This window comes from Narcine bancroftii, chromosome 7, assembly GCF_036971445.1.
Source record: "Narcine bancroftii isolate sNarBan1 chromosome 7, sNarBan1.hap1, whole genome shotgun sequence".
In the NCBI taxonomy this organism is placed as follows: Eukaryota; Metazoa; Chordata; class Chondrichthyes; order Torpediniformes; family Narcinidae; genus Narcine; species Narcine bancroftii.
Window position 1 is genome coordinate 203,540,538 of NC_091475.1, and position 547,500 is coordinate 204,088,037.

Here is a 547,500-nt window from a genome sequence, read left to right on the forward strand (position 1 = left end):
AGACACAACATCTGCTTGATGAAGATATCATTGAACCTAGCGCCAGCCCATGGAGAGTGCAAGTGGTAATGGTAAAAGGAGAAAACGAGTCTAGGCTAATAATTGACTATAGCCAAACTATTAATTGGTGCGCACTCCTGGACGCTTAACCCCAACCCCTGTGAATTTCAGACTTGGTGAATGATATTGTGCAGTATCGGGTCTATTCGACTATCGACCTGAAAGCTGCCTATCACCAGCTGCCAATCCACTCCAAGTACTGTCCATAATTATTTGAGGCTAACGGTTGTCTCCATCAATTTCAGAGGGTCTCTTTCGGTATAACTCTCAGGATTTCTATCCTTCAGAGGCAGATGGACAGAATGGTGGATGAGTATGGGTTAAAGGCTACCTTCCCCTACCTTGATAATGTCATCATCTGTGGCCACACCTTAGAAGACCATGATGTCAACCTCCAGAGTTTTCTCCACATGGTGAAAGCCCTGAACATCACTTATAACTCTGACAAGTGCATGTTCAGGACTAAATGTCTGACTATCCTTGGCTATGTGGTGGAGAATGGCATCATTGGATAGGATGCACACCCTGTTAGAGCTCTTCATTCCCAGGCCTGGGGTCTTTCGCATATTACGCCTAGTGGATCCCTCAATACGCTGATAAGGTTCGCCCTCTCTAAAAGCCAAAAATGACAAGATTGCTTGGTGGAGGATCGAACTCTCCACCTACAATTATGACATCGCCTATTGGCCAGGAGCCCTTAATGACCCTCCAGATGCCTTATCCAGAGGAAGCTGTGCCTCGGCACACATCAGCCAACTGCGGTCTCTGCATAATGAGCTCTGCCATCCAGGGGTTACCCGCATGGTTCATTTTGTCGTGGCGCGCAATCTGCCCTACTCCATGGAAGACGTCAGGGAAATGATCAGGTCTTGCCAGGTCTGCACAGAGTGCAAGCCGCACTTCCACCGCCCCACAAAGGTGCACCTGATCAAGTCATCCAGGCCCTTCTACGATTCAGTGTCAATTTTATGGGATTTCTACCCTCCACGAACAGGAAAACTTTCTTCCTCTATATCATTGATGAGCACTCCTGATTCCCATTCACTATTCCATGTCCAAACACGCCAACTTCATCTGTCATAAAAGTCTTAGATTCCATTTTCACCCTGTTCAGGTATCCAAACTATATTCATAGCAACCAGGGCTCATCCTTTATGAGTGACGAGCTAAGTCAGTTCCTGCTGGAGAGGGGCATCAACCCCTACAACCCCTGGGGGAACAGGCAGGTTGAAAAGGAGAAGTCAAAAGGCCTTTCAGACTCACGTTGGCAGGAAGTCCTCCCTATGGCGCTCAATTTCATCTGGTCTCTACTATGTTCTGTGAGTAATGCTACTCCTCACAAGCTCCTATTCAATTTCAAAAGAAGGTTGACATCTGGAACCACACTCCCAATCTGGTTCACCACTCCTGGTCCAGCCCTTCTCAGGAAGCACTTGAGGAGATGCAAGACTGACCCCCTGGTAGGAAAGGGTGAAACTGCTCCATGCCAATCCCATGTACGCCTATGGCAGGGAGGACACTGTCTCCATCAGGGACCAGGCACCTGCTGGAACAGAGGGCCCATTGCCTCAAGTGTCCTGCGAGCCATGGAGCTCATTCTTGCCGCCCCCAGTCAGGGCCTTCGGAGTTCGGGTTCAGGAAGAAAGTGCATCCTCCTCCACCATTGAGCAGGAACCCAGCCCACCTCCCTTCCTTCACAAGGGGACCAGGAGACCCAAGGAGCCCAAGGGCTCCAGGTGCTAAGGCGCTCCACCAGGATCTCCTGACCCCTGGTCTGCTTAAATCTGTAAATTTGTAAATAACTGTACATATTTCAACTTTTTTCTGAACCCATGTTCTCTGTCTTCATTCACAGAACCTAAATTCTACAGAATGCAGTGAACTGGGATTTACTGGTAGGATGTTGTGCTGATGTCTGGCCCTTCCTCCCGCCTCCGCCCCATCTGCTCACATGTCACCCTGGTTTCTCACCTCAATCCAGATCCCTTCTGAAGACTGCTGTGAAACTTTACCCATATTTATAAGCTAATAAAAGCATTTGTTCTCCCTCCAGTTGTGAGAGTTTTTATTCGCGCTACAGTGTGTGCGCATGTGCCCTGTATGTACATATCTATGTATCTATCTGTCTATCTTATCTATCTATCTATCTATCTATCTATCTATCTATCTATCTATCTATCTATCTATCTATCTATCTATCTATCCATCCATCCATCTATCTATCCATCCATCTATCTATCTATCTATCTATCTATCTATCTATCTATCTATCTATCTATCTATCTATCTATCTATCTATCTATCCATCTATCTACCTATCTATCAATCTATTTATAAATCCAAGTTGCATACCTCATACCCCATCGAGTTAGTGGTGTCACAGTAAAAAATTGTAAACAATCATTTGTAAATCAAAAATATACCCACATTTCAAACCTGTGATCTGCATTTTTTTGGCAGCAAGGAGAAAGTCAAGAAGGGTAACTGTGTAAAACACAAAAGACTACAGTCAGCATAAATGAAGTTAAAAACACCATGGTGGAGAAACTCAGCCACGACGATCAGCATATTTGTTTTTTATAGAGCATAGAACAAAGGTACATAACCAATGTGATGGTTGGGGGGGGGTGGGTGGTGGGTGGGGTGAGTGGGGGGTAGGGAGTAACTATGTGATGTTCGCCAGGAATTGAGTCACGTGGCTGTAAATTTATAATTTGATCAACACTGGGATTGAACTGGAGTTTTAGTTCTCTCCTGGATCCATTTTTCTTTCAGCCAACATTTTTTAACATTTAATCTCTCCTGTCGACTACAGACTTTTCTTCACGTTCTCTCTGCCTTTAACCTCTGTACCTGGTGAAAGATTTTTTTTCCTCTATCCAACGTTTTCCAGTCCTAATGGAAGGTCATCGACTAGTAACATTAACTACTTTTCTCCCTCTACTGTTACTGCCTGACCTGCTGAGGTATTACAACACTTTCTGTTCCACTTTAACTTAAACTGCTTCTCCATCGAGATACAGATCGATTAACCAATCTTTTTAAAGATGTTCCTTTTCAGACACAGCAGCTGTCATGAAGATACAAAAAGATCTGGTGTGATGGATAGATAGATAGATGGATGAATGGATAGTTAGAAAGATCAGATAGATGGATAGATGGATGGATGGAAAGATGGATGGATAGAAAGATCAGATAGATAGATAGATGGATGGATGGATGGAGGATGGATAGAAAAATTAAATAGATAGATAGATGGATAGATGACTGGATGGATGGATTTGGTGTGCCAATGCACAGAAGAGGTAAAACATACAGAGAGTTGTGAACTCAGCCAGTGCCATCATGTGCATTTGTCTTCATTCCATTGAGGACATTTGCCAGAGGTGGCGTCTTAAGAATGCAATGCAATTCCAGTGCCAGCAAAACAGGTTTGAACCTGACACCGCCTTTCATGAGTTTGTAGGTTCTCCCGTGTCTGCATGGAATTCTTCCAGGTGCTCCGGCTTCCTCCCACTATTCAAAATGTACGAGGGTTGTAGGTTAACTGGAGAATTTAGTCAGCACGGGTTCATGCGATGGAAGGTCCAGTTACCACGGTGCTTGTCTAAAAAAAATGCATTTTTCATCCTCAAGGACCTCCACCACCCAGGCCATACCTCTTCACACTGCTACCATCGGGAAAGAGGTATGGGAGCCTGAAGACGAACCCCCAGCACCACAAGGACAGCTTCTTCTTTTCTGCCATATATTGTTTCTTAACTTTCGTAGAATAACTAATAATCTGCCTTCTCAAATAAGTTTTCAAGGCATCCCATAATACAAAATGACTCTCCACGGAATTAACATTCTCAGTCAAAAATAAAGAAATCTGTTCTTTAACAAACGTAACAAACTCTGTTATTTTCAATAACATTGCATTAAACCTCCATCTATAAGACAAACGTACTACTTCTGAACTTTCACAAGAAAAAAATAATAACGAATGGTCTAATATAACCCTACTTTTATATTCAGCCTGCAATAATCTACCCTGTAAATGTGCTGATACCAAGAAAAAATCTATTCTAGAAAACGAATCATGTCGTGTGGAATAAAAAGAAAAATCTTTCTCCATAGGATTGACCTTTCTCCAAATGTCCACCAAGTTTAAATCTTTCATCAATGCGCCAATTTGCGTCACCATCTTTGATTTCCTTATACTTTTCGGATATCTATCCAATAAAAGGTCCAAAGCACAATTAAAATCTCCCCCAACTAAAATATTTTTGTTAGCTCGAGTTAACAATAAAAAAGCTTCTGAAATAAATCATTCATCATCTACATTAGGTGCATAAAGATTAAATAAAGTCCAAGATTCAGCAAAAATTATACAATTCACTCGTAAAACACTCCCAACATTTCCTTCTAACGATTCCATTCAAATGGCAAATTCTTATGAATCAGAATCGTTATCCCTCTCATCTTAGAATTAAAAGAAGAAGAAAACACATGACCAACCCTCTCTTCAATTTCAAATGTTCTTTTTCAGTCAAATGTGTTTCTTGCAAAAAGGCAATATCAATTTTCATTTTTAAAAAATATAAGCTAATACCCGCTTTTGCTTAATTGGATTATTTAATCTCTGAACATTAAAAGTTGCAAAATTCAAAGTAGACATTCTTACTTCTTGGCTTGGCTTCGCAGACGAAGATTTATGGAGGGGTAATGCCCACGTCAGCTTCAGGCTCGTTTGTGGCTGACAAGTCCGATGCAGGACAGGCAGACACGTTTGCAGCGGTTGCAAGGGAAAATTGGTTGGTTGGGGTTGGGTGTTGGGTTAATATATTTACACACTATAAAATAAAACCCACCTTATAAATCTTCAAAATCACAAACCTTCCCCCCCTCAATAAACACAAATGAAAAAAAGGGAGAGAAAAAATATCCCCCAAAAAAGAAAACCACCCAAAGGTAGTAACACGACCAACAATGCAAAGCATACAAATCCTCTCCCAGGGGATAGTATATGGCCTCGCAGAAACACAGCAGATGGACCCAGAGAGACCAGCATACAGGACCACGGTGTTGGGACTCTGCCTGGAAGACATCCTAGTAGGTCCAGGTAAAACAGTGCTCCTCTGCTATGTATCCATCCAGCCACACCTGCACCATAGTACCAATGGCCTGGAGGCGACAAGTTTTCGATGCAGTAGACAACTTGGCACATCCAGCCATCAGGACAACCATTTGCACGAGAGCCAGCACCTTTGGGTGGTATGGCCGCTGGAAGCAGGTCCGCCAATGGGCTAAAACTTGCATACTGTGCCAGATGTCAAAAGTCCAGCAGCACACAAGGGCATCCCCTGCCCAGTCATTTAAGCCGGCATGAAACAGGTGCAGCTACATACACATAGAGATTGTGGGACCACTGCCAGTGTCCCGGAGGGTACGACACCTATTGACAATGGTCAATCACTTCACAAGATGGCTGGAAGCTGTCCCACTGACAGTTTCGGAGTTGCAGAACTCATGACTTTGGACAGAGGCAAAAAGTTCACCTCAAGCCTGCAGTGCTAGCAAACCTACTGGGAACGCAGCTCCACCATACCACAGCATACAAGCAAACTGTTGGTGGAACGGTTCCACAGACAACTAAAAGCTGCACTAACGGCTTGGCTCAAGGGACCCAACTGGACAGATGAGCTTCTGTAGGTCCTGCCTGGTATCTGTACAGCCCCCAAAGGAGACCTAAACACCTCAATAGCAGAGCGAATGTACAGCGCACATTCCTGGGGAATTCGTACCCACCGCCAAAGACCTGGACATGCCACCATGCTCGGGGAAAAACTGGGTACCCAGGCCCCCAGTGCCACCCACACAGCATGGGCAAACAAAAACTTTCAAGCATCTCTTCTTCTGCAGGGGACCACACAACAGCCACAAGAAGTACTGTACATGGTAATAAGGCACAATGGGTCAACATGCATGCTGGACATAGGTGGGTAAAAAGAGATATTTACTGTTGACTGCCTGAAACCAGAACACCTGGACACAAACCAATCGGTTAACAGCATCCGTATCGCTGGTTCTGGGTGGCGGGGGGGTGGGGGGGGGATCACATAGCTTCCTGCTACCTGGCAAGTGAACCAGTACTCAGTGAGCGTGGAATGCCCATGCACACTAATGACCTTCACTGGCCTGGAGCCTGTACAGCGGGAACCACGGCCAATCAAAGGCCAGCTCGCTGGTGACGTCACATCTGCTGGCCCCATTGGCAGGAAGCTGGGTCTATAAAAGCAGGGCTGGGAGATCAATAAATCAGTCTCGACTTCACTTACACCTGTGTGGGTGTGAGAGTGTGTGATTGTGTGTGTGTGTGTGTGTGTGTGTGTGTGTGTGTGTGTGTGTGTGTGTGTGTGTGTGTGTGTGTGTGTGTGTGTGTGTGTGTGTGTAAGATTCTTCTCTCGCTCTGCACTAGTGCTTTGCTACAGCACAACTCAACGGAGAGGTGGTGAAGTTCTCCGTTTTCCACGAAGGTTGAGCCTGCAGTTAGGAGCTACTGTTTTTTAAAAAAAAAATTCTGAAGATTTTGGACATACCTGTAAGGAAGGTATCAGGCCCTTTCAGCCCATGAAACTGTTCCGCCCCTAATTACACCCAATTGATCTCCAACCACTGGTACATTTTGAAGGGTGGGAGGAAGCCAGAGCGCCCACACAGACACATAGAGGACATACAAGCTCCTTACAGATAGCGGGAGTTTTGAACGCCGCTGGTGGTATAATAGTGTTGCACTAACCTCTACGATAACCGTGCCTCCCATCGGATACAGTGCCGCAGATCATTTCGGATACAGTACACACTGAATAAAGTCTATCCTGGATGTTTCACCCAATGTTTGTTTTACTCAATCCCTCACAGCTATAAAGGCTTCAATCTGATGTAATAATAATGAAACCAAGGATGATCCGTTAAATTAACCGCAAAATTGCTCTTTCTTCCACCATCACTTTGACTGAAAGTTGGAACTGTCACAAAAAAAGAAAAGCTGAATCAAAACAGGAAAAATACATTGATTTGTGTGCAACGCATAAGAGAGGAAATAATCATAGGATTTGTGAACTTCTTTTTTTAAAGACTCCTTGTCCATGGTGATGCACTCTCCGTAACTTCAAAGCCAAGAACTTGCCAGAATGATGGGCTTTTAATTGCTTAAAACTGTATGTACGCTCATGTTGCTTGGCCCAGGTCCAGAGCTCGTACTGGGGGAGAGATCTGGGCATAACAGTCTTTATCAGGGGGTTCCCAGGGGACGAGTCACTGGTGTAATCAGCATGGAGGCGGACCAGCCATACACACAAAGACGGTAACCATTCGTAATACAGTGGGATCGCCATGCCCAGTCAGTGGTGAACGGATTCACTAGAAGTGTGCTGTACTGATGACCGGTCCCGCCACCTGGCTCCTCCCCCGGGGGGCCCGTATATAACCCTGGTTTCCCACCTAAATTCTGCACACCTCTGATGCCTGTTCATGAACCCTACCTATTTTTAAGCTAATAAAAGCATTAGTTCTCCCTCCAGTCGAGTGTGGGCTTTTATCTACGCTACATGATCACAGCGAATGGCACAGAAGCTTTAAGTTCAGTCAATTAGTGCCCAAATTTACTTAACATTGCTTTCAGTCTGATCTGAGACTGGTGTTAACAAGAACCTGGAAAACATTGCAAATCTTCTAACATAGAGCAGCCTTCTGGAAGGACAAACCAGAGGGTTGAGTACAGGGTCAATGATCAATTACTTAAGAGTGTGGATGAACAGAGGGACCCTGGGGTTCAAATCCACATATCTCTCAAGGTCGCTGCACAGGTTGATGAGGTAGTTAAGAAGGCCTCTGGGATGCTGGGCTTCATTAATAGGGGGATTGAATTCAGGATTAGAGAGGTCATGTTACATCTCTACAAATCTCTGGTAAGACCACACAGAGTATTTCTAGTCACCTCATTATAGGAAGGATGTGGAAGCTATGGAGAGGGTGCAGAGAAGATTTACCATGATGTTACCTGGAATGGAAAACAAGCCTTATGAGGCAAGGTGGAAGAGCTGGGACTTTTCACTTTGGACCATGAGAGGAGACTTGATAGGGATCTCCAAGGTTATGAGAGGCATAGGTAGGGTGGATGGCCAGCCCCTGTTTCCGAGGGCAGGATCAGCAAACACTAGAGGACATGAGTACAAAGTGAAGTTTAAGGGAGGCATCAAGGGTAAGAGTTGAGGGTGCCCTGAATGCCTTGCTGGTGGAGGCTGAAACATTAGAGGCATTTAAGAGACTCTTAGACAGGCACATGGATGAAATAAAAATAGAGGGTTACGGGGTAGGGTAGGTTTAGTATTTTTTTAAGGAACGTACAGGTTAGCACAACATTGAGGGCCAAAACGTTGGTACTGTGATGTAGTATTCGATGTTCTAACAGTATAGCACAGTACAGGCCCTTTAGCCCACAATATGTTGCTGATCTATGTAAATCTACTCCGCAACAATCAAATTTTTCCCTACCTCACATCCATCTATTTTTCTTGCATAATATGTCTAACATCTTCATGATAGCAAAAAGGGTTCCATCATCAACCATTCAGGACGGGCAAGCATAAGAAAGTCGTGCATTTATATAACACTTATCCAGATCCCAAGGTATCCCAGTTAAAATTGGGCTGCACAGTTAATGGTAACAGCATAGTGATCAGGACCGAGGTTCAAATCCAGCCCTGCCGATAAGGAGTTGGTGCATTGTCCCCGTACCTGTGTGGGTTTTCCCGGGGGGGGGGTGTTCTAATTTCCTCCCACCGTTCGAAAGACAGCGGTGGTGTGGATCAATTGGGTGTAATTGGGTGGCACGGGCTCGTGGGCCGAAATGGCCTGTTGCCGAGCTGTATGTCTCAATTAAAAAGTTTTCTTGAGCTAATCATTCCATTTCAAGTCTATTGATGCCACCTTCTATTAACTGTTAAGTGTGGAATTAGTTGTAGACTTGTGCCCTGGGTGATGGCTGCCAGTGTACCTTGCTAAGAGATAAAAACTTATGTATGCCACTCAAAAGCTTGAGTCTGGTCTGCCACTTAATGAGATCATAGTTGGTAGAAATGTAGGGATTATGAGCAGGTCAAGTCTGTTCTGCTGTTTAATAAGGTTGTTGATATGAACTAAAAAAATCTTATTAGTACTAACAATGGAAAATTCACCAGACAATGGTAAATTAATAACATAACATTACTTACTTATCTCTAAAGTTAAACCATCTCAAACCCCATTATGCACAGATGTGTGGGGGTGTGTGTCCATCCACAACTCCTCCAAGCTTCGTATCATCTGCAAACTTACTGACCCATCCTTCTACGACTTCAACTGGGTCATTTATAAAAATCACCAAGAGCAGCGAGTCCAAGAACAGATCCTTGTGGAACTCTGCTAGTCACCGACCCTCAGGCAAAATACTTTCATTCCACCACTACTCTCTGCTTCCCACGTGCAAGCCAATTTTTTATTCACACAGCCAAGGTTCTATGAATCCCAGGCCTCATGAATTTGAGGATGAGTCTATGGGGGACCTTGTCAAATGCCTTAGTAAAATCCATATAGACCTGATCTACCACCCTACCCTCATCAATTTCTTTTGTTACCTCCTCAAACAATTCAATTAAGCTTATGAGCCATGACCTTCCCTTCACAAAGCCATGCTGACTATCCTTGAGTAGACTAGACTTCTCCAAATGCTCATAGATCTCATCCTTAAGAATCCTCTCTAATAGTTTGCACACCACTGACGTACGACTCACTGGTCTATAATTCCCAGGATTCTCCCTATTACCTTTTTTCAACCAAGGGGACTGCATTGACCATTCTCCATTCCTCTGCACCTCCCCTGTGGCCAAAGAGAACTCAACAATCATAGCCCCAGCTATGTATAAGAGGGGATTAGAAGGTTATGGGCAGAGAATAGGTGGGGGGTGCTAGCGGAGTTGTTTGAGTAAACTGGTGTTCAGAGATGCCATATGGAGTTAAGGTCTTGTATTCAATTGGAGAAGATAACGTATAATTTGCTTACTAATTATAAAAAAATACATAAATGATATTTTAAAGCTAACGCCCTAAAACACCCCACCACTTCCCTAACCAACCCACCCCAACCCACTCCCCTCTAACCTACCCCCAAAAAAAGAAAGAAAGGAAAACTACAAGATTCATCAATTAATTATCATGGCTTGGAGTAACATTATTACTGTGCGGTGAGCGATTTAAAAATTCAACTGCATATAATCCAAGTATGGGGTCCAAATTTTACAATGAAAAATATAATTAGTAAGCAAATTATACGTTATCTTCTCCAGTTGAATACAAGACCTCAACTCCATATGCCATCTTTGAATACTCAAATCAGTCTAATTTTTCCAAGTAATTGCCAGACATTTTCTAGCCACAGCTGATGCCAATCTCAAAAATGCAAATTTGAAATCTATTTAAATTTAAATCTAAACTGATCCCCTTAATGTTACCCAACGAAAATAGAAAAGAATCTAATGAAAATTTCACTTTCAGAATAACTTCTAAAAATTTCTTAAGTCTATTTCAAAAAGGTTTCACTGTTTCACATGACCATGTTGAACATAAAAAAAAACACATCCTTATAGCATCTGAAACATAAATCTGAAGAAATAAAATTATATTTCCTTAATTTTTCCGGAGTTAAAATATAATTGATGAATAAAATTATAATGAACTAATCGATACCTTACATTTATAATTTTAGTCATACTATCCCTGCATTAATTCCTCCAATCATCCTGAGAAATAAGTATTCCTAAATCTTTCTCCCATTTCAATCTTGACTTATGTATATCCGGCTTAAGCATTTTACTCTGTAATAAAGCATGCCTCTCAGATATAAATCCCTTCTTACCACCCTCAGTAAGTAAAATTTAAAACTTAGACCATCTAAGTAACTGTAAAGTATGTCCAAAATTATCCAACAATAAAGCTTAAATTTGATAATAACAAAAAAGATTATTTGAAGATATATCATATTTCTATTTCATTCTTTGAAAAGAAATAAAATATCTTGCTTCATAACAATCCTGCATCAATTTAATACCCTTTTGATCCCATAACTTCAAAAGTTGATTATTAAGTGTAATGGGGAAAAGCTTATTTTCATTCAATGGAGTTTTACCTGAAATCTTATCTTGAGTACCTATAACTTCATTTTTTTATACCCTATATCTATTAAATGTTTCAAAACAGATACATTATAATTACTTAATAACTTAGTGTTCCATCTATAAATAAACTCATCCATCCTCTTCTCACCAATTTGAGATAATTCAATATTAGCCCATATCAAAGGTTTATCTATCTCAAACATCCTATTAATAAATTTCAATTGTGCTTCATCATAATAATTTTGAAAATTAGGGAGTTGCATACCTTCTAATTCATATTTCCAAGTTAATATTTGTAATGATACTCATACCATTTTATTCTTCCTTAAAAATTTCCTCACCAAGGCATTTACATCCTTAATAAAATTTAAGGAATCTTACAATATTGAAACAAATACTGAATTTGAGGAAACATTTTCATTTTAATACAATTGACTCTTCCCATTAATTTAATCAGTAAGTCTTTCCATTGATTCAAATCATGTTTAATTTTAAACAAAAATGGTAAATAATTTAATTCATATAAAAGACTATAATTACAATCTACCTTAACATCAAAATACTTAATCTGATCCGACCATTTAAATTTTACAATATGCCTGCAAGAAGAATAATCTATTCCAACTAATGAAATAATCTCACTCTTCTCCCAATTAATTTTATAACCTAATATCTCACCATACTGTTCCAACCTGTCATGTAAACACCTCAAAGAATTCTGAGGTTTTGTTCAATATATCAAAACATAATCTGCAAACAAATTAATTTTAAATTCATCAGATTTCACCTTAATACCTTTAACATTACTAGCTTGCCTAATCAGCTGAACCATAGGTTGAATAACTAATGCAAATAGAGTTGGTGACAAAGGAAAGCATTGTTTGTTGATCTAGTCAACATAAAAGGTAAAGATAACTTTCCATTTGTCAGAATTCTAGCAGTAGGACTTCTATAATCCAACCAATTAAAAAGGGCCAAATTTAAATTTCTCTAGAACTTTAAATAAAAATTCTCCACTCTACTCTATCAAAGGCCTTTTTTGCACCCAACAAAATAACTATTGGTAGGTTGGATCCCTCCTGAGAAATGTTAATTAAAGAAATCAACTTCACAATATTATCTGCTAAATAAGAATTTTTAATAAAACCCACTGGTCTAAATGAATTAAATCTGGTAAATATTTAGCCAACCTTTTAGCTAGAACCTTCACTACAATTTTGTAATCAACTTTTAATAATGAAATTGGTCTATAAGATCCATCTTTCAATGGGTTCCCATCTTCCTTAAGAATTATTGTAATAATTGCTTGAGAAAAAGAATCTGGAAAAGAATGAACCTCTGTCACCTGTTTCAATACTTCCATCAATAATAGAATTAATAAGTCCTGAACTTTTAAAATAAAATTCAGAAGTCAAGCCATCATCCCCTGGAGACTTCCCATTTGGCATGGATTGAAGTGAATCTATTACTTCTTTAGCAATAAAAGAAGCATCCAAATCATTAATATCCTTACCACTCAAAAAAAGTTAATCTAGATCAGATAAAAAATTATCAGCTTTAACCTTATCCTCCGCTAATTCTTTCTTTCTTTCTCTCTTTTGCTTTTTATAAACTCTTTCTTTTTTCAATCTTTTTATTGGTTTTTATAATAAATGAGTGAAAGGGAATGAAACTGTAAATACAATATCACATGTATATTTATTGATATAAAACTTCAAACAGTATAAACTTGGATCCCCCCTCCACTACAATGGTTGAAAATGAAAAAAAACCAAAAGTATTGTATAAAAAACCCACTTAACCTACTCTAATAAAAAAAAATTCAACTAACAAATAAATAGCTAATCATCTTATCCTCAGGGTTACATGTATTTTGTAGTTTTTGGTTCCTATAGTAAATCAAATAAACAAAAGAAAAACTCTATCTCAACTCCAACTCTTCTGTCCAAGATGCTGCATGACCTGCTGACATTCTTTTGGGCATTGCACTAGAATCACAGTGTCTGCACTTTGCTGTTTAAGATCCTAAAAATAGCAATGTGATATTGGTCAAGTCAAATCAAGTCAAGTTTATTATCATCTCATTGTACAAGTACAACCCGATGAAACCGAGTTCTCCAGTCCTCAGGGCAAAACATGCAGACACACAACCAGACATAACACATATACAGACAAATATGTTGAAGCCAATGTTCTGCATTGAAACTGATGTGTTGTTTGTGAGAAACACGGCAGTCAATCTGTGCTTATTCCTCCAAAAAATGTATTACTCCAGCAGGACAAGTATTCATGTATACAAAAAAAAATAGTTTTGTAAATATGAGAGTCTCGCATGGTTAGTGCGAGCAGTTCCCTTTGTCATTCCGCATTCTCACCGCCCGTGGGAAGAAGCTTTTTTTTCAGCCTGGTGGTGGTGGCTAAGATGCACCAGTATCCCTTCCCCAATAGGAGTAGCTGAAACATGATGTGTGTGGGGGTATAATGAGTCCTTTCTTCTTTAGACAACAAAACTGGTAGATCATGTTGGGAGACTCCAGTGATCCTCTCTGCCACTCTTATAGTCCTGTAGATAGATTTCCAATCCATTTTGCTGCAGCAACCATATCACACCCTGATGCAGCCAAGCCAGGACACTCTCAATGAGATCCTAAATATAGCAATGTAATAACGGTCAAGTCATCTGCTTCACCAACGTTGGTGGTGGCGCCAAGACTATTTCTCCTGCTCTCCAAAATATTTCCAAGGGATCATTGGTTGAAAGCACAGAGGGGCCTTTGGTTTAAGGTCTCGCCATCATCGCAGTTCACCCTCATCTCTGTATAAACGTAACCAAGCCCAACAGAGGCTCTGACTTCTATGGGAGTTGCTGCCTCAAGAAGGTAGGCAACATGAAGAATGTCTGACAGCTATTGGACTATACTCTTTAGTGTCCAGAAAAATGAAGAGAGACCCTATAGAAGCATTTTGAATGTTGAAAGGCCCAGATAGAGTAGATGTTGGGAAGTTCTTTTTCATGGAAGGTGAGCCTAGGGCAAGAGGACTGGAGAACGCAGTTTCATCGGGTTGTACTTGTACAATGAGATGATAATAAATTTGACTTGACCAATATCACATTGCTATTTTTAGGATCTTAAACAGCAAAGTGCAGACACTGTGATTCTAGTGCAATGCCCAAAAGAATGTCAGCAGGTCATACAGCATCTTGGAGTGCACCCAACTAAAACATAGACACATTGGAACTTCTCTAGTCAGAGAGCAAAGAACCTCTTGAATTTTCTATCTCAGGTGGTTATGTAGGCTTAGTCATTTGGTGTATTTAAGGCAGAGATCGATAGGTATCTGAATCATTAGGTTATCAAGAGTTAATTGGGAGGCATGGGACTGAGTAGAAGAATGGTGGAATGGACTCCATGAACTGAATGGCCTTCTTCTGCTCCAATATAATATGCAGTTGTGGCTTTAACATGATAAAGAACCACTGTCACTTTGGCTACAGCCTTTTCTCACTGTTAACTTCAGGCAGATGATACAGAAGTCTCCAGGACCAACATGAGTTTGTTTCCAACTGCTATCAGTTGGAAACCTCCTCATACTCCATTAACTACTCAGAAACCACGAAAGTTCTGTCTGCACATTGGTAATGTTCACTATTTACTTCCAAAATAACTGTGAATATTTATTATCTGTCTTCCTTTTTGGATTTATGACCACTTTTCCATTACATTTTATATTATTTAGATTTCAGATTTCAAATGTATCCTCAGATTACAATCATAACATCACATACAGCCCGGAGATTCATTTTCCTACGGCCCAGCCAAAATGACCTCTGATTGGTAGTGGAAAAAAAACTGCACAAAATGTGCACATGCAAACAAATAAAGAAATATAAACAAACTGACTGTGCAAAACAAAGTTTTTTATATTTTATTTAAGAATTTTAAAACCACATTGACAATTATTAATTGAATAGATTGAATAAAATAATACAAACATGCTGTATAGGTATAAAGTAACTTAATCCCCCGAACCACCAAACCTGACACAAAAAAGAAAAAAAAAATTCTCATTACACATAATATTGGATATCAGTGCGACGAGCTTTCTGAGAGTCCTTCAAATTTTAAAACCAACACATTGTAAGTATGGGCTCCAAATTTAAAATAAAATGATATTTATGATGTAAATTATGTTATTTTCTCAAGTGGAACACAATTCATCATACCATCTCTCCATGACTAAATCTGTTTCCATGTAATAGCTATGATACTTTCTAGAAACTGCTAAAGTTAATCATAAAAAATCAATATGATACATAGTTAATTTTAATCTAAGAATAATCCTTTTAATATCACCTGACTAAAATAACATTGGATTTAGTGGGAGTTTTACCTTTTACCCCCATTACTTTTACCTCTATCCAAAAATGTTTTAATCTAGGACACTCCCAAGTTGAATGAAAAAATGAACCAACTTCTTGATCACACCTAAAACATAAATCTGATATTACTCAATTCAACTTTAAACATTTTTTGGGGGGTAGTTAAATATAATTGATGTAAAAATTTCTATTGAACTAATCTGTATCTTACATTAATAATTTTCATCATATATCCTAACAAAGTTTCTTCAAATCATTTTCATCTATTTGTCTACCTAAATCAACCTCACATTTGCATCTTGATTTATGAATTCCTATTCCAGGAGCTGTTTTCTGAAGTAATTTGTACATCTCTGAAATAAATTTCATACAACCCTTTGTTATTAATAATTCTAATTCATTTTGTCTTATTAATTCAAATTATGACCTTGCTTATCACATTTTCTAGCTTTAATTTGATAATAACAAAAATGTATTATTCAAGACATTAATATTTTCCTTCATTCATTGAAAAGTAATAAATTCACCTGCTTCAAAGCAATCTTCAATTCTTTTTACTCTAATTTGACTCTGTCCTCAAACATGAACTATTCATAGAAAAGAGGAAGTCTATTTTGATTTAAAAGACTTCAATGAGAAATTAAACCCTTTCCTAATATACTTCATAATATATTTTATTCCATAATTCTATCAAATGCCTTAAAATTGGTGTATCTTTAATTCTTATTAATAATCTAGAATTTCATTTATAAATGAAATCCTGCATATGATCTTCATCTATTTTACTCAATTCTATTTTAGCCCAAGTTTTCTCTAAATCAAACATTCCATTCATAAATTTTAATTGGGCTGCTTTATAATAATTCTTAAAATACAGAAGTTGTAAACCTCCCAACTCAAAGTTCCAAGTTAACTTCTCTAAACAAACTCTAGGTATCTTTCCTTTCCATTAAAAAATATCCTAATACTTGCATTTAAATCCTTAAAACATTTTGAGGTATAGCAGAAGGAATTGACTGAAAAAGATATTGAACCCTTGGAAAATAGTCATTTTAATACAATTTACTCGATCAACGATAAATCATTCCATTTGTTTAAGTCATCCTTAACTTTATTAAATAAGTGCTACCGAAGCAACTGAAACAGAGCTTGAGGACCTGACTTCAGTGATGGTGGCAGGACATATGTGGACCAAACAGAAAGCCCGTTCGTAATTTCAACCTCTGACCACGTCAACAGAAGAGGAAGAAGAACTTGAAGGAGAAGAGTTAAGCTTTGTACAACAATCTCAAGGAGAAGACACAGAAGAAGATGTAGACCAAGATGTTCAAGGTAAAGAGGATGCATACTATGTTACTCCAACTCCTCTTGACCCACAGGTCTTTGAAATTGTTTTGAAAAAATTGACTTAATTAGCCAAAAAATGGATGGTAAATTTGCTGAAGTTAAAGCTGAATTTACAAATCACCGAGGAGTGATTAAAGAGGAAATAACTGCATTGAAAACAGATGTGACAAGATGCAATAAATCTGTTGATAAAAATTAAAATTAAAGTTTGGAAATTTGAAGAAGACTTTCATGACTGTCATATGGAAGTGGAACAACGTAAGGATATAGTTAACAAGATTGAAGGTTCTTTTACAGCATGGGAAGTTGAGAAGAAAGCTTTATTACAAAAAAAAAGATATGTTGGAGAATCAGAGCAAAAGAGATAATGTGAAAATTATTGGTCTGCCTGAAGATTTTGAAGGCAATAACCCAGTGAAAAGTTTTCAAAAGTTGCTGCCTGAAATATTTGGACCAGAGATTTTTCCAAGTGGTTTGGAGCTTGTAGAACTCATAAACCCCAAAGGAAAAAAAAATGTATCCAGGACAACTGCCATACTGTCTTAATTAAATGCCTACGTTATCAAGATAGGGAAATGATTTTAAGAATGGCACTTCAAAGAGCAAGAGAACAACGACATCTTTTGGTAATCTAGAACAACAGAGTATTCTTATACACTGATTTTTGTAATGAAATTGCTAAGAGAAGAAAATAAATTAATCCAGCTAAGTCTATTCTGTGGAACAAGGGATATAAATTTGCTTTTCATTATCCAGCAGGTTTTTTATGAACAGTATCAATCTCAATTTTTTGCCAATGAATTTGAAGCTTTGGAGTGGCCAGTTTGTTGCCTAACATTAAGCAGAATGGAGGCTTTACATCTCTATCTCAACAAGAGGGGTGCCAAGAAGAAACGAGAGGAGAAGTTTTATCTGGGGGGACGGATTCTCTTTTTTTCCGCTTTCCTGTTTTGAGGCCTCATGCCATAAGTAGCGAGGACCACCTCTTGTTATTAGGGGTGTTAGCGTGGACCTAATTGGCGCTTTTGGTTTTTTAATTTTTTTTAAATATTTGGGGTTTCTCGCTTTCTTTTGGAGATGTTATGTTTAAAAGTTTGGCTGTGAAACTGGGGTATCCCAGAGTGGAGAGGAGAGTTCGATATTTTTTAAATAAATTATAATATGTCAAAACAAAGTTTGAATTATGTTACGCTTAATGTGAACTGACACAATAGCCCAATTATAAGGAAGAGAGCTTTGGCCCATATTAAAAAAATTAAATGTAGATATTGCTTTTTTACAGGAAACCCACTTGATGGAAAAAGAGCATCAAAAGTTGAAAAGGGAATGGGTAGGACAGGTTATAGCCTCATCTTTCAATTCTAAAGCACGAGGTGTGGCTATTTTAAATAATAAAACCTACCATTTAAATTAGAGTCAGTAGTTATTGATCCTTTTGGTTGATTTGTGTTAGTGAATTGCCAGATTTATTCTGAATTTTGGTTATTTATGAATATTTATGCCCCAAATGATGATAATAAATTTATTTCAGATGTTTTTCTTAATTTGGTACAAATAGAAGGAAATGTATTAATTGGTGGAGATTTTAATTGTTGCTTGGATCTACAAAATCTTTGGTTAAGGCTAAGATGGCTAAAAAATTATTGATATTGATGAAAGAATTAAATTTGGTGGATATTTGGAGAAGATTGAAGCTTAGAGAGAGGGATTGTCCATTTTATTCTTACCAGTTTGATTCGTATCCTAGAATTGATTTCTGTTTACTTTCGGCTCATTTGCAAGGAAGAATTTGCAACTGTATAAAGTACTGGTGAGACCGCACCTAGAGTACTGTGTCCAGGTCTGGTCTCCATATTTGAGGAAGGATATACTGGCTTTGGAGACAGTCCAGAGGAGGTTTACTAGGTTGATCCCTGGGATGAAGGGGTTGACTTATGATGAAAGATTAAATCGTCTAGGATTGTATTCGCTCGAGTTCAGAAGAGTGAGAGGAGATCTTATAGAAACATATAGGATTATGAAGGAAACATAGAAACTTAGAAGATAGGAGCGGGAGTAGGTCATTCGACCCTTCGAGCCTGCTCCGCCATTCAACGAGATCATGGCTGATCTTAAAGTTCAGTACCCCTTCCCCGTCTTCTCTCCGTAACCTTTAATACCCTTATACTGAAGAAATATAATAGAAATATAATAGGATATGGATAGGATAGATGTAGGAAGGTTTTTTGAGCTGGCCGGGGAAACTAAAACGAGAGGACACAGTCTCAAGATTCGGGGGAGTAGATTTAGGACAGAGATGAGGAAAAATAGTTTTTCCCAGAGAGTAGTGAATGTTTGGAATTCTCTAACCAGGGAAGTGGTTGAGGCTGCCTCATTAAACATATTTAAAATTCGGTTAGATAAATTTTTACATGATAGAGGAATTAGGGGATATGGGGAGAAGGCAGGTAGGTGGAGTTAGGTCATAAATTAGATCAGCCATAATCGTATTGAATGGTGGAGCAGGCTCGACGGGCCATTTTTGGCCGACTCCTGTTCCTACTTCCTATGGTCCTATGTTCCTAATTGATAATGTACAATATAAACCTAGAATTGTATTGCATCATTCACCATTGGTGATTTCATGTTTAAATTCATATAGAATTGAAACAGTTTACAGATGGAGATTCAATTCGTCCTTGTTAAGAAATGTAGAATTTGGTGACTTTATATGGAATCAAATACAGATATATTTAGATGCCAATTTTAATTCAGTTGATAATACATTTGTCATATGGGATGCACAAAAGGCTTATTTGAGAGGTCAGATAATGTTTTTTGACTAAAGTTAAGAAGAAATATCTTCAGGAAATAGATAATTAGGGAAGGAAATTGCAATTTTGTAAAAATATTTACAAAGAAATCCATCAGAGAAAAAGATGTTAGAACTGGAGAATAAGAAAATGTATTTTAATTCAATTCAGACTTATAGGACAGAAAGATTGATTGATAGAACTAAACAAAAATACTATATGTGAGTTTTGGAGAACAGACACATAAGGTGTTGGTCTGGCAATTGAAGGTAGAGCAAGCATCGAGGATTATTACTGTTGCCAAAAAAATTTCAGGAATTGCCTATAAATCACAAGATATAAATAATTCTTTTCAAGATTACTTTACTAAATTATATTCATCTGAATCATTGAATAATGAAGATAAAGTTGATGATTTCTTGCATAAGCTTCAATTACCATCTTTGAAATGCCAAATAGTTAGATTCCCCATTTACGTTGAGAGAAGTTATTAAAGCTTTGAATTCTAAGCAAAATGGGAAATCTCCTGAAGAAGATGGATTTACATCTGAATTTTATTAAAAAGTATAAAGTTTCATTGATGAGTTTATTAATAGAAATATTGAAACAAGTTGCAGTAACTTGTTCTTTACCTGAATCTTTTTCAAATGCTGTGATAACAGGGTTACCTAAAATAGATAAAGATTTATTAAATCCAGAATTTTATACATACATATCATTACTAAATGTTGATTATAAAATTGCAGCTAAAGTTCTGGAAATAGAACGAATGAATATTTACCTGAGTTAGTTCATTTAGATCAGTCTGGATTTATTAAGAACAGATATTCTGCTGACAATATAGCAAAATTGATTAGTTTAATACATAGTGCTCAAAAACAAATGGAACCAGCATTAGTTTTGTCTTTAGATGCAGAAAAGGCTTTTGACAGATTGGAATGGAATTAATTTTTAAAGTTTTACAAAAATTTCAATTTGGGTCAAAATTTATTAATTGGATTAATTTATATAGAAGTCCTATTGCTAATGGACAACTTTCTTCATCTTTTCCATTAACACAGTTGGCAAGACAAGGCTGTCCTCTATCTCCTGCTTTGTTTGTTTTAGCAATTGAACCATTAGCGCAAATGATAAGATAAGATGATGATATTAAGGGGATAAAAGTAAATAAAGAGGAATATAAAATTATTCTTTTTGCAGATGATGTATTAATTTATCTAACAGATCCAGATAATTCTTTAGCTTCATTATATAAAAAAATTGCAGGATTACGGTATAATATTGGGTTATAAAATTAATTGGAACAAAAGTGAAGTTATGTCATTAGTAGAGGAAATTATGAACATTGTAAAGATGTAGCTCAATTTAGATAGACGAATAATCTGATTAAATAGCTGGGTATTAGAATTGATAGAAATTTGGAATTGTGCGGTTAAATTATGTTTCATTATTTGATAAAATTAAAGAAGATTTAAATAGATGGAATGATTTACCCATTATTTTAATAGGGAGAGTGAATTTATTTTCCATAACTTTTTTTTTGCCAGTTGCTTGGGGCTTGAATTCTGGATAACAGGGATTTTACTATCTGTATGGAGGTTTGTCTGCATGTATTTTACGTGTTTGCATGTTTTGCATGTTTTGCACTGCGGACCGTGCAGACTATTGTGTTGGGTAATAAACCTGAACTTGAACTAGCTTAAATTCAACTTCTAGACGATAGTGTAGTCCATCTATTGCGCGCTACACAGAATCTCCCCTCCCAACCCCTCCCCACTATCACCTGCTAGTTTTCTGGGAGGCCGACCCCCGTGTTGAACTTCTGGCAGTTGAAGATGGGCAGTTTTGTCAACATGGGCAGGTTTGAGCCGGTCAATTGTGAATGACAGAGGCTGCCCGGTAATGTCCAAGATGCAGGTTGACCTTATTTACCTTATTTGTCTTATCATCCTGTATGGTCCCTCATATGGTGCCTGCAAGGGCTTGTCCATGTGTTCCTCTACATATTCACAGTCCTTCAGTTCGTGTGATACAAAAGAAACAAGTTTGCCATGTGATGATGGTGGTACAGGGGATTATTTACCTATGGTATCCCCTAGTCGGCTCAGCAGATGCGTGCACTTTCCTAAGACGCAGCTTATTTTCTATTATCGCCTCCAAGTGTAACGACCACAGTTCAGACCATGCCGTTGGTCAGCGAGAAGGTTTTGGTCCTTTGTAATGTGCAGTTTGTCAGCAATGCAGATGTTTACTGGCCAGATGTTTCTTTTGTAAAAGAAAATGTAATTTCGACCTTGTGGAGAGAAGATAGGAAAACATTATGTCCAGTATATTAGGGCCTTGACACAAAGTAAATGAGCAGTCACCAGTCATCAGGGCAGAGGATGCGCATCATTTCTTCTGATGGAAAGAGACATCTCGGGTCTTCTTGTGAACCTATTATGACAAAAATAATATCACAGACATCAGAAGGATGATTTAGGTCTCTTATGGTATTAAAAACTATTTTCCACCATTAGACTCTAAAGCTTTGGAGAAAAATCAAACTTCGGCAGAGGGTAGAGATGGGTGGATATTGTGTTGGGAAAAAGATGCTTTGAAAGGTTAAAAAAAATATCGGGATATACAGTTTGCCTTTACAATCTGTTTATTTTTCCATGTAATGGTGCAGAAATCACTGACCAGATTGGCATTTACCTATCTCTAATTGCCCTCAAGATGGGTGATTGCTGGGAAACTTGAGAGTACTTGAAAATAAAAAGCTTAGAAGTTGTCTTTTACCTTCTTCTGACTTACCAGAACAATTGACGCTGGGTCAAATGTTGTTGATGTGGGATTTGCAGGTAAACACCTTGGAAACAAATCAAACGCATGGCATATCGAATCAAAGCTTGAAAGGAGTCACTTTCAGTCCTCCAAGCTCTTTGTCAGTGAAAAGCAGTCAGTCCCATTCCCCTTTCGCTTGACCCTGCAATGTTTGTCTTCCTGAGTTAGACATTAATATCCCTAGTATCTGAAATTCAAGCTATTGGCAGCCTCAAGCAACCAGCAAAAAAAAAACTGAGAAAAATAAACTAAAAAAAATGAATAAGGATAAAATAATAGGTAAATACGTGTATGTTTAAAATATAAAAGTAAATATTCTCTGAAATAACACATAAAACTTGGTTGAAGATGGGAGCAAATATTCAGCCAGCGGAGGGCCTTAGTCATAGCAGCTGTTTGAATAAAGCTGTGCAAAAAAGCAATGGCCTTGCCCAGGATGAAGAGATGGTTGATGCCGCTCGCTATTGGGGTGACTCCCTTAAAGTGCTCCCTTATTGCTGCTTAGTAAGAATTGCCCTGGTCAGAGGCTTCAACTGTAAACGTGGGGTGGGTGTGGTTAATTATGAGGTTATTATTCATCTTTTAGATGGCTCTGTGGAGAGGGAGGAACCTGCAGATGCAGCGCCAGTTAAATGTTTTCAAAGGAAGTGACTGAAAATAAAGTAAAAAGATTTAAAGTTTTTATATTCATGTAAGTGAAGTTTGTTCAGTGTAATTACATTATATTATTTCAGTTATTCCATCTGTTTATTCTTAATGCAGGTGATTTATTTAGGCAATGTCAGTGTAAGTCTCAAGCAACCGGAAAATACACCTATCTGGCATTTACCAATCCCCATAGGAGCTTTGGTTCATTTTTTTCTTTAAAAATTTTGAAAAGTATACATAATAGAATCTTCAGTAGCACAATATATTAAACTTTTCTTACAACCAACAAAAAACAAAAACAAAACATTCCCTCCCTCCCTACTTTTCTATACATGCTATTCCACACAATGTCAGAGCTTACATATTTTTTTAAATATATGGAATACTGTTGGAGAAACACTTTTGTGTATGTATGATATCAGCATTTATATTCCTTTTTATTACTGTATCTGGGCCCCTATGTGGTCCAGGTATGGCTGCCAGATCTTTAAAAAAGTGTCATATTTATTCTTTAAGTTACATGAGATTTTTTTCCATAGGTATAAAGCTGTTGATCTCCACAGTCCATTGTGCTATAAGTAGAGGGGAGTCAGACTTTCAAGTGATTGTAATATTTAATTAATTTGTTACTTATATCAGTAAAATTGCCAGTAGATACACCTCCGTGTCTCTTGTGAAGACCACTCCTGTTATCCTGGTTCATTTTTCTATGATATCTTTCCAGAACGGCCTCACCTTTACACATAACTAGTAACATGTAGAAAAGTTCCTATTTCAGTCCCAAATCTCTGGAATTTCTACTTTTGATCTATGTAACTTAATTGATGCTGAAAATTATACTGAACTAGTCCCTATCTTGCATTTGTAATTGATGTCGTACTGTTCATATTTTTCCCTTGACCTCTGCACACCTGGTTTTACACTTTCACTTTGGAAAGCATAATAGATATTTTCATATATTTGGATCTATTTCCCCATCCAGACTGTTCATTCCATTTCATTCGTTCATATGTTCATAGGGAATAGTACATTTTTCACACAGTGGGGCCATTATTGATATCCCTACTTTTTTCCTACACCTTCATTAATTTCCTGCCACATTCTGATCATATGTATTAGCATGTCTTTAATCTGTCTTTTTTTTAGTGATTTGAAATTCCATTTACAGATAAAATCCTTTGCTTCCCCCTCCGCTATTGAGTCCATTCTCATTCGAATCCAAGTAGTTGGGAGGTGGGGGGAGGCTATCTTTTACAAAGAAGGCTGAAAGAAATCTAGCCTGTGCAGCTAAGTAGTATTTATTTTTAAATCTGGAAGTCTAAGTACTACCAGCCAGTAGTCCTACATCAGGAAATTCTTGCTACCTTGTTATTCCATAGGAACTATCTAATATGTTTAAAGACATTTTTAGGTCATGGAATAGGCAGTAATTGAAAAAAAGATATTTTTGTAGTCTTGGCATTACTTTCATTTTAACACAATTAACCCTTCCCACAAAAGTAATCGGTAAATCTCTCCATTTCTGCAGGTCTTTTTCTATCTTCCCAAAGATGAATGTAATTTAGTTTATACAGATTATATAGATTATTTTCAGTTGCTATTTTGAGATATTTTATTCCATCTGTCTTCCATTTAAATTTACTTCCTTTTTGATACCTTTTGCATTCTAAATGTGTCAATGGCATTATCTCACTTTTGTCCATATTTATTTTAAAACCAGATACTCTTCCATATTTTTATAATGATCCTTGTCATTTTTCTAAAGATTTATCCTTGTCTGATAGGTACAATGGCATGTCATGAGCAAATAGACTAATTTTGAGTTCATCTTGTCCAACTTTGTGAAGCCCTTTATATCTGTATCCCTTCTTATAGTCTCTGCTAGTGGTTCAATCATTAATATTAAAATCACTCGGGACAGGGGGGGAGTCCCTGTCTACTCGATCCACTCAAGGCAAACACCACTGACATTTGACTATTGGATATAATATTAGCTTGGGGTTTATGACATAAAGTTTTATCCAGTTTATTAATGTTCTGTGTATGCCAAAATTTCCAATGTTTTAAATAGAAAGCTCTTTCCATGTCCAGAGAGACTGTAATACTTGAATTCCATTCAAATTTTGCCATATGTATTTTATTAAATAAACTTCCTAGACTATTTGAGGAGTGTCTTCCCTTAACAAATCCTACCTGGTCTTTATCTGTATCAGTTTTGGTAGATATTGTCCTAATCTATTAGCTAACACTTTTTCTTGTTTTGTATAATTATCATTTAACAGCAAAATTGGTCTATATGAAGGTTTTTTATGGAGCCTTTTTTTTGGTAGTTCTGTAATAATGTAGCATTTGAGAATGATTCTGGGAGGGCATGTGTTTCTATTGCTTGGTCAAGAACATCCATTAATAGGAGCTTTAGTAATTCTTAGAATTGTCTGTAAAACTCAGGAGGGAATCTATCCTCCCCCAGTGATTTATTGGCCTGTAGGATACCCAGAGCTTTTTTTCCAATCTCTTCTCTTGTAAAGGGAGTGACTAGTTCTATCTTTTCTCTCTCTCTTCTAATTTTGGAAGTTCAACATTCGACAGAAATTCTTCCATTTCATTCTCATCTCTTAGTAATTCTGATTTGTATAATTTTGTGTAATATTGTCTAAAAATATCATTAATTTCCTTTTGTTTATATGTGAGTATTTGTCTCTATTTTTTATAGAGTTTATCATTTTTGAATACTCCTCTTTTAAACTTGACAAGATAAGACTTTATGCACCTGTTTGCCTAACTCATAATATGTTTGTTTAATTTTTAATATAGATTTTTCTGTTACATATGTAATGTATTGGATCTTATCTTTTTCTTCTACAGTAGTCAGTATTCTTCTTATAGTCCTGTTCTTTGATTTTTTTCCTAATTCTGTAATATCTTTCTCCAAACTGTTTATTTCTGCCATATGTTATGTCTTAAGCTTCTTTGAATAGAATATTATTTGTCCCCTCAAGTATGCTTTGAGTATGACCCATATCAAAAAGCTATTATTAGTAGATGACTGATTTGTTTCACAAAAGATTTCTATCCATCTCTTAACAAACTCGCAAAAGTCTGTTCTTTTAAGTAAATTGACATTGAGATGCTTGCTATCTGTATACATTTTTTTTTCTTTTCCACTATTGTAATAGTTAATGTTAGTGGTGATTGGTTTTATTAAAGGATTGCTAAGTATTCTGTTTTTAATTACTCTTCTTTTTCAGCTGGGGAGACATTAAAAATAAACCAATCCTTGTACCCTTGAGTAAAATGAATAGTCTCTCTCTCTCTCTGGGATTTACTTGGCTCTATATAGTGATACGATTTAGATTCTTCTAAAATTGTGTTTTTTGGTGCTTTTGCCTTTGTTACTGTTCTTGCAGATTTATCTAATATTGGATCCAAGCAAAAATTAAAAGCTCCTCCGACCAATATAGTTTGTTTTCCCCCTGCTTTTTCTAAGGAAATATCCTTAATAAAGGCTTCATTGTCATAATTTGGTGGCACCTCTCCATAAATTTTAAAATTTGCCATTAAATATCTTCTGGCCTGGTCAACCGATGTGCCTTCTATTAATAATGGTGTATTTTTATTACTTAGAATTGCTACACCTATTGCCTTTGAACCAAAAGAAGACAATATTATTTGTCCCGCCCATCCTATTTTCGATTTAACATGTTCCAATTTAGTAAGATGTGCTTCCTGTGGAAAGATTATATTTGCTTCTAATTTCTTTAAGTATGCCAAGACCCTTTTCCTTTTCACACTCTTTTAATTTTAAGACTAATAAACTTTAATGTTATCCATATCATTTAAAAAAAATATATAACTACAATCTTTCCAACTTTTTATATAATATTGCAGCATTTACTTTTTAAGAAACATTTCTGTTTTAAGAAACATGTCTCCATTTAAGAAATATATCATTTCCCCTTTAAAACAACACACACTCACACACACACACACACACACACACACACACACACACACACACACACACACACACACACACACACACACACACACACACACACACACACACACACACACACACACACATTCCTAGCTCTGATGATGACATAAGCATTAAAACCCAAAGACCCGCGAAAAAGACCTGTGGAATTTTCTGAAGACGAAGAACCCCCCTCCCCATTTTTTAGCACCATTTTTTAAAACCACTCCTCTCCTGGCATCATTTTCCTCCTTAGATTGGAGTCCCCACCCTGCTACTTTCCTCTCTATTTTCCTTTCTCTCCAGAACTCGCCATGTCTATTACAGTATTTTTTTTTCTTTTAGCAGTTCAAATAAGTCAGTTCAGAACTGCAAAAGTGAAATAATGTACATTTTTCAGTTAGTCCTGTCTTGAAACAAATCTTTTCAATCTTCTTATCTGGCAGATTTAATCTTTTCACATCTTTCATAAAAATTCTTCCACTTCTTTATTCTTGAAAATTCTTGGATTGCTTTCTGAGACATCGACCCCGTCAACGTTGCTGGGTAAATCATTGAGTATTTCAAGTTTTTGGATAGCATTTATCTCTTTACTTCATCAAATCCATTTTTCTATTTGATCAAGACAGGGCTAAAGTCCTGGAAAAATTACTTTTCTGTTGCCATTGTTATTTTTTGAATATTTGCATGCTGCTCCCAAGATCGCATCTCGCGCAAGTCTTACCAGGACTGGTCGTGGTCATTGATCACCGATTCTTCGAGGTCCGAGGGTCCAGTGTGCCCTTTCAATTTGCAGCCTTGCATTGGGCTTGTTTTGCCCCAGCAGTTGTGGGATCCATCTTTCAAAAAGGCTCAGTGGGTCTTTCCCCTCGATTCCTTCTCTCAGTCCAATCATTCTTAGATTTGTTACATCTGCTGAAATTTTCCATACGGTTGATCTGTCCTTTTCTGTCTGTGTCCCATGTTTTTGCTTTTTCTTCCAGTCATTAGCCTGTCATTTGTTTCAGCCTCCACTTGCACCATTCGCTCTGTTAAATCTTCCACGATTTCTTTAATTTCTGATATCATTACTGATATGTCTCATTGCTGATTCGACACTCGTAACGTGAGTGCACAAAGTTTCCCTTTTGTTCAAGATGTTGACTATATCTTGGGCTGACCACCCCCCCCCACCCCTCAGCTCTGCCGGATTCAGCCGGTCCCAAGGCCCCTCTTGAGCTGCTCCTTTTATCAGGCTTCCACACGAGATGTTGTTTCTTGGTCACCTTGGTTGTTTAGTACGACAGTAGTTTTATCCATTTTTGACAATGAAATTTGATTTTTGAGCTTTCAATCCACCTTTTTAATCCCTTTTTCCTGGAAAGCTCCTTCAGAACCTGTCAGCTCTGCATGACCACGCCCCGGTTCAGTGCTTTTCTTAATCTGGTTATCCACTTACAATATACAATAAGTATCTGGAGGGGCTCTGTGAGCCAGGCAACATCCATGGAGAGAAGTGGCCAGTCAATATTTTAGGTCTGGATCCCTTGCCGACCCGGAATGTCGACTGATCATTTCTCTCCATGGATGTTGCCTGACCTGTGGAGTCCCTCCAGATATTTATTGTTCACTTAAGACTCCAGCACCTGCAGTTCTTGTATTTATTGTCCCCTTCAACAACTTGCAGAGAGCCATGTGCTGTGGGTTTGAAGTCACCTAAAGACTAGACTACATAAAAATTGAGAATTCCATTTTTCAAAGGACATTAATGAAACTGATGCATTTTAGCAACAATCCAGTAATATTATTGATTCTTGATATCTGCCCCAACTTCCTGTCAATTAAATAAATTCTATAGTTACTGTACCAGAGTTTAAGCTCATGACCAGCTCATTAGTCTCTAGATTGCTAGACCAGGAATAATATCCATTTATTCTTGTCCATACAATTGAGGTGTGATAGAGAGTGGATATCATGCTCTCTATTTGGGCAGGTTGGAGGAGAGGGGGAAGGGTAATTAAACAGTTGATCAACTTTGATGAAGTTGCTTGCTTAATGTTTCTTCCAGATTTAATACTGGCCTGCTGTTTGGTATAACACTGAAAACTTCGGAAAATTTCGACAGACGTGTGGTGGAAAGGGTGCTGACTGGCTGCACTATGGCCTGGTAAGGGGGTGCTGTTATCTCTGAGAAGAAAGCCCTGCGATAGGTAATGGACACAGCCTAGTACATCACAGGCAAAACCTTCCCCACCATCAAGAACATCTAAAGGGAACGCCGCCGTCGGAGAGCAGCAACAATTATCAAGGACCCATACCACCCAGGACACACTCTGTTCTTGATGCTGCCATCAGGAAAGAGGTCTAGGTGCCACAAGACTCGTACCATCAGGTTCATGAACAGCTGCTAATTCTCCACCATCAGACTCCTTAATCAGATACTCAAAGAATCTAAGTTTGCACTGCTTTTATTGCTGAATATTTATTTTCTATATTGCATAATTTATTTGCACTTCCATCTTGTTTACATTGTTCTCGTTTGTATTCATTATTCTTTCTCGAGTACAGTTTTTTTTTACACCACAGATAAGTAGAAATTCAGCCTGGCCCACAGAAAATAGAATCTCAGGGTTGTATGGGAAGTTGACAGTAAATCGGAAACTCAGGGGAAATCGCGCCTTCGCAATAGTGGCCCCCAAACTGTGGAACAACATTTCTCCCTCCAACAACCTTCCTTTAACACTTAGAAATCCAGGCTGAAGTTGTATTTTTACACGCAAGTGTTTGGAAGTGATTGCTACCATGTTGAATGTTGAATTCTAAACCTCGGTGACCCGTTTTAAAAGGCGCTTTAAATAGTTGCTTAAATTAAGATGTAATTTATGATCTGTACACCACATTGGTCAGCATGAGTTGTTTTAAATGTGCTCTATAAATAAACTAAACTAAATCTGAACTTTGAACTTTGTTCGACAAATCCTCGGGAAACCCAGCCGTGGAATGGAGGTGAGGATAGGCGGATGGAACATGGTAATTATCTTTCCAAGCAGCTTCCAGGGTCACTCAGATCATGCGGCCCACCACATCTACACTGACATGAGGTCTCCTGTACAGATTAATTCCATCGCCCAACTTTCAGCCTCATAGTCTGCTCTGCCTCAACCAATCAAATGCTCACCCAGGCACTGTTTCCACCGCTCTCTCAGGCAGTGCATTCAAGATGTCCAACGCTCCCTGAATAAAAGAAGGCCTTCAGATTCCCTCTGTCCCTTACCCCACATCTCTGATTCATTTCTGGGAACCCTATGTGCACCCTTCATAATGATCTAAGCAGCAATCCTGCGGAAATTGGGAAGGGAGAGTGCATGAAGTGTTTGGAGACCAGCGATCGTTGTTCTATTAAGTTTAAAATAGTTTTGGAGAGAGAAAAGGCAGGCCCATGAGTTAAAATTGAGAATTGGGGGAAAAGATGACGTGTTAGCCTGAGGACTACAAGCCATTGGGCTTTTGCCCTTCTCTTTTTTTGCTGCCTGCTGGATCAACCTCTCCAGAAATCTCCCATCACTGCGGAGTCTTGGCTCCTGGGCTCCATTTAAATTGCTAGCAAACTCAAACCAAACTTCATGAAAGCAAATCTAACCCTTCCCAATTCTTGTTTGCAACTCAAACTACAAGTTGAAAGGTTGATCTTACGTATGTTTTTTTTAATCTGAATTTTTGTGCAGATTCCATTCTTGGTTCTTGCCAACGATGTATGATGATGCTTCTAACTTCCTGAAAGAGGCGCTGTTGCACCACCTGAAGCATTTTGCTGACTATCCCAAGCATTAACGTTCAGTCTCCTCTCAATGTTCAAACAACACAATCTGTAGCCCTGCTTATGTTGCTGGATGGAGGCCAGCCATGATGCACATTTTAGTCTTTGAACATTGCTGGGTGAAACCATGCTCATGAACACAAAGAAGATACACAGGTTCCATCCCAACTTTGGGCATTATCTGTGTGGAGTCATTCCTGTGACTGGCTCATCTTCTCACAGCCCAAAGACTTGCTGTTTCGATGTTGAAGTGGCCGGTGCAAATGAACTCTTGGTGTGTCCTTGAGTAGTAGAATGTAGGAAGAGAACATTTAGCACAAGGTTATTGAAGCGCAAGCGAAGAGGGTTCGAATCCACTGCTATCTGTAAGCAATTGGTACATTCTCTGAGTGACTTGTGCAGCATTCTTTAGGGTGCTACGGTTTCCTCACACCCTTCAGAAATGGATGGGCTTTATAGTTTAATTGGTGTGTATGGGTGGTTGGGGCTCATGGGCCAGAAAGGTTTGTTATCATGTTGTAACTTCTAAATAAATGGAGTTAATCTAAACCCTGCATGTCTCATCCATCTAATCCCTGCGCATCCCAACCATCTAATCCCTGCATGTCTCATCCATCTAAACCCTGCGAGTCACATCCATCTAATCCCTGCGTGTTTCATCCATCTAAACCCTACGTGTCTCATCCATCTAATTCCTGCGAGTCACATCCATCTACACCCTGCGTGTCTCATCAATCTACACCCTGCGTATATCATCCATCTAATCCCCACGTGTCTCATCTATCTAATCCCTGCGTGTCTCATCCATCTAAACCCTGCGTGTCTCATCCATCTAAACCCTGCGTGTCGCATCCATCTAATCCCTGCATGTCGCATCCATCAAAACCCTCCTGCGTGTCGCATCCTTCTAAACCCTCCTGCATGTCCCATCCATCTAAACCCTCCTGCGGGTCCCATCCATCTAAACCCCATGGGTCCCATCCATCTAAACCCCGTGTGTCTCATCTATCTAAACCCCGCGTGTCTCATCCATCGAAACCCTGCGGGTCGCATCCATTGAAACCCTCCATGTCCCATCCATCTAAACCCTGCGTGTCGCATCCATCTCAGCCTGTCTGTCTAATCTATCTAAACCTTGTGTGTCACATCTATCTAAACCCTGCGTGTCACATCCATCTAAAGCCTGTGTGTCGCATCCATCTAAAGCCTGTGTGTCACTTCAATTTGAATTCTATGTGTCAACATTTGATTTTCTGAGACTGAACTTTGATTTGCCTTTCAAGAATTCGGCCTGTGCTGTAGTGGCAAAGGAATTCCACGCACACAAGTATATTCGTGCATAGTTGGGGATTAAGTTTAGATAAGTGTAGATAAAATTAGATAAAGGTGTTATATTATTGTTAATTAATAATTAAAAATATTGTTTTAAATATTTCTGTCTGACATAATTTCTATTGCTGCTGTCTGGTATATAACAGATCTCAACAATAAACAATCAGAATCTCATTGAAAGATTTTTAATTTTTAATTTGTAGCATTTTTCCTCTTTGTATTGCAGTCTATTTGCATCTCTTTAATTTTTTATGTGTATGTTTGTGTACAGCTTTATTTTGTACACCGTGGTTCTAGTAAATACACAAAATGCTAGAGAAACTCAGCAGGTCAAACAGTGTCCTTTAAGTAGCAAAGGTAAAAATACAGAATTTCGGCAGGCACGTCTGTACAAGAGATTGGAGGAGGGGTGGTCGCAAGGCAGGAGATGATAGGTGGAGAAGAGGGGAGGGGACAGCAGAAATCAAAGGGTGGCTAGGTAATAGGAGCTGGAAAGGAGGGAGGAGAAGTGGAAAGGGGGAAGGGAAGGGGAGGGAAAAGAAGAGAGCAGGTTAGCAGAAACTAGATGTTAATGTCATCTGGCTGGACAGTGCCCAGATGGGAAAAGCAGGGGTTGTTCTTCTATTTTGCTGGTGATCTTGGTGGGACAGTACATATGACCATGGACAGACATGAGTGTGGGAGCATAACACAGAACTGAAATGGTTGGCTACTGGGAGGTCTCTGTTACTGGTGCGGATGGAGTGAAGATGCTCAGTGAAGCGATCACTCAATTTGTGCCCAGTCTATCCACTGCAGAGAATCCACATGTCATGGATCTTCTCTGACAAGAAATCTGAAATCTGAATTGTTGGAATCTAGGGGTTAAAACAGTATGAAATAAATGATTAATCAATAAGTTTATTTGTACTGCATGAGTCAGGGAAAGAGGAATGTGGCTAAGTGGCTGTCACAGCATGGAGCAAAGTTGGCTGAACAAAATTGGCTGCTCCCAAGATACAGGGAGAGGATATGCATAAAACGATTTAGGAGGAATGCTCAACTGAAGGAGGTGGGAAGTAGCACAGGAGACACAGGCCAGATCAGAACAAAGAATGGCCCGCAAGAATCAAAGGGAATGGAAAACCAGTCGAGGAGGAAGATTAAGGCACGAGGAGGTGTTAAAGAGAACAGCAGAAATTGGCCAGACAGGGACCGAATGGTGATTAGAAATATCTGGGGATGAATTAATTTCAGATCTAAACAACAGGATAGTCTGGCCTGGAGGATTAACATGGGAATGCTACACCCCAGAAATCTGCAAAACAGGAGATGACTTGTGATAACCCTTATGCAAAAAGATCTAGCAGGGAAAACAACTTTTGTTCTGTGTGATAAGATTGACCTATATAAACTGTGCCAACTGGACAATAGGGGTCAGTCTCGGGGAGTAGCTCACTGGCAGGTGACCTATGAACTAACAGACTGACCCAGAGCTCTGTTAAGTTTTATTCTTGTGCTGTGCTGTGCTGTGTGGTGTAATAAACTGACTGTTGAACCGAATACCTTCTCCTATCACTTCATTCAACGAACGCGCTGGACTCAGTTCACACATAGACTAAATTAAGAGTAAATAAATTAAAGCCAGAGTCCAACAATTTGGTGACCCCGACGTGATGAAGATGGAGAAGTGACGGAAGAAAAGATACGAAACACCGGTCGATTGTGGTGTGATGATAACAACAAGTGACCATTCAACAGAGTGAGGTAAGCAGACGCCTGTTCAAACGAAGTTCTGCTATTGGCAAAGATAAAATTGTGTGTTGTCACTACTCTGCAAAAGACCTAGTTAAAGACAAGAATAAAACAAAAGGAGGTTGGAATCCCTCTACGGAGGTTGAGGTCCCTCTAGGTAAAGGAGGTTGGAATCCCTCTACGGAGGTTGAGGTCCCTCTAGGTAAAGGAGGTTGGAATCCCTCTACGGAGGTTGAGGTCCCTCTAGGTAAGGAGGTTGGAATCCCTCTACGGAGGTTGAGGTCCCTCTAGGAAAAGGAGGTTGGAATCCCTCTACGGAGGTTGAGGTCCCTCTAGGAAAAGGTTGGAATCCCTCTAAGGAGGTTGAGGTCCGGTTGGAATCCCTCTAAGGAGGTTGAGGTCCCTCTAGTAGAACGGGGTTGGAGCCCCTTGTAGCAATCTCGAGAGGTAGATTTAGACACTTGGCCAAGTAGTATAAGGTGTATGGGGTGATAGCTATTTGTTTCTATAGTGTGTAATAAGTATTTGTTTAAGAATCGTGTACCATAGTAGTGTATAATAAGTATCCGTATAAGGTGTATTGTGTTATAGTTATTTGTTTCTATAGTGTGTAATAAGTATTTGTTTAAGAACCGTGTACCATAGTAGTGTATAATAAGTATCCGTATAAGGTGTATTGTGTTATAGTTATTTGTTTCTATAGTGTGTAATAAGTATTTGTTTAAGAACCGTGTACCATAATAGTAATAAGTATCTGTATAAGGTGTTCGGCATTTAACTGTTTTTTCATGCACGCTGGTATTGTTGCTGTGTATATCACTGTATTACTCTCGATGTTTTAAGTACTTCTGAAAAAGGGGCAGCAGAGGTTACAGATTGTACTGTTTTACAGGGTAGAGAGGGCATAGAGGCAAGGTATTTAGAATACGGATCAGGGAAACACAGTGGGGATAGGCAGTCACACAGTGAGGCATCAGTGTACACAGACTAACCGCAAAACAAACAATAGACACTTCACACAACCACGAGACACATAATCCCCCAGCTGGCTCTCTCTCTGATCATCCCTGAAGGGGAACACCTGTTTTCAGGGAGCTGCTGGTCATCTGGTGGTTATATAACGTGGAAAGGGGCGAAGTAGAGTGCAGGGTCCTACCAGGAGAGAGAGCCAGGGAGTACGAGGTCTAAAGGGATAAAAAATCGGAACAGAGATGGAAGGAGTAATAAGGGATGTAGGGCAAGAGTTCGGGGAAGACAGAGAAGTTCCCCCATCTGTAGACAGACAGTGGGAAAATACAAGGAATCAATTACTGGGAGGATTACCGAAGGGAGAGGAGGTACAGGCTATGGAACGGTACGAACAGATTTGGAAAGAGCTGCAGAGTCAGGGGAAGGTACCACGAGGGTTTGAAAAAATCCGGCTGTTACTGTACTTAGGAGAAGCAGAGAGGGAAGCAGCCAAGGAGGTACAGGAACATGAGGCAAAGACACAAGGGTCTTTATGGAATAAAAGAAGGCTCAAACAACAGAAAGGAGTGAAGGAACAGAGAAGGGCAGATTTACACAATATGACATTGGCTTGCATGGCTGTGGAACTGATACATGATATTAAAAAAGGATCCCATATCACTAAGGAGAATACGGGGGAGGTTAAGCCGTCAGCCCCGCTATATCCAAAGTTACCAGAGATATGGCCACCACCTTATCCTATTTCCCAAATGCCCGTGATGCAGATAAATGAGGGAATAGTGGAGGTCACTGAATTAGCAGGTCACGAACTCCAGGAGGCGAAGGAGAGACTTAAAAGAGTTATGCAGGAAAGGGTGGAGGACATGAAGGAGTTAACAAAGGAAATACAGAATGATGTATGTAAAGTAAGGGAGACTAGTATGCGATGGGAAAAAACAAATGAGAGAGAGCAAGTACACGAAGGACAGAATGAGATAGCTGCAGTAAGGGAACATAGTAGGTGCTTAGGAAACACAGCGGGGAGAGAGCTGGGACAAGAAGAGGAGAATAGGAAGGGATATGACCCAGCGAGTGTCAGATGGGAGCGGGAGAGAGAGCACAGTGAGGAGGCTGATATTGCTAGTGTGAGTGCTGGGAGTGAAGAGGAGGAACAGCCAGTCACGATCAAGGGAAGCATGATCACACACAGAAGACAGGGTCAGGAGAACCCTCGCTCCCCTTTGGGATATGCGTTGCGGGAAAGGGGGGAAGTACGGCTTCCAGAAAGATATAGACAGATGCCGCTAATTTATGAGGGTCCGCAAATTGGGGAAAGGTATCAACCCTTCTCATTCACTGACATGAATTGTATTTTGGACAAAATGCCACCTCCGACTGAGGGAGGTGGAGCGTGGATGGGAAAGTTCTGCCAATTTACGATGGGACATAAGATAGCCATAGGGGATTGGAGAGCATTATTGGGGAAACAGCTTGGGCTGTGGGAGATTCAGCAGGTAGAAATGATCGCAGGAATCACTAGGTGCCTCGATGCTGAGCCATTTGCCAACCATGCTACGGCAATAGGAGGGGCAATGCGGGATAAGTTTCCCGTTCCCCCCGGTGTCATGCAGTCCCTGACCTTTTCCATAAAGGAGGATGAGGAGATCTCTACTTTTTTGAGTCAGTGTAAGGAGTATTGGACCAATAAAGCAGGAGTACACCCGGCCGCAGATCCCTTGCAGACTACTCTCTTTAGGGCTGCAGTAACAAGCGGACTGCCAGCTGTTGTGAGGGAGACGTTAGATAATAATGATACTAATTGGCACCCGGCCCCATATTGGGCACCGGGTCCCACCGATGGGGGCAGAATGGGAGGTCCAATGGGGGGATTCCGAGTAAGAGGGAGAGTTCGGAGTGCTCCACGAAGGCAGCCAGCCGTATGTTTTGGATGCGGTCAGCCAGGACACTTGAAGAGAGACTGTCCCCTAGTTTGGGAGCCTCGGGACCCGGGGGCAAGGGGCTATGGACCACCACAACAGCAGCCTTGGGTCCAGCCCCAGAGATCGTCAGTGCCACCCCCGGTACATCAGGCACCCTATGCGGCTCTAGCTCCGAGGAGACAATTCCCTTTGCGGACAGAGGAGGAGCAATATTGCCCACAGTGACGGAGCCCGAGTACCCACGAGCAGGCTAGGTTGGCAGACCCTTTCCTGCAGATGAAAGTCATGGACATGAAAGTATCCTTTTTAGTGGATACAGGAGCCAGGTTTTCAACACTCACTGGCGCTGAGTTTCAAGATAAAACATCATCCTCTAGCGTCCAGCTGATAGGGTTCTCGGGTACACCAGAAAACCTGCCGTTTTCTACACCACTAGTCACTTCTGTGGCAGGACAGACTTTTACACATCAGTACATTTTGTCAGCCAGGTGCCCTACCAATCTCTTGGGCAGAGACTTGTTGTTCAAGTGCGGAGCATCCATCCTTTGTGGACCCGACGGAATAGAGGTCACCTTTCCAAATGGATTTTCTATGAACTGTTCAGTAACTACACTTCATTCCGGTTCTCAAATGTTGTTGGCAGCAGCTGGAGGATCCGTGTCTGAGGGACAATGGGCTGACATTTACTGGGGGCTGCTGGAAACAGAGGACCCACAGAAGGTAGGGCTGCTAAAGTTGTATAATCAATGGAAGCCGTGGATTCAGACGTTACACCCGTATACCCCTCCCTCGGACCCTCCCCATATGACCCTCTTTTACGATAGGGATGGGGATGAAATGTATCAGCATGCCTTTTATGAAGAGGTAGAGGGCAGGCAATGGGAAATTAATTCGGACTACATAGTGATAGGAAAGGAGGGAGTGGCCGCTGCGGTGGCACTGACATCTGAACAGCTGGAATGGTATGAGATGGCAGGTGAGGCCATTCCTCATGTCACCCTTGCAATTGGCACTACTCATCAGGCAAAAGATTTGGGACCGATGTGTCGGAACTTGAAGTCCCTAAGGGACTGGTCTGACACCCAAATACCGACAGTGCAGTTCTCCTCATCTGGTCAGGCATACAGAATTTTGTCTCCGACACATGATCAAGTCCTCCTTGAGCATAGACAGATTGAACGCTTTCATGGTAGAGAGAAGATGGATCACCCCGACTCGGCCCCTATGCTAGATTCTCTCCCTGAGAACCTGTGGTCAGTGGGACCAGCAGATGTGGGTTTTTGTCAGCAGGTTGATCCCATAACCTTCGAACTGTCAGATTTCACCCCTATTTGGCAGATGCAGTATCCCCACAAACCTGACGCTGAGGAAGGTTTGGCAAGTACCATTGATGGCCTTATACATGCAGGGGTGTTGGAACATTCGGGTTCCAGTTGGAATACACCCATCTTACCTGTTCCTAAACAAGACACGGGCAAATATCGGATGGCCCATGACTTAAGGCGCATCAATGGTATTGTGCGAACACCCACAGTTTCAGTACCTAACCCATATACTGCCATGACTGCTTTAACCCCTAACCACAAGTGGTTCTCTTGCATTGATTTAGCGAATGCTTTCTTTTGCTTGCCGCTGGCAGAACCATTAAGAGATGTGTTTTCATTCACGTATAGAGGAAGAAAGTTGCGGTATACTAGGCTTCCGCAGGGCTTTATCTTATCTCCAGGAATTTTTAATCAGGTGTTGAAAGAACAGCTGGGGGGGCTAGCACTGCCAGGTGGGGTTGTTCTGATCCAGTATGTAGATGACATCCTATTAGCTGCATCTGATCCCACTTCCTCTTTGGAGGCCACCTGCCTCCTGCTGGCGCAGCTGTTCAAGGCAGGCTTTAAAGTCTCTCGCTCAAAGCTGCAATGCTGCAGACAGGTGGTCACTTTTTTAGGCAGAATGGTCTCAGCGAAAGGCACAGGGATTTCCCTGGCACATCAAACACTTATACTACATCATCCACGACCAAAGACAGTTAAGGAAATGCTTTCCTTTTTAGGTTTGTCAGGGTATAGTAGGCAGTTTATCCCATCGTATGGTGAGTTAACACATCCACTGCGAACCTTGGTGAATGAGCAGGGGATGAGAAATCTGGGAGCTACTCTTGAGTGGACTGCACAGGCTGAGAGGAATTTTATTCTATTAAAGCAAGCTCTTACAACAGCTATAGATTTGACTATTCCAAATTATAAACTACCTTTCTTTTTGGATGTTTCTGAAAAAGCACACACAATTGATGGTGTTCTTTTTCAGAAAAAAGGGGGTGGAAGATGTGTTAGACCCAACGGAAGACAGACACCCACCATGTACAAGACATGCAGCAGGAGTAGCAAAGATTCTACAAAAGGTGGCACACATAGTAATGGGACATGGCCTGACAGTATTAACAACACATAGTATTGTAGCATTTGTGAGCTCCACAGCATTTACAATGACTTCGTTAAGGCAGACGAGACTAGAAAAGATCCTGAATGCTCCAAATGTTACGTTTACCCATGAAGGCATTAACATGGCAGAAAATAGTGGAGAGGATGAACCAAACAATAAAAGGTAAGATCGGGAAAGTACAGGCACGGACCAAACTAAATTGGGTGGATGCGTTGCCTCTGGCATTAATGTCAATAAGGAGTTCGGTAAGTTCTGTGACAGGATTCACTCCATATGAACTACGAACGGGGCACCAGTTCCCGGGACCGGGAGCCGGAAGTCAGACTACGAAGAATGAGGTAAGTTCAATGGGATGCAAGCTGTATTATGATAAACTAACGGCTCTGGTGTCAGATTTTTCACAACAGGTCACAAGTCCCAACAGAGAAGGGGAAACACCGATACCTTCAGTCACGGAGTGGATTCTGCTAAAGGTCATCAAGAGAAAGTGGTCGGAGCCCAGGTGGACAGGACCCTACCGAGGGGTGGAGAGGACGTCCCACGCGGTTCGACTACAGGAAAAAGGCGAGACGTGGTATCATTGGAGTCAGTGTGCAGCCACGGACCCACCAGCACGGACACTGGAACAGATTCGTACGGCGGCGACTGAGAACCTGTGAGCAACTACGGACTAAGAACTTTCTGAACGGGTCCCTTTAAAGAACATATTGGACTCCGGGGACTGTTGATGGTAGAATCTATTGTTGTTTAAAAATCGATGACAATGGGCAAGCAGTAAAGGAGATTTCTTCAGGTATTCGCAAATTAGCTCACGTCCCGGTTCAGACCTGGCGACCCTTGGGCAGCGCATGGCTGGGAAATTTGTTCTCTGGAGACTGGGGATGGATACATACTATAGTGCTAGTTGCTGGATCTGTGGTTTTGGCGTTGATTCTGATCCCATGCATCCTTCCCTGCCTCCAGTGCCTCATTCAACGAGCGCTGTCACAGAGAGACATCCCCAGACCCCAAGGCATGTATTTGTCCCTACTGCCCTCTCAAGAGTGTAATGATTACAAGGGATCAGAAATGCCAACCCTGGCATGTAATCCGGATTTCTCTATCTAATAAGTTAACTGGTGGTTGGTCTCATTTTCATGAGACCAAAAGGGGGACTGTTGGAATCTAGGGGTTAAAACAGTATGAAATAAATGATTAATCAATAAGTTTATTTGTACTGCATGAGTCAGGGAAAGAGGAATGTGGCTAAGTGGCTGTCACAGCATGGAGCAAAGTTGGCTGAACAAAATTGGCTGCTCCCAAGATACAGGGAGAGGATATGCATAAAACGATTTAGGAGGAATGCTCAACTGAAGGAGGTGGGAAGTAGCACAGGAGACACAGGCCAGATCAGAACAAAGAATGGCCCGCAAGAATCAAAGGGAATGGAAAACCAGTCGAGGAGGAAGATTAAGGCACGAGGAGGTGTTAAAGAGAACAGCAGAAATTGGCCAGACAGGGACCGAATGGTGATTAGAAATATCTGGGGATGAATTAATTTCAGATCTAAACAACAGGATAGTCTGGCCTGGAGGATTAACATGGGAATGCTACACCCCAGAAATCTGCAAAACAGGAGATGACTTGTGATAACCCTTATGCAAAAAGATCTAGCAGGGAAAACAACTTTTGTTTTGTGTGATAAGATTGACCTATATAAACTGTGCCAACTGGACAATAGGGGTCAGTCTCGGGGAGTAGCTCACTGGCAGGTGACCTATGAACTAACAGACTGACCCAGAGCTCTGTTAAGTTTTATTCTTGTGCTGTGCTGTGCTGTGTGGTGTAATAAACTGACTGTTGAACCGAATACCTTCTCCTATCACTTCATTCAACGAACGCGCTGGACTCAGTTCACACATAGACTAAATTAAGAGTAAATAAATTAAAGCCAGAGTCCAACAGAATCTAGCGAGAGGAGGAGGGAATGGAACACACAGGATTGCTCTTTTGTGGACCACAATGGAATAAATGGGTCTAAACCAGATATTCTGCAAATGCTGGTGTCCAATGCAATGTACAAATGTACCAGAGAAACTCAGCAGGTCATTGAACACCCAAAGGAAGTAAAAAGCAGTCGATATTCTGGGTCTGAGCTGAAAAAAATAAATTCCAGATGAAAGGCCCAGGTGCAAAACACCAACGTCCTCTGGGTGCTCTGTGACCTGATGAGTTGCTCTATCACTTTTGTACATTGGAGTAAATGGTCCGACAAGTCACCCTCTGTGTCACAGTAATCAAGTAAGTCAGGGTGGTGAGATCAAAACTGTTCAAGGCCTTCAAAGTACATTGGAATTGCACATGCAAAAGCATAATCTGTAGAATTCTTGGGGAAGAGGAGGGGAATGGAATGATAGGACTGTCTAAAAATCAAAAGAGCGTAAGATAGATGAGCAGAAATAGGCCATTCAGCCCATTGAATTCCCCACCATTTAATCATGAGCTGATCCTTTTTTCCTCCATAGCCACAATGGACGGTTTTCTCTCCATGACCTTTTGTTACCCTAGCTAATCAGGAAACTATCAATCTTTTGGTTAAATACCCCCAATGACCTGCCCTCCGCAACAGCTGGTAGCAACAAATTCCACAGATTTACTACCCTCTGACTGAATAAATTCCTCCTCATCTCTGTTCTAAGTGGACGCCCTTCAATCCTAAAGTTGTGCCCTCTTGTCATGGGAAACCACCTTTCTACATCTACCCTGTCCATGGTTTGTAACCCTCGAAATGTTTCAAATGTCTTGTCAGGAGGTGGGCCGACTGTCCTCATTCTGAGCTGTGACACTTTTGTGAATGCACTGAGCCATGAAGAGGAAGCAGTCTTCACTGAAGTAGCCTGGAGGAAGGCTAAGGTTCATTGTGCTGTTGAAGAGTGGGGGAAGAGTCATAAGTAATGACTTGAAGAGTAAGAATTGTAACTAATGACGGCTTTACACCAAGCATAAGCTGTAAAAGAATGGAAAATGAATGCAGTGGATCACCTCCATTGCCCTCAGCTTTACACTACGCTCATTGATAGCTATTAATTCATTTCTTAGCTCAAGGACTAGTGGAACGGGTGAATGAGCCAACACAAAGCGAACAATAACAACTTTTCAAACAAAGAAACAAATATGATTACTGACGTTGCTATTAGCAGTGCACTGTGAGCTATTTTGGTTGGATAATCCATCATAATGATCCATTATAATCTGAAGTATTTTCATTAAATTGTCCAGCATGAAAAAAATTGCCTGCGGCTTTTATTCAAACCTCATTCATTATTTAAAATACGGCTTTCATGAGCTAGCATTTTGCAAAGTAACTTCAAGGTGTTAAGACATTAACATATAGGATTATAGAAACATATAGGATTATAGAAACATATAGGATTATGAAGGGTATGGATAGGATAGATGTAGGAAGGTTTTTTGAAGTGGCCGGGGAAACTAAAACGAGAGGACACAATCTCAAAATTCGGGGGAATAGATTTAGGAGAGAGATGAGGAAAAATAGTTTTTCCCAAAGAGTAGTGAATGTTTGGAATTCTCTAACCAGGGAAGTGGTTGAGGCTGCCTCATTAAACATATTTAAAATTCAGTGAGATACATTTTTACATGATAGAGGAATTAGGGGATACAGGGAGAAGGCAGGTAGGTGGAGTTAGGTCATAAATTAGATCAGCCATGATCGTATTGAATGGCGGAGCAGGCTCGATGGCCATTTTTGGCCTAGTCCTTATTGCTTATTCCAATGATCACTTTAATCTACCCTGACTACATTAATCTGTTACACTGATGTTTTAATGATATTGTTCCGTAGTAGTTGCTCTGTCGAGGAGGGAGCTTCAAGACTCCACCTGAATAATTGATTATCTGTGATGTCTGTTAAATATCATTCAAGTGCATTATGGTGAACAAGGAAATTTTTTCCTCCTTCTTACCTGATGGTGAAGTGATCACGGAATCTGGGGGAGGTAACATATCCAGTCCTACCCTGGAATTTGCTTTAAGTGATAAGCACACATCAAAAATAAAGATTGGTAACAGATAAACTTCAGCTTTGTGCTTGTGGCCAAAGAAAAGGAATACTATGATTCCATAGAACCATAGAACTTAACAGAAACAGGCCTTTTGGTCCGTCTTTTCTGTTATTCAAACCCTATCTACATGGGAATCCACCTTCAAGGAATGTTGATCCATAATTCCAGGATCCCTCTGTTCCTCTGCATTCCTCAATGCCCTCCCCTTCACAGCATACGTGCTATTTTGGTTATTCTTCCCTGTAGGTTCTGTCTCACCAAGCCACAATGGAAAAAGTCTGCTTGCATTCCCTGATGTTTGCTTTACAAATTTCACAGTTACGCCAGTAACTCTTTCAAGAAGTGAAAACTCATCAGGTCAAAAAATGTACTTTATATTGTAAAGACAAAGGTAGCTAACCAGCATTTTGTGCTTCCTGAAATAAAATTGGGATCATGATAGACAACTTCAAACTGAACGCAATGATAATTTCAAATTTGCTGTCCATGTAATAAGTTGGAGAAACATTAAATAACTTTTATTGAATTTTACAGATTTAATGTTTTGCCGCTGATTTTTGTTTGTCCTCAGCATCTGATGCCTCTCACATCTGTGTCCAACAATAGTCGGCCACTATTGATGGATTCTAGTTGCTCTGATATCGCTTGTCCATGGTCACAATGTCCTGGTAACCATTTACCTTTCAAGCACCAAAGCCCGGTGAACTTCATAAATATGAAATTCTGTGCACAGTAGAAGAATGCACTGCAACCATTAAACTTGGAGGAATGAGAAGTGAGATTGGACTGTGGACCAAAGAATTTTTCTGAACTTACACACACACATTACATACACATGCACTTAAAATTAGAAAGGGGTTAAGTTAGGTAAAGTAAGTCAATTGCTGATGGGTTTGGGGTCCTCTGGGCTCGTAACAGTACATTCTAGCCAAATAAGTTTTTGATACTTAATAGATATGACAAGTCAAGTCAAATACATTCTAGCCATATATATATATATTGGAGATTTTATTTATAAACAAAAATAAATCATACATTCAAAATACAGTCCAATACATAATATTTTATCCCATAAAACCTTCACCCCCCCAACCCTATACCTCCCCACCCCTCCCAATCACCCTCTAAACTACCCCAAAAGACAAAGAAAGAGAAAGAATAAAAGAGGAAATCTACTAAAACAATACATTCAATGATATGCCATGGATTGGGACCGAACCACCAATGTATGGGAAAGAAAAATATTAATAATTTAGTCAGATCTGTTCCATGTACGGGCTCCAAGTTTTTATAAAAAAGGGATAATTATTTCATAAATTATATGTTATTTTCTCCAAAAGAATACATGATCTCATCTCCACATGCCATGTTCAATTTAGTCTAATTTTTCCATGTAACTGCGAGACATTTCCTCGCCACTGTTAACGCTAACCTTAAAAAAGCAATTTGAAGTTTATCTAATTTTATTTTGAAACTCATTGTTTTAATATAACCCAATGAAAATATTTTAGGGTTAAGTGAAATTTTAAATTTAAACATAACCTCCAAAAATTCCTTAATTTTATTCTAAAAAGGTTTAACCGTCTCACATAACCAAACCGAATGTAAAAACGTTCCCACTTTCTTATGACAGCTAAAACATAAATTGGGAGAAACATATTTAAATTTCTTTAATTTATCCGGAGTCAAGTATAATTGATGAATAAAATTATAATGGAACAATCTATACCTTACATTTACAATTTTAATCATACTATCCTCACATGCCAACCTCCAATCATCTTGAGAAATAGATATTTCCAAATCTTTTTCCCATTTCACCCTAGTTTTCTCAACATCTGGTTTAAGCATTTCACTTTACAATAAAGCAAGGTAAATCCTCAAATATATTTTTGATACTTAATAGACATAACAAGTCAAGTCGAGTTTATCTGAGAGCCCAAGTACAATCCAACAAGACATCGTTTTCTGGTCCTCGGTGCAAAACATCTAGACACACGGACAGACATAACATACATATAGACAAACAATACATATGCAGGACAAGTATTCATATGTATAAATAAATAAATATTGTTGTTGATTACCCAACCTGGAATGTTGTCTAGAGCCACCGCCATGTGTGGGTTCACGTTGGATAGGGTTCTTTCCACATTAGCCGCGGCTATGCAGGGGATCTGTTCATCAAGGGGACATGGAGCTCTGTTCTTCTCATCAAACCGTGCATAGAAGATGTTCCGACTGTCCAGGAAGAAGATGTTGTTTTCTTTAACTTGCAAGGCTGGCTTTCATCTGCTATAGTGTTTGCTAGGACATTCTAATCAGAGCAACCCACAGTCACCAGGAGTGGGGGGGTTACCACTGGAGCCATCAATCAAATGAATGGCTCATGAGACTGTCTTGTGACTTGAAGTCAAGCTTGTGTAAATTTCTATAATTAGTTCATTCCATTGTTTCGGAAGTAGAAGTAAAGAGAGTTCAGGTGTGGTTTGGTGAAACCCTGTGTCTATTGTTAATTCTCTGAGTAAACTTAAAGAAGGAGTTAGATTCCTCAGCTATGCGTGCAGCCAAACAGTTACAACATGCGCCTCGTGTCGCCAGTGTCTCACAGCTGTTTGTGGATCTTCTGTGTGTACCCATGCTTTGCCTTCTGGATTGCATGGGAGGGTTTAGCCCTGGCTGATAAATTGCCACCCTGTCCCCTAACCCGAAGGCAGCATCACAAGCTCTGGGAAGTACCCAGAACTCTGCATCTAACCATGGTTTCCTGTTATTCCTGGTTATGAAGCATTTGAGCTCGTTGACATCCTCAATGTGTCATGCAACACTATAAAACTTGCAATGTATTGGATCGGCTCATGCCTGAAATCTTGGTTATTTATTTTTGCTTCCTTTGAACCCTTCTCGACCTCCAGCATTATTGCATGTTAAATTATAATCACGGTGCCTGTAGACTTTCTTGTTTAACAGTGTACATTTCAGAGGGTCTTTCCTGGACCCAACACACGAATGTCATTGTGAAGAAACCACGTCTGCACCGCTACTTCTTCAGGAGTTTGAGGAGATTTGACATGAAATCGAAAACCTTGGCAAACCTTTATAGATGTGTAGTGGAAAGTGCGCTGGCCGGCTGCATCGTGGTTTCAGATGGGGCACCAATACCTCAAAGCTGCAAAAGGTAGTGGATACAGCCTAGTATATTTCAGACAAAACACTTCTCACCATCGAGCAAATCTACATGGAACGTCAGCGTCAAAGAGCAGCTGCCATCATCAAGGTTCTTGCAGCTGTCATCAGGAAAGACTTGTGCCATCAGGTTTAGGAACAGTTAGACTCCTAAAAAGACTCAGTCAGAGGCTAATTTAAGGACTCCTTATGGTGCACATGGAATTATGACATTGTGGCCATTAGTGATTTGGTTGCAGGAGGGACAGGGCTGGCAGTTCAAATGTTCCGGGCTTCTGTTGCTTTAGATGCGATAGAAATGGGGGGTTGAAAGGGGGTGGAGGGGCTTTGATCATCAGGGAAATTATCACAGCTGTGCTCAGGCAGGACAGACCAGAGGGCTCGTTTACGGAGCCTCTATGGGTGGAGCTGAGGAATGGGAAAGGTACAACCAGCTTATTGGGTGGTATTATAGACCACCCAATAGTCAGTGAGAATTGGAGGAGCAAATCTATAGAGAGATAGCGGACAGTGGCAGAAAACATCAGGATTTGATAGTAGGAGATTTTAACTTTCCATATATTGACCGGAACTCCCATACTGTAAAAGCACTGGATGGCTTGGAGTTTGTCAAATGTGTTCAGGAAAGTTTTCTAATTCAATATATAGATGTACCAACTAGAGATTAGAGATAGTGTAATGCTGCATCTCCTATTAGGTAACAAGACAGGACAGATAACATAAGTATGAGTGGGAGAACATTTTGGGTCCAGTGACTATAATGCTATTAGTTTCAAGTTAATTATGGAGAAGGATAGGTCTGGGCCTTAAATTGAGATTCTAAATTGGAGAAAGGCCAATTTTGAGGAAAGGAGAAAGGATCTAGAATGTGTGGATTGGGATAAATTGTTTACGGGAAAGGATGTGCAAGGTAAGTGGAAGACCTTTCAAGGTGAAATTTTGAGAGTACAGAGTTTGTATGTTCCTATCAGGATCAAAGGCAAGGTTAGAAGGCACCTTAGTTTTTGAGGGATATTGGGGATCTGGTTTAGAAGAAGAGAGAGGTGTATAACAGGTATAGGCAACATGGAACCAATGAGGAACTTTGAGGAGTATACAAAATGAAAGAGAACCTCAAGAAATAAATCAGGAAGGGTAAAAGAAGACATGAGGTTGCTTTGGCAGATAATGTGAAGGGTTTCTACAGGTATATGAAGAGCAGAAGTACAGGAAGGGACAAAATTTGTCCCCTTGAAGATCAGAATGGTCGGCTTTGTACGGAGTCAAAAGAGATGAGGAGGCCTTAATTTTTTTTCATCTGTATTCGCTTAGATAAAGGGCACAGAATTGCGAGAGATAAGGAAAATAAGCAGTGAGGTCATGAGAAATATACAGATTGAAGAGGAGGAAGTACTTGCTGATTTTAAGCAAATAAGGATGGATAAATCCTCAGGGCCAGACAAGATATTGCCTCAAGCCTTGTGGGAGGCTCGTGTAGAAATTGCAGGAACTCTGGAATAAATATTTAAAATGTCCTCACCCATGGGTGTGATGCCAGAGGATTAGAAAGTAGTTCATGTTGTTCCATTGTTTAAAAAAAGACTCCAAAATTAATACTGGAAAAATATAGGCCAGTGAACCTGACCTCAATAGTAGGTAAATTATTGGACGGTGTTCTAAGAGATTGGATATACAATTATTTGGATAGTCAGAAACTGATTAGGGACAGTCAACATGGCTTTGTGCATGGTAGGTCATGTTTAACCAATGTTATAGTCTTTCAAGAGGTTTACCATGAATGTTGATGATGGAAAGGCTGTGCGTGGACTTTAGTGAGGCCTTTGACAAGGTCCCACATGGGAGGTTAGTCAGGAAGGTTCAGACACTAGGTGTACATGGTAAAGTAGTGAAGTGGATTCAACAAGGGCTGGATGTGAGAATCCAGAAAGTAGTGGTGGATGACTGAGGCCTGTGGCTCGTGGTGGGCCTCAGGGATCGGTGCTGGGACCATTGCTGTTTGTCATCTATATCAATGATCTGGATGATAATGAGGTAAATTGGATCAGCAAGTTTGCAGATGACACTAAGATTGGAGGTGTTGTGGACAGCAAGGAAGGTTTTCAAAGCTTGCAGAGGGATCTGGAACAGCTGGAAAAATTGGCTGAAAAATGGCCGGTGGAATTTAATGCAGACAAGTGTGAGGTGTCGTACTTTGGAAGGACCGATGAAGAATGGACGTACAAGGTCAATGATCGGGCACTGAGGAGTGAGGAAGAACAGAGGGATCTGGGAACACAGATACATAATTCCCTGAAAGTGGCGTCACAGATGGACAGGGTTGTAAAGAGAGAGAGAGCTTTCGGCGTATTGGTATAAATCAAAGTATTGAGTACAGGAGTTGGAATATTATATTAAAGTTGTACAAGAAATTGGTGAGGCCAAATTTTGTGCAGTTTTGGTCACCTAACTACAGGAAAGATATTCAATAAGATAGAAAGGGTGCGGAGAAGATTTACTAGGATGTTGCCCGGACTTCAGGAACTGAGTTTCAGGGAAAGGTTAAACAGGTTAGAACTTTATTCCCTGGAGCATAGAAGAATGAGTGAAGATTTGATAGAGGTATTTAAAATTATGAGGGGGATAGACAGAGTAAATGTAGGTAGGCTCATTCCACTGAAATACAAACCAGAGGACATGGGTTAAAAGTGAAAGGGGATAAGGTTAGGGGGATCATGAGGGGAAGTTTCTACATACAGAGAGTGGTGGGTGAGAGGAATAAGCTTGCAGCTTAAGTGGTGAGTGCAGGCTCAATTTTAACATTTAAGAATAATTTCAACAGCTATATGGATGGAGAATAAGGCTATGGGCTGGGTGCAGGTCAGTGGTTCTAGGCAAAGAAATACGGTTTGGCGCAGACTAAAAGGCCAAAGAGGCCTGTTTCTGTGCTGTAATATTCTGTGTTTCTATGGAGGCAGTGAAAAATGTGTAAATGCACAAAAATGCTCGAGAAGATTAGCAGGTCTTGCAGTGTCCATAGGAATTAAAGATATATACGTTTTGGACTTGAGTCCCTCTTCAAGGAATGAATAAAATGTAAGCAGGTATCTATATCGCCCAGCGATCTCCTTTACTGGAAGCCACACCACGCTGACCAGCCAGCAACCAATAAGGTGCGTACCCATCCACAAGCCTGAGTGCACACTGCCATTGACTGGCCCTGGTCATTGGCCCCTGCTCTGCAGAGCGGGGAATGTTTAAGTCTGTTTCTTGCTCTCTTCCTCCGCTCCGCATGGCGATGCTCCTGCTCCCTGCCCGGATCATCATCTGTGACCATCACAGGTAATGAGTCACTCTGTCCCACAAAGCTATGGAGATACCAGATTAGAGCTACAGCCCTCCAAATTCTCCAGACTATGAAATTCCCACAGGAAGCATATTCCCTCAGGATCTAGCACAGAGGGAGTCCTCCCCACTTACCTCCCACTGCACTGAGCCCTTTCCATCCCCGGCAGATCCCACGGTCTGGGTGTGATTTAGCGCGAGTGTGCGAGTGCTTGTATGCATGTGTGTAGCGGGAGAGCCATTGCTGGTCTGTAGGTTGATTTAATAAAGATCATTGTATCCCGATCAGAGTCTTGGAGCTTGCTTTCTGCTGCATCCCACAAACCCTTCAAGACAATATAGTGTCTGAATGAAAAGGCTGGGAGAAGAGGGAAAGGGGAGGAGCACAGACTAACAGAGAAAAGGCCATAATTAGACACAGATGAGAGGAGAGGAAGTGTTGATGAGGGGAGGGGTGGCTCTATGAATGCAGAGCTGAAGGAAAGGAGACAGAGGGATAGGTGAAGGGGAGGCTGGCTAATGGAACTGGAGAAGTCAATGCAAATGGCATCTAGTCGGAGGATGTCCAGATGGAAAATGCGGTGTTGTTCCTCCAATTGGTATCTGTTTGGCAGAGCATGAGACCATAGACAGACATGTCAGAATGGGAATGAAGCAGGGAATTGAAATGGGTTACCACTGGGAGATCCGCGCTAAATGTATTATAGCACCAGCCTTCCATAGGACTTAGTCTTGGTGATAAAAAGGTTGATGACACCCGCATTACATTTTTCAACTCCCCAAACACCACACAGCCAAACTCCTCTGTCCTTCTCATTGGCTCACCGGCACACACGTAATCCTGACACTCTCACTCTCCTCCCAACGAAGGTAAGTACATGACCTTGACAATACTGTGTCCTGGACAGAAAGGGTCCTCAATAATTATTGAGCCCTGTTGAAGCAAACCTCCCGGTGAATGTCATCAGAAAGGAAAAGGAGATCCCGCTGTTCTTCATGCCTGTTTGATGATCCTGGTTTGCACCATCTGTCCCCCACAATGTTGCAACTCGACAGGACATCCTCAATTGCACTCCTGCATAATGTTGTCAAGATGGGAGTCAGTAGCCTACCGTCCTCAAACTCCTCAGGTACTGTAGGCGCTGCTGCGCCTTCCAAACCACTGAGCAGGTGTTGTGGTTCCAGGAAATTAGATCAGGGTAGACTCAGTGCAAATGGGGGGTTGATAGACAGCACAGACTTGATGGGCCGATGGACCTATTTCTGTGACACCCGACCCTCTAAGGCATCTGACTCTGACCTGCACTCGGAGCATCCAACTCGATTCAAGATAATGAGAGACGGCGAACGCGTCCCAGGCCATATCAGTGATGTCCAATATCCTGTGAATCAATATGCAAAAAGATGTCAGCCATTCATTCAAAGTGAATTTTGGTTCTTTAATTTGCTGAACACAGAAATTATGTATCATGCTTTCAGGAGTAGGCTGCTTTTATGTCTCACACTGGAGAATTCCTCTTAGTTTCTGGATGAGAGCCTCCTGTCAACGCCAGTAATTCAACTCCCCAGTGGACCCAATATCCCAGCAACAATGTGGCATTAACCTGTAATATGTCAGCTACTCTGCACAGATGGAGAAATTTAAATGTCTGCCTAATTCTTCTAAGTCATACACAGTGGGTTTAACACCTGCTAAATCATAAAACCATGGAAGTTTATTACCCAGGCAGAGGTTATTCATCCATCATGACCATGCTGTCTGCTATGAAGGGAAATACCATTTTCCTGTTTGATCCATAAGAGTAGATTACAACTCTTTACACATTTATGCATTTTAAGACCAAGAGACCATAAGGCATAGGAGCAGAGATAGGCTGTTCAGCCAATTGAGTTGCTCTGCCATACAATCACAAGCTGATCCATTTTCCCACCCAGTTCCATGGCCCAGCCTTCTGCCCATAACCTTTGATGCCCTGGCTAATCAAGAACCTACCAATCTCTGTCTTAAATGCACCCAATGATCTGGCCTCCACAACCACCTTTGGCAACAATTTCCACAGAGTTACCACCCTCTGGCTAAAAAAAAAATCCTCTGCATCTCTGTTCTAAGCTGAAGCCCTTCAAACCTGAGGTTGTGCCTTCTTGTCCTAGACTCTCCCACCGTGGGGAACAGCCTTTCTACAGCTACTCTCTCTATGCCTTATATCATTCGAAATATTTCATTGAGATTCCTCCCTCATACTCCTAAATTCCCATGGGTACAGACCAAGAGCTGTCAAACATTCATCATATGAGAACCCTTTCATTTCTGGAATCATCCTTGTGAACCTTCTCTGAACCCTGACTAATGTCAGCGTAATGGTATGGATTGTATGTACTCATTGGCCGGTAAAGGCTCAGGCTGGCCCGCCCCCTGATGATACTCTCCCCTGTGACCCAGGCCATAAAGGTCGAGCCACTTCTCCCTTCCCTGCACTTCCCTAGCTTGGATCTGGGCCAGCTCAAGTCTTCTGTACAATAAAGCCTATCGTACCCCTCAGTCTTTGCCCTTGTGATTATTGGGGCAACTGGTAGAGCCCAACAGTCAGCACATCCTATCTCAAATGACGAGCCCAAAATTGCTCACAATACCCCAAGTGAGATCTCACCAGTGCCTTACAAAGCCTCGACATCACAACATCCCTGCTCTTGTATTCTATTCCTCATTTGCCTTCTTCACCACTGACTCAAGGCTCTACTCCACAATGATTCCCAGGTTCCTTTGCATCGGGATATTTTCAATTTTCTTCCCATTTGGAAAATATTTGACTCGTTCATATTTTTCTACCAAAGTGGATGACCGTACACTTTCCAGAATGATATTTCACTTGCCACTTCTCTGCTCATTCTCCTAAGCTGTCTAAATTCTTCCACAGTCTCCCTGCTTCCTCAACACTACCTGCTCCTCCACCTATCTTGGCATATTTGTAAATATCCCATCAACCATTCTGTAAGCGAGTTTCAGTCTCCCTGTCCTCGGGAACTGGTGCCCCCCCCACCCCCACCCAGGCCGACTCGTAGCCACGGTTCCTGCCCTGAGCACACTCGGGCAGCGAGCCGACTTCTTCGATGTGGATGGCACCACAACCGATGTCGAGGATGGAGTCGCCATCACCAACTCTGGCTGCAGCCGACGTTGAAGACTTGGACCCAGCCCTTTTCTTTGCATCTTACCGGCTAGAAGCAAAGGATTTTTAAAAATGTTTTTTTGTTACTTTCTTGTTTAATTTACAGATGTATTACTTGGCGATTGGGATATTGTAACAAAACTTGCGATATTGCCAGGAGGCCCGGACACCAGTCTCTGGCAGAAAATTGGAGGATCATCTTATATGCCCAATCTATGATAAATCCATGAAAATGAGGACCCATCTTACCTGAAGGTCGACATATGCCAAAATATATGATATGTGTGGCCTTCCCTCCATTGGAGAGACTGGGCACAAACTGGGAGATTGCTTCACTGAGCACCTTTGCCCTGTCAGCATTAGTGACAGATACCTCTCAGTGACCAACAGCTTCAATTCCATGCCCAACTCCCATGTTCACATGTTTGTCTATGGCCTCATGTACTATCCCATCAGGACCACTCATAAATTCGAGGAATAACATCTGATTTTCCGTCTGGATACTCTCCAACCAGATGGCATTAACATTGACTTCTCTAGTTTCTGCTATCCTACTCTCTGTTCATCCTTTCTTCCCTTCCCCATGTCTTCTCTTTACCACTTCATGGTAGCAGTCCATTGATCCAGCAAGGTTCAAGTCAGCCACTATCATCCCAGTACCCAAGAGGGCAACAAGAATAGGCCTCAATGGCACTGACCTCCAATGTTATGAAATGCTTCAAGCTCCTCTTGATGGAACGCATAAGAGCACACCTCCCAGTGATGCTGGATCTATAGAAGAAACCATTCCACAGATGATGCTATATACTTGTCGTTTCATTCCATCATGGCCCACCTGGAGAATGATGCCTCATTAGCTTCAGCTCTGCATTTAATAGGATCATTCGCCAGAGGCTGGTGGAGAAGGTGTCCTCAGAGGGACTCAACACCCTTGTCTGTAATTGGATTCTGGACTTCCCAAAGGAAAGACCACAGTCTGTCCTAGTCTGCACCATCACAAGGGCACCTCAGGACTGTGTACTCATCCTGCTTCTGTTCACACTACTGACCCATGACTGTATTACCACATGCAGCTCTGACAGTGCCATCGTTTGCAGATGCAACAACGATAAGTTGCACAACAGGGAAGAAGTGGAAAATCTCATGAAATGGTGCAAGAGTAAGAACCTAACTTGAACCTCACTGTGGACAAGGTGAAGGATGATCGTGGACTTCAAGACCACCCTCCACTACACATCCACAGCTCTGTAGTTGCAGGGGGCAACATCTGTACCTGCAGGCATGTAAGGGGACAGGACAACATCTGGCTGGCTGTCAATCAGTCAGCTTGAAGGGATCAAGCCCCACCCGGTCGGTTGTCAATCACCCTCTGGGATATAAGTCTGCGCCGGCCTCCCGAAGCTCACTCAGAGTTACTGCAGCTACAACCAGCATGGCTCTTTGGAAGTCTTTGTGGGTTAAAGCCTGTTGTATAGTCTTCACCCTATGTGTGTCTGATTCTGGCTAACAGCGCACCACAATTTAATCCAAAAATTTTTCCTATGGCTGCCATGGAAAACACTTGAGCACAGGGAGCCTCGAAGTCAACCCCCACTACCCAGAAGCCCAGACACGTTTCAAGATCTGGCAGCACGTGGTCGAGGCAATCATCGAGGCACACAAAGGCGGCATCCTGGACTCAAATTGGAAGAGGCTGGTCCTACTCCGGTCAAAGCTGGGTCCCCACGCCTTCCAGGCAACCAAGGGCTGCTCCACATACAAGAGCGCAATGGACACTCTCAAGAACTTGTGCAAGCCCCGCATGAATGCGGTTTGTGAAAGGTACCTCTTCAACACCCGAGCCCATCAACCCGGGGAGACGGCTGAGTCTTTCCTGGGACACCTGCGAGAGTTGGCCTGACTGAGTCTGGCTGAATCCCGGGAGGGCGCAGAGGAGGTCGAGAGGCTGATCTGGGATGCCTTCGACCGAGGGCTACACTTGAGGGCCATCCGGCAGAAGCTGCTGGAAGACAATACCTACAGCCTAACCAATACAGTGGAGGTGGTCCAAACCCTGGAAGCGGCAGACCTGCACATCAAAGCCTTCAATTCCAGGTTCCTCCAGGCTCGCTCATGGCCCTCTCATACTGCAGCTACAAATCCAGACTGAGCTGGGAAGGAAAACATCGGTGCAGCAGGTGCCTAGCACCCCTGTAAATACTGTGGATCCTGGTGTGGGTTAGACTGACAATCACTCCAAAACTGCCTGTCTAGGAACCAGTACTGTTCCCGATGTGGCAAGAAAGGCCACTTCGCTAAAGTGTGCATCTCAGAACCAGCCAGCAGCTCACCAGCCCTCTATGACCTCCCCACCTTCCCTGTGTACCACTCCACATACACGTGCTGGGCGGCGCCATTGTCCCCACTACAATTTCCACCTTCCCCGACTTTGATGGTGCTGCCATGGTCACAGCGTATGCTCCAAGCAGCTGGACCATCCCCCGCCCTTGCCAGGTCCTCTCTCCAAGAATTACAGCAACATCACATCTGGCTGACGTAATGACGTCATTGCCGCTGGCCGCGACGACATCACTCCCCCAGTGCAACGAACATGGCTGGGGAAGGAGGCCAGCCACGCAGTGGACATCCATGTGCTGTCAACACGGGCGATGACCAGGCTACCCTACTGATGCTCCCCATGCCTCCGGACACCATAAATTGCTGCGCACAACCGGAGAGCGATGGCTCCAACTCCGAGACGGTCATGGTCGCCACCACGCTGACCATGGACATCTCTCACAACCTTGGGCGCTCTATGATGGACGTGCAATTCGACGGGCAGGAAGTTGGCGACTGGAATGTCCCTCCCAGCATGGCTCACATCCCTGGGACTGGTGCTCCTGCGTACACACAAGGCCGAAGCCCTGGTCATTCTTGAGCAGGTCTTCCTCCTACATGCAAGCCCCAACTACGCCTACGTTAAGTTTGGCAGTGTCAGGGAGGACACTGTCTCAACCAGGGACTTGGCACCAGCAGAAGCACCCACCGCACCACGCCACCCTCCAACCCAGGACGACGCTGACCGGGAATACATCCCCGTCCCCAGGCAGCTATGGGGCACACAGAACCTCCTTGACCACCAAGGGACCGCATCAGCCCCGGGAGACGAACCTGCCCCCCTACCCATCCAATACGACCCTTATACGTTGACCCTGCCCCGCCCAGCCACCCCTCCGTGCGGCACCACACCAGTCACACAGATCCCTGCCGCCAGGTCCCACACTTCCCCTCCGACTAGTGACCAGGAGCCAGTCCTACAACGGTCATAGTGACCCCGGCGGCCACCGGATCGTCTCAACCTGTAAATATTGTATATTGTATAGTGGGTGCGATTCCTTGTTACTGCCCCCCCACCCCCCCCAACCCGGGACAATTTTAAAGAAAGGGTGAATGTGGTGGTACACCACCGGCCTACTGCAGGGGGCAACCTCTGTACCTGCAGGAGTGTAAGGGGAAAGGATAACACCTGGCCGGCTGTTAATCATCCTCTGGGATATAAGCCTGCACCGGCCTCCTGAAGCTCACTCTGCAGCTGCAGCCAGCCTGGCTCTGTGGAAGTCTTTGTGGATTAAAGCCTGTTGAACAGTCTTTACCTTGTGTATGTCTGATTCTGGCTAACAGTCCACCACAATAATAGAGAGAGTGGAGAGCACCAAGTCCCTTGGTGTTCACTTAACTAATGACGTAGGTCAAACACAGGATTCTGTTGACTCTGTGATCAAGTGTAATGCTGGAAGAACTCAGCAGGTCAAACAGTGCCTTTATGTAGCAAAGGTAAAGATACGTCACCAACGTTTCGGACTTGAGTCCTCCATCAAGGTGTGGGGGGGAACATGAGAGATGTCTGAACAAAAGGGGGTAGGTGGAGTAATGAGGGGAGGGGAGGACTGCAGGAAGGGGGAAGGAGTCTAGGCTAGGTTGATAAAGAAATGAAGTAGGAACTAGAATAACTAGTTAAAGGGGGGAGGGGGAAAGGCAAGCTGATTAGTGGAATGCAGTGAACTCAATGTTCATGTCCTGGGATTGGAGGGTGCCCAGATGAAAAATGAGGTGTTGTTACTCCAATCTGCATGTGGTCAGGATGGCATAGTGTGAAAGACCATGGACAGACATTTGAGCTTCAGAGTCCGACTCAGAATTGAAATGGTTGGCTACAGGGAGGTTGCTTTAGTTTCAGAGGTGCTGGTCGAAGTGATCTCCTAATCTAATGACATATTTTGGACACTCAACATCTCCTCACTTGTCAGAAAGGTGCAAGAGCGTCTGCACTTCCTGATAAAAACTGAAGCAGGCAAGGCTTATAGGCATTATGTCAAAATTGTACAGCAACTCTATCGCAAGTGTCCAGGCCGGCTGCATCACAGCGTTGTATAGTTGCTGCAGAGAAATGGATCAGAGGTCAATCCATAAGACCATAAGAATGGTAGAGAGCATCACTGGAATCACCCCCCTCTCCCCATTGACGTGATCTACCAGGATCGTTGTCTGAAGAGGGTGCGCAAAATCATTGAGAACCTCTTCCACCCTGCTCACAGCATCTTTCAGTTGCCCCCTTCGGGAAAGAGATACAGGAGGATCAGCGATAGCTGAGGAACAGATTCTTCCCACGGGCAGTGAAAATGCTGAACGACCAAAGGAACTGCTCTCACTAACCATCCGAGACTCTCATTTGCACAAAAAAATAATGTATTTATTTATCAGATAAAATACTTGTCTTATTTGTCTAAAATTATGTGTTATGTCTGGTTGTGTGTTGGCATGTTTTGCACCAAGGACTGGAGAATGCTGTTTTGTTGGGTTGCACTTGTGCAATCAGGTGACGGTAAACCTGTCTTTACTTTTTCCCTCAACTCTCCACCCCCTTCCCTCTCATTTCACCGAGCCATCCCTCCTCCCCCTGCTTGCTGCTGTGTCCTCCCTGCCTTCTCCATCTATTACCTGTTACCTTTGGGACCACACTCCTCCCCTCCTCCCTCACGCCCTTCACCTTTCTGTTCGGATGCCTGCTGACCTTTTTCCATTTCTCGATGAAGGGCTTAAGCCCAAAATATCGGTTATGCACCTTTGCCTTTTCTATTTAAAGCACACAGTCTGACCTGCTGAGTTTCTCCAGCAGTGTGTTTTTACTTCAATCACGGTGTCGGCTGACTTTCGTGCATCTGATTTGTTATACCTAGTCATTTTCCTTACCAATTGGTTAATGTTTTAAAGAATAAATTGAATGGATATGTGGATGGGAGAAGTCTGGATGGTTATGGAATGGGTGCAGGTCTGTGGGACTAGCAGATTGATGTTTTAGCAGATGTAGGTCGCTGCCCGGCTTCTGCTCAATGGATGATCGCTTCTACCACTCTGATGGCGAGGAGAGCAATTCTTCTCAAATGGAAGGACCCCAATCCCCCTTCTATAGTTCAATTGTCTTCTCAAACCGTGGCCTGCTTGAACTTAGAGAAAATTAGAAGCGCTACATTTGATTCCTCTGTTAAATTTGAAGAAACTTGGCACCCATCCATACAATATTTTCGTATGATATAATTTCTAAGGTTTTCTTTGACTTATTGTTCCTTCCTGATCCTATTAAGTTTCTCTTTTGGATGAGGACCAGGATTCTTGTTTGTTGACACTGATCCATGGCTTTCCAGTTTTTGCTTGTGTTTTAGGTTAGAAAAGAGGTTTTTGATATAAAGTGATTTTTTTTTCTTTGATTGAGCATGGGAAGATGAAGACATCATTAGTATTTGCTGATTGTTGTATATTGTAATCTTCTCTATCACTCCGAGCATCGCCTATTTTATGTTTTATATTGATATCAATTAAAAAATGAAAAAGAAAGGAATAATGTTTCAGCACAGACTCGAAGGACTGAATGGCCTGATTTCTGTACTCAATGTTCTATGGCTCTATAGTCTTTAACGTCTTTGCCTAATATGGAGTGTTGTTGTCCTTCACCATCAGCTTTAGCCGTGCTGAATTATTAACACATAAAATGGAATGTTTTCTGTTGTTCTCTACCTCCGTTACTACTTTAAAATTCACATTCTGAAGTCTAGGACCAGAGGGCGGAGCCTGCGAATAAAAGGACGTCCATTCAGAACAGAGATGAGGAGAATCATGTTTGGCCAGTGTGCAGCTGTCACGTGTGCACCGACCATCCGGTGGTTGTATGTGACTGCCTGCGCCTGTCTGCATTCCTACCTGTCTACTGCCATTAGCTAGAAGAGCCATTTTATTTAAACGGAAAGATTCCTAAGTTATTCCAATGACATTCTCATGTCTTTCTTAAATCTAGAAAAATGTACTTGGAGATACCACTACTATATTTGTAGAAACATGGGATATAACTGGTGTTATAATTTTTTTCTGTTTTTGTTACTGTAGTTGTGGACTGGAGTTATGTTTTAAACTATTCGACAGATCCTCTGGATAGGACGCTCAGTTAATTTTTAAAAAAAATTAGTAGATTAGTTGGGGTATTTTATATATATTATAAATATTTCTTTATCTCTGTTTTCATTGTTAGGAGAATTATTTCTAATATGTCACATTTTCACTCTTTGAAATATATATGATATTTATACCATGTAGACAGACATAAAATAACTTTGACATAGTCTTAAAATAACATTTTAATTGTGTCATTTCTATTCTCCTTATGCTATGTAGATTATCAAATGTTAATAAAAAAGATACCCACACTCCTGTTCGGCTCCGAATCATGGGTCCTCTACCGGCACCACCTACGGCTCCTAGAACGCTTCCACCAGCGTTGTCTCCACTCCATCCTCAACATCCATTGGAGCGCTTTCATCCCTAGCGTCGAGGTGCTCGAGATGGCAGAGGTCGACAGTATCGAGTCCACGCTGCTGAAGATCCAGCTGCGCTGGATGAGTCACGTCTCCAGAATGGAGGACCATCGCCTTCCCAAGATCGTGTTATATGGCGAGCTCTCCACTGGCCACCGTGACAGAGGTGCACCAAAGAAAAGATACAAGGACTGCCTAAAGAAATCTCTTGGTGCCTGCCACATTGACCACCGCCAGTGGGCTGATAACGCCTCAAACCGTGCATCTTGGCGCCTCACAGTTTGGCGGGCAGCAACCTCCTTTGAAGAAGACCGCAGAGCCCACCTCACTGACAAAAGGCAAAGGAGGAAAAACCCAACACCCAACCCCAACCAACCAATTTTTCCCTGCAACCGCTGCAACCGTGTCTGCCTGTCCCGCATCGGACTTGTCAGCCACAAACGAGCATGCAGCTGACGTGGACTTTTTACCCCCTCCATAAATCTTCGTCCGCGAAGCCAAGCCAAAGATATAATAAAAAGATTTAAAAAGAAAAGAAAATTCATTTTCTGCATTCACACTTGGACTTTCCTGCCGATCTTGGTACAGTCAGTGATGAACATGATGAAAGGTGACCACGAAAAAAGCGGAATCAAGGCAACTGGAATCCATCAATGGTGCCAACTATTGTTGGACACTGACATGAAAGGCATCAGATGCTGAGTACAAACCAAAAATCAGCGGCAAAACATTTTTGCGTCAGTTGAACTAATGCAAAGTGTCAGTATCATTATGTGATTAAACATACTAAATTCATTGAAAGTTAATTTAATGTTTCGCCAACTTATTACATGATACAGAAAATCTGAAATTATCCTCGTGTTCAGCTTGATGTCACTGTTATTTCCTGTTATTATCATAATCCCCAATTATTTTTTTCAGAAAGCAAACCTTTTGAAAAGTAACAGTAACAGTGGGGCGGAGAGGCTTTGGTAATGGTGAGGCATTGATAGCAGTGAGGCAGAGAGGCCTTAGTGAACAGAGATTGAGGATATAGTGCAGAGGTTGGTAAGAAAAATGGCCCTGTATTGAGAACAAAAGTGGATTCAGTGAGAAGGCAGACGTAAAGGCAGTTATAATTTTAATTTTTCTTTACAGAGTGGTGGAAACAGATTCCACCCATTTAAACCTTTGCACCCAATTACACCCAAATCTACTCATAACCTCATATGTTTTTGAGGATGGGAGGAAACAAGAGCATTTGGGGGAAACCCATGCAGGTCATGGAGAGAACATAGAAACTCCTGACAGGTAGCGCCAGATTTGAACCGGGCGCTGGTGCTGTAATAGATTATCACAAACTGTGTTGTCCATAGAGAGAGTAGTGGGAATGGCAGCTAGGGCAGGGGTATCATCCTCTTAAAGAACATGGGTAATCACAGAAAGCACCCGTGTCCCAAATGACTTAATCTGTGGGAAGTCCATCCAGAATTAGAATCAGTATTTATTCTCATGAACAAATTATGAAATTCAGGGTTTTGAGGCAGCCTCGTAGAGCAAACATTCAGATTATCACTATCTTACAATCCTTGGCATCCATTGGCAAGACTGTGTCTCCAACCTGGAGGTCTTGGGTTGCGCAAAGTTAACCAGCATTGAGCTCCTGATCATCGGAGCACAGATACGGTGGGTGGGACACCTCCTCAGAATGGACGACCACCGTATGCCTCACCAGCTGCTCTACCATAAACTGAAGACGAGAAAGAGACCTCAAGGTCATCCACACAAGCACTATAAAGTCTCTGTGAGGGAAACCCTTCGCTACTGTGGCACCCAGCCAAGAGAAATATAAGCTGCAGCTGCTGGCAGATACTGTTGGCGAGCCCTGTGAGATGAAGCCTACAACAGTTTTGAAGATGGGCGCTATTAAAAGCTGATGGAAAACTGTGAACAGCTTCACAAAGTAGTAGCCAGGGTTATTGCAAAAATGGACTTTCAGTGCCCCCCATTGTGCTAAACGCTACGCTTCCAGACTGGGACTGCAGAGTCACCTTGGTAGTTGGGGTTAATTGTATATAATGTCATTGTTCATCTTTCGAGAGGCTCTGTGCTGGGAGAGGTACCTGCAGATGCAGCGACGGTTAAAAGTTTTTTAAAAATGTGACTGAAAATAAATAAAATGCTTTAAGGTTCATATATCAGTTGAAGTGAAGTTTTTTTCAGTGTAAGTACAGTCTAGTGTTTTTTAAAAAATCTTTTGTTTATTCTTAATGCAGATGTAAGAATGAGGCTCAAGCAACCAGAAAACTCACTTATCTGGCACCCCATAGGTGCCGGATACCAGGGTTTTACTATACCTCAGCTGCAGTCCTGACAAAGTTCAAGTTCAAGTGCATTTATCATCTGATTGTACCAGTAGAATCTCTGTTCTCGGTCCACAATGTAAAATGCACATACAGATGGACAAGTACAGCACGTATTATGTTTATATTTACAATAAATACATTGTGAATTAATAGTGGAGTCTTGGAGTCTTATCAGTTAATCAGTCATTTAGAAGTCTCACGGCCCTGTGGTTCTGGCTCTAATACTTCAGAATCAGAATCAAGAATCAAGAATCAGAATCAAGATTATTGTCACGAACAAGTCATGAAATTCAATGTTTTGAGGCAGCTTCATAGAGCAAACATACATATTATAACCATCGTACATATATAAAAAATTCTAACAATAACAGTGAACGAAAAGTAAGGCAATGTCTTTGGTTCATCAATCATTCAGGAATCTGATGGCACTGAGTGCCTGTCTTTAGGTTCTTGTACCTTTACCCTGATTGGAGCAGAGTGAAGAGGGCATGGCCTAGTCTCTGGGGGTCTTTGAGGATAGAGGTTGCTTTTTTAAGACACCACCTCTTGTAGATATCCTCAAAGGGAGTAGATCAGTGGTTCACAAAACTTTTTCAGGCTGCCACCCCCTTGGCCTCCAGGCCACATTCTGAGCACCTCCCCGCCATACAATGAGGCTGGTGGGGGGGAGCACTAGTGGCGGCAGATGGAGGCTTGTGGTGGCACTGAGCGGAGGGAGGATTAATGGCAACACTGAGCGAGGGAGAGTTGAGGCGCTGAGCAGGGTGGAGGGGTTTAGTGTCAGCATTGAGGAGGGAGAGTTAGTGTTGGCACTGAGCGGGGAGGGGTTAGTATGGGCTCTGAATGGTGGGAAAGGTGGTAGCTGTGCAAGGGGGTAGTGACGCCAGTACAACCTGGCAGCCACCAAGATCAGGTCTACACCTTTTTGCTGCTCACTACTGCCACCTCGGGTCTGACCAGAAAATTGCTGCACTGGCATCTTCATTAAACTTGGCAGCAGACTGAATAATAACAAGACTGAAGGTTCGTAACACCCCCTTTCCCTCACTCCCCCGCGACTGTCCCCTTTTCCTAACCACCCCCTTGGATCTTTCCACCGACCCATGTTGGGGGGGGGGGATGGGAGGGGTGGCAGCGCCCACTTTGGGAATCACTGGAGTAGATGTAGTGGATGGTAAGGTTTCTAACCAATGCAAACTCTTCCTACATTTTATATCCAGTTCCTCTTGCAGTAAACAATAGCATTCTGTCAAACATTTTGATTATTTGTTGTTTTGGTTTACAAACTTTCTGTAAATCTTGCAGACACCCATGCAGCGCAGACCTTTGAAGTTCTACCCACAATCTTGTTCCCTTTGAATGCTTTCTGCCAAAGTGAACACACTTACATTTTCCCACATCATCCTCCATTTTGCAGAACGTTTCTACCTGTTTGTAAGCTCCTTATTTGGGCTTTTTTTTGCAATTTTCTCTCTTGCCTAAATTTGTATCGTTAACAGTCATATCTTATGTACATTCATCCAATTGGGTCTATCTGATTATATATTAAAAAAAAGAGGCCTTGGCGCCATCTCTGCGGGAGATTACAAAGTCATGCCAATCACAAATTGACTACTTTGTGCCTACCCATTTTTTTTTCCCACACCCATATGTTGTCTCCTACACGATGGACAGTTATTTCCAGCAGTAAAATTGTCATAATATTCTGCTAATTTTAATTTCCCTGAGTTACTCTTCATCAAATTGGGGCGGCGCAGTTGGAAAGGTGGTGAGAGCAACGACTTTACAGCTCCAGCGATCGGGACCCCGCACTGTCTAGAAGGAATTTGTGTGTCTTTCCCCCTGTCTACATGGTTTCCTGTTGCCTCAAATTGTGGGGGGGTAGGGGTTGTAGGTTAATTGGGTGGTACGGACTCATGGGCCGAAATGGCCTGTTACAGTCCTGCAAGTCTAAATTTAAAATTGAAATCCCTTCTGGAAATCAAACTGCAGTATCCACTTATTTAACTTGGTCCACAGTGTATGCTATTTCTTCAAAGAATTGTAATAAATTAATTAAGCATTGTTTTCCTTCCACAAAACCATGTTGACATTACTTAATTAAATTTTCTGAAGTGTCTTGCAATCACAACTTAACTCCTAGTGTGTTCATTTTGACAGATATTAAGCTAAAGGGCCTGTAATTGCCTGGTCTGTCTGCCTTTCTTTTTCTGGCCTTTGCTATTTTCCAGTTGTATCAATCAAGTTCACATTTATCATCCGAGTGTGCATATACAACCCGTGTCTCTCTGGACCATGACGGTGCTCGCACAAAAACACACAATACCCAGTACGCAATCATTTAAACAATCAAAGCAAACAAACTGCTGGCTGGAGTGCAGAATCCAGCGTGGATTCTTGGAGCCGCATTGCCATAATTACCAGAGTGCAGCATACACCCACCACCACTCCCCCTCCATCCATTTCCCTCGGGGTTCAGATGCAGCTGGAGGTAATCCAGTTTATTTTTCCAGAGATCGTACGTTTGCAAGCAAAATTGTCGGGTTTGCAGTCCTGCAGACGTATTTGCTTTGAGACTTACACAAATGATGGTACGGAATGGGAATCCGCATTGTTTTTCTTTTGGGTGTTTTTATATTGTTAAAGAATTGCTGGGATGTTATTTTCAGTTTTTGGAATATACAAGCTAATGACACCATTATATTTGGGGCATGTTTGATTCTAAGGGGGGGGGGAGAAGTATTGTAATGTGAACTCTTTGTAAAGTGAGGCTGGGAGGGGTTTACTTCCTGTGTGCATGCTGTGTGTAGAGGAGAATCAACGGCGGAAGAAGACAAGCCTCTGTAAGTGTATATATAGTTTTGCTGGTCCAGATAAAGTTTTGCTTTTGAGCTTGAAGTTGTCGAGTGGTTCTTTTGCAACGTAAAAGTTACCACAGTATTCATGAGGTAATCTGGTGAGATTGAGTGTAAACGGAGCAACCACTGCTAGAACACCTGTGCTCTGTCCGCAATAGCGCACCTTGACCTTCCGGTTGCATGTCATTTCAACACCCTTCCCTCACCCACACTGGTTGTCTATCCTTGCTCTCCTCCACAACCATAGTGAGGCCAAATGCATATGAAAAGAACAGCACCTCATGTTCTGCTTGGGTAACCAATGGAGAGAAAGTTGAATTTTCTAGTTTTGGGTAACCCCCCCCCCTCACCCTGTCGTGTTTGTTTCCCTCTCCTATCAGTCCATCCATTCTCTCTCTCCCTTTGCTATCCTTGCCCCATCCTTCAATAAATAGACCCATAACCTTGCCCCACTTAGTTCCATCTGCCATTGCTCACATCCATATGGGCACTCTCCAACCTGATGGTATTAGCATCAACCTCTCCAGTTTTGTTAGGCCCCTCTCCTTTCCTCCAGCTCCCCATCCCTTTCCCTCTCCATTGAGAGAGCCCCCCTTCCTGCCATCGCTTAGCTTTTATTTCTCTTTAACCCTCCCACCCATACCCACCTATCTCCATGTATCTATCTTTTCCCCATATTCCTTTATTTCCCTACTATATAAAAATCTCTCCAACCTTGTCTTAAATATATTTATTTATATGTTAAAGTAGTGAAATAGATTCCTTGTTTGGGAGATTCCAGAGAGTAGTGATGGAAAATTGTTTGTTAAATTGGAGGCCGGTGACTAGTGGGGTGCTTCAGGGATCGATACTGGGTCCATTATTGTTTATCATATATATTCATGATCTTGATTGGTGCTTCTCAACCTTTTTCTTTCCACTCACATCCCGCTTTAAGTCATCCCTCTGCCATCGGTGCTCTGTGATTAGTAAGGGATTGCTTAAGGTGGGATGTGAGTGGGAAGGGAAGGTTGAGAATCACTGCTCTAGACCCAATTGCTACTGAAATATTTTGCTTGAGAAAAATTGCCATTGGCCCATTTCCTTTGGAGTTATGAAACCATGCACATAACAAGTCAATAAGGTATGATTAAAACAGTAGTTTTCAAACTTTTTCTTTCTACCCACATATCACCTTAAGCAATCCCTTATGAATCACAGAGCATTTATGGCATAGGGATTACTTAAAGTGGTATGTGAGTGGAAAGAAAAAGGTTGAGAACCATTGATCTAGATGATAGGGTGGTAAACATGATAAATAAGTATTCAGATGTTGCAAAGATTGGTGGCATTGTGGACAGGGAAGAAGGTTATCAAAGCTTGTAGTGGGATATAGGACAGTTAGAAGTGTGGGCTGAGATATGGCAGATGGAGGTTAATACTGATAAATGTGAGGTGCTACATTTTGGTAGGACTAATCAAAATAGGACATACACGTTAAATGGTAGACAACTGAGGAGTGCAGTTGAACAAAGGGATTTTGGAATTCTGGTACATAATTCCCTGAAAGTTGAGTCAAATGGAGATAGGGTGGTGAAGGATGCATTTGGTATGTTGGCCTTCATCAATCAGAGTATTGAATACAGGAGTTGGGATGTCATGTTCAAATTGTATAAGGCATTTGTGAGGCCAAATTAGGAATATTGTGTGTAATTTTGGTTGCCAGATTATAGGAAGGATGTAAACAGAATAGAGAGGGTGCTGGGGTTTCAGGGTTTGAGTTACAGGGAAAGGTTGAGCAGGCTGGAACTTTATTCCCTGGAGCATTGAGGGGTGATTTTAGAGAGGTATTTAAAATTATGAGAGGATTAGATGGAGTCAATGTGGACAGGCTTTTTCCATTGAGGTGGGGGAAATTCAAACAAGAGGACATGGATTGAAATTGAAGTGGGGGGGGAAGAATGGGGGAAGCATGAGGGCAATTTCTTCACTCAGAGGGTGGTGGGAGTGTGGAATGAGCTTTCAGCTGAAGTGGTAAATGAGGTTCAATTTTAATATTTAAAAGAAAAGTTGGATAGATATATGGATGAGAGAGGTCTGGAGGGTTACGAGCTGATCAATGGTACTAGGTGTTCATCATAGACTAGAAGGGCCGAACTGGCCTGTTTCTGTGCTGTAATTGTTGTATGGTTATATCCTCCATTACTTCAATGAGAAGCAAATTCCATAGATTCACCACCCTCTGTAAAATCCTCATCTCCATCCTAAATCTATTACCCTGTATCTTGAGACTGCGTCCCTTGGTTCTAGTCAGCCTCCACCAATTGAAACATCTTACACACCTCATATTACATACCTCTATCTCATCCGATGCTTTTCATAATTTTATATATTCCCATAAGATTCCCCTCTCCTTCTAAATTCCAGCGAGTACAATCCCAGATGACTCAGTCTTTCCGCTCGGCCTCCCATCTCCAGAATCAACGGGTGACCCTCCTCTGCACTGCCTCCCAAACCAGAACATCCATTCCATGCGTTCTTCTCAATTCAAAAATGGCAACAAAGAACAATTTACCACTGAACCACAGTATTTCTGTTCAATTTGACATTCAATTCATTTTTCTTCTAAACTATTTTTGCGTCCCATCCCTCTCTGGGTGCTATCTACGCACTCTATCCCATTTTGCATGCTGTTACTAATCACCCTGTGATAAATTCTGGAAATTAATAATCCTAAAGGTCATGGGGATTAGAGATTGTTGCTTCTCAGTGCCATTCGTTTAGAAGGTCAACATATTGGATGTTTTATAATTATTGGATCCTTTCCAATCAATCTGCTGAGAGTCACATGAAGTCCAGCACAGTCAGAGCTCTGCGCCAGTGTTGTTCGGATTCCAACAGCTCGTGATGTTTTTATGTACATTCCTCTTTCATTTTTATCAACATGTCTTCTCCTTACTGGGATACTTCTCATAGATACCAGAGTCCCATTCACCTCACACTCCACAGCCTGATAAGATTCAGATGCTATTTATTCTTGTGCAATAAAATAAAAATACAATATTGTACAAAATCACCTTCCGTCTGCCCTAAGGCAGGCAAAGATTTTTTTTTTACCATTTTCATTGCCTGGGAACAGTCAGGGACAAAGAATCAAAAGGGAGTTCCCTCATCCTCACTGAGAGTCTGTGGATTTACCTCCAGCTCTGCAGAAGCGGAAGACTCCAGATCAGTTCAAACCGTCAGCAACCCGAGCCGAGATCCAAACCTCCAACATGACCAGGAATCCTTCAGGGCCCTTCATCTTGCCCTCATCTCCCTAGTAACGGGCCCAGAGGACCCCAAATTCCAGCAGCAATAGAAATTCACCAAGACAAATGGTTACTTAAACAAAAGCTGATTTTAATTATCTTTAAACATAATAACAGGATCAAACTTTGACTTAGTACTATTAACTTAACTAACTTTATTAACACCTACTTGTGAAGTCTCTATAGGCATCATTCAAAGTTTTTTGTAAAGGCACTCGGAGCCTGGACTGTCTGGCTTGAGCAAAGCTCTGGTATTATTTTATGAAATATAATATAATCGGTCACAGCCCTCCCAAACCCCATTTCTGATACCTGGCTCTCATGCACCAACCTCCAGCAGCCCACAGCATGGTCTGAGTCCTTTGACCTTATCATATCTTGGCTGAATTGCACCTGTAGTAGAGTGTGCTCTTCTGTTCTTTCTATCTGAGAAAGGATGGGGTATCATCGGTGGAGCTAAACAGTTCTATTTTTTCCATGATGGGATATCCAAATTATCAATAGTTTGGTTGGCTGGATGAAGGGAAGTTCAAGTTCAAATTTATTGTCATGTTTACTGAGGTACAGTGAGAAAGTTCGTGATGTGAGCAGTCCAGCTAGTTAACCCACACAAAGCACAACAATAAAAGCACAGAACAGAGTGAAGAGTTACATGGAGAAATTATTATTTTTTTCTTGTTGACGTACAGCACGGTAACAAACTCTTCCAGTTCATGAGCCCATGCTTTCCAATTACACCCATGTTACCACTCAACCTACTAACCCCAAACATATTTGGAATGTAGGAGGAAACCGGAGCATCCGGAGGAAACCGATGCAGACACGGGGAGAATGTACAAGCTCCTTACAGACTGGAACCCTTGTTGCTGGCGCTGTAAGAGAACTGCATTAGCTCCCACAGGAGAGAGCAAAGGCAACATAATTTTACTGGTACGACGACGGGAAAGAAATTGTTCTTGAATCTGCCAGCACATTTTCCCACACTTGCCAATGTCATGAGGGAGAATAGAGCATGGCTGGGCTAGGATGAGCCTTTCAACATATTAACTGTGTTGAATTTTCTAGTTTTGGGTAACCCCCCCCCCCCACCCCGTCGTGTTTGTTTCCCTCTCCTATCAGTCCATCCATTCTCTCTCTCCCTTTGCTATCCTTGCCCCATCCTTCAATAAATAGACCCATAACCTTGCCCCACTTAGTTCCATCTGCCCATTGCTCACATCCATATGGGCACTCTCCAACCCGATGGTATTAGCATCAACCTCTCCAGTTTTGGTCCAGCAAGGACTGTAGCTGAAGTTGATGGAGGGAAGTTTGTGCGATGATCTGAGTGCTCTGAGTAGGATTGGCCATTCTCACTGGAATTTAGATGAAAGAAATGGAGTCTCCTTGAAATAGAAGATTCTGGATGGAAATATCAGGATAGATGCTGAGAGGTTATTTTCTCTGGATTGGGAATCAATAATTTTAGGATGAGGGGATAGACATCTTGGACTGAAATGATGAGAAATTTCGCAGCACGAAGAATAGAGTATTACACTCTTCAGCCCAACTCTCCACCCTGACCAAATTGGAATTCTGGGCTATTCCCTTTTGCCTGAATTTAGTCCATATCCATTCAAACCCTTTTCATCCATGTATATCTGTCCAATCTTGATGGTGGGGAGTCAGGGTGGGGGGGGGGGAAAGTGGCACAGATAGCATAGCGGTTAGCACAAGGTTATTACTGCTCCAGCAACTCAGGTTCGAATCTGGCATTGTCTGCAAGGACTTTTTACATTTTTTCCGTGTCTGCAGGGGTTTTCCCTGGTGCACCGGTTTCCTCCCAGCCTTCAGAACATACGGGGGTTTGTAGGTTGATTGGTGTATTTTGGCGGCACGTGCTCTTAAGCCAGAAGGGCCAGTTACCATGCTTTATATCTAATTTTTTAAAGATGGTGCCCTCTGAGTGGAAATGTTGTTCCTCAGGTCTCTCTTAAATCTCACCCCTCTCATCTTAAACCCTTGACCTCTAGTTCTAGAATCATTGACCTTGGGAAAAGACCGTGAGCCTTAAAGTTATCCATGTTCATGCTGTTGTTATAAACCCCTGTATCATCACCCCACTACCTCCAACAAGAGCCAGCCTACCTAGCCATTCCCTTTAACTCAATTAAATACAACTAAATGCTTGTAATTCTCTGTTCCTGAAAGGTGGATCAATAATCAGGAGAAAGATACCAATTAGGAGAATGGACAAGAGGAATAAGATCAGCCATAATCTTATTGATGAACAAACTAGTTCAGAATGGTTGGCAAAAAACAACAAAATTCTCAGCGACCAGGGAATATGTATCTTTAATGATATTAACCAAGAGCCAAGTGTTGGACAGAATATTAAAAGGAGTTTCCAGGAAGTTCAAAGGCTCAATGTACGTGATTTGTTTTATGCCAAGCAGGATTGAATTTCAAAATTGAATTAAGTGCTAAGTGTGATTTGGACTTCACATTCCACGTCTGAAACTGTACGTTTGTAGCAATAATGTTCCAGGTCTGGAACTCAGTTAATTTCACTGGAATATGTGTAGGTTATTTTTACAAAAATATACTTTATTCGCAATAAACTATTTACAAATACAAGAAAACTGTTCAATTTAATGGGGTTTAAAATGGGCAGCAAGGACTCGTGGACTGAAATGGCATGTTACTGTGCTGTATGTCTAAATTACATTAAATTCATAGTGTCCATTATATCGATACATTCTCATTAATGTACATTTTACATTCTTCTCTCCATACTCCATTCCCAACACTGTGGTACCTTGTCGTTTCTCCCCCCTCTGCTGGTTGTGGGGCTTGTCCTCAGTGTCAGCCCCTTAGTGCCCGGTATGGGAGGACTCTAGTCCCCACCACTCCCTCTCTTTGGATGCACCAGGCCTCAGTGTGTCCCTCCACACTTACTCCGGCAGCGTTCTTACACCAACATTTTGATATGATGAAAGACCAATAGATTTCGGTCAGACCAAAGAGAATCTTTCATCGAGTTGATGGTCTTCAAACAGTTCTGTGCCTCTGGGAACAGTCTGTAGATCAGAGTCCTCTGTCACACTGCCGCTGGAGATGAACTATGACAAAGCACCCTGCATCCTTCTCCACCCACTCTTTGCAAATCTGCCTTCAGAACAAAAGGTGGGCAACAGTCTCCACTCCACTGCAGCTGTCCGAGGACACAAGGATCTCACTGGGAGGGCTCCCCTCACTGCCAGCCAGGACAAGTCATGGTATTTGTTTGACAATGACACAGTCTGTCAGAAGACCTGAACGGTCTACTCAGGGAAACAACCCATCTCTCAGTTTCAGTGCTGAATACTGCCTGTGGTCGAAGGTGTTGTTCTGGAATGAGCAGAATAAGGAACGAGCTGGAAAGTCTGATGCAGGTCCCCTTCTATATGAACAAGGGACACCCAGCCCTGAGTTAGTAGGTGCTTTCAAACTGTCTTATAAAATAGGGTTAACCGGGTAATTTGCACAGTTAGTGCCTCATTCACAAAGCAGCTTGAAAGAATCCAAACCGGTCAGCATTGTCCTAAGTCAACCGGGTCCCTACCCTACCTCGGACGTAGCCAGGGAACACAGTTAAAATTATCCAGGAAGTGTCTACCAGTGGTCTGAACAGCAAAATAGCTGGTGTCATAGGGAAACCCCTGCTAAAGTGTCTGAGGTAATCGGGGGGGGGGGGGAGTCGGGGAAGAGAGGGGTCGCTGCCAGGGCCCAGGGTGGAGAAATGAGGGAAGAGGTCGATATCACAGGGGGCAGAGGATTGGGGTCGTTGCCACAGGGGCAGAGAGCAGAGGGGCCAGCTGCTGTGAGGGAGAGAGGGGAGGGGTCGCTGCCACAGTGGAGAGAGGCGAGGGGTCAGCTGCCGCAGAGGAGAGATGAGAAGGGTTGCTGCCATGAGAGAGAAAGGAGGGGGAGTCGCTGCCACGGGGGAAAAAGGAGAAGGGTCAGCTGCCATGGGGGCAGAAGAGTTGGCTGCTACAGGTTGGGGGAGGGAGTGCGATTGACGGTGGTGGGGGATGACAGCTGCTGGGGGGGACGGGGGAGACGAGTTCGCGTGACCCGTCACTTACCACGTCATTGTGAGGGCAGGATCCCCCTTAAATCACCGATTTACTAGGGTATCCCCTCTCAGGTTAAAAGTTGCTGGAGTCACCTTTGCCCCACTAATGGCACCTGGGTCCCAGGAGGGCTACTCGGGTGCTGCAGTTTAAAAGCACCTAGTGATTCAGCTCCCTTCATTACGATGTGTATAATACACTAAAGTTTGTTTGGACTAAAGGCAGACATTGTGGCTCCACTAGCCTAGAACCCCCACCCCCCATAAAAGCATGAGAAGCAAAGAGAGTCCCTTCAGAGACACCGAACATCTATTCATTCAACTCCATCCTTTCTGCAGCCTCTGCAGCTTCACGGCCTCCTGTCCATTCCAGTGGTGAACCATCGCTTCTGGTTCTAAATCTCCAACACAATCGGGAATCTGTCACGTTGGGATCCTTGCTCACTTTCAAGGGTTGCAATTCCAGTACCTGGAATTCATGGGCCCATCTCTCGTAACCTGGGGTGCGTCCATTGACCTGGTCTGTTGCCGAGGTCATCTTCTCTGCGGGGTCCTCTCTCTGGCTTCTCTTTCTTAGCCGGGTGGTATTCACCCTCTCTGGTGCCCTGCACCCATCTCCCTATCTTCCAGAGCTCGCAAGGCTTGGGTTCTACTACCAAGCACGGGCGTTGTTATCTTGGGTATGAGACCTCCATGGCTCTGCCGATGATTTAAAAAAAAATGTTTCACAGGCCGTTTAAAGCCTGCATGTCAGCATAATGACTGGGCAGTAGGGTCCTATGGAAAAGCACTCCCTGGGCCTGCACCAGCCAAAGCACTGGCTGCCATTACAGAAGGCGAATAAACCAAGCAAGATGCCCATACAATTTGACGAAGTGAAGCAGAATTTGAGTCATCGTCATACAGAATGGAAACAGGCTATCTTCTCCTGCATGCCCATACTCACTTGAGGGCAACTATCTGTAAGAAGTCCATTTTCTGGTACACAGTTTCTAACCTTCTATCCGTAGGTAACACATGATCATCTGGACTCTTCTTGAGCAGTGCATTTACTCACTGAGTGAAAAAGATGCCAAATCGAGAGCACCAATCCTCTGCCCCTTTTTTTTCTTCACTCCCCACTTTCTTTTCCTCACCTCTGAGCCCTTTCCTTCCCTTCTCTTTTCCCTATTTGCCACCCTTTGGCTCCCCATCCCTTCCCCTGTCAGACAGCATTGATTTCCTCTCCCTCTTACCCCATCACCTCTCAGCTCCTTCCTCTTCGTTGCCCCTGTATCCACCTATCGCCAGAAAGTCTGTGCTCCTCTCCCCCCTCCCTCACCTGATTTGGGCAAATATTTGAATTTTGGACTTCATAGTGAAGGTGTGAGGTCTGGAATGTCGACCGCCTGTGCTGTCCATGGATGCTGCCTGACCACTTGAGTCTCTCCAGTATTTTAATGCACTGTTCTCATTGTCCAGTGGTCCATGGACTCTTTTTTTACCTGCAATTTCTGCGGTGGTAGGAGGTGCATGCAAATATTTGCCTCACATGGAAGTCCCATTTAGGTCCCTGGATGGGGAAGGTGGTGAAGGGACAGGCCTTTCACCTCTGGTTGCAGGGGTGATGAGTGAAGAGTCTCTCCCTGTTCTGTCTGGGTGGAGGAGGGGTGAGAGCATAAAGGAGAGAAGTGGAAGGAATGCTCCTATTTCAACTAACCTGTAGAGGTTAGTTCATGCAACTTCTAAAAACACATGATACAGGTGGACCTCTTTTATCTGGCGACATTGGGAGTCTGGCCATGGCCAGATCACAGAAAATTCCGGAAAACCAAAATTAATCCCTATGTAAATATATCAAAGATAGAACAAAGCTTAAAACTGGAAATAATATGGTGGGGTGGCACGGTTAATGGAACGGTTAACGACATGCCCTTACTGCACCAACGATTGGAACTGAGTCTTGAGTTTGTAGTTACAGCGGCAGATTCAAACATGCTGGACCATGGGAGGCACTGGATAAGAGAGGAACAACCTGTACTAATGGTGTAAAAGATTGTACACTGTGCCACACCTAAGATGTACCATTTGGGAATCATCCCCCATAGTACTGGATCAAACCACCATTGTTCCCCATCAACAGCCCCAATTTAGTGGCTGCTTACATGCAAGACTAAATTTCAAAATACTGCCATGGGCTATTTTACATTCACCTTTATTATCACCAACTCCGCACTGCAATGGACTGTTAGCACAGATTTTGTGTTCCGATCTATGGGGTGGAAGTCAAACCCATATCTTCTGGATCAAAGTGAGGCTGCTGCCATGTAGTCAAAGATGATAATTAAATGTATCAGTGTGATTTCACTTAAATTAGATTGAGAGATACAGCATGGTAACAGGCCCTTCTGGTCCATGAGTCTGCTCAGCCCAAATACACAAATTAACCTACAAACCCTGGTAGGTTTTTGGAAGGGTGGGAGAAAACTGGAGCACCTGGAAGAAACCCACGCAGATCATGGGGGGAACGTACAAACTCATTACAGACAGCGCCAGATTCGAGCCTGAGTCACTGGTGCTGTAGTAGTATTGAGCTAACCGCTATGCTGACCAGGCCAGACATTTCCACACAGACCCTTTGGCCCATCTAGTCTGTGCCAAGCTATTAATACCACCTGATCCCATTTACCTGCACCCAGACCATAGCCCTCCATACCTCCCTCATCTAGTTACCTGTCGCAGTCGCATGCTTACCTTCATGAAGAGCGAGGCCGGCTGCCGCTGCTGATGCAAGCGAAGCGACAAGCGGGAGTAATAGCGCGCATGTGCGGGTATGTTAAGCATCATGGGTAATGGATCTCAGATAGTGAGCCAATGAATAGGTCAGAGGCATTTTAGTTGGGTGGTGTTTGGGAAGTTGAAGAATGCTATGTTGTGTCTAGTGTATAATAAAGAAAGTTGACTGCATGACGTGCTGAAAGAAATGAGTGAGAGTATTCTTTATTTGTTTATAAGCTGTGGTAGATCAGTGCCATTACATATTCGATCCAAATTTTACTTCAATGTCAAATTCCTCACTTCAGCTTCCAGCTCCTTCGACATGTTCAACCCTTCTCTGCACTTTTGATTCTTTCATTTCTGCTGGACGATGGAGACGCATACTTAAATTTTTAATTAAGACATACAGCATTGTAACAGGCCATGTCGTCCCACGAGTCCATGCCACCCAATTTACACCCCATGAACCTACAACCCCATGTATATTTTAAATGGTGGGAGGAAACTGGAGTTCCTGGGGAAAACCCACACAGAAACGGGGAGAATGTGCAAACACCTTCCAGAAAGCATGGGATTTTTAACCCCAGTCCTGATCTCTGGTGCTAAACGCTACTCCAACTGTGCCACCCACTTGCCTTGGTAGCATTCAAAGAAGTCTTCCACTGTACCTCGGCACACATTAAAATAAGCAGTTCACTGGAATTTGTTGTCGTGGAAACTATTTCTTCCATCAGATTAAATCACACAATAAAAGAAAATTGGAAAAAAAATATGCAGAAATGGACATCAGGAACAAAACACAATGCAGAGGTTAGTGCAACACTGCTACAGCTCCAGTGTCCGGGATTCGAACTAGGTGTTTGTATGTTCTCCCCGTGTCTCTGTGGGTATCGTCTGTGTTCTCTGGTTTCCTCCCTCCCTTCAAGCGTACAGGGGTTGAGGTTGATTGGATGTAATTGGGCGGCACAGACTCGTGGGCCGAGAGGACCTGTTACCGTGCTGGGTGTCTAAAAATTAAATGCATGAGATCAACATCTGTGGAAAGAGAAACTTTTTTTTTCTTCTTTCTGTTTTTTCTTAATTATCTGGCCTGCTTGTCAAACGGTGTCGCCATTCACAGAACATCACTCAGACAAGAGGCTTGATGCGCAGGTAACTTCCCCCCTTTAACTCAAGCCTCCCCCACCTTCTCTCCTATTGAAAATGAACTTGTTTTGACAAAGGGTTCTTGTGCCTGATAGATCAGAATCAGAACTTATTGTCATGAACATGTGTCACGAAATTTATTGTTTTGCAACAGCAGTATTTCGCATCACAGGTGCAAAGATCAATGCAAATTACATTTCGGTAAATGGACTATTAAAAAAATTAATAAATTAGTTCGTGAGGATAAAAAATGAGATCATCTCTTTCCATAGATGTTTCCTGACCTGCTGAGTCTTTCCAGCATTTTCTATTATTGTCTGTAATTGCATATAAACTCTGATACAGATATTCAACCTTCCTATTTGCTTTTTAAGTACAGGAATTAGGTGATTTCCAAATTCTGAGACAGTAATATGCATTGCACAGGGATGCTCAGCTCATTTCCTAAGAGCAGTAAAACCCCAGTTTTCTGGAATTCAAGCAGCTGGCAAAAAACAAATGCGGAAAATAAATACGTAGGTAAAAAGATCGGAAGTCTAAAATTGGCGTGCCAATCCATTCAACGCGCACTCTCAAGCAACCGGAAAATAGACGTGTTCGGCATCTACCCCAATCCTCATAGGTGCCGGATTCCAAAGGTTTCACGGTAATCAGTTGGAACTAAAGCTTTCAATGTGTAGGAATAAAATCATTCAAATCGTTAAATGTCCCTGATGTTTCTCAGTTTGCCTCTACAGCTGGATTCGTTGGTATTAACATGCTTTAAAAGCATTATTAATCCTAACATCAGCTCATTGTGTTTAAAATGATTGATGTGATAAGTGGTTTACGTAAATGGGAATATTTTCTTCAGTCGTCGAACTATTGTATGATGTTTTTCATGTTGTATATTCAATTATCTTCCCTTTCCAATTCAAATAAATCACATGGAATAGCTTTATGCAAAATCTTGTGGAAGAGGATGACGATTTTATGGTATTATTTTTGGAATTGCTGTAATTATCTTGCTATTTTAGCTGACTGTTTGTGATGAATGGGAATGTGAGACGAGTATAGCAGGAGATTATCTTGGGAAAGATCAAGGGAGATTTGAAGGGCAAGGCTCCCAAATGCCTCAAAGTTTTATTACGAAGTAACAAGTTGCGACTTGGATTTGTTTGATGTGATATCCTTTAGGCACCAATGGTTATTCATTTATCATGGCGTGTGCATAGTTTACCTGTCTGTAACCTCCAACGAAGGGCTTGACGGAGAAAAATCAAACGCGTACATGAGGTGACTGCTGGCCTTCTGGCACTGGGGCACTGTTCCAAGATGTGATTTATTCTGGCAAGAAGATTTATGCTGCCCTAGAAGAGCTTCGTGCCCAGTTCTTCTTTTCCTCTGTCTAATAATTGCCCTTGGATTAATTACCCATATCATCCAGCAATCTCGGTGCAAGTGTCGTCAGTTCAACAGAGCCATCTGTTTCCTTTTTTAAATTTTTAAAACATTTTTCACACTATGAACCATACTGACCAAAATACACACAAACATTTCCCTCTTTAATATACTTTTCTCCCCTTTTCCCCCCCCCTCCCTTCCCTCCCTCCTTTCCTTTGAGACCTTTCTTTCATTGAGCCCATCTTTCTTACACTAGGAGCAGGACAGTGGGCCCTCATGAATCTAGTCCATCAATAAGATTGATCAGCTCCCTCAGGGTTACTTTCACGCACTGCCCCACTTCCCTCGATTTGCTCAAACCCAGAAGTCTATCAAAGTTCAGAATTGTATGTGACGTCACCCTGAGATTCTGTTTTTCTGCAGATGTAGCAGAATTGGTATCTGTTGATATTAGGGGAAAAAAAGTACTCGACTACACATATGAACAAATAAAGGAATGTAAACAAACTGATTGTGAAATACAGAGAGAAAATAAAATCAATAAAGTGCACAAGTCAGAGTCCTTATAATGAGTCACATGTTGAGTTTGTCATTGATGAGTGTAACGGTGGAGGGGTTCCTGAACCTGGTGGTGTGCGTCTTTTGGCACTCTGTTATATAATGTAAACTATTTTGTAACCGTGGAAGAATACACCTTTCTCACTAGAGTAACTGTAGTGCACCACTGTGGGCCTTATGCAAGTGCATGTGAACAGTTTCCTGAGATGGTGTAAGGCATCAGTAAGTAAATTTTCTTTTGTTATTTGAATCTTGCATCTCTTAAGTGATTTAAGAAGTCTCCCAAGTAACTCAGAGACGTGGTACAGAAGGAACGGAAAGGATTGTATTCAACTTTGCTCATTAAGATGAACTGATTGATGTGGCTTCTGTTTGTTGGAAGGCGTGCAGGAGTCATGAGGTAATATTTATAATCTCGGGCGAGACCACACTTAGAATTATGTTCAGTTTTGGTTACCTCATGACAGGAAAGATGTGGAAGTTATGGAGAGGGTGCAGAGGAGATGTGGCCTGGATTGGGAAGCAAGTCTTAAGAGGCAAGGTTAGCAGAGCTGCGACTTTATTGGAGCGAAGAAGGAGAGAGGAGATTTCAGATTCAGATTTTAGATAAGATAAACTGATTGATGTGGCTTCTGTTTGTTGGAAGGCGTGCAGGAGTCATGAGGTAATATTTATAATCTCGGGCGAGACCACACTTAGAATTATGTTCAGTTTTGGTTACCTCATGACAGGAAAGATGTGGAAGTTATGGAGAGGGTGCAGAGGAGATGTGGCCTGGATTGGGAAGCAAGTCTTATGAGGCAAGGTTAGCAGAGCTGGGACTTTATTGGAGCGAAGAAGGAGAGAGGAGATTTCAGATTCAGATTTTAGATAAGATGAACTGATTGATGTGGCTTCTGTTTGTTGGAAGGCGTGCAGGAGTCATGAGGTAATATTTATAATCTCGGGCGAAACCACACTTAGAATTATGTTCAGTTTTGGTTACCTCATTACAGGAAAGATGTGGAAGTTATGGAGAGGGTGCAGAGGAGATGTGGCCTGGATTGGGAAGCAAGTCTTAAGAGGCAAGGTTAGCAGAGCTGCGACTTTATTGGAGCGAAGAAGGAGAGAGGAGATTTCAGATTCAGATTTTAGATAAGATGAACTGATTGATGTGGCTTCTGTTTGTTGGAAGGCGTGCAGGAGTCATGAGGTAATATTTATAATCTCGGGCGAGACCACACTTAGAATTATGTTCAGTTTTGGTTACCTCATGACAGGAAAGATGTGGAAGTTATGGAGAGGGTGCAGAGGAGATGTGGCCTGGATTGGGAAGCAAGTCTTAAGAGGCAAGGTTAGCAGAGCTGGGACTTTATTGGAGCGAAGAAGGAGAGAGGAGATTTCAGATTCAGATTTTAGATAAGATGAACTGATTGATGTGGCTTCTGTTTGTTGGAAGGCGTGCAGGAGTCATGAGGTAATATTTATAATCTCGGGCGAGACCACACTTAGAATTATGTTCAGTTTTGGTTACCTCATTACAGGAAAGATGTGGAAGTTATGGAGAGGGTGCAGAAGAGATGTGGCCTGGATTGGGAAGCAAGTCTTATGAGGCAAGGTTAGCAGAGCTGGGACTTTATTGGAGCGAAGAAGGAGAGAGGAGATTTCAGATTCAGATTTTAGATAAGATGAACTGATTGATGTGGCTTCTGTTTGTTGGAAGGCGTGCAGGAGTCATGAGGTAATATTTATAATCTCGGGCGAAACCACACTTAGAATTATGTTCAGTTTTGGTTACCTCATTACAGGAAAGATGTGGAAGTTATGGAGAGGGTGCAGAGGAGATGTGGCCTGGATTGGGAAGCAAGTCTTAAGAGGCAAGGTTAGCAGAGCTGGGACTTTATTGGAGCGAAGAAGGAGAGAGGAGATTTCAGATTCAGATTTTAGATAAGATGAACTGATTGATGTGGCTTCTGTTTGTTGGAAGGCGTGCAGGAGTCATGAGGTAATATTTATAATCTCGGGCGAGACCACACTTAGAATTATGTTCAGTTTTGGTTACCTCATGACAGGAAAGATGTGGAAGTTATGGAGAGGGTGCAGAGGAGATGTGGCCTGGATTGGGAAGCAAGTCTTATCGGGCAAGGTTAGCAGAGCTGGGACTTTATTGGAGCGAAGAAGGAGAGAGAAGATTTCAGATTCAGATTTTAGATAAGATGAACTGATTGATGTGGCTTCTGTTTGTTGGAAGGCGTGCAGGAGTCATGAGGTAATATTTATAATCTCGGGCGAGACCACACTTAGAATTATGTTCAGTTTTGGTTACCTCATGACAGGAAAGATGTGGAAGTTATGGAGAGGGTGCAGAGGAGATGTGGCCTGGATTGGGAAGCAAGTCTTATGAGGCAAGGTTAGCAGAGCTGGGACTTTATTGGAGCGAAAAAGGAGAGAGGAGATTTCAGATTAAGATTTTAGATAAGATAAACTGATTGATGTGGCTTCTGTTTGTTGGAAGGCGTGCAGGAGTCATGAGGTAATATTTATAATCTCGGGCGAGACCACACTTAGAATTATGTTCAGTTTTGGTTACCTCATGACAGGAAAGATGTGGAAGTTATGGAGAGGGTGCAGAGTAGATGTGGCCTGGATTGGGAAGCAAGTCTTAAGAGGCAAGGTTAGCAGAGCTGGGACTTTATTGGAGCGAAGAAGGAGAGAGGAGATTTCAGATTCAGATTTTAGATAAGATGAACTGATTGATGTGGCTTCTGTTTGTTGGAAGGCGTGCAGGAGTCATGAGGTAATATTTATAATCTCGGGCGAGACCACACTTAGAATTATGTTCAGTTTTGGTTACCTCATGACAGGAAAGATGTGGAAGTTATGGAGAGGGTGCAGAGGAGATGTGGCCTGGATTGGGAAGCAAGTCTTATCGGGCAAGGTTAGCAGAGCTGGGACTTTATTGGAGCGAAGAAGGAGAGAGAAGATTTCAGATTCAGATTTTAGATAAGATGAACTGATTGATGTGGCTTCTGTTTGTTGGAAGGCGTGCAGGAGTCATGAGGTAATATTTATAATCTCGGGCGAGACCACACTTAGAATTATGTTCAGTTTTGGTTACCTCATGACAGGAAAGATGTGGAAGTTATGGAGAGGGTGCAGAGGAGATGTGGCCTGGATTGGGAAGCAAGTCTTATGAGGCAAGGTTAGCAGAGCTGGGACTTTATTGGAGCGAAAAAGGAGAGAGGAGATTTCAGATTCAGATTTTAGATAAGATGAACTGATTGATGTGGCTTCTGTTTGTTGGAAGGCGTGCAGGAGTCATGAGGTAATATTTATAATCTCGGGCGAGACCACACTTAGAATTATGTTCAGTTTTGGTTACCTCATGACAGGAAAGATGTGGAAGTTATGGAGATGGTGCAGAGGAGATGTGGCCTGGATTGGGAAGCAAGTCTTAAGAGGCAAGGTTAGCAGAGCTGGGACTTTATTGGAGCGAAGAAGGAGAGAGGAGATTTCAGATTCAGATTTTAGATAAGATGAACTGATTGATGTGGCTTCTGTTTGTTGGAAGGCGTGCAGGAGTCATGAGGTAATATTTATAATCTCGGGCGAGACCACACTTAGAATTATGTTCAGTTTTGGTTACCTCATTACAGGAAAGATGTGGAAGTTATGGAGAGGGTGCAGAAGAGATGTGGCCTGGATTGGGAAGCAAGTCTTATGAGGCAAGGTTAGCAGAGCTGGGACTTTATTGGAGCGAAGAAGGAGAGAGGAGATTTCAGATTCAGATTTTAGATAAGATGAACTGATTGATGTGGCTTCTGTTTGTTGGAAGGCGTGCAGGAGTCATGAGGTAATATTTATAATCTCGGGCGAAACCACACTTAGAATTATGTTCAGTTTTGGTTACCTCATTACAGGAAAGATGTGGAAGTTATGGAGAGGGTGCAGAGGAGATGTGGCCTGGATTGGGAAGCAAGTCTTAAGAGGCAAGGTTAGCAGAGCTGGGACTTTATTGGAGCGAAGAAGGAGAGAGGAGATTTCAGATTCAGATTTTAGATAAGATGAACTGATTGATGTGGCTTCCATTTGTTGGAAGGCGTGCAGGAGTCATGAGGTAATATTTATAATCTCGGGCGAGACCACACTTAGAATTATGTTCAGTTTTGGTTACCTCATTACAGGAAAGATGTGGAAGTTATGGAGAGGGTGCAGAGGAGATGTGGCCTGGATTGGGAAGCAAGTCTTATCAGGCAAGGTTAGCAGAGCTGGGACTTTATTGGAGCGAAGAAGGAGAGAGGAGATTTCAGATTCTGATTTTAGATTTATTGTCAGAGTATATAATCCTGAGATTCTTTTTAAAAAACCTGTATAGAATGTACATATTAAAAAATCCAAATGTAAACAACTGACTGTGCAATAAAGGAAGAAAAAAAAACAAAGATTAAAGTGCTAAAGATACTTATTTTCTGCAGGAGAGGCAGAATTACCATTTATTGGTCGTGCAAAAAAATCTGTAGACAGTGTATACATGTAAACAAATAAAGAACTGTAAACAGATAATGAATGTAAGCAAATTGACTGAGCAATACAGAGAGTATTTTAAAAAAATCAATGAAGTGCACGAGTCCTTAAATGAGTCCCAGATTGAGTTTGTCGTTGAGGAGTCTGATGGTGGAGGGGTACCTAGATCTCATTCTTGATGGTAGCCGCGAGACCAGAGCGTGAGTTGGGTGGTGTGAATTCTAAATGAATGCTGCTACTCTCCAGCGGAAGAGTTCCCGATAGACGTTCACATTGATGGGTAGGATTTACCTATGATGACCTGTGATGCATCCACTACCTTTTGGAGGGTTTTATGGTCAGGGCTATTGGTGTCCCTATACTAATTGATCTTATTTCGCCCATTGTAACTCTAGACTTTGCAATTGCTCTTCCACTTTATTCGGCCCCAATGCAGGTTAGAGTTAACCGGTTATTCTGCTTTACAGAATTCTTCTCACTGCGTCAGGTACAAATAAAATTGAACATTCTTCCAGCATTGATCTTTACTCTGCATTTCTGGGTTATGCACTGGTTTAAGGTGTAAAACAGTGGTTCTCAACCTTTTTCTTTCCACTCACATCCCACTTTAAGTAATCCCTATGCCATAGGTGCTCTTTGAGTGGAAAGAAAAAGGCTGAGAACCACTGCTTTAAATGTTTTGTGTTATGTCTCTGTGTTACTTGGGAGGTATTATCATTTTTTTTTACACAGAGAGCTGTGGGTGGCTGGAATGTATTGCTAGGGGTGGTAGTGGAGGCTGGAACAATAGGGACACTTAAGAGACTCTTAGGCGGGCACGTGGATGAAAGAAAAATATAGGGTTATGAGGTAGGGAAGGTTTTGTTTTATTTTTGGTAGGTATATATGGGGCGGCACAAAACTGTGGGCTAAAGGGCCTGCACTGTGCTGCAATGTTTTATGTTCTAAGCCATACCTTCATGAATGACGATAATGGGATAATTATGGTGAGTGTCTTATTGTGAAGCCGGCTCATAAACGAACTCTCCCAAGCATCTCTCTCTACTTCTGCCTTTCAAATTCGACCCACTTTTCCTATGCACTTGAAGTCACAGATCAAACACAGCCATGAAGCTTTTTCTGCTTTTGACAGTTTTCTTTCCATAGACTCCATAAAATCTAACTAACGCCGAGGGATCCTGAGATCTGGATGGCTGGGATTAATCAATGGTGCATTTTAAAACAGTCGATGGAAGAATTGTCAAACCCGTTGGATCAATGAGATCTACACATTCAGCTTTTTTTTAAGCCTCTCGTGTTCATGTGGAAGAAAGTGCTGAAGGTCCAGAAAAATTAGAGGGTGCTGAATTTAGCACATATATCCCTGAATCATTAATGGAGGCACTTCGTTGCACTGGTTACTCTCATTGAGGCAGTCGGTTGGCAACAGTGCTACTTGCTTGATGGCTCTGGAAGGTGACTTTCTCTCCTCTGATGTCTTTGTATATAATGTATACTCTCAGTATATTCCCTTAGCTTTAGGAATCCTTCAATAATTAGTTAGCAAGTGCTCAAGAATGATGGGAAGATCCTTCTTCAAACAGACAGCATTGACTGGTCTGTGTCCATGGATTAATTTCCAATCTCTCCTACTCTAGGGTTATCCGATTTGCTTGTCTCAGGCATTCCCCTACGACGTGTCAAGAGTTCTGCCATAATGAATAAGTGCAAACACAGATTTAATTCCCAACAGCTTGCACGCTGGCTCAGCTTGTAACGCGGAGGGCAAATAGGGTGCAAGATTTACTGAACAGTTCCATAGCAGCAGAGCTGCCACCTCGATGCTCACCTCAAGTATTGTTTGGGCACATTTTGCTTGTCCTCCGCAGTCATCGTGTGGGCTTCTTCTGTGTGCTCTGCTTTCCTCCAGCTTCAGAGAGACATGGATTATTTGACCACTCTCCATTGCCTCCAGAGTGCAGGTGAGAATCTGGGAGTACTTGTTGGGAATGTGGGTTAAATAAAAGTGAATAGGGTTCCTGTCAATTGGTTGGGTGCAAAGTAGTTGGGCCGAAGGATCTGTAGCAGAGTTGGTTGAGTCAGGATTAAGGGGTATCTGCTTAGAACAGAGGAATTTCTTCAGCCAAATCTGTGGAATTCGATGCCACAGGCAGTCGTGGAGGTTTAGTCATTGGGTGTACTTAAGGCAGAGATTGATAGGTTCTTGATTAGCCAGGGCATTAAAGGTTATGAGGAGAAGGCCAGGCAGTGGGGCTGAGTGAGAAAATGGATCAGCTCATGATTAAATGGAGGGGCAGATTTGACGGGCCAAATAGCCTATTTCTGCTGCTCTGACTTCCGTGATCCTAGTCACAGAGTATATCAGTCAGGGATTCTTAGAAGGTGTTAGGCTTTTTCTTTCTAGAAGAATGACTTTACGTGGGTTTAACACTTCACTGACTTTATTTTTCTTGAGCTGATTCAACTGACGTACAGCAACTTCCGACCGACAACCCACATTGCATGCTGGGGAATGTAGTTCACATTTACACACGTCCTTCCCCTTTTAAAAACAAAACAGAAAAATACACAATACTATGTTTACATTATAAAAATAGCTACATTCCATGGTCACTGTCTCCCCCCCCCCCCCCCCACCGCACCCCCAAATTGCATCTGATGACTTCAGGCTTCAGGAAGACATCCAAGTTCATTCAGGGAATCCGCAAGATTCAGCTGAAGTTCAGAAATCCGTGAAGAGGTTCCAGTTTATCAGCAAGTTCACAAACAGTCAGAAGCAGTTGTTGATTTTGCCGTTTGCATTTCCTTAACATTATGATAGGTGTAAGGTAAAACATCATGAGATGGGAATGTGTAAGGAGTTACCCTGTACAGGGCTGTAACAAGATGTGAATGCATCCTTGTACTTACAAGATAAGAGAGACATTGATGGATTGAGAGGCAGGAAGCTAGCAGGGAAAGGATAGCAACAGTTTTAGTCATTGGACAAGTAATGATATGATGATGTTCTAAGCATGTATCCAAGGGTATAAAAAATCACCATTTTGCTGATAACGGCAGAATGCATTCTCCGACTAACATGGTTAGTCGCAAGTGTTACAATCCGGTAATAAAGAACAAAGAACCCTGATTTCGACTCAGCCTGGTGTTTGTCTCACTCATTCATGAACAAAGCAGACCTAACATAGGTCACCAGATTGCAAAGAAATCACTTCAGAAGAACTGCTTATGTCAGCAGAACTAACTTCATCTTCAATAAAATATGATTTCCTCGTACATCTTCTAGTTCTTAACAAAAGCCCCCAATTCTGCTGGGAAAGATCTGACACTTGGAATTTGTTTCTTTGATTCTCCCTGTTGAGTAATGAAGCGCGCTTATTCAGCTCATCAGTGCATTTTTTGTAAATGGTAAGTGTCCTTCATGGCATCTTCTAATTTGGCTGAGAGATTCGCCAATGATTTTGGTGCATGTTCACCTTCTTCACACTGGCGCTTCAGAAGTGGAGCTTTCATCTCTACTTCTTTCACAATTTCAACCAACTATTTGTTCACTCTCTCATTTTCCTGTTTTGCCAAAAGCAATTGATCTTGGGCTTCAACTTATCCATTATACAACTCTGTGAGCTTCATTCCAGGCTTCACAATCTTGGCCACAGCTGCTGCACTGGGCAGCATAGCTGCCAGTTCCTTTTCTGGTAGTGTGGCAGTTCCTTTAAACTTTGTAGTTGAAAGAAAATGGTTGGCATTTTCCAATTAATTATATAATCATATAACAATTACAGTACGCAAACAGGCCCCCCTACTCCGTACCGATTTAAGTGAACTCCTCTTGTCCCACCTACCTACTCCCTGCCCATAACCCTCGAATCCCCTCACATCCATGCACCTATCTAACCTTCTCTTAAATGACAGAATTGACCCTGCTTGCAGCCACCTTTTCTGGAAGGCCATTCCACTCAGCCACCACTCTCTGAGTGAAGAAGCTTCCTCTCATGTCACTTCTAAACTTTTGCTTCCTAACCCTTAACTTATGAACCCTCATTCTAATCTCCCCTACCCTCAAGGGAAAGAGCCTATTCACATCAACTCTCTCTATCCCCCTCAAAATTTTAAATACCTCTATGAAAGCCCCCTCAACCTTCTACACTCCAATGAATAAAGACCCTGTCTATTCAATCTTTCTTTGTATTCCAGATATTGCAATCCAGCGAACATTCTAGTAAATCTTCTCTCCACCTTCTCTATCATGAAGAGTCTCTTCGTTGTTTTCTTAAGAGTTCAGATTCTTGTATCGATATATTCCTAGCCACCGCTGCAACCGTGTCTGCCTGTCCCGCATCGGACTTGTCAGCCACAAACGAGCCTGCAGCTGACGTGGACATTTACCCCCTCCATAAATCTTCGTCCGCGAAGCCAAGCCAAGATATTCCTAGCCTCCAATGCAGCCGTACTTTCTTTTAGATGCAGCTGAAGTCGCTCATTAAAGTCAAGCGGAGTCTCTAAATGTCTCAAACTTTCTTCTGCACTGCCAGGCCATTCTTCAGCCTTTGTCAGAGATGTAATTTGCTGAGTAAGTTCAGCTTCTACTTCTGGCAATGTTTCTGCTTGCTTCATTCCTGCAGTTTTTGTCCAGCAAGTTCCAGTAACTGTTTATCTTTGTCTTCTCGCTGGTGTAAGAAGGTATCTTATTTGCCAACTCATTTTCCAGTTTGGCATTCTTGTCACATAATGAGGTTGATTTGCTCTGTACATTAAAGTATCACTTCACCAATATAGTTATCCTTTTGCCCATGAGTGTTGTGAGGTTATCTTTGGTCTGTGAAGCCATTATGTAAACTCTTTTCACAGGTCGAGCTCTTCTCATGCACTCAGACCGAATATCGGCTGTACTCTCCTTTCTACAATCTGTAGCTGTGACTTTAGATGCTGCCCTTTGTGTTTGAAGGTCACCATACAACCCACTTTTACTGGAACGTTCTCTCCAGTGTAGCTTGCCACTTTTAATTTCACTGGATAAATCTTGCTCTTTACAGTGAGGCTCTAGTGTCAATCTTAAATGGAATTACTGACACATTCACAATCACTGAAACAATCCATTCCATTTTGCCACCAGCTGTCTGTCATCAATCCATAAAGATTTCCTCCATTTCTTCATCCACTGTGTATGCTTCTCTCTTGTTAGCCCCTGCTTTGCAGCACTTTGCAAAATGATTCTTCTTCCCATATTTATGGTAGGGCTTTTCATAGACAGGACACATCTTTGGAATTTGTCTACCTCCACACCTGCAGCATTTGCCGTTTGAGCTTACCACTTTGCTTAGTTGTTGCTTTTGGAAACTCCTGGTGCTCTGCTTATCTGTTTTTCATCTCATGCACTGTTGTGTCCATTCTGTGCAGCTCCTTAACTGTTGTTTCTATCTTGTGCAGCTCCTTAGCTTGTGTTTCTGTGGTGTCTGCTGCCCTACACATATTCACAGCCTTTCTGAGAGTCAAATCTTTTTCACGCAACTGAGTCCATTATCTTGGATTCCGCCAACTATTCTGTTTTTAATGAGTGAAGTTTTAAAATCTCCATATTCACAGGACTTACTCAGTGTGTGATGATCGGCTAAGTATTTGTCAAAGCTCATTCCTTGTTTCTGGTCACAGGAGAAAAACTCGAATCTCTCAAACATGATGCCTTTTACTTGGAACAAAATACTCCTCAAATTTTGTCAGCAGATTGTCCAATGTGAAAGCTGTCACATCAATTTGAAAACTGCTATAGGTGTCTAAGGCATCTTCACCCATCACGTGCAGAAACATAAACACTTAATGTTTTCCATCAGTCTCTCACATTCCCACAGCTTCTAAAGAAACGTTGAATCGCTGCTTGAAGCATTTTTAATTATGGGCTAGATTGGCGGTAAACTGCATCAGTGTGGGAGGAGTTAACTGCATCAGTGTGGGAGGGTAGCTAATGTTACCCCACTATTTAAAAAGTGGGGTAGAGAAAAAGCGGGGAATTATAGGCCGGTGAGCCTTACATCAGTAGTGGGCAAAATGATGGAATCCATTATTAAGGATGTAATAGCGGAGCATATGACTAGCAGAGAAGGGATCGGACAGAGTCAACATGGATTTACAAAAGGTCAATCGTGCTTGACAAATCTATTGGAATTCTTTGAGTTGGTGACAGGTAAAATAGATGGGGGAGAGCCAGTGGATGTGGTGTACCTGGACTTCCAAAAGGCCTTCGATAAGGTCCCGCATAAACGACTGGCTTCCAAAATCAAGGCTCATGGGATTGGGGGAAAAGTATTGATGTGGATTGAGAACTGGTTGGCAGGTAGAAGACAGAGAGTTGGGATAAATGGCTCATTTTCTGAGTGGCAGGCGGTGACCAGTGGGGTGCCACAGGGATCTGTACTGGGACCCCAGCTGTTCACAATTTACATTAATGATCTGGATGAGGGGATTGGATGTAATATCTCCAAATTTGCAGATGACACTAAGCTAGGAGAGGTTGTGTGCACGGAAGAGGGGGTCAGGAAGCTCCAGTATGATTTGGATAAATTGAGGGACTGGGCAGATACATGGCAAATGCACTACAATGTGGATAAATGTGAGGTTATCCACTTTGGTAATACAAACCGGAGGGCAGATTACTATTTAAATGGCAATAGATTAAGAGATGGGGAAGTGCAGAGAGACCTAGGGGTACTTGTACACCAGTCTCTGAAGGCGAGCATGCAGGTACAGCAGGCGGTTAAAAAGGCAAATGGTATGTTGGTCTTCATATCAAGAGGGTTTGAGTATAGGAACAGTGAATCCTTACTGCAGCTGTACAGGGCCTTGGTGAGACCCCACCTGGAGTATTGTGTGCAGTTTTGGTCACCTTATCTAAGGAAGGATGTTCTTGCAATGGAGGGAGTGCAGAGGCGATTCACCAGGCTGATACCTGGAATGGCAGGAATGACTTATGAGGAAAGTTTGCGCAAATTGGGATTGTACTCGCTGGAGTTTAGAAGATTGAGAGGGGATCTCATAGAGACCTATAAAATTCTGGCAGGACTGGACAGAATGGATGCAGATGGGATGTTTCCAATAATGGGAAAATCCAGAACCCGGGGCCATGGTTTGAGGATAATAGGCAAACCATTTAGAACCGAGATGAGGAGGAATTTCTTGACCCAGAGGGTGGTGAATCTGTGGAATTCATTGCCACAGAGGGCAGTAGAGGCAGGTTCATTAAATCTATTTAAGAGGGAATTAGATATATTTCTTCAGTATGAGGGTATTAAAGGTTACGGAGAGAAGGCGGGGACGGGGTACTGAACTTTAAGATCAGCCATGATTTCGTTGAATGGCGGAGCAGGCTCGAAGGGTCGAATGACCTACTCCTGCTCCTATCTTCTATGTTTCTATGTTTATCCATGCTTACCAACTATTTTCTTCTCGTATTCACTCAGACACTTCTGACACTATGTTATGTCTGTTCTTTCAAGAAGACCTTGGGTGGATTTAACACTTAACTGACTTTATTTTCCTGATTTACGTCAACTTCCAAATGACAACATGCCTCATGTCACTTCCAGTTTCCACCCAATTGTGCTGGGAAATGTAGTTCTCTTCACATGTATAATGACCCAGAAGGCATTTATGAGATTGACTCTTTTGATCTCTTTATTTATTTACCTTGGGGACAGATTAAAAAAAAAATCACTGAGTTGATTTTAATGAATGAACGAAAGAGGATTTAATAGAATAGCAACAGTGAGAATATTCCTCCATGTGGGAAATGCTGAAATTAACCGCAATGGTTTTAAACTAAAGGGACCTGCCGAAGCTGAAGAGAAAATTCTGCTGCCAAAATGTTGTCCGTCCTGATGTCCATCCAAGCTTGGCCAGATGTTTGGGGTTCATGTAGCTGCAATTTAGTGCTAAAAACGCAGAAAATTCTGGAAACACTCGGCAGGTCAGGCAGCATCTGTGGAAGGAGAACAAATTAATATTTATTCATCTGAGACCCTTTATCGGACCCCAAGCAGCAATTGTTTCACTTTTCACATGTGTGGCCTGATCTGTTGAGTTTTTCCTGCAACTTTTAACTTATTTCAGATTTCCAGCATCTGTATTTTTAATGTGGTAATCCTGAGAGCTAAACTGACAATGCAGATATCTAAGTATAAAGCCCACTGTGAAACCTGTGAAATTTCAATACAGTCAATGAATCTGGGGTAAAAAAAAAGGCCGCTCATGTGAAAATGTGAAGTACAAATTTGCTGCATTAGTTTAAAACCCCATCTGCTTTACTGATATTTCTCAGGAGTCTCACAACTCGTATGTATTCACTCTTAAATGACCTGACAAGTCATTTGGTTCAAGGATAATTGATAATGGGCAATAAACACTGTCGTTTCCAAATCACTGAACATATGAATGAGGAGCAGAGGTAGGCCACTATGCCTTTAAAGCCAGCCATGTCATTTATTGAACTCAGTTCCATCTAATATTTCACTCTTTTGGTTAAGTTCAAGTTTATTGTCACGTGTACTGAAGAACTGAGAGAAAGTTCATTTGTCAAGCAATCCAGACAGCACACACATGTATCTTCTTTGGCTTGGCTTCGTGGACGAAGATTTATGGAGGGGTAAATGTCCACGTCAGCTGCAGGCTTGTTTGTGGCTGACAAGTCCGATGCGGGACAGGCAGACACGGTTGCAGCGGTTGCAAGGGAAAATTGGTTGGTTGGGGTTGAGTGCTCGGCCTTTCCTCCTTTGTCTTTTGTCAGTGAGGTGGTCTTCTTCAAAGGAGGTTGCTGCCCGCTGAACTGTGAGGCGCCAAGATGCAAGGCTGCGGACCTCTGGAGACTGGCTCATGGGGACCAGGTATCAGAACTGGCATTTGAGAGGGTGCGGAGGACAAGAAAGGGCTCCTGAAGGGCCTTGGGCTCTGAAGGCTTCCTGATTGCTCTGGAGGTTTGGACCCGGTTGATAATGGTTCGAATAGAAATCTATGCGGCTGTGGAGGCTGTAGAATCTCTGAAGGCAAATCCATGGACCCTCAGTGACTCTCTGGGGACTCCTTTTTTGCTTCCCCTTCTATTGTTAGGGGGACTGGGAAATGCTTATACCAACACTTTTTGCCTTCAAGCAGAGGTAAGATGAAGTATTTCATTGCTACAAACACAACAGCAATTAGCCCAAACCGGTTAAATTTAAAATTATATTTTAAATTATTCATAAACAATTATATAACACCTAGTCCAATTTAACTAACTTAACTAAATTTATATACAATTTAATATATTGGTGTGTGTGTGTGTGTGTGTGTGTGTGTGTGTGTGTGTGTGTGTGTGTGGGTGTGTGGGTGTGTGTGGGTGTGTGTGGATGTATGTGCATGTGCGTATGGGTGTGTGTGTGTGGGTGTGTGTGTGTGTGGGTGTGTGTGTGTGGGTATGTGTGTGTGTGTGGGTGTGTGTGTGTGTGGGTATGTGTGTGTGTGTGTGGGTGTGTGTGTGTGTGTGTGGGTATGTGGGAGTGTGTGGGTGTGTGTGTGTGGGTGTGTGTGTGTGTGGGTGTGTGTGTGTGTGGGTGTGTGTGTGTGTGTGTGGGTATGTGTGTGTGTGTGTGTGTGTGTGTGTGTGTGTGTGTGTGTGTGTGTGTGTGTGGATATGTGGAATACCCCAAGGAACCACAGCTCAAGGCTCAATTCTTGAAAGACAGTTCCAAGTTCAGGGCCAGAAGCGTGGTGAGGACATGTGGGCTTGAGATTGATGCACACGCAGGCTTTAGATGGTTGAAGCACGCAGGCCTTAGATGAATGGTGAGACACGTAGGCTTTAAGCTGAAAAAAAATCACACGAATGCTGGAGTAACTCAGCAGGTCAAACAGTGCCTTTATGTAGCAAAGGTAAAGATACATCACCAATGTTTTGGGCTGGAGCCCTTCAACAAGGTGTGGGGGAACATGAGAGATGTCCAAACAAAAGGTGGGGGGTGGGTTTGGTGAGGGTGGGAGGTGATAGGTGGAAGAGGGGGGGAGGACCGCAGGAAAGGGGGGAGGGGGAGGGGTCTAGGCTGAGAGAGAAAGAAAGTAAGAATTGGAATAACTAATTAAGAGGGTGGGGGGGGGGAAGAGATAAGCTGATTAGTGGAATGCAGTTTCAATATTCATGAAATGAGGTGTTGTTCCTCCAATCTGCAGGTGGTCAGGGTGGGGTAGTGCGAAAGGCCATGGACAGACATATCAGTTTGAGTGTGTGACTCAGAATTGAAATGTTTGGCTACGGGGAGGTCGCTTTTGTTGCACACTCTCAAGTTTTCCATCCCCAGGAGGTCAGCAACTGGAATCACTCTGCCTCCCTGGCTCTCATCTCCGGGACCCATCCTGCTGAGGAAGCACACGAGGGGCCATGAGACTGACCTGTTGGTGGAAGGGGTGCAACTCCTGAATGCTAACCTGCAATATGCTTATGTGCAGTACCCCGATGGCCATGAGGGCACCCATGCCGGAGACACCCACTCACCCCCGTCCCCGACCACCCCACACACACACACACACACACACACACACACACACACACACACACACACACACACACACATACACACACACACACACACACGTTCTCTACGGGGACTTGGTGCAGATTAGCGACACCCCCTGGGCACCCCACCACATGCACAGGACCCTTGCCCAGCAGAGCTGACCACCACAACTGCCCCCACAGACATCCAAACCCCACACCCTATGGTGACAGCCTTTCCCTCCCCCCACCTCAAGACACTCGACCAGCAATGGAGCTGACCAGTACACCCCCGGCGGAGCTGCGCAGGTCACAGAAGCAGAGGAAGCCACCTGACCAGCTGAACCTCTAGGACTGGGTTTTGTTTCATAAAGAGGGGGTAATGTGTTGATATGTATATACTGTTCTGTGCTGCTCTATGTAGAAGTGGCTGGCCCACCCACCGATGAGTTGACCCCTGTAACTCCTCCTCCTGTGACCTGGCCTTCTTGCCCCCTTCCATTCATTCAAGCACATGGAGTTGGGCCAGCCGAAATCAAATGTGTAGAAAAGCCTATCATTCCTCACTCAGTCTTTGGAGTTATTGATAGTATCACCCTTACCAGCCAGAGAAAGAAAAGCAAAAGAAAGTCCTTCCAGAGTCACTGAAAATCCACTAGGGCTCCTTTAGCCTCCGCAGTGAAACAGCCTTCAGTCCTAACCATCAGCAACTTGAGATGTAGACGCACACCTACGACATGGTCAGGAAACCTCCAGCACTCTCTTCCATTCCGGTTTCGGTACCTGGTACCCCTTCAGCCAGTCTCCAGTAGCCTGGTGTGATGCCCTTGACTACAGTCACCCACAGCCTTCATGGGTTCCTTGCCTCAAGTCACCAACAGTCCTGCGCCTGGGTGTCCACCGCCCAGATCACGATCCTGTGGGTCATCTCCTCTGCTTCTCCTTCTCAAATGGGGGAGGGGGTAGGTCTCCCTATTTTCAAGTGCCCCGCACCAGTCCTTTCTTTCCCCCGGAGTCCGCAACCCCTTGTGGCCGCTGAAGACAATAGGCGCCGCCGTCTTTGTCCCAGACCCTGCAGTCGCATGCTTTTAAAATAAAACTCCGTCGACTCCTATAACAGGGCATTGAAATCCCGTACAGAGCCACAGGTGGTCAGACTGGATAGATGGAATCTGTGGTGGAGTGCTGAGACTTTGTTCCCTGCTCTCTGTGGGTCCACACCTGTGGCAACACTGCAGTTGGAGCAGTTTTGACAGCTCTGCCATTTTTATATTTTAAAAAAAACCCAATTTATTCAAATTGTACATTCATTGTTACTGAGAGAAACTTGGATTGTTCTCTTGGTAGCAGGGAAGGTTATCGTAAAGATTAGTACATGTATTAAGGATGCTGGGGGTACAGTAAGTTGCAAACCATTTCTACTACGAGGATATTTGCTGGCCAATCGAGAGATTGTAATTATAATTCGCAATTGTGAAAACGGAGATGGTCATGGAGTTCTACAACATGGAAAAAGCCCTTTGGCCTTTCATGTCCATAGCAACCAAGCAATTCTTAGCCGAGATTCCTCTAAACATTTTGTATCCATTTACCTGCCTGAATAACGACTGTCCCAGCTTCAAGTGCTTTCTTTGGCGGCTCGTACCATGTACCCACCACCCTTCTATGTGGAGATGCACCTTGGTGTCTTTTTTAAATCTTTCTCCTCTCACCTTAAATCTATTCCCTCTAATTGTAGACTACCCTGCGCTGGGAAATGACAATGACTACAGGTGCTCCCTACTGACAATGGTCCGATGTTTTGAAGTTATGACGGTTGGAATCTGAACATTCAATTTCGAACTCTATGCTTGTGATATGCAGTTCGCTATGTTCGCGCGATACTGGGTGATGAGAGCATCGCGCTAGGGTATCGTACACATACTCTTTCATGATTCACTTCAATGCTTCAAACCTTCTTCGTGCCCAGTGAGCTTTCAACTGAGTACGTTAATGTTTTTTTTTTCCAGTGTGTAATAAAGGTATTCAAAATTCAATTATAGGTGTGGTATTCTGTTTCAGCTCACCATTTTTTTTTCAACTTTTGATGTGTTTGCCAGAACCCAACTTCATTGTAAGTTGATGAGCACCTTTACTTACCTTATGGTTAGTGTAGCAGTTAGCTTAATGCTGAGACAGGGCCAGCGATTGGGACTGAGTTTCGAATCCTTTAAAGAGTTGGTATGATCTCCCCATGCCTGCTTGGGTTTTCTCCAGAAGCCCAGGTTTCCTCCCACCTTTGGCAATGCAGCAGGGTTTGCAGGTTAATTGGATGTAATTGGGCGGCATGGGCTCATGGGCTGAAATGGCCTTTTACCTTGCTGTATGTCTACATTTAAAACAAATTTTAAAAATATCTCCCTCATGATATTATGCATATCTATTATGTTCAGCTACCTCAGCCTCCCATGTTCCAGGGGAAAACATTCCAGCGTATCCACCCTCTGGTATGGTTTTAATCTGCAGATAACCTCAAGGCAAGGGAAGCAAATAACCAATAATTTGGAAATCAGATAAATATTTTGAAAATTGTCTACCGTTCACTACTGAGAAGCAAGCCATTGTTTAAGCTAGTTGTGCTGTTGTTATATTCCACACAAGTTTTTCTACCCCTTTACACCTTCATCTTATCCTTCCATGGAAAGGAAATGTTTCTGAAACTCAGGGGAAAGATCGCGGCCTGGGAATTGCACCTCTTTCCAAAGAGTCAGCAGGGGAATGATGGGCTTGTGGCAGCCCTTCATAGCTCCCCCACGGGGCCTCACAACAGGCAACCCTCTTCAATGGATATTCCGTTTTGCCTTGTGTAAAACAACCTCAGTTTGGAGGTGATGCTCTTGGCGTCTGCTCACCCATTCCAAGTGAGGTACATAACTTTTGAGAATGTATCCTCCTTTCTTACTTCTTGGAAGATGTCCGTGGCTTCTGCCATCCAATTGATATTCCCTTCCATCTGTCCTGTCGTAGGCAGAGGTAAGCGTGATAATGCGTCTGCATGGCCGTTCTTGTCTGCAAAGCGATGTGTTATATCATAATCATATGCCACAAGCTCCATTGCCCATCTTGCCACCGCTAATTTTCTTTGGCTTGGCTTCGCGGACGAAGATTTATGGAGGGGGTAAAAGTCCACGTCAGCTGCAGGCTCGTTTGTGGCTGACAAGTCCGATGTGGGACAGGCAGACACGGCTGCAGCGGCTGCAGGGGAAAATTGGTTGGTTGGGGTTGGGTGTTGGGTTTTTCCTCCTTTGCCTTTTGTCAGTGAGGTGGGCTCTGCGGTCTTCTTCAAAGGAGGTTGCTGCCCGCCAAACTGTGAGGCGCCAAGATGCACGGTTTGAGGCGATATCAGCCCACTGCCGGTAGTCAATGTGGCAGGCACCAAGAGATTTCTTTAGGCAGTCCTTGTACCTTTACTTTGGTGCACCTCTGTCACAGTGGCCAGTGGAGAGCTCGCCATATAACACAATCTTGGGAAGGCGATGGTCCTCCATTCTGGAGACGTGACCCACCCAGCGCAGCTGGATCTTCAGCAGCGTGGACTCGATGCTGTCGACCTCTGCCATCTCGAGTACTTCGACGTTAGGGATGAAAGCGCTCCAATGGATGTTGAGGATGGAGCGGAGACAACGCTAATACTGGAATTCTTTTCTTCGATCCTAAAATTAAACAGTTATTTGTTATCCATTACAAATTGAACTTTCCACCATATTAATACTGGTGAAATCATTTAAGACCAAATATAATGGCCTGCCCTTCCTTTTCTATCTGTGCATAATTTCTTTCTCAGGGTCTTAAGGAACGGGATGCTGGCTGTTCTCCTTTTACTGTGGTTTGCAATAACACTGTCCCCAGGCCAACTGGTGATGCATCGACAGCTAAGGTCGCTTCTTTAGCTGGCCTGTAGTGCATAAAAACATTATCTCTTGAGGTCAACAGTTCCTACAGTCGATTAAAACTCTGATCCATTTAATCATTCCAGCACCATTTATGATCTTTCTTTAATAATTGGTTTAGCAGGCTGCAAAGGGATGGACATATGAGGATGTGAGGCTGCAAAGGGGTGTGACATGTGAGGATTCCGATAATGATTAACCATCCCGAAGAACGGTTGCAACTCCACTTGGTTTAATGGGCAGGGAGCTCTGCGAATGGCTTTGGTTCCTGCTGTATCCAATCTGACCCCTTCATGGTCAATTGTGAACCCCAACTGTGTTTGCAAGAGCAGCATGAAGACACACTTGTCCTGATGCAGCCGAACTTTAGCCTATTCTAGCCTGGATAGTGCCTTTTCCAATTTGTTGGTACGCTTGCGATAAGTCTAATTTAGTGAACTTTCCCCCTCCCCCATTCTGAGTTTGAAATAATTTCTCCACTCTCAGAATTGGATGTCCGGGCCCTTGCAAGGCTTGTGATCTTGTCATCACCGCAAATTCTTATTTCGCCCCTGGGTATTCTAACCAGTGCGATAGGAGCAGTCCAGTCACTATATTGAAGGTTCTCGATTATTCCTTCGGCTTCCAGTCTATTCAGTTCAGTCTCAATTCGCATGTTTAATCGCAAAAGGCCTTGGTTTAAAAAATGTTGGTTTTGCTTCATGTTTTACTTTTGATTTGTCTTAGGCGTCCTGAATTTTTCCCAGGCTCTTTCCAAACATTAATTGGTACTTCTGAAGCACTTGTTGTAACTTTGATTTCTCTTCATCCTTCTTCTCAGCCCAAATTTCCTTCCAATCTAGTGGAATGTGTGCCAAACAATCCCTTCCCAACAATGCAGGTCCTTTCATCCCTACAATATAGAGAGATCGTCCTTTCTTAGTCCTTCTGTTAGGTTCGACGTTTACATTTTCTGAGCACTTCGACATTAATTGATTTTAAAACAATGTTGGAATGTTTTACGTCGAGCATTGGCAGTAGCTTTTCTTTCAGATATTTTGACATTAATGCACAGCAACCCTTGTGTCGACTTCCATGTGGATTCATTATTGATTTTCATTCTGACAAGAATTTCCAACTTGTGATTACTTAAGCTGTGGATGTAATGTACTAACACTGATCCTTCTTCTTCGAGTCACTTTGGTTCTCTGGCTCACCTTCTTCATCTCCTCAAAGGTTTTTAATTTTGGAAGATTGTTTTTTAAACATCAATGGTGGGGATTTCATCCTCCTGTGGTCCTATTTCCCTTTCTTTTGTTTTCACCCTGGACACCTTGCCATCTTATCACATAAGAAGCATTTATCATTTTTGAAAAAAACAGTTATCAGGGCTGTGGTTGTCCTTCCCACATTGGAAACATTTGTGTCAGTCCATTTTCTTGACCACATATACAATTTTGGTATTATGTTGGGCCATTTCAAAACCCAGTGCTAAGTCAAAGGCGTACTTGGCACTTAACAATCTTCGTTGGGCCTGGCCTTTCACTAGCCCGATCACCAATATGTCTTGCAATGTTTCGTCCAAAAAAGGTACCAAAATTAAGTTTCAGACAGATTACACAGTTCAGCCAGATATTGGCAAACTGCTTCCCCTAGTATTTTATTTTCTGGTGTAAAATTTAAATCATTTGGCTATTACTGACGGTTTTGATGACAGATCTTTTCCAACCAGGTCACACAATTCCTTATAAGACTTGGAATTTGGTTGTTCATGTGCCACTAAAGTTTTGATCAGACTATATGTTCTGCTTCCCACTTCACTTAAAAGCAGTGCCAGTTTTTTTTTCTTATGGAACTCAAGTATCACTCATGCAGTACATATCAAATCGATCCACATAATCAAGCCAGTCTTCGGTCTCTGGGGTGATACACCACTAGCCTACTGCAGGAGGCGATCTCTGTACTTGTAGGAAGATCACCGGAGGACAGACCACACCTGGCCAGCTGTCAATCAGCTGACCTAAATAGACCTAACTCCACCTGGCTGTTTGTCAATCAACCAGAGATAATCCTGATCTGGTCCCTCCAGAGCCAGTCACTCCAGAGCCACCAGTACAGCTACCACCGTAGCAGAGATTTTTAACTGAATAAAGCCTGTTGCACAGTCTTTTCTCAAGTTTTGTGTTTGCCTACTCCTGCAGCAGGGCATCACAGTCTCCTTATATTCTCCAAAACATCCTTCTGCCATTTTCTCTTGCTGCTAAATACTTGCTTTCCTCTTGTGGTCCTTTGTTGTTAATTTCGATGAAATTCCCTTAACCCCTGATTTCTTTTTAGCTGAAACCCTGTAGATTCCATTATCCGGAGCTTGGATTTGTTTATCCTCATCACCATTCTGTCACGTCCACATTCATTTAGTCACTTCTTTATTGGACATTTAGTATACTTTATTCTCAAACAAGATGGTGCACATACAAACTGAACCGCATCACTCACGCAATCCTGTCACCCGCGTAACTTGCGTAATGACGCAATGTGTTACAATGGAAAGGGAAGATCAATTAGCACCGAGCAAGCGAAGAATGTTACGGGTTTCATTGTAGGGAACTACCAGTTACCACAAAGACAAGCTGAGGAAACTATAGGCTTTAATACACAGAAGAAACTTGCTGGCCTGGATCCCAGGATAGAAATGGCAGCAAGAGAGAGGTGGCTTGACCTTTATGGCCCTGGACCATGGGGGATGAGTCATAGGGTATGAATCATCCGTGGGCGGGCCAGCTCCACATATACAACATATACAACTATATACAATGGAGGAAACATATCACCACAGGCGCCTAATAGCTGAGGACAGGAAGCTTTCTTTATGACTCTTGATGCCTACTTTCCCACTCATAAATCTTCTCCCTGAGGGGAGAAGAGGTGTGATGAGCCCTTCATTGTACCAGCTGCTTCTCCTAGGAAGTTGGAGATGTAGATGGAGTGCCTGGATGGGAGGGACATTCTGAGCTGCATCCACTCCCTTCTGTAGCTTCTTCTGATATTGAGCAGAGCAGCCCCTGTACCATGCCGTGGTGCTTTGGATGGTGGAGCTGAAGAAGTTGTAGATAAGACAGGCTGAACTTCCTTCGTCTTCAAAGTAGAGATGATGAAGAAGTCATGTATTGCCCCAAATCTTTTAAAACCTTTTGTCTCTCCAAATAACAACTGTTAAAACATCCTTCATGGTAATTACAATAAGAATGAGAATGATGGGCATTTAATGAAGATTATTTTCATTTTAACAATGACACTTGGAGTCGATACCCAAATTGCCTTCAGGGAGTTAATATCCGGCCATGTCAGTGAACATTTATATTAAAGTACTTGAAAATGACCTTGTCAGTTGATTTAATTTCTCCATGGCCAGCGTATTTCTAAAGAGGATAAATATATATTAGACCATTACATTAGATTTTTTTTCTGAAAAAGAAAATTACATTTTGATTAAAGAACTTACAGTAAATGCAAAATTTTTCGACTCACCGATAGAATAATTGAACGTCGGAATACGTCAGAAATGGAAACAATGGTCGACCATCGAGAACTCTCTGCCATTCAAGCTCATGGGCGATCTTCTAGCCCGTGTTGTCCGTTCCGTGAAGCAGAGATCAAGCAGATTTTGGATCATTAAGGAGTACTCTTGGAAGTTCACAACTGAACTTCCAAGAGTTGCACAAAAATTCCAAAGCTTTGGCCCCACAAAGTGAAGAAGAAATATTTCCTCTTCATAGGTTTAAGCCTGTTTTTCCTTCTTCTGAAACTATGCCTTTGAATTTAAATTTTGACATATGGCACACTTTTTTTGGCCTACACCCCTGTATGTTTTGAATGGTGGAGGGAAACAGGAGAACCTGAAGGAAATCCACACAGGCACGGGGAAAAGGTACAAACTCCTTTCCGACTGGCTGGGATTCGAACCCCGATCGCTGGAGCTGTAACAGTAGTGAACTAACCGCCATGTTAACTGTGCTGCACTAGAACTGTAGACTACTTAACCCTGGAGAAGCATCTTCCCTGCATCTCGTCCGCAAATCTCTTAAGAATTATATGCAGTGGGCTCGGATTATAAATGAGCTGATTTACAGAAATCTGGCTTTCTGTAACTTCTCTTGCGCATTTTAAACCAGTTAATAATAGAACATAAAACGTACAACATTACAACACAAGAAAAAGGCCTTCGGCCCATAATCAACTAAATCTCTGCTAATTGCACAGAATTCATATACCTGTATTCTCGGCATATTCATGGGCCTGTCCTGAAGCCTTATAAATGCAAGTATTGTATTGGTCTTCACTACTGCTCCTGGCAGCCCATTCCAGGCACCCATTTCCTCTCTGTGTAAAACATTTCCTCCCCTCGCCTTAAACACATGTTCTCTCATACATGAGCTTTTACCCTGCAGGAAAGTTTCTGTCCACTCCTTCAATGCCTCTCTTAATAAACCTCAATCAGATCATCCCTCAGTCTCCTATGCCTCAGAGAAAGCAACCCAGGTTTGTCCAATGTATCCCCGTAACTCATACCCTCTAAACCAGGCAGCATCCTGGTCAACTTCCTCTCCAAAGCCTCTACCTCCTTCCTTTAATGAGGCAACCAGAATTGTACTTGGTTTTCCAAGTGTTGACGAACCATATTATTATATACACGAGTTCCTTACTTTTATATTCTGAGCCCTCACAATGAACACAACTGTAGCAAATGCCCACTTTACTCTCCTCTATATCTGGGATGGTAATTTTCTTTCTTTTTAAAATATTTTTATTGATTTGGTAGAGAGAAATATTATATTATAATACTGTCCACGCAGAAACAACTCTGATTATATGAAATCCTCATTTATCCAAAATTTTTTCGGAACCCAAATGACCAGGGACGTTGGCCTCCCAACACTGGCAGTAGCAGACCTCGGGCTCACGGGAGCAGAGGTCCATAATGGCAGCAACAGGGACCTCAAGCTCCCTGGCAGTAGCGGGCCTCGGGCACCCAGCAGGAGCAGGGCCTCAATGCCAAAGTGTCGGTGATCAGCAGTGGCCCGCATTTATTTTGGTGAGAATTAAACATTATTTTAAGGCTTAAAAAGCCTTCCCTTGTTGTTTGTTGTTGTTTAAATCACTGTTGTAAGTGATTTTCTGTGGCTATTGGGCTGTTTGTAAAAAGTGACCAGTTCTCCGAAAAAATGTTTATCCAAAATAGGCCCAGTCCTGACCATTTCAAATAATCGGAGTTGTACTGCAGTTACATAAGTTTTACATAATGCAATACAGAATATGCTCCAATAAATATTTCACTTCATATTTTAATATTACGGCATATTCATTGTTAAGTTATCTAATTGGTCTAATCTCTTCTATTTGCAATGAAAAAAAAATTCTAAACCGACCCCTTCCGCCAAACATATTCTCCAGCAAAAAATATGTAAAGAATCGAGTTTCGGCTCCTGGACATCGGATAGGAAACCCCAGAGCACCTATATAGTCAAATAGTGACAACAGTCCATAAATGGGTCCCATATCTTGCCAAATTCAATCTTGATTTCTTTAATGTTATATCTAATTTTCTCCAAACTCAAGCAAGACATTGTGTCCTGTGACCATTGCATATGAGTTAGTGCTAATGGCTCGTCTGGCTACCAATGAAGTAAAAGCTATTATTCTTCTTTGAATTAAGTTCAGGGAAATATTTTCCTCTTGACAACAGCCAAACAAATGAATAAAAGGGCATGGGTCCACTTTAATCCTAAGAATTTCTGATAGGGGGGGCTCAAAATATTTTACATTGATCATATAGTGGATCAACGTCGGAATAAAAATAAGATCATTTAACTTTAGGCATATGTGATCTATGTACCACATTAAATTGCATTAAACAAAATTAAGTACAGTACAGTACAACTCCAATTTTACAAAATCCTCATTTATTCAAATTTTAAAAAAAATTCAGATAAATGAGGATATCCGAAACAAATCAGAAATCCTCATTTATCCAAAATTTGTCGGAGCCGAACTGACCTCACAGGTTGAAAAAAAATTCACTCAATGTGAAATTAGAATGACAATTGTCCTCATTTCAGGTAACGTTAAACAAGATCATTTCAAGTTTATGTGTTAAAATAAAGATATTTATTTAAACTTAAATTTAAGTACATCTGAACTTGTATTAAGTTAATTGAAAACAAATCACTGACAAGTGTATCACTTAGCCTTCAAGCGATACACTTGATGGTGACATGGATCAAAGTCACTATATTTAGTCAACTAAAGATCATTGTTTGGAACAGAAAATTGAAGGTCAGAAGATAGAAAAGCAAATCTGTGCTTTGGATTGATATTGAAATTTATATGCTGGGCATCTTAGAAATGCATCGAGTTGGGGGCAGTTGGTGATCCACATCCATCTCCTATGATTATCGCCCGAGAGGGATTTAAAGTTTCTAATCTAATAGCAAAGTGTCTTATAATCACATTGGTGAATCCATTTCTTGAAAATCAGCAATATTATTGAAGGATCCTGCAATGGGTACTCGTTTGTTAATGGCAACACGTTACAGCCATTAGAAGCGGTAGGCTTATGTTTGTGGGCTCCTTCTCTGTATTTGTGGCAGATTTGAACACAGTTGAACACATGCTCATGTGTATGATGGTATGGAATCATTTTTTAAGAAAGAGCCACAGGAAACAAAACCAATTATTAAGACCGATATCTTAGCACCACGGGTGCAAGGCATGCATATACAAGAGCACATCCTTGATGTAGCCCAGCCACGTGTACCAGTGGTAACATCTGCTGACAGAGCTGTGGCTTGGGTTCAGTCACATGCTGCAGCTTCCTTGGCATTCGAGCCAAGCCTCAGAAATACAGGTGAATCTACACATGTGAGGTTTTCATGCAACAAGAAGTGGAGAACAGAGCAATGGATTATCATCCATGAGAAGAAACAATGAAATTGCTGCAACATTGAGCCAGCTACAGTCTCTATTTATTTTTACCCAAGCAGGAGATTTATTTTTGATGGAGGCCCACTTCAGTGCCTAGCGTTCATGAGATCTTTTAAACGCAATATTGAAAACAAGTGTCAAGACTCTGAAGATGGTCTTTTATTATTTGGAAATGTTTTCTGAAGAACTTGTAAAGAGTTGTCAACATATGTCCTTGGATAGAGGATTCGACAAAGGCAAGTATTTACTAGAGACGAATTTTGGCAACGAGCATTCAATTGCTTTAGCCTATATGTTTAAAGACCTTACATGGTCATCAATAAAACCAAATAATGTAAAGGATCTACAGTCCCTTTTTAAGAGGATGTTGTGATGCCATGGAAGATATTGACAACATTAATGAATTTGACATGCCTGGTCATATGCAAATCATCTTAGATAAATTACCCTACCAAATGTAGAATAGATGGAGACATTTGGCTTGTGATTTCCAGAAAAAAAAAATTGATCAAAGAGCTTCTTTAAAAGATTTGGTGGATTTTCTTGGAGAGCAGGTGAATATTGAAATACATCCAATATATGGAAATACCAGAGACACTTCAATGGGGAATAAAGATGTAAGAAGTTCGAATTCACTCTAGTCCAAAATTGAAAAGGAATAACTTTGCTATGGCAGTGTCAGTTATAAATAAAGAAAAAGATAAAATAACCAATAAAAAAGAGAATTTTCCTACTGAGAATAGTTGTTTGTTCTGTAAAGGTGAACATGCTTTGGAAATTTGTTTATGGTTAGGAAGGAAGGAACACAAAGAGAAAAATGCTATTTTAAAGGAAAATGGAATACATTTCAGCTGTCTATGTAAAGGAGACATTAGTGAAAACTGGAAGAAGCAACTTAGTTAGGGGTCGGAGGAGGCAGTGAGTCAGCGTCTGGTGTCGTGTGAGAGGAGTTAATTGAGGTTAATTGGTAAGGGCTAATAAAAGGAGTAGAAAGGGAGGGAGTGGCCAGTGAGGAGTGGCACAGTGAGTGAGTGGCCCAGTGAAGGAGTGGGGACTTGGGACTTTGGCTCGAGGGACTTCGGTGAGCAGGGGCTAAGAAGGAGCTCCTTGTGTGAAAAGGTATCTTTGAAATAACATATTTATAGTAAGAAAGGAGGAAATGGAGTCAGTTGGGGTAGTTAAGTGCTCCATTTGTGGGATGTGGGAAGTCGGAGACAGCACAGCTGTTTCTGAAGACTACACCTGTAAAAGGTGCATCCAATTGCTTATAATGAGTGACCGTGTTAGGGAGCTTGAGCTGCAGTTAGATGAACTGCGGATCATAAGGGAAGCAGAGGAGTGATAGAGAGGAGTTACAGGCAGACAGTAACCCCTAGAAGGCAGGAGACAGGGAATTGGGTGACTGTAAGGAAAGGAGGGAGAGTGCCTGTGCAGAGTACCCCTGTGGAAGTGCCACTCAGCAACATGTATTCGGCATTGGATACTGCTGGGAAGAACAGCCTACCAGGGACGAGTCGTGGGGGTCAGGTCTCTGGCACAGGGGCTGCCCTGAGGCTCAGAAGGAAAGGAGAGATAAGAACAGGATACTTGTAGTTGGGGACTCATTAGTCAGAGGGACAGATAGAAGGTTTGTGGGACGAGATCGGGGATCCAGGTTGGTCTGTTGCCTCCCTGGTGCCAGGGTCAGGGATATCTCTGATCGAGTTCATAGCATTCTGCAAGGGGAAGGAGAATGGCCAGAAGTCGTGGTCCATGTGGGGACCAATGACTTAGTTAGAAGTGGGATGAGGTCCTGAAACAGGATTATGTGGAATTAGGTAGGAAGTTAAAAAACAGGACCTCCAAGGTAGTAATCTCTGGATTGCTGCCCGTGCCACGAGCTAGTGAGGGTAGAAATAGGAGGATGTGGAGGATGAATGTGTGGCTAAAGAGATGGTGCAGGGGACAAGGGATAAGATTTCTGGATCATTGGGATCTCTTCTGGGGAAGGTCGGACCTGTACAAAAGGGACGGACTCCACTTGAACTGGAGGGGGACCAATGTGCTGGCAAGCAGATTTGCTAGAGCTGTGGGGGAAGGTTTAAACTAGTTTGGCAGGGGGGTGGGGAACAGAGTGTGAGTACAGTGACAAGGGAGCATGGCCACCTAGATAAGAATAAAAACGATAACAAAGGTAGGATGAAGATTAGGGTAGAAGGTAGAAAAGAGAATGTATGTGAAGGTCATTCTCTGAATTGCATTTATTTTAATGCAAGAAGCATAGTGAACAAGGTAGATGAGCTTAGAGCATGGACAGATACTTGGGGTCATGATATTGTGGCAATTAGTGAGACCTAGCTACAGGAGGGGCAGGACTGGCATTTGTTTTAGATGTGATAGAGCAGGGGGTAAAAAAAAGGGGGAGGAGTTGCTCAGCTTGTTAAGGAGGGCATTACTGCCGTGAAGTGGCCGGATGGTCTGGAGGGATCGTCCAGTGAGGCTGTTTGGGTGGAATTGAGGGGTGAAGGAGGCATGAGGGTGCTAATAGGGGTGTATTACAGACCACCAAATGGGCCAAGAAAATTAGAGGAACAAATTTGTAGGAAGATATCGTATATGTATGAGAATCATAAGGTAGTGATCATGGGAGATTTTAACATCCCTGACATTGATTGGGATACCCATACAGTTAGAGAGCTGGATGGGCTAGAATTCGTTAAATGTGTTCAAGATTGTTTTCTAAATCAATTAGTAGAAGAACTGACTCGGGACGGTGTAATACTAGATCTCCTGTTAGGGAATGAGCTACGTCAGGTATCGGACATTAATGTTGGAGAACAAATTGGGTCTAGTGATCATAACTCTGTTAGTTTTCGGGTAGTTTTAGGGAAGAGCAAGGAGGGGCCTAAAGTTGAGGTTCTGGATTGGAGAAGAGCAAATTTCGAAGGAATAAGAAGGGATTTGGGGAGTATTGAGTGGGACAGGATATTTTCAGGTAAGGATGTAAATGAAAAATGGAGGATATTCAAAAAAGAAATTTTGCGGGTACAGAGATCCCAGGGAGGATCAAAGGAAAGGCTGGAAGTCATAGGGAGGGTTGGTTTTCGAGGAATATTGGAAATTTGGTTAGGAGAAAGAGGGAGGTGTACAAGAGGTATAAAGAGCAGGGAGCTGAGAGTTTGAAGGAGGACTACAAGGAGTGTAGAAGGAATCTTAAGAAAGAAATTAGAAAGGCCAAGAAAAGGCACAAAGAGGCTTTGGCAGACAGAGTAAAAATAAATCCAAAGGGTTTCTATAGGTACATTAAAAGTAAAAGATTAGTGAGGGATAAAATTGGACCCCTTGTAGATAGTGAGGGTAGGCTGAGTGAGAAGTCTGAGGAAATGGGGGAAATTTTAAATGATTTCTTTGCCTCAGTATTCACTAGGGAAAAAAATATTGAACCAGTTGAAGTAAAGAAAAATAGTGGGGAGGTCATGAAGCATATAAAAATAACCGAGGAGATAGTGATGGCTGTGTTGAAAAAGATAAAGGTGGATAAATCTCCAGGACCGGACAAAATATTCCCAAGGACACTCAGGGAGGCTTGTGGAGAGATAGTGGAGCCATTAACGGAGATATTTAGGATGTCACTGGTCACGGGGGTGGTGCCAAAGGATTGGAGGGTGGCGCATGTGGTTCCACTGTTTAAGAAAGGGTCCAAATTTAAACCTGGGAATTATAGGCCCGTGAGTCTGACGTCTGTGGTGGCTAAGTTGATGGAAAGTGTTCTGAGGGATGGTATTTACAATTATTTGGAGGTACAGGGATTGCCAGGGAGTAATCAGCATGGTTTTGACAGGGGTAGATCACGCTTGACAAACCTGATTGAGTTTTTCAAGGGGGTTACAAAAAAGTTTGATGAAGGGAAAGCTGTGGATGTTGTCTATTTAGACTTTAGTAAAGTTTTTGACAAAGTTCCCCACAGGAGGTTAGGAAAAAAGGTGGAGGCATTAGGTATAAATAAGGAGGTAGTGAAATGGATTCAGCAATGGTTGGATGGGAGGTGTCAGAGAATAGTGGTAGAAAATTGTTTGTCCAATTGGAGGCCGGTGACTAGTGGAGTTCCTCAGGGTTCGGTCCTGGGTCCACTATTGTTTGTTATCTATATTAACGATCTGGAAGTAGGGGTGGAGAATTGGATAAGCAAGTTTGCGGATGATACAGAGATTGGTGGTGTTGTGGACAGTGAGGAAGATTACCGTAGATTAAAAGGTGATTTAGGAAGGCTGGAGGTGTGGGCTGAGAAATGGCTGATGGAATTTAATACAAATAAGTGTGAGGTGTTACATTTTGGAAAGGCAAATCTAAATAGGTCATATGCATTAAATGGTAGGCTATTGAGATGTGCAGACCAACAAAGAGATTTAGGAGTTGTGGTAAATAGTACCCTCAAGGCTGATACTCAGGTAGATGGTGTGGTGAAGAAGGCATTTGGAATGTTGGCCTTCATAAATCGGAGTATTGAATTCAAGAGTAGGGAGGTTATGATGAAATTGTACAAGGCATTGGTGAGGCCAAATTTGGAGTACTGTGTACAGTTTTGGTCACCAAATTATAGGAAAGATATAAACAAAATAGAGAGGGTGCAGAGAAGGTTCAGGAGAATGTTGACAGGATTTCAAGGTTTGAGTTACAGGGAAAGGTTGTGCAGACTGGGGCTTTTTTCTCCGGAGCGTAGAAGATTGAGGGGGGACTTGATAGAGGTGTTTAAGATTTTAAAAGGGACAGACAGAGTAAATGTGGATAGGCTTTTTCAATTAAGAGTGGGGGAGATTCAAACTTGAGGACATGATTTAAGATTGAAGAGGGAAAATTATAAGGGGAACATGAGGGGAAATTTCTTTACGCAAAGGGTGGTAGGGATGTGGAATGAGCTTCCGGCAGACGTGGTCGAGGCGGGATCATTGGTTACATTTAAGGAAAGACTGGATAGTTACATGGAGAGGAGGGGACTAGAGGGGTATGGACCGGGTGCTGGTCAGTGGAACTAGGAGGGTGGGGATTTGTTACGGCATGGACTAGTAGGGCCGAACTGGCCTGTTCTGTGCTGTAAGTGGTTATATGGTTATATGGTTATATGCAATTTTAAGCATCCTAGAACACTGAATATCTATCAAAGGAACAAGGAATTGGAAAAGAGCAAACAGAGAGTAAGGAAACGTCAGCAAAGGGTGGTATAGCCTCAATTCAGACAAGAGATCTTACAGGGACTGGTTTGGATAACTGCAAGTTAAGAGCAAGAATGGGAATGTAATAAATGTGCACTTATGGATTTATTGATTCAGGCAGCGCTACATCTTTTCACACAGTGGGACTGATGAACAAACATTATCATCAAGGAAGAAAGTTAAAAATCACGTTGAAAACAATGGGTGAAGAAACCATTATTGTTTCAGGCTTAGAGGTGGCTGGGTTGCATGACAAGGAATTTTGTGATCTTCCAATTTTATACACACAGTAGATTATGCCTGTGGATGAAGGGCATATTCCACATCAAAACAATATCCATCAGCTGCCTTATGTGTGGAAGGTTTATCTACTACCCGAAGTTGATTCTGAGGTAGAGATGCTGATTGGTTCAGATGGAACCACTAGCTATAATATGAAGTAGGGGAGATGGACCTTATGCTGTTAAGAGTAAGCTTGGATGGACAGTTAATGGACCTTTAGTGGGAAATAATTCTACTGCTCAGGAACAGTTAAAGACAAGTGTCAACAGGATTTCGGTTGTGAAATTTGATGAGTTGTGGAAACAGTAAAAGACTGTAAATTCTGAAGAAAAGAAAACAGATCAATGTGAAAATCAATCAATGGCATCGAAAACAATATCGAAGGAATTATTTTCATCAGGAATGGATGAAAATGAAGTATTAGAAGATGTTGGAAATACTGTTGGCGATTATTCCTGTGTAATTGAATCAGAGACAGGACTTAAATAAAAGACTGAGGGCAAATTTGAAAGTAGCTTTTGTAGCCCAAAGATTACGCCAGGCAAAGTTAATGAAGAAATCTCGCAACAAGCCGCAAAACTGGCGAATGCAGAGAATTGCACTGATGGAGTAAAGGAGCACGTGACTGACAATTTGGTGCAATTGCGTTCAGAGAACAAAATGTTGAAAAAGGGGTTGGAAGTATTAGATAATCATGAAAACAGTGAACAGAATGATTTTAACATTGTTCTTGTAAACAAAACTGGATTTCAAGTGGATGAGAATAAAGCTAAGGATTATTTCGTTTCAAAAAAAGACTGAGGGAAAGATCCAGCAAGAAGTTGATAAGAATAAAAAATTAATTGTGAATAAAATTCGCAAGATCAGAAAGCGAAAGAAAAGTATAACTGCTGAAGAGATTAAAACAGTTATTGAGGAAAGAAATTCGGCATTATCAAGATGTGAAAGGTTGGAGAAAGAGATTTATCTTTTGAAAGAAAGTTACTGGTAATAACAAGACAGTTGACTGCAGAAAACAAACAGGAATTTAACTTGAAGGATCAGTAGACAACAATGCAGAAAGAAAGTGAAATTGCCTTTCAACAATATGATAAACAAGATGAAGAAATAATGTTGTTTGAATCTTATCTTATTTATAACCAACTGAGGAAAAGAAAGAAAAGGGTGAACAAATCTCTTGCAGGGAAGGTTAAAGAGACTCACTTATTAAAATCGAAAGGATCAAATACATTTTCAAAATTAGATGTTAAGAGTTCAAATTCTTCCTGTGAGAAGAGGAATGGCGAAGAAAGCCAAACAACATGCTGAAGAAGTTACTCATGTTAAACTTAAGTGTATCTATTTTGGCTGAGAAAGATTTGAGGTTTTCTGATCAATGTTTTAACTTAAAGATTCTGGAGACAGAGGAACTTCTATAAGTTCAAACGGACTTTATTTTGTTGTTTATATACCTAACAGATTACAGACTCTATTGATCCAGAGTGGTGGTAAAGATCACTCTTTTTCAAGGCAATATGCCAGTAAGCTCTGGCTTTTGAGAAAAAAAGATCTGTATAAAGTTTAAAATTTATATGTTATATGTATTATTATATAATGTATTATTATATAAGATATTACATTTAATTATAATAATTAGGAGCTGGTATGATAGGAGCCAAAAAATGGTGTAATTTGTTTACTTACCTTGTTAGGTCGGTGTGCCATTGGTCCCTGCGGACGTCAGAGGTGTCCCTAGTTCATTTGGCTTTCCACAGCCATCTCTGTGGTTGTGTGCATGTGTGGTTCCAGGTGCTTGCACAGTGCAGCAGTACGTGCACAGCAGTATATGACGCGAATCAGGTGTTTATATAGTATACATTAAACATGGCAACGACATAGAAGAAGGGTGAGTGAGATTGCCATAACTTTACTTGACTGCTTTCACAGAGTTTAATTCAGATGTTTCTTGAAGCTTGTACAGATATTATTTATGGATATTTCATTTCATCGTTAAAGAGACCATTTCAAGTTTGTAAAATAAGTCAGTGGTTCTCAACCTTTTTCTTTCCACTCACATACCACTTTAAGTAATCCCTATGCCATAGGTGCTGTGTGATTATCAAGGGATTGCTTAAGGTGGTATGTGGGTGAAAAAAGTTTGAAAACCACTGTTTTAATCGTCCCTCATGGACTCGTTATGTGCAGGGTTTCCTAACTCCAAAGGAAATGGGCCAATGACAATTTTTCTCAAGCAAAATATTTCAGTAACAATTGGGTCTAGAGTGGTGATTCTCAACCTTCCCTCCCCACTCACAACCCACCTTAATCAACCCCTTCCTAGTCATAGAGCACTGATGGCATACTTAAAGTGGCATGAGTGGAAAGAAAAAGGTTGAGAACCACTGAAATAAAGGATTTTAAATACATCTGGACTTGTGTTGAAACTAATTGAAAACATGTCACTAACAAGTGCCTCACTTAGTCTTCAAGCAACTATTTATTGGATCGGAGTTACTATACTGCCCTTAACAAAGCCAATAAATTGATCCTAATAAAATTTCATGGCATTTATTAATGAATGAATACAGTGTATACATCATTAGTTTAATGATAAGAAGTAGTAAGGCTATAATTCAATTAAACAGAACAGTAATAGTGGGTGGATGTGCAGCGATTTGCTATGGATAATTATGCAAGATAGGTATTTCTGGATTAGAGAGAAATTGACTTGTAGACAGGTGTCAGGAATCGAAAAAGCCAATGCACCAGTGCACTGGAGTAACTCAGCAGGCCATGCTGCGTCCATTGGAGGAACAGGGGAGGCAACATTTCGAGCCTGAGCGCTTTGTCAAGGTGTGAGCAAGGAAAGAGGCGAGCACCTAAATGAAAAGGTGATGAGTGTGGAGGAGAGGAGGAGAGGAGGGGGCACATTAGGGTACGATAATCAAAGGTCACTGCAGCTGGGAGAGTGGAGGAGAAAAATGCTGAGAGGTGATGGGGAGGGGGTTGCCCTTTTGATAAGAGAGGGAAGGGGGTTGTGAGCTGGAGAAAAGGAGACGTCGGTCACCCTTTACTTCCTTTGGATGTTGCGTGCCCTTCTGAGTTTCTCCAGCTTGCTTCTTTACTGCACTCTGGCATCTCCCTAAACACTCCTCTACTCACCGCCAGCTGATGTCCTCTGGTACTTGCTGTTGCCTTTTCTGTATGGTGCAGAGGAACATCACAGTTACAGTACAAATCCACACCCTGCTGGGTATGTCTTGACTTTTAGTTTTAACTGATGCAGAGGAAACATACTGTGAATGCGATAGAGACCCGCAAATGCTGTAGATGGAATCTTGAGCAAAAAAAAAGGACACAACGAGTCAGACAGAAATAGTCAGTCAACAGAGGTGGCACGATTAGCATTTGTTAGCGTAATGCTATTAAACTTCCGGCAACCCAGGTTGGAATCTGGCACTGTTTGTAAGGAGAATATACATTTCCCTGTGTCTGCATGGGCTTCCTCCAGATGCTCCGGTTTCCCACCTTTCAAAATGTACCAGGGCTGCAGGTTAATTCGGATGTTTGGACAGCACAGGGCTCATGGGCCAGAAAGGCCTGTTACCATGCCATATGTCTAATAAATGGACATTGTTAGCAGTTCCAACTTACTTCCAGAAGCACTAATTAAAATCATGTTGCAAGGCGAAAGGTGGAGTGCTTTAATAAGAGTATTTTATTGCATTCAGTACAGTGATGGTCTAAAACAATCAAATGCACAGGTTATGAGAAGCAGGCAGATGAATCCATGCCAGCAGTGGGTGAACTCATGAGAAGAAGCCTCCGTTTACATGGAGAAATTCAACTTTGCAAAATATGCCCTCAGCGATGGAGGGCAAAGGGTGATGTCCTTTCGAAAGCAGCACCCCTCACTGCAGCTTGTGCCTGCTGCGCTCCTCAGCCCAGACACTGTTGTGGCTCAATCAGATCCAGCAGCTAACGAGAGGCCAATCAGAAACCATGAAGAGCCTCATTAATCAAGTCACGCTGAGGTGTTTTCTCATTGTTCCCCTGATTCTTCCTCCCATCTCATCCATAGTTCTGACTGCCGGCTCACTTCACTGCCACTCGGCTGTCATTTTCAATGAATGGAATTCCAAATAATGGAGGCTCCGGTGCTGGCCAACTACATTATTTGATTCAGAGCCTCTTTGCAGTAGCTGTCAGCTGAGCACAAAGGTTGCTTTTGGTTAAGCCTAAAGGTTAACCTCCAGGTTGAGTCAGTAGGGAAGAAGGCGAATGCAGTGTTGGCATTCATATCTGAAAAAGAATCAAAAGGGTACATTGTTGGAAAGTGGGCGGTCATGCATTTTTGTAGAAGGAATAAACGGGCAAACTATTTGGATGGGAGATCATTCAAAATTGCAAAGGGATTTGGGAGTCCCAAAGGTTGACCTCCAGGTTGAGTCGGTGGTGAGGAAGGCGACTGCCGTGTTGGCATTTGTATCTAGAGGAATAGGATATATGAGCAGAGATGTGATGTTGAGGCTTTATAAGGCACTGGTGAGGCCTCACTTGGAGTTCGGGCATTGGAGAGTGTTCTGAAAAAATACACAAGAATGATTCATGGAATGACAGCTCTAGGACTGTACTCCTTGGGGTTTAGAAGAAGGAGGTGGGATCTCATAGAAACATTTTCCATGTTGAAAGGCCTGGTTAGAGTAGATGTGGCAAAGTTGTTTCCCATGGTTTAGGACAAGAGAACACAACTTCAAGGTTGAACAGCACCCACTTAAAGCAAAAGGTGCAGAGGAATTTCTTTCGCTACCATAGACAGGTCATTGGGTGGGTTTAATAGTCATGTTAGCAAAGGTTACGGGGAGAAGACAGGGGGGTGGGGGCTGAATGGGATAATGGATCAGCTCATTATGGAATGGTGGAGTGCACTCGATGGACCAATGGCCTACTTCTGCTGCTATTTCTTATAATTTTGTGGTCATAAAAGAAAATGGGATCACATTACACTTCCGTGACGTGAGCACACAATGTAAGTTGATACCACATTGCAGTATTGACAACATCGAGCATGCATAGAATTGCTATCTTCCAAATAAGATACAAATCTGCTCATTTGGAAAGATGTTAACTATCTTGTGGTCATTGTTTGGGGCGGCTCGTTTGGTGTAGCGGTTAGCGCAATGCCTTTACAGCGCCAGTGTTCAAGACCGGGGTTCAGATCCCACGCTGTCTGGAAGGAGTGTGTACATTCTTCCTGTGTCTGTGTGGGGGATGCGGTTTCCTCCCATTCTTCAAAACGTACAGGGGGTGTAAGTTAATGGGGTCTAAATTTGGCAGCACAGACTCATGAGCTGATATGGCCTGTTACCATGCTGTATGTCTAAATTTTGAAAAAGTAAAATTAATTTAAAAATTAAAATCAAAAATCATATCGTCTTATTGAATTGCACCTTTTTGGTATAAGTTGTTGATTGAAATCAATAAAAATATTTTTAAAAGGAAATAATTAAATTAAATTTTTTTAAATAATTTTAAAAAATAATAATTAAAGTAACATCCCATCTTCACCAAACCAACCAGACTTCAATGTGGACTGATTGTCAAATTAGTTGTTCTTTGAGCTCTCATTAAAAACCATCCATTTGTTGTTGGAATTAGTCAATTGCCAGGCGAAGCGACTGGGACAAATCACAGATTGGAACCGAAATTGCTCTGCAGAGAATATACATGACATTACATACAACCCTAAGATTCTCTTTTACGTACAGGTGATGCAGATCCACCACCTATTTGTAATGCAAAGAATTGTACTCAAGAAGACACATGTAAACAAATAAAGAAATGTAAACAGACTGCAACACAGAGAGAAAAAAAATCAATAAAGTGCAAAAGTAAATCTCCTTACGTGAGTCCCTGATTGAGTTTATTGTTGAGGAGTCTGACGGTGGAAGGGTGGTGCGAGTCTTGCGGCACCTCTACCTCTTTTCTGATGGAAGCAGTGAGGAGAGAAGGTGTGCTAGGTGATCGCTGCTGCTGTCTGATGGCAGCGTTGCCTGTAGATGTCCTCAACGGGAGGGGGTGGAGGGAGGGTTTTGCTTGTGATGTCCTGAGCCGTGTCCACTATCTTTCCCAGGGCTTCACATTCACCGGTATTGGTGTCCTCATAGCAGGGCATTATGCAGCAAGTCACCACACATCTGCAGAAATTTTCCCGGGTTTCCGATGTCACACCAAACTTCCGCGAACTTCTGAGGAAATAGAGATGCTGCCGTGCTTTCTTTACGATGCCATTTGTGTGCTGGGTCCAGGAAAGACCCTCTGAGATAGTGACTCCCAGGAACTTAAGTTAGCTCACCCTCTCCACCTCTGATCCCCCAATGATCACTGGATCATACACCTCTGGCTTTCCCTTCCTGAATCAACAATCAGCTCCTTAGCTTTGGTGAAAATGAGTGGGAGGTCACTATTGGTGCACCATTCAGCCAAGTTTTCAATCTCTCTCCTGTATGCCTCCCCTTTTTATTCAGCCCAGACTGCGCTACCATCCGCAAATTTGTAGATGGTATTGTTGTTGTACTGAGCTACACAGCCAATGAGTAGATCAAGGGGCTAAAAACACAGCCTTGTGCTCTGGTATTGATGGAAATTGTGGAGGATTATGTTCTTATGATGGTCGTCATGGACAAGCTCAGCCAAAGAGCCTGTATCTGTGCTGTGTTCCCACAGTTTGCATCATCTCCAAACTGTACAGAGAAGAGCTGCATGCTAACGTTGATATACAAATCCTATTAAATGCCAGACTGAAGTCGATGAACAGCAGGTTGGCTATGAGGCATCTTTCTCTAGGTGGGTCAGGACGCAGTGGAGGGACAAACTTATATAATCATGAGTGGAACAGTTCCTCCTGTAGGCAAATTGAAATAGGTCCTGTCTTTGGGAGATGCACTTTGATGCATTCCATCACCAGATGCTCAAAGCACCCAACCGTCTTGTAGTCCCGCTGTGCCCCTGCATCACCCACCCCACCAACCCCCCCCCCAACAGCCCGCTGCCAGCCATGTCCTGATCTCACTGTGAACCGGCTTTATTCATTTTGTCAGTGGTCTGTATGCCAGAGTTCTATTTCTCTCTCTCTCTCTCTCTCTCTCTCTCTCTCTCTCTCTCTCTCTCACTCTTTCTTTTTCAGCAATTTTGAGATGATACAAACTGTGGGAATAATCTGTAATTGCTGATTAAGAAACTTCAAAATTTACATTTTCACATTGTTTTTGGAATATTTTTATTTAAGAAATTTCTCCATATATATATATCTAATAGACCATGATACAATAAATGTTTAAATTGAAAAGAATTTCATTCATTACATGATGGTTATAACCGTTCCCTCCCCTGCAGAAAATTATATATACAAAAGATGAATTTGGCAAAATAAAACAGGAACGAAACAATGAATCACATCATGGATTGCCTGGAGTATTTCTCCAGGGGACCCCCACCCCCCACCCCAACACACTGGAATTAAATGAGGTTTATTATGATCAGTTTAAGGAAGAAGGTTGACACAGGTCTTAAGAGGCTGGAAGATCATTTCTATGTATTTATACCTAAAATTTGCATGTACAGACTCCAAATTTGCAAAAGAAATATAGAGTATTGTTTCTCAGATTTTATGGAATTTTTGGTAAAGGAATACAGCTTTGAATTTGTGCATTCCACCTTCCCATACATAAATGTGAATCCGATTTCCAAGTCATTGCAATACATTTCCTTGCTACTGCTAATGCTATTTTAACAAATTTTGTTTGAGATATTGACAAAGGGTCTTGTTCCTTCTATATTCCCCAATAAGAATATATCTGGGTTACAATGCCTGCAAGTTGTTCTAAAAAAATTCCCTAAGGCAGGGGTTCTCATCCTTTTTCTTTCCACTCACATACCACTTTCAGTAATCCCTATGTCATAAGTGCTCTGTGATTAGGAAGGGGTTGCTTAAGGTGGTATGTTGGCCGAAAGAAAATGGTTGAAAACTACTGTTTTAATGGACTCATTAGGTGCACGGTTTCAGAACTCCAAAGGAAATGGGCCAATAACAAGTTTTCTCAAGCAAAATATTTCAGTAACAATTGGGTCTAGAGCAGTGATTCTCAACCTTCCCTTCCCACTCACATCCAACCTTCAGCAATCCCTTCCTAATCACAGAGCACAGATGGCATAGGGAATACTTAAAGTGGGATGTGAATGAAAAGAAAAAGGTTGAGAATCACCACCCTAAGGCCACCCAAAAAGTTCTTAACTTGAAGCATGACCAAGTTGAATGCAGGAAAGTACCTATCTCTTCACCATACCTGAAACATTGGTCAGACGGATCTGGCTTCATTCTATTCAATTTTTGTGACATCAAATATAATTGATGTAAAAAAGACTATATTGAACTAATCTATCTTTTACATTAATAGTATTTGTCATATAATCTTGACAAAGATCTGACCATCTCTGTTCATCAATTAAGGTATTCAAATCTAATTCCCATTTTTGTCTATTCAGTATTTTTTTTCAAACCTTACTCATATAATTACCGCAAAAGGTTAGTTTCAAGAATTAAATGGTAAGGAAATTTCTTTGGAAAGGAATAAAATGTCAAGAATTTCTATAGAAAGTTTAACATGGAAGTATGATTTGGGATGCTTACAACTTCCTAATTTTAAGAATTATTACCAAGCAGCTCAAATGAGATTTCTTACTTCTCTTTATGGAGGAGATGACAAACTGCCGTGGTGAGAATAGAATTGGATAAAATAGGAGAGAGATCAGTAGAAGAATTTATATTTAAATGGGACTTGAAATTGATGGATGGTGTTAAAGAAATACCACTGTAACCACATAACAATTACAACACAGAAACAGGCCCATTCAGGCCTTCAAGTCCATGCCGAATGCCTTCTCCGACTTAGTTCTAATGACCCGCACCCACTGAGATGAACTGTTGTTTACTCATTTATCTTGTTCCGCCCCTTGCTGTGACTATACCATTGGCTCAGCTCACTTGACCCCGTATAACGGCTTCAACACCGTAACTCCTCCCCTAGAGCCTGGTGCACAGCATGGGATACACTCCAAGTTTATTGTAAATAAAAGCCTGTCATTCTCTAACTCAAGACTTTTGAGTTATTGATAGTGTATCACCCATCCCATAACCTTCCATGCCCCTCTCGTCCATATACCTATCCAACCTTTCCTTAAATATTAAAATCGACCTCACCTACCACTTTGACCGGAAGCTCATTCCTCACTCTCGCCACCCTCTGTGTGAAGAATTACCCCCTCATGTTTCCCCTATACTTTTCCCCCTTCAATCTCAATCCACGTCCTTTTGTTTAAATCTCCCCCACTCTCAATTTAAAAAGCCTGTCCACATTGACTCTATCTGTCCCCCTCCTAATTTTAAATACTTCTATCAAATCAGCTCTCAATCTTCTACGCTCCAGGGAGTAAAGTCCTAGCCTGTTTAACCTTTCCCTGTAACTCAAACCCTGAAACCCAGACAACATTCTTGTAAATCTCCTCTGAACTCTCTCTATACTGTTTATATTCTTCCTATAATTTGGCAACCAAAACTGCACATATAATTCAAATTTGGCCTCACCATTACTTGAGGAAAGACATCCTTGCCTTAGGAAGCACAAAAAAGGTTCACTAGATTGATACCTGGGATGGTAGGACTTGCATATGAAGAAAGGTTGGATTGATTTGGGTTATACTCGCTGGAATTTAGAAGATTGAGGGGAGATCCTATAGAAACGTTTAAAATTCTTAAGGGATTGGACAGGCTAGATGCAGGAAGGTTGTTCCCGATGTTGGGGAAAACCAGAACCAGTGGTTACAGTTTAAGTCTTTTAGGATTGAGATGAGGATTTTTTTTCTCAGAGACTGGTGAATCTGTGGAATTCTTTTCCACAGGAAATAGTTCTTTATCTCTATTTAAGAGGGTGTTAGATTTGGCCCTTGTGGCTAAGAATATCGGGGGTATGGGGAGAAGGGAGCTACTGGGTACTGAGTAGACGAACAGCCATGATCAAAATGAATGGTGGTGTTGGCTTGAAGGGCCAAATGGCCTACTCCTGCATCTATTTTCTATGTTTCTATGTTTCTAACATGTCATCTCAACTCCTGTATTCAATACTCTGATTTATGAAGGCCAACATCCCAAAAGCTTTCTTCACCACCTTATCTTCCTGTGACCAGAATTCCTAAATCCTTTTGTTCTTCTGCACTCCTCAAGTGTCTACTATTGTTGAAAAACATTTGATTAATATTTGGAATAACATAAATGATGAAATTGGAACAAAGGGAAGTATATTGCTCAAGATGCCTTTAACTCAAAGTCAGCTTGTATCTTTTTCAAAGGATAATCGATTTTTAACTATCTGGTTTAGTAAGGACATTAAAAATATTGAAGACTGTTTTGAACAAGGCCAGCTGATGTAATTTGAACAATTGAGGAATAAATATGGAATATCTAGACGAGCCTGCAGCTGACATGGACTTTACCCCTCCACAAATCTTTGTCCGCGAAGCCAAGCCAAAGAGAAAGAAGAAAAGAGGTCTAGAGATGCAGTAAAATGGAAACCCTGAGTAGGAGAGGAAATATTAGGAAATTTACTTTTGCATTGTATATTTTTATTGCAAACAGGAAATATTAAACAAGGAATACATAAATCTTTTCTCATTGTTGATACGTCATTAATCTGTGAACAATCTTTTTTTTTTTTTTTTTTTTTTTTTTTTTAAATTTTTTATTTTTCACACCATAAATCACAATAGCCATGATATACACTTTTTCTTTTCCACACATTTACAGTGACTTTTTCTCCCTCCCCCCTCCCTCCTCCCAAGCCACCCCCCCATCCCCCCCCCCTCTCATCCATTTTAGTTATACAATCTAGGTTGCATTAATTCAGTTAGACAATGTTGTCATTCAACAAAAATACATCAGAAATTCTACTGAGTCCATTCTTTTCTTCTCTTCTCCTTCCATCAACTTAGGTAATGTTTGTTCCCGGTAGGTTTTCGCTATTGTATTTAATGTAAGGCTCCCATACTTGTTCGAATATTTCAATATTATTTCTTAAACTATATGTTATTTTTTCTAATGGAATACATTTATTCATTTCTATATACCATTGTTGTATTTTCAAATTATCTTCCAATTTCCAGGTTGACATAATACATTTTTTTGCTACAGCTAGGGCTATCTTAACAAATCTTTTTTGTGCATCCTCCAAGTCAATTCCAAATTCTTTATTTTTTATGTTACTTAGGAGAAAGATCTCTGGATTCTTTGGTATATTGTTTTCTGTTATTTTATTTAATATCTGATTGAGATCATCCCAAAATTTTTCTACTCTCTCACATGTCCAGATTGCATGAATTGTTGTTCCCCTTTCTTTTTTACATCGAAAACATCTATCAGATACTGTTGGGTCCCATTTATTTAACTTTTGCGGTGTAATGTATAGTCTGTGTAACCAATTATATTGTATCATACGCAGCCTCGTATTTATTGTATTTCTCATCGTTCCAGAGCATAACTTCTCCCATGTTTCCTTTTTTATCTTTATATTTAAATCTTGTTCCCATTTTTGTTTAGTTTTACCATTTGTTTCCTCATTTTCCTTTTCTTGCAGTTTAATATACATATTTTTTATAAATCTTTTGATTAACATTGTATCTGTAATCACATATTCAAGGTTACTTCCCTCTGGTAAACTCAAGTTGCTTCCTAATTTATCTTTCAAGTAGGATCTCAGTTGGTAATATGCCAGCGCTGTATCTCCCGTTATATTGTACTTATCTCTCATTTGTTCAAAGGATAAGAATCTACTTCCTGAAAAACAATTTTCTATTCTTTTAATCCCTTTTTTTTCCCATTTTCTAAAGGCAAGGTTGTCTATTGTAAAAGGGAGTAGCTTATTTTGCGTCAATATTAGTTTTGGTATTTGGTAATTTATTTTATTTCTTTCTACATGAATCTTCTTCCATATATTGAGGAGATGGTGTAATACTGGAGAAGTTCTATGTTGTACCAATTTTTCGTCCCATTTATATAATATGTGTTCAGGTATCTTTTCCCCTATTTTATCTAATTCTAGTCTCGTCCAGTCTGGTTTTTCCCTTGTTTGATAAAAATCTGATAGGTACCTTAATTGTGCGGCTCTATAATAATTTTTGAAGTTTGGCAATTGTAAGCCTCCTTGTTTATACCATTCTGTTAATTTGTCTAGTGCTATCCTCGGTTTCCCCCCTCTCCATAAAAATCTCCTTATTATTTTCTTTAACTCTTTGAAGAATTTTTCTGTCAGTTGTATTGGCAATGCCTGAAATAAGTATAGTATCCTTGGAAAAATGTTCATTTTAATACAGTTTATCCTTCCTATCAGTGTTAGTGGTAGCTCTTTCCAATGCTCTAAATCGTCCTGTAATTTTTTCATTAGTGGATTGTAATTGAGTTTATATAATTGGCCTAGATTTTTGTTTATTTGCACACCTAGGTATCTTACTGCCTGCGTTTGCCATCTGAATGGGGATTCCTCCTTAAATTTTGAGAAATCCGCGTTATTCATAGGCATTGCTTCACTTTTATTTACGTTTATCTTGTATCCCGACACTTCTCCATATTCCTTCAATTTCCTATATAGTTCTTTTATTGATAGTTCTGGTTCTGTTAAGTACACTATCACATCATCCGCAAACAGACTGATTTTATATTCCCTGTCTTTTATTTTTATTCCTTTTATATTATTATCTCTTCTTATCGATTCTGCTAGTGGTTCTATAGCTAGCGCAAACAATAATGGTGATAGTGGGCATCCCTGCCGCGTTGACCTGCTTAAGTTAAATTGCTTTGATACATGTCCATTTACTGTCACTTTCGCTAACGGTCCCTTATATAATGCTTTAATCCAATTAATATACTTCTCCGGTAAACTGAATTTTTGCAATACTTTGAACAAGTAATTCCATTCTACTCTGTCGAAGGCCTTCTCTGCGTCTAAAGCAACTGCTACTGCCGGTGCTTTATTTCCTTCTACTGCATGAATTAAGTTAATAAATTTACAAATATTGTCTGTTGTGCGTCTTTTTTTGATAAATCCAGTTTGGTCTAAATTTACCATTTTCGGTACCTGTTCTGCTAATCTGTTCGCTAATAGTTTAGCTATTATCTTATAATCTGTGTTTAGCAAAGATATTGGTCTATATGACGCTGGTGAGAGTGGATCTTTCCCTTGTTTTAGTATCACTGTAATTATTGCTGTTTTACATGAATCTGGTAAGTTTTGTGTCTCATCAATTTGGTTGATTACATCCAGGAGGGGCGGTATTATTAGGTCTTTAAATGTTTTGTAGAATTCTATTGGGAGTCCATCCTCTCCTGGTGTCTTATTATTTGGTAAATTTTTTATTATCTCTTGTATTTCTACTGTTCCAAATGGTTCTGTTAATTTATTTTGTTCCTCTATTTGTAGTTTTGGTAGTTCAATTTTAGTCAAAAATTCATCTATTTTCCCTTCTTTCCCTTCGTTTTCGGTTCGGTATAATTGTTCATAGAATTCTCTGAAGTTTTCCTTAATTTCTTTTGGATTATATGTAATTTGTTTGTCTTTTTTCCTTGTTGCCAATACCATTTTCTTAGTTTGCTCTGTCTTAAGCTGCCATGCTAGGATTTTGTGTGTTTTTTCCCCTAGTTCATAATATTTCTGTTTTGTCTTCATTATATTCTTCTCCACCTTATATGTTTGTAATGTTTCATATTTTATTTTTTTATCAGCCAATTCTCTTCTTTTGGTTGTATCTTCCTTTATTGCTAATTTTTTTTCTATGTTTATTATTTCCCTTTCCAACTGCTCTGTTTCCTGGTTATAGTCCTTCTTCATCTTGGTTGCATAACTTATTATTTGCCCTCTAATGAATGCTTTCATTGCGTCCCATAGTATAAACTTATCTTCCACTGATTCCGTATTTACTTCAAAGTACATTTTTAATTGTTTTTCAATAAATTCTCTAAAATCCTGTCTTTTAAGTAGCATGGGGTTTAATCTCCATCTATACATTCTTGGAGGGATGTCTTCTAGCTCTATTGCCAATAACAGGGGTGAGTGGTCCGATAATAGTCTAGCTTTATATTCCGTTTTCCTAACTCTCCCTTGTATGTGGGCTGATAACAGGAATAGGTCTATCCTTGAGTATGTTTTATGTCTAGTCGAGTAGTATGAGTATTCCTTTTCTTTTGGGTTTTGTTTCCTCCATATGTCCACAAGTTTCATTTCTTGCATTGATTTAATTATAAATTTGGTTACTTTGTTCTTCCTGTTAATTTTTTTCCCCGTTTTATCCATATTTGGATCCAAATTCAGATTGAAATCCCCTCCTATTAGTATGTTCCCTTGCGTATTAGCTACCTTCAAAAAGATATCTTGCATAAACTTTTGATCTTCTTCGTTAGGTGAGTATATATTAAGTAGATTCCAAAGCTCTGAATATATCTGACATTTTATCATAACATATCTCCCTGCTGGATCTATTATTTCCTCTTCTATTTTAAATGGCACATTTTTGCTAATTAATATAGCCACTCCTCTTGCTTTTGAATTATACGATGCTGCTGTTACATGTCCTACCCAATCTCTCTTTAATTTCTTGTGCTCCAATTCAGTTAAATGTGTTTCTTGGACAAATGCTATATCTATTTTTTCCTTTTTCAGTAAATTTAGTAGTTTCTTCCTTTTAATTTGGTTATGTATTCCATTAATATTTAGAGTCATATAGTTCAGCGTAGCCATTTTATATTTTGTTTATCTTCTCTTTCCGTTTTTCCATCATTACCTTTCCTCCTTTTCCATTTCTGTTTTCTTATTTTCAACTCTTTACCAGACAACATTCCTACAACATCCAACATTTTCCTTATTCTCCTATTTCTATCTTCTTTATCCCCAATCTCCCCTTCCCCTCCTGAGTTGCCCTTTATCCCTTGTCGGACAACCACATCTCCCCTCTCCATTTGGATTTGCGAATCCACTCGCAAGCGTCAACTGATTTTGCAGTGACCGCTCTTTTCCCCCCACCCAGCCCCCCCCAGAAAAGATTTCGTTTTTTATATGTCACAAAGGTCACTCTTTTAGTTCCCTCCTTATTCTCTCTATTCCATTACCTTCCCTTATTAATTCTTGTCTATACTTTCTATGTTTTCCTCTAATTACAGATACTTTCACATATGCCCATTGTCTCTATTCACTCTTATACCTCTTTACCCGCATACATATCAATCGTGGTCATTTTTACCCTCCTTACCCGTCTTCATCCCTCAGTCTATTTTTGTCTTTACCCACATACATATCAATCGTGATCATTTTAACTCTCATTACCCGTCTTCCTCCCTCAGTCTATTTTTGTAATTGTTCTGCAAATTTTCGTGCTTCTTCTGGATCCGAGAATAGTCTGTTTTGTTGTCCTGGAATAAATATTTTCAATACCGCAGGATGCTTCAGTGTAAATTTATATCCTTTCTTCCATAAAATCGCTTTTGCTGCATTGAACTCTTTTCTCTTCTTTAGGAGTTCAAAGCTTATATCTGGATAAATGAAGATTTTTTGCCCTTTATACTCCAGTGGTTTGTTGCCCTCTCTTACTTTTTCCATTGTCTTCTCCAGTACCTTTTCTCTTGTAGTATATCTTAGGAATTTTACTACAATAGATCTTGGTTTTTGTTGTGGTTGTGGTTTAGGGGCCAATGCTCTATGTGCCCTTTCTATTTCCATTTCTTGCTGTAGTTCTGGACATCCTAGGGCCTTAGGGATCCATTCTTTTATAAACTCCCTCATATTCTTGCCTTCTACATCTTCCTTAAGGCCCACTATCTTTATGTTATTTCTTCTGTTATAATTTTCCATTATATCTATTTTTTGGGCTAGTAATTCTTGTGTCTCTTTAGTTTTTTTATTAGATTCCTCCAATTTCTTTTTTAAGTCTTCTACCTCCATTTCTGCTGCTATTGCCCGTTCTTCCATCTTGTCCATTTTTTTCCCCATTTCTGTTAAGGTCATATCCATTTTATTTATTTTCTTTTCTGTGTTGTTTATTCTTCTTCTTAAATCATTGAATTCCTGTGTTTGCCATTCTTTAAATGACTCCATGTATCCTCTAACAAGAGCAAGTACCTCCTTTACCTTGCCTCTCTTTTCTTCTTCTATTTCACCATACTCTTCCTCTTCTTCTTCCTCTGGGTTGACCATCTGTTGTTTCTTTGCTGCCCTTTCCTCCTCTTCTATCTTGTTTCTCTTGTCTTCTGTGGTCTCTTCTTGCTGCAGGTGTTCTGCAGCTGTCGTTGCCGGCTGTGGAGATCGACTCCCCAGCTGGTCCCCCCTCCCGTCGGTGTGTTTTTTTGTATGCGCATCGCGCATGCGCGAGGAGTCGCGCATGCGCGGTTGCGCACTTTTACTCGGCTCTGTGAGCCATTGTTGTAGTTCTTTTTCTACCGACCTGAGGTAGTGGGGTCTTCTCTCCACAGCGGGCCTCTTCGGACAGGTAAGGCCTTCACCTTTTTCCTCCGTTGTCTTCTCTTCCTCTCTTCTTTCCGTTGATTTTGATTTTTCTCCTTTTGTCTCCATCTTCTTTCCACCTTTATACTCACTTTTCTTTAACTTGTATTTCTGTGCCTTTGTATTTTCTCTTGTTTTTCCCGACTTTTCTGGAGAGGGCTGGAGTTCACCGTCCGGCCACTACTCCATCACGTGACTCCTCCATCTGTGAACAATCTTTAGTCAACAGATTATTTCATATGTTGCTTATTCCAATACATCATTAACTGTATGATATTTAGAAAGCAACTTTCCACTGTAGATTAAACAGGGAAATAACTGGCAGGAATTACAAGACAATTAAGTATGCAAGATAAAAAGAAAGTTTAACTTGGTTTTTCTCTCTCTCCTCTCCCACTGATGATCATTTCCAGCATTGTTGGTCGTGAGATAGAATTAGTCAGCTAACGATTTATTTAAAATCTTCCGAATGAGATAGTTGTGGCAGGGTCCCTTCTGTCATTTAAGAGGAGGTTGGATGTGTACATGGAGGTGAGGAGGTTGGAGGGTTATGGGCGGAGAGTCGGAGGTTTGAGCTAGTGGAGTTGACCTAGTGATCCGGTGCGGACTCGAAGGGCCGACGTGGCCTGTTTCCGCTCCGTAAATGGTTATATGGTTATATGGTAATCAATTGTCTATTTATTTATAGGAACAAGGTTTCATTCTCTTTCAGATTAGTGCAGGATCAGAAAGCAAGCTCTGAATGGACTGGTACTGACGCTCCTGAGTTCAGAAGAATAAAGTGTGATGTAATTGATTCAAGCAAAATTCCGAATGCGTCTCCAGAAAGTTGAGGTAGGAATGTTTCCCCTGGCTCCCGTGTCAAGACCTACAGTTCCCAAGATCAGGACTCAGCCAATCAGGGGCTAGGTGGAACCATCGAAAACATCAGCCCTTTGGTCCATCTAGTCTGTGGCAAAGTATTATTCCGTCTCGTCCCATCGACCTGCACCTGGACCATAGTGCTCTATAACCCTTGCATCCACGCACCTATTTAAGATCCTCTTAAATATCTTAAATATCTAAACCTTCCTCTGAGTGAAGTTTCCCCCCAATGTTCTCCTTAAGCATTTCACTTTTCAACCTCAACCCATCTCTTCTAGTTCTTGTCTCACTCCAACCTCAGTGGAAAAAATCCTGCTTGCATTTGCTCTAATTATAACACTCATAATTTTGTATACCTCTGTCAAAAGGTTAAACAGGTTAGGACTTTATTCCCTGGAGCGTAGAAGAATGAGGGGAGATTTGATCGAGGTATACAAAATTATGGTGGATGTAGGTAGAGAAAATGCAAGCAGGCTTTTTCCACTGAGATTAGCTGAGCCAAAAACTAGAGGATGTGGGTTAAGGAGGAGGGTAGGGGAAAAGGTTAAAGGGAACATAAGGGAGAACTTCTTCACTCAGAGAGGGGTGGTACTGTGGAACGAGCTGCCAGCTGAAATGGGTTCAACTTTGACATTTAAGAAACATTTGGACAAGTACAGGGACAGATCGGGTTTGAAAACGGTGTGGCTTGGGAGCAGGTCAGTGGGACTAGAAGGAAAATTAGTCCAGCACAGGCTAGAAGGGATGAATGGCATATTTCTGTGCTGTAGTCTCCTTCCAAAGTCCTTTCCTCTGTCCTTAACTCCACCGATCTTTGCTTCATGACAGTTTGTTTCCCACTATTAAAAAGTTCTTGAACTTCTCCTTTATTAGAAAAGTTGATTCTTGTTAGAACATAAAATAGGGCAGATCCTTTGGCCCACATGTCTGTACTGAACCTGATCTCACAAACCCTCCCTCAATGAGGAATTTCCACTGAAACAACTATTTACTGCTCCACTGTACTCAGCATTATTTTATTATTCCTGTTGCACTCACATACAGGTTGCCAGACCTGAATAGCACACAAGACAAAGTTTCCCCTGCATCTCAATACACAAGACAAGTAACAACTCAATTCAATCTTCACCAGAAGGATTGTAGCAGTTCAAGAAGACTGTTCCACAACCACATTCCTAAGAGCAATAAATGATGGCCTTACCATATCATGGAAAATACTAACTACTGAAATAACTAACTCAAAAGAATATAAGAAATAGGAGCAGGAGTAGGCCATCCGGCCCATCAAGCCTGTTCCATCATACAATGAGATCATGGCTAATCTGATGATAGGCTCATCTCCATCCACCCGGCTTTTCCCCAGATAATTCATCTAACAATTGATGATCACAATAGCTGCCAACATATTGGTCTCATTTTCAACATCGCTCCCTCCACTGTCCCTACAAGCTCATGGAGGGGTCAACATCTCTGAAGATCAGTCCTGGGGCTTCCATGTTGTTGCAATCACAAAAAATGTCTCAGCGTGGATGCTCTGTCCCCAGCACTGTACCTCCTATTTTTGGTGGCGACAGGTTTACAGTCGGGAGTGAAGTTGGTGAATAGTGACAGGGGTGTGGGGGGCAATTTTGAGTGTAGAGATCCCGTAGGTCGTGTGTGGTGAGTGGTGATATTGCTGGTTTAAAAAGGTGTTGGTTACATACAGTGAAGGGTGGATGGGGCCCATCGAACTCCATCTTCATACTTCTAAGGTGTCGCTGAAAATCCGGTCCACCATTAGAGTTACTACACAGTAACTGCATATGACCTGGATGGGAAGGAGACCTGGTTCACTGGCAGCACAGTGAGAGAAAAATGCTGCTCTGTGTCCAAGTGGATGAAGCTCTCTGTGCTTCCACTATTGAATAAGCAACTCGTCACGTGGCCATTTACCTGAATATCTATCATTGACCTGACAAATTGATGTGGGCTGTCCTGGTCGAGCATGATGGAGGCCATTGCCGAGTCGGCGGCAGTGCCCAAAATGGTAGCCCCCAGGTGTCGCACGAGGTGCTGCTGAGTCCCGAAGATAGCGCCCAAGATGGCGGCCTCCTTGGCCCACATGTGGCTTTGCTGGGTCCTCAAGATGGTGGCCCTCATGGATTGACATGGTGTTGCTGGCTTTGGGTGATAATGGATTCTTGGATGGCACCCCCCCCCACCCCATGATCCATATGCAGAGCTGCCAGGAAGGGGTTTGGACTTACACACTTTGGCGTAGTGGCCCTTCTTCCCACAGCTGAAACAAGTTGAATCCTTCGCTGGGCAGCGTTTCCTCTGATGCTTGCCCATGCTGCAGAAGCAGCCCTTTCGGTGCTCCCTTAGCACCTCATCTGTGGTCGGGTCACCACTGGAGCCGGACAAATATGGCAGAGGTGGTCATGGAGCACTGATGCTGTGGTTGAGTTGTTAGCGGAGTGAGGGGGTGGCAGCACATCCAAAGATGGCAGTGCCTGGGTTAACCACAAGGTGGCTGAATTGTCAGACATATAGACCTCCATGTTTTGCCGAGCCAACTCCAGTGAACCTGCCAGATCAACTGCTCTCTGCACACTGAGCTCCTCTTGCTCAGGAGTCTCTATTGGACCTGAACCCTGAGACATAGGTATCCCAGATCATGTCTTCTGTGTACTCCACAATGGACACATCTTTGCATTCACAGGCCCTGCCGAGTGCTCACAGGGCCCAAAGATATTTGGCATTGGACTAACCAGGTCATTGTTTTCTAGTGTTATGAGTCCAGAGGACCCCAAAACCCAGCAGCAAAATATATTCACCAAGACAAATGATTACTTAAACAAAAGTTGGTTTTAATGATTTTTTAACATGAAAACAGAATCACGGGGGGCGTGGCAAGATGGCGTAGAGTCTGGACGTATAATCTTGACGTCTCTGGCCAGACTTTTAAGTACCTGTTTTTTAACTCATTGTTTTCAAGTTTAATTTTTTAAAATTTTAGTTTAAAATATTAAGGAATTATTATGGCCACTAATGGTAAAAAGATTAAACCTCAAGTGCAGAAGAAGTTACATTTTCGAAGTGCTGAAGATTTGGGGCCTAGACGACTTGATACAGCCTCAGGCTCCATCTCTTCATTGTCTAAACCTCAAAGATCGCCTGTGGGGGCTGAAAAAAAAATGTCTACTACTCACCAAGTGAAGGATGGCGCTGGAATTACCCGTTGTGATAGTACAGATTTATCACCATTTCATCAGATGCAAGGATCGACAATGAGATAGACAACAGACTCGCCAAGGCAAATAGCGCCTTTGGAAGACTACACAAAAGAGTCTGGAAAAACAACCAACTGAAAAACCTCACAAAGATAAACGTATACAGAGCCGTTGTCATACCCACACTCCTGTTCGGCTCCGAATCATGTGTCCTCTACCGGCACCACCTACGGCTCCTAGAACGCTTCCACCAGCGTTGTCTCCGCTCCATCCTCAACATCCATTGGAGCGCTTACACCCCTAAAGTCGAAGTACTCGAGATGGTAGAGGTCGACAGCATCGAGTCCACGCTGCTGAAGATCCAGCTGCGCTGGATGGGTCACGTCTCCAGAATGGAGGACCATCGCCTTCCCAAGATCGTGTTATATGGCAAGCTCTCCACTGGCCACCGTGACAGAGGTGCACCAAAGAAAAGGTACAAGGACTGCCTAAAGAAATCTCTTGGTGCCTGCCACATTGACCACCGCCAGTGGGCTGATAACGCCTCAAACCGTGCATCTTGGCGCCTCACAGTTTGGCGGGCAGCAACCTCCTTTGAAGAAGACCGCAGAGCCCACCTCACTGACAAAAGGCAAAGGAGGAAAAACCCAACACCCAACCCCAACCAACCAATTTTCCCTTGCAACCGCTGCAATCGTGTCTGCCTGTCCCACATCGGACTTGTCAGCCACAAACGAGCCTGCAGCTGACGTGGACTTTTTACCCCCTCCATAAATCTTCGTCCGCGAAGCCAAGCCAAAGATATAGTGTATATAGTTACAGTATCTAGACTGTACTTACAGCGATTGGCTGAGAGCTAAGCCATGCCTACTGTCCAGGCCTTAAAGGGTTGTGTCCCTAGCCAGGTCGGATCATTCCGGACTGGTCGGCCACCTGTGAAGAGCTCCTGTCTTTTGCTAATAAAAGCCTTGGTTTGGATCAACAAGTCTTTGATTCTTTCGACGAGCTCTACACTCGTTCTCTGGAAGAAGGAGCGTGTTCCCAAGAAGTGGACCCTAATTTGGAAAGCCTTTCGATTTTAACGGAGGGAGCACGCAGGAAGATGATTCCATTGTTGGAAATGCATCAGGTAGCACTTCAATCTGAAGAAATTGCTTATCTTCATGATTTGATGAAAAAAACAACCAAATGCGGGGGGAGACCAGCGGCGACCCCCTGAGGAAGTCGGGGTGCCGTTGCTGGGAGTCCAGATCCACATTAAAACTTTTAAAATGCCTTCTGTTGAGTTGCAGTAGGAGCTGCAGTTACCTTGTTCTGCCACTATGTCAGAGAGAGCAGAGCTGAGATTTACAGATTCACAATATATGCAATTAAATGCAGTTATTCAACCTATGTTGATGTCGCTAATGAATGAGATGGTTCAAATGAATGCTGGTATAAGTTCAGAATTAAATACGGTTAAAGCACATGTGGATGCATCTTATGAAGAATTTTTTAAAAATTCAGACTGCTTTTTTGGACTATAAACAATAAGTGACTTCTAACACAGAATAAGTGTTGAAGGTTGAAAAATCAGTCATAGAACTAAGAGAGCGCGAGAAGGAGCTAGAAAGAAAAATAGACTACTTGGAGAATCAAAGCAGAAGGAATAATGTGAAAATTGTTGGTTTCCCAGAAGGTATAGAAGGACAAGATCCTCTTCATTTCTTTAAAGACTGGATTCCGCAAATATTAGGGCAAGAATTTTTCTCTGGGGGATTGGTACTGGAAAGAGCCCATAGAGCTTTAAGAAGAACACCCTCAGCTGGTCAACTATCAGCCACTGGTGGGTGACCCACACCCAATTTTTGTTTAGGGGATTACTACCTTTTGGTAGTTTTTTTTGGGGGGGGGGGATTTTCTTGTTTTTTTTCTTTTTTTTTAATTTTCATTTTAGTTAGTTTTTAATTTTTAATTTTTTTTCTATTGGAGGGCCTATATACGTTGATTTGAGTTTTTATATAAAGATATTATTGGTATTCAGTAATAATATTAGGTATGTCAAAGTTGAGGTTTGCTACTTTAAATGTTCGAGGATTAAATAGTATAACTAAGCGTAAGCGAGTCTTGGCATATATTAAGAAAATGAAAATTGATATTGCCTTTTTACAAGACAGGTGTAGCAATTTTGATACATAAAAATTTATCTTTTGAATTAAAAAATCAATTACAGAAAAGGCAGGATATATTCTTAAATTGAATTGTAAGATTTTTAGTGAATTTTGGACTTTACTTAATATTTATGCCCCAAATGCAGATGATGAAATATTTATTTCAGATGCATTTTTATGTTTGGGTCAGGCTAATGATAATATTTTAGTTGGTGGTGATTTTAATTGTGTTTTGGAACCTTTATTAGATAAATTTCCAAAGAAAGTTAAGAAATCCAAGATGGCAATTCAGGTCAAAGCGTTGATGAAAGATCTTAATTTAGTAGATATTTGGAGATGTCTTAATCCGACAGAGAAAATGTTTTCCTTTTATTCATCTAGACATGAATCGTTTTCAAGGATTGACTTCTTTTTAGTATCGGCACATTTACAAGGGAAAATGCAACAAGCAGAATATAAAAGTCGGGTGATTTCAGATCACTCCTTGTTATATTTTACATATGAAACTTCTGAGAAAATTCAAATAGCTCATCATTGCAGATTTAATACAATGTTGTTAAAAATATGGAATTTATTGATTTTTTGAAAAAACAAATTAAATTTTTTTGAAAGAAAATTCTAAATCTGTTCAAAGTAAGTTTGTATTATGGGATGCTATGAAAGTTTATTTTAGAAGACAAATAATTAGTTATACTTCTAATATAAAAAAAGAATCGATTAAATCAGAGTCTTGAATTAGAGAAACAGATTGATGAGTTAGAAAATGAATTTCAGAAAGATGCTACAGAAGATCAGAAAATAGAATTATCTAGGTTGAAACTGGAATATAATACTTTGCAATCTTATCAATTTGAATGTGTGATTAATAGGACTAAACAATGGTATTACGAATGGGGAGAGAAAGCACACAAGGTATTGGCGTGGCAATTAAAGAAAGAACAGATTTCGAGGACTATTAATGCTGTTAGACAGAATTCTCTTATCATTTATAAACCTCATGAGATTAATGATGAATTTTATAAAAAGTTATATACATTTGAAGGAAAACAAGAAAATGGATCATTGATCTTTTTTTATCACAGTTGAATTTACCAATATTAGAGGATGCAGATATACAGGAGTTAGAAGAACCATTTACTGTTTCAGAAATTAAAATGGCTATGCTGGAAATGCCAAATGGTAAATCGCCTGGATTTTTGGTTGAATTTTATAAAAATTTTTTATGATGATTTATTTACAGTGTTTGGGGATGTATTACATCAAGTTGGAGAACATTATGAATTACCTGAGTCTTGTTCTAGTGCTTTAATTACAGTAATTCCTAAGAAAGGTAGAGATTGTTTGAAAGTATCTTCATATAGACCAATTTCGTTGTTAAATGTAGATTATAAAATAATAGCTAAAATATTAGCGAATAGATTGGTTAAATTTTTACCTAAGTTGATTCATATTGATCAAACAGGTTTAATAAAGAACAAATATGCTTCAGATAACATTTTGTGTGTTATTAATTTGATTAATAGATTTCGACAATCTTCAGATCACCCGATGGTGATATCCTTAGATGCAGAAAAAGCATTTGATAGAGCTGAATGGAATTTTTTGCTTAAAGTTTTGGAGAAATTTAAGTTTGGACCTTTTTTTATTGGTTGAATTAGGGCTCTATATAGTAAACCAGTAGCTAGAGAATTGACAAATGGTTTGATTTCAGAATTCTTTAAGTTAAGTCGATCAACTCGTCAAGGTTGTCCTTTATCGCCAGCTTTGTTTGCATTAGTGATTGAACCTTTAGCACAGCTGATAAGACAAAATACACAGATACAAGGTATGAAAGTTTTAGACGGGGAGTATAAAATTAATTTATTTGCTGATGATGTTTTGGTGCATTTAATAAACCCAGCTCAGTCACTTTTGCACTTGAAGGAGTGTTTAATACAATATGGATGTCTTTCTGGATATAAAGTTAATTGGGAAAAAAGTGAAATATTACTGGTAAGTGAAGGAGATTATTCAGTTTATAAGAATATTATTAATTTGAAATGGACTGATCGAATTAAATATCTGGGTATAATTTTGAATGTTGATTATCAATCTTTATATAAATTAAATTATGCTCCATTAATGAAAAAAATTAAAACTGATTTGATTAAATTGAAATATTTACCTATTACTTTAATGGGTAAGATAAATACAATTAAGATGAATATTTTTCCGTGTATACAATATTTGTTTCAATCTATTCCGTATTTACTTGATACAATTTTTTTTTTGAGATTTGAATAAAATGGTTAGGGAGTTTTTATGGAGGGGTAAATTTTTGAGAGTAGCTTTGAATAAATTAACTTGGAACTATGTTTACCTCATTTTCAAAATTATTATGAAGCAGCCCAACCTAAATTTATTAATTCATTGATGGATTTGGTACGGCCTCCTAGTTGGGCGAAAATTGAGATGGCAAGTATTTCTGAATTTGAAATACATCAATTTTTGTTTAGATGGAATATAAATTTGTTACAACAATATAATGTACATATACTAAAACATTTAATGAAATTATGGATAAAGGAAAATAAGATGACAGGCTCTAGGGGTAAATTATCGGCTTTGACTCCGTTGTATAATAATCAACTTATTTCTTTTTCAATAGATAATGAAAGTTTATTGCATTGGAGATTTAAAGGTGTGAAAAATTTGGGAGATTGTTTTAAAGAGGGTAAGTTTTCATCTTTAAATCAGATGAGGGACAGTTTTGGTATTAATAAGAACTCTTTATTTCTTTATTATCAAATTCGATCTTTGGTAAAATGTATGTTTGGTAGAGAGATGATTTTATCTAAAATGATTAAATTTGAGACTTTTCTCATGAAGGTACCAGAGAAGGGTTATATTTCATTTATGTATCAAATAGTACAGGATGGTATGGATAAAAAGGGTTGGGATAGGTTTAAAATTAAATGGGAAGTGGATATTGGTTTTATTTTTTCTGAAGATGATTGGTTAGATATTTGTTATGATAGTGTAACTGGATTGATAAATGCACATTATGCAGTGATTAATTACAATTTTTTACATCAATTATATTTGACACCTTAAAAATTAAAAAAAAATATGGTTTTCATGAATCAGATTTGTGGTTTAGATGTGGTGATACGGATGGAACTCTTTCATGCTGTTTGGTTATGTATACAATCTTTTTGGAAGAAAATTCAATCTTTTTTAGAATACCTGTATAAGATTAAAATAGTTTTAGATCCAACAGTATTTTTATTGGGTAGTTTGCAACCTCTGAAAGGTTTGGGATTAGATAAGTTCCAGCTTGCTTTTGTATATTTAGCTTTATCCATAGTGAAAAAATGTATTGCTAATTGGCTAATCCATTGAGCTTTGCACGTGTGGGTTCGGATCCCATCCTCGTCGCCAATGTCACATTTGTGGCCCGAAATGTGAAGTTAATAAAACATTAAACGCAAGTTTTATCAGGTAAACTTCTCAGTGGCTTTATTTTCCAGTTTCCTTTGTTCTCCTGCTTGTGCTCTTATCTCCCTCTCATACTACGTGACTTCTGGTACATCTCATACATATTCATTATCATGACATCTAGTATGTGGAAAGATACAAATATGACTGATATTAATAGATGGCATAATGAGATGAAATATTGTTTAATAATGGAAGAAATTACATATGTTTTGTGTGATAATTATATTTTTATTAATAAGTGGCTGTTATACTCAGAATATTTACATTTCAATTTATATTGATTAGATTTTAATATGTATATTTAACTTTTTCTTAATATTTTTTTTCTTTCTTTATGGCTCTCCTTAGAAGAGTTGGCTGAGGGGGGGGATTCTTTTCTTTTCTTTTTTTTCTATATATATAAAAAAAGTTCATGTTTATGTTTAATTGCTGCATATGTCATATATTATTTGTTTTTTGAATGAATTAATAAAGTTTTAAAAAATCACACTTTAACTTATCTCTATTGACTTAACTAACCTAACTTAACCCCCTTCTAATTCTAAGCACACGTGTATGTAAGAAAGTTCTTTGATACACAGTCCAATCTCACTTCTCACTCCTCCAAGTTCACTGGTTGCAGCCAATTCTTATACTGCGCACAGAATTTAACATTTATAAAGTTCACCAGGCTTTGGTGCTTGAAAGGTAAATGGTTACTGTTCAGGAAAGTTCTTGTCAGTTTTCAGAGAGAGATTTGTTGTTCCATAACATCCACAACCGATTTACTTCCATCAGCCTCTTCAGTGTCTTGATTATGAAACTTGCCTCCTCAGGGTTCTCCAGATGATAACCTCTTTCTTTCAAGTCACCACAGAGTTCCTTTTAGTTTCCCTTATTTCAAGTGAAACATTAGGCAGCCAGTCTCTCCTCTTGCATGAACCATAAGGGCTTTGACCAGGTTGAACTAAGCACTCACAACCTGTCTTCAAAATGGGGGTTTTCCACAAGCTAGCCAGCTTGTCCTGTTCCAGTCCCAGCTGACTGTAGCACTGCAGAACTGATCTCTCTCTTACTCTCTCTCTCTTTCTCAGAGAAAAGCCTGTTTGTCTCCCACTCTGCTTGCAAAAACCACATGACCCTCTTAGAACATCAAACAGCAGCTACTCCTCCAAGTTCTTTCATCTGTTACTTTTCAAAACAACAATCCATTAGTGAAGTCCCTTGGGCACTCTTCAAAGTTTTTGCAAATGTTCTTGGAGTCGGCCTGTCTGGCTTGAACAGAGCTCAAGTATTTTAAATGAGATTTGTTTTGAAGTGTTTGTATGTGACCTACACTAAAAACCTTCCCCAATTTATCTCCCAAAAACATTACTATAATCTATCACTAGGAAGCATCTGGCATAGACATCAATAATTTTACACAGGTACTGCCTTTTAAGAATGTCCATGGCTTCCTGGTATGTTTCAGTCCCAGCTGCTGACTGTAAAACTGTAGAAATCATCTCTCTCTCTCTCACTCTCTCTCTCTCTCTCTCTCTCTCTCTCTCTCTCTCACTCTCTCTCTCTCTCTCTCTCTCTCACACACACACACACACACACACACACACACACACACACACACACACACACACACACACACACACACATCAACAGAAAGCCTGTTTAACTTTCTCTGCTTGAAAAACCATATGACCCTCTTAGAACAGCAAGTTCTTCTCCAGACAATCTACGGCTCTGACAAGTTCTTTCATCTCTTGCCTTTTTGTAAACAACAATCCATTAGTGAAGTCCCTTGGGCACTCTTCAAAGTTTTTGCAAATGTTCTTGGAGTCGGCCTGTCTGGCTTGAACAGAGCTCAAGTATTTTAAATGAGATTTGTTTTAAAGTGTTTGTATGTGACCTACACTAAAAACCTTCCCCAATTTATCTCCCAAAAACATTACTATAATCTATCACTAGGAAGCATCTGGCATAGACATCAATAATTTTACACAGGTACTGCCTTTTAAGAATGTCCATGGCTTCCTGGTATGTTGGTGGCAGCATCCCTGATCATGGAGTACACCAGGGTGCCAACATGAGAGGGCAGCACTTGCAGTTTGACAGTCTCTAATCACCCAGTGGTGGAGGTGGCCTGCAGGAATGCTTCAAAACAGCACAGCCAGAGCTGTTGGTAGATGCCTCAGGCGACAGAGAGTGGATCTCCAACATTTCTGGCTTGAGTATTTGCTCCATTGTAAAAAAAACTTTAAGTGAATAAAATTTATGCACCATCGATTACTTGAAAAATTTTTGTAGAGAAACCAATAGGCTTTCTTTCACTTACGAACACAAGCACATCCACACTGTTTGGTTGTCCTGCACTGAGCTGCAGGGAGCTATGGAATAGTCACCTTTATACAGGGGCCTGTGGGGAGGGGCCGCAGGTACAACCCACCAATAGGTGTGTGTGACCGGACAATTATACATAACAATGGTACACCACAAGCAGATTATAAATTTCCATATATTGTCTGGGACACCCATACTGTGAAAGGGATTAGATGGCTTGGAGCTTGTGCAATGTCTTCAGGAAAAATTTCTAAATCAATATACAGAGGTATCAATAAGAGAGTTCAATGGTGGATCTCCTATTAGGGGACAAGAGAGGACAGGTGACAGAGAATGTGTAGGAGTACATTTTGGGCCCAGTGATCATGATGCCATTAGCTTCAAATTAATTGTGGAGAATGATAGGCCTGGGCCTAAATTGGAGAAAGGCCAATTTTAAGGAAACAAGAAAGGATCTAGAATGTGTGATTTGGGATAAATTGTTTTCGGGCAAGGATATGCGAGATAAGTGGTAGACCTTCAAAGGTGAAACTTTGAGAGTACAGAGTTTGCATGTTCCTGTGAGGATTAAAGGCAACATTCGCAGGATTTTCGAGGAATATTGGGAATCTGGTTCAGAATCTGTTTTGCAGGTACAGGCAAATGAGGTACTTCAGGAGTATAAAAAATCCAAGAAAAACCTCAAGAAAGATATCGAGAAGGCTAAAAGAAGACAGGAGGTTGCTTTGGCAGACCATGTGATGGAAAATCTAAAGGTATTTTTGGAGCAAAAGGATAGTAAAGGATAAAATTGATCCACTTGAAGATCACAGTTGTCAGCTATTTATGGAGCCAAAAAAGATGGGGGAGATCTTAAATGCATTGTTTTCATCAGTATTCTATTAGGAAACTGGTGTCGAGTCGAGAGAAGTAAAGAAAAATAAGCAGTGAGGTAATGAAGCCTAAACAGATTAAAGAATAGGAGGTACTTGCTGTCTTTCTTTCTTTTTCAATCTTTTTATTATTATTATAATTTATAAACACATACAGTTCAAAGAGATATAAAAAAATACATAGTAAGTAATGAATTAATACAGAGATATTAAACAATAATATTACAGAATAAAAATATATCATAAAAAAAAATTTTGATCAGTTTAGGGTGTGAACTATCTCTAAAAAAAAAGATATAATTAATAACAATATATGAAAAAAGAGAAAAAAAAACCCCAAAAAAGAAGAAAAAACAAATCTGAATTAAAAAAAACTTAAAAAAAAACTTAAAAAAAAACCTACAGATATAGCTAAACCACACCGATCACTCCGATCTCATCTTTCAGCCCAATTATCATACATAATCATAGAAAGAAAACAGAGCCAGATCAACTCACCACAAATGAAAATATTGAATAAATGGTCGCCAGGTTAACTCAAACTTGCTGTCTTAAAGCAAGACTCTGTCAGAAATATTTAAAATGTTACTTTCACTTTCCAACAAAATACGATACAAATCTGATATATAACCCTTTTTTGGAAATGAGAGCACATATTTCTCAAAATCAGTAAAATAGATTGGGATAAAAATAAAATGAAATGGGAAAAAGATTTAAGTTTAACAATAACTGAAGAAGATTAGTCTGAAATCTGCCGTAATAGTGTTCGAAAATTGATTAATGCTAGATTGGCTATGATTAATTATAGTTTTATACATCAATTATATTTAACACCCGAAAAATTTAAAAAATTTGGTTTTAGTAAGTCAGATCTTTGTTTTCGTTGTGATCAGGTTTCTGGTACTTTTATACATGCTGTTTGGTTTTGTGATCGGTTACAACAATTTTGGAAAGGCATTCAATCTGTATTTAATAATCTATATAATCTTCATATTGTATTAGACCCTGATATATTTTTATTAAGGAATATGCAACCATTGATTGATTTAGAATTAGATAATTACCAGATCTCTTTTATTTACTTAGCGCTGGTAGTGGCCAAGAAATGTATAGCGATTACTTGGAAGAATAGAAATGTATTGTCTTTAGATAGGTGGTGGGAGCTGGTAGTCATGGTCATGGTGGGGAGCTGGCTGATGGAGGACCTCAGTTTTCTTCAGGCTGACTTCCAGGCCAAACATTTTGGCAGTTTCCGCAAAGCAGGACGTCAAGCGCTGAAGAGCTGGCTCTGAATGGGCAACTAAAGCGGCATCATCTGCAAAGAGTAGTTCACGGACAAGTTTCTCTTGTGTCTTGGTGTGAGCTTGCAGGCGCCTCAGATTGAAGAGACTGCCATCCGTGCGGTACCGGATGTAAACAGCGTCTTCATTGTTGGGGTCTTTCATGGCTTGGTTCAGCATCATGCTGAAGAAGATTGAAAAGAGGGTTGGTGCGAGAACACAGCCTTGCTTCACGCCATTGTTAATGGAGAAGGGTTCAGAGAGCTCATTGCTGTATCTGACCCGACCTTGTTGGTTTTCGTGCAGTTGGATAATCATGTTGAGGAACTTTGGGGGACATCCGATGCGCTCTAGTATTTGCCAAAGCCCTTTCCTGCTCACGGTGTCGAAGGCTTTGGTGAGGTCAACAAAGGTGATGTAGAGTCCTTTGTTTTGTTCTCTACACTTTTCTTGGAGCTGTCTGAGGGCAAAGACCATGTCAGTGGTTCCTCTGTTAGCGCGAAAGCCGCACTGTGATTCTGGGAGAATATTCTCAGCGACACTAGGTATTATTCTATTTAGTAGAATCCTAGCGAAGATTTTGCCTGCAATGGAGAGCAACGTGATTCCCCACCATGACTACCAGCCCCCCCACATCTCCATCGGGCACACAAAACTCAAAACGGTCAACCAGTTTACCTATCTCGGCTGCACCATTTCATCAGATGCAAGGATCGACAATGAGATAGACAACAGACTCGCCAAGGCAAATAGCGCCTTTGGAAGACTACACAAAAGAGTCTGGAAAAACAACCAACTGAAAAACCTCACAAAGATAAGCGTATACAGAGCCGTTGTCATACCCACACTCCTGTTCGGCTCCGAATCATGGGTCCTCTACCGGCACCACCTACGGCTCCTAGAACGCTTCCACCAGCGTTGTCTCCGCTCCATCCTCAACATCCATTGGAGCGCTCACACCCCTAACGTCGAGGTACTCGAGATGGCAGAGGTCGACAGCATCGAGTCCACGCTGCTGAAGATCCAGCTGCGCTGGATGGGTCACGTCTCCAGAATGGAGGACCATCGCCTTCCCAAGATCGTATTATATGGCGAGCTCTCCACTGGCCACCGTGACAGAGGTGCACCAAAGAAAAGGTACAAGGACTGCCTAAAGAAATCTCTTGGTGCCTGCCACATTGACCACCGCCAGTGGGCTGATAACGCCTCAAACCGTGCATCTTGGCGCCTCACAGTTTGGCGGGCAGCAGCCTCCTTTGAAGAAGACCGCAGAGCCCACCTCACTGACAAAAGGCAAAGGAGGAAAAACCCAACACCCAACCCCAACCAACCAATTTTCCCTTGCAACCGCTGCAATCGTGTCTGCCTGTCCCGCATCGGACTGGTCAGCCACAAACGTGCCTGCAGCTGACGTGGACTTTTTACCCCCTCCATAAATCTTCGTCCGCGAAGCCAAGCCAAAGAAAGAAAAAAAAGATAGGTGGTATTCAGAGGTGAAGTTTTATTTGGTTATGGAAAGAATATCTTTTTCTATACAAGATAAGATGTGTTTTTATGAGTTAAAATGGACCCCATTTATTGATTATATACAATTTAAATAAGTTTGAATTTATCATTTTTTTCTTTTAAAAAAACTTTTTTTATTATATATTTTTTCTATAAATATATTTTCTTTTTTTTCTTTCTTTTTTTCTTTTTTTTAAGTTTTTCTTTATTATTAGTTGTTTTTTTCATTTATGTTCTTTTTGTTTTTGTTTTTTTATATATTCTTATATAATAAATTTTTTTTGGATTAATAATTAATACTTAATTAATATTTTTTTTGTTTTTTTAAATATATATCAATCTTTTTTTTAAGATATATATTTTTTATTTTATTTTAGTATACTAGTAGTATTAATTCTTCACTCTTTATCGTGGGGGTGGGGAGGGGGGTTTAGGGGTTAAAAATAGTTTTTTTTTTAGTCTTAGTTTTTAGTTGTTAGGGGGAGATGCCGAGATTGGTATTGTATTAACTATGTTACTTTGTACTTGTATTACTTTATTTTGTATTTTTTCTGTACGTGAATTACTTACTTTCTTCATATGTTAAAATTAATAAATAAAGTTTTGAAAAAAAAAGAAATATTTAAAATGTCCTTACCCATGGGTGTGGTGCCTAAGGATTGGAGGGTAGCTCACATTGTTCCATTGTCCAAAAGTAACCCTGGAAATTATAGGCCAGTGAGCCTGATGTCAATAGTAGGTAATTATTGGAAGGTGTTCTAAGAGATCGGATATACAATTATTTGTATAGCCAGGGAATGATTAGGGACAGTCAACATGGCTTTGTGTGTGGTAGGTCGTGCTTAACTAATCCGATAAGAGTTTTTCAAGGAGGTTACCAGGAAAGTTGATAAAGGAAAGACAGTGGATATTATCTACTTTGATTTTAGTATGGCCTTTGACAAGGCCTTAAAGGAAGGTTCAGTCACTCGATAATACATGGTAACATAGTAAACTGGATTTGACCATTGCTGGACAGGAGAAGCCAGGGAGCAGTGATGGATGATTGCTCTCAGACTGGAGGCCTGCTACCAGTGATGTGCCTCAGAATCAGTGCTGGGGATCATTGTTGTTTGTCATCTATATCAATGATCTGGATAATAATGAGGTAAATTGAATCAGCAAGTTTGCAGATGACACTAAGATCGGAGGTGTTGTGGAAAGTGAAAAAGGTTTCCAAAGCTTACAGGGGATCTGGACTAACTGGAAAAATGGGCTGAAAATTGGCAGATGAAATTTAATGCAGACAAGTGTGAGGCGTTGCATTTTGGAAGGACAAACCAAGAAGTGACATACTTGGTAAAAGTTAGGACACTGAGGAGTACAAAAGAATAGAGGGATCTGGGAATACAGATACATCATTCCCTGAAAGTGATGTTACAGATTGGGTTGTAAAGAGAACTTATGGCACATTGGCCTTCATAAATCAAAGCAGGTCAGTGCGACTAGGCAGAAAATTAGTTCAACATAGTCAAGAAGGGCTGAAGGGGCCTGTTTCTGTGCTGTAATGTTCTGTGGTTCTATTTGGCACCATCAGATTTCTGGATGGACAATGACCCACAGACACTACCTCACTTTTTCTTCTTTTGTACTAATTTATTTATGTTTAAGACATTGGTGAGGCCAAGTTTGGAATATTGTGTGCAGTTCTAGTCTCCAAATTATAGAATGGATATCAATAAGGTAGAGAGGGTGCAGAGAAGATTTACTAAAATGTTGTCTGGATTGCAGAATCTAGAATACGGAGAAAGATTGAATAGACTGAGTTTTTATTCATTGGATCGTAAAAGGTTGAGGGGGGATTTGATAGAGGTATATAAAATTATGAGGTAAATAGATAGAGTAGATGTGAATAAGCTCTTCCCCTTGAGGATAGAAGAGATTGGAATGAGGGGTCATAAGTTAAGGGTTAGGGGGCAAAACTTTAGGAGTAATATAAGAGGATGCTTCTTCACTCAGAGAGTGGTGGCTGAGTGGAATGATCTTCCGGAAGGGGTGGTTGCAGCAGGGTCATTTTTGTCATTTAAGGGGAGGTTGGATGAGTACATGGATGTGAGGGTTATGGGCAGGGAGCAGGTAGGTGGTACTAGTGGAGTTCACTTAAATCAGTGTGGCTTAAAAGGGCTGATATGGCCTGTTTCCATACTGCGATTGTTATATGATTATATGGTTAAATCTAATTTATATCAATATTTACCATCTATAAACCATCTATAATGAATTTTGTGACATGTTCATGACAATAAATTCTGATTCACATTCAAAGTTACAAAAAACAGGGAGAGATTTCAGCCATGGTCCTTGGAGGTCCTATTGAATGACTGATCAGCTCCTTCTTCTTTGATCAATCTTTTGATGACACCTCTCCCTACCCAAAATCCCCTGATGGCATTTCCAATTGTAATTAGTATTTCTGCTTTGAAAATCATTCTGACATTATAAGCTCCATATTACAAATGGTGGGTTAAGAAGGAGGAGGTGACACCTTTATAAGGAGTTGTGGTGCAACCACTGTATTGATTGCCCTGTAGGTAGTGTATGAGCTGGCCTGGCCCCTGAACCTGTGACTCGCCACTCCCCAAAATCCCTACAAAGGCTGTTACACCCAAACTCCTCTCTCAGTACCCGCCTTGGAACCTGGCCAGCAACATGTGATATGTGTTGATGTCTTGAGATGATTAAAGTGTATTTATCACAACTCTCTGTGGTTGATCAATAGCTCTACAGCCGTTCAGTAAATTCACGGCTTATACCCATCCTTAACTCTTCCTTTCAACCCTTTCCCTACATGTTTATCCCCTATGATTCTTGATTGCAGTCAGAGACAGAGCATCTACAACTGTCTGGTGTAGGGGATGCCAACCATCACAGCCCTCTGAGAGTTCCTTAATTTCAATCCTAAAGTCTAGGAATAGTGATGGGAGCAGATATATTTACAGCAGCTGAGACCCGGTTCAAATCCATCACCTCTATGCAGTTTGCATGTTCTCCCTGTGACCTCCATGAGTTTTCCTCTGGTGTTGCACTTGTTCTACAGACGTACAGGTTTGATAGATTGACTGGGTGTAATTGGCCGGAATGGGTCCCAGAATTGGCTTCTGCCATGTCACAAATTAAATCAATTCAATTTAAGGGGCTTCTTAATGGACACATTAATAAGAAGGGAATGGAGTGTTAACTTTCAGGTGCAAGCAGGTATCACATTTAGCATAGATATGCGGGTCAAAGGGCCTGTTCCCGTGCTGTACTGTTCTTTGATCTACAATATGTTCGTGACACCTTATCTGAGACTACAACCCTTTAGGTTAGATTCTCCAATTTTAATGAAAACATTTGTTACTTTCGTGAACCTCGGAGATTCCCTGTAAAATAAAATATTGCAGTTCAAAAAGCACTTCAGAAATAATTACAAATGTCCTTGTTAAATCACTTTCAAATGGTTAACCACTGCTTCACAAAATTGTACACAATAATTAATTTCAATTTGCGCCATCGTTTGTGAGAGATAATGGATTTTTACAAGCCAAATCATCGTGTTTTAATGAGGCTTACTTCCAACTAAAACTCCCTGTGAAGTCCTCCAAATTCTCCGAGGTTTCCTGCTCATTCATCTGGGGAAGCTTTAGTTGCTTAGCACGAAACACAGCGGGTCACTTCCTGCTTTGTTCTTCAATGAGGGAGACTCACACCGCCAGATTTTGCCCTTGGCTCTCCTATGCGCAGTCTGATGCATTAATAAGCTGCTTTCCACTTGAAGGAATACCCTGTTCATACTCTTCCAATTAGTCCGGCTTCTGACCTGTAATGATGGAATTTGTTAAATACTCTGAAACCCCTGGCATCCAGAATTCAAGCAACCAGCAGCTTGAAGCAACCGGAAAAAAAAGAGAGAGGAAAATAAATAAATAGATAGATAGATAAATAAATAAACAGACAAATAAATTGGAATAAATATGTATGTTTTAAATTGTAAAAATAAATGTTTTCTGAAGTAATACGTCAACCTTTGGTGAAGAGAGGAGCAAATATTCAGCCAGTGGAGTTCCTTGGTTGTGCTTTGAGGTTTAAATAAAGTTTGAATGAACTTGTGTTTGAATAAAATGGCGTCACTCGGGATGAAGAGCTGGCTGATGGCGCTCGCCTTTGGGGTGACTCCCTTTAAGGGTCTCCTTATCCCTGCTTAGTAAAAGTTTTAATCTTTATTAGTATATTAATAAGTTTTTTAGAAAGGCTTTATCTGTAAACTTTGTGGGAGAGGGGTGGGTGGGGGGTTATCGCGACACTGTTACAGTGCCAGCGACTGGGATTTCAATTTAAATTTACATTTTGTAAGTTACTGGCATGACCTTATTAAAGTGAACTTTACATAATTAAGGACTACAGTACCGATCTTTATTAAGAGTGGGTCTCAAGCAACCAGAAAACTCACTTATCCGGCATCCACCAATCCCTGCAGGTGCCGGATACCAGGGGGTTAACTATAATTATTGTTAAAGCAACACAAGATAACATTTTTGACTTCTTCAAAACAGATCTAAGCAGATCATAGTGAATGGGTATGACCTATGATCACTTCTGCCAAGTTACTTCAGTGATTGAGCTAAATCAATAGGAAATGTATGAAAAGACAATAGAGTCCAAGAGTCTTACAGCACAGACACAGCCCCTTCTGTCCAACTGGTCCATGCTGAGCCAGATGAGCTAGCCCTAATTGCTTGCGATTGGCCCTGCATCACTCCATTTTTCCCCGCAATGCACTTTAAAGCTTCACGGTTAGTGTCGCGGTTAGTGTAACCCAACACCCAACCCCAACCAACCAATTTTCCCTTGCAACCGCTGCAATCGTGTCTGCCTGTCCCGCATCGGACTGGTCAGCCACAAACGAGCCTGCAGCTGATGTGGACTTTTTACCCCCTCCATAAATCTTCGTCCGCGAAGCCAAGCCAAAGAATTACAACACCAGCGACTTGAGTTCGAATCCGCTGCTGACAGTAAGGAGTTTTTTATGTTCTCCACGTGTCTGCGTGGGTTTCCTCCAGGTACTCTAGTTTTCTCCCACCCTCCAAAAATGCACAGAGGTTTGTAAGTTAATCGGTGTATTTGGGAGGCATGGGCTCATGGGGCAGAAGGGCCTGTACTTGTTCTGTATGTCTAAATAAAAAAAAAATCTATCTATCCTATCCACAACCCTAATAATTTATGAACTTCCATAAGTTCACCCCTTGTAGATGACAACAAGCATGACATTTCCAATCTTTCCTTTTAACCAAGTCTGGGACAAGCGCCACGCTTGATTTTGATTAGATGTTTCCATTATCACGGTAAAGAAATGATATTAAGATTGGCAATCCAAAATGCTTGAAAACATCAGGGTCCATTAGTGGTGGTAAATAATAAAGTTTTTTTTAATGCGGATGTGAGCATTGTGACAGATTATGTTGGGTTTATTTTGTATAGATCTGTTTTTGGGAGATACATTGGGGCAAGTATTTTTTTTAGTGTAGGTCACATACAAACACTTTAAAACAGGTTTTAATTAAAATACTGGATCTCTGCTCATGCTGGACACGTCGGCCCCAGAGCCTTTGCAAAAGCTTTGTAGGGTGCTCAAGAGACTTCACTAATGGATTGTGTTTACAAAAATGCAACAAGTGAAATAGCTTGTCAGAGCCACAGATTGTCTGGTGAGGAACTTGCTGGTCTTGGAGGGTCATGTGGTTTTGCAAGCAGATAGAGTCAAATAGGAGTTGAACCCTGTAAGATCTGACTCTTGGAAGAAAGAGATATAAATTCTCTTTTCTATACCCAGCCAAGTGTTTTCTGGGGAAAATCAATGACGTTTCTTCACTGAAGAATTGAAATTTGAAATTCTATTCCAAATATTAAACAAGATGAAAGGTCAGAGTCTAACTATTCAGCAATGTTTGGCAGATTGACCTGAAAAGGAGAAAACTGAACAACATACGACAGAACAGTAAGAGTTGGTTGTGATTGATGACGATCAAGTGAATAAAGATCTCTTAGAAGATTTTTATACTTATAAATGAACTGTTGAATCCAATAATCTATATTCTGTCTGGGTGAAGCAGACTTTTTGTCTTCTCCTTCTGTAGCCACGTGCCACTTTGTGGTGAAGGCCACTTCCCTTACAGTAGAGGGAAGTAGTAATTATCTTTATCAGTTCTTATTTGGGTTTTGTTTCAGTGTTTTCTTATATATACTCTTTTTTCTTTCTTCTTTTTCACTTTTATCTTTGCTCTGAGTTGTCGAATTTAATTGAAAGTTTGTATGGAGTGGGGGTCCAGCTGGATGCATGGCAAGAGTTCTTTAACTTTCGGACTTAAGAAATGACAGACAATGATGTATTAAAATTTGTATGTTTTAATATAAATGGCTTAATAGTGAAATTAAGAGGAAAAAAGATTTGGCATAGATTTTAAAAATTGAAAGTTGACATTGTTTTTTCTGGAAGAAGCTCGCTTCTTCTGGGAAAGAACATCAAAATTTCAAAAGAAATTGGGTAGGTCAAGTGATAGCTTCTTCGTTAAATTCTAAAGCAAGAGGAGTTGCTATTATGTTTAATAAGAAAGCTCCTGTTCAGATTCAGTCAGTGGTTACGGATCCTGCTGGGAGATTTGTTCTGGTGCATTATCAATTTTTTTCAGTGATGTGGACACTTACTGTTTATATACGCACCCAACGTCGATGATGAGAGATTTATTCATGATTCTTTTATGCACCTTGCTGAGGCATATGAAAAAGTTCTAACTGGAGGAGATTTTCATTGTTGTCTTGATCCAAATAACTTATAATTGACGGAATAAATATAATTTTTTCTTGAAAATACGGAGCCCATATTTGCAGTAGGGTTGGCTTGAAGGTATAAGGGACTCTTGAAGGCCTGTCCCACTGATAACCCTTCACTCCATTATTGTTTGTATTGAGAATAATAATTATTTTTGGCATTTTCTGTCTCGTTTATTTTGTCTTTTCTTTCTATATTTAGCTTAGGGATGGTAGGTGGGACTGGGGAGGGTGGGAGAGTGGGAGGGCTGAGGGTTTAGATATGTATAAACTTCATTTTTTGCTATACCTTTATTGAATATGTATGTACGGATGTGGTTTTTAAAAATTCTTAAATAAAATGTTACAAAATATATATATAAGATTAGTTGTGTAGGTTTGTTAGTTTGAATAACACTCTTGTTGGAACTAAGATTAGGGAAACCTGTCTGACAAGTGATGTTGAGGGCTTTGTCAGGAAAAAGAAGGCATATGCCAGATAAAGACCAAAGGGATCAAACAAACCCCGAGAGGAGATCAAGGGATATATGAATAGCATAAAGAGGACAAAAGATATCCTTGGCAGATAAAGGATAATCCAAAGACCTTGGATAACTGTATAAAGACTGAAAGGAAAATTCAGGAGAGATTAAGGTCCCTGAACATTTGCACACTCAATGATTGAAGTGAAACCAGTCAGCAGGTCAGACAGTGCATTTTACGGAGCACCGATAAAGATACAGTACAATCCCTGGTATCTGGCACCAATGGGGATTATAGACGTTGGGTGTGTATTTTCCGCTTGCTTGAGATTTATAATGCCTAAATAATACACAAATGTTAAGAAGAAACTGTTTAAAAGACAGAAATACTAGACTGTAACTTACACTGAACAAACTTCACTTGTATGAACATATAAACCTTGAAGTACTTTACTTAATTTTCAGTCAAATTCTTTGAAAACATTTAACCGTCACTGCATCTGCAGGTTTCTCCTCCTCCATGGAGCCGCCCGAAAAAACAAACAATAACTTTTTAGATAATTAACCACCACTTCCTACCCTCCCCACCCTACCACAAGATTGCAGATAAAGCCTCTGATCGGGCCGACTCTTACTAAGCAGTGATAAGGAGACACTTTAAGGGAGTCATCCCAATGGGCGAGCGGCATCAACCAGCTCTTCAACCTGGGTGATGCCATTGCTGTTTCACACAACTTTATTCAAACAGCTGCTTTGAGCAAAGCATGACGACAGCACTCCACTCGATGAATATTTGCTCCATCTTCATCCAAAGGTTTATGTGTTACTTTTTACTCTTTCAATATTTACTCTTTTACTCTTTCAATTTTAAGCACTGTCGCTGCCAACGAATGCGGCAACCATGCAGATCCCAAGGGGGCCAACAATCTTTGTTTCAGGTGGCCATCTGCATGGTGGGAAACAATGAACAACGAACAATGGCGGGAACGCTGCCAAATCGGGGATTGACACCACCGTGACATCATTCCTGTCGTCAGCAGTGGGGAGAGAATATAAGCAGGGCAATAAACCAGTCTTTGACTTCAACTCCTCATGTGTGTGTTTTTCTTTCCACACTTCGCGGTAGTGCACATGCTACATTGGTGACCCCAGCAGGTTCGACGACCAGTTGCACCCGAAGATGATGGAACAAGTGGTTTCATTGAAACTTCTACAATTTTTGGCATTGCAGCCACAAATGTGGTTCAAACAGTCTGATGTCCAGTTCCACCTTCAACAGATCACCGCTGACGACACAGGTTACTACTACGTGGTGAGTGAGCTCGACCAGGAGAAGGCACCAAGGGTCATCAACTTCTTACACAGCCTCCAAAGTAAGGCAAATATGATGCCCTCAAGAAGCTATTAACCCGCATTTTTTTAGCTCTCACAGCGCACCACCCAATTGTTGCATATAGACGGATTAGGAGTCAGAACCCCATCTACCCTCATGAGTAAGATGCTTGCCCTTGCTGAGGGACACAGACCTTGCCTGCTCTTCGAGCAGATTTTCCTGGACTTGGCTTGGAACACAGAAACCGCGTAAACCCTGCGGGGGACAATGACCTTCGTCCCAGGTGACGACCTGAACGGTGGGAAACGACGAGTAATGGCGGGAATGCTGCCCAATTAGGGATTGGCACTGTCGTGACATCACTCCTGTCATTAGCGGTGGGGGAGAGAATATTAAGTAGAACTGCCAGGGCAATAAATCAGTTATCGACTTTGACTCCGTGTGTATGTGTGTGTGTGATTGTTTCCACACTTTGCGGTATGCGCACACTACAACACATATTTTAACCTTTTTTAAATTTATTTTCCTCTTTTCCCCAGTTACTTGATGATACTTGTTAAGCAGCCGTTGTGTCTCAGACTTTATCAAACCTTGGTCTGCTGTATTGTACCTCCTTGCTCTCGGTAGCAATAGGTTTGCAGACCGAGGACAAATTCGGGAAGAGAGGTGGGTGGGGGGTTCGATATTCAGTGTGGAGAGGCTGCACGCGGGTTCTGATTTTAGGTGCCCTTCATTCCAAATCATTACGGGGGGAGGGGACTAGAATATTCCAAGGTCACGGTTTTAAGGTGACACTGGAAATCCAGACCCAACAGCACTGGAGCGCACAATTCATCAACTACATACCGGTGAATCTTACAGAATTCTCCCCCTTCAAATGACTGATTCAATGTTGTTGAATGTGCATAGAATGTGACTGAGATGCAAGGAATATGAAATAATTGGAAAGATACATCTTTAGGTTGAACTCTTGTACACTCCGTGAGTCTATGAAGCTTTTAATAGAGCCTGTGTCAATGAGACATTTAGTGGAATGTCCGTTTACTTTAACAGACATTATGGAGTTGCTGAGCTGGTCAGTTCCATCCTGATCTAGACTCCATGCTCCTCACTCGAGTGGCCCCACCGTCCTGGGTTGCCTTGCATGCGTAAGTTGGAGTTGACCTTGTTGCATGGCAAGATGGCTGCCCTTCTTCCTCCTCCAACAATGAGGGCGCTGTTTGAATTTGAGTCATGGCAAGATGGCCACTGAGCTTTTTCATGCTGTTTCTTCACCGCCACCCTCCGTCGGTGTGTAGCGCAGCAAGTGGAATTCGGGGCAGACGGCTTGGGGCTGGAGTCGGATCCAGGAGTGGTGCAGGCCATGGACTTCCCCGGGCTTCCTCTTCTGCAGCAAAACCTCACCCAATGGCCTCTCTTGCCATGGCTGGAACACACTGAGTCTTTAGCCAGGCAACAAGATCGGGGATGCTGGTTCTTGTCACAGGAAAAGCACTCTGTAGCACAGGAGCACTCCCTAGCACGGGAAGTGGCAGCCATTACGGCAGGGGTCGTTGGAGCAGCCAGTCCTTGGAAGTGGTCACCTGGGTGAGTGAGCTTACTGTCTTCGAGGTCGTCATTCTTGAGCTTGGTCTGTTCCAACGATTTGGCCAGTTCAACGTGGCTAGCCAGGACCTTCTTTCCTGACTCAAGCAGTTGCTTCATCATGTACCTCGAGTCGATCCCCGCGACTTGGTTGTCCCGGATCTGTTCTTCTTCATGAGTGCAGTCCATAGCCACTTTGTGCCTGCACTTCTTGGCAAGCGTCCACAGATCCAGCAGGTGGTCATCGATGGTCTTTCCTGGCTGTTGGTGACGTAGAGCGAGTTGGGGCCTTGCTAGGACCTCATTTTGTGACTTCAGGCACCGAGCCTTCAAAGCCTTGATGGTAGTGCAGTCCCTGATGACTGCGTACCCTTTTGTTCTTACCCTCGAAACGAGTGCGGACCTCCTGAGTTCATCAGTGTGGAAGACATCTCTGGTTGCATTTAGGTAGGCTTGGAACCAGTCCAGCCAGTACTTGAACTCCTCAGCCGCGTCGGGGGACAGAGGGTCTCTGTCAGCAACGTACCTGGCTTGAGCAGCGCTTCCATCTTCTAGGGAATAAGCTAATAAAATTGTAGCACGAATAAAAGCTCTCACAAATGAAAGGAGAACAAACGCTTTTATTAGCATAACTGATGATAGGGTCTCACAGTGGTCTTCCGAAGGGTTCTGGGTTTAGGCAGGAAACCAGGGTTATATGTGACCAGATGGAGACGGAGCCAGGAGGCGGGTCCAGCCATCAGGTCAACACTCTTACAGTGAATCCCAGTTCACTGCACCCTGTAAATGGTTTCCCAGGCTTCACCTTCTTTTTGGGGGTGATGAGGGGGGAGGGGTATTTTCTTGTTCTGGTGTCCTCTCCTCCAGAACCTTTAAGTCTGAGCTTGCGATCATGGGTGCCATCATCTCCAAAGTCAACAATTTAAAAAACAAATGCCACCTTCCCCTTGCAACATTTTAAATCTGCACAAATGGCTTGGGCAGCAGAACCCAGTGGAGGAGAACCGAAAGTCACGTCTTCATTTCCCCCTCTTCTACCAGGTCCGCAAGAGAAGCTGTCCTGCCATTGCATTAGATATAACTGTGCCACCATGTTCACTCATTCATACATGTAGAATGAAGTACCTCTTCATCTCAGTTCTTAATAACCAACCCCTTGGCGTCAGTGTAGGTTAGTAGCTCTTATATAAAGTGTCATGTGGATGGCAAAGCACACACAAGGAGCTGAATATCTTACATCTGAGTTTATCCCAGAAGATCTGACAGTCCTATCCCATCCTATTTGATTGGTTTTAGACTCACTTGCCTAAAGAAATAGCTTCTGATTACTTACCGTAGTCAATCCTTAACATTGCATTGAAATATTTTTTATGCTGGTTATAACTGAACAAAAAGAACATCACGAATAAATTCACATGCCATATTACGGAAAATCTCAAGCAAGCACAGCAGAATAAATAGATTAGGGCCTCAATTAATATTCTGCAGAGGGATATTACATTGTGATAAGTGGGGAGTCATTTTCTTTGGATATGATGTGTAACATCTCAAACCGGCAACAACGAAAGAAGCAATTCAAAAGGGTTAAATTTTAACTATATCTATTAATAACTATTAACAATATAATTTATTTTTGAAATGTTTATTATTTGCATCAATACAAATTATAGGAAAGGTATCAATAAGGTAGAGAGGGTGCAGAGATTTACTAAAATATTGACTGGATTGCAGTATCTGGAATATGGAGAAAGATTGATTAGACTGGGTCTTTATTCATTGGATCGTAGAAGGTTGAGGGTGGATTTGATAGAGGTATATAAAAGTATGAGGTGAATAGATAGAGTAGATGTGAATAAGCTCTTCCCCTTGAGGGTAGAAGAGATTGGAACGAGGGGTCATAAGTTAAGGGATAGGGGGAAAACTTTAGAAGTTACATAAGAGGGAGCTTCTTCACTCAGAAGTGGAATGATCTTCCGGAAGGGGTGGTTGCAGCAGGGTCAATTTTGTCATTTAAGAGAAGGTTGGATGAGTGCATGGATCTGAGGGAATTAGAGGGTTATGGACAGGGAGCGGGTAGATGAAACTCGTGGAGTTCACTTAAATCAGTGCGGACTAGAAGGGCCGATATGCCTGTTTCCATACTGTTATTGTTATATGGTTATAAAACAAAAATTCAATAATACAGTAATTATTGTAAGTCATACAAAATTATACAATTTTTAAAAAAAATTCTCCCCAACCTCCCTCCCCCCCTAGAAGAGCTATTCCTCTGCCGGTAAAAATTGGAAGCCATTTGTCAGTTCGCCAGGCCCAACACAGTCAAAGGCCTCCAGGAATATGTTGGGATGGTTAACTTTACTGCCGGTTCATTCCATCAGCCGCCCGGATCATACACACCCTTTTCGGCTTGATGTCCAGCAAAGCCAAAGAAGTTGCCTGGACGGCAGCTTCCAACCAGGCCAAGGATGCTCTAGCTGACGCCACGCTGCTGGTCTACCCCCAGGTAGAGGTCCATACAGCTCTCACTGTAGATACCTCCGAAGCGGCAGTTGGCAGCACACTCGATCAGCTCATCGAAGGCCAGTGAAAATCATTTCGTTCCTTCGCCAGCACCTGCGACGACCGCCTGCCCCCAGAGATCAAGTAGAGCACGTTCAACTGAGAATTGCTGGCTCTGTACCTGGCCATCCGAAACTTCAGGTATTTTTTGGAAGGGAGGGAGTTCACAATCTTCACAGATCACAAGCCCCTCACCTTCGCGTCTGACCTGTCGTCAGCCCGCCAGCAGTGCCACCTAACGTAGATATCCAAATTGACCACCGTGATCAAGCTCCACAATCCTTATCTTTGCTTATATGTAGTACACTGTTCGATCTGCTGAATTTCTCCATCACTGTGATTTTACCTCAGTCATGATGTCAGCAGACTTTCGTGTTATACTCTTGTTTGGATATGATGAATTAAGATAAAATAGAGAGTGATGGTCGTTCATTTTAGCACCCCCCCCCCCACCCCCGCTTGTTTTCTTTAATTTAAATTCATTCTCATCGGTTCCATGTTTTCACTCAGCCTCAAAGTGTTGAGCAACGTTTTGTTGGACATCGGTTCAGTCGCGTTTGAGATACCTTGGATAGAGTGATAAACCAGAGTGCATCATTTTCAGGTGAGAGGTCGGAGAATTAAATGAGTGATGTTTACACAAGGAGTGGTGGATATCGGGAACTTGGTGCCAGAGGAGGTGATAGAATCACGTATAATCACCAGATTTAGGAGGCATTTATAGAAACAGTTAAGTAGGCATAGAAGAATATGGTCTCAATGCAGGCAAATTGAAGGGGACAGAATTGCAGATGGGCCAGCATGGATGTGTTGGGCCGAAGGGCCCATTATCTTGCTCTGCAACTCTTTGATTCTATGGTTATGGGGACATGGGATAAGAGGCATAAAATGTGACTGACTAGATTAATATTGTTTGCAATTCTTCCACCCTAACATGACAATTGTCCCTTCTTCCATGACTGAGGGAAGAACCATAGAAACATGGAACATCACAGCCAAAAAACAGACCCTTTGGTCCTTTTAGTTCGTGCCTATTATTCAGCCTACTCCACAGATTTGCTCCTGAACTATATCCCTCCGTTCCTCTTCCATCCATGTTCAAATTTTACTAAAAGTAAAATTGACTCCGCATTCACCAGTTCAGCTGGCAGCTCCTCCCACACTTTGTGAGAAAAGTCCCCCTCTCGTTCCCCTTAGATCAACTTTTGTCTGCCGTAAGACAAATAACAAGTCACCATGAGCATTTGTCCTCACAATAGGAGAAAGAGAAGCAAAAGGGAGTCCCTTCAGAGTTAGAGTGTCTGTGAATTCACCTCGAGGGCTTCTGCGGCCTCTTCAGCCTCAGAGACTTCAGGTCACCATCAGCAACGTGAACTCCAGATCCAAAACTCTGACATGATCAAGTCGCCTTCAGTGCCCCAGTTCTTTTGTGATCCAGTCTTGCCCTCAGCATCCTGTCAAATTCTGGTTCTGATACCTGATTCCTATGAGCCAGTCTCCGGCCACCTACAGCCTGTATGGGTCCTTCGACTGCAAGTCACCAGCAGACCCCTTCCTTTGTTCGTCCTTCGACCATCAGTCGTTAAAAACCCGCAGGCTGAGTGGACCCTTCAGCTGCTGAGCCGCTTGCTAGCCCGCTGCGGTGGTCATCATCCTTTAGGGTTGTTTGCTAAGCTTCTCCCTTTCAACGGGTGATGTTCTCCCCATTTCTGGCATCCTGTGCCGGTCCACTGCTCCCTTAGAGTCTGCTACACCTCATGATCATCAAACACCTCATCTTTGCCAAAGACCTCCATGGTTGTAGGACTTTTTTAAAAAAAAAAACACTGTCGGCTCCTTTAGCAGGTCACTTAAAGCCCGCTTGGAGCTGTCAGCATCAGTTCCGGGATTTGGACCTTGTGGGGACATGGACTAGATCAGTGTTATACTAAATCAGGGCTTTTATTAACAGACTCTATACTGGCCAGTAGGGTGGAGCATCTATAGAGCCATAGCCAATAGCAAGCAACTCCATACATGAGAAGCAGTCAGTACAATACCCACCCCCCCACCCCCCATTTACATCATCATATTCACCTCCCACAAAAATTGACCAATTTTAATAAAATATTATACTGACCAAATCAAAAGCTAGAAAAGCAAGCAGGTTAAAAATTTCAGAGGTAAAAGGTTACAGCAGGAAGATTGGATTGATCTTGCCGACTTGGCTGTCTGAGCCTGGAGAAGTCTTATTAAGGAAACATGGATACTTCCCTGAAACTTGGAAGACTCGAGATAGATCAAGATGCCACTCAAACTGGAGAAATTTTTCACCACTGGCTCCAGTGTTCTGAAGAGTACATGCGAGTGAACAGTGTTGTGCAACACGCTGTGAAGATGCACCATCTTGTGGCTCTCCTCGGAGAAGTACCTTACTCCGTGGTTCAGGAGACAGGTGCGTACCACAGTGGACTGAATCTCCTCAGAATCTATTATGACATGCCACAAATTACTTTGTTTGCAAGACATCAACTTCACACTTGAAGACAACAAGCCGGAGAGAGTGAAGATGCTTTTGCGCTCGCACTCTAAGGGCCATCCAGAGCATGTGCCTGAGTTGCTGTCACGGCCGAAGCCCACTGAGAATCCTTAATGTTGGATGCATTCATAAGCAGATTGTAGACGGGGTACATGAGACAACGCTTACTGGAGACCCCAAGCCTAACCTTTAATGCCACTCTACAACGATCAAATACCCTTAGGGCTGTGTTACAAAGTGCTAAAGCCCTTGAGAAAGAAAGAGGTGATGAAGCGGTACTCCCGAATCCCGTCCGCAGTGATAATCCATTGCTGAGCGCCGTGAAACTGCAGCGTAGAGGCCGCTACAGAAGTTTCTACTTCTAAGGATTGGTGCTGCATGTACACTCACAGTGCCCCATGCGATGAGTCGATTGTGCCAACTGCGGAAAGCGAGGGAACTGGGCCAGAGTCTGCCGGGTGCAAGAGTCCTCATTTAGCTCACACTGTGAGTTGAAGAGAGGGAAGAGGAAGTGCACAAGCGCTGCTAATAAGCAGGGGTGCCACCATGAGACTGCTGTGTGGACTTGGAAAGCGAATGATTCATCTGACACCTCTTCTTCCAAAACCGCGAGTGGAACTGCCAGTGATGAGGCGAGCTCTGACCACCGCGGAGAGACCCTGTTCTGACGTCGATGATGATAAACCAAGATGAACCCCACAGGCTAAAGCATTCCACAATGAAGGTACTGACAGCTATATCCACCCTACAACCGCAAGCTCCCTGAATCTTAACCTGTATCCATCTAGGCGCAAAATTTCTATGGCTTGTTCTGGACTAAAACGAAATATTACAAAATGTTGCAGAATAACCCTGAAAGTACAGGGAAACTAATACAAAGATTTCAAATTATACTTGCTACCCGGTCTGTGCAGTCCGATGATATTAGGGCTAGATTTGTAGTGCCAAATGAAAAGTTTTCTACTGGCATTTAACGGCCCATCAATCATGGTACCGCAAGAGGCTGTTTGTGGGTTGTCAACCCTTAAGATTAAACCTCCGAGTCTTTTTACCAATCTAACCCCGGATTGTAGGCCGAGGGATTTGGTTTGTCTGGAAAACTGATCTGAATGACGGCAGATGGAATTTAATGTAGAGAAGTGTGAGGTGCTTCATTTCGGAAAAAAAAATAAACAGAATAGCACATATGTAGTAAAGGGGAGGACATTGGGGAAAGCAAAGAGATCTTGGAGTTACGGTGCAGCGTTCCTTGAAGATGGATTCCCATGTTGACAAGGTGGTTAAGAAGGCATTTGGTATGTTAGCCTTCATAATTCATAGCATAGAGTATAGGAGCTGGGAAGTGATGCTGCGACTGTTTAAGGTGTCGTTGAGGCCAGGTTTGGAGTACTGTGTTCAGTTCTGGTCTCCATATTATAGGAAGGATATAGATAAGGTGGAGAGGGTGCAGAGAAGATTTACCAGGATGTTGCCTGGCTTAAAATACCTAGAGTACAGAGAAAGATTGAAGAGGTTAGGACTTTATTCACTGGAATGTAGACGGTTGAGAGGGGATTTGATAGAGACGTTTAAAGTTATGAAGGGAATAGATAGACTAGATGCAAGTAGACTCTTCCCCCTGAGAGCAGGGGAGGTTGAAACAAGAGGACACAAGTTGAGGGTGAGGGGGCAAAATTTTAGGAGAAACATGAGAGGATGGTTCTTCACTCAGAGAGTGGTGGCTGAATGGAATAATCTTCCGGAGGCAGAGTCAATTCTTTCATTTAAGAGGAGGCTGGATATATACATGGATAAGAGGGGGTTGGAGGGTTATGGGCAGAGAATAGGCGAGGGGATCTAGCGGAGTTGTTTGAATGAACTGGCGTGGACTTGAAGGGCAGAGATGGCCTGTTTCCAAGCCATAAACTGTTATATGGTCATCTTTCTTCTTTCTTCTCTCTCTTTGGCTTGGCTTCGCGGATGAAGATTTATGGAGGGGTAAATGTCCACGTCTGTTTCAGGCTCGTTGGTGACTGATAAGGCCGATGTGGGACAGGCAGGCACGGTTGCAGCGGTTGCAAGGGAAAATTGGTTGGTTGGGGTTGGGTGTTGGGTTTTTCCTCCTTTGTCTTTTGTCAGTGAGCTGGGCTCTGCGGTCTTCTTCAAAGGAGGTTGCTGCCCGCCGAACTGTGAGGCACCAAGATGCACGGTTGGAGGCGATATCAGCCCACTGGCGGTGGTCAATGCGGCAGGCACCAAGAGATTTCTTTAAGCAGTCCTTGTACCTCTTCTTTGGTGCACCTCTGTCTCGGTGGCCAGTGGAGAGCTCACCATATAACACAATCTTGGGAAGGTGATTGTCCTCCATTCTGGAGACGTGACCCACCCAGCGCAGTTGGGTCTTCAGCAGCATGGATTCAATGCTTGCGGACTCTGCCAGCTCGAGTACTTCGATGTTGGTGATGAAGTCACTCCAACGAATGTTGTGGATGGAGCAGAGACAGTGCTGATGGAAGCGTTCTAGGAGCCGTAGGTGATGCCGGTAGAGGACCCATGATTCAGAGCTGAACAGGAGCGTGGGTATGACAATGGCTCTGTACATGCTGATCTTTGTGTGTTTCTTCAGATGGTTGTTTTTCCAGACTCTTTTGTGTAGTCTTCCAAAGGCGCTATTTGCCTTGGCGAGTCTGTTGTCTATCTCGTTGTCGATCCTTGGATCTGATGAAATGGTGCAGCCGTGGTAGGTGACCGTTTTGAGTTCTGTGTGCCCGATGGAGATGTGGGGGTGTCTGGTAGTCATGGTGGGGAGCTGGTTGATGGAGGACCTCAGTTTTCTTCAGGCTGACTTCCAGGCCAAACATTTTGGCAGTTTCCGCAAAACAGGATGTCATGCGTTGGAGAGCTGGCTCTGAATGGGCAACTAAAGTGGCATCGTCTGCAAAGAGTAGTTCACGGACAAGTTGCTGTTGTGTCTTGGTGTGAGGCTTGCAGGCGCCTCAGATTGAAGAGACCATATGGTTATATGGTAGGAACAAAGAGTAGGTGCTATAGCAAAGATGACAGACTCTTTATTAAGGACAAGGTTAGACGTTTCTTGAGCGAAAAAAAGTCATCGAAATCAGTACAAGTCCTTGGCGGGGGGGGGGGGGGGGTCCATGCCCACAGTTCCCTGAAAGTTGTCTCACAGGTAGACAGGTAATTAAGCTGAGGGATTGAATTTAAGAGCTGCAAAGTAATGATGCAGCTCTACAGAACTCTGGTTAGATCACATTTGGAGGATTGTGTCCAATTCTGGTCGCCTTATATCTGTAGGACGTGGAAGCATTGGAAAGGGGACGGAGAAGATTTACCAGGATGCTTCCTGGCTTGCAGAGAATGTATTATGAGCAGAGATTAAGAGAACTGGGGCTTTACTCTTTGGAGAAGAGGAGGATGAGAGGAGACATGATAAAGGTATACAAGATATCAAGAGGAATAGATGGAGTGGACAGCCAGCGCCTCCTTCCCAGGGCACCACTGCTCAACACCAGAGGGCATGGCTTTAAGTTAATGGGTGGAAAGTTCAAGGGAGATATTAGAGAAAGGTTCTTTTTTCCCCAGAGAGTGGTGGGTGTATGGAATGCACAACCTGGGTCAGTGGTGGAAGCAGGTACTTTGGTGAAATTCAAGAGATGACTAGACAAGCATTTGGGGGAGTTTAAAGTGAAAGGTTATGTAGGAGGCAGATTCTAAAGGTCAGCACAGCATGGTGGGCTGTCCTATTTTCCTGTTTTTTAAAAAAGTTATTTAAATTTTGAATATTAATATGATACAAAATTGCCCAGGGCACACAGATGTGTGTCATTCCCTGCTTTAGTAACATCTTAATTTAAAAATAAACATTAGTGTTATATCCCCAGAGATGGACAGGCACAGAAACAGGCCCTTCGGCGCATCAAGGTCGTGCCAAACATCAAGCACCTCTTGATTCTAGTCCTACGCTAATCAGATTTTATTCTCCTCACATTCCCATCACTTCCCATTTGGATTGCTCACTCACACATCACTGGCAAGTCATAGCAACCAATGCACCAACCAATCCACCAGCTCGGCATGGACTAGATGGGCTGAAACCAGAGCACTTAGAGGAAACCCATTCGGGCTCAGGGAGAATATACAAACTTCTTACAGGCAACACCAGATATGAATCAGGATTGCATTGCTCTAACCTCAACACTAACAGTGCCACCAATATTTAATTGAGGAATTAGTCTTCAATTAATGAGAGCCAAAGCTTTGGAATTCCCCACCTGAACAATTCTCCTGCCACCCTTCTGCACCTCTGTGGCTGAGGAATTAGTGGATGCGGTGGTCTGCTGGTGACTCGAGGGAAGGAACCCACGGAAGCAGTGATCTGCTGTTGGGAGACTCACGCCAGACTGCGGGCTGCTGGAGACTGGCTCTAACTGGCTGGAGGTGGGGGGGCAGGTATCAGAACTGGGATGCGAGGAGGTGCCGAGGGTGCTGGAGGGCCCCTAACCGTGCCGGAGGTTCAGATCTGAATCTCAGGTCACCAGTGGTTTGGACTGGACTCTGTGCAGCTACAGGGGCTGTGGAAGCACTTGGGGGGTGGGGGGGGGGAATCTTCGGACACTCGGTGACTCTGGGGGAGTCTCTTTTGCTTCTTTCTCTCTCTGACTGCAAGAGGCTCTTAGGCAATCCCTGTCAGTGGTGAATCTATCTACCTTGCACCAGGTAAAAAGAAATTTCATGTTATATGACACTGTTTTATTGCCATGATAATAAATTTAATCTTGAAACTTGAATCTTTGTTCTTAAAGGTACACCCTAAAATATAACTCTTTGACCAGTCTTTGCACATCTGCTCTAATATTTCTTTATGTGGTTTGGTTCCAAATCCCTTTTTCTGTTTGCATTAGAGCAACCAGTTCTGCTACACTATACTGCACAGTGTTTATCCTCTCCCAATCAACTGATTGTATTCTTTTGGCACCGGTTATCTTCAGTTGCTCCAAAGGCATCAGGAATCTGCAGATGATGAATCTGGAACAACAAACTGGGCAGGCTTGATAGAGCGATGGAGTCATCCAGCATGGAAACAGGCCTTCGGCCTATCCTGCCCACACCAACCAAAATGTCTCACCCACATTCTTATCACTTTGGAGATAAGAGCTGGAAAGAGGATTATTATTTAAATGGTATCTGTTTAGGAAAACGGGAGATGCAGCGAGACTTGGGTGTTGCTGTGCATCAGTCGTTGAAAGTGGGTGTGCAGGTGCAGCAGGTAGAGAGGAGGGCAAATGGTATGTTGGCGTTCATAGGGAGAGGATTTGAGTCCAGGAGTAGAGAGATCCTGCTGCAGCTGTACAGGGCCTTGGTGAGACCACACCTGGAGTACTGCGTGCAGTTTTGGACGCCTTATCTGAGGAAGGACATCCTTGACTTGGAGGGGGTGCAGAGAAGGTTCACTAGGCTGATACCGGGGATGGAGGGACGCGCATATGAAGAAAGGTTGGATAGACTAGGCTTGTATTCTCTGGATTTAGAAGATTGAGGGGGGGGGGATCTTATAGAAACATAAAAGTCTTAAGGGTTTAGACAGACTAGAAACAGGAAGGTTGTTTCCAATGTTGGGAAAAACCAGAACCAGGGGCCATAGTTTAAGGGTAAGGGGGAAGTTTTTTAGGACTGAGATGAGGAAAAATGTCTTCTGTCAGAGAGTGGTAAATGTATGGAATTCTTTGACACAGCAAGTAGTTGAGGCCAGTTCCCTGTCAATATTCGAGTAGGTTAGATTTGGCCCTTGTGGCCAAGGGGATCAGGGGGTATGGGGAGAAAGCAGGAATCGGGTACTGATCAGCCATGATCATAATGAATGGTGGCGTAGGCTTGAAGGGCGAAATGGCCTACTCCTGCACCTATTTTCTATGTTTCTACCTGCCTGCGTTTGGCCCATATCTTTTGAATCTGTAATGTTTCTGTGGTGATTGTAGGGCACTACCAGTAACCACAGAGACAAGGTGAGGGAATGATAGGCTTTAATACACAGAAGACCCTTGTTGGCTTGGATCCCAGGATAGGAATGGCAGCGAGGGAAAGGTGGCTCGATCTTTATGGCCCAGGGCCACGGGGGAGGAGTCGTAGGATATGAGTCGTCTGTGGGTGGGCCAACTCCATATATACAACCGACAATGATAACATTTGATGACATACCACCACAGTGATACCATTATTTGATACTATCTCTGTGTGTATGGCTGGTTCTCTTCCGAGCTGACTGTACCAGAGACTCCTCCCCTTGGAACCCCCTAACAAAGGCCATTACGCCCAGACCCCTCATTCAGTATGAGCTCTGGACTCGAGCCAAGCAACACGAGTATACATACACTTTTAAGCATTTAAAAGCCTATCTTTCTGGCAACTTCTAATCTTTGAAGTTAATTGATAGGGCATAAGTTTCTTTTATTGTGTTAAAGTAACTTGAGTTCTTTTTAAAAAAAAACTTTATTTGCAATAGAACTCTTGACCGTGTGGAGGCATCCATCTTGAATCAAACCGAGTTGCAACAAACTAGCCTCTGACTCTCCCTAGTGGTCAGGAGTATCACTAGCACTCTATCACTACAAACCCCATCCTATCACTTATCCAGTCAAATTTTTCTTAAACATTGCCTCAACCAACCCCGCAATAACCTATATTTACTTTATCAGATATTTTCAAAATTACTTAGATTTATTCACGCTCGATGCAATGCCTTTTGAGGTTTTGGCATTGTTGCAAAAGGGGATGGTATGGGAATACACTTGGTTTAAACCATCTGAATCATTAAAGTGTTAACATTTCTGTGAAGCGATCTTGCAATGTAAGAGGAGTTTTGGGCAAAGAGGAGAAAGGTGGAAAAATGTACACGTTGCTAACCTAGCCAATTAAAACACCTTCCAATTGCTCTGTCACAGGGATAAAAATAACAACTGCATCTATCAAATGGGCACACACACCTAACACACTGATGGTCTCTGCTGCTTTTCCTTGACAGAACTACTTCAGACTGAAGACTGACAGAATCCAATCTCCATCCAAGCTTTAGTGCGCTAATTGCTTATCTTTTTAGTTTATTGGTTTTCAATGTCTGAGTGACATCTCTGTTCTGATGGAAAGTTGTGTCCAAAAAAGCTTTCGTGGAAGCTCATTGGAGGGATGATAAGTCAGCTGGGGTCAGCAATACAGTGATGTTCAATGACTTAGGAATCAATCACAATACTGTGGCTTCAAATCCCACTCTAGAACCTCACCTTCCGTGATCCAAGCCATGGAGGAGATTGGCTATGATCTTATTGAATAGCAGAGCCGGCTCATGTGACCACATAGCCTAATCTTGTCCCTATTTTGATATATTGGAACACAGAACATTGTACGCTTGTCACTGTTGGTGTAGCGTTTCATGCAACCAGGGTTCAAACCCAGCATTCTCTGTAAGCAGTTTGTATGTTCTTTCCGTGTCAGCTTGAGTTTCCTCCAGGTGTTCCGGTTTTCTCCCACCCTTCGAAACGTATGGGCATTGTAGGTAAATTAGGTGTAATTAGGGGGTACGGGTTCATGGGCTGAAAGGGCCAGTTACTGTGCTGTATGTCTAAATTTAAATTTAAATTACAGCACAGTATAGACCCGACTACCCACAATATTAACCTACTCCACAACAATTTAATTTTTCCCTACCTCACCTATAACTGTGTTAAACCACTGTGGCATATAATTGTCTGGTCAGGCACACCTATTGGCCAATTGCACCCATGGTCCCTTCCCCACAGGCTCCTGTATAAAGGTGACTGTTCCACAGCCCCTTCCTCAGTGCAGGACAGTATGGATGTACCATTGTCCTTAAGTGAATAAAAGCCTATTGGGTTCTCAGCAACAGTTTTTTGAGTCATTGATGGTGCATCAATAACCTTCTACTTTTCTTCACCACCGCACCCAACAAAGTATTCCAAGCCCCAGCTGCTCTCTGTGTAAAGGTAAACCTACCTCTAATGTCTCCCCTAAACTTTCCTCCAACATCTAAAATTGACATCCTGTGGTATTTGGTATTATTGCCCCAGAAAAATGGTGCGGGCTGTCCACCCTATCTAAGCCCCTCATCACCTTATAATGTGCAATGAGAGACATTTTAAATTTAGGCATTCAGACATACATACAGAATTTCGGCCCTCGGCCCAATTTACACCCAATTAACCTACACTCCTGGTACGTTTTGAACAGTGGGAATAAGCCAAAGCCCCTGGGAAAACCCTTGAGAACAATGGGAGAATGTACAAACTCCTTACAGACAACATGCCATTCGAATCCCGATCCAGACCACTGGCGCTGTAAAGGCATGGCGCTAACCATTATGCAACTGTGTCTTTCACTTGGCTTGCAGCCCATGACAGTAGATTCATGCCAGTTTAAAATCTTCAGACTCTAATGTAGAGCTGAGCTCAGGTCATTCTTGGGACAGGGCAGCAGGTATGACTTCACTTCTCCTTGGACCATTTTGAAGGGACTCTTATTTTTGTAACTCCTTCGTCTACTCTTCCATTTCCATGTCGCACAGTATTTTTCCACCGATGACTGTTTTACAGAGCAACCCTGAAGCCTAAGCCTGCCAAAGCAACCCTGATCTTCCAATTACCTGCCATCTTAATTCTCCATCTCATTCCCACTCAGATCTTGCTGTCTGTGACATTCCACACTCTTCCAACAAGGCCCAATGCAAGCTTGAACAGCACCACCTTATCTTTTGCCAGAACTCATGTGACAAATTATAGTCTTCGAAGTTAACTGATAGGGCACCAGTTACTTTTATTGTAATGAAGTAATGGGTGGTTTTAAAACAACTATACTTTATTAGCTATAGAACTCAGGACCATGTGGAGGCATCCAGCTTGAATCCAACCAAGCTGCAACAAACTAGCCTCTGACTCCTTCTAGCGGTCAGGAGTATCACTAGAACTCTACCAAATGATCTGCTAGGTTTCCTTCAATATCAGCCATTGTGCCAATCATCTATCTGTGACGTCTGTCAGTTTCAAGTTCAATTTCAAGTTTGTTTATTATCATCTATATGCTTATTGCAACAAAACAGTGTCTCTCCTGTCCATGGTGCACACACAAAAACGCACAATACACAGTGCAGAAGGGTCACATATATAATCAAAATAAATGTTTACATCACTCTCACAGACTGTGGGAAGAAACTATGCCTCAGCCTGGCACCCCTGATCTTGATGCTCCTGTACCTCAACCTTTATGGTGGTGGGTTGAAGATATTGTGCACTGGATGGAAAGTGTCTTCTATAATTACTTCAAAGTTCAAAATTCCGAATTCTTGTCCGAGTGCTTGCATGACATCATGTGCAATCCCGAGATACTTGATCCCTATTTAGACAGCGCTCCCAGTCACTGTCGGAAATGAAGACATCTGTGATCCTCTCTGCTCTGATTCTCTCTCCATTAGTACCAACTGACTCATTATCATGGTCCAAGAACCTGCAGCACTTTATAGTGACGCCTTTCATGCTGCAAAGCCACGGTGTTCCAGTAGACATGACCCGTCCTAGGAAGCCGGCTTGCCTGTTCACAGTGAAGCGAGATCCACGAGTCAAATGCATTCCACTGCTGAGACTACCCCCTTGGAGGTCTGGCTAAGCCTAGATTATCCACCTTCAATTTTTTTTACACAGAGCTCGAAAGGCAGATAAAACCTGGTTTTACAGCTCTGTGTAAAAGGGGCTAGAGACTAAGAAGCAAAATCTCCTTTTAACAGCCACATTAACCTATTTGTTCATGTGAGCACTGCTGTGCGAAGAATTCAGACACAAAGTTTGCAGGCTGTACAACTGGCTTTAATCAATTTAAACTTGCACACACATACACAAGGTCTATGCACCTTCCTGGCTCCAAGTGCCCGACTGACTCCCAAAGGGGGCTGGCTCGAGCCTTTATACGAGCCAGTGACTGACAGCAGGCAGCCTCCCATTGCCTACCTGCAGGTACAGTGGTTGCCCCCTGCAGTAGGCTGGTAGGAGTGCGGCCAGTTTAGTGTTTGTATCACCACATTTCTCACCCTATCTGAGACAGGTTCTCTTCCCTCACCCTCTAACATAAAAAAAAAGCTTGTCTATTCTAATTTTCAGGTCAATTGAAGAATATTTGATCTGAATAATTAGTTCTGTGTCTCCTGGCACAGACGTAGCCTGACCGGCTGATAGTTTCGAATGAGTTCTGATTTAATATTGTTTTATTTTAACAATTCAGCCAGATAGAAAGCCATGCTGGCCCATGAAGTGAAATATAGAAATTTACAGCCTCTGTGATTGTAGTTAAAACACAGAAATGCTGGAGGAGCTCAGCAGGTCTCAAAGTGTCTATAGGAGGTTAAGCTACATTACCAGTGTTTTGGGCCTGATCTCTCCTTAAAGGTATGGGAAGAAGCAGGTCAGAGATTGGATAAAAGAAATGGCAGGGGGAGGCCTACAGACCAACAGGCAAAAGGTGATAAATGGATTAGACAAAAGGCCAGCAGAGAGGAAAGGTGAGAATTGATGGGGGGAGGGTGGAGGTGGGGTTGGCTCTGTGAATGCAGTGCTGGTGTGAAAGAGGGAAAAGGGAAGAGAATGTGTGTGTGTGTGAGAGAGAGAGAGAGAGAGAGAGAGAGAGAGAGATAGAGGAAAGGAGTGAAAAAGGCAGGGAACTGAAATGGGTGGGCATTAGGAGATCCCTGCTACTGCAGTTGACAGAACCGAGATGCTCAACGAGGCGATCTCCCAGTCTGCATCTAGTCTCTCCAATGTAGAAGAGACCACAGTGGGAGCACCGGATGCAGTGGATGACCCCTGCAGATTCACAAGTAACGTGTTACTTCACTTGGAAGGACTGTTTGGGGCCCCGCGTGGTGGGGAGGAAGGAGGTGTGGGCGCAAGTGAAGCATCTCCTGCCTGTCCATATGTTTACAATGTAAGAAAGATTTGGGTAGGTCCATGGATGGGAGGGGTATGGAGGGATATTGCTCGGGTGCTGGTCAGTGGTCCTAGGCAGAATAATAGTTCAGTACAGACTGGAAGGGCTGAAGGGCCTGTTTCTGTGCTGTAATGCTCTGTGGTTCCCCATGGTTCTATGATCAGAGTGGACATGATGTTATTGAAACTGGGAGCCAGTTCATGGCTCTTTTGAGTCCAATGAACATGCCATTTAAATAAACCTAAAAAATATATGCTCAATACACCTTTTTACATTCCCACAACAGAGCTGAGGATTTTTTTTCACTGTTGTCCAACAAACAAGGAAAGAAAATAAAATTGTATTTTGTTGCTTGGAAAATCAGGTTCAGATTCAAATATTATTTATTGCCATGTGATCGTCTAGCAATGTGATGTCACAGAAAATTACCTTCAGTCTGCCATAAAGCAGACAAAGATTCGCCATTCGCATTGCCCGAGCCCTTTAAATTCAGAAAAGAGAAGCAAAAGAGAGTCCTCCCAGAGTCACTGTGTCCATGGCTTCACCTCCGGCACTCCTTCAAGACTCCAGTTCCGTTCAAACCACCGGCAACACAAGCCATGATCCACACCTCTGACACGATGAGGAAGCCTTCAGCGCGCAGGGGCCTTCAGGAGCCCTCAGGAATCTGCTCAATTCACGGTTCCCATACCTGGTTTCCAGATGTCTGCAGCCTAGTGTGAGTCCTTACACGCCATTACCAACAGCCCACAGACTAGTGTGAGTCCTTACACGCCATTACCAACAGCCCACAGACTAGTGTGAGTCCTTACACGCCATTACCAACAGCCTAAAGCTATAGTTTAAACCTTGCTTTTGGTTATTGTAACAATCTTCAGGTTGGACGATATTTGCTAACCAGCAAACTGATTGCTATTGCTGAGTACCAAGGACTCCCAATTAGAAAGAAATGCAATCACAATATATATTCCTATATGTTATTGAATATTAATAAAGTCTGTTTAATAAAATTTGAGGCAGCAAAAATGAAGAAATGAATTGGAAATGAAAATTCTCAGATCCATACAGTGACTTATTATAACTGGGAAATGTCTCAAGGGCTTTATGCATAAATAGCTTCTTCTATTTCATCGACAGAATTCACTTAAAAAAAAAGTCCTGGAAATTTTTAGCATTAAACGTCTCTGTGTTGTTCAGGCACAACATTCAGGATGGACCAGACCCGCAGTTTAAAATAGCTTTTCAATAAAAATGATAAACTGTCAGCACTTAACGTGCTTTCTTAAGCGACATTCTCCTGCCTTGTTGATTTTAATAAGGAGCAGAATTTATTGTCATGAACATGGCACGAAATTCACTGCTTCGTGGAAGTATCACAGGAACAAATACTGCTAGGGAAGTTATATTTAAAAATAAATAAATGTAGTGAAAAGGAAGAGGAAGTGAGGTAGTGTCTTTCATTCAGTGACCATTCGGGAACCTGATGGCAGCTCCTTCCTGAAGATAGCAGTGTGAAGTGGGCATGGCCTGTGTGAGTGTACTTAAGGGTAGAGGCTGCTTTCTTAAGACAGCTTCTCTTGTAGATGTCTTTAATGGAATAGAAACTGATGCCGAAGATGCTGCTGGCCGAGTTCACAGACCTCTGTAGTTTTTTTCCTGTCCCATCCATTGGCACCTTCATACCAGACAGTGATGCAACCAGTCAGAATGCTCTCCACAGTACATACGTCGAAAATTGCAAGAGTCTTTGGTGACATACCAGATCATTTTGGTAAGAAGAATCAGAATAGGACATACGTGGTAAATGGGAGAGCATTGAGGAATACAGAAGAGCAGAAAGATTTAGGAGTGACGGTACATCGTTCCCTGAAGGTAGAAACGCACGTGAATAGGGTGGTGAAGAAGGCTTTTAGTATGCTGGCCTTTATCAATCATTGCATGGAATATAGGAGTTGGGAGGTGATGTTGAGATTGTATAAGACGTTGGTGCGGCCTAATTTGGAGTTCTGTGTGCAGTTCTGGTCGCCTAATTATAGGAAGGATATAAACAGAGTGGAGAGAGTGCAGAGAAGGTTTACCAGAATGTTACCTGGGTTTAAGCATCTAGAGTATAGGGAGAGATTGGACAGATTAGGTCTTTATTCTTTGGAGCGTAGAAGGTTGAGAGGGGATTTGATAGAAGTATTTAAGATTATGAAAGGGATAGACAGAGTGGATGTGGATAGACTATTTCCGTTAAGAGGAGGAAAGATTAAAACAAGAGGACATGAGTTAAGAATTAAGGGGCAGAGGTTTAGAGGTAACATGAGGGGGAACTTCTTTACTCAGAGAGTGGTAGCCGTGTGGAATGATCTTCCAGGAGAAATAGTGGCGGCGGAGTCAATTGTATTATTTAAGAAAAGGTTGGACAGGTCTATGGATGAGAAGAAGATGGAGGGTTATGGGCATTGTGCAGGGAGGTGGGACTAGAAAGGGGTGTTTGGTTCGGTGCGGACTAGAAGGGCCTAATGGCCTGTTTCTGTGCTGTAATTGTTATGTTATCTCCTCAAACTCTTCAGGAAATGTAGCAGTTGGCGAGCCTTCTTCATGATTGCAGCGATTCACTCATAGACTCTGCTTGTCCTTTGGATGTTAAATGAAAGCAAAAAGCAACAGATGCTGAAATCCTGAAGTAAAAGCAGAGAATGCTGGGAACGTTCAGCAGGTCAGTCAGACAGTATCTGTGGATAGAGACACAGGTGACATTTCAGATCTGGGACCTTTCATCGGAACTGGGTTATCCAAGGTAGCAGAGGGAAGGAAGTGGGTGCAAAATTCAAAATAATGGTGGAAGTCAGGACAAAATTGATCAGAATCAGAATTTATTGTCAAGTTTATTGTCATCTGTTTGTACAAGTATAACCCAAGCAAACAGTGTTCTACGGTCCTCAGCAGACATACAGCCAGACATATCATGCATACACACAGATAATACAGATGCAGGACAAGTATTTCATCTATGAACATAAATAAATAAATATTGCTTTTTTACAACTGTGAGTCTCGGACGGTCAGTGTGAGCGGTTCCTTTGGTCGTTCAGCCTTCTCACCGTCCGTCAGAAGAAGCTGTTCCTCAGCCTGGTGGTGCTGGCGCTGATGCCCTTGCATCTCTTCCCCCGGACGGGGAAAGCTGAAATGCGCTATGTGCAGAGCGGAAAGTGTCTTCAATCAATGTGCGCACCCTCTTCAGACAAGGTGAGATTGTTTGAGCATGTTATTGTCACGAGATTCATTGCTTTGTGGCAGCATAAAACATGCAAAATTGCTACAAATCGTATTTAAATAAATAAACAGACTAATAGATAAATAAATGAGGGAATTAATAAATTGTTAAATAGATAAATAAATGAATTAATAAGTAAATAGTGAAGCAAACAAATAAGTAAATAAATAGATGAGGGCAGCACGCTTGTCCCAGAGGGCACGGTTACCGCAATGCTATTTCAGTGCCAGCGATCCAGGTTTGAATCCGGCATTGTGTGTAAAGAGTTCATATGTTCTCCCCACGTCTACATGGGGTTCTTCTGGGTGCTCCCACCCTTCAAAACATATGGGCATTGTAGGATAATTGGGTGTACTTTGGCAGCACAGGCTCATGGGCCGGAGGGGCTTGTTACCGTGTTACTGTAATTAAAAAAAAATGCAATTTAAATTTAATCTCTGCTTCAAAACCCTCTTTAATTCCAGCATGGCAAAGTGTTTAATATATTAAGTCCTGAGAAGTGTGAATCTCCACAGATTGAAGGACTGGGGAAAGGTCACGTAGATCAACTCTCACCGCTGATATCTACTCCCACACATTCATGAGTGGAGTCACCTTGAGCATCCCTTAATATGTCATCTTACACTATTTGCTCTCTGTGTGAGTGATGAAGATTAAGGAGGATTGAGTTGCTTGTGATGGATATTCAGTTTTGCAGCAACTGGCCGGTGATTTATTTAGACACAGCACAAGGGCCAGGGGCTGGTCCCTGACCATGGACATCAGGAACTAGGCCAGCAACAGTCCCTAGTTTCTGTGGGCAACAAGCTCCCTGTTTATCCAACTAATGCCATGGTCATGTTGAATGGCCGGGCAGGATTGAGGTGGTAGCAGTTCACTTCCTGCTTCTAGATTCTTGTGCAATAGTCTGGTGTTAGCGGTGGATTAGTGCTCTGTTATCCAGCGGAATATCCAACAGGTCAAACAGGAAACTGCTCCAAGCAAAGGAATTTCCAGGTGCTGGCTCCTGAAGAGTCATCTGACCAGGCAGGTTGAAAGTCATTTCCCTTGCTAATTAAGGTTAGTCCTTCCACAGTTGAGGGCACATCTTATGATTGGTGCTGTGCTTGTTCTTTCAAGAAGAATGATTTTACGTGGATTTAACACTTAACTAAATTGATTTTCCTTTAGCTGTTTCAATCGTCTTCCAACATATTTCACTTCCAGTTTCTGCCCAATCACAGGCATCGCATGGTGGGAAATGTAGTTCTTATTTACATACAATTATAACACATCTTCCCCCTTTAAAAAAACACAAACACAATATTATATCTACATTCCGTGGCCAGTCTCTTTCCACTCAGCCGCTTTCAGTCAGTCTCTGAGGGGTTTTAACAGTCCTTTTTGGTCTGCTATGTGCTTCCATCGGTGTACTGCTTGCATTTGCTGCGTTAGACAGTGTCTTTCTGTGGACTCTAAAGCACATGTTCCTCTGCTGGTCCCTTTTGTGTACTGACAGGTGGCGGGTTATGACTATGGATTGGAGCTTGCGGTTGTGGATCCACACGATTCCTTCTCAGAGGTGCCCCTCCCTTTTTCTGGATCTGGTAGGAACCAGAATCAGAATCTATTGTCATGTAAAAGACATGCAATTCAGTGTTTATGCGGCAACCTCATAGTTCAAACGTTCATATTTAACCATCTTACAGCATTACTACGTAAAAAATAAAAATAATGGTGCACATGGTGTATATGGTTCATTGATTATTCAGGAATCTGATGGCAATGGGGAAGAAGCTGTCCTTGTGCCACTGAGTGCTCGTCTTTAAGCTCCTGGACCATTGCCCCGATGGTAGTAGAGTGAAGAGTGCATGGCCTGGGTGGTGGTGGGTTTTGGACGACAGAGGCTGCTTTTGTAAGACCCCGCCTCTTGTAGACGTCCATGATGGAGTGAAGTCTGGAGCCTGTGATGTCGCAGGCTGAGTTAACAACCCTTTGGAGTTTCTTCTTGTGCTGAGAGTTGGCGCCTCCGTACCAGGCAGTGATGCAACCAGCCAGAATGCTCTCCATGGTACACCTGTAGATGTTTACAAGAGTCTACACTGACATACCAAATCTCTTCAGACACCTCACAAAGTATAGCCGCTGGTGAGCCTTCGAGCCAATGTGGAGGCTCCAGGACAGATCCTCAGAAATGTTGATACACAGGAATTTGAAGTTCTTGACCCTCTCCACTACTGAGCCCTCGATGAGGACTGGGTTGTGTTCTCCTGACTTCCTTCTGAAGTCTACAATCATCTCCTTGGTTTGCTGATGTTAAGCACAAGGTTATTCTCGTTACACCATTCAATGAGCTGATCTATCTCCTTCCTGTACATTTGTGATTCTCCCGACATCTGTGGTGTCAATGGCAAACTTGTAGATGCCATTGGAATTGTGTTTGGCCACACACTCATGGGTGTACAATGAGTAGAGGAGTGGTCTAAGCACCCATCCTTGGGGTGCACCTGTGTAGATAATCAGTGAGGAGGAGGCATTGTTTCCAATTTGTACTGACTGTGGTTTTCCATTGAGAAAGTCAGGGATCTAGTTGCAGGGTTTGGAGGGGGGGAGTGGTTGGGGGAGGTGGAGAGGCCTAGAGGGGCTGTAGCTTCTTGACCAGAACTAAGGGAATAATGATATTGAAGACTGAGCTGTAGTCGATGAAGAGCAGCTGCATGTATGATTTTCTGTTTTCGAGGTGATCCAGAGCTGAGTGGAGAGCCAGCGATATTGCATCTGCTGTGGAGCGATTGTGACGATGGGCGAATTGCAGTGGGTACAGATTTTTACTTCGGTACGTGCTAATTCTGGCCACGACCAGCCTCTCAAAACATTTCATCACAGTAGAAGTTAGTGCTACTGTGCAGTAGTTGTTGAGGCCGCCCACTCTACTCTTCTTGTGGATCTATTTCCTCTTGCATGTATCCTGGCAAGGCCCATATGCCAGAATTGTGATCTTGGATTTGCACTGAAACTCCAGGCTTCAGGGCTGGTCGACTTTTTACAGTCTTGTCATGATACTTTTTTATTTTCTCTTTCATTTTAGCTTGGTTGACCTTATGTGCTCCTTTGGGCATCAACAGATTTTCGGTCATTGGAAGATTAATCCCTTATGCATTGACCCATCAGCATTTGGGGTGGAGAAAGGCCATTCTGTAGTGGCACATATCTGAAAATCATTTGACATTGGTGGAAATCCTCTCATCCATCATGCACTTTCTTCATGAGGCTCTTCACCACCTTCACAAAACCCTCTGCCAGACCATTAGACTTTAGGTGATGTGGGCTTGAATGTACGTGCCGAAACCCCCAAGTATTGGCAAAGGGACTCAAATTCACTGCTTGAAAATTGTGGACCATTGTCTGATATCACTTCACAAGGAACTCCATGCCTCACAAACACACTTTTCCTGAGAGCAATAACTGATTTACTAGATCTTGACCGCAGTGTAAATACCTCTGGATAATTGTAAAAATAACTATATGACTCTTCCCATTACAGTCAAACAAATCTACTCCAACTTTGAAGTATGGCCTGTCTGGTACAGGGTGTGGAGTAAGAGGTTTTGCTTGCTGCTTTAATTGAAGGTAAGGCATATTTCGCATGAAGCTACACTAAAATTTCTCACACGACTGGAGGGAGAACAATCGCTTTTATTAGCTTTCAAAGGGTCACTAGTAGACTTCAGAGGTGTTCTGGGTTTAGGCAGGAAACCTGAGTTACATATGGTTAAACGGGGGCAGGGAGGCGGGGGGGTGGGGGGGTGGAGCCAGGAGGCAGGGCCAGTCATCAGCACTCTCCCAGTGAATCCCAGTTCACTGCAAGCAATGGTCTGGCTTATGTCTTGGTTTATTCTTGGTCAGTACATCACCTCTCTGTGATGTTTCTTCTATGACAATAAAGAAACTTGGGTTCTGTTTAAAACAACTAGATTTATTAACTAAGCAACCAGCACTAAAAACAGAACATACACACATGCAGACCTCATGGGAAGGCATCCATCTGAATCTACTAAAGATACATTTCTAGGATGTTACGCACTCTGTTTCAGACTCCTCCCGGTGGTCGAACTCTATCGCTACACTCTCGAGATCGACGTTTGCATTTTCCGTCACCAAGATGTCCTTTGTGTAACTTCTGGAGCATTTCCTTGTGTGGCAACACTGGAATCATAAACCTGTTCCCTTTGAAAACTATATCTTTCACAACTGACAGTTCATCTCTGCATGCCCAGTAATCCTGAATACCCATTGGACAGTTATTCTTAGCTGCCGGCCATCCATTCTGTATTGTATCTTTGAGCTATTTCATTGTTTCATCTGTCTCTGTTCTATCCTGGGATACTGGAAGTGAGGTGGTAATCAAGTCAATATTGCCCTGTATCTCAGTTTTAACCACTTGGTCGCTCTTTTCCTTCTTGTCAACTGCTCGAGACAATGCATCAACTGCAAACATGTATTTTTCTGGCACGCAGATCATTTTCACATTGTAATTTTGCAGCCTTATCAACAAGCGCTGTACTCTCAAGTGACAGTCATTCAGTGGCTTGGACATAATTGAGACCAATGGTTTATGGTCTGCCTCCACTTCAAAAGCTTGTCCAAACTATATTGATGGAACCTTTCATATGCATAAGTGCTGGCAATAAGCTCTTTCTCTATCTGTACATAGTTGGCTTCTGCACTTGTTAAAGCGCTTGATGCATGGGCAACAGGTTGCCTTGTGTCCTCATGTTGCTGTAGTACAACTGCTCCAAGGCCATGTCGGGATCCATCAGCCGAGATCCTGCTGCATCGATCCGGATCATGACATTTTAGTACAGGCTCTTCTGTAAGGACTCTTTTGAGAATCTGGAAGCACTCTTCTTGCTCATGTGACCAAATCCACTCATTTTTCTACTCAAGGAATGATCTTGGAGGTGCTGACACAGTCGACAGACCAGGGATGAACTTAACCAGGTAAGTCACCATCCCCAAGAAATGTCTCACCTCCTCTTTGTTTTGGGGCCTCGTAAAATTCTCAAGGCTGATGTCTTTCTTGGATCAGGCTTCACTCCCTGATCAGACATGACATCTCCTATGAAGGTCTGTCTTTACACCAAACACATATTTCTCTTTATTTAATTTCAAATTGGCATTCCATGTCATGCCAAGCATTTGCCTTAGTCAGATATTATGTTCATCCTTAATAAATCCCCATTCAATGATGTCATCCATCATGGTCTGAATTCCAGGTATACTTTCAATGGTAATGTGGATGGTTTGATGGTAGACTTCTGGTACGGACAAGATCCCATATGGTAGTCAAATAAAATGGTAACTTGCTTGTGGATTATTGAAAGCGCACAGTCTTGAACTTGCCTCATCGAGCTTCATCTGCCAAAACCCTGATGACTCATTGAGTTTACTAAACCACTTGGCACCTGTAAACCGGGACATGATTTCCTCTTATGTTGGCAATGTAAAATGCTCTCTCTTGATGGCTTTATTGAGATCTCTTGAGTCCAGACGTATATGCAATGCTCAATTTTTCTTTTGTACAATGACCAGTGAGCTGACTCAATCTGTAGGTTCTTCAATTTTTTGTTAGACTTTCATGCCTTCCAATACATTCTAGTTCTTGGTTAAATTTGCCTCTAAGTATAAACGGAATGTTCTTGCATGCATGGACAACAGGAGTGTGGTGAATATCTGCCAAGCTGCCTGTCTCCCCTCTGGTGAGCCTTTCTGTACTAACATTGGCTGTGCATTATCTCTACAGTTAAAAACACTCCCCTTGGATATAACTGTATATGCACCTATTGTCTTTTATTATTGTACCTTGAGTTTCTGCTAATAAAAGCCATGATTATTGTTTGACCACATCGTCTTTGACTACTTCATCAACTGGTACTTCAAGGAGCCCTTGGGGCCTTGTGTACACCAGCTAAACATCCAAGCCCCTCAAAGACATCTGCGTACTCTTCCATGAGTGTTGTGTGCTTATCTTTAGTCTATGAAGCCCCTATGAAAACTCTTTTCACAAGGTCGAGCTCCTCATATGCACTCAGACCTTATATTGGCTGTACTCTCCTTTCTACAATCAGTAGCTCTGACTTTAGATGCTGCCCTTTCTGTTTGAAGGTCACCATCCAGCCCCCTTTCCACTGGAACATTCTCTTCAGTGTAGTCTGTCACTTTTAATTTCACTGGATTCGTTTTGCTCTTTACAGTGAGGGTCTTGTAATCGTCCATAGATAACAGATTCACCTGAGCTCTTGTGTTGAGCTTAAATAGAACTGGAACGATCCATTCCATTTTGCCAGGAGCAGCACTCTGTAGTGAATCCACGAAGAATTCCTCCATTTCTTTGTCCTTTCTCTTGTTAGAGCCTGCTTTGCAGCACCTTGCAAAATGATTCTTCTTTCTGCGGACTTTCTATAGACAGGACACGTTTTTGGAATATGTTTACCTGCGCGTTTGTTGCATTTGCTGTTTGAGCTTACCACTTTGCTTTGTTGTAGCTGTGGGAATATCCTGATATTCTGCTTATATGTTTTCATCACATGCACTGTGTGTCCATTCTGTGCAGCTCCTTAGCTTGTGCTCATGGGGGTCTCTGCTACCCCACACATATTCACAGCCTTTTCCAGAATCAAATATTTTTTTCACGCGACAGTCTTTCTCTAAGTCCATTATCTGAGATTTCACAAACGATTCTGTTTTTAATGAGTGAATTTTTCAAATCTCCAAATTCACAGAATTTACTCAGTGTGTGACGTTGGGCTAAGTATTGGTCAAAGCTCATTCCTTGTTTCTGGTCGCAGGAGAAAAACTTGAATCTCCCAAACATGACGCCTTTTACTTGGAACAAAATACTCCTCAAATTTTGTCATCAAATTGTCCAATGTGAAAGCTGTCTCATCAATTTGAAAACTGCTATAGGTGTCTGAGGCATCTTCACCCATCACGTGCAGAAACATAGACACTTTCCGTTTTCCATCGGTCTCTCCCATTCCAACAGCTTCTAAATAAATGTTGAATTGCTGCTTGGTGTTTCTAGTTATCCCGTGCATCAGAGTGGGAGGACTTAATGCATCCATGCTTACAGACTTTTGTCTTCTCTTACTCACTCCGATACTTCTGACACCCTTTTATGCCTGTTCTTTCAAGAACGACTTTACGAGGGTTTAACTCTCTTGCCTCATTTGGGCAGACTTGAGCCGCCCTTTCCTTCCAGCTGCAGTTAAAGCCCCTCAGATGGGGCAGCTCTTTCTCTTATTTTTCCCATGAGAACTCAAACTCCACTCCAGGTTGCGAACTGTAGGCGACGCTGGAGAGTCAATTGTAAGGTGTGTGCTGGTACAGGTGGGGAGGGGGAGGGTATTATGGTGCATACCTAGAAAAGACTATTGTGCTTTCATACATTGTTATCAATGCAAATACATTCTATACCTTATCAGGCAACCCGGCTGCTAGTTAGTGAGGGGTCTGTTTCAACCTCGTGTTTAGCCATGGGAACTGCATTAGAATTGATCTGTGCATTTAACTGTGGGAACCGTGATTAGTTGTGATCTGTTGAGAGTAGCGAGCGTTGGTTGTTGAACTGCAACCGATGTGTACAATTTGTGTGTAGTTGCATTGTCTGTGTTTGTGAGTGTGTTGACCTGTCACATAATCCCCAATGTGTATAAATAAAGACCACTGTTTGATAATATACCGGGTCCAGGATTCATCTGAATCCTCCAAACTTGGAGGGGTGGTACGGTTAGCGTAGTGGTTAGTGCAATGTTGTTACAAAGCCAGCGAGCGAGACCATGGTTCCAATCACACGTTGTCGGTAATGAGTTTACACGATCTCACCATGTCTGCGTGGGTATCCTCCAGGGTCTCAAATTTCTTCCCACCATTCAAAACATACTGGGATGGGGGAGGGGTCCTAGGTTAGTTGGGTGTAATTGGGGCAGCACAGGGTCATGGACCAAAATGGCCTGTTACCAAGTTGTATGTCTAAATTTAAGAAGCGGTGTCTCAAGAAATCAGCCTTCTTTATCAAAGACCCACACCACCCAGGCCATGCCCTCTTCACATTGTTACCATTAGGAAGGAGATACAAGAGCATGAAGATGATACAGTTCTGTTATGAGCCCAGAGGACCTAAAAACCCAGCAGCAATAGATATTCACCAAGACAAATGGTTACTTAAACAAAAGTTGCTTTTAATTATCTTTAAACATGAAAACAGAATCACACTTTAACTTGTCTCGATTGACGTACTTAACCCCCTTCTTATTCTAAGCGCACATGTACGTAATGTGTGCGTAAGTTCAGAACAGTTCTTTGATTCACAGACCAATCTCACTTCTCATACCTCCAAGATCACTTGTTGCAGGCAATTCTTAGACTGTACACAGAATTTAACATTTAGAAAGTTCACCAGGCTTTGGTGCTTGAAAGGTAGATGGTTACCGGTCAGGAAGGTTCTTATCGGTTCTCAGAGAGAGATTTGTTGTTCCAGAACACCCACAACTGATTCCTTTTTAATCAGCCACTTCAGTGTCTTGCTGACGAAACTTGCCCCCTGAGAGGGTTCTCCAGATGTTATAACCATATAACCATATAACCACTTACAGCACAGAACAGGCCAGTTCGGTCCTACTAGTTCATGCGGTAACAAATCCCCACCCTCCTAGTCCCACTGACCAGCACCCAGTCCATACCCCTCTAGTCCTCTCCTATCCATGTAACGATCCAGTCTTTCCTTAAATGTAACCAATGATCCCGCCTTGACCACGTCTGCCGGAAGCTCATTCCACATCCCCACCACCCTCTGCGTAAAGAAATTTCCCCTCATGTTCCCCTTATAATTTTCCCCCTTCAATCTTAAACCATGCCCTCTAGTTTGAATCTCCCCCACTCTTAATTGAAAAAGCCTATCCACGTTTACTCTGTCTGTCCCTTTTAAAATCTTAAATACCTCTATCAAGTCCCCTCTCAATCTTCTACGCTCCAGATAAAAAAGCCCCAGTCTGCACAACCTTTCCCTGTAACTCAAACCTTGAAATCCTGTCAACATTCTCGTGAACCTTCTCTGTACTCTCTCTATTTTGTTTATATCTTTCCTATAATTTGGTGACCAAAACTGTACACAGTACTCCAAATTTGGCCTCACCAATGCCTTGTACAATTTCATCATAACCTCCCTACTCTTGAATTCAATACTCCGATTTATGAAGGCCAACATTCCAAATGCCTTCTTCACCACACCATCTACCTGAGTATCAGCCTTGAGGGTACTATTTACCACAACTCCTAAATCTCTTTGTTGGTCTGCACATCTCAATAGCCTACCATTTAATGGATATGACCTATTTAGATTTGCCTTTCCAAAATGTAGCACCTCACATTTATCTGTATTAAATTCCATCAGCCATTTCTCAGCCCACACCTCCAGCCTTCCTAAATCACCTTTTAATCTACGGTAATCTTCCTCACTGTCCACAACACCACCAATCTTTGTATCATCCGCAAACTTGCTGACGCAATTCTCCACCCCTACTTCCAGATCGTTAATATATATAACAAACAATAGTGGACCCAGGACCGATCCCTGAGGAACTCCACTAGTCACCGGCCTCCAATTGGACAAACAATTTTCTACCACTATTCTCTGACACCTCCCATCCAACCATTGCTGAATCCATTTCACTACCTCCTCATTTATACCTAATGCCTCCACCTTTTTTCCTAACCTCCTATAGGGAACTTTGTCAGAAGCTTTACTAAAGTTTAAATAGACAACATCCACAGCTTTCCCTTTATCAACCTTTTATGTAACCCCCTCGAAAAACTCAATCATGTATGTCAAGCATGATCTACCCCTGACAAAACCATGCTGATTACTCCCTATCAATCCCTGTAACCTCCAAATATTTGTAAATACCATCCCTCAGAACACTTTCCATCAACTTTCCCACCACAGACGTCAGACTCATGGGCCTATAATTCCCAGATTTACATTTAGACCCTTTCTTAAACAGCGGAACCACATGCACCACCCTCCAATCCTTTGGCACTACCCCCGTGGCTTTATGTTTAGATCTTGTCCCCACTTTTGTTTGGGTTTATAGTTTATTTCATCATTTTATTTCTCTTGCAGTTTGATGTACATGTTTGTTATAAATCTTTTAATTATCATTGTGTCTGTAATCACATATTCAAAGTTGGTTCCTTCTGGTAACCTCAGTTTGCTTCCCAATTTGTCCTTTAAGTAGGTTTTCAGTTGGTGGTATGCAAACATTGTACCGTGAGTTATTCCATATTTGTTCTTCATTTGTTCAAATGATAATAAATTATTTCACAAAATCAATTTTCTATTCTTTTAATTTCTTTCCTCTCCCATTCTCTAAAGGAAAAGGTTATCTATTGTGAAAGGGATTCGTTGATTTTGCTTCAATAATAATTTTGATAGTTGGTCATTTGTTTTTTTAATTTCTACGTGATCTTCTTCCAAATGTTGAGTAAATGGTACAGTACTGGTGAACTTCTATATTGCACCAGTTTCTCATCCCACTTATAAAGGATATTTTCTGGTACCTTCTCCCCTATTTTATCTAGCTCTATCTTGGTCCAATTTGGTTTTTCCCTTGTTTGATAAAAATCTGATAGATATCTTAATTGTGTTGCTCTATAATAATTTTTAAAGTTTGGTAGCTATAAGCCCCCTTGTTTGTACCATTCTGTTAATTTATCTAGTGGTATCCTCAGTTTCCCCCTTTTCCATAAGAATTTCCTTATTATTCTCTATTGGTAATGATTGAAATAGGTATTGTATCCTTGGGAAGATATTCATTTTAATGCAATTTACTCTTCCTGTCAGTGTTAGTGGTAAATCTTTCCAATGTTCTAAGCCATCTTGTAATTTCTTCATTAATGGCTGATAATTTAATTTGTATAGATGGCGTAAATTCTTTGGCTTGCCTTCGCGGACGAAGATTTATGGAGGGGGTAAATGTCCACGTCAGCTGCAGGCTCGTTTGTGGCTGACAAGTCCGATGCGGGACAGGCAGACACGGTTGCAGTGGTTGCAGGGGAAAATTGGTTGGTTGGGGTTGGGTGTTGGGTTTTTCCTCCTTTGCCTTTTGTCAGTGAGGTGGGCTCTGCGGTCTTCTTCAAAGGAGGTTGGTGCCCGCCGAACTGTAAGGCGCCAAGATGCACGGTTTGAGGCGATATCAGCTCACTGGCGGTGGTCAATGTGGCAGGCACCAAGAGATTTCTTTAGGCAGTCCTTGTACCTTTTCTTTGGTGCACCTCTGCCACGGTGGCCAGTGGAGTGAACTACTGACATGGTCTTTGCCCTCAGACAGCTCCAAGAAAAGTGCAGAGAACAAAACAAAGGACTCTACATCACCTTTGTTGACCTCACCAAAGCCTTCGACACCGTGAGCAGGAAAGGGCTTTGGCAAATACTAGAGCGCATCGGATGCCCCCCAAAGTTCCTCAACATGGTTATCCAACTGCACGAAAACCAACAAGGTCGGGTCAGATACAGCAATGAGCTCTCTGAACCCTTCTCCATTAACAATGGCGTGAAGCAAAGCTGTGTTCTCGCACCAACTCTCTTTTCAATCTTCTTCAGCATGATGCTGAACCAAGCCATGAAAGACCTCAACAATGAAGACGCTGTTTACATCCGGTACCGCACGGATGGCAGTCTCTTCAATCTGAGGCGCCTGCAAGCTCACACCAAGACACAAGAGCAACTTGTCCGTGAACTACTCTTTGCAGACGATGCCGCTTTAGTTGCCCATTCAGAGCCAGCTCTTCAGCGCTTGACGTCCTGTTTTGCAGAAACTGCCAAAATGTTTGGCCTGGAAGTCAGCCTGAAGAAAACTGAGGTCCTCCATCAGCCAGCTCCCCACCATGACTACCAGCCCCCCCACATCTCCATCGGGCACACAAAACTCAAAACGGTCAACCAGTTTACCTATCTCGGCTGCACCATTTCATCAGATGCAAGGATCGACAACGAGATAGACAACAGACTCGCCAAGGCAAATAGCGCCTTTGGAAGACTACACAAAAGAGTCTGGAAAAACAACCAACTGAAAAACCTCACAAAGATAAGCGTATACAGAGCTGTTGTCATACCCACATTCCTGTTCAGCTTCGAATCATGGGTCCTCTACCGGCATCACCTACGGTTCCTAGAACGCTTCCACCAGCGTTGTCTCCGCTCCATCCTCAACATTCATTGGAGCGCTTTCATCCCTAACGTCGAAGTACTCGAGATGGCAGAGGTCGACACCATCGAGTCCACGCTGCTGAAGATCAGGCTGCGCTGGGTGGGTCACGTCTCCAAAATGGAATGGCCTAAATTATTATCTAGTCAAATACCTAGGTATCGGATTTCTTGTGTTTGCCATTTAAATGGTGATTCTTTTTAAAATTCTGTATAATCTGCATTATTCATTGGCATCACTTTATTTTTATTTGCGTTGATCTTGTACCCCGATATTTCTCCATATTCCTTCAATTTCTTATGTAGATCTTTTATTGATAATTCTGGTTCTGTTAAAGTATACTATAATGTCATCTGCAAATAGACTGATTTTATATTCCTTCTCTTTTATTTTTATCCCTTTTATTTTATTTTCTGTTCTTATCAGTTCTGCCAATGGTTCTATTGCTGAAGTAAACAGTGAGGGAGATAGTGGACATCCCTGTGTAGCTGACCTGCTTAATTTAAATTTGTTCAATATATATCCATTTACTGTCACCTTCACCATTGGACCCTTATATAATGCTTTAGTCCAATTAATATATATCCCTGATAGGTTGAACCTTTGTAATACTTTAAATAAATAATTCCATTCTACCCTGTCAAAGGCTTTCTCTGCATCTAAAGCAACAGCCACTGTTGGTGTCTTATTTCCTTGTACTGCATGGATTAAGTTAATGAACATACAAACAGTGTCCTTTGTTCATCTTTTCTTAATAAATCCAGTATGATTTAGTTTTACTATTTTTGGTACACAGTCGTCAAATCTGTTTGCTAATGGTTTTGCTATTATCTTATAATATGAGTTAAATAGAGATATTGGTCTATATGATGCTGGTGTTAGTGGATCTTTCCTCGTCTTTGGTATTACTGTAATTATTGCTGTTTTACATGAATCTGGCAAATTTTGTGTTTCTTCTATCTGGTTCATTACTTCCAGGAGAGGAGGAATTGATAAGTCTTTAAATGTTTTATAGAATTCTATTGGGAGTCTGTCCTCCCCATTTTATTGTTCGGTAGCTTCTTTAATATATTTTGTATTTCCTCTATTTCAAATAGTTTTATCAATTTGTTTTGCTCATCTTACAATTTCAGTAGTTCAATTTTAGCTAGAAACTCATCTATTTTGTCTTCTTTCCCTTCATTCTCAGTTCGGTATAATTGCTCGTAGAATTCCATGAAGTTTTCATTGATCTCTGTTGGGTTATATGTAATTTGCTTGTTCTTTTTCCTTAATGCCAATACCGTTCTTTTAGCTTGTTCTGTTTTAAGCTGCCAAACTAGTATTTTGTGCATTTTTTTCTCCTAGCTCATAATACTTCTGCTTTATTTTCATTATGTTCTTCTCCACCTTATACATTTATAGTGTTTCGTATTTTATTTTTTTGTCCGCCAATTCTTTTCTTTTTGTTGTATCTTCCCTTGTTGCTAGTTATTTTTCTGTACTTACTATTTCCCTTTCCAGCTGTTCTATTTCCTGATTGTAGTCCTTTTTCATCTTAGTTACATAATTATTATCTGCCCCCTGATGAATGCTTTCATTGCATCCCATCATATAAATTTGTCTTTCACTGATTCCATATTTATTTCAAAGTACATTTTAATATGGCATTCAATAAACTCTCTAAATTCCTGCCTTTTATGTAGCATGGAGTTTAACCTCCATCTATATGTTCTTGGTGGGATGTCCTCCAGTTCTATTGCTAATAACAGGGGTGAGTGATCAGATAACAATCTAGCTTTATATTCTGTGTTCCTAACTCTCCCTTGGATATGGGCTGACAACACGAACTCCGGGAAATCACAACTCCCTTCTCCATTTGGATTGCGAACCCTTTCACAAGGGTCAACTGATTTCACAGTGACTGTTATTCTCTCCCACCCAACCCCCTCTAGAAAACGCTTTTATCTTCACTTTACAACAAAGCTCCCCCTCTTTTCTTCTCTTTTGCTTTTTATTATTTTATTTTTTAACTCCTCTTTTTTTCCCTTCTCCCTTATTTCCCTTTACTTCCCTCCTTTGTTCTTACTTATACATTATTTTTACATCTTTATATGTCGTTTGTCATTGTTCTTTGTTCTTGTTACATCTCTTCATCTCTCTTTCTGTCTTGCAGGCATTCTGCAAATTCTCGTGCTTTCTCCAGAAGTGGAAATGTTCTGTTTTGCTGCCCCGGGATAACTATTTTAAGCACCGCTGGATATATTATCATAAATTTATAGCCTTTCTTCCATAAGATCGATTTTGCTGCATTAAACTCCTTCCTCTTCTTCAGGAGCTCAAAACTTATGTCTGGGTAGAAAAAAAAAATTTGACCTTTGTATTCCAGTGGTTTTTTTGTCTTCTCTCATTTTATTAATTGCCTTCTCCAATATATTTTCTCTTGTCATGTATCTCAGGAATTTTACTAAAATGGATCTTGTTTTTTGTTGTGACTGTGGTTTCAGGGCTAATGTTCTGTGTGCCCTTCCTGCATTTCTGGCATTCCCAGGACTTTTGGGATCCATTCTTTTATAAGTTCTTTCATATCTTCGCCTTCTTCATCTTCCTTAAGGCCCACTATCTTTATATTGTTTCGCCTACTATAGTTTTCCATTATATACATCTTCTGAGCTAACAACTCCTGTGTTTCTTTAACTTTTTTGTTACTTCCAATTTTCTTTTTAAGTCGTTCACTTCATTTTCTACCGCCATTACACTTTCTTCCACATTTTCTAATCCTTTCCTGATACCTGTTATGACCAGGTCTATTCTATATACTTTTTCTTCTGTACTTTTCATTTTTTCTTTTCATTTCACTATATTCTAGTGTCAACCATTCTTTTAATGTTTTTATTTTTTCTTGAAAATTTTTTGTCTATGTACTGTCCATTCATTTTACCTTCTATTCCTCTGTGCAGAGCTTCTTCTTCTTCTTCTTCTTTTTCTTCTTCTTCTTCTGTGTCTGCTCTTGGGTTTGTGTCTTCTCTTTTTTGTATCTGTGTCTCTTTTGACTCTCTTGTTGAGCTGCTTGTCTCAGTTTGTTGGATTTTTTTTCCATGCTTTCTTGATGTTGGTCCTTTTCTTCTGGGCTGGTTATGTGTTGTGTTTCTTGCTTCCTTTATCTTTCTCACCCCTCCCTTTCCCATTGCTTTCTTTATCTTCCAGCTGGGAGCCATGCTGTAGGGCCTCTCTCAGCTGTTCATGCTGTGGAGTTTCACTCCACAGCTGGTCCCCCCTCCTGTCAGTGTTCTCCTTGTCATGCGCAGTTGTGCACCTCTGTCCGTGAGCCATTTTTGCAGTCCCGCAGTCAGTAGGTTGCAACCCTGCAGGGTCTCCACTAACCTCGGGGAGCAAGCTCCTCTTTCCACAGCGGGTCCCTGCTTTTTCATGCAGGTAAGGCCTTCACCTTTCACTTCCGGTGTCTTTCTTCTTTTTTTCCCATTGTTTTTGGCTTTTCTTTCTTAGGTGCCATTTTCTACACACCTTTATTTTTTATTTGTTGTGATTTGTGTGTCTGGGGCTCTGTTTTTTCTTCACTTTTTTTCTTCTTTTCTGGAGAGGGCTGGTGTTCTCCTACCGGCCATTACTCCATCACATGACTCCTCCCAATCCACCTGGTTCAAAGGCAGTATATCCTTCCTCAAGTAAGGCGACCAGAATGACACGCAATGCTCCAGGTGCAGCCTTATCAGTACCCTGTACAGTTGCATCAGAACCTCTATGCTTTAATTCAGTCCCTTGAGCAATGAAGACCAACCTTGCACCTGCCCTCTTGATTAACTGCTGCACCTATAAACGAACCATTTGAAATTCATCCACAAGCATTCCCAAGTCTCACTGCACAACAGCATGCTTCAATCTTTCACCATTCAAATAAGTTTCTGATTGAGTATTCATGAGAACACAGAACATGGAACATTGCAGCACAGCCCGCAATGTTGTGCCAGCCCATACATATGTACCAACAAAAGGTAAGCCCTCCCTACATCATAACCCTCTATTTTTCTTATATCCACGTTCCTAAGAGTCTCTATGGTTCCACCCTCCAGCACCACACGTGCCAACGCATTCCAAGTATCCGAATTCTCTATACACTTAGCCCTGTTGCATCTCCCTCCACTTTGTCATCTGGTGATTGCTACTCCCACCCTGGGAAAAAGGTTGAGGCACAGTAAATAACTTGAGAGGCTGAGACTGATCTACAGGCTTTCTATTAACGATGGATGAGGTCCTCATCCCGTGCCATGACCCGGGCTTTCTGGGGAAGGGTCAGGGTGTTAGAGGCTTTGTACAAGGTCAACAGAGGGAGGGGCCACAGGATGCGCCAAAGCTAGGTAATCAGGAATACAACAGTTCAGCAGTTCCCCACAAAAGCGCTGACTGTCGACCTTATCTATGCCTCTCACAATTTTGTAGACTTCTAAGTCACCTCTCATCGATCTTCAATCCAAAACCTTGCATTATATTTTCCTATCCAGGCAATACCCTGGCAAGTCTCCTCTGCACCCTCTCTAGAGCCTCCACATCCTTCCAATAATGAGGTGTCCAGAACTGAACACAACGCTCAAGGTGTGGTCTCACCAGAGATTTACAGAATGCCAACATTACATCACAACTCCTGAACTTAATCCCCCGATTAATGAAGCTCAACATAGGCCTGCTTAAGTGTCCTATCAACCTGTATGGCAACCTGACGAGATCTGAGGATTTGGACCCCAGGGCCCTTCTGTTTTTCCACACTGTTAAATATTTGTTTATTAGCTCTGTACTCAGCCTTCAGGTTTGACTTTTCAAAATGCATCACCTCACACTTCTCCGGATTGAACGCCATCTGCTACTCTTTTTGCCCAACTCTTCATCCTGTCTATATCCTTTTGTAAACTATGACAACCTTCAAAACTATTCACAACACCTCCAACCTTCTTACTTCCAAAACGAATGATGTTATGTTTACCAACATTGTTCTCCATCTACCAGGACCCTTGCCCAGACATTTAACCTATCTCTATCTCTCTACAGACTTTCCGTGTCCTCTGCACAGTTTGATGCCCACTCAATTTAATGTCACCAGCAAATTTAGTTACACCACACTAGGTGACCTCTGCCATATCATAAATGCATGTCCAGCAACATAAAGATATGCATGGTTTTCTTTCATCTGCCTTTGCCCTAAGTATCCAAGTAAGCTTTTATCAGGTTGAGTTTTTATCCTGATCCCTGTGTGAGGACAGAGGGTAGCTTCAATTTCTTGGGAGTGGACCTCTTCACTCTGCTAACATCATGAAAAAGGTACAGGAGTCTAAAGATGAGCTCTCAGTGGCACAAGGACAGCTTCTTCCCTGCAGCACTGCACTCCTGGGATTAAGATTCATTTTTTGGCTAGGGACTCGGATATTGGGTGAGCGAGATGAGAACAGTGCCCCCCCCCCCCCGCTGCATTTGGCACCCAGCGTATGTGCCCTAGCTGCCATATCCTAGATACGCCTATGGTGGTGCTGTCATCCTGTCTTCCATGAATCTCTTCCATGTGGTGTGTAAGGTAAAACATCATGAGATGGGAATGTGTAAGGAGTTACCCTGGGCAGGGCTGTAACAAGATGTGAATGCATCCTTGTACTTACAAGATAAGAGAGACATTGATGGATTGAGAGGCAGGAAGCTAGCAGGGAAAGGATAGCAACAGTTTTAGTCATTGGACAAGTAATGATATGATGATGTTCTAAGCATGTATCCAAGGGTATAAAAAAATCACCATTTTGCTGATAACGGCAGAATGCATTCTCCGACTAACCTGGTTAGTCGCAAGTGTTACAATCCGGTAATAAAGAACAAAGAACCCTGATTTCGACTCAGTCTGGTGTTTGTCTCACTCATTCATGAACAAAGCAGACCTAACAGGTGGCACCATTGCCTTCCCCCTCCCTCTGATGTAGCAGACAATTTCAACTGCCAAAATCCTGACTGTGCATCTAACTTGCTGAAAAACTTGGAATTTTCAAATTGTGACATGTTTTCTTCACGCATCAGAAGCTTAAAGTGATCTCTCCTTATTTATCCAGGCAAATTCTAAGATGTCCATTCTTTTTGTCTACAACAACGAGTGAACTCACCCAACTCTGTTGGCTCATCTATCTTCTGAATCACATTCAGGCTTTCCATCCTGTCCAACTCTGCCTTTAGTCGCTTTTGAAGTGCAAATGGAATTTTTCTGCATGGATGGCACATGTTTATCCACTCTGATCGTGCGTTCTCCTGGAAGGCAATCTAGACCCTGAAATAGGTCATTGTACTCATTGATGAGTTCATCACAGTCTGTCTCCCCTTCACTTTCCATAAGGACTCTTTTTACCAGGTTCAGTTTCTCACAGGCTATTAAACCTAGTATGGCCTGCACATCCTTTGGTCCCACGATGAATGCTAGGATGTGCTCTTTGTCCTTGTGTTTCACTTTGACCATGCATTCTCCTTGCACTGGTATATCAGTACCTGAATATCCTGTCACCTTCACTTTTGTTTCATATATCTTTGGTCTCAGTTTAATCTCCTTAAAATCAGTCTCTGGATATGACGTTAATTTGTGCTCCAGTATCCAATTTAACTGAAATGTATACGCCATTCACTTTTAATCTCGACATCCAGTCTCTGTTTTCTTTCTTATTTTCAGTCATGACATCTACATAGAATTCCTCGATCTCCCTTTCATCTACTGCATGGACCTTGCTTTGTTGCACTTGGTTCCTACAGCATATATTGCATGTTTTCCCATAGGCTAGACACTTTTTTTGTAGGTGCTGTGTACTGCATTGATGACATGGCTTTCGATCTGGAGTGTTAACAACATAGTTAACATTATTCAGTTTTGATTTAACTGTGTACGGTCCAGAAAATCTAAAGAATTGTCATGTGTTGGAAACAAAATCAAAACTTTACTTCCTGTCTTAAAATTCCTCACTTGAGCTTTCCTGTCAAGTAAGTGCTTCATTTTACCCTGAGCTATTTCTAAATTCTCTTGAGCCAAAGTCCACACTTTTTGTAACCTATCTTTAAATTTAGAAACATTATCCAGCAAGTTCAACTGCACATCCTCATTAACCCACTGTTCTTTTATCAACATTAACAGCCCTCTAACCTGATGTCCAAACACAATTTCAAAAGGGCTGAAACCTAATGACTCCTGCACAGCCTCATTTGCAGCAAATAACAATAAATGAAAACCTTCATCCCAATCTTTTCCATTCTCCAGACAATAAATTCTCATCATCTTTTAAGAGTGGAATGAAATCTTTCCAAAACTCCCTGAGTTTCAGGATGGTAGTGATAAGTTTTATTCCCAACTTACAAATAACTGTTGAAATAACCCAGACATAAAGTTAGATCCTTGATCACGTTGGATATCCTAAGGTAATCCAAAAACTGTGAAAATTCTTTCCAGACCCTTTACCACCATTTTGATTTTAATATTCATTAATGGTATTGCCTCTGAACAGCTCTGTACACATAATTCTTAATAAATACTGATTCCCGGACTTAGTTTTAGGAAGGGGACGGACACAATCCACAATAACCCTCGTGAAAGGTTCCCCAACAACAGGAATAAGTTGCAGTGGAGCTACTGGAGGACCCTGGTTAGGTTTACTAGTCTGTTCCACATTAACTTTCTAAATAGCCTTATTAATATGTTCTACATTAACTCTCTGAAAATGCTTATTAATCTGAAATGTATTTTTGTGAATTAGGGCAAATTCGTCCACTCATCTAGGCTTTTGCCACCACGTCCCCACGTCTCTCTAATTTATAATTTAATCTCACTTGGAACACACCTTTTAATTTCCTCAATTAGTATCAATTCTCTCAATCTGTCAAAATCATTATTTATTCCGTTTGAGGCGCACCAACGGTCAAACCAGATAGATTTCTTCAGAGCAAAATCCATGTAAGACTGATTCCATGTTTTCACCAAACACCTAAATTTTTGTCTATTTGCTTCTGGAACCAAAGCAAATGCTTGTTTAACAGTGTCATAATTTTCCACTTGCTCTGCAGTCAAGCTAGAGGATGCAATTTGTGCTTTTCCTTTCAATACACTTTGGAGCATAAGAGGCCATTTTTCTTTGGGCCATCTTGAGCTCTCAGTAACATTTTCAAAAAGCTGAAAATATGTATCTATATCTCCCTCATCAAAAGGAGGAACTGGATTTACCTCTCTACTAGCCAAAAACCTCTCCCCAGGAGTTAGAGCCTCAATCCTCTTACTTCCCTCCATCTCAATTTTTTAACTTCTCCAATTGAAACCGTCTGACCCTTTCAGTCTTTTCCAAGTCATATTTTCTTTGTTTTTGATTTCCCTCTGGCTATATATCTTCCGTATTTCAGCCTCTTCTCTTTGTTTTTCAGACTAATATTGTTGTCTCTACCATTCAAAATTTTGTTTCTCTCTTTCTTCTTCCACCCTCAATTTCTCCAACTCCAATTGGAATTTAAAAGATCTATCCTCCGGAAAATTATCTAAGACTTCCTCAACAAATTTTCCCTCACCTATATAATATTTCACTATAATCCTTTATGCTTGTATTTTTCTCATCCAAGGCTTGACTTCAGTCAGCTTTAATGCCTTAGAAATAACCATCAGTTCCTCTTTTCTCTTGACCTGCAGCTCTGCAGGGGATGGTTGTGACAAAAATGTATCAACATCCGTTGATGCTGTTTCTTCCACACACAAGCTTTATATTAGCTTTGAAAAACCCAATTAACTAATAAATCACAAAAACTCCAATTTTAAAACCGCAAGTACGAGCTCCCATAAAATGTTACAAGCCCAGAGGACCCCAAAACCCAGCAGCAATAGAAATTCACAAAGACCAATGGTTACTTAAACAAAATTTGCTTTTAATTATCTTTTAACATGAAAACAGAATCACACTTTAATATATCACTATTGACTTAACTAGCCTAACTTAACCCTCTTCGAATTCTAAGCACACATGTGTCTGTAATGTGTGTATAAATTCAGAAAATTTCTTTGGTATCACAGTCCAATCTCACTTCTCACTCCTCCAAGTTCACTGGTTGCAGCCAATTCTTATACTGTGCACAGAATTTAACATTTATAAAGTTCATCAGGCTTTGGTGCTTGAAAGGTAAATGGTTACTGTTCAGGAAAGTTCTTGTCAGTTTTCAGAGAGAGATTTGTTGTTCCATAACATCCACAACCGATTTACTTCCATCAGCCTCTTCAGTGTCTTGATTATGAAACTTGCCTCCTCAGGGTTCTCCAGATGATAACCTCTTTCTTTCAGGTCACCACAGAATTCCTTTCTGTTTCCCTTATTCCAAGTGAAACATTAGGCAGCCAGTCCTCTCCTCTTGCATGAACCATAAGGGCTTTGACCAGGCTGAACTAAGCACTCAAAACCTGTCTTCCAAAATTGGGTTTTCCACAAGCTTTCCAGCTTGTCCTGTTCCAGTCCCAGCTGACTGTATCACAACAGAACTGGTCTCTCTCTTACTCTCTCTCTCTTTCTCAGAGAAAAGCCTGTTTGTCTCCCTCTCTGCTTGCAAAAACCACATGACCCTCTTAGAAGATCAAGCAGCAGCTACTCCTCCAAGTTCTTTCATCTGTTACTTTTCAAAACAACAATCCATTAGTGAAGTCCCTTGGGCACTCTTCAAAGTTTTTGCAAATGTTCTTGGAGTCGGCCTGTCTGGCTTGAACAGAGCTCAAGTATTTTAAATGAGACTTGTTTTGAAGTGTTTGTATGTGACCTACACTAAAAACCTTCCCCAATTTATCTCCCAAAAACATTACTATAATCTATCACTAGGAAGCATCTGGCATAGACATCAATAATTTTACACAGGTACTGCCTTTTAAGAATGTCCATGGCTTCCTGGTATGTTTCAGTCCCAGCTGCTGACTGTAAAACTGTAGAAATCATCTCTCTCTCTCTCTCTCTCTCTCTCTCTCTCTCTCTCTCTCTCTCTCTCTCTCTCTCTCTCTCACACACACACACACACACACACACACACACACACACACACACACATACACACACACACACACACACACACACACACACACACACATCGACAGAAAGCCTGTTTAACTTTCTCTGCTTGAAAAACCATATGACCCTCTTAGAACAGCAAGTTCTTCTCCAGACAGTCTACGGCTCTGACAAGTTCTTTCATCTCTTGCCTTTTTGTAAACAACAATCCATTCGTGAAGTCTCTTGGGCACTCTCCAAAGCTTTTGCAAATACTGTTGGCCCCAACATGCCTAGCATGAGCAGAGCTCCAGTATTTTAAATAAAATCTGTTTTAAAGTGTTTGTATGTGACCTACATGAAAAAACCTTCCCCCAATTTATTTCCCAAAACCCTAGCTATATTCTGTCACAACACAGAGAGTTGTTGAGGCCTTTAGGAGCCTTTAAAAGAATATTAGATAGCCACATGGATGAAAGGAAAGTAGAGGATTATAGGGCAGGGAGGGTTTAAAACTTTTATATGGTTCACACAACATGGAGGACCGTACGGTCTGTACAGTGCTGTAAGGTTTTAATGTTTAATAAAACTTCAAACAGTATAAACTCAGTCTCACCTCCACTGGAACTGGTGAGAAAAAAAAACATCAAAAGCATTATATAAAAAAAACCTAACCTACTCCAATAGAAGTAAAACTAACAAAAACCAGCTGAGCAGATTATCCTGAGGTTACATATATTTTGTTGTTTTTGGTTCGGTTGCACTGTTGAAACAGTATTTTTTTTGCATTGTAATGGTGAATATTTTATCTTTTTACAATAATTATCTTCCCCTCTCTTGTGTTTAATGTATTCTTTATGTTTCTTAGTGTACTTTACATGTTTTTTTAATATACTTTATTTAAAATTTAAAACCACATCTGCAATATTTCAAATTCAATCCCAATACATCTGGAGTGTGTGCATAAAAAGAAAGAAAATAAAGTAAAAAATAGAAGGACCCCCACTATTAACACCCCCCACCCTCCTCCCTCCAATCCCCTACAAACACAAGAAAGAGGAAAAGAAAAACACCAGTACAAGAGAACCATATCGGGAATATTTCACTTTTTGATATCTTATGTAGAAAGGAAATGTTTGAGATTCATTTAAATATCAATACTCACATTTTGTAAATATACGCACCATATTTTCCAAAATATACGGTATTTTTCTCTTAAACTGTAAGTAATTTTCTCAACTCCGAACTTCTATCTGGTCCCAAATCGATATCCAATTTCCAGGTTATAGCAATACATTTTCTAGCTAATGCTAAAGCAATTTGAACAAATTTCACTTGATACATATTCATTTTTAATTTAGGTTTAAGCCTTCTAATATCCCAGTATAAACAGCATTGGATCCTGTGGGAATTTTACCCCTGTTATTTGTTCTGCTGTTTCAAACCAAAACAATTTAACTGTGGAACACTGGAACATTGAATGAAGGAATGTACCAACTTCTTGTCCACATCTAAAACATAAATCCGAATAAGTATGGTTCATTTTTTGTAACTTTTGTGGTGTTAAATATAACTGATGAATAAAATATAATGAACTTGCCTATATCTCACCTTTATGGTACTTTCTCTACGTATCTCAGTCCATTTATATTCATCTATTTGCTTATTTAAATCTACTTCCCATTTATGACTTGATTTATAAACCCCTTCCTTCTGAGCTTTCTTTTGTAATAATTTATACATACTTGAAATAAATTTATTTATATTTCCAATACATAACAATAACTCTAGTATTTTACCTACTTTTGTCGCTGCAGCAAGCAAATTGCATTTTGTAATTGTGTCCACGACAAGAAGCTTTATTCATTGTCCCCTCTAATCCTCTCATCCATCGAACAAAGGCCTCTAGTTTTAGTCTCTATTTTGGGGAAATGTTTCTCAGCATCCACTTTATCTGTAACCTTCCTTCTATCAGAAACCCTCCTGCGACTCCTCCACCCCTACCCTCAGTTTTTCCCGCTCCCTTTTATGTTCAAGTTTCAAGATAAAAATGTAACATACATGATATAATTCAATTTTTTTGTCTTGCTTAAGGCAAAGTGTCTCTATGAGCATTGTCTGATACCCTTAACAAGAGAACAAAGAGAAGCAAAAGGAAGTCCTGTCAGAGTCACTGAGTGTCCGTGGATTTACCTCGAGCCTTCTCACAGCATCTTCAGCTGCACAGACTCTTGTTCAGCCCATCGACAACCTGAGCTCCAGATCCAAACCCGATATGATCAGGAGACTTTGGTGCCTGAGGTCCTTCAGGAACCTTTCTTTCCCTCAGCAACCTCTTGAGTCCCAGTTCCTGAAGCGTGGTTCCCTTCAGCCAGTGTCCAGCAGCAGCTGCTGAGCCGCTTGCTGGTCCGTTGCGTGGTCACCATCCTGAGGCATCCTCTCCTTTGGTCTTCCTTCTCCATCTGAATGAGGGTGGGGGGAGAACCTGTTCTTACAGTTTCTGGAGCCATGCACTGCTCCACTGCTCCCCTGGAATCTGCAACCCTTCCTGGTACGCTACCCTTGGTTGGAGAATTTAAAATTAAAACACCATCTGCTCCTTTAACAAACTGTTTAAAGCCTGTATGGAGCCATTAGCATTAATACCGGGTGATAGGACCTCCATCCGATTCTTGCTGTTCAAGATTAAGAGTTTTCAGCCCGAAATATCCATGGACGCTGCCTGAGCGATGGGGTTCCTCCTGCACTCTGTGAGATGCTCCCTTCAGCTGTCTCCACCCCTCAGTATCTAGTCCGCTAAATTGAAATTATTTCCTTCTGCCATCCTGTCTGCCATCCAGTGCAATCATGTCCATTCCATTTACAGCCAGTCAAATAAGTTTAAGGGGTAAAACACAAAATTCTGTCTACATCAGGACTGAAGTAAAAACACAATGCTGGAGAAACACAACAGGTCAAACAGTGTATTTGTGGTGATATGTTTCCTCCATTGTATATAGTTATCATTGTGTATATGGAGCTGGCCCCGCCCACAGATGACTCATACCCTATGGCTCCTCCCCCCAAGGTCCTAGGCCATAAAAGTCGAGCCACCTCTTCCCTTGCCGCCATTCCTATCCTGGGATCTGGGCCAGCAAGGTTCTTCTGTGTATTAAAGCCAATCATTCCCTCGCTTGTCCCTGGTCTCTGGTAGTGCCCTACAGTACTTTATACAGCAAAGATAATGTTACCTAACAAAGATTTCAGGCCTGAGGCTTTCATCGAGGTATGGACAAAATGTAAATTAAAATATAAGTTTAAGGTTATTTGTCACAACATACATGGTATGGTGAGAAGGGTTTTTCTGCGAGAAGACTCATGGGTTATCTCTAACACACAGCTGAGTAAACAAGCTCAACTCTGCAGCTGGTCATCCATAGAAAGAGAAGTGAAATGCCTAATAGAGAAGCTCACATCAATGACTTAATCTCACTCGAAGCACCGCTATTGTTCAATTGATGTACACATTGTTAAATGGTCCTTCACAACAAAAGCACTAGTATTGGAAATCAAATATCCCTTTGTCTTGTGTTAAAACACAAAAAAAACCCAACATTTTTGTGTTTTTATTACAATCACAGCGTCTGCAGACTTCCGTGTTTCCGTTTTGTCTCACGTCTGAATCAGAGTCAAATCAGAATTTATTGTCATGAACAAGTCACAAAATTCGGTGTTTTGTGGCAGCGTCACAGAGCAAATATCCACATAAACCACTTTGACAACAATAAATTTAAAAAAAAGCAAAATAGTGGTGCACAAAAAGTAAGGGAGTGTCTGTAGGCCATCGATCATTCAGGAATCTGATGTCAGCAGGGTAGAAGCTCTCCTTGTGCCGCTGAGTGCTGGTCCTTAGGTGTTTGTACCTTTTTCCTGATGGTAGCAGAGTGAAGAGGGTGCGATCAAGGTGGTGGTGGGGGTCTTTGAGGATAGAAGCTGCATTTTTATGACACTACCTCAGGTAGATGTCCTTGATGGAGTGAAGTCTGATGCCTGTGATGTTGCAGGCCAAGTTAACAACCCTTCTGGAGTTTTTTTCTTGTCCTGCGAGTTTGCGCCTTCATAACTGGCAATGATGCAACCAGCCAAAATGCTCTCCATGGTACACCGTGTCGAAGTTTTTGAGAGTCTTTCGTGACATACCAAATCTCCTCAGACACCTCACAAGATATAGCCACTGGCAAGCCTTCTTTATGATTGCATTAGCATGGAAGCTCCAGGACAGATCCTCGGAGATGTTAATTCTGAGCCCTCGATAAGGACTCAGTTGTATTGCCCTGACTTTCTCCTGAAGTCCACAATCATCTCCTTAGTTTTGTTAAAATTGAGCACAAGGTTGTGGGTGTATGTTAGAGTCAGGATAATGTGAACTATTTTGTAACTGTATAAGAATACACCCTTCTCACTGTGGTACCTGTAATCTACCACCGTGGGGCGTATGTGTGTGTGTGTGTGTGTGTGTGAACAGTTTCCTGAGATGGTGGAAGGCATCAGTAAGTAAGATCTCTTTTGTTATTTATATCTCCAAGTTACTTAAGAAGCATCCCAATTAACATAGAGACATAACATGGTAGCAATGGTATAAGAGAACAAAAATAAATGGATTGTAAGTCACTGAAGTACAAAGGGGAAGTGGAGAAAAACCATTACTGAAAATAAAATGGCTGGAGCAACAGTTCACCCAGTGATTGACAGGGAGGCTGAAGACATTGTTGAATTGTTTATAAAGTTTCAGTAGGAGTTCAATTTAGCATTCAAGAGCTATTTGAAAAATACAACAGCAGAGGAGAAGGTCAGTTATACACTTCTCTGGACAAGGGAGTGAGGTCTTGACTTATTTAATAGCTGGGAGCTTAAAGAGGTGGAGAAAAATTATCCAGAGCAAGTTCACCTTGAACCCAGGTTTAATCATAGAATTAAACTTTATGAATTTCAAGGCTTAATGCAAGAGACTGATGAAACTGTTGATAATTTCCTCACTAGACTAAAAATTGTTGCTGCAAAATGCAGATTTAAGGATTATAGAGGAAAGATTAGTTGATCAACTCATATGGGGAAGTGTCCATCCTGAAGTCCTAAAGTCTCTTATAGGGAAGGATAGCTTGAAGCTATAGACACAGCCAGAGCCTTCGAAGCCACAAGGATGCAACTGAAATCCCTATCTATGCAGACCCACCCACAGCAAAGAGAAGGAAGGGTTGATGCTATGAAGAACACAATCAGAAAAGTGACAACCCCCAAGACCTGCAGGAAGTGCGGTAGACAGCACCCCTTCCATGACCAAAACAAATTTAACACATACCACTCTGAATGTAGAGCCTGTGATAAAGCAAAACACTGGGCGAAGATGCGTATTTCTGGAATGAAGCAAACAGTGATACCAGTGAAGAAAAGAAAACAAGAAGAAGATCCACTACGTAAAAGGAAACAACAATGAGGACTCCAACACACAGATACTGAACCTGGAATCTATATACCTTCACGAGATGAAAGAAGGAAGCGAGTTGCACACAAGGATCCAAATACAGAGGACAATCCAGAACAAGCCTACGATATTTAAACTAAAGGTGAAGCTGGATACTGGATCACAAAGCAACGTCCTTCGACTCAGACCCCACCGCCAGATCTTCCCAAAGGTCATAATAAAAGGGTATCCAAAAGACGGTGTATTGGAAACAGCAAATGTCACATTTGACCTATGGTGGACTCATGATCAAGCAGCTAGGGAGAGCTAAGATCAATGGTTGCCATAAGGGAAAGAATATCCTCTCTACGTTCTATGTGGTAGACGCAGATGGACCAGCAATTCTAGGTCTGGATTGCTGCCGGGAGTTGCAATTGATCTCTGTCAATTATGAGATCCAGATGAAGAAGATATCCAAAAGGATCAACAAAGACACTCCATTGGAGAACCGACCTCTAGTCACAAACAAGGCTGAGATCATAAGCATGTACCCAGAATGCTTTGATGATTCAGTTGGATACTTTGGAGAGTTTGAATATCACATCCCCATGGATCCAAGCTGCAAACCATTCATCCATACTCCAAGGGAAGTCCCACTGGGGCTTATGAAGAAGCTGGAGTAAAAACTAAAGGAGATGGAAAGGATGCAGTGACTGAGCTGACTGACTGGGTAAATTCCATAGTGGTCAAAGAAAAACCAAATGGCCACTTGAGAATATGTCTGGACCCTAAAGACTTAAATCAACCAATAAAAAGTAGTTATTATCCAATACCAAAACGAGAAGACGTCACAGTGCAACTTAACAGAATCCAAAATCTTTAGCAAGTCAGACCTAAGAATGGATACTGGAATGTGAAACTAGATGAGGAATCAACACTACTAACAATGTTCAACACTCCATTTGGTCGTTACAAGTTCCTGCGACAACCTATCAGCCTAAAGGTGAGCCAGGACACGCTCTAACAGAAGATAGACGAGACCTACAGAGGGTGTAAAGGTGCTGTTGGTATCGCGGATGACATCCAGGTTTTTGTAAAAGATTAAAAAGCTCATGATCTTCATCTACATGAGGCCATGGTGAACAAGAGGAGCTGGAATTAAAGTTAATACTGAAGAATGCATTATAAAAGAGAAGGAATGCCAATTCTTCAGAATGGTGTCCACTCATGATGAGGTAAAGCCAAGCCCAGAGAAGGTTAAAGCCATTACCGAGATGGAGCACCCAAAGGACAAAAAGGAACTCAGAAGTTTTCTTGGGATGGTCCAATACATGAGTTTCTTCATACTCCATATGTCAGACTACACAGCAAACATCAGAGTTGCTGAAGGAAGATGTGGAATTTCTGTGGTCTCCATCACATCAGAGAAGTTTTGACCAGCTCAAAAAAATAGTATGCAGTGAAGTGGAGTTGAGATACTACGATAGAGAAAAAAAACCCTCACTCTGCAAGTAGATGCATCTAACAGATCCCTTGGAGCAACTTTAGTACAAGAAGGAAAACCAATAGCTTTTGCCTCAAAAGTACTAACAACAGTGGAGATCAGATATGCTGCTATTGAGAGAGAGCTGTTGGCTGTCGAATACGAATGCAAAAAGTTTCACCAGTTTCTGTATGGAAGAAAGTTTATAGTGAAAAGTGATCATCGCCCACTGGAACACATCCAGAGAAAGAAACAAATCAAGGGACCATCTAGTCTGCAGAGATTACTTCTACATCTACAATGCTACAAATTCAACAAAATACAAAGAGATGGTTCTTGCTGATACCTTCTCATGTCTTCCCCAAATGAAAACTATGAAATGGAAGATATAGGGATCAAGATACATCATCTATTCAGTGTGACCAGTAATAAATTAAGCCAGATCAGAGAAGAAACCTGTAAGGATGATGTGTTGCAAATGCTTTCTCAACAAATACTACAAGGATGTCCAGAGAGGATAAAGCAGATACAGCCTTCAATACATCACTTTTGGTCTATCAGGGATGACATATCATTGGAGAATGGTGTTCTGCTAGATCAGGACTGATTATACCTGAAACAATGTAAGAAAAGGTTCTCCAGAAAATACATGGGAATGGAGAAATGCAAACTCAGAGTGAAGTCAGCCGTGTCCTGGGCTGGTATATACAAAGACATTGAAAATATGGTGGCTACATGTCAAATATGCCAAAAGTACAGAAACACACAACAAAAAGAGGAAATGATTTCCACAGAAGTACCTGCCGGGCCATGGCGCAGAGTTGGAGCAGACTTGTTCACTGAGAATCAAGAGTGGTATTTAATAGTAGCCTGTTACTACTTGAAGTTTCCTTTCATCAAAAGGGTGAAAGACCTGAGAGCGTGAGGTCTCAGAAATGAGAGCGCTCCTTGCTGAATAAGGAATACCCGAGCAAGTAAATATGTGACAATGGAACACAGTTCACGTCACAAGAATTCAGAAAGCTGGCTGAAGAGTATGGGTTTTTTATCACTACATCATCCCCATACTACCCCAAAGGTCATGGGTTCATTGAAAGACAAGTGCAAACTGTGAAACGTACACTAGTTAAGTGTCGCAAAATGTAAGAAAACCCACACCTCACAATTCTATGATTCAGAGAGCAGCATGCGCATATTGAAGAGCCGATGTTGAAAACATGGACCCCAGAAAAGGTCATTAGGGAAGCTGAGATACCAATATCATACATTGTCGAGACAGACTCTGGCGATCAGCTGAGGAAGAACAGAATTCACATTTGGCCGACACAAGACATGATGAAGCAGAAAGCTTTAATACCAGCAATGCCTGCAGCACCAATATCAAGGGAGGTATCAAGTGAAGAGACTACAACCACTAATACTGAAACATCAACACAGCAATTGTCAGGTGAAGCACCACAAACTACATCATCTCCACGTGGACCAGCAACACAGAGGTGAATGGTCACAGCCAAATCCACAAGATGGCAAGGCAACATATCAATAAGGTCTATTTAAAAATAGTTGTGTAAATAAACTAGTGTACAAGTTCAGTTACTTAAGTTGCACTGGAAAGAAAGTGATAAAGAACAGTAATTTTTTTCTTTATTTTGAGATGGAGGGATGTTATTTAGTCAGGATAATGTGAACTATTTTGTAAATGTGTAAGAATATACCCTTCTCACTGTAGTAACTGTAGTGCACCACTGTGGGGCGTATGTATATGTATATGGGTGTGTGTGAACAGGTTCCTGAGATGGTGGAAGGCAGCAGTAAGTAAAATCTCTTCTGTTATTTGAATCTTTCATCTCTAAGTTATTTAAGAAGCTTCCCAAGTAACACAGAGACATAACAGTGTAACACCACTCACCGAGTTGATTTTTATTCTTATTGCTGTCACAATCTAGGTAGAGTTTGTAGTCAGATCAACCTGTGTCACTCACCTTCTCTCGAAGTAGTGCTTTACCACTGGTTTGGAGAATAGCAAACTTGAATCGTTTATGTATCAGCTGAGGCTCATGTTTGACTGACTAATTGTGCATTGATTGCAAGAGAATTGAAAGGATTTCCAGCAAATATGATGCAGAGGGAAATATAATAGGAGGATGTAGTTCACTTGGAGAAAAGCAGCTGTCGACCTTCTTGAAAGACAATATCTGTAAATATTTATTAACAAAATGGATTAGGTCAATTCTTACAGTTGCATGTGGAAATTTGATCAGGGTGGACTAAGACTTATCAAATTTTAAGAATTATTTTAAAGCAGCTCAATTGAGGTTTTTGTCCTCCTGTTATCAACAGGATGAAAAACGAGCTTGGATTCAAATAGAAGTGAATAAAATTGGTGAAACTATTCCAGAGTTAATTTTGTATAAATGTAATAGTGAGTTGTTTAAAGGAACTAAAGATTTTTCCATATTGAAACATATTTTAAACTTATGGAATAGAATTCATATTGAGAGAGAAATTAAAAATTATCAATGACTAAAAATGTTGTTAAAGCAAAATCAACATTTTTAAACTTAGAATAATACATTATTTGATAAATGGTTTAGTAAAGAGAATAAAAGATTTTTTCTTAGGATCTTTTTTCTTAACTTTTGATCAATTAAAAGATAAATACAATATACATAACAATTCAATTTTTGCAGATTATCAATTAAAAATGTATTTGAAAAAGAGACAGGGAGCAGATTTGAGATTCGCTAAATAAAGTCAATTTGAAGATATAATAACAGATACATTTGTTGTTAAGAAATTTATTACTAATATGTACATAAAATTACAGGAGACTGTAAAGAAAAAAAAGATTTATATAAATCAAAACTTTGATGGGATAAAGATTTAAATATACAAATTCAGGAGGAGATTTGGTCAAAATTATGTTATGAAAGTGTTATGAATACAGTAAGTGTTAGATATCACATGGTTCAATATAGTTTTCTTCATCAATTGTATTTTACTCCACATAAGTTAAATGGACTTAATCCTAATTATTCATATAAGTGTTTTCGAAGTGTGAAATAAATAAGGACTTTTTTGCATTCAGTGTGGACTTGTGAAAAAGTGGAAAGATTTTGGAATGAAGTGAGTTTATTATTAGGGCAAATTATGAAGATAAAAATACCAAAGGTTCCAAGATTAATTTTACTTGGAGATATTTATGAAAAGGATATGAAATTGAAATTGTACAAATACCAAGAAAATTTTTTAAGTATTGCAATAGCAACTGCAAAGAAATATTTCACGATATCATGGAAAGAGGAGAGAGAAGTGTTATTAAGTAGAAGGTATAATGAGATGCAAAATTGTAAACCTTTTGGAAAAAATTACATATAGTTAAGGAATCGAGTTGAAAAATTTTAATAGTATTTGAAAACCATCTATGGATTTTATGGATAATTTTCTGTGCACCTCTTCTATCTTAATTACAATTAATGATTATCTATGCTAATATTATTGTACATTAAATGGCAGGTGTTTCTTTTCTTTCATTTTCTGATTTTGTGTGGGTGGGGATGGAGAGAAAAATATAAAAGTATTTTTTGTATGATTGGCTATGGATATTTGATTAATGTTTTATTCATTTTTTTCTTGTAATGATGCAAACAATTAAATAAAATTACAGTTGCAATCGATACTTTCATTGACCGGGTTAGGTCGGAGGTTGTTTACTGTAAAATATAATGTCATAATTTGACTTTATCAAAATGTTTATCCTGTGCCAAAACTGAGGAGAAGGACATTTGATCGGACATAGAAACAGTGTTCCCTCTAAGCTGTGGGCACGCAAGTGCACTCAAAACTTCTGTGTGCACACGCACACTTGCACAAAACAGACACCTGTGCACTCATTGATTTCCTTTGTGCACATGCCACACAGAGAAAGAATAGAAAATGATTGGAATATTGAACTCATTCCCAAATTAAAAGCAGGTAAACCCCACGATATGTTACTTCAATCAATGCAAAATTCACTGTGACTGTTTCCTGTTTTATGCGTGTAATTATTCAATTACTGCGAGATCGTTCTGGAAAACTCTAATTACAAGTAGATTGTGTGAATGGCCCTAAATAAAATATGTGCAAATACTAGTCAGACTCAGTGTGTGCTCCCTGTTAAATATGGATAAAAGAAAATGTGGGACAGAATCTGACAGGAAAAGAAAAGCAATTACTTTAGAAGTAAAACTTGAAGTTATTAAATGACATGAAGACAGTGGCAGCAATGTGAAAATCAGATACGGTCAGGGCTACAATGAGTCAAGTGCAATTTTAAGTCAGACATACGTATATAAAGAACAAGGTGAAGTTGCATTAGTTTCTCTAAGTGCAAATGACTCGCAATAGATGTCCATTAAAAGGCTTCGAGGAGCAAGCCAGGCAATGATAGGCCTACAAGTTTGACATCTGTGGTAGGAAAGTTAATGGAAAGAATTCTTAGAGATAATATATATATATATATATATATATATATAAGTATCTGGAGAGACAGGGTCTGATCAGGAACACTCAACACAGGTTTATGCATGGAGGTCATGTTTAACCAATCTTGTTGAATTTTTTGAAGAGGTGATTAGGAATGTTGATTAGGGTAGAGCAATGGATGTTATCTATATGGACTTCAATAAGGCCTTCATTAAAGTTCTGCATGGAAGGTTAGTTTGGAAGGTTCAAGTGCTAGGTATTAACTTTGAGATAGTCAACTGGATTCAACAGTGACTGGAAGGGAGATACTAGAGAGTCATAGTGGATAACTGTTTGTCAGGCTGGAGGCCAGTAACAAGCGGTGTGGCTCAGGGATCTGTATTGGGTCCTTTGCAATTTGTCATTTACATTAACGCTATGGATGATGGGGTGGTAATTTGGATTAGTAAATATGTGGATGATACTAAAATAGGTGGAATTGTGGACAATGAAGAAGGTTGTCAAAGATTGCAGAGGTATTTGGACTGCTTAGAAGAGTGGGCTGAGAGATGGCAGATGGAGTTTAATGCTGAGAAGTGTGAAATGCTTCATTTTGGAAGAAATAATCAAAACAGTACACACGCAGTAAATGGGAGGGCATTGAGGAATGTAGTGGAGCAGAAAGATCTAGGAATAACAGTCCCTGAAGGTAGAATCTCATGTGGATAGGGTGGTGAAGAAGGCTTTCAGTATGCTAGACTTTATAAATCAAAGCATAGAATACAGGAGTTGAGAGGTAATATTGAGACTGTTCAAGGCAACGCAAGTCAGGCAGCGTGACTGGAAGGGGGTGGGGGTGGATATGGGCACAATTTGGGTAGGCTTCAATCTGGCTTTCTGAAATCCAGAAAAATTCAAAATTCAGAACACAGTGTCCCCCAAGGATTCTGGATAAAGGATTGTGTACCTGTACAAGAAACTGAGCAAGAAAAAGATCGAGATAAGGATGAAAGGCCAAACTTGAGGAAGGATCTAGGAGCTGTTCGTCAGGTACTGCCCAGCGGAGATAAGACAGGAGGTGGGGAGACCTTGGAATCTACAGTACAGGACCTCTCTAACCAATGGCCACCCGACTCGGGTGAAGATGTGACTCTGCACATGTGTGAGGAGTCGAGCACAAAAATAACCAGAAGCTACTTTAAAAAAGACCAGGCAGATGTCGAGATCCAGTGGGCAAGAAGAGGAACAGGAAGAATAGGAGCTTTTGTTTACTCAAAGTCCCAAGGCCACACAGCTGGAGAAAATTAAAGAATCATTTATCACTGCAGCAGAAATGAAAAAAAAAAGTATCTTCCCAAAAAGATTGGAAGTTTATAATAGCAGAAATGAAAAGATATGGAGAGATTGTAGCTGAAAACAAGTTGAGGAAATGATGCAGCAGGTGGATAAAAGATTTGAAGTTATGGATAAGAAAATTAAAGGTAATGAATTTGAAATTCAAGGCATTAAGGAACAAATGAAAGTGGTACAAGCAGAAGCAGCTACAACAAAAGATCAGTTAATGCAGAAAATAGACATTTTAGAGAACTTCAGCAGAAGAAATAACATTGTGATTATTGGACTGGAAGGACAAGAAATTAAAAAGTTTTTACAGCATTGGATTCCACAATCTTTGGGAATGACTGAATTTCAAGGGGACATTGAAATTGTGAGAGCGCATAGAGCTGGACCAGAAGCCGTATCCGATACTAGTCAGATTTCTTTGATATGAAGTATGAGGGAAGATCTTAGAGCTGGCAGCGAAGCAAATGAACGATAGATGCCCATGATTTCTAATGGGAATAAGATTTTTTTCTATCCTGGTATAAGTTTGAGTTGTTGAAAAAGAGGAAAGAATTCAATGCAGTTAAATATGTGTTATGGAAGAAAGGTTATGCCTTTGTCTTAAGGTATCCAGCAGTTTTGAAGGTCTTTGTTCCAGAAGGGAGAAATAGGTTTTTCACGGAACCTAATGAGGCAAAGGTGGACATCGATGCATTGCCTGAGGCAGGTGGATGCGGATATTTGAATGTATTATCAGATGGAAAATATTTTGTTGCAACTGGGGATAAAAAGTAATATTTTGAGAGAATTTATAGGGATGAGGGTTTAACCTTTAAGTGATCTATATATATTTTAAAAGATCTATGATAGAATGAGAATCTGTGATTAAAAAAATAGAATAAGGGATTGTTTGGTATATCAAGTGAGTTAGTGGAGACCATGAGCCTAACCACTGTGAAGTCATGTGCGTGAATGTGGTCTGGATCACATCCCGAATAGATCAGGGGAATAGAGATGTTACAACATCATGTGCCTCTGGAAGTGGGTTCTTCTGGATTGACTAAGATTCTTGTAACATATGCTGTTATTTTAGTGAGAGTGAGAGGAGTGGGAAAGGTATGATCGATGGACAGAATATTTAATATTGCTACTTAATTGCAGTAAAATTGAATTTTATTATTATTAATATTAATGGAATTCAGAATTCAATAAAATGAAAAAAAGTTTAAATTATATGAAAAGAATTGAAGTAAATATAGATTTTTTGCAGGAAACTCATTTGACTGAAATAGAACATGGGAAGTTAAAAAGAGATTGGGTTGGATCTGTATTGGCTTCTTCATTTAATTCCAAGGCCAGAGGAGCAGCTATATTAATAAATAAAATTTTACCAATTAAAATATTGGATACAACTATAGATAAAGCAGGGAGATATGAAATGATTAATTGTCAAATTTATTCAGAATATTGGATATTAATGAATGCACCAAATGTGGAGGATGAGAAATTTATACAAGATATTTTTATGCAATTATCAAGTGCCCAGGGGAAAATAATAATGAGTGGAGATTTTAATTTTACTATTGATTCAAAACTAGGTAGATCAGGTGTAAATATTGTTAAAAATAAAGTAGTTAAAATCGTGGCAGATCTAATGAATGAGATGAGACTTGTTGATAGTAGGAGGGAATATTCTTATTATTATTTTAGACATAAGACATACTCACATATTGATATGTTTTTAGTCTCAACACAATTACAAGCTAGAGTTCAGAAGATTGAATATCAAACAAGAATATTATCAGATCATTCACCTTTAGTGATGTCAATTGCATTGGAAGAAGAACAAAATGTAGGTTATAGATGGAGATTTAATACAGAACTTTTAAAGAGGAAGGACTTTTGTGAATTTATGAGACAACAGATAAAGTTTTTGTCTAGAAATTAATGAACATTCTGTCGCAAATTAATTTATTATATGGGATTCTATGAAAGCCTATTTAAGAGGACAAATAATAAGTTACACATCTAAAATAGAGAAGGAATATATGAAAGAAGTAGATCAATTACAAAATATATTATATTTAGAAAAGGAATTACATGCTGTTTTAATGGGACAATATAGTTAAATTTATAAGTTTATTAAATGTAGCCCAGAAAGAAAAACTAACAGCAGTAGTGGAGGCTTCAGACATGGAAAAATCATTTGATCGACTAGATGGAGACTTTTTATTTCAGTTTTGAATGTTTTTGGAATTCCAAATGATTTTATAAACTGGATAAGAGCTTTGTATAATCATCCAAAAGCTAAGGTAGACATAAATAGGCAAATATCTAAACCGTTTCCATTAGAAAGGACATCTAGAGAAGGATGCCCATTATCACCATTTTTATTTGCATTGTTTATAGAACCATTGGCAAAAGCGATAAGAAGAGATAATGAGATTAAGGGTTTTACAATAGAAAATAAAGAACATAATGTGATAGAAAATAGATGTTTTGGGAAGATAAATTGGGGAAAGTACATTAATATAGGTTGCACACAAACAATTTAAAACAGATCTTATTTAAAATACTAGAGCTCTGCTCATGCTGGACATGTTGGGGCCAACAGCCTTTGCAGAAGCTTTGGAGAGTGCCCATGAGACTTCACTGATGGATTGTTGTTTACAAAAAGGCAACAGATGAAATAACTTGTCAGAGCTGCAGATTATCTGGAGTAGAACTTGCTGTTCTAAGAGGGTCCTGTGGTTTGCAAGCAGAGAGAGTCAAACAGGTTTTCTCTGTCAAAGAAACAAAAGAGGAGAGGACTGGCTGTCTAATGTGTCACTTGAAATAAGAGAAACCAAAAGGAACTCTGTGGTGACCTGAAAGAAAGAGGTTATCATCTGGAGAACCCTGAGGGGACAAGTTCCATCAGGAAGACACTGAAGTGGCTGATTAAAAAAAGGAATCAGTTGGAGGTGTACAGCATACAACAAATCTCTCTCTGAAAACCGATAAGAACCTTCCTGAGCAGTAACCATTTACCTTTCAAGCACCAAAGCCTGGTGAACTTTATAAATGTTAAATTCTGTGCACAGTCTAAGAATTTCCTGCAACCATTGAACTTGGAGGAATGAGAAGTGAGACTGGACTGCGAAGCAAAGAACTTTTCTGAACTTACACACACACACTACATACACAGGCGCTTAGAATTAGAAGGGGGTTAAGTTAGGTTAGTTAAGTCAATAGTGATAAGTTAAAGAGTGATTCCGTTTTCACATTTAAAGATAATTAAAAACAACATTTGTTTAAGTAACCATCTGTCTTGGAGAATACCTATTGCTGCTGGGTTTTGGGCTCCTTTGGGCTCGTAACATTAAAATGAGCTTGTTTGCAGATGATGTTACATTATATCTTACAGACCCAGAAATATAATTGAAGTAAATAAATGTACAATTGGCGGAATATGGTTTGAGATCAGGTTATAAAGTCAATGTAGGAAAGAGTGAAGTGATGCCTATGAATGATGGGGACTATACATGGAGTAAGCAGGTGATGAAGTTTAAGTGGCAATTAAATATTTAGGAATTAGCATCAATAGAAATTTAAATAATATATTTAAATTATCTACCATTACAAAAAAATTAATGAAGATTTAAGAGATGGAAAGATTTCCCAATAACTTTAATAGGAAGGGTAAATTGTATAAAGATGAGTATTTTTCCAAGGTTGCAATATTTATTTCAATCGTTTCCCATTCCTATACCATCAATGTTTTTTCAAGAATTAAATAAAAGTGTAAGAAAGTTTATTTGGCATAGTAAAATGCCAAGGATAGCTTTGTGAAAATTAAATTTGAAATTTTGTCAGGGAGGATTATGGTTGCCGAAATTTAAAAATTAATATAAAGCAGCTCAATTAAGATTTCTGTCCTTCTGTTATCAAATTGGGGAGAAGACAGCGTGGGTACAGATTGAAATGAATAACAAAAGGAGAAATTAATCCAGAACATTTTTTTGTATAAATGGAACAAGAAACTTTTGAAAATAGTACCAATTAAAAAATAAATTCAAGATATAACCATGTAACCTTTTACAGAGTGGAAACAGGCCATGTCGGCCCTTTGATTCCACCCTGGTTCACTTGAACAACTCCACTAGCTTCCGCCCTCCTGCTCTCCGCCCATAACCATCCAACCCCTTCACATCCATTTAAACATCCAACCTTCTCTTAAATGACAGAAGGGACCCTGCTGCAACTATCTCTTTTGGAAGATCATTCCATTCTGCCACCACTCGCTGAGTGAAAAAGCATCCTCTAATATTTCTCCTATGGAATGGAATTCATATAGAAAGAGGAATTAAGACCTACCAAATAGCTAAGATAATGTTAAAGCAGAATCTACTTATTCCTTTTACTTTAAATGATCCTTTCTTTGATATCTGGCACAATATGGGAGTAAGAGGATAAAAGATTGTTTCTTAGGTTCTTTTTTCTTGACTTTTGAACAAATGAAATACAATATACCAAATAAAACTTTTTTTTATACTATCATCTTAAATCATATTTAAAAAAGAAATTAGGCACAAATTTTAGACCTCGAGAACAGAGCCCATTTGAGTATTTAATAATTTATACATTTATTGAGAAATGTATTACTAATATGTATATACAATGCAGAAAAAGGAAATATTTAAGTTAAAAAAAATGGTTAAAAGATTCAAATATACAAATTCATGATGAGGCCTGGTCAAGATTGTGCCAGGAGAGTGTAGCCAATACAATTAATGTTAGATATCAAATGCTACAATATAATTTTTTTACACCAATTACATTGCACTCTGTATAAATTACTTAGACTTAATTCATCTTGTTCTGACAAATGTTTCAGATGTAACAAAGAAACAGGAACCTTATTACATGCAGTTTTGTCTTGTGAAAAAGTGGGAATTTTGGGAAGATGTGAATATATTATCGGGACAAATTATGAAGCTACAGACACCAAAAAATCCCAGAATATTTTTGCTTGGTGATTTATATGAAACTAATACTAAATTGAAGCTAAATAAATATCAATGAAAAATTTTGAGGGTAGCTAGCGGTGGCACAGAAATGTACGGCAGTAACACGGAAGTTAAATAATTATATAAGGTTGGATAGATGGCATTTGGAAATTCAAACCTGTAGACCATTGGAAAAGATTACTTATAATTTAAGGAATCAACCTAAGATTTTTAAATGATTTTGAAACCATATATGGATTTCATCAGTAAGAGTCCATCCACATCGTCCATTACACCCACTCCTCCCAATTGATATGTACAGGATAGAATAATAAGTTAGGAATATATGAATAGTGAATAATAAATAAATTCAGGTGTTTTCTCTTTTTTCTCTCTTTTCTTTTTCTTTGGGGGAAAGGAGAGGGAGGGGGATAAGAAGAAAACATTATAAATCATTTTGTATCATTTTTATGATATTGTACTGAAGAACTATATATATATATATATATATGTATTGATGCAAATGAAAAATTAAAAAAAAATATTATGAGGGGGATAGATAGAGTTGATGTGGAGAGGTTTTTTCCCTTGAGGGTAGGAGAGATTGAAACAAGAAGTCATGAGTAAAGAGTTAAGGGGAAGAAATTTAGAAGTAACATGAGGGGAAACTTCTTCACTCTGAGAGTGGTGGCTGTGTGGAATGTTCTTCCAGGAGAAGTAGTGGAGGGAAGGTCCATTTTGTCATTTAAGGAAAAATTGGATAGGTATATGGATGAGAGGGGAATGGAGGGTTATGGGCAGGGTGCAGGGAGGTGGGACTAGAGGAGAGGACTTGGTTCAGTGTGGACTAGAAGGGCCGAGATTGTTGGTTTCCATGCTGTAATTGTTACATGGTTATATTATATATGGTTATATGAAAACTTTTGCAGCAAATTCCGGTTGGTTTGACCACCGTAAACGTTGAACAGGATCACACCACGTAAGAATTCCAGGGGATGCAGTCAGCACTGATAAAAATGCTGCTTCAAAATTTCCAGAATTTTTTCATAAAGGATTTGAACTTATTGGAGCCGCCAAGGATTTTTAAAATCTAAACTACGATCCTAACATTAAAAGAAGTCCGCAGAATTTAGAAAAAACGATCACTAGCTGTAAGATATTGTATAATGAAAAAAAAATCAAAATCTGTTAACTTTGGACAAATATTTTTCTAATAAATCATTTAATTATGATGTAATTATAAAATAAATGAAAAATATCATTATTTTTATTAATCTTACCAGTTTTGTCATTTTATGAAGCTAAAAGTTGTTTTTAAAATAGATTTTTATGTCTTGATGGATGATTTGAAAGGACAGGGATTCATTGTAATTGTTCCCATTGATTCTATTAATTACTTAACACGAATTCTTCTTTTATTAGTAAAAAACTTGGACAAATTAATTGTGTAAAGTGGGGTTTGCCTGTACATTAAAACCCATGTTAACCCTACAGGGATTGGTAGATGACAGATAAGCAAATTTTACAGTGGTTTGAGACTGCAAGGTGCATGACTGGCGAACTAACAGCGAGGTGTGCCAATTTTAAACTTTGGTAAACTTGTTTACCTATTTATTTATCATGGGCTTGAGGCTGCCAGTTTCCTGAAATATGGATAATGTGGATTTTACTTTAATTTTAAGTATTTTAAGACTTCAGAGCAAAGTCAATTTTAACAGGAAAAATAAGCATTTCTCTTATAATTTGATTCAACTCAAATTTGTTGAATCTGTTGTTCGATGGAAGTATTATTGTTCATACCCCCAATGTGGCAGAACTTACGGTCGCACAATAAATTTAAAGTTGTAGAGAGGGTTCAGGGGACATTGTTTATGGAAGATCCAAGAGGAAAGAGCAGGAGTTGTCCATCTGGCCCTGGTGAGCTTGCACCACCATTCAATCAGATCATGGCTGATCTAGTGATGGTCTCACCTGTTGCCAATAATTCCTGCCTTCTACATAGATTAAAAACATTCAATGAGTCACCCTTTACTGCTCCCTTGGGCAGAGAATTCCACATTTTCTCAAGTTTCTGGGAGAAAACAGTTCCTCATCATCTCTGTCTTAAACCTATACCCCTGAATCTTGACGCTATTCTGTCACTTCCAAGATCAGCCTGGTGAACCTCCTCTTGATACTTACCACTGGAGACTGGAGGATAAAACCCACAAGCCTCTAACTCCAACATATTATCTTCCTTAATTTCCGCCACATAGAACATGTTCCCACCATCAGACACATCTTCCCCTTTTCTCCCCACTCTGCTTTCTGCAGGGACCACTCATCCCTTCCCACTAACCCCTTTCTTGATACTTACCCTAAGACTGCAGTAAATCCACCCCTTCTCACTCACCACCATTCGTGGCCCGAAAAATCCTTCCAAGTGAAGTAACACTTCACTCGTGAATCTGCAGGGCTCATCTACTGCACCCAGTGTTCCCAGTATGGTCTGCTCTACATTGGAGAGACTGGACGCCGACTTGGAGATCGCTTCATTGAGCACCTTTGGTCTGACCGCTGAAGTAACAGGGACCTTCCAGTGGCCAACCATTCCTATGCTGACCTGTCTCTCCTTGATCTCATGCACTGCCATCCCAAGGCCACCCACTAATTATTCCATTTGAGCAATCTCCAACCAGATGGCATTAACATTAATTTCTTTGCTCTCTGTTAAGCCCCTCCTCTCTCTCTCCCTCTCCCTCTCCCTCTCCCTCTCCCTCCCTCTCTCTCTCTCTCTCTCTCTCTCTCTCTTTCTCTCTCTTACCTGCTTTTCAATTTAAACCCATGCAAGGGAAAACTTGTATAATGTTCACCAGAACACAGAACAGGAGAAAGGATCTTTCATCCGTAGCATTATCTTTTAAATTTTAAATTTAGACATACGGCACAGTAACAGGCACTTCTGGCCCAGTAGCCCATGCTTGTGAATTACAAATAATTAACCTAAAATCCCCATTTGTGTTGAACGGTGGGAGGAAACTGTAGCACCTGGAGGAAACCCATACAGATACTGGGAGAACGTATATTCTCCTTCCAGAGCTGAATGTGAACCCGGGGTGGCTGGCATGTAAATTTTTGCTTCTCTTTCTGTGTGGTATGGTTGGCGTAGTGGTGAAGGCAATGACTTTTCAGCACCGGCGACCACGGCTGGGGTTCAAATCCTATGCTGCCTGTAAGAAGTTTGTTCCTTCTCCTTGTGTCTGCGTGGGTTTTCCGCAGGGCCTTCTGTTTCCTACCATCGTTTGAAACATACCAGGGGTGTAGATTAATTAGGTGTAAATTGGGCAGCACGAACCTGTGGGCTGAAATGGCCTGTAACTGTTCTGTATGTCTAAATTTAAAAAAATATTCTTTCCACAGACAGTTTCTTGTCTGAACTATCCTTTATTGAAGATAACAACTTAACTAACAGTAGTAGCTGATACAATAATGTATCAGAAATTATGCCAAATGACATACAGAACATAGTTCTTAACTTTATTCCTATTTTATTTGATTGACTTTGAGACATGAATTAAATTAATTGTGAGATTTGACTCAAACCTGTTTGGAGATGATAACAAAACAAATCCAAATAGAAAACTGTATAAGCGCAAAAGGGAAATAAAGGACTTATGAATTGAATTGAATGTTTTATTGTCACATGTACCAAGATGCAAAGCTTTGTTTGAGCGCTATCCAGATAACTCAACCAATACTTAAATACAGCAGATCGTGCAATAACAAGATGAATTGAATTGAATTTTTTGTTGTCACATGCACCAAGATGCAAATATTTGATTGAGCGCTATGCAGGTAACCCAACCAATACTTAAATACAGCAGATCGTGCAATAACAAAAGAAAACTGCAGGGTGTGATGTCATTCTAAGGCAAAAAATATGGGATATAATGATGAAGTGGAGGGGAGAGAGAAGAGGGCAGTGAGACAGTGCTGGGGCACCAGGTTTTGAGAGCTCCATTTAAGAGCTTGAGAACTGTGGGGACAAAACTATCCATCAATCTGGGGATTCATGGTCTCTGCCTGATAGAAGATGCATGAGCATGAAATTACGAACCTCCAGGTTCAGCAGTTCTATGTATGGGTTGACTAGTTGAAGTGTCCAAAGCAAACTTTCTCAATGTACCTTGGTACCGGTGTCAATAATCTCGAATTTGGGATTGAGGTGATTTGCTTACAAGAGGTTAGAAGGGTGAAATGTGAAGGTCTGCAGATGCTATGATTGTAGTGAAAACACACCAAAATCCTAAAGGAACTCAGTTGGTCTTTTCAGCATCCATATGAGACAAAGTGCAATATATTATGGACATTTCAGGCCTGAGCCCTTCTTCACAAAATAAACAGAATAAGCCAGAAATCTCAGAAAGATTCAGAATTCGAACAATGGGGGAAGAATCAAGATCAACAAAGGTGTAAATTGGATATGATAAGGGACATGGTTAGAATTTATCATGTCTGTGTGAAAGGAGAAGGAAAGAAGAGTAGTTAGGGAAGGGTGTCAGGGGGAAGAAGATGGGGTGGTGGGGGGGGGAGAGGTTGAATGAAAGCCAGAGAAGTTGATATTAATGCCCAGGGTGCACAGTCGAATTATGTTGTTCCTCCAATTTCCAGGTGGTCTTAGTCTGGCAGTACATGGCCAGAAGTGCCTGCAATGGAATGGGATGGGGAAATTAAATGGGTGGTCACTGGGAAATCCCCGCTATTACAGTGGACAGAACTGAAATGATCAACAGAGTGATCTCCCAGTCTGTGTCCAGTCTCTCCGATGTAGAGGAGACCGGATGCAGTAGACAACTCCTGCAGATTCACAAGTGAAATGTTGTTTCACTTGGAAGGACTGTTTGGGGCCCTGGAGGTGAGGGATTCCTTGAGTTTGTTATCCCAGGCAAAGATAGCTGGGAGGACCTATTACCTTTGATGTGACCTGATACGGCTTATAAACAAACAATTAGTACATGATTCCAGATCAGAAATTTTTGATAAGCGTCATTGGGTTTATGATTTTTGTTTTAATTGCAGCAAAACTTTTATTGGGGTGGCAAAGTTAGCAAAGCGGTTAGTGCAATGCTGTTACAGCACCAGTGACCCAGGTTTGAATCCAGCACTGCCTGAAAGGAGTCTGGACATTCCCCCTGTGTCTGCGTAGGTTTCCCCCGAGCACTCCGGTTTCCTCCCACCATTCGAAACATACCGGGGTTGTAGATCAATCAGGGGTAATAGGGTGGCATGGGCTCCTAAACCAGAAGAGCTTGTTATTGTCCTGTACGTCTCAATTTAAAAAATAATAAATGAGAATATATGAATTTGCTTTGAGTGACCTTAAGACCATAAGATATGGAGCACAAGTAGGCCATTCATCCCATCGAGTCTGATCCATTCGCCCACTTCTTTGAGTGATCAGGATTGCCGAAGGCTGCTCAACTCCTCTGCCTTCTCGCGGTAACCTTTGAAACCCCGACTATTCTGATACCTGGGTCTGTAAAACAAATCTCTTAGATTGGGTCTGTAGAACAAGGCTGCTAGATTGGGCCTATTGAGAAAGGCTGCTTGACTGAGCCTGTAGAACAAGGCTGCTAGATTCGGCCTATTGAGAAAGGCTGCTTGACTGGGCCTGTAGAACAAGGCTGCTAGATTGGGCCTATGGAGAAAGGCTGCTCGCCATCCAGCATATGGTCCATCTTCCGTTGGAACACCAACACTCAGCTTGTGAGGCTGAATGGGACCCACAGGAAGTGGTAGAGGTGGCCGATGGCTTCAACTGTCCACCGGGTGGGTCATCATCTGGTGGTACATCAACTTAAAATCTATGATGGAGAAGTCCCGGAACTGGGGGACCTCATTCACCATGTCGGCGATGCGGGGGAGAGGATAGGCGTCCAATGAGGTTGATGGTCTGGCTATAATCGATGACCATCCAGTGCTTCTTCCCACTCTTAACCACCACAACTTGCACCCTCTAGTGGCTGTTACTGGGCTCTATAATGCCGTCCACCAGCAGTCGCCCCACTTCAGCTTTTATAAACTCTTTGTCCGCGGGGCTGTATCACCTTCTTTTAGTGGTGACTGGTTTGCATTCTAGGGTGAGGTTCTGGAATGAGGGGGGTGGGGGTGTCGCGGAGGGACCTGTCTGGTGGCAGACACCAGATTGGTTTCCCTGGATGGCATTCCTGCATCTGATTGGTCGCATTCGGAAGGAAGGGAGTGCCTTCCAGGAATTGGTTATTTCTGACTGTGAGTGGAGGTTGGGGTCCATCAAACTGCATCAGCCCACTCTTAAGCTGGCACTGGAAATCCAGCCCCAGTATGACTGTCAAGCAGAGGTGGGGCATCACAAGCAGCTTGAAGTTTTTAATACTTCGCGCCCCTAACGGTTATGGTCACGGTGCAGCACCCGCAGATTTCCGTGGAGTGAGATTGGGACACTAGAGCTACTTTATATGCAGGAAACACTGCAAGGAAATAGCGTTGGACCATGTGTGAGTGCATAAAACTCTCTGTGCTCCCCGTGTCGCCCAGTTGACGTACCACCAGACCACGACCCACCTAGAGGACCATCCATACACAGCAGTTGAGGCCAACGGCCACCTCTACCACTTCCTGCGGGTCCCATTCAGCCTCACAAATGGAGTGTCGGTGTTCCAACGGAAGATGGACCACATGCTGGATGACACGAAATTAAAATCCAGTTGATGTGGCCTGGTCTGGTCTAGCACAATGGAGGCCAGAGGCAACTCGTTGACGGAGTTGCTGCTGCCGTAGCATTGGGATGGCTGCCGCCAAGATGGTCAACCTCGAGATCCCGAAGATGGCCGCCCCCATTGATCGCACGCAATTGAATCTGGAAGAGAATCCAGATGTAAAATCATCCCCATTTCATTACCCCCCCCGATCTCCCCTTTCAGTTCTCGGCTACTGGAAGTGACGCCAGAAGTGGGTCGATCCAAGATGGCAACGGGGGTTGTGGTTCGCATGCGTCGCTGCTGGAGGGGGGTTTTGAGTGGTATACCTTTGCATAGTGCCCCTTCCTCCGGCAGTTTGAGCAGGTTGTGCTACATGCCGGGCAGTACTAGTGTTACATCTGGCCACAGTTATTGCACCTCACATGCTTGGCGGTGGCAACGGCAGTTAGGATCATCATGTCCCAAGATGGCGGCACCCATGCATCCCACCTAGCAGCTGCTTAGCTTGCCGAGTAGACCTCTGGAATTCTTCTGAGCTGTCTCCAGCAATTCCAGCCAGCTGAATGACTTCCTGAAGGGTCCGATTGCCTTTCTCCAGGAGTCTCTTCTGGATGTGGTTGGAACGGAAGCCAGCCACTAACCCATCACGATTGAACTCCTCTTTGTAGGCCACCACAGTCACATTTCGGCACTCACAGGCTTGCCCCAGCTCCCTCATGGCCCTTACAAAATTATTGATGGACTCACCAAGGCCTTGGCATCAGGTAACCAGCAGGTAGTGGGCAAACATGGCATTCATTGGAGCACCATACTGCTGCCATAGTAAGACCACTGCTTCATCATAATTCTCGCAGTCCCCTATTACTTGGTCAGCTCAGTGACCCACCGATGGAAAGAACAGATCGTATTTCTCGCCATCTGCGGTGATCTCGTGGCATCTCATGTAGGCCTTTAAGCAGTATGCCCCTGGGGTCGGTCTCCAGCTTCTCCACTCAGATGGCCTTGTCCATGACAAGTAATCTGGATATTAAACTGTAGCTCAATCAATAACTACAAGCAGACACAAAGCAAGTGGTTAAAGGCTTTAACATCCAGAAACTTCAGACATGTCACTACATGCTGCTGGCCCAAATCCAAGGATGATGTGTGATAGGCTCACACCACAGGGTCATAGGCTGTAATGGGCTTTAATGCACACAAGACTTTGGCTGGCCTGAATCCAGGAACAGGACTGCTGGAAAGGGGGAGTTCATGCGACCTGTACGACCAGGGCTAAAGGGGGAGGAGATTTAAGGGGTGAATCATTAGTGGGCGGGCCAGCCTCATGTGTACAGTAACTGGTAGGGGCTACACAATAGAGGAAAACATATCAATAAAGTGTGGAGGTAGGGGACTACAGCTATCAGCCTTTAATGGGGATCTTACGGGGAGAAGTTACAGGGATAGAAGGCGGGCCAGCCTGTACAGTCCAGTGAGGTCACACCTGCACTACTGGGTTCCATCACACTGATAAACTAGACCTGTAGAATAAGGCTGTTACACTGGGTCTGTGGAAGGAGGCTGTTAGACTGGACCTGTACAACAAAGCTGCTAAATTGGGCCTGCAGAACAAGGCTGCTAGACTGTCTTGCAGGATGAGCCAACTACGACAGTGAACTGAGAAAGAAATTGACTTGGCTTTTTTTCTCCTTTATCCCGCTCCCTCCAGCAGACTGGCCAACCCTATTCTCACTACAGCATACTTTTTAATCTCGAAAGTCTTGCAGTATCTGGGTTACTTTGTTGCCGATGTTGCTCAACCAGACAGAAACTCCAAGGAACAACGTTGTTTGTTCCGATGTTTCCTCACTAACTCAGTAAGCTCCCATGAATAACATTGCCAGCCTAGAGAGCTGTTAAACAGCAGAAACTCTACATAAAGATAACAACCTCAAAATGCTTAACAACTAGAACTTTTTATAAATATATATATATATATATATATATATACTACAGTTTCATACTACGCTTTTCCAAGCTGCTGGTGTGGGATTAATTGCTCTCTAGGTGCCGAGAAGAGAAACCTTTATTCGATAAAGGCAGTACATTTGTGATTCTCCATACCTTCAGGATCACTTTTTTGTTTATTTCAAGATAATCCTCCCTGTAGTTCGACGTGAAAATAGGCCAGGCAAGTCTCCCTGTGGATCCTAGGCCTGTTCTCTATTAATTATGGATGTGCTGTATATCTAAATTAGACCTCCTGGAAATTATCCCAGATGTAGACATATATGAGGGCACCAGACACTGATGCATGGGAATTAGCGTCATTGACACATTATTCTGGATGGAAATAGTTGGTCATTCCTTCTTTGTTGGGATTACGTCCTTGGGTCATATCCACACAAACTCTGGGTGCTGGGGTCGCATACACAAGCTGGAGAAACTCTGCAGATCCCGCAGCATGCATCAGAAGCAAAGGGTAACCAACGTTTCAGACCTGGTATAAGCAAAACCAAGCAGGTGCCCAAATAAAAAGGTGGGGGAATGGGGGAAGGAGGAGAGAAGGGAAGAAAGGGCATGGGGAGGAGTGTGCATGCTAACAGGTGGGAGGGTAGGTGCAAAAAGCTGAGGGGACTCAATAAAGCACTATTTGGTGTAGTGTATGATGCACCATCAATAACTCCAAAAGACTAGAAGTTCTGTAAACCTGAGAGGCTTTTATTCATGATAGAATGGAGGCATGTCCATGCTGGTCGTCTGCCCTGAACCGGGGAGTGGCTGTGGACTACTCACCTTTTGTAGTGGTACACCACGAGCCTACTGCAGGGGGAAACCTCTGTACCTGCAGGAGTGTAAGGGGACAGGACAACACCTGGCCGGCTGTCGTCCTGAATGGATCAAGCCCCACCCAGTCAGGTGTCAATCACCCTCTGGGATATAAGCCTGTGCCGGCCTCCCGAGGCCTCACACTGAGTTGCTGCAGTCACAGCCAGGGTGACTCTGTGGAAGTTTTTGTGGATTAAACCCTGTTGCTCAGTCTTTACCTTGTGTGTGTCTGATTCTGTCTAATAGTGCACCACACCTTTATTCAGGAATCTGTGGGTTGAGCCACAGGTACAGTCAGCCAATGGCCATGCCCAGACAGATACAACACTGGTTTACCACAGTGTGTACATTTTTGGGTGCCTTATTTGAGAAAAGACATGTTGCGGTTGGAGAAGGTTCAGAGAAGATTAATTAGAATCATACCAAGGATGAAAGGGTTAGCACACGAGGAACTTTTGTTGGCTCTTGGACTGCACTCGTTGGAGTATAGAAGGATTGGGGGTGGGGTGGGGGGGGGTGGGAGGGCACCATAGAGGCATTTCAAATGTTGAAAGGCCTGGAGAGAGTAGATGGGGCAAGGATCAAATTTGTTGTCATCTGATTGTACAAGTACAACCCAACGAAACAGTGTCCTCACTGAGAACACGCAGACACACACCAGGCATAACACATAAGCAGACATGTATTTTATCTATATAAAATAAATAAATAGGGTGAGCAGTTCCTTTGGTTGTTCAGAATCCTCACTGCCCATGGGAAGAAGCTGCTCCTCAGCCTGGTGGTGCTGGCTCTGATACTCCTGTTCTGTATCTGCTTCCTGATGAGAGCAGCTGAAAGATGCTGTGTGCAAGCTGAAAGGGGTCCTCAGTGATTTTGCGCACCCTCTTCAGACAATGATACCGGTAGATCACATCGATGGCAGGGAGGGAGACTCCAGTGATCCTCTTTGCCATTCTTATGGTCCTGTGGATTGACCTCCAATCTATTTCTCTGCCGCAACCGTACCACACTGTGATGCAGTCGGTCAGAACGCTCTTGCTAAAGCTCCTGTAGAAGATTGACATAATGGTGGCCTTGTCCACTTCAGTCTTCTCAGGAAGTGCAGTCGCTGTTGCACTTTCCTGACAGTGAATGGGAAGATGTTGAATGTCCACGATAGGTCACTAGAACTGGATGGTCTCCACTCTCTCTCTCTACTACAGAGTCATTGATGTGTAGTGGAGAGTGGTCATTCCTGGCCCTCCTGGAGTCGACGACCATCTCCTTCACCTAGTCAGGTGCTTACTCTAGCACCATTACATGAGATTTTTCCACCTCTTCTCTGTAGTTCAACTAATCGTAGCTGCAGATGGAGGCCGACGACTGTTGTGTCACCTGCAAACTTGACGTCACTGTTGGAGCTGGATCTGGCGATGCAATCATGGATCAGTAGCGTGAAAAGGAGCGGGCTGAGCACATGGCCCTGAGGTGCACTAGGACTCAGTGCAACTGTGCTCAACATTCTACTACTGACCCAGACAGACTGTGGTCTTTCCGTTAGGAAATCCAGTATTCAATTATACCAGGGGTGTTGCCTCTCAGCGAGGACAGCTTCTCCACCAGCCTCTGGGGAATGAGATGCTCCAATAACACAGTGATTAGAGCACTGGTCTTGTGAAGCAGGTGCTGCAAGTTCATTCCTTGCTGGGGCCTCATTTCTGTGAGGGGTGTTGGACAAAGTGGCAACTCTGTCTTCCTTATGGTAGACAAAGTTAAAGAATTTCACGTGTTACTTTCTAAATGTAGTATTGTGTGACAATAATGGAACTTTTGCCTTTTATCTTATTAAATGCTGAGCTGGTCAATGAACAAACAGCCTGGCCTATGTAAGGTAAAACATCATGAGATGGGAATGTGTAAGGAGTTACCCTGTACAGGGCTGTAACAAGATGTGAATGCATCCTTGTACTTACAAGATAAGAGAGACATTGATGGATTGAGAGGCAGGAAGCTAGCAGGGAAAGGATAGCAACAGTTTTAGTCATTGGACAAGTAATGATATGATGATGTTCTAAGCACGTATCCAAGGGTATAAAAAATCACCATTTTGCTGATAACGGCAGAATGCATTCTCCGACTAACATGGTTAGTTGCAAGTGTTACAATCCGGTAATAAAGAACAAAGAACCCTGATTTCGACTCAGCCTGGTGTTTGTCTCACTCATTCATGAACAAAGCAGACCTAACACCTATGAGGATGTACCCGTGGTAGGGGAATCTGGAACCAAGGAGTCATAACTTCAGGATAAAAGGTCGTCATTTTAAAACAGAGATGCCAAATGGTCATGAATCTATGGAAATGGTTGTCACAGGCGTATTTAAGGTAGAGACTGATGAGTAACACGGACAGGGGAGAAATGCTGAGGTGGTGGCAATGATGACACTGTAAGAGCGTCGCATTAACTGTTCTGCTAGCCATGCCATCCATTGTAATATACACACGTTAGTTGTTATTAGACTGCTACAGTATTTATTAGTGGGCCGTGCTTGCTGGTGAGAGAGGGGTGGCAGGAATCGTTTGTTTTACACTTGGGAGGGTGATTATCAGTAATTTGTTTATGGGGTGATTATTGCTAAATTTTCTCATCCAATACTTATGATTTGAGTGTTATTGCTGTGTGAAAGCATTTCCTGTTGCAAATTACCCCATGTGTAAATAAAGATCACTGTTTTCTACTAACACGAGTCCAGGACTCATTTCTCTTTGAACCCCTCGAACCTTTCCCTCTCACACGATCTCAACGATTCATGTTCTTGTTCCATATCCTTTAATCCCTCGAGCCAAGAAGGCCACATTTAATTCCCTTTTAAATGTATCTAATGCACTGACCTCAACAACTTTCTGTGGTAGCAAGTTCTACTACTTCGCAGATATATGGATGGTAAGGCCTCAGATGCACGTGGAACACGTGCAGGCAACTGGGAGTACCTATCCAAGAATGCTGAATTAGCCAGCATGGACAATTTCGGTCGAAATTTCGCGCTCTCTGACTCTACCTATATTCCCACTTTCAGAGAACAATGAACTTGTACTCCGAGGAGTCTCTCCTCCATTACATTCCCCAGGGCCCCGCCATTCACTGTGTATGCCCTACCCTGGGTTAGCTTCCCTAAATGCATCACTTCACACTTGTCTGTGTTAAATTCCATCTACTATTCCTTTGCCCTCTTTCCCAGTTGATTTGCAGCATTTTGTAACCTGAGGCTTCTTTCTTCACTGTCCACTGTACAAATCTTTTTCTGTGTCACCTGCAAACTTACTGATCGGGCCGCCTACTCTTTTTTTGAACAAATTTAGACATACAGCATGGAAACAGGCCCTTCCAACCCACAAACCTATGCCTCCCAAATACAGTAAAACTCCCGTTATCTGGAATTCAAGCAAATGACAACCTCAACAAAAAGAAAAGGTGGAAAATAAATGGGTACAAAATACAGAGGTTTAGAATTGACGCACCTCATCCTCAGTTCTCCACTCACGCCACACGCAGTATCTACCAATCCCTGTAGGGGCTGGATACCAGGGGCTTTACTGTACCCCAATTAACCAACACTATTCATCTGTTTTGAAGGGTGGGAGTAAACCAGAGAACCTGGAGGAAACCCATGCAAACACCTTACAGACAGTGTCGGATTCAAAGCTGGGTTCATGGCGCTATGATATCTCTCTGTGTCCCTTTCCCCATGTCTCTTTTTCTTCACCTCCTCACCCCTTGTCTCTTTCCCTATCCCTTTGTTTCCTTTCTTCCGGCACTGTCTTCATAGAGCTACACCCTCTCCTGCCCTCTTATCCATGACCTGTTCTCCCTCTGCCCTTTCTTCCTTTCTCTCCCCATCCCCTTTTTATTTTGGCATCTGCCTGCTTTTTTGCTCAGACCTTGCCGATGGGCTCACGCCCGAAACATTGGGTATATATCATTGCCTCCTATGGACATTGCAGGGCCCATTGGGTTTCTCCAGCATGTTGGTGTATTAATGACGTACAATCACAACACGTCCAGACTTTCATCTTTCAGTGGAGCTCCGTGCCCTAGAGGGGAATCTCCATCTGAGAGAGTACAATATTTTAACAAGGCGGCTCATCACCACAGCCTCGGGGACATTTGAGGATGGCAAGACATGCCAGCATTCACAAATCGAAGCAAAGTGCTGCGAATGATCTGGAACCTGTGACATATTGTGTAAGGCCCAGCATCAGGGAGCCACTGGCTCATTGACTGATTGCCAGGTGTGCATTCATGACAACAATGTGTAAAAAGAAACCTATGCTTTTCTGCACTCTGGGCACTACCTGCCACTCTGCATATCAGTAGGAGCTGGTAACATTCAAGAGAATTCTTTCTCGTCTTCGGTCCCATGATAAGGTGTCCCACCCATAGGTTCTATGACACACCGACAGTAACAAAGTTAAAGGCTAAACAGCTTAGAACTTTATTCCCTGGAGTGGACAAATAATCAAGGGAGATATTCAGTAGAGGTGTATCAGTAGAGAAGGCTTTTATAACTGAGGTTAGGTGAGACAAGAATGAGAGAATAGGGTTTAGGGTGAAAGGTGGGATATTTGCGGAGGGCATTGAAGGGACATTCTTCACGCAGAGTGCGGAACGAGCTGCAAGCTGAAAGGCTGAATGCGGACTCAATTTTTGACATTTTAGAAACATTTGGACAGGATGGAAGGGGGACGAGGAAGAATAGACATGAAAGGTTGAAGGGCTTCTATGGTCTATAATTGCCCAGGCATGGTTTAGATGGTTTAGAACCACTAATGTGGATTGCATTCAACCCTGAACTTAGTTCCATTGGCATCTTTTATTGCCTAGTTCTGAGACTGGAGGAGAAATTATGGGAAGCAGGATAAGGAATTTTTCCTCACTGAAGTGTAGGAGGTTGAGGGAAGTCTTCATAGAGGTTTCTAAAAGCATGAAGGAAATAGATAAGTTATGGTTTTTTTCCTGGTGTAAGGAACACAAAAAGGGTTAAGCTGAGAGGGGAAAGGTTTAAGAGGTTCCTGAGGGATTTATCATGGTGGAGACATAGAACGAGCTGTCAAAGGTGGCTGCAGAAATGGGTACAGGTACTCCTCAACTTACATCCATGTTCCGTTCTGACCGACCGGTTATATCTCTAAATAGACACGTTGGAAATGCACTGTATCCGTGTTATCATTCATCAAATATAACATGGCGGCCACCAAGGCCAGCCTCTTTCCATAGATCAGCCCAGACTTTCACCGTAAAAATGTAATTTTTATATATTTAAAAAAAAATTTGGTCAGGTGTACAGATGGCCGTAAGTCGCACAAGCGGGAAGTTGGGAAATACCTGTACGTTACTACCTTTAAAGGATATTTGGACAGGTGAAGGAAAAGGAATATGGGCCAAACACTGGACAAATTGAACTAACTCAGGTAGACAACTGGGTCAGCATGGAGAAGCTGGGTTGAAGGGCCTGTTTCTGCACAGTAAAGCACAGATTTGGAGGAATTTAAAGGCACCCTTTCCTTTCCCCATGTATCCCCTTTTTTCTCTCTTCCTCACTCCCTCCTTTCTTATTTTCTTCATTTGTTTTTTGCTTTTCTAGTTTTTATTAAAAAGCAATCTTTTGGGGCTTGGACTGAAGAGTCCCAAAACCATGAAAGGATTGGGATAGGTTATATGAGATGCCATTGATGTTATATAATCCATTTTTAAAAAAGGCTCAGGAATTCTACATGCAGGAAATGATTGAACATCAATGTAAATACGTCGGAAGGGGAAAAATTCAACCTCTCCTCTCTTTGTCGCTTCAATTCGCTTTAAGTTACATACTTAAATGTGAATGTGGTGTAAAACACGAAGGTCCGCAGACACTACGATTGAGATAAAAATGCGCAATGCCGGTGAAACAAGGTAAGTCAAACAGTGGGAGAGCTGGAGGAAGGGCAGAGGGATAGGGAAGGGCAGAGGGATAGGGAAGGGAGACTTGTCCAGTTTCTGCTCGCCCACTCCCCATTCTTCCTCACTTCCCCATCCCTCTGTCTCCTTTCTTCCACCTGCTCTCCACCCCTTCCCTCTCCATTCACAGAGCCATCCCCCCCACCCCCCATTTTCTGTTGCACCCTCCCTCCCTAATCCGCCTATTACCTCCTGCCTGCGAGACCATGCTCTTCTACCGCCCCTTGTTCCCCACCATTTTGTTCGGGCGCCTGTCTACATTTTTCTCAAACCTTGATAGAGGGTTCAAGCCCAAAACTTTGGTTATGTACCTTTACCTTTGCTCTATAATCCTAGAACGCTTCCACCAGCGTTGTCTCCGCTCCATCCTCAACATCCATTGGAGCGCTTTCATCCCTAACGTCGAAGTACTCGAGATGGCAGAGGTCGACAGCATCGAGTCCACGCTGCTGAAGATCCAGCTGCGCTGGATGGGTCACGTCTCCAGAATGGAGGACCATCGCCTTCCCAAGATCGTGTTATATGGCGAGCTCTCCACTGGCCACCGTGACAGAGGTGCACCAAAGAAAAGGTACAAGGACTGCCTAAAGAAATCTCTTGGTGCCTGCCACATTGACCACCGCCAGTGGGCTGATAACGCCTCAAACCGTGCATCTTGGCGCCTCACAGTTTGGCGGGCAGCAACCTCCTTTGAAGAAGACCGCAGAGCCCACCTCACTGACAAAAGGCAAAGGAGGAAAAACCCAACACCCAACCCCAACCCACCAATTTTCCCCTGCAGCCGCTGCAACCGTGTCTGCCTGTCCCGCATCGGACTTGTCAGCCACAAACGAGCCTGCAGCTGACGTGGACATTACCCCTCCATAAATCTTCGTCCGCGAAGCCAAGCCAAAGAATAATGTACTCTCTTTGACCTACTGTGTTTCTTCAGCACTGTGTTAATTGAATGTGGAATATTGTGTCCTACAGAACCAATCTTAATTTGTGAGTTGTTACAGCCAAGCTGCAATTGTACCTGATGAAGTTAAGTATATAATATTATCATAATTCACCATATTTTACATTGCTTTACATAGCTTTGCCATGTTCAGCTTTGGGGACGTAATAGCAAATCTAAGGAGCATTTCAGAGAAAAGAAATGTCATGCTTTTAGCTGTGAAATTATTGATTTACTTGAATGAACATGCACTGAAATCGTGTTTATAATGCTTTTCAACTTTAAAAGTTCTCTTTGCAACATAGAAACTGGAAAGAGGTGGGACACAATCCCTGGAGCCTGTTCCACAATTCAATTAGGTCATAACTGATTTGCAAATTAATCTCATTTACATGCCTTTATTCAGCATCCTTTGATATTTTTGAACCAGTGAAGGTTGCCAATGTTAGATTTTGACACCTTTAGATGATGCCCATCTCCAAGGATTTTATTCTTGTTCAACAATACCCCTGTGATGGGTTTAGAAGCACGCACCATCTGCCAGCTTCTAAATCCATCACCAGGGTATTGACAAACAACAAGCCACACAGGAGATACTCAAATAATTTGGGACATTTGTGTCATGATCCAAAGGCATCATACAGTGGTCATAACAGAGGGCAAGTAACTGCAAAGGAAGTTGCATATCACTCTCCACAGTTCCACACAAGATCAATTTTCCTTTGACGTCTCCTCCAGGAAGGGACATAGAACGAGCTGTCAAGATTTAAGGAAGTCATGTTGCAGCAATATAAAATTTTGCTTCAGCCATACTTAGAAGATTCAATGCAATTCCAATTCCCCCATTGCAGGAAAGGAAGTAGAGGCTTTGGAAAGTGTACAGAAGAGGCTATAAAAAAACACAGAAACTCAGCATCAAACAGTGTACATTATGGAGCAAAGTTTCAGGCTTGAGCCTTTCATCAAGGTATGGGCAAAATGTAGGCAGGAGGATGTGCCTGACAAATGTTTCATGCAGAGGGTGGCGGGTGCCTGGAATGGGCTGCCAGGGATAATGGTGGAAGCAGACACACTTTCTAAGGCTACCGGCCATCGTCACATTTTACAGGAGCACCATTGTGTGGTTATAGACGCTGCAAAGCATCGGGATGGAAGTCAATAAAGAATATCATCTAAAGGGGGTCTCCCTTTCCTTTGTTGACCACATTCGCTGGGACCATTTCTTCAATAGGGCTCAAAAAATTATTGAGGACATTTTCCATCCAGCACACAGGATATTTCACCTGTTACCCTGAGGCAGAAGCATCAAAAACAGAAGTACCAGGCTGGTAAATAGTTTTTTTTTCCTCTCCTGCAGGCTGTGAGATAAGTAATTTCAAAATAATTACATATATATTTAAATCAAATTATATCTTTATGTCTATTTGTGATTACTACGCGCAGTGTATGTTTATGCATGTTATTTCGTCTGCTTGTACATTGAGCTGATAATGAACTTGAACTTTAGAAACTGTTGCAGGGGTTAAGAGACTTGGAACTGGAACATTGTGCAGTATATCATTGAGATCCTTCATCTGGATCAAAGAAACATTTTGACTGCAGGAGCCTACATCTAACTCAATGAGGAATCCCCAAGTTACAGTTCTGTCTCAGCCTCATTTCCCTTCTGGATGATTTGCATTTAACTGACTCTGTCCCAAGAAGCTTGCGTCAAAGACCCTTGCATCTGTCACGTTGCGACTTAATACTCCATTCTGTCTTGCAGAGTTATAGATGCTGAAGGAGTGCAGTCAAATATGGAAAGAAGATTTTCCCCAAAGTCTTCTTAATGTATGATGGAACAGCTTCATTAATGCTTTCGTGCAGTAGCTAATTGGAAAAATGTCACTGCCATCAAATCTTAATTGTGCATCTCCTCAGCTGTGCCTTCACCACACAATTTGTTGCTGCAACCCCAAGCAAAGTTCTCAACAGAAATGTTAATTCTTCAGAACCATGGACTATTGATCGTACTCTTTCCACATATCTCCATGGTCCCACTGTTCCCTGCCTCTACATTTCCCCAGCCCTCCAAACCCCCTCTTCGTTTTCCTCCATTGATCACCTGCTAGGCAACATAATTTCAGCTGTTCCATCTTACCTTTGGATAACTGGGTTCCAACTTCTGCAAAAGGTGAAACACGAAAGTTTGCAGTCACTTAGTAAAAGCACACCGAAATACCGGAGGAACTCAGCCGGCCCTTTCAGCATCCAATGGAGACAAGGTCGATGTTTCGGACCTGAGGCCTTCTTCAAGAAATAAGCAGAATAAGCCAGAAGCAGAAAGTCTCAGAATTCAAACTAAGAGGGAGGTCGACCCCACCCCCCCACACCATAGCATCCAAAATGGTATACTTGTTATCTGCCTGTTCCCTTTCCTTCTGACTGTCACTCATCTACGCTCCTCCTGTCTCCTAGATGTGATAGTGTCACTATACACCTGCCTAGCACCCCGTTCTGTCTCTAGAATGGTGGACTGCCTTTAGGGAGTTGGGAAAGAAGTTTTGCCCCCTGCCATTGGTCAAAACAAGATTTGTTTTTGTTTTTTGGCTCCCTCAGGATCTACACTACCAGTACATTAGGGCAGAGAGGCGTAGAAAATGCATTAAAAAAACATAGTATCAGATAGAGATTCCATAGTTAGGGGGACAGATAAGAGGTTATGTGGAGGAGATTGATTATCCCAAATGATATGTTGCCTCCCTGCTACCAGGGTTTAAGTTAACTCAGATCAAGTTCATGGCATTCTCAGGAGGGAAGGGGAGCAGCCAGATGACCTGGTCTATTGACCAATGACATGGGTAGGAAGCGTGAGAAGGTCTTGAAAGGAGAATTCATAGAATTAGGCCAAAGATTGAAGGAGAAGACCTCCAGGGTAGTGATCATAAGGTTGCCACCTACTATTAGTTTAGAAATAGGAGGATAAAGTAGCTCAACACGTGGCTAGAGACACGGTGTAGCCGGGAGGGCTTCAGGTTTCTTGATCATTGGGGTCTCTTCCAGGAAAGGTGGGACCTGTTCCAATGAGAAGCTTTGCATCTGAACTGGAGGAGGACAAATATCCTTGCAGGCAGGTTTGCTAATGCTGCCTGGGTGGGTTTAAACTAGATTTGTAGGGGAAGGGGAACCAGAGTATTAGAGCAGAAAGTGAGGTGGAAAAGGATAAAGGTCTTGCGATAACTGCATGTATAAACAGCAATCAAATGTTTGTAAGTGATAGGAATGTTCTCTGGTGTATTTATTTCACTATAAAGAGTATTATCTGAAACCAGATGAGTTTAGGGCATGGACTGGCTTGTGGGATTATGACATTATTGCTATTAGTGAGACTTGGTTGCAGGAGAGGCCAGGACTAGCAGCTCAATGGTCTGGGGTTCCATTCTTTCAGATGTGATAGAGGGGAAGAGATGAAAGGGGGAGGAGTGGCATTTCTAGTCAGGGAAAATAGCACAGCTTTACTTAGACAGGACAGACCAGAAGGCTTGACTACAGAGGCCATAAGGATGGAGTTGAAGAATGGGAAAAGTGTGACCACACTGATAGGGGTTTATTATAGACTGCCCAATAGTCAGAAAGAATTGGAGGGGACAATCTGTAAAGAGATACCAGAACAATGTAAGAAACAAAGTTGTGAATTTAATTTTCCACATATTAACTGGGACTCCCATACTGTAAAAGGGCTGGATGGCTTGGAATTTGTCAAATGTGTTCAGGAAAGTTTTCTAAATCAATATATAGAGGTACCAATGAAAGAGGATGCAATACTTGATCTCCTGTTAGGGAGCCAGACAAGCCAGGGGACTGAAGTATGTGTCGGCAAACATCTTGGGTCCAGTGACTCTAATGTCATTAATTTCAAGTTAATTATGGATACGGATAGGACTGGTCCTTGAGTTGAGGTTGTAAATTGGAGAAAGGCCAATTTTGTGGACATGAGAAAAGATCTAGGAGGAGTGGATTGAGATCAGTTGTTTTCTAGCAAGGATGAGTTCAGTAAGTGGATGGCCTTCAAAGGCAAAATTTTGAGAGTGCAGACTTTGCATGTTCCTTTTAGGATTGAAGGCAAAGTTAACAGCCATGGGGAGCCTTGGTTTAGAAGGGATATTGGTGATCTGGTTAAGAAGAAAGAGGTGTACATTAGGTATAGGCAACAAGGATCAAATGAGGCAAATACAGAAAATGTAAGAAAATAGTCAAGGAAATTAGGAAGGCAAAAAGACTTGAAGTTGATTTGGCAGATAACATGAAGGTAACCTGAAGGGTTTCTACAAGTATATTAATAGTAAAAAGATGGGAAGGAACAAAATCGGTACCCTTAGAAAATCAGAGTGGTCATCTATGTGTGGAGCCTCACAAAATGGGGGAGATCTTAAACAGTATTTTTGCATCATTATTTACTCAGAAAACTGCCATAATGCATAAGCAAGGAAGGGAAACAAGCAGTAGTGGCATGGAACATATGGAGATTAAAGAAGAGGAGGTGTTTTCTGCCTTACAGCGAATGGAGGTAGACAACTCTTCGAGCTTGATAAGATATTCCCTTGGACCTTGAGGGAGACGAATGTAGAAACTGTAGGGGCCCTGGCAGAAATATTTAAAATGTCCTTAGCCACAGGTGAGGTGCCAGAAGATTGGAGTGTAGCCCATGTTGTCCCATTGGTTAAAAAAAACTTCCAAAAGTAAACCAGGAAATTACAGGCCAGTGAGCCTGATGTCAGTAGTAAGTAAATTACTGGAGATTATTCTGAGATATTAGATATATTTGGACAGCCAAAGGCTGATTAAGGATAATCAGCATGGCTTTGTGTGTGGTAGGTCACGTTTAATTAATTTTATAGAGTGTGTGATTGAGTTCATCAAGAAAGTAGATGAAGAAAAGATTGTGGATGTTGTCTACAGGGACTTCAGTAAAAACCTTCGAAGAGGTTCTACATGGGAGGTTATTTTAGAAGATTCAGACACTCGTTACCCATGGAGAGATTATAAACTGGGTCACAATTATTTGAATGGGAGAAGAGAGAGTGGTAGTGAATGGCTGTTTCTCAGACTGGAGGCCTGTAATTAGTGGTGTACCTCAAGGATCAATGTTGGGACCATTGTTGTTTGTTGTCTGTATTAATGATCTGGATGATAATGAGGTGGACAGCAAGGAACGTTGTCATAACTTACGGAGGGATTTGGACAGGAGGCAGATAGAACTTAATGCAAAGAAGTGTGAAGTGTTGCATTTTGGAAGGACAAACCAAAGTAAGACGTTCACAGTAAACAATAGGGCACTGAGAAGTGCAGAGGAACAAAGGGATCTCGGAATTCAGATACAAAATTCCCTGAAAGTGACATCACAGGTAGACAGGGTTGTGAAGAAAGTTTTTGGCATCTTGGCCTTCATAAATCAATTGATTACAGGAGTTGGGATGTAATGGTGAGGTTGTACAAGACATTGGTGAGGTCAGATTTGGAGTATTATGTGCATTTCTGGTTGCCAAACTACAGGAAGGGTATCAGTAAGATTGAAAGAGTGCAGAGAAGATTTACTAGGATGTTTCCAGGTCTTCAAGAATTGAATTACAGGGAAAGATTAAACAGGTTGGGACTCTATTCCTTGGAGTATAGAAAAATGAGGGGAGATTTGATAGAGGTTTACAAAATAATGAGGTGTAGACAAAGTAAACGTGAATAGGCGATTTCCACTTAGATTAGGAGAGATAAATACAAGAGGACATGACTTAAGAGTGAAAGGTTTAGGGGAATAATAGGGGGACGTTTTTCCACAGAGAGCAGTAGGAGTGTGGAATGAGTTGGTAAATGCGCATGGATAGGAGGGGTCTGGACACTTGCCATGTGTTTTACACAAAGATTCTGGAGAAACCCATGCAATATTCCTCATATAGCAAAGATAACCAATGTTTCAGGCCTGAGCCGTTCCTCAAGGTATGTGGAAAATGCAGGCAGGTACCTGAATAAAGTGGTTGGGGGGGGGGGGGGAGGAAGAGGAGCAAAGGGTTCCAGTCAAGAGGTCATTGGTGGATAAGGGTGGGAGTGCACCATAGGAAAAAGCTGAGAAGTGATGGGTGAAGGTATACCATGCTGAATGGACAGGGAAAGGGGTGGAGAGATGGAGGTAGGGAGACAGGGGGAATGGGTGTAAAGGTTAAAACCTTGTGCTTTTACTTAGTTAATTTTATGACTATCCCTTTAAGAAAAATTGTTGTTTGTAGTGTTACCATATTATTATGATGTCATATGTTGTAATATCTGGGCGTACGGGGAGCTTGCTTTCATTCCTCGAACTATGGAGGAGGCGTAAGCATCAAAATACTTTTCTTTGAATTCATTTTTTTCGTCTTAATCATTTCTTATCATTTTGTATCGTTATGTCTTTAAATGTGGCTGAATGCTTTGTTTATCCACCATTATGAAAATCTTGATACTAAGTCATGCATAATGCTTATACATTTATATCGATTAATTAAAGCTATTTACAACTGCATCTACAGAGTTTGATTTATTGGATTAATAAGATAGTAATTCAGAATATCGTTTCAGTGAAGATGACATGTTTTGAAATTGGGAAGTGATTGGAAGTGTCATCTACAGTGTCCTAACAGAAACTGGAGAAGTCGATTTTAATGCCTTCGGGTTGGAGAGTGCCGAAAAAGAATATTAGGTGTTGCTCCTCTAACTTACAGGTGACCTTAGTTTGTCAATGCATTATTCTCTTGTGCCCTTCCATTCTCTTGTCTGTGCTCCTCCCCCTGCCTCTTCTCCCTCCCCCCCCACCCTTTTATTCAGATACCTGTCTGCTTATAGCATATACTTTGATGAAGACCTCAGGCCCAAAACATTGGGGTTATGTGTCTTTATCTTTACGACATAAAGACCGCTGCATGACCCACTGGGTTTCTTCAGTATTCTTGTGTAAACTACAATCACCGAATCTGCAGATTTTCTTGTTTAACTTCTGCACAGGGAAGTTGCATTCTGTGTGAACAGCTCTTTAGATGTCGGGGCAAATTACTCAGGGAGGATTCTGGCTACCCATGCCCTCCACCTCATCATTGCAGCAATTCAACTCGTTTGGGGCTCACAGACTGCTGTGTTACATTATGATGTGACCTTTGAAGAGCTGTTATCCAAATTCAGGGGAGGTGGGAAATGCAGAGATTATTTCTGGCCCCAGCTGTTCTGCCAGGCACATGAATGCAATGAAAATAGTGGGTGCGAGGTACAGAAGGGACATCTTGTTGTGGAGTGAGTTTATATAGGTCAGCGCAAGCACGTGGGCTGATGGGCCTGTACTTTGCTCTCAACTTCTATGTTCTATAAAACCTAAAGGGGGAGCCAGCTGAAGTCACTTGGAACTGTGGTGACTGGGGATGTTCTTTGCCAGACAGATGGCCAGCATTCAAAAAGTGATGCCCCTTCCCCTTTAAATAGCTCTCAGTTTAAGCATTATTTATTGCTCGATGTGCATGAACGTGACCAATCGAAATCTCAAGGTTCTCAATCTTGGGAAGAGGGTACAGCATTATTGTTGATTTCATTGTGATGAGCAAAATATTGCTCGGGCACACAAGATACTGTTAAAAAAAAACACCTGAACGTTTGTTCCCAAAAGTTGTTAACTCCTCCAGAAATATTTACAAAATTGGTTATGTGTGATTGATGCCTTGGCTTTGGTGATGAAATTTTAGCCCAAAAGGGAAATTCTTGATAGAATCTCACTTGGTCTAAGGTGGTACTCTGTAGAGCACCAGCACTAGTCGGTTAGCATTGAAAATAAATGACTGAACTCTTGATAAGAGAGAAAAGCAGTTCTGATTCCGTTGAGAGGAAATGAAGACGGCAAAGTGTGCAACACCATACTTCACAATTCAATCTGAACACAAGCAAGGGATTAACAATAATGCCTGAATATCACTGAATATTAAGTAAGAAAGGCTGGAGAATTTTTTTTCTGATTTGTATTCCAGTGTAATCTTCTCACAACCCGTCTGACTCCCTCCAAATCAATTCAAGGAGTTATGAAATGCCTGATAAAATCATAAAAAAAGCCTTGACAACAAATCTCTGAAAATGCGAGATTAAAGATCACCAAGGTTTTTGTGGCATTAATCGTGACTTGCGATCAAGATTTTTTTTTTCTCTTTCTTTTGTAGATCAGGTTATTTTTCAGAATTTTTCTGTGGACTTTGTCTGTGTTCATTTGCAAAGATAATGTCAGTGGGAGCTTGGTGGCAAAGAAAGCCCACGACGTGCAACATTTATTTAAGCCACACTTGGAATATTGTGTGGAATACTGGTCACCACACAGGGGAATGGATGTGATAAGGCTGGAAGGAGTCACCTGGAATGGAAGGTTTCGGCTACAAGGAGAGATTGGATTAGCTGGCATTGTGCCCACGGAGCACAGGGAGCCGAGGGGTGACATACTGTAGGTTTATAAAATTATGAGGGGTATCGATACAGTAAGTAGTCACAGTCTTAGACAGGCAAAAATAGAGGGCTATGAGTGTGATGGAAGGAAAAATGAGACCATTGTGGAATAAGTGTACACACATAGGTTTAGGAGTAACATGAGGGGGGACTTCTTTACTCAGAGCAGTTACTGGGTGGAATGGGCTTCCGGGAAAGGTGGTGGAGGCAGGGTCAATTTTGTCATTTAAGAAAGAATTGGATAAGTATATGGATAGGAGGGGGATGGAGGGATATGGGCAAAGTGCTGGTAAGAGGGATTAGAGGAGGGTACTTGGATCAGTGCAGACTAGAAGGGCCAAATTGGCCTGTTTCCATACTGTAATTGTTGTATGGGTATATGGTGTTACATAGGTCAACAAACATCATGGGTTGAAAGTCCTGTATAACCATAAGACATTACAGCACAGAAAATAAACCCATTCTAGTCTGTAAGAAACTATGATTCCTGCTTAGTCCCACTGACCTGCATCCAGTCCATATCCCATCCATACACCTGTCCATTTTGTCCTTAAATATTACCGTACTGTACAATATTGTTTCCTGATCTTTTTCCAAGGTCAGGGGAGACTAAAACATTTTTTTAGATATGCACCAAGAGCCTATGTTTCCTCAGATATACCCTTTAACCAACAAACCACATACTTTTATATGGAATGGTGGGAGTAAACTGGAGCACCCGGAGGCAACCCAAGCAGATACACGGTCAACTGGTTGACCGGTCAGCTGGTTTTTCTGTAATACTAACCATGCTGCCCAAGAAGATGAGAGTTAAGGTGCGAGGGTAAATATTTAAAGGAGACCCGAGAGGCAAGTGTTTCACTTACAGGTGAGATAGCAGTGTTGGACAGGTATATGGATAGGAAAGGAACACATGTTCATGGGCTTCAAATGAAGGAAATGGACCTGATTTCCTACTGTGTGACTCTATGATCTCTCAAAGATTCTAACTGGTCCTTTGTACTCTGAATATAGTATACCCCTATTTACTGCTAATGTTGTTAACCTTTGCAACAGGGAGGAGATGTTCTTGCCAATCCTAACTGATCGTCGTCTTTCAGTGAGGAAATCCAGGATCGAATTACAAAGTGGGTGTTGAGTCCCGGGTCTTGGAGATGTCTGATCAGTTTTGAGGGGAACTGGAGTCAATAAATAGCATCCTGATTTATGACTTGTTGTTGTCCAGGTATTCCAGGGTTTTGTGTAGAGCCAGTGAGATGGTAACCACACTGTTGCAAATGATAGGTGAATTGGACTGTGTGAGTCCATGCTGCCCAATTACACCTATCTAACTTACAACCCCCGGTGCGTTTTGAACAGTGGGAAGAAACCAGAGTCCCTGGGAAAACCCATGCAGACACTAGGAGAATGTACAAATTCCTTACAGACACTGGTGAATTCGAACCCTGGTGCTAATCTCTGGCACTGTAACAGTGTTGCACTAACAGCTTCGCTAACCATCCATCTCATTCGCCTTCTACTTCAGCGAATGGTTTAATGATAATATGATTTCTGTCCCCATCAATCTCAGGCAATTAGTCCATGGCAAGAGTTTGGGAAATGTCTTGAGGAGAAGAGCTTTGGGTATCATTCCTCCTTAGCAGTGGTACACACACCAACCAATCACAAATGTTCCCGATAATATTTCAGGAAATAATTTACACTCGAATAACTTAACGGCAACTGCTCACTCTGTTTCAGACAGATCAGTCGACTGGCGGAAGTCCGGAGATACCAGGGTTGTAGTAGAAACACAATGCTGGAGAAACTCAGCCGGTCAAACAGAGCACTTTATATAGCAAAGATAAAGGTCCGTAAGCAGCAGGTTGGGCTTGACACCTTCATCGAGATATGAAGTGATGGTTGGATGGTAATTCCAAGAAGGAATGTCAGGCAACTGCAGTGTCCGTGACAGCACGTTCTGGCTTTGATGAATTCTGGTGGGGGAGTTGGGAGGAGCATCTGAGCTCTCCTGCCATTGGATCCTTTAACTTTAAGTGGCAACCCCATTTGCTTCTCATGTAACACTCTTAAAACCATGCCTTCCTCTCTCTGATCTCATTTGCCCTCTGTCTATGGGTATTATCTCAAATTAGACATTTGAATATGCAGGGAATAATGGGATTATATATTCTATATTTCTCATTACATTACAGCATAGTACAGGCCCTTCAGCCCATGATGTTGGCTGGCCTATGTAAATGTAATCCTTCCTTGTTTCAGATGCATAACTTTTTTTTCTTGCACCTAAGAATCTTGTAATTGTTCTATTGTACCAGCCTCCACCACCACCCCTGTCAATGCATTCTAGGCACACATAAAAACCTTACCTGTGACATCTTCCCTAAATCTTCCTATGAAGGGTGTTAAATTATGCCCTTCAAAATCTTATATAATCCTATTAAATTACTCATTTCCTTCATCGCTCTAAAGAGACAACCTCCCGCCTTTCGGACTATGCTTCTACCCCTCCACGATTTTGCTTGGGCACCGGCCTACATTTTTACAAAACTCGATGAAGGTGTCAAGCCCAACCCGCTGCTTACGGACCTTTATCTTTACTATATAAAGTGCTCTGTTTGACCGGCTGAGTTTCTCCAGCGTTGTATTTCTACTTTCTTTGGCTTGGCTTCGCGGACGAAGATTTATGGAGGGGGTAAAAAGTCCACGTCAGCTGCAGGCTCGTTTGTGGCTGACAAGTCCGATGCGGGACAGGCAGACACGATTGCAGCGGTTGCAGGGGAAAATTGGTTGGTTGGGGTTGGGTGTTGGGTTTTTCCTCTTTTGCCTTTTGTCAGTGAGGTGGGCTCTGCGGTCTTCTTCAAAGGAGGTTGCTGCCCACCAAACTGTGAGGCGCCAAGATGCACGGTTTGAGGCGTTATCAGCCCACTGGCGGTGGTCAATGTGGCAGGCACCAAGAGATTTCTTTAGGCAGTCCTTGTACCTTTTCTTTGGTGCACCTCTGTCACGGTGGCCAGTGGAGAGCTCGTCATATAACACGATCTTGGGAAGGCGATGGTCCTCCATTCTGGAGACGTGACCCATCCAGCGCAGCTGGATCTTCAGCAACGTGGACTCGATGCTGTCGACCTCTGCCATCTCGAGTACTTCGACGTTAGGGATGTAAGCGCTCCAATGGATGTTGAGGATGGAGCGGAGACAACCCTGGTGTCTGCGGACTTTCGTGCTTTGCTTCATTGCGTGCTAAAGAGTGTGTTCCTTTGTTGTACTATTCAATATTACCAGGAGATGGTTGCTCTCGGTCTACCCCAAGTATGATCACGTTGATTTGGGGATTTGATGATGGATGGACCTCCCTTAAATTTCCATTTATCCTCTTAAAATCCAAGTCAATTGATCAAGGGAATGTCAAAGACTTTCTGCTTCATTTGCTGGATCACAAATCAAGACCAAGTTCAAGTTTATTATAACTTGATTGTACATCTACAACCAGACAAAACAGCATTTCTCATGTGTGTGTATATAATATATATACAAGGAGTCAGTAGTGAAGAAGATCCAAAAAGTGTGTGTGTGTGTGTGTGTGTGTGTGTGTGTGTGTGTATATAATATATATACAAGGAGTCAGTAGTGAAGAAGATCCAAAAAGTGTGTGTGTGTGTGTGTGTGTGTGTGTGTGTGTGTGTGTGTGTGTGTGTGTGTGTGTATATAATATATATACAAGGAGTCAGTAGTGAAGAAGGTCCAAAAAGTGTGTGTGTGTGTGTGTGTGTGTGTGTGTGTATATATATATATATATATATATATAATATAAAATAAAATATAATAGAATAATTTACTCATTTTCATTTATATAAGACCCAAGGTTGCAAAACACCATTCACCAATCTTGTAGCCTCTGTGCAAAGGCAAATATTCACAAAAATATATAAAGACATAATTTCAGATAAATATATACATATATAAATATTTTGGGATGATTTACTCTGTTAGAGGATTCTATTTATCAATCTGGCAATCCTGATTTTGATACTCATGTACCCTCCTCCCTGATGGTTGTGGGTCAAAAAAATTTTCTGTGAGTGAGGGTAGGTGTCTTCAATAATTCTTTGAGCCTTATTTCCCAAAGGAAAGGGAGACACCAGTCATCTTTTCAGCCATTTAATGATCCTCTGTACTGACTTCAGGTCCGACGCTTTGCAGACACAATGAGCAGACAGGTAGGACAACAGTCAACTGTGCTCCTGTAAAATGTTGTCAAGATGGGGGCCGGTAGACTCCCCCCCCCCCATCAACCTCCATAGGAAGTGGCGTTGCTGTACCTTTCTGACTGATGGGTAGGTGTGCGGCAATGATAGGATCAGGCAGGCACTGCAGAACCCACCATGATTCCCATTCCATTTTTATCTGAACATTGTTATCATTTAAATCCAATGCCTAACTAATACCTTCTGAATATTTGTTAATTAGGATCTTGGAAACGGAAAGCATGAAAACCTGTCTAGCTTGTTTAGCCCACTATGGTCCTTTCAGCTTGGTTCTGTTTAGTATTTCTTCATTTAAAATTATCCTTTTTATTCATGGCACTGTGTCATTAATTATGCTTCAATCCTCCCAGGAATTCTTGGAAAGTGACATGCTTGTACTCATTTTATCTTCCAATAACTGAATGATGTTTTTAAATCATTGCAGTCAAGTGGAATTTAAGCTGCTGGTACTAGTTTGATGACAATCTATAATCATTCATTGCATAACTCTCCAGTATGTGCAACATGATTAGAATGACTAAAAGTTAAATAAATAGGTTTCTCGCTCTCTCTCTCTCTCTCTCTCTCTCTTTCTCTCTCTCTCTCTTTCTCTCTCTCTCTCACTCTCCCTCTCTCTTTATCGCTATCTCTCTCTCTATACATTTTTTCGCAGAAGAAAGGGAAGGGGCAGAGAGCTGTGGGAAGTCAGAGGGACAAGGGAAAGGGACATCCCATCCCCTCTATCGCAGAGCTCTCTTTCTCAGCCCTCAACTCTTTCCTCCCCCTGCCACCTCTATCCACCTCACACCTGCCAGCCTGCATTCTCCCCTTCCCATCCTCCTCCCTTCCACCTTTAGATTCAGGCATCTGCCCGATTTTTGGCACGCCTGAAGAATTGACTCGGCGGGGAGGGGGCCCAAAAATGTTGACCGCCTTTTGCTTCCTATAGATGCTGCGTGACCTGCTGAGATTCTCTTGCATTTTTTGTGTCTGGCACGAGACCCCAGCGACTGAAGATTTTTGTTTGCTATCAGGGTTAAAGCCAGTTTCTTCTTTGCAACCATCAGGCTCCTGAATGAATCCCACAACAGTACTTTTTCCCTCGCTTGATATTATTTGATCTTCCCTTTCATTGAAATTCCAAACTCCTTCAATTGTGCACTTTACACGGCTCTAGATAGTGTTGGAGATAACTTATAAACTTTCACAGAACCAGGTTTAATACAACAAATAAATGACTGTTGATGAAATACTAGAGAGGATATTTAAAAGAACAATTTATATTACTGATTCTTCTACTGCATTACTCACTGAGCTACTTGCTGTATTTCTTGACAGAAGATTAATGATCAGTCACGTTTCCCAGCTCGAACCTGAGCGGCTGCATATTACCAATGTTTTCTATTCATGTTGCTTCGTAATTATTTCTTTTTGAAGAGGTGCATGTGGTCTGTTATTGAGGTCAGGAACCAATACTTCATTGTGGCATGAAATTGTTTGAAGGATTGACAGGCCAGATGCAGGCAGGGTGTGTGCTTTTCCAGATGGTCTGCATCTGCAGTCCTCCTTGTTTCCCCAGACTTGATGGGTCTCGAACGAGGGGATGGAGGTGAGCACTGAGAGGATTGTGCCCATTGAAAATTCCCCCATGGGGGAATTCATTGATGGAGTTTTCAAATGTTCAATGCATTTCCAGATCCTCGAGGAATCAATGGATGTGGGAAGGATAGCAGAAAATGGCAGTGAGGTTGGCGATCAGCCATAGCCTTGATGAATGGAGATTGGGTTTATTCCCCTTGGAGCAGAGGTACTGAGGGGTGACCTAATTGGAATATGAAAAATAGAAGAGACATTGAGAAATGTTTCCCCTTAACAAATTTTAAAAACCTTTTGTTTAGAATAAAAGGGGATGGCAACCTTTTAATTTTTAATTTTTAATTTAGACACGCACCATGGTAACAGTCCATTACAACCCAAGAGTCCGTGCCGCCCAATTAACCTACACCCCCGGTATATACTCATGGGCCTAAATAGCCTGTAACCATGTTATATGTCTAAATTAAAAATTAAAAATTAAAATTAAAATGGAGCCAACCACTGCTTTAGACCAAACGATATGGCCCACCATTCCATCATGAGCTGACCCATTCTCCTATTCAGCCCCACTGCCCAGCCTTATCCCCATAACCTTAGAAAAATACAAAACAGTACAGGCCATTCTGCCCTTGATGTTGTGCTGACCTATATATTCCTTCCTTAAATAATATATTAAACCCTCCTTACCCAATAGCCCTCTATATTTTTTCATCCTCTTGTCTAAGAGTCTCTTAAATGCCTCCAATGTTTCAGCCTCCACCACCATCAATGGGAAGGCAGAACAGATCCCTGTGACATTCCACTAGTCACCAACCTCCAGGCAGAATACTTTCCTTTCACTACTACTCTCTGCTTTCTTCTTACAAGCCAATTGTTTAATCTACATGCCCAATTTTCCACTGATCCTGTGCCTCATGACTTTCTGGATGTGTCTCACGTCGGGGACCATGTTAAATGCCTTACTAAAATCCATGTAGACCATATCTACCACCTTACCCTCATCAATTTATTTTGTTATCTCCTCAAAAACTCAATTAGATTTGTGAAGCATGACCTTCCCTTTACTAAGCCAAGCTGATTATTCTTGAGTAGACTGTACTTCTCCAAATGCTCATCAATCCTATCCATAAGAATTCTCTCCATTAATTTGCACACCACTGACGTAAGACACATTGTCTATAATTAGCTTTTTTAAACAAGGGGACTATATTTGCCATTCTCCAATCCTCTGGTACCTCCCCCATGCTCACAGAGGATTGAAAGATCATAGCTACTGCCCCAGCTATCTCTTCTCTCACTTCCCACAGCAGCCTGAGGTACAACATGTCTGGTCCCAAGGACTTATCAATCTTCATGTTTTTAAGAATATCCAACACTTCTTCTTCCTTAATCTCCACATTGTCCAGTGCACAGGCCTGTTCTATCTGACCTCACCGAGATCAAGGTCCTTTTCTCCGTGAATACTGAAGCAAATAATTAATTTAGGACCTCCCTAACTTCCTATGCCTCCAGGCACATGCTGCCTCCCTTATCCTCTGTTCTTTATATATGCATAGAACACCTTGGGGCTATCCTTAATTCTACATGCCAAGGGCCTCTCATGCCCCCTTTCGAGCTCTCCCAAGTCACTTCTTAAGCTTCCTCCTGGCTACCATATACTTCTCATAAGCCCTTCCAGTTTCCTGCTTCCTATATCTAATATATGCTTCCTTCTTCCTCTTGACTAGTTGTCTGACCTGTTTCGTCAGCCACCGTTTCCTTTTCCTACCATCTTTTCCTTGTCCCAGTTCAACAGCCTGAACTCAGAACTCACAACCCATCTTCAAAATGGGGTTTTAAAAATCCTGCCAGCTTGTCATGTTGCAGCCTCCAAAAATTACTGCAGAACTGTCTTCTCTCTCTCTCTCTCTCTCTCTCTCTCTCTCTCTCTCTCTCTCTCTCTCTCTCTCTCTCTCTCTCTGTCTGTCTCTCTCTCTGTTTGTCTGCCTCTCTCTGTCTGTTTGCAAATCCACATGACCCCTCCTAGAACAGCAAGCTGCAACATATAGATTGGCACTGGAATCAGTTTCGGCCTGGGCATCTGTTGCTTTAAAGACAATGGTCCATTTACTCCACAACATCAGTCCAATTAACACCTACTGTCAACTTTCCATAGACACTCTTCAAAGTTTCTGTAAAGTTACTGTGAAAATGAAGTCTCGCTTTCAGCAAAGCTCTTGTATTTTAAAATAGATATCTTTTGTAAAATGATAATGTCTGTTTATGAAGTGACCTACAATAAATCCCCACAATCTATCTCCTTTAAAGACATATAAATATATAATATAAAATATAATATAACCCGTAACAGTAACAAAAACTGGATGACATAGTTTTAAGATGAGAGGAAAAAGTTATTGGGGGGGGGGTGTCTAAGGGAAAAGAAATTCCACAGAGATGGTTGATATTTGCAAAGCACTGATTGGAGGAGGTGTTTTAAGACACTTGAAAAGGCAAGACATCGAAGAGTAGTGACACCACATGGGCAAGTGAAATTAACATAGATAGTTCAAAAATGTCAGCATGGATGTCGTAGTCCAAAGGGACAATTTTTTATGGCTCCCTGACACTATATAATCATGAAATGTCATGGAATAGAAAGATATGCATCAAATGATGGTAAATGGGATGAGCGGAACGGCAAGGATAGCTTAGCGGTTAACACAACGCTGTTAGAGCGGCAGCGACTCAAGTTTGAATCCGATTCTGTCTTTAAGGAGTTTAGATGATCTTCCCGTGTGTGCGTGGGTTTACTCCGGGTGTTCCGCTTTCCTCCCACAACTCAAAATGTACCGGGGGTTATAGGTCCAAATAGCGTCCCAGTTCTCATCATTCTTTTATGTCTTAAAAGAGCCAATAAAATTATGGAAGATTATGAGCCGGGTGCAGGTCAATGGGACTAGGTGGGAAAAGGTGTTCGGCATGGACTAGAAGGGTTGAACTGGCCTGTTTCTGTGCTGTAATTGTTATATAGTTGTAGGTTGAAAGACAGGAGAAAACAGGCTGCAGAGAGACTTGGATAGATTGGGAAAATGGGCAAAGAAGGGGCAAATGAAATTCACCTTTGGAAAGTGTTCGATTGTGCACTTTGGCAGATGAAATAAAAGGACAGCACATTATTCAGATAGGAAGAAGATTCAAAATACGGAGATGCAATGGGACTTGAGAGACCTTGTGCAGGATACCCTCAAGGCAGCCTCTAGGATGAGTCAGTAGTGCAGAAGGTGAATGCAATGATGGCATTCCTATCGAGAAGAAAAGGAGATGAGCACAGGGATGTGATGTTGAGGCTTTATAAACCGCTGGAGAGGCTTCATTTGCAGGGCGGAGTACAGTTTTTGGCTCCTTATTTAAGAAAGGATGTCCTGATATTGGCACTACAGGCTCATGGGCTGAAATGGCCTATAACCATGCTGTATGTCTTAAAAAAATAGTTGTCTGGAACCCATCAAAAGCATTTCATCTTTTCAAAAATATATTTAACTTTTACCTCATTGATAGCTAGATGAGCAATTTTAATGAAATGGAAAGATGATTCTTCGTTCCTCTTGTCAACAGGTTACAGGATGTTATGTCCTGTTTAAGCATGGAGAAAATTAGATGGAACATTAAAGATAGAAAGTTTTAATTTGACAAGATGTGGGTCCGATTCATAGATTACTATCATGATTGGAAGATTTAAGAAGTTTGGATGCCCCAAAGACTCTGTCTAGTGTCTGAAGGTTGATCCATATTTTCACAATTTTTATGTTAACCTTAATTAGAGGGAGGGTTTAGATTCATTTTAGTTATTTTTTCTTCTCTTTTTTTTAAGATAAATTGATTAAACATGGACTTAAACATGGTTGTCGTGGGATCATATCATTAATTAAGACAGAACTTACCTTTTGTTTAGATAAAGGGATAATTTAATTTAGTCATTGATTTTCTACCCGGAACTTTATTGGATTATATTATGAAAAAGAGATAAATGGTTAATTACCATATTGATAGAAATTAATGTTTTAAATCAGTGGTTCACAACTATTTTCTTTCCACTCACATCCCACTTTAAGTAATCCCAATGCCATCGGTGCTCTGTGATTAGTAAGGGGTTGCTTAAGTTGGTATGTGGGTGGGAAGAAAATGTTTGAAAACCACTGTTTTCATCGTACCTCATTAACGCGTCATGTGCATGGTTTCAGAACTCCGAAGGAAATGGGCCAATGACAATTTTTCTCAAGTCACATATTTCAGTAACAATTGGGTCTAGAGCAGTGGTTCTCAACCTTCTCTTCCCACTCACATCCCACCTTAAGCAATCCCTTACCACAGGGCACCAATGGTACAGGGATTACTTACAGTGGAATGTGAGTGGAAAGAAAAAGGTTGAGAACCACTGCTTTAAACAAATATTGTTTTTTAAAAATATTTTATTTGCAAATTTTAAACCACACTAATAATTAAATTCCATTTAATTCAAAAGTTATTCAAAAATTTGTACATGTGGTATATAAGAACCACCCCCCTCCACCATCTCCCTCCCTCACACAAAACTCCTATGAAGAAAAAAAAAGAGATTGAAGAAGGACTGGAGAATGCCAAGGGAATAAAGCATTTATATTATAAAGTCTAATATTGGAGGTGAGGTCTTCAGAGAGTTTATCGAAAGTACAAACCCACAAACAAATGTTGTTAAATAAACAATTGTGGATAGGTTTCCGATCTACATTTATATTTAATTTGTGATATGACCTGTTAGGATTGATATGTTAAACTAATTACAAATATTTTAAAAAGAAAGGAAACTATGTGGCCACAAGCTGAGAAGATCATTGAGATCTCCTTTAATGCTTTACCAGGAGCATTGATTAAATTGAGCTGAAAGAACTATTGAGGACCGTTTCCATCAAACACACAATATCACTGGCCCACTTCCATCAAGAAGGAGATGCAGGAGAAACAAAAAGCCTGCTTCTCACAGGCTGTGAGATTGATGAACGGCATCCTGTATCCGAGTAAATCATGACTAAATATTTGCAGATTATTTATGCATACAGTATCTGGCACTTATAGGAATTGGTTGATGCCAGATAAGCAAATTTGCTGGTTACTTGAGATTGCATGTTGAAATGCTAGAGGGTGGCAATTTTAAACTTTTGAATTTTTTGCCTATTTCTTGAAGCTGCCAGTTGCTTTAATTCCGGATAACAGGGGTTTTACTACATGTTATTTTGAATTATATCTTTACGGGCATAAAGTACGTGATTATTATGTGCTGCGAATTGTGTGTGTGTATGTATGTGCACCGTGGTCCAGAGAAACACGGTTTCATCTTGTAGTATATGTTCAATCTGATGATAATAAACTGGAACTTTCCTCATCTTTCACATTCAAGTTTGTTGTCACATATACCAAGCTGTAGTGATAGCTAATGTTTAGAACGCCATTGTCAACATGACTTTGGTTAATAGAGGTAGTGTACAACTTTAGAGTCTCACACAGGACTCATTTATGTCAGTGCAGGTCTTCTTCTCCAATGCAGCAGTAGGAAGTGTATGAACAGATGGAATCCTTCTGCTTGTTACCGCTGTTCAAAAGGAGACCCATTAAAATCACACGAGGATGTCAGGCATTGGCACTTCGGCTTGATAATGAATGTTACCAGGGTCACTGTGTACGTGCTCACACCTGCCACATTGTCCCAGTCTGAGAGACCTAGCTGCCTGTTCCTGGCTCGGAGGGGAGAATGCAAACCTGAATTCGAAACACCAGCATCTGGGGTACGCCAAAATACCTCTCCCATCAGTGGATGGTGTTGGATGTGGATTTGTTTGGCTACCTTTAAAAATTCAAGTTTATTGTCATATGAATGTTCCCGTAAAGCCCGATGAAATAGCATTTTCTGGTCCACAGTGCAGAATTGTACAAAACACCCAAACAGTCAAATGATACATACACATAGTACATTGTACATACATGAAAATAAATATTCTTACTAAATAGTAGAGTCACAGAGAGTTGTTCTAGCATTTCATTCTGCTGTCTCACTGCCTGTGGGAAGAAGCTGTTCCTCATCCTGCTGGTTCTGTGCTCTGATAATCCTGCATCTCTTTGCCTATGGGAGTAGCAGGAGGGTGCTGCATCTGGGGTGGTAGGAGTCCTCCCTAATTTTGTAAGCCAACTTCAAACAATGAACTTGTTCACACTGCCAATGGAGATGGTTCAGGCAATTCCGTGCGACATTCAAGAAAAACATGGACAGATGCATGGATAGAATAGTTTTAGAGGGACATACAGTCAGGTGAGTTTAATGTGGATGGGACATTTTGCGACCCCTTGGTAGAGTCTGTGTGGAGTTTTTACATTCTCCCTGTGACCTCAGGCTGCTCCAGTTTCCCTACTGGATCGCGACAGCATATAGGATTACTGAACACTGTAAATTGCCCCAAGTGGGATTCTTAACAGAGTGGAGGAACAGAAAGATCTTGGGGCTCCTTGTCAATAGATCTCTTAAGTTTACTGTGAAACCAGATATCAGGTGAATCCCATTGATGGGGTGGGGAGTGACCCAGTGATCCGCTCTGCTGTTTTTATTGGTCCTGTGCACTGGCCTCTGCTTCGATGCTGTACAGCAACTGTACCACACTGCAATGCAGCCAGCCGGGATGCTCTCCACAGAGCTCCTTTTGGAAGTTGACACAGTCGTAGCTGGCAGCCTTGGCACCTCAGCCTCCTAAGGCAGTGCAGTCGCTGTTGTGCCTTCCTGACAAGTGCGGAGATTGTTTGCAACCGGAATAGATCATTTTTTAAATGGACTCCACTAGCAAGGTATTAATGTGTAGTGGAGGGTGGTCAAAGTTCTCCTGGTCTTCCTGGAGTTCACAATCATCTCCTTTGACTTATCCACATTGAGACTCAGGTTGTTATTGTCACATTATATCATGAGATTTTCCATCTCCTTCTGTAGTGCAATGTCCAATGCCCGAATGTAAACATGCACACAGATGCAAAAATATATACACATGCATACAGTATGTATACATCCACACAGACAACACCCCCACCCCTCTGCCCCCCCCCCCACCACAAGTGTGCAAACAACACACATCTTCGGAGAGAAGGCTTTTAATAAAGTTAATAAACAAGAAAAACACAATTTCTGCTGGAAATTTCAGATTTATGGACCTGGTGCGTAAATAACATCACATACAACCCTGAGATTCTTTTTTTGAGCGGGTGAGGCAGAATTACCACTTATTGGTAGTGCAAATAAAGCTGTAAATGTGTAAACAAATAAAGAACTGTAAACAAGTAACCAATATAAGCAAACTGACCGTGCAATTACAGAGAGAGAATTTTAAGAAATCAATTACATATAAGTCCGTAAATGTGTCGCTGATTGAGTTTATTGTTGAGGGATCTGATGGTGGAGGGGTAGCAGCTGTTCCTGAACCTGTTGGGGTGAGTCTTGTAGCACCGGCACCTCTTTCCTGATGGCAGCAGCGAGAACATAGCGTGTGCTGGGTGGTGTGGATCCTTGATGATTGCTGCTGTTCTCTGAAGGCAGCGCTCCCTTTAGATCCTCTTGATCGTGGGAAGGGTTTTGCCTGTGATGTCCTGGGCTGTGTATATTACCTTTTGGAGGGCTTTACACTCAGGGGCATTGGTGTCCCCATACCAGACTGTAATGCAGCCAGTCGGCATACTTTTCACCACACATCTGTAGAAATTTGCCAGGATTTCTGGTGTTATGCCAAATTTCCACAAACTCCTGAGGTAGAGACATTGACATGCTTTGTTCATGATGCAATTAGGGTGTTGAGTCAGGAAAGATCCTCCAAGATAGCAACTCCCAGGAACCTAAATGTGCTCACCCTCTCCACCTCTGATTTCCCCCATTGATCATTCGATTGTATACCTCTGGCTTTCCCTTCCTGAAGTCAAACATCAGCTCCTTAGTTCTGGTGACATTGAGTGCAAGTTTGTTATTGGGGTACCATTTAGCCAAGTGTTCATTTTCAAAGATTAAAGATATGGTATTGAAGTGGGAGCCAGTCTTTTGAACAGAGTCAACTGTAGAGATTTTTGTATAAAATTTTTCAAGAAGCAAAAATGAAGCCATTAAGTCCCGCAAATCTATGCCAGACCAAAGAACAATGCTATCTCCCCCCATTATTTTTTTCCTAAAACCTACATCTCCACATTTCCATCAACTCCCACCAGATTCAACCATTCACTGACATACTTGAGACAACTTTGCAGCAGCCAATTGATCTACCAATCCCAATATCTTCAGGATACTGAGCACCTGGGGGAAAATAAGTGCCACATAGATATAGCACTGGAAGCCAGGATTGAATCTGGCTCACAGGAGCTGTAAGGCAGGGGCTCCTCTAATTCCGTCGTCATGCTCCCAAAAGGCTTTGGAGAATGCAGACTGGGTTCAATCATTTTGTCTTTAGAGGGCATCAGTCAAAGAGTCATAGCGTGGAAACAGTCGCTTCAGCCCACCCTGACCAAGCCAATCCATTTTCTCTTTTTTCTGACTTTATTTTTGACTGGCAGGATACCCGGCATTTCCCAGTAAATAAAACACTCAGTTGTTGCCAACTTGTTCAGAATGTACATTGATGCACAACACTGTCCCCAATTGAGGTGTCCCTGGTATAAGTTCAAATATTCTTTTTGAGGTCAAATTCAATGTGGTCATGACATTCAGCATCAAATGTTGCCACAATTATAGTCAACAGTAATGCAAGTCCATGCTACTAAATACTTGTATAATAAACAGTAATGTGAGTCAGTACAAGCTGGTCAAAAAAGACTTTAGAACTTCATATGACCTTAAAGGTTAAATTCAATGTGGTCATGACATTCAGCATCAAATGTTGCCACAATTATAGTCAACAGTAATGCAAGTCCATGCTACTAAATACTTGTATAATAAACAGTAATGTGAGTCAGTACAAGCTGGTCAAAAAAGACTTTAGAACTTCATATGACCTTAAAGGTTAAATTCAATGTGGTCATGACATTCAGCATCAAATGTTGCCACAATTATAGTCAACAGTAATGCAAGTCCATGCTACTAAATACTTGTATAATAAACAGTAATGTGAGTCAGTACAAGCTGGTCAAAAAAGACTTTAGAACTTCATATGACCTTAAAGGTTAAATTCAATGTGGTCATGACATTCAGCATCAAATGTTACCCTTACTGAATCTTCTCAGACATATCTAGAATGCTCCATGTTGATTTACATGGAGAACAGACAAACAGACATACATGTACAAATATATATTAGATTTCCAGGAGCCATTAAATTTTCTTCTTTGATTAAAGCCTTTTCTCCTTGATGTGTGATGTTTGCATGTGTTTCCACCCACACTAGTCCCACCTTACTATGTTTGGCCTGTATATCCTCTAAATCCATCCAATCTAATGTATACATCTATTTTTTTTTCCTAAACGTTGCAGGTCTCAACCCTCTTCTCTGGCAGCTGGCTTCTTACACCCACCAACCTCTGCATTAACATGTTACACCTCAGGTCTCTGCTAAATTGTTCCCCCCCTCACCTTAAGTCTATGTCCTCTGGTTACTGATTCCCCTGCTGTGGGCAAAATGTCTACTTGAGCTATTGGTCTCATGATTTTGTACACCTCGATGAGATCATTCCTCATCCTCTTGCACTCCAAGGAATAAAGCCCTAACGTGCTCATCCTCTCCCCATTGCTCAGGTCCCCGAGTCCTGGATACATCCTCATCAATCTCTTCTGCACTTTCTCCAGCGTGACCACATCAGTGTTCTTTTATTGGCAGACTATTAAAGCAGACAATTTTAATCGTTAGGTAATTTCAGTAATACAGCACGGTAATAGTCCCTTCTGGCCAACAAAACCACACACCCAAATACACCCATGTGACCAAATAATATCTTTGGAATGTGGGAGAAAACCGGAAAAACTGGAGAAAATCCATGGAGAACATATAAACTCCTTACAGAGAGCAGAGGATTCGAACCCGGGCAGCTGGTGCTGTATTAGTGTTGTATGAATCACTACATCAACCTTGATGACCCTGGGACTGTGGTCACTGTAAATGGGGATGAACAAGGATTGATCAATCAATTGGTGAGATGTTAAAAGGAAAAAACACAGCAAAGAACATAAATTATTGAAGAAAAAACACAATGCTGGAGAAACACAGTGAAGGTGCCGAAGTCGGGGGGGGGGGGTGGCGACTGGTGGGGAGGGAGGAATGCACGATGGAGAGGGATGAGTGCATGAGGGTGTTGGAGAGCGCGTCGAAAGAACCAAAGACTTGTTGATCCAAACCAAGGCTTTTATTAACTAAAAGACTGGAGCATATCACAAGTAGGTTGACCAGTCCAGAATGACCTGGTCTGGCGAGGAGCAATCCTTTAAGACCTGCCAGTAGGTGTGGCTACACTCTCAGCCAATCCCAGTCATCCTACACTACAATCTGTACATATACACATTGGTGATAGAATCTGTACTATCACAGGGGTATCCTCAGCACTTTCCCCTGTGGCCACAGGAAGTGCTGCACTTGTGTTCACCTCACCACAGTCTGGGGCCCCAAACAGACCTTTCAAGTGAAGTCAAACTTCACTTGTGTATCTGCATGACTGATTTACTCCATCCGGTGCTCCCTTTGTGATCTTCTCTACAATGGTGAGACTGGGAGCAGGCTGGGAGATTGCTTTGATTAGTACCTTTGCTCCGTCCGTACCAATGTCTGAGACCTCCCAGTAGCCAACCATTTCAGTTCTGTGTCACCCTCCCTCACTCACATGTCTGCCGCATGTACTATCCCACCAAGACCACCTGTAAATTGGAGGAACAGTATCTGATTTTCCATGGCCCTCTCCAGGTAGATGGCATTAACATCGACATTTCCAGTTTCTGCTAACCTGCTCTCCTCTCCACCCCCTTCCCCCTTCCCTTCCCTTTCCTCGTCCAGTTCTCCTCCCACCTTCTCTCTCCCTTCACCCAGCCATCCCTCCTCCCTATCACCTATCACCTCCTGCCTTTGCGATGACACTTTTCTGCCCCACCCCCACCACCCAACTCTTTCGTTTGGAAGCCTGCTAACATTTTTCCATACCTCGATGATGGGATCAAGGCTGAAACGTTGGTTATGTATTTTTATTTTTGCTATATAAAGGACTCTACTTGACCTGCCGAGTTATCCATCTTTGTGTATTTACTTCAAACATGGTGTCTGAAGATTTTCATGTTTAAATTCTTGAAGCATCCAATGGTTACACACACACACACACACACACACACACACACACACACAAGTTTATATAACATTTATTATTTTTTTATGTAAGTGGAAATTGGGCTGGCTCGCAGGAAAAAAAATCTCAGGGCTGGATATGATTTCATGTATGTACTCTGCCAATAAAGTTGAACTTTGAACTTCTAAAATATTCTGCCATAGAATGTAGAATATGATGGCACAGTACAGGACCTTCAGCCCATGATGTTCAGCTGACCAATATAAACCTACTCAATAATCTGAAACCTCCCCACCTCATGCTCTTAGCCCTCAATTTTTAGTGCATCCATGTGGCTTTCTAAGAGTTTTTGTTACCAGCCTCCACCACACCCCTGCACCTACTACTCCCTGTGTAAAAAACCTACCCTTCCCTAAACTTTCCCCCCTCATGTTGATGAAGGGCTCAGGCTTGTAACATTGCTTATATAGCTTTACCTCCTATGGATGCTGTGAGACCTGCTGAGATCCTACAGCACTTTTTATTCCCCTCACGTTATACAGATGTCCTCTGATATTTTCTACTGTCACTCCAGAAAAAAAGTTGCTGGCTGACCACTGTATCTATGCATTTTATATTCTTGTAGACCTCTATTAATTCACCTCTCATCCTCCTTCGGTCCAAAGAGAAAAGTCCCACCTCTACTAACCTTACCTCACATTTTTTTCAATCCAGGCATGATCCTGGTAAATCTCCTCTGCACCCTCTCCAAATCTTCCATATCCTTTCACTAATATGGTGACCAGAACTGAACACAAGAGATTATAGGCTTGATCTATTTCACCTCTTCTCATAGAGCAAACCTGCAATCCCAGGAACAAGTGTGTTTATCTTTAGTACACTGTTCTATCATCAGAAGAACACACAGAATCTTTTGCTCAGAGTACTGTAGGGGAAATGGTAACCAGAGGACATCAGTTTAAAGCAGGGATGGGCAATTTTTTTTAAATTCACAATCCACCTTAAGCAATTCCTATGCCTTAAGTGCTCTGTGATTGGTAAGGGATGGCCTAAGCTGGTATGTGAATGGGAGGGGAAGGATGAGAATCACTGCTATAGACCCAATCAATATTTAAATATTTTGTTTGAGAAAGATTGACATTGGCCCATTTCCTTTGGAGTTCTGAAACCGTGCACATAACGAGTCAATTAGGTACGATTAAACCAATGGTTTTCAAACATTTTTTTCCCACCCACATACCACCTTAAGCAATACTTTGCTAATCACAGAGCACCTATAGTGTAGGGATTACTTAAGATGGAATATGAGTTTTAAAAAAGGTTGCCCACCCCTGGGTTAAGGTGGAAGGTGGTGGGGGGGGGGGGAGGGTGAGGCAGTGGAGAAATTTAGCAGGAACCTGAGGGATTACACTTTTACCCAGAGTGTGGTGGGTATATGGAATGGCTGCCAGTGGAAGTGGTTCAGGCAATTCCGTGCGACATTCGAGAAAAACGTGGATAGATGCATGAATACGATAGTTTTAGAGGGACATACAGTCAGGTGAGTTTAATGTGGATGGGACATTTTGCGACCCCTTGGTAAAGTCTGTGTGGAGTTTTCACATTCTCCCTGTGACCTCGGGCTGTTCCAGTTTCCCTCCTGGGTTGCAACGGCATATAGGTTTACTGGACACTGTAAATTGCCCCAGTGGGATTCTGAACAGAGTGAAGGAACAGAGGGATCTTGGGGCTCCTTGTCAATAGATCCTTTAAGTTTACTGTGAAACCAGATGTCAGATGAACATGAACCAGTCCTCAACGAGCGCTCGGCAGTGGAGGGGGTCAAGAAGTTCATATTCCTGTGTGTCAACATCTCAGAGAACCTGTCGTGGAGACTCCATATCGATGCACTCGCGAAGAAGGCTCACCAACGACTATGCTTTGTGAGAGTTTGAGGCCATTCGGTGTATCATCAAAGACTCTCGAAAGCCTCTACAGGTGCATCGTGGACAACATTCTGGTTGCTTGCATCACTGTCTGGTACGGAGTTGCCCATGTCCAAGACAAGAAAGAAACTTCCAGCGGGTTGTTAACTCGGCCTGCGACATCACGGGCCCCAGCTTTCACTCCATTGAGGACATCTGCAAGAGGCGGTGCCTTAAAAAAAAGCAACCTCTATCCTCAAAGACCCCCCCACCACCCAACCCGTGTATGCTACTACCATTGGGAAAAAGGTATAGGAGCCTAAAGAGGAGGGCTCAACTGCACAAGGACGGCTTCTTCCCCGTTGCCATCAGATTCGTGAACGAACAATGAAGCACTTTTTCTCACACTATTTTTAGTTATTCTGTAAGGAGGTTTATAACAATGTTTGTACTGTGATGTCACAAAACAACAAATTTTGTGACTTCCTCATGACAATACATTCTGATTCTGAAAGCTGATAGAGTGGTTAAAAGGAGTATGGTGTGCTGGCCTTCTTTAGTTGAGTGATTGAGTTTAAAAGCCAAGAGGTAATGATGTGGCCCATAAAACTCTGCTTAGACCACACTTGGAACATTGTGTTCAGTTCCAGTCACCTCATTATAGGAAGGAAGTAGATGCATTTGAAAAGTTGCCGACGAGATTTACCACTCAATCTCTTACGCCCCACAGAAAATACCCAGCCTATCAACTCTCTCCTTATAACTCAAGCCCTAACCCATTCTCATTTCCATGGGTTGCAATTGGAATTGAACCTTGGAAGCATTGTTCAATGTCGGAAAGTTTTTCGTTTTACGCTTCCCTTTTGGCAGTCGCTCGGAGATGAGCTACTTGCTCTCAGTAGATGTCTCTAGGCTCTCAACAGCCACTGAGGAATTCACAGGCTCGGCCAAGGTTGGAACAGGTCGAGTTTCGTGGGTTGAGCATGACTTGGTCGAACCCTTCTTCCACTGTTCAACCTCCGCGGTCTTCACTTGGAAGGACCCAAAATGCTCGGTGACATCCCAGATATTCCTGTGTGATTTTGAGGAGTATTGGGCAAGGGATTGAGTTCAAGGAACCATGTTGCAGCCCACAAGGTGACAAGTGAGCTTTGAAGCATTTACCCTGACCTCTGGGGGATTGTGTTGGAATAAGTGAATCTGGCTTCGAGGCGTAGGACTCTCCCTTCGGGAGTATTTGAGATGCCCAGTGCTGGGGATGTTGGCCCCGTACACTGATATGAGGATGTCAACCTTAGATTTTTCCAAAGGATGGTGCTGTCCTATCATCTGGGCTTCTAGAACACTTGAGGTATGTTCATCAGGGTTTGACTCCATCTGCTGGTAATCCTTGTAATAAGCTTGGAAATTCATTAGAGCTCCCCTGCTCTGTAACTTCAGAAGTTGGTCAAAGATTTTAGTTTTCAATCAGTGGCTCTCTCTCTCTCGACTGAGTCAGAAGGATATGCGTGCAAGGGCAGAGGAAGCAGACACGAATAGGAAAATCAAACAACTGTAGTGTGGTGATACAACCACTAGCCTACTGCAGGGGACAACCTCTGTACCTGCAAGAAGACCACCTAAGTGGGTGACTCCACCTGGCCGGCTGTCAATCAGCCGACCTGAATTTCGACCTGAGCTGGCCACTCCTGGGCCAGTTACACGGGGAGCCACCAAGGCATGACCTAGTGTTCAGACTTTTACTGGAATAAAGCCTGTTGTACAATCATTTCTGAGTTTGTGCTTGCTTCCTGCTATCTCAGCGCACCACATGTAGAAGCTGGAAATCCAAAGTAAAAACATAACACGTTGGCAAAGCACAGCTGGTCAAGAGGCATTGGTGGTGAGAGAAAAGCAAACAGGTTGAAAACCCTTCAGCAGAGCGTGCCTGTTGCACCTGCATTTACGGGTTGGATATACATCCCTTCAGGTTGATCTCCCATGACCTCATTGCTTTTTATTTGTATGTCTTAACAATTCTAGTTAATAGAAATCCATTTATCAAATTATTCACTTGACAAATTAACTCGGATTGGATGTTCCAAAAGAAATAGGCTCTATGTAAGTTTTAGTTTGAGACTATAGGTTCACAGAAACTATCATGGTTACCTTAAAAGCTTGAGCTCAATTGTCCCACAATTAAATCCTTTCTGCATCCTCAGGTAAATATGAACGGTCCCTTGGTACTATTGCTGGTGGTGTATAGTAGGTCAACTTAGCAGTACAGCTGTCATCACAGAGGTCCATCGACCCAGGTTCAATCCTGACCTTCGAGCATGCACATTCTCCCTGTGACTTGCGTAGGTTTTTCCAGGTTGTGAAGATGTGCGAGTTGAGACTGCTTGATCCCGGGGATTTTACTCGATGTGATTCTTACTTGCTGTGCACTGAGGTCCAGAGTAACACGTTTTTTTAAAAATCTGGATGCAGATGGCGTTTGTCATGTAAATTTCATCTAGTGTGCAGGAGGGTTGAAAAATCTCAGGTTCACATTTATTATCATCTGAGTGTTATCCCCATTATCCAGAGTTTAAACAACTGTAAAAAAATAATTGGGGAGAACAGGTTGGTATAAAAAAGTTTAAAATAGGTCTCCTCAAGTGGTTAATTCGGTAATCCATGCAAGTCGCAATCTCAAGCAACCGGCAAATTTGCTTACCTGGCATCTATCAAACCCCATAGGTGCAGGATACCAGGGATTTTACTGTGTATATATATATATATATATATATATAATATATATATATATATATATCTATAATTCTAATATTATATATACATATACTGTATATACATTCACACACACACAAACATACACACACACACATACCCCACACCCACACACACCCACACACACCCACACACACCCACATACACACACACACACCCACCCCACACACACACACGCACACACACCCCACGCACACACACCCCACACACAGACACACACACCCCCCCACCCCCCCACACACACACACACTCACCCCACACACACACACACCCACCCCACACACAGACACACACCCCCCCCCACACACACACACACACTCACCCCACACACACACACACACACTCACCCCACACACACACACACACCCCACACACAGACACACACACCCCCCCACACACACACAAACACTCACCCCACACACACAAACACACACACACACCCCACACACAGACACACACACCCACACACACACAAACACACACCCCACACACAGACACACACACCCACACACACACACTCACCCCACACACACACACACACACACACACACACACACACACAATATATACGCTTCATCAATCTCACAGCAGAGTTGATGAGAATGAGAGGGAAATTAAGTGACCTGAATGTAAATGAATGCAGGTCTGAAGGGTCTGGGTTCTGTGCTGTTTGTGGCTAGTCCCTAACTGGAGGATCAACTCCCAGTGTCCTGGACTAAAACACATTACCTGTTCATGGCTTTGCTGAGATTTGCTCTCCATAAATTATCTGCCTTGCTACCTTACACCATAAAGCTGAATGGACTTCAAACAAATTCCACTGGTTGTAAAGCAGTGCCCTAAAGTCATGAAAGCCTTTCTTTTTTTTTGCTTTGCTGTGCCATCAATGTCATTGCCTTATTTAGTATTCTGCTCGATGCACTCACCAGCATTCAGGGAAAATTTAATTCCAGTCCAATGTTTTGCCTTTGCATTTCCATCACAATATCAGAAGGGACTCACAACAGAGTCCGTCGAGGAGTATAAGAAATGCAGGAAATTAGGATGAATGCATTAGTAAATGAGGAACGAGGGCTTGCCGAATTGAGAGAGAGCATCAGTAGGTGAGGAATTAGCGGAGTGCATGTTAAATTGCACTGGGCACCGAAGATTTTGCTTCCTGAAACCTTTTATGTGTATTTTATGGTATTTGGACTGCTGAACATGAAAATCACCTTAGCATTTTCCGACCATGTATCATTTTTTTTTAGATATAGCCCTAATTTTATGATTTCCTATCGTACTTTGTCCATTTCAACCATACAAGACCATGAAGTGGAACATTTATTTTCTACCTTCGCTCTTGGACTTCTTTCCCTCTGAGTTTGGTGCAGGCTGTGACAAACAGGGTGAATGGTTTTACCGGGACATGATGAGCATGGAAAGGCAGTATCTGGGCAACTGGAATCCATCAATAGGAGTTTCAGGGTTTGAATTACAGAGAAAGGTTGAGCAGGCTGGTACTTTACTCTTTGTAGCATTGAAGGTCGAGGGGTGATTTGATGAAGGTATTCATAATTATAAGTGGGACAGAGAGAGTCAATGTGGACAGGCTTTTTCCACTGTGAGTGTGAGAGTAAAAGGGCAAAAGTTTAAGGGAAACATAAGGGGGATTATCTTCAAGCAGAGGGTGGAGGGAGGCATGGAATGAACTTCCAGCAGTGGTGATAAATGCGAGATCGATGTTAATATTCAAGGATAGGTTGGATAGGTATAGGGACGTGAGAGGTGTGGAGGGTTATGGGCCAAATGCGAGTCAGTGGGACATGATGTCTTATATAATTCTTGAAAAAACTGAAAAATCCTTGAGAATTTCACCTCATATTCTAAATCTGAGATATACATGGTGATTATCGAAATAGACCAATCTCTTCTAGTGGTAGAAAAAAGCCATACTAATCCATCCCCTCCCACTGAACATGGTCACCAGTTGATAAATTGCAATGAATCAAGTATTGGCTCTGGGTCTTCAGATAGCCCCTGGATAAATAAACAAATTATGATCATAGTCCATGATTGGACCCCATATCTTGTCAAATTCAACCTTGATCTCTTTTTTCCCCCAACTTTTAATTAATTTGTAAGTTACTTCAAATTAAGGCCCCTTTTATTGGGGTACATAAATCAAGATTCAATAAAAAATAATTTAATGTTTCTCCAACTTCTTACATTTCATGTGAAACAATCTCCAATTCAGGCAACATCCTTGTAAATCTCCTCTGCACCTTTTCTAAAACACCTACTTCCTTCCTGGTCTGAGGCAACCAGAACTGAACACAATACTCCATGTGTGGTCTAAACAGAATCTTATGAGCTGCCTCCTTTCCTCATGGTTCTTGAATTCAAATCTGACTTTATCTCTGTGTTTAGTTTGAAGTTGGCTATTGTAATCCCCTATTTTTTTTTCAGGAAGCAAACTGCCTGAAAAAGAGATGGTTGTCCCTTGTAACCAGCCAGCAATGACCTTCCCTAAATCTCCATTTACTAGTGAAACCCCTGAATTCTCAATTTTCTGGGACCCTCCCACAATTCTCCACTTTCTCAGAGATAATGATGCTGTCTCTCAATTCTGGTAACCTGGTTTGAATTGGACTGCTTTCCATTGAATGCATTCCCCGTCGCAACGTGGATTTCTCTTCTTTTCTCTCACACCTGAAAAATGTGCAAGAATGTTAATTAGTTATGGTAAACAGGCCCAGAATAGGAAGGTGGTCGGAGAATCACGGTGGGGGTTGATGGAGAGGGAATAGGTTGTGTGAAAGCGTCGTTGATTTGATTTAGAGAGAGTCCACAAGTCCGCTCTGTCCAAATATTCCCGCGTGACCAATTAACCTATAATCCCCGTACATCTTTGAAACGTGGGAAGGAAACTGGAGCACCCAAAAGAAACCCACACAAACACGGGGAAAGTATACAGACACTGCGAGTTTCGAACCCACGTTGCTGGCGCTGCAATACCGTTGTGCCAACTGTATGCCGGAAGTGGGAGTGGGCAGTGAAGGTTGAGCTTGCCAGAATGAATTGGTGAGGATCTGTTTCATCAAATGTCACAGCAACTACTAGACACCAGGTCAGGGCTTCGTATCAACCAGCAGCTGAGAAACAAACTTCCCCTTGTCTATTGAGCTGCAATTCAGCAAAAGAGCTGAACGTCAATGCTACGTGACAGATCGCTAATTCACCTTTGACTTTCATTGTGCGACAAGACATCTCCATTGATTTGTCAGATCAGGAAATATCGAGTTCCTGGAAACAGGGTTTGTGTCCAATATAAAATGATCATCTTTCATCCTAATTGCCTTCATAAGGCAGCCCAACGATTTATATGTTCCACATATTGAATGGGCATCACATGAATATTGATGCCTCTTTATTTTGATACTCACCATTCCTAAGCACATATAATTTTCATATTTTCATATGACACAGAAGAAGGCCATTCAGCCCTTTGTCAGCTTTCAGGACAATTTATTCGATCCCATTGATCCATTTGTTTCCCTGTGGTCTTCTCGCTCTCTCTCTCTCTCTCTCTCTCTCTCTCTCTCTCTCTCAATCTCTCTCTCACTCTCACTCTCTCTCTCTGCCTCTTTCACATTCTCTTTCTCTCTCTCTCTCTCTCAATCTCTCTCTCACTCTCACTCTCTCTCTGCCTCTTTCACATTCTCTTTCTCTCTCTCTCTCTCTCTCTCACACACACACACGCGCGCACACACACACACACACACACACGTGCACACACACACACACACACACACACACACACACACACACACACACACACACACACACACACACACACACACACACACACACACACACACACACACACACACACACACACCTGCCTGCGGTTTTCTGCCTTGTATTTGTACAATTGGGGACATTTACAGTGGCCAGCTAACCTAGTTGGGGGATTGTGCGCAGCAGTGGTCAACCAGCAGTGAGAAAGATATTATTGAATTGGAAAGAGCATGGGAAGGATTTCTGAGAATGTTGCCAAGTGCGTATTTTAGGGAGATGCTCTTACCATTCTCCCTGCAGTGCAGGAGACTCTGGGGTTACCAGATAGATGTTTATTAAGTCATAAAGGGAATTACAAAGGTAAATGGCCATCATCTTCTTCCCAGGATAGTAATTTCTAAAAGGAGAGGGTTACAGATTTAAATTATAACACGAAAATATGCAATGATTGAAGTAACAGTTCAATGCTGGAGTAACTCAGTCACACAGCGTACTTTATATAGCAAAGATAAAGATACATGATAAACGTTTCCGACCTGAGCCCTTCATTAAAGTATTAATCAATATGAAGGCAGGCACCTGCATAAAACAACAGGGGAGAGGCAGGAGAAGGAGTACAGGTCCACAGGCATGAAAACATCGGAGGATATGGGTGGGAGGGCATGAGGGAGGGTGTTATGAGGACTGGAGGGCAAGGAAGTGGTGGGCTGGGAAATCTAGAAGAGGGAAGCATTGAAGGTTGTGCGGACCAGGGAGTAGAGGTGGCAGGCAGGGGAGGTCAGAAGCAAATAGGGGAGGGGGGTAAATGAAAGGGTTGAAAACCGGGGAAGGGGGGGTTATAGATAAGGTGGGAAAATGTTTAAAAGGGGGACCTTTTTAAAGCACAGAGGGTGGTGGAAACATGGAACAGGCAGCTAGTGGAAATGGTCAAGGTGGCTTCAATCGCAGCTTTTCAAAGGCATTCAGAGAGGCACAAGGATAGGAAAGGTTCAGAGGGGATATGGACCAAATGCCAGCAAGTGGGAATAGCTCAGTTAGACAACTTAATCTTAGGCATGGATGACTAGGTTTATCAATGAGAGGTCCATTTAAGAGCCTGATAACAACAGGAAATAAACTATCCTTGAACCTGGTGCTCTGTGTTTTCAAGCACATTTTTCTTCAGACAAGCAGAAAGAGCGGGGGGGGGGGGGTGGGGGGAAGGTGAATGGGGTTGAATGGGCTACTTTATGTTGACAGAGGGAGGTATGCTGAATAGATTTATGAATCTATGATCACAAGACTATCCAGGGATAAAGGTTCAGATCCATTGGGGAATGTCAACTTAAAATAACGTTGCCTCAAAAATAGAAATCGTGAGACAAGAGAATAGCTTTACAAGCTCATTTAGTTCACCAATCTGCTTCAGGGAGGATATCTGCCAACCTAACCCCATCCGGCCTATACGTGACTGGACCCATCCTTACGATTGATTCCCAACAGCTCAGGCCTTCTGGCAAACCAACTTCACCTTCATTGATGTAGTTTATACCTCCCTCTGTCAACATAAAGTAGCCCATTCAACCCCATTCACCTCCCCCCCACCGCTCTTTCTGCTTGTCTGAAGAAAAATGTGCTTGAAAACACAGAGCACCAGGTTCAAGGATAGTTTATTTCCTGTTGTTATCAGGCTCTTAAATGGACCTCTCATTGATAAAAGATGATTTAACTGAACATTTGTCTATACTCAGTACATTGTCATTAATCTTTTCATGTAACACTACCCCCTGCACTTCTGTTTCACAAAATGCACTCACTACCTGTTGCACTTAATCATGGGTTGATGGCACGAAAGGCAAGATCTTTCTCTATATCTCATCACATATAACAATAAATGAATAAATAACTTATCTCATTCACTATGTGAATGCCCTATACTCAGTTAGAAGTAATGCAAGTAAATTGTTGCCTTGTCAGAAAGACGGTACAATGCCCTGGATGTTGGGAAGGAAAGAGGTCAAGAGATTGGCAGTGTAAATTCTGCATGCGCATTAGAAGTATCCAATCACCTCGCACACAACCCCCCCCACCCAAAAGCATTCCCCTCCCACCTTTCGACACTTGATATCTCCCCTTCATTAGCCATCCAGCTGTAAAGCCAACTGAGGGAAGTCAATTAAGTGCTGGCCTTAAGTTTAACCAAGATAACTAAAGAATTATTTACAAAATTATCTTTGCACTTCAAACACTATAGAAACACACAAAGATCAGCGTGTACAGAGCCGTTGTCATACCCACGCTCCTGTTCGGCTCCGAATCATGGGTCCTCTACCGGCATCACCTACGGCTCCTAGAACGCTTCCATCCGCTCCATCCTCAACATTCATTGGAGCGACTTCATCTCCAACATCGAAGTACTCGAGCTGGCAGAGTCTGCAAGCATCGAATCCATGTTGCTGAAGACCCAACTGTGCTGGGTGGGTCACGTCTCCAGAATGGAGGACCATCGCCTTCCCAAGATCATGTTCTATGGCGAGTTCTCCACTGGCCACTGAGACAGAGGTGCACCAAAGAAGAGGTACAAGGACTGCTTAAAGAAAGAGTCGGAGCCAGAATCTGAGAGGGGGGACGAGGGCAAGTAGGGTTCCTGAAGGGCCTTGGGTGAAGAAGGCTTCCTGATTGTGTTGAAGGTTTGGATCTGGAGCTCAATTTGCCAATGAATTGAACAGCATTTGTGCTGTTGCAGAGGCTGGGGAAGCGTTGGAAGTGAGTCCACAGACACAGTAACTCTGAAGGGACTTTCTATTGCATCTCTTTCTCTTGTACTGAAAGGGGCACCGGGCAGCACAAATGGCCTCTCTTTGTCCGCCTTACGGCAGACAGAAGGCAATTCTGCATAAGGATCTGAACTCAATGGCTGTGACAAGTCCGTCAGCTCCAATCAACATGGTTTCCATGTCATTGAAACTAGTTGGTTGATTGGAAAAGTATCGTGTGCTTCTTGGAGTGCTACATCAAGTACACGTTAAACAAATACACGCACAGGCATCTTCACTCAGTGGATCAATGGAACAAAGTCCATCATCGTCGACCTCAGGGATGGGAATGACTATTATATGACAATAATAGATTAATGTAAATAGCTTGAAGAATAATTGTTGAATGTTCTTGGGGGAAAGAAAGGAACAGATGACAACAATTCAAAATGCAAGGGTAAACATATTTTAAAGCTACAGCTTTTACCATTTCAATCGATAGGTGAACCCATGGGGACAAAACTAATTTGCAGGCACATACAGCAAAGGAAATGAAGAAAGAAAGAAGGCGCAACCATATTAGGATTAAGGCAGGATCAGGGTTGAGATGAAAACATCAATAAAATTCAAGGAATCTATTTTTAATGTTGGTTGGTTAATAAATCTTTCCTGATTCTCAATGTATAGGCTCGCAAAACATTCATGTTACTTTCCCACTGATCTTTGAACATTCTGAATCTAAAGCTTGCTCTGATAATTGTTCCCAGGGTTTGTCGCTGGTGATATATAAATAAACTTCATGCCAGGTTTCATTATTTAGATTCAAGCACAATTGGATGCTAACTTTTATGTTATTCTGGGAAATCGTCCTCTTCATGGTTCTCCAGATGATAACCTCTTTCTTTCAGCTCACCACAGAGTTCTTTTTCATTTCTCTTACTTCAAGTGAAACATTAGTCAGACAGTCCTCTCCTCGTATGAGGGCTTTGACCAGGCCATCTTCCAAAATGGGCTTTCCACAAGCTTGCCAGCTTGTCCTGTTCCAGTCCTAGCTGCTTCTGAAGGCTGTAACACTGTACAAGTGATTTCTGTATCTCCCCCTCTCTCTCTCTCTCACACACACACACACACACACACACACACACACACACACACACACACACACACACACACACACACACAAACACACACACACACACACACACACACACACACACACACACACACACAGAAAGCCTGTTTGACTCTCTCTGCTTGCAAAACCACATGACCCTCTTAGAACAGCAAGTTCCCCTTCAGACAATCTGCAGCTCCAACAAGTTATTTCATCCATTGCCTTTTTGTAAACAACAATCCATTAGTGAAGTCTCTTGGGCACTCTCCAAAGCTTCTGCAAACGTTCTGGGGCTGATATATCTAGCATTAGGAGAGTTCCAGTATTCTAAATTTTTAAAAATATCAATTTTAAAGTGTTTTTATGTGATCTACACTAAAATCCCTGCCCCAATTTATCTCCCCAAATCATATCTATATTATTTATAGATATGATATTCATCATAATTTTGCATGCCTCGATCAAATCACCCCTCATTCTTCTATGATCCAGGGAATAAAATCCTAACCTATTCAACCTTTTCCTATAACTCAGCTCACTGAGTTTCTCCAGAATTGTTTTTACTTTATTCGTCAACACCCAGCCACATCCTTGTAAATTTTCTCTCCATTCTTTCAATCTGTAGTTTGCTGTCTTTCCTGCTGTAGTTACGTGACCAAAACTGTACACAATACTCACCAATGTCTTATATAAATTCAACATAACAACTCCTGAACTCAGTTTTTTAAATTATGAAGGCCAATGAGCTAAAAGCTTTCTTTACACCCCAAAGTACCTTATGACAATAGACAATAGACAATAGACAATAGGAGCTGGAGTAGGCCATTTGGCCCGTCGGGCCAGCACCGCCATTTTAGATCATGGCTGATCATTACCATCAGTACCCCTTTCCAGCCTTATCCCCATAACCCTTAACTCCGTTACCCACAAGAGTCTTATTTAACTCTCTTTTGAACATAGTCAGCGAATCCGCCTCTACCACCCTCTGTGGCAGAGCATTCCACAGATTCACACTTCTCTGGGTAAAAAAATGCTTGCTCATCTCCATCCTAAAGGGCCTATCCTGTATTCTTAAACTATGCCCTCTAGCCCTCGTCTCCCCCATCATTGGGAACAAGTAATCAGACTTCACCTTGTCTATCCCCCTGATGATTTTGTATACCTCAATCATGTCCCCCCTCATCCTTCTCAACTCCAATGGATACAAGTCCAGTTTTTCTAGCCTTGCTGCATATGACAACCCTGCCATCCCTGGAACTAACCTTGTAAATCTGCGCTGCACACCCTCTATAGCTAGTATGTCCTTTCTCAAGTTTGGAGACCAGAACTGGACGCAATACTCCAGGTGGGTTCTCACCAGGGCCCTGTATAACTGTAGAAGGGTGTCTCTGTTCCTATACTCCAATCCCCTCTTTATGAAAGCCAACATTCCATTTGCCTTCTTCACAGCTTTCTGTCTCACCAAGGCCCTGTATAACTGTAGAAGGGTGTCTCTGTTCCTATACTCCAATCCCCTCTTTATGAAAGCCAACATTCCATTTGCCTTCTTCACAGCTTTCTGTCTCACCAAGGCCCTGTATAACTGTAGAAGGGTGTCTCTGTTCCTATACTCCAATCCCCTCTTTATGAAAGCCAACATTCCATTTGCCTTCTTCACAGCTTTCTGTCTCACCAAGGCCCTGTATAACTGTAGAAGGGTGTCTCTGTTCCTATACTCCAATCCCCTCTTTATGAAAGCCTACATTCCATTTGCCTTCTTCACAGCTTTCTGAACCTGCACGCTAGCCTTCAGTGACCAGTGAACAAGTACACCCGGATCCATTTGCACTTCCCCACTCCCTAGCTTGTCTCCATTTAAATAATACTCAGCTTTCCTATTACTTCCCCCAAAATGAATAACCTCACATTTGTTCACATTGAAATTCATCTTCCATTTAGTCGCCCACTCCTCCAGCCTGTCCAAGTCCCTCTGCATTTTCCTTACATCCTCCTCACACCCCACACCGCCACCCAGTTTAGTGTCATCTGCAAATTTGCTCATGTTATTTATAATCCCCTCATCCAAATCATTAACATAAATTACAAACAACTGAGGACCCAACACCGATCCCTGAGGCACTCCACTCGTCACATCCTGCCATTCTGAAAAAGACCCATTTACTCCAACCCTTTGTTTCCTATCTCTTAACCAATTTCCTATCCATGTCAGCACCTTACCTCCAATACCATGCTCCCTGATCTTGCCCACTAGACTCCCGTGCGGTACCTTATCAAAGGCCTTCTGGAAGTCCAAATACACCACATCCACTGGCTCTCCCGAGTCCACCCTCTTTGTCACATCCTCAAAAAATTCCAGAAGGTTAGTCAAGCATGACTTACCCTTAAGGAATCCATGCTGACTAGCCCTTATACTATTATTACTGACTAAGTATTCTGCTATTTCTCCTTTTATGATGGACTCCAATATCTTCCCCACCACTGATGTCAGGCTAACCGGTCTATAATTTCCCGTTTTCTCCCTCCCTCCTTTCTTAAAAAGCGGCACCACATCAGCCACTCTCCAATCCTCAGGGACCTCCCCGGAATCTATGGATTAAATTTATTACATTTATTTAAAAATTAAATTCAATTTTATATCTTTATTCCCAGATCCTTCTGTTCCAGCACAGTTCAGCACCCCACCATTTATCATGTAGGTTCTACCTTGGTATGACCTTCTAAAGTTCAAACCTCACTCTTGTCTGCATTAAATTCCATCTGCCATTTTGTAACCCATTTTTCCAGTAGTCCCACTTCAAGCTTTGAAAGCCTTCCTCACTGTCCACTCTACCTCCAATCTTTGTGTCAAATCCAATTTACCATGCTATTGTCCAGATCGTTGATATAGATGACAACCAACGATGGTCCCAGCACCGATCCCTGAGCCACACCACTACTCACAGGCCTTCAATCAGAGAGGCAAACCTCTGCTACAAGTTTTGGCTTCTCCTCAATGGGTTTACCCTAATATTGACCCCATCCAATTTTCTAGTTCATCCTCAAAATTGAACAACTGAATTTTCTTGACCACCCTCCCATGTGGAAACTTGTCAAAGGTCTTACTGAAGTCCATGTAGGCAACATCCACTGCCTTTCCTCTATCAATCAATGAAGCTATATTTTATTTACCCATGTTCCCATCATGTCACCTCCTCCCAACACACAAACATGCCATCACCCACCTCCACACTTGGGGCCCTTTTCGGTGGTCAATGAACTTAGTAACCTGCACATTTTGGACATGAGGCATGAGCTACAGGGGGAAACTCTCATGGACACAGAGAGATGCCAAATATCAGGATTGAAACCATACATTTTATGCTGGGAGCCAGTAGCTCTATGAGAATTCCCACTGTAACTCATTAAGAATTATAGAGTTGACAGACATTCGATTACTTCCCATGTTGCAGGAGTTAAATCTTTATTCAATTTTGTTCCCCTGAAGGTCTTTGGAAGTGTTATGAATGTTGCATACATTGAACCATTGATTTATAATCCTTGGACCCAATTTGTTAGTATTCATTGGAAACACAGTTCGTTCCTCAACCTTTCAATTTCAATTTGAATGGTTCATTTCAACTCCTTCTAGGACATGGATTGTGTCCTAAAATTGTGTTCTTGAACAGGAATGTTGTACTTTGGTCAGAGTGGAGTCAGTGAAAGGCTTCTGAGATTTCAGATTGAGAGCCAACACAGAAGAGGAGTTGAGGCTGTATATGACACTTTCCTTATTCTAATACATCCTAACTTTAAAGTATCATCTTCCAAAAGCATGCGCTACGATACCTCAAATTTCGATCTCTTCAATCCAATAAACCAAACTTTGTAGCTGTTACCTTATGTAGTTTAAATTAATTGATAAAACGGATAAACATTTTTTCATAGTTTTGCATTAAGACTTCCATAACGATTTACCAAAGCATTTACTGTATGATGGTAGAGATTCACAAACTTTAAAGAAATAAACAAATTGTAAGAGACAAAAACTTCAAAGAAAAATTTCTCGTGCTCACGCCTTTGTCACATCCTGAAGATTAACAAGCAAGCCATTAGTCTGGGCAGATACTACAACATATGACATCACAGTCACTATGGTAACACTACAAACAATAGTCTTTTAAAGAGACAGGCTCAAAATTAAATAACAAAAACACAAGGTTTTAACCTTTACGGAGGCCACTTATTGAACAATTGATCATACTGAATGAAACAAAAAGCTTGAGGGGCCACATGGCCTACCCCTGCTCCTGTTGCCTTGTGTCAGAGAGAACAGTAGAGGGAAAAGTCCCTTCGGCTCACATGCCAGTACTGAACATGTGACCATATCAAACTAACCTTCTGCTTGATCTTGATAGATTCCCTCCAACCCCTTTGTTCATATGTTTATCTGGATGCCTTTTAAATTCTACTTCCATCTGCTTCCACTGCTACTGGCAGGCCTATTTCAGGCACCCAGCACTCTCTGTGTAAAATAATTGCCCTGCTCATCTGCCCTCGGCCTCCGCTCCCTCACTTTGAGTGCACGTGATGCTTTTAGCCTGGGGAAGAGATTCTGACTGCTCACTCTGTCAATGCCCTTCATGATTTTTCAAAGCTCTGCCATCTCCTGTCAGCCTCCTACGCTCCAGTGGGCACCCAAGTTTGTCCAATCTTGCCCCACCCATGGGCTGACACGGTTAGTGTAGTTGGGGCAGCATGGTTTGCATAGCAGTTAGCACAACGCTGCTGCAGCGCCAGCGATTGTGGTTCATCTCCAGCACTGCCTGTAAGGAGTTTGCATGTTCTCGCCATGTCTGCATGGGTTTCCTCCAGGTGATCTGGTTTCCTCCTATCCCTCAAAACCTACGGGGGTTGCAAGTCAATTGGTTGTAATTGGACGGCATGTGCTGTGGGCTAGAAAGGCCTGTAACTGTACTGGATGTCTAAATTTATAACTTAATTTAAAATATCCCTCTAACTCGGCAAAATCCCGGTAAACCACTTCTGCACCTTTTCCAAAGCATCCCCATTGTTCCCGAATGGGGCAACCAGAACTGCAAATATTCAGTTAGCAAAGAACCTTTGTATAGATTCGATGCACCTTGATTGACCTACTCAACCTTCTGTGTGTTTCAATCCATATATTCTGTCCCCAATGTTAGACTTTTAACAGACACCTCTGAACCATTTTCACATTAGTCAGGCCACTATTCATTAGTCCTATCGAGCAAGTCCTGTAAATTTCAAGGTAAAATATTAATAAAAAATTACATACAGAAAAAAAACACAATCAATACACATCTTTCCTTTCATTGTGCCAAGAACTCAAAAGCCTGTGGTGATAGGCTTGTGGTGAAGAGTGTTTTTCTGCAAAACGGTTTCTACGAGGACAGGAAGTGAAGGCATATTGTGAATATTGTGCGACAACGGGGCCAAGCTCATCCTCTGAAACCATGGAGACAGGTCGGACCTCAGCACGTAGTTTGTGCGCTTCAGTGTTCTGTACACAGCTTGATGCAACCGCATATTAGGGAGGCCAACAGCGAATGTCTCCTTGGACAAATTCAAACCATATGTCGTACCTGTTGGACTTCATGTGGGAAACACAATGCCTTAAGATGCCTGAAGCAACATACCAAAACCACAGAACATAAAAAAAAAATTGTTCGGCGCTCCCTTTCTACATTCTCTACCATCAAAGCAAATCCTCTTAATTTCAGCCACAGCTCATTAAGATTAAGAATGTACAAGAGCAGATATCCCACAAGGCTGGACTTAGATAATGAATTCTTGCTTGCTACGGTGTGCAGATGTTGGTTTAGTATACTCGGCAATCTGTCAGCGATCCCCAGCCAGAGACTAAAGCCTCGCACAAGCCACCCAAGGTAGGCACCAGAGGACGACCAATACCGAAGGAACCACAGATCAGCAAGGACTCTTTGGATGAGACACCAAGGGTGAAGACTCAACAGGATGAGAAAGTGAAAAGTTTGAATTGATTGTGGAAGTGCAGTCATTAGTCAGTCGAAGAATCTAATGGCATCTCATCTAATTTGCCTTGTACTGTTGTCTTAAAGCCTGAATCATGATGGGGTTCTGTTACTCAGCGGAGTAGATTTTGGTGCAGCTGTCACTTCTGATGAAGGAGATGCACAGATTCACCTTCAGAGGTGAGCAAGATGAATAGATGGTAATCGTTAGGATAAATGAGCTACCAATGTAGCTGGACAAACACTTATCCTGAGAGGCAGAGCAAAGCTATTAACATTCAGCCCACACTTTCTACTTTAGCATCAACAATTCCAGTGCTGGAAGCTCATGTAACAGGGTCTTGATATTGCACACACAGGTGCATCTGCAAGCATGTTGTATAATGGATGACTCTGGAAATGACTCAGGCATGAACTTGAATGATTCCACTGATGGAATAATGGAATAATGGAATATAAATCTGCAATTTGAGATTGCTTGGTATATATATAGGTGTTTTGCTTAAAATGAAGAAAGAGAAGAAGTCATACTTAAATTTTTGCATGTTTAAGTTTTTAAATGTAAACATACAGCACGGCAACTGGCTCTTCCAACCCATAAGCTCGTGCCACCCAAATACCGCAATTAATCTATAAGTTTTGAAGGGTGGTAGGAAACTGGACAACCCGGAAGAAACCTACGCAGACACGGAGAGAATGTACAGACAGCGCTGGATTTGAACCCGGGTCGCTGGCGCTGCAATAGCATTGCTCTAACCGCGCCACCTTGTGCAACCCCAGAATTCCCCAAATCACCTTACTACAAAAGTTTGCATTGTTTAGTGCCTTTATCGTCCACATGGAGTCCTCAGGTATATTACTAGATTGAGAGATTGAAACTGATGAGAATAAACTTCATCGAAGCAAAGGAGCAGGTGAAACGTTTGAGAAATTTAGGGAGGGAATTCCAAAATTAAAGTCTTATCGACTACCAGTGCTGGAACTATCAGCAGATTATAAGTGAAGGTTCATGCGGGTCCCACAGGTTAAGAACCAGACCGAGATCGAGGCACAAAGCACAAGTTTATTCTCAAGATATGCAGAGGAAAGAACAGAATCTAAATGTTAAATTAATTTAAACACGCAGTTCGCAAGATGATAGATACACACTGCGGGTATCGAGGGAAAACTGACAAAACTTCTCAAACACACGTGCAATAAACAATCAAATCAAGGTAATGCTAGGTGCCCCCACCCCTTGGCCTGTATGGACATGGCTCTGACTAACTGGCCTTGGGACTCACCCCAACCCAATACTCATGGACCACGAGGAGTCAAGAGAAAGAGCAAAGGAAAGCATGGTCGTTATAATGCCAGAGGGTCCAGCCCAGATCTTTAGCAGTGCCATTGGCTCAGTGCCAGGAGGGTTAATCCAATTACAAGAGTCAATAAATAACCCAAGGCCAAGTACAGACAGACTGGAGAGTGCAGTCCAGGGGCAACAGCAAGGTGTGAACTAATGCGTGGGGCAGAACCAAACCTTGATTGGTAGCTGGCATGTCCTCTGACTAGGTAGGGAGAGGTGCTGTCACGTGACAGTACAACCCTTCCCAATACACAGAGATCATCATCACAGCTGGATTTTCTTGATGCTGGTGGTGGTTCAAGTGGTGAGCAAAGACATGAGGGATTTCAAGGCAAAGATCAGAAGCCAGTTCAATCATGCCCATGTGACCAATTAACCTGCAAACCCCATCTCCCCCCCCCCCCACCCCGTGTATCTTTTTGAAACGTGGGAGGAAACTGGAGCATCTGGAGGAAATCCACATGGATACAGGGTGAATGTGCAAACGCCTTACAGTGAACACTGGAGATAAAATCCAGGGTCACCGGTACTTTAATTTACCTTTATGTTGCCATGTGAATCAAAGAGCTCAAAGCTCATGATCAGTTAACAAACGTGCAACCACAATGTTGTGGACTTACTGAAACTTGGCTGGAGGAAGCGCAAGATTGGCTGATTCAAGTGCCCGGGTTTAGGTGTTTTTAAAAATAATAGAATAGGAGAAAGAAAGGGGGTGAGGGGGGATGTAGCATTACTGGTCAGGGATAGCGTCATGGCTATAGAAAGGGAGGACGCTGAAGAGGGAGGGTCCACTGAATTGGTGTGGGTGGAAGTCAGAAATAGGAAGGGAGGTATCCTGTACTGGGAAGCCCCTAAACAGCCCTTGGGACACTGAGGAGCAGATAAGCAGGCAGATTTTGGAATAGTGTGGGAAATACAGGGCTGAGGTTAGGTGTGGTTTTAATTTCCCTAATGTTGACTGGCACCTCCTGACTGCAAGAGGGAAAGATGGGGTTGAAATTGACAGGTGTGTACAAGAAGGATTCCTGACACTGTATGTGGACCAGCTGACTTGAGGAGAGGCCATACTGGATCTGGTTCTTGGGAATGAATCTGGTCAGGTGGTGGACCTCTCAGTGGGGGGTGCATTTTGGTGAGAGTGACCACAGCTCCCTTAGTTTCATCATAGCTATGGAAAAGGATATAAATAGTCAAAATGGGAAAGTGCTTATCTGGAGAAGGGCTAATTATGAAGGGATGAGGTAGAAACTAGCAAGTATAATTGAAACATATGTTTAAGGGTGAAACCACAGAGGTAACATGGAGGACATTTGGGACCACTTGAGCAGGGTTCAAGATAGGTTTGTCCAATGGGATAAGGAAAAGATGATAGGAAAAGAGAACCATGCCTGACAAAACAGGTCAGGCAACAAGTCAAAAGGAAGAAGGAAGCATATGTTAGATATAGGAAGCAGGAAACAGGAAGGGCTCATGAAAAGTATATGGTAGCCAGGAAGGAGCTTAAGAAAGGAGAGCTTGAGGGGGGCATGAGAAGGCCTTGGCATGTAGAATTGAGGAGAACCCCAAGGTGTTCAATCCATATGTGAAGAACAGAATGAAGGTGGGGCCGCTAAAGGATAAAGGAAGCAACATGTGCCTGGAGACGAAGAAGGTTGGGGAGGTCCTAAATGAATACTTTGCATCAATAGTGACAAGAGAAAAGGACCTTGAACACAGTGAAGTCGAAATTGAACAAGCCTGTGTGCTGGAAAATGTGGAGATTAAGGAAGGGGAGGTGTTGGATCTTCTTCAAGATTGGTAAGTCCCCAGGGACAGATGTGATAATACCCAGGCTGCTGTAGAAAGAGAGAGAAACAATAGATGGGGCAATAGCTATGATCTTTGAATCCTCTTTGTCCATAGGGTAAGTGCCGGAGGATTGGAGAATGGCCAATGTAGTCCCCTTATTTAAAAAAGGTAATAGGGAGAATCCTGGGAGTTATAGACCAGTGAGTCTTACATCAGTGGTGAGCAAACTAATGGAGAGAATTCTTAAGGAGAGGATTTATGAGCATTTGGAGAAGGACAGTCTCCTCAAGGATAGTCAGCTTGGATTTGTGAGGAGAAGGTCATGCTTCATGAATCTAATTGAGTTTTTTTAGGAGGTAAAAAAGACATTGATGAGGGTAGGGTGGTAAATGTCGTCTACATGGATTTTATCAAGATATTTAACAAGGTGCTCCAGTAGAGACTCATTCAGAAAGTCATGAATCACAGGATCAGTGGAAAATTGAGCATGTGGATAAAAACTTGGCTTGTAGGAAGAAATCAGAGAGTAGTCGTAGAAGGAAAGTATTCTGCCTGGAGGTTGGTGATTAGTGGAGTGCTGCAGGGACCTGTTTTGGGACCCCCTGTTCTTTGTGACTTTTATAAATGACCTCTAGGTGAAGAGGTGAAAGGTTGGGTCAGTAAGTTTTCGGATGATACAAAGGTTGGAGGAGTGGTGGATGGAGCTGAAGGTTTGTTGAAGGTTGCAAGAGGATATATATACAGGATGCAGAGATGGGCAGAAAAGTGGCAGATACATTTCAATCTGGATAAATATGAGGTGATGCATTTTGGAAGGACCAACCAGAAGGCTGAGTAGAAGGTCAATGATCGGTTATTTAAAAGTGTGGATGAACAGAGGGACCTTGGGGTTCAAATCCCTCAAGATCACAGCACAGGTTAATAGGATAGTTAAGAAGGCCTATGGGATGCTTGAATTCATTAATTGGGGGTTTGAGTTCAGGTAGAGAGGTCATGTTACAACTCTACAAATCTTTGGTAAGACCACATTTAGAGCATTGTGTTCAGTTCGAGTCACCTCATTATAGGAAGGATGTGGAAGCTATGGAAAGGATGCATAGGAGGTTTATCAGGATGTTGCTTGGATTGGGAAACAAGTCTTATGAGGCAAGGTTAGTAGAGCTGGGACTTTTCTCTTTGGACCATAGAAGGATGAGAGGAGACGATAGAGGTCTACAAGATTATGAGAGGCATAGATAGGGTGGATAGCCAGCACCTGTTTCCCAGAACACCAGAGCACATATGTACAAAGTGAAGTTTAGGGGAGACATCAAGGCTAAGTTTTTTACACAGAGAGTTGTGGGTGCCTGGAATGCCTTGCCGGGTGGGGATGTTTGTGGAGGTTGAAACATTTAAGAGACTCTTAGAAAGCCACATGGATGAAAGAAAATGAGAGGCAGTACTTTTTTTTGGAAGGGATATATGGGTCAGCACAACCTGTACTGTGCTGTATTGTTCTACGTTAAATTCAAGTTTCTTGGGAATTAAAAAGGAGAGAGGTGGAGAGACAAGGGAGTTGAGCAAATGACAAGAAGCTGGAGGAACGCAATGGGTCAGGCAGCATCCATAGAGAGAAATGGACAGTCAACCTGCTTGGGATCTTTTTTTGATACCAAAGAGGGACATGGGGGTGGAAGGAAGGTGAGATATCAAGCATAAAAGGGAAAGGTGGGAAGGGTACGGAGGGACAAAGAGATCAGTGGACATGAGACATAAAGAGAGACTGGACCAAAAATGGAAGGCCATGGATTGAATTCCAAAGGAGTGAAACATGGAAGACTGCAGACACTGTGATTGTAGTAAAAACGCAAAGGTAATGGAGGATCTCAGCCCTTCTTCAAGGTAAGAGCAAAAAGCAGACAGGCACTTGAATTAAAAGGCTAGGGAGAAGTAAAGAAAGGACAGGGGGTGGGGAGTACAGGCCAACAGATAAAAGAGGCTAATTAGAGATGAATAGGAGCCCAGGAGACAGAAACTGAGGTGGAAGGGGAAAGAGAGAGAGGAAGACTTAGGGAAAGATAGGGATTATTGCAGTGGTTTTCAAACTTTTTCATTCCACTCACGTACCACTTTAAGTAATCCATATCCCACTGGTAATCTGTGATTAGTAAGGGATTGCTTAAGGTGGGTTGTGGGTGGGAAGATAAAGTTTGAAAACCACTGTTTTAATTGTACCTCATTGACTCGTTATATGCATGGTTTCATAACTCCAAAAGGAAATGGGTCAATGATCATTTTTCTCACGCAAAATATTTCAGTAGCTATTGGGTCTAGATCTGTGGTTCTGTTGACTGCTGGGTCGAGGATGAAGAACGCGTCAGTAGTCACAGACCCCAGGGAGGTGAGCTTCCAATCATTATTGGACCCCAGCTAAGTTTAGAACCAGTGAGGATGATGTGTAGGATAGTTCCATGGCAAGTGTTGGCGAGTGAGGTATAGAGCTGTGATAGCAAGAGAGTGAGGGTCTGCTGTTATCTATGCATGAAGGTAAAGGTGATCCATCAGATATGGCAAGGAAAGCGACAGTGAATGCAATATAGGCTCCTGAGATCCTGGAGGGGACCAAGCTGGGAGGCCTGGTACCAGAGCTGGAATCCACATGGCACTAGATGGCATCATAGGTGTGGCCAGGAAGGGCAAGTGGATGTAGAAGCGAGTCTGGGTGGGGTCACGGTCGCAGAGCTTGAGAGCAGCAGGGAGTGAACTTGGGGAGCAGTGAGAGAGACTCTCACTGAACTTCTTCTTCTTCTTCATGGTAGCAATCCATCAAAAAAATTTCACAGTGGAGCAACTGAATGGAAGGAAAGACAGACAGTGTGCCGATGCTGTGATTGCAGTCAAAACACAGAGATCCTGGAGGAACTCTGAAGGTCTTGCAGCATCTATAGGAGGTAAACATATATAAATGACATTTTGGGCCTTAGCCCTTCCTCAAGCGAAAAGCAAGTGGGCAGATTCCAAAGGCCCCACCCCATTTCCTAGTCATCAGAGGACATCTGTTTCAGTTGAGTGGAGGGTTTAGAGGAAATGTTCGAGTTAAGTTCTTTTACACAGAGAATAGTGGGTTCCTTGAATGCATTGCATGGAGAGTTGATGGAGGCTGGTACAGTAGAGACATTCATAAGACTCTTAAACAGGCAAAGGATGTAATAAAAATAGAGGGTTATGAGAGTGTGATATGTTTCCTCCATTGTATATAGTTATTGTTGGTTACTGTGTATATGGAGCTGGCCCGCCCACTGATGACTCATACCCTGTGACTCTTCCCCCGTGGTCTAGGGCCATAAAGGTCGAGTCACCTCTCCCTTCCCTCCATTCCTATACCTGGATATGGGCTGGCAAGGTTCTTCTGTTTATTAAAGCATATCATTCCCTCAGCCTAGTCTTGAAGGTTACTGGTAGTGCACTACATGGGTATGAGGTCGGGGAGGGTTAAATTGATCATGAATCTGAAGTGCTGTTCCATGTTGTCTGTTCTGTTCCTCCAATTTGATGGTGTCCACAGTTGCATTTACCTTTCTTGGCCACGTACATAGAAAGGTCCCATTTCTCTGTTACGGTGAAACCCGAGGCTCTGCTCACCGACACTGTTTGGACAGGTCACATTGCTAAAGGTCTTCTCACTCTTTCAAAACTTCCTTAATTAACAGAGACTTTTACGACCCGCAGAAAAAAAAGTTCAATTATCTTAAATTAAGAAATAATACATTCATGTGAAAACACGTTCAGCATTTGTGATTTAGTTAAAATATTAATATTAACCAAATTTAATTTTTAAAAATAATTTACATTTTTAATGCTGGTTAATAAAGCTTTCAAATGAATTGGGTTACATTTGGTGTACCTGCTTAAAATGAGAAGTCATGTACCAAATCTATCCATCCCCTTGCTTGGTCGAAGTACAAAAATGGCTCTGGACTTGCTGTTCAGTCCAAGTGCAGAGGCTGATGTGACAAAACCTGATCTGCCGTACGCTCGGTAAACCCAGATCAGTTCTTCTGGCTGTCCATCCCGTAGGATGATGATGGTTCCTTTCAGTCAGTGTGCGGGGTCCTGGAGTGGCTGGACAGGCCGGACCTTGACAGGCCCTGCTTGCCACGTACTTGGCAGATGTGGCCTGGAGGGGCAGCAAGGGCAGAAACTGTGGCGGTGCTTCCTGTACCTTCCCTCTGTTGCCTCTTTGAGTTTGTTCTCAGCACCATCCACACCTTTCCTGATGGCGTCCCTCCGTTGTGAGCGATCTTGACCAAGATCCTCCTGTGTTGATGGGACAATGTCGGCTTCCTTGAGGCTCCTGTGAAGAATATCTTTGTACTGTAGTTGCCGGCTTCTTTGTTTTCAGGTACCACTGGACAATTGACTGCACTGGATGCCCTTGGGCAGTCTTCCATCAGGCTTTCTGACAACATGTCCTGCCCAGAGCAGTTGGGCTGACTTCACCAAGGTTGTAACTGCTGGCATTCCTGCTGGAGAAACCACCTAGGTATTGGAGACCCTGTCTCGCCAGGTGATCTTTATCAGAGAATGTAATGTAATCCTGCTGTGGTTGGTCAAGCTGACATAAGTGACTCCGATAAGGGGACCACCTCTCACATCCGTATAGCAAGGCCGATATGACAACGGCCCTCAATACCTTGCACTTGGTGGCCATCCTAATGTTCTATGTCCAAACCCGATATTTTAGCTGACCAAAGGCAAAGCAGGCCTTTCTGATTCATGACTCAATCTCTACATCTAGAGTAGCTGAAGATCTTATGGTGCTGCCCGATAGCAAAACTTGTGGATAGCATTGAGACAACATCATCAATAAGCACAATTGGTTCTTTGTAGCTTGAGCCAGGGGCTAGTTGGTACAAAACTTTGGCTTTTTCAGGTTGATTGTCATTCCATAGCTCTAAGCAGCACTGGGAAAGTGACGTGATTTCCCATACGTCTTCGAGAGAGCGGGCAACCAGTGCACACTGTAGCTCATAAGCCACAATGCCCCTGACTTTTGTATTTGGTCTCAGTCTTGCAAAGTTGAGGATCCCGCCGTCAGCCCTCGTTTGTAGGAGGACTCCTAACTTCAGGTCTGATGTGGCATCTTAAAGAACAGCAGTGAAGAGTAGTCCAATCAGAGTAGGGGCCAAAACACAACCCTGTTTTACACCATTACTCATGGGAAATGGGTCTGACAACACACCACACGCCTTCCATACCTTTGTGGAACTGACAGATGAGGTTGGTTGGATGTGGGAGCCACCAAATTTTGGTAAGAACTTCCATCTCTATCAACAGTATCAAATGCTTTGGTAAGATCAACAAATATGACATAGATTTCTCTGCAGCTCAGCACATTTCTCTGGAAGCTGCCTCAGTGAGAAGATCATATCCACTGTACTATGGCCTTTTCAAAAACTACATTGACTTTATGGAAGGATGCTATCATCGATGTTGGACACCAAACATCTCAGGATGATCTTTGCGAGGCATTTTCCCGCAACTGACAGAAGAAAGATGGGGCTCCGACCTCCCATCTATTCAAGACAATGATATCAGAAGCCAAGCCAACATCATAAAAAAACCGCCCTCACTCTGATCACAACCTCCTCTCATTCCTCTCAGGAGAAGGAACAGAAGGCTGAAATCCACCAGCTCTAGGCTCAAGATTTTTATTTCCTCAACAGCCATTGGGTTCTTGAACCTCCACTTACTACCCTAACCAGCAGCACAAAAAGATCTCTCTCCACCATGGAAACAACAATTTTTTTTCTGCTAACAGTAGCTGAGAATATTTATTATCTACCGGTATATTTGATATTTATTATATCTTTCAGCACTTGGATAATTTAATGTATGCAATTGGAGTTATTTTCCAAGTGAAGTTTACTGTCATCTGATTGTACAACTACCACCTGACGTAACAGCGTTCTCCAATCCTCGGTGCAAAAGCACACAGACACACAACCAGACATAACCCACACGCAGACAAACAATACATATGCAGGTCAAGAATTTAATGTATACCAATAAATCAATAAATATTGTTTTGGAAATATAAGAGTCACAGATGGTTAGTGCGAGCAGTTCCTTTGGTCGTTCAGCATTCTCACTGCCCACGCAGGGGAAGAAGCTGTTCCTCAGCCTGGTGGTGCTGAATCTGATACTCCTGTTCTATTGTTTTTAAGCCTAAAGTTACCTGTTTGGCTGCAGCAAGAATTTCAGTACATATACTATATAGATCAATGGTTCCCAACCTTTACCTTTCCACTCACATGCCACTTTAAGTAATCCCCATGCTCTGTGATTAATAAGGGATTGCTTAAGGTGGGATGTGAGTGGGAAGGGAAGGTTGAGAATCACTGCTCTAGACCCAATTATTACTGAAATATTTTGCTTGAGAAAAATTGCCATTGGCCGATTTCCTTTGGAGTTCTGAAACCATGCACATAATAAGTCAATGAGGGACGGTTAAAACAGTGGTTTTCAAACTTTTTCTTTCTACCCACATCCCACCTTAAGCAATCCCTTACTAATCACAGAGTACCGATGGCATAGGGATTACTTAAAGTGGGATGTGAATGGAAAGAAAAAAGGTTGAGAACCAGTGGTATACATTACACATAGTGCATGTCATTAAATTCAGAATTATTATTAAAAGAATAAAAAAATGAAAATAAGTCCATAAGGAAGAATAGACCACTTGCGTATGAGTCAAGAATGAAGCTGATCTTCTATTTCTCTGTAGGGTCCCCATATTCCTCAATTCACTATTATCCAGATGTCTATCCATTTTTGTTCTGAATTAACTCACTAACTCCAAGGTAGAGAATTTTTAAAAAATTCTTCACCCTTGGCATGAAGAAATTCTCCATCATATCAGCAAACGAAGGTATCCCTTTGTCCTTTAACTCAGATATTCTGATTTTTGATTCCAGACTCCTCGGCTAGTGAATGATCTTCCCTAATTCCTGCACGTCAAGTCCCATAAAAATTCTGTAAACTTCAGTGTGATTTTTCCCCTCATTTTTTTCTAATCTCCAGAGAACACGACCAGTTTAATTTCAAGTTCATTTTTATCATCACCGGATTGAACAGAGACATCCTCCTGAAACCCTGTTCCTCTGACAGCACACACAATACACAGTCCATAACAATGACTTATAATTTAGAATAAATATGTTGTATATAAATATTATGGAATTTGTTTATTCGGTTCATCAATCTCACAGCCTGTGGGCAGTCCTGAATTTGATCCTACTTCCAGATGTTAGTGTTTCAGAAATACTGTCTGCTGGATGGAAAGGATCCTCTATAATCTTTTGAGCCCTACGTAAGCAACAATCCTGGGGACTGTCGTCCACAGGGGAAAGATATTCTTGGCTATTTTGATGATCCTCTATATTGATTTCTCCTCCTATCCTTTGCAGCGACTGAACTGCACAATTATGCAGCCAGACAGGACACTGCCAATTGGTCTATAAGATGTTGTCCAAGATGGGGGGGTGGGGTTTGTGGCTTTTCCCTCCTCAACCTTCTTAGAGAGTGTAGCCACAGCTGTGCCTTTCTGTAGCCAGGAACAGCGAGTAATGATATAGAAGCCTTCTAAGTTCACACCATTCCATTCTCCCCACATTCCCCCCAAGTTCTTACCCACCCCAACCATCTGCACACAAAATGCCAATTGACAGTGGCTAATTAAACCCCCGGCCTACAGAGAAATGTGGGGAGGAAACTAGAGCACCCAGTGGAAACCCAAGGACACAGAGAGAGTACGTGTAAACTCCTCACAAATGGCAGTCTCCTGGATGGAACCTAGACAGCAGTTCGACCAGTTGCATGCGTTCAACTCAAAACCTCGATGTGAACCCACACCCCTTGCATCCGAAGTGAGAATGAATCCCTTGACCAGTGGTTTGCAAACTTTTCCTTTCCACTCATATCTTCTTCTTCTTTGGCTTGGCTTCGCGGACGAACATTTATGGAGGGGGTAAATGTCCACGTCAGCTGCAGGCTCGTTTGTGGCTGACAAGTCCGATGCGGGACAGGCAGACACGGTTGCAGCGGTTGCAGGGGAAAATTGGTTGGTTGGGGTTGGGTGTTGGGTTTTTCCTCCTTTGCCTTTTGTCAGTGAGGTGGGCTCTGCGGTCTTCTTCAAAGGAGGTTGCTGCCCGCCGAACTGTGAGGCGCCAAGATGCACGGTTTGAGGCGAGATCAGCCCACTGGCGGTGGTCAATGTGGCAGGCACCAAGAGATTTCTTTAGGCAGTCCTTGTACCTTTTCTTTGGTGCACCTCTGTCACGGTGGACAGTGGAGAGCTCGCCATATAACACGATCTTGGGAAGGCGATGGTCCTCCATTCTGGAGACGTGACCCACCCAGCGCAGCTGGATCTTCAGCAGCGTGGACTCGATGCTGTCGACCTCTGCCATCTCGAGTACTTCGACGTTAGGGATGAAAGCGCTCCAATGAATGTTGAGGATGGAGCGGTGACAACGCTGGTGGAAGTGTTCTAGGAGCCGTAGGTGATGCCGGTATAGGACCCATGATTCGGAGCCGAACAGGAGTGTGGGTATGACAACGGCTCTGTATACGCTTATCTTTGTGAGGTTTTTCAGTTGGTTGTTTTTCCAGACTCTTTTGTGTAGCCTTCCAAAGGCGCTATTTGCCTTGGCGAGTCTGTTGTCTATCTCGTTGTCGATCCTTGCATCTGATGAAATGGTGCAGCCGAGATAGGTAAACTGGTTGACCGTTTTGAGTTTTGTGTGCCCAATGGAGATGTGGGGGGGCTGGTAGTCATGGTGGGGAGCTGGCTGATGGAGGACCTCAGTTTTCTTCAGGCTGACTTCCAGGCCAAACATTTTGGTAGTTTCCGCAAAACAGGACGTCAAGCGCTGAAGAGCTGGCTCTGAATGGGCAACTAAAGCGGCATCGTCTGCAAAGAGTAGTTCACGGACAAGTTTCTCTTGTGTCTTGGTGTGAGCTTGCAGGCGCCTCAGATTGAAGAGACTCCCATCCGTGCGGTACCCCAGAGGTCTGGAAGGCTGGCGGCAAAACTCTGCATGTCAAACTGCATGAGTTTTTCAAGCTTTGTTGGGACCAAGGAAAACTGCCTCAGGACCTTCGTGATGCCACCATCATCACCCTGAACAAAAACAAAGGTGAGAAATCAGACTGCTCAAACTACAGGGGATTCACGCTGCTCTCCATTGCTGGCAAAATCTTCTCTAGGATTCTCCTAAATAGAATAATACCTAGTGTCGTTGAGAATATTCTCCCAGAATCACAGTGCGGCTTTTGCGCAAACAGAGGAACTACTGACATGGTCTTTGCCCTCAGACAGCTCCAAGAAAAGTGCAGAGAACAAAACAAAGGACTCTACATCACCTTTGTTGACCTCACCAAAGCCTTCGACACCGTGAGCAGGAAAGGGCTTTGGCAAATACTAGAGCGCATCGGATGCCCCCCAAAGTTCCTCAACATGGTTATCCAACTGCACGAAAACCAACAAGGTCAGGTCAGATACAGCAATGAGCTCTCTGAACCCTTCTCCATTAACAATGGCGTGAAGCAAGGCTGTGTTCTCGCACCAACCCTCTTTTCAATCCACTCATATACCACCTTAAGTAATCCCTATGCCACAGATGCTCTTTGATTACTTAAGGTGGTATGTGAGTTTGACAATGACTGCCCTAGACCAACAAGCCTGAGATTTCATCCCTATGTGGAGGGAAAATACATCATATCTAAATGACTGAGGGGGGTTTAACAGCATTAAACTTGATTTGATTTGTTTCCATGCTGGCTGAACAAATTCAGAAAATTATCCTGATAATCTAATGTACTCTTCTTGAATATTTCTGACATAATTTGAAATGTGAACAAATGTTGACATTTTTATCAAATTTTAAATTCATTCAAGGCCAATATTCCAAAGAAATTTCATACCTGCAGAATGATGGTGTGAGGCACTCGAGGGAGCGCATCTTCTCCAGAAATGAACTTTAGGACTATAATTTTTTTTGGAAAATTTAATTTTAAAATAACTTTAGACAAACAACACAGGTATAGGCTCTTTCGGCCCATGGCATTTTGCTGTCCAATTACTCCCAAATAACCAACGCCCCCATACGGTGTGAACGGTGAGACGAAACTGGAGCATCACACAAACCCCTGACAGACAACGCCGGATTGCTGGTTCTGTAACAGCGTTGTTCTAACCCTGACACTTCAGGATACTCCTCAGGATTTTATCTGTAACTGCACTCCATATTGTTATTACTACCATACTATGTATGAATTTATCAGCTGGACTCCTCTCAAAAGATAAAAGACTGGCAGCTAAATATTCCTGGATTTAGTTGCTTTAGGTGTGATAGAACTGGAGGGGGGGGGGAGGGGGTGGGGTTGCACTACTTGTTAGAGAAAATATTACGGCGGTGCCTAGGTGCGAGAGAATAGAAGGCTCGTCCAGGGAGGCTCTTTGGGTGGAATTGAGGAATGGGAAAGGGGAAGTTACAATTATAGGGGTGTATTATAGACCACTGAATGGGGAATGTGAATTAGAGGAACAAATTAGTAGGGAGATAGCAGATATTTGTAATAAGCACAGGGTAGTGATTGTGGGGGATTTTAATTTTCCGAATATTGATTGGGAAACCCTTTCCATGAAAGGGCTGGATGGGTTGTGTCAGAAACACAAATTCTCACAAATGAGTCTCTTTAAGATCGGTGACACGACAAGCTTTATTCTCAAGTCTGCAGAGTTGGACTCAACCGGCTTCTTGCCAAGTCGAGCCCTGATACATACAGTGCATTGTTTTTTATACAATTTGCTTATCCTTCGGCATCTCCACTACACTGCTTTAATTGGTTAGTTTTTGCAGAATCATCCTGATTACTGTTAGTCACGCACACCACGATCATTCATGACCTCTGCTCACACCAAATTCTGTTTTTCACTCCTTATCAATCTTTGGCTCCTGCAGGTCTCTCTGTAGTTAAATCTGTTGCAAGTCTTTTGTAACATTTTCCAGCTAAACTCCAGTGGTGAGCCCCCTTTTATGACTAATCATCACATTTTAACTTAAACTCTTTTTAACCCAAATTCTCTATCTATAACAGGTTGGAGTTCGTAAAATGTGTGCTGGATAGCTTTTTACATCAATAAGTGGAGGTACCAACTAGAGAGGGAGCTGTGTTGGATTTACTGTTGGGGAATGAGATGTGTCAGGTGACAGAGGTATGTGCGGGGGAGCACTTCAGGTCCAGTGATCATGGTGCCATTAGATTCAAGGTAATTATGGAAAAGGATAGGTCTGGGCCCAAAGTTGAGGTTTTTGAGTGGGAAAAAGCTAGGTTTGAGGAGATGCGAAAGGATTTACAAGGGGTGGATTGGGACAATTTGTTTTCTGGGAAGGATGTAATAGAGAAATTGAGATCTTTTAAAGGAGAGATTTGAAGAGTACCAAATCTTTATATACCTGTTAGGTTGAAAGGTCAGGTCAAAAGTTTGAGAGAGCCATGGTTTTCAAGGGATATTGGAAACTTGGTTGGAAAAAAGAGGGAGTACTATAATAAAAAAGCTATCTACATTTACTCTGTCTCTGACCCCCCCCATGATTTTAAATATTTCTATCAAATCTCCCATCATTCTTCTACGCGCCAGAGAATTATGTCATCTGTAGACTTTCCTGTTTAACTTCATTCATTTTAATCCATTTCAAGTGTTGGCAATTGGATGGATAACAAAGTTACAATGGAGGAGTTGAAGGGCAGATTTCACACCAAGTGTCTTGAACATATGAATCCCTGAAATTTCTAAAACCTGCTATGGGAGGAAAAAAAACAAGGAAATGCTGGAGGGACTCAGCTGGTCTCACTGCATCCATGGGATATATGGTAAAGATATATTATCGACGCTTCGGGCCTGAGCCCTTCCCCAAGGTATGAGTTAAAAAAACAGCCATCTGAACTAAAAGCTGGGGAAAATAAGGGAGAACAGTGGGAGGGGGGAGGAGTCCAGTCTAACAAAAGGTGTTAACTGGACATGATAAGAGGAAAGGTGAGAATTGATTTTGGCTCTGGGAAAGGGGAAGAGAGAGAGACAGAGCTAGAGGAAAGGATGTGGGGAAAGAAGATGGGAGGGGGGTGGACTCTATTGGAAAATGGAGAAGCTGATAGAGCTGACTGATCACCTCTGATTAAGAGTGATTGACTTAATTGAAGAAAAGGCATCGAGTTAAAATAGAAATGAATTCCAGAACTCATCTCCAACATCTCTTCAGAATGGAATGGTTGCAATGCCCTAACATCACACTAAAAGCCATCATCAGGTCAATTGACAGATTGGTGTAAGGGTGGTTAATGTCACTGTCTGGGCTAGCACCTTGTCACAGCAGGTAATACACCCAGTGGCCTTGGGTGCTGTTAGTTAAATGAACTTTTGTTTAAATGTTGACATATAGCACGATAACGGGCCCTTCCAGCCCATGGAGCTGTGCTGCCCAAATGTCCCAATTAACCTGTAACCCCACCGAAAATTTTGAACAGTGGGAGGAAACCGGAGCACCCAGAGGAAACCCATGCAGACATGGGGAGGACGTACAAACTCCTTACAGACAGCGCCGGATTTGAAGCTTGGCGGCGGGCGCTGCAATAGCGTTGCGCTAACCGCTATGTTAACTGTGCTGCCCCTATCAGTGTGGAGTTTCACACCTTCTTGCTGCAATCATGGGGGTTTCTTGAACATGCAACACTTTCCTCTTGCATCCCAAAGACGTACCAACATGCAGGTTGATTGGCTGCTGTAACCTTGGCCCAGGGGACTAAGGGCAGAATCGGACAGTGGGAGATAAAGATCAGGCGACGCTTTTAGCAGGGACTCTTCCCTCAGTGATGAGCAAGGGTTTGGGCTCAAAACCTCATGCTCCTTTTCCGCTTCTCCCCGCAGGTGTTGCTCGACCCACAGAGTGAGTTTGGCTTCAGATTTCCTCCTCACCAGTCTCTCGTGCATCTCTGTGGGGAGAATCTGGTGGAGTTAATGGTATTGTGTGATATGAGAGTGGAAACAGGATTGATAGGTTTGCTGAGAAACCCAGAAGAACCTTGATGGTGTTAATGACCTATTTTGATTGGAATAATCAGAAATAGATGTAAGACAAGATACCCTGGTAAGTAATTAATAGCTAATAATTACTCCTCAGTATAAACACTCACCTCAGATACATACACTTGAGTTCAAGTTCAAGTTTATCTGTCATCTGATTATATAAGTTCAATCCGATGAAATAGCATTCACCCGTTATCATTGCAACACATTACTAGCACACATACAAACACATGATGCATATGTACAGTATGTACATGGAAACAATAGAATAAATAGAGCCACGGAGGGTTTGAATGAGCCGTTTATCAGTCGTTCAGCAGCCTCCCCTCCAAAACCAACTTCTTTGCCATTATCTCCATCTTCTTGCTGTCTCGGGGTGGTGGAACCACTGTTTGTTTGTGGATGGCTGGCCCACCCCTTGCTAATTGGCTCCTCCCCCTTGATTCCCCTAATAAAGGCAACAGCGCCATAGCCCCCTCCCCCAGAACAAGCACGGGTCTTGGGTCAGCAACATGAGACGTGCTGTATGCTTAAGGTAATAAAAGCCTATCGGTCAGGTAACTTCTAGTGTCTGGAGTTGCTGATAGCAAATCACTCGGGAAAGCAATCAATTTAAAATTTAAAATATATTGAAGCGTCCATCCCATCCACCTCAAACTCTTTCTCTCTCTCTTCCCTCTCCCCAATCTAGAAACGCACCTGAAGACTCACAGAGGGTTCCTTTCCAGCTATTTTCAGACTCACTTTGAAAAGATGACACGTTCACTTTTTTTCTTTATCCTCATACCCTGCACCTTTGCCTCATGACCCTACACCCTGCATTTTTGTTTATATTTTTAATTAAAAAAAAAATTAGACATACAGAACAGTAACAGGCCATTCTGGCCCAAGTCCGTGCCACCCAACTTACACCCAATTAACCTATCACTTTGAACAGATCCCCAGGGGAAAACACATCCAGACACGGGGAGAATGTATAAACTCCTTACAGTCAGGGTGGGATTTGAATCCCGGTCCTGATTACTGGAGCTGTTAAGGCGTTGCGCTAGCTGTGCCAACCATGCCGGCCTCGCCAACTGTGCTGCCTCCACCAACCGTGCTGCCCTAGGTGTAGGTTAATTGCTTTTTTTCTCTGTATGTCATTGCAGGCGACTATAAACATTTTGCTTCAATTCCATTGGGGGCCAAATAATGAAAAGGAAGTTGATAGGCTTCAGTGAGAAAGAGAAAGCTGGTGGACTAAAGGAGAGGGTAAATGGGACCGATGGGGTTGTTCTGCATAGAGTTGATGCGCTGAATGGATTCTTTCTGTGTTAATAAGTAAGACAATGACTGTGGTTTCAGTGAGTCAATGGTCTTGCTTTGTGGCTCCCTATCAGTGCTGGGCATTTAGTTTCCCCTGCTAAACTAATTGCCTGCTGAGCAGGCATGCTGATGGAACGTGACCCCTTCCAGTCAATGAACCATCATTAGCCAAACTGACAAAGGGTGCCTTCCAGCAGACTGGTTGTGTGAACTATCTGGCAAGTGCAATACATTTTCACTGCGCACTTTGTCATTCCAAATGCTTGATAATAGAACAAACCTGATAACCTTGGATACGGCACGTCTGCAGAAATCTCCAAAAGTACCAGAGTACTTCAGGACTGCGTTCTTAGCCCCCTGCTCTACATGACTGTGCGGCTCATTACGACAACACCATCTACAAATTCGCTAATGACGCCACGGTAGAGGTTTGTATAAAAAGAGGTGACGAGGCAGCATGCAGGAGGGAAATTGAAAACTTGGCTGAATGGTGCACCAGCAATAACCTCACACTTAACTTCACCAAAACAAAGGGGCTGATTGTTGACTTCAGGAAGGGAAAACCACAAGTGTATGATCCAGCGATTATTGGGTAATTCAAGGTGGAGAGGGTGAACAAACTTAAGTTATTGGGAGTCATTATCTTGGAGGAACTTTCCTGGAGCCAATACACTAATGGCATCGTAAGCACATCAGCGTCTCTACTTCCGCAGGAGTTTTGAGGAGGTTTATTAAATTTCTACAGATAGGTGATGGAAAGTATGCTGACCGGCTGCATCACAGTCTGGTATGGGGGCATCAATACCACCGAGGGCAAAGCCCTACAAAGGATAATGGACACAGCCCGGGACCCCTTCCCACCATCGAGAACATCTACGGCGAGAGGCGCCGCTGGAGAGAAGCAGCAATCGTCAAGGATTCACGCCACCCAGCACACACTCTGTTCTCACTGCCGCCATCAGGAAAGAGGTGTAGGTGTCACAAGACTCGCACCACCAAGTTCAGGAACAGCTTCTACCCCTCCACCATCAGACTCCTCAATAACAAGCTCAATCGTGGGATTATTTAACGATTCTTACTTGTGTATTTTTTTGTTTGTTTTAATTTCTCCTCTCTGTATTGCAAAGTCAGTTGTTTGCATTTGTTTATTTGTTTACATGTGTACATTTTGTACAGTTTTTTTGCACTACCAATTCTGCCTGGCCAACGGGAAAAAGAATTTCAGGCTGTAAATGATATCCTCTATGTATTTGACTATAAATCTGAAATCTGAATCTAAGGATTATTTCAGAAATATTGTATTTAACCATATAACCATCTAACCATTTACGGAGCGGAAACAGGCCATGTCGGCCTTTCGAGTCCGCACCGGTCCACTGATTTTGTGCGCCCTCTTCAGGCATTGGTCGCGGTAGATCGTCATTCAATAACTTATTCTTGTCCTATTGCCCAACTTGCTGTAAATGATTATTTGTCTAAACATAATCACTGTATCGAATTTGACAATGCATCCAGTTAAATATTTATCTCAAAGGTTGGCATCTGCTAGATTTGCGGCTTGCCTAGCGATCCTCGTGTTTTGGTGCTTGTTTGACAGACCTAAAGAAAAAGCATCTTCAATATATCCTGGTTTCACTTCTGAAACTTGCTTTTCAAGGTTATTCAGATTTTACTGCAGACAAAAGTAACACAGATATGTAGACGGCGTGAAGAGAAATCTTAGGAGAATTAGCGAATATGTGGCGTGGGGTGGGGTGGATTAAGGATTCGTTATTATCATAGAGCCTATCCCATTTGCCTGTTTTATATTTATATCCCTTCATGCCTTGCCCCTTTAAGTGTCTGTCCAAATGCCTCTTACGTTCAATCTCGAATTCAGGTTTATTTACATCTGATTCTACAAGTCCAACCCGACTAAACTGTGTTCTCCGGTTCTCAGTCCAAAAAAAACTGCAAACACGCATACCACACATACAGACAAATGATACATATGCCCAATGTGGACATACGAATATTAAAAAAAATAAATAGTGCAGAGTCTCGAAGGGTTGGTATGAGCAGTAAACCTAGTCATTGTATACGCTACCTCTTCTGGGAGTACTTCCTTCTGATTCCCTTTAAAACTACAGTCTCATGTATTTGATAGCTCAACCATGAGAAGACTTTGACCATCTACCTATCTACACTCTTCATAACCTTCAGCTTCCATCACTCCAGGGTAAACAAACCGAGTCTGTCCAATCTCTCCCCATAACTGAAGTTATCCATTCAACATCCTGGAGACTCTCGTTTGCAATGTCTCCCCAACACAATCATAACTTTTTAACAGAGAGGCAGCCAGAACTGCTCACAAGTCACTACCTGTGGTATAACCAGGTGCAATGTAAGGTCCTGACCCTCATATTCTATGCCCTAATCTATAAAGGCAAGAATGGCACATGCCTTGTTCCCAAACCTATTGACCTGTGAATGGATGTGAAAGGGTGATTCATGGCCAGCAGAGACATGGTGGGCCAAAAGGCCTTTTTCAGTGCTATATGATTCAATGTATTTTAGAGATAAGTGATCAGATATTCAGCCTTATAACCATCTAACCATTTACGGTGCGGAAACAGGCCATGTTGGCCTTTCGAGTCCGCACCGGTTCACTGATTTTGAGCACCCTCTTCAGGCAATGGTCCCGGTAGATCACCCTTGCTGGTATAGGTTGTCTGTTCCACCTCTGGTCAACCAAGCTGATTAATCGAGCTATCAGAGGCCAAGCCTTTCATGATCACTTAGACAAGCTGACAACACTGGTGACACTGGGGTGTGACAGAGGAAGGCTGCAGTTAATGCTGAAGCATCACAACTTCAGGGATGCAATTTTATCCTCATCTCGGATGCCAAATTTGCATGCTCTGTCCATTTACCTACTCCACCAGTTGTTTGTGTTTCCTCCTATATCCCAAATATATACTGGTGAGTTAATCAGTAATTGTAAATAACCCCTTAAGACCATAAGACATAGGAGAAATATGCTGTTCAGCCCACGGTATCTGCCCCACCATTCAATCACGAGCTGATCCACTTTCCCACTCCGCTCCACTGCCCAGCCTTTTCCCCATAACCATGAATGCCCTGGCTAATCAAGAACTGAGTAATCTTGATTGCTCCACAATGACTTAGGCTCCACAAATGACTGCAGCAACAAATTCCACAGAATCACCACGCTCTGGCTGAACTAATTTTTCCACATTGCTGATCTTCGTGGATGCCCTTCAATACTGAAGTTGTGCCCTCTTGTCCTGGTCTCACCCACCATGGGAAACAACCATTCTAAATTGACTCTGGAAATATGACTTTTCACCTACTTATACACATGATGTAATGTCCTGTTTAAGCTTGGAGAATATTAGATACAACATTAAAGATAGAAAATTTCAATTTGACAAGATGAGGGGCTCCTTCATTACTATCACGATTGGAAGATTTAAGAAGTTTGGATGCTCTGGTGATTCCTGAAGGTCACTATTTGATTCATATATTTACATCCTTTTCTTCAGGTGTATTGGGAAGGGTTGTGGCTGTCATGTCTCAGCACTGCCCCCTACCTCTTTCTTCTTCTTTCTTTGGCTTGGCTTCGCGGATGAAGATTTATGGAAGGGTAAATGTCCACGTCAGCTGCAGGCTCGTTTGTGGCTGACAAGTCCGATGCGGGACAGGCAGACACGGTTGCAGCAGTTGCAGGGGAAAATTGGTTGGTTGGGGTTGGGAGTAGGGTTTTTTCCTCCACCTCACCCATTTGTGCACACCTTGCCAATGGAACCATGTAAATTACCTGGACTGGACTCTCGAGACCATCTGTACTTGGCCTTGGGCCATTGGCTGTTGTAATTAGATTAATCCTCCTGGCACTGAGCCATTGAATCCTGCTAACAACCTGGGCTGGACTCTCCAGCATTATAAAGATGTCATGTGTTTTTTTTGTTCCCTCCCTTTGCCAGCTTGGATCTACCCTGCTTCAATCCAGTCTAGAAATGTAGAAGGGCACTGCAGAATTTGTTGGTAAGATGTGCACTGTTGGGAACATTTAATTGGCGTCCATTGTAGCATCGAGGCATGCCTGCACTGAATCAAGTGGTGGTGGGGCACCGTAGTGACTTTTATGTGTGTGTGTGTGTGTGTGTGTGTGTGTGTGTGTGTGTGTGTGATAGAGAGTGTGTGTGTGTGTGTGTGTGTGTGTGTGTGTGTGTGTGTGTGTGTGTGTGTGTGTGATAGAGAGTGTGTGTGTGATAGAGAGTGTGTATATGTGAGAGTGGAAGAGAGGGACAGCATATGTGTGTGTGTGTGTGTGTGTGTGTGTGTGTGTGTGTGTGTGTGTGTGTGTGTGTGTGTGTGTGTGTGTGTGTGTGCGTTGCATCTATTACCATTTCCCACACCTGCTGTCTGTAAATAAAATCCTTCTCTTCAAAAACTGTGTCCAAGTTCCTTGCCTTTGAGACCTACCAAAACTGTTTCCTCACTCACAACAACAAGGTAATCTCAATTAGAGGGAGGGGGTAGATTAGATTTAGTTTTGGGCTTTTTTGGTGTTTTTTTTGTTTAACTTGTTAAATCTGGGTTTAATATGATTGTCATATCACATTAAATTAAACAGAACTTACCTTTTGTTTAGATAAAGGGATTGTCTAATGTAGTTTTATGTACTGTCTATTCATGTGCGTATGATATGTACTGTTATTTGTTTTATTAAAAACTATATATGTAGGAATTAAATCTTAAACTCAGTAAAAATATTTAGAAAAGACTGTCCATGCTTGCCAACATTTGAAAAGTTTCAATGAAATCCGCCCTTTCTCATAAAGACCAATGACTATAGATCAAGAGCAGTTAAACATTCCTTGTATTCCCAGGACCATCCTCGTCACCTTTCTCTGAAGCCCCTCTAACATCAGTGCATCCTTTCTAAGTGGGAACTAAGCCTCAAAAGAATCAAGGGGGAGTTGATCAAGTAGGAGAGAATAAATATTGAAGGGGGGGGAGGATGGAAATGTTGTATGGAAATAAGGAAATGGGGAATGGGAATGATGAGTTTGTTCTGAGGTATCATGAATCTATTGAGCTTGAAGCCTTCCATTTACGTCATTGCAAGATTTAATTAGTTTAAACCATTCTTTAACAAAGATCTAATATATGCAGCTGATTAAATTTCATTTTCTCATTGAAATTATACTCCAGCAAGATAAGAAAAAAAAGGTCGGGATGTGAAGGGCAGGAGGGGACCCCATGATTAACCAAAATTACCCTATGGTTAATTAACCCATGGGGGTAGAGGTGAGTACAACACTGTTACAGCACCAGTGATCGGGACCGGGATTCGAATGCGGCACTGTCTGTAAGGAGATTGCAAGAGAATTCTCGGAAAAGTACTACTTGTTCTCCATAAACTCCAGAGGGTTGTTAACTCAACCTGCGACATCACAGGCACCAGATTTCACTCCATCGAGGACATCGACAAGAAGCAATGTCTGAAAAAAGCAGCCTCAATCCTCAAAGACCCCCACCACCTAGGCCACTCTGCTACCATTGGAGAAAAGGTACAGGAGCCTAAAGACGAGCACTCGGTGGCACAAAGACAGCTTCTTCCCCGTTGCCATCAGATTCCTAAATATTCAATGAACCACAGACACAGCCTATTTTTTATTATTATCATTATTTTATTTTTTTGTAGTAATATCATAAAATGTTTATAATATGAATGTCTCCAGTGTGATGCTGTCACAAAAACACTAAATATCATGACGTGTCATTACAATAAATCCTGACTTTGATTCTGTTCTTGATGAGCTTTCGAAGAATGTGAAAATGTCAACATCTTTCTGGTAAAGTTCCACAGCTACGCAACTGAAAATCATTCTCCCGTTCAGAAGCTCTGTCTATATTTGTCACCCCGATCAGACTGCGATCACCAGCTTTGCCAAAGGGGAAGAAAAAGCTCGGCAATTAATGATATCAGCTCGAAGATGAGATTCCCCTTCCTGCATTTCCAGAGAATGAAATTGTTCTTATAACATTTTATTTCTTTCAGTTTCCCCTTTGGATTTAACCTGCAGTGATGTTGCTCACTCCATAGAATTGAAATGTTCATGTTGCCATTCTGAACCTGTTTTCTTCATCAATAAAGCTGTCTACCTGCATTCTGATTTTACTCACTTCTTCCGTGGACTGCACGACCATCTCTCAAAGTAACACTGTCCCTGAGCAGTGACGAGGCCGCAGGAGGAGGGCAAACTTCCCTCTAATTTTTAGTTGTCAGTGAGTGCAAAAATCTTATGCTGTGCAAATTGTGACAAATCTAGGTGGATAATGAATGCTTGTGGAAACTTGAAATTGTTTTAAGATATTATGTTTTGTTTAAACTTGTAAGAAAATTAGTATACTATCACTGATCCAAATATCAAGTTCCAACAAATACAAAGAAAGATTGAGTAGACTGGAGCATAGAAGGTTGAGGATAGAGGTATTTAAAATTATTGGGAATAGAAACATAGAAACATAGAAACATAGAAAATAGGTTTAGGAATAGGCCATTTGGCCCTTCAAGCCTACACCGCCATTCATTTTGATAAATTAGATGTGAATAGGCTCTTCCCCTTGAGGATAGGAGATATTGGGATGAGGGGTCATGAGTTAAGGGTTAGGGGACAAAAGTTTAGAAGTAACATGAGAGGAAGCTTCTTCACTCAGAGAGTGGTGGCTGAGTGGAAGAGATGGTTGCCGTAGGGTCAATTTTGTCATTTAAGAGAAAGTTGGATGAGTGCATGGATATGAGGGGTTTCTGGACAGGGAGCAAGTAGGTGGCACTAGAGGAGATCACTTAAATCACTGCGGACAAGAGGGGCTGAGATGGCCTGTTTCTGTACTGTAATTGTTATATGGTTACAATCATAACCTTGAGTGTTAGCATTGATTCGGTCCTGTGATACCAAGAGGGATGCCGTCTGGATGGTCACCCGTGGCGGTAAGTTCGAGGGTTGAGGTCCCCAATGAAGAATAATCCAACCAAGTCCTCAGCAGCTGGACGAAGTTACTCTGAACTCAACAGCTGGGAAGGTGGACGAAGGCTGCAACAAACCCATCACCTCCATTTGTCGTGGTTTCCGTGCCATTGGAACTGATTTGTGAAGTATCGTGTGTTTCTTGTAGTGGCACATCAAGTACACATTAAACAAATACACGCCCAGGCGCCTTCGCTTGGTGACTCAACAGAACAAAGGCCATCATCCTCGACATCGAGGGATGCCCACGATCAACGAGTGTTGATTTGGAATCTTGGCACAGTGCTATCTCTCTCCAAGATGAGGCCACTTGAATGTTTCAAATGTCAACGTTCAACCTTTTATTTTTAGTTCTACTGTATCATTATGTTTGTTCTATGGTAATTCTGAATTTCTACATAAGATCATTAATGTAGTTTTGTTATTAGATCTGTAGCACATATTGTTCATTTCTTTCCCATTGAACAAATATCAATAAAAAATTAAAAATATGAAAGAAATTGTTTCAAGATCATGTTGGCACAGCCTGTCTCTCATGGGTAATAAAAGTGTATTGGCATGTTTTAATATAATTCAAGTATGATTACATTCTATGAAGTAGTTATGCTTTGAACTTCTTTGTTCAGTTCGTTAGCTAAGGTAATTTTGTGCACACATTCATTTCCTTTGTGCACTGGTTGCACCACGCTCTCAGTTGTGGTGGGTCCTGGGACAAGTTATTGATATTAAATGACTTTAAAGTATTCGAAATTAGCTGTCACAGGAAGCTAGAGAAGCGGACGCAGTTAACGATGGACCAAAGACATTTGGACAGGTACGTGGACAGGAAAAATAAGGGCCAAATGTAGGCAAAAGGGACGAGGCCAGAATCCCAACCTGGTCAGCAATGTCGAGTTTGCCTGTTCCATACTGTATCACATTTGTACTCCATGAATTTATTTCTATGTCTCTAGTAATATGAAGAATATTTAAATAATCAGACATATTTGGAGCGACATGCTTGGTCTAGCGGTTAGTGCCACGCCGATACAGCGTCAGCAATCAGAGTTCCAATCCGGTGCTGCCTGTAAGGAAATTTTACGTTCTCCCCCCACCACCACCACCCCCCCCCCCACGTTTCTGCATGGGTTTCCTCCCACTGTTTAAAAAATGTACTGGGGGTTGTAGGTTAATTGGGCGTGAATGGTTGGCACGGGCACGTGGGGCGAAAGGGCCCAGTGCCATGCTGCATATCTAATTTAAAAGATTTAAAATCAAAAATGTGAACAGAGATATCAAGGGCAAAAGTATGATGTACAACCCCTTGACCCTGCTCCCCACACGGACAAAGAGATTGTAACCTCAACTCTTCATTTAAGAGCATGAGACCATTATAGGAGCCAAGGTAGGCCATTTGGCTCATCGTGTCTGTGCCGCCATTCCATCATGAGCTGACCCATTCCTGTACTCACCCCAACACCCTTGTCTACTCCCCATAACCTTTGATATCCGGCCTATTCTGACACTTATCAATCTCTGCCTTAAAAACAACCAATAAATTGGTCTGCCTGCGGTGGCAAATTCCAGAGATTCACCCCCCCCCCACCCCTGTCTAAATAAATTCCTCCTCATCTCTGTTTTAAATGGATACCCTTAATGATGAAGTTATGCCCTCTTGTCCTTGACTCCCCTACCAAATAGCAATACCAAATATTGCTATATCTACTCTGTCCATGCCATTCAACATTTGAAATGTTTCAATGAGATCCACCCTCATTCGTCTGAACTCCAAGGAGTACAGTCCAAGAGACATCACCTGTTCCTCAAAAAGCTAATCTTTTCACTCCAGGAATTATTCTTGTGAATCTTCTCTGAAACCTCTCTAATTCCAGGACATTCTTTCTTAAATAAACATAAGACTATACCCCATACTCCAATTGAAGCCTTGACAGTGCCTTATAAAGTCTCATATCCTATTCCTCTAGATATGAATGCCAACATTGCATTTTTGTTCTTTACCGCTGACCCCAGAGGCTGGTGGAGAACCTGTCCTTGCTGGGACTCACACCCCTCTCTGTTACTGGATCCTGGACTTCCTAATGGAAAGGCCACAGCCTGTCCAGGTAGGTAGCAGAAAGTCGAGCACCGTCATGCTGAGTGTTAGTTGTGTGCTCAGCCCACTCCTGTTCATGCTACTAGCCCACAACCGTATCATCAGATCCAGCGCAGCCAGTGTCAAGTTTGCAGATGGCACAACAGTCGCCGGCCTCATCAGAAACGTCGACGAGTCGCACTATAGAGAAGAGGTGGAAAATCTCGTGAAATGGTGCAAAAGTAACATCCCGAGTCTCATTGTAGACGAGACAACGGAGATAGTCGTGGACTTCAAGAGGACCAGGAATGACCACCCTTCACTGCAGGTCAACAATTCTGTAGTTAAGAGAGTGGAGAGCACAAAGTTCCTTGGAGTTCACTTAACTAGTGACCTATTGTGGACACTCATTTGTCAGGAAGGCACAACAGTGACCTCACTTCCTGAGAAGACTGAAGTGGGCAAGGCTAGCATGCAGCATTATGTCAACCTTCTACAGGAGCTCTATCGAGTGTGTCCTAGCTGGCTACATCACCGTGTGATACAGTTGCTGCAGACAAATAGATCAAAGATCGATCCACAGGTCCTTAAGGGTGACAGAGAGGATCATGGATGTGATCTACCAGGATTGTTCTCTGAAGAGGGCACAAAAAAATAATTGAAGACCCCTTCCACCCAGCACACAGCATCTTTTAGTTGCTCCCATTGGGGGTATCAGTGCCAGCACCATTAGGCTGAGGAACAGCTTCTACCTCCAGGCAGTGAGAACGCTGAACAACCAATGGAACTGCTCACAATATTTATTTATTTATTTGTATTGATGAAATACTTGTCCTGCATAAGTATTGTTTGTCTGTATGTGTGCTACGTCTTGTTGCATGTCTATATATTTTGCGCCGAGGACAGGAGAATGTTGTTTCGTCGGGTTGTACTTGTACAATCAGATGACAATAAGTTTGGAGACTCAACCTGGAGGTTAACGTGTACCATGTCCTGCACGAGGGCCCCGCAAGTTCCTTTGCACCACGGAATATTGAATTTTCTCCTTGTCCAAGTTATAGTCTGCCCTTTTATTCCTTTTACCAAACTGCATAACCATACACCTCACAAGTTTGCATTTCATTTGGGCCACTTCTCTGAATCTAAGTCTGTCTGCAACTTCTCCTTGCAAACTGCCCCTCGACCTGTCTTTGTATTTATCTGCAAACTTAGCCACCGAGCCATTTATTCTGCAATCCAAATCATTAATGTGCAAAATCAAAGGAAATGGCCTCAACACCGACCCCTGTGCAACACCACTGGTATCCGAAAGCCAATCAGAATAGGACACTTTTATTCCCATTCTTTGTTTCGGCAGTGATACACCACTGGTTACTGGCTCTGTGTATATGTATGGCTGTCCCACCTTCCCTCAGTGACTCCATCCCCTGGAATCCCCTAATAAAGGCAGTTACGCCGAGTCCCTCCCTCAGTACAAGTCCTGGGATTGGGCCACAACAGGAGCATGGTCTAAGTCTCATGGTATTAGAAGCCTGTTGTCCTGCAAATCCAGCCTCTTGGTATCAATTTTTCTGCTGATCAGCCAAAGCGCTACCCATGTTAGTACCTCTTGTACAGTGTATCTCATTTGTGGTCTTCTTTCAGCCAGGACTTAGTGATGGCCACAATATCATACTTGCCAACTTCCAGCTGAACTACAAAATCATCCTCAGTTCTTATATTGGAGGCATTTAAATACGGACCTTCAGAAATGTATTCATCACCCTTTTCAATTTTTGTTTCCAAACTACCCCGAGTGAAATCCTTAAACTTATGCTTGTAAATTTGCCCTTTTCATTGCCTGTCTTTCCTCAAAATCTTGCTGCATAGTGTATCTACTTGTGTATCATCTGCCCTCTCATTCTGGTTCCCATCCCCTTGCTGAACTTAACTTGTCTAATTTTAACCTAACCTTTCACCCCTCAAAAATCCGGTTCACGTGGCTTAAAATGACCTCCCTGTGATGTTCTACCTGGGACTGCATGGGATTTTCCTGGGTGCTACGGGTTCCTCCCACCTCCCAAGGACGAAGGATAAATGGCCACTAGAAATTGTGAGTGGTGGTATCTGGGGGTTCTGATCAGAATGTGGAAAGAATAAAAAGATGAGATTAATGTTGGGATAGTATAAAAAGTTGGTTAGCACAGGTTGAAGGGACTGTTTCTATGTATTTCTCTCCATGACTTGATCAAACTTGTTCATGTGAACTTGAGTGGGGTTAAGCAATAAATGTTAATTTTAGATTTTCAGCCCGGTAACAAGCCATTTTGGCCCACTAGTCCATGTCGCCCGATTTACACTCCATCAACCTACACCCCAAGTACATTTTGAATGGTAGGAGGAAACCGAATACCCCAGAGAAACTCCAAGCAGACATGGGGAAAACTTACAAACTCTTTACTGACAGCGCAGGATTCGAACCCTAGTCCGGTCCCGATCGCTGGCACTGTAAAGGCGTTGTGTTAACCACTAGGCTAACCGTCCCACCTTTTTAAAATTAATCTAATCATTGAATGTCACATCAGTAGGGTGGTTTCTGTTTCTGCCTCCTAAGTACTTGAGCAGTTATGATTTGATTACCTTCTTGGGTAGATGGCATACAATTGTGTCATGCTACATAGGTAACAATATCAATAAGTATGGCACGGGATTTGGAGAAGGGGTCAGCTCATAAGAGCTCTCATTTAATAGGATTATGGCTAATCTTTCACCTCAGTAAAACTTTCCCTTGGTTTCTTTAATGCCCAGAAATCTATTGATCTCTGTCTCAAATATACTCGATTTATCCTCCATGGTTTGAATCATATATATAAGAACACAAGAAACAGGAGCAGGATGTCTCGCCAGCTGGGACCACTATTTTGGGCACACAGGTATCCAAACCAGGGCACGATGCAACTAGTCAGTATTCTTTTCATAGTGCACCTGGAGAAGTTTGATAGACTATTCAACAACATCATCTGCCTCCTGAGAAAGTTGAGGCATTGGTGTGCCTTCTGCATGGTAGCCTCATTGAGCTGCCTCTGTAACAGAGTATATAGAAATGATTCTGGGAGATTGGGAAAGGCTTGTTAGGGTAGGTCACATGCAAACACTTCTAAACAGATCGTATTTGAATTGCTGCAGCTCTGATAATACTTGAGACATAGTGTCTTCTCACAACTTTTTGCAAGAGCTTTGAAGAGTGCTCAAAAGACATCACTAAATGGGTTCTTGTTTACCCAAAACCAACAGATGAAAAATAATGCTGGCTCCTATTGTCTGCAGGAGAGTTTTGCTGTTGTAAGAGGCTCATGTGGTTTTGCAAGCAGAGAGAGTCAAACAGGCTTTCTCTCAGTCTCATTGTGTGTGTGTGTGTGTGTGTGTGTGTGTGTGTGTGTGTGTGTGTGTGTGTGTGTGTGTGTGTGTGTGTGTGTGTGTGTGTGTGTGTGTGTGAGTGAGAGAGAGAGAGAGCGAGAGAGAGAGAGAGCAGAGACGCTGAAAGTGTCAGCCAGCCGAAGTTGCTGGGACTGAAACAGGACAAGCTGGCAAGCTTTTGGAAAACCCCATTTGGAAGACGGGTTGTGAATTCTTAGTACAGCCTGGTCAAAGCCCTTGTGATTCATGCAAGAGGAGAGGACTGGCTGTCTAATGTTTCACTTGGAGTAAGAGAAACAGAAAGGAACTCTGTGGTGACCTGAAAGAAAAAAGGTTATCATCTGGAGAACCCTGATGGGACAAGTTTTGTCAGCAAGACACTGAGGTGACTGATAGAAGTACATCACTCGTGGATGTCCTGGAACAACACATCTCTCTCTGAAAACCAACAATAACCTTCCTGAGCAGTAACCATTCACCTTTCGAGCACCAAAGCCTGGTGAACTTTATACCTGTTAAATTCTGTGCACAGTATAAGAATTGCTTGCAACCAGTGAACTTGGAAGAATGAGAAGTGAGATTGGACTGTGAACCAAATAACTTTTCTGAACTTACACCCACATTACACACATGTGCACTTAGAATTAGAAAGGGGTTAAGTTAGGTAAAATAAGTTAATAGTCATCAGTTAAAGAGTAAGTCTGTTTTCATGTTTAAAGATAATTAAAATCATACTTTTGTTTAAGTAACAATTTGTCTTGGTGAATATCTATTGCTGGTGGCCTTTGGGGTCCTCGTAACACCTCCAGGGGAAGTCCTCTAATATGTAGACTCTTGGGAACTTGAAGATATTAACTATTAAATTGCAGGGCAGGTGTCAAGTTTATTATCACCTTACTGCACATATACAAAATGACGAAAGAGCATCTCTCAAGACTATGGTCCACACACAAAAACAAAGGAACTAAAAATCACAACCTCTTTAGGAAGTGTGGACGCTGCTGTACCTTCCTGGACAATGAGGAAAAAATACACAAATGCTGGAGAAACTCAGCAGATAAAACAGCGCCTTTATTTAGCAAAGGTAAAGATACATCACCAACGTTTCGGGTTTGAGCCCTGGACAACGAGGATTTTGCTTCCAGAGTACTTTTGGGTGCAGTTTATGGCTTTTGGGCAGCTGATCACAAAAAAATCATCTTAAAATGTTCTTATCAGATACTGTTCTTTTGCCAATATAGCCGATTTTCATGATTTATTGTCATATTTTAACCTGCTTCAAGCATATGGTTACATGAGGTGCAACATGTCACTGAAAATTCTGCATTCACACTTGGACTTCTTCCCTGCTGAACTTGGTGCAGTTGGTGATGAACACGGTGAAAGGTTTGACCAGGACAATGCAACCACGGAAAAGCGGTATCAGGGCAACTGGAATCCATCAATGACGGCCGACTACTGTTGGATGGTGACACAAGAGGCATCAGATGCTGATTACCAACGGAAATCAGCTGCAAAACATTTTTAGGTCAGTTGGACTAACCCAATGTGTCAGTGTAAATATGCAATGAAACATGCTATATTCAATAAAAGTCCATTTAATGTTTCTCCAAGTGCCTACGTGATACAGCAAATATGAAATTATCTTTGTATTCAACATGAAATTGTTTATCATAATCTCCAAAAAAATTTTCAGGAAGCAAATCCTTTGAAAAAATTGTGGCCAGTGTAATCAAAATCAATACATGGGATGACTTTCAAGGTTAAAGGGTTTCGCTGGCTGTTCATCAGTCTTACAGCCTGTGGGAAGAAACTATTCCCCAGCCTAGCAATCCTGGTTTAGATGCTCCTGTAACTTTTTCTTGGTGGTAGTGGGTTGAAGATGGAAAAATTGTCAGTAATTCCTTGAGCCCTATTTTGATAACGCTTCCAGTGCTCCCGGTAATTGTCGACTATAGAGGAAAGGGTGTCTCCAGTAAACTTCTTTATGGCTTTAATGATCCTCTGTATAGATTTCCGGTCCGATGGTTGGCAGCATTTGAACCACACAATGATGCAGCCAGAGAGCACTCTCAAATGTGCTCCTATAAAATGTGGTCAAGGTAGGGGCCAGTAGCCTTGACCTCCCCAACCTCTTTAGGAAGTGTGGACGCTGCTGTACTTTCCTGACCAATGAGGAAGTGTTACGAGGTTGGAGAGGTCAAATGGCTTACTCCTGCTTCTGTTTACTTGTGTTCTTGTACTTGTACAGCTGGTCACCATTTTGAGTTGATGACATCAGTATTGAGGAAATTTGGAGAATAAACTATCAGGCAAAACCTATGGAGGGGAAATTGAATCTGACATAAAGGTTGAGACCTTTCACCAAGAATGAATGTGGAGAGTGAAGATAGCGGATACAAAGTTGGGCAGAGGGGTTGTTGTTGAGACAGGGATCAGATGGACAGAATTGTGGACGAGTATGGGTTGAAGGCTTCCTTCCCCGACCTTGATAATGTCACCATCTGTGGCTATACTTTGGAAGACCATGACACCAACCTCCAGAGCTTTCTCCATGCCGTGAAGGCCCTGGACCTAACTTAGAACTCTAGCAAGTGTGTGTTAAGGACTAAATGTCTGGCTATCCTCAGCCTCACGGTGGAGAATGGCATAATTAACCCTGATCCCAATAGGATGTACCCCCAGTAAGAGCTCCCCATTCCCAGGACCACGAAGGCTTTGAAGAGATACCTGGGTTTTTTCTCATATTATTCCCAGTGGATCCCTCAATTCATTGATAAGGTTCGCCCTCTCTTAAAAGCCACTACTTCCCCTCTCGGCTGAAGCTCAAATGGCTTTTAACTACTTCCAGAATCACATTGCAAAAGCTGCCATGCACGCAGTGGATGAAAATGTACCTTTCCAAGTGGAAAGCAATGCTTCAAACATACCCTGGCCTCTACCCTCAACCAGGCCGGCAGGCGGGTGGCATTCTTTACTCAGACATTGCAAGGCCACGAGCTTTGGAATCCATCTGTGGAAAAGGAGACCCAAGCCATTGCAGAAGCCCTAAGGCACTGGAGACACTACCTGGCTGGTAGGAAATTTATACTCCTCACTGACCAGTTCATTCATTCATTCATTCATTCATTCATTCATTCATTCATTCATTCATTCATTCATGTTCAATAATATCAAGGGGGGAAAAATCAAAAATCACAAGATTGCTAGGTGGAGGATCGAGCTCTCCACCGACAATTATGACATTGTGTATCGGCCAGGAGCCCTTAATGACCCTCCAGATGCCTTATCCAGAGGAAGCTGTGCCTCTGCACACCCTGGCCAACTGTGGTCTCTGCATAATGAGCTCTGCCATGCAGGGTCACCCACATGGCTCATTTTGTCAAGGCGCACAATCTGCCCTACTCCATGGAAGACATCAGGGAAATGACCAGATCTTGCCAGTTCTGCGTGGAGTGCAACCTACACTTCTTCTGACCAGTGAAGGCACACCTGATCAAGTCATCCAGGCCTTTTGATCGGATCAATGTTGATTTTAAGGGACCTTTCTTGCTCTCTATTATTGATGAGTACTCCCACTTTCCGTTCACCATTCCATGTCCAGACACGTCGACTTCATCATTCATTAATGCCCTAAATTCCATTTTCACCCTGTTCGGGAATCCCAACTATATTTATAGTGACTAGGACTCATCCTTTATGAGTGTCGAGCTATGCCAGTACCTGCTGGTGAGGGGCATCATATCCAGCAGGACAATGAGCTTCAACCCCCGGGGGAATGGGCAAGTTGAACAGGAAAATTCCAAGGTCTGGAAGGCTGTCAAACTGGTCCTGAAGTCAAGAGGCCTTCCAGACCACGGTGGCAGGAAGTCCTCCCTATGGTTCTCCATTCCATCTGGTCGCTACTATGTACTGCGACCAATGCTACTCCTCACAAACTCCTATTCAATTTCGAAAGAAAGTCGACATCAGGAACTGCACACCCAACCTACTCCTGGTGCAGTCCTTCTCAGGAATCACATGAGGAGAAGCAAGACTGACCTCCCTGGTGGAAAGGGTGAAACTGCTCCAAGCCAATCCAAAATACACCTACGTGGAGTACCTAGATGGCAGGGAGGGCATCGTCTCCATCAGGGACCTGGCACTCGCCGGAACAGAGGGTCCATTGCCTCAAGTGCCCTGTGTAAACCAGGGAGCTCATTCTCCCCACCCCCCAGTCAGGGCCTCAGGGAATCCGGTTCAGGAGATAAGTGCATCCCCCTCAACTGTTGAGCCAGAGGCACTGCCCACCACTCCTCCCCCACAAGGGAACCAGAGACTCAAGAAGCCTGAGGCCCTCTCATGCTTAAGCGCTCCACCAGTCTGCTTAAATTTGTAAATAATTGTATATTTTTCAAATGTTTTTCTGATTCAATGTTCTCTGTCTTCATCCACAGACTCTAAATTCTGCAGAAAGGGGTAAATGCAGTGAACTGAGATTCACTGGTGGTGTGTTATACTGGTGGCTGGCTACGCTTCCCAGCTCCACCACCATCTACCGATATAAAACCCTGGTTTCCCGCCTAAACCTTAAGCCCCTCTGTAAGATTCTACCCTCAGTTATAAGCTCATAAGAGTGCATGTTCTCCTTCCAGTCACGAGAGCTTTTATTCATGCTACAAGATGCCCCTGCCCAACATATAAGGAACACACACCTTTTCTTCCATGCTCGGTACACTCGTCCTCCTCCCTCATCCTAGCATTCGCTCTCAATTATACCATACTAATTACCACATGGCAGTCACCAAAGCCAGGGATCGTGAGACCTCCTTGTTGATGTTTATTTTGATGCATTGGCCACCTCTGCCAAAGGTGCTCCACCCCTGGCAATAAATTCCAGACACCCACAACTCTCTGCATACAAAAGCCTGCCCTTGAACTTTCCTCCCTTCACTTTGTACAGATGTCCTCTGGTGTCTGCCGCTCCTGCCCTAGAAAAACAAAAGGTTCTGGCTGTCTACCATAATTACGCCATTTTCATGCCTTTATTAAGTCTTTCCCAACATTCCTTCTATACAGATAAAACCAACACTAATCTTCATACATTACTTCCTTTGTGCTCATGTTGGTGCTAAAAAAAAGTCCTTATTTGTAATTGTTTCATTTTATCCTTTTATCTCTAATTCTATCCATAACAAGAACACAGCAAAATTATGACCATAGTGATTTAGCACACATAAAAGACCAAAGATTGAGGGTCAATGTTTTAACTTCAGTAAACTGTTCGCTGATGACATGGAGACAAATCTCGGTGATCCTTTAACTTAACAATCTACAATGAAAAATCCTTGCCACTACAACTCATTACGCATCAAAGCGAACGTGTTACAATTTAATTGATGAAATCTATTCCCTTTAATCTAACTTTAAGGGCTTCAATCCTTGCCAATTTTTCATCCCCAAGCCGACACCTAATTGATTGCCCAATTAAATCATGAACCAGAATGAAATGATGAAAAAACAATTCAATTTGCCTTTTGAATCCCATTTTGCATCTCTGAAATCCTATTATGGGGTCTCCAATCCTATGGCAGGTCTGAATGGCACATACTCCGTGTAATGCAGATGAATCCAGCAAAACAGGGCGCTTGCACTGATTCCAACAAGAATACCAGTGGCATAACACAGAGACAGATATAATACCACCTCTCACATAGCAATCCCACGAATCAGCATGTAAACCCAGACTTTCTTAGGAACGGCTAACTCCCCACAGTTCCCTTCAGAAACATAGAAACATAGAAAAATAGGTGCACAAGTAAGCCATTTGGCCCTTCAAGCCTACACCGCCATTCAATATGATCATGGCTGATCAGTACCCGGTTCCTGCCTTCTCCCCATACCCCTTGATCCCCTTAGCCACAAGGGCCAAATCTAACCTACTCTTAAATATTGACAAGGAACCAGCCTCAACTACTTCCTGTGACAAGTAATTCCACAGATCCACCATTCTCTGAGAGAAGAAATTTTTCCTCATCTCAATCCTAAAAAAATCCCCCTTATCCTTAAACTGTGACCTCCTGGTTCTGGTTTTTCCCAGCATTGGAAACAACCTACCTGCGTCTAGTCTGTCTAAACGCTTGGGGATTTTATATGTTTCTATAAGATCCCCCCTCAATCTTCTAAATTCCAGAGAATACAAGCCTAGTCGACCCGACCTTTCTTCATATGCAAGTCCTTCCATCCCCGGTATCAGAACAAGGAAGACTCAACTCATAAGTTTTTAATTTAAAATAAATTTGCATATTGACATTCAGTACACTAATAGGCCATTTTGACACCCAATAAACCTACACCCCGCATGGGGGTTGGGAAACTGGAGCCCCGGGGAAAGCCCATGCAGATATGGGGAGAACGTTCAAGCTCCTTACAGACAGCGCAGGATTTGAACCCCAGTCACAACTGTGTTGTGTTAACCACTACACCAACCATGAAAAGAGGAAGTAGTGGATTACATAAACAGTAATTTCAACATTACGGAAAAGGCTTGATAAAGGGTCCTGACCTAAAATGTTGACTGACCATTTCTACCCATGGATACTGTCTGACCTGCTGAGTTCTGCCTCATTGTTTGGTCATCTTGGTGAGAGAATTGAAACATCAAAAAATGAATATAATTCCCCTGGCCATTTCCACACAGACATGCCGTGGGACTGAGTTCAAGAGCTGTGATGTAATAGTGCTGCTCTCTACAACTCTAGTTAGACCACTCTTGGAATATTGTGTTCAGTTCTGGTCACCTCAATACAGGAAGGATGTGGAAATTATGGAGAGGGCACAGAGGAGATTTACCAGGATGAAGCGTGAACATGCCCTTATGAAGCAAAATCAACAGAGCTAGGACTTTTCTCTTTGAGGCGAAAGTGACTCAATAGAGGTCTACAAGATTATGAGAGCATAGATGGGGTGGACAGCCAATACTTTTTTTCTCTCAGGGTGAGGGCAGCAAACACCCAAGGACATCTATTTATAGTGAGGAGAGGAAAGTTTAGGGGAGATGTCAGTGGTAAGATTTTTACATAATGAATAGTGCATGCCTGGGTTGGTGGTGGAGAATGGTACAAAATAGACATTCAGAAAACTCTTAAAAAGGCACATGGATGAAAGAAAAATAAAGAGTTATGGGTGTGATGTAGGGAAGGTTTAGGTTGTTGAGTAGGCATATATATATATATATATATATATATATTTATATATATATCAGCCCTGTAATGTTCTGTTTTATGTCTGTCCCCAGCTCACTCATTGCCAGGGTGACGCCAAGCATAAACTTGTGAGCAAAATGTTCTATTCCTCCTGGACTGCATTAAATCCAATGGCAAGCACATCGTTTCTATGTGATTGCCTTCTCCTGTTCATACTTTTCTCTCTAGCATTCCTCCTTCCCAGTGTTCTGTCCCCACTGGCGTCATGGGGGAAGCGGGGGGCGAATGCACCGAGTGATATCTTCCCAGTGTTCTGTCCCCACTGGCGTCATGGGGGGAGGGGGCGGACTGCACCGAGTGATATCTTCCCAGTGTTCTGTCCCCACTGGCGTCATGGGGGAAGGGGGCGGACTGCACCGAGTGATATCTTCCCAGTGTTCTGTCCCCACTGGCGTCATGGGGGGAGGGGGCGGACTGCACCGAGTGATATCTTCCCAGTGTTCTGTCCCCACTGGCATAATTGGGGGGGGGGGGCGGACTCCTCCAAGTGATATCTTCCCAGTGTTCTGACCCCACTGGCGTCATGGGGGGAGGGGGACTGCACTGAGTGATATCTTCCCAGTGTTCTGTCCCCACTGGCATAATGAGGGGGTGGGGCGGACTGCTCCAAGTGATATCTTCCCAGTGTTCTGTCCCCACTGGCATCATGGGGGGAGGGGGCGGACTGCACTGAGTGATACCTTCCCAGTGTTCTGTCCCCACTGGCGTCATGGGAGGGGGCGGACTGCACCGAGTGATACCTTCCCAGTGTTCTGTCCCCACTGGCGTCATGGGAGGGGGCGGACTGCACCGAGTGATATCTTCCCAGTGTTCTGTCCCCACTGGCGTCATGAGGGGGGGTGGTGAACTCCACTGAGTGATATCAGAGAGGGTGACACCAAAATTATTGACTATAAAATTCTTGTGCAGAGTTTCAGAAGGAATTTATCATTTTTTATAAATGAATTACCCTGAACCTAGTTAAAAAATCAAAAAACATTATTCGTAAGTCCAGCTTAAAATATCTTAATATATCTACAAGGCTTAAACTCTGCTAATCACTGAGTGGCATCAACACTAGTGATGCCACTGTCTGTCTCTCTGCCAGGCTCTCCACCTCTCCTATCTCCTGCCCATTACCCCATCACCCTGTACCTCCTCCCCAGCTTTCGCCCCCATTTTCTGTTTCTTTCCCTGTTGATATGCTTGGTTTCACCCCTTCCTACTTCAGACTTGATACGAGGTCCCAACCTGAAGCATTGGCTGATTATTTCTACACATGAATGGTGCCTGAACCATTGAGTTGCACATGTATCTCATTGTTCACACAAATCTCCAGTGTATTTTTTTAGCTGTGTAACATCCTTTAGAGATGAAATTGCATTCAAGACAGCATGTTTTCCTTCAACTAACAGTACTTAGATCATTTGACTTGGACAGGTACATGGAAGGGAGAGGTATGGAGGGCTGCGATCCTTTTCCTGTGGGCGCGGCAGAATTACACTAATTGGTTGTGCAAAAACTATGTGTGAACATGTGAACAATTAAAGGAACCATAAACAGATAATGAATGCAAACAATCTGACTGCAATACAGAGAGAACAAAAGACAATCAATAAAGTGTGCAAGTCAGACTCATTAAATGTGTCCCTGACTGGATCTGTTGTTGAGGAGTCCGATGGTGGAGGGGTAGCAGTTTTTCCTGAACCTGGTGGTGCGAGTCTTGTGACATCCATACCTCTTTCCTGATGGGAGTGGCAAGAACAGAGTTTGTGCTGGGTGGTGAGGGTCTTCGATGATTCCTGCTGCTCTCTGACGGCAGTGTTCCCTGTAGATGTACTCAGTAGAGGAGAGTATTTTGCCTGTGGTGTCCTGGGCTGTGTGCACTACCTTTTGGAGGCTCCAAGAAAAGTGCAGAGAACAAAACAAAGGACTCTACATCACCTTTGTTGACCTCACCAAAGCCTTCGACACCGTGAGCAGGAAAGGGCTTTGGCAAATATTAGAGCGCCTCGGATGCCCCTCAAAGTTCCTCAACATGGTTATCCAACTGCACGAAAACCAACAAGGTCGGGTCAGATACAGCAATGAGTTCTCTGAACCCTTCTCCATTAACAATGGCGTGAAGCAAGGCTGCGTTCTCGCACTAACCCTCTTTTCAATCTTCTTCAACATGATGCTGAAACAAGCCATGAAAGACCTCAACAATGAAGACGCTGTTTACATCCGGTACCGCACGGATGGCAGTCTCTTCAATCTGAGGCGCCTGCAAGCTCACACCAAGACACAAGAGAAACTTGTCCGTGAACTACTCTTGCAGATGATGCCGCTTTAGTTGCCCATTCAGAGCCAGCTCTTCAGCGCTTGACGTCCTGTTTTGCAGAAACTGCCAAAATGTTTGGCCTGGAAGTCAGCCTGAAGAAAACTGAGGTCCTCCATCAGCCAGCTCCCCACCATGACTACCAGCCCCCCCACATCTCCATCGGGAACACAAAACTCAAAACGGTCAACCAGTTTATCTATCTCGGCTGCACCATTTCATCGGATGCAAGGATCGACAACGAGATAGACAACAGACTCGCCAAGGCAAATAGCGCCTTTGGAAGACTACACAAAAGAGTCTGGAAAAACAACCAACTGAAAAACCTCACAAAGATTAGCGTATACAGAGCCGTTGTCATACCCACACTCCTGTTCGGCTCTGAATCATGGGTCCTCTACCGGCATCACCTACGGCTCCTAGAATGCTTCCACCAGCGTTGTCTCTGCTCCATCCTCAACATTCATTGGAGCGACTTCATCCCTAACATCGAAGTACTCAAGATGGCAGAGACCAACAGCATCGAATCCACGCTGCTGAAGATCCAACTGCGCTGGGTAGGTCACATCTCCAGAATGGAGGACCATCGCCTTCCCAAGATCGTGTTATATGGCGAGCTCTCCACTGGCCACCGTGACAGAGGTGCACCAAAGAAGAGACACAAGGACTGCCTAAAGAAATCTCTTGGTGCCTGCCACATTGACCACCGCCAGTGGGCTGATATCGCTTCAAACCGTGCATCTTGGCGCTTCACAGTTCGGCGGGCAGCAACCTCCTTTGAAGAAGACTGCAGAGCCCACCTCACTGACAAAAGACAAAGGAGGAAAAACCCAACACCCAACCCCAACCCACCCATTTTCCCCTGCAACTGCTGGATCCATGTCTGCCTGTCCCGCATCGGACTTGTCAGCCACAAACGAGCCTGCAGCTGACGTGGACATTTACCCCCCTCCATAAATCTTCGTCCGCGAAGCCAAGCCAAAGATGCTCAGGGGTATTGGTGTTTCCGTACCAGACCGTCAGCACACTTTCCACCAGAGCTCTGTAGAAATTTGACAAAGGTTCCACTGTCATACCAAACCTCCGCAAACTCCTGAGGAAGTAGAGGCGCTGACGTGCTTTATTCATGGTCCCATTAGTGTGTTGGGTCCAGGAAAGATCCTCCAAGATAGTGACTCCCAAGAACCTAAATATGCTCATCCTCACTGTCGATAGGAAGAAACTGTTTCTTAGCATGGGAGCATTCAGCTACTAGCTGTTTTACTAGCTCAGATACTCTGAACCTGCGAACAGCTACAAGGATAAGAAAGGTTTGAAAATTTATGGACCAAATATAGACAAGGGGGACTAGCCCAGATGCCAAGTTAGGCAGCAGGGAGGAGGCTGAAGGGACTGTTCCATGCTGTGTGACTGTATGACTTAATAACAAGCAATGTTTTATATTAATAAACATGAAGCATGAAAGTCTGTGGAAATGCAGCCTCTTTCCTTGTGATGAGCTGTCTGCCACTGACCCCCTCACTGAAGTTTCCCCTTACAACATGGTAAGGGGCCCTGCCCACCCACAAACCTGCACCGCACAATTCCATCCATGTGACCAATTAAGCGTTGAACTCCGTAAGTCATTAGAATGTGGGAGGAATCCAGAGCACCAGGAGGACATGGGGAGTACATACAGCGATGATTGTGCAATAATTTAAACATAAAATTCATTGTTTTATCTGGAGGAGAACAGAATCAACCATATTTGCATTACTAAAGACACAAAATCAGAGGGTTCGGGGAACTGGAGGCAAATTCTCAGACACTCAAAGTCTCTGAAGGGACTCTCTTTTGCTTTCCTTTCTCTCTTACTCTAAGGGGCACCAGGCAATGCTCATAATGATTGTTGGTCAGCCTTATGGCAGGCAGAAGGCAATTTCATGTAATATTGCATGTTCTCAAAATTCAAGGATCAGATTTATTACCTGAGTACATACGTGACATCATATACAACCCTGAGGTTCTTTTTCCTGTGGGCGAGGCAGAATTACCACTTATTTGTAGTTCAAAAAAAGAAACATGTACACAATGTATACGTGTAAACAAATAAAGAAATGTAACCAAACTGACTGCAAAGTGGGGGGGAAAAATTAATAAAGTGCACAAGTAAGAATTCTTAAATGAGTCCCTGATTGAATTTGTCAATGAGGAGTCTGATGGTGGAGGGTGGGGTGGGGGGGGGGGTGGATGATCCTAAACCTGCTGGTGCAAGTCTTGTGGCAATTATACCTCTTTCTTGCTGGTAGCAGTGAGAACAGAGCATGCACTGGCTGGTGTGGATCCTTGAGGATTGCTGCTGCTCTCTGACGGCAGCGTTCCCCGGAGGGGACGATTTTGCCTGTGCCTACTACCTTTTGCAAGGCTTTAGCTCAGGGGTATTGGAGCCCCCATACTCATGACCATAAAGGAACATTGAAATCTTAAAAAGAATGCAGACGCTGGAATCTGGAACAAACAGGAGCTGCAGGGAAAACCCACTGAGTCAGACAGCATCTGTGCAGAAAGATTGACAGTTGACGTCCAGACCTGGACTCCTATACCCTCCTTAATAGAGTATTATTTTTGCTGTGCATCAAACTCCGCAGAATCTTTCCACGACTCTGTAATGTTGACATCCCCTGGCAAATTGCTTTCTCAATATCCTGGAATAAATCTGTCATTTAATGAACACCAATTGTAGTGTTTATTTACAGAATTATTTATACGTGCCTTTTATAGGCCACATCAGTCGGGAAAGTTGAAGGCAAATATAATTCATTGCCTCCTAGTTCTTTGTAAATCATTCCGGATACGATCGTTTGGTTCATAACAGAACTCTGAGCAGTTTTATTTCCAGAGATAGCAGTTTGTTGTGATTACCTACAGCACAGGGTCACCAGATAGCAAGAGATTTTTTTTTTTCTGTGCTTGACTGGGTAATTGAAGGGCTAGGCAGTGGTTTTCAAACTTTTTTTTCTTTTCACTCACAGAGCACCTTAAGTATTCTCTATGCCATCGATGCTCTGTGATTAGTAAGAGATTGCTTAAGTTGGGATGTGAGTGGAAAAAAAAAGCTTGAAAACCACTGTTTTAATTGTACCTCATTGACTCGTTATGTGCACAGATTCATAACTCCAAAAGAAATGGGCCAATAACAATTTTTCTCAAGCAAAATATTTCAGTAACAATTTGGACTAGAGCAGTGGTTCTCAACCATTGGGCAAGAGTTTTAGAGAAGGGAAGGTTAATAAAAAATAGCACCTGAATGCCTATCTACTCAATGGGAGAAATTTGTCATAGAGTTAAACAACATGGAAAAAGACCCTTCTTCCCCAAGTCAATGCTGGCTAACAAGAACCCATCCAATTCCATTTACCAGCACTCTGCCCATAGACTTCTACACCTTGATGATTCAAGGTCAATGGGGCCAGGCAGGAGCATTGCCACTTGTAAGTTCCCATCCAGATCACCTGCCATCTCGACTCGGATATGCTTCATTGCCTTGGGGTCTTATTCCAGCAACTCGAGCAATGTACAGGCTGCAGCAGGTCAAAGAGGTGGCTTACCAGCATCATCTCAAGGCCAAGTGGAAAGGGCTTTGTGAGCATCCCACACATCAGAGTTCGGTATTGGGACTGTTGTTGTTTGTCATATATATTAATGATCTGGAGGATGGGGCGGAAAATTGGATTCGTAAATATGCAGATGATACTAAAATAGGGGGAATTGTGGTTTTCAAAGATTGCAGAGGGATTTAAACTGCTTAGAGGAGTAGGTAGAAAGATGGCAGATGGAGTTTAATGCTGATAAGTGTGAGGTGCTTCATTTTGGAAAGAATATGTAGTAAATGGGAGGGCATTGAAGGATGCAGTGGAGCAGAAAGATCTAGGAATAATGGTGGATTGTTCCCTGAAGGTAGGAGCACATGTGGATAGGTAAAGAAGGCCTTTAGTATGCTGGCCTATATAAATCAGTGCATAGAATGTAGGAGTTGGGACGTAATGATGAAACTGTACAAGGCATTGGTGAGGCCAAATTTAGAGAACTGTGTGCAGTTCTGGTCACCGATTTATAGGAAGGATATTAACACGATAGAGAGAGTGCAGAGAAGATTAACAAAAATGTTGCCTGGCATTTCAGCATCTGGAATACAAGGAAAGATTGAGAAAATTAGGTCTTAATTCCTTGGAATTTCGAAGGCTGAGAGGGGATTTGATAGAGGTGTTTAAGATAATGAGAGAGAGAGATAGAGTTGATGTGGAAAGGCTTTTCCCATTGAGAGTAGGAGAGAGGCATACAAGAGGTCATGGGTTGAGATTTGATAGGCAAAGGTTTAGGAGTAACATGAGGGGGGACTTCTTTACTTAGAGACTGGTTACTGTGTGGAATGGGCTTCCAAGAAAAGTGGTGGAGGCAGGGTTAATTTTGTAATTTAAGAAAGAGTTGGGTAAGTATATGGATGGGAGGGGGATGGAGGGATATTGGCAGTGTGCTGGTAAGTGGGATTAGAGGAGGGTACTTGGATCAGTGCGGACTTGAAGGGCCAAATTGACCTGTTTCCATGCTGTAATTGTTATATGGGTATATGGTTATATGGAAAGGAAGTCTTGCAGCCAACGTTGCTTCGGTGGGGCAAGAAAAGGATGAATTTGGGGATGAATCAGAATCATAAATTCATGACAAGTCATGAAATTCAGGGTGTTTTGTGGCAGTATCAAAGTGCAAACATTATCTTTATCTTAGAAAGAATGTAATAATGTTGTAGAGAGTACAGAGATGATTTACCAGGATGGTTCCAGGAATGCAGGGTCTAACACTTAGCGGCTCTTGGACTCTAGAGCCAAGAGTATAGAAGAATGAGAGAGGAGCTCATAGAAACATTTTGAATGTTGAAACGATTGGACAGAGTAGGTGTGAATAAGATGTGTCCCTTGGTGGGTGAATCCAACACAAGAGGCCACAGTCTTAGAATTAGAAGATACCCATTTAAAACAGAGGTGAGGAGAAATTTCTTTAGCCATTGGGTGGTGGATTTGTGGAATTCATTGCTACGATTATTGGGGGAGTTTAAGGGGGAGATTGATAGGTTTATAATTAGTCGAGGTATCAAGGGATATGAGGAAAAGATCAGAACATGAAACTAGACGTGAGAACAGTTTAGCTTAAGGTGGATTTGCATAACGGACTCAATGGGTCAAGAGGACGAATTCTGTTCCTTTATCTTGTGTTATTATAAGCCATCTTAAATCTTGTGATATTATAAACCATCTTACAGCAATAAATATTAAAAAAAACAATAGTGTATAAAAAGTAAGGCAGTGCTTTTGGTAAAGATAAAGGTTCCATTATTGTCATGTAATACTACATTTAGAATGTAACGTACATGAAATTGTTTAACTTCTGTCGACCGTAAGGCAGACAGAGAGTCACCACTTTTCCCAGTGCCCCTCACAGAAACCTACAGCACCTGGGGTTCCGAGGCAGTCTTCCCTCCAAGTACTGACCAGTTTGATTATTCAAGAATCTGTTGGGAGCGGGGAAGAAGCTGTCCTTGTGCCGCTGGGTGCTGATGGGCAACTAGGCTGCAATTTCTGCCAAGGACTGGACAAAGTCTTCAGCAGAAGTTCATGGGAGGGAAGGAGGAGAAGATGAGAATTTAGACAAAAATGCTGGAGAAGGTTGGCAAGTCACGCTGTGTTCTTTATGCCGTGAAGATAAAGATACATAAGCAAAGTTTTGGGCCTGAGCACTTCGTCAAGGTATGAGCAAAGAACATGCAGATGTCTGAATAAAGTGGTAGGGGAAGGGTGGGGAGAGGAGTACAGACCCACGAGGCTGAGGTGGGTATGGGTGGGAGGCCACAGGAGAAAAAATGCTGAGAAGCAGGGGAAGGGGGCAGCTCTCAATGGAGAGGGAAGGGAGCGGGGAAGCTGGAGTAAAGGAGACAGAGGAGGGTTAGGGTTAGGGTTAGGGAAGGAGGCCAACAGAAACCGGAGAAGTCAATGTTAATGCCGTCTGGTTATGGAATGTCTGAATGGAATATTAGGTGATGCTTCTCTAATTTGTTGGTGGCCTCAGTTTGACAGTGAGTGAGGCGATTGACAGACACGCTGGTGCAGGGTGGGGCGGAGAATTGAAGTGGTTGGCCACTGGAAGATCCTCTCTGTTGCAATGGGCAGAGTGAAGGTTCTCAACGAGGCGCTCTCCCAGTCTGTGTCTAGTCTCTCCGATGTGGAACAGGTGAACCGGATTCACAGATGAAATGCTGCTACACTTGGAAGAGCTGCTTGGGACCCCACGTGGTGGTGAGGTGTGGGTGCAAGTGTGACACTTTCTATGGTCGCAGGGGCAGGGGATGATGAGTGGGAAGGGATGAGTGATGAATGGTCGATGGAGTCACAGAGGGAGTAGTCCCTGAATTGACAGAGAGGGGAGGGGAAAATGTGTTCTGAAGGGGATTAATGTTTTAAAGCAGTGAGGTCAGACAGAGAGCATTTGTGATCCATCTTTGAAATTGCATAGCAGCTGAATGTTTCATCTTGCGTGAAAGGTGAGGGATTACCCAATGAGATGGAATCACAAATAAAGATCGCAACTGATAAAGAGAAGATTCTATTAAGGGCTAAACTGCTGATCTACAGGATGCCAGGCGATCGATTTGAAAGGAGGATTCTAATCAGCCACATCTAATAGCATATATAGACTTGGCTATTGATTTGAATAATGCTGCTATTGAGGAGTTCGCTCTATCAATTTTGTGTGCAATTACACTTGATGGGTTCATGACTCTGTGTGAAGCTTCTTCCTTGGACAAGTTCGGAACACCAGACAAAACAACACGAGCCAACTTTTCAAGGCAATGAAGCAGTGCGTACGCTGTTCTTAAAAGCAGGGGCTTTTCCCTCATCAGCCTCTGTGAGCGAGGCTTTGAAAGATGGCACTGCTGTCAATGCAATGCACCTTCCAATTTTCTGCCTTTGTGCTTGAATCTCTGCCATCTTTACCATTGCAAGCTTGTGTATTTTGTCGACAAGAAATTAATTTCAATGAAAAGACAGTTCTCAAAACAAGATGTTGGGTAGCCAGCCAAATCCATTCCATTCCCACCATTCTGGGTTCTAATTATGATTTCAAGTTCCGTCTCTTTATCCTGACAGTTTATTTCATGTTTTTGTATAGAAGATTTTACAAATAAACTGTACACAGCGTTAAACATATAAACAAAGAACTGTAAACAGACAATGAATGTAAGCAAACTGACTGTGCAATACAGAGAACTAAAAGAAAATCAATAAAGTGCACAAGAGTCCTTAAATGAGTCTCTGATTAAGTTTGTTGTTGAGGAGTCTGATGGTTGAGGGGTAGCAGCTGTTCCTGAACCTGGTGGTGCGAGTCTTGTGACATGCATACCTCTTTCCTGACGGCAGCAGCAAGAGCAGAGCATGTGCTAAGTGGTGGGGGTCTTTGATTATCGCTGCTGCCCTCTGACGCCACCGTTCCCTGTAGATGTACTCAGTAGTGGAAAGAGTTTTGCCTGTGATATCCTGGGAAGTGTCCTCTATCTTTGGGAGGTCTTTTCGCTTTGGGGTATTGGTGCGCCCATACCAGACCTTGATGCACCCAGACAGCTCACTTTCCACCACACCTCTGTAGAAATTTGCCAGTGTTTCTGATGTCATACCAAACCTTCGCAAACTCCTAAGGAAGTAGAGGCACTGACGTGGTTTCTTCCCGATGCCATTGGTGTGTTGGGCCCAGGAAGGATCCACTAAGAACTTAAAGTTGATCATTCTCTTCTCCTCGATCCCCCAATGATCAGTGGATTGCTTACCTCTGGATTTTCTTTCCTGATGTCAACAATCAGCTCCTAGTACAACAATAAAATGAAAGTGCAGGGTGCAGGGCATCGTGTTACAAAGGCAAAGTGGTAAGCATGGGGAGGCATCTTCAGCCTGTTAGCTAAAGATCAAGTGCTTACTTTCGAAGTCCCACCAGGGTCTGACCATTCACCAATTCTGTGAGCATCCAATTCCCCGAGAGTAACTGCACTGCCGTGGGTGAACACAAGACCATCATATTTTTTAGTCTCTTTTATCATCCTGGTCCTTCTTTACCAAGCTTGATGATGAAGTATTTAGTCAGATGCAATGTAAAGAAAAATTGTAGGTGCTGGAAATAGGGAATTAAAAAAAAGAAAGTGTTGAATGAACTAAGCAGATCAAGCAACACCTGTGGGAAGAACGGCATCTCCTTTATTTCATCTCACCCCTGCCAACCTTCTCTGCCACTCAGACAATGTTGTTTCCCTCTTTCACAGTTGGAGCTGAAACAACTCACCCATTGAGATTTTCCAGCATTCTCTGCTTAAACATAGAATGTAGCCCAGATCGGGCCCTATGGCCCAAAATGCTGTGATGTCCTATATAAACGATCAATCTAACCATTCCCAACATCACAGCCCATAACCATTTTCTAATTTTCTAATCTAAGTCTTTCAACTGTTCTTATTGTACCAGACTCCTCCACCAACTTGTCAACGCATTCCAGGTACCCACCACCTTCTGTGTAAAATATTTATCTCTGATGTCTCCCCTGAACAGTCCTCCACTCACCTTAAACAGATATCCCCTGGTGTTTGCTATTGCCTACCTTCCTTATCTATGCCTCTCATAATCTTATCTATTAAGTCTCCTCTTATTTTTCATCACTCCAAAGAGAACAGTCTGGTCAACCTTGATTGCCCAGCCACCCATGACTGAGTAGCTAGTTACAATTCAAGTGCCACCTACAAATTTGCTGATGACATAGCGATTGTCGACAGAATCACACGCGGCAATGAGGAAGTGTGTAGGAGGGAGATAGATCACCTAGTTGAGTGGTACCATGACAAAAACCTTGCACTCAACATAAGCAAATCGAAGGAATTGATTGTGGACTTCAGGAAGGGGAAATCAGGAGAACACAAGCCAGCAGATTTCTGGGTGTTAACATTGCTGAAGATCTGGGGCCATCACATCGATGCAGTCATGAGGAAGGCTCACTGGCAGCTAGAGTAGAGGCTCTGATAGCTCAGTGGTTAGAGCACTGGTTTTGTAAATGAGTTCATTTCCTCGCTGGGGCTTCATTTCTGTGAGGGGTGCTGGACAAAGTGGTGACCTTCTGTCTCCCTTACAGTAGACAAAGTCAAAGAATTTCACATTTTTTACATTCTAAACATGACAATAATGGAACCTTTACCTATATTTTGTCTGGATTTTGAGGAGATTTAGTATGCCACCAAAGACTCTCGCAATACTGGCGTAACGTGGAGAGTATTCTGTCAGGTTGCTTCACTGTCTGGTATGAAGGAGCCAATGCACATGAACGGAAAAAGTCTACAGAGGGCTGTAAACCTGGCCAGCGCTAACATGGGTTTTAATCTTCACTCCAATAAAGAGATCTCTAAGAGGCGGTGCCTCCGGAAAGCAGCCTCTCTCATCAAGGACACTCACTGCTGTCCTTAGGAAGATGGTACAGGAGCTTGAGGGTGAACATCCACTGTGGCAAGAACAGCTTCTTCCCCTCCGCCATCAGATTTCTGAACTGATAATGAACCGATAGCCACATGCTTATTTTTGCCTCTTTTCACACAAATTATTTATTTTTATATCTTGTCTTTACGGAACTGTAATTTAGAGCAATTTTTGCACCTATAATGCACAATATTGTTGCTGCAAAGCAACAAATTTTGTGACATGTACTCATGATAATAATCCTGAGGTTAAGGTTGGTTAATATTATCTGCCTTAATACCTCGTGTGTGGGTCTATTACAATTTTGATTGTTATTTCCCTTGCAGTATCTTGGACCTTTATAGTAGACTAAAGTCACTAATCAAATACGAGGCTCTAGATTTTAATCAATACTATATTATTCTTTGAACATCAACCTCATAGAATTAACAGAGAAGCATTTTAGGCAGTGCAGAGATTCATCCCATGTTGCTTGATGAACTTTCAATTGGATAGCCTGGGCTCGACCTCCCTGGAGCAAGAAGGAGGAGTGGTGGGTGAGCTGATAGAAAAATAAAATATTACGGGAGACGAGATATGGCCATTTTTCCCGTGGGAGAGGTAAAAATACAGGAGGGTATTAATTTAACATGAGAAGGGGAGTTTTAAAGGGGATCTGAAATTAAACGCTGAAAATTATTTCCATCCACCCTGTGTCTGCAGATTTTTGTGCCCCAAAATTTTTGGCTGTATATCTTTACCTCCTATGGGTGCTGCGTGACCTATTGAGTTCCTCCAGCATTTTTGTGTTTCCACTACAAGCACAGCAGCTGCAAGCTTTCCATGTTTCCCTCCTTTCAATTGTTCTTCTGGAAAAACCCTTCAAGGGTGCCTGGCCTGAAGAGGTCCCTAAATTTGAGGAAGGATATACTTGCCAGAGAAGGAGTGGTTTACAAGGTTAGTTCCCAGGATGACATATGCAGAAAGGTTAGAAAGACTGGGCTTTTATGCGATGGAGTTTAGAAGGATGAGGGGAGACCTGATTGAGGTATCACCTACGGCTATGCCTCTCATAATCTTATCTATTAAGTCTCCTCTTATTTTTCATCACTCCAAAGAGAACAGTCTGGTCAACCTTGTCATCCAAGTGGAATCGGATTATAAGTTCCCAATGTTGGGAGAGACTAGGACTAGAGGGCATAGTTTAAGAATACAGGGAAGGCCCTTTAGGACAGAGATGAAGAGAATTTTTTTTACCTAGAGAAGTATGGATCTGTTGACTGCTTTGCTGCAGAGTGTGGTCGGGGTAGATTCGTTGGATACATTCGAAAGAGAGTTAAATAAGGCTCTTGTGGGCAGGGGAGCTAAGGGTCATGGGGATCAGGCAGGGAAAGGATACTGATAGTGAATGATCAGCCATGATCTGACAAATGGCTCAACGGGCCAATTGGCCGACTCCAGCACCTACTGCCTATTGTCTATAGTCCTCCTCCTCTCTTCGAAGGAAGGGAGATCTGTGAGAGTCTCTCACTAATCCCCCTCGGCACTCCCTGCTGCTCCAGTTCTGGCCTTTTGCCGGTTGGCCTGTTCTTCCCGCCTCCCCCAACCTTTCCATTCAGGTGCTTGCCTGCATTTTCCTCATACACCAACTCCATGTTATACGTTCAACGTATTATTCTTTGGCTTGGCTTCGTGGACGAAGATTTATGGAGGGGCAAATGTCCACATCAGCTGCAGGCTCGTTTGTGGCTGACAAGTCCGATGCGGGACAGGCAGACACGGTTGCAGCGGTTGCAGGGGAAAATTTGTTGGTTGGGGTTGGGTGTTGGGTTTCTCCTCCTTTGTCTTTTGTCAGTGAGGTGGGCTCTGCGGTATTCTTCAAACTGTGAGGCGCCAAGATGCACGGTTTGAGGCAATATCAGCCCACTGGCGATGGTCAATGTGGCAGGCACCAAGAGATTTCTTTAGGCAGTCCTTGTACCTTTTCTTTGGTGCACCTCTGTCACGGTGGCCAGTGGAGAGCTCGCCATATAACACGATCTTGGGAAGGCGATGGTCCTCCATTCTGGAGACGTGACCCACCCAGCGCAGCTGGATCTTCAGCAGCGTGGACTCGATGCTGTCGACCTCTGCCATCTCAAATACTTCGATGTTAGGGATGAAGTTGCTCCAATGAATGTTGAGGATGGAACGGAGACAATGCTGGTGGAAGCATTCTAGGAGCCGTAGGTGATGCCGGTAGAGGACCCATGATTTGGAGCCGAACAGGAGTGTGGGTATGACAACGGCTCTGTATACGCTTATCTTTGTGAGGTTTTTCAGTTGGTTGTTTTTCCAGACTCTTTTGTGTAGTCTTCCAAAGGCGCTATTTGCCTTGGCGAGTCTGTTGTCTATCTCGTTGTCGATCCTTGCATCTGATGAAATGGTGCAGCCGAGATGGGTAAACTGGTTGACCGTTTTGAGTTTTGTGTGCCCGATGGAGATGTGGGGGGGCTGGTAGTCATGGTGGGAAGCTGGCTGATGGAGGACCTCAGTTTTCTTCAGGCTGACTTCCAGGCCAAACATTTTGGCAGTTTCCGCAAAACAGGACGTCAAGCGCTGAAGAGCTGGCTCTGAATGGGTAACTAAAGCGTCATCGTCTGCAAAGAGTAGTTCACGGACAAGTTTCTCTTGTGTCTTGGTGTGAGCTTGCAGGCGCCTCAGATTGAAGAGACTGCCATCCGTGCGGTACCGGATGTAAACAGCGTCTTCATTGTTGAGATCTTTCATGGCTTGGTTCAGCATCATGCTGAAGAAGATTGAAAAGAGGGTTGGTGCGAGAACGCAGTCTTGCTTCACGCCATTGTTAATGGAGAAGGGTTCAGAGAGCTCATTGCTGTATCTGACCCGACCTTGTTGGTTTTCGTGCAGTTGGATAATCATGTTGAGAAACTTTGGGGGGCATGCGATGCACTCTAGTATTTGCCAAAGCCCTTTCCTGCTCACGGTGTCAAAGGCTTTGGTGAGGTCAACAAAGGTGATGTAGAGGCCTTTGTTTTGTTCTCTGCACTTTTCTTGGAGCTGTCTGAGGGCAAAGACCATGTCAGTAGTTCCTCTGTTTGCGCGAAAGCCGCACTGTGATTCTCGGAGAACATTCTCGGCGAGACTAGGTATTATTCTTTTTTGGAGAATCCTAGCGAAGATTTTGCCTGCAATGGAGAGCAGCGTGATTCCCCTGTAGTTTGAGCAGTCTGATTTCTCGCCTTTGTTTTTGTACAGGGTGATGATGATGGCATCACGAAGGTCCTGAGGCAGTTTTCCTTGGTCCCAACAAAGCTTGAAAAACTCATGCTGTTTGGCATGCAGAGTTTTGCTGCCAGCCTTCCAGACCTCTGGGGGGGATTCCATCCATACCTGCTGCTTTGCCACTTTTTAGTTGTTCAATTGCCTTATATGTCTCTTCCCGGGTGAGGACCTCATCCAGCTCTAGCCTTAGGGGCTGGGGATCAGGCAGGGAATGGATACTGATAGTGAATGATCAGCCATGATCTGAAAAATGGCTCAACGGGCCAATTGGCCGACTCCAGCACCTACTGCCTATTGTCTATTGTCCTCCTCCTCTCTGCGAAGGAAGGGAGTTCTGTGAGAGTCTCTCACTAATCCCCCTCGGTACTCCCTGCTGCTCCAGTTCTGGCCTTTTGCCAGTTGGCCTGTTTTTTCCGCCTCCCCCAACCTTTCCATTCAGGTGCTTGCCTGCATTTTGCTCATACACCAACTCCATGTTATATGTTCAACGTATTATTACTTGACGATAAAAGGAACATTTGGACCAATAGCTGTATTGCAGGAGAGAGAATGACAATCAAGTCTTGGCCTAGTCAGGCCAAAGAGCCTGAGCTTTCCTGTGGTTCCATGACTTTAATCTTCTTTGGCTTGGCTTCGCGGACGAAGATTTATGGAGGGGGTAAAAGTCCACGTCAGCTGCAGCCTCGTTTGTGGCTGACAAGTCCGATGCAGGACAGGCAGACACGGTTGCAGCGGTTGCAGGGGAAAATTGGTTGGTTGGGGTTGGGTGTTGGGTTTTTCCCTCCTTTCTCTTTTGTCAGTGAGGTGGGCTCTGCAGTCTTCTTCAAAGGAGGTTGCCGCCCGCCAAACTGTGAGGCGCCAAGATGCACGGTTTGAGGCGTTATCAGCCCACTGGCGGTGGTCAATGTGGCAGGCACCAAGAGATTTCTTTAGGCAGTCCTTGTACCTTTTCTTTGGTGCACCTCTGACACGGTGGCCAGTGGAGAGCTCGCCATATAACACGATCTTGGGAAGGTGATGGTCCTCCATTCTGGAGACGTGACCCACCCAGCGCAGCTGGATCTTCAGCAGCGTGGACTCGATGCTGTCGACCTCTGCCATCTCGAGTACTTCGACGTTAGGGATGAAAGCGCTCCAATGGATGTTGAGGATGGAGCGGAGACAATATACTGACATTAAAAGGCAAAAGCCAAACAGCTACAATCAATAGAAAAGAGGGTAATGAAAGAATTGCAGAAAATAACTCTGCATCCAATTCCAACGAGGCTAATGTCTCCTGTGCAATGGTGATCATTCCAGAGAGAGCCTGTGAGTTCCTCTCAATATGCAAAAAGCAGGAGATGCTCACAGTGTGGTCTGTTCTGGCCTCGTCGCATTCCAGGAGGTTAATAGACACGAGTGATGGTGTAATATAACTCATTTACTGCCCCTCAGTTCCAAAGTTTGGCCCCAGATGAAGTAAGTTCTGATTTATAAGAGCACAAAGCAAACATTTCTGGCCAAGTAATCTTGTTCTTGGGTGAAACTGTCTCACATTGTCCCTTGAGATCAAACTCCAGTGATTCATAGCTGGTATTGCAGTAGAGAAGTGTTCCACAGTGAGGTGGAACGGCTGCCTTTGGGACTTGGCTCAGGAATGCAAATTATCGGCAAGAAATAGCTCTGCCAACGGTTCTCGGCTTAAACCTGAGAATTGTTCATTCTGCTTCTTGTTCATTCATCTGGGCAACTCTCTGAGATTCTCCGAGATACTTGGATCGAAATTTATCCTCAGTTGCTTGATCCATTTTTCATTTATTTACTCTTTTCTGAACTAGCATTTTTCACAACTAGCATTCGCTCATTACTTATGAAAACAAGAATGAACTATTCAGAGCTCCCAGTCCATACTGGATCATAGAACACTACAGCACAGTACAGGCCCTTCAGCCCAAAGTTGTTCCTCAGCCTAGTGGTGCTTGACCTGGTACCTTGCAGCTGAAAGAGGCTGTGAGCAGGATGGAAAGGGTTCTCAATTATTCTTATTTAATGATTCTGGTAGATCACATCAATTGTGGTGGAGTGGGGTGGTGGGGGGGGGGGGGGAAGGAAGACTCCAGTGATCCTCTCTGCCACTCATATGGTTTTGTGGATTAACCTCTGATCCATTTCTCTGCAGCAACTGTACCACACTCCTGTAGAAGGTTAACATAACTTTGCATTCTTTAATCTTCTCAGGACGTCCAGTCGCTGTTTCAGATTCCCGACAAGTGAGGAGATATTGTGTGTCCATGGTAGGTCTCTAGGTAAGTGAACTCCAAGTAACATGGTGCCCTCCACTCTCTCCTCTACCTTCTCTCCACTTCAGGTCATGACCTCAAATTAAGATGAAAGAAAGGAAGGGTGATATTACGTATATGAAAGAGGGTAATAATCTGGGAAGGGGGCCTGTGATACAGTATCGTACAGATGATGGGAGATGCGAGTAGACAGGTAGCTGGAGAGAGCACTGTGGGCCATGAGGTTGGAGGCCATCCAGTAGGAATGTGATGTGTCAAGTTTAACTTCACCTTGACAGCAGATGAGGCTGAGGACAGATCCGAGGAAAGATGTTCTTGCAATGGAGGGAGTGCAGAGGCGATTCACCAGGCTGATACCTGGAATGGCAGGAATGACTTATGAGGAAAGATTGCGCAAATTGGGATTGTACTCGCTGGATCTTAGAAGATTGAGAGGGGATCTCATAGAGACATATAAAATTCTGGCAGGACTGGACAGAATGGATGCGGAAGGGATGTTTCCAATGGTGGGGGAGTCCAGAACCCAGGGCCATGGTTCGAGGATAATAGGCAAACCATTTAGAACCGAGATGAGGAGGAATTTCTTTACCCAGAGGGTGGTGAATCTGTGGAATTCATTGCCACAGAGGGCAGTAGAGGCAGGTTCATTGAATCTATTTAAGAGGGAATTAGATCTATTTCTTCAGTATAAGGGTATTAAAGGTTACGGAGAGAAGGCGGGGACGGGGTACTGAACTTTAAGATCAGCCATGATCTCGTTGAATGGCGGAGCAGGCTCGAAGGGTCGAATGACCTACTCCTGCTCCTATCTTCTACGTTTCTATTATTATTTGGATGGGGAGTAAACTCCAAACCTCAGAAGTACAAAGAAACTTGGGGGTCCTCGTGCATGATGACCTGAAAGTTGACCAGCAGGTTGGATCTACGGTAAAGAGTGAGAACACTATGTTGCCATTTATTTTAAAGGGGATTGTGTATAAGGTATTGAGGTGTTGATGAGACTCTATGGGGCACTGGTGAGACCTCATTTGGAGCAACTGTGTGCAATTTTGGGCCCCCTGTCTTGGAAAGGATATAGCAAAGTTGGAGAGGGTACAGAGGAGGTTGACCAGAATAATTCCAGGAATGAGAAGCATAACATATGAGGGACGCTTAGCGGCTCTTCAACTCTATTCATTAAAATATAGAAGAATAAGAGGGGATCTCATAGAAACATTTTGAATAATAAATGGATTGGACAGAGTAGATGTAAATAAGAAGTTTCCCCTGTTGGGTGATTCCAGGACGAGTCTTAGAATTAGAAAGTACCAATTTACAACAGAGATGAGGAGAAATTAATTTAACCGAGGGTTGTGGATTTGTGAAATTTGTTGCCACATGAAGCTGTGGAGGCCCGATCATTGGGAGAATTTAAAGGGGAAATTGACAGGTATCTAATTAGTCAGGGTATCGTGGGATATGAGGACAAGGTCAGAACGTGGAACTAGATGCGAGATCAGTTGAGCTCAAGGAGTTTTCACGGAGTAGACTCGATGGGTCAAATGGCCTGCTTCTGTTCCTTTTTCATGTGATCTTGTGAGGATACTTCCAACGGTGCTCCTGCAGAAGGTGAATCTTCAGTAAGATGGGCCATAAATCCCAATGACACACAAGCCTGACTAGGGGCTCAGGCCCAAAACGTTGACCGCCTTTTTACTCCCAATAGATGCTGCGTGACCTGCTGAGTTTCTCCAGCACCTTTGTGTACTTCAGTGACACTCATCGTAGTTTCGAAAGCAAGAAGCAGAGTATCAGGCCTTTCCAGTCCGGATAGGCTCACGCTCCCCACCCCTCCCCCCAGTTGACCCGCTGACCGTTATCTATTTGGAAGGCGGGAGGAAACCAGAGCACTCAGAGGAAATGTGAATGGCAGGAACCTGAGCTAAACATAATCTGCTGGAGGAAATTGGATGCCAATAATGGCAGTACTGCCACTGGTGTGGAGACAAGAGAACAGGGATCAAAGACACAGTTCTACTCTGCAGGGTCCCACTGTTTAATCCTAATGCTGAACACGACGTATAGGCTTTAAACAGCCTGACTGTGTTTTGTTTTCAATCCTGCAACCACGGAGGTCTATGCCCGAGATGGCGGCCCCTATGCTTGGCAGCGAACCGTGAGGGGTTGCTGACTCCAAGGGAGCTGTGGATTCAAAGAGCACCAGAAATGGAGTGAAGACCCCACTCCCTAACCCCTCTACCTGCACCTCTCTCCACTGACATTGAGTAGCATGGGAGTGGGACCAGGGAAAGTGACCAGCATGGAGTTCAGTGGCTAAAAGACCCACACAGGCTGCAGGCTGCTGGCAACTTGCCATCAATAGACCCATGTAGATTGCTGGAGACTCACTCACAGGAACCAAGTATCGGACGCAGAATTTGGGAAGGTGCTGAGGACAAAAAGGGCTCCCAAAGCCAGTCTTCGTCGAGAGCTCACCAGTGCAGAGGATCGGGAACTTCAAATTCCTTCTCAGCTTAACGGTTAGCGCCACGCAGTTATGGCGCCAGGGATCGGGACCAGGGTTCGAATCCCTGTTAGGAGTTTGCACATTCTCCCCATGTCTGTGTGAGTTTTCCCTGAGGCCTTTGGTTTCCTCCCACTGTTCAGCACTGGGGATGGTAGATCAATTGGGCAGCATGGGCTTGTGGGCCGAAAGGCCTGTGACTGTGCTGTATGACTTCTACAGCTGTAGAGTGGTGGCTAGTTGCCAGAATGGTATGGGGGTGCCAGAGGCCAGGACAAGAAATAAAACTCCAGACAGTTGTTCACTCGAACTGTGACATCATTGGCACCAGTCTTCACTCTACCATCGACAAGAAATTTCAGATTTCAGATATATTGTCAGAGTACATACATGACATTAGATACAACCCTGAGATTCCTTCTCCTGCTGGCCAGGCAGCATTACTACTTATTGATCATGCAAAAAGAAACTATATTAATGCAGATGTAAACGAATAAACAAATGTAAACAAACTGATTGTGCAATACAGAGAGGATAAAAAATCAAACAACAAGAATTGTTAAAGGAGTGTCTGATTGAGTTTGTTGTTGAGGAGACTGATGGTGGAGGGGTAGGAGCTGTTCCTGAACCTGGTGGTGCCAGTCTTGTGGCACCGATACCTCTTCCCTGATGGTTGCAGTAGTGCAGAGTGTGTGCTGGGTGGTGTGGCTCTCCGATGGCACCTTCCCCTGCAGATGTTCTCAATTGTGGGGAGGGATTTACCTGTGATGTCCTGGGCTGTGTCCACTACCTTTTGGATAGATTTATGCTCAGGGGAATTGGTGACCCTATACCAGACCATGATGCAGCCAGTCAGCACACTTTCCAACATGCATCTGTAAAAATTTGCCAGGGTTTCCGGTTTCATACTAAACCACCACAAACTCCTAAGGAAGTAGAGGTGCTGACGTGCTTTCTTCATGATGCCATTGGTGTGTTGGCTCCAGGAAAGGCCCTCTGAGATAGTGACTCCCAAGCATTTAAATTTGCTCACCCTCTCCATCTCTGATCACCCAGTGATCACTTGGATCGCTGGATGGTACACACCTGGGTTTCCCTTCCTGAAGTCAACAATCAGCTCTTTGGTTTTGGTGACGTTGTTGTAAGTACACCAGTCGGCCAAGCTTTCAACCACCCCCCTGTAAGCTGACTCTTCTCCTCTTTTTACACAACCACTACCCCTGTGATATTGTCAGCGAATTTGTAGATGGTGCTTTTGTCGTACCGAGTCGATGGCTTAATAAAGCAGTCTCTATCCTTAGGGGACCCCCACCCCCCCACCACTCCCCGGCCAAGTCCTCTTCACTCTGCCACCATCGGGAGAAAGGTACAGAAGCCTGAAGGCGAGTACTCAGCGGCACAAGGACAGCTTCCTCCCCGCTGCCATCAGATTCCTGAATGAACCAAAGAACCGCAGATTCCGTCTATTAAAAATTTTTATTTTGTGAGGAGCTTTCTATAAAGGTTTGCGCCATGATGTGGCTGCAAAAGAACGAATTTCATGACAAGTTTACGACAATAAAGTTCTGATTCTGATTGAAAGAGCCAAGGGTGCTGAAGCCTCCCTGATCATATCAAATCAGGTTTGGATCTGGAGCTCAGGCTGCTTGAACTGGCCACTGCACGGCTGCGAGAGCGCTGGAGGCAATTCCACGGACATTCAGTGTATCAGAAAGGAATCTTTTTTCTTCTCTTTCCCCTATTGTTAGGGGCACCGAGCAATGCTCATGGTAGCTCTTAGCTTGCCTTACGGCAGATAATTTTTTTTGTTTATTGCACCGTTAACCAAATCAATAACAATATATACAAGTGTTCATCATTAAAATATACAGTGACGTTTCCTTTTCCTTACCCTTCATCCCTCCCACCCTCCCAACCCCCTTTAACTTAAAATAAGAATCAAAAGCAAATAAATAATAAAAACACACACACAATAAAAAAAAGAAAAAAGGAAAAATAAAAAGAAAGTTGTATCATCCACATTTCCATATTTAAATCTTATTTTATCGGTTCTCATATCACTTTAAGAGATGATGGTCCGAAATCGGCAGTTCCCAAATTTGTTCAGATAAATTATATTTGTCTTTTAGATTGTAAGTAACTTTTTTCTAATGGAATCCACTTGTTCATTTCTATATGCCATTGTTGTATTTTTACGGTGGACAAGATTTGAAGTATATCGACTATACTATGTGACAATAAAGCAGACTTTGCATCTTGAAATTGGAAAGGATGAGGAGGCAATTCCACCAAGACAAACAATGAAAGGTTCCAGGCCAAAATGATCAACAATTCTCTTTCTCCCAGGGATTCTGCTCGACCTGCTGATTGTTGGCTGCTCCAGATTCTGGCGTCTGCAGTTTCCTGTGTGTGTTCTCCAGCCAATTCTCTCCAAGCACTCCTGCCTGCCTTGGTACTTGCTGTGAATCAGTGCGACTTGCTCTGAAAGCAAATACAATGCATTCAGAAGCTCGACGTGATCATGCCCTGCCACGTAAATAGCCCTTCAGCTTGCACACTGCTTACATGATGGAGGCGAAATGGATACTATCAATATGATGAACATTGCTTCATTGCTATCTTCCGCTTTCATCAGTCGGAACAAGTCCCTGACATTATCTGTGTCTGATGGACTTGTGAGATAGTGCCTAAGATCTGTACTGTGGAAAATAAATCCTGGCTGACTTGTCGTACAAGGACCTTCCTTCACTCAACTTGCACTTTTTTCTCTGTTGCCACTCCAGAGACACCTAAAGGGCTAGAGCTTGAAGATGAGAGTTTATTGCCACATGCATTGGCATAAAACGACCAGATGCACCAAAACTCTTACTTGTTGCAGCCAAACAATGTCATTACCTACACCAACAATAGTATAAATTACCATATGCCGAGACGGAAGAAAAATACAACAATACAAAAAAAATATGACTATGAGGGGCTTGAACAGAATGGACAGCCAACATCTTTCCCTGGGCGTGACCAAAGCAAATACCAGATGGCATCTTTTTAAGGTGAGAGGAGGAAAACTTAGGGGAGAAGCCACAGGTATGTTTCTTTGCCCAGAAGAGTGGTGGGCATCTGGAATGTGTTTCTGGGGGTGGGGGTGGAGGGCATTTAAAAGACTCTCAGATCGGCACATGAATGGAAGAAAAATAGAGGGTCACAGGTGTGAGATAGGGAAGGACTAGATTGTTGCGGAGTTGTTTTACATAGGTTGGCATAGCATTGTGTGCTGTAATGTTCTATGGTCTATCAAAGCAGAGATAACTAATATTCCATTTCAGTCAGTACAAAGAAAAAAAGTGGCATTTCAATAAAGTTGACAGATCTTTTTTATGGTCTCAGAGCAGTTGAATGTTAGGGTTAGGGTAACATAGTGAGGTTGAAGAGTCTGATTGCTTTTGGAAACAAATTGTTCTTGGAGCTGGACATGTAAGTGGAGATTGGATAAGCTCATGAATGGTAATGACAAAGCCTTCCTAACTAATGTGGAGGTGCTGTGGACCCAGGATAGGTTGCATTAAGGAACTTTGTGCTCTCTACCCTCCTAGGAACGTGTCATCGAGAATCATCGACCTTCATCCTCCTGAAGTACACAAACATCTCCTTTGTCTGGTTGATGATGAGGCTCAGGTTGTTGCTCCCCTACCAATGAACGAGCCTCCTTTCCTTCATCCGATTCATCATTGTTACAGCGATGGATACATCATCCATAGACTAGGTTCTGTTTGAGCAGAATCTGACTCCAGCAATTCTTTGCTTGTTCACAATATGAAGTGCTTTGCCTCTAGTTTACTTGTAGCCTCACCTGGCAGTGGAGGAGAGTGAGACAGACAAACAAGTGTGAATGGGGATGGGGGGGTTAAAATGGATTCCAACCAGGAGCTAAAGTTCTGTATTGCAGACAAAGAATCAGAATCAGGACTTATTGTTATGAACAAGTCATGAAATTCAATGTTTGTGGTAGCATCATAGAGCAAACATTCATATTATAACCATCTTACAACATTACTAAAAATAAAAATAACAGTGCACGAAAAGGAAGCCAGTCTCTTTGGTTCATTCATTATTCAGGAATCTGTTGGCAGTGGGGAAGAAGCTGTCCTTGTGCCGCTGAGTGCTCGTCTTTAGGCTCCTGTACCTTTTCCCCGATGGTAACAAACTGAAGAGGGTGTGACCTGGGGGGTGGAAGGTGGGGGGCAGTGGAGAAGGTCTTTGAGGATATAGAGGCTGCTTTCTTAAGACCCCGCCTCGTGTAGATGTCCTGGATGGAGTGAAGTCTGGTGCATGTGATGTTGCATGCCGAGATAACAACTCTCTGGAGTTTATTCTTGTCCTGAGAGTTGGCGCCTCCGTGCCAGGCAGTGATGCAACTAGGCAGGATGCCGTCCACGGTCCATCTGTAGAAGTTAACGAGAGTCTTCGGTGACATACTGAATCTCCTCAGACACCTCACAAAGTATAGCTGCTGGCGAGCCTTCTTTGTGATTGCATCAATGTGATGGCTCCAGGGCAGATCCTCGGAGATGTTGACACCCAGAAATTTGAGGCTCTTGACCCTCTCAGTTACTGAGCCCTCAGTGAGGATGGGGTCGTGTTCCCTTGACTTCCTCCTGAAGTCCACAATCATCTCCTTGGCCTTGATGACCTTGAGCGCAAGTTTGTTATCATTGCACCATTCAACGAGCTGATCCCTCCTGTACACTTCCTCATTGCTGTCTGGGATTCTGCCAACAACTGTAGTGTTGTCGGCAAACTTGTAAATGACATTGGAATTGTGCCTGGCCACACAGTCATGGGTGTATAATGAGTAGAGTAGTGGGCTAAGCATGCATCCTTGGGGTGGACCTATGTAGATAAACAGTGAGGAGGAGACGTTGTTCCCAATTTATACTGACTGTGGTCTTGCAAGGAGGAAGTCAAGGATCCAGTTGAAGAGTGGGGTACAAAGGCCTAAAGTTTGTAGCTTCTTGACCAGAACTGAGGGAAAAATGGTATTAAAGGCCAAGCTGTAGTCGATGAGGAGTAGCCGTATGTATGAATTGCTGTTTACAAGCTGATCCAGAGCTGAGTGGAGAGCCAGCGATTTTCCATCTGCTGTGGAGCAATTGTGACGATGGACAAATTGCAGTGGATCCAGATCTTTGCTTAGGTATGTGTTAATTCTGAACACAATCAGCCTCTCAAAGCACTTCATCACAGTGGAAGTTGGTCCTACTGGGTGGTAGTTGTTGAGGCACTCTCACTACTCTTCTTGGGTACTGGGATGATTGATGCCCTTTTAAAGCAGTTGGGAACCTTTGACTGCAGCAATGAGAGGTTGAAAATGTCCGTGAACACTCCAGCTAGTTGGTTAGTGCAGATTTGCAGTACCCTGCCAGGTACACTATTAGGTCAGGGCCTGATGCCTTGCAAGTGTTCACCCTCTTGAATAATGTTCTGACGTCGCCCTCAGAGACATACAGTGTACACGCCATTGTATACAAAACTTATACAATACAGTGGATCCATGCAAACTTGCTGTGAGGTATTACAGGGAAGATGCAGATGTTTTCCTTGGCTGGGGTGTCCAGAACCAAGGGTCACACCTCACTCTCCAACCACATAGCAATTACATTGACCTCTCCAGTTTCTGTTAAACCTCCAGCTCCCCACCCCCTTCCCTCTCCATTGCAGAGAGCTATTCCCTACCCCTTTCACTTTTCAGCTTTTTTTCTCTTCATGGCTGATACAAGTACTGGGATGTAGATGTTTTAAATGGGATAGGATAGGAGATAAAGTGGAGAGGGGTCGGGGTGGAGAGGCATTATTAATCAGGAATAGTATCACAGCTGTAGAATGAAAGGATGTTGAAGAAGGATTGTCTGCAGTGGGTTGAAGCCAGAAATAGGCCCCCAAATAACCTTTGGGAGATCGAGTAGCCGATAGGTAGGCAGGTTTTGGAATGGTACAGAAATTACAGGGTTGTTGTTATGGGAGAATCCAACTTCCAAATCATTGAATGGCACCTCCTTACTGCAAGAGGGATTGATACAACACATTGTGTCAGGTGTGTCCAAGAAGGATTCCTGACACAGTAAGTGAACCAGCCGACTAGAGGAGAGGCCATAATGGATCTAGTGCTGGGTCGTGAACCTAGACAGGTGTCATACCCCTCAGTGGGTTTGTATTTCGGTGATAGTGATTGCAACTCCCTGAGCTTTAGACAAGGATAGGAATAGACAAAATGGTGGTGTTTAATTGGTGAACAGCTAATTACGATGGGATTAGGCAAGAATGAGGGAGAGTAACCTGGGAACCGATGTCCTGAGGGAAAAGCACAGAAGCAATGTGGGGGATTTTTAGGAACCGCTTGCGCTGGGCTCCAGATGGGTCTGACACGGATAAAATGGGAGTCAAGGATGACAAAAGAGCTGAGACAGCTTGTTAAGAGAAAGAAGGAAGCATCCAGAAGGTTTAGGAAACAGAAGACTGGAAGGGCTCATGAGAATTATAAGATGGCCAGGAAGGAACTTAGGAAAGGACTTACTGCAGAAGAGCTAGAAGGGAGTACAACAGGGCCGTAGCAAGTAGAATTAAGGAAAACCCTGTCATTTTATACATGTGGGAAGAACTGAAGGATGATGAGAATGAAGGTAGGACTGTTTAAACATAAAGGAGCCAACATGCCTGCAGACAGATGAGATAGTGAAGATCCTAAATGAGTGCTTTGCTTCAGTGTTCACAAGAGAAAGGTACATTGGTCGATGTGAGGATAATATAGAACAAGCTTATGCATTGGGGTTAAGAAAGCAGAAATGCTGGAACTTAAAAACAGGAGGATTGATAAGTCCATGCAACCAGATAAGATATGCTCCAGGTTACTATGAGAAGCAAGGGAAGAGATTGCTGAGGCAATGTTCTTTGTGTCCGCCCTGGCCACAGAGGAGGTGCCAGAATGGCAAATTGGCACAACCTGGTCTACTTGTTTGAAACGTACCGGGGTCGGAGGTTAATTTGGTGTAAATTGGGCAGAACGGATTTGTGGACCAAGAGTGACCAGTTTCCATGTGTATGTCTAAATTTTTAAAGATTAAGTTGTTTAAAAAAGGCAATAGGGAGAATCCTGGGAAATGATAGACGAATGAGTGTTACGTCAGTGGTGGACAACCTACTGGAGACGATTGTTAGTGACAGGATTTACGAACATTTAGAGAAGTGCATCTTCTCAGGGATAGTCAGTATGGCTTTGAGAGGGGTAGATCAGGCCTCACGAGTCAAATTGAGTTTTTTGAGCAAATAGCAAAAGAAATGGATGAAGGTAGGACAGTAAATGTGGTCTATATGGATTTTAGTCAGGCATTCGAGAAGGTACCCCATGGTACACTCATTCAGAATACCAGGAAGCACAGGATCCATGGAATCTTGGTTGCATGCATAAAGCAGAGTGTAGTGATAGACCAAACGTATTTTGCCTGGAGGTCAGTGACTAGTGGAGTTCAGCAGGGGGACACCTGCTCTTTGTGATTTTTTTATAAATAACTTTGATGAAGAGGTAGAGGGATGGGTCAGTAAGCTTACAGATGACATGAAGGTTGGAGATGTTATGAATAGTGTAGGAAGTTGTCGTGGGTTACAAAAGGGCATAGACAGAATGCGGAGTTGGGCGGAAAAGTGGCAGATGGTGTGCAGTCCAGTTAAGTGTGAGGTGATGCATGGTGGGAGGTCAAACCTGAAGGCAAGAGTACATGATTAATGGTAGAATGCTTAACAGTGTGGAATAAGAAAGGGATGTTGGGGACAAAGTCCATGGATCTCTCAAGGTTGTTGCGCAGATTGATAGGGCAGATAGAAGGCTTATGGTATGCTGGCCTTCATTAGACTGAAAATTGAATTTAAGAAACATGCGGTAATGCTGCAGCTCTATAAAAATCTCGTTAGGCTACACTTGGAATATTGTGTTCAATTCTAGTCACCTCATTATAGAAAGGATTTAAATTAAAAAAATTAAATTTAGACATGCAGCACAGTAACAGGTCATTTCGGCCCTCAAGCCCATGCCGGCCAATTTACACTCAATTAACCTACATTAGGAATGGTTGGAGGAAACTGGAGCCCCCAGGGAAAACCCACACAGGCATAGGACAAATGTACAAACTCCTTATAGACAGCGTGGGATATGAACACTGTTCCCAATCCCTGGCATTATGCTAACCGGTACACCAAAGCTATTGGAGAGGGTACAGAGGGAATTTACCAGGATTATGACGGGATTGGGGAATGTGTCTCATAAGGCAGGGTTGACAGAGCTAAGACTTTCCTCACTGCAGCGAAGAATGATTAGAGGTGACCTAATGGATTTCCCTAAGATTATTAGAGGCATTTTGTTACAAGATCAAACTGTCAACCACAAAGAAGGTTTATCACACAGGGGTAAAGATGAACAATTACTTTATTACTAAATTCACCTTCAAACTTTAATTCAAAATCCCCCCTTTTATAACAATGCCCACTGGTTACTATGCAAATCTCTATAACAGTGTAAAACTAATAAATTCCCCAGTCTAAATATAACATATGTAATTAAAGTCTAAGTTATATTTCCAACCAGCCCACAGAATAACTTTGACACAAAACAAACACAAAACATTCAAGACTCACAAAACTTCGATCTCAACTGAAGCAAAGATCAGAAACAAAATTCAGTTTGTTTGGTAATCTGAAGCCAAAAGATCTTTGAGAGAGAGAGAGAGAGAGAGAGAGAGAGAGAGAGAGAGAGAGAGAGAGAGAGAGAGAGAGAGAGAGAGAGTACAAAATTCAAAGTTGTTTTCTTGTGTGGTTTGCAGAGAGAGGAACCAAGCCCATGGTTCCTTCCGGCTGCCTTCGGAATGATCATCCCTTTTGAAATCCCAACATTCTAAACTGTCCTCCAGACCATGACTCCTGCTCTGGGCCTCTTCCCACTCCACAGCACCCCCAGTGGTGGTTTATCGTCCAAGTCCAGAAAATTTTAGATCATTTTCTGCACATGCTCAGTCCATCTCCCACTCTCTCAGCAGTTCACCTTGGCTCTCTCAGGCAAACTGTCATTTTTTTACATAAAACCACACAACGCATAGGCCAATACACAACACAGAACTCTGTAACAACAGGAAGGGTGGACAGTCAACACCTTTTACCTAGGGAAAGACTAACAAACACCAGAGGACATCTTTCCCACATGAGGGGAGGAAGGTTTAGGGGTGACATCAGAGGTAATTGTTTTACACAGAGAATGCTGTGTGCCTAGAATGCATTGACAGGATTGATGGTGGATGGTGATATTTGAAAGAGTCTTAGACAGGCACATGGATGCAAGAAAAATTGAGGGTTATGTATACGAGGGAGGGAAGTTTAAGTTTGTTGAGTTGGTTTATATGCAGTTGTACTGGGAAGGGTTGTGGCTGTCACATGACAGCACTGTCCCTTACCTGGTTGGACGACACACCAGCTGCCAATTAAAATTTAGTCCTGCTCCACCCACTAGTGTACACCTTGCCATGGGATCCATGTAAATTACCTGGGCTGCACCAGCTTGTCTGTTCTTGGCCTTGGGCCATTGGCTGTTGTAATTGATTTAACCCTCCTGACACCGAGCCATTGACATTGCTAACAACATAGGCTGGAAACTCCAGCACTATAAAGGTGTCATGTGCTTTTTGTTCTCCCTCTTTTGGCATCTTCGAGGGACCACCCTGCTTCAATCCAGGCTGAGGAGCATAGAGCATAGAACATCACTAGAGAAACTGTTCGCAAGCTGTGCACTAAGTAGGGTTGGGAGCGTTAATTATTGTATAGAGCCGTGCCTGCACAGACAAGGGATTGCAGGCATCATATTGACTTTTCCCTTGGTTGCTTGCTTGTGCGTGTATGCACTTTGTTTCCATGTGTGTTATTAGTTGTCTGCATGTGTTTAATAACTTAATAACTCTTTCCCTGATTGCTTATAAACTGTAGGCATTGTTTCACTGCCCATACTTTTTTCCAATCACTGTTGTGAATTGCAAATGTGTGTGTGTGTGTGTGTGTGTGTGTGTGTGTGTGTGTGTGTGTGTGTGTGTGTGTGTGTGTGTGTGTGTGTGTGTGTGTGTGTGTGCACGCGCGCTGCATCTGTTACCATTTCCCACACTTGCCTTCTGTAAACAATACCGTTCCCTACCAAATCTGTGTATCCAGAGCCCTTGCCTTTGAGACCTAGACCTATCAAATCTGTTTCCTCACTCAAAGCAACAGTAGATCAATAGAACATTTTGGACTGAAGGGCCTGTCTTGTTCTGTAATGTTCTATGTTCCATGTTACCCTCCCACCCATATCCCCCATGACCTCTTATCAGTTAGCCTACATTCCTCCCTTTCCCTTTTGTTATATAGACAGGATAACGTGTACTATTTTGTATCCACGTAAGAATAAATGCTTCTCATTGTAGTAACTGAAGAGCACCACTGTGGGGCGTATGTATATGTGTGTTTGTGAACAGTTTCCTGAGATGGTGGAAGGCACCAGTAAGTATAGTCTCTTTTTATATTTGAATCTTGCATCTCTAAGTTATTTAAGAAGCCTCCCAAGTAACACAGAGACATAACATGGTGGCAGCGGAATTACAGAACAAGAATAAAACCATACAATTGATTGTAAGTCACTGAAATACGAAGGGAAAGAAAAGAAAAAAACATTACTAAAAAAATGGCTGGAGCAACAGCAGTTCACCCAGTGATGGGCAGGGAAGCTGATGAGATTATTGAATCATTTAAAAAGTTTCAGTAGGAGTCCAATTTAGCATTCAAGAGCTATTTTAAAAATGCAACAGCAGAAGAGAATGTCAGTTATATACTTCTCTGGACAAAGGAGCGAGGCCTTGACTTATATTTAATAGCTGGGAGCTTAGAGGAGGAAGAAAAATGATCCAGAGCAGATATTTACAAAGTTTGCTTCTCACCTTGAACCCAGGTCTAATCATAGAATTAAATGCTATGAATTTCAAGGCTTAATGCAAGAGATTGATAAAGCTGTTATTAACTTCCTCACTAGACTAAAATTGTTGCTGCAAAATGCAGATTTAAGGATATAGAGGAAAGATTAGTTGATCAACTAATATGGGGAAGTGCCCATCCCGAAGTGCAAAAGTCTCTTAAAGGGAAGGATAGCTTGAAGCTATAGACACAGCCAGAGCCTTCAAATCCAAGAGGACACAAATGAAATCCCTATCAATGCAAACCTACCCACAGCAAAGAGAAGGAAGGGTTGAGGATATAACGAACACAATCAGAAAAAAGGCAAACACCCCAAGACCTGCAGGATGTGCGGCAGATAACATCCCTTCGATGACCGAAACAAATGCCTCGTATACGGTTTTGAATTTAGAGCCTGTGGTGATGTAAACCACTGGGCGAAGATGTGTAAGTCTGGGATGAAGAAAGCAGTGATACCAGTGAAGTAAAAAGACAAGAAGATTCACCACATAAAAGGAAATAACAATGAGGATTTTGACACCCAGATACTAGACATGGAATCCATACACTTTTACGAGATGTCGGGTGAGATGAAAAAAATAAGTAACCTGCACACAAGGATCCAACTACAGAGGACAGACCAGAACAAGCCTACAATAGTTAACCGAAAGGTGAAGCTGAATACTGGATCACAAAAAACATCCTTTCACTCAGACTTTACCACCAAATGTTCTCAGAGAACATAATAAAAGGGTATCCAAAAGATGGTGCATTGGAAACAGCAAATTAACGGTCTATGGTGGACCCATAATCAAGCAGCATGGGAGAGCTTATATCAATAGCTGCCATAAGAGAAAGAACATCCTCTGTACGTTCTACGTGGTAGATGCAGACAGACCAGCAATACTAGGTCTGGATAGCGGGATAGCTGCTGGGAGTTGCACTTGATCTCTGTCAATTATGGGATCCAGATGAAGATATCCAAAAGTATCAATGGAAGCACACAACAAGAAGAGGAAATTATTTCCACAGAAGTACCTGCCAGGCCATGGCACAGAGTTGGAGCAGATTTGTTCACTGAGAATCAAGAGTGGTATTTAATAGTAGCCTGTTATTACTCTACGTTTCCATTCATCAGAAGGGTGAAAGACCTGAGAGCATCAACTATCACGTCAGAAATGAGAGCGTTCCTTGCTGAACAAGGAATACCTGAGCAAATAATATGTGACAATGGAACACAGTTCCAGTCACAAGAATTCAGAAAACTGGCTGCAGAGTATGGGCTTGTTATTTCCATACTGCCCCAAGATCTTGGGTTCATTGAAAGGCAAGTGCAAACCGTGAAATGCACACAAGTTATGTGTCGCGAGACAAAAGAAGGCACAGACCCAGCTCTTTTATCATTACGAGCAACACCTTTAAGGGCTGACATGTAGTCCCCGGCAGAACTTCTAAATGGCAGGAGATATAAAACAACTCTGCTAAGCAAAATACACCCTGCAGAAGACCAGGAGAAAACCAGAAGAAGACTGGCTGACACGCAAGAAGAACGCCAGCATTATAACAAACATGTACAAACATTGCCAGAACCTTTCAGAGGGCAACATGTGCATATTCAGGAGCTGATGTTGAAATCATGACCCCAGCAAAGGCCATCAGGGAAGCTGAGACATCAAGATCATACATTGTCGAGACAGACTCTGGCGATCAGCTGAGAAGGAACAGAATTTACATCTGACCGACACAAGATATGATGAAGCAGAAAGCTTTAATACCTGAAAAGCCTGCAGCTCCAATATCAAGGGAGGGATCAAGTGAAGAGACCACAATCACTAATACTGAAACATCAACACAGCAGTGGTCAGGTGAAGCACCACAAGATACATCACCTCCACGTGGACCAGCAACACAGAGCCCAATGGTCACAGCCAAATCCACAAGATGGCGAAGCAACATACTGTTGCCAGTATGATATCGATAAGGACTATTTAAAAGCAGTTGTGTAAATAAACTAGTGTACAAATTTAGTTACTTAATTTACATGGGAAAGAAAGTGATAAAGAACATGAATTTTTTCTTTATCTTGAGAAGGAGAGATGTATAGTCAGGATAAAGTGAACTATTTTGTAATCACGTAAGAATACACCCTTCTTGCTGTAGTAATTGTAGTGCACCACTGTGGGGTGTATATATATATATATATATATATATGGTTGTGTGTGAACAGTTTCCCGAGATGGTGGAAGGCATCAGTAAGTAAAGGCTCTTTTGTTATTTGAATCTTGCATCTCTAAATTATTTAAGAAGTAACACAGAGACATGACACCTTTCTCCTTCCTTTCCACTCCTCCCCCCACTTATTTATTCAGGAACCTGCCTGCTTTCTTTTGCAGGTTGATGAAGGGCTCAGGCCCAAAACATTTGTTACCTTTTAATTCTGACGGATGCTTCATTACCTGATAAGGCTTTTATTAACTACAGAATGGATGTCCGCCCCTGCTGGCCAACTGCCCTGAACTGAGGAGGGGGCTGTGCAAAGAAGGACGTGCAGTGACTTAATGGAGGTTAACAGGATTATGACAGGCTTGGAAAGCCAGCACCTTTGTTCCCCCGGGGTGAGAGTAGCAAACGCCAGAGGACGTGTGTACAGGGTGAGGGAGGAAAGCTTAGAGGAGATGTTGGAAGTAATTATTTTACTCAGAGAGTAGTGGGTGTCTAGAATGCATGGTGGTGGAGGCTGGTACATGGGGACATTTAAAAGACTCTTAGACAGGTGCATGGATGCAACAAAAAAATGGCGGGTTATGGGTGTGAGGTAGGGAAGAGTTAGATGGTTGAGTAGGTTTCCAGAGGTCTGCATAACACTGTGGGCCGATGGGTCTGCCCTGTGTTGTAATATTCCATCTTTTATATTGCCGAACCCCTCCTTTCCCCATCATAATATTTTTGGACTGCTGATGTAATATTTCTGAAAACCTTGTAGCCGAGTGCATTAAGTTCCAAATCCAGCCCTTCAAAGAGAAATCGTGCAACGGAGATTAAGCAAGTGACAGGTGAATATGATATGATAAATAGCACTTGAGTGCTGCAGGAATATCAAGGATTTGAAGAAATATGTGAAATAAAGAAACATAATCTCTGTCTGTTGGAATCTGTCAAAACATGGCCCATTTATGATCTGTCTCTTAAAAATTAGTCTTTCCATTTTGCACGGTTGCAATTGTTAATGCATTATATCTCTGCTCTGCACCGATTTTCTCTGTCAAACTTTATTTAGTTGATGCTTATTAGATGATGCTTCTCCTGTTGTTTATACCATTTACCATCAAGGAAGTAATCGAGGCGGCAGGCCCGGTTGATGGCGCAGCCTGAACATTCTCTTCGAGTCACACAGCAGCCTTCGTTGTCTATATACTGCAATTTCTTCATCAACTTCGAACCCCATAACCCAACAGCCCTGTGGACTATGGTCGGTCACCAGAATGAGAACCATGCCTCAAGAAACCATTTGATCAGCTCAGTGATGGCGATTCTCATAGCTCCAATGAACAGCATTCCACCTTGACTTAAAGCACCAATGTCTGAAGTAAAAACATGACGTTAGAGAAATTCAGCAGGTCTAACAGTGTACCTTATATGGAAAAAGATAAAGATACATAACCAATGTTTTGGGCTTGAACCTTGCATCCAGTTACCTTACTAATCACTGAGCACCAATGGCATAGGCATTACTTAAAGTAGTATGTGAGTGGAAAGAAAAAGGTTGAGGATCACTGCTATCGATACTTTGTGACCTGCTGAGTTTCTCCAGCAATTTTGAGTGTTGCATTACAATGCCAGTGTCTGCAGACTTTCTGGTTTAAGTGTAATTCATGCTTAATAGATTGTATGAACACGATGAGCTGAATATATATCGATCATCTAGAGAAGTGTTTTCAAACTACCCCCCTTAAGCTCACATTCCACCTTAAGCAATCCCTATGCCATCGGTGCTCTGTGATTAGTAAGGGATTGCTTAAGGTGGGATGCGAGTGGAAAGGGAAGGTTGAGAACCACTGCTCTAGACCCAATTGTTACTGAAATATTTTGCTTGAGAAAAATTTTCACTGGCCCATTTCATTTGGAGTTATGGAACCATGCACATAACGAGTCAATGAGGGACGATTAAAACAAGGTTTTCAAACCTTGTTCTTCCCACTCACATCCCACTTTAAGCAATCCCTTACTAGTCACAGAGCACTTATGGCATAGGGAATGCTTAAAGTGGGATATGAGTTTAGGGGGTCATTTAAAAACCACTGCTCTAGAGCAAAGGAATGGCACAAAAAATACAGAAATGTTGGAGGATCTCAGCAGGTTTCGTAGCATCCATAGGAGGTAAGGATATATAACTAATGTTGGGGGTATGGGCCCTTCTTCAAGGTATAAATAAAAAGCAGATAGGAGTCTGTATTAGAATGCTGAGGAGAAGGGAGGAATGTGCAGGGGAGGAATATAGACCAACAGAGAAAAGATGTCAGTTGAATATGGATGGGACACAAAAGAGAGGAACAGTGAAAATTGACTGGGGGAGGATGGGATGGTGCAAGCAGAGCTGGGGGAAATGAGAGAGGGAAAGGGAAGAGAAAGAGAGAGTGGGAGGGGGAGAGAGAGAGACAGAATGGGTGGTGGGGCTAATCGAAGCTGTTAATGTCAACATTACTGCCATCCAGTTGGAGGGAACCCAAACAAAATCTGAGATGTTGTTCCTCCAATTTGCAGGTGGTCTCAGTCTGGCAACGCATGAGACCATGGAAAAACATGTTTGCAAGAGAATGGCATGTGGAATTGATATGGGTGGCCACTAGGAGATCCACACTATTACAGCAGACAGAGCTGAGCTGCTCAATTAAGCCGTCTCCTAGTCTGTGTCCAGATGAAGCTATATAACAGGACCGCTGGGTGCAGTAGAAGACCCCTGCAAATTCGCAAGCCAAGTGTTTCTTCATTTGGAAAGACTGAATGCTAGTGAATGAGGAGCTGGGGGCACAGGTGGAGCACCTCTTGTGGGCACGGAGATACTGTAGGTGCCGGGTGGAGGGGGGAGGGAATGGATGATGGAGTAACAGAGGGACTGCCTGACGTCTGCTTCCTTTTTACTCATACCTTGAAGGGCTAATTCCTCCAGCATTTCCGTATTTTTACTGCAATTGCATCATCTGCAGACTTTCATTTTCAAAGGAATTGTATGCAATAAAGTGTAGGTTTGCAGATGACACTAAGCTGGGTAGCAGTGCAAGCTGTGAGAGAGATTCCAAGGTGCTGCAGGGTAACGAACTGAAGCGGTGAGCGGGCAAATGCATGGCAGATGCTGTCTAATACAGATAAATGTGAGGTTTTCTGCCTTGGTGGCAATAATAGGCAGATTATTATCTTAATAGTGTGAAATTTGAAAAAGGGGAGGTGCAATGCAACCTGGGTGTCATGGAACATCAGTAATTGAAGGTTTGAACACAGGTATCATTGATGGTGAAAAAGCAAATGGCATGTCGACCTTTATTGTGAGAGGATTTGAAAATAGAAGTGGAGGAGTCATTCTATGGTTGCCTAGGGCTTTGATGATGCCACATAAGTATGGTGTTGTAGCAGCTACTATGGTAGATGCTACTAAATAAAGGCAAACACACACAAAGGTAGTCAATTCAAGACTGGTTTATTTCATACATGCACAGACCATTTATTTCCTGCCTGTTAATGAGCTCTTTAGTAGGGGCTTCATCTGATCCACTCGCTGTACTTTGGCACCCAGCAATGCTAGCCCGTGATGTGTCAGGTAAGTCAGTGAACTGACAGTAGCGGTTCGTAATACCGCGCTGTGCGCCTGCTACAGTGTGCTATTATGATCTCCTAATCTGAGAAAGGTCATTCTCCCTAGTGAGCAGGTGTAGCAAAGTTCACCAGACTGATTCCTGGCATGGCAGGGTTGATGTATGAGGAAAGACTAGATACGAGGAAAGACTAGGAATGAGAGGGATCTCATTGGGACAAATAAAATGCTGAGAGGACTAGACTGGTTAAATATGAGTTGGAATGTTCTGGTGAAGTTGTATAAGACGTTGCTGAAGCCAAATTTGGAGTATTTGGAGTATTGTTTGTGGTTTTGATCACACTAACTCGGGCAATGATATCAATAAGATTGAAAGAGAGCAGAGAAGATTTACAAAGGTGTTGCTGGAGCTTGAGAAACTAGGTTACAAGGAAAGATTAAACAGGTTAGGACTTTATTCCCTGGAGCGTGAAAGAATGAGGGGAGATTTGGTTGAGGTGTACAAGATTAAGATGGGTATAGAGAGAATAAATGCAAGCAAGGTTTTTCTATTGAGGCTAGGTGAGATACAAACCAGTGGACAAGGGTTAAGGGTGAAAGGGGAGAAGTTTAGGTGAAACCTCTTCACACAGGGAGTGGTGGGAGTGTGAAATGAGCTGCCAGCTGAAGTGATGAATGGTGGCTCAATTTTAGAATTTAAGAAGAATTTGGACAGGGACATGGATGGGAGGAGTACGGAGGGATATGGAATGAGAATGGCTCGGTGGGACGAGGCAGGATGATGGTTCAGTTTAGACTAGAAGGGCTGAAGGGTCTGTTCCTGTGCTGTAGTGTTCAATGGCTCTATGATTCTAGGTACATGAGTAGGACGGGTGCAGAGAGCTATTGTCTAGACTAGAGAGGCCAAAGAGCCTGTTTCTGTGTGGCGGTGTTCTATGGTTCTCTAGTTAAATGCAGGAAAGATGTTCCCTAATGCTGGGCAAGTCCAAAAGACAGGGTCACATTTTAAGATTAAATGGGTGAGCCTTTTAGGAGAAATGTTCTTACTCAGGCATTGTGAATTTATGAAACATCAAAACACAGAATGTTGCTGAGGCCAGTTCATGTGAATCAAAAGGAATTGAGTGTGGCTCTAAAGGGATCAAGGGGTATGGAAAGAAAGCAGGAATAGGGTCCTGAACTCGTGTCATCATCTATGATTGTATTAAATGGTGGAAAATTCTGAAAGGGATGAATGACCTTCTCATATTTTAAACATTTCTGTCTTCACAAGGGTAATTCAAGAAAGCCTTGCCCTTTGAATTTTTAAAACAAATATTTATCAAGACAAAGGTTCCTGGGGCACAGAAGAAGGCAAACAAGTCCAACCAACCTCTTCAACACATGCCAGTCACAATGCATGTCCAGATTTTTCTGATAGGCAATTGAAATGCTTTCTCTCTCCAAACCTCTCAGCCTTTTCTCAGCACACCCGCGGTGCACCCTTAAGCCACCAAGCTCCTCGTCATGTTTTTGTGGTGCGCTGAGGTAGCAGCGAACAAGCACAAAACTCAAAAGACTGTACAACAGGCTTTATTCAGATAAAAGTCTGAACACCAGTTCATGCTTCGGAGGCTCCCCGCGTGACTGGCTCAGGAGGGGCCAGCTCAGGTCTATATACAGGTCGGCTGATTGACAGCTGGTCAGGTGGAGTCAGCCCTTAGGTGGTCTTCCTGCAGGGACAGAGATCGCCCCCTGCAGTCGGCAGTATCACCACAGTTTCCCGATGTCTTCTTTGCCGTGGCGTCGTCTGGTTGGGTTCCTGTGAAGCTCCTTGTGTTGCGTTACAGGTGGCACTTGGCGGACTTTGTTCAAGCTGTCATTTTTGCTTCTGTGGTTTGCACTGGCTCAATTTGGTCTGGAAATGATCTTTCCAGAGGGCTAATTTAATTTGATTTTCTCAGCCGGTTTATCCCTTCAAATTGAAATGCATGATTTTTTTGAGTAATCAAATTATAAAATGCATTTCAATCAACAAAAACATAGAGAAGTGGAGCAAATCATTACTGCATATTAAACAGAAGCCTCAGGTTGACTTTACAGCTCCTTAACTCTCCTCTACTAGGACAGGAAAAGGCCACAGAGGATTGTAAACTCAGCCAGTGCCAGCATGGGCATTAATCCACACTCCATTATGGACATCTACAAGAGGTGGTGTCCAGGAGAGAAGGGCTGATTTTTTTAGGCACTTGAGCTCACCAAAACCTGCAACAAGTAGGTGCCGGCGCTGCCCCTGGAGGTGCCTGGAGTGGCCCCCTGAGGTGCCGGAGTGGTCCTCCGATGAGCTCCGGCATCACTGCACCCCTGGCGGTGTCTCCAGAAAAGACCATCACTGAGAACCCTCAGCACCCAGGTCATGCCCTTCTCTCACAGCTACCATGAGGAAGGAGGTACAGGAGCCTGAAGATGAAGATCCGATGTTAAGAAAACAGTTTCTTCCCCTCCGCCATCAGATTTCTGAATGTATCCTTTTGCACTAATTATTTGTTTTTAAATAATGTATTTAAGGAAAATCTTTGCACTTTAATGCATAATACTGTGGCCAAATATCAACAAAATCTGTGGCTCGTATTCATGACAACAAACCTGATTCTGATTTTATTCAATATGATAATTGGCCTCAGCTCCACTGTCTTATTCAATCCTTGAAGCCCCAAGAATTTCACTACTCTTTCAGGATATAAATCTTTCTTCAGTTCACTGTTTTTGATCATTGTCAAATGTGGTTCACTTTGCAACTGCTTGGTTTCAAGACCTGCTCCTGCAAGTTCCTCATTGAGATGAGTGTGGAAGAAATATTGACCTATTGGATCAGCTGTGGTCTCAAGTGGATGGGACTAAGTTCTCGGCACTCTTTCGAGGGAAGATCAAATGACCTCTTCCTCATTATTACACACATTTTTATCTCAATCAACAAATTCAACGCATTATCAGAGCAGGGCATCGCATGGGAATTTTCTGCGTGCAAATTAGATTTCTTTCCTATGGGTTGAGAGTTGACAGGGAAAGGTTGAGGCGTAACATGAGGGGGAACTTCTTTACTGAGAGAATGGTTACTGTATGGAATGGGCTTCCGGGAAAGGTGGTGGAGGCAGGGTCAATTTTGTCATTTAAGAAAGAGTTGGATGAGTATATGGATGGGAGGGGGTGGAGGGATATGGACAGAATGCTGGTAAGTAGGATTAAAGGAGGGTACGGATCAGTGCGGACTAGAAGGGCCAAATTGGCCTATTTCCGTGCTGTAATTGTTATATGGTAATATATGGTTATCAAGACAATAAATTTAAAAAGTATTTAATTGTCTGTAAAGATTCAAATCAGAATCAGGTTTATTTTCATGAACCTGTAATCATGGAATATGTTGTCTTGCAGCAAAAATTGATATAAATTACATCTCCGTAAATACATTATTTAAAAATAAATATATTAGTGAAAAAGAGGAAGAAAGTGTCAGGTAGTTTCTGTGGTTCATTCAAAAGTCTGATGGCGGAGGGTAAGAAATTGGGTCTTTGTCTTCAGGCTCCTGTACCTCCTTCCTGACGGTAGCAGTATGAAGAGGACATGGTCTCGGGGATGAGGGTCCCTGATGATTGCTTTCTTGAGAAATTGGGTTTGCATGTTTAATAGGCTCTCTGAAGACCCTTAAATGGTGCTGTGGTGCACACAATAATCACATTGACATGATGGAGTGATTAAATGGCTTTAATTACCAAAAGCCTGAGCGTTACTGATACATGACTTGGCCAGGGTCCAAGTACAGGAGCAAGAGGGGGCATCCAGGCATACCCGCCTTTATTGGGAAATCTGAGGAGGAGCCAAGGGAGGGATTGGGGAGGTCAGGGAGGTTCGGACTGAGCAGTCCATACATCTATGCAAACACCTTTCACCACAGGAGCATGCTGACTGAGTTCACAACCCTCTATAGCAATTTCCTGTCATGTGCATTGGCACGTCGAAACCAGGCAGTACTGCAACCAGTCAGAATGCTCTCCACAATACCCCTGTAAGAGTCCTTGGTCACTTACCAAATACCAAAAATTCTCCAGGAACTCTCCAAAGATGAATTTAAATCTTTCCTTTAATTATGGATGGTTACTTAAATTTTAACAGACTGCTTCTTTTTCTCCATATCCTCCAGGCAAGGTTTGCATCAAGTCCCAACATCTCGTCTTTAATAAGCTCATACCTGGCCTAAAGTATTTGTAAAAAAATAATTACTGTCCCTCTGCCCTCCCCACCTCCACCCCTCTCCACTGTTGTATGCATCAGTAATGCCAAAGTAATGTCCTGAGCAAAAAATGTCATGCAGAAGGAGAACTAAAAGTTCGAACAATTTACAAACAAACCTTCTGAGATCTGTTCTGAAAGACTAAAGTTAATTCCCTCAAACTATTTCAGTGTTATCTCAAACCACTGTTCTGCATTCCAACTTTGTACTGATTGAAATGAGATACCTTGGACATTAGCCCAGTTATGAGAATTATCCATATCTCTCTGAGGTGTGAATCCAACCAAACACAGAGGAGCTATTAATATTGAATAAATACAATTGTACACGTCACACCCTTAGTGTATAAATGCCTCCTACCTTTAAAATGTATATTCTCCCTACATACATGAATGGGTACATGGCGATGAGGGGGTTGGAGGGTTATGGGGGGAGAGCGGGAGGGTTGAGCTAGTGGAGTTGTTCAAGTGAACCGATGTGGACTCGAAGGGGTGACATGACCTGTTTCCGTGCCATAAACGGTTTATAAATCTTCTCTCCAAATTGCATGAAATCAAACTTCCACTTTATCTGCTGATAGAGGTTGATGGAAATTCTACCATATACCTGTTACCTGCTACTTAACAGAGTTCTAAATGGTAAAGGAAAAATGTTTTCCTCTTATTGTGTGCATTTCATCTGAATTGGATTGAATTGCATTATTTATTGTCACGTGTTCTGAGATACGACAAAAGGCTTTGTATTGCATGATATCCCAGCAAATCAACTCATATTTAAGTATAGCGGGTCGTGCAATAATAAAGCAAATGTGTAGAGTGTAGAGAGAAAGTCAAGAGAGCAGAATACAGTGCTGTAAAGATGAGGCTCAGGGTAGAAAGAAAAGTGCAGGTAGACCCCTACTTTTGATAGGGTTTGAAAATATCGAAGTAGAAGCAATAGCGCCAATAGCGCCCTCTACAGTTTTCCTATATAAATTTAATTTAAATGCTGAAAACCTTTTATACAGCATAATTTAAACTGGGAAAAAAAACCATACTGCAATGCACACAACTGTTTTTTATTTACATTTTATTTAAACACTGAAAACCATTATTATACCACAAATTAAACTGTAAAAAATTTACAAAGCTGTGCCGCATATCACAAGTGAAGGGGACCATCATAACTTGAAGCTGAAAATATCAGTGCCCATAATTACAAAATTTGGGTTTGCATGTTTAATAGGCTCTCTGAAGACCCTTTCGGTTCTTGGTAACCTCCAATAGATTTATAGTATAAATGTTTTATTTTCTTGGCATTCTCTGGTTTTTCTTTCTCTTTTTCTTTGTTTCCTTTTTTTAAGGGTTGGGGAGGGGAGGGGGGGTGGGAGGGTGGGTTGGTGGGATGGGATGATATATACCACATGTATAATTTTCCAAAATAATTTCTGGAATTGAATGTAATATAACTATTACTGTCTTTTAACATTTATAAATAAAATATTTTTAAAAACTAAAAGTGTGTGATACTCACTAATGTATCTTTGAAATATCGCAAGTCGGTGTCTATCTGTACTGTTAAAAACAGTTCAAGGGCATAATCTAACCCAGTGGTTCTCAACCTTTTTCTTTCCACTCACATACCACTTTAAGTAATCCGTATGCCATCAGTGCTCTGTGATTAGTGAGGGATTGCTTAAGGTGGTATATGAGTGGGAAGGTAAGGTTGAGAATCACTGCTCTAGACCCAATTGCTACTGAAATATTCTGCTTGAAAAAAAATTTTATTGGCCCATTTCCTTTGGAGTTCTAAAACCGTGCATATAACGAGTCAATGAAGGACGATTAAAGCAGTGGTTTTCAAACTTTTTCTTTCCACCCACATCCCACCTTAAGCAATCCCTTACTAATCACAGAGCACCCATGGCACAGGGAATACTTAAATTGCTATGTGAGTGGAAAGAAAAAGATTGAGAACCACTGATCGAATCAGTGGGAGGCTTGATACTGACCAAAAAATAAATGGACCTTGAATGTGTCAGTTCCTGCTCATTGAAAGGGGAGAAGCGAGTGTGATTGGGATGGGATGGGCCCTTAATGTGAGGGATGTGGTTCAAGGGGAGGTTCCTGTGCGTGATATCCTAAGTTGCATTCACAACCTAAACTTTCTTTGGACTTCATGCAGGACCCACAGAATAAAATGGACAGATTACTTTGTAACAGACAGAAATGCTGTCTATCCATTTATCTCCAGCAATGCTACATGATATGCAAGTCCTTCCAGCTATTCTTGCTTTGCTCCAGATTCCACCAGAATCTGTCACACAACAGAATCTTCAACCCTACTTGTCCATGCTTATCCAAGTTAGCAGTCTGGGATAATCAGTCCCATTTGGTTGAAATCCTTCTAAACTCTTCCTATCCATATATCTGTCCAAATGGCTTTTGAAGCTCTTAATCTGGCACAACAAACAATCTACTGGAGGAGCAGCATCAGTAGTTATAAATGACACGTCAATGCTTCAGACCAGAACCCTTCATCAAGTGATATATATCATCCCACCCCACCAACCCACCCTCCCACCTCCCCTCCGCTCCCTAACCCTTAAAAAAAAGAAAATAAGAAAAAGAGAAATAAAAACCAGAGAATGCCAAGAAAATAAAACATTTATACTATAAACCTATTGGAGGTTACCAAGAACCGAAAGGGTCTTCAGAGAGCCTATTAAACATGCAAACCCAAATTTTGTAATTATGGGCACTGATACTTTCAGCTTCAAGTTACGATGGTCCCCCTCTCTTGCGATATGCGGCACAGCTTTGTAATTTTTTTACAGCTTAATTTGTGGTATAATAATGGTTTCACATGCACACCAACATAATGCACCAACACACACACACACACGCACACACACACACACACACACACATACCCACACTAACACACATGCATGCACGCACACACACACGCACATACATGACCAGCCTAATACACACACACGCGCCAACATAACACACCAACACACACACACTACACACATCTACCCACACTAACACACACATGTGCATGCACACACACACACACACACACATGCGACCAGCCTAATACACACACACGCGCACCAACATAACACACGAACACAAACACTACCCACACTAACACACACATACGAACGCACACACACACACACACACACACACACACACACACACACACACACACACACACACACACACACACACACACACACTACATATTTTCCCTCTTTATGAGTTTTTTTAAATTACTTTCTGCAAGTTTTAAAAAATGACCCAATCCTCTATCTTGCCAGTATTTTTTCTTCCTTATATTCCACTTATTTTGCTTTCATATTGGCTTTTATTTCTCTTGTCAGCCACATTTGTGTGTTTTTTTAAAAAATTGGAATAGTTCCTCTTTTTTGGTCTGTAGTTATCCTGCACCTTCCTTATTTCTTGAAGAAACTCAATCCATTGTTGCTTTTACATCTTCCCTACTAGCACCCCCTTCCGATCTACTTTGGCTGATGCCTCTCTCATGCCACTGTAATTCCCTTTACTCCATTGAAATACCTTCACATCCGACTTTAGTTTCTCTTCATTAAATCTCTATTGAACTCAATCATATTGCAATCACTGCTACCTGATGATTCCTTTACTCTAAGTTCTCTAATCAGCTCATGTGCATTAGACAACTTCGGCTCCAGTACAGCCGAGCCCCTAGTGGGCTTATTAAAGATTATTCTTGCCCAACAGATGCTGCCTGCTGTGTTATATCTTTCCAATGCTCTCCGTTACATTGCAGTTCTTGTGAGCACATCAAACTTTTGTACGGTATGTACAACTCAACTGCATCCCTGTGCACGTAACCATAATAATTCAATTCAGGGCACACAAGAGACTGTAGAAGCTAGAATCTAGAGCAGAACATGATCTACAGGAGGAACTCAGGGGGTCTAGTCACATCAGATGGAGAAATGAATGGCCAATGTTTCAGGTTGGAACCTTTTTTTAAAATATTTTATTTAAAATTTTAAAACCACAACACATTCAATCATATAACCATATAAAAATTACAGTACAGAAACAGGCCATGTGCACCGATTAAAGTGATCCCCTCTAGTCCCACCTACTTGCGCTCTTTACATAACCCTCGAATTCTCTCACATCCATATACTCATCCAACCTCCTCTTAAATGACCAAATTGACCCTGTTGCAACCACCTCTTCTGGAAGATCATTCCACTCAGCCACCACTCTCTGAGTGAAGGAGCCCCCTCTCATGTTACTTCTTTGCCCCCAAACCCTTAATTTATGACCCCTCATTCCAATCTCTCCTACAATCAAGAGGAAAGACATTCACATCTACTCTAGCTACCCCCTCATAATTTTAAATACCTCTATCAAATCCCCCCTCAATCTTCTACACTCCAATGAATAAAGACCCAGTCTACTCAATCTTTCTTTGTATTCTAGATACTGCAATCCAGGCAACATTTTAGAAAATCTTCTCTGCACCCTTTCTACCTTATGGATATCCTTCCTATAATTTGTGGTACAGAACTGAACACAGTATTACAAATTTGGCCTCACCAATGTCTTGAATAGACTCAAAATCGCCTCCCAGCTCCTATTTTCTATGCTTTGATTTTTTTTAAGGTCAGCATACCAAAAGACTTCTTTACCACTCTATATATACAAGACAATACATGGTATATACTAATCCCCACCACCCTCCTCCCTCCCAAATACCCCTAAGAAAAAATGAAGAAAGGAGATGAATGTATCAATGAATATATAAGTTGAAATCAACCGCCGTGAAACCGTAAACCATCATCAGGATGAGATATTGAAATCTCAAATTTTCAAACCAACTTGTTGTAACTATGGGCTCCTCATTTAAAAAAAACAATTATGTTTATCAAGTTTCTTTTCAAGAGGAATACCAGATCCCATTTCGATATGCCATCTCTGCATTCCCAAATCCATATCAGACTTCCAAGTAATAGCAATATATTTCCTTGAAAAAAACTAAAGCCAACGGTATAAATTCAATTTGATACATAGTTAACCTTAATTTTAAACTAAACATTTTAATATTTCCCTAATAAAAGTTACATTGATTCTAATGGAAGTATAACACTTTCTCTAAAAATACTTTAATTTGTTTCCAAAATGACTTAACCTTAATACACGGCCAAGTCAAGAGAAAAAAAGAACCTATTTGAGTCGGAACACTTCATCAAGTCAAACAATTCCATTCATTTTGTCCTGAGTCAGCCTGGTTATACAGGTTAATTAAATTCAGCCTTTTCATTTCAATTTAGAGATGCAGCACAGTGACAGGCCCTTCTGGCCCATGAGTCCATGCTGTCCAAATGCACCCATGATTTCAGAGAAACGGTGAGTTTTAAACTTCCAGCTGGCTACTGTATGGAATAACAACAGTTGTTAGGTACTCCTGCTCTTTCTAAAGCCTGCCCCATTCAATTTACAACCAAAGTGTTTTATACTTTTCCCCTATATTGATTACCAATCTGAAATGGCTGGAAGGATTACCAGAGTTGTTAAAAATGGTAAAGATGGCAGGAAGGAGAAAGAGTTAATTGCTGGTCTTTTGAACAAACATTATAACTGAAATAACTGAAACATTGAAAGAGTCGACGAGAAATCAAAACTACACTTGAAAAGATTAGGAAGTCGATATCAGCAATTGACAAACGTCTGGGATCGGTGGAGGAAGATTTGAACACAGTTAATGACCATGTTAATAAATTAGAAGATCTCTGTGCTGAAATGTTTGCCAATAACTCCAAATTAGCTGCAAAAATTATTGTCTTGGAGAGCAGAAGAGAATGTCAAAATCTTTGAATCTCGAGGAAATGGAATCTGGCCAGCTGACTGACTTCTTTGCAGACCTACTTCTGGAGGTTTTCGGAGAGGATTTCTTTCCTACCAAATTTGTTCTTGACGGAGCTCACCGTTCCCTGCTCCCACAGTAATCAGTAATTCTCCGGTTTCAACAATACCAAATAAAAGATTGGGTAATCCAAGAGGCTCATCAAAAAAAAACCTTAATTACAAGGGGTAGCAAATTAGATTGGTTGAGGAATTCTGCCCTGAAGTTATGAACATGCACAAAGAATACAAAGTGGTGTTGGCTGAACTGTATCAGAAAGGATTCAAGCCCGCTTTGCTATATCCAACACATCTGCGGATCACATTCAAAGATGGTTGCAAGGAATTTTTAAAAATCGATAGAAGATGCTCGCAAAATCATGAATAATTCTCCTTCAACTGAAAGACTCGTATGAACAGTTAAATGGTGCCTGAAGCTTGACTGTTACTGAAGTTTTGCATTTGGCTTTGATTGGGTGAAGTTTGGCTGTTCTTTTTAAAAAAAAGGATCAGTGAATGGTAAGTTCATGCCAGTCCCAGAATCTCAGGATGGAAAGAAATGACCCTGATACCCGGTATTGACCCCTTTTGTTTTATTTTACAGTATACTTTAGGTTGCTCAAGTATCTTCTTAGCTTATCTCACCTTTAGATTATTTCTGTGACCCATTTATAACCATTGTAATTCTGTTTCATTCTCTACTGTAATGAGCATGTGTTTATTGATTTATTGTTTTGGGGTGTGAAGAGGGGTGAGGAGTGAAGGGTGGGGATAGGGGGAATATACTCGGTATATTATCCTCTGCAAAAGGGGACGAATGTTATCCTCTGTTGTTTGAAATGCATGAGTCTGTAAAACCAAAAATAAAATATTTCTTTAAAGTTTGGCTGTTCTCTTTGCGTTATTAGATGGGGTAAAATTTTGCTTCCTATGTAGTTTAATAAGCTTGTGTTATTTTTTATTTCCTATTCAGTTTAATTATTTTACTATTAACTTTATTTTTTTAACATTGACTGGTATTCATTTATCAATAGTGCAAAAAATGTTACGCGCTTAATTTATTATAAGACCATGGAAAAATGGGGTCAACACGGAAAACACTGAACCTGCACATGGTTCATTTTACATAAGGGAAATTGTCAAATGAGCATACACAGATTTTGCATACTTGTTTCAATGAGCCTGTTATGTTAAATATGCAATGTTTGTTGATCTTTATTTTCCTTTTACTGTTAATAGTTTGGTATTTCTTTAAGCCTGCTGTCAAGTAGATTTTTGTGAATATAATGTGTGGGTGCCCGGCACTGCGGTGATTGAGCCGGCGGTCTGGGCGGCAAGCGCAGCCAAAGACCAGCAGCTTGCACAATGGCATTGGCCCCAACAAGCAAACCAGCGGGTGAATGAAAAAGGCAGCTTAAAGGCCAGTGACCCCATAATGGCGCTGGCCATGCTGCGCAGCCAACAGACAGGGACAGCGCGTGGGTAAGAAGGGCATTGTTAAGCTGGAAAGTACCTGCATGTGGGGAAACCCATTTTTGTTATGCATGTTGTGACGACAACCAAGGGGGGCCACGGCGCAAAAAGTGCAAGTATAAAAGTCGGGCTTGAGCCCTAATAAAACTCAGAGATTAACCTGACTACACTGCATATGTGTGTGTCTTCTTTCAAGTAGCGTGCAGCTATAATTGGTGACCCCGACGGTTTGGAAAGCATCTAAACCCAGCAATGAGAGAACAGACAGCAGTCAACATGGTCCCTCTCAAGCTGCTGACCTTTTGGATGAATCTACCAGGCCCATGGTTTGACCAGGTTGAAATACAGTTCCAGATCCGGCAGATCAAAGCAGAATCAACCCGGTACTACCACGTGGTGAGCACCCTTGACCAGGATACTGCAGCTGGATGGCCAACTTCATCTAGGAACCCCCAATAGAAGTCGTGTACACCACCTTTAAGGACTTGCTGATCGAGACCTTCAGGCTCTCATGGTGTGAGAGAAGGTAATGTCTGCTCCACCTGGATGGGCTAGGGGACAGGCTCCCGTCAGCCCTCATGAAGGAGATGCTGGGCCTCTTGGGCAAACATGAGCTCTGCATCATGTTTGAGTAGGCATTCCGGGAACAATTGCCCCAGGACATCCAATTGCTCCTGGCTGACATGGATTTCAGTGACCCCCAGAAAGTTGCAGCAGAAGTGGACATTTTGTGGAAAAAGAAGAGAGTGCATGGCAACTGTGGGGATCATCACTAAACCCTGCAGCTGGACCCATTAAGAGCCACTGAGAGAACAACAGCGCCCCAGAAGAGATGATCCAGATTACCAATGGTATTTCAACTACCAGAGATGGGGCACCAGATCCCGCTTGTGCAGGAGGGCCAACTGTTGCTAATGGGCACAACGGCTGGCCATCAAGACAGGCTCCTGTACATTTGGGACCGCCAGACCACACGACACTTCCTCATGGACACAGGAACAGAGGAAGGCATCCTGCTCCCATCGGGACAGGACACCAGGAACAGGCAGGTGGGCCTCATGCTGAGGGCTGCCAACACCAACATGGTTCTGAAAATGTTACGCGCTTAATTTATTATAATTTATTATTACGGTACCCGCAAGGCTCAGCTGCAGTTGGCTGCAGTGGAACAGCTGGCAGGCTGCAGTGGAACAGCCGCTCCTCAGGGCAGATTTCTTGCATGTCCACAGCCTGCGAGTGGACCTCAAGGAAAGGAGATTGGTCCACACCAAGACTTTTCAAACTTTCCACCTCAAAGACACCAGACTCCCAGCACCCCACCTGGACTCCATACAGAGATCAGACAAGAACACCAGGGTCCTAGCCAAGTTTCCTGCTGTGTTCATCCCCAATTCACCACAGTGATGGCCAGACATGGAGTACAGCACCACATTCTGACCCAAGGCCCACCACTCTACACAAGGGCAAGATGCCATCCTCTGAAGAAGCTCCAGCTGGCAAAAGAGGAATTTGGGAAGCTGGAGGAGCTCAGCATTGTACGGCATTCGGACAGCCCAGGAGCCTCTCCCCTGCACATGGTACCCAAAGCAAATGGGGGCTGGAGACCATGCAGTGACTTCTCCTGGCTCAATGAGGCCACAACACCGGATTGGTACCCCATACTGCACATCCAGACTTCGCAGATAATCCTCATGGGACGAGGATCTTCTCCAAGGTGGACCTTGTGTAGGGATATAATCAGATCCTGGTTATATCACCCCAATGATATCCCCAAGACCACCATGATCACTCCATTTGGCCTCTTTGAATTCCTCTGAATGCTGTTCAGGCTAAAGAGCATGTGGGGAAGAAGGAAAGTACCCAGAAACGCGCTTTTGCTTTGCATGTTGTGACATCAGCCAAGGGGGGCCACGACAGGAACAGTGCAAGTATAAAAGTCTTGGGACTTGAGACCTTTTATTATGAGGCTCTTATCAGGTGCAGACCTGAGCCATAATAAAACTTAGAGCTTAACCTGACTACACTACATGTGTGTGTGTCTTCTTTCGAGTAGCATGAGGCTACAAGCATATATTTTTTTCCTTCATTATTGTTGCCTGTGAGAAAAGGAAATGTGAATTTAATACATGCACATAGATTGTCTATCTTTACTGATGATGCTTTCTTTCTCTGGTTGTATTTTTTTCCTCTGAATAGATTTTGATTGCTTGAAAAATTATTAATAACTTTTAAAATGAGCTATATCTAAAATCTTCAGCAGAAGCATAAAAGATTTAAATATATCTGTTTGTGGTTGTTGCTGTTTTTTGGCAATTTGCAGAGCAGGAATCTTTGGGAGGGAGGGTGGTTGTTTGGGTCTAAAGAATTGGGGCTGCAAGTTGCTGTGGGTTTAATCTTTGTGCAAGCTTGATTCAAGGCAGCTGCCTGGAGATAGATTACAAACTGTGCCTTATTTCTCTCATAACACTAATTAAAAGTCATTATTAATCCAAATCATAGTTGCCTCTTGGAATATTAAAGGTTTGAACAGTACTATTAAATGTAAAGAAAAAAAGGTGTTTGCACATGTCAACCATCTACAAACTGATATGATTTTCTTACAAGAAACTCATATCCAAAATTGTGATAATTCTCAACTTATGTCCAAGTGTAAAGTGTAATTTTTTCATTCTTTATCTAATGATAAAGTTAGGGGAGTTTCCATTTCAATTAATTAGGTTATCATACATTATAATATTATATCAGATAAATATTGTCAGTACATCTTAGTTATAGGCAAACTGAATAATAAAATGATAGATTTTGCTAATATATATGCCCTTAACATTGATGATCTAGGATTTTTTTTTCCTGCTGGATAATATAAAATCTAATAATATGGAATTAAGGAAATCTAATGATTTATTACTTAAGAAGATCACAGACTTGGAAGCAAGGAGCAGGAGAAATAATCTGAGAATTACTGGCTTATAGGAGGGAACCAAATTAGGCTAGCTTTCCAAATTCTTCGATGAGTTTCTCCATGAGGGTTTTGGTCAAGATTTATTGCCAACTCTCCAGGAATTCAACAGAGTGCATCAATCACTCCTTCCTGAACCTGCTCCTGGTATGAAGCCTTAATCAATCATTCTCCACCTACACCATCTCCAGATCAAAGACCAGCTTTTAAGTGAGTCCCATCACAGAGGGACCCTACGATATGGTTATCAGAGCTTTAGAATCATGGACAACTACCATCCTGAAGCTATGAAAGAACAGTCTGGATAAAATTTTGTCATGTTCCAGCTCTACAATGCCAGCATCAAACTAGAACTATTTTGCCAGACAATAGCAGGAAGTGGTTAACCTTTCTTAAAACTGCGACTGAAAAGAATCTTCCGGTTCCCGCTCTTCAGTAAATGTTTACTTATTGACTTTTTTTGCTCTTCTCTCTTTTTTGTTTCTTTTTTGATGTGAGTTCTATTTTTTGTGGTTTATTCTGAGATGAATTTCAACTGATGTTCTCTAATATTTGTATGTTTTTTTAAAATTCCTTAGGGAAATCTCTTTTGTATAAAAAGTATGATGGTTTTTTGTCATTTTTTAAACGACTTACATTTGTTATAAGGGAAGAGGGGTTACCTTTTACTTTTTTACCACTTGGTTTGCCAATGCTTTTGTTGTATTTTTAATAATTTAGTTCATTGGAATATTAACTATTTTTTTCTTCATGTAGACATAACAGCTTGTAGCTGTTTAAAGCATAGCTTTGAGAAAACTGCCAGCAGTGGGGATTCATTGCTTTGTCTGTGAACTGCTGCCATGAGCAGAGGGGATTAACATTGCAATGAGAGGGGTGTGTTAAGTCAGTAAGGGATTCTTTTGTGAGACTAGATTTGATTTTATGGGATCACTTTTATAAATTTTGAATGACTGATTTTTAGTTTCTCAGATTGGCAAAGGTATTAAGGTCTTATCTTGGAATATCTTGGGGTTGAACTACTCGATTAAATGCCAAAAAAAATTTCACAGATTATAAATTTTCAACCAGAGATTATTTTCTTACAAGAAACCCATCTTTGTGTATCTGGTACCTCGAGCTTTTTGAACTTTTGGAAGGGACAGCAATATTATGGCTTAATCGACAGGAGTTTCAATCTTGATTGAGCAATCATTTATTAAACATGAGGTCATCGCTGATACTAATGAGTGTTTTCTTATTTTATCCGGTAAATGATATCATAAGCTTTATGCTTTTGTTAGCTTTTATGGTCTTAGTACTGATGACCCATATTTTTTTGAATACCTTTTTTCTCTTTTACTCTTTGATAGTAGGCAGTGACTTCAACTGTTGGCTTGATCCAATACTTCACCATTCATCACATAAAAGTGCTAATTTAAACAAATCAAAAATAAATTCTTTTACGCTCCAATCTGATGAGATTGACATATGGAGATGTCTTCATCCTGATGAGTAAGTACTTTTTTTTTCCCCTAAGTTCCACCATACATATTCATAAATTGGTTACTGTCTTATGAACCAACAATCAATTTATTCTGTTGACTTTTGTACTTATGAGAGCATATTAAATTCTGACCACTCTCCAGTGATTTTGACTATTAATATTTTGGAGTTACCTAGACGTATTAAACAGTGACGTTATCGGTCGCTGATTTTTTTTGAAATTCATAAAAGGTTGGGGTTTTTTTTAGTAATAACTCCACTCCAGAGGTTTCTGTCTTAGTAACCTGGGATGCTTTTAAAGATTTTATCAGAGGTCAAATAATTTGATTGATGGCTAAAGTTAAAAAAAAGTTTAATGCTAAAAGAAATGATTTGGTAAATCAGCTGAAGTATATTGACCAACTATATGCCTTAACTCTGAAACCCAGGCTTTTAAAAGAAGGGTTGAGCTTACAACTAAACATGACTCACTTTTTACATACCCTATACAGGCCCATCTGTAAATCTAGGTTTTAAGTATATGGAGGAAAGGCTAGAAAACTTTTAACTGCCAAATTAGAAATTATACAGCTAAATGGGTTATTACACTGATTCATGGAGACAATGGTAACATAACTAATATTTATGCTGAAATAAATTATACCTTCTCTCAGTTTTACTCTAGGTTATATAGTTCTGATTTGATCAAAGACCATATTTCTGGATAGCTTGACTATACCTACAGTCTCTTCAGAGAATAAATCAAAACTGGAACAGTCTATCTCTGAGCAAGAGATTGCTGCAGCTATTAGCTCTTTGAGGTCTGGTAAAGCCCCTGCTCCTGATGGCTTCCCAGTGGAGTTATATAAAAGATTCTTCCACTTACTGTTATCTCATTTGGATTTGGTCTTTATTCAATCCTTCATTAATGGAAAGTTGTCAGAAACATTTTTTTTAATGAAGCCTCAATTTCTCCTATAGCTAAAAAGAATAAAGACCCATTAGACTGTTACTCCTACAGACTAATTTCCCTTTTAAATAATGACACTAAGATACTGTCCAAGATTTCAGCCTGTATGTTAGAAAACATTATGCCTGTCATTATCTTTGAGGATCAAACTGGATTTATCAAGGGATGTTATTCACATATTGATATTCGATGTTTGTTAGATATTCTTTATTCCCCTACAGTTTTGTTCTCTAAATGTATTATTTCTTTTGATGCTGAAAAATCTTTTGAAAGAGTGGAATGGGAATACTTATTTAGTGTGTTTAATTTAGAGAAATTTAATTTTGGTCCCCAATTTATCAATTAGATTAAATTGATATATTTGTCTCCTACAGCTTCAATTTTTACTCACTCAATTAAATCCAAACCTTTAAGGTTGTATCGCGGAAGCAGGCAGGGTTGCTCTTTGAGCCCAATACTATTTAATTTGGCTTTAGAACTGCTTGCAATGGCCTTTTGGCAATCAGCTGATATGTCAGAAATCTCTAGGGCTGGACAGGTCCATATGGTATCTCTTCATGCAGACAATCTTTTGCTGTATATATTGAATCCTGATCACTCGATTCCACTCATTCCATATTTTATCACTTCTTTATCAATTGGTCAATTTTCCGGTTATAAATTAAATTTTCAGAAAAGTAAAATGTTCTTCTTCAACTCTTCCTTTTTTTTATACTCCACTTAAAATAGTTAAAAATCAATTTAACTATATAGGTATTACCATTACTAAGAAATGTAATAATTTGCTTAAAGAAAACTTTATTACCCTAATGAATTATGTCATGAACTACTTGACACAGTGGTCCTTTCTTTTGATGGTATTAATTGGGAGCATCAATATTATTAAGATGAATATCCTACCTAATTATTTATATATTTTTACAAACTGTACCAGTTTTTGTTCCCTAATCTTTTTTTCATTCACTGGATTCTCTCATTTATTCTTCTATATGGAAAAATAAGAACCCCAAAAATAAAACAGAGGCTTGGTATTACCCAGCTTAAGGTTTTATTACTGAGCTGCCAATATTAGATATGTTACTTTTTTTGGATTGATCGTCAGGAACGTCTAGGCGCTTTAAGATGGATTAATTTAGAAATTAAATCTCCTAAAAAGTATTCTCTTCTTTTGATACTTGGAGCCCCGTTACCTTTTACATCTTCCAAATTAACTGATAATTCTGTTGTCAGACATACATTTAGAATCTGTTTTTTAGACAATTCCTTCTTTTTACCTTCGGTTCAAGATAACGGTTACCATCAATGGTCAAATTTATGTATCCAATCTTTTTTAGATTTTTTTATTGATCAAAATCCAGCTTCAATCCACCAAATTTATAATACCCAAAAACCAATTTTGTTTTGTTATTTGCAGGTTAGGAGCTTCTTGAAATCTTGAATTTTGAGGCTCCCCAAATATCTGTAACCTAATATGAGAGGGAACATTTATAATTTAAAACCAGATCATAAATGATTGTTATCCATCCTTTATGAATTACTTTTAAATTCTCAGGTTATTTCCTTGGACAGAATTAAAAAATTACAGGAACAGGATTTTCTGAAACTACATGGGACTCTATAATGAAGTGAATGCATTCATCCTCTCTTTGTGCTAGACATTTACTAAATCATTTTAAGGTTGTACACCACTATTCCACAGTCCAATTGGTTAAATTCTATTCTAATCTCTCTTCTAAATGTGCTAAATGTAAAGAAGGTTCACTGTATCATATGTTCTGGTTATGTCCCTCCCTTTCCAATTTTTCATGCCTTGTCTTCAGTTCTTAACATTACTTTGACCCCAAATCCTTTTCTTGCAATTTTTGGATTAATGGGCCAACCAGTCTGATATCGACTGCTTCACAAGCCCATGCAGTTGCATTTTCCTCCCTTATTGCTAGAATGGCCATATTAATGAGATGGTTTCCACTGAGATTAGGAGAGATAAATACAAGAGGACATGCACTTAAGATGAAAGGGTTTGGGGGAACTTTTTTCACTCTGAGAGTGGTGGGAGTGTGGAATGTGTTGCCACTTGTCTTGGTAAATGCAGCCTCACTCTTAAGTTTTAAAAATAAACTGGATAGATACATGGATGAGAGAGGTCTGGCGGGTTATGGAATGGATGCAGGTCAGTAGGACTACCTGTTGGATGTTTTTGGCACAGACTAGAAGGGCCAAACTGCCTGATTTCTATGCTTGTATTTTTCTATGTTTCCATGATGTTGTCCCTCCCACATATAATAGTTGTCTGATATAATAGCATGTCTGACTTTAGAAAAAAATTGATAGTCCACTACTGAAATGAATCTTATTTTTTCCCCTCATGGGGTTTATTTCTTAATTATTTTCAAAATTTGTAAGGTTTTATTTACTTTTGTGTGTTTTTATTTTTATCCCACTGATTACATGCACTTTAATTATTAGGCAGTGGATTGTTTATGTTTAGCCAATAGTCTCCGAATGTAGGGGGTTGACAATTAGTATAGTGATTTTGTTTTAGTTTTTTTTTTCAATGCAACATAGGTCTTATCACCATTTGTATTATTATATGTGATTTGTTAATACTTAATTTTATTATCATGCATCTATGTAACATTAACTTGACAAAAATTAATAAAAATATTGAAAAAGCAGAAAGATTTTTTTCAGTCTTACCAGATTTAACTCTTTATTCACTGGTGTTGGGAGATTTTAATTGTTGGTTAAATCCCGACTATGATCGTTCACCCCCTAATTCTGCTACATTGAGTAAATCAGCATCTGTAATTAATTTATTTAAATTCAAATTTCGGTAATTCAGATGTTTTGCTTTTTTCTCTCACCTTAACAGTAGCGAGAACTCCTTCTTTTCTAATGTTCATCGTACTAAATCTCAAATTGAATTCATTCACTAAATCATGTGAATATCTGGGTTTAGTGATTTCAGACCATGCTCCTATCATCTTAGATTGAATTTTCTTGGTTTTCCTTCTAAAAGGAGACATATACTTTCAGATAAGGCTTTTTTTTAATTTATAGAGGAGCAAATTAATTTCTTTTTTGATACGTTCCTCTCTAATAATTTCCAGCTTGACTGTTTGGGACACCATGAAAGCATACCTTAGAGGACAAATTATTTCTTAGACAGAAGTCTAACAAAGAAAGATTAGATTTAGTTAATCAGATTAAACAAATTGATCAACAAATCCTGAATTATATAAAAGAGAGTTGAAAAAATGGATTTTTTAAAACTTATCTCATTGAACAGCAACTTCTGAGGAGTAAAAGTCAATTTTATATACACGGTGACAAATCTGGTAAGCTTTTGGCTAATCAATGAAAAGGAATTGCTGCTAAGAGACAAATTACTAAATTCGTATGGACAGTAGTAATATTAATTGTTCTTTTTTAAACTTTATTTATTTGAATAATCATTAATAGTAATGCAAAATACATTCCATAAAGAAAATTTTATATGAATATATATTTAAAAAAATAATAAAAACAAAAAAAGGAAAAAAAGGAAAATTTTTTAAAAAATCAAATCCCCACCCCACCCCCCCATCCCACCCCATCAGCCAGCTCTCTTAAGGAGAGCTAAAATATATATAAACAGAAACTAAAAGTATATAATAAATCAAAATCTATCTAAAAACATATATTCAAAATATGGTAACCACTTATTAACAAAAAAAAGAATAATTGTCATGTAGATTATATGTAACTTTTTCCATAACAGTACAAGCTTTCAATTCATTATGCCATTGCATTATATTAATCACTACATTATCTTTCCATGTACTTGCTACACATTTTTGAGCTACAGACAATGCTAAACATACAAATGCAATTTGAAATTTATCCAACCCTAATCTCTTTAAAGGAATCATATAACCCATTAAAAAATAGATGGATCTAATGGTAACTTAAAATGATATAATTTTCCTAAAATTAACTTAATTTCATCCCAGAATGGTTGTACATGCACACAAGACCAAACAGCATGTAAATAAGTTCCAGTACATACACCACATCTAAAAGAAGAATCCAAATTACTAAAACCATATTTTTTTCAATTTCTCTGGGGTTAAATACAACTGATGTAGAAAGTTATAATTAACCATTCCATACTGTACATTCATCAATTTAATAACACTGTCATGACACGTATCTGCCCAGTAATCTTTAGGAAAAACAAAAGCTAAATCATTTTCCCATTTAAACTTCCCATTCTGACTTATCCATATTGTCTTGTAATATTTAATACATAACAGAAATATAACCTCTTTTTGGTATAGAAGAAATCAAAGACTCTAATTCCATCAATAAAGGTAAAATCAACTCTCTACCATACATATTTTTCACCAAAGATCGAAGTTGATAATAAACAAATAAAAAAATTTCAGCAATATCAAAATGCTCTTTCAATTGATTGAAAGAAAGAAACTGTCTCTCTGCAAAACAATCCTGTAATGTTTTTATACCCTTAGAATCCCAACTCTTTAAATGACTATTAAACATTGAAAAAGAAATAAGATGATTATTAAATAATGGAGTTAAAATTGACAATTTACCTTTTGATCCTAAAATTTTATTTTTTTTAATCCATAGTTTTAATAGATGTTTTAATATTCCCTCAAGAAATTTACATTCCATCAAAATATAAATTGATACACCTCAACTTCAGAAATACAGTCCTTCTCAACTTTAGCCCAACTCAGGGGCTGGTCCAAATCCATCAATCTACAAACAAATTTCAACGGGGCTGCTTCATAATAATTTTGAAAATGAGGTAATTTAAGCCCACCTAATGCATATTTCCAAGTAAGTTTATTAATGCTACCCGTGGTAGTTTACCGTTCCATAAAAATTCTCTCGTAACTTTATTTAAATCCTGAAAGAAACTCTTTGAAAGAGTACACGGTATTGATTGAAATAAATATTGAATACGAGGAAAAATATTCATCCTAATATAATTAACTTGACCAATTAAAGTTAACGGAAGATCTTTCCACTTAATTAAATCTGCTTTAATCTTTTTTTAATAATGGAACATAATTTAACTTATATAAAGATTGATACTCAGTATTTACAATTATTCCTAAATATTTAATTTTATCAGACCATTTCATTTTTATAATATTTTTATACTCTGGTAATATTAATTGTCCAAGTGCAAGTGAACCAGAGCTGGTATGGCCTGTTTCCACACTGTAAACCATAGTTATATGGTTATTACTATAGATTATTCTAAACTATATAATTCATATAGAGAATTCTATTCAAGATTGTATACTTCTGAATCAAATAATGATAATAACCTAATAATGGACTTTTTGGACTTCTTACATATTCCCATGCTATCTCAGAATGATCACATGAGTCTTGAGGGGCCTATCTTGTAAGAGGAAATATTTTCAGCTATTTCTTCAATGCAGTCAGGTAAATCTCAGGACTTCAAGGGTATCCTGTGGCATTTTTTAAAAATCCATTTCTAGATTGCTTGTGCCTCAATTAAGTTTGGTGTTTAATGACTCATTTATACAGAGTAATCTTCCAGTATCTTTTAATGAAGCTTGTTAATTCCAACAAAAGTGGAAAGATCCACTTGAGTGTTCTACCAAAGGCTAATTTCTTTATTGAATGTTAATATAAAGATCTTGGCTAAAGCGTTGGCCCTTAGACTGGAGAATATTTTACCATTAATTGTTTCAGATGATCAGACTGGCTTCATTAAAAAAATGCTACTCTTATTTTAAAATATACTGTTTATTGAACATTTTATACTTACCCCCACTCATGTTTCTGAATGTATTCTTTCATTAAATGCAGAGAAAGCATTTGATCGAGTAGAATAGGGTAATTTATTGACAATTTTGAAAAAAAAATAACTTTGGACCATGTTTTATTAAATGGATTAAAATATTATATTCATGTCTCAATACTTCAGTCCTTACTTACTCACAACGATCTAAATCTTTTAATCTACAACAGGATATTCAGCAAGTTCATTCGAAAGGCAATTGCTAATGCCTCTAAGACCAAGTCCTTTAAGTTCATTATTTCACTTGATCTTAGAGCCTTTCGTGAGTGTAGAGATTTTTCAGGGATCTACAGGCAAGATGTGGAACATAAAGTTTCCTTATATCCAATTGATCTGCTTTTTATATCTAACCCAGAGACCTTTTTTATACCATTCATGTTATCAGTTCTCAAGGTATAAGTTGAAACTGTGTAAAAGTGAACTTTTACTATTGAATGCTTCAATACCAAGGCATTTTAATTTCCTTTGTGAGCGATTAATTTACCAAACACTTTAAATATCTCTTCAGGGAAAAAAAATCAATTTTACTTTAATAGGTTAAATTGTCTTCTACAATTGGTCATATTAATTCTATTAAGATGAACATCTTACCTACATGCTTGCATCTTTTCCAATCTATATCAATTTTTATTCCTAAATCCTTTTTTGATTCACTTTATTCACTTTTATCTTCTTACATATGGCAAGTAAAACACCCCCCACTTGAATAAAGTTCATCTTCAAAAATTTTAGATGTTATTATTGGGTGGTCAAGAAATTTAATTATATTCTTTTGTTGCAATTTGATCATAGAATTGTTCACCTCACATGGGTGGACATGTTACTAAGAATGTTACTAAGAATATTTATTTGTTGGCAATTCTTGGGTTTTCTCTATCTCATTCTTTATATAACTTAACGGACAACCTGTTCATTAAACACAATTTGAGAAAATGGGCACAATTTAGAAGGGTTTTTTTTATTTCAGAGATTTTTCTCTTCATAGCCTAATTATATCCAATCAACCTTCTTTGCAAGATGCAGCTTTTAATGAGTGGCATAGATTGGGATTTAAGTGTTTTAAAGTCCTTTTTATTGACAACAATTTTGCATCCTTTGAACAATTGGTTGTAAAATTAAATTTAGCTAAAGTTCATATTTTTAGTTAATTACAAATTAGGCATTTTGTTCAATACTAGATTCCTAATTTTCCTGGAATTCCTGAGGCGAATCTTCTTGATACCCTTTTTGAACTACAACCCCCTTGCAAAGGCTTAATATTTCTTATTTATGACCAAATGGCTAATTTAAGACCAGGCTCGTTAATTGAAATCAAGAATGCCTGGGAACAAGGTTTGAACCTTTTAATGTCTAAGGAGGTGTGGAATGCTATTCTTAACCTGATTAACACTACATCCTTTTGTGGACGGCATTGTCTGTTACAATTTAAAGTGGTTGCTAGAGCATACATGCCTAAAGTTAACTTGTCTCATTTTGATCTGGTCATAAGTCCTTGATGTGACAAATGTAAAACAGGTGATGTCTCTTTAATTCACATGTTCTGGACCTGACCTAGCTTAGAAAACCTTTGGAAGGAAGGTTTCGAAACTTGTAAATTAAAATCGGAACCTAACCCTTTCATAGGTTTTTTTGCAAATACTTTGTTAAGATACTAACTTCAATTCAATGTCGCATTTTATCCTTTTCTTCATTAATGGTCAGATGTGCAATTTTGATTAAACGGGAAGATAATATTTCAACTTCACCTGTACAATGGCTAAGGGATATTATGCCTTGTTTAAACTTGGAAAAAAAGGTAGATATGCTGTAATTGATTCAAATATTAAATTTCAAATGATGTGGGACTGGTTTTATCGACTACTATTATAAGAATTAGTATTGATTTGGAATTTTGGCATGGTATTCTCTCTCTCGAAGATTATGCCACTTGATTTTATTTTTAAATGTCAACCTTCAACCTTGCAGAGGGGAAGGGGTTTAGAATGTATTCTTTTTTTTTCCTTTGTTAAATTCTATTGTAACATTAGGTTTGTGCAATTGTATTTCTGAATTATAATCATTATTGCAACTATCTATAGCACAAATCATAATGGTATTGTTCATTTTTTTATTGTACAAATATCAATAAAAATATATATACATATTTTTAAAAATCAGGGATTTTCTGCATATCTGGGGACTGTCGAACGCTATTACAGGGCCAGTGACCCAGGTTTGAATCTGCCCACTGTCTGTAAGGTGTTTACATTTTCTCCCCATGACCTGTCTGGATTTTCTGCAGCCCCTCCCCCCACCCTGAGTGCTCCAGTTTCCTCCCACCCTCCAGAACATGCAGGGTTATAGGTTAATTGGATGGAATTGGATGACACGAGTTTCAATGGCTGGAACCGGCTTCTACCGTGTTGTGAATAAAATGTAAACATTTTAAATTTTAAAATATTTCCTGCAATATTCTAACCCGGATTTGGAGGTGCACAGATGAGCCTAGAGATAAGGAGATTTTTATCTTTATCAAATGGTTTACAAAAGGAGGGTAGCTTGAATGGAATCCATGGAGTCATCGGTGGTGAATGCCTTATAATTAAAAAAAAATTCTCTTTTATATTTAGACATACAGCATGGCCCATGAACCCATGCCACCCAATTTCACCCAATTGACCTACAACCCCCAGTATGTTTTCGACGGCGGGTGGAAACCGAAGCACCCAGAAGAAACCTATGGAGACACTTGTTACAGATACACGGGAATCAAACTCTGTTCCTGATCAAGCTGCCACTGTAACAGCTTTGAGCAAACTGTTACATTAACCGTGCCAGCCCCCAATATGATAACAGTCTCGCCGTGTCTCATTACAATAATTTTGTGGATTGTTATGACCTTCTTTGCTATGTTAAAGGTCAAAGAGTTGCAGTCACTGTCTCGATAAAGCTCCCCCACCAAGAGGTCCGTCACCTCACCATGTTCATTACCCAGAACTAGATCCTCTGGATCCTTTGTCCACACCCTGGGTCAGGAATCTTTCTTGGGCACACCTGACAAATTCAGAGTATCTTTGAAAACTGGTTTCTTTTCGTATTTAGGAAGATGATTGCAATAATAACCGAGCCTTTATGGGTTGGCAGAATTGGTGTGGCAAGTTACAATCATTGATTTTGAACCATTTCTCAGAGAATTGCGGATTATAGCTATTGGATGCGATTACTGATACAGGTGACTCTCTGTCTCCAGTCTACCTACATCTACTACTTCGTGGTTCAGTAATGCTCATTATTGTTTATTCGTGAGAGCTTTGTTGAAAAATTGTGCTGGTCAAATGTCATGGTTAAAATCGAAACGTTCAAGGCTTTGCCCTGTAAGTTATAATCATCCACAGTTTGTAGGATGTAAAAGGTACAATTTATGTCACTGAGGTATGTCCACATGTCTGAATGCTCATCAGAATGGTTTCCAAATTAATTGGAGACTTCAGTCAAGTCATTTGTGACATTCTGACATTGAATTCTATTTACACCATTACCACCACTGCCGTTCCTCCCCGCTCTGTTGTTTGAGGGTCTTTCCCTTGGTCTCAGCCCCTCAATGCCTGGTAATGGGAGGACTCTAGACCGTGGTCCTTCCTCACAGCACTCCCTAATGTTGGCTGCACCAAGCCTCAGTGTGTCCCTCAGCACATGTTCCTGCAGCCTCAAGTTCTGCACCATGTTATGCTAATATCATGCACTTCATCTAGGTCCCAGTCAATGAGTAGGATGGTGGCTGGGAAAGCAGTGGAAGGTGACAGCAAACATGCATGGACACTGGGGAGGATAGCAGTAACGGTTCTATCCCTGAGGTCGAGGGAAGACTTCCATGTGGGGAGGAGTACATGGAAAAGAGAGAGAGGGAAGGAAGGATGTAGGGAGGAAAGCTCACACCAGTGTTGATTAAACATTAGGAAGAGATTGTGATAGGGTAATAATATCTTTTTTTAAAATGTTAATGATACAGCAAGGTGGAAGGCTTTTCCAGACCGGGAAATCAATGTTGTCTAATTACACACAATGAACCTACAAACACCGGATATTTTGGAGAGTCTGAATAAACCAGAGCACCCAGATGAATCCCATGTAGGTCACGGGGAGAAGGTACAAACTCCTTGGAGTTTCAGGCAATATTTAGTCTTGGTTCAAATCATGAAAAAGAATTGACTGGCGATTGTCATTCAGTTGATAATGCCTACAGATTAGTCCCTGTGGTTTCCAAAATCCCTAAAGTAGCTACACTGCAGAGGTACTCTGTTAAATGCAAAGCATTGTGTGGTGTTCCTTTCCTTTGTTCTTCTGTCCCTTTGAATCAGATCTTGGCCTGTTCCATTTCTTTCCCTCCTCTATTTTCATACAGTCGGAATGAACCATCTCTCCTGATCCCAGCATCTTTCATCGTATTGATATAAGAGAGAGCTTCAGCAGAGAAGCAGATCACTTGGGTCAATCTGCCCATGCTGACGAAGATGCATTTGTGTGGCCATATCTTCTAAACCTTCCTTATCCCTGAACCTGCCTAAATGTCTTTGAGATGTCACAATTGATGTTACAATCGTTGAATGGTGTGACGACAACAACATTGTGTTCCATGCCAGCAAAACCAAGGAGATGAATGTGGACTTCAGGAGGAAGTCAGAGGAGCACGAGGGCTAAGAACTTCAAATTCCTTGGTGTCAACAACCGTCCTGGAGCCTCCACATTGATGCAATTACAAAGAAGGCTCGCCAGCGGCTATACTTCATGTGGTGTCCGAAGAGATTTGGTATGTCACCGAAGACCCTCATAAACTTCTACAAGTGTATGGTGGAGAGCATTCTGCTGGTTGCATCACTGCCAACTCTCAGGACAGGAATGTACTCCAGAGGGTTGTTAACTCGGCCTGTGACATCACGGGCACCAGACTTTACTCCGTCAAGGACATCTGCATGAGATGGTGTGTTAAACAAAGCAACCTCTATCCTCAAAGACCCCCCCACCACCCAGGCCACACCCTCTTCACTCTTCTACCATTAAGGAAAAGGTGCAGGAGTCAAAAGACGACTGTGCACTCAGCGGCACAAGGACAGGTTCTTCCCCGCTGCCATCGGATTCCTGAATGATCAATGAGCCAAAGACACTGCCTTTACTTTTCGAGCCCCACTATAATTGAATTTTTTTAAATATATACATGGTTATAATCTGAATGTTTGCCCTGTGACGCTGCCACAAAACCCCCAGAATTTCATGGCTTGTTCACGATAATACATTTGGATTCTAATTCTTTTTCTGAATTGTACCCACATCCACCACTTCCTCCAACAGGTTGCTCCAAGCACCATGTGAATGAGGAGCTCCTCAGGTCTCCTTTAAATCTTTTCCATCTCACCTTAAATCAATGTCCCATCTTAAGAAAAGGCTATGACTATTTACTTTCTCTCTGTTTCTCTCTGATCTGGTTTGGAGGGGAAGAACCTGTAAATCACCTGTAGACACCGTGGTTGAAAGTAAAAACCAAAAAAACTGGAGAAACTCAGCAGGTCAAACAGTGTTGGTTATGCAGCAAAGATAGGGCTCAAGCCCGAAATGTCAGTTATGTATTTTTACCTTTGTTGCATAAAGGATTTTGTTTGACCTGCTGAATTTCTGCAGCTGGTCATCAGGTGCGAGGTGCTCTCGGAACTGCTGTATGCAGTGCAGGTGTGGCCCATCCCCTGCACCTCCACCCTGGCAGTCGCCAAAGCTGTCTTCTGGTTCACATGGGGATTGAAGATAGAAAAGCTCCCTACAGTCGCCAGAAAATTTACCTAACATAGCCCTTATCCCGATGACCACTTTTGGGTATGGCTGCATCATGCTGCCTGAAGTACAATGGTAGAAAGGCACCAAGTGCCGGTATGTGCTATCTGTCCCAGTTGTTGCAAAGGTTGAGCCTTGTCCTGTTGCCGTGCAATGTCCCAGTTAGCTGGACTTTGCCGCATTATCTATCCTTCCAGATAAACACCTTTGACCACAAGTCCTCAGTCAGTGGTCAGCATGGAACGTCCTGCAAGCACTGTGAGATGAGGACTTGAAGGTCACAATGGATTGGTTGCCTGTGCAGACCATTCAGGTCACCTGGCCTCATCGCCAGGGATCATACGCAAACATCAGCACTTGGGCTGGCTGGCGGTGAAAGGAGCCCGCCCAATCAGATCCTTCCTCTACAACCAGAACACCAGCCTCCATGCACTATATCCTCGAGATAACTCCAGTGGAGTGGAGACAGTCACCCACCTCTTTGCAGACTGAAGATTCACTGAGTATGTGGAGAAGGATCATAAGATAAAAGAACAGACATAGGCCATTTGGCCCATCGAGTCTGCTCCGCCTCTCCAACATGAGCTGCGCCATTCTCACAGCTAGTTCCAATTTCTGACCTTTTCTCCATATCCCTTGATGCCCTGAGTAATTAGATACCTCCTTAAACTCCCCCAGTGATTGGGCTTCCATGCCTGCAAGTGGCAATGAATTCCACAAATCTATGACCCTCTGGCTAAAGAAATTTCTCCTCATCTCTGATGGAAGGGCCTTTGTCACGGTTCATCCCGATGTATGGGCTGTTCCTCGGGAGGCATGCAGAGTCAGGCATTCAGAACTGCTGGAAGACCATCAAGTTGGTGAAAGGTGCCTTTGGGTCTGCCCAAAACTTGTTTGCCTTTCAGTACATGGAGATGTCAGTGATGGAATGCTACTGACTGGAACATTCCAGGCTGTAGAAGTATGTGCTGTGGGAGGCGCAGCCAACACAAGGGTGCAGTTTAGAAGGACCACAGTCTAGATTCCTTCTGTTACTGAGCATTGAGGGGTTGAAACTGAATGAAAGCCCCTCAACCAACAGAGGGGATAGAAATGACAAGGTCCCTTAGTGGTGGCCATGGTGCAAGATAGGGCTGGAGATGTAAGGATACGAAGTTACAGGATGCTTAGAGAATGGTTTTCTTTTGATGAATAATTTGTCGTGAATAAATTCTATTTTGGGGGAAAAAAGTCTGTGACCTTCATGATTTTATAACCCTCCCTTTGCCAACTGCAATCCGGGGTGAAAAATCCCAGCTTGTCCAGCGCGCTAAAGTACTGGCGAAACTCAGCAGGTCACGCAGCATCTGTAGGAAGTAAAGGGCCATCTACGTTTTGCGCCTGAGTGCTTCACCCTGTGCTGGGTTTCCCCGGAACTTTTGTGTATTCCTGCTCTTGTTCACCTCCCAGCCTCACCTCACAATTCAATGCCACCGGTCCTGGTATCGATCGCGTGTCATTCCCAGTTTAATGTATCCTTCGTGGCTGGGTGACCAGGGCTGGGTGTTCGTACTCCAAACGTAATTCAGCCAATGGGAAACTGGCTTGTTCGGGGGACCTACCCCCCCCGCCACCGCTGTTCACCTCCACTCCCTTCCACTTCAGAAACATCACAAAGAGAACAAAACTAAAAAAAAACTGAGCTGCCTGGGGCTGTAGGACGAGGGACTGTGAGAGAAATCTGTCCAGCACACTATAAAGTTGAGCAAACCTGCTGTGTCAGTAGCAGTCAACTTTTTAATATTTGTTCTTTGATCACTTGGAAGTCCCCCTGCTGAAGCACTTACAATAAACATGATATGCATATAATTCCCATGTTTCTCCTGGGGGTAATTCTGAGCCAGAACGCTATTATGTACTTGTTTTTGTTTAATTATTTGGACCAATTAACACTGGGAACATCGACATTACTTGGATGTGCACAGAGAGCTAGTGGTTCATTAGCTCTCTGCTCACTTCAGATAAATAAAGCCATCTGCTGTTTCTGTGGTTTCTTCTTTGTCTTTGCAGTTAATTTTGTCTGGCTTTCCTCTGGAAAAATAAATCAATTTGAAACAAATTGCAGCAATGATATTGATATACCCAAGCAACAAATTGACAGCGGCTATGTAGCTACACTCTGTTCTCTCTGAGTCCACAGGCTGCGAGGGGGTTGGGTGGGTGGGTGGGGGGTGGGTGGGTCTCAGCTCTCTCGGCAGAGACATGTGCAAGAGAGATTGAGGCCACTACTGATCTGGCATAAAACACGGAAGTCTGCAGACGCTGCAGCAGTTGTCAAATCACAGAAATGCTGGGGGAACTCTGCGGGCCTTCGGTTGTACAGATAGATTACTGAAGTGTCGGCCCTGAGACCTTCCTCAATAATAAAGGTCAGGCGTCTGAATTAAAGGCTGGGGATAAGAAAGGGAGAAGAATGGGAGGGGGAGGGGACCAGATTAAAAAAAAACAGACAAAAGGTGCTAAATGGATATGATGAGGACTGGTGTAAATTGATTTTGTCTCTGTGAAAGGAGGCAGAGGGGAAAGGGAAGAGAGAGTGGGAGAGACCGAGCTAGAGGAAAGGAGATGGCAGTAAGATGATTGGAAGTTGTTTCTAAGGGTAACTGGAGATGGATGTTGATACCATCTAGTTGGAGTTTGCCCAGACGGAAGATGAAGTGTTGTTCCTCCAATTTGTGAGGCTGGCAGTGCATGAGACCACGGACTTGTCAATGAAGGAATAGGGTGGGAAATCGAAGTGGGTGGCCACTGGGAGATCGATGTTGTTTCAACAGCAAGAGCTGAGGTGTTCAATGAAGCCACCTTCCAGTCTGCGTCCAGCCACTCCGATTTCGAGGAGACCACAGCGGGAGCACCGGATGCAGTAGATGACCCCTCCAGATTCACAAGTGAAGCATTGCTTCACTTGGAAGGACTGTTTGCAGCCTCGAATTGGTGGTGAGGGAGGAGGTGTGCTCCACCAGCCTCCCCATCCAAATATCCTCCTCCACCATTTCCGCTAACTACTATGAGATCCCACCACTGGACACGTATTCTTCCCCTCTCCAGCTTCTGCAGGGGCTGCTCCCTCCGTCTCCTCCAGTCGCCCCCTTGACACCAACCCCTGCGACTGCAAGAGATGCTACACTTGTCAAAAAAATATGTCAGAGCTGCAGATTTAAGGAAGGGCAGGACAATTGAGGTCTCTTATCAACTTTTGCTGATGCACCATATAGAGTCCTGCCCAGGTGCACAACAGCTTGGTGTGGGAACTGCCCTGCCCAGGATTGCAAGAAACCACAGAGTTGAGAATGTAGGGCAACTTATCACAGCAAACAACCATCGGAGTGGCTGGATGCAGACTGGAATATTGCTTCATCGAAGACCTCGGCAATGAGAAAGCATACAGGAGGGAGCTAGATCAGCTCTTTCTGGGGTTTTACATCAAAAACCTTCTGCTTAATGTTAGCAAAACCCAGGGGATGATTGAGGACTCCAGGCGGGAGTCAGGGGAACATGACCCAGTCCTCATCGAGGGCTCAGTAGTGGACAGGGTCAAGAACTTCAGTTTCCTGGGTGTCAACATCTCCGATAATTTGTCCTGGAGCCTCCACGTTGATGCAATCATGAAGAAGGCTCGCCAGCGGCTATACTTGGTGAGGTGCTTGAGGAGATTTGTTACGTCACCCAAGACTCTTGAAAACTTCCACAGATGTACCATGGAGAGCATTCTGGCTGGTTGCATCACTGCCTGGTATGGAGACACAAAACCCCAGGACAAGAAAAATCTCCAGAGGGTTATTAACTTGGCCTGCAACATCACAGGCTCCAGACATAATCTGATAAGAACAGATACTACACTTGATCTTAGCCAAAAGGATGAGAAGCGATAGAAGCACCAGACTTAACCCCATCGAGGATGTCTACATGAGGTGGTGTCTTAAAAAAGCAACCTCTATCCTCAAACACCCCCACCACCCACTTCACTCTGCTACTATCAGGAATAAGGTGCAGGAGCCTAAAGACGAGCACTCTGCGGCACAGGGACAGCTTCCTCCCCGCTGCCATCAGATTCCTGAATAATCAATGAACCAAAGATTCTGCCTTACTTTTCATCCACTTTTATTTTATTTTTTTATATATATTAATGTTTTTAAGATAGTTCATAATATGAATGTTTGCCCTGTGTCGCTGCCGCAAAAACACCAAACTTTGTGACTTGTTCATGACATTAAATTCTGATTCTGTTTCTAATTCTGAATATCGCCTCCATCGAGGCCTCCATTTTAAGCCTAAGATTGTGCCCTCTTGCGCTGGATTCACCCACCAAGGGAAATATTTTGACACTGTACTTTCTTTTAATTAATTACTTTACAAATGTTTAGCTTACTGATTCTGTTTTAACCATTTAAATCAATATTTTAATTTGTGTATTTTTCATTTATGATTTTTTTTGCTTTCAATAGTGTAAAATTTGGTCTCAGTTTGGTGAAAATATGACCTTGACTTGAATGGCAGTCGAAATATTTTGTCTCGTTTGGAACACCTCTTAGTTTTCATTATAAAATTGGAGTTTAGCCAGCAGGAATTTGGGGGGTGGGGGATGGGTAGATTAGTTATTGGCAACCTTTCTGGTTGGAAGTGGGGGAATGGGAGAATGAAGTTGAGGTTAACTCTTTCCTGGACGCTGTTTTGGCCATGAAAGAAATAAATCTGCTTTTAGTTAGCTTATTTTCAACTTCTGTTAAATCTAATTGAAATTAGTTTTTTACTTGCTAGTTTTCATAAATTTTTAAAGTATTTAAAATGAGTTAAATTATTAACTTAATTACTTTTAGTGATAATGGTTTGAATCACCCTGTAAAACGAAATAAGATTTTTGCTTATGTTAAAAAATTGAAGGTTCTCATTATATTTCTGCAAGAAACTCAAATATGCAAAAGTGATAACATATACCTTTTCAGATGGTGAAATGGGCTGAGGTATCACTTTTCATTCCAGGCTAAATCCAGAGGGCCATCATCTTTATAGATCATACAATTTCTTTTTGTTATGAGCTCAAAGGGCCCCAAAATCCAGCAGCAATGGACATTCACCATGACAAATGGTTACTTAAACAAAAAATTCTTTTAATTATCTTTAGACATGAAAACAATATCAAACTTTAACTTAAATCTATTTTTATTAACTTACTTAACATAACCTAATTTATCCCCCTTCTAATTCTAAGCGCACATGTGTGTAATGTGTGTGGTAAGTTTAGAAAAGTTCTTTAATTCACAGTCCAATCTCACTTCTCATTCTTCCAAGTTCTCTGGTTGCAGGCAATTCTAATACTGTGCACAGATTTTAACATGTATAAAGTTCACCAGGCTTTGGTGCTCAAAAGGTAAATGGTTACCGCTCGGGAAGGTTCTTGTAGGTTTGCAGAGAGAGATTTGTTGTTCCAGGATTACCACAACTGAGGTACCACCATTAGTCACCTCAATGTCTCACTGATGAAACTTGCCCCATCAGGGTTCTCCAGATGATAACCTCCTTCTTTCAGGCTACTACAGAGTTACTTTCTATTCCACTTATTCCAAGGGAAACACCAGACAGCTCATTTTCTCCTCTTGCAGGACACACAAGAGTAGACCATCCTCCACTCTGGAGCTTCTGTTTCAGTTCCAACAGGCTTCTCCTGGCTGACACTGTTCAATCTCCCTCTCTCCTTGAGACTCTCCAACTGCCCAAAAGCCCATTTATTTCCACAGTTTCTGTCACTCATAATAAGAATTCTCCAGAACAGGTACACAATCCTTTATCCAGAACCCTTGGAGGACAGTGTGTTCCGAATTTCAAATTTTTCCGGATATCAGAACAAACTCCAGCTGCCCCAGATTTAAGCCCACCCTAATTGTGCTTCCATATCCACCCCCATCCAGTTTTGCTGGCTTCTCTCTCCCCCTTGCCCATTCAAGTCATGCTACCATCTCGACCCCCCACCCACCTGAGTTGCGCTGTTGTCTCTCTCCCCCCTGCCCACCCGAATTGTGCTGCCGTCTCTTTCACTCCACCCACCTGAGTTAAGGGAAGTCTTGCTTCTTTTGAAAAACTTTCAGTTAATTACGGCCCACCTGAGTCACGCTGCCATCTCTCTCTCTCCCCCCGGCCACCCGAGTCATCCTCCCATATCTCTCTTTCTCTCTCTCTCTCTCTCTCTCTCTCTCTTTCTCCCTCTGTTGTACCAGCAACAAGCTTTCCGGATTTTAGATATACAGATAAAGGATTGTGTACCTGTATTTTCAAATAAGATCTGTTTTAAAATGTGTATATGTAACCTGCACTATCTTTTCCAATTTATCTCCCAAAAATATTCCTAAATATTCTGTCACAGTTTGTTTGACATAATGTTGCCTTTGACACAAATGGTCATTTTGTTATTGTAACAGGGAAATTATTTAATAAATTGGTGGTGTGTGCTAATGTCTATGCTCCAAATGTGGATGACCCTGGATTTTCTTAACTTTTTTTTCATTCTTACCTGATTTAAGTCATTACTTATTAGTGATGGGGAGGAGACTTTAATTGCTGGTTTGACCCAGTTTTAGATCATTCTTCTCCTAAACTAGTCACTTTTTAAATATCAGCTTTATTCATTAAATCCTTTTTCAATTAAAATGTAGTATTATTGATGTCTGGGATTTTTTTCATCCAGTAGTTATTTTATTTTTCTTCTGTTCATCACACATATTCACGGATTTACTATTTTTTATTGACAGTCAAATGATCCCATTATCTCATTCATAAGAATACAAAATTATAGTTATTTCTGATCATGTTCCTCTGCTACTATTCCTGGTCTTCTCCAATAAATAGACGTTGGTGTTTCATTTCATATTTACTATCTGATAAGGAATTTTTAAAGTTCTTGGAGGAACAAATTACTTTCTTTATTGAAAACAAAATACCATGAAAAGACTTCTAGTCTTATTGTATGGGACACTTTTTAGGTTTTAATTAGGGGACAAATCATTTCTTACACAGCCAGCTTTACGAAAAAAGTTTAATCAAGAGAAAATTGACTTAGCTAATCAACTGAAAGATATGCCCTGGCGTCAGATCCTGCTCCACATAAATGATGTATTGAAATTAAAGCTAAATATTTATATTCTTTTAAAATATCCATCTGAAAGCCAACTTTTAAAAGAAAAAAATCCAATTTTATATCTATGGAGATAAAACAGGTGAACTACTGGCTAATCAATTAAATGCCTTAGCAGCTCAACATCAAATTAAGGAAAATTGTAAAGTTAATGGTGATATGACAATTCATTATTTAGAAATAAATAACACTTTTAAATAATTTTATTCTGAACTGTACAATTCTGATAATCCTAACAAAAATATTGTAATGAATAACTTTTTAGATAAGTTGAATATTCCTGTATTATTTGCTGTTAATCAAAAACAATTGGATCAATCTATTTCCCATAAAGAAATTGTCGAGACTCTATGTTCCCTACACTCTGGAAAATCATCAGTTCCTGATGGATTTCCTGGAGAAGTTTATAATGTTTCTTCCTCATTACTTACTCCTTATTTATATTCTGTTCTTTCAGATTCTTTTAAACTTGGCCAAGTTTTCACAGTCTTTTTATGAGGCTTTGATCTTAATAATTCTTAAAAAGAATTAAAATCCAGCTGAATGCTTTTCTTATAGGCCAATTTCTTTAATCGATGTTTTTTTAAATATTTTTTTTAAACAAACCCATCCCCTCCCCCTTCCCACAACAGATTAAAAATAATTAAAATTAAACAAAAACATTCAATAATTTACGATATTACTAAATTCATATTCTTCATATACGGTGTCCGCATCTTAACAAAAAAAATCATAATTATTATATGCTTTATATGTTATTTTATCCATATACATACATGACTTCAACTCATTATGCCATCGGGCTACATTTAACTCTGCTTCATCTTTCCAGGCCACAGCAATACATTTGCAAGCAACTGTCAATGTTAGACAAATAAACGCTGTCTGAAACTTATCCAACCCCAAGTCCACTAATGGAGTTCTTTACTCAATGTTGACACTAAAACTCTATCTAAATCTTTGGCTCGTTGACTTAAAAATATTTCACCTCTCATATTTGATGATCAGACTGGATTTATTAAAAATCAGTACTCCCATTTCAATATACAATATGGCCTTTATTAAATATTATATTCTCTCCTTCTAAGGAGGTTCCAGGATGTGTGAAATCAACACCCAACACCCAACACCCAACCCCAACCAACCAATTTTCCCCTGCAACCGCTGCAACCGTGTCTGCCTGTCCCGCATCGGACTTGTCAGCCACAAACAAGCCTGCAGCTGACGTGGACATTTACCCCTTCCATAAATCTTCGTCCGCGAAGCCAAGCCAAAGAAGAAGAGAAGGTATTTGATCAGGTAGAATAAAATTATTTATTTAAGAATTTAGAACATTTTAATTTTTAGGCTAGCTTTAATCAATAGATTAAGTTACTATATTTATCCCCTTCTGCCTGTGTTCTTACTAATTTTCAGATTTCTAAACCATTTAGAGTTCAGCACGGAACCAGACATGGATGCCCTTGGTCTATTTTTTTTTACTTGGCTTTAGAACCTTTTGAGGATCTAAGGATATTACAGATATTTTAAAGAAGGGAACAGCCCACAAAGTTTAACTTTATGCTGTTGATTTATTGCTTTTCATTTCTAATCTTCAGATCTCATTGCCTTCTATGCTTTCTTTATTTTCCCATTTCAGTCAATTTTCAGATTATCAGTTAAATCTTCATAACAGTGAACTTTATCCTTTGAATAATTTTATTCAATAAATACCAATAAATACTGACGTTCCTTTTTAAATTGTAAAAAATCAATTTGTCTACTTAGGTGTAAGAATTACTAAAAAACATAAAAACTTATTCAGAGAAAAACTTTTTCACCTTAATCAAACAAATGAAAGGGGCTCTAACTAATTGGTTGTCATTTTCTTTATCACTGGTTGGTTGAATCAACTCGATTAAAATGAATATATTACCTAAATTTTTATAGTTTTTTCAGCTATTTCCTGCTTTTATTCCTGTTTTTTTAATTCCCTTGACTCAATATTATCTTCTTATAAATGGAAGAATAAACATCCTACCCTAAATAAAGTCCATTTTCAAAAACTTTTTAAAAATGGAGATTTAACCTTACCAAACTTTAGGGGTTATTCTGGGGTTGTCAATATACAAAACCTTACATTGTGGTTATACTATTATGAATTGTGAAGACTGTCCAATATAGGTCTCTTTGGAATCTAATTCTGTTACAAAATTTTGTCTCATCTCTCTTCTTGTGGCCTCACTTCCTCTATCTTTAAAAGAAAATTAACTAATAATTCAGTGGTTAAACATATTTTGAGGACATGAATACAATTTAGAACTGTGGTTTTCAAACTTCTCCCCAACCTCTCATGTCACTTTAAGTAATCCCTATGCCATCAGTGCTCTGTGATTAGTAAGGGATTGCCTAAGGCGGTGAGTGAGTAGGAAGCGAAGGTTGAGAATCACTGCTCGAGACTTAATAGCTACTGAAATATTTTGCTTGAGAAAAATTGTCATTGACCCATTTCCTTTGGAGTTCTGAAATTGTGTACACAATGAGTAAATTAGGTACAAATAAAACAGTGGTTTTAAAATGTTTTCTTTCCACTCATATACCACCTTAAGCAATCCCTTACTAATCACAGAGCATTTATAGCATAGGGATTGCTTAAGGTGGAATATGAGTTTGGGACAGTCTGAAAACCTCTGATTTAGAAAATATTTTGGTTTAATGTGATTTTCTCTCTCTTGTCCTAATTTTTAATTATTTATTTAAACCTTCTATGATTGATGTAACTTTTAATGAGTGGTATAGATTGGGCATTACATATTTTAAGGATTTATTTGTCGAGGGAAGTTCTTTTGAAAAACTTTCAGTTAATTATAGTTAACTAAATACTCATTTTTTTCGTTAACTGCAGATTAGAGATTTTTTATGATCTCAATTACATACAATTCCTAAGAGAACTGGTAAGAATTTAATTGGTGCGATTTTTAATTACAACCTTTCTATAATGATCCAATATCTAACATTTATGATATGTTGTTCAGAATAAGAGAGGCTCCCTCAGATAAAATTTAAAAAGCCTGGGAACAAGACCGACAGCTTTTAATTCCTGAAGAAACTTGGAATATAATTTTCAAATCTTCTTTATGTGCCCACCACTCTCTCTTACAATTTAAAGTAGTCCATAGGACTCACAAGCCCAAAGTCAAACTATCTAATTTTTACATAGATGTATCATCTTGTTGTTATAAATACAACAATGGAGATGCTTCATTAATTCATATGTTCTGGACATATGAAATAAGGAACAAAGTATTTCAAATTTTCTCTACCCTTTTTAAAATTAATTTTAAACTTAATCCCTTAACCACTTTATTTGGTGTTGTTGGAGAGAGCGACATATTTTTAATGACATCTGAGCTGCATATATTAGTTTTAATTTCCCCTATGGCAAGGCGGGAGGTGTTGCTCAATTGGAGGGATGTTACCTCACCTAATCATGCTCAATGGCTGCGTGATATCACATCATGTTTAAACTTAGAGATTTGATGCTTAATTTCTGACTTTAATTCACATTTTCAAATGCTGTGAGTACCCTTTTTGAGTTACTTTTACAATCTTTGATTTGTTATGAAGGTGGAAGTGTTGACTCAAGAGGTAATTTATCAATCTGATAAAATTTCTGTCTTCCTTTTTCTTTAGCCACACCATTTCTTTCTTGCTGGTGAGTTTAGATTTTTCTTTTTCTACAATAAAATATCAATTCATTATAATCTGTTTGATTAAAATATGGGGTACCCTAGATGAAATGATATGAATTAAGTGTGTAATATATCTTCTTGACTTTTAACATGTATTCTGTATTTTTGGATGTGAAATTTCTATGTTAATAAAAATATTGAAAAAGAAAATAATGATTGCTTCAAGCATTTTTCCAACGATAGGCATTAAGCAAACTGGCCGTGTGTTACGAATTATATTAATTATGATTTAAAGTTATTTACGTTTTTCCTTTTTTTAAACAGTGGTTTATTATTTTTAATTTTAGTTTTACTTCAGTTTATTTGTCTCAAAATGTCTTGTACAGAGAGAAGGGTCCATCTGCGAGCAGGCTAACAGGTTATCTCTAAAATGTAGATAGTTTCGAGAAGAGCACAATTTGCCAAGCATAGGATTGCTCTGGAATAGGAAAAATCAGTCATCTCCAATCAATGGCAGCATGAGAGCACTGCTGTGGGGATTATTCAAGGACCCCGTGGCTACTGGAAATAAATTCTTAAAGACTGTTCAATTTATTGTTTTTTTTTAATCCATGATCTGAAGAAGGAGAAGAGAGTGTGTCCAGGGTGTGTTGGCTTCCTTTGCTAAGCAGTGGGAGATGTAGATTAGCGGATGGAGGGAAGGGAGGCTTGCATTATATCTTTCACTCCTCTCAAAAGCTCCTTCCAATCTTTTCAAAATGAAATCCATTCAAATATAAGAGGGCACACTGTCTGCTGTGCTTGAGAAGATAGGAAAGAATTGAAAGCCTTGAATCATAGAATAGAGCTCAAAAGTGGGCCCGTCTGTTCCAAGTCGAACTATTATTCTCCCTAGTCCCATCCTACTGCACTCAGTCAATGGACCTCCATGCACCGCCCATTCATGCACCTATCCACAAGTTTCCTTAAATCGCAGAATTGAGCACTTTCAACCTGTTCCACAATCTCACCATTCTCCGCAAGAAGTTCCCCCTTAAACATGTCTTCAAGTTATTGTCTCAACCAAACACAATGGAAAAGCATTGCTTCCATTACCCATCATATTTTTTTCAACCTATCGATTCTCCCCTCATTCTCTGACACAAGAGGAAATATACTGTAGTCCTAACTTTTCTTATAACTGAGCTCCTTTGATCCCTTCAACACACTTGTATAATATATTTCCACACTCTTTGATTAATTGATATCATTCCTGTCAGGAGATAACCAAAACTGCACACAATATTTCAAATTTATTCTCATCAATGTCTTTAGCAACTTCAATATGTCATCCCAACTCTTAATATGAAGGAAAATGGAAAATGAGACCTTATCACCCTGTAATGTCCTTTACAGGAATTATGTATCTGTGTTCCCAGATCCATCTGTTCCACCTGTTACGAGCCCAGAGGATCCGAAAACCCCAAATTCATCAAGACAAATGGTTACTTAAACAAAAGTTGCTTTTAATTTAATTTAAATATAAAAACAGGATCAAACTTTAACTTGTTACTATTAAACTTAATCTCCTTCTAATTCTAAGTGCATGTGTATAAAATGTGTAAATGTTCAGGAAAGTTATTTGTTTTAAAGTCCAATCGTTTTCACTTCTCACCTCTCCAAGTTTACCGCTATCAGGCAATTCTTAGACTGTGAACAGAACTTAACATTTATGAATCTTCACCAGGTTCTGGTGCTTAGAGGTAAATGGTTACCACTCAGGAAGGTTCTTGCAGATTTCCGAGAGAGATGTGTTGCTCATTGGACACACACACAAACTGATTTCCTCCGATCAGTCACTTCAGTGTCTTGCCAAAGAAACTTGCCCCATCATGGATTTTCCAAAGGATAACATCTTCTTCCAGGTCACCACCGAGTTCCTCTTCTTTCCCTTATTTCAGGAGAAATACTCTAGCCAACCATTTCCTCTTGAAAGGTATACGAGGGTTTTCAACAGGCTGAACTCAGAACTCACAACCTGTCTTCAAAGTGGGGTTTTCAACAAGCCTGCCAGCTTGCCATGTTGCAGCCTCAAAAGCTACTGCAGAACTAACTTCTCTCCCTCTCTAGGAGAAGAATCTTGCTTTCTCTCCTCTCTCTCTACTTGTAAAAACCAGAACCCCTTGCAGGGCTCCAAATCGAATCCTTGAAAGCTCTTATCAGCCTCTGCCTGTACATTGTTCCATTTTCATCTACTTCTGACATTCCTTCTAAAGCAGTTCCATTGTCTTTTGCAAAATCATGGGCCTGAATATCTGGCTTTCAACAAAGCTCTTGCCTTTTAAATGAGATGTGAAGTGTAAGTACCTGTTTGTGAAGTGGCCTACATTAACCCCCCCCACCCCCCCACAATCTATCTCTTTTAAAAACATATTTATATATAGCCATAATAATATAGTTGGTAACACACGGCACTCTATAGTGCCCTACAATTTACCTTGTAACCCTTGCTCTGACTTGTACTCTCAAAGTACAACACCTCACACTTGTCTGCACTAAATTCCATCTGACGTTTTGCTACCAATTTTCTCCTTGGTACAGATCCCACTTCAAGCTTTGAAAGCCTTCTTCGCTGCCCACTGGACCCCCAGTCTTAGCATCATGTGTAAACCTGCTGATCCAATTGACCACGTTATCATCTGCATGACTGATTTTGATGATAAACAACAATGGGCTCAGCACCGATTCCTGAGGCACACCATTTGCCACAGGCTTCTGGTCTGAACTCTGCTACCAGTTTCTGGCTTCTCCTGCAAAGCCAATGTCAAATAATGTACCACCTCATCTTGAATACCAAGCAGCCAAACCTTCTTGACCAACTTTCCATGAGGGACCTTGTCAAAGGCCTTCTTAAAGTTCATGTAGAGAACATTTTCCTCATTACCTTCTTGTAAAACTCTATAAGATTGATTAGACTTCAAGCGTGATTAACTAGGGAAGGAATTGCCTGGACATTTCGGGGTAATTCACCTGGGGCAACAGTAGTCAAGCACACAAATACATCAGAATGTGACATAGTGCTGGCTACATCCATTTTCTGAAAACTGCACTGATTTTGGTTTGCACTATAGACAAACATTGAGTATATCAATGAATCAAGGTTTAATCAGCCTTCATCACATTAACCGCATTATGCGAGTGCAAATATTCTGTTCTTATTATACTTTATATTTTTATATTTTATTCCCTTCCTCATCATCTGGAAAGTACTTCATATAATTATTTCAATCAAATGCAATTATTCTTAAAACATTAACTTCAGTTTAAACTCATACATTCCTCAATATAACATTGAGAACAGTTCTCAATGGACTAGACTAGATAGACTAGAATAAATTAGATGGGCCAAAGAGTCTGTCTTGCGGTGTATAGTTTGATCATTCTGTTATTGGAATAAGACACCAATGCAATCCTCTTGCCCATTTTAAAAAGGTCCATTCATCTGCGAATGGAAAGCATTACTCTCAGAATAAGCATGTAATGTGGCGATTCGTGAATGTCCATTCAATGCTAAACTTCTCAAAGTATCTGCTTACTGATTTAGGAGGAAAATTCTCCATGGTGTGTGTGTGTGTGTGTGTGTGTGTGTGTGTGTGTGTGTGTGTGTGTGTGTGTGTGTGTGTGTGTGTGTGTGTGTGTGTGTGTGTGTGTGTGTGTGTGTGTGTGTGTGTGTGTGTGTGTGTGTGTGAGAGATCTGGAGCAGTCTGTAAGGATTTTGTACATTTTTATCTGACTGCGGGTTTCCTCCAGGTGCTCTAATTTCCTCCCACCCTTCAAAACTCAATGGAATTGTAGGTTAATTTGGGTATTTGGATGGCATTGGCTTGTAGGCCAGAAAGGCTTGATGTTTGTCTAAATTTAAAATTTATAATCACACAGACATACACATGCACATACAGACACAGACACACACACACATGCAAATACACCTCACCCAAACTCTCTCAAACACACAAACATGCAGGCACATACACTTTTTAAAAAATATCTTTATTGATGTTTAAATTATGCACAATTGAACTGTGCGGTTATATATTATAATTTGAGAGAAGAACAAAAACAAAAAAAAACTTTTAAATTTAGAACCCCTAGGACTAAGCAAGTTTAAAAACTGACACTTAGGAATCAGGTGCAGAACCTAGAGATGGACAGCACGGCACCAAAACATCAGAACAACCCCTAATTCTTTAGCTGATGATAAATGGGCCCCACATCTTTTAGAATTTAATATTTGACTTTTTGTCTAAAATTAAACAAGACATAATATCATTTAACCATAGGTGGAGTATTGTGTTTTCATTTAATCAAAATTGCCCATCTGGCCATCAGTGACGTAAAAGATAGAATTTGGTTTGGAGATGGAGTCAGTAAAACATCATCACCTTAAAATTATCCGAATAGAGCAATTAATTTGAACTTGAGAATCACCAACAATGTTTGAAAGATATCTTTCCAAAATTTTTCCAAACTAGGGCGAGTCCAGAACATGTGAACTAAAGAAGCCTCCGCAATGTTACATTTGTCACACAGAAGATTTAAATATGAATAAAAATGAAACAACTTAACTGTAGACATACGTAGTCAATGGACCACTTTAAATTGCAACAGTGTCGTGCACAAAAGGAGGTCATATTAATCTGATTTCAAATAGAGTCCTAAACTTCATCTGAGAATGAAAGATTCTAATCCTGTTCCCAATTGTTCTTGATTCTTTTAAATCAAGCAAGTTATTATAAATAAGAGATATTAAAAATGTATTATATCAATAAATGTATCAAGTATGTTTGCCACGGAGTTTCACAGAAAGTCAGGGATCTGAGATTGAACAAAGGTCCTCAACCTTTTTCTTTCCACTCACAAACCACTTTAAGTATTCCCTATGCCATCGGTGCTCTGTGATTAGTAAGGGATTGCTTAAGGTGGGATGTGAGTGGGAAGGGAAGGTTGAGAATCGCTGCTCTCGACCCAATTGTTACTGAAATATTTTGCTTTTGAAAATTTGTCATTGGCCCATTTCCTTTGGAGTTAGAAACCGTGCACATAATGAGTTAATTAGGTATGATTAAAACAGTAGTTTTCAGCTCATTCCAAACCCCCACCACACTCTGTGTGAAGAAGTTCCTCCTCAAGTTCCCCCTAAACTTTTCCCCTTTTACTCTGGTTTGTATCTCACCTACCCTCAGTGGAAAAAAGCCTATCTGCATTTACTCTGTCTACTCCCCTCATAATTTTAAATACCTCTATCAAATCTCCCCTCATTGTTCTATGCTCCAGTAGATGTTTAACCTTTCCCTACAACTCAATTCCTGAAGTCCGGACAACATCTTAATACTTATTGATATCTTTCCTGTAGTTAGATGAGCAAAGCTGCACACAATACTCCAAATTTGGCCTCACCAGTGTCTTGTACAACTTTAACATAACATTCCAACTCCCATACTCAATACTTTGATTTATGAAGGCTAATATGCTAAAAGCTCTCTTGAAAATCCTATGCACCGTGATGCCACTTTCATGGAATTATGTATCTGTATTCCCATATCCCTCTGTTCTACCTCACTCCTCAGTGTTCTACCATTTACTGTGATTGTCCTTTCTTGGGTCATCCTTCCAAAATGCAAAACTTGTATGCATTAAATTCCATCTGCCATTTTTCACCCCATTTTTTTCCAGATGGTCCAGATCCCACTGCAAGCTTTGAGAACCTTCTTCACTGTCCATAGCACCTCTGATCTTAGTGTCATCTGCAGACTTGGTGATCCAATTTACCACATTATCCTCAGATCATTGATATAGATAACAAACAACAATGGTCCCAGCACTGATCCCTGAGGCACATCACTAGTCACAGGTCTCCAGTCTGAGAAGCAATCATCCACCACTACTCTCTGGCTCCTCCCATCCAGCCATTGTCGAATCCAGTTCATTACTTCACCATAAATACCTACCTCCCTGTTTAACCTCCCAGGTGGGATCTTGTCAAAGGCCTTACTAAAGTTCATTTAGACAACACCCACAGCATTCCCGTTGTCAACTTTCCTGGTAATCTCCTCAAAAGCTCTATAAGATTGGTGAAACACGACCTACCATGCCAAAAGCCATGTTGACTATCTCTAATCAGTCTATGGTGCAACAGATTATATTTTATAATGTATATAGATATGTTTTACAGGAGATAAATTGTGGCAGGATTTTTTTTTAGTGTAGGTCATATGCAAACACTTATAAACAGATCTCATTTAAAATGCCTGAGCTCTGCTCAAGCCAGACAGTCCAGGCTCCGAGAGCTTTTGCAAAAACTTTGAAGAAGGCCTATAAGGACTTCACAAGTAGGTGTTAATTGGAAGATTAGGTCTGCAGATGCAGTCTGTCTGAGTGCTGTTGGCTTTTCTAAGAGGGTCATGTGGTTTTATCAAAGAGAGAGAGAGAGAGAGAGAGAGAGAGAGAGAGAGAGAGAGTGAGAGAGAGAGAGAGAGAGAGAGAGAGAGAGAGAGAGAGAGAGAGAGAGAGAGAGAATTCAGTTTTACAGTTCTACACTCAGCGGCAGCAGATGGGATTGGAACAGGACAAGCTGGCAAACTTGTGGAAAAACCCAATTTTGAAGATGGGTTGTGAGCTCCCAGTTCAGCCTGGTTAAAGCCTTTGTGGTCCCTACAAGAGGAGAGGGCTGGCTGCATAATGTTTCACTTGAAATAAGGGAAAGAAGAGGAACTTGATGGTGACCTGGAAGAAGAGGTAATCCTTTGGAAAATCCATGATGGGGCAAGTTTCTTCACAAGACACTGAAGTGGATGATCTGAAGGAATCAGTTGTGGGTGTCCAGTGAGCAACAAATCTCTCTCTGAAAACCAACAAGAACCTTCCTGCGTGGTAACCGTTTACCTTTCAAGCACCAAAGCCTGGTAAAATTCATAAATGTTAAATTCTGTGCACGGTATAAGAATTGCCTGATACCAGTGAACTTGGAGGAATGAGAAGTGAGATTGGACTGTGAATCCAAGAACTTTTCTGAATTTACACACACACATTACATACATGTGCACTTATAATTAGAATGGGGTTAAGTTAAGTTAATAGTAATAAGTTAAAGTTTGATCCTGTTTTCATTTTTAAAGATAATTAAAAGCAACTTTTGTTTAAGTAACCATTTGTCTTGAATTTCTATTGCTGCTGGGTTTTGGGGTCCTCTGGTCTCATAATATTGGCTATCCAAATAATTGTATATCCGATCTCTTAGAACACCTTCCAATAATTTATCTACTACAGATGTCAGGCTCACTGTGTTACTTTTGCAGCCTTTTTTTTTCAAACAATGGAACAAAGTGAGCTACCCTCCAATCTATGGCTAAGGACTTTTTAAATATTTCTGCCAGGGCCCCTGCAATTGCTACACTAGCCTCCCTGAAAGTCTGAAGGAATATCTTGTCTGGCCCTGAGTATTTATCCACCCTTATTTGCTTCAAGATGGCAAGCACTTCCTCCCCTTTAATCTGTCTAGTTTCCATGACCTCACTGCTTGTTTTCCTTACTTCCCATGACTCTGTCTGTTCCCTTTTCCTGAGTGAATACTAATGAAAAAAAAAACAACACACTAACTTTCCCATCACTTTTGGTTCCAGATCTTCAAGGGGACAAATTTTGACCCTTACCATCTTTTTGCTCTTAACATACCTGTAGAAACCCTTAGGATTTTTCTTCGCATTGTCTGAAAAATCAACCTCATGTCTTCTTTTCACCTTCCTGATTTCTTGTTTGAGGTTTTTCTTGCATTTTTTATTCTCCTCAAATACCTCATTTGTTCCATGTTGCCTAACTCTTGTACCCCTCTCTCTTCCAAAACAGATCCCCAATATCCCTTGAAAACCAAGGTTCTCTATGCCCTCTAATCTTGCCTTTGACTTTAACAGGAACATAAAACTCTGTACTCTCAAAATTTCACCTTTGAAGATCCTCCTTACCTTTCACATCTTTGCCCAAAAACAATTTATCTCAATCCACGCACTCTAGATCCTTCCTCATTTCCTCAAAATGAGTCTTTCTCTAATTTAGAATCTCAACCCAAGACCCAGACCTATCCTTCTCCATAATTAACTTGAAACTAATGGGATTACGATCACTGGACCCAAAATGTTTCCCTGCACATACTTCTGTCACCTGTCCTGTCTCGTTCCCTAATAGGAGATCCAGTATTGCATTTGCTCTAGTTGGTACCTCTATATATTAATTTAGAAAACATTCCTGAACACATTTGACAATCTCCAAGCCATCTAGAACTTTTACAGTATGGGAGTTCCAGTCAATATGTGGAAAGTTAAAACCTCCTACTATCATGACCTTAAGTTTCCTGCAGATGTCTGCTATCTCTCTACAGATTTGCTCCTCCAATTCTTGTCGACTATTGTGTGGTCTTTAATACAACCCCATGAATGTGGTCATATCTTTCCCGTTTCTCAGCTTCACCCCATGTACCCACAGTAGACAAGTCCTCTGGCCTGTCCTTCCTGAGTACAGCTGTGATATTTTCCCTGATGAGCAATGACACTCCACCTCCTTTCACACCCCCTCCCCATTCTATCGCGTCTAAAGCAATGGAAGCCCAGAACATTGAGCTGCCAGTCTTATCCCTCCTCCAACCATTTCACTAATGTGCCAATCTATACTCTCAGATCCTCTGCCTTTCCTACAACACTCCATGCATTGAAATAGATGCACCTGAGAATATTTCCACCACATTCAACCCATTGAGTTCTAACGGTGCCTGCAATTTTAACATTATCTTTTCCCTCCTCTACTCCTCTATTTGCTCTGGCCTTCTGGTTCCCCTCCCCCTGCAAATCTAGTCTAAAACCACTGGAGCAGCACTAGCAAACCTTCCCCCAAGGATATTAGTCCCCTTCAGTCCAGATGCAAATCGTCCTGTCGAAACAGGTCCTACATTCCTTGAAGAGAGGGAAACTAAAGCCTCCATGTCTTTAGCCATGGATTATCCTCCTATTTCTAACCTCACTGGCATATGGCACACTACCCTGGAGAGTCCTGTCCTTCAACCTAATGCCTCACTCCCTGAACTCTCCTTGCAGGACCTCCTCACCCTTCCTATCCACATCATTGGTCCTTACATGGATCACAACATTTGGCTGCTCATTTCCCTCCCGATAACGCCATTAACTCAAACTCAATTTTGGACCATGGCACCAAGGAGACACATACCATCCGAGATTTTCGATCTCTTCCACAGAACCTCTTATCTGTACCCCTAACTATGGAATACCCTATCACTGCAGCTTGCCTCTTCTCCTCCCCTGTTCCCTTCTGTTTTTAGCCACAGGACCAGACTCCATGCCAGAGACCTGATTGCCATGACTTACCCCTGGTAGGTTGTCCCCCCCAACAGAATCCAAAATGGTATATGTTATTGAGGGAAATGGCCCTGCACTGCCTGCCTGTTCCCTTTCCCTCTCCTGACTGTCACCTATCTACTCTCTTCCTGCCTCCTAGGTGTGAAAGTGTCCCTGTAACTCCAGTCCATCATCCCCTCTGCCTCCCAAATGATCAGGAGTTCATCCAACTCCAGCTCCAATTCCTTCACTCGGCTTGTCAGGAGGTGCAGCTGGATGCACTTCTCGCAGATGAAGTCGTCGGGGATACTGCTGCCTTCCCTCATGACCCATAGTTTGCAAGAGGAGCATAACCCTGCCTTGGCTGCCATTCCCACTATCTATGACTAGGTGAACAATATACATGATATCTAAAAAAAACCTGCTGTTACCTGTTGAATCCTTTTTGTTCCTCCAATAGGGTGGCGCTTTCTGACTTTAACTCCAAATATTCCTCACCTTTTACCTGTTCTCATTGAAGCCTTACCAACCCAGCTCAGCCCATTCCAACGATGACTGCTCTCCCCCCATTTGTCTTCAACTGTTGAACTCAATTGCCCAATCATCGGAGTCATTTATAAAAATCACAAAGAGCAACAGTCCTGTAACACCACTCGTCATTGAACTACAAGTAGGTAATGATTTGCAAAGCCTCATAAAGCAAGCACCAACTCTTCCTAGAAACTTCCTGCAGCCAGTTATGACGTGGCCTCCAGTGTAACACTTGCAAGATTTAACAATAAACTGTGATGCTGAGCTGTACAGTACTTCAAAGGACTGGGGAGGCTGACTCAATAATAACTTTCCTGAAGAATTCTGGATAATTTACTTGAAGGAGATTTGTTTCCTCAGTTATTCAGTGTTAGAAATAATTGGATTACTCCTTCAAAGATGTCGCAAACACCACCTTCTGTGCTTTGTACTTTGATATCGGGAAGTAAATTCAAAGCTGATTCCTTGCTCGAAACAAGAGGTCTGACTTGGGAACAGAATGGCTTTTACCCTTTCAGCTCTTCTTTTTCCACTCTGTTCACGTTAATTTTGCTCGCTGCTCCATCCCATTGACCTGTCTGGGATTTGCTTATTGGTTAGAGGCTCTATCTGCTCCGAGATTTGATGGACTTGCAATATTTTCTTTGATGATATTATTCCTGCAGGCCTCACTCACATAGGAAACCTAACCCAGCCCTCATGTTAAGGTCAGCGTAACTTTGCTCTTTTATACAGGCCAGCACGGTTGGATGTTTCTCTCTTGCTGAAGAGCACGCAGGCAGGATGCAGGCTGCTGGTGACGGCGGCCAAGGGACTCGCACCAGGCTGAAGGGGTGCCAGGTGTCAGAACTGAGATGCGAGAGGGTGCTGAGGGCTTCCTGATCGTGTTGGCGGCTTGGACCTGGAGATCGTCTGTGTAGCTGCAAGGGCTGCGGGAGTGCTGGACATGAATCCATGGATGCTTGGCATCTCTGGGGGAGGGGGGGCAGGGGGTGCTCTTTTGTTCCTCTTTCTGACTGTAAGTGGTGCTGGGCAATTTCCACTCATGGTAAATCTTGTTTGCCTTCGGGTAGACTAAAGAATATTTGTGTAATATTACATTTTCCTTTTTATTAAATGACAGTATATGGATCTTGAAATGAACTGTATCAAACAAATTAGACAGTGCACCCTGATGCATCTGGTCATTTTCAGATTTCTGAACTTCCAAATCAATCAGAAGTAAAACATGAAAGCCTGAAGACACCATGTCTGAAGTAAAAACACAACGCCAGAATAACTCATCGGGTCAATCAGTGTACTGCACTTTATTCTTTGCTTGGCTTCGCGGACGAAGATTTATGGAGGGGGTAAAAGTCCACGTCAGCTCCAGGCTCGTTTGTGGCTGACAAGTCTGATGCGGGACAGGCAGACACGGTTGCAGCGGCTGCAGGGGAAAATTGGTTGGTTGGGGTTGGGTGTTGGGTTTTTCCTCCTTTGCCTTTTGTCAGTGAGGTGGGGTCTGCGGTCTTCTTCAAAGGAGGTTGCTGCCCGCCAAACTGTGAGGCGCCAAGATGCACGGTTTGAGGCGATATCAGCCCACTGGTGGTGGTCAATGTGGCAGGCACCAAGAGATTTCTTTAGGCAGTCCTTGTACCTTTTCTTTGGTGCACCTCTGTCACGGTGGCCAGTGGAGAGCTCGCCATATAACACGATCTTGGGAAGGCGATGGTCCTCCATTCTGGAGACGTGACCCACCCAGCGCAGCTGGATCTTCAGCAGCGTGGACTCGATGCTGTCGACCTCTGCTATCTCGAGTACTTCGACGTTAGGGATGAAAGCGCTCCAATGGATGTTGAGGATGGAGCGGAGATAACGCTGGTGGAAGCGTCCTAGGAGCCGTAGGTGATGCCGGTAGAGGACCCATGATTCGGAGCCGAACAGGAGTGTGGGTATGACAACGGCTCTGTATACGCTTATCTTTGTGAGGTTTTTCAGTTGGTTGTTTTTCCAGACTCTTTTGTGTAGTCTTCCAAAGGCGCTATTTGCCTTGGCGAGTCTGTTGTCTATCTCATTGTCGATCCTTGCATCTGATGAAATGGTGCAGCCGAGATAGGTAAACTGGTTGACCGTTTTGAGTTTTGTGTGCCCGATGGAGATGTGGGGGGGGATGGTAGTCATGGTGGGGAGCTGGCTGATGGAGGACCTCAGTTTTCTTCAGGCTGACTTCCAGGCCAAACATTTTGGCAGTTTCCGCAAAGCAGGACGTCAAGCGCTGAAGAGCTGGCTCTGAATGGGCAACTAAAGCGGCATCATCTGAGCAAAGATAAAGAAACAACCAATGTTTCGGGCTGAAGACATGTGGGATTCTTTTGCTGCTCCACATCTCTAATCTCTTGATGAAGGGTTCAAGCCTAAAAGGTTGCCTTTGTATCTTTACTGTTGCTCAACTGTCATTGGAATGACTTCATCACCAACACTGAAGTACTCGAGCTGGCAGAGTCCGCAAGCATCGAATCCATGCTGCTGAAGACCCAACTGCGCTGGGTGGGTCACGTCTCCAGAATGGAAGACCATTGCCTTCCCAAGATCATGTTCTATGGCGAGCTCTCCACTGGCCACCGAGACAGAGGTACACCAAAGAAGAGGTACAAGGACTGCTTAAAGAAATCTCTTGGTGCCTGGCACATTGACCACCGCCAGTGAGCTGATATCGCCTCCAACCGTGCATCTTGGCACCTCACAGTTCAGCGGGCAGCAACCTCCTTTGAAGAAAACTGCAGAGCCCACCTCACTGACAAAAGACAAAGAAGGAAAAACCCAACACCCAACCCCAACCCACCAATTTTCCATTGCAACCGCTGCAACCGTGCCTGCCTGTCCCGCATCGGACTTGTCAGTCACCAACGAGCCTGCAGCAGACGTGGACATACCCCTCCATAAATTTTCATCTGCGAAGCCAAGCCAAAGAAAGAAAGACAGTGTATATAGATATGTTTTTGGGAAATAAATGGGAAAGGTTTGTTAGATTATATCACATACAAACACTTTAAAACAGATCTTAATGGAGCTCTGCCCCATGATAGACATATTAGCTCCAGAGCTTTTGCAAGAGCCTTTGAAGAGTGCTCAAGAGACTTCACTAATGGATTGTTGTTTGCAAAAGGCAATATATGAAAGAGCATGTCAGAGCTGATGATGTCTGGAAGAGAGCTTGCTGCTGTAAGAGGATCATATGATTTTTCAGGCTCAGTAAAATAGGCTTTCTCTCAGAGTCAGAGAGAGATAGAATGAGAGAGAGTAACAGAGATCTCTTGTACAGTGTTACAGCCGGCAGACAGCAGCTGGGACTGGAACAAGACAAGCTGGCAAGCTTATAGAAAGTCCAGTTTAAGACAGACTGGTCAAAACCATTGTGGTTCATGCAAGAGGAGAGGACTGACTGCCTAATGTTTCACTTGGAATAAGGGAAACAAAAAGGGACTCTGTGGTGACCTGAAAGAAAGAGGTTATCATCTGGAGAACCCTGAAGGGGAAAATTTAGTCAGAAAGACACTGAAGTGGCTGATTAAAAAGGAGCAACAAATCTCTCTCTGAAAACCGACAAGAACTTTCGTGAGCGGTAACGATTTACCTTTCAAACACCAAAGCCCGGTGAACTTTATAAATGTTAAATTCTGTACACAGTCTAAGAGTTGCCTGCAACCAGTGAACTTGGAGGAATGAGAAGTGGGATTGGACTGTGAACCAAAGAACTTTTCTGAACTCACACACACACACACACACACACACACACACACACACACACACACACACACACACACACACACACACACACACACACACACACACACACACACACACATTACACACACGTGCACTTAGAATTAGAAGGGGTTGAGTTAGGTTAAGTAAGTCAATATAGAAAAGTTAAAGTGTGATTCTGTTTTCATGTTTAAAGATAATTAAAAGCAACTTTTGTTTAAGTAACCATTTGTCTTGGTGAATACCTATTGCTGCTGGGTTTTGGGGACCTCTAGGATAGTAACAGCTACATAAATTGCACTGTTTGACCTGCTGAGTGTCTCCAGTATTGTGTTTTTAATACAAATTAACCATTTTATGTTTTGGCAATGCATTCCACAGAAGTCTTTTTAAATCAGCATTGGAAATTTGCAAACCACATTGAATTGCTATTTGCTGTGGGATATATTGGATTTTCTCCAGTGGATACAACAAATCCTCATATCATTGAATCTGTATTCTTTCATAATGTTGCTTATGCTTTTCAGATCCTTACAAAGTCTGGAGTTCTGGAGTGGTAATAAAATACAATAATGCTTTATACTTTATCTCTCGTATTATTTCAACGTCTGCTCATGGCACTTCTCCAAATGGCTTTCAGCTTGGTATAAAATGAATATTGACCTGTTCACATCAAGAATACATGGTCCAAATGTTACTCTGGACAACAATTTTTAAAAAGGTTTGTGTCCTGAAAAAAATTGGGGATTATGATGGACAAGGTAGAATGGCATAATTAATGTAGCACTTAGCGCAACGCTGTCACCAGCGATCAGGATGGGGGTTCAAATCCCATGTTTTCTGTAAGGGGTTTGTATGCTTTCCCCATGTCTGCGTGGGCTTACCCCAGGTGCTCTGGTTTCCCCCCACCACTCGAAACGTACTGCGGTGTGATAGTACAGATTCTATCACCAATGCTTATATGTACAGATGGTAGTGTAGGATGACTGTGATTGGCTGAGAGTGTAGCCACACCTACTGGCATGTCTTAAAGGATTGCTGCTAGCCAGACCAGGTCTTTCTGGACTGGTCGACCTACTTGTGATATGCTCCAGTCTTTTAGTTTGGATCAACAAGTCTTTGGTTCTTTTGATGGGCATTACATGCGGGCTGTAGGTTAATTGGGTGGCACAGGCTCATGGGCTGAATTGGCCTGTAACTGTGCTGTACGTCTAAATTTGAAAGAAAACAACGTCAAGGTGAGCGCAAAGATAATTTCAGATTTGCTATTTCACATAGGAAGATGGAGAAACTTTAAATTAACGTATTGAATTTAGCATGTTTAATCACATAATGATGCTGGCTCATTGGATTAGTTCAACTGACCTAAAAATGTTTTGCCTCTGATTTCGTTTGTACTCAGCATCTGATGCCTCTCATGTTCAACAATGGTCGGCCAGCATTGATGGATTCCGGTTGCCCTGATACCACTTTTCTATGGTCGCAATGTCCTACTGAAACCTTTCACCGTGTTCATCACTGACTGCAGTGCGAATGCAGAAAATGGATTTGTGGTTTTGTTTACTTGAAGCATGAAGCATGTCTGGTGGAAACATGCTTGAGGCATAGGTTATATCTAAAAAAAGCACGTATGATCGGAAATCTTTATGGCTGTTTTCATGGTCAGCAATGTAAAATCCATAAAATATACCCAAAAGTTTTCAGGAAGATAAATCTTTGTGGTCCAAATCGAGTCAAGTCAACGTTATTTATTATTCATACCATGTTGGCACGGTAAGACAACATAACGTTTCTCCAGGACAATGGAGCATTTTACATAGATATAAGTTAGGGAAGCAGTTAACATATTAAAATATTAAGGAATTGAGATATATACACTGAAAGCCCACGGTGCACTATCTACATCTGTATTGGGAGTTCAAAAGCCTGATGGCTTGGGGCACAAGCTGTTTCCCACCTTGACGTAAGGGTGCTTCAGTACCTCCTGCCAGATGGCAGAAGAAAGAACAGTTTGCATGCAGGATGTGTGGGGTCTTACACAATATTTATTGCTTTCTGCCTGCATCGAGATGTCCTTCATGCGAGGAAGAGGTTCTCCAAAGATCTTTCCCCTGACTTCACTATCCTCTGCTGGGTCTTATGGTCTGAGGTGGTCCAGATTCCAAACCAGGCAGTGATACATTTGCACAGGATGCTCTCGATACATCCTCTGCAGAATGTAGTGAGGATGGAGGGTGGGAGATGGACTTTCCTCAGACTCTGCAAGAAGTAGAGAAGCAGCTGGACTTTCTTGGCTGGTGTTAAGGACCAGGTGAGGTTCTCCACTAGGTGCACACCAAGGGGTTTGATACTCTTGGTGACCTCAATGCTGGAACCATCAATGGTCAGCGTAGCCCTCCTGAAGTCGACAGCCGTCTCTTTTGTTTTTTTTAATGTTCAGATACAGGTTGTTTGCTCTGCACCAATTTGTTAGTGTCTGAACTTCCACTCTGTACACTGCCTCCTTGTTCTTACTGCTAAGCCCACCACTGTCATGTCATCAGCGAACTTGATGTGATTCGAGTTGTGTTTGATTGCACAATTGTGGGTCAACAAAGTAAAGAGCAGTGGACTAAGCACGCAGCCCTGGGAAGCCCCCAGTGCTCAGCCTTGGAAGTGTTGTTTCCGATCCAGACTGCCTGAGAACTCTCTGTCGGCATGTTGAGAATCCAATTGCAGAGAGAGGAGTTTAGACCCAGCAGGCTCAACTTCCTTATCAGGTACTGAGGTATGATCTTGTTGAACACCGAGATGAGGTCAATAACCAGCATTTGAATGTACAAGTCTTTATTTTCCAGGTGGGTGAGGGCTAGATGAAGGGCGGTGGTGATACCATGGTCCATGGATTGGCTGAATCTACATGCATACTGCACTGTCCAGTGCTATTTCCCAGTTACACAATGGGAGTTTGAGCACTTTTGCCTATTCAGCAGCAGGAGTGAGAACTTTTCCGGACATCAATGCTAGGGAAATATGTGTGGTGGACTGTTAGCCAGAATCAGACACATGCAAAGATAAAGACTGTACAACAGGCTTTAATCCACAAAGACTTCCACAGAGCCAGGCTGGCTGTAGCTGCAGCAACTCTGAGTGAGGCCTCGGGAGGCCGGTGCAGGCTTATATCCCGGAGGGCGATTGACACCCAACCGGGTAGGGCTTGATCCATTCAGGCTGACTGATTGACAGCCGGCCAGGTGTTGTCCTGTCCCCTTACACTCCTGCAGGTACAGAGGGTGCCCCCTGCAGTAGGCCAGTGGTGTACCACCACAATATGGTATTTACACTGCCGAGAAATTTCCCCCAAATTCCAAATGGCTGAATGATAAGAACTTGTGTGCAGCAGGTCATTCATCAATTGTCCCTGCTCTCACTCCAAAAATGCACTGCCTATTTGAATGGCCTGAAATAAAAGCATTTTTATTTACAGGTTGGGATATTCAGAAAACTGATTTGTTGAAGAAGATTGATGTTTTGGAGAATCAGAGTCGGAGAAATAATTTTAAGATTATGTTAAGTTTTGGAGGCTCAGATCCAGTTCAATTTTTTCAAAACTGGATTCCCGAGGTTTTGGGAGCAAATTCCTTTCCAAATGGGTTGGAACTGTAGAGGGCTCAAGCGCCAAGATCCGTCCTGATTCGATGCTTGCGTTATCAGGATCGAGAGACTTGCAGTGCAGAATGCCAGGCGTAATCAGGGCCCTTTGATTGGTAGGAACAATAGAGTATTTTTTTTTATGCTGTCTGAAGCCAAGCTGATATTAAACATCGTAAAGAATTTAATTCAGCTAAAGCTGTTCTGTGGAAGAAAGGTTCTAAGCTTGCTTTCAGTTATCCCGTTATTCCATTATCCCGCTATGTTAATTATCAGACTCCGGGTTTGTTTTTGATAATAAAGCTCTTACTTTTGCTAATTCTTTACCTGTTAATAAGGAGGGTCAGGATCAGTTTTCTCAACAATCTGTGTTGGTCTCGAAAGGAAAGAATGGAAAATGAGAGATGGAGACGTAATAGTTGATCGACACTGATACTGATAATGCTCAAGTTATCCCTGAATTAGAAGCAGCTTATCATACTTGATTTAACTGCACCTGCATTATATTTTGCTGTTTGCTCTGTTCGGGGGGAGGTAGTTCAACTGCCAATTCTTCCGAAGTCGTCGGCCACTATGTGGCATTGGTCACTACCGTGTAATTGGGGGGGGTACTACACTTATGTTGTTGTAGTTTTTATTTTTTGGGTTTTTTTTCCCTCTACGGGGGTTTTTCTGTTCTTTCTTTTTACAGGAGCTCTTTGTCTGTTATGAGCCGTGGGAGGTGCTTCAGCATCATGGGGGTATATATAATTTGTTATGGCTAACTTAACTTTTGCTACTTTTAAGGTTAACGGGCTTAATGACCTCTCCTCTAAATAATCTCCAGATTTAAGTAGATCTGGTCAAAGAGAGATATCAAGCATTGCAGCCCACCGAGTCTATGCCCACCATCAAGCACCCACCTTCCACTCAGACAATATCCACTCCCCTGCCTTCATCTGAATATAGGAGCCGGGAGGTGATGTTGAGACTGTTCAAGGCATTGGTGAGACTGAGTTTGGAATATTGTCTGCAGTTCTGGTCTCCAAATTATAGGAAGGATATCAATAAGGTAGAGAGAAGATTTACTAAAATGTTGCCTGGATTGCAGTATCTCAAATACGGTGAAAGATTGAGTTGACTGGGTCTTTATTCATTGGAGCATAGAAGGTTGAGGGGGGATTTGATAGAGGTGTATAAAATTATGAGGGGATTAGATAGAATGGATGTGCATAGGCTCTACCCCTTGAGGGTAGGAGAGATTGGAATGAAGGGTCATGAGTTAAAGGTTAGGGGACAAAACTTCAGGAGTAATATAAGAGGATGGTTCTTCACTCAGAGAGTGGTGGCTGAGTGGAATGAGCTTCCAAAAGAGGTGGTTGCAGCAGGGTCAATTCTGTCATTTCAGAGGAAGTTGGATGAGTGCATGGATGGGAGGGGATTGGAGGGTTATGGAGAGGGAGCAGGTAGGTGGAACTAGTGAAGTTTCACTTAAATTGGTGCGGACTAGAAGGGCCGATATGGCCTGTTTCCGTACTATAATTGCTATATGGTTATATATAATTACATGTACTGAAAGTTCTGCTTCTGTGCTCTACCTCTTTATGAATCTCTGGATTGCTTCGCATATTCCCTCACCATCCCTTCCTCATCCCCTCCTCAAATTTCATCCCAATGAAGGAGCTGAGAGCAGGCAACCTTCCCATTTCCAACATGAACTCAATGGTTCCTCAGTGGCTGTCAAGCCCTATTCTAAGTTTGCAAAATAACTTTTGCTTTTTACACAGTAGGTATAAGATTCATTTACAAGATTTTGATTACTGTTAATTTTATATGTTTTTAATGGAACATCAGTGCCAAACATGATGTCAAAATCAAATTCAATCTCTGATGCTTTCACCTGGTACTTATCCATCCACCCCCTTCAGAGTCATCTGTCTATCTAGAAGCCTCTTATACACTATTATTGTATCCTGCTTCCACCACTGCTCCTGGCTCCAGGCACCCTCCACTCTCTGTGTAAAATACTTGTCGGCCACATGCCTTTTAAACTTCTTCCCCCTTCTCTTCAATACGCATTAAATCTTGAACTGATTATTCGCAAAATGTAGAAGTGACCAAAAGAGAAGTAGGGCACGTCTATATTAGGGCATTTCAAATCACCCCCAGCCGTTAATGATCTAAGGATGACTTTAAAACCAGGGTTATAATTATCATGTCAGACAAATCAATGTACTTCATATCTTGAAGAAGGGCTCAGGACAGAAATGCCAATTATATATCTTTACTTCCTATGGACGCTGCAAGACCTGTTGCGTTCCTCTACCATTTCTATGCTTTCACTACATGTTATTTAATTCACCCAGAATGTGGATGCCACAAACTGTTTATTTCTTCAATAATTACTCACTTGATGTCTGCGATAGTACAGATTCTATCACCAATGTGTATATGTACAGATTGTAGTGTAGGATGACTGTGATTGGCTGAGAGTGTAGCCACACCTACTGGCAGCTCTTAAAGGATTGCTCCTAGCCAGACCAGGTCATTCTGGACTGGTCGACCAACTTGTGATGTGCTCCGGTCTTTTAGTTAATAAAAGCCTTGGTTTGGATCAACAAGTCTTTGGTTCTTTCGACACGCTCTACAATGTCAAATCACTGTTCTTCCCAGAATGCCTCCTGAAATGAAGTTGATAAAAATAAATCACTTGCGAGCCCAGTGTCACTCAGAGGCAGTGTGGGTTAGGACAACAAGTTCGTTTACATGGAAAACATCAATGCATTTGAATCTACATTGGTCGCACTCCCACCGGCCTACTGCAGCGGGCAACCTCTGTACCTGCAGGTAGGCAACCTGGGAGGCTGCTCCCACCTGGCCGGCTATCAATCACTGGCCTGTATAAAGACATGAGCCGGCCCCTTCGGGAACCTGTCAAGCACGTGGAGCAGGAAGGTACAGAGACCTGGTGTGTCCATGTTTAGGCTGATTAAAGCCTGTTGTACAGTCTGTGGACTTTGTGTCTGAATTCTTCGCACAGCAGCACCCACAATTCAATCAGCTTAAATTTGTGCACACCAGGTCTCTGTATCTCAGGCGGGCTGACCCTGAAGGGGCCTGCTCAAGTCTTTATATGGGCCAGTGATTGACAACCAACAGGTGGGCCCAGCCTCTCAGGTTTCCTACCTGCAGGCACTGTGGTTGTCCACTGAAATAGGCCGGTAGGAATGTGGCCAGTGCATACAATCAAATGGCAGCGTAGAAGAAAGCTGTTCTATGTATTGTCTGTGCTAGGAGATAAGCAAATCTCCAGTTCCACACCTCTGGCCCTTTCCCCATGTTTTTTCTCCATTTATTTCCAGAAGGCCTCAATGCAGCCTCCTCCACTATGACTGTAGGAATCATCCAAATTCCAAACACACGCTGGGAAACAAAGTTCAGGTAAGCTTTTAATTAATGTGACAACCACTCTCTCACTAACACTAGCTTTGTGTTGGTTTTGAAGTTAATTACTTGAATTCAAATTCTCCAGGTGCCACAGCAAGATTTGAACCCACCAAATCGTCTCAAGGCTACTGTACCCTTCCTAGTGAGATAACGTGATGTATACGTGCAACTTTCATCCTTCATAGAGTAGATGTGGAAAAATTGTTTCCACTGGCAGGGGAGTTCAGAACAAGTGGGCTCAACTTCAGGATTGAATGGCACCCATTTATAAAAAGAGATGGGAAGAATTTCTTTAGCCAAAGAGTGATGAACCTCTAAAATCTGCTGCCATGGGCAGCTGTAGTTAAGGCTATTTTTTAAAGGGAGAGATTGATATGTCCCTGAATAGTCAGGGTATCAAAGATTGTGGGGAACGGGACAGGGAGAGGGGTTGAGTGGGAGAATCGATCAGCTCATGATTCAATGGAGGGGTGGAACGAACTTAATGGGCCCGATGCTCTTATCTATATCTTATGGTCTTATAAAGCAACTTTCTAAAGTTGTTGGCACTGGCAACATTTTGATGTACATTATTTATAGATACAAAAAAAATTCTCAATGACTGAACTCCATTTTTCTGCCAATAAATTTGGAAAATTTCATACCAATCCGGTGTTTCCATGTGTAATCCTACTTGTAATGGCACAAGGGAACAATGAGGATACCATATTGTAAGCAGCACTCTTCCAGCTATGGGCGAGTCCTGCCAATGAATAGATGAAGGGTACAATAATGGGAGGTCCATCTATAACTCCTACTGCCATGGAAAAGCAGCCAACACATTAAAAGATTCATCCCACTCCTTGCACTCCTCCCCACCCAAGGAGGAAGCATCACAAGTGCAAAATTACACATCCAAAATTAATGGAAATTCTTCTGCTATTATCAGGCTCTTGGCTGAGTCCCCATAGAGTAAAATAGCCCTTGCTCCAAAACTGTATGTTTGCACTTTTGGACTGTGCCGTATTTGTTATGCTCTTCATCACATTTCTCGTTGCAGTTAACACAACACCTATTACCCTGCCAGTGACTGAGATTCCAATCTGTCGCTTTCTGTTTGTAAGTTCTCTCCGTGACTGTGTGGGTTTCCTCCAAGTGCTTCCACCCTTCAAAACTTATGGGGGTTGTAGGCTAATTGAGATATTTGGCTGGCACGGGCCCGTGGGCAGAATGGTCTGTAACTGTGCCATATGTGCTCCGCTGCAAAGAAACCTCGATCTTTTAATACTTGTGTCAATGAACTTGATCCTGAGAGGTAGTAGGAGAGCGATCCTCTAAGAAGAAGCTTCACAGGATCTAGGATCTAGGGTCCTGGTGAACTATTTCACTCTTTTATCATAGCCTTGCCAGTTATTCCATTGATTTTCACTGTCCAAGAGGGCATAACATTTATTATCTATCTATCTCATGCTTTTTCTTCACTGGGGTAATTTAATGCATGGTCTTGTAGTACCTATTTGGCAGCTTCTAATAAGTATTTTAGTGAATAGTCTGTTACAGAATGTGTATGGCAATAAATTCATTTTCATTGGTAAACGTCAGCAAAACCAAGGAAAGGAAGTCAGGGGAACACAACCCAGTCCTCATCGAAGGCTCATTAGTGGAGAGGATTGAGAACTTCAAATTCCTGGTTTCAACATCTCCGAGGGTCTAACCTGGAGCCTCCACGTTGATGCAATCACAAAGAAGGCTTACCAGCGGCTATACGTTGTGAGGTGTCTGAGGAGGTTCCGTATGTCACCGAAGACCCTCGTAAACTTACCGTGGAGAACATTCTGGCTGGTTGTATCATAGAGGCGCCAACTCTCAGGCCAAGAAAAACTCCAGAGGGTTGTTAACTCGGCCTGCGACATCACAGGCACCAGACTTCACTCCATCGAGGGCATCTACACGAGGCGGGGTCTTACTAAAGCAGCCTCTATCCTCAAAGACCCCCACCACCCAGGCCGTGCCCTCTTAACTCTGCTTCTTTTTTCTTTGGCTTGGCTTCGCGGACGAAGATTTATGGAGGGGGTAAAAAGTCCACGTCAGCTGCAGGCTCGTTTGTGGCTGACAAGTCTGATGCGGGACAGGCAGACACGGTTGCAGTGGCTGCAGGGGAAAATTGGTGGGTTGGGGTTGGGTGTTGGGTTTTTCCTCCTTTGCCTTTTGTCAGTGAGGTGGGCTCTGCGGTCTTCTTCAAAGGAGGTTGCTGCCCGCCAAACTGTGAGGCGCCAAGATGCACGGTTTGAGGCGATATCAGCCCACTGGCGGTGGTCAATGTGGCAGGCACCAAGAGATTTCTTTAGGCAGTCCTTGTACCTCTTCTTTGGTGCACCTCTGTCACGGTGGCCAGTGGAGAGCTCGCCATATAACACGATCTTGGGAAGGCGATGGTCCTCCATTCTGGAGACGTGACCCACCCAGCGCAGCTGGATCTTCAGCAGCGTGGAAAATCAGGGAAAAGGTACAGGAGCCTAAAGACAAGCACTCAGTGGCACAAGGTCAGTTTCTTTCCCGCTCCCATCAGATTCCTAAATAATCAATGAACCATAGACCCTGCCTTACTTTTCATGCACTAATTTTTTTTTTAATAGTCATGTTGTAAGATGGTTATAATAAGAATTTCTCCACAATGCTGTCGCCAAACACCAACTTTCATGACTTGCTCATGACAATAAATTCTGATACTGATTTGGAAACACATTCACGTGTGTAAAATATTAATTTCTTCACATCACATTTTATCTTAGACCTTATTTGTGTTTTCACTATTCCTTGAACCATGAAGGAATGTTTGCAGTTTCCTTTAATTAACTCTAAAGTAGTTTTGGCCTGAAACACCAATTTTATAAAGGATTCCCCCCATTGTCCTGGTCGCAGCCTCTTCTCATTCTACCTTCAAGCAGAAGGTACGGAAGCCTGCAAACCACCATCTCTAGCTTGAAGAACAGTTTCTTTTCCAACGTCAGTCAGGCTCTTGCACCTCCCCTTGCTACACGAGTCAGGGACTGCTCCAATACCACAAAAGGACTCTCTGCTCTTTCGCAAATCACATTTTTTTCGTTAGGATTATTGTGAATATTTATTATTCATCTATGTATTTATTGTCTTTTTTAATTCAATTAAGTGTGCTTTTTTTTGTGTGGACCAGTTTGGCTAGAGCAAGAAAGAATTTTGGTGCGCAGTATATTATACGGTTGTGGTTGCATATCTACCTGGGACTGGCACCGCGTGTTGTTCTCTCAGGCAGGAGGGGGTGTGTAAGGGCAAGCAGGCCACCGTTGGTAGCATGCACGCGCAGTCAGAACAAGGGGTTGCGATGACCACTGTGTGGATGAGCTAAAAGGGGGGCGGGGGGTGGGGTGGAGCGAGGGGTGTGTTGAAAGGAGACAATTGAGGATGGTTGGAGGTGGATTAAAGGAGGGCAGATGCCCATTTAATGGATGTTAAAACTTGAGAGTATTTGCTTTATTTTTGGATATAATAAATATTTAAATTACACTCCTACAAGTCGTGACCGTGTTGGTTCACAATGTTTTCTGGTGAAAATGGATAGCTATGAGGGTATCCATGCTTGCATGAGCAGTTGGGGAGGTCAAACTGGAAGCTTTCAAAATTTTTATGAAAAATGCTCATATTTGGTTCTCCTACCCTGCTTCTCCTCACCTAATATTACAAGCCAGAATAATAAATTTGGTTTACTCATCGCCCACCTCCCAGAGTATTGCTTGCAACGTGGAAGATGTTCTGATTAATCCCAATTAAAGTGACCCATACAATTCCCTGAAGGCTGCCATTTTAGAGTGAACACAGCTGTCCCGAGAGTCTCACATCACAGAGCACCTAGCCGACGACAATCTCGGTGACTGAAAGCCGTCGAAGATGGTTAGAAAGTAGTGCGGGGCTGGCTGGTGAAGATGTCATTGATAGAGACATTTGGAAGTAGAGATTTCTCCGTTCGCCTTCTTGACCTCAAGGACACCTGGTAGAGGTCTTTCAGATGTTCCCTCTGGATTGATTGGCAATGCATGCTGACCTTGTGGTGGCCACAACCTCTGCAATGCAGCTAGAGGCTTCGGTATCTGCCCCTCAGTTGGCAAGCACAATTAAAGCTACACGCTGCAACACCAATTCAACAGCGGTAAGCCAAACTCGACCAGCAAGTGGTGGCACTCACTGAGCAGGTCCAAGCTTTATCAACCCAAAAGAAGTTCCCCTCATTTCCAGCCTAATTGGAATGGTACTGGATGGGGCGATGGACAACATCTTTGTTGGAGACAATGGAAATCTAGTGCTGTGGCTTTGTCATGCCAGCCACCTTGCGCCTTCTATAGATGATGGCTGGGATGTGAGAAGGCCGGCAGTGGAGTTGACTACTGCTCTTGGGCATGTCAGCCACCATCTTTTCCTCAGAGACCATCTCTCAGGTACTCAATCCCTGGTGGATTCTGGAGCAGAATTCTCTATAGTCCTAACTACTTCCCAAGAAGGCAGGCACCCTAACAGGTCATGTGTTCTATCCGCCGCAAATGTTTCCCACGTTCAGACATACGGTTAGCGATGGCTTACACTGGATGTTGGGTTTCGTAAGCCGTTCTGTTGGGTTTTCACAGTTGCAGAGTTAGCGAATGCCATTTTGGGAGTGAATTTTCTATCACATTTTGCCCTGCTCATAAAGAATAGCTGTGTAATGGACTGCCATTCTCGTTTGCAAGCGAGCTGCCTTTCTTGTCCATCCAAGGGCAAAGACTCTCCTTGCGAACACTAAGATGTTGGTGCATCAGAAGCCCAATGCTGTCCTCTCTCTCTCTCTCTCTCTCACACACACACACACACACACACACACACACACACACACACACACACACACACACACACGCACACACACACACACACACACACACACACACACACACACGCACACACACACACACACACACACACCTCTGAGAGTGATGCGGGAACAGTTTTGGAGCAAAAAAATCGGTGGGATATTGGAATCAGTTGTTTTCAGTTAAATTGTCACCTGCTCAGTCACAATACAATACTTCTGGGCACGATCTCCTAGCGATCAACCTTGCACTGCGCCATTTCCGGTTCTGGTTGGAAGGACGAGTTTTCACCATTTAAACCGACCACCAATTACTGACGTGTACTGTGTGGATGAACAAACACCATTATTCACTATGATTTCATGCTGCCATTTTCCTCAGACATACGCCAGTTGGTGTATTTTTTCTAATGCTACTCCCTTTTTTTTCTTGTTTTTATTGTTTCTTTATGTTTATGTATGTCGTATTTGTGAGTACCACGGGCTGCATTTTTTATTTTGTTGTGTTTTCTTTTGCAACGATAATAAAGTACTTACACCGAAGGGAAGGCAAATTCGGTGGCCAACGCATTCTCCGTATGAGACATTAATGCCTTACTTACGTCAGCGGTCATTGATTTCACTATAATGTCTCTGTAGCAGCACGCTGATCCCAATCTCATTCAATATAGACTGATCGACACAGGTCTGAACCTAACACATGTGTGCCTGTGGTGATAAAACCACTACTCTGTCCGTATTCCTACCAGCCTAATGCGGGGGGCAACAACTGTACCTGCAGGTAGGCAACCTGGGAGGCTGGCCCCACCTGCCTGCTGTCAACCATCGGTCCGTATAAAGACCTGTGTTGGGCCCTTTGGGGACAATCAGACATATGGAGCCAGCAGTATACTGAGACCTGGTGTGTACAAGTTTAAGCTAATTAAAGCCTGTTGTACAGTCTGTGGACTTTGTGTCAGAATTATTCGCACAGCAGCGCTCTCAGTCCCTAAGTGACTCTGGTGAGACACCAGCACATGACTTTTCCATAGGCTGACCAAGTCCTTTTGAACCGTTCACAATGTGGTGGGATGTTTCCAAGGCCCTCCATAACATGTCTCACTCAGGCAGAAAAGCATCGATAAGGTTGATTACAGATCACTTTACTTGGCCTCATGTCAAGTAGAATGTTGCATTATTGGCAAGGACATGCTTGCCATGGCACTCTTGAAAGTCTCGAGGCACACAAAGTCCCAGTGGAGATTTTTCTGTTCCTGATGCTTGTTTCGCTCATGTGCACTTGCATTTGGTCCTCCATCGAGGGAATTCACTTATCAACCATGCATGAGGACCGAGATACCAGAAGGAAGGAGGCCATTCATATCACCAACATCTCTGCAGAGATGGCCCCTCATTGATGGTTGGGTTCCTTTTATTGGTGTCCCAGGCACTATTACCACCGATTGAGGGGCTCAGATTGAATTGGCCTTGTTTCGAGGTCTCACGGATCTGTTGGCACCACCTACTTTCGGAATATAGCCCAGCGTCCGCAATCCAATGGTCTTGTGGAGTGTTTCCACTGACTGTCATTAATTGCGAGTAGCGGGGGAGGGGGAGACGCCATGTGTCTTTTTAGAGCAAGCGTGGTTCTCATTGGCATGCGCATGGCTATATAAAAGGACTTTGAGTGTTTGGCTGCAGAACTGGTGTATGGAACCACACTAACTACCCAGTGAATTTGTGGAGCAGCGTGTTGGGAATCCGCTGTATGAACTGACAAGTTATGTCCACCTTCTAAGGAACAATATTCGGGCATGATTTGCAACACCGCCCACGTGTTCGTGCTTCATGAAGCGGTTGGCTGGCCACTCCAGCTGGTTTACGACAGCCCCTATGAAATCATGGAATAACATCCTAAGTATTTTATGATCTGGCAAAATGGTATTAGAACATAGAAGGTAGAACACTGCAGCACAGTACAGACCATTCAGCCCTTGATGTTGTGCTGACCCATATATTCCTTAAAGAAAAGTACTAAACCCTTCCCTATCCTGTAACCCTCTATCCATGTACCTGTCTAAGAGTCTTTTAATGCACTTAATGTTTCAGCCTCCACCACCATCCCCAGCAAGGCTTTCAAGGCACCTACAACTCTGTAAAAAACATACCCCGGATGTCTCCCTAAACTTCCCTCCCTTCATTTTGTATGCATGTCCTCTGATGTTTTGTTATTCCTGCCCTGGGAAAAAGGTGCTGGCTGTCCACCATATCTATGCCTCTCATAATCCTGTAGACCTCTATCAAGATTCCTTGGAGAAGAATGATTTATATCTCACTTTCAATGCTTTTGACTTATATCTCAACTCTAAAGCTACAGCTTTTAATATTTAGACACAAACAAGATGGCTGACAAACCTTTAGTGTGTCATAAGATGGCTGAAAACATACAGCTGCAAATATACCTTGTAAACATGGTGTGAAAAATGGTGCCCAACGTGCTTTACAAAGACAGATAAGAAACGGTGTGGATAAGTGCAATTAGAGGTTGAGATAAAGCTAGTGTAAACATTAATTTTGTATATTTTGAGGCATTGCTAAGCCATAACACATTTTACTTTGCTTGTGAAAAATAAACACCAAAAAAGCAGGTATCAGTGCAGGGAAACTCTTTCTTTTATATAGAATGACGTTGAGGCTGGCTACTACAAGCTATGGCTCTGCAGAGCCTATAGAACAGGAGAGGTTCTAGCTGCAGGCAGGTTAGCTCAGAAAGAGCACACTGTTCCCAGAAAAAATGACACGAACCCAGTGGAGTGTAGTTAACACTGAGCTTTATTGGGCTCGCAGCCCTGCTTTTATTCTCAAGCTGAGGGGCGTGGTCAAAACCCTCTCAGCTACTGATTGGTGCGTTTGTGCTCCGCTTTCCCTGATAGGCCAGTTAAGCTCATTGGGTTGTGGTCAATTGTTGCTGCGGGCCTCGTGCAGCCTGCTGGATGGTCACGCTCATCCTTCATTTTGTGAGGCCCCGTGGGGGGAGCTGCCAAGGGCTGCCATGATGTAACATTAAGAGTGAGGGTTGTTTTTCCCCTTACTCATTTTAAATTGTATAAATATAGAAGCAACCATCTGTATTTTTGAAGTGAGAGCTGAGACTTCAGAAATATGTCTGCTTGAGACATCTCCTGACTAGTCACCCTCACTTCCTGTATATGAATTGATAATTTATAATAAAACCTGCATGCTTTTGAAGAGATATTTTTTGCTGTGTTCCTTTGCAGTCTGATTTCATTTCAGAGGTGTGGGCTGACTTCCACATCCTTTCATCCTTCTTTGCTCCAAAAAGTAAAGCCCCAGCTCTGTTAACCTTGCCTCATAAGACTTGTTTTCCAATCCAGCCAACATCCTGGCAAATCTCCTCTGCACCCTCTCCGTAGCTTCCACATCCTTCCTAGAATGAGGTGACCAGAACTGAACACAATTCTCTAAGTGTGGTCTCACTAGAGATTTGTAGAGTTGATGCTGACTCGGTGTCCATATCACCAACATCTCTGTGGAGATGGCCCCTCATTGATGGTTGGGTTCCCTTTATCGGTGTCCCAGGCACTATTACCACCGATTGAGGGACTCAGTCTCACCTACATATATAAATGCCAAAACCAGAGACACTTCTGAACCCCTGTTTGTCGGATCCTCCGACATCGGTCTGGCAATATCGAACTAGATTGGCACGAACTGTCTGCCCACCAGACCATTTGTAGCAGGACAGATTCAGTCAGTGGTCTCCTCGCATAATTCGGAGGCTGAGTGAGGGAGGTGGAGGAGGTGGGGTTGGTGGTGGGACTGTCGCGGTAGCATACCTACCCGGGCCTGGTTGCCATGAGTTGTTGGCTCGGAGTGACTCGCGTGGGAGGTGGCGCGCATGTGCATGCCAGACGCCATTGGAAATGGGCAACCATCCACTGTGGGCGATGCGCCCGCGTGGTCAGAGCAAGGAGTTGCAAAGAGGCGCGTGCAGATGAGACAATAGGGAAGCAAGGGAGCTGGCACAAGAGTGTGCCGGGAAAAAGAAATGAGACAGTTGGAGAGTGGATAATGGAAGGCAGATGCCCATTTTATGGATGTTAAAACTTGTTTGCTTTAGTTTTTAGATATAATATTTAAATTACACTCCTACAGTAAAATGCATATAACAATCAACTGAACCACTTGAGCCTGCTTCACCATTCAATCGGACCGTGGTTAACCCAGGGATAACCTCAGGTCGGCAGCCCCTGGTTTTACTCGATCCCTCCGACAGGATATTTCGTGCTGCAAGGAGATCAGTCTCGCTTTTCCGGTGCTGAGAGAATGCTTGATGGCACTGGAGATGCTCAGCCAGGTGTGAAGAACAAACCCTCTGAAGAGCAGCGTGAACTCAAGAGCGCCCTGATCTGGAGGAGATCTCCTGCAGCGATACAGCTGTGATTGTTGATTTCCTTGAGATCAGAGGCAATACTTCTGAGATTTGACCTGCAAGAACAAGCAATGCTTGTGCCAGCACAGGTAACTAATACCTCTCAGCTTGCTTGTTTCCCCAGACATTTTGAAATGGATGCAAGCTCCAAGAACTGACATCAATGTAGACCACTGATCTATTTTTAACCAGGGTCCAATTTCTCCGCTTGCTGCTACACTGGGCTATTCTGAAAAGTCCCACATTGCAGCCCAACCAGGGGAAACTAGACTGTAATGATTTGCATCTTATATTTGCTCACTTAAAATAAAAGTCATTTCTCACTGTCATCTCTCTTGTTACACTCCTGGATCCAGCTGCGAGCTTGTCTAGTCCGAACCCTTGGTGACAAACCGCAATGTGATTATCCAAGCAGCCAAACATCAGAGTGATCTATTGTCATTTTTTTGGCTCACGATAAAATGTAAATCTGGGTAATGGCTATTTTCTGCTTCAGTGGGAAGCCTGTAGATTAATTTTTAGCTGCCCCAGACCAGAGTGGATAAAAAAAAATAAACAGTGATTAATTTACCGTGAGTTTGAAGAACCCACTACTACAGAAACAACAGCGTTTGATGAATTTATAGAAAGTCACACATCTTTTTGATTTTAGACTTTCTTCTCAACTCTTTTTGTTTGAGATTTCTGTGTTCTTTGATTGGATGGCATTTCTCGGAGACAAAGCAGCTTCAAAATCAACATGTTTCTACTCAATTGTCTTGTCAATATAGGTGACAGCATTTTGATCATGTTTTAATAAATAATAACATTTGTTGTGCGAGTTTCTTGATGCGTAGAAACCCTGGGTGTTTGAACAATTGCCTGTGAAGTTGTACAGGTACGGTACAACACCAACAATCCAAAATCAGATCATCTGAAATCCTCATTTATCCAGTATTTTTTTGGAGCAAAGTAATGGATTTTTGGATAATTGAGTATTTCAGAAAAATCAGAAATCCTCATTCATCTGATACATTTTGAATGACGTAATTTTGCCTCCGAAAAAATTTCAGATAAATGAGGATGTCCGAAACCATTAGAAGTCCTCAGTCATCCAAAACTTTTTTCAGAACTGAACTGACGTCACAGGTTGAAAACATTTTAATTTCAAAAAAATGGTATTCTGTTCAGGTGTCTTTTGGTGAGAATTAAATATTATCTTAATGCTTAAAAATCCTTCCCTTGTTTTTTATTGTTATTTTAACACTGTTACAAGTGATTTGCTGTTGCTACTGGGCAGTTTTTGAAAAATGGCCATTTATCCAAAAATAGGCCTAGTCCCGACCATTTTGGATAATCAGAATTGTACTGCAGTTGCAATATGAGAAGGAGGAGATCCTGTTTTGAATCTCACCCTCCTTAATCCACAGCTCAGTGGCTCGGCCATCCACTGTGATTAAGGGCTTTGTGAGTCTGGTTCGGGCTCACATCGATTCGGGTTCTTTTGCCAGCCTTGACCATTCTAATAGGTTCACTGCACATTCCATATCCCTGGCCCTATACTGACCGCTGGAATACCTGAACACCAAGCCAAGGGGCACTCTACTCCTATGCCAACATGTCTGCCCAAAGCCTCGTGCACTGCCAAACTGAGGCCACCTGCAAATTGGAGGAACAATATTCCAACTGGGCACTGTCCAACCAGATGGCATTAACATCAACTTTCCTTTTTCCCAGTAGGCTTCTCCCCATTCCTCTCTCTCTCTTTCTCTCTCCTTTCCCATCCCTCGTTCTCTTTCCTCCTGCTGCCCACCCTCTTGCCTCTCCATTCAGAGAGCTTCCCCTCCCCCCATCACTTCTGAGGTATTTTCCCTTCTTCCCTCCCACCCATGTCCATCGATGATGCCTTGCCTTTAGGCCTGCGTTCCTTCCCTTGGCCCTCCACACTCTCCACCATTTTATTCAGGCACCCACCTGCTTCTTTGCTCATACCTTGACGAATGGCTCAGGCCTGAAACACTGGTTATTTATCTTTGCTACATAAAGGACGTTGCGTGATCTGCTAATTCTCTCCAGCGCTGTTGTGCATTGAACTGCAATCAGCAGTGTCTGCAGACTTGCTTAACATCAAGGTTAGACTATTGTTCAGAGACGACAACTCTGTCTTCTATACCATATTCCCCAGCCAACCCATCTCTTTCTTTTAAAATAATTTTTACTGGTATGCAAGAAATAAATAATTGAACGGTGCAAATATGGAAAAAAAGATCTCAAATATTCACATGCACATTGGTTATAATGTAGTGAAATATAACCAAGAAAAAACGGGGAAAAAAACCCACAGAAAGAGAAGAAAAGGAAAAATAAAGTTATAAGAATAAAGTTATAAGAAAAATAAAGTTATAAGTTACAAATTTCTTCTCTTTTGAAAAATAAATGGTATATAATTGCCTTTCCTTCTCATTCTGTAAGAATTTTTATCAAAAGATGTGTTATTCACAGTTGAGTAAATCCATTGTCTGCTACATTACCCAGTTCAAAAAAGAAAACCTTAACTAACTAAAATAAAGGAAAAAAAAGACCCCCCCCTCCCCAATAGCAAACCTAACTCTAACCTTCAGGATCTCTGCCTCAGCACTCCTCATTGCAACTGGGTCCTCGACTTCCTTAAGTACTAGACAACAATCAGTGACGAAGGACAACAACATTTCCTCCATGATCAAACTCAACACTGGCACAACTCGCGGATGTGTACTCAATCCTTTCTGTACATCTAAGACTGCGTCACCAAATACCATTCCAATTTCATGCTCAGGTTCACTGATGGCCCATGATCAATTAACAACAAGACAGAGTGGGGAAGGTAGGTCCACAGATGAAGCAAGTCTTTGGAAGAAAAAAAATATACAGGCATCTAAGGTTATGGGGAGAAGGTCGGCAGTGGAAAAAATGGATCATTTCTTGATTAAATGGTGGGGCAGACTTGATGGGCTGAATAGCCTATTTCTGCTCCTGTCTCATGGAGTGTGGTTCCATTTGTGAAGTGGGATTCTGCTTCCAGTTCCTTGTGCCAAGCATTGTGTGTGGTTTGGTTGACATGTACCAAGCTGAAAGCTCCATCTTTACCCTGAGTCATCGTGGGCTGGAGACGGTAGCAGTCAGTGGGCATGTTGCATTTCGCCAATCTTGAACTCATAATCTCCCTATAATCTCTTCCCATGAGAGAGCTTGGCATTCCTGATGAAGGGTCTCAACCTTTAACAGCAGTCTACCTATTTGCCTTTCACAGATGACATCTGAGCCGTTGAGTTCCTCCAGCATTTTATACGTTTCTCCAGTTTTCCAACAGTCTCGCTTATTTGCCTGTTTCTGGGATCTGGTGTTGTTATGTGAACAATCTGCCCTGCCCATATAAATGTAATCAGTGGTCAATTATTGGTAGGGTTAAATGTTATTTTATATCTGTATTTTTACATTCTATTATTTAAGTGGGTTACTTTGGATTTTGGTCAGGTAAAGTTGAAAGCCAGGCACAAAGGCACCTACATTTAGAGTCATAAAACCAGTGTTATTGTTCTCCATTAAAAGCCTGAAACAATGAATGTTTGCTAAGAAGGACACCTGTTCAAACAGAAGGCATTTGCTAGATGACCCAGGCTTTTGAAAAATGAAACCTAAATCCCTTAAAATTAGACTGAAAAATGTTTGATGACATATGCCAAAATATACGGTACTTGTGAACACCAGTTTAAAGCTTCTGAGTTTCGACACAAGATCGCTAAGACCGAACTTTGAATGTGACTTTTCAGAATTGTGCATAAGCTGTAATGGTTTGGGAAATCCATACACATATATTTGCACATAGTTAGGGCTAATTTTATATTTAAGTAAGATTTTATATTATCAATAGTTATTAATAAAAATTATTGTTTTGAAGATGACATTGTCTTGATGAATTTCTATTGCTGCTGGTCTATGATATAACAGGTAGTCATTTTTATTTTAAATTTTAGCAATACAACATGGAGGAAGGCACTTCCGACACATAAAATCCATGCTGAGTAATTACACCCAATTAATTGTGTGGCACAGTTAGTGTGCAGTTAGCGCAACGCTGTTACAGCACCAACAACCCGGGTTTGTATCTGGCGCTGTCTGTAAGGAGTTTGCACATTCTCTCCATATCTGCGTGGGTTTCCTTTGGGTTCTCTGGTTTTCTCCCACCCTTCAAAAGCATATGGGGGTTGTAAGTTGATTGGCTGTAATTAGACGGCAAGGCTTCGTGGGGCAAATGGGCCTGTTACCCATCCTGTATGCATATCCTAATCAACCAACCCCATACATTTTTGGGCAGTGGGTGGAAACCAGAGCACGAAAAGAAAATCCAGGCAGCTCACAGGGAGAACTCCTTATAGACAGTGCCAGATTCAAACCTGGGTCACTGGCACTGTAATTAGCATTGTGCTAATTGCATTTTTGAAACAAGTGAAGCCCACCGACCGATTCCTGAACTACAAGGATTTGACAAATAGCAATTTAATAATGAGCAGGTAATAAGACTATAAGACATGGGAGCAGAAATAGGCTATTCAGCTTATTGAGTCTGCCCCACTATTCAGTCCATTTTCCCACTCAGCCCCACTGCCTGGCCTTCTTCCCAAAACCTTTGATGCCCTGGCTAATCAAGAACCCTAAATATGCCCATTGACCTGACTTCCGCAACCACCCGTGGCAACAGATTCCTTAGATACACCACCCCATGGATGAAGAAATTCCCCTGCATCTCAGTTCTAAGTGGACGTCCTCCAATCCTGAATTTGTGCCCTCTTGTCCGAGACCAGAGTGATTGATATTGACCCCTGGGGGTCGATGGGACTATCTAATGGGTCGATAAATGCCAGGGGGTCAAAAGGGGTCAATAACAGCATGGGGAGGAGGGGTGGGGTAGGGATCAATTGAACTTTTGTGGTGGAAAGCAGGGGCAGATCAATGGAAAATAGCGCCTCTGGCCAAATACATCATGGCAGCCTCCAAGGCCAATTTCTCGCAAGAGCGGGCCTTGGTAGCTGCCATGTTTTATCTGGCTTAGGCCTTTGAATAAGTTGAGAGTGAACAGGAGGATGGAATGAGCGTAGAAGAAATATGTGTTCTTTGGAAGCACGCCTGCCCCACCCACCCCCATTCAATGCTGCCACCCCCCACCCCACGTCCAGCCCTGGGATTCTATGCCTGGAGAGTCAATGAGGGATCAAGCGTTCGATGAAGGTGGGGGGGGGGCGATGGTCTAAAAAATTTGATGACCCCTATCCTAGACTCTCCCACCATGGAAATCAATCTTTTTACATTCACTCTGTCCTTGCCTTTCGACGTTCAAAATGATTCAATGAGATTTCCCCATCCCCACCTCATTCAGCGCAATTCCAACAAATAAAGGCCAAGAGCTAGCAAATACTCCTCATATGATAGCACTTTCATTCCTGGAAATCTGCTTTAGCAGGGTGATGAAGGAATTAACACTGAAGAGTTTCATTCACACACAGATCTCTTCCAGCATCAGCATTTGTTGTGTTCCACTTTCCACCCAGGTCTAGTCTGAGTGGTGCATTCCTCCTGACTGTCAAGAATTGATCAAAAGGGGAATTTTGAATCTGAGCACAGCATATGGGAATTAAATAATTAAGAATCCAAGGGCTGATGGAGAGAAGCCATTAAGGAAAAAATTGTACGCATGGGAACGCTTGAAATTTGTACATATTTATCTGTTTACACAAAACCATTAATAATACAACATTAACTCATTGATTTCAGTGAAAGGCGTGGGTGTTTGTTTTATTAGCCAAGGAATTCTGTGTCCCAATCATAAAACAGAATCTCACTAGGGAAATAGTCGGATGATGGATGAAATGAGAGAAGGAATTGGGACGTGAGGTGTGAAGGCTTGATACGATCTATTGAACAGAATTCGGTCAACCTGATGAACTAATAACTTACCATATTAATATAACGATACCACATAAGATTATGCTTTGTTTCCACTGCACGCAAAAAACTAAGTTATCTTAAGTCAATGGTCCACTTAATTGCTCAATAAAACTGGTTTCATTATTTGCCTTAAATCAGGAACAAATTCAGTTTACAACAGGTAAGCGGACAGATTCGCATTAAAAGAATACCTCTAACTTCTTCAATATTGCATGAGTGGAGTGCATTAAAAGATTTTTTTTAAACCACTATTGAGATCCCTGCAAATTTCTTTTACACCACAAGCAATATTCCTGGTGACATAAATCTCCCAGCATAATGTTTACATGGATTTTTACTGCAGCGAAGATTTGTTACAGCAGGCAGTCTATCACCACATCCATGTTTTGTAATTTTAAGCCAGCCCAGGATCCTACTGCATTGGTATTCTACACCTCGGCCATTAGGCTAGACTCATCTGAGGGCTTCTGGGATTACACTGGCAGATACTGTAAAAACAATTAAGACAGCGAGGTTTAGGGTCTTGGCTCTGAATCTGATCATTTTCCCCTGGATGATCAGGTGGTTGCAGAATATCCCATGGTCCCTTTTATGTGGGAAGGGAGACAAGTTCGATGGGTTCAAATAATAAGGAGACTGGACATGGGCGGAAATAATCTTAATTGAAAAACACTCAAGGGGATCACAACATGGATAACACACGCTAGTACTCTCAATCACAAAACCCAACAGAATCAGTCACATTGGACTTAACCTTACCAATACTAGCAACTGCTTACACTCATACAAGCCTGGTACAACCCAGATACATCAGACTTAACACTATTGATACTAGCAACTGTGTACAGACCTATAACAACCATGGATTACAGTACACTATTTGCTGTTCCTTGTCCAATATGGGCACAGCCCCAATGATATCTAACAGCCCCAATCCCTGCATAGTGCACACCTGACCAATCACTCCTTCAGCGTGGCCCACAGTTGGCGACCTGGAGTGGAGCAGGTTTCATCTCAGGAACAGAGAGCAAAGAGAAAGAGGTCCTACACACGGTGGATTTAATAGTACAGTAAGCTGGAGGGTCCAGCCCAGGTAATCACCAGGTGTTTAAAGGGGATAAATGGGCAGGTGTGCACTAATAGATGGGCAGAGTCCAACCTTGATTGCTAGGTGATGCGACCTCTGACCAGGTTCCAGATGGAGAGGTCACATGACCCTCCGCAATCTACACTCCCTGCAGGTTCCAGATGGAGGGGGGTGGTCACACAATCCACAGTATAGCCCCAATATGAGGAAGAATGGGGGGTAGTTTTCCCTGAAGTTTTGAACAAAACTATTCCTCAGTCAAAATCGCTTCTCAGCACTATTTGCTCACTTGCGCCGAAACAATGGACATGAGAGCACCTTCAGTGGAAATGGAAGGAGAAGTATCTGCCCAATTCGAGTCCACTTATAATGCTGTTTTGGGAGTATTTTGATGCAAATTAGCTCCATGGCAATAAGACCACTTAGAGTCATAGATTCAGAGAGATTTTCAACACATAAACAAACCCTTCAGCCCAACTTGCCCATGCCTACTCAGTTTTCAACCCAAACTAGCTCTATTTGCCTGCTTTTGGCCCATATCTCTTGATCTGTTCCTGTCCATGTACCCTCCCCACACCTGCCTAAATGTCTTTTAATTATTCGGGCAGCACGGTTGGCGCAGCGATTAATGCAACACTCTTACAGTGCCAGCAATTGGGACCGGGGTTCCATTCCCATGCTGTCTGAAAGGAGTTTGTTCTTTCTCCCCATGTCTGTGTGGTTTCTTCCGACCACTCTGGTTTCCTCCCACTCTTCAAAAACATACTAGGGCTGTAGGTTAATTGGGTGTAATTGGGCGCAGCTCAGAGTCGTGGGCTGAAAGGACCCATTTCCATGTAGTAGGTCAGAATAAATGTAATAATTCAAAGCGATGTGGAACATTTCGATTGGGTTGTTCTGTTTAGATACCAGTCTTGTGTTCATGAAGACACTTGGAAGATCTGAGTGGAAAATACATCAGCTTGGGACTTCCTCACATCTCCAATAGCCATGCAGACATCACCACATTTACCAGGGGCCTTTCCGGGATGGCCAATGGATATCAGCCTCGACAACATTGATCCAGGCCGCAGTTGGCCTGGATGGCAGGGGAGAAAAGCTGAAGATTGATCTTCAGGGAGGCGGAGATAGCTCTGTGAATGCAAAGGAGACAGAGGGACGGGGGAGGGCAAGGGAGAGAGAGAGAGAGAGAGAGAGAGAGAGAGAGAGAGAGAGAGAGAGAGAGAGAGAGAGAGAGAAGGGGTGGGGAGCTGGGGGAAAGGAGACTTAGGGATAGGGAATGAGAGAGATGGGGAGGGGATGGTTGGTGGAAACCGGAGAATTCGATTTTAATGCCATCTGGTAGGAGTTGATTTGCCTGGATTGCACACAAAACAAACATTTTTACTGTATCTTGGTGCATGTAACAATGAAGCAATTCACTTTGATAGACTCTAAATATTCATCACTTCTGGGTGAATAAATCTCATTGCATTTTAGTCCTGGTGGAATGACCTCATATTTTGACCCTTTGACCCTGTTTTTGGACACCCCCATCATAAGAAATACTATCCAGGCACCTACTCTGATGTGTCCTGCAGGGATTTTATATATTTCAGTGAAATTATCGCTTTGCCTTGTAAAACTGTCCCCTCCGTGAGATCAGCACTGAGTAAATGTTGGATACACCACATCTCCATGGCACTATACATACAATCACAGCACCTGCAGAATGTCTCGTTTCACTCTGTACGGAGGATGTAGGTGTTGAGATGGAGCATTGGTGCTGCTTCCTTACAATTCTATGCTCTGCGTGGATCTTCCCCCGGGATTGCGGGGCAGGGGTTCTCTGGTTTCTCCAGTTCTCTCCCACGTCCCAAAGACTTGTGGGTTGGTGGATTAAATTGCTGCCGTGAATTGCTCCCAATGTGTAGGTGAGCAGTCCTATCTGGGGCAAGATGATGGGGTGGGAATAATAGAATGGAATGAATGCAGCACTATTGTACAAGTATGCTTGATGGTTACTGCGGAATGAATGGTGGGAAGGACATTTTTTTCCAAGCAGTAGAACTCCAAAAGAAACATTGCATTAAGACTTTATTTGGCTAGCTGTGATTTAGCACACCTTAATCATAGCAGTCAATCTGGTTATGAAAGCCAAACTGCACATGGGTCTGCTGCAAATGGAGGCAACTCTCAGGAAATGTTCTCGGGTGCATTGATTTCAATGCAAGGAGTATTGTAGGAAAGGCAGACGAGCTTTGAAAATGGATTGGCATGTGGAATTATGACACTGTGGCCATTAGTGAAACTTAGTTGTAGGTGGGGCAGGACTGGCTGCTCAGTGTTCTGGGTTTCTGTTGCTTTAGATGTGATAGAACCGGAGAGAGAGGTGAGGAGTGAAAGGGGGAGGAGTGGGATTGTTCGTCAGGGAAAATATCACAGCTGGGCTCACGCAGGACAGACCGAAGGGGTCATCAACTGAGTGAAGCTGAGAAATGAGAAAGGTATGTCCACCATTATGGGGATGTATTATCTTCTTTGGCTTGGCTTCGCGGACGAAGATTTATGGAGGGGGTAAAAAGTCCACGTCAGCTGCAGGCTCGTTTGTGGCTGACCAGTCTGATGCGGGACAGGCAGACACGATTGCAGCGGTTGCAAGGGAAAATTGGTTGGTTGGGGTTGGGTGTTGGGTTTTTCCTCCTTTGCCTTTTGTCAGTGAGGTGGGCTCTGCGGTCTTCTTCAAAGGAGGCTGCTGCCCGCCAAACTGTGAGGCGCCAAGATGCACGGTTTGAGGCGTTATCAGCCCACTGGCGGTGGTCAATGTGGCAGGCACCAAGAGATTTCTTTAGCCAGTCCTTGTACCTTTTCTTTGGTGCACCTCTGTCACGGTGGCCAGTGGAGAGCTCGCCATATAATACGATCTTGGGAAGGCGATGATCCTCCATTCTGGAGACGTGGACTCGATGCTGTCGACCTCTGCCATCTCGAGTACCTCGACGTTAGGGGTGTGAGCGCTCCAATGGATGTTGAGGATGCAGCGGAGACAACGCTGGTGGAAGCGTTCTAGGAGCCGTAGGTGGTGCCGGTAGAGGACCCATGATTCGGAGCCGAACAGGAGTGTGGGTATGACAACGGCTCTGTATACGCTTATCTTTGTGAGGTTTTTCAGTTGGTTGTTTTTCCAGACTCTTTTGTGTAGTCTTCCAAAGGCGCTATTTGCCTTGGCGAGTCTGTTGTCTATCTCATTGTCGATCCTTGCATCTGATGAAATGGTGCAGCCGAGATAGGTAAACTGGTTGACCGTTTTGAGTTTTGTGTGCCCGATGGAGATGTGGGGGGGCTGGTAGTCATGGTGGGGAGCTGGCTGATGTATTATAGACCACCCAATAATCAGCGAGAATCAGAGGAGTGAATCTGTAGAGAGTGAGCAGACAGCTACAGGAAATGTAAGTTTATGATTATAGGAGATTTCAACTTTCCATATTTTGACCGATACTCCCAAACAGTAAAAGGGCTGGATGGCTTGGTGTTTGTCAAATGATTTCAGGAAAGTTTTCTAAATCAATATATAGAGGTAGCAACTAGAGGGAATGTAATACTGGATCTCCTATTAGGGAACGAGACAGGACAGGTGAAAGACGTATGTGTAGGGGAACATTTTGGGTCAAGTGATCATAATGCCATTAGTTTCAAATTAATTATGGAGATGGATAGTTCTGGGCTTTGGCTGAGATTCTAAATTGGAGAAAGAAAATGAGAAAGGATCTAAAATTCACGGATTGGGACAAATTGTTTTCGAGCAAGGATGTGCAAAGTAAGTGTAGGACCTTTACAGAAGCCTGTATGTTCCTGTTAAGATCAAAGGTTAGAAGGCATAGGGAACCTTGGTTTTTGAGGGATATTAGGGATCTGGTTCGGAAGAAGAGAGAGAGGTGTATAACAGGTGGAGGCAACATGGAGCAAATGAGATACCTGAGGAGTTTAAAAAATGCAAGATAATCCTCAAGAAAGATATCAGGAAGCTAAAAGAAGACATGAAGTTGCTTTGGTAGACAATGTGAAGGAAAACATTAAGTGTACCCACAGGTATATTAAGACCAAAAGGATAATATGGAACAAAATTAGTCCCCTTGAAGATCAAAGAGGTCAGTTTGTATGGAACCAAAAGAGGTAATAAATGTTTTTTTTTCATCAGTATTCACTCAAGCAACGGGAACAGTCGTGGGAAGTTAGGGAAACAAGCAATGAAATCATAAAACCTATACAGATTAAAGAGGAAGAAGTCCTTGTTGTCTTAAAGTAAATAAAGGTGGATAAATCCTCAGGAGCTGACATGATAATCCCTCGGGCCTTGAGGGAGGCTAACGGAGAAATTGCAGGGGCTCTGGCAGAAATATTTATAATGTCCTTAGCCACTAATGTGATGCTGGAGGGTTGGAGGGTAGTTCATGTTGTTCTGTTCTGCTCCAAAAGTAAGTCTGGAAATTATAGGCCAGTGATCCTGATGTCAATAATAAGTAAATTATTGTAAGGTGTTCTAAGAGATTGGATATACAATTATTTGGATAGCCTGAAACTGATTAGGGACAGTTAACATGGCTTTGTGCATGGTAGGTAGTGTTTAACCAATCTTATAGAGTTTTGCAGGGAGGTTAACCAGAAAGCTGATGAAGGAAAGGCTGTGGATGTTGTCTACGTGGACTTTAGTAAGGTCTTTGACAAGGTCCTGCATGGGTGTTTAGTCAGAAAGGTTCAGATGCTAGGTATTCATGTTGAAGTAGTGAAATGGAGAACATTTGTGAGAACAAATATGGAGTTTTGTGTGCAGTTTTGGTCACCTAACTACCGGAAAGATATCAACAAGATAGAAAGAGTGCAAGAGAAGATTTACTAGGATGTTACTAGGACTTCAGGAACTGAGTTACACGGAAAGGTTAAACAGGTTAGGAGTGTAAAGGAATGAGGGGAGATTTGATAGAGGTATTTTAAATTAGGAGGGGAATAGACAGAATAAATGCAGATAGGCTTTTTCTACTGAGGGTAGGTGAGATACAAACCAGAGGACATGGGTTAAAAGTGAAAGGTGAAACGATTAAGGAGGAACCTCTTCAAACAGAGAGTGATGAGAGTGTGGAACAAGCTTGCAGCTGAAGTGGTGAATGTGGGCTCACTTTTAACATTTAAGAGCAATTTTGACAGGTACATAGATGGGAGAGGTATGGAGGGCTCTGGATTGGGTGTAGGACACTGGGACTAGGCAAAATAAATGGTTTGGCACAGACTAAAAGGGCTGAAGAGGCTTGTATCAGTGCTGTATGGTTCTAATCTGGTTGATTGATAGTTAAAGACTGACTTGTCACAAGCAAGCTGACACACTTCGCTACATAAAGGACACTGTTGGACCAGCTGAGTTTCTCCAGCATTGTGTTTTTATTTCAACCACAGAGTCTGCAGACTTTTCTGTTTTACTACTTGCCAATCCTGGTACATTTAGGCTGCAGATTCAATGTTTTAACTTTTAAACATGTGGCTGCCCCAATTACACCAAATCAACCTACAACCCTGTACAGTTCGAAAGGTGGGAGAATGCTGGAGCACCTGGAGAAAACCCACCCAGGCACGGGAAGAACATACCAACTCCTTACAGATATCTGGATGCTTAATTATTAATCGGTGTTTGGCGCAGATCCAGTAACAATCTTAGACACTTGAGTAAACTGAGATTATTGCTTGTGATATTTTGCATGCAATCTTCTGCTGGTTTTAAATAGAGAAAACTTATTCAAGATCAAATTCAAGTTTATTATCATCTGACTGTCCATATGCAACCAGTGTTACTCTGGATTATGGTGCATACACATACAGATGTAATAAATTGCACATACTAATAAGTACATAAAGATATTACATAAAATAAACATTTAGGAATAATTTACTCATACGAGGCCGAAGATACTGTTCATCCCAACCATGGCAGACCTTATTTGGATGCTCTCGTACCTCCCTCTTGATGGTAGTGGGTTAAAAATTCCAGAAATCTTTTTCTCATATTGTCTGTTCCATGAGTCCTAAAGTTAAATGGATGATAAAGTCAGGATATTTTGCAGTTGATATATTGAAAATTTACATAAAATTTTAAGAGGAAACAAAAATGAGGCAACTGACTGGGGAGTCCATGCATGGAACAGAAATTAAGGACATCTATGTGGTTCATTGACAATGCATTAACTCAATCTGTTTGACTCTGAGCTCTTTGAAACAGCACTCAGAGTAAGTTTCTTGAGTGGCAAATAGCACATTTATACACCTCACAGTTTTACTTCTATTCTTCAGGGACTTTAAACCTTTTGTCCTCAAACTCTTCACTGATCTTACTCTGGTATGGAGGAGCCAACTCTTAGGGTAAGAAAAACTCCAGGCGGTTTCTGTTAACTCGGCCTGCGACATCATGGCACCAGACTTCACTCCATTGAGGACATCTACGTGAGGCGGTGTCTTTTAAAATGAAAGCAGCCTCTATCCTCAAAGACCCCCCCACCACCCTCTTCACCCTGCAACCATCAGGACAAAAGGTACAGGAGGTAAAGACGAGCACATCGCGTTTGTTCCATGACTCTACACTAAGCTGAATTATGCTCACACCTCGTTCTGCTTTCCACTTGCCCCTGCACTTCCCCCTCTCACCACCATTCAGGGTCCCAAACAGTCCTTCCAAGTGGAGCAACATTTCACTTGTGAATCCGCAGGAGCCATCTGCTGCATCAGATGCTCACGCTGTGGTCTCCTCTACATCGAAGAGACAAGGTGCAATCTGGGAGATCCCTTTGTTGAGCACCTCGGCTCTGTCCGCCGCAATAGCATGGATCTCCCTGTAGCCACTCATTTGAATCCTGACATGTCTGCCCATTGTCTCATGCACTGTCAGGCCACCCTCAAATTGGAGGAAGAACACCTCATCTTCTGAATGGGCATCCTCTAACTGCATGGCATTGATATCAACTTCTCTGGCTTTCCTTAACCTTCCCACCCCCACTCTTCCACTGTCGCCTTTCCCTATCTCTTATGTTTTTTACATAGAGCTGGCATGATTTTTCCATTCTGAAGTGTCTCCCTATCTTCAAGGAGTGGCCATTCAATCAGGGATAACCAAAACTCCAAATATCCCTATCACATCACGTGTTGAGACAGCATACCTGAAGTGTGGTATTTAAGGAGGCTGGACATTCAAGTTGACCACGAATTGCCTGCAGTTCAGTTTAGATTAATGAAAATAACTTGGGGTCAAGGAGGTAAAATGTCAGGATGAGATTCCAATATTTTCTGGGAAATTGGGAATAATTTTCTGGAATGCAGCAGCTGTGTTAAAAGAAAAACATATCTGTCTCTCCATTCCATCTCCTTTCCACACAAACATGATAAATAGCTTATCACTATTGACTTAACTAACCCAACGTAACTCAACCTCCTTCTAATTCTAAGCATGCGTGTAAGTAATGTGTGTGCAATTTCAGAAAAGTTCTTTGATTCACAGTCCAATCATTCACTTCTCACTTCTCCAAGTTCATTGGTTGCAGGCAATTCTTCTATTGTGCACAGAATTTAACATTTATAAAGTTCACCAGGCTTTGGTGCTTGAAAGGTAAATGGTAACCGCTCAGGACATTTTTGTCAGTTTTCAGAGAGAGATTTGTTGTTCGCTGGACACCCACAACTGATTTCGTTTTAATCAGCCAATTCAGTGTCTTGCCAAAGAAACTTGCCCCCTCAGGGTTTTCCAGATGATAACCTCTTTCTTTCAGGTCACCACAGAATTCCTTTTGGTTTCTCTTATTTTAAGTGAAACATTAGACACCCAATCCTTTCCACTTGCGTGAAACACAAGAGCTTCGACGAGGCTAAACTAAGCACCCCGACTTCCAAACGGGGTTTTTCACAAGCTTGCCAGTTCTTTCATCTGTTGCCTTTTTGTAAACAACAATCCATTAGTGAAGTCTCTTGGGCACTCTCCAGAGCTCTTGCAAAGGCTGTAGAGCCAATATGTCTAGCATGGGGCAGAGTTCCAGTATTTTAAATAAGATCTGTTTTAAAGTGTTTGTATGTGACCTACACTAAAAAAAAACCAGCCCCAATTTATCTCCCAAAAACATGTCTTTATACAATACAAACACAACATAATCTGTCACAACACCCTTTGTTGGTCTGGATTCCTCCCCCAGCCGGCACTGTCTGAATTCTGAGACTTTCTGAGATTTCCTGCTTCTGGCTCATTCTCCTTGGCCTGATACGTCGGTCATATATCTTTGTCTCCTACAGACGCTGCAAAGACTGGCTGAGTTCCTCTAGCATTTTACCACAATCACAGCATCTACCGACTTTGGAGTTTCACTCAGACTGGTGGTACTGGCTCTGATGTTCCTATTGTATCCCTTCCCCGACAGGATCAGCTGTGTGCAGGGTGGAAGGGGTCCTCAAGGATAGTGTGTGCCCTCTTCAGACTACGATCCTGGTAGGTCACATGCATGGTGGGGAGGGAGACTCCAGTGATCCTCCCAAGCCTCCACAAACATTCAGGGGTTGAGTGGTATTTGGGTGGCACTGATCCATGGGCTGGAAGGAGCTATAACTGTGCTGCTTGTCTAAATTAGAAAATAAATGAGAAAAAAAATTAAAATTATTTTACTCAAGATTTTAATGATACAGTACGGCAGAAGCCAATTGCGGCCTGTGAAACCTGTGCTGTCCAATTACCAATCACAAATATTTGGAAGATGGGACGAAACCAGAGCAGAATTCAAATCAGAATTGGAATTTATTGTCATGAACAAGTCATGAAATTCAGTGTTTGGTGACAGCATCATGGAGCAAACATTCATATTATAACCATCTTACAGCATAATTACAAGAAAGTAAAAATAACAGGGCAAGAAAAGTAAGGTCGCGTCCCAATGGTAGTCGAGTGAAGAGGCCCTGGTCTGGGTGGTGGGGGTCTTTGAGGATAGAGGCTGCATTTTTAAGACACCGCCTCATGGAGATGTTCTTGATGGAGTGAAGTCTGGTGCCTGTGATGTCTCAGGCTAATGTAACAACCCTCTGGAGTTTACCCTTGTCCTGAGAGTTGGCGCCTCCATACCAGGCAGTGATGCAGCCAGCCAGAATGCTCTCCACAGTGCACCTGTAGAAGTTTACAGTGTCTTCAGTGACATACCGGATCTCCTCAGACACCTCACAAAAAATAGCTGCTGGGAGACCTTCTTTGTGATTGGACTAACGTGGAGGCTCCAGGACGGATCCTCGGAGGTGTTGACACCCAGGAATTTGATGTTCTTGACCCTCTCCACTGATGAGGACTGGGTCGAGTTCCCCTTCCTCCACCCGGAGGAAATCCACGCAGTCACGACGAGAAATATGGAACCTCCTTACAGTCACCGGATGGATTTAAACCCAAGCCACTGCTCGATATAATAGCGTTGTGTTAACTGCCCAAATCGATTGTGTGATTTGCTGCTGTTGGTGTCGGGACCTTCTTGTTCCTACAACGGTATTTTTTCTTGTTCCTACAACAGTGTATTTTTCTATGCGACTGCAGTGATTGCAGAATTTTATTTGGGTTTCAAGCTCTTTGTGTTGAACAGAAGTGGAAATGAAAGGTGCTGTTGAAATGCAAGTCTTTTTTCCATTTTTATCATATTTGTTTAGATTACATCCAATTCAAGTATCACACCCAGACACTCATTAACACTTAAGAAATCGCAGCAGTCATACAAAACTATTTAACACCCAGGGATACATTGCAAAAGCTGTTATTTTTTCATTTCAATTCCAATTGAAGCAAATGTTGTTTATCATTACTCAAGGACAAAGGGGTCATTAACACAAAATAAATTGCAATCTGTTCTCATTTTGTGTATTGTCACATTTATATGTATAGTTAATAAAATTCAATGTTATTTTTTATATTGCTTTTTTTTTGCATGACATACAAATATGTGAGGTTACTCTGTGAATTTGGACCCAATTTAACAAGCAAAATATTCTTGATTTTGACTGAAGGTTTATTTACCTCTTGTCGTTCGGCCTGAACTCTCCTCACTACCTGGGAGATGAAGGAAACCCTGGCGATTTAGAATCTCATTCAAATATCCCAAAAGTGCAGACGTGCAAATGAAGGGAGACATTTATCAGTCAGAGATACTGCATTAAAGTGGCTTCGATTGGGAACTGGAGATAAAGAAGAAATCAAAGATGGTTTACATAAAAGACACCTCTGTTTGTCTGTCATGATGAATTGTTTGGAGAGCTTTTTTTTGCTGCGCTGTGCAAAACGTTTAGAGCCTTTATCAGCGGGAACCTGAGAATGCACTTTATTAAATTGTCTGCTTGAGTGGTAGTTTTTTGCTATTACCCGGTGACTGGCACCTCTCTCAGGACACGAGATGGTTTTACCTAACATTTGGCAATCTGGGCTTTGAGCCTGGAGTTGAATATAGGAAGTGGTTCGCCTTGGCCGAGCAACATTTGCAGATGGATCTGAAGCAGCCCATAATAAAAAGCCAAAAAAACAAACCCTGGAAGGCTGGTCTGCATCTATAGAAATGGGTGAAACATGAAAGTCTGTGACTAGTAAAAACACACACCGAAACGCCGATCTTTCAACGTCCACAGGAGATAAAGATGTATTACTGACATTTGGGGCCTGAACCCTTCTTCATGGAATAAGTAAAGAACAACCAAAATAAGCAAAAATAAAGGACATCTCAGTATAGAGACAGCGCTGGTTGGGGGTGGAATCCAGACCAACAAATAGGTGTTAATTGGATATGATAAGGGGAGAGGTGAGAATTGATTTTGTCTGTTTGGAGACAGGGAAAAGGGAGAGAGACAGAGCTGGGGGAGTGCGACAGAGGAAGAAGTGAGAGGGGGTGTTTAACGAAAGCCAGAGAAGACAATATTAATGCCATCAGGTTAGAGGGTGCACAGTTGCAAGATGAGGTGTTCTTCCTCCATCTTGCGTGTGGTCTAGGTCTGGCAGTGCTTGAGACCATGGACAGACCTATCAATAAGGGAATAGGATGGAGAATTGAAATGGGTGTGTGCTGGAACGCGGTACTGCAGGCATGACCTCGCTGGACTGGGCAGGCTAGCTCACCTTCCATCCCTGTAACTCCTCCCCATAAGATCCTTAATAAAGGCTGAAAGCCCTTGTCTCCTCCCTCCATACCTGCCTTGGACGTGGCCCACAGCACATAGAGGCATGCCAAGGTTTTCTGGTTAATAAAGCCTTTGACAGCTTGCTTCTTGTCTGTAATCATGCCACAATTTATTAACCCGATTTTATTTGCCCTGGACATGACGATTAGACTGGAGAAACTGGAAACTGATCCCAAGGAACCAGAGGCCTCTGTCAAGTTCGATATGTGGCTACATTATGAAGAACCACGAGATCACAGCAGACGGTGGCGATAGATGCGATCTGCTGTTTGCAGCAGTGGGCCACAGAGCGTACCAGATAATCCATGACTGTGAAGAGTATGAGAAGGCAATGGCCCTACTGCGTCAGCAATACAGAGGCCCAATGGACACCATGTATGCCGCTACCAAATGCTCACCCGATGCAAGGGCCCTGGTGATTTTGTAAGGACCACACAGGAGCTGGGGAAAGCCTGTGGGTGTCAGGATGTAACCGCAATGACCTACCAGAAGGACTTCATCTGCAATGCGCTAATCGTAGGCTTTTGCTCCAACCACATCCGGGAGTGACTCCTGGAGTTGGGTGACCGGACCCTTCAGGAAGTCGTGCAGATGGCCTGATCGCTGGAGGCTGCCTAAAAGAGCATGGAGGGCTTCTCAGTAGGCCATGCAGCTGCCAGGTGAGGAGAACGGACGCTGCCATTTGGGACTCAGGGTCCTTGACTGTCGTTGCTGCCACCGAGCACATGAGGTGCAACTACTACAGCGAGGGCAAACAGCCGCAGAAGTACTGCCTGGCCCGTAGTGCGACCTGCTCAAACTGCTGGAGGAAGGGGCACTACACAAAGGTATGCCTCTCTAAACCCCCCTCTAGCAATGCCACGTGTGGACCATGATCAGCGTCACCACCTTGGGCCAACCCACTTCTGTCATAATTTCCAGTAGCCGAGAGCAGAACATCAGGAACAGGAGCACGATGACATGGGATGACATTACATCCAGCTTCTCTTCTGGATTCCACCACATGAAATCCGTGAGGGCAGCCATCCTTGCAACTTCACAGGGTGCCATCATGGTGGCAGCTGTCCCAACAACACAGTAGCAGTGATTCAGACAGTGAGCTGATGTTGGCCTCCATTGTGCTGAACCAGAGCAGGCCATGCCAGATGGTGATTAATGAGGGACATTGAGATAAATGACCACAGCACAGTCTGCCTGTTTGACACAGGACCTTGCTGGACTGGGCAGACTGGCCTGCCTTCCGTCCCTGTAGCTCGTCCCATAAGATCGCTACTAAAGGCTGAGAGCCCTGGTCTCCTCCCTCATATCTGCCTTGGACATGAGCCAGAAGCATGTAGAGGCATGCCAAGGTTTTCTGGTTAATAAAGGCTTTGACTACATGCTTCTTGTCTGCGGGTGGTCATTGATCATGCCATGGGGCCCATTGGGAGATCCACGCCATTTGCGGCAGACAGAGTCGAGCTGCTCAACAAAGCGATCTCCCAGTCTGCCCATTCACTCTGATATAGTGGGAGCACCGGATGCAGTAGATGTCCCCTATAGATTCGCAATTGAAATGTTGCTTCACTTGGAAGGACAGTTTGGTGCTGAGGAAGGAGGTGAGGTCACAGGGGTAGGTGCCAAGGGGGAAATTAGTGTGGAGGGAGGAGTGGACAAGGGATTCACAGATGGAGCAATCTGTGTGGAAGGCAGAGAGGGGAGGAGATGGGAATGTGTGTCTAGTGGCTGGATCATGTAGTACGTGGTTGAAATGGCAGAGTGGGATATTTTAGATGCAGTGTCAGGTGGGGTGGTTGGTGAGGACAAGAGGAATCCTGTCCTTGTTGCCCGTGGTGGTGGAGTGGTCCAGGGCAGATGTGCAGGTAATGGAGGATATGCGGGCGAGTGCCGAGTTGATGGTGTTTGAAGAAGGAGGACATCTCTGGTGATTTGGAATGGAAGTCCTCATCCTGGGTGCAGATGTGATGGAGACGGAGGAATTGAGAGAATGGAATGGAATCTTCACAGCGAGCATGGCATGAAGATGTGTAGTCGAGGTAGCTGTGGGAGTTGGAGCGTTTATAGAAGATGTCTGTCAAGAGTTTGTCTCCTGAGATGGGAACAGAGAGTTCGAGGAAGGGAGGGAGTTGCTAGACATAGAAGAAGTGAATTTGACGTCGGGGTGGAAGTTGGCAGCAATGTGGATGAAGTCAACGAGCTTATGGGGCAACATCAAAATAGTCATCAATGTCACAGAGGAAGTGTTGAGGGGTCTTGCCTGTGTAGGTTTGCAGCATGGATTGCTTCATGCAGCCAACAAAAAAGGCAGGAATAGCTGGGGCCCATATGGGTTCCTGCAGCTGCCCCTTTGACCTGGAGCAAGTGGGATGAGTCAAAGAAGTATTTTGATGGTGGAGACATGTTATGCCAGCCACAGGACGGTGGTGGTGTAGAGGAATTGGGTCTATTGTCCAGAAAGAAATGAAAGGCTTTGAGGCCTTTGGTCTGGGGAATGGAGGTGTAAAGGGATTGGATGTGCATGATGAACATGAGGTGATTGAATTCAGGGAACAGGAAGTTGTTGAAGTGATGGACAGTGTGTGAAATGTCTGAGATGTAGGAGGGGATGGACTGGTCCGAAAGTGGAGACCAATTCGGTGGGGCAGGAGCAAGTGGGCACAATGGGTCTGCTGGGGCAGTTGAGTTTGTGGATCTTAGGTAGAAATGTCTGGTGTGGAATTGGGAAAGAAGAAGGTTGAAGGCCATGCAGGGAGATGACCAGAGGAGATGAATTAAAAGATGGTGTGTTATACAGTAATGTGATGAGTTTTTGTGGGGTCCTATTGGAGGGGTAAGTAAGAGGAAGTGTCTGAGAGTTGTCATCTGGCTTCAGCCAGATAGAGGTCAATGCGCCAGACCATAACAGTGCCACCCTTGTCTGTGGGTTTGATGGTGAGGTTCGGATTGGTGTGGAGAGAGTGGAGGTCAGGTGTTCTGAGGGGGTGAGATTGGAATGAGTGAGAGGTGTAGTGAAGTCGATACAGTTGAAAATATAAAGGTCCAGAGCAGGCAGAAGACTGGAATGAGGTGGCCAGGCAGAAGAAGAAGGTTAAAAGCGGAAGAAGGGGCCTGTAATGGGGGGTGGAGACTCATGGTTGTGGGTATAGGCATAAAGACAGAGCTGATGGAAGAAGAGTTCTACATCATCTGGAACTCATCAAGGTGTGGTTGAAGTCAGATGAAGGTGAACCTCTACTGAGGACAGAACACTCCCCCTCCGAGAGGGGAATGTCAAATGTGATGACGACGACCAAGCAGGGGTTAGGGGGAGGTTTAATGGGATGGGTCGGGGAGGGGAGGTGGATGGGATGGATCAGGAGGTGGAGGGTAAGAAGGATCCAAGGGAGGGAGTGGAGGGTTGGGGAAGTCAGAGGGCGGAAAGAGAGAGAGAGAGAGAGAGAGCCCAGTGTGCTCCCAGAGCTAGGGTGGGAGTTTACAATGGAGGCTGGGATCTGTAGGTCGCAGGGGCCAAGGCAGAAACCCACATCTGAAGCTCGGTCCTGTAGGTCACCAGGGCCGATTCCTCCCTGCACTGGTTACTGGACAGAAGTGAGGGAGAAAAGAGAGTGGACCAGGGTGAGATCGTCTATAGCAGCCATTCTCAACCTTTTTTTTGGCTGTGGTCTGTGGTGCAGCAAGCAGACACAAAACACAGAAAAGACTACTACCACTGAAACTCCGATGTACAACAGTAGTTGTCTCGGTGGTTCCACATGTGACTAGCCCGGGAGGGGCCGGCTCAAGTCTATAGACAGGTGAAGTCAGCCTCCCAGGTGGTCTTCCTGCAGATACAGAGTTCGCCCCCTGCAGTAGGCTGGTGGGCACGCGGCCCAGTGCTGTGGTTGTATCACCTCATGGTCCCCAGGGACGGCGCTCATGGGTCCCCTTTATGATTTCTGCCCTATATCTCTCCTAGTGACTACATTAAAAAAAACTTTAAAAAATATTTATGTTCCATGAAGTTAAATATTTTACTTAAATGTGTCCTGGCCCTCAATGGAGAGGTGGAGGGGGAACTGTGGTGCCCCAATGGAGAATAGTTGTTCCGTCATCCCACCAAGCCTCAAAACTGTGGAAAATTGCAAGATGTAAAAAGATCAAGTCCTTTGTGTTTGCTTCTTGCCATCGTCAAAGAATATTGCAAACTACTGTAATGTTGGTAGTTATTGACTGATTATAATGATTCATCATTCTCTTGGCTAATTTACAAAATATCCAGACAAGAGAACAACCCTTTCTACAGTATTTAAAATGTACACATACAGCATGGTAACAGACCCTTCTGGCATAATAGCCCACGCTGCCCAAAAACCACAATTAACCCTCAACCTTGGTAGATTTTTCAATGGTGGGAGTACCCAGAGGAAACCCATACCGACATGGGGAGAACATACAAGCTCCTTACAAACAGTGATGGGTTGAAACATGAGTCGCTGGTGCTGTAATAGCCTTGTTCTAACCTCTTCGCTAACCATGCCGTCCTAGGGAAGGAAGTTCCTTGGGAACAAGAAAACAAATATTATTATCGGTACTTCCTGTCATTGACAACGGGCAAGTTATTCTGCTGTTCGTTGGCAGACTCCTCAACAGGACTAAGCAAATTGGGATGTCATCATCGAAACAGCAATCTATATTGAAGAAGTGGGAAAAATATTAGTTCAGGTGGGGATTTAAGAAGTGGGTTCTTCACGGTGAGTGCGTGGAATGAGCTACTGGCAACAGAATGGAGGTAGAAACAATAGGATCTTTTAAGAGACTTATTAGATAGGTGCATGGAACTGAGGAAAATGGAGGATTATGCAGCAGGGAGATTCAAGGCAGTTGGTGGAGTAGATTATTACGTTGGCACAACACGAGGGGCCGAAGGGCCTAAGCTCTGCTGTAGATTTCTGTTCTGTCAAATTCTGCTGTTGAGCTTATGGTTTGCCTCTGTTGGTGACGTGTGCAGTCTATTGGCTGCTCTGTTTCCCACCTTCACAACAGTAAACACTCAGGACAGAACCAAAAACTCTGATGGGCGATTTATAAATGTCACTTGTCTTTTCACATGTCATGGAAGATGGGGTGGTTGTAGGAGGTCAATAGATTGGATGTATTTGGAAGAATTTATTGACAGTGGCTACGAGTTCAAGACAAGTACACAGGACTCCTTCAACCATCTAATGACACAAACCGATACAAATTTTGCAAGATGCTCTGGTTGCTAGTTTGAATTCTACTGCCTATTATATTTTGAGAAGCAACATTTACAATGAAATAAATCATTCTTAGAACCTATCAGCCCTGACGTTGCTATTGACACATCCACTGCAATATATAATTTTGACATTTCCGTACCCTCTTAAAATAATTAAACTTTAATCATCTTAATCCATGGATTGAGGAACATAGATCAATAATATATGATGCATTAAGAGATCATCTGCTGATAACCAAAGAGGAGTTCCTTGATGGAACATTTTCAAGGATAGCCTTTGAGCTCGGTTACTTATGTAATCTCGAGAAATTTGTGGATAGTTTATAGAGGCACTTCTCCCTCTATAAACCTGTGAACAAACCTGTGATTCCTGTTGAGTAAGACCCAGGCAGGGAACTGTGAATCTTCACAAGTCCATGAGGAATTTATGCCTCACTGCCAGGAGCTCGGCAAAACTGTGGTAGTTCACACTCAAACATCTTAGTTTCAAGGAACGGCAGATAAAGTGTATCAAGTTTATCAGAGGAAGTTCAGTTACTTAGCCTCCTAAGAACTCTCTTTTAAAGAGAAGAGTTTACCTCGAGGAAGAACATTCCAACAGGGGTAAATAGTTTTGTAAAATTAAAATTAAATTTTAGCTAAATTTTCTTTCCGTCTCTTTTTATCTTTCGCTTCTTTCAATCGTTCTCTCTCATAATTTATTTTTCGATACATGGAAGCTCCAATTGATACCTCTTTCCCATCTTCCAACATTCCAAGTAATGGGCAACATTCCAATGAAGGCCTGTTGTTTCCTTCTCTACATTGGAGAGGCTGGACGCAGAATGGGAGATAACTTTGCATCTTCGCTCTGCCTGCATCGATGACGGGGATCTCTGAAGTGCCAGTTATTGAAGAAGACGAAGGCAGTATAGTCAAGCAGTAATCATGGCTTTCATTAGCAGAAACTAGTGGTACAATATTGAAAGACAATGGGTGCATACACAGTTATACCCAAGGGGAGTGTCTTAAGTGGTAGAGATAATACACGTCCAATGTTAGTAAAGCAAGGCTAAGCAGAGAGAGAGAGAGACTGACAGCTCAACATATATTCACCACAATCTCCCAGTGGCTAACCATTTCAATTCTGCTCCCGACTCCCATGCGGACATGTCCGTCCATGGCTTCATGTGCTGTCATGCTAATATTACCATTAAATTGGAGGAGCAGCACTTAATTTTCCGTCCGGGCACTCTCCAACTACTGGCATTAACATTGACTTTAGTTTTTGCAAGCCTACTCCCCATTCTTCCTACCTTCCCATTCTCTCTGTCTTCTTTCCTCAGCTCACCACCCCTTCCCTCTGCATTCAGAGAGTCATCCCCCCTCTCCCCCTGTCTGCTGGTATGCCCTCCCTCCTTTATTCACCTATTACCTCCTGTCTGTGGGACTCCCATTGTCCTACCACCACCACCACCCCCCTCATTTTGTTTGGGTGCTTGCCCACATTTTGCTCATACCTTGATGAAGGGATCAAGTCCAAAATATAGGTTATTCATCTTTATCTTTGCTATATAAAGTGCCCTGTTTGACCTACTGAGTTTCTCCAGCTTTCTCTTTTTACTTCAACCACAGCACCTGCAGACTTTAGTGATGTATTTCCAAACAGTGGGCAATTGGTTCTATCTTGAACTCCATTCTGAATTCCAGAACCCCTACTAAAGCCACCAGGTCGGACTTCCAGAAATTTGCACCACAGTTCCAATTTAAGTTGAAGGGTAGACTAATTGGAACGAAGAAGCCTCAGGATGCCCCATTACATCAGTATTGGAGAGCACTGCAGACCTGGGCTGGAGTCAAATATTCCCATCACATTTCAGTGGAAAAACAGTAATGGATCAAGTGTGGGCACTTGGGCTTGGTGCATATGGATACTTGATAGTCAGCATGGAGAGGATGGGACACTGGCTTGGATTCATCCGCAGGTCATGCCCCCCAAATGAGGTATTGTGCCCCCCCAGCCCACCCGCAGCACTAGCCTACCTGGCATCACTAGTGTTACAAGTATCACGTGGTTTTGTCCCCACGCGCTATAAGCACGCTGATACATCGGAGGGAAGGGGAAGTGTGACCGCGACACACAGAGGAGGTTCACGGCAGGTATGGCACCTCCCTGAGTGAGTCTTGAACATCAGTTTTGTGCCCCCCTCCTCCGCAGTTACCCTTATGCCCCCCGAATAGACTTGTTCTAAAGATGATTCGGATGGGACAGAAGATCTGATTCCATGCCGGATGGCTTTAAGCCTCGAAGATCTCAGGAAGTGTTTTCATGTTCATTTGATTTCCTGATATGTACCATTTTGGCTTACACAGTTACTTTGTGAACACTTTGAACACTTCGAATTCTACATAGAACATTATGTACAGGCCCACGATGTTGTGCCAGCCTATAGAAATGTACACTACAGAAACTTAAACCTTCCCTTCCTTACACACATATCCTTCAATTTTACTTACATCTATGTGACTGTCTAAGAGTCTTTGGAATGCCTCTATAGCATATACATTAAGGAGCCTGAAGACAAGCACCCAGCAGCACAATGGCAACTTCTTCCCCTCTCCAATCAGATTTCTGATTAGACAATGAACCAAAGACACTCTCTCACTTTATTCTATTTGTTTACACAATGTGATGATATGAATATGTACCTGCCAATGGCTAGCTGGCCCATCCTCCACTGGTAACTTCTCCCCTGGAATAAATGTCAGCCTCCCTCTCGCGGCCCTCAGTCGAGCACTCTGTATCGGGCCAACTACGTCTAAAGTGTAATAAAGCCCATCGTTCCTCACTCTACGCTTTTGGAGTCATTGATAGAGTTTATCGCACTATTTATTTAATTTTGAACTGCAATTTATAGAAATAATTGCACTGTAATGCTTCCGTAAAAGAACAAACCGTGAAAAATCCTGATTCTTAATTCCAAGATCACCAAGGCTGACATTACTGACACAGCACTTATTTTGCACAACTGACCACTGTGAATATTTATGTGTTTCTCTCTCTCTCTTATTCTCTTTTCACTTACCTTACCTATCTTCCTATCTATCTATAACTATCTATCCATCTATCCAATTATCTATCTTTATCTTTTATATCTATTTTTTTTCTTTCTATTTGGCATTGTATACTAATTATATTTATGTTGTTGTTCATTTGCTTTATGTACTGTTGCAACAAGTAAGATATTAATTGCATTGTACTTATTCATTCGTTCACTTATTTTAAGTGGGTGTGTTGAAATCGTATACTTTTAGCGGTACGCTTGGAGGGAGTGGGCAGAACCAGTGCTAACAGCACCCGTCTTGTGATGGCTAGACACAACAGCCCCCTAACTACTGGCAACTAGCCACTAGAGCCACGGGGCATAGTGACTCAGCAGGACCCGTAGGTCCACTGAGAAGCCCTGGTCTACTCAACGTAGCTATGTCATGAAGGTTGTTAGCACTTCAGATGTCATGACGCCGGGTGGCATGTTGTGTGTCTATATCAAGCCTGATAACACTGTAATAAACGCTTCTCTCTTCGCTGGCTGAAAACTTCAGGTGTGGTCTCGTTATTTCAACCTGATGGCGTATGAGTACAAACACTAGGCAAAATCGTTGGGCTAATTCGCCGAGAAATTGCACCCTCCTCAGTGGCAGGAGTCAGAACACTGCCCAGAAACTCCAACCGAGATGCATGGTTTTATTGCTGGAACAGGGTACTGAGTGGATGATCAGCCATGATCAAAACGAATGGTGGTGTAGGCTTGATGGGCCAAATGGCCTACTCCTACACCTATTTTCTGTGTTTTCTTTTGCTTGTATTGTCATTCCTCATTGACAAGTGCAATCCTAGTGAAATGTTAGAGATACATCAAACGTACGATTTATGTAATGTTTGAGCTGCTGACACACTATCATTACATAACTTCTGAAAGGAAGTAAATTCTCCCTCTGCATTAAACATAAGAACATTCTCTATCTCTCTGTACATGCCTTTCAAATAATATTTACTCAGATCAGCTTATTCTAAAGCTGAACTACAAGAGGCAGATTTAACAACACAAGTTGTGAATGGAAAAGAAGGAATAAAAAGGATTAATACTAAATGATGCTCTCACCGTCAAGGGAAGATTCATTGGCCTAGTCCTTGGAGTGGTAGGGTTGGCCATGTGAAGAGAGATTAAGAGATGGATTTCAATGGTGAAAGAAGCTACAAAGGGTAAAATAATGTTTGATAAGTGGGAGGCTTTTAAACTGAGGTTGCAAGAATCTACAGGGTTCAAAGCAAAGATAGCAAATTTATGGATGAGGCTTTAATAATGGAAAAGAAGAAACCATGTGGAATAGGAATGTGCCATCAAGGTCCCACACAGAAGATTAGTAGGCAAAATCAGAGAGCTTGGTTTTAGGGCACTACCAGTAACCACAGAGACAAGACTGAGGAAACAATAGGCTTTAATGTACAGAAGAATCTTGCTGGCCCAGATCCAGGTATAGCAATGGTGGGAAGGGAGAGGTGGCTCAACCTTTATGGCCCAGGATCACAGGGGAGGAGTCATAGGGTATGAGTCATCAGTGGGCGGGCCAGCTCCATATATACAGTAGTCAATCATATCTATGTACAATGGAGGAAACATATCAACACAATGGTACTGGGGTGCAGTGAAAAGCAATTGTATAGGTGTATGTACTGGCCAGTCCGAACCTCCCCAATCTCCCCTATCCCCTCCCTTGGCTCTTCCCCAGATTTCCCAATAAAGGCTGGTGTGCCTAGACTTGCCCTCTCTTCCTCCTGTACCTGGAACCTGGCCAAGTTATCAGTAATGCTCAGGTTTTTGGTAATGAAAGCTGTTTAATCACTCCAACATGTTGACGTGACTATTGTATGGTCCACCAGAATTTAATTATCAAAACAAAAGCCATGGAAGCTCAGCCTACAGGACTAAGCAGCAGTGATCCGGAGATGCTCAGACACCCAGCCCACAGGTGGTGGAGTCGACTCAGCCATGTGGTGCAGTAGTGGACACACCCCTGAGGTCTGTATCAAATCTGCAGCGGGTAACGAGAGACTTTTGCCGGCCGACCGCGCTCACGATTGAACCCAGGGAACCCAACACAGACGTTACCTTCGAGAGGTGGCTGCACGGGATGCAGACATTCATGTGCCGCCACAACCCAAGGGATGCTGAAGATGAGGACAATCTCCAGTTTGCATCCGTGGGTGATCAGGCGTTTCGAATAATTAGGGACGTACGATAAGGCGGTGGCCCTGCGGCTGAAGCAGTACGGGAACCCGACAAACCCAATGTTTGTGAGGTACAAATTAATGACCCGGCGTCAAGCCCCAGGGGAGCCCATCACACAGTTTGCATGGGCGATGAGAGAGCTGTTTAGAGCCTGCAGATGTACCACAGTGAGTGCCTCTGAGTATGCCGACAAGCTGATGTGGGACGGACTGCTGACAAACATGCTACCAACCCAGGTCTGTCAAAGACTCCTGGGAAAACGTAACTGCACGTTGCAGGACGTACTGAATTTGGGGGAGGTGATGGAGACTGTGGTGCAAAGCTGTGAGGCTTACACCGCCGGTGGTCCGGTGTCCACATGGGGAACGAGGGTGCCGTCATGTTGGGATATGGCACTGACAGCAGTGGCGTCCAAAGTCAAGAAGTGTGGGTTCTGCGGGCTGGCCAGGAACACAGTGTGCTCAAATTAAATAAAGAAAGGGCACGAAGCAAAGGTGTGCCGGGGACAGCCCACGGCCAGCAGTGCTGCGTGCGATCCGAGGGACGGGTCACCATCATCAAGTCGACGATCGCTAACGCCACTTCCAGCTTCAGATCAATGATCGCTAACTTCACCTCCAGTCCCCGCCACATGCGAGTACTGAGGGCAGCCATCTTCTGAGGTGCCAAGTCTGACATATTACTGACAGGAACGGTACAACAGTGACTCTGAATTGGACCTAACCCTGGTCTCCATGATGCTGGATCAGAACAGGAACGTTGTCTTTAGCTCATGATCGTCAACCATGCGGTCCATCTCCCTTTGGAACACCGATACCCCATTCATCACACTGAATGGCACTGATGAACTGATACAGTCAGCCATCGGGTTCAAAAGCCATGTAAGGCCTGTCCTCTGGGGGGGGGGGGAGGGGGCGCGAGGTTGGGATCTGATGGTATGCCGACTTAAGGTCTATGGTTGAGAAGACCCTATATTGGGCTATCTCATTCATCATGTTGGCAATTTGGGTTTGGGGATAGGCATTTATGCTTAACTACAAACAGCGGGGTAAAATAAAAAAGTGATAAGATCATCCGGTGGAGAATATTATTTAAATGGAGTCAAGTTAGGGAGAGGGGAAACGCCACGTGATCTAGGTGTACATGTCTTCTCTTTGGCTTGGCTTCGCGGACGAAGATTAATGGAGGGGTAATGTCCACGTCAGCTGCAGGCTCGTTTGTGGCTGACAAGTCCGAGGTGGGACAGGCAGACACGGTTGCAGCGGTTGCAGGGGAAAATTGGTGGGTTGGGGTTTGGGTGTTGGGTTTTTCCTCCTTTGTCTTTTGACAGTGAGGTGGGCTCTGCGGTCTTCTTCAAAGGAGGTTGCTGCCTGCCGAACTGTGAGGCGCCAAGATGCACGGTTTGAGGCGATATCAGCCCACTGGTGGTGGTCAATGTGGCAGGCACCAAGAGATTTCTTTAGGCAGTCCTTGTACCTCTTCTTTGGTGCACCTCTGTCTCGGTGGCCAGTGGAGAGCTCGCCATATAACACGATCTTGGGAAGGCGATGACTCCATTCTGGAGACGTGACCTACCCAGCGCAGTTGGATCTTCTGCAGCGTGGATTCGATGCTTGCGGATTCTGCCAGCTCGAATACTTCAATGTTGGTGATGAAGTCACTCCAATGAATGTTGAGGATGGAGCGGAGACAGCACTGATGGAACCGTTCTAGGAGCCGTAGGTGATGCCGGTAGAGGACCCATGATTTGGAGCCAAACAGGAGCGTGGGTATGACAACGGCTCTGTACACGCTGATCTTTGTGTGTTTCTTCAGTTGGTTGTTTTTCCAGACTTTTTTGTATGCCCTATTTTTATGGGATTTTTCACATATTTTATCTTTTGCAGCTTAATTCCCTTTGTCTCTTCACAAAGGGAAAGATGCCAACTGAAAGTCACATTCTGCTATCTTCGCTGTGTTATCTCCCTTCATTGTAGTCTGCTTCTGTGCAAACCATAACTGTTGAGACTCAATTTTAACCCTCCCTGTTAAAATATCGAGTGTGACCCCTGAAACTCCAATGTGTCTCAATTTTAATCTATCCTTTTCACCAGTTAGATGGAGCACCAAAGGGAGCGTAATGGGAACATTCTTAAATATGCTTCACCCCCCCCCCCTGGGGCACTCTTAACCACTTTAACCCAAGGTTCAGGCAAGTTTATTTGTCGTCCAATTGCGGCAAGTGCAAGCCAACAGAACAGTGTTCTCCATTCCTAGGTGCAAAACATTTAGACGCATATCCAGATATTACACATAGGCAGACAAACAATACATATATTCTTTGGCGTGGCTTCGCGGACGAAGATTTATGGAGGGGTATGTCCATGTTTGCTGCAGGCTCGTTGGTGACTAACAAGTCCGATGTGGGACAGGCAGACATGGTTGCAGCGGTTGCAAGGGAAAATTGGCTGGTTGGGTTTCAGTGTTGGGTTTTTTCTCCTTTGTCTTTTGTCAGTGAGGTGGGCTCTGCGGTCTTCTTCAAAGGAGGTTGCTGCCCGCCAAACTGTGAGGCGCCAAGATGCACGGTTTAGCAGCAGGTTCAACAAGCTGTGAAAAAGGCAAATGGCATGTTGGCCTTCATAAAAAGGGGAATAGAATATAGGAGTAAATATGTCCTTCTGCAGTTGTACAGGGCCCTGGTGAGACCACACCTAGATATTGTGTCCAGTTCCAGTCTCCTAATTTGAGGAAGGACATTCTCACTATTGAAGGAGTGCAGCGTAGATTCACAAAGTTAGTTCCTGGGATGGCAGGATTGACATATGCTGAAAGGTTGGATAAACTGGAATTTAGAAGGATGAGGGGAGATATGATTGAGGTATATAAGATTATTAAGGGATTGGACACAATAGAAACTGGTTACGTTCCCATTGTTGGGGGAGTCTAGGACTAGAGGCCATAGTTTAAGAATATAGGGAAGGCTCTTTAGGACAGAGATGAGGAATTTTTTTTTACCCAGAGAGTTGTTGGTCTGTGGATGCTTTGCCACAGAGGGTGGTAGAGGTGGGTTCTCCGTACAAGTTCAAAAAGGAGTTAGATAAGATCCTTGTGTACAAGGGAATTAAGGGTTTTGGGGAGAAGGCAGGAACAGGGTACTGATAGTGGAAGATCAACAATGATCTGAATGAATGGTGGTGCTGGCTCAATGGGCTGAATGGCCTACTCCAGCACCTATTGTATATTATCTATAAATGAGTCACTTGGTGGTTGCAGCATACTTAAGAAAGGAATTAAGGGAACATAAAGAAGCCATAAAGTTTCCTTGGCTAGTAGGATTAAGAAGGATCCATTCTCCCCTGCTCTTTGTGAATTTTATAAATGACTTAGATGAGGAGGCGGAAGGATGGGTCAGTAAGTTTACCGATGATATGAAGGTTGGAGAAGTTGTGAATAGAGCTGAAGTTCATCATAGGTTACAAATGGATGAAGATAGGATCCAGAGATGGACGGGAAAGTGGCAAATGTAGTTCAATGTGGATAAGTGCGAGGTGATGCATTTTGGAAGATCAAACTTGAAGGCTGAGTACAGGGTTAATGGTCGGAAAATTAGCGGTGTGGAGGAACAGAGGAACCTATGCCTCTCTCAAGGTTGCCATGCAGGTTGATAGGAGAGTTAAGAAGGCCTATTTATTATCCTCTTCATTATTCACGAGGATTGAGTTCAAGAGTCGAGAGGTCACGTTGTCATCTCTAGCGAGACTACATAGTGTATTTTGTTCATTTCTGGCCACCTCATTATCGAATGGATGTGGAAGCTACGGAGAGGGTGAAAAGAAGGTTAATCAGGAGGTTGTTTGGATTGGAAATTAAGTTTGATGAGGGTAAAGTTAGCAGAGCTGGGCCTTTTCTCTTTGGAGCAAAGAAGGATGAGAGGAGACTACAAGGTTGTGAGAGGCATTATAGGATGGACAGCCAGCACCTGCTTCCCAGGACAGATGGAGCAAACAGCAGAGGACATCAGTGCAAAGTGAAGGGGGAGACATCAGGGGCACGTTTTTCACATCGAGAGCTGTGGGGGCCTGGGATGCCTTGCCGGGAGGGTGGCAGAGATTGAAACATTAGGAGCATTTAAGAGACTCTTAGAGAGGCACATGGATGAAAAAAAAATACAGTGGGTTACGAGGTAGGAAAGGTTTACTATTTTTTTGGAGAAATATATAGGTCAGCACAACATTGAGGGACAAAGGGTGTGTACTGTGCGATATTGTTCTATTTTCTGATATATTAGAAGCAAGATGGCAGGTAAGGAATGAATAGGACCATGGAGATAGGGGATATGAGCAAGATCCTAAAGGAATACTTCTCATAAGCATTCAGCAAGGTGAAGGATATCGAAGCTATCAAGTTAAAGGATAGGGATATGATATTTATTTGAAAACATTTGTCTCAAAAACGAAAAGGGGCATAATGTAAGAATATTTCTCCCAGCGTGGGGTGGGGTTTAGAAATACAGGGTATAGATTTGAAGCGAGAGGAGAGATCTTCATATATGAAAGCTAAGTTGTTCCACTTTGGTGGTGGTAAAATTTGGAACAAGCTTCCACAAAGGAGTGCACGATTTAAGAAGGCATTTGGACCGATGTGGAGAGAAGAGGAGCAGAGGGCCTAATGGGATGAGCATAGATAGGCATGAGATGGGTCATGAGGGCTTTTCTATGAGCTGTAAAATCCTCTGATTCTACTAGATCAGTGGTTTTCAAGCTTTTTCTTTCCACTCACATCCCACTTTAAGTAATCCATATGCCATTGGTGCTCTGTGATTAGGAAGGGATTGCTTTAAGGTGGAATGGGGTGGGAAGAAATAATTTGAAAATCACTGCCCTCATCGTCCCTCGTTGACTCGTCATGTGCACGGTTTCAGAGCTCCAAAGGAAATGGGCCAATGATAATTTTTCTCAAGCAAAATATTTCAGTTACAATTGGGTCTAGAGCAGTGGTTCTCAGCCTTCCCTTCCCACTCACCTTAAGCAATCCCTTAGAAATCACAGAGCACCTCATGCATCTCAGTATTCGTTGAATGCTCTGCCCTCCGTAGACTTCTGTATTTCTCAACAAGACGCATTTCACCATGGTCATCGTGAGGACATACCAGGATGGCTGTTGCCATTGGTTGATGGTTCAAGGACTGGGGGAAGGGGCATAAAATTAAAGCCTTGGAGCTAAGCTGCCTTCTTAATTTTAATTTAATTTAATTTAGACACCCAGCATAGGAACAGGTCCGCTGGCCTGTGCCGGCCAAATACCCCAATTAACCTATGATCCCCCCCCTCCCCTTACGCTTTGAAGGGCAGGAAGAAGCTGGACCCCCCCCCCGGGGGAAAACCCACGCAGACACTGGGAGAAATCACCAGCCCCTTACAGACAGTGTGGGATTCGAACCCATGCCACTAATGCTGCTGCCCTTGTGCAGATACGGATGATGCTCTGAAGCTCACCGCTGACTGACGTCGATCGTCGGGCTACTCTGAACAGGGATGACCAAAGAAATCCCACTCTGCAATGCGCACATGCATCAGGCTGCGCTCAGTATCGGATCAGTTCGGCAGGCAAAACATACCCTATAATTTTTTGTGAGGCTTGCAGATACAACCTATGACTCCAAGATCAAATTACCACTTCTGACACAATATTAAGGCCAGATCTAATGTCTCTTTTTGTAATAACCATTGGTTTTGTCGGCAGAATAGAACTGCTTCAATTAAACTGCAATTTTAAACTCTCGCTAAGCGTATACACTTGGAGGTAATTATCTTCCCAGTCCTTGTTCTCATTTATTCCATGTGCTCTGTTAAGAGATATCCTGTCAAATGTAATATAGTAGAAGTCGCACTAATTATCGTCTCATCAGTTAAGAAAAGGTGAAGTGTGCCGTGCGATTATTTTAAAATCTGTCTTGCTGTTGGATTGCCATGGTGATGGTGTGTATATGAAGTCATCTATCACAAATACTGATTAATAATATAAGATGGTGTCATCAACAAAGCGGCAGAAACAAGCTTAATAACGCATGATGAAGATTACTTAATTCTTTGAAAAATCAGTTAAGGTTAGAGATATTTTTCATCTAGAACGGCAAATAATGGTGAAAATATCAATCAATTCTATGGGTTGATTAAAATAAATTTGTACTGCTGCAGACAGATCGTAAATAAGCACATTCTGCAGGAGAAGTGAGCTCTGTTAAAAAGCTCCAAAAATCGCATGTGCTCCCTGAACTGTTTTCTCAAAAATTTCCATGGCCTTTCTTTTCTCGGCAGTTCTCCAGCCTGTAACGATAATGAAATGACTGCCGAATGCATGGCGCATATGCGCCAACATTTTTTACTCGCCGAAGCTGAGCAGATACTTTGTAAAAAAAAATACAATTAAAGAACGATTGCAATTGTGTATGCACTGAGAATGAACTTAAAAGGGACCATTAATACCAAATGTGCAGGACCCTTGGTGCCCCTGGGAAGCAAAGACATATAAACCAACGTTTCGGGCCTGAGTCCTTTGTCAAGGTGCGGTAAACCACTGTTAAGCTGCTGGCTGGACACGCCTACCGAGACTGATCCTACCCATAGCCCTTTGCAGGCTCCCCATTCCACTCTGCCTCAATCAGTCAATGAGGCTGACGGCTGTTTCAGTCAATAGTTAATAAAAGCCCTGATTGTGCTACAACTTTAGTCTTTTGATTATTGATGGTGCAAGGTATAAGCAAAACAACAGGCAGGCGCGTAAATAAAAAGTTGTGGGGTGGAACATTGACTTCTCTGGTTTCCATTACCACACCCCTCTCTTTCCTCCAGCTCCCTACCCCTTGTTTACCTCACTCTCTCTTTCCCTGTCCCTCTGTTACCACATTGTAGGGATGTGTGGATGCAGGAGATATTCACCATGGAGGCAGGCTCGATCAGAGAACATCTTATGAGCAAAGGTTGACCGAGCTAAGGCTTTTCACTTTTGAATTATGGAGGATGAGAGGCAACTTAATAGAGATGTAGGAGATTATGAGGCCCTTCCCCAGAGCAGCGGTTTATGGTGAGTGGAGGAAAGTTTACAGGTAAGGGCAACACGGTTGGCGAAGCAGTTAGCACGCCTTTATAGCACCAGTGATCGAGACCAGGGTTCGAATCTCGCACTGCCTGTAAGGAGTTTGTATGTGTAGCGTGAATAAAAGCTCTCACGACTGGAAGGAGAACATACGCTTTTATTAGCTTATAATTGAGGGTAGTGTCTTACAATGGTCTTCAGAAGTGCTCAGGGTTTAGGTGGAAAATCAGGGTTATATATGGGTAGATGGGGGTTGAGCCAGGAGGCGGAGCCAACCATTGGTATTACACACTACCAATGAATCTCAGTTCACCGCATTCACCCCTTCTTGCAGAATTTAGGGTCTGTGGATGAAGACAGAGAACATGGATTCAGAAAAAAATACAAAAAAATATACAGTTATTTACAAATGTAAGCGACCCTGGGGTCTGGAGATCCTGGTAGAGCACTTAACCATGGGAGGGCCTTGGGCTCCTTAGGTCTCCTGGTCCCCTTGTGAGGGAGAAGTAGTGGGTGGGATCTCTGGCTCTACAGAAGAGGGGGATGCACTTTCCTTCTGATCCCCATTTCCCGAGGCCCTGACCAGGAGTGGCGAGAATGAGATCTGTGGCTCACAGGGCACTTGAGGCAAAGGACCCTCTGTTCCAGTGGGTGCCAGGTTCCTGCCATCCAGGAACTCCACATAGGCATAGGTGGGATTGGCTTGGAGCGGTTTCATCCTTTCCACCAGGGGGTCAGTCTTGCTTCTCCTCGCATGCTTCCAGAGAAGGACTAGACCAGGAGTGGGGAGCCAGACTGAGAGTGTTGTCCCCAATGCCAACATTTTCTCAAATTTGAATAGGAGCTCATGCGGAGTAGCACTGGTTGCGGTGCATAGTAGCAACCGGATGAAATGGAGCGCCCTAGGAAGAACTTCCTGCCAGCGTGAGTTTGGAAGGCCTCTTGACTTGAGGGCCAGTTTGACAGCTTTCCAGACCATGGCCTCTTCCTTTTCAACCTGCCCGTTCTCCCGGAGCTTGTAGCTTGTAGTCCTGGTGGACACGATGCCCTTTACCAGCAAGTACTGACTTCGCTCGTCACTCATAAAGGCTGAGCCCCGGTCGCTATGAATATAGTCAGGATTAAGATATAATCCAGGCTGATTTCTGCTGCAATTTAATGCTCAATCACATCTCAGTTTGCTTTATGTCAGATCAATGAACTGACAGCTTCTTTAAATGTAATTCAGTGAGTTGACATAATATAAATTTCCTTTAATGTTGCTTGATTTGACCCGCACTGACAAAGACACAAAACACGTTGGACACATGTGTCCTTGATTCTCTCTTTTCCTTTTCTTTCCCTTATTGTTAGGGGTGCTGGGCATTCCTTATTGTGACTCTTGGTTTGTGTTAGGCAGAAGTCTACAATATATATTACATTTTTAATGCATTATTAAGTCACCATTAAAGGAACTTTGGAAGTCTGATTATATCTATGCAGGCTCAATGAAAGGTTAAAATACAAGATTCCTTCAGTATCACAGAACAAAACAGAACGTGAAATATTGCACGAAATTCCCTTTAGCCTGCCAGAAGGCGACAAAGAGTTGCCATTAGTGTCGCCTGGCACTCCTTACGGCAAAAGAGAGAAAGCGAAGTAAATGAGAGTCCCCTCAGAGTCACTGAGTGTCCGTGGATTCGCCTCAAGCGCGCCTGCAGCCTCAGCGGCCGCACAGACACCTGGTCGGTCCATCGGCAGCCCAAACTCCAGTTCCAAACCGCCGACAGGATCAGGAAGCCTTCAGCACCCAAAGCCCTTTGGGTGTTCTTCTTGCCCTCGGCGGCCTCTCAACACCCAGCTTCGGTACCTGGTTCCCACGAGCCAGTCACCGGCACCCGCAGCCCCCAAGTGCAAGTCAACCACAACTTGTGCGGGCCCCTCAGCCGTTGGTCTGCTGCTGTGGTTACAATCCCGCAGGGTCATCTCTTCTGCTTCCCTTTCCGTCTGAGAGGGTGTTCTCGTGGTTTCTGGTACCCTGGCTCCCTAGAGTTTGCAACCCCTCATGACTGTAGCTGAACCCTTGTGCTAACTTCTTGGTCACAGACCTCCATCGTTGCAGGATTTTACTTACAAAAGCTGTGTGTGAGCACTTCTTTGGCTTGGCTTCGCGGACGAAGATTTATATATCTATAAATAATGTAAAATACAACATAGTCTGTTACAAAGCGTACACACAGAATACTTTGGCTTGGCTTCGCAGACGAAGATTTATGGAGGTGTAAATGTCCACGTCAGCTGCAGGCTCGTTTGTGGCTGACCAGTCCGATGCGGGACAGGCAGACACGATTGCAGCGGTTGCAAGGGAAAATTGGTTGGTTGGGGTTGGGTGTTGGGTTTTTCCTCCTTTGCCTTTTGTCAGTGAGGTGGGCTCTGCGGTCTTCTTCAAAGGAGGCTGCTGCCCGCCAAACTGTGAGGCGCCAAGATGCACGGTTTGAGGCGTTATCAGCCCACTGGCGGTGGTCAATGTGGCAGGCACCAAGAGATTTCTTTAGGCAGTCCTTGTACCTTTTCTTTGGTGCACCTCTGTCACGGTGGCCAGTGGAGAGCTCGCCATATAATACGATCTTGGGAAGGCGATGATCCTCCATTCTGGAGACGTGACCCATCCAGCGCAGCTGGATCTTCAGCAGCGTGGACTCGATGCTGTCGACCTCTGCCATCTCGAGTACCTCGACGTTAGGGGTGTGAGCGCTCCAATGGATGTTGAGGATGGAGCGGAGACAACGCTGGTGGAAGCGTTCTAGGAGCCGTAGGTGGTGCCGGTAGAGGACCCATGATTCGGAGCCGAACAGGAGTGTGGGTATGACAACGGCTCTGTATACGCTTATCTTTGTGAGGTTTTTCAGTTGGTTGTTTTTCCAGACTCTTTTGTGTAGTCTTCCAAAGGCGCTATTTGCCTTGGCGAGTCTGTTGTCTATCTCATTGTCGATCCTTGCATCTGATGAAATGGTGCAGCCGAGATAGGTAAACTGGTTGACCGTTTTGAGTTTTGTGTGCCCGATGGAGATGTGGGGGGGGCTGGTAGTCATGGTGGGGAGCTGGCTGATGGAGGACCTCAGTTTTCTTCAGGCTGACTTCCAGGCCAAACATTTTGGCAGTTTCCGCAAAGCAGGACGTCAAGCGCTGAAGAGCTGGCTCTGAATGGGCAACTAAAGCGGCATCATCTGCAAAGAGTAGTTCACGGACAAGTTTCTCTTGTGTCTTGGTGTGAGCTTGCAGGCGCCTCAGATTGAAGAGACTGCCATCCGTGCGGTACCGGATGTAAACAGCGTCTTCATTGTTGGGGTCTTTCATGGCTTGGTTCAGCATCATGCTGAAGAAGATTGAAAAGAGGGTTGGTGCGAGAACACAGCCTTGCTTCACGCCATTGTTAATGGAGAAGGGTTCAGAGAGCTCATTGCTGTATCTGACCCGACCTTGTTGGTTTTCGTGCAGTTGGATAATCATGTTGAGGAACTTTGGGGGACATCCGATGCGCTCTAGTATTTGCCAAAGCCCTTTCCTGCTCACGGTGTCGAAGGCTTTGGTGAGGTCAACAAAGGTGATGTAGAGTCCTTTGTTTTGTTCTCTGCACTTTTCTTGGAGCTGTCTGAGGGCAAAGACCATGTCAGTGGTTCCTCTGTTTGCGCGAAAGCCGCACTGTGATTCTGGGAGAATATTCTCAGCGACACTAGGTATTATTCTATTTAGTAGAATCCTAGCGAAGATTTTGCCTGCAATGGAGAGCAACGTGATTCCCCTGTAGTTTGAGCAGTCTGATTTCTCGCCTTTGTTTTTGTACAGGGTGATGATGGTGGCATCACGAAGATCCTGAGGCAGTTTACCTTGGTCCCAACAAAGCTTGAAAAACTCATGCAGTTTGGCATGCAGAGTTTTGCCGCCAGCCTTCCAGACTTCTGGGGGGATTCCATCCATACCTGCTGCTTTGCCACTTTTCAGTTGTTCGATTGCCTTATATGTCTCATCCAGGGTGGGAACCTCATCCAGCTCTAGCCTTAGGGGCTGTTGAGGGAGCTGGAGCAGGGCGGAATCTTGGACTGAGCGGTTGGTACTGAAAAGAGATTGGAAGTGTTCTGACCATCGGTTGAGGATGGAGATCTTGTCGCTGAGGAGGACTTTGCCGTCTGAGCTGCGCATCGGGCTTTGGACTTGGGGTGAGGGGCCGTACACAGCCTTTAGAGCCTCGTAGAAACCCCTGAAGTCGCCAATGTCCGCGCTGAGCTGTGTTTGTTTGGCGAGGCTAGTCCACCACTCATTTTGGATCTCCCGGAGTTTGCGCTGAAGATGGCTGCATGCGCGACGGAAGGCTTGTTTCTTCTCTGGACAGGACGGCTTTGTAAGGTGAGCCTGGTGGGCAGCTCGCTTCTTTGCCAGCAGCTCCTGGATTTCCTGGCTGTTTTCGTCAAACCAGTCCTTGTTTTTCCTGGAGGAGAAGCCCAGTACCTCTTCAGTGGATTGCAGTATGGTAGTCTTCAACTGATCCCAGAGGGTTTCAGGGGACGGGTCCGTGAGGCGGGTTGCAACGTCGAGCTTTGCTTTGAGGTTTGCCTGGAAGTTTCCTCTCGCTTCAGAATTCACACACAAAGTCCACAGGCTTTAATCAGCTTAAACTTGTGCACACCAGGTCTCTGTACCCTCCTGACTCCATGTGCCTGACTGTTCCCAAAGGGGTCAGCTCGGTCTTTATATGGGCTGGTGATCGACAGCTGGAAGGTGGGTCCAGCCTCCTAGGATGCCTACCTCCAGGTACAGTGGTTGGCCCCTGCAGTAGGCATGTGTCTCTATCACCACCCCGTGAGCTCTTTTAACAGGCCTTTTAATGTTTGTACAAAGCTGACATTAGTTGAATGCACTTTCCTTCTGATCCCCATTCCCCGAGGCCCTGACCAGGAGTGGCGAGAATGAGATCTGCGGCTCGCAGGGCACTTGAGGCAAAGGACCCTCTGTTCCGGTGGGTGCCAGGTCCCTGCCATCCAGGAACTCCACATAGGCATAGGTGGGATTGGCTTGGAGCGGTTTCACCCTTTCCACCAGGGGGTCAGTCTTGCTTCTCCTCGTGTGCTTCCTGAGAAGGACTAGACCAGGAGTGGGGAGCCCTTTGGGCTGTTGAACCCTTTGGAGCAGTACTGTGTCTCCGCTCTCCACTCTCCCGGGTCCAGACAAGCAGCAGCTCTGCCGTTAGTGCAGCTCCGGCAGCGCCACTATGTTTTTTAGGAGTATTCTTGAAATGCCATTCAAACGTAGCATAACAGAAGTGCCTCAAACATTCCCAGCAATGGAATTATAGTTGAATCTGGCCAGGAAGAATGAGAAGACTGCAGAAGCTGGAGAACAAATACAGTACACAAAAATTCTGGAGAAACCCAGCTGGTCATGCAGCATCCATGGGAAACAGTGGGTGGAAGGAAGATGCCAGAAAGTCGTAGTGGATAACTGTTTGTCGGGCTGGAGGCCGGTAACAAGAGATGTGCCTCAGAGTTCTGTATTGGGTTGCTTGCTACATGTCATTTATATTAATGATCTGGAGGATAAGGTGGTAAATTGGATTAATAAATATGGAGATGATACTAAAATAGGTAGATGATGAAGAAGGTTTTCAAAGATTGCCGAGGGATTTGGACTGCCTGGCTGAAAGATGGCAGATGGAGTTTAATGCTGAGAAGTGTGAAATGCTTCATTTTGGTGGGAATAATCAAAACAGGACATAGGTAGTAAATGGGAGAGCATTGAGGAATGGACTGGAGCAGAAAGATCTAGGGGTAATGGTGCATTATTCCCTTAAGGAAGAATCTCATGTGGAGAAGGTGGTGAAGAAGGGTTTTAGTATACTGGCCTTTATAAATCAAAGCATAGAATACAGGAGTTGGGCGGTGATGTTGAGAATGTTCAAGGCAATGGTGAGTCCAAATTTAGAGTATTGTGTGCAGTTCTGGTCTCTGAATTATAGGAAGGATATCAACAAGGTAGAGAGGGTGCAGAGAAGATTTATGAAAATGTTACCTGGGTTTCAGCATCTAGATTACAAAGAAAGATTGACCATATTAGGTCTTTATTCTTTGGAGGGTAGAAGGTTGTGCAGGGATTTCATATGTAAGATTATGAGGGGGAAAGATAGAGTTGATGTGGATAGGCTTTTTCCATTGAGGGTAGGAGAGATTGAAACAAGAGGTCATGAGTTAAAAGTTAAGGGGCAAAAGTCTAGAAGTGGAGGCTATGTGGAATGAGCTTCTGGGAGAAGTAGAGGCAGCAGGGTCCATTTTGTCATTTAAGGAAAAATTGGATAGATATATGGATGGGAGAGGAATGGAGGGCTATAGGCAGGATGCAGGTAGGTGGAGCTGCTAGAGGAGAGGACTTAGTTTGGTGCGGACTAGAAGAGCCAAAACAGCCAGTTTCCGTGCTGTAATTGTTATATGGTTATGGGTAGCCGACATTTTGGGTCAGAGATCTTTAGGTATATGGAAAATCAGGCAAATCCCGAAATTCAAGGGTTGGGTGGGGGGAGGGGAAGAAGCACAGGCTTGAAGGTGATAGGTAGATACAGGTTTGTGGAGGGGGGGAGAGAAGAGCAAAGAGGTGCAAAGTGATAGGGAGGAGGGGCAGAGAGGGCTTAGAAAGATGGGGTCTGATAGGCTAAAGGAAAGGAAGAAGTGGAGGAGCTGGAGAAGGGGAATGGGAGGGATGAGGGAGAGGGAGAGAACAGGGGGAAAGGGTTTCTTGAAATTGGTAAAGGTAACATTGATGCTGTCTGGTTGGAGAGTACGGAGACAGTATACAAGAATGAAGACTTGAATTCATATGGTGACATTTGTATCACCTTTGGGATATTCCAAAGTGTTTTGATTCAAATTATTGCCTGTGCTTCTTCCCCTCCCCCCACCCAACCCTTGAATTTCGGGATTTGCCTGATTTTCCATATACCTAAAGATCTCTGACCCAAAATGTCGGCTACCCATAACCATATAACAATTACAATGAGCTAATTTAAATGCTATCTCCCACAAATGGAAGTGCTTTAACCAACATTTTTTTTTATTTGTTGAGATCCAAAGGCCACACTTCCAGAGCAAGATCTATTTGAAGCAGAATGTGGAATCAACCTGATGAAGAGATTATGCATCTTGTAGTGAAACCACTATTGTACATATTCCTTATATGTAAATGACCTTTTCTGGTTGACCCTGCTCTCACTGGCTGCCATTCTACAAGCCAGCCCCCCCCCCTGTTCAAGCCTGAGTCGGTGCGAGCGACCAACACGAACGACGTCCATCTCTTGCAAATAAAAGCCTTCAGTTTCGGCAACTTCAGTCTTTGTGCAATTGGTCGTGCATTGCACCCAGAACAATTCATGGATACGTCAACAACCTTTTGACCAATGGATCAAAGCTGGTCTCTGAGGCCCGATGGTAGCTGGTTGTGGTAACTGTTACCCTATGATTGGTTGCTGCCGGATGGACATGCCTCCCTAGACTGATCCTACCCATAGGCCTTTGGATGCTCCCCCTTCCACTCCACCTTGATCAATCAATGAGATTGGCGGCTGTTCCAGTCTATAGTTAATAAAAGCCTAGCACACTGGTAAAAATTAGCACTGGAGCACCTGCGGAGACAGGCAGATGATCAACAGGTTGAGACCCTGCAGTAGGACTGAGGGGGTAGAGGTAGCCAGTATAATGAGGTGAGAAGGAGGGTTAGGCAGGGCTGGCAGACAATAGATGGAACTCATGAATAACCATAGATCTCTAAAGAACTGAAGCAGGACCTTTGGCCCATCTAGTCTATGCCAAACTAGATTCCAGACCATAGCCTTCCATACCCCTCCCATCCATCTGCCTGCCCCTAAGATCTTAGCTGCCTTCTTGAGGTTGTGCCACACATAGCTTCATTTATTAGATGGGAGGATGGAGCCTGTGATGGACCTGACTAGGTTGACCACATTCTGCAGCCTCTGTGTACGTGGGCACTTGAATTCCTAAACCAGACTGTGACGCAACCAGTCAATGGACCTGTCTAAGTTTGATAGAATAGCCAATGGCATGCCAAATCATCTTAGAAAGTAAAAGCATTGGTGAACATGGTAGGACAAGAACTAGAAGACATGGGTTAAAGGTGAAAGGTGATATGTTTAGGGGAAACATGGGGGGGGGGGAAACTCCTTCATACAGAGAGTGGCGAGAGTGTGGAATAAGCTGCCAACTGAAGTGGTGAATGTGGGCTCAGTATCAATATTCAAGAAAAATTTGGATAAGTATATGGGTGGGAGGTGTAAAGAAGGCTATGCCCTGGGTGCAAGTCAATGGCTCAGCACTGATCACCGTCGGTGCCTAGATGCATGTTAGAGGGAGTGTTAGCGATTTTGAGAGGGGCTCATTCAGCTCGGGGGGGTGGAGCTATCAGGGATCTGTCGATATGGGGGAGTGGGGGAAATGTCAGGGACCTACCTGCCTTTAACGCCATCTTCCCCTGTGACGTGGTGCACGAGGATACCTTTTTATGGCGTCAAGCGTCACTAGACGCTAATGATGCGGCGGGGGTGGGTGGGTGGAGAGTCGCTAGCATGCGTCAACCTAGACACTACTTTTTAAAAAAAACTTATACGAAGTCGATAATACAAAAATGAAAAATTACAACTAACCCACCCCCCTCCACCCACCCTCAGCAAACTCCACAAGGGAAGCATTAAAAAAAATCATAAATGAAACACACAACAATTTAAGATATTACTAAACTCATACATCTCAAATAAGATGACTCTACAGATGCAGGAAGGGTCTGACAGCTGGGGAAGGCCGTGACCATAAGGGAAGGCACAGCACTTAATTTGGGGGAGCAATGCCAGCGGATGTCCCCTTTTGGCTCTGACCCTGGCATGGTAATGAAAGTCTTGCTTGCTACAACTTTCACATGTAAAGAACGCACACTAATACAATGGAATTATACTTCACATATTAGGGAAAAAAAGACAATAAATATAAAAGGAAGAGAGAAAATAATATTTACAGTTGGTAGGTAGCGCTAAAACCAGATTTTTAAAAAAGTTTAAACATCCAGTACGGTAACAGGTCCTTCTGGCCCATGAGAACCATGCCCCACAAACACACCAATTAACCTACAAACCTCATACGTTTTTGGAGGGTGGGAGAAAACCAGAGCACCCAGGGAAACCCACGCAGGTCACATGAAGAACATACAAACTCTTCACATGCAACACCAGATTTGAAACAGGGTCGCAGGTGCTGTAATAACATCACGCTAACCGTTGTTAATTCTTGTCAAGCGGTAGGCAAACCATTTCTATTATTCATTACTACTTATTTTAGACCATTACCAAATCTATCTTTGATTCTGGATATTTTTAATTGGTCAAATTTAAATTTTGCAGCTGCCCTACTGGAATTTAAACACACATTTCTACGTTGCAATGAGGAATTTGCACATTCTCCATATGACCGTGTGGGTGTCTCCTCCCACATTCAAAAGGTGTTCAGGTTGGTAGGTTGATTAGTCACTGTATATTGTCCCTATTGTACAGGGGAGGTAAAGATTCCATTATTTTAGAATGTAATATACATGAAATTCTTTAACTTTCTCTGACGAGGAAAGATAGAGAGTCACCACTTTTTCACCACAGCTCACAGAAATGAGGCTCTAGCAAGGATTGAACTCATGACTCCTGGTTTATACGACCAGTGCTCGAACTAACAAGCTATCAGAGTTTAGTATAGGGAATTTTGAGGCTGGGCTGGGAATCCCAGGATTTGCATTGTATCTGCAGTCATGACAATTCTGAATGTGTCTTCTTCCTCCATGATAGCCCCTTGGGATTCCAGTGTCAATGGTTGTTGGTGTTACCATCAACTATTATGACGTCACATTGATCCAGCAGGCTGCAAGAAGGAAGTTAACCTAATGTGCATCTTTCCAGAAATTGTGGGTTCAAGGAGAACACATTCTGGAATCAGGGAGAACATATATGAAGGCAAAACTCAAATTGACATGGCAAGGTTGAACATTTGATGACCGAAGGAAAATTCACCAAGAATTTTCCCATCAAAAAAGAAGAGCAAAGTTTAAGTTCAGCACAGACAAGATGGGCCGAAGGTCTGCTTCTGTTCCATTGTGTTCTTTGATTCTTCACCAAGTTCCACCTATTGTCTGCAAGCCCCACCTAACCCTTCCTTCCAACCTCATTATACTGGCGATTTCTACCCCCTCAGTCCTGAGGCAGGGTGGGTGGTTGATAATTGTAACTGAAGATTCTGATTTTGTGCTGGTATGTCCCCATGGCAATGATTCTAACAGTGACCTAGAACTGTGATTCTCAACACCCTTTTTCACCCATGGACAACCTTAACCAGTCCCTTCTTTACCAGAGACCACCCATCGCAGACCGTAGACTACCGGTGAGCTGGAGTAGGGCTGACCACTGACGGGATTTTCTGTTTTGTTTTGGCGGGAAAGATCTGAGGGAATGCTCCTACTGTCGTCAGGTTTACAGCCTTGTTGCATGAACAGAATTTAAATTACTCCCATTCTCATACCCAGACCACCACTGACAAGAACAACCATCTCTGGGTGTCCCTTCTTTTCAAAAAAAAACATTTAATTTTGGTGACACAAAAGAAAGCAATTATTTCCAGCGTTACAGAAAATGTTCACAATTGAGAGAAAAATTCTCTCTATTCTCTCTGATTCATGAATACTGCTCAACTAACTTTTCTTATCTTCATTCAATCAATACCAGTTAAAAGGAAGATAAGTATTGCTTCTTCTTTTCATTATGTAGAACTTATGTTTTGTGGCTAAATGGTTTTTTTTTAGAATTGATTTCCAGCTGCAGGGTTGTAGGCATGAAGAAAATCCAGGGGGATAGATTTTTTCCATGCTATATATTTCTGGAAAAGATCAACATAGCAAAGTTTTCACTGCAGGCAGTGGTTCCACCAAATTCATGATTCATATCCCCTTGAGCCTGGCTTTAAATACTCACATCAATTCATACGGTGAGCAGATATAAAATGACTGTATCAGCAGGTACAGTTTTGGTCACTAATGCAAAGTTTTTATAACTCGGGGATAAACTGCCGCAGCAGCCAGCTCTGGGAGACATACTTTACGAGTTTACGAAATGCTGTGTGAACACGGTTTGTTCTTGTTTGAGTTAGCGAGTTTCCAAAGACAAAGCCATCTGTTTTGCCAAACCAACTTGTTCCACATGGCAGATTTTTGTTTAGAACTACAGTACTTTCACGAGCCCATGCCACTCAATTACACCCAATTAACCAACATCCCCTGTACATCTTAAAGGGGGGGGGGGGAGGAAACCAGACCGCACGGAGGTAACCAGCGCAGACACAGGGAAAATGTATGCACTCCTGGCAAGACAGTACCAGATTTGAACATGGGTCACTGGCACACTAATAGCATTGAGCTAACCTCTATCTCTACTACTCCTTCACTTTTCTGCAAAGTATTCATGTCATTATATCCTGATATCTCCCAATCTCTGGTTCGGAATGAATGGTTCTTTCCCCTTCACAGGTCTCAGGGAGGCACATTTCAAAGGTCACCCACTGTTCGAAAGAAGAAAGTTCTCCAACTTGTGCTCTATGGCAAAACAGACAAGCTGGACATGATGAACGAAAGAGAACGAAAGAGAATTGCTGGAAGAGGTCAGTGTCCATGGGTAGAAATGGTGAGTGAAAAATTCCCATGTAAACTCTTGATAAAGAGTCGAAATATTGACTGACCATTTCTACTTGTGATCGTTATCCGACCTGCTGAGTTCATCCAGCAATTCTGCCGATTCGTGCTTTTTTTTCTAGACATACAGCGCAGTGACAGGCCCTTCCAGCTGACAAGCTGTGCCTCCTAATCACTCCTGATTTAACCCCCATCCCTGTATGTTTCAGAGGGTGGGAGGAAACTGGAGCCCCCAGAGAAAACCCATGTAGACACAGGGAGAATGTCCAAACTCCTTACAGACTGCTATAACTGCATTTCGCCAACTGCTCTGCTAACTGTGTTGCCTGTGGGATGGTAATTCCTGGTTCGAGGTTCCTCAGTCAAGGAACACATCATTCTTGTTCAGACCCATAGGAATTTTGTACAGTTCAAACAGGTTGACATTTCCAAATTCCAGACCAGGCAGCTCAATTTTTTCTCCAAAGTAAATCCAACTTGAATCAGTTCTGGGAATCTTCATGCTTCCCATCCCATCCCAACATCCAAACTGCTTCCAACCTACTCATCTTCATCAGAGACTCTGTGAATCCAAACCACTTCACATGCATACCAATACAAAGACCCCACATCACAAACTCAATGACCCCACATGAGCCAATCAGTTGGTCCCACCATGCCCATTCAATGATCCTTCCCAACATCAATATGGCAAAGCTCCCCATCTAGGCTGCAACCTGCAGACCTCCTTAACCTTAACCTTAACCTGAATAGTACCCATAACCCTAGGCTAACCCTATCTCTATCCTTAACCCTTCCCCTAACTTAACCTGTAACCAAAACCCTTTTCCTTACATTAATGCTAATCTTAAACCTATCCATAACCTTAATGTTAAAGGCAACCTGGACCCTCTCCTTAACCCTATCCCTACCTTAACCCTAACCACAACACTAATGCTAATCATCTAACCCAAAGAAACAATCTCCCAACATTTCCTCATCTCCAAATACATGTACGTTGCAACACCATCACTTTTTATTCTTCTAAATTCTAGTGACTAGAGACCCATTCAACTCATTCTCTGAACAATACACAAGCTCTCTCATGCAGGAAAGGGACCACAATGAAAACAAGGGGAAAATTAATGTTGGAAATGTAAAATAAGTACAAACAGAAAATGTTGGAAATATTCGGTAATCAAGGCACCTTCCATGGAGAATGAACTTTGCAGATTGAAGACCCTTCAGCAGAAATGGGAAAGAGTGAAAACAAGTTTGCCTCTGTCCATCATATTCCACCTCTGCCTGGTTAGCCAATTTCATGTGGGACCCCATCCCATCTTATCCTCCTTACACTGCGCCTATACACTTTCCTCATTTTTAATGAAGGATTTCGGCTCAGAATATTGACTATTTTTCTCCCACTGATGCCGCTTGATTCAATGAGTTCCTCCAGCAAATTGTGTTCAGCTACACTTCAATTCAGTATTTGCCTGAGAACTAGAAAACATACTTGTCTGACAGAGTATATAGAAATGTTTTTGGGAGATAAATTGGGAAATGTTTGTTAGAGTAGATTACATCAAACACTTTAAAACAGATCTTATTTTAAATACTGCAGCTCTGCTAATGCTAGACATATCGGGGCCTCACAGCTTTTGCAAGAGCTTTAGTGAGTGCCTAAGAGACTTCACAAATGTTTACAAAATGAAACAGATGAAAGATCTTTCTGGAGCCACAATTGTCTGGAGGAGAACTTGCTGTTCTCAGAGGGTCATGTGGTTTTGCAAGCAGAGAGAGTCAAACAGGCTTTTCTCTCTGTGCGTCAGAGAGAGAAAGAAAGAGACAGAGATCATTTGTACAGTGTTACAGCCAGCAACAGTAGCTGGGACTGGAACAGGACAAGCTGGCAAGCTTATGGAAAGTCCAGATGTAAGACGGCCTGGTCAAAGCCCTTGTGGTTCATGCAAGAGGAGAGGACTGGCTGTCTAATGTTTCATTTGGAATAAGAAACCAAAAAGGAACTCTGTGGTGATCTGAAAGAGAGAGGTTATCATCAGGAGAACCCTGAAGGGGTAAGTTCCATCAGCAAGTCACTGGAGTGGCTGATAGATGTACATCACTTATGGATATCCTGGAAAAACAAATCTCTCTCTTAAAATCAACGGGAATCTTCTTGAGTGGTAACCATTTCGAGCACCAAAGCCTGGTGAACTTTATAAATGTTAAATTCTGTGCACAGAACAAGAGTTGCCTGCAACCCTTGAATTTGGAGGAATGAGAAATGAGATTGGACTGTGAACCCAAATAACTTTTCTGAATTTACACACACATTACACACATGTGCACTTAGAATTAGAAGGGGATTAAGTTAGGTTAAGTAAGTCAAAAGTGATAACTAACCATTTGTCTTGATGAATATCTATGGCTGCTGGGTTTTGGGGTCCTCTGGGCTCGTAACATTTTATGGGGGCTTGTCCGTTCGGATTGAAAATTGGAATTATTGTGATTTATTGGAAAAACAGCAGCAATGGATGTTGATACAATTTTGTCAGAACCATCATCTGCAGAGCTGTCAAGAAACTGATGGTTATTTCTAAGGCATTAAAACTAACTGACGTTAAGCATTGGATGAGGAAAATACAAATACAGAAGATTAGAGTGGAATATTGTATAGGTGAGGGAAAATCTGTTGAGAAAGACTTAGAAAATTTTCCAGAGGATAGATCTTTTGAATTGCAATTTGAATTGGAGAAATTGAGGTTGGAAGAAGAAAGAGAAAAGCAGAGGTTGTTAGAGGCTGAAAAACAGTGGATATAGGAGGCAGAGAAAGCTGAAAAAATGGAAGAAATTTGAGTTAGAGGGAGCTGAAAGACAGAACGAGGGAATTGAAAGGACAGTTTCAATTAGAGAAGATAAAAATTGAGATGGAGAGAAGTAAGAGAAATGAGGCTGTAACTCCTGGGGGGGAGGTTTTGCCTAGTAGAGAGGTAAATCTAGTTCCTCCTTTTGATGAGGGAGATATAGATACATATTTTCAGCTTTTTGAAAAGGTTACTGAGAGCTCAAGATGGCCCAAAGAAAATTGGCCTCTTATGCTCCAAAGTTTTAGGGTCCTCTGGGCTCATAACACTTGATACAAGTCTTTGGGTTCATGACTCGACTCTAATTACCAGAAATAAATTCAATTGTAATTTATATGGAGTTAAATAGTAGGGTGGCCTTTCCAAATTTCCAGATAAATGAGTACATGGTCATAGGTTACCAACTTACCACAGCGTGTTTCAAAAAAAATATATGTATATTTTTTATAACATTTAAATCATATTGCTAAAACAACAAATGCAAACAGATGATCACCTTAGTTATTTAATAGAATAAAAATTCCAACATGAAATTTTTTTTGTCCATATATATCGAGCAAAAATTCTAGCTATTTCAATATATCCTTATTATTCCTATTTAATGATTTATCATTCTGCATGTAACATATATTCACATCGTACCAATAAAGAACTGAAAGAAATGAATATGGAGGCTCACTCACCCTCCTTTAAAGCCCGCCACTACTCCACTTGATGACAAAGCACTGCCGATCACACCATTTCCCCCATCTGCGGGCCCACCTCTCATGTGCCAACTGGCCCCAGTGAACGTATCCACCGCACGTACCCTGGCCGACCCCAATACTCCAATCTATCACGCATGCAGCAGGCAGCACTCGCACATGCCTGCAGCAAGAAACATGGCCACCCATGGCCTATGGTCTCCGCTGCATTTAACAGGTGAGTGCCCCCTCCCTTGCCCTTTTCTGCAGTTTCTGCCCCTACACGCCCAAATGGAGGACAAATTAACATCTACCTCGAGGTGGCAACAGACGGAGGGCAGAGGACATCTGGACTCTCCAGCCTAAAACCAGACATCTGGCCACTTTAGCTGGGAGTGTAGTGGAAAAAAGTGCTGGAGAAACCCACATCATACCATTTGTCTATTGTATGCTAGGTTTCATTAGTTGGGAGATTGGGTTCAGGAGTCATGAGGTGATGTTGCAGTTCTATAAATCTCTGGTGAGACAACACTTAGAATACTGTATTCATTTCTGGTCACTTCATTACAGGAAGGATATGGAAGCTATGGAGAGGTTGCAGAGGAAATTTACCAGGATGTTCCCTGGATTGGAAAATAGGTCTTATGAGGTAAGGCTAGCAGAGCTTGGATTTTTCTCTTTGGAGCATAGAAGGATGAAAGGTGACTTAATGGATGTTGACAAGATTATGAGAGGCATAGATAAGGTGGACAGCCAGCCGCGTTTTCCCACCAGACACCTGAGGACATCTGTACAAAGTGACGGGAAGAAGATTTAGGGGAGACACCAGGGTTAAGTTTGAACACAGAGAGTTGTGGGCACCTGGAATGCATTGCAAGGGTGATGGTGGAGGCTAGAACATTAAGGGCATTTAACAGTCTCATAGACACATGGATGACAGAAAAATAGAGGGTTATTAAGAGGAGGTTAGATGAGTACTTTGATGTGAGGGGTTGGAGGGTTATAGGCATGGGAGTGGGTAGGTGGAACTAGGTGGAGTTTCACGTAAATTGGTGCGGACTAGAAGGGCTAATATGGCCTGTTTCCGTACTGTAAATTGTTGTTATATGGTTATTAGATAGGAAGGGTTTAGATCAGTGGTTTTCAACGTTTTCTTTCCACTCACATACCACTTGAAGTATTCCCTATGCAAAGTGCTCTGTGATTAGTAAGAGATTGCTTAAAGTGAGTAGGAAGGGAAGGTTGAGAATCACTGCTCAAGACCCAATTATTACTGAAATATTTTGCTTGAGAAAAATTGTCATTTGGAGTTAGGAAACCATGCACATAACGAGTCAATGAGGTACGATTAAAGCAGTGGTTTTCAAACTTTTTCTTTCCACCCACATCCCACCTTAAGCAATCCCTTACTAATCACAGGGTGCCGATGGCATAGGGAATACTTAAAGTGGCATGTGAGTGGAAATGAAAAGGTTGAGAACCACTGGTTTAGAAATTTTTGGTGGGTATATATAGGTTGGCGCATCATTGTGGGCTGAAGGGCCTGTACTAGGCCACAGTGCCCCATGTTCCATAGGAAACAAAAGATAACCAACGTTTCAAGCTAAATCCAGACAGGTTCTGCTTGTCTTCACATTACTTATTCTAACTTTGCAGGTCATATTGATTGGGTCTATATTTGTTTGAACAGCATTGCTTTCCTTATTTTATGATAATGAACCTGTTATTCTCTGCTTATCTTTCTCGAGCTCTGCCTTGTTTGAATCGCTTCTCTCCATGACCTGCCATAATGTTGTATCTATCTCAAATTCCTCCCATTCTCCTCCCAAGTTGAATTGAACTGAGCTCAGTCAATGTTCCTCCCTGCATTAGGAACTCAACAGGGCATTAACATGCTGTGGAACTTGACATCTTTCTGTTGTTTAGCAAGTGGTTGGCTGATCATTTTCCCATTAACTCCCCTGAACAGCCTTGTAACACTTGTTTCTTCAGTGATTCTCTGACAATTCTCATTGATCTCTCTGTTGTAATGTTTGTCATTGGGTGATGTGGTGAAATAGGCATGTGTTTTATGTAATTTTGCTTCAGAAAACAATCAGGTAGATGTGAGTGATTCTGGGAATCATTGCTCAAGGATAATTATTCTCATAAACTGTGTCATTACAAAATCCCAAAGCTTTTATCGTGTACTCTGTTGAAATATAAGACAATCAGAATTCATCTTGATCTGTTTCTTTAGACATACAGCACTGTAACAGGTCCTTCTGGCCCACAAAACCATGCCACCCAATTGACCTACAACCCCCCATATGTATTGAAGGGTAGGAGGAAACTGGAACACCTGGACGAAACCCAGGCAGACACGGAGAGAACTTACAATCCTTACAGACAGCATGAGATTTGAACTTGGGCCGCCCTTAGCATTTCACGGACCATGCCACCCCGTTTGGAGTGACATTGCATGAACAATAATAAGCTTTCAATCTGGGATTCACAATAAACAAGGTATACATATTAGAAAGCTCTCTTTGCCCATTTCCAACTCCGCTCCATCCTCAACATTCTTTGGAGCGACTTCATCCCTAACGTCGAAGTACTCGAGATGGCAGAGGCCGACAGCATCGAATCCACGCTCCTGAAGATCCAACTGCGCTGGGTAGGTCACGTCTCCAGAATGGAGGACCATCGCCTTCCCAAGATCGTGTTATATGGCGAGCTCTCCACTGGCCACCGTGACAGAGGTGCACCAAAGACGAGGTACAAGGACTGCCTAAAGAAATCTCTTGGTGCCTGCCACATTGACCACCGCCAGTGGGCTGATATCGCCTCAAACCCGTGCATCTTGGCGCCTCACAGTCCGGCGGGCAGCAACCTCCTTTGAAGAAGACCGCAGAGCCCACCTCACTGACAAAAGACAAAGGAGGAAAAACCCAACATACAACCCCAACCAACCAATTTTCCCTTGCAACCACTGCAACCGTGTCTGCCTGTCCCGCATCGGACTTGTCAGCCACAAACGAGCCTGCAGCTGACGTGGACTTTACCCCTCCATAAATCTTCGTCCATGAAGCCAAGCCAAAGAAAAGAAGAAGAAGAAAAAATGTAACTTTGCTGTCTGTTGATAGTATATATTCCTGTCAGATTTCAAGCTGTCTCTAAAATCCAGGTCAGTAAAAAGCACTTCTAGATATTGACTTTATCCTCCCCAGAATGTTCAGTGTAAAGCCCTTTTTTAGCATACTCGATATGACAGCTCTCGGAGTCCCCATTTAACAAAACATTCTTGGAAAGTTCATAAACCCCACTTGGAACCAGTCCAGATCACGATCAGTGAAGAGTGGAAAGAACATCTCCTCCACAATCTCCATCAGTACCAGAGCGCCTCAGGGCTGCGTTTTTAGCCCCCTGCTCTATTCACTTTACACCTTCGACTGTGTGGCTCCGTACGACAAATCTACAAATTTGCTGACCATACCATGCTAGTGAGCTGTATAAATAAAAGTGATGAGTCAGCATGCAGGAGGCCGATTGCAAACTTAGCTGAATGGTGCACCAAGAGCAGCCTTGCTCTCAATGTTACCAAAACTAAGGAGCCGATTGTTGACTTCAAGAAGTGAAAGCTAGAGGTGTACAAACCAGATCAGAAATGGAGAGGGTGAGCAAATATAAGCTCTTTGGAGTCATTATCTTGGAGGATCTTTCCTGTACCCAACACATTAATGGCATTGTGAACAAAGCACATCAGCACCTCGACTTCCTCAGGAGTTTGTGGAGGTTTGGTATGACATCAAATACCCTGGGGAATTTCTTCAGATGCGTGGTAGTAGATGTGCTGACTTGACCCTCATTCGGTCTGGAATGAGGACACCAATACCCCTGAGTGAAAAGCCCTCTCAAAGGTAGTGGACATGACCCAGGACATCACAGTCAAAGCCGAGAATATCTACTGGAACCCTGTCATTGGAGAGCAGGACCTCTGTTCTCGATGCTGCCATTAGGAAAGAGGTAGAGGTGCCACTGTCCCTAACCCTAACCCTAACCCTAACCCTAACCCTAACCCTAACCCTAACTGTCTGTAAGGTATGTTCTCCCCGTGTCTGCGTGGGTTTCTTCCGGGTGCTCCGGATTTCTCCTGCCCTCTAACAATGTACAGGGATTGGAGGTTAATTGGTGTATTTGGAGGGGGGAGGCACAGACTAGTGGACCACAAGTGCCTGTTACCTTGCTAAATGTCTAAACTAAAAATAAATTTAAAAAATTGTGCATTTAACATGATCTGTCATTAAAATAACTGATGAAAAATTTTAAATACCAAAAATAATATTTAATACCTCTCTTTTAATTTTTGCACTGATTCTCTGGCTGAGCATTAATGCACTTGTGATAGCTATTGGTTCATCTTGTTGATAGAGCATAGAACATAGAACACCCTCCATGCAGTCCAGACCTATATATTCCTACCAAAAAAAAAGAAATCCTTCTTACCTTGTAACTCTCTATTTTTCCTTCATCTTCCTCTACATGACGCTCCTTAATTCCTAACATCCAAGAGAGCTTTCAGTCTAAGTGCAATTTCACAGAGATCCCCATCAGTTCACAATCCTATACCTTTTACCTGTTTGCCATTCTGAGGTCCTGTAACATGGAGGGTCTCCTCACTGGTCAAACAGGAAGCACTTGACTGGTCGAAGGTCACTTCTCCTTGTCAAATGAAGTCAGATATTATAGCCCAGACCAAGCCACTATCCCCCTCACCCAAAGTCAAGTGACTCGATAGCTGGGGTAGCCTCCAGACCCAGGTGTATAAAAAAGCAGCACATCTCTCTCTCTCTCTCTCTCTCTATGTGCTTTGAAGGGTGGATAACTAGATATCTTCTTTAACCCATGTGAAATGCCTGCATATCAGAGGGGGGGGAGGGGGAGCGTGACAAGTACTGTTTATTCTAACCCTCAGTAGTTCTAAATACATTCTCCAGGTGTTCTTAGTTCAGTGAATTTGCATGTTAGCGACCTCGGTTTGCGGGCAGGCTTTCAGTGTCCGGTTTTGTGTAATTCTAAATAAAATTCGTGTTTCTATACTAACACGTGTTCAGTGTTGTAACTCTTTGAAATCTTCGACTCTGTTACCACCAATCCATCTTACATCAACTTTGCTGTCGTTGCATGATTGAACAAAATCTGACGCATTATACCACGGTGAAGAGTTATCTCAGTTCTGCAAAATTTCCTAGCCACGAGAATTCTGTCCACATTTTCTTTGACCCAATGCAATTACCTATTATTTTAAAGAAACCAATACTTCCATGCAAATGCACTCTTGGTTCTTTTTGAGGCTTATCAGGTGTTTGCGTTTGGGCCCTAAATACTTCCAATATTTGATTTTCTTCTTCAGTACTTATCAGTAGCCCCTTTTACACAGCCTCTTCAAGGTGGGAATATTGTACCATGTCACTCTGTGTAAAATGTACAAGCACAGAATGGGGAAGAGGGACATTGTAGTCCTGCCTTAAAGCAGCAGAGGTAGTCACAGCGCCAGATCGACATCAACGCAAAATGGGGAAGTTGGCGTACTAGATACCGACGCTGTTGTGTTACACGTCATGCCTCTTTTGCTTCTGCAATGCCGCCCCACTGACACACTGGGACAGGATTATGCTGGCGCTGTTTGGTTTAGTGTAAACAAGCAAAGCTGGCTTAAAGATAGGTCTTCTTTACGGCAGTATTGCAGGATCTCTGTGTAAGAAGGGCTAGTAATTCCTAATGATCGCATTGACAGCAATTTGTTACTTGCAATATCTTATCCATTGTTCTCTGGAAGAACTTTGTTGATAGATGCACATTTATTCCAAAGAGAAATCGGATTAGTAGGTTAATTGGACACATGGGTCTATTTGGGAAGTGCGGGCTTGTGGGCAGAAGGGCCTGTTACTGGTGCTGTAACTCTAAATTAAAACAATAAATTAAAATAATTGAAAATGAAAATTTCTAAATTAAAATTCTCCCTCGAGTACTAATTGACAAATATTCTAATTTTTCATATTAACAGAGGAAATGCATGTGACAGGCCAAGTTTAGTGAAAATTTTGGTGAAGCAGGTAAAGGAAACCAATCATTATCAGGTGCCTGGTTCAATGCAACCTTGTAATCAACATTTCTTTTAGACATACAGCATGGTAGCAGGCTCTTCCGGCTCACAACTCCATGCATCCCAATTACACCAATGAACTGCAACCCCGGTATATTTTTTAAAGAGCGGTAGGAACCCGGAGCACCCACAGAAAATCCACCAACACACGGGGCAAACATACAAACTCCTTATAGATAGCGCCTGGTTCGAATCCGGGCCACTGGCGCTGTAACGGTATTGCACTAATCACGTACCATGCCGCCCACTGCCGCCCGTGCAACGGAATGGTCTTGTCTACTTCAGGCATGATTGCAACTGGCATTGCTAGGTAACTTTGGCTTGTCTTCATTGGAGCTCCATTTCATTCTAATTTATCCAACGTCATCTGAATCTTCAAAATTTATGGATTGTGCAAATGGCCAGAGGCTTATATGGGCATTGTAAACCTATAATACCTGGGCAGGCACCCTGGAATATTTCTGTCTGCCTTCTGAAATGTACATCCGAACTAGGGGGTGATGCATCCTGGCTCAGTACATCTTTCCACTGTTGGGTTTCAGGTTCGATATTCAATATCGGTCAGTTGGCATAGTCACTTGGCTCACCACGGTGAATCGCTTACATTTCATTTGGCCGAAAGTTTTCAATAATTCACCAGAACGTGTTGGAAAGTCCGCCAGGCTCTTCCTCAGTGAAATGTATCCTAGCCCATCGATGGCCTACCCTCTGTCAGGTGGAAGCTCGGAGTGATTCACTGACCACTTCACTGCACATCTACTTTGCAGGTGTTTTGATTTCTACCATTACTGCTATTAGCAAAGATGCTCTACCATCTCAGACCCTAATGCTCTCATTGGGTTCAGTGCAATTTAGACTGCTTCTGTGGAGCTTCAGACTGTAGATATTGCCTTGTTCCTCTCTTACACAACAGACTTTCCTTTGTTTCATTGCACTGGCTGACGATGAACAGTACTAATTTTCCTATTAATTATCAAAAATAATTTCTCCTGCTTTCTATAATTCCTCTATTCGTTTACATCTCTCTATGACATTTGTTTCTCTCTTATAATGCCACCCAGATGATCAAAATTACAAGTGTGGGTGAACAGAGGGACCTGGAGATCCAAATCCATACATCCCTCAAGGTCGCTCGCTGCACAAGTTGATAGGATAGCTACGAAGGCTGATGGAATGCTGGACTTCATTAATGGGGGAATGAGTTCAAGAGTAGAGAGGCCATGTTTAACACTACAAATCTCTGGTGAGCATACACTCAGAGTATTCAAGTCAAGTCACCTTTACTTATCGTTCATACCATGCTCGGATGGTAAAAGACCAAACGGTGTTTCTCCAGGACCACTGAACATATTGACATTAATATAAGTTAGAATAGAAGTTAAACACATTAAAATATTAAGTCGTATACAGTAACAGTCCACAGTACCCTGTCCATAAATGTTCTGGGAATTCAGGAGTCTGGGGAAAAAAAATTGTTGCCCAATCTGGATGTAAGGGCCTGAGTGCTACAGTACCTCCTACCAGATGACACAAGGGAGAACAGTTTACATGAGGGATATGTGGAGTCCCTCACAATGTTTAGGGCCTTTCACCTGCATCGAGTGTAGTAGACATTCTTCATGGTAGGAAGAGAGCCTCCAAAGAACTTTTCCGCTGACTTCACTATCCTCTGTAGGGTCCTGCAGTCCGAGGAGGTACAGCTTCCAAACCAGGTGGTGACACAGTTGTACAGGATGCTCTTGATGCATCCTCTGTAGAATAGAGTGAGGATGGTGGTGGGAGAAAAACTCTACTCAGCCTTCACAGGAAGTAGAGGCGCTGCTGGGAATTTTTGGCTATGGAGCTGGTGTTAAGGGATCAGGTGAGATTCTCCACCAAGTGCACTCCAAGGAACTTCATACCCTTGACATCCTCAACGGTGGAGTCGTCAATGGTCAGTGGAGCGAGGTCCCCTGGGGACAACATTATAGGAAGGATGTGGGAGCTATGGACAGGGTGAAGAGGAGATTTACCTGGATTGGAAAATGTCTGATGAGGCAAGGCTAGCAGAGCTGGGACTTTTATCTTTAGAGCGGAGAAGGATGAGAGGAGACTTAATAGATATCTCCAAGATTATGAGAGGCATAGATAAGGCAGACAATCAGCACCTGTTTCCCAGGGCAGGAATAGCAAACACCAGAGAATATGTGTACAAAGTGAAATGAGGATAGGGGAGATATCAGTGTAAGTTTTTTTACGCAGAGAGTTACGGGTGCCTGGAATGCCTTGCCAGGTATGATGGTGGAGGCTGAAACTTTCAGGGTATTTAAGATAATTTTAGACAGGCACATGGATGGAAGAAAAATAAAGGGATAGTTTAGTAGATTTTTTTTAAGGAATGTATGTGTCGGCACAACATCGAGGGCCAAAGGACCTATACTCTACTGTAGTGTTCCATGATCAGCAGATGAATAAATCTTATGTGTAACAGACTATGTTATATTTTATATTGTGTATAGATGTGTTTTTGGAGGAGATAGATTGTGGGACTTTGAAGAATGCCTATAGAGACTTCACAAGAAGGTATTAATTGGACATGCTGTAGAGTAGTGGATTATTGTTTTGGAAAGCAACAGATGAATGGAGTCAGAAGTTTGCGTCCAGTGCCACAATCTGTCTAAAGGCAGTTTGCTGTTCTAAGAAGGTCATGTAGTTTTGCAAGCAGAAAGAGTCAAATAGGTTTTTCTCCAAGTGTGATTGATAGAGAGAGAAAGAGAGACTGCTGGTTTTCTGCAGTGGTTTTTGGAAGCTTCTTGGAAAACCCTATTTTGAAGACGGGTTGTGAGTTCTGACTTCAGCCTGTTCAAAGTCCTTGTGGTCCATACAAGAGGAGATGTCTGGCTGCATAATGTTTCACTTGAAATAAGGGAAACCAAAAAGGAACTCTGTGGTGACCTGAAAGAAAGAGGTTCTCAACTGGAAAACCCTGATGGGGCAAGTTTCTTCGGCAAGACCGTGAAGTGGCTGATTAGAAGAAATCAGCTTGGGTCCAACAAGCAACAAATCTCTCTCTGAAACCCAACATAATCCATCATAGAAAGAAGTGACCCAACATCGACCCCTAGATTCCACTATCATGGAAAAAGTACTGTGATGTTGTACCTTATCCATGGTCTTCATGTCAACCTCAATAAGGACTCCCTTCAACATCTGATGCTCCAGGGTTTAAATAATTCTTACAATTAAGTATTCATTTAGAATTCATTGTAATTCAAATCTTCCAGTCCCAATAGCATTCTTGTGAATCTTTTCTCCAGGCCTTCCACCTTATCGATACACCATGGTGATTGAAACTGAATGCAGCCTCAGCAACATTTGTTGCCATTGTAACAGCACGTCCCAGCTCCTGAACTCAGTGACCTGACCAATGAAGTCAAGTCATGCCTGCACCTACTTCACCACCCTGTGTACTACTTTCACAGAACTATGGATCTCTCAGGCCTCTCTGTTCGACCATGCCTCAAGGGCCTTAGCGTTTACTGTGGAAATCCTGCCCTAGTTTAATAAACTAAAATGCACTTGTCTGAGTTAAAATTCCATCTCCCATTGTCTCACCTTCACAATTTATCGAGGCCCTGTCTGTAGGGAGTTTGCATGGCCTCCTTGTGTTGGAGTGGGTTTCCTCCGGGTTCTCCATTTTCCTCACACCCTTCAAAAGGTATGGGGGTTTTAGGGGGGGACACGGGCTCGTGGCCCATGCTGTGTGTCAAAATTTAGATTTAAATTTAATTTCAAATTTAGCCAGTGCTGCTGTCTAACCTCCACTGTCCACAATGCCTCTAGTCTTGGCACCATCTGCAAATGTACATCGTCATCCAATTCAATAATTCATATGGCAAACAACAATTTTTCAAGCTCATATTCCTCTGGAACAGCAGTGGTCACAGGTGTTCTAATCTGCTTCTTACTCCAGAGACCTCACTGACATCTGGAAAGGGTGGGTTGTCTTGTGTCGGAAGGTGGGACAGGCTAGTGTTGCATCGGTGAAGATTGGAAGAGAGAAGAAGAAGAATCTGAATCAGAATTTTACAAAATCTTGGATGACAGTGGATGTGCAGGGGACTTTTCATTTTTTTGCACGAATCACTGTTTCAAAATAAGCAGTTGCCCATTTAATATAGAAATGAGGCTTTTAATTCTCTCGCCCAGAAGATTGTGAGGAGTTGGAACTCCATTCCACAAAGGATAGAGCAGTGGTTCTCAACCTTTTTGTTTCCACTCACATCCCAAGGCCGTCAGTGCTCTGTGACGAGTAAGGGATTGCTTAAGGTGGGATGTGAGTGGGAAGGGAAGGTTGAGAACCACTGGAATAGAGGAACTACAGTTTATTTTTTAAGACAGAGATTTTTAAAAAGCAAGAAGGTTGGCAAGAATGAGGATTTGAGATTCCTAACAATATCAACCGTGATCTTATTGAATGGCAGAATAAGGGAGAGGACTCCTATGAATAATGATTGGGGGAAGAGTGGGCAGCGAGGAAGGCTTTCAAAGCTTGTAGAGGGATCTCGACCAACTGGAAACATGGGGTGCAAAATGGCAGACGGAATTTAATGTGGAAAAAGTGTGAGGTGTGGTACTTTGGAAAATCAAAACAAGGTAAATGGAAAGGCACTGCGGAGTGTGGTGGAACAGAGGGATAGAGGGATCTGGGAACACAGATGTTTAATTCCCTGAAAGTGGAGTCACAAGTGGATCAGAAGCTTTTGCCACTTTGGCCTTCAGAAATGAAAGTATTGAGAATAGGAGTTGGGACGTAATGGTGAAGTTGTACAAGACATTGGTGAGGCCAAATTTAGGGTGTTGTGCGGAGCTTTGGTCATTAACCTACAGGAAAGCTATCAATAAGATTGAAATGTGCAGAGAAGATTTACAAGGGATTTGAGGAACTGGAGAGTAAATGTAAGTTCTTGGGAGTCACAATCTTAGAGGATCTTTCCTGGACCCAATGTACTAATGGTATTGTGAAGAAAGCAAGCCAGTGCCTCCACTTCCTCATGTGTTTGTGGAGAATTGGTATGACATCAGAAACCATGGCAAATGTTTACAGATTTGCGATGGAAAGTGCGCTGACTGGCAGCTTCACGGTCTGGTGTGGGAACACTAATAACCCCTGAGCGCAAAGCTCTGCCAAAGGTAATGGATGCAGCCAGGACATCACAGGCAAAACATTCTCGACCACTGAGAACATCTAGAGGGAATTCCGCCGTCGGAGAGCAGCAGCAATCATCAAGGATCCACCCCACCCAGCACACGATCTGCTCTCGCTGCTACCGTCAGGAAAGAGGTCTAGGTGCCATAAGACTCGCACCACCAGGTTCAGGAACAGCTGCTCCCCCTCCATCATCAGACTCCTCAACGACATACTCAATCAGGGACTCAATTTAATGATTTTTAGCACTTTAATGATTTTTTTTTCCTCTCTGTATTGTAGTCGGTTTCTTTTCATTTATTTATTTGTTCAGATGTGTACGTAGTGTGCAATTTTTTTGCATGACCCATACCAAGGTAATTCTGCCACGCCCACAGGAAAAAGAATCTCAGGATTGTATGTGATGTCACGTATATACTGCAACAATAAATCTGAGTTACAGAGAAAGGTTAAATGAGTTAAGATTTCATTTCCTTGAGTGTCAGTGAGTGCGGGAGACTATATAGAGGAATACAAAATTGAGGGGTGTTTTTCTAAATGCAAGCAGGTTTTATTTTTCTGTGGAGGTTGGGTGAGACAAGCACTAGAGAATATGGGTTAATGGTGAAAGGGAATATCATGTCAATTCTCTTTCCTCCACAGATGGTGCTCGACCCACCAGGACTGTTTCTTGCACCAGGTTCCAAAGTCGGCAGGTCTCCTGCACTTCATTTGGCCCAATTTGTTTGATCCAGATCAAGTGGGTGCGGATAGTGGTGATGGGAGTTAGGGAGAGAGAAGTGAACCGAATCCAGATCGATTGGAAACAGTTTTAATCGTGACCATTCCCAGTGGACAGCTCGGCTCCCACTGGCTTCAAACGGGCAGAGAAGCTTATCCAGCACTGCAAAGTCCTTCCTTTTCCTCGATCAATACAATGTGACAGTTTCATCAAGTTTATTTGTGGTGTCTCAGGAGAAAAACACGAGAGATGGAAAACCAGCAATTGGTAAATACTGAGCAAAAAAAGAAATGATTAAGGTTTGAGCCCTCATAAGTAATGCATTGACCTTGGATTGACTGAGGGACTTCAGGTAGAAAGTGGGAAAATAGATATTCTGCCTAGTTCAGAAACCTACTGATTACTTCAAGTAAGCAGAGCTGAAAGCTCTTATAAAACCTCTACTGTGCAAACAATCTTGTGTAATGTGTAGGAATGGTTGTAAAAACATTTAAAAATTAACGTGAAATTCACTGCCACCATTACAAAAGATCATTTTCGTGACAGAATGTATGGTTTTCTGGATTTTGGAGCCAGTTAAATTTCCCCTGTTCTGTCCATGGGAGAGAGGCTGAACACCAGGGGATTAGTTACCTCAGTGCTGGGCAAAGAAACTGGGTTCATTTTCCTTGGGGTGTAGATTTAATTGTGGTGGTCAATGTTATGAAAGGTTTGATGGATAGGGAGAAGGACTTTCTAGTGACAGGACTGCAGATTACTAAAGAATCAGATTTGCACTGAGAAGGTCACCATTAAACATCATTTTCTGCATGGAGTTAAAGGCCATAATTGCACATGAATGGGAGGGCGGGAGAGGAAAGAGAAAGGGAAAGAAAGTGGGAGCGAGTGAGATTGAGGGAGAGAGTGAGAGTGGGAGAGAGAGAGTAAGAGAGAGCGAGAGAAAGAGAAGGAGAGATAGCACGAGAGAGAGTGAGCGCGCACGCAAGACAGAGAGAGAGTGTGCGCGAGTGAGTGATAGCTGCATAGGTTGCAGGTTGCCGGGGTATCAAACAGCTGCAGAGAATGCAGGTGGGGGGGGGGGGTGCTGGAGAGCTGGAGGTGCTGCTGTTTGAAAGGAGAATTTGCTGTTGTAAGCAGAGAGAGTCAAACAAGCTTTTTCTCGTTTTCAGTGTGTGTGTGTGTGTGTGTGTGTGTGTGTGTGTGTGTGTGTGAGTGTGTGTGTGTGTGTGTGTGTGTGTGTGTGAGTGTGTGTGTGTGTGTGAGTGTGTGTGTGTGTGTGTGTGTGTGTGTGTGTGTGTGTGTGTGTGTGTGTGTGTGTGTGTGTGAGTGAGTGAGAGAGACAGAGAGAGAGAAGTAGACACTTGACAGTGTCAGCCAGCTGAAGTAGATGGGACTGGAACATGGGCACTCAGTGACTCTGAAAGGACTCTCTTTTGCTTCTCTTTCTCTTTTACTGTAAGGGATACTGGACAACACCAGAGGAGACTCTTTGTCTGCCTTACGGCAGGCAGAAGACAATTTTGTGTAATATTACCTGTTCTATTGCATGACAATAAATCAGGCTGTGCATGGAACTAGAGTGCGAAGGCACCAAGTGAGCCTATGTGCTGAGGTTCTACCTGTCCCAGGTGTTGCAAAGGGTAGGCCTGGCCCTGTTCCCACCCAATACTCCAGTTAGCTAGACTTTGCCACACTACCCGATCCTCAGGGACACACTGAGACTTGGTACAGCCAACGCTAGGGAGCTGTAGGGAAGGACCACAGTCTAGAGTCCTCCCATTGAGGGGCTAAGACCAAGAGGATGTCCGTCAACCAACAGAGGGGGGAGAAATGACAAGGTGCCACGTGGTGGAAATGGGGTATTGAGAGAACAAATGTGACTATGTCCATGAATGGGAATGTATAGAAATGACTGATATTATGGGTTGAATCCTTTTCTTTTTGTAAACATTTTATTGTGAATAAAATATGCAAGTATTCTGTTTAAAAAAAATTACATGAAAATAAATATATGTTGAAACTTGAGGAGGAGGGGGGGGGGTTACCTAAAACTGTTGCGCAGTTAAGTGTAAGGCTGTACAGGATGAATGCAATGGGTGGTGTGACAGAGTATATAGAAATGTTTTTGGGAGGTAAATTGGGAAAGGTTTGTTAGAGCAGGTCACATGCAAACATTTTAAAATGATCTTATTTGAAATAGTGAAGACATAGTGACTTCTCACACCTTTTTGGAAGAGCTTTGAAGAATGCTCAAGAGACATGACTAATGGATTATTGTTTACCAAGGCAACAGATGAAAGAGCAGGCTGGAGGTGCTACTGTTTGAAAGGAGAACTTGAAAGGAAAATAGGCTTTCTCTCAGAGTCAGAGAGAGATAGAATGAGAGAGAGTAACAGAGATCTCTTGTACAGTGTTACAGCCCCCAGACAGCAGCTGGAACTGGAACAGGACAATCTGGGAAGCTTATTGAAAGTCCAGTTTTAAGACAGCCTGGTCAAAACCCTTGTGGTTCATGCAAGAGGAGAGGACTGGCTGTTTAATGTTTCACTTGGAATAAGGGATACAAAAAGGAACTCTGTGGTGATCTGAAAGAAAGAGGTTATCATCTGGAGAACCCTGAAAGGGCAAGTTTCGTCAGCAAGACACTGGTATGGCTGATGGAAGTACATTAGGTGTGGACATCCTGGAACAACAAATCTCTCTCTGAAAACCAACAAGAACCTTCCTGAGCGGTAACCATTTACCTTTCAAGCACCAAAGCCTGGTGAACTTTATAAATGTTAAATTCTGTGCACAGTCTAAGAATTGCCTGCAACCAGTGAACTTGGAGGAAAGAGAAGTGAGATTAGACTGTGAACTAAAGAACTTTTCTGAACTTACACACACATAACATACAGTTGCACTTAGAATTAGAAAGCGGTTAAGTTAGGTTAGTTAAGTCAATAGTGATAAGTTAAAGTTTGAATCTGTTTTCATGTTTAAACTTTTGTTTAAGTAACCATTTGTCTTGGTGAATCCCTATTGCTGCTGGGTTTTGGGGTCCTCTTGGCTCATAACAGTGTTTGACTCTGAGTCTGAGAACAGACACATCAGTGTGGAAATGATGCAAGGAATTAACATCAGGAAGTTCAAGCTTAGACCCACAGACAGACCACAGGATTTCTTCAAAGCAGCTGCATAAGTTGCTGAGAAAACAAAGCATCACCTCACTATTTAGGGGTTCATTGAGGCAGGCCCCACCTGACTACAGTGGGAAAGAAAGCACTCGAATCTGCTGTTGCATGATCTCATACTCGGAAAGAGATAGGGCATTGGAAAGTACGGTTGGACAGAGGGATATGGGAATGCCTTTTCAAAGCTAAAGTAATCCCTATGCCAAAAGTGCTCTATGATTAGTAAGGGATTACTTAAAGTGGTATGTGAGTGAGAAAAAAAATGTTGAGAACCACTGCTCTAGACCCAATTGTTACTGAAATATTTGGCTTGAGAAAAATTGTCTTTGCCCCATTTCCTTTGGAGTTCTGAAACCGTGCACATAACGAATCAATGAGGGATGATTAAAAACAGTGGTTTTCAAACTTTTTCTTTCCACCCACATACCACCTTAAGCTATCCCTTACTAATCACAGAGGGAATACTTAAAGTGATGTGTGAGTGGAGAGAAAAAGTTGGCAAACCATTGGTCTAGATTGTGGTCCTTCCCAACAGCCCCCTCACATTGGCTGCTCCAAACCTCAGAGCATCCTTCAGCATGTACTCACACAGCCTGGAATGCACCAGAGGGCAGGATTCTTGAACTGACATCTGCATTTGCTGAAGGACCAACAGATTTTGGGCAGACCCAAGGGTGCCGTTCACTGAGATGATTGCCTTCCAGCTCTTCTGGATGTCTGTGTGCATCTCCATAGATCCATAGATCTGCCATGCTAGGGAGGGGCCTTGACAAGGACCCTTGCCTCCTTCTCCACGCACTCTTAACAAATCTTCTATCAGCAAGGGGTTGAGCAACCGTTTTCACTCCACCGCAGCCATCTCAATGAAAATGTGCAAGCTGAGAGATGTTCTGGTCCTACAGGAAAGATCTGACAGGGAGGGGCCCTCTCCCTGCCAGCCAGGCCAATGAAGAGGAATGGCTGCGGGGGGAGGGGTGGGGGGTGGAGAGAAAGGTTAAGTTCTGCATCATTTATAATTTTTTGATCTACCTGCAATAGCTTAGACCAAATTTAAACCTCTTTTTGGTGGCTTTTAGGTGGTAATCAAGTCAATATTTTTTTTTGTTGCTTAATCTTTCACAGTCCTTGAAAGTGTTAAAAGGATTCAGGTTCCATGAGATTAGAAAGAATACAAAACTGTGAAGAACAAAGCATTATGTTACTGAACAAAAATCAGATCATTACTGAATGTGGGAGACTGGACTATGAGGCAACATTTATGTCCTTAACTTTAAACACAGTACATACCAATAAGATTATAATAAAAACCAAACTGTAGGCAGCAAAACAATGAAATGTAAGATGATCGTGAGAAGTTCTTCAACTCCTCCCCCTCACTTAGTCATTGAAAGAGAAAATGCAAATACTAACAGCAATCCTCTAATATCCTTAATTGACAACATTCACCAAGGGTGACAGTCTCAGTCTTGGGGTTTGCTGAATCTTGATGATCAGTGGTGATGTTATTTAATACGTTAGAGACCCATCTTGTTGGCGGGGTCTTCAGATGACTTCATTCTAAGTAACAGCCTTGATCAGACAAAGATCTGCAGTCTGTCTCATGACATGGACACCACAGTGACCTAAAGGTGGATATTCAGAAAAGCTCTCCACACATATGGGATTTGGAATATAGAACGTTGTCATAAGATAGAGGAGCAGAAAAAGTCTATTCAGCCCATCGAACCCGCCCCTCAATTTATTCATGAGCTGATTCATTTTCCCAAACTGCCCCGGCCTTTTCCCCATTATTTTTAATGCCCTGGCTAATCAAGAACCCATTAATCTCTGCCTTGAATATGCCCAATAACCTCCACAACTGCTTGTGACAATACATTCTACAGATTTACCATCCTCTGGCTAAAGAAATACTTCTGCATCTCTAAGTTAGGCTAGACTCTCACACCATAGGAAACAACCTTTCTACCGTATAGTACAGACCCTTCTGCTCACAATATTAATCTACTCAACAACAATCTAAATCAGTAATTTGTAACCTTTTTCTTTCCACTCACATCCCTTACAGAGCACCGATGGCATAGGGATTGCTTAAAGTGGCATGTGAGTGGAAAGAAATAGGTTGAGAACCACTGCTCTAAATTATCCCTACCTCACACCTATAATCCTCCATTTTTCTTACACCATGTACTGCCCTATTGCACCAGTCTCCAACACCACCCAGTCAATGCATTCTAGACACCAACCACTCTCCGAGTAAAAAACTTTCCACTGACATCTCCACTCACGTTAGTGAGGACCCTTTGCATTCAGCACACAAATATCTTTATCCCACTATTATCAGGAAGGAGGTACAGGGCCATCAAAATAAAGACTGCAATACTGAGAAATAAACTTCTTACCATTACTGGGAAGAATCCAGTAATTGAGCAAATTATTCCAAAATATTTACATTTATTTGTTTCATATTATAACTTTGCGTATACAGTATATGAGATTATTATCGCCAGTGGGCTGATATCGCCTCAAACCGTGCATCTTGGCGCCTCACAGTTTGGCGGGCAGCAACCTCCTTTGAAGAAGACCGCAGAGCCCACTTCACTGACAAAAGACAAAGGAGGAAAAACCCAACACCCAACCCCAACCAACCAATTTTCCCCTGCAACCGCTGCAACCGTGTCTGCCTGTCCCACATCGGACTTATCAGCTACAAACGAGCCTGCAGCTGACGTGGACATTTACACCTCCATAAATCTTCGTCTGCGAAGCCAAGCCAAAGTATTCTGTGTGTACGCTTTGTAACAGACTATGTTGTATTTTACATTATTTATAGATATGTTTAAAAGGAGATAAATAATGGTACTTTTTTTTAGTGTAGGTCACATGCAAACACTTCAAAACAGATCTCATTTAAAATACTGGAGCTCTGCTCAAGCCAGACAGGCTGGCTGTGAGGGCCTTTGGAAAAGCTTTGGGGAGTGTCTATAGAGACTTCAAAAATGGATTATTGTTTTGGAAAGCAACAGATGAAAGAACTCAGAGGATTAGGTCCAGAAGCGGTGAGAAGGAGAAGCGGAGGGGACAACTCATGGGATGGTGACCGCGACGGTGGACCAGTGAGGGGGCTCCGCGGCTGCTGGCAGTTCGAGGCGTGGAACCCAGAGAGGCTGCGGGCTGCTGGAGACTGGCTCGAAACTGGGTGAAGTGGGTACCAGGTACCTGAAATGGGATCCAAGGGGAGTGCCGAAGGCGCAGAGGGGTTCCTGGCCGTGTCAGAGGTTCGGAATCTGGAACTCAGGTTGCCGATTGACTCAGTGCGGCTCTGAGATTGCAGAAGAGCAGGAGGTGAATCGACGGGCACTCGGTCACTCTGGGGGAGACTCCCGTTTGTTCTCTTTCTCTGACTGTAAGTGGTGGTTCAGGTGATTTCAGCCGATGGCTAATCTGTCTGCCTTACAGCAGGCAAAAAGCAATTTCATGTAATATGATCTTGTTTTATTATAATAACAATAAATTAAATCTTGTATCTTTTGGATCATGAGCACTTGAATGGAGCATTATTGATGATTAGACGATACACTCCTTGAGGCATGAGTTATCCTCAGTGCAAACTGTAAGCATGTTTCTACCATAAATACATCTACAAGTACTGTCTCTAATTGCTGCTCTAACAAAATTATATGTGTCCTGTTCCAAATCACTCATTATACAGATAAGTAAATGTCTGTCAATCTTATCCGAGCTGCACCATTAGTTGATTGCAACAAGGACTGTGCCTGAAGCCATTGTTTGCGCTGGCTTTTATTCCATTAGCGATTTCTCTTTCTACCTTCCTTCTAAAATCATGCATTGGCACAGATGGAACATTTCTGGGATTTGGCATCAACAAATTAGGCCAAAAGGCCTGCTCCATGCTGTGCGACTCTTAAAATAATGTACAATCCTTGAGTGTTTCCAGGAGATGATTTCTTGAAACGTGCCATGTGTATTTGGACAGTGATGAACAATTTATGGTATTTCTCACAGGGAATAAGACACTGAAATAAGAGTTGGATGAAATGACAGAAGACTGACTTAAAAATAGTTTCTTGGCTAAAATTAACTGCACCCACATTGGAACAGAAAACTAAAAAATGTAGAAACAGGCCCTTTTCTTCTTTGAGACCACAAAGCACTTATGGATGGCACATAAATCAGTTTTTACTCTCTCCACATTTCTTTCAACTTTGTCCAGATCCCTCCCACCGCTCGCCCACACCAGCCTCAAGGGTCGGCAGCCAATTAAACCAACCAAACTGTACGACTTTGGGATGCGGGCAATAACCAGGACACCCCAACCCCAGGGGAAACTGAGGAGGTTACACACAGATAGTAGCAGAACTCAGGATTAGACTTTGGTTGCTGGGCCAGTGAGGCAGCAACTCTTTCGGGTGCGGCACTGCTTTTTGTAGGGGATCTTTTTAAATCCAAGAAATCTTACATTGACTGTTACCATCCAAACCGCTTGTCAAAATATTTTAACCAAATACTGATCAATTTAGTGTAAGGGGTGGCACGTTCAGTGTAGAGGCAGGATAATTAGTTATCACCTTGGTATTACAGCACCTTTGCTCCCATATGGCTCCAAGTCAGGTCACCTAGCATCACCACTTATAACTCCTTGAGCACACCCCACCATCCTCAACATCCACTGGGGTGACTTCATCGCCAACATTGAAGTTCTCGAACAGGCGAAGGTTACCAGCATCAAGACCATGCTGTTGAAGATGCAGCCACGCTGGGCAGGACACGTCGCTAGGATGGAGGATCAACGCTGTACGGCAAACTCTCCACTGACCACGGTGACAGAGGGGCTCCAAAAAAGAGGCACAAGGTGTGATAGTACAGATCTATCACCAATGTATATAGTGTATATAGTTACAGTATCTAGACTGTGCTTACAGCGATTGGCTGAGAGCTTAGCCACGCCTACTGTCTGGGCCTTAAAGGGTTGTGTCCCTAACCAGGTCGGATCATTCCAGACTGGTCGGCCACCTGTGAAGAGCTCCTGTCTTTTGCTAATAAAAGCCTTGGTTTGGATCAACAAGTCTTTTATTCTTTCGACGAGCTCTACACCAGGAATAAATCCCTTGGTGCCTGTCGCATTGGCCATCGCCAAGTGTCTGCTCTGGCCTCTGATCGTGGAGCCTGGTGACCCACCTTTCACCAGTCTGTCTCCTCCTTCGACAACTCACACAGTGCTGGCCTTGAGGACAAAAGGAGATGGAGGCAGAACCGTGGCACAGCAGCACCAAATCCAGGACAGAACTTCCCTTGCAGCAATGGCGGCTGGGCATATCTGTCCCGTATTGGGCTCGTCAGCCACCAGCAAGCCTGCAGCAGACATGGGCAGCCAGCCCCCTTCCTAAATCTTCGCCAAGCTTTGATTGCGGCACCAGTGACCCAGATTCAAATCCACCATTGCCCGTAAGGAGTTAGTACATTCTCCTCGAGACTGCTTGGGTTTCCACAGGGTGCTCCAGTTTCCCCTGCTTTCCAAAGACATGCGGAATTTGTAGGTTAATTGGTCACATAGGTGTATTTGGATAGTGCAGACTTGTAGGCTGCTAGTCCCTGTTACTGTGCCATATCTCTCAATTACCGTATATTTTGGAGTATGTAAACCAGTAGATAGGCCAACCCCCCCCCCCCAACTTTTTTCAGCCTAATTTTAGTGATTTTATGGTATATCCGGCATGTGTCGACCTCCATTTTCCAGGCTGTCCGGGTCTCCAGGAACAAACCAATTAAAAAAAAACAATCACAAGTAAGAAAGCTGTAAATTAATTGAGCAAAAAGAAAAACCTCGGCCTACCAGGCAGGAGTGGAGACGGCGACCTCGGTGTCCCAGGTCTGAGTGGTGGGACGGTGACAGGGAGCGGTGGTGCCGGCGATGGGGAGGTGCTTACAGCATCGAGTGATATGCCAAATTGATGCCAATCTGGTTTCTTTTGGGGAATTTAAGTTGTCAAAAGTATATCTGATGCATAAGTCGACCCCTCAACCCCCTTTTTTTGAGAAATGCTTGGGTTTCACGACTCGACTTGGACGCCAAAATATACGGTAATTTTTTAAAAAATTAACCACTTGTGAAAGGCAGCAGCACTCCAGGACTCCCATGGTACTGCCCTTGAACGTCAACCTGCAAACTCCCATCTTTAAGTTGGAACCTTTGATGTTGAATTTCTGACTCAGAGGCAACCGAGATGCAGTCGAAACTTGGAAGGACACAAAACAGTCAAAGTGGATCTGTTTGAGGTAAATCACTTCTGATAAACTTGATTTTGCCGAATTAGTGTAGAATATTGATGAAGTTGGCTTGTAGTTGGAAAAAAAGATTCAGTAAAGTCACGATGGAAGTGTGGTGATGGCACGGATATGAAATTTGCCTCAAGAAGATAAACAAGTGAGAATGCACATGAGGCAAACAAAAGACTGCATATTCTGGAATCTGGGCCAACTGTTGGCAGAACTCAGTGGATTGATCAATATCAGTGGAAGAAAATAAATTGTCAGTGCTGCGGGCCTGGACCCTCAAGGTCTCATGAACTGGACGTTCAGAAAGGACAGCGGAAACAGATTCAGGAATAACTTTCAATGAGTAATCTATTTATAAATTCAGAGTAGAATGGGAATGCCAGGAAAAGGGGGAGGGTAATTGGCCAAGGTGCCAAGCCAAATGACCTTTTTCTGTGCTACGATGAAGGTGAATGCTCTAAATGAAAAATTAGCAAAAGAGAATTAAAATTAAATTAAAATACTAATTTCAGTTTAGTTCCTCGTATCACACTTATGTTTTGTTTAGCAGACTCAATGGATACATTGTAGATCAATGGTCGTCAACCTTTTTTCTTTCTATGTACATGCCTTCAGTGCTCAGTGATTAGTAAGGGATTGCTGAAGGTGGGATGTGGGTGGAATGGAAAAGTTTGAAAGCCATTGTTTTAATCGTACTTCGTTGACTCGTTATGTGCGCGGTTTCGGAACTCCAAAGGAAATGGGCCAATGACAATTTTCTCAAGCCAAATAATTCAGTAACAATTGGGTCGAGAGCAGTGATTCTCAACCTTCCCTTCCGACTCATATCCCACCTTAAGCAATCCCTTACTAATCACAGAGCACCAAATGCATAGGGAATACTTAAAGTGGTATGTGAGTGGAAAGAAAAAGGTTGAGAACCGTTGATGTAGATGGAGTCTGATCAGCTCATTAAGTTGGAGAATCATACAGCAATTGAATAGATAATTTAGCCCAATGGGTCTGCACTGACCTCCGAGTTAGTAACGTATTCCATTACTTGGTCAATGGCTTTTTTTTCTGTGGGCAATTCAAGGGCTCGTCCAGGTAGTTAGAACATAGAACATTACTGCACTCTTCTGGCCCTGAAGCCCACGATGTTGTCCGATCTTTGGAAACCTACTCAACAATATAAATCTTCCCTACCTCACACCCATAACTCCCTATTTTCTTGCATCCACGTGCCTTCTAAAGAGTCTTTTAACTGTCCCTATTGTATTAGCCTCTATCACCACTTCTGGCAATGTATTCCAGGCACCCACTTCTCCCTGTGTAGAAATCTTACCCTGATCTCGCCCCTAAATTTTCCTCTGCCTCACCTTATGCAGATGTCTTGTGGTATTTCCTGCTGTTGTCCTAGGGAAAAAAAAAGTACTGCCTGTTTACCTTATCTATGCCTCTCACAATCTTGTTGACTTCTATTGCCATCTCTCATTCTTCTGTGCTCCAAAGAGAAAAGCCCAAGCTCTGTTAACCTTGCCTCATAAGACATGTCCTCCAATCCACACTCATCCTGGTAAATCTCCCCTGCACCCTCTCCAAAGCTGCCACAACCTTCCTGTAATGAGGCAACCAGAACCGAACACAATATTCCAAGTATGGCCCGACCAGACTTTTATTGAGGTGCAGCATTACCTCATGGATCTTGTCCTCATTTCCCGAACTGATGAAGGCAACCTTGAGCGATCTATGGGTGTGGACCCCAAGGTGATTTTGTTCTTCCGCACTGTGAAGAAAGCTGTCAGTATCTTGGCCCCCATCACTCTCCCAGGCATAAAAGTCCCCCCTCATATCCTCTCTAAATCTCATCCCCTTTCCCCTTTGCCAGTGTCCTCTCATTTTATCTCCTTGTATTCATGCAGGTTCTCAGAGCAATCAAATCACCCACTTGCTGTCCTGCAACTTAGTCTCCCTCTCACACCCATCGCTGATACTCCAATCACACACATTGTCAGGGATAAGTGGAAGCAAATATTACAGTTGGCACAAGTCTGGGCTATAGGAGGAAATGGAAGCACCTTGGGAGGGAACTCCTGCTGTCAAAGGAGAACGTGCAACTCCATACAGACAGAGTTGGACCAGGATTACAGGACCAATAATGGATCAACAGCCCTGAGAGGCTCCATCGATAACCACAGAGTCATAGGCTGCAGGAACAACAGGCTTTAATGCACACAAGACTTGGCTGGCCCAGACTGCCAGAAAGAGGGAGGTAATGCGACCTTAATGGCCAGGGCAAAAGGGGAGGAGACTTAAGGGATGACTCCTTAGTGGGCGGGCCAGCCACATTTCTACAGTAAATGGTAGGGGCTATACAATGGAGGAAAACATATCAATACAAGCACATACTCCATCACTTCACTGCCCAATTGATCGAGATCGGTCATTCCCAAAGTGGCCACTGGTGCTCCCTGCGGGTGTGGTGGAAAGATCCAAGGAGGTGGTCCGAAACTTGCTATTATTCACTCTGCTGCAAAGTTTAATGAAGAAGCCAGTTCTGGAGTCGCATTCTCCGGAAGGGCTGTCAGTTGCCGTGGTCAGACTTGGGGTGGCAGCAGTGAGCAAAATAAATGGCGACAAGGAGGTCTCGCGGGAGCCGGCCTGGGTGGCTGCCATTTTGCACTTGGCTTCAGCCTTTTCAATAAGTCGAGAGCAAACAAGAGGAGGAAGAAGGGTGGACAGGGTGAGGGAAAAACCGAGTGCAGTGGGCTCGGGAGGGAAAGGCCTGGGGAGAAAGGAGTCGGGCCCAGGAGAGTGGTCCGCGGTTGGTGCCAGCAGAGGAATGAGAGGCTGGAGGTGAGAGGTGGTGAGTGGGTGAGGGAGAAGAAAGAGGTGTGTGTTCATTTGTGTGTGTGTGTGTGGAGGCGCTGAGGGGGTGCTGGGATGTGGCCGCATCAGCCCAATAAAGTTTGGGAAGCACTGATCTAGGTGATGCCCATACTCATATAAATACAGGAGGAATGAGGAGAGAAAAATGAAGCCGACACTTTGAACTGAAACCCTTTTGTGAGAATTTTTTATGTGAAACAGACCACTCTTTTCCTCCCACTGTTGCTGCTCGACCCACTGGATCTGAATTTTGCTTCCGATTCAAGCATCTGTGGCCTCCTCCTAGAAGCAAAGGCAAGTGAAAGACTTGACCCTTCTCCTCTGGGACTTAACGATGAAGCTCAAGGACAAAAGCCTCTCCCTCTGTCATTGGCTGGACTTCACCAAGTCCTTGCTGTTGGAGTCAAGTCATGGCCTCATGGTCGAGAGCTGGCATCGGGGTTCGGTGGCTTTAAAGTTGAGACTGTGTTATTCAATCAAATTAGCCTGAGCCTGATGGCTCCATACTGCGCAAGCAAAACAGAATGCAGTGGAACTCGTGGACTGGGTTGCTACTGCGGTGTACCAGAGGCAGTGGCATTGTCGATGGCGATGAATCCATGGATAACCATTTAATTGGTATTTCAATGTAGCCACAGGCCTCTTAAATCTCTCCTCTCATTCAACAGGCTCATGGCAAATCTGTAGCTTATTCCATATGGTTCTGTCTCCAAACTTAGTGAGCCAAAACAGCAGTGAGGTCATGAACCCAAAGCAGATTATAGAGGAGGAGGTTCTTGCTGTCTTGAAGCTAATAAGGGTGGATAAATCTCAAGATTCAAGATTCAAGATTCCTTTATTGTTTTGCAGTAAAACAGGTGTAATATTACATTCTTCCTATATTGATGCAAGGACTCAAGTCATCATCAATCACAAATGCAATGGAAAAAAGAATCAATGCAATCGAGATGTGGTTTCTCAGAAGAGCACTGTACATATTATGTACGGACAAACAAAGAAATTCTACAAAGAATGAAAACAAACTGTACATTACTTAAAACAATCAGGAAACAGTGATCAAAATTCCTTGGACACAACATGCTAGGAGATACGTTAGAACATTTATTTACAACTGTAAATCTGGAAGGAACAAGAAGCAAAGGCAGGGAGAATGAAAATGGTAGATGGTAGAAACAGGGGAGACAACAACTACAATTTGGAGGGTCAGACAATGTGATGGATGGAAAGACATGAACTCCCACGCTGAACGGCAAGGCACCTGATCGAGCGACTATCGCACAAAATTTGATTTAGTCTGCCATAAGACAAACAGATTCACCGTCAGCAGAATTGGCTGCGCGGCCCTTGCAGTCAGAGAAAGAGAAACAAAAGAGTCGCCCCAGTGTCACTGAGTATCTGTGGATTTTCCGCCAGTGCTCCCACAGCCTGCACAGGCGCAGAGACATCGGCAACCCAAGCTCCAGATCCTAACCTCAGATGCGATTAGGAAGCCTTTAGTGCCCTTGGCACCCTCTTGCATTCCAGCTCTGATACCTGGTATCCCTTCATGCCGACTAGAGCGATTCTCCGGAGGACTGGAGCTTGGCATGTGTCCTTTGACACCTGCAGCCCACAGCCTAGGTGGGTTTCTTGCCTCGAGTCACCAACAGGGCTCAGCCTGTGTGTTCTTCATCCACAGAGCTCATCATTGGTCCACCACTTTTTTTGGGTTTTGTCTCCTTTTCTTCAACTTCTCAAATGGGGGGGGTCTCCAATTTTTGTGTGCCTCTGTTTGACAGGGCCTGAGAAGATATTCCCTCATAGAGGATGTGCAGAATTTGCAGGGGCCCTGGCAGAGTTATTTAAAATGCCCTTGGCCACAGGCAAGGTGCTAAAGGATTGGATGATAACTAAATTTGATCTGTTTTTTTTTTAAGAAAGGCTTGAAGAATAATCCAGGACATGACATCTGCCATGGGTACATTGTTGGAAAGTATGTAAAGAAATCGGATATATAAATACTTAGATAGGCTGGACTGAATCGACAGTCAAAATGTCTTTGTGCATTTTGAATTCTGGTCTCATCAATCTTATAGTTCTTTGTGAGGAAGTCACTAGGAAGGTTGATGAATGAAAGGCTCTGGAAGTTTTTATGAGCCCAGAGGACTCCAAAGCCCAGCAGCAATAGATATTCACCAAGACAAATGGTTACTTAACAAAAGTTGCTTTTAATTATCTTTAAACATGAAAACAGAATCAAACTTTAACTTATCACTATTGACTTACTTAACCTAACTTAACCCCTTTCTAATTCTAAGTGCACATGTATGTAATGTGCGTGTAAGTTCAGAAAAGTTCTTTGGTTCACAGTCCAATCTCACTTCTCATTCCTCCAAGTTCACTGGCTGCAGGCAATTCTTATACTGTGCACAGAATTTAACATCTTAAAGTTCACCAGGCTTTGGTGCTTGAAAGGTAAATAGTTACCGCTCAGGAAGGTTCTTGTCAGTTTTCAGAGAGAAATTTGTTGTCCCAGGACATCCACAACTGATGAACTTCCATCAGCCACTCCAGTGTCTTGGTGATTAAACTTGCCCCTTCGGGGTTCTCCAGATGATAACCTCTTTCTTTCAGGTTACCACCGAGTTCCTTTTTGTTTCTCTTATTTCAAGTGAAACATTAGACAGCCAGTCCTCTCCTCTCTATCTCTGTCTCTCTCTTACTGAGAGAAAGCCTCTTTGACTCTCTCTACTTGCAAAACCACGTGACCCTCTTAGAACAACAAGTTCTCTTCCAGACAATCTGCGGTTCCAACAAAGTTCTTCATCTGTTGCCTTTTGTAAACAACAATCCATTAGTGAAGTATCTTGAGCACTCTTCAAAAGCCCTTGCAAAAGCTGTGAGGCCCTGATATGTCTAGCATTAGCGGAGCTCCAGTATTTCAAATAAGATCTGTTTTAATGTGTTTGTATGTGACCTAGCCTAACAAACCTTTCCCAATTTATCTCCCCAAAACATATCTATATACTCTGTCACAATGTTGTCTACATGGATTTTAGTAAGGCCTTTCACAAGGTCTATGATGGGAATAGGTATGGTTAGCAGCCCACCCCTTTTTCCTGCGACGATAGTGACAAATACCAGGATGGTGCAACAAGGACCTTTAAAAGACACTTAGATAGGCACATGGATGCAAGAAAAATAGAGGGTTATGGGTGTGAATTTGGGAAGAATGGTTTGATGGTTAGGGCGCTTAGATGCTTTGGTGTTGTGCTGTCTGGTTCCAGGTTGGGGGAGGGAGGGGGTCACCTGATTCCCACGTATCTTATTTTTCAACCTTGCTTAGCGGCTGGGGTTTTGATTTATAAAGTTTCTATTTTCTTTTTCAATGAGATTTACATTTTTTTCCTTTATTTTTGAGAATATAATCGATAACTGTTTTGTTCAACTGTGAATAACTTAAACATTGATAAAATTATTAAAGAAGGAGAAGAGAAGCAAAGAGAATTGTAAACTTTTTTATAAAAATAAATGCTATAACTTTCTTGAAAAGAATTTATATTTTCATCTTTCTTTCCTTTTATTGTATAATTTAGGTTGAGTTATTTTTGATGTTAGGCTTTGATATAATATTACCAATGTGCTCTGGATTTTTGACTTGCGCTCATATTTATAAAATTGTTTTTCCTCTTATTTTATTTATGTTGCACATTGTATAATTGTATTGTTCTATTCTTTCTACTTTAAATATTAATTAAAACATTTTGAAAAGAAAGACATTGCCAATAGAGGGAGTTTATTAACCCTGGATAAAACTGAGGGCCACAGGTTCAACACGAGGGTCCATTGGTTCTCAATCTTTTTCTTTCCATTCACATACCACTTCAAGTATTCCCTACACCATCGGGATCTTGAGCAAACAATGAAGTGCTGCAGGATGAAGGGAGATTTGATAAAGATTGTGAGCGGTGGAGATAGAGTAAACGCAAACAGGCTTTTTCTTTAGACACACAGTCCAAAGCCCGCTGCGCAGCTCAGACGGCAAAGTCCTCCTCAGCGACAAGATCTCCATCCTCAACCGATGGTCAGAACGCTTCCAATCTCTTTTCAGTGCCAACCGCTCAGCCCAAGAATCCGCCCTGCTCCAGCTCTCTCAACAGCCCTTAAGGCTAGAGCTGGATGAGGTCCTCACCCGGGAAGAGACATATAAGGCAATTGAACAACTGAAAAGTGGCAAAGCAGCAGGTATGGATGGAATCCCCCCCCAGAGGTCTGGAAGGCTGGCGGCAAAGTTCTGCATGCCAAACTGCATGAGTTTTTCATACTCTGCTGGGACCAAGGAAAGCTGCCTCAGGACATTCGTGATGCCATCATCATCATCCTGTACAAAAACAAAGGTGAGAAATCAGACTGCTCAAACTACAGGGGAATCATGCTACTCTCCATTGCAGGCAAAATCTTCGCTAGGATTCTCCTAAATAGAATAATACCTAGTGTCGCCGAGAATATTCTCATAGAATCACAGTGCGGCTTTTGCGCAAACAGAGGAACTACTGACATGGTCTTTGCCCTCAGACAGCTCCAAGAAAAGTGCAGAGAACAAAACAAAGGACTCTACATCACCTTTGTTGACCTCACCAAAGCTTTCGACACCATGAGTAGGAAAGGGCTTTGGCAAATACTAGAGCGCCTCAGATGCCCCCCAAAGTTCCTAAACATGGTTATCCAACTGCACGAAAACCAACAAGGTCGGGTCAGATACAGCAATGAGCTCTCTGAACCTTTCTCCATTAACAATCGCGTGAAGCAAGGCTGCGTTCTCGCACCAACCCTCTTTTCAATCTTCTTCAGCATGATGCTGAAACAAGCCATGAAAGACCTCAACAATGAAGACGCTGTTTACATCCGGTACCACACGGATGGCAGTCTCTTCAATCTGAGGCTACTCTGAACTACTTTTTGCAGATGATGCCGCTTTAGTTGCCCATTCAGAGCCAGCTCTTCAGCGCTTGACGTCCTGTTTTGCGGAAACTGCCAAAATGTTTGGCCTGGAAGTCAGCCTGAAGAAAACTGAGGTCCTCCATCAGCCAGCTCCCCACCATGACTACCATCCCCCCCACATCTCCATCGGGCACACAAAACTCAAAACGGTCAACCAGTTTACCTATCTCGGCTGCACCATTTCATCGGATGCAAGGATCGACAACGAGATAGACAACAGACTTGCCAAGGCAAATAGCGCCTTTGGAAGACTACACAAAAGAGTCTGGAAAAACAACCAGCTAAAAAACCTCACAAAGATTAGCGTATACAATGCCGTTGTCATACCCACACTCCTGTTCGGCTCCGAATCATGGGTCCTCTACCGGCATCACCTACGGCTCCTAGAACGCTTCCACCAGCGTTGTGTCCGCTCCATCCTCAACATTCATTAGAGAGACTTCATCTCCAACATCGAAGTACTCGAGATGGCAGAGGCCGACAGCATTGAATTCACGCTGCTGAAGATCAAACTGCGCTGGTTAGGTCATGTCTCCAGAATGGAGGACCATCGCCTTCCCAAGATCGTGTTATATGGCGAGCTCTCCACTGGCCACTGAGACAGAGGTGCACCAAAGAAGAGGTACAAGGACTGCCTAAAGAAAGCTCTTGGTGCCTGCCACATTGATCACCACCAGTGGTATGATATCGCCTCAAACCGTGCATCTTGGCACCTCATAGTTCAGCGGGCAGCAACCTCCTTTGAAGAAGACCGCAGAGCCCACCTCACTGTCAAAAGACAAAGGAGGGAAAACCCAACACCCAACCCCAACCCACCAATTTTCCCTTGCAACCGTTGCAACCATGTCTGTCTGTCCCGCATCGGACTTGTCAGCCACAAACGAGCCTGCAGCTGACGTGGACTTTACCCCTCCATAAATCTTCGTCCGCTAAGCCAAGCCAAAGAAGACAGGACTGTAACAGGCCATTTCAGCCCACGAGTCTGTGCCCTCCACCTCCCCCAATTTACAGCCAATTAGCCTACAACCCCGGTATGCTTTGAATGAAGTGGGGGAAACTACAACCCCCGGGGAAAACCCAGACAAACACAGGGACAATGTACAAACTTCTTACAGACCGTGAGGGATTTGAACCCTGTTCCAGATCACTGACGCTGTAAAGGCGTTGTGACAGCCACTATGCCAACTGTGCCACCCCAAAAGATGGATGAGAAAAGAACAAGAAGATATGGGTTCAAGGTCAAAAGTGAAATATTTAAGTGGAACTTAAGCGTGTGGATCGAGTTGCCAGCAGAGGTGGTTACATGTGAGTTACATGTGAGTTACATGTGAGTTTGAATTTGAGGCCTTTTCAAATTGCCTTGTAAAATGGGGTTAGCTGGGGAATTTACTAGGTTGGAGACCCAGGTACAGGGCTATTTGAAAGGGCTGAACCAGACAAGCCGAGTCAAAATCTACCCAAGCCCCAGACCTACCTCGGAGGTGGTCAGGGATCCCACTAAAAATTTCTAGACTGGCCTATTCCACCTGTTTGAAAGGGGAAATGGCTCACACGGTTACTATGGAACATTAAACAGAAAGGCAACAGAAATAACACAAGGAACAGGGGATTCCCTGTGGCTGCATAATACGTCACTCACCACATCACTGCAGGAATTTGCCCTTAAAATGCCAGATAGGAGATTTAATATGGAGGTTAGGCTGTTATTTGAAAGGCACAGGAGGAACTCACGACCCAGGCATCTCACCCGGGTCGCAGGAGGGCTTCCCAGGTGCTGCATGAGAAGATTGGATAGGTACCCAGATGGGAGGGTTGATGTCATTGGATTAGACAGATTAATAGTTTAGTACAGTATAGATGGACTGAAGGGCCTATTTCTGTGCTATGGTGCTCTGTGGATGCTCTTTATCGACTACAGTTTGACATTTAACATCATCATCCCTTCAAAACAGATCAGCAAACTCCAAGGACTTGGTGTTAACACGCCACTGTGTAATTGGATCATGGATTTCCTCACCAACCACAGTCAGTGAAATTTGGTAAGAACTTCTCCTGCACAATCTCCATCAGTACTGGAGCACCACAGAGCTGTGTTCTTAACCCCTGCTCTACTTACTTTACACCTATGACTGTGTGATTTGATACGACAATAAGACCATCTACAAATTTGCTGACGATACCATGGTAGTGGGTTGTGTAAAGGAAGGGGATGAGTCAGTGTACAGGAAGGAGATTGAAAATTTGGCTGAATGGTTCACCAAAAACAACCTTGCACACAATGTCTCCAAAACTAAGGAGCTGATTTTTGACTTCAGGAAAAGAAAGCCAGAGGTGTACAGTCCAGTGATCATAGGGGGATCAGAGGTGGAGAGGGTGAGCAAATTTATGTTCTTGGGAGTCACTATCTTGGAGGATCTTTCCTGGACTCAACATACCAATGGCATCATGAAGAAAGCACGTCAGCGCCTCTACTTCCTCAGGAGTTTGCGGAAGTTTGGTATGTCATCAGAAAGCCTGGCAAGTTTCTAAAAAAGTGTGGTGGAAAGTGTATTGACTGACTGCATCACAGTCTGGTCTGGGAATACCAGTGCCCCTGAGCATAAAGTCCTCCAAAAAGTAGTGGACACAGACCAGGACATCATAGGCAAATCCCTCCCCACTATCAAGAACATCTACAGGGAACGCTGCGGTCAGAGAGCAGCAGCAATCATCGAAGTTCCACACCACCTAGGAACACACTTTGTTCTCACTGCTGCCATCAGGAAAGAGGTATAGATGCCACATGACTCGCACCACCAGGTTCAGGAACAGCTGCGACCCCTCCATCAGTAGACTCCTCAATGACAAACTCAATCAGGTACTCATGTCAGTCTCTTATTATTGATTTTCTTTTGTGCTCTCTGTATTGCACAGTCAGTTTGCTTACAATCGTTATCTGTTTACAGTTCTTTATTTGTTTCTGTGTTTACGCTGTGTCCAGTTTATTTTTTGCACACCAATTTGTTGTAATTCTGCCGCGCCTGCAGGAAAAAGGAATCTCAGGGCTGTATGTACTTTGACAATAAATCTGAAATCTGTGGTTCAAATAAACCTATCAATCGTAGTGTTGTATTTTCAACTTGACCTCCAGCTTCAAAGCATTTTTGTTAATCTGGTTATTAGGATGCGAATGTTGTTGACAAGGACAATCTCAATTACTCATCCCTTGAAGGAGTTCTGAGTGCAAATCCTCACACAAATAGAGCAATAGATTGTGCACTCCACACTGTTTTGAAATTCCTGAATATACTGTACCTGGCTATCATAAAGACATTTTTTTTGTAATCTCCTGTCTCCTCATACACTTCAAATTGATTTGGTCTCTGCTCCCTTGATCAAAAACACTCATCACTCCCTCTTCTCCTTCCTTCCGGCTGTTCACCCCGAAGGATGGATGATGGTTCCTTTCAGTCAGTTGGTGGGGTTTATACCCCACTCCTCAGAAATGAACAGCGCGTGCGTGAATGAATTTTAGGTGAGAAGGGGGTTGCACAGTTCGAGGCCCACCCTCTCGACATCCCCTCTCCGGATCCAGTGGCACAGTGAGTCCCAGACGGCTGGGTGAAGTTCCAGTGTAGTGAATGGCTAGAGGGATGGTCTTTCCGCACTTCGCGGCACGTGTTCACTAGATGGCTGTTGACCCCCACAAGAGGGTTCATCCGCCCTTGTCGGGTCTTGTTTTTCATCCTGCAGTGTGTCTAGCCACCCTGCCCACCAGGCAAGTCTGGTGGGGGAGCTGGTTTAGTTGCCGACCTTGCTACAGTTAGCACATGGTGCTAAAGAATTCCACAGATTCAGTACGCTCTGGCCAAAACAGTTTTTCCTCATCTCCATTTTAAATCTACTCCCCTGAATTTTGAGGCCGTGTCCCCTAGTTCTGGTCTCACCTCCCAGTGAAAACAATTTTCCTGCCTCTATCTTATCCATCCTGATGGATACTGCATTTTCCTCAAATTTTCCGTTCCGAAAAAAATTCATGCTCTGACCACATAAACTGTTCTCCATTACCATGTCCTCTCTTTCTTTTCTTTTTAAAATATTTTTATTGGTATTTAATAAATAAACAAATGAACAATACAATTATACAATGTGCAATGCACTAAAAGATATAGAAAAAAAATTTCAAATATCACAAGATCACAAGAAAAAGGAACAGAACCAGGCCACTAGGCCCATCGAGTCTGTTCCATAAATCTACATTAAGCTACTCTACACTAGTTCCAATTTCCGTCCTTTTCCCCATATCCCTTGATGCCCTCACTAATGAGATACTTGTCTATTTCTTGTTTAAATACTCCCAGTGATCTGGCTTCTACTGCTGTATGCGGCAGCGAGTTCCACAGATCCACGACCCTCTGGCTAAAGAAGTTCTTCCTAATCTCTGTTTTAAATAGATAACTTCTAATTATCAGACTATGACCCCTTGTCCTCGATTCACCCACCAATGAAAACTTCTTACCCGGATCCACCCTATCTGAAACTTTCCAAATACGAAATGCCTCTATGAGGTTATCCACTTTGGCAAGAAAAATAAAAGAGCTGAATATTATTTAAAGGGTGAAAAACTACAGCATGCTGTTGTGCAGAGGGACTTGGGAGGGCTTGTGCATGAATTGCAAAAAGTTAGGTTGCAGGTGCAGCAGGTTATTAAGAAGGCAAATGGAATGTTGGCCTTCATCACTGGAGGAATTGAAATCAGGAGTAGGGAGGTCATGTTGCAACTGTATAAGGTACTGGTGAGACCGCACCTGGAGTACTGTGTCCATTTCTGGTCTCCATATTTGAGGAAGGATATACTGGCTTTGGAGACGGTCCAGAGGAGGTTCACTAGGTTGATCCCTGGGATGAAGGGGTTGACTTATGATGAAAGATTAAATCGTCTAGGATTGTATTCGCTCGAGTTCAGAAGAATGAGAGGAGATCTTATAGAAACATATAGGATCATGAAGGGTATGGATAGGATAGATGTAGGAAGGTTTTTTGAGCTGGCCGGGGAAACTAAAATGAGAGGACACAGATTCGGGGGAGTAGATTTAGGACAGAGATGAGGAAAAATAGTTTTTCCCAGAGAGTAGTGAATGTTTGGAATTCTCTAACCAGGGAAGTGGTTGAGGCTGCCTCATTAAACATATTTAAAATTCGGTGAGATACATTTTTACATGATAGAGGAATTAGGGGATATGGGGAGAAGGCAGGTAGGTGGAGTTAGGTCATAAATTAGATCAGCCATGATCGTATTGAATGGCGGAGCAGGCTCGATGGGCCATTTTTGGCCGACTCCTCTTCCTATTTCTTATGTTCCTATGTTCCTCTCATTCTCCACATTAGCCTTTACATTCCAGGAATCATCCTAGTAAATCTCCTCTGCACCCTCTCCAACAGCATCACATCCTTTCTAAGATAAGGGGCCGACACACATTGGTAATAATGTAGTAAAATATAACATCAAGCAAAAAAGGAAAAGAAAGAAAAATAAAGGGAAAAAAGGTAAAAATAAAGTTAAATGTTATTTATGAATGAATTGTAAACTTTATCTTCCTTTCTTGAAAAGGAAAGGAGGAAAAAGTATATTATTGTCTTTCCTTTTCATTCTGTAAGAATTATTATTAACAGTTGCATCATTCATAGTTGACATTTCCTCCCTAACATCCTTGAAATCTTGTAGATTCTCAAATCTCTGCTTATGCCGTGCTCAGTGAGAATGCTGAACAACTGAAGAACCTGCTCGCAGTCACCACCCGAAGGTCTCACTTTCATGAAACAACTTCGTAGATCTGAATACTAGCCCTGCCAAGGACCAGGCAACGCTCTTTTGTTGGGTGCTGCTTGTGCAACCAGATGACAACAAACTCGACTTGATCTCATTTGTGATTGCTCAAAAGTTACCGTTTTCACAACATCCCAGTGATGTTCCATCGCACCAAGTTCAACTCTTCTCTCTTGGCATACAGCTGAGTGAGGCGTCACATACCAGTTCCACTTCAATCGGCCAGTTCCAGGCTTTAAAAAGGTTGGAAACTCCTGTTAAGGCCATCTTGCAAACCAACCTCACTCCATCGACTCCATCTCTTACTCCCATTGCCTCTGGAAAGCTGCCAATATATTTAAAGGGACCTCCCCACCCCTTCTCCCTCATCTACCCTGGGAAGAAGATCAACTCAAGTCAAGTTTATTGTCAAGTGATTACACAAGTACAACATTATGAAACAACATTCTCTGGTCCTCGATGCACATCCAAACATAACACACATACAACCAAGCAATACAAGTAGTCATGTACTTAAATAAATAAATATTGTTTTCTAAATATGAGAGTCTCAGATGGTTATTGTGAGCCATTCCTTTGGCCCTTGGGGGGGGGGAGCTATTCCTCAGCCTGGTGGTGCTGGCTCTGATCCTCCTGTATCTCTTTCCCAATGGGAGCAACTGAAAGGTGCTGTGTGCAGGGGTGGAAGGGGTCCTCAATGATTTTCTGCACCCTCTTCAGTCAACGATCCCTGTAGTTCACGTCAATGGGTGCAAGAGAGCCTCCCATGATCCTCTCTGCCGCTCATATGGTCCTGTGGATTGACCTCCGATACATTTCTCTGTAGCAACCGTATCTAAAGATATATCAGCTTGGAAGCCTAAACCTACAGATTCAAGGCCAGTTTTCTTTCCTGATGTTGTCATATCCTTGTTTAAATGCTATTTTCTCTCTATCCTGCACTTTGTCCCCATAACATTGCACTCTATACATCTGTACTGTTCTTAGGTTCAAGGTTCAAAAGTTCAAAGTTCAGTTTTATTGTCAGAGTACATACATGACATCACATATAACGCTGAGATTGTTTTTTTTCCTGCAGGCCAGCAAAATTTCTACTGATCGAGAGTGCACAAGAAAATGCATGGGTTGACTTACCAGGAAAGCTTGCAAAATAAAGTTTTTCTTGGTTTATGTGGCAATAAGCAATTTAGTTCAGCTTATCAACCATGCATTTTCTTTCTATATCCACCAGGCTCCCGTTTGTGCGTGGATATTGATCTCAACATGCATGACTTCATTACCAGGACCCCCAACTCTGGTCAGGCTTTTTGTTCAACTGCCAATAACAGGTGAGAAGCAATTTACTCCAATTGGATCTGAGCTATGGGGACACGCTGATTTATTCTTTGGTGTGCAGGAGAATAAGGGGTAACATCCCAGAGGTGTACAACATCATGTGAGGAATAGATTAGGTGAATGCGGAGAATTTTTTGCCCAGAGTAGGGGAATTGGTAACCAACTTTAAGGTGGGAGGGCGATGGGGAGAAGTTTAACAGGAATGCGAGAGTATCTTTTTTTTACACAAAAGGTGTTAGATGCATGGAATGGGCTGCTGGAGGGGGTACTGGTACTACTGCAATGTTTAAGAAATATTCGACAGATGCATGGATAGGTTGGGTTTAGAAGGATATGGATATGCTGGTAGGTGGTGTTGGCAAGTTAGGTCAAAGGGTGGCATGGTTAGTATAGCGTTTAGAACAACGCCTTTACAGCACCTGTGATTGGGACTGGGGTTCAAATCCTGCTCTGTCTGTAAGGAGTTTGCATCTGCATCAGTTTTCCTCAGGGGCTCTGGTTCCCACCCACCGGGGGTGTAGGTAAATTAGATGGCACAGACTTGTAAGCTGAAATGGCCTGTTACCATGCTGTACGCCTAAATTAAGGGCTGTTTCCATGCTGTATGACTCAGTGACATGTTGAGAAGACTGATGCTTTTATTCTTCAGTAGGAGAAATCTCAATGGCAAGGCATTGGTTTGCCTAATGGAGCATAATAGAAAATGTCTTTATGTCTTCAAGAGCACTTACTACCATAAAGGAAACAAAGTAGCCCAGAAATTATGGTCAGGAGTGGACCATGCAGGTTTTGTACTAAATCCTATAGAACCAGAGAACCATAGAAAATTACAACACTCAAACAGGCCCTTCCACCCTTCTAGTCCTTGCTGAACTATAATTCTACTGAGTCCCACTGACCTGAACATAGCCCTCCACATCTTTCTCACCCACGTACCTGTCCAAATTCGATGTTAAAATCGAGCTTGCATTCACCATCTCAGCTGGCAGTTCGTTCCACACTCCCGCCACTCTCTGTGTGAAGAAATTCCCCCCAGACCTCTCCTCTTTCTACCTCAACTCGTGTCCTCTGGTTTGTATCTGTGGGAAAAAGCCGACCTACATTTACTCTGTCCATACCCCTCATAATTAGAAATACCTCCATCAAATCTCCCCTCATTATTCAATGCTCCAGGGAATAAAATCCTGACCTCTTTAATCTTTCCATGTAACTTAATCAATGAATTCGGGCAATATCCTAGTAAATTTTCTCTGCATTCTTTCATGGAGACATTCAGTGGGGATACAGGCCCTTTCACCTAACTTGTCCACACTGTGCAAAAAATCCCACCTATACCCGTCTCATCTGCCTTCATATCAGTCACATCCCTCTAAATCAATCCTATCCATGTATCTGCCCAAATATTTTTAAAACATAATATGAGAGATGTACCAGCTCATCTCAAACAGTTCCCCTACTGGTCAAGGAAATCAATCCCATCACAAGTTAACTGGCCAGGTGCAGCAATAGGCCCTTCCTTGATGTAGCTGGAATTGTTTTGGGGAAAACACAAGCTGCCCCACACAATGGCTGGAAAACGTACGCTAACAGGTCATGCAGCATCTGCAGGGAGTAAAGGCTAACCAATGTTTTGAGCCTGGGCCCATTAGTTAAGGTATGAACAAAAAAAAGACCCATAATGCTTTGCTTCCCATGGATGCTGTGCGACCTGCTGAGTTTCTTCACCTCTTTTGTGTACAGCAATCGAACCCCGCCTCTGCAAAATTTCTTGTTTAAAGACAGTAGCTAGCTGGCAGGGTCATGCATCTGCTTAGTAATGTCAAAAAAATATCGGCCCAATCTCTGGCCGCTGGGCCCACAACTCCCCGATATGATTTATTCCTGCGTTTTGCCCATTTTAATGTCTTAAATGTTTTCTCGTTGGTTGCCTAAGTGTTAAGTATTGGAGGTCGAGGGAATGGGCTGTTGGGAGGGAGTTTTAGGTTTGGACTCGACAGAAAATTACCATTGTAATTGACACAGATTTGTAAAAACTGTTGATGACATGTGTGTAAACTTTTGAGCTCCATTTTGAAAACTACAAATAAAATATTTCTAAAAAATGATATTTTTCAATGTATGTGGATTCCTAAATGTACCAAATGAATATTCATCAACTCTTAATCATTTAAAATATAAGGTTCAACCCATAACAATGTCAGAAAACATGAAAAGCAACAGAATCAAATTGGAAATATCTGAAATTACTTTAGTCGGAACAGTTGTTCTCCAAAGAAAAATGACTCGCAGAGTTAGGTCAAACCTGGTGCACGTTGTTCACACAGCTTCCTCAGACAGTCACTGGGGCATCTCAAAAACCTTTCACTTCCAGGTTGGACTCCGTGAGCTGATGAGCAGTTATTAGTGAAGGTGGGGATTTTTAACTTCTGCATTCCCCCACGGAAATCTTGAACTTGCTGATACTCAATCGGAAAACCGCGATGAATTATGCAGAGAAGTGCTGGCATTTTCCTGAAATTTCAGCCCCCAATAATACTTTAAATCCTTATTTTCCCATCTAATTGACTTGCTTGAGTTATGTAGGATTAAATGTACACCAACTTCGACTGAATTATTGGTATTTGAGGTTCACAACAGGGGGAAATGAAAGAGCACTGCTCATTCAAATGCAAAAATTTACATTTTCCCCTATGGACCTCTCTCACAAACACTCTGAATGTAATCCCACTTGCTGGTAATGTACATCAAAGAAGACACTTACATACATAAAAGCTTCAGGGCACCTCAAACAAATATCATAAAATTATATCCATTCTTGAGTTGCATAGATGTACCCAAAAGTAAAAACACAATGCTGGAGAAACTCAGCAAGTCAAACATTGTATTTTATCAAGTCAAGTTTATTGTCTAAGTACAGAATTAGAATCAAAATTATAGTCATGAACAAGGCCTGAAATTTGTTTTTTTTTGCAGCATCAAAGTGCAAATGTTCATATTATAACCACCTTACAACATTACTATATATAAAAAATAAAAGTGCATGAAAAGTAAGGCAGTGTCTTTGGTTCATTGATCATTCAGGCATCTGATGGCAGCAGGGAAGAAGCTGTCCTCGTGCCGCTGAGTGCTCGTCTTTAGGCTCCTGTACCTTTTCCCGACGGTAGCAGAGTGAGGAGGGCACGGCCTGGGTGGTGGGGAGGTCTTTGAGGATCGAGGATGCTTTTTTAAGACACCGCCTCCTGTAGATGTCGTTGATGGTGTGAAGTCTGGTACCTGTGATGTCGCAGACTGAGTTAATGACCCTCTGGAGTTTATTCTTGTCCTGAGAGTTGGTGCCTCCATATCAGGCAGTGATGCAACAAGCAGAATGCTCTCCATGGTACACCTGAAGAGGTTTATGAGAGTCTTCGGTGACATACTGAATCTCAAACACCTCATAAAGTATAGCCACTGGCGAACCTTCTTTGTGACTGCATCAACATAGAAAGTCCAGGACAGATCCTCGCAGATGTTGACACCAGGAATTTAAAGTTCTTGACCCTCTCCACCACTGAGCCTTCGATGAGGTCTGGGTCGTGTTCCCCTGACTTCCGCTTGAAGTCCACAATTATCTCCTTGCTTTTGATGACATTGAGCGCAAGGTTGTTGTCATTACACCATTCAATGAGCTGATCTCTCTCCCCACTGTACACTTCCTCATGGCCCTTTGTGATTCTGCCGACAACTGTGGTGCCATCGGCAAACTTGTAAATGGCATTAGAATTGTGCCTGGCTACACAGTCATGGGTGTTTAACGAGTAGAGCAGTGGGCTAAGCACCCATCCTCATGGTGCGCCTGTGTTGATGATCAGTGGGGAGGAGATATTGTTTCCAATTCATACTGACTGTGGTCTTCCAATGAGAAAGTCAAGGGTCCAGTTGCAGTAGGGGGTACAGAGGCCTAGAGTTTGTAGCTTTGTGACCAGCCCTGAGGGAATAATGGTGTTGAAGGTCAAGCTGTAGTTGATGAAGAGCAGCCGTAAGAATGAATTGCTGTTTTCAAGGTAATCCAGAGCTGAGTGGAGAGCCAGCGATGTTGCAACCGCTGTGGAGCAATTTTAATGATGGGAAAATTGCAGTGGGTCCAGATCTTTGCTTAATTCTGGCCATGACCAGCCCCTCAAAGCATTTCTTCACAGTAGAAGTTAGTGCTACTAGGTGGTAGTCGTTCAAGCAGCTCAGACAACTGTTCTTGGGTACGGGTTGATTGAGGCTCGTTTGAAGCAGGTGGGAACCTCTGACTGCAGCAATGAGAGGTTGAACATGTCTGTGCACACTCTGGCTGGATGGTTGACGCAGATTTTCAGTACCTGCCAGCTATGCTGTCAGGGCCTGATGCCTTGCGAGGGTTCACCTTCTTGAATGATGTTCTCACGTCACCCTCAGGGACAGATATCACAGGATCCTCAACCTTTTCAGGGATGCTAGTAGGTACTTTTTGTTTTTTTTTTCTCAAATTGGGCATTGAAGGTGTTCAGCTTATTGGGTAATGAGGCATCGCACCCATCTACAGCATGGACCCTCACTTTGTAGGCTGTAATGGCCTCCAGAACCTTACATAGTTGGTGTGTATCCATCTCTGTCTCTAGCTTCCTCTGGAATTGGCACTTTGCTTCTGCAGGTTGACCCTGGACTTATTTTAAAGATCCCAATCCTCAGCCTTAAAATGACCATGTTCTCACCCTCATCAGGTTGCAAATTCTCTGATAGGAGAATGCCAGGCATTTGCAGTTGGCCACACACTCATCCACACAGGCCTTAATGAAATCAGTAACATGTGTTACATTTTGGATCAACTTTATGGATCAGTTCTTGAATATGTTCCAGTCCACTGATTCAAAGCAGTTCTATAGTCACTCCTGTTCTTGTATGCCAGGGATAGGACTACAGCCAGGTGATCAGACTTGCCAAAGTATAGTCATGGTATGGCTCGGTATGCGCTCTTCATGGTAGTGTAGCAGTGGTCGAGTGTGTTGGTCCCTCTGGTCTCGTATTTGAAGTGTTGGTGGTAGTTTGTTAGGGATTTCTTCAGACTGGCCTGATTGAGGTCCCCCACAATGAATGGTAAGGCATCCAGATGTGCTGTCTCATGGCTGTTTATCAGTGTTCAGTCCCTCCGGTGCCAGCCTGATGTTAGCCTGTGGCGAACGTACACTGAGACCAGGATGATGGGGGTGAATTCCTTCCGCAGGTAGAATGGGCGACATTTGATCGCCAGATGTTCCAGATTGGTGGAGCAGTACTGGCACAACTGTGCACCATGATGAACTGAAGAAGACATAAACGGCGCCTGCCCTGGTTTTTCCAGATGCCACTGTTTGTTTAGCACAATGGAGGGTGTAGCACTTCGGCTGCAGCGCCGTGACCGGAATGTTCCTGTTTAGCCATGAGTCCGCCCCTGATGACTCGCTGATGTTGAAGTCTGGCTTGGAGTACAAATGGATGAAAGAGCATTCTCTGGTCCTCAATTAAAACATGCAGACATAACACAAATGCAGACAAACAATACATATGCAGGACAAGTATTTCAGTTATACAAGTATTGAGAATGGTTGTTATAGCAACATAAAATGATGAAAAGAATCAAAGTAAAGGAGCAGGAAAGGCATTTCTGCTGGCAGGTGGGATTTGGGGAGTTAGATCTAGAGATAAGGAGAAAGTAAAAATGCAAAAATTCTGAAAGGATGTCCATAGGAGGTAAAGATACATAACCAACATTTTGGACCTAAGCCCTTGGTCTAGGTATGAGCAAACAACATGCAGCTCCTGAATAAAAAGGTGGGGAAATGTGGGGGGTGGGGGGAGAGGGGACAACAAGAAACAGGCCATAATTAGACATGGATAGGAGGATAGGAGAGGAAAGCCGAGAATTGATCGGGGAAGGGGGTGGCTCTGGTGTAGATTGTAGAGGGTCATGTGGTCTCTCTGCCTGGAACCTGCTGGGAGTGTGGGTTGTGGACAGTCACATGACCTCTCTGTCTGGAACTGAGTTAGAAGTGTATCACTTGCCAATCAAGGTTGAACTTTGCCTACTCATTGGTTACCACCTGACAATTGACCTCTTTAATCACCTAGTGATTACCTAGGGCAACCTCTCCAGCTTACTGTGCTATAAAGTGCAGTATTTAGAGTAGCTTTTTCTCTTTCATTCTTGGATCCTGAGACAACCCTACTCCACTCCAGGTCGTGAACTGTGGACACATTCTTCACCCTCTCTGAACAAGTACAAATAATTAACAGCAAAGAATGATCAGACAAAATCCTACTCCTATATTCAACTTTGAAAATTCATCTGCTGATACTAAAGATAAATCTACTCTAGAATAGGAATCATGTCGAAATAAATAAAAAGAGAAGCATTTTTCCTCCAAATCGCCATTAAATTCATTTATTTCATTACTGTCATGACTGTTCAGCTATTTTTCATCCCAACAACTGATTTTGGAGACTCATCTGACAATGTTTCTAAACAACAATTAAAGTCACCTCCAACCAAATTTTATTATATGCTTGATTTTAAGTTTAGAAAAGAATCTACCATAAATTATTCATCATCTATATTGGGAGCATAAGGTCCAAGATGCTGAAAAAAAAATTACAATTAACAATCAAAAGCCTACCAATGGCTTCAAAAATTAAATCCAATTTAAAAGATAACTTCTTATGAATTAAAATAGCAACATCTCTTGCCTTAGAACTAAAAGAAGATGCTATAGCTTGCCCAACTTTTTAACTTTTGATGTTCCTTTTCAGTCAGATGTGTCTCTTGCAAAAATGTAATGTCAACTTTCAACTTTTTAATATAAGATTAATACCCTCTTTCTCTTAATTGGATTATTAAGTCCGTTAACATTGAAAGTAGCAAACTTTAAATTAGCCATAACAAATTATATTTACCTCCCACATAGGTGGCGAAGCATTTCCTTTGCACCCCACCCCCATGCAGGGCTCCATTACAAACATGTAAAAATCTCCTCAAAGAAAGAAAGAGTAAGAAGAAACCCCATAAAACCAGCCAAACAAAATAAACTACAACAACGTAAGTGTAGTACCCCCCTGAACTATGCAGGAGTGACAAATGCCTCAAAGTGGTGAATGATTTTGGAAAGGTTGACAGTCAAACCACCCTCCCCTGGACAGAACAAATAAAATAAAATTATCCAGGTACGGTAAACTTCTTCCAAATCTCAGTAGACTTGATCATTATCAATACCAATATTGATGAACTGCTGAGTCTCCATCTCTCACTTCCCATTCTTCCCTTTCAGAACCAAGACAGGCTGTTGAGGAAACTGATCTTCCCCCTGATTATTAACAGGCAAAAAATTAGCAAAGGGAAGGGCCCCTGCATCATTATTATAAAAACTAACAGCAAGGTTACGAAAAAGCAAACTTATAACCCTTCTTCCAAAAACAGCTTTAGCCGAATTAAATTATTTATGACATTTAATTACATCCTGGTTCAAATCAGCATAAAAAAAGTACTCTACTATTCTTAACAAGCAAAGGACCCTGATTTCGTCCAGTATTCTGGACTGCAAGTCTTCGAATCAATTCTCTATCCTGATAACACAAACATCGATTCAAGACAGATTGAGGATCTTGAACCGGAAGTGGTTTCCTTCTTATTGTTCGATGAGCTCTGTCCAGTTGCAAACCATTCGGGAAGTCAGCTGTTCCCAAAACTTCAGGAATCCGCTTTTGAAAAAGTTCTTCTGGAAGACAAACAATTTTGACATTATTCCTCCGACTCTGATTTTCCAAAACCTCTTTGGGGAGTTTGCATGCAAGACTGGGTCAATATGATGCATTATCGGGATACAAGGTTAATTGGGATAAGAGTGAAATTATGCCTTTGGCGGATGGGAATTACTCATTTTGTAAACATATTACAAAATTTAAGTGGTTTGATCAAATTAAATATTTAGTAATAATCATTTATATGAATTGAATTAATTACCTTTACTGCCTAAAATTAAATATGATTTAAACTGGGGCAAAGATTTACCAATAACGTTAATAGAATGAGTTAATTGTGCGAAAATGAATGTCTTTCCTCATATTAAATACTTATTTCAGTCTATTCCTTGCAGAACTCCCCCAATTTTTTTTAAAGGTCTGAATGCTTTGGTGTGGAACTTTTTATGCAAGGGTAAAATGACAAAGGTGTCATTGCAGAAACTGACTTTGAAATATGCTTTAGGTGGGCTGTAACCTCCTCATTTTCAAAATTATTATGGATCAGTGCAATTGAAATTTATTAATAGAATGTTTGAAGTAGATAAATCTTTGGTTTGAGCTAAGATTGAATTAGCTCAGATTGACAAGAAGAGGATGGATCATTTTATTTATAAATGGAATTCTCAATTTTTACAGATGTTGAAATATCCAATGGAGTTATGGACTAAGAAGAAAAGAATTATAGGTACGGAAAGTAAAATAGCGGCTAGAACTCCTTTGTTTCACAATAAACTTTTTTTTGTTTTTCATTAAATAATTAGCTTCTGACAATGTGGGAACAGAAAGGAATTAAGTTGATAGAGGATTGTTAAGAGGCTGGGCATTTTATTTCATTTCAAAGAATGAAGGAGAAATATGAAATTTCTCCAAATACTCTCTTTGCTTATTTATCACGTTAGAGCCGTATTGTTGACTCATTTTGGGCATATGTTATGGTTGCCTAGGTGGTCTAAATTTGAAAGTTTACTGACTGAATTGGGCAAGAGAGGATCTATATCTGAGATGTATGCTTTATTACATAATGTAATGCCAAAGCCGGCAATTCATAAATCTAAATTAAAATGGGGCAAAGATTTAGCTATATCTATTTCTCAGACTGATTGGATGGCTGTATATGAAGATAGTATGGCTAAAATTGTGAATGTAAGGGTGGTTCATTACAACTTTATTCATCAGTTATATTTAACTCCTGGAAAGTTAAGGAAATACAAGTTTATTTTGGAAGTTGGCTCTTTCTTGCACTCTACTTGGTTTTGTGAGACAGTGCAGCCTTTTTGGAATAGAATTACGGAACTTTTAGAAGTTTTATTTAAATGTAAAAGTTTGCTTGACCCGGTGGTATTTTTATTGGGTTATATTGAGTTTAGATTTTAAATTAGTTAAGCCTCAAATTGCTTTTTTGAGATTGGCTCTAGCTGCGGCTAGAAAATGTTTGGCAATTACTTGGAAAAATGGGATTGATTTGAGTATCCAACGATGGCATTCGGAATTGCGGTCTTGTATTCCATTAGAAAATATCATGTATAATTTACATAATAATTATTCTTTCTTTGTTAAAATTTGGTGCCGTATACGAGATATATGGGTTTGAATCTGTAATAGATTTTCCCCCCACTTTTGTTGGAGTTGCAATAAACCATGGCAATAGTTGATGGTTGTTATGCAAGTTGACCTCTTCTTCTACTGTTTTTCTTCCTTCTTTTGGAATAGATTCGAGGGGTGTGGTGGGAAAACATTATGCATGATGTATTTTGATTGTACAATTTACTTTAATTAATAAATACAAATGAATAATAAAAAAATTGATATCTCGTTATCAAATGCACTTTTTACAAAAATGAATTATCTCTAATTGAGCATTCACCAACTTATTAACCATGAGGTTACAGCACTTTCGAGTCTTCAGATTTTCTTTCTTCATGTGATTAAAAGCATAGTTTTTAACCTAAGAATCCATGCCACTGCCTTTTTCAAACAAAACCATGAAGAGTGATAGCAAATTAATTGAGCGATGGGATCATTTTCATTCGATATTTGAATAGTATTTACATCAGTATTTTGGATTTCAGTATCCTCCATTGAAATTTCATTCAACTCTTTTGGATTTTGAGGCCAATCTTCTTGAGATCATGAAAGAAATTGAAGACCGGACACCCATGTGTTGGCTCTTTTCAGAAAAGATTGAACCTGTGATCCTCGTGAAGACATATCAGCTGAATTATCCACTGTTATATCACCACTGATTTTCATGCAAAACCTTTTCGATTTCATTAACTCTGTTCGTCACAAATGTACAAAACCTGGTGGTTTTGTTATTAATGTATTTAAACACTGATGTACTATCAGTCCAAAACATAGAGTCCGCTAACTCCATCCATCATTCTCTTCTTAACACTGTGTCCATTTTACTCGCCAAAGTAGCGGCAGTCATTTCCATTTGAGGTATGGTGACTGGCTTTAATGGAGCCACTCTGGCTTTTCCCATTACAAATCCCTCTTGGTTATTTCATAGTATTAAATACCTGATGGCACCAAAACCACCTTCACCTGCAACAGCAAAGTGGAATAATTGAACAAATGTGGCAATTCCAAAATCTGTTGGTTTAAAACGTCTGTTGACTTCAAAATTTTCTAACATTTTAAGACTCTCAATCCAATTTATCCAATCTTGTGCAATGGATTCAGATATAGCTTCATCCCACCCAAATTTTCTTCTGCACAATTTCTCCAGAATTTTCTTGACTATTAATACTACCAGTGCCAATATTCCCAAAGGATCATATATCGAACTTACAATCGAAAGAACACCTCTTCTTGTTAAAGGCCATTGTTTCAAAACATTTTCGAATTTGAAAACATCAGATTGAACACACTATTGCACATCTAGAATTCTTTCGACAGGTAGAACGTCACAATCCAAGTCAAGATGCTTTATCTCCTTTGCTCTTTCTGCCTCAGGAATAACAGCCAATACATCTTGACTGTTGCCCAGCCATTTCATGAGGAAGAAACCTCCTTTATTACAGATCTCCTTTAACTCATGATAAAGATCTATTGCTTCTTTTTCTGAAACAACTGAAGTAAGACAATCACCAACATTGAAGTTATTTCTGATGATGCTTGTAGTGTGAGAATGAAATTGCTTTTCATCATCTTCAGCCCATTTCCTGAGAGCAAAATTTGCACAACTCAGTGACGCTGTTGCTCCAAATAGATGAACTGTCGTTCTGTTTTCAATCATATCTTTACTGTAATCGCCATTAGGCCACCATAACAATCGTAAAAAAATCACAATCTTCTGATGGTACTTTCACTTGATGTAACATCGCTTCAATATTTGCAGCAATTACAATAGGATCTTTACAAAACCTTAGCAGAACATCTATTAAAGTCCTGGTTAAGTCTGGACCTTGTAGCAGTTGAGAATTCAATGAAACTTCTTGAAATGATGCTCCACAATCAAATACTAAACTAAGTTTCTTCTTTTCTTCTATGTTGAGGTCAATACCATTTTTTTTACCATCTTTACATTCCAGTATATCTTCTGATACCTTTTCTACGTAACCCTTGGCTCTCATGTCCAACGTGACATTGGCATACTTCAAATGAAAGAAAGAATTTCTCTTGAATTTTCTCTTTAAATTCTGCATACGCTGTTCTGCAATTATTTTATTATCTGGCATTCAAAACAAATTCTTCAAAGGTAATGCTATACAGTAATGACCATCAATATGCTTAACAGAATTTGAACTAAATCCTGAAACTGCTTGTCCTCCTTTGAAGGTTCTTGAATATCTGTGAGACATTTAGGAAAATCAATTTTTAACTGTTGTTCCCACAGATCATTAAGTTTCACAACTGAAATACTGTTGACATTCACATTCTATGTCTCCTGATCATTATTCATTTTTCCTCCTAATGGTCCGTTAATTGTCCATCCAAGCAATGTTCCCACAGCATAAGGTCCATCATTTTGACTCCTTATTAGTTCTAGAGGTTCGAGAGCTTTTGGTACATCTAATCCAATTAACATCTCAATCTTGGCATCCTTATTCACAGGCATAGTCTTCTGAGTATATACACTTGGAAGATCATAAAATTCATTGCTATTCAATCCAGCAATCCCTGAACATGAAGTTATATTAGTTTTAATGTTCCTTTCATCGTTCATTCTCTTAAATAAGATCTTTTTTTCATGAAGATTAAGTTTATTCATAATTCAACAGTACAAAATGATGTGGTATTTCCTGGATCAAGAAATGTGTAGGTCTTCAGTATGAAGCTCCCCTTTTTAGCTGTATAACAGGATCTATTGAGAGAACTTTGTCACTGGCCCCAATAAGACTGTTTGCCTGAACCGAAGCTGAAGCATCTTTTCTGACTGACTCTTTAGTCTTGGATTTGGATTGTTTGACATCCTTCTCAACTTTACTTCATTGCGTATGCAGTAACTTGGAATGCTTTAAACTGCATATATCACAACTGAGTTGCTTAATACAAGTTTGGTTGTTGTGTCCTCTACACAAGCAGCCAAAACATATTCCATTCCTCTTTAAAAAGGTTAATTTCTCAACAAACAACTTTTTCTCCAACCATGAACATCTTTCTAAAGCATGTTCATCTTTGCAATACAGCTTTCCTGAACAGTCTGATCTTCCTTTACCTTTGATTCCTTGTTCTTTCCTGTGCTTGTATTCGACATAGCAATAACAAAGGTACTTCATAGGAACATAGGAAGTAGGAACAGGAGTCGGCCAAAAATGGCCCATCAAGCCTGCTCCGCCATTCAATGCAATCATGGCTGATCTAATTTATGACCTAACTCCACCTACCTGCCTTCTCCCCATATCCCCTAATTCCTCTATCATGTAAAAATTTATCTAACTGAATTTTAAATATGTTTAATGAGGCAGCCTCAACCACTTCCTTGGTTAGAGAATTCCAAACATTCACTACTCTCTGGGAAAAACTACTTTTCCTCATCTCTGTCCTAAATCTACTCCCCCGAATCTTGAGACTGTGGCTTCTCATTTTAGTTTCCCCGGCCAGCTCAAAAAAACCTTCCTACGTCTATCCTATCCATACCCTTCATAATCCCGTATGTTTCTATAAGATCTCCTGTCATTCTTCTGAACTCGAGTGAATACAATCCTAGATGATTTAATCTTTCATCATAAGTCAACCCCTTCAGTTTCTATTGAGACAATGACTTAGACTTCTTTACATCATCAGGAATTATTGAAGTATCCTTAATATTTCCAAATGCTGCAATAGTGTAAACATGCACATGCCATTCCAAAAATTGTACAACATCCTCAAAAGTGCCGACCCTTCCGGGAAGCATCTTAAGCTCTGCAACTTTGGTTCTCCTTAAATCCTTCAGCTTATAAGGCAATATGTTTATAATAATTGACAAATGAGCAAGCAAATTCAGCTCTTGCAAACAAACACTACTTCCCATTGTGTTACAACATCCTCTCAGAATGAATGAAGCCTTTGTGTCCTCTCATTGTATTGCTGACCAAGAAAGAATCTTGTCTATGTGGGCCCTTGCAATTTGATGTTCATCTCCATAATGACGTTACAATAATTCTTTTACCCTTTTAAAACCTTGTTCTGGACTCATATATTGGCAACTTTTGACTAACTCCTTTCACTATCCTCTAGTATACTGTTCCAAATAATAGCAGTGATTTTTTTTTTTGTTTTACTATAAGCGATATTATATTGTCCACCATGTCTTGCGACTGGATGTCTTGAGGTGAATGGAGAAAACGGATCTTGAACTGGTGCCATCGATTAAGGACCTTGAGTTGTAAAAGATGGCATTAATGGGAAAACAAGGGCTGTAAGTGATGGCATTGGTGGAAATCCTTGGCTTGTAGATGGTTCTCCAGCAACATGAAGAGACATCAATGGTTCGAGTATGATCAACTGGCTTGGTTGAATTTTTTTGAAATACCTTCCTTTCGGGAAGATCCATATATTGTGTGCTCTGGAGAGATTGAATGTCTCTACCTCTTTCCATAGGATAGGTCATTGCCATTTAAGCACGAGCAGCGACACCCATGCTCGAATATATTTGTTTCTTGTGGCTGCGGTATCCGTGGCTCTGCTGGAAGGTTAGCTGTTAGCCCTTTGGGTACGTCACTTTGAGTGACGAATCTTACAGAAGCCTGGGCTAATGCTTTCACTTTGGCCATATTCATGGCACATTGTTCCTCAAGATCTAGTCTTTTATTTTGTCTATTCTATAATCTATCTTGTTCTTCACTGTCCATTTGTAACTTTAGTTGCTGATTTTTGATTTTAGCTTTTTGCCTCAGTTGCTGTTTCACTTTCCTTATCCCCTAAAGCATATCATTTCTCCAACCACTGTTGTTGTGCACAGATAGTAGCCAAGTCTGCTTGCACCTTAGCAGGCATAGATGATATGCTTGAAGAACGCGAACCTGTACTTGCTTGAGATGCCTTTGAAGGCATTGAAGATTTTCCTGCATTTATACCCTTGGAAATACTATCATTAAGATTCACATCTGAACTTTCAGGTACTGCCGATTGAACCTCTATCATCTGCATTTTGCTTGGTACAGCACCAATGGGACTTTGCAACATGCTTTCATCTGTTCTAGTTCCACGAAATTTTAAGCCAGTTAATGAGGCCTGCAGTGCCTTGCTTGCTAGTTGAAGCCACTTCTTCTTCAGCTACTACTTCCAACCTCCTGCCAAGTGTTGTCAGTCTGCCTCGCTGGCTCAACTCATGATCAAACAGTTCTTTGAGAGGAAGTGTTTGCTCGAGGTCTTTAGCTGGATGAGACTTCTTATCCATTTTGGGTTCTTCACACTGCAACCTGGCTTCCCCTCGTTCCTGAGAAATGTAACGAATGTGTATCTTACTTGGTTGCTTTAAGAGATTTGCTGCTGGTTGAACTGTCTCTGTGGTTCTGCCCACAAACTTTCTTATCTCAATGTTTTATGTTTAGAAGAACATCTTCTGCGCTTCCTGCCAATTCTGCTACCAAGCAGTGGGTTATCTTTTTCAAGGACACAGATGTCCGGTCTGTTATTTGGCTCAATTTCCAACTGCGCAATTAACAGGCAGGTTCTCACACTTCTGGCATATTCAATTATTACAGCATGGATGTCTCTTGGCTTTAAATCAATTTGTTAATTCTTTTGGACAAATTTTACGAGTCTTTCTTCCAAACAAAGTTCACAATTAAATTTTTCTCTGAATCAAAATATAGATAACACTTTCCTTATTCTAATATATCCTAATTTAAAAGTATCATCTTCCAAAGCATGAGCTGCGATATCCCAAATTTTGATCTCTTTAATGCAACAAATGTGGCTGTTACTTCATGTTGTTTAGTTTGTTGATAAAACAGATAAGCATTTTGCATAGCTTCACATTAAGACTTTCAAAATGATGAATAACAAAGTATGATAGGGATACCAAAGATATATATAGAGTTATAAAATGTATATAAAAATACAAAATCTTAAAGAGATGCAAAATTCAAAGAAACATTTCTCGTGCTCACGCTTCCTTCACATCTTGTAGAATAATGAGCAAGCCGTTAGTCTGGGTGGGTATCACAACATATCACATCACAGTCACCATGGCACCACCACAAACAACAGTTCTCTCAAAGAGGCAGGCACAAAACTAAACAAGAATTAAAAACACAAGGTTTTAACCTTTACATAGGATATTGTAATCCTTGGGTTGTTATAAGTGCGTACAGATTTGCTAGTATCGATAAGGTTAAGTCTGATGTGACTGATTATATTGTGGTGCATGTTGTGATCCCTTACATGTGTTTGAATAAATATCCTTCCTGTGTTCAGCCTGTGTCCAGACTCATTGCTCTTTGAACTCACCGAATATTTCCCTACCCACACAACAATGGAGAATTGAGACAGAGGAGACTGAGGGAATGGGAAAGTGTGAGAGACAGAATGAGAGGAAAAAGAGACATATGGATAGGGGAAAGGGAGAAATGAGGGATGGGTGCCAGAATGGCTAACAGATATCGGAGAAGTTACTGTTTAAGAAAAGGCTCCAAAAGTAACCCTGGAAATTATAGGCCGGTGAAACTGATCCCATTAACCTTTTATTATCTAATGTTGCAATTTTACCTGTCTCCACCCTTTCCTCTGTTGTCTCGCTCCAAATACTCATCACATTCTGTGTGGAAATGTTGCCCCTCCTGTCCCATTCAAAAACCCCACTCTCACTTTCAACCGTGCCCTCCCATTTTAGATTCGGCTACCCTGGGGATTTATAACACTTCACTTTATCTATGCCCCTTGCCATTTTACAAACATTTATGAGGTCACATATTCTGCAGGGATAAACTCTGGGGACAAAAAAAAAATCACAGCATGTCATGCCAATCTCCTTGTAACCCAATTTCTCAATCCCATTCAGATCCTCATTATTCTTTTTTTTTCCACAAGCTTTTGAGTTTAATGGCATCCTTCGTGTAATAGGGCAACCAGAACTGCGCACAATACAACAAATGTCTTGCAAAGCTGTACCACAATGGCATGGATCTCCCAATGGCCACCCATTTCTATTTTCCATCCCATTCCCTTGTTGACATGTCTGTCCAAGATCTCATGCACTTCCAGACTGAAACCACCTGAAAATTGGGGGAAAAGTACCTCATCGTTCATTTGGGCATCCTCCAACCAGATGGCATTAACGCCGTCTTCTCCAGTTTCCATTAACCATCCCCCCATCTTCTTCTCCCTGTCACCTTTCCCCCCAGGCTCTGTCTCTCCCTGCCTCTTTCTTTTTTCCCTCTGTCTCCTTTCACAGAGTCAAAATCAATTCTCACCTCTCCTCTTATCAGATCAAATGAACAGCTTTTGATTGTTGGTCTGGACTCCTCCCCATCCCATTCTTCAGGCTTTATTCTGACGCCTTCCTCTTCCTTGCTCATACCTGGAAGAAGGGCTCAGGCCCGAAATGTCGGTAATATATGTGTCCCTCCCATGGATGCTGTGAGACCGGGCTGAGTTCCTCCAGCATTTCTGTGCATTTTTAATGTCCAACACAGCATCTGCAGGCTTTTGGGTTTCACCCAACGTCCCAAATTCTGCAGCCACTGTGAGGAGGGATCTGGAACAGCGGGCATGCAATCTGCTCCACTGCACTCTTTTGCTGACCAGAGTTATTCAGGGTATTCCTATTTCTAGTGTCCTTAAGTTGGAAAGGACACCCATCAGCTGAGAATGGGGCAGGGGGATGGGTGGTGGGGATGAGATATTTTGTTCTCGTCTCAGCGGAAATTCTGGGAAGTCACCTCCTGGAACCGAGTGTGGGTGACGAACAGGAATAGCCACCTAACAGTGTTAAATTCAGCCTAAATCCTCAATGTTAGATAACCTCCCTCCCCACCCCCAACTAATCTCAAATTGATCCAATTCACAACGTGCCTACTGGGAAAAGAAATCCAATGGGATGTCAATGAGGAAAATTTATTTGCATGATACTTCAGTGGCAACTGTGAGCTTTCAAGCCTCAGATCATATTGGAGTGTGCGGCTGGCTGGCAAGAATATTAATCCATATCCATGAAGAAAATGCAGCATTTTTGCTTCCCCTCTGGTGAATGGCAAGCACTGAGCACTCATCAATAATTCTGAATGAGTAAGACAGAAGCCGTTTAGTTCCTCTCAAAATTACACTGTGAATTATTTACACAGGGATAGAAATCCCTGAGCCTTATTTCTTGTTAAAGATGTTTTCTTTTTATCACCATTTGACTCACTCAAAGCTACAAGCGCGATTGTTGAAAATTATTGAACCAACATTTTCGCATTTACTCAATATATATTTTCAATAATGAGCAAATGGGTGGTAAGTCTGGGTTCAGGCCAGGAATGCCCTGATTATTAATATATATGTTGTGGCTTAATAACTGACAGGAGCATGGCTGGGAGATCAGCCAACCTGTCCTAAATCTTTGTGAAGAAATGAATCAGCCACTTAAAGAGAAAACATTTTATTCAAAAAGTGTCATGAGGGGAGTGCGGACCACACCGGGTGATACCATCAGAGGGGGTGACATCTAAAAGACTGTCTATATAATTTGTGTGCAGTGTTTCAGCATAAATTTATTTATTTTATAACAGTAGTTGTAACAGCGAAAACATTTATTGTAATCCCAAACTTACATGTGTCAATAGACCTACAAGGCTAAAACTCTATGCTAATTTACTTTTTCACCTTCTAATGCACTGGGGTCAGAGCCCCTCCTCCCTACTGCTCAGCATTGCTCCCACTGCCACCATGGACACACAAGAAACACGTACCTGTTTCTTCTATTCTGAATTCACTCGTACGCTCGGTACACTCTGTGATGGAATTGTGTTATTATTCATCTTTAGTTATAAAATATATATTTTCTTAGAAAAGGCTTTGTGAGTGGACAAGGGCACCCAGACACTTACACACAGAAACCATTTTGGAAATAGAAATGTTTGGTTGAAGCTGTGTGAATGGCCTTAAAACTGAAGTGATGTCCATTGAAATTAAAGGCAATGCCATTTACTCAGAGAAACACCTGTGTACACAAGAAAGTAATCTGTTGGCTAGCTGAGCAGACGGCAGGAAGTTTTGGAAGAAAGGAACTTCAAACAAAATCAGCAGAGATGAAAGATACTTCAAGGAGGAATATTTAATATTGCAGTAGTTTCATCTAAAGTCAGAACTACAGAGACATTCTCAGGAGAAGGACCTGCTATGGTGTTCACCTCATTATGGGAGATACACAGAATCAGTGGCAATGAAGAAAATCCTCCTCACTATCTCTTTGTCAAACAAGGGCAGTTCAACCATGTCCATTTGTAATGAGCACTTCATTTAACTCTTGCCTAGGTTTGTGAAATCATCATGTGAAACACAGATTCTGAAACCTCCATGTAAGAGAGGGGGGATTTGAGGAAAATCATTCGTATGAAGAAACATTCCTCTGAAAATAAATCTACAAAAAATTATGCTTGAGAACTTTTCAATGGCAGTTTTAAAGACTGAGTTTTGAAACAAAAGTTTTCTGAGACTGAACTTTAAAATCATCTCTTCAGAATTTTGTCTGAACTGAAATGGTTTGGGTTTTGGCACACACACACAAATATTTGTAGCAAGTGGGGAAATGTTTAGAGTTAGCTAAAATTTTATATTATTAATAGCAATGATTTTTTTGAAATTACCATTGTCTTGTTCAATTTATGTTGCTGCTGGTCTCAGTCATAACATACTTGTACACTTGGTCCATTGTTGGGGGGGTGGGTGGTGACACCGTGAGTTACTGCACTGGGTGACCCCAACTCTGGAGTTGAAATATGTTATTAATATGTTGTTAATGAGCCAATAGTTGTACTCTTGGTGTGGTATCAGTGCTCCAGTCAAACTTTTAAGGTGAGAGGGGAAAGACCTAAATGGGACGTGAGGGGGAGGTGTTTTACTCAGAGGGTAGTGAGCGTACGAAACAAGCTTCCAGATGATATCGTGGAGGTGGACGTAATGACAGGTAACCTTTTGTAAAGATGCAGGGATGGGAAACCTTTAGAAGGACATGGGCCAAATGCAGGGAAGGGAGGTCAGCTCAGGCTGGCACCTTGTTCAGAGTGAAACATGGAATTCTGCAGACTCTGTGCCTGTTGTAAATAACAGAAATGCTAGAGGAACTCAATAGATCTCGCATCATCTATCGGAGGTTAAGCTATATAACCAACATCAAGGGCTTAGGCTCGAAATGTCGATTATAAATGTTTATCTCCTATGGATACTGAGTTCTTCCAGCATTTCTGTGTTTTCATTTGGCACCTTGGTCAGAACAGATGAGGTTGGCTGATTGAGCTTTTTTTGTGTAGCTTGACTCTATGCAACAAATGAGTTGTGATGCCTTGGACTTGGCTTTGCAGGAGGTGATGAAGGAGGGAATACCATAGGAACATTTAAAATACATTTAAATGGGTACATGGATGTAAGCAGAGGGTTATGGTAGGATTACATTTTTGTGGATTAGGTTTCTAACAGTCTGCTCAACTTCATGGGCTGAAGGGCCTGTACCAAGCCCTCTGTTCTATAAACAGATAACCAGGGAGGAGATATTGATGGACTTGGAATGTATTATGGACGACAAATGGTGCATCTTCGGACCTTATGGAAAGCTGGCCAAGAAATTGCAGAGGCTCTTGCCAGGATAGTTCCCTAAATTTGCACCATTATTTAAGAAGGGTAGCAAGGACTACAATCACTGAGCCTGATGTCAGTGACAGGATTTACTGGAAAGGATTTTGAGGGGCAGGATCCACCAGCATTTGGGTAGGTAGGCACTGATTCGATGTAGTCAGCATGGTCTTATGTATGGGAGATCGTGCCACACAAAAGAAGACATTAACAATAGGAAGGTGTGCAGGAAAGTAGATATTTGCCATCGTCATCGTGGCTATCCCTCATGGTCAAGGATGATGGTCTTCATTCCTATGGGCCCTCAAGAAGCTTATGAGTTCAGTCTTGGAAAGTGGCTCACCCAGCGAAGATGCCTGTGCATGTATTTGTTTAATATGTACTTAATATTGCACTCCATGATGCACAGGATACTTCAACCATTTAGTTCTGAAGCCATGAAAATCATGATCATTGGAGCTGCTGGATTTTTTGAAGCCTTCATCCGCCTTCACACCCATTGAGTTCGAAGCAACCTCATATGCCTGCTCCACCATTAAGGTCTTGGTTGGATTGTTCTTCATCTGGGACCTTATCTTTGACCTTACCACTATGGGTGACCCTACCAGGAGCATAGCTCCAGATGGCATTGCTCTCAGGACCACACAATCTTATCCACCTCCACAAGGTGATAATCCATGGACATTATTTACATGAATGTTAAATAAAGTCCCACATAGCAGACTTGTCTGGAAGATGAGATCACAGGGATCCAATTGGATTCAATATTGGCTTAGTGGAAGGAGATAGAGGGTTGGTTTTCAAATTTGAGCCTTGTGACTAGTAGTGTCCAGCTTTGATTGGTGCTGAGGCACCTTGTCACTTATGATCTATATTAATGATTCGTTTGAAGTTCATTTTTTTAGATATTTACAAATTAGGCATTTTGTTCAATCCCAGATTTCTAATTTTCCTGGAATTCCCGAGGTGTATCTTCTTGATACATTTTTTTGAACTACAATCCCCTTATAAAGGATTAAAATCTCTTGTTTATGACAAAGTGGCTAATTTAAGACAAGCCTCATTAATTAAAATCAAGAGTGCCTGGGAGCAAGATTTGAACCTTTTAATGTCCAATGAGGTGTGGAATGCTGTTCTTAAACTGATTAGCACTGCATCTTTTTGTGCATGGCATTGTCTGTTAAAATTTAAAGTGGTTTATCAACCATACATGCCTAAAGTTAAACAGTCTTGTTTTTATCCAGACATAAATCTTCAATGTGACAAATTTAGATCAGGTGATACCTCTTTAAGTCACATGTTCTGGACTTACCCTAGCTTAGAAAAAATTTTGAAGGAAACATATTAATGAGTGGACCATGAAGAAGTTCACCTAAGTTTATAACAGGGAAGGTGGATCAAGGTTGATTTTAGTCATGAGTTGGGGGGGGGGGGGGGTTAGCCTCCAAGGAGAAATTGAGTCATCTGGGACTGTACTCAGTGGAATTTAGAAGAATGAGAGGTAATCTTATAGAAACATAAAATTATGAAAGGGATTGATAAAACAGAGTTGTTCCCATTGGTGGGAGAGATTAGAACATAGCCTAAGATTCAGGGCAGTAGATTTAGGACAGAGATGAGGAGGAACTTGTTTTCCAGAGGGTGGTGAATCTGTGAACTTCACTGCCCAATGAAGCAGTGGAGGCGACCTCAGTAAATATATGTAAGGCAAGATTGGATAGACTTTTACATAGTAGGGGAATTATGGGATATGGGGAAAAGTCAGGTAGGTGAAGGTGAGCCTGACATTAGATCAGCCTCAATTTCATTGACTGGAAGAGCAGGGTTGAAAAACCAGATGGCCTACTCCTGGTCCTTTTTTCTTATATTCTTCAGAAGTGGCAAATGGATATTAACTCTGATGCGTGTGAGATGCTCTACTTTGCTAAGTCAAACCAGGGGATGAGGTACCCAGTAAATCATTGAGCCCTGGAGAGTATTCCAGAAGAGGAAGACAGGTAGCTGGAGAGTTCCTCAAAAATGGTGGACGGTGGTGAGGAAGGCGTTTGGAATGTTTGCTCTCTTAGAAGGAGTGCTGAGTCTAAGGCAGGGACATTGATTAGGACATTTTTCCCTGGAGCGTAGAAGAAAGAGGAGAGGCTTGAAAGAGGGATTTAAAATTATGAGGGGTATAGACAGAGTAAATGCAGGTAGGTTTCTTCCACTGAGGGCAGATGAGATACATACCAGAGGGCATGGGTTAAGGGTTAAAGGGGAAAAGTTTAGGGGGATCATGAGGAAGAACCTCTTCACACAGAGAAGATGTGGAATGAGTTACCCGCTGAAATGGTGAATCAAGGCTCAATTTTATCATTTAAGAAAAAAAATTGGACAAGTACATGGATGGGAGGGGTATGAATGCTATGGACTGGGTGCAGAACAATGGGACTAGGCAGATTAATATTTCAGCACAGACTAGAACGGCCACAGGGCCTGTTACTGTAATTCTATGGTTCTATAATGCGTTCCAAAGGTCAGTCCAGTGTCAGCAGTGCAAAAAATTGGTGAGACCACACTTGTGAGCAGTTCTGATGGCCTGCTGTGGGAAGGATGAAATCAAGATGGCAAAAGTGGAGAAAAGATTCACAAGGGCATTAGCAAGACGAGAGGGCTTGAGTTGCACAGAAAGGAGCATAAAAGATTTAGTGAAGTGTATTAAATCATGAGGGGTATAGATAAAGAGAATGCTCACAGCCTTCCTCTCAGAGCAGGTTATTTTAGAACTAAAGGGTGTAAGTTTAAAGTGAAGGAGAGATTTAAGAAGGACCTTTGGGGCAACTTTTAAACTCAGAAGATAGTCGAGGTATGGACTGGGTGCAGAACAATGGGACTAGGCAGATTAATATTTCAGCACAGGTTCGAAGGCCTGTTTCTGTAATGTTCCGTCAGAGGAAGAGATAGAAGTAGGCATAATTTTGGCATTCTTTGTTTTGGATTTGAAATTCGGCACAGTTGGCGCCACACTTTTACAGCGCCAGCAATCAGCGCTGGGGTTCGAAACCTGTGCTGTCTGTGAGGAGTTTTTACATTTTCCCCGTGTCTGCAAGCAGAGGTTTTTTTTCCTCTGTTCAAAACATAACTGGGGTGTAGGTTAATGGGGTGTAAATTGTATGGCACAAACTCAAGGGCCGAAATTCCTTGTCTAAAATAAAGACATTTGAACAGATATATGGATAGGAAGTTTTTAGAAGGCAATAAACCAAATAAAGACAAATGGGGTCAGCTCAGAATGCAATTTGGTTGGCAGGGCCCATTCTGTGCTGAATGAGTCAAGAACTCTAAGCCCACTAAGCCTAGTGTAGAAATCTAAAAGAAGCAAAGTTGTAAATTCATCTTCCTGAAGATAGGGATGTATTTTATGTGAGACGTTGACAACAATCACCAAGTAGCCAACTCGTGAGGGAAATGAAAAGAGACTTATATTAACAGCTAACACATTCATTATTAATAGATCGCTAAAAGAATCAGAACCTACTTTGGATCAGACTCATGTTCACTTTTGAACAAAAAAGATGCTCCATTGCTGTTTGATGTGTGCATTAAACTGCACTCAAATGAGGCTTCAGAGAAGATTTACTAGAAGGATACCAGGAATGAAAGGCATAGTATATGAAAACGATTATCGGCTCTTGGACTGTACTCATTGGAGTACAGAAGGATGAGGCGGAGGGTGGGGGAGGACTGTTTCGAATGCTGAAAGGCCTGGACAGAGTAGATGTGGTTCCCTTGGTCGGGGATTCTAGGACGAGGGCATAATTTCAGGATAAAAGGGCATCAATTTAAAACAGATGAGGAAAAATGTCTTTAGTCAGAGGGTGGTGTGTCTGTGGAACCTGTTGCCACAGATGGGAGAGGAAGTGAGGTCGTTGGGTGACATTTGATTCGTCAGAAGCATCAAGGATTAGAGGGAAAAAGTCGGGAAGTGGGGCTGAGTGGGTGAATGGATCAGCTTATGATTAGAAGGGTGGAGCAGACTCGATGGGTTAATCGACTTATTTCTGCTCCTGTATCTTGTGGTCTTGTGATTGTATTTGGCCACAAACATTCTCGAAATAACACAACAAAATGAAGTAAAAATTGAGTCACTCTCTTCCATCGCAGGAGGCTACGTGATACCATTTTGCAATGGAAACTGGCAAGGAATTCCTGTAACCCTCCTCGCATCGATCCATTAACTAACATCTAGACTGGCTGCTACAGTCTAGAGGCTGCGCCTCATTGTTAGAGGTAAGCTCTTGGACTGAAACCATCAATCAAGGCTTTGTGCACCATCTCAACACTCCTTGTTAACTTGGACGGATAGTTGTTGTCTTGCTCTTGTGTCTCTAAGGGACATGGTTGCCTAATAGTTAATATATCAGACATGCTATGATGGAGTCACTCAGCATGGAACAGGGCATTTAGTCCAACTAGACCTTTGTTGGAATTGTTGGAATTCTGATTGTCCCCATTTGCCTGACGTAGATCCATATCCATACGACCATAAAATCTAGGAGCAGAAGTCTGCCATTTGACCTGTCGAGTCCGTTCTGCCATTCCATTATGAACTGATGCATTCTCCCAGTCAGCCCCATTCCCCTGCCTTCTCTTCATAACCTTTGATACCCTGACTATTCAGGTACCTATCAATCTGTGTCTTAAATACAACCAACAACTTGGCTCTCACAGCTACCCATAGTAGCAAATGCCGGAGATTCGTCACTCTCTGGCGAAAGAAGCTCTTCCACAACTCTAGGGTTAGGGTTAGGTTTAGGGTTAGGGTTAGGGTTAGGGTTAGGGTTAGGGTTAGGGTTAGGGTTAGGGTTGGGGTTAGGGTTAGGGTTAGGATTAGGGTTAGGGTTATGGTTAGGGTTAGGGTTAAATGGGTCCCCTTCAAATGTGTCCATTTGTTCTTGACTCCTCTATCATGGGAAACAACTTTGCCATATCTACTCTGTCCAAGCCTTTCAACGTTCAAAATGCTTCTATGAGGTCCCCCCTCATTCTTCTGAATTCCAAGGAGTGCAGTCCAAGAACCGTCAAATGATCTTCATATGCTAATTTCTTTTTTCCAGGAATCATTCTTGTAAATCTTCTCTGCACTCTCTCCAAAACTAGCACATATTTCCTTAAATATGAAGCCCCAAACTGTACCCCATACTCCAAGTGAGGCCTCATCAATGCCTTGAAAACCCTCATATCTCTCCCTCCTCTTGTATCCTATTCTCTAGATAGGAATGCCAACATTGCATTCGTCTTCTTCAATGACTCAACCTTGAGGTTAGACTTTAGGCTATTCCCCCCAAATCCCTTTGCACCTCCAAATTTTGAATGGACTCCTCACCTGCCCTTTTCATTTAGATGGAGAGCACGGTAGCAGACCCTTTTGGCCCACAAGCCCATGCCACCCATTTACATCCAATTGATCTACAACCCCCTGTACTTTTTGAATGGTGGGAGGAAACCGGCGGAGCCTCGAGGATTTGAATCCCGACCATTGACGCTGTATCAGCGTTGTGCTAACCGCAGCGCAAGCTGTTCCACCTTTTAATTCCTTCTACCTTTCGTACGTGACTGAACACTTTCCAACATTGTATCCGTCAAAACCCTTCTTATCTACTAGCCTGTCCAAATGTCTTTGGCTTTTCTAATTATATTGGCTTTACTGATTCCTCTGCCAGCTTGTTTCAGATAGAAACCACCCTCTTAGAGAAATCAATCAAGAGATCTGGGTGAAGATGCCCATCCACAGCCGCTGGGGAATTTAAATGTTAAAAAAACCTGGAATTTTGTGAATTAGGAATTTGTGCCTCCAACAGTAATCACAAAATTTCCCATCAGATAGTTGCAACAACCAGATGGTTCGTTCATTCCCTTCAGCGATGGAAATCTGCCATCCTTACTCAATGTGTGAATCCAGACCTGTCAATATGGTTGACTTCTGACTGTATCCTCACTTCAAAAGGAATTAAGGATGGATGTTACAGCCAATAACATACTTATTCTTTTTTTTAATTTTTTGTACCGCACAGTAACAGGCCCTTCCAGCCCATGACCCCGTGATGCCCAAATACAACAATTAACCCACAAACCCTGTACGTGTTTGGAGATTTGGAGGAAACCAAAGCACCTGAAGAAAATCCAGGCAAACATGAGAAGAACATATGAACTTACAGAGAGTACCAGATTAGAACCCAGATCACTGGCACGTAATAGGGGTACACTAACCATTGGGCTAACCATGCCACCCCTAATTCCTGTTGTAGAATTAATTTAACAAAGAAACTAATATTGATGAGCTAAATGCCATTTATGCAATTGCAGTGCTGTATGCAATCTGTCCTGTTTACAGCTTGTGTGTGTCGTGTGTGTGACTGTGTCTGTGTGTGTGTGTATGTTGCAGATGTCCAGAGGTGCGAGTGGGATTGTAACAATCTGGAATGGAAGAGGTAATGAAGTCTAAGCAAAACAGAGCCCGCCTTGTGGTTAAGTATCAATCACAATGAGAAGAAAGTAAATGAGAAGGAGCAGAATTACACGGAATTGACCTACAATCCTGGCACGATTTTGAAGGGTGGGAGGAAACCGGAGCTCCTGGAGACAACCCAAGCAGACCTAGGGAGAATGTATATGCTGCTTAAGGGCAGCACCGGATTCGAACCCGGTTTGATGCTCAAACTGCATTGTTCTAACCGTTACACTAATCATGGAACCCCTTTGAGAGAGAGGATTAGACACCCTTGAGTGTGAGAAATTGAAGTGAAATATAACCACAGAGCTTGGGAGCTTGAGAGAGGGACGGAAAGCATGTTGGATGCAGATCATCCACAACTTAACCGAGACAACGTAACCCCCAAAGGGCTGAATGGGCTCTTTCACTCGCACACCAAACAAGCAACGCACAACAATGATTCTGGCCTGCAGAGGTTGCTGTTGGACCCTAAAGATATGAAAATATTTAAAGGTAACTTCAAGCAATCATTATAAATTATTCACACATTTACGCATAAATAAAAGAAAACTGCATTTTAGTTTGACATCATTTTATCTTACAATAGCTCTTAATTTCCCTTTACAAGATGACTGTAATTTAACTAAATCATCTGCTCAAAGTTCTCACCGTAATTCATTTTAAGCAACATAGCTGGACCATATCAATAAACAATAGCTCCTGAGATAGACCATAAGATAGCCACACTCATAATTAATAGCTGATGCTTTCCTAAGAAGGGGTTTGGCATCCATATTTAAATGGTTGGAGGTGTCATTTTGTTTTAATCAGTTTGTATCTGAATACCATTATAAATTATCTTATTAATATTTAATATTCATTAAGTGTGCTTCCCTCTTCTAACAAATGCCACATAAACAGATTACAAAGCATATTAAAAATGTCACTGCATCTTGAATATCAGTGCACGAGCTGAGGGATTTAGAAACAATATAAAGCAAATGATAATCTCTCAATTTCTTAACTCGAAAGAGAGAAAAATCTTAAAAGGATGATTATATTTACATCATATTTCATCCTCAGGACATCCAAAGGACATTGAGGGACGAGTTTACTTTCTGAAAAGTTCCACTGTTGTCTTCACAGGCCATCAAAATTTGAGGCTTAGAATCGGAATTTCTTAACCTCACTGCCCTATTTTACCTCGACATCCAACAAATGTGGTCTCCTCTACATTGGCGAGAAAGGGTGGAGACGAGGTGATCGCTTCGCCGAGCCCCTCCCCTCTGTCCGCCACAAAAATGTGGATCTCCCAGCGGACACCCGTTCCAATTCCCCATCCCACACCCTTGTTGACATGTCTGTCCGTGGTCTCATGGACTGACAGACTGAGACCACCCGCAAATTGGAGGTGTTACACCTCGTATTCCGTCTGGGCACCGTCCAACTGGATGACATTAACAGCACCTTCTCTGGTTTTTGTTAAGAAAACCACCTTTCTTCCCCTAGTTTCTTTCTCTCTCTCCCTCTCTCTTTTTTTTCCCTCTTTTTTCTTCTTTCTCCTTTTACAGAGCCAAAATCAATTTTCACCTTTCTTCCTATCATATCCAATTAACATCTTTTGGCTCTTGGTTTCGACTCATCCCCCTTCCATTCTTCTCCCTTTTTCTCTCTAGCCTTCAATTAAGGTGCCTGTCTGGTTTTTGATTATTCCTTGAAGAAGAGCTCAGACCAGAAATAATGGTGATACATATTTATATCCTATGGGTGCTGCAAGACTGGCTGAGTTCCTCCAACATTTCTGTGTGTTGTTTTTACTCCAATCGCAGACTTTTGTGTTTCACTCCATCTAAGAAAGCTTCTCCCAGTGCGAACTTGATAACCCCTTAACACTAATTGATTCCAGATTAACACTCCCCACATTTGCATCAACTCTATCCAGTTTCTCCTGTTCGCCTCCCCACTCGGAGGCATCTGGCCACAGCCAATTATCTGGCCTACCCACAAGTCTTTGGGATGCAAGTGAAAACCAAAGGATTCAGAGGAAATGGACTGAATCACAAGGAGAGCTGGCAAGCACCAGAACTCAGGATTGAATCTGGGTCTCTGGCACTTGAAGGCATCGATTATACCAGTTGCACCACTGTCCTATTTTTATGCTTCATGTTTCAATAAGATCATGGCTAAGTATCTACACTCACTGTGTAAGGACATTTCTAATCTCCCTTCTAAATATTGGACCATTTATCATAAGAACAGAAGGAAATGCAAACAGGAGTAGGCTACACAAACACTCAAGTCTGCCCTGCCATTCCAGATGATAACAGCAAATCTCTCCTGTGGCCTCATTTCCTCATTGCCAATTCCCCATAGCTCTCATATCACTGATCCTTCAAGAGCATATCTATGTCTTCTTTATATACCCACAATGATCAAGTCTCCACAACCCTCTGGGGTAGAAAATTCCAGAGGTTCATCAAAATCTGTGGGAAGAAATTTCAACGCAACTTAGCTTCCAAATGAGTGACCCGTTTATTTTGTAACTTCAACACTGTGAAAAAAAAACCATAATGCTGGAGAAACTCAGCAGGTCAAACAGTGTACTTTATATGGGTACATAACCAACATTTCGGGCTTGAGACTGAATGCAGACTGGGAGATGGCTCTGCTAAACATCTCCCTGTCTGCATCAGTGACAGGGATCTCCCAGCGACCAATCAATTCAATCCCACTCCCATATTCACATGTCTGTCCATGGCCTATCCCACAAAGACCACCATTAAATTGGAAGAACACTTGGTTTACGGTCTGGGCCCTCTCCAACCGAAGGGCATTAATGTTGACTTCTCCGGTTTCGGCTCGCCTGCTCTCCATTCTCTCTCCTTCCTTCTTTCCTCCAGCTCTCTACCCCCTTCCCTCTCTATTCCTGGAGCCATCCCTCCTCCTCCTGTTTGCTGCTGTGCTCTCCCTCCCTTATCCACCTGTTACTTCCTGCCTTTGGGACCATTCTCCACCCCCCTGCTCCTCTGCCACCCACCCCACCATTTTTTTCGGGTGGCTGTTGACATTTTTCCATACCTTGATGAAGCCCAAAACGTTTTAAGTTCCTTCACCTTTGTTATATATAAAGTACACCGTTGGACCTCCTAAATTTCTCCAGCCTCATGTTTTTACTTTGACCACAGTGTCTGCAGACTTTTCTGTTTTACTTATGACATTATGTGCTTAGAGTCATAGAGCTTTTCACTGACCAACATATTTCATAATAATCAACTCAAATATTGAAGATTGTCTCGCTTATTTACATTTGTCCCCTATCTGTCTGAACCCTTCCTGTTCATGTTCCCGTCCAAATGTATTTTAAACATTGCAAATGTATCTATCTCTATCACTTCCTCTGGTGTCTCCTTCCGTATCCCCAGCACCATCTGAAAATGGTGACCTGGAACTGATGGATTTCCTTCAGCTGTGTTATCCTGATGCTTGGTTCTCCTGATGTCTTGCATCCATTGACTTGCGTTTGAAATGAGTGCTTTGGGCACTTCCACTCGGGTAACAAAGCCCTTCCTCCTTCTGTAAATTAAGGTTATATATGATCGTACCTTGAGAAGAAGTTCCAACACAACCCACTTTTAAACTTGGTGGTCTGATTTGTAAGCTTGCAGATGACACCAAGATGGATGGCTTTCAAAACTCTCAGAGGCGTCTGTTCCAGCTGGAAAAATGGGCTTCAAATTGGCAGATAGAATTTAATGCAGAGAAGTGTGAGATGTTGCACTTTAGAAAGACAAACCAAGGTAGGAGATACCCGGTAAATGGTAGGGAAATGAGGACTGTGGTCGAACAGAGGGATCTAGGAATATAGATGCAAAATTCCCTGAAAGTGACGTCGCAGGGAGATAGGATCATAAATAGAATGATGGATCATCAACAATTCACAAAAGGCTGAGTAGTGAAACATTCAGGATTTTAATAGCTAAAGACCAGAACATGATCATACAACCATCCACCTCTTTGACTGATCAGACCTAAAGGAAAGGGGCAGCCTGCAAGGGGCTATGGGGAGGATTGGTTTTAGGAGGAATGTCCAGTCGATAGCAACCAATAACAGTGGTTTACCACATTCATCCCTCCTTTTAAAGAAGAATCCTGTGGGTGAGAACAAAAGAGAATGAAACAACTAACTGTACATATACATACTTTACAGATTAAGTCTATCGCAGATCTCCTCTGATGCAGCGAGCAAAATGGCAATGATTAGGGGAAGGGCTGTCATAAAATCATGAAGGGGTTGGACTGTTAATAGATTGCCAAGGGATGGAAAAGGAGATGGTGTAAAGGAGTGTGGTGCCTGGGATAAGGGGTAAGGGGGGGTCAATCTGCAGGTTCAGGGGCCCCTATGGTTGAAGTGGGGGAGAATGTCTGTGGGAAGTCAGTGGTGGTCAGGTGGGATCCCAATGGGGCCAGGTCTCAGATCAAGACCGTGTCTTCTCACCCATCAGGGAAGGCAATATAGGCATATTGGGGGTTGGCATGGAAGAGGAGAAGCCTCTCGACCAGTGGGTCAGTCTTAGATTGCCTGACATGCTTGTGGAGCAGGTCAAGCCAGGTGGGAAGTGTAGTCCCTAAAGTAGACTACAGAGGGAAGGCAATCATCCATTCATGAGGTGTGCTGTTGGTGGCCATACATAAAATTGACCAAGTGGAATGAAATACATCTGGGAGGACTTCTTGGCATGGAGACCCAGTGACCTCAGTGCCAAGAGGATGGTTTTCCAGAACATTGCATTTTCCCTTTCCACTTACCCATTACCCCTGGGATTGTAGCTGGTGTTCCTGATGGGTGGAGATGCCCCTTGCCAACAGGTACTGCCGCAGCTCATCACTCATGAATGATGTACCCTGGTCACTGCACAAAGATACTATGGAGAGGCTTGATAACAGTGACCATGCTAATGTCAGGACATGGGATGGCGAAGGTGAAACGGGAATATTCATCGATAATAGACATTCCATTTGGAGGAGGGGAGGGCACCCTTGAAGTCGATGATGAGGCACTCAAAGGGGTGCGTAGTCTTGATGAGATGCGCCTTGTTTGGCTGGTAGAACTGCGGTTTGCATTCGGCATACACCTAGCAGTTTCTAGTCATTGTCCGATATGACAGAGTAAGACAGATTCTGAGATTTGAGTAGTTTTTATCATTTTTGATTTTGCTCCTTTGTTTTTTATTAAACATGAACGCAACCGCTCGCTGATTTGTGAGAAGAGTCAACTGTCTCCCAGGAAAGTGGTGCCTCCAGTGATGTACTGCTTCCACGATAACCCGGTCCTCCTTCTCAATAGAGGAGTGGTGAATCTCAAGGCCTTGGAGGGTACCATAGATGAGTCAATACCATTCCAAGTGGAGAGCAATGTGTTTGACTTTGCCCTGACAAGCCTGCCCACCTGGTTGAGAGTGGGTGTCAGGGTAAAGCCAAACACATTGCTCTCCACTTGGAATAGTGTTGACTCATCTATGGCAAGCATGGCTGCCTTGGCAATACCATCCTTGACCTGTTTGAATGCCTTTTGGGTTTCTTTTGTGAAGGGAAACATTGTGGCTTTAACCAGTGGCCAAATCTTGTCCGCATGGTTGGGGACCCAATGAGTGTAGTAAGAGAAGAACCTGAGGCATCTCTTCAGAGCTTTTAGGGTATGCAGGAGGGGCAGCTCTATCGGATGCATGTGGTCAGGTTTGGGGCCAATTATGCTGTTCTCAACAACACAGCCAAGGATGGCCAGTCATGCTGTCCAGAAGACACATTTGTCCTTGTTGCAAGTCAAGGTCATGCATTTCTCTGCTCGAAGGAACTTGTTGAGATTAGCATCATGGTTCTGCAGATCATGCGTGAAAATGGTAACATTATCGAGGAAGGAAAGTGGCCTGAGATTGTAGTGGACCACCATGTGGTCCATTTCCCATTGGAAAATGGAGATCCCGTTTGTGACGCTGAAAGGGACCAAGAGGAAGTGACAGAGATGGCTGTCCACCTCAAAAGCTGTATACTGGCAGCCCTCCAGGTGGATCGGGAGCTGGTGGTTGGTCAACTTCAGGTCGATTATGGAAAACACCCGATTCTGTGCGATCTGTTTGACCAGATCGGATATACATGGAATGGGGTATGCATCGAACTGAGTATACCAGTTGATAGTCTGTGACCATCCTATACTTTTCCCTGTCCATGACCACGAGAACCTGGGCCATCCAAGGATTATTACTGGCCTCGATGATGCCCTCATCCAATAATCGCTGGATGTCTGACTTGATAAATGCCCTGTCAGCATAGTCCCGTATACTCCTGATGGCAACCAGTTTGCAATCGGGAATGAGTTTGGTGAATAGTGAGGGTTCAAGAGGCCACACGTCGCTTGCGGGGAGGCCATCTGAGAACTGTTCATCACAGACAGTAAGGGGTGAGGGGGTGGAGGGAAGGCCTTGCGAATTGCAAGGTGATCTTCTGTAGTTGGCACTGGAAGTCCAGCCCCAGTAGCAAGGGGGCACAGAGCTAAGGCATGATAAGCAGTCTGAAATGTTCATACACTAGACCTTCAACAGTCACGGTCACTATGCAGGACCCATGGATGGCTGTGGAGTATTATTTGGATGAGAGAGATATCCTGTGTTTGGTGGGCCATACTTTAAGGGACAGAATTTAACCAGTATCAGGGTGGATTAAACTGTCTGGTACTCCTGGTATTGAATAAATATTTGATATTTGACATCCATCATGGAGCTGGTGCCATTGTGCAGTGCCTCCTGATTCAGCGTATTGGATGCCAGTATGGATTCAGTGTCTGAGTGTGTTGGGTGCTCCAGCTCCAGAAATGGCCGCGCTTGGCCCCAAGATGCCCGACCTCAACCCCCTCCCCCCACTGTGGTGTGGTATGCCTTGGAAGATGGCGTTTATAGAGCACAGTCCAAAATGGTGTCTCCCATGATTTGCACTTGGCGTTGCTGGAGTGCAGGGAAGATGGCTCTGATTGCAATGCCTGACGTTGTGAATGGCTTCACGTGGCACTATTAGGATCAAGTTATATAAGATATCCATGAAGCCAAATTTGGAGTATTGGATGGAGTTTTGATCAGCTAACTAAAGATTAAAAAAGTGCAGGGAAGATTTACTAGGATGCTGCTGGGACTTTGATGAAATTAATTACAGGGAAAGGTTAAACAGGCTAGGATTTTATTCCCTGGAACATAGAAGAATGAGGGGGAGATCAAAATTATGATGGGTCGGGACAGAGTAAATGCATGTAGGCTTCTCCGCTGAGGTTAGATGAGATACAAATCAGAGGACACAGATTAAAGGTCAAAGGGGAGAAGTTTAGGGAGAACATTGGGTGGGGGAATTTCTTCACACGGGGCATAGTCGGAGTATGAAACGAGCTGCCAGCGGAAGTGGTGAATGCGGGCTCAAGATTGGAGAAAATTGTTGACAGGTGTGTTGATGGGAGGAGTATGAGGGATATGAACTGGGTGGAGGTCAATGGGGCCAGGCAGAATAATAGTTTGGCACAAACTAGAAGGGCTGAAGGGCCTGTTTTCTACGGTGGAGTTGTGGACAGCGAGGAAGGTTCTCAAACGATAAAGCAGGAAAAATATCCAGCCGACGAAATGGAAGGTGGAATACTGGATGCCATTCTAAATCCTACCCTACAACATAAACCACCCTCTGTTTATGCCACAAATTAATCCAGTTTCCATGAATATACTTAGCTTCATCTAGTGCTGTTCTTTCCGATTTTTCTGTGATAAACTTTCCCTCTGCTTCGGCATTTTTGTAAGAATTATCCAACTTTGAATTGTAAAGCACTTTGTGCTGCATAAGATTAACACTGGTGAATAATAAGGTCACCATGATTTGAACCAATGCATTAAAGGTTACTGGCACAGAAAACTTTTTGTTACAGCATGAAAATGTTTCAGCTTAAGTGCATATTTCTGCAGTGAATTGGTACAGAGAGATATAAAGGCCAGCTGATGGTCCTTCTGAAGAGAACAAATGTTAGAGAAGGAATAGTTTTCTGATCAACCAGACTCACAGTCACACTAATCTATTAGATTGCAGAGCAGGCACTTCTGAAGATAGCTCGTATCGTAAGGCCTTCAGGCAGTGTTTATGGACGGCTTTTGGGCTTCCAGTTAAGAGTGCTGATCTTGCGGTGATAATTTGCTCCATTGCCTGGCCAATTGATTTCTTCTTCCACTTAATACAATGCAAAAGATTCTGCCTAAGAAAGCGTTCTCCCATAATTCTAGCCCTTGATTTTTATTGGTGAAGGTCACTTATTGTTCAGCTGCCAGAGGGAATAGGAAAGAGATAAGATTAAGGCAGCCAGCCTGTAATAAAAAAAAGGAAAGTGATGCAGCAGAAAAAAACGTTAAAGGCCATTTTGCAGCCTTCAGCGTTGATCTGGTCATTTTCTTTTCTGCACCTAGCGAGAGGTGTAAGGAAATAGTTTGCCGATGTGTTTTTGGAAGGCTGGAGCAAGATGTCCCAATTAAATCAATGACCAACTGGATCCACATCTTTCTTGAAGAAAGGGCTCAGGCCCGAAACGTCAGCAATATATCGTTGACCGGCTGAGTTCCTCCAGCATTTTGGTGTGTTCTTACCACCTCTTGGCTGAATGCAGGTGTGGAGAAAAGGTTCCATTATTGACAGACATTTAGAATGCAACATACATGTCCACTGTAAGAAAGGCAGAGAGTCACCTTTTTGTCCAGCGCTCCTCACAGAACTGAGGCCCCAGCAAGGAAGGAACTCACAACCCTTGGTTTACAAGACCAGTGCTCTAACCACTGAGCTAAGGATGCAAGGGTCCTTATAACCATATAACAATTGCAGTACGGAAACAGGCCATATCAGCCCTTCTAGTCCCCACCGATTTGAGTGAAAATCCACTAGCTCCACCTACCTGCTCCCTGCCCATAACCCTCCAACCCCCTCACATCCATGTGCTCATCCAACTTCCTCTTAATTGATACAATTAACCTTCCTGCAACTATCTCTTCCGGAAGGTCATTCCACTCAGCCACCACTCTCTGAGTGAAGAAGCTTCCTCTTATATTACTTCTAAAGTTTTGCCCCCTTGTCACGGTTCATCGCCTGATCTACAGGTTGTTCCCGGAGACACACTCGGAGTCAGACATCCAGAACTGCTGGAAGCCCAGCAACTCGGTGAAAGATGCCCGAAACCCGTTGGTCTTTCAGCACATGGAGATGTCGGTGAGGAAATGCTGCCAACTGGCGAATTCCAGACGGCAGGAGAGGGACACACTGAGGCTTTGTGCAACTAATGCGAGGGCGCTGTGGGAAAGGACAATGGATCCTCCCATTACCTGGCATTGAGGGGCTGAGACCTTTGAGATGCCCTTCAAACAATAGTGGTGGGGGGGGGTGGGGGAGTGGAGAAATGCCAAAATGACACAGTGGTGGTAACAATGTATTTAGAGGACAAATTGTGACGCGCTGTGGTCGCAGTAAGCAGACACAAACCACAAAAGACTACTACAGGCTTTATTCTGCTAAAAGTCTGTACACCCCAGTTTCAGCTGTGGGGGCTCCCAAGTGATTGGCTCAGGAGGGGCCGGCTCAGGCTTATATTTGGGTCGGATGATTGACAGCTATCCAGGTTGAAGTCAGACCCTAGATGGTCTTCCTGCAGGTACAGAGATCGCCCCCTGCAGTCGGTTAGTGGTCATATCACTACACAAATGTAACTATGTATATCGGAGGGAGTGTGTAGCTATGATTGAAAATTATGGGTGTGAAAAGACTTTGAATGGTTTTCTTTTTAGTAAACAATTTATTGTGAATAAGATCTATTTTTGGTTAAAAGAAACTGGAATCAACAAAATGTAATTAGTCTCAATGTTGGGGATGTTAACCTGGGGAGATAATACTGACATTGCAAAACACAAAAGTGTTGGTGGTTCTCAGCAGTTCTCGCAGCATCCATAAGAAGTAAAGGGTCACTAACTATTTTCGGGCCTGAGCATTTTGTCAAGGTATGAGCAAGGTGCCTGAATGAAAAGTTAAGGGGAGGAGAGGAGAGGAGGGAGGAAGGATCAAGGTGGGGTGAGGGGGCCGGGGCAGGCAAACAGGGAAGAGGTCACATGTGGATAAAAATGGGAGGGTAGAGGTGAAAAGTGATGAAGAGGAGGTGACCCCTTGAATGAAGAGGGAAGGGAAGGGGGTAGGGCGCAGGAGGGAAGAGACAGAGGGCTAGGGAAAGATTAAAGCTCAGAAGAAGGGTTGAACAGCAACTAGAGAAGTCAAAGTCTGGTTGGAGGGTGCAAGGATGATGTATCCTTGATTTGGCAGTGCATGACAGACAAGTCGATGTGAGAATGATGTGCCGGCATGACAGAATTGCCACTAATTGGTAGTGCAAAAAATAAAATGTATACAGTGTAAACATGTAAACAAATAAAAGGACTGTAAACAGATAACAAATGTAAACAAACTGACTGTGCAATACCAGGAAAGCAAAGAAAATCAGTAAAGGGCACAAGTAAAGAGACCTTAACTGAGTGTCTGATTGAGTTGAGGAGTCTGATGGTGGAGGGGTTGCAGCTGCTCCTGAACCTGGTGGCATGAGTCTTGTGGCTCCTACACCTCTTTCCTGATGGCAGCAGTGAGAACACAGCGTGTGCTAGATGGTGTGGGACTTTGATGAGAGCTGCTGTACTCTGACAGCAGCATTGTACTCAATAGTGTGAAGGATTTTGTCTGTGAAGCCCTGGGTGTGTCCACTACCTTTTGCAGGGCTTTATGCTCAGGGGTCTACCAGACCATGATGTAGCCGGTCAGCACACTTTCCACCACGGCTCTGTAGAAATTTGCCAGGGTTTTTGGTGTCGGACCAAACCTCCGCAAACTCCTGAGGAAGTAGAGGTTGTGAAGTGCTTTCTTCACGAAGCCATTGGTGTTTTGGTTCCAGGCAAGATCCTCCAAAATAGTGAATGCCAAGAAGTTAAATTTGCTCACCTCTCCACCTCTAATCCCTGGATTCTAGACCCCTGGGTTTACTTTCTGAATTAAGTGGGGTTAGAGTAGAGTAGGTGTAACTGATGGCACGACAGACAGAACAGATGGTAGGATGAAAGACTGTCACCATGCTGTGTGACTTTTGATGCTATAAATGTGACCCTATTCTCCTTTCCCCAATGAAACCTTTTGGCCTGTCTTGATTTATTTATTTCTTTTATTTGGACATCTAGCTCGGTAACAGGCCCTTTCGACTCCCACCGATTTGGGAGGAAATCGGAGCATCCGCGATAAACACATGCGGACCCGAGGAGAAGATACAAAACTCCATTCAGACAGTGCTGGATTCGAACCTCAGTTACTGGTGCTGTAACAGTGTTGCGCTGACCGCTACAGTAACTGTGCCGCCCTGACAAAGGGATCAAACCCGAGATGTTTGACATCTACCCTGATGAAGGACTCAAGCCAAAAACGTGGGTTATGTTTGATTATCTTTGTTGCGTAAAGTATAACACTTGACCTGCTGTGTTCCCCAGCATTGTGTTTTAACTTTTGGCCTGTCAAACAAAAAAAACATTTTAAATTTTAATTTAAGTATTTTATATATTTTTTTAAAGATTAGACCTAGAGTAATGTATCAGGCCCTTCCAGCCAATGAGGCCATGCCCAAATAACCTACGACCCCCGTATGTTTAGAAGGGTGGGAGTAAACTGGATCACCCGAGGAAAACGTGCAAACTTTGAACAGACAGCACCGGATCTCTTAAGGAAACATGAAAGTTGTGGATTTGATCTGCTGGGAGGAACTCAAAGGGTCAGGCAGCATCCACAGGCAGAAATGCTCAGACATTGTTTCGGCTCAGGACCCTTTATTGAGATTGAGGTAATCAACTGGGTTATTTTGTATATAGATGGGGAGGAAAGGAGCTGGGGGCAGAGTGCAGGGGTTCAGCAAAGTGGTCACCCAATTAATGTTATATCTCACTGATGTAGGGGAGGGGGACCAAAAGGTGAGTTAGTAGGCATGAGGTGTCTAGAGACATCTTATCACCTGTCAAAAAGACACAAAAGTGACTGTCCTTGCTGAGAAGACTGAAGTGGGCAAGGCTACCGGCCATGTCAACCTTCTTTCCGAAGGAGCTCTATCTGGAATGTCCTGGCTGGCAGCATCGCACTGTAGTACAGTTGGTGCACAGAAATGGATCGCAGGTCAATCCACAGGATCATGTGTGGCAGAGAGGATCACTACCCAACCAACCACCCCCCCTCCACGCACCCCGATTCCCGTGATCTTCCGGGATCGTTGTCCGAAGAGGGTGCGCAAGGTCATGGAGGACCCCTTCAACCCTGCACACAGCATCTTTCAGCTGCTCTCATCGGGAAAGAGATCCAGGAGGATCAGAGCCAGCACCACCAGGCTGAGGAACAACTTCTTCCCAAGGGCAGTGAGAATGTTGAAGGACCAAAGGAACTGCTCACACTGACCCTCCAAGACTCTCATATTCATGAAACAACATTTATTTATTTGTCAAGGTGAAATACTTGTCATGCTTATGCATTATTTGTCTGTAGGTGTGTTCTGTCTGATTGTATGTCTACGTGTTTTGCACCGAGGACCAGAGAACGCTGTTTCATCGGGATACAATCAGATGACAATAACTTGAATAGGAGGAGGGAGATACCATGGAAAGGTGGGGAAATTAGAGGCAAAAGCAGGAACATCAATAAGTAAATAGATGGAAACAATGGAACAAATAGAGATGGGAATTACCTAAAATTGGAAAAATTGAAGCTCACGCAGTTAGGCTGAACGGTGTCCAGGAGGGATACGATGCGTTGTTCCTCAAGTTTACATTTGGCCTCACTCTCACAGTGGATGAGACTGGGACTAGATCCATCTATGTGGGAAGGGAGTTGAACAGGAAGGTGAAGTCTCGACCCACAGGCAGAGTGCAGGGGTTCAACAAAGTGGTCACCCAATTAATGTTTTGTCTCACTGATGTAGGGGAGACTTTAATGAGTACACTGAGTTTAGGATATCAGTAAGGACATATGATAATTAAAGAGATCAAGACCTTAGGATCTGCCACAGAGGCTGGAATTGGTAGCACGGTATTTAAATTACCAGCCTAATATGTAGTGCTACATGAGAAATCCAAGCATAAAGGCAGTGAAATTTAACTTGAACTAATGAAATAATCTGTCATCCTAAAAGAGTAAGAAAGCAGTAATGGTGATCGTGAAACTACTGGAGTGTTTTAAAATTCCATCTGGTTCATGGAAAACATAGCAAAAGGGACCAGAATTAAGTCATTGGTAGTCTTTGCAAGATTAAGGCAAATCCAAGGCATTTTAAAAATATATTGAGGGCAATAGGGTAATTAGGGGAAGAGTGAGGCCTGTTACGGACTTAAGTGACAACCTGTGCAGAGAACAGAATTGAATGAATTGAATTCATCTGGTGTTCTTTGGCTTGGCTTCGTGGACGAAGATTTATGGAGGGGGTAAAAAAGTCCACGTCAGCTGCAGGCTCGTTTGTGGCTGACAAGTCCGATGCGGGACAGGCAGACACGATTGCAGCGGTTGCAGGGGAAATTTGGTTGGTTGGGGTTGGGTGTTCGGTTTTTCCTCCTTTGCCTTTTGTCAGTGAGGTGGGCTCTGCGGTCTTCTTCAAAGGAGGTTGCTGCCCGCCAAACTGTGAGGCGCCAAGATGCACGGTTTGAGGCGTTATCAGCCCACTGGCGGTGGTCAATGTGGCAGGCACCAAGAGATTTCTTTAGGCAGTCCTTGTACCTTTTCTTTGGTGCACCTCTGTCACGGTGGCCAGTGGAGAGCTCGCCATATAACACGATCTTGGGAAGGCGATGGTCCTCCATTCTGGAGACGTGACCCATCCAGCGCAGCTGGATCTTCAGCAGCGTGGACTCGATGCTGTCGACCTCTGCCATCTCGAGTACTTCGACGTTAGGGATGTAAGCACTCCAATTTATGGAAAGGGCATTTCAGATAGTTCAGGGAAAGGGCTGATCGAAGTATTCCAACAAAAAAAGGTGGCGATATTAGTTGACTTAGCAGACTTAATATTAGGACCTGATGAGATGTAGCCTAGGAATGTGAAGAGATCATTGAGGCTTTGTCAGAAACTTTTAAATCTTCTCTTGTCACAGGGGAAGGGCCAGACCACTAACAGGCAGCAAGTGTGATTCAGACAAGTACATAAGAACAGGATTTGGAGAAATTTAGATTAATGGAGGATATTCCATATGAGTAGGGGCGGCCTGGTTAGTGTAGGGGTGGCATGGTTCTTGTAGGGGTGGCTTGATTCTTGTAGAGGTGGCCTGGTTCTTGTAGGGGTGGCATGGTTCTTGTAGGGGTGGCATGGTTCTTGTAGGGGTGGCATGATCCTTGTAGGGGTGGCCTGGTTCTTGTAGGGGTGGCATGGTTCTTGTAGGGGTGGCCTGGTTCTTGTAGGGGTGGCCTGGTTCTTGTAGGGGTGGCATGGTTCTTGTAGGGGTGGCCTGGTTCTTGTAGGGGTGGCCTGGTTCTTGTAGGGGTGGCATGGTTCTTGTAGGGGCGGCCTGGTTAGTGTAGGGGTGGCATGGTTCTTGTAGGGGTGGCATGGTTCTTGTAGGGGTGGCCTGGTTCTTGTAGGGGTGGCATGGTTCTTGTAGGGGTGGCCTGGTTCTTGTAGGGGTGGCCTGGTTCTTGTAGGGGTGGCATGGTTCTTGTAGGGGCGGCCTGGTTAGTGTAGGGGTGGCATGGTTCTTGTAGGGGTGGCATGGTTCTTGTAGGGGTGGCCTGGTTCTTGTAGGGGTGGCATGGTTCTTGTAGGGGTGGCCTGGTTCTTGTAGGGGTGGCATGGTTCTTGTAGGGGTGGCATGGTTCTTGTAGGGGCAGCCTGGTTAGTGTAGGGGTGGCATGGTCCTTGTAGGGGTGGCCTGGTTCTTGTAGGGGTGGCCTGGTTCTTGTAGGGGTGGCCTGGTTAGTGTAGGGGTGGCATGGTTCTTGTAGGGGTGCCCTGGTTCTTGTAGGGGTGGCATGGTTCTTGTAGGGGTGGCCTGGTTCTTGTAGGGGTGGCATGGTTCTTGTAGGGGTGGCCTGGTTCTTGTAGGGGTGGCCTGGTTCTTGTAGGGGTGGCCTGGTTAGTGTAGGGGTGGCATGGTTCTTGTAGGGGTGGCATGATTCTTGTAGGGGCGGCATGGTTCTTGTAGGGGTGGCATGATTCTTGTAGGGGTGGCCTGGTTAGTGTAGGGGTGGCATGGTTCGCCTAAGGGTGACCCGGTTAGTGTAGCGATTAGCGCAATGCTAGCGTCCTGGATTCAAATCCAGTGCTGTCTGCAAGGAGTTTGCACATTCTTACTTTGTTTGCATGGGTTAGTGCACACTGTTACAGCGCCAGTGACCCTGGGTTAGAATCCGGCACTGTCTATAAGGAGTTTGTAGATTTTCCCCATGTCTGTGGTGGTTTTCCCCAAGTGCTCTGGTTTCCTTCCACCCTTTAGGGGTTGTAGGCCAATTGACTGGCACTGGATCATGGGTTGGAAGGGTCTGTTACTGTGCTGTATGAATAAACTTGAAAAAAAAATTAAATGTGTTGATGGGAATAGTGCGGCCTATGTAATCTGCATGAACTTCAATAAGGGCTTTGCCAATTTTCCACAAATGACAACAGTCCATGGTTAAATAGATCTGAAGTTGGCTTGTTTAAATCAGCTGATAAAGGTGATTGGTCAAAGGTCGCTTCTGGAAGCCTGGGTCTCAAAGTGCCCCTCTGGGACCAGTGCTGTGAGCTTTCTTGTTTGTTAGATGCATTAATATATTCATTTTAAGATGCTTGAGTAGTAAGTTGGTGAACGGCATGAAGATTAGTGGCATTGCTGATCGCATGGAGGGTGGGTGGGTGGTCTTCGGCCACAGAATGTTAGTGATGTAAGATTCATGGAGGAATGGAGGATGAAATTTAACTCCAAAAAACAATGTGTTGCATCCTGTATGGATTAATGAGGCTTGTGTCTATACAGTGAATGGTTGGGCACAGTGACCACTTCTGAAAAGAGGTCCTTAGAAATAAAATTAGGCTGGAGGAGCTCAGATGTCAAACACCATCTGTGAGAGTAAAGGGATAATTTTACAGGTAACATCCCTTGGCCTCGACAGATTTAAATTAAGTTTTTAAATTTATTTGTAAAATATAAATTTTTAAAAAATTACATTTAAGTTTTGACATACTGGTGGGAGCCCCCATGGGGAACCCACGCAGACACGGGGAGAATATACAAACTCCTTACAGACAGCGCAGGATTTGAACCCCCATCCCGATCGCTGGACCTATAAAGGTATTGCACCAACTGCTAGGCCAACTAGGCCAACCACGATGTCCAAGTTCATGTTCAAATTTATTTATCATCCGATTGTACAGGTATAACGTGATGAAGCAGTATTCTTCTGTCTTCATTGCAAACACAAGTACACATTCAGACAAGTACAGCACTTGCATGCATAGATTTAAATTAAATACCATTAAAATATAGTGGAGTCTCAGAGAGTTATTTACGCAGTTCATCAGTCATTCAGCATTCTCATTACCCGTAGGAAGAAGCTGTTCCTCAGCCTGATTGAACCTCCTGTATCTCTTTCCCGACGGGAGTAGCTGGAAGATGCTGTGCACAGGTGGCAGGGGTCCCCACTGATTTTATGAACCCTCCTTCAACAAGTTGATTTGACCTGCTGGATTTCTCCAGCAGTGCCCAGATTTCAACATTTGCGGTCTCTTGTGCCTGCAAAAGAAAGACTTGCAGAAGGAAAACCGACAACTAGAAAAAGTGAGATACCTGCCTTCATTATTTGGAGCAGAGCATTCTAGGCAAGGAGATAATGGTGCAAAAATGTAGAAATTCAGCCACGGCTGGGACACTTCTGATAGGAAGGTGAAAAGGTGATTTACAGAGACATTTAATTAAAAGTAAATCATAAAATTCTGCAGACACCATGGTTGAAGTAAAAACACAAAATGCTGGAGAAGTTCAGCAGGTCAAACAGTATGTAGCAAAGGTATAAAGATATTGTGGTGATATAACCACAGCACTGGGTCGTGTGCCCACCACCCTACTGCAGGGGGCGACCTCTGTACCTGCAGGAAGACCACCTGGGAGACTGATTCCATCTGGCCAGCTGTCAATAACCGACCTGTTTATAGACTTGAGACGGCCCCTCCCGGGCCAGTCACAGATGGAGTCATTGAGATACTACAACTGCTGTCCAACAGAGTTTAAGTGGATTAAAGCCTATAGCAGTCATTCTGTGTTTTGTGTCTGTTTGCTGCACCACAATTTAATCCACAAAATTTGAAGACCACGGAAAAGATCCTCACCATCAGGAGTCTGGAAATCAGCCCCCAACACCTGGATGCCAGGGCACAGTCTGGAAGCATGCAATTGAGGCGATCATCCAGTCCCAGGCTGAGGTGATTAACATGAACCAAAAGACACTCGCGGTACTTTGCACAAAACTGGGCCAATAGAGACTGCTCGGACTATGAACCTGTGATGGCAATACTGTATGGCCATAAAGCATGTAGAGGCTGATGACGACCATGCTCTACACTGATACCTGCTCAGCATCAGGGTGCAGTAACCAGGTGAGATGGTAGGCGCCCATCTGGGGGCTCTGTGTGAGCTAGCTCGCCCATGCCTGACTGAGACCAGGCTGACTGAAGGGAAGGTGGAGCAACTCATCCGAGATATCTGTGAGTGAGGGTGGAGATCAAGGCCCACCCAGCAGAGACTGTTGGAAGAAAATACTGCCACCATTGCCAGAATCATGGAGGTAGTCCACTCTCTGGAAGCTGCAGTCCACTACGTAGAAATTCTCGATGCCCACTTCCCCAAACCTCCAGCCTGGCTGATGTTGACAAATGCTGTCGCTAAGGGGCTCAATGGAGAGGAGATGATTGCCGCCGCCGATTCAATCCACCACAGTAAGTACTGTGGGTCCTAGTGTGGGTCGTACAGTGTTCCTGAAAGAGCTGACTGGCAAGGGACTCTCATTACTCTCCA

The 547,500-nt window shown here is 42.4% G+C and overlaps 2 long non-coding RNA genes and 1 other non-coding gene across 5 annotated transcripts; 2 read left to right on the forward strand and 1 right to left on the reverse strand.

Moving 5' to 3' along the window:
* The first annotated feature begins 111,549 nt into the window (after positions 1–111,549).
* Positions 111,550–344,635, forward strand: LOC138739629 (uncharacterized). Of its 2 annotated transcripts, XR_011342351.1 has the most exons (5): positions 111,550–111,676; positions 127,075–127,196; positions 135,236–135,301; positions 326,484–326,551; positions 343,386–344,635. It is a non-coding gene; the product is annotated as an uncharacterized lncRNA (long non-coding RNA). The 2 variants fall into 2 exon arrangements; XR_011342352.1 differs by lacking the exons at positions 326,484–326,551; positions 343,386–344,635 and adding an exon at positions 150,216–150,384.
* Positions 344,636–378,259: 33,624 nt separating this feature from the next.
* LOC138740186 (U2 spliceosomal RNA) lies at positions 378,260–378,441 on the reverse strand. Its single transcript, XR_011342729.1, has one exon. It is a non-coding gene; the product is annotated as a U2 spliceosomal RNA (small nuclear RNA).
* Positions 378,442–461,107: 82,666 nt separating this feature from the next.
* LOC138740156 (uncharacterized) lies at positions 461,108–527,165 on the forward strand. 2 transcript variants are annotated; one of them, XR_011342710.1, is made up of 5 exons: positions 461,108–461,623; positions 478,425–478,770; positions 502,856–502,952; positions 511,375–511,423; positions 527,083–527,165. It is a non-coding gene; the product is annotated as an uncharacterized lncRNA (long non-coding RNA). The 2 variants fall into 2 exon arrangements; XR_011342711.1 differs by lacking the exon at positions 461,108–461,623 and adding an exon at positions 467,017–467,098.
* Positions 527,166–547,500: the final 20,335 nt, after the last annotated feature.